This window comes from Plectropomus leopardus, chromosome 1 (assembly GCF_008729295.1).
Source record: "Plectropomus leopardus isolate mb chromosome 1, YSFRI_Pleo_2.0, whole genome shotgun sequence".
Lineage (NCBI taxonomy): Eukaryota > Metazoa > Chordata > Actinopteri > Perciformes > Serranidae > Plectropomus > Plectropomus leopardus.
Window position 1 is genome coordinate 18,367,009 of NC_056463.1, and position 576,716 is coordinate 18,943,724.

A 576,716-nucleotide genomic window follows, 5' to 3' on the forward strand; every position below is an offset into this window, starting at 1 on the left:
TTCCAGCCAACATCTTAACTGGGCATTAAAGCTGAAAAATATCCAGTAACAGATTCCTGCACTGAGAAAAGATGCAGAGCAACAGAATTAATGTTATAGTCTTCATGCAAACTTTTTTATCAATAAGAGTATATTTCAGATGTAACCCCTAAGTATTCACTAACAGATTAATAACTGTAATTTAATTACATGTTTTTTAACTGAGTACAATTACTTTTTTTTTTTAAATTCATATAAATGTTAAGGCTTCCCACACATTTTCATGGATGAAATTTAAAAAAAAACGTTTCCATGCCTTTTCAAGGACCAATAATCTTTTTTTTTTTTGTCATTTCCCCCTTGCTTGCATTTTTTTCAAACAAATCAGATTAAAACTTTGTTCAAAAATAATGTCAGTTAGCTGGCAAACATGAGTGAAAGATGGACTGTGGCGATAAAGTGAAGAAACACAACATAGTAAAGAAAACGTCTACAGCTACATAAAATAAATTTGCCATTATGTTAAATTTCAGGGAAGGTTATCCAAGAAAGATTACTGTAACAATTTCATTGCACCCAACAAAATTCTATGACTTTTTCAAAATTTTCAATATCAATTCCATGACTTTGTACCCCTGGAAAATGTGGTTTTTGATATTCAATGACTTTCTATGGTTTTTCATGACCATGGGAACCATGCATGTTACTCGGTTACTCTCCAACTCCTCTTATTCATGAAAAACTGTTTAACTCTAACACAATTAAATCCACTTTAACGCATTACAGATGCTTTATTCTTAATATATTTTTACACTGTACACTGTTGCTCACTTAGTAAACACTACATTACACAGCTATGTCAATAAATGTACAACAGAATTGGAAAACAAAAATATATATCTCCCAAGATGCTCATGTGTGGGTCGTACACGGACGAGTACAACACAGTCATTCCAGATGTTGTTGGCACAGAAAAGAAGTCCTTCACATATTAAATCTCTTGTTCTGCACAGTAACGTTCAAAGTATGTAACGGAGGAGGGCGCGGTAACACTTCAAGACACCCTGGTATGGAGTTCTTAAGGGGTTGAATTTTCTGTTGTTGATATTGCATAGCAAGAAACCATGATGACAAAATCAGGAGCAGGGAAAGAGCGGCCCGTTTTGCTCCTCAAGTGGGAAGCAGGAGATCATCCTGTATCACGAGGAGTTCAGTTCGGAGAGGAGGGCAGATGTAGTGTGAGGGCGGGGATGATGGTCGGGGAAAGGTTGGAGGTATTTACATGAAGGCTGTCGTGATCCACTTTGCACAGAAAGCTGGGTCAAGCATCTTTTGGAGGATTTTTCCTTTATCCAACTGTCTGACACTAGATACAGGGTGAAGCCACGCAGGCTCGTTATCATGCAAGAAGGATCATTTTCTCTACTGAAGGTATTCCATGTAACAGATCTGCGTACTCGTACATCTCTCAGGGAAAGGCGCACATGTAACAGCCGTTTATCTCCACATAGGTGTATCATTTTCCACACTACAAACCCCCTGTCATACACATACTTATAAAGCATACTTCTACATCATTTGCTTCAAGCTCTGCGTAATGACATTGGAATCTGAGTTGACAACAGAGCAAGCAACTTGACGGATTTAACAAAATAATACTGTTCTTCTCTGAAAATATATTAACAGTTTTGATCCTCGCTTTCCCTTAAATATAGCCATTGTCAGCAGATCACGATAACAATGAAAATATTTAGCTTTCAATAAAACATTATAGCACAAGTAGGTCAATAATGTGAAAATTATGGTTCATAATAGAAAACATATTTTTAACATCTAATGGCAACATCATCGAGGATAAAAATAACAACATATCTTGAAAGGCTCATTGCACTTGATATATGGCAAATGTAACAGTAGCTTTAATATAAGCCAGAAAATGTCCTTTGTTCAAGTCAGTTCCTGCATATAAAAGGTTCAGTTATTCTTTTTAGTGGTCCCCAGTGATCGTCCTGCTCAGGTACAACTGGTGGGAAGTCAGTTTGGTTTTTAGATACCAACACCTTTGACGAGCGAAGCCTCCAGGGTGATGTTGAACTCCTGCAGAGTCTGTAGTACTCTGATCAGAGAGTTCACCAACGAACGGTCCTTCATCAGTGCCGTGTCTTCGTACATCTGAGCGGTTATTGGACAATCTGCGAGCAGAGCGATCCAGTGATGCAGCAAATGGTCCCTGAGAGAAGAAGACGCAAGTCAACACAACGCAAGAGACAGTCAGCAGTGACTGCCACGGTTCCCACACATTTTTACCAACACATTTTAAAAACTTTTTCCTAACATTTTACCACGTTACCATGACTTTAAGTAGTTTAAAAGGGGTACGCCTAAAAACAGGCACATCCCAGACATTTGTGGATAAAAAAATAAGAAAACTGCTAGTGCTTTGCTATTTTTCTCGCAAATTAGACATTTCCACCACCAACCAGTTGCATATGCCAAAAGACCAGACCAGCAAAAACAGATGCCTTGAAGCACGTCAAGGCCACGCCCCCTTTCTGGCACAGAAAACCAAATATCCAATCAACTGTCATGCAACGTAACATATTTTGTGTAATGTTTGGGATTTTTATGAAAACATTTTAAGCAATACCCCAAACAATTTGTATATTTAAAACTTTTCCAAAACGTTCTGTAAATTCCAAATCATTTCCGGGCCTGGAAAACAGTTTTTCTTATTGTATAACTTTTCCATTTGAGGAGCCTGAACAATTAAAAGTTTGGCATTTTTTATTTGATAAATTACATAAAAAGTTTTTCTATCATCGAAATTGTTGGCAGTGAATTTTCCAGCAATGGAATATTTGATTGCTCAACTAACTGTTGCAATATAACTATTTTGTACAGAGGAGTCATGAATAAAAAAGGATAAAATCACTGCATCACTATGCACTCAGTGCACAGGGAGGAAGAACAGAAGGAAGCCAGTTAAACATCTGATACTTCAGGAATCCTCAAAGGGGAGATCACTTTCACTTGACTCCTTGCAGGTCAGGATGAAGGGTCAGAGACGGACGAGAGCATCATTTCAGCATGAAGGATTGATTTGTATTCTGGGGGTTTCGGCTTGATTTATGGTTTTGGTACAGTGGTAATTTATTTTGGTCCTTTATCACAATTTTCCAAAAGCAATGCACATAATAAAGAATAAATAACATCAATGCAATAAATTAAAGCAAAAACAAAAGAAAAAATACAGAGTAATGAGCTGTCGGCTGAAGCTTATTATCGAGGCGTATTATAGCCTTTTTGCTTTGCATGTTGCATAGTAACAAACTGTGGTTATGATGCAGATACAGATGATTTGCATGTACCATAACTGACGTGTCTCTCACCATTTCAAGCTGCTACATTAAAGCACCCCGGTCTCGAAAATGCAGAGGAGGGGAACATCACTTTGCAGCCTAAATCTTTGCTTATTCACAAGTTACATCTTCTTTTAGATATCTTAAAATGTCCACTGCATCTAAATGTGTGTCTGAAGGTAAGCGAGTGTGGCCGGCCTACCTTGCACCCAGACAGACGAGCATCTGGAACTTCCCGTCCTTGCCTATGTTTCTGGATGTGTTGTTGATGGCGCGCATGAAGCGGCAGAAGTGGCGCACTCTGGTTTGCCAGTTTTCATCTGGAGTCACCTCCCGCTGCTCCGCACTTTCAAAGTACACCTGTGACTTTTCTGTCGAAGCAAAAAATAACAATCATTTTCTCGCCCCACTTGCATGTCACTTTTCAAATCTATCAGATTCAATCTCAAACATAATTCCAGTTATCTGGCATACATGCAGAGAGGGACAGAACGTAAACGAAACGTCAAAAATCGACACATATTTGGGCTACATTATATCAACAGCTACAAAAATAAATTTGCCGTTATGTTACATTTCGTAGGTTATCCATCCAAGATACCTGTAACAATTTCGTTACACACAACAAAATTCCATGATTTTTTCAAAAACTTTCTATGATCTTTAATAATACCAGAACTTTTCACAGCCTGGAAAATTACTATAAAGATGCTTTCTAAATAATTTGCTTATGGTAATCAAGCAGTCTACGTGTCCATTTTCGGTCCTTTTTAAATGACTATGTGAAAAAGTACAGTAATTCTGTACTTTTTTAAAAAACCTAATTCCTTGTGGTAATCAGCTTCAAGTTCACTAAGAAAGCCATTTTTCTTAATAAAAAACATAGTTTCCTTGAGGCTCATGGCTGCTAATGATGGAGGCAGGAAACAAATGATCACAGGGAGGCAGTCAATAAAATTCGGTAAATAGCGTTTCAGTACTTTAAATTAATGCAATAAATATACAAATGTCAATTAGACTGCAATCTGCACAAGAAATGAAAAAAAATCTGTTGTAATAATCGTCTGCTCATAGTGATCAATTTGACCCCGACAGACAGAATCACTAAGACGTTTCCACTGTATAAGAGAGTAATGATATCAAGTCTTTACCCAAGAAGTCCCAAATGAAGACATTCTTGAAGAGTCGGGGTGATTTGAAACCGTGCTGGAAAACCTGCTCCAGAGCCCAGACGAGGCCGTACTCCCCACAGAGGAGAAGAGTCAGGCTGCCTCTCTGCGGAGAGCAAAAACAACAGAAACACTCATGCAGTCAGAGCTGATAATAAGATTGTTGTTTTCGCACAAATGAAGAACTTTCTGGATACAGTTCTTAACAGCTTCTCAGAGCCAGTTATCTAATTAAAATAACAACTTTAATTCAAAATATTGTGCTGAAAAAGAGGGTTGAGATGCAACAGTGTTTGGGACCCCGTGCAGGATATACTGTAGTACAGAAGTCTCATATGAGGATAGAAAGCCGAATATAACAACGTGTATTTACATGGTGACAAACACTACAGCAGAATCCAAAGTGCATTTCATTTCCAGACATTTTTATTCTCAAGAGGCTCCCTACGTTGTTCTGTCAGTACTGATGAGAGGTGGAGCAAAGTCTGAAGGGAATTTCCTTTGTACTTCGTCTACACAATGAATGAGTCTTAAATCCTATAATCAGCAGTCAAGTCGTAATAGGTATCTCCTTTGAATTATAATGATTATTGCAAGTCCCTTAATAAGTAACAATTAGCAGTGTTGGTGCATAATATCACTGCCTTCATGACAGAAAAGAATAAATCAAGGCCAAAACAAATGATCAAGAATAATGTCAACTTCTCAAACCAGCAAGAATGATCCTTTATTATGTTTTAGCAAAGTGAATTTCACCACAGAGCGCAGAGTTACTGAGGGGCTTGGGGACCACCAGAGCTGCTTTTCTTCATTTGTGATGAATAATAGAACTACATGTTGGGGCTCGTCTAGACTGCCGTCTCTCACCTCCTTCTCCGGTTTGTGGAAGTGCTTCACGATCCCATTGATGGCCTCTCCCACTCCCTCCTGGATCTGACCTGTGTTTAACTCTGCAGAAGAAGAAAGGCAAACAAAAATGCTGTGAGACAAAATGAAGACGCAGGGCGGACAAAGTCGAGTCCAGATTTTTATACACCGTATTTTTCATTGTGTTTGAGTTCTTTACCAGTGCTGGTATTAAGAAAAAAACTTAAAATATTAGAGAGCAGAAACAAGAGGAGTACACTGTTGTCCCATGCTTCTTCTAGATAACTGTTGAATCTTACATTGAAAGAAAAATCTAGGATACATGTTTCCGCTCATCTAGAATTAAACATACGAACCACTATCAGTTATGCCGGCCTTACACAAAATGACTTTTCAAGCAATTTCACAGTAGCAAAATAGTGACCCTGCAAGATCCCCAGACTTTGCAAAATCTTATAATGTGTGACTAAAAACTCACACTGTCTTTATATTTGAGAGGGTTTCAGACTTTAGTCTTTCCAAAGTCTTGTAGTGTATGGGAGGCATTAGGTGTTGCGACGGGTGATTTATCGTTGTGCATTTGAGTAACTTACTTGGTTTGCTGTTTGGCGAGATGGTAACAAACCTCCTCATCATCCCCGGTGACTGCTGCATTGGGGGCGTGCGGCACATCCTTTCATCATTCTCAGTGCTCGGGGTCATCAGCTCTCCCACCAGGATCCTCTCCAGACTGCCGTCATCAACACCCTTCCCCAACCACCGGCCACACGGAAACCTGCACAAACAAATGGTAAATGGTAAATGGACTATACTTGTATCGCGCTTTTCTGGTCTTATTGATCGAAGTGCATTCACACTACATGTCACGTTCACCCATTCACACACACACATTCACACACTGGTGGCCGAGGCTACCGTACAAGGTGCCACCTGCTTCACAGTAATCATTCACACACACTTACACTCCGATAGCGTGGCATCGGGAGTAATTTGGGGTTCAGTATCTTGCCCAAGGATACTTCGACATGTTGCCTAGCGGAGCCAGGGATCAAACCACTGACCTTCCGCTCAGAGGACAACCCGCTCTACCTCTGAGCCACAGCCGCCTGATTAATTAATCCGTGCAATGAATTACCGTGAGTGAATTTCTCTCTAAAGACGAGCTTACTTGTAAGTGTGCCCCGTGATCTCGTTGCGCACCACAACACACTCCACAAGCCACTTTGCGTAGAGCCCCGTGTTATCGTGACCCATCTGCACCGTGGTCAGCTTGCCCAGGTTCTGGCACTGAGAGAGAGAGAGCGAGAGAGAGAGGCATGGTGATGTCTAACATCTAAACTCAGTTACATTCACAAACACAAGACATCAGCTCATGTAGTTAAAGAGTAATATTGGCTTATTACAACTTGGTCTCGTTTTTAGAGTTTTGGTAATTCTTTATATCTAGAGTTTGGATCACAAGCACTGGTACTGTTACCTGGAAGATTTCAGCACTTCTTACTAACAGTACCTCGATTTTGAGAGAAGCAGCAGAGGCGATGTTGTAGACTACAATACAGTTCTGCTCATATGCTCCTCTATGCTTATCCTCTGTGTCTGTGCATGTGTGTCTGTTTGCTCGTCCAGCAGTGATACTAAGTCATTACAAAATAAAAGTAAAAGAAAACAGAACAGATCACAAAACTATCGTGGCACATCAGTGCTGCAAAAACAGGTTTGGCTCGCAGTGAAGCGCTTCTCCCTTCAGTCTGAAGTTGAATCTCTGCGGCTGGAGAGCACCCTACACCTCTTTTCTAAACCCTGCGTTCTCACCCGGATGAGCTCTCAGGTACCACCATTTGCTATCTGACTATAACATGAATCAACACTCGATAGTACCGCCGCAATTTGCTCTGTATCCATAAAAGCACTGAGTTTGGTATTGAACCCTTCTATGTTGAAATTATTTTTTATTTTATTTTATTTGTTTATTTGACAGGGACCGTACACAACACAGCTGTTGAGCCAGAGTTAGCTGTAAAGCTAATTTAAATGTGTGGTCCCTGGGCAGGAAGATCTAAAAACATACAAAACAAACAATAAAAAAACATGCAGGCAACTGAAATTAAGTGTCGTCCTTTGTGTGAGAGTTAACACCAACCTCAAAAGTGATCTCCAGAGTGTTTCTGGGGACCTGAAGGACTCCGGTCTCTGCCAGCTCACCAGAAACACACACCCAAGGGTTGGCTGTGAACATGGAGCCACCCAGCTTCTTACTGGGAACAACCACCACATGGTAGGGGATCACTGGAAGACAGAGAGGAGAGAAATGTCATAAGAGAAATTGGTAATTAATTGACAGCATTGTCAGGCTGTTTGGCATCAAATTAACACTCACTGATGGTCGTAAAGACATTGGTGAAACAGAAGTAGTCCACAGCATTAAAGGACAGGAGGTGGTAGAGAAACTGCTCCTTCTCATCGTCACAGCGGAGGAAGGCGTATCGCTTGTACAGTTTTCTAAACGGTGATTGATAGGAAAAGCAAAAAAAGTAATTATTATTTTTAAAACAGTTGTTTCCCAACAGCTAGACATTTTTTTAACAGTGCCGGCAGCATGACAGATGATGATAAAATACATTTCTGATAACAAACAGAGAACAAAGTGAGCTCTGTTATACAGTAAAACAAATGACGTGAGGTCACAAAGGCAGACAGAAGTCCCCCTGACCCAGTTCACCACTCAGATATCAATTATGAAATAGACTGTGAATTATTTATGCGGCGGTGGACTATCGTATGATGCACTGCAATTTCAAAAGAGTGTATGTATTATAAATGGGTAGATCACACGTCTTCATTTCAAATGAGACAGACATTCCTCCACAAACACAGACAGAAGGTGGGGATAAGAAAATGTAAGAGGGTCCAAAAATAACCAGATGTTTGAAATGTCTTTGTAAAAGTCATTGTTGTAATTAACTAAAACTGAAACTGTAGCTGACAGCCGAGTTTGGCTTTTGCTCACTTTGTCAGCTCGTGCTCTGAAAGCAGCTGCTTCAGGTGTCTGGACAGCAGCTTCTTCTCCATAGAGAGGCGGACCCAGGCTCTGGCCTTGCCCACATCTGTCTTGATCTCACTGATGTTTTGAATGTGTCTGCAAATAAAACGACAGAAGTCAGCAGAGGTTCAGATCACAAAAAGAAAAAACACAAAAGCAAACGTTTTCCTCCATTTTCATCATGTTAAAAGTTTCTCTGTGCATAGTATATATTGTACACACAGACACACACACACAGACACAGACACGCACACACACGCACACACACAGACACACACACACACCATAAATCTGTTTCTAAATTGATGACAGGCAAATGTTTAGGGCTGTTATTAACAGTTATTTTGAATCTTTTTTCCCTTTGATGAATCAATTAATTCTCAAGTCAATAAAATTTCCTAAAATAGTGAAAAATGCTTGTCACAAGTTTCACAAACCAAAGGGAGGTCCTAAAATTCCTGTTTTGTCTGACCAGCAGTCCATACATAAAGTCTTTTAATCAAAAAATTACTTTCTAGATTTTTAGTTTTTAAGTTCAATGTTTAAGTTAATCATTGCATTTAAATGTCCTTTCATAATATTTCTTTTGCACTACGTCATGATACTTTTGATGTTTTCTGCAGGGTAGTCGCTTTGTTTTCCGAATTGTGCTATGTAGAAAACTTTTTAGTGATATTAAACAGAGAAAAGCAGCATATCATCATTTTTGAAAAGACGCAAGCAGCTGATATTTGGTATTTTTAATTGATAAATGACAAATAATTATCTAAACAAGTAATTAACAAATTGTCTCAGCACTACCTCTAAATTTAAAAGAATATATGCTTTTCGTTAAATATGATATATCCCTATTCTTTAAAATCTTTTTGATAATCATAATTCTGACTTTCCCCAACACTAACCGCCCCGATAAAGAGAAACAGCTCAGTCTGCCTCTGCAGTGGCATTTGAAACCGCAGACGTGATCCCATGTCATTGCTCCGAGCCACCGTCGAGCCTCTGATGTCGAGACGCATTCCCTTCCACTCCACCTGTGCCATTACCCTCGTCTGCTAAGAGCTCCTCCTGTCTCCTCCTCTACCTTCCACCCCCCTCCCTGTCTCCACCCTCTCACCAAGTAACCCAGTTTTCTCTGCTCGTTATCTCCATGGCAACAGAGGAAAACATCTACAATATGCACTATTCTTGTTACCACTTCCTTAGAAAACAGAGGAGCGCAGATGAGAGGTGTTGCCATAATCACTAATGATGTAAAAAAATGTGAGCAAGTATGATCTTAATTCTTCATTTATAGTAAAAAATAACTGGCTGTTGACAGACAATAAGATCAATTATTAAAGCAAATTAAAGGAGGCTGCTGGTTGCATCTGTGACAGAGTGTGTTTACAATCATGGCGTCAGACGTGTGCATGCGTGTGGAGGAGGGTCAGAGCAGAGATGAGTGTCTGTGCCCTGGGATGACCCCTCCTCTCTTTCTCCGACAGACCGGCGGGGGGTCTGGTAATTAGGCTGGAAGTAACACGCTGTTACACAGACTCACTCTGCGCTGGTTATGGTAGATAACATGACGACAGTGATGGCTGCCTCCACACACACACACACACACACTCACATACTCTCTCTCACACACACACACACACACACACACACACACACACACAGAGGTGTTAAAGCACGCAGGTGTGCTGTGGGAGCTCTCGGGGTCATTGAGCAGCTTTATGATGATTCATGCATATAAATATACGGGAGAATTTGGAGCAAATTGAGGCACAAGGCTGGCTTCAGGGTCTGGGCTGGTGCTATATGTTGATTCTTCTCTCTTTCTCATTTTATGTATCATGTCTCACTGTCCAAATATAAAAAAAGGAGACAAAGCTCCCTCTGTCAGTGCTTCTATGAAAAGACCTGCCTGAGAATCTCAGATTTGCTAAATCTGAATGTTTTAAGTAGCTCTTGCAAACTCACTTTTATTAAAAGACTGTTTTATCAATGTAATCTGAAAATGTGTGTGTGTGTGTGTGAGGTTGTGTGTTGTATGTGTATGTTTCTGTTCATGTGGGAATGTTTATGAACATGTGTGTATTTTATTTCTTCCTTTGTTCTAACTATTTGGTCTTATTTCATTGCTTTGCGTTTGCCCTTTGTGAATAACTTTATAACTGCTGATTTAGTTATGTGCTATTTAAATTAACTTTATTTTACGATTATTATTATAAAATATTGAGCTCCTAATAAATGTAGCAGTGATTTACCTGAATGATCAATACAGCAGTTAGATATTGACACAAATCAAGTCTGAAAAAATAATGTTACCAGCAGAGCTTTTCTGCAGAATCACTTCCTTTTCTTGAGTAAGGCAGCGGCTAACAATTATTTTTTATTGCTGATTGATCTATCAACCATTTTCTTGATTAATTTATTAGTCGTTTGGTCTATTAAATAACAGAAAATGGTGAAAAATGTTGATTATTTTTTCCTAAAGCTCAAGATGACATCCTCAAATGTCTTGTTTTAGTCCTTAACCAAAATATAATCTGTTTAGTGTCAGAGAGAAAGTAAAGGAACTAGAAAATATTCACATTTAAAATGCTGGAATCAGAGAACGTTGAAGTTTTTTTCCACGAGCAATTACACAAACCCATTAATCAATTATCAAATTAGTTGGCAATTAATTGAATAGCTAATGGCTTAATTATTGTAGCTCTATTTTTGATTTACTTTTGTAAGAGCCTGTGAAGATAAAATCAACTAAGATTTATTATTATACATGAAGTCAAACAAGGAAGTTGAAAATCTGGGGGAAAAAAGAAGAAAGTGTCACTTTAAATAATCTAAACTGTGAAGTATCACATTTATCTTGTATTGCTATGACAAAGATGAAGAAACTCTTATTGACTGAGAAATATTTCAGTCACAGAACCAGGTCACTTAGCAACAAACCCTCAATTAAATCATAGTTTGACTGAGGAGGAAAATTCAATTAGTTGTTAAAATGCTTTCACTGACTGTGTAGAGACACCAGTGTAAGAATGTAACCCACGATAAGAAAGGCCTGCTTTTTATATGATTTCATTGGAGTTATTTAAATTATTTTGACCCCTGAATATCCTCTGAGGTTCCCCTGATGATCCATAGACTCCAGTTAGACTAATAATAATCATGAAAAGCTCTTGTTTGACAGCCTACCACACGGGGGCAGTGTTTGTCCAACGTACTTTCCTCTGATGTGACCAGCAGCTCATACAACTGTAAACCAGCTTTGGGGAAACTGGATGGAATCAAGCGAGACTTCATCCTTATATTCTGATCAGCTCAAATCTGAATAACCTCCAGTCCTCCTCACCTCATGTCCTGGATCAGGGAGACTTTGAGAGGAGGCATAGCTGATCCACCACCATCAGATTTACGTCTCTCTGTGTCATGAATGAAACCTGGAGAGGAGGGAAAAAAGGATTAAAACTCAGGGCTCGTACAGCTTAAGGAAGGTTATATTTAAGACTTTTTTTCTGCACCCTGCAGTAAAATTTAAGATCAGTTTTACAATAATAAAAGTTGAAGGAAAAAAATATATGAACCCACACCGATTACTTATAAGAGACAATTTTGCCCAAATATTTACTTAAATACATAACTTTTTTTTAGTCAGGTTAAAAGTTAGATGATCTACTTCGACAAATATTTATGTTTCTAGAGTTTAACAAGAGGAAAACAATGAACATATGTTATTAAAGTAACCCTGAAAAAGCTCATTCATTTGTCATTTAACTGGATGTGGCAAATGAGTATTGTTGATTCCTCTATCCTGAAAATACCACCAATATCCTCCCCCCAATGTATCGGCATTTTTAAGACTTTTAAATATATATTTAATACATTTCAATACCAATCAAGGCCTTCATTTCAGATTAATGAATCGAGTGCCTTTTTAAGATTTTTCAAGGATCCGTGGGAACTCTGCTCTAACTTGTTTATAAATTGTGTTCATCAGGTGATTTCAGCATTTACCTGGAGGTCCCAAACCAGCCGGAGTTGCATTTTTCTTCTCTTTGCTCTCCTGGTAATGCAGCAGATGGGACCACAAAGCAGATTTACCCTGAAAGAGAAAACTCTCATCATCTTTAGCTCTGAAAGCACTGTACGTCCACCAGCTGTGGAGGATCAATCATGTGAGATGGTGACTGCGCTGATATTGTTTTTCCTGACCTGTTTGACCTGCAGCCCGTGGCTCCAGATCCTCTCCAGCAGGTCACAGAGGCTCGCGATCAGAGTGTTCTCCTCAACACCAGTGATGCTGACCTCGCCGTGACCCAACTCCACCGCCTCCCGGCCCATCTTCTCCACCAGCATACGCTTCGTCTACAGAGGAAAACACCCACACACACACACACACACAGGTGTTACTCCATGTTCTTCTGACAAAGACATCAAACAAATATGGATTTATATTTCATGGTGTGTTTGTTAACTTGAGATTATTCAAGTTCTAGCCCTCTGAGGCTAATTGTGATTTGTCATATTGGACTTTCTAGATCAAATTGAATTTGAATTATTTGTGCAACCCCTTGGGACATGCTTTGTGGTCGAGCTACAATAAACTTTGACTTTACTAATCTGTAAAGCACTTTGGGTTGTTTCTAGGTATCAAATGTGCTATATACATAAATCTGCTTTGACTTGCCTTGCTAATCATTTTTGTGCAGCAGGAAAAATAACTTACAAACAGGAGACCAGTCTTGGTAAACATATATAGCTTGAATTTGATTTTGCACTGTTTTCCTGTTTTGCTGTTATTTCAGTGAATCAATTTACCATCCTTTATGATTACATTATGTCAAGCTTTCTGTTGTTAACTAAAACTGAAAAAATACAATTTAAGCATCTATACTTTTGCACAATTTAACATTATTGATAACTGAGAACAAAATGAAGACATTAGAAAGTTGGTCATAACCTTAAAATAATAGAGATTCTCTGATCACTTTATTTCACTGTAATATTCTGAATTCTTCTTGAAAAATGTGATGAACCTTTATTTTCAAATGACATAATAATGCAGAGATCACAGCAAACACAACAAAACGTATCAACTTCAGCACCATCAGTCGTACACAAACCTTGTTCCTGCACTCCTTCAGCAGTCCTTCAACAAATTTCCAGTTGGTCTGAGCGATGACAGAAGGTGACAGGTTGGACAGTTTGGGCTGTCTGATGGTCGTGCCCAGGTTTCTGGCTTCCTGGATGTATTTCTAGTAAGAGACGGAGAGAGTTCAGTCAGCAAACCACAAACGGAAACCAAGAAGCGCTCTCTCAGAGAAATCAACTTAGTTTAGTGGTGGGCTCACGTCACAAGAGAGACGGTTACTACAGAGGAAGAGGGAACGCTAGAAAACTAAGATCTACATAGATAAGGAGCTGCTGTACTAACACTGTGGTACATGTGCACACTTCAGCCTTCAGATGTTGAGACAGAACCCCAGAAACAGTGAAACTCATAAAAAATAAATAGTGAAAACATAAGCTGATCAGAGCAGAACTGAACTGAAATATTAGTTCTTAGAATTTTGCCTTTTTTTAAACAGATTTGATTTAACAGAATACACTAAAGCATTTTCTTACTTTAAAATCAAAGTGTGACTTGTCAATGAGAGCTCATGCTAACACGATACTGTGCAGGTTTATTTAAATATACGAGAGATGCACTGAGTGAAACCACACAACTAAGAGGACGCTCTTCAGGTAAGGCTAACAACATGTTATTGTTTTGACTTTTGCTTTATTTACCTTGCTTGCATTGCATTGTGAAGCACTTTGTAAAATTCGTTATAAAAATTGCTATATAAGGGTAGTTAATTAGGACTACACAATTAATCAAAATATTATAGAAATCAAGATTTAGGGCCAAGTGCTATGTGAAAATCACAGGAGCTGCAAATCTTTTATAAAAGTAAAATCTGTTACAACATAACCATTGCAAATGAAGCACTGTGATGCTACAGAGATACAGGGCCTACAAATCATATTCCAGACGCAAGGAAACATGCTTGTTTGGTATTGAACCCAGCAAAAATCACATTGTCATTACGTTTAAATTTTATCAAAACGAAATGCAAAATTACCATTCCCATTAAAATCGTGATTAATATTGCAATCGCAGTATCTCTCAAAATAATAGCACTATGGTATTTTTTACTTATCCAGTAGCTCTTATTACATTTGATGATTAAATGCACAGTTATAGAATAACTAATACTAATACGAATGACTCATGAATGAACTCTGATCAACACCACAAATATTTATTTAATTAATTCTAGTAGATTAAAAATAATCAGGCCTTAAATAAACATGCTAATATTTAGAAACAAATTTCTAAATAATAGTTTATGAATTTTGTTGACAACATTTGATTTTTTTTATTTTATATATATATTTTTTTTTTGAGTTCCCAAACATGATATGCTCTAGACAGCAACATGGATCATCAGATAAAGCTCAGCTGATGGTGGTGAAGGAAGCAGAGGGAAGGTCATGACCACATGGGTAGACAGATTCACGTGGCCCCAGAGTGAAGACTAAAGGCCCCCAAACTACTAACACATACCACATCCACAGTCACCGACTTTAGACAGGGCTTGAAGGACTGCGAGAGCCAGTAGTAGTCAAGAAACAGCAGGAGCTGCAGCTCCGGAAACAAACACTCTACATGCTGAGAGTGATGTGAGCGTGAGTGCAAAGAGAGGCGGAGAAAAGAGACAATGACCAAAGGTGTGAGAGGGGGGTGGAGAGCGGACAAGATGGTGAGAGCAAAGTCAAAATAAAGCAAACAGGTCATGCAAAATGAACAGAGACAACAGAGCTCAGGCAGTCAATCTGTATGAAAATGAGCTGAAGACAGAAAACACTGTGGTGACCCCTGACCTCTCTCTGGTCGTTGTCTAAATAAAGGTGCTCAGCGTGCTGCTTCTGTCGATCCCTCCTCCTCCACTGGGCGGGAGCGCTCCTCTTGGTCCATCTGTGACACAAAACAACAGACTTTTAATCAGCTTTATAAAGAAACATCACAGCAGCCAGATTAAGAGACAATATAGAGGTTTATTTCAAATAAACATAATTTACCAGGCTTTTTAGAGCTTATGGCAGGTTAAATTTAAGACTTTTTTTCTGCTTTTTGAAGTAAAATTAAAGATCAATTTTACAAAAGCTGAAGGGAAAAAACATGAACCCACATTTATTACTTGTTAGAGACAATTTTGCCCAAATATATACTTAAATATATAACTTTTTTTTCAACTTGATGGTTAGATGATGTACTTCAAAAATGATTTGGATCTTTCTAGAGTGGAACAAGAGGAAAACAATGAACTTATTATATAATAACGTATCTGCCTGGTTTGCCTTCAAAAAAATCATTTTTCATTTAATTGGATGTGGCAAATGTATACGAGTAATGTTGATTCCTCTATCCTGGTCTGTGTGACATTAAATTTGCTAAATTATTTAAAAGAAAGAAATCACTGATTTGATATTTCAAAATGCAAAGTCAAAAAAATACATTGATAATATCCTTCTCCCAATGTATCAGCATTTTTAAGACTTTTTGAAAAATTATTTAAGACATTTCAATACCAATTAAGGCCTTAATTTCAGATTAATGAATTTAATGTCTTTTAAGACTTTTTAAGGATCCGTGGGAACCCTGAATTACAACACAGTTAAGTATTATTTATGTAACAGTAATGTGAAATATTCACTTGTTGCTGGTGGGCCCAGTGGAGAGTACATCAGACTGCAGTCGAGGGAAGAAGCCCTGCTCGTAGCGTCCCTGACCGATCTTCATGTCCAGCAAGTGCGGGTGGAGGGCTGTGTGGTCGATTTTTACAACTCTCATCTCAATGGCTTTCTCTGCAGAGGAGATGTGCGAGGGGTGCGGAAGTCAGCAGCGATATTTAAAGGATGCATTAATCATTCTCATCTTGTTAGTGTGCCCAAATCACAGTGCTTTTAATATCGAGACATGAGTGAAGTGTCCTTGGCACAATGACTAATCTAAATATTACCAATTCACCTTTTAATGAGATCATCTTGTCATGGATTCAGCACGATGTCTTAATGTCTGCTCAAACAATAAATTATGTAGGACTGGTTAGAGAGAAATTATCTGGGATCCAAATAACCAAAACATGTCCTTGACAGAAAACAAGTCAATTTAGTTTTTTGTGTTATGTTTTCACCAGTAATCCAACTACGATTCTTTATTTTTCTGTCGCAAATTGTGCTGAGAAACCAGGATAACAGCGATGAAGATTTTCTAATTGCTCTTTTAAGAAACGACTGACAACAGAAGAAAGAGAGCATGCTCAAATAGAAAAAGACATTTCTTCCCAAACACCCACAGACCAAACAGAAGTGACAGAATAAAGGCTCAGAACAGATTTTCTTTTCTTTAAACAAACCAATTCAGAGTCTTCCATGAAAGCAGCTTTGGACCGTTATTTTAAAAAACCCACCCACACATGGGTTGTATAAACAAGGACACCCATGAGAAAGACAATATACCTTAAATAGATTAGCAAAAAAAAGTTAGCATATGAACAAGACAAAATTAGGGCTGGGCAACACAAAGAAAATCAAATATCACGATATTTTTGACCAAATACCTCTATATCGATAACGCCACAATATTGTGGATGACTATTGGTGCTTTCTCACAATATTTACACAGTGAGATTTTTGATAAATATTTATCTATAATGTAAATAGAATGACTAAGTGGTTAAAGTTAAATAATAGAACAGCTAGAACAGATTGATGAATTGAAAAATTTATATCACCTTAAAACCAGCACTTACAATATGATATCCAAATCTAAGAAGATGTCTAGTCTCATAATCATGAAAACATAAACAGGTCAGTCAGTTTTTCTTCTTAATGTATTTGATCTGTTGTTATACAAATACTATATTATTACTATATTATTACTGATTATTATCACTATTACTAATAATAATAATAATAATAATATTATTATTACCATTATTATTATTATTATTATTATTTATTATTATTATTATTATTATTATTATTATTTATTATTATTATTATTTATTATTATTATTATTATTATTATTATTGTGATATTAATATAATAATAATAATAATATCCTTGCATTGCCCAGCCCTACATGAAATATGTAGCCCCCAAAATGATGAAAAAGTTTTTGGGTTGTGTTTATTTTTTTTTTTAAAGTTGAGTGTCACTGTCTGAAGCTGACATTCACAGGCACAAAGATTTGATTTCCTGAAAAGACTCTATCATACCCATTTACCTGCATGCTGCAAGTTATTAGATCACCACCATAAAGTTCAGTGAGAGGGCTTTTACTTGTTAGTTACACGAGTATTACCAACACTTGTAAAAGCTGACATGTATGCAATGCATAAAGGATCTCACAGAGGACTCTTAAATTTACAGTGATAAGTAAATAACATATTTAACCTCTCCAAACTAGAATAAAACACAGTTTTAACAGTGTGTGTTCTGAGTTAAAGTAAATTGTTACTGTGCAGAAAAGTCCAAAAAAGGTCAGTCCGTCCTCTATGAGTGTACCTAAGGTAATGCATTGCACACACATTCAGAGAGCTGCCACCCGCAGGTGTCTGAAGTAACGAGAGCGAATATTACGTAGGTGCGTCTTGTCGTTCTTGAGCGCAATGGCATGAGGTCCAGGAGCGACAAAATCAGCTTTTTCATAACGCTTTTTGAGCAGGTTCTCTGCAAACAAGACAGCAATTACCAGTCTAACTAAAGAGAGCAAATGTCCGTCTGTCTGTCAGAAGTCCACACTTTCAAAATAATTCGTGACCAAGCTGTAATTTAAGGAGTTTTATAGGCAATTTAGGGTCTTCTTTTATTATATTCAAAAAAGTTTAAATGTGCTGGCTTTACACAGGGTCATATTTAAACATTACTGACGTCAATTTTCTACTGTCTCAAGTTAAGTTCTATGGTCAAACTATTCATTTTCAAACTAAAACATGTGGCTTCATCAGTGCAAACCAATCACAGCTTTCCTCCTAACACAGCGTGTCCACAGAGCTGAGGCATGCTGATAAATTTAAGTGCAATATAGTATAAAATGCTCCAAAGCCTCTTTTTATTTCTCTGATATCCACTTTCCAGGATTTTCCAGCATGGTGTTTTTTCTTACCTGCTTCTTCAATTGTCGTGCATTTCTGGTACATCGAGGTGCGCAGCGTGGGCGTGCGGACATTCAGCATGCGGATCTTATCCACACGGGAGTCAAACACCCTCAGCGTGTGCTCCTTCTCCTCATCGTCATGACAGAGGATCTTACTGTCGATGAAGGAGGCAAACATCTGCGTCTCCAAGAAACGTGACAGGAAGGGAAGGTACGGCTCTGGCTGGTCAGACAGGAAGGAGGCCTGCACGCACAAATTTAAAGGGTGGAAATCGATGTAATAAACTATGAAAAAATATGAAAAAATAACCCTCACTTTCCTGTGGTATTCATGTTACAGTTGGCAACTTCTGTCAAACCACCTCTGTGTCATTTGCTGAAACTGTCCCTATACTCTGAAAAAAGAGAAAATTTGAGAGATACTCTGTATAAAAAAAGAAAAAAAGGAGTTATGTTCCCTCAGCAAGTGTGGAAAATACTGCGAGCTCCACAAGATGCTTCAGCAAGAAGATTAACACCATCTTGAAGAGGTCAGAAATAATACTTGAGCATTTAAATTAATCAATGAAAAATAAAGTAAACAACTACTTTAAAGTAAAGCAACAACTTTAAGCATTCTAACCGTTTTTACCATGTGACTCATTTTAATTGTTTTTATCTTCTCATGAACTTTAACATTACAAATCATGAACTTCCTAACTTTCCATCGGCTTCCTTTTTATCAACAGAACGTAAGTATCATTTTGAACTCTTCATATAAAAAACATATTTTACTGTGCTGTTTAACAGTATTGTGAGAAAGTTTGTGATCCAACTGCAATGAAAATACTGACAATAGCTGACAAAAGAGCCAAACACTGGCCATCAACTAACCATCTTTTTCATTTTACAGCTCAACAATAAACTAAAATATGTTTATGAAAATGTTTAAAGTGGAAAAAGTCAATGCAGTCACAGAATCTTGATTTCTATTTGATCAGTGTGCGGCCTAGTTTGACAGCCGTTCAAAAACAGTAATTGACATAACTCACAGCAGCATTAATGACTCCTTTGCTCTGATTGGCTGTTTTCGTTCATGTGTACGCCATCAGAAGTGCGACAGAGCAAGAGTCGGCAGACTTGTGTGATTTTTCTCACAGATTCTGTCTCATGTTGTGCTGTGTGAATATAGTGACAGTTTAAGCTAGTATGTAAAAGTTACCAACTAAAGCTTTAGCAAACGTTCTGAAGCACTTTACCTTGTCAAAGTTCTGCATCTGGTCTCGGTTGGTGAACCAGGACTCTTTGTCCTGGCTCGGCTGGATGACAAAAACCTCATAGTCCGCAAACATCTGGGTGAATCTATTGGCAAAGACCTCGCGGACGTGGATGTTGAGCTCGTGCATCTTTAGCTCTTCCTCATCGCACTGAATCCGCGTGTCCTTATTGCTGCTGGCATCCTCTTTCACCTCCAGCTGATGTGAACAAGCATCCATTGACAAGAAACGGGAGACAGTGTGTGAGAAAGGCGTCAGATGAAGAAAAGCAGCAGTTTTTCATGTTATGTACATGTTATCATGGTACCTGATGAAGCAGCAGGGTTATGGGAAAGGAAGTAAAAGACATCTGTTTTGATTTATGACCCAAAGCAAACTGAAACAAGTTGTTTTTTTTAGCACATCAGTTAGTCAGCTGGATAGATGCCAGCTCTTGGGGGCTACAATAATGCAGACCAGTGGATGTGCACTTAACTGTAAAACAATCCAACCCATGGACGTGACCCGACAATTTATTCAATGGCTGTTTTATTCTCTTAAATCAAATTCGGCACTGAGTTTGAATACTGTAAAAATCAGTGATGTCTGACCTCGTGGCTGGAAAACGACACACAGACGATGAGCTAATCCGTTCATGGAAAGCTAATGCTGGCCTCTAGTGCATAAGCCGATTAGGCCGCACATACAGAGACTTTCTCTAATTATCAGCTAATTCATCCGTCTATCAGTCTTCGGAGAGAGGATTTCATCTTTCGGTTTGTAAGACACTCAAGCCAAATGAGCCTGTGCAGATGCCAACTACATCTGTTGATGTCAGTGTCTTTAAAGGGTTTCTGTCATCTAGACGGTGAGACATCGACCAGCAGACTTTCGAGGGCGGCTGGGGTAGAAGTTTTAAACTGATCAAGTCTCTTGGATGGATAAACATCTCCACACTGCTGTGAGTGGCAATGTGTGAGCTACCTGCTCTATTAACGTGTTGTCAGAAAACATTTTATGAAAAAACTTCTGTTACAAAGCAACTTCTGTTTTTTCCTTTCCTGTCCATACTAACGAAGCATGCACCCAGTCCACTGTGTGGCACTGAGGGGACTCCCTCTTTTTTTAATCGTTGTCTCTTACTGCAATGATGATAATCATTGTCATTAGTGTCCATTCTCGGTAACCGCTTATCCTTTTTGCGGTCGCAGGGGGTTGTAGAGTATCTCTCAGCATTGGACGTAGTAATGGAGCCGAAAACAATATCTGTATAAAGAGGACAGCCTCTGGAATCATCCCTGGAATCATGGGCAGGACGGGCGTGAGGTTTTGATGGCGTGTTAAGCATGCCATCCAATGTGGCAGATTTAAAACAGCTGACATCAGTTAGCGGCTAACTCAAAGAAGAAGAACAGCAGCCATAAATGTCTGCAAACAATGAGGCCTGGAGCACCTTACTCTGCGAGAGAGGATGAGATCAGCCGCCATATAAGACAGACAGCAAATGGTTGTTATTGCTATGTTATGCCTTTGTTATCGTTGCCGACATGTGTGTTTTATGTCACACTAGAAGCTAACACTGTTGTGTTAAAGGTCAGGCCTCTTTTGATTCTGTAATGTCGGCATCCCATTTAAAATCACACACACACTGGAGCAGCTTGATGCCACCATTGTTTGGTTCTGTGTAAAAATGCAAAGAAGGGACTTCATAGCAGTCTTATACTGCAAGCTTCATGTCAAAAGGGCTTATGGGGAATTTTAAAGTAGTCAGTTAACCAAACCTGCATGTCTTTGAACTGTGTTGCAATAAAACCTTTTTGTTTTTTCAGTTTATGTAGTTACACTGATTATTGTCCCATCCTTCTTCCCATCTTTGGCCCGATACATCGTTTATGCATTGTAATGAAGCTGCTAAATTTAAAGATTTATAAACTACATTTGCAAAGCTGATTTTACATTAAATGCATTCATTATTGAAACTCGAGTCTTATTCAACTATAATTTCAAAATAAGTCAATAGGATTGAGTTCCAGGCACAATCAGGTCTAATTATATATTTTTAAAGCCTATTTTTAAATTCCTGAGATGACATCATTTCTCACCTTCTCCAGGCTGACACCCGTCCTCTTGACCAGCGCCTGCAGTCTGGCAATGGTTTCATTCTCCCTCAGCAGGTATGAGTTCAGGGGCGAGGCCAGGTTGCCGTTGCGCTTGTCAGAGACCATGTCGACAGATCGGAAGCCCCGGTACTTGGCCTGGCTGTCGCTGGAGTGAATATTTCCCTCTGGGGACACGCCAAAGGACATGAGCACCTCTGAGATCTCCTGAATGAATTCTAGTTTGTTGGGAAACTGGGGCAACTCCTCTGGCAGTTCAATGAAGTGGTTGTCAATGTCCACAAAACACAAGTTGGCCTGGAAGAAGACAGGAAGGAGATAATAAACATGAAAAACACACAAAAAAAACAAATTTATTGAGCCTAACGTACAAACAAACAGGTGTAACACTAACATTATCAGTGCTAATAGTCCTATAGCTGTGCTAATGCTGACAAGTCTAACAGGTCCTAATATCACCACACGGCAAACAAAACCCTTTTTACATCACTTTAGATTTCACAGCAGACTTACCTGACAATGCCTGACAACAAATGACACTTTCTACACATAACTATTTGTGTAATGAGGGACGCAAAAAACATGGTCCTCGTGAGATAATTCATGACTGAACTAGAATTACTGCCTTAAAATTGTATGCCTCCAAAAACCAGTCAAGTTGCAAGTTCACATTGAAAAATATCCAGAAAAGTGTGTTTGCAGAACATTATCTTTATTATTATTGTCACTGTAAAGGTGACCTTTGACCTATGGGATATTAAATGTTAGCATTTCATCACAACATCCTATTAGACATTTTTTGTTAAATTTTGTCATAACTAGCATATAAATTTTCAGTTGTGGCCAAAGACATGTTTTGTGAGGTGACCTTGACCTTTGACATTTGGCCACCAAATTCTTTTGACTTCCTTGACATTATTATGACATTTTTGAGTTCAAATGAAAATTTGTGCCAAACTTTGGGCCTTCTGGAGATATTGCATTCATGAGAATGAGACAGACACAAGCTCACACTGACTGTTGACCTTTGACAGCCAAATTCTATTCAGTTCATTACTGAGTGTACAAGTGGACATTTGTGCCAAATTTGAAGAAATTCCCCAAAAGCATTTTTGCGATATCATGTTCACAAGAATAGAACATATGGATGGACAACCCGAAAACAATTCCTCCAGCCACAGCTATCGCCATCGCGAAGGCATGAAAATCAAACTGCCCTGACAATGTTCTGACTGTAATTAAAGCAGGCAATATATAGTGAGCTTGTTGAAAAATAAAGACAAGGAGGGACTTACTTATTAAATAAAATCCAAATAATCTTTTCTTATATTTTTGCACTGGATATGTAACAACCTTGTAATGAATGAAAGCAAGTGCACAGAGGCAGAGGTTGATTTTCAGTCTGTTTAGCAGTGGGACACATAGATGTACAGTTCCGTTCACATCTCTCAGTACTTTATAGACTAAGAGGAAAATATTACAACAGTTAATTCAGCACTAATTTACCACTACTTGGAAAAATCAACTTTGCATAACATAAAATAATCAAACAGACTGAATGAGGAGTGTAAACTCAGTATTAGAAGACACTGCAGTGTGTTTGTACCTCCTGTGGCAGCTCTAGCTTGGTGCGGTCATCTTGTCCATTGGAGTGGAGGCCCATGAGATATGGCACGGGAGCATCCAGGAAGTGGAGGAGGGAGGCGGGCAGAATGGGAACGTACACGTGCTGCCACTGGAAGGGGAACATTAAGGCTGTGATGCTCTCTGCCACCGTCATCAGCCTCTGGTAATCTGTTTCACACACACAGAAAGAGGAGAACAGTGGTGAAGGACCAGCCATAACCATGTTTAAGATAAGTGCCAGCAGTATGTCCTGCACAGACCATGTGATCACTTTAAAGCACTGGTGATTGTTACATGATCACTTGTGCTCCAGCATTTTCTCCTGACCACACATTATCAAAATCACTACACACAAATGCCTGTTCAACGACATCATAAGTGATAAAATTCAACATTTACTGGACAAAAGTAGAGAATAAAAAACCAACAGGGAGGAAATCTGTTGTTGTACTGCTCATGATGGGCAGTCTTTATAACATCTTAAAATTATTCTAAATCCTGAGGCTTCATGAACCCAACATATTAAAAGCAAAGATAAATTTGCCTAAAATGTTTTATTTATAGCACACAAGGTTAATGATAATTTCATGATGATGATGATCAATTAAGTTTTTAATTTTAAGGTTTTTTTGTTTGTTTTTCAAAAAAGTAAAATATATCATGAACCCAACATATCATAAGCAAATATAAATTGGCCTATTTGCAATTTTTTATTTATTTGCTGGAAACGACGTTTATGATGGGCTAACTGTTACCCGTGAATCCTGGTGCAATCATGTTAGCCAGCTGATGCTAAATCCCTGTGCAGGGAGGCAAACTGGTTAGCTAACAGTTATTTACTATTAAAACATATTTTCAAATTAGCTGTGTTATTTTCTAAAGTACATGGCTAATCTCGTGAGCCACAATAGATCGTTTTGTAACTTTTCAAGACAGTTAAACACTGTCCACCTCAGAAACAAGCATGATGTATAAATATGTGAATCTGACAATAATTATTATTCTAAAAGCTTTGTATCTCATGTACCATATAAGGGTGTGTTTTTACATGGCAGTGGGGGCTGACCCACATGTCACTGTAGACCCGGTTTATAGTATGCAGCTAAATTTTGTAAAATTACAGGGGTCCCTGCTCTGTATCTCTTTCAGCAAAGGAGTCCTTAGCCAAAAAAACATCAATGACCTCAGTTCTGAACTACTGAAGTGAATTTTTTTTACACAAATTCCTGGAAGTAAAATAAAAGGAAAAGAGGTTGCACAACAATTTTCCCATATTTGAATCACCAAAAGGTACTGGGCTTCACTGCCTTTGCCTGATAAATGTTTATTCCTCCTCTTGGGCCAGTAAACAGCATATGACAGTGGAGTTGTGCAACATGACTGCCTGTTATTTAAATGGGATTACATTGTTTATGCCTTAGTTATTCTGCTGAAGGAAGTCACCTGCTACAATATCGTGCATTGGCTGGGGCTAAAAGCACAGCATGAGTGAAAGTCTGAAGCTGCAGAAAGTAGTGCAGCAGCAGTTTTCTGCAGTAGAGCAGTGTGGAGACAAAGTAGACTTACATGACATGACAAAAGGAAACACCCCACCCTATGACAGTGCTAATGCTGTTGTAGGGTTGTCTTTGTCATTATCTGTTCTGTAAATATGGGAGTGGAGTGGAGATCAATGACCAACCTTAAAGGAATTGTGGTAATGAGACACAAGCTTTGTCCAAATTTAGGGAGGGGATCTTCAGGGACCAGCTGTTCAGCCAACAAATTAGAATTTTCAGAATGACCCAGATTTGGAAATCCCACGTTTTGCTATTTAGGATACCAATTAACCCTGATTCTAATACTAAAGGAATCTTATTTTACTCTTGTTTATTCAAAGCCAATTCGGATTGGATCATCCTAAACCAGATACAAACTTCTAAAGATTACCAAATCTGAATAACCAGCACTCTTAATGGGACTATATATCACAATGCAGACCCTCCGCCAACAAACTACAAATACATAACATACAGAACACAGTGTCAATACAGAACATAGCTCTAAGTAACTTCAAATATTTTTTGTTTGATTTTTACAGCTATTTGGGGAATACATTTATTTTACTTTTTCTTTAATCATTATCATACTTAAAGTCTTAATAGGTAGCACAATGCCTAATTTATATAATTTATCAAAGTGACTGTTACACAACCATGTGCAAAATATTAATAAATACATTATTATATATTATATTATTATAAATATATTTACTAATATTCTATCGGGATTAGGATAACTCCGGTTTTCTTTTTTTTATTCAAGATCCTGCTAAAAAGTTTTGAACAACACATACAAAAAATTTGATCCAGATAAAAATCAAGACTGGATAACATTAAATCCTTTTTTGCCTTAAAAAAAAAAACATTTTCAAGATTTGATCCAATCCCCCAACCGAAATCCAATCAGATTACTGACTAACTGAGCCCTGAAGTCCACATTTGTAGACCAAATGTGCCGCAGTAAGTCCTAAAAAGAGTCCTGGAAATGCACCAAGACATTTTTTCAATTCTCAACTGCACCATTAGTTTTGGTCTTGTGAGGCTACACTTCCATCTCAGATTAGATGGTATTTGAGGAGGAAGTCCTCTTAAGGACACATGTGGCCTGCATCCTTTAGAGGATTCAGACTGAGAACAGTGACACAGCTACAGTCAGCTGACCCTCTGGCTGACGTTAAATTCCTTTGTCATGACTCCACACATGCAGCAACACTCCTTCATGCTCAGCGCTGCCTTACATGCTGCAAATATGTGTCCAGTCCTCCTCATCTGCATTCCTGCTCAATGCTGTTGACACCTACTGTACACTCAGCAGCAGCTCTGCCTCTCCTCTTATGGTGCCAAAATAAATGCCATTCCTTCATTTGGTCATGTGCTGGTCCACGAGAAGAGTCTCTCACCCCAGCTTGGGCCTCCCCCTCACCCCCACTTCTCAGCAGACTTCCTCTCCCAGAACGGGGACAAGAATACTAACATCACCCGTCTGCTCGTAAACTAGGCCACCATAGCAAGAAAAACAAGAAGCCACTTTAACTCAGGTCACAGAGGGTCGAGTACCGTTGCTTATATAAACAGATAAATCCTAAGAATATTTTCTGGGTGTTCACACGAAGAACTGGTAGCAGTTTGGACTTGAAGTGATTACATACTGAGAGCAAAATGATGCAGGACAGAAGGCTAAAAATACACTGAAGAAGTGAAACTGCTGCAGATCTTTTTCTGTTATTCTGATCAAACGACTACTTTGACAAAATGTGTTCTGTATTTGCTTTAACAGCCTCAGTTTGTACCATGGCAATAACCACGGTTACTTACTGTTTTTGATCAATTAATGATATAATCTTGTCAAATCTAAATCTTGTTATTAAAAGTGAATGGGAAAGTGATGTGTGATGTGTGTTTCTTCAGAGGCGCGTAGTCCTGCTTTCTGTCTATTTCCAACATCAGTAGCTTAACCAGAAATGCAAGTAAAGATTATTTTAATCAATTATTTATCTGCTAATTGTTTTCTTGATTAATCAATGAATAGTGGGGCTGCAATGATTAATTAATCAATCGATTACTCGTCATCTATCAAATAAACTGCAAACTAATTTGTTGATCAGTTGATCTGTTTGAGTAAAAGGAAAAAAAATGTTAAAATCTTTTGATTCTGGCTTCTAAAAGGTAATTTGTTTTTGGTTTCTTTACTCCTTCTCGACAGCAAACTGAATTTTTTTGGGTTGTGGACAAAACAAGACATTTGAGGATGTCATCTTAGGCCTTGGGAAATGGTGATCGACTTTATTAACCATTTCCTGACATTTTATAGACCAAACAACTAATTAATAATCGAAAAAATAATCAACGGATTAACTGGCAATGAAAGTAATCGTTAGTTGCACAATGAAAATAATCGTTTGTTACAACCTTGAAGTAGAGTCACAATGGTGATACAGTGATACATTGTAATGCACAAGTCTGTGTGTAAATTTATGACAAGCAAATGTTTAAGGCAGATATCAATTATTAATTTTTTTGATGAACTGATAAATTCTCGAGTCTATGAAATGTTGTAAAACCGTAAAAAAAACGCCTGTCACAAGTTTTCAGAACTTGAGAACTAGTGAGATCCTAAAATTCCTTTTGAAAATAATCAATAGTTGCAGTCCGAATGAATAGTTTGATCTTCAAAAAGTCAGAAAGTGGTAAATAATACAATTTAGTTATTGCAGCCTAACAAAAAAAATAAAAATAAAACTCAATGTCCTCAGACTAAAATGCAAATTGATAATAGGAGGCTGAGATGTTGTAAAAAAAACTGTTTTGGATTCACAAAAGTACATCTGCTAGTGAAAGAAACATTGGCGTAATATTATATTGCAATTTCCTGATATACAAAAAGCAAAACGTCTGTGCACGGCTTTAAGACAAACTTGATTCTGTGTCGTAAAGCTGAGGCCAAACACACTCTGTGCTGACATAAGTCCAGCTTCAGATATGTGCTTTTAAACTTAATTTTAGATGCAGCATATCTGTGGCTCAAATGTGCGTTGTGTAACTGCAACATCCTCCGTTCAGATCTCCCTCTCCCCTCATCTACCCTGTCACTCTCGACTGCACAAAGCATATAAAGAAAGAGAGTGAATTAACAAAAAGAAATAACAGCTTAATAGTTGGGTGTCACAAATGACTGACACATGATGAGCTTCCGGTTTGAGGAGGACGGGAGAAGCAGCAGACAGTATTTGAGCATCTTACGGCTTCATGGAAGAAATACTGGCCTTTTTTTATTTACTTTAAAACAGTTATGAATTCCAGTGCTATTTTTAGTACGAAACACACTCAGTTGTCTCCTTATTTGCAGACTCTCTCTTCAGTGTGTGTGAGTGTGTGTGTGTGTCTGTGAGTCTGTGTGTGTGTGTGTGTGTGTGTGTGTGTGTGTGTGTGTGTGTGTGTGTGTGTGTGTGTGGAGTCTTTTCCTAACAACCCCTCATTTCTTCTCAGTGGAGAATTGCCAGGGCTTAACTCTACACAACACCCTTCACACGTTCTGCAGTGATGAGCCTCATGGGAGGGCGGAAAAAAAAAGGCATGATGTCACTTCCAACCAATAATAATCATCCTGCATCACTGCCATCCTCCCTGTCTCCTGGTTGCATAGCAACACCACAGCTTTCCCCCCCCTTAAAAGCCCCCACCCCCCTATCTCCGGCCCCTGGCGTTTTGTAAACCATTTGCCTCCCTTGCCAGTGTAATGGATCCAATCACCACACCAGACCCAGCATCCTTAAATGATTTCCTTGTTTCTCCTGACACACACGCGCGCACACACACACACACACACACAGTCTCCCAAATGGCGAACAATTACATGAATGCCCCCTTTTCTACGATACTATTATGTTTAGAAAAGGATAGGAAAAGGATTATTTTAATCGTTCCCAAGCAATTACAACTAATGAACACAAACGCAAACAGGGATCAGGCTGTCTACATTTTGGGACTGCCAAAGGGTTTTTTTTAAGTCAAGCTCCTGTAAAATTAAGTAACTGGTTGTCAGACTCCTGCTGTGTGTTTTGCTAAAAAGATGTATCACAAAGGATCACCAAAAAAGGTCTGCATGGCCTAACAGCTCAAATGTTCTCACAACACAAACCTCACACACACACACACAGACACACACAAATACATGTGAGTCCTGGTAGAAGGAGCTGTCTGTGAGGGGGTGAGGGGGACTAACATTTACACAGGCTGTTACTCACACTGCATCACTTTAATGGAAACACTCAGCAGGTTATGTAATCTCTTGGATAATAGTTACACCATGCATATCAAACATGTGTTGTGGTCTAAAGGTCATGGCTTTTGTTCCTATACAACAGATCCAGACAGTTTAAATCCTAAAACCTGTAAAGTGAGCCATTAAGTGCCTCTGGGATGTCGTTTTACTGTAGGCCTTTGCAGAAGTTAGCGTTGCCCTGGTTCTCTCATCAAAAAGCCAGTGGGATATTTCAATTGGATTTTGGATCATTCCAGAAAATAGTCTTGGTGACAAAGAAACATTTATGGTACTTACACATTTTGTTCAGCAGGATAATGTTCACAAATGAACATCACTTTTATGATTTACAAAGCCTAAATATAATCGCCAGAATCAAAAAGCTAAAGTTAGGCTAGAAACAAACTGTACTTCAATCTCATGACTTAGTGTTGCCACTACAGTGAGTGTAACGCTGTGTTCTGTGCTGCTCAACATGATGTCGTTCTGTAGTTTTATTTAGTCACTTGTTAGTAACCTCCTTTTTCAAAACACAAAAAAGCTTTAAAATTCACGAGTCGACTATATAGTGAAGTATTTCATGTTGTAAAGCTAAATGTGAGTCTCTTAAGCCCGTGTCAACCACAGACCTTATTTTAGACCAGACCTAACCGAAAACCCACTCAAAAAACCCATAGACCATTCTTGGGGCACCCTTAGAGCTGGATTATAGAGCAACAGTAGCGATGAAAAGGTGCAATGTTTCCTATTTTTAGTGTACTTTTTTTCTTTATCTACGATCGTGGTTGAAACAGAACAGGAAAGCGATGCTGCACTAAGAGCTCAACTCTTATAATAGTTTTGTTTCAGCAACATTAGACTACAATGAGTTATGGTCTTTCTTTCGTGCCTCGTTGAATTACATAATATACAAAGTATGCAACTAACCCGGAAATCAACAAAGCTGTTCCTGAATAATACTTCTCTCAAAGACACTAAAGAATCACATGGCCTCACAATCTTAATTAACCGCTGTTAGATGAGTTAGATGATGCATGATTCTTCCTTTTTTTTTTAACACTTCAAAAAAACATGTACAGTGTTCATAAACTATATCCAGACGCAACAGAATTTGATTGTAAGCCTAACTATTTGTCTATTTTTTTTTTTAAACATGTAATGTGAGAAAGATGCATAGCTACTTGAAATCAAAGCACACTAATGTGACAGGATGCTAAAGGTCACATAAAAACGCTGAGTGTAACAAAAGCCGGATGAATACTTACGCTGTGAGTAGAGCAGTATCTGCATCTCGAGGAGGGCACAGGTGAACAGCTGGAGAACATTCTCCACCCCCAGCAAATTAATCATTTCACCGATGGAAAAGTCAAAGAGAGGCAGCTCAGATGTGCTCGGCCTCTGGCACACCACAGGCCCATACACGCCTGAGAACTTGAGGGAGCGCCCGGAGGGTGGCAGGGGCACCTCATAGAGGATGTTGTAGATGAAGCTCTCCAGCGGGAGGGGCGGGGGCTGGGGGGATGAGACGGCCTGGTGAAGCTGCTGTAGAACCTTCCTGCAGGCCTGAGGGAACGCCATGGGTGTTATCAGGCAGATGCACTTTGACACGTACAGCGTGTCCCGACTGATGTCATATGAGTTGAAGCGCTGCAGGCGGGAGATGGCGGGCGCAGCGTGGAGCATGGGACGAGTCTGAGAAAGTTGGTGTCGCTGGTCCTCGGGTCCCGGTGGCGAGGTGGGAGTGTGCAAGATATCATACTGCTCTGCATTGTGCATGTGGTAAAGAGTCTGCATTGCACTACAGATCTGTTTACTGGTCACCTCCTCGAAGAAAGTGAGGGCAAAGCCGTAGGTCCGAGAGCCGTCCTCTCTGGTGATGATAAAGGAGTGGAACTGAGGCTCCCGGGAATCCACCTGCGTCCTGAACGACAGACCCTTTGGCATACAGAGCTGTGAGAGGACAGACAGAGGAGGAATCAGGGCATTGAAGAAAATGACAATATTAGGGAACATCAGACTAAATCCAAACCTAATGGAAATAAAATTTTAAAAAATCCTCAAATTGAAAGAAATTAGGCAATTTGGAATGAATGATAATTATAAGAAAAACTACATTTATAATTATCACATATGTTTGAAATTATGTTACAGAATAATTAGATTTTTTAACTACATTTTTTCATTTCTTTGTTGTTCTTTCTTTTAATTTTTATTTTTTTAATTACTTATTGTCCGTTATTTTTCTTGTACTTTTTTACTAATTTCTTGCTAATTTTCGGGGGTAATTTCTTGCCTTTTTTTTTTTTTAAAGAAATCTAGCCAATTTGCTCATGTTTTAAAAAGTAGAAGCCACAGCTAAACAATGGGGCAATCGGGCAAACTGTTTATTTGCTTTCTTCCTGAGAGTTAGATGAGAGGAGCAGGGAGTACAAAGGTGGAGTCCAAAAGATGACTAACCTAGCTTTCCATAAGGACTGGAAAAGCAGAGGAAACAGCTGGCCTGGCTTCATCCAAAGTACAAAATAATGTCTCCTTTAAAACTCTCTGACATAGTGGATCTAGTTCGTCTGACAACAATACTTTACAAAAAGTGTTTAAAAATTACATTTTGAGATTTTAGAGCAGGGTTGACCAAATTGTTTCCCTTGGAGGGCCAAAACTAAACCTTAAAGAAGGGTCGCAGACCAAAAGCAAACACCCAGTCCGCTGTATTGTATTCTTAAGATGCAAAAAGTTAATGAGGATCCCAAGTTCAAATCAGTGTGCCACTCTGTGCATTTCCATTTTTTCATTTTTTCTTACCTCACTCAAACTGACTTAGTGCACAAAGCCTCACACTGTCCACTAGGATAAAGCTATAAAAATAATAATACTTAAGAGATTCTAAATATTTGGAGAGCATTTTTACCTCACAAAAAAAATTAAAAAGCATAAATAATTTGTGTTATACATTTTTTTAGTACCCTAATTTAAAAAAGAATGCTCAAAACATCTGGTGGACCAAATCGAACCTTACGGCAGACTAACCTAAAGTGAGCTTTAGAAGTGCTTTTAGGTATATTTTACCTTTGGACAGAGCCAGGTTAACCATTTGTACCTGATTTTGTTTTTTATGCTACACTAAGTGTTCTGACTCTAGCACCATACTCTGACATGAGAGTGCTGTCAATCCTCTCATCTGACTCATGGAAAAGAGGCATATTTCCCAAAAGGTTAAACCATTCCCTTATTGATTCCAAGCAAGCTAACAAAACAATTTACTTATGCTAATCATATTAGTATAGAAAAAAATATGTTAAATTTGTGATTCTTATTTAAAACCTATCTCCTAGCCATGCTGTTAATCTTAAAGTATATGAGGAAAATGTTATGACTGTATTGATCATACCATGCCAACTGCATCCTGGTCAAATGGATTCCACTCGACATTATCTGGATAATGTGCTAGAACTTTGGATTTAAAGGTTCTCCGCAATGGACTCTGCTCAAAATTCTCACCTGAAAATGAAACAACAGAGAGAAAGAAAGAGAAAAATGACAAAAAACAAAAAGGAGACAAACAGTTAGCATGTTTTCAGATGTACACGAAGGAGCAGAAGAACATTTTGATCAGAAGCAAGTTTAAAGTGCCAGGCGCGACTCCGGAGGAAAGAGCAAGTCAGCATATTTGTCTTGAGAGGAAGATTGTATTGCATCATATAAAGCTGTCATCTGCATCCTGTTTTAGAAAGTAAACAAAATAAAATATTCAAAGAGGAAGCATGTCATATTTCAAAATGTGTAATTTACTTTGAGGATCTTAATGCTTCCAGACAGCTTTAATGACAATACAAAGGGACACACAAAATAATCAATCATAGAAAGCACAAATTGAGTTGATTTGAACCCAGAGTAAAGCAGAAGTGATGCACACACCAAGGCAAGACTGAAAAGTCATTCAGAGTGTGGGGAGAGAGTAAACATTGACCAAGCAATGCCAGTGCAGGCAGCACTGGATTTGAGTGTGTGTGAGAGAAACAGAAGCAGTGATTGTCAAAAATCAGCTCATTGTTCAGCTGCTGCTGAAGGATGTGAGGGAGGAGGGGAGGAGATAAACCAAGAGGAGAGAAATCCGGGTGTGCAAAACAGAAAGTGCCCACACCTGTGCAGAAAACAACTGTGAAAACTCAGAATTTGAGGTAAAAAAAAGTAAGCTGCTAAGTAAAAAAAAAAAAAAAAAAAAAAAAAAAGAAAAAGTGTGCCGGGTTAAAGGTTGAAGGGTTAAAGCTGAGCTCAGGTTAAGAGGGGGAGGAGTGTGTGTGGTGGGAGGGTTACCTTCATTTGCCCCCGCCAAATTTCCTCTGGCCCCATCTCTGAATTTAGTAGCCTCTATATACTGGCATAGAGCTACACAACAAATAAAACAAAAATATAATTAAAAGCCTGGTTCTGGATGGGCAGTGCATCACTACTCAGTTTGTGCAAACACATCCTGACAGCTGTGCTCTCAAAGCTCTGCTCTGAGAACAAGCTGCACACAGACACATTATGGTGTCTCTGTCAGGTGGGTATGCTAATTCAAGCCAGCTGGTGGAGTTATGATACAAGGATACAGCATTTCTGTGTGTTGTTTTTCCCTGTTCTTCTAGAGATCATGCAAATCCATACTGCTCTGTATGGATTATATTCTCAGCACAGAGTCTTCTCACACATGCGCGCAGCTCTGTGAGGCTGTATTTAAACTCTGCGGTGCCTGGAGCTAAATGCTAATGTCAGCATGCTAACATGCCACAGTGAAAAGGCTAACATGCTGATGTTTTACAGGTGTAATGTTTAGGGTTTCCACACATTTCCATTGACCAAAATTTCAAAAACTTTTAATGATTTTTTCAAGGACCCCTATCAAAATGTCCACGACTGTTCACATTGTGTAACATGAACATTGCTCCGAATAAAAAGTGCCATACAATATAAAAATAGTAGTGGCCCACTGAATAACATGATCCTACATGTTAATCCCACTGTCACAACACTGTTTTTCTCTTATTCAGAAATATCAGATTCAAACTCTGGTTAAACATTATTCCAGATAGCACACATGAAGGGAGAGACGGAACTGTCAAATGTCAGAAAATGAAGAAACGTACATGATGGTAGGGATGCATGATATTATCGGCACATCATTGGTTTCAGCAGATATTGGCTTTAAAATCAAATACTGGAATCGGCAAGCAATGCGGATTTAATGCCAATATGACAAATTGCTATTTCTGTTTTTTTTTTTAATTTTGGCAGAGTGAACATGTACAAAAATCAACCATAACTTACAGTATTTTTATTGTTTTGCACATTAAAATGAAACCGCCAATGAAAAGCATTGAATTACATATCTCCATCTGCTGGTGGGCCATCATGATAACAATATGCAGAATATGATGTTAATTCCACTACAGAAGAGACATGATGATCACTAAAATTAAGTAGGGAAAAAGTGGATGTACCAGTATAAGCCAAATGAGTTGTTACATATTGGCCTATCAGATATTGGCAAAAAAAACCCAATATCATGCATCCCTACTCGATGGTAAACAAATTGCTGTCACATGGACACATTAAAGCTACAATACGTCAACAGCTACAGAACTTACATTTGACATTATGTTACATTGTGAGAGGTTATCCACAGGATATTAATGTAACTAACTTCAGTACACCCAACAAAATTCTATGACTTTTTCAAATCTTTCAAGATTTTTTCTAATCCCGTGACTTTCCAAGGCCTGGATTACAAGATTGTGAAATTCTATGACTTTGCCAGGTTTTCCATGACCATGAGAACCTTGAATGTTTAGCATTTTCACCAAATTTTATACTGCCTGTTTAACACAGGGATATTGCGCCATTTTTGCCGCCTCACCTTTCTGTATAAAAGGTACCCTCATAGAATGGGAAGACAGTTGAGTAGAGTTGTCTCATCTTTGAGCCAGGAACTCATGTAGTAACAGTGCCGAAACTGTGTTTATGTAAAAATGTCAGGTGGTAGGAGGGGATTATGGGTGTTAATTCTGAAGTTTTGACAGTGTGTTATGTGTGACTCGCTGCCAGGAGATTTATAAAGTAGCAGATAGCAGTTAGCAGCTAACTTAAAAGGTCCGAGGCCTCCTTACCCTCTGAGCAGAGGACGACAACAGTCAGACAACAACGCCATATAGTGGGGACAGTAAATGATTGTTATTGCCATGTTCGACCATTGTTATTGGTTAAAAAGCAATGCCGAGGGATATCTTTTATGCCACACTAGAGGTACACATTGTTGTGTTAAACATCACACTCGCCATGCCTCTTCTGATTCTTTGAAGCTGGCATGCTATCTATAATCACACGCTGGAGCGTCATAATGATGCCATTGTTTGGCTCTGTGCAAACATGCAAAGGCAGCGCAAAGAAGGGACTTTGTGGCACTCCTATGGCACTGTCTCTAAGTAAAAAGGGCTAATAAAGAAAAATATGCAAGTCATGAATGATCCTTCATCATTTACCAGATGGCATGTAAAGCACAAATATTTTATAAAGAAATTATGTGACAGCTCAATAAATGTCAGCATTTTGTCCCTTTAACCTCATGCAGACTCTGTGGCAGATCTAACATGCGTATCCCATCAGTAGACTGTCATGAGGTTTACTGTGTGAATGGCTGCTCTTGTGTTGCAGACTTACTGGCCCTGGAGCTGTTACATTATCTAACATTTGAAATAAAAAAACATCCTTTATGCAACCAGGCAATGCCTTTTACTGTTTTCTCTTCATGCATGACACAGAAAACAGTCCTGCCGGCAGAAACACACATTCATGCAGCATGTCAAAGCCAAATGCGAGCTGCATGACACACACTATCAACTCTTATCTAGTCTGAAAGTAAAGGCACTCTCAGGCTGATGTGGCCTACGTAGTTAGAGGTGAGGAAAATCCATTTTCACCACACTTATAATATGACTCAATGGTGACACATAGAAAGTGACAAAAATGACAACTCTTTCCACCCCCTTCCTTGATGATTACATTAATTCACTCTGTTGTATCTGTTTGAACAAGACAAGTTTTATCTAGGAATGCATTTACTGAGAATCCTAGTCAAAGGACTGAGTGGTTTAATCAGCTGGTTACTTTTGTATACAAACTGCCCACAGACGATAAACCAGGCCAGGAATGTAAAATGAAGCCTCATTCCCACTGCACAAAAACCCGCTAATACCCGCTAACATCTGGCTTTTTAATGCAGTGGGAATGTGTACAGTCTGCATTCACACCCGGGTCAAATGACTCTGCAGCAGAGATAGTTTTTTATCACCGATCAGCATCGATGGGAACGCAACACCCAGGTAAAGGCGGTAATTTCAGCTCTTTAACTCGAGATGCAATGACGTGCCGTCACTAATTATTGTCTGTGTCCACCTAAACAACACTAAAACACCCATCCAAATACATCTGCACCGAGTTTGAAAGGGGGACTTCATAAGAGATAAATAAGAGAAGAAACCACTGAAAAGTTTTCAAAGACCTCCGTTTCTGCCGCTGTCTACAAGACAATGCACACACACACGCCAGCTGACAGAAAGTCAGACTCGCTCTCCTGCCGTAAATTCAGTGTCAGTAGGACAAACTTTTGTTCACCTGCTAACTGCGGTGGGAATGAGGTATTAGAGGTCAGCAACCAAAGATAAATCAGACTGTGAGATTATTAAGAATCACACATTACATTTAAGGGGTAATTTTTAAAAAAAATGTTTAACCCTTTGAAGCCTGTATTGAAATCTTTTTTTAGCTGCATTAGTATGCCTTTCACCTTTGAACCTGTCTCACAAATTGCAAGGCAATAGATTTAGAAAATATATATTTTTTTAAAGTTAAGGGAAAATGTCCAGAGAATTATAATAGAACTATATTTATAATTATCAGAATTACGTAATTTTATTTTTTAGACAAAAAATGACATTTTTTAAGCAGTTTTTGAATAATTTTTGAGTTTTGTTTTTTTTCATTATCTGTTTAGTTTGGGATTTTTTGTTCTGATTTTCAGGTAATTTCCTTCTACTTTTTTTTTTACTAATTTATTGCTAATTTTTGAGTCATAATTTTTTTATTTAATTTCTTTAAGTTTCATATTGTCTTCTTGCCATGTTTTTGTGAGAAATCAAGCCAATATGCCCAGGTTTCAAGGGGTTAAAGAGGATAAGAAATGCTTTAAACCTAAACTGAACTTCTGTTACTCATGAGCAAGTATGTGTAGGCTCAAATAGCGAGACGGAAAGTGAAAACAGACGTAGAGATGTCGTGACGGAAGCAGTAGTAAGCTGGAGGAGACGGGTTGCTTAACTTAACCACTCGCCTCAGTTATTATTATTTTTTCAAGTAATCAGAGTCTCATGTGTCGTGGCTAATGGTAATGTTAGATGTGCACAAAACACAGTCTGCACACAGCAGGTGTCTTCACTACCACAGCAAAGTTTCCTGATTTATAAAATCATAAGGTAATTATCACAGCATGTGCTAGACACAACTTTCAAGACAAAGGTACAAAACATTCCTGTCTAACTTGCAAAATAAGGAGAGCATAACACAATGTTTACAAAGATTACATCCATACACATTTACTAAATGATAACAATAACTTCAGAAAGATTGCCTTCGTGTTGCAGCGCAGTTTGACAGGACCGTTGTGGTTATCTCTCAGAGAACACAAGACACTGAGGTTTGTCGCCTTCTTTGAAAGACGACAAACCTCATCATCTGCTACCGGGACAACTATCACAAGTTACTAGCAGAGGCGTTATGTGTGGTGTGTGTCGAATAATTTCACCTAGACTTAAGATAAAAGAGGAAAATGGAAAATGAAAAGAGAATATGTCATAATTATGATCACGGTTTCATACTACACATAATAATAACAGGTTTTTTAAAAATATTTTTGGGGGCATTTTTATGCCTTTGTTCGAAACCATAGACAGGAAATGAAGGAGAGAAAAGCAACAAAGGTCCACAGCAGGAACCAATCTAGGCTATGATTAAATGTTAAAATGAGAAAGGGCACTAAAAAGGATACTGGATATTGAAATGACAAATGGGTGTTGTAAAACGGACACTGAAAACTCAAGAAATGGAAAATGTTGTAATTGCTAAAATTACATCAAAAGCCTAAATTGAAGAATGTAATAAAAAAGAAAGATCTCATAAAAGAAGATGCTGGACAATTGGGAAAAAAAATACTATGAGGAGGTTATAGCAAACATATTCCCCATTAATTTTAAATCTGGTAAAATAATCCTCCAAAAATATGTGAGACAGCAATAACCAACAACAACAATAATAATAATAATAATAATAATAATAATAATAATAATAATAATAATAATAATAATAATAATAAACAAATAAATAAATAATAAAAAGTTAAAAAATAAAAACAAAAAATGACCCGAAGGTCTTAAAACGAATGTATTTTTTCTGTAACATAATTTTAAATATATATGAAAAATAAAGAGTTTTCTGGACATTTTTCCCTAGATTTTTGATAAAATCTAATAATCCCCCCCAGCTGATTAACAGGCAATTTTCTTGTCACCTTTGATTTATTTTTTGCAGTTTGCAGGACTTTCTCGTTAAGTTACTCATTATCTTTTCTCCCATGTTTTCTTAGGAAATCAAACAAATTGTCTCTGCTTTGAGAAGTTAAAATGCTCATCAAGGTATCCGACCACAGTAGCTCAAGCGCAGTCGGCTCAGACTACACAGACAGGTATTCCTTCTCTCAACCGTCTTCACCTGGTAATTAGTGATAATTACACGCTGACTGCCTCACCTGAGAAACACACTCACCAAAATGATCACAAACAAGCTCCAGTGTAAACTTTTTCTTGATTTGTCATATTAGCAAACCCAAACAAATGGACGGTGGTGCCGTGTGAGTGTCGACCGGTAGCTGTGGGAGTAGAACGTCACCGAGTTCTGGCTCCTCACCGTTCTGCCTCATCCTGTAAGCCAGGGACCACCCACAGATCTGCAGCCCTCCTGTGCTCGCACACCATCACACCTACTGTAGCACGGCCCACTAGGCTCTGACATAAAGGGATGTACCTCTCTGACTAGAAAGCTATACCCCAGCACGACTCGACTTGACTGCCCTCAGCACAACTCGGTGAAGGCGCTGCTAACGCTTCAAAATAGCTCGGCAGCGAAAACATCAACACTTGTTCACCCAGAGGACCAGGCGCTGACAGGACACGATAGCTCACTCTCAGCTTAAACTCACAGCTTTCACTGCTTGTACTACAAACGGAGACAATATGTTTGGGGTTTTTTTTTTAAATAAAAGGATCAAATTCCACAAATAGTTTCTCTGATTTGTTTTGTTTTTACTTGTTACAGAGTGGGAAATGTTTCTAAACTGGCAATTAAAGTTACAGAAAACTGGCACCCTTACACAGCTGTCTTTCTTCATTCAAATAAGTCCGTAAAACCACTTAGGGAAGCTGCCAAAAAATACCAGCTTCCGATCTCTTGGGTAACTTTAGAGCAAAAATGAGCTAAAAGGTCCAGTGTGGTCGAGAAAAGTGAATGAAATGGACAATGTTTACATGTCAACGACAAGATGAGAGACTTAACCACTGAATATGAAGTAGGAATTAATGCTTTTGGTGAGAAATGGCAATCCAGATTTTTTTGTTCCTTCTTTGTTTATTTGTATGTCTTTGTTATAGTGTTTTTTTTCTTCTTCTAACACTTTCTATTGGCAGAAATGGTATTGTAACAGTTATAACTATTACCTCATTCCCACCGCATTTAGCACGTGCACGCAGGTTTTTTACTATCACTGTAGTTTGTTCTCATTTTTTAGACTACTATGACTTGTCAAACAAGAAAAAAGACAGATATAACTAATAATGTAATTACTGAGTTGTTAGGTTGAAGTGTCCCAGTAAATCATATGCATGCACTAACTGACTCATCAAATCAAATACAGTCATTTTTACGGTTATTAATCGCATCTTTGATTCTACTACTTCGACGTGTCAGAATATCTGCTGTGATGAGGCCAATGGGAATACACCTAAACCAACAAATCTACGGTTAAAAGGACAAAGTTATCAATCAGACATCTTCCATTTTCATTCTTCTTTGATGTAACTTGACAACCTGAAAATACAGCTCACAAAACATCTGTTAGCAGCCACAGGATTGGACTGCAGAGAAACTAGACCCCCAGAAAAATAGTCACTTAGACAAGAATCTGCAGGTTTAATTACCGCGCCATAAAGAATGCAAACCATCACAAATGAAGTAATAGTCCTATAGGTTTAACTGATGACCACTACTTTTTAGTTATCTCCACTTTGTTTCAAGAACTTATGTTTTGTCCATTATTTTAGGAGGGCAGACGGGTCCAAACACTACAGTACCCATGAGTCTCAGCCACTATTGCTGTTGAAAAGAAAAACTGATCACACAGAAACTAAAAGGCAGAATTTAATATCAGTTTTTTCATCAATGTAGTCTTCAGCTATCATCAATGTGTCTTATGGTCAGCTTCTGGGTTGGAAATAATTTTGTATATGAAGATCAAGACACACTGCACCCTCAAAGCCCTGTGAAATCTCTACTCAATCTTCAAAATATCACTGATTCCTTTATCAAGCAGATTTTTAAAACACTAACTAGAGACTCTTTACAGGCCCATAAATAAATAACTGAGGGAAAATATGAAAGCCCACATTATGCATTTAAAGCCAGCTTTCATGTTGAGCCATTCATCCTCATTTGTTTGCTGAGTAGGGTTGGGGGAGAGAGGCTGCCTGAGAAATTCAAAAGGATATTTAGCATTTGAATAAGTGGAGCCTGTGTGTGAGTGTACTTATGTCCCTCAGCTGCCTGTGTTTCCAGTGTCGCTTGTGAGGCTGCAGGGTCATACATATGCTAATCAGGTCCAGTGTGCTGCCAAACACTGTGCTTAAAGAAGGTTTTGGTCATTTCTTTGTGTTTCTCTGTACATTAATCATGATTGCATCATAGTAAAAATGAGGAACATACTGTGGTTCTGTTACACCACTGGAGGAAACCGCCACAGAGAGTTTGATTTGGCTAATTTCATTCATGAGTCCGAGTATCTGTCAACAGCTTTGTCAGCAAAGTTGGGGTCAAGGTAACTTAAATTTATTCAAAATGTTTAAATCATTAGGGCGCATAATTACTGAATAATGTAAGGTCATCTGTTCAGTAATGACAATAGCTAAGTGAGTAAGGCTCTTGAGTTACCATTCTTTATCTCTTGCAGGCCTCTTTATTATGCCATGGCAATTTTTGTCTAAGATACTCAAAACTGTCGTTCAAGCATTTGTTTAGCAAACAAAGTAGTGTATATTAAACACAGTATCACGAGAAGACGGTTTATTCTTTACGGTTGATTAATATGTCATTATTTCTTGCTCTGTACAATTGCAGCTACAATTCCTGAAAGCCCAGTCTGGTCTTCAAATGTCTCGTTTTGAACGACCAACAGTCAAAAACCCAAAGATTTTCAGTGGTCTATCATATATGATGAAGGCAAATGCTCAAATTTGACAGTCTGGAACAGGAGTGTTTGCTTTTTTGTTTGAAAAATTACTTAAATTATTGCTCACAAAATAGTTGGCAATTTAATTTTCTGACTGATTAATCAACAAAATGTTTCAGTGCTAGTATTTGAGGGTTTTTTTCTAAAAGGAAAAGCATCTACTCTCAGAATCATCTGCAAATTAGCATGTTAGATAGTTCACTTAACTTGTCGCCTTTATTCCTTTTCCAACAAAAGTAGTGTGTGTAGGCAAGTTTTGCAAAAAAAAAAAAACAAAACACAATCACCAGATTAGAGCCCGAACTGATAAATACCTGTGACCACTGAAGTGTCATCTGACCCAGGTGTGTATGAAAAGTCTGATGTTAGTGGGTAATTGTGAGTATTTTGTGCAGTTTCCCAGCATTTGCATTTCCTACCAATCTACTCACATGAAAGATATCTGAAACATTCCTGTATCACTAAACATGAAACGTTTTTTGATTTCATTGTGATAAAGGATATAAACTCTCTGTAAAGACTGAAACTAGAATTAAGATCTCACACAATGGGGCGCTCGAATGCTTCAAACAATGGGCCCAAATGTGCTGTTTAAAATGCATAAGAACTTTTAGGTACACCGTGCAGATGTTTAGCTGACATTATCATATATGCTGACATTATCATGACCTGTAACAATGGAATTTCCACACCATTTCCTCTCATAAAGCTAAACTGAAAGTCTGCGAGGGCAAGCCCCTAACCCCCTTCCTACAGTAAACAGCAGAAACATGCAGTAAATAGAGCAACCTCAGTGATATTTGACCACAGAGCCCCAGTTTATACTTATGAGCAAGACGTCAACTGTGAGACCTCAAAGAACCTTTATCACAAGCTCAGTGCTAGATCACAACAGAGAAACATATTTTTACAGCCATTTGAAAAGTTAAAGTTAATTTTGACAACATGATAATACAGCTACTATAATTTAGATTTTTTTTAAATGTGAGAGGGAAAACCGATCAATAAGATTTGTTTTGTTAATCTATATTTGTTTATGGCTTTTACATGTTTCAAAAAGCAACATGGTGTTCATACAGCTGATGAATTTGGTGTCAAAGAATTTCATGACAACTTCTCTCATCAGCTGACACAAAAGTCACCTTCTTCATTTTGCTACTACTCAATGACTTAGTGTTGATATGGCCTTAGTCTAGTCTTAGATGTGCTCTGTGTATGTTGTTACTCAATCCAAAACAGAATGGTGCATGTTTTAAACTTCTCATTAGGTTCATGTATTTCAAGTAAATTTTAACACAAATTGTAAACAGGAACTTAAATTACAGGAAGTAAAAAAAAATAGGAAGCGCAGTGTCTTTGATAACTAAAAGGATTTTGGGTTAAGTTATTGCTTAAAAGAGGAAAGAACTTTCTTTTAACTGCAACAACAACTCTGCAGGCCTCTCACTGGCTGCTGAGTCACAATAAATCACACAACATAGAGACAAAACAGGCACATGTCTATGAATCACAGGGGTTTGAACACCAGTTATATTAAAAAAAAAAAAGTTTTTTTCCTGACAAGACAACAAATCAGTAAAAATGGCTGATCTAGTTGGACTGTTGTCTGATGTCAGTTATAGGCTACACCTCAATGCAGATACTCATATCAGGTTTAAGGCCCTCTTGGATAGTTTGCCTGACTGAAGCATCTCAACCGCCAACACGATTAAGTATTTTGTGATTCTGCCTCAAAGGATAGTTTGGATCTTTTAAAGAGGGGTTGTATGGGGTACTTTTGCATGGCCATCGTTACCTACAGTAGATGCCAGTAGGCCGGCCCCCAGTTTGAAGAAGCAGGCTGACGTACTGACACAGAAGCTAAGCAAGGTATTGCTGATGAGCAGTGAGCTACAAAATGTATTTTAGCCAACTAAAAAAAGTCCTACCTGAAAAAAAACAATACCAGTTTAAGTGTGGGCCTGTCGCCTGCCACACTGTTGTAATGCTGACTGTGGGTAAGTGCTTCATAAAATCCCACTGCAAAAGATCAGAACTATAACAACTTATTAACAACATTATCATCGTCATCAGGTCCATCTGCTCCTGACTTGTCTGTACTGCCCTGTGGATTTGGTTTTTACTTTGATAACAATGTTCATTGAGAACATTTTCAGCTCCCATGTCAAACAGTATTATTTGATGATTTTATTTGTGTTAATTTAGTTTTGCCAGTTTTCCTTCATGTTTTAATAATGGTTGATGTCAAACAGGAATGAATGTATATATATTAAGAAGAATGTTTTAAAGAGAAAAATACAAATATGACAAGGAGTAATGGGGCATGGGGTGGGAAATTAGCGGTATATTTCAAATATTAAAACTACAGTTTAATCCTTTGAGCTCATTGTTTACCACTATAATGTGACACATTACTACTATAATGTGAAATATACAACAGTGAAATGCAAAAGCAGTGACAAGTATATAAAAAACTTGAGTTAAAAAATATATTATGCTTATGTCAGCAGGGGGCAGCTGCAGGAAACCCTGACATTATTTGATGGAGGAAATGTTGTAGCTACCAGATATTTACATTCACCCCCAAAAGTGACACAAATCTCCACAGTCAAACTATTATTTGGCAAACACAACTTCCACTTCCACTGATATCTTGGGTCTGTCACAACTCCCAAAGGAGACAGGGACTCAAGAGTATTAATTATTGCGTCATTTTTCCAAGGTGAAACGACATTAAGGCCAATCTATATTGGCCACCTACACCACCTAAGAAACTCTATCAATATCAATAACACTGGTTAAAGGTATGGGCATTTAAGAAAAAACATGAAACTTCTTTCAAGAAACAAATTAAGGCAGTCACTGTTTTTTTTTCAAGAGCAGTAGTTTACAATTTTTGGAGAAAGACACAATTAATGTGCATGCCTTTGTTAGATCCTGCTCTTTTGAAATGAAACGCACAGTTACAAACCCCGTCATGTGCCTTCTGTCAGTTGTCATGCCTACCCAACCAGTTTCACAGAGTGGCTCTGTCCATGTTTGGGATTAGCTTGTCACTACACAACTGCAGCTTGGTGTGTTGCATGTTTAATTTAGTGACTTTATAATTTCTCACAAGATGGGTGAATCCATCCTTTGTCTCCAAGTGTTTCTTCCAACAAGTTGGAAACACTAAGCGACAATAAAATTTGGAAGAATTAAGCTTTTCCAACTGTGTAGGCCTACTGTCTGATCTTAGGTCCCTAATATCACAGAGTGTGTTTACATGGACATGAATAACAGTTTATGAACAGGTTTTTGGAGTATCCCGTTTATGTGTTTAAGCATGTCAACACTATATTCTGTTTATCAGAATAACAAATATGCTAGCTGAAGTACTCTGAAAGAACCAAGGGTTTTTACAGGGAATATGAATAACCAAATTTCTCCATGCTCATGTAAACACCATATCCTGAACATCATCACAACAGGGATAAGCCTCATAAACGGGTTATTCATGTACATATGATCAAACTGTAGTTTTTCCCTTAAAAATTTCAAGTCATCACAATCCTGAAACACAGAAAACATTGTATAAAATTTGTGCAGGTATTCATGCAGGTAAAATGATCACAAAAAATGTCACAGCCCCAGAATCAAACGGGATTTAGGTGTGTCACAATATTGTTTTTTTAAGGGTCAATACCGATGCTAATTATTAATAGTTAATCCGGCCGATAAGCAATATTTGGAACCAATATGCATTTACAATAAAAATGAAAATCTTTTAGTCAAAATTTAAAATTTGGAATATAACAAACTATAACACAAAACTTTGTTAAAATGCCCTTAGCAAATGTTAAATCAAAACTGAAACTTTCAACATCAAAGAGTTCCCAGCAACTTTTTTGTAGGTCAAGGGAAATTTTAAATAAAAATACCCCCCTGAGGATTTGCAAAGTAAAAGTTCCTCTCATGCTGACACTTTCTTTGCACTTTTTAATCAATTCATTTTATCTGTGATCGTTAAAGCAAAGAGATTAGATTAAAAAGATTAAAGAAGATAATCAGCAAAATGCCAAATATCAGCCCCAATAATCAGCCAGGCCAATAATCTGTTGAGCCCTAAAAAAAACCTTAGGAACTGTTTAGATCCAGACATTTTTTCTTGTATTGCTTTGCAAAACTATTAAACTGTAAAGCATATATATTGGATTGATTGTAATAATTTCAAAGTATTTGAAGAGTGCATTGTGCAACTGTATTATCCAGGTAAATACAAGTATCAGATCAGGACACAGTATCAGCAGATACTCAATATCAAATGACTCTGATCTGGATTGAGGGCAAAAAAAAAGCCTTGCTTAGGATTGCCCACAATGGCCTGATAAACCCTGAACCATAAAAACTACCACGGTGTTAACAGTATGACAAAATGTCTGACAATAAACAAATACATCATCTGATGATAAATATATTGTCTAGCCCTACTAGCTGATGATAAATTGTATTTTCATTTAAGTAAAAATGTCCATTGAAAAATGACCAGGGATATACTATGAGAGAAAAACAGCACTGTTGCAATGTTGTATTTTCCCAGTTCATGCTCAGAGACCCTCAGGCCACAGTTTCACATGCAAATCCTCTCATCAGATCACATGCTCATGCAGGTAAAATGATCAAAAAAAAGTGTCACAGCCCAGGAATCAAACGGGATTCAGGTGTGTCACAGCCTATTATACTTATATTAGATGTTAAAGCTGTTTCTATAACTGTTTGTGAGGGGAAGGGTGTGCCCTCTGAGGAGGTAACTTAAGGAGAATGGCTGCATGCACTATGAGGATCTCTGGTGGATGTTAAGGATGTCAGGGGTCGAAGGGTGGGTTGAGGGGGTGCTGGGTACATTTATACCCATAACTATCCATGAATGCTGCTCCCTTGATACCCCGATTTCGTCTAAATGACCCGCTGACAGCTAGGAGCCACTGTGACAACATCCTCAGATGTAATAACATTATACAGACATCAGTATTTTCCCACCAACCAGCACCAAAGCCTCGAATAACTGCAACAAAATTGTTTCTCACATTGAACACTGCGCAGTACCAAAATCAAATGACTTAATATATGAAAATTACGGGGGTATTTATCGCCAACCTTTTAATTTAAATTCATGCCAGAGCGTTAAAGAGACACAACAAGCCAGTAATCCTCTCGCTTCACATCGACAAACAGGCTGAGAGAGGATAAACTAGGCCTGACGTTATGGCCACTGTGTATTAATCTTAACAACCTACATTATATGTTACACGAATAAATAAACGACCTACACGTTAGGGTACAGTAAAAGCTGAATAATAACGCTGACATGATGTTATAATACCAATTTCTTCATTTCTTATTCGCCACAACATCACTCCCGATGGCTAATGTGCTTACCGGACAGTTCGTCGGGTTCCAGCCCGCTTTCGGTGTCGAGTCCGCAGATCACAAAATAATCTGCGAAGCGGCAGGAACCGGAGCTGAAGCCGGTGGTCATTTTGAGACTGGTCCGGTGGTACCCTTATCCCCCCACCAGGGAGCATATTAAAGGAACTCGGAGACGTGATTTCTCTCTGCCATCACGGATGCTACGATTCGTTGCTGCGAAGCTCGAAAATCAGCACCGATACTGAGCTAACCCGCTCTGCTAACGCCAACGGCTGTGCTACATCCGACAGCGACCCTTCACAATAAAACGTCCTCTCCGCACACAGGAAATGGCGAAGAAACTGATTTTGCACCAAACAACAAAACTGCTGCGTTTGGCCCACTGTCATTAAATATGTGGTAATTTGTCAATCAATCAAACAGACTGTAACATAAAGTGCTTTACACAGTAAAACTAGAATCCCCACACAACAACACACACAACAACACACGCACATAAACACGTGAATAAAACAAGACTTTTTTGCTTAAGTAAAGCCAAATATAAATGATTTTTTTTAAAAAAAACTACTCATTAAAACCAGAAACTGAGGAAACGCTACCACAAGTGAGGAAACACCAGAGGCAGAGTAAAACCCATGGATGTATTAAAGTAAACTCTAAATACAACCTAGACATAGAAAGATGAAAATAAATAAACAAATAAATATATTGATAAAATGATAATAGTAACAATTAAAAATAAGTAAAATACTCAAACTGTAAATAAGAGGTAAGTGACAAGATAGCAGCACAAAGTAAAATTAATAAAAATGTTAAATATAATAAAATGATGAAGAAGTACAATTGTTTAACAGACTACAATGTAGAAATAAATAGTAAATAGATAAATAAAGATCAATCAATAGTCATGTGTGCAGACCTTTTAAAAAACACAAATTGAAGAAAAGGTTCAAATTAATACAAATATTGTTATGTGTTTCATTTTTCATGGTGCCATGGGTGATAGGAGAATTAAGCTGATGTAAATTTTTAGTGGAGTTTTAGATGTCGACTGGTGGAAGACCACTTGCAGATCCACATGGCCTGATGGTTAGGAGACTGTCCAAACAAGGTTGTGGCTTCAAGGATGATTTGTCATATGTTCAGCTGGGTCTCTCTGCAGTCTCTGTGGCGTGTTTGTTAATTCTTCCACTGATCCCAATTTTTTTTTCTCCTGTAGGTCATTGATCACAGATTCCACCTGAATCAGCTTTTTTGAATCAGGTGTCCGTTAGCCTCTCAGCACTCCCGGTTCCTTCGTCTTAAAGTCTATGGGTTTTTTGAATGGGTTTTTGGTAAAATGCCCTAAACAAGGTCTGAGGTTCACTCGTCCGCCTTTACAGCTTTACAGAGTTGCACACAAACTTGTAGATTTATCTGTTTAGAATATTTTTCTACCATGTTTTAACATGTTTTTACAGTGTTTGTAGTGGTGATGTTTAATACGCCCAACCACAACGTAGTTTGTGTATAGCCTAACAATAGCTTTTTGCTTCTGGCGATTTCATTTACTCTTCAAAACACATAAAAGTGGTGTTCATCTGTGAAGATTATTGTGCTGAACAAAACGTATAAGTCTCAGAAACCTGTGTTCACCACAGAGCTTATTTTTGGCAATTAACAAAAATCCCATTCAAAAATCCCATAAGGTTTTTGAGGAGGAAACCAGTGCGATGCTTACTTCCTGGTTGGCCTACAAAAATACGTCATCCCTTCACCACTCTATTATGAAAGAAATTATGAGGTTTTAAATGTCCCTCAAAGTTTAACATATCTGGCGTTCGATTTTCAAGTGAGTAAAAACCCAGTAATCGGTAATCGTCTGAGCGCCATCTCTGTGTGGGTTCTCTGGGAACGTCCGACACTCCATATTTTAAAACCAATTGTTATTTATAAAAAAAAAAATGAGTTAAAATAAAATAAATTTGCTGTATCTGTGGTAGGTTGTCTGATAACAGTTATTGAGACCTTCAAAGAGATATACACCTTTTCTAAATACCCAGCACTAAGTGGCATACAGTTACTACAGGTTGAGAAAGAGGGGCATGTTTTTTCCTCAGTTAGTAAAGACCTAAAAAGGCTTTTAAAAAAAGAATAAATATTGGAGTTACATAAGATTAAAGGCAAAGGTTTCTGGTCCTTTGCTGACTTTAATCGGCTGCAGAGTGGATTAACAACACTACCTGCTGTGCTGAACAAACAGTCACACCGTTTTTTGCTGAAAACCACCTTAAGATCTGCTTCTCTAAACGTTTTACAGCTGAACAACAGCTGCATGTTTTTTCTGTTGATATTTTGTTTGCTGCTTTTTCTGTGGTCCTACAAAGCAAAAAGAGCACAATCTATTCACAAAGCCTAACACATAATTGCTGGGAAACTCCAAGTTTGAAAGAATCCCAAGCATTGTGTGTTCCTCATGTACAAATCATTTTTGTAGTTTGGCCTTCACAAAAGTCTATAAAGGTTTTTTTTATAGTTTGCTGCTGCAGTGAGGTCATGCATGTTCTTTACAGATAACTCTGAAAACGCAATCACATTCTGTAAAGATAATTTTAATGATTCAATAAATATAAAAAAATTAACTGATTAGATGGGACAGAAACGAGCAATCTGTAAACACCTCATACTGCAATACATCAGTGCTCTGTACAAAATAATACTGTTTTTTTGAAATGTAAACAGAGGGTTACACACATTATCTCACTATATCTAGGACAAAAAACAGCAATAGTATATCTAATTTGAGTATATGCGTGGCATGAAGTTTAAAATAGCCTTAACTATTGTAGCAATCAGGGTGGGATTATCCACCATGTCTTACAATTGCAGCATTATGAAAAATGTCCAGGAAGTTAATCAAGGCTCTGTTTAAATATTAGGACAGACAATAAGATTTTAGGGAGAAATTTATCACTTGATTTAAGCATCTAAATGAAGATGCATTTTCTAAGACAACAATGTACCTCAGTTGATCAAATGCAGCTCTCTCATATGCCAATGAGAACCATAAATATAACCAAACAATCTCTGGAGGAAGGAGAGTCGTGCTGCAAAATGTATGAAAGCAGACATGATTTAAGACACAGGTATCCTCACACAGTAGAACAATTTAAATTTCAAACAAATTGATGCACATGTGATCATTTCAATTCTGTGTTTAAGAGGGTCATAAGATTAAAACAGTTTCCTATAAATCTGCTGAATAAGAAGACCAGAAATCTCAAAACGCACCGAACCAACTGCCTCTATGACTGTGATAGTTAAGACATTGAAGAAAATCGAGTTTAATAAGTTACCTGCATGTACATTCACTGCATCAGTGTCTCTATTAACTGTCCAGAGTGTTTTAGCAGCAGAAATAAATTAGCTTGGTATATAGGCAAAAAAAAAATTAAATAAAAAACTTCTAAAGAAAAAAATCAGTAAAGTTTTATAGTAAAGGACACAAAAAAAAAAATCAGAAAAAATCTATTTTAAGAACACTCAAAACATAGATCAGGCATCATAATACATTTCTCCTGGTGAAGAATGGGAGCAGTAAAAAGCAAGGTAAGGCATGGATACCTCAGTCTGTTGGCAGTCTTTTTCAGGACAGGTGTATCATCTGTGGCATGGACATCTCCCTTTCTAAACTGGCATGGCAAACACTATAATGAGGTGGAGACACACTGTCATCCCAAAATGCAAAACTTGAGAACCCAACTCATATTTTAAAATGATCACACCAATATGATTCAATCTGGCTTTTCACAAACTTCCCTGGGTTGCATACTTCTTACTACACATAAATCAGTTGTATTGACATTATCTAAGCTCACTTTTTGATTACAAATTTGAATTGGGAAATGCTTGGAGTTCAGAATCCTGCAATTGGTACATCTTTTAAGGAAATATTTCAACTACTTTCTCTTTTCTTGACGAGTTACAGTGGCTTCAAATATAAACAGAAATGGGTGAAAATGTGTGCGGCAGTGGGACTAGGCACCTTTCAGGGAATAACAAGGGAACTCACTCACATGTCAACAAAAGCAGCACTTACTAAGATCAGTCATCACATTTTTTTCTACACAGTTTCTTTCTTCCTTCACACTGCACACATTTTGCCAAGGCAAGCACCAGGTATCCAAACTGGGTTATGTAAAACTAAAATCCACTTTAAACAGTAGTGTGACAGTTATTGCTGTGGTGGTTCACTTCATTAGGTCGACATTAGACACAAGCATGTTAAAATAAATTTCAAAAAGGGAGTGGAAGTTAAAGGTGCTACACAGGATGTAGAAACTGATATGCTACTGCCAAAGCAAATGTAATAGTAAAAGTTGTTCCAGTAATTTAAATAAAATTGTACTGATTACTCTGTTTCTAGCAAGAAAAGAGAAACACTTTTCCCAAGAATGGTGAGTTTTACTCCAACATCCTACAAGTAGCACCTTTAAAAAGGTCCAGTGTGTAAGATTTAGGGGGCTCTATAGTGGCAACTACCAGTAAGGAGGGAGTTGAATTATTCATAGAGGACTCTCGGTCTCCAAAACAAACGGACCAGGTGATTTTAAAACAGTTAAAATACTGAATAAAACAGTTTCATGTTACAAATCAGTGTTGCTCCAACCCTGTTTAGCACATCAGAGACAGCCCATTGGGTCGGCACCTACAAATGTGTTCTCTGACTAACTTCATGTGTGCTCATCTCATTTCTGCCCCAGACGTTCAGAAGGTTTTTACTGTGAGCCAAACTACAGAGTTCTCCTTTTCAAAACAAACTGAATTAAACCAGTAAAAACACAGAATAAAGCAGTTTCACGTTTAAAAATCAGTCTATTTCCGACACTGCTCGTAGCAGAGGGGCTGCTTTCTATGGTGGCTGGCTATTGTAGGAACATAGCTGTGCAACATGGCGATTTCTATAGATGAGGAACTGTTCTCCATGTCGATTTAAGCAGCACATTCTAAGGTAACCAAACCACACTTTCTTATTTTCAAGTAATTATACACTTAAGAAAACATACCTATTATGTTATATTCCATTTCTGCCAATATAGCCCCCTAAATCCTACACACTGGACCTTTAATCATAAAATAATAAGCAGTGACTTAAATTAAAAAAAAAAAAACCTCAATTTATCTTATTTACAAAATGTGCCACAATCAACAACATAATTCACAGAAACCAAAAAAACTTGTGCAACCAGTGGCCAGTTTACACTTAACATCAGGAACAACCCACTGCATGCATTTTGTGGTCAGTGAGTGCTTGTTGTGCCGCTGGTCAGAGATTCTCCCTCCAGCAGCTGTGTATGAGACTGAGGCAGAGCAGCTTGAGTGACAGCTGCACGTTCCTGAGCCGAGGGGAAGGGGATGCTGGGATCAGCCAGCAGATGAGGTGCTGAGGTGTTCAAAGTTCTACTCTAGTTTCTTCTGCAGCTTTTTCTGGAAGCAGACGGGCAAGATCGAGAGCACGGCGAGCACACCGAGCACAGCCAGAGAGTTCCAGGACACGGCCTCGCCAGCTGTGGTCAGTTTGTACAGTGTCGTACCAGCATTGATCGCTACAAAGGACGGCGGTGCCACTCCTGTGAATTAGGTTGAATACAGGTGAGCCACTCACAGCAAATTACACCAAAATAACATACAGACAGTCAGAAGGAATAGACAGCCTTACCAAGAAAGGTACCGATGAAGAAAACCCCCAAAGGCACATTGATGACAGGCGAGGTGATGTTGATGAACCAGTTGGGAAGAAAGGGGGTTATCCTCAGGAAGATGATGTAATTGATTAAATGATCTCTGTGTTTGTCAACCTACCAGAAAAAAAGTCATGAGCAGAGTGTTTCATAAGTCATATGCCCTGAATGACCAGTAAATCTAAATCTGTGAAGATTATTAGTTTATATTCACAAAATTAGTACATTTTATGTTAAAGCAATTTAAGTAACTGTGACAGAATATTTTTTACAATACCAGTATGTATTTTTGGTAGGGCTGGGGAGATTTGTCGATTTAATCGGCATTGTTTGACTGCAACCATTCAAAGCAAGCATGGATTCTTGGAGAATAAGCTGCAGCCATAGACTGGATACAAAGATGGACAACATGACCCTGCTTACCCCTGCTGTGCTGAAGTGAGGTTGAAATATTCAAGATACAGATTTTGACATCTTGTGAGGGTGATGTCATTGAGAGCCGGAGTCTGTGCAGCAGCGATATCCGCAGTTGGGGAGTTCTGCAAAAACACCCGCCCGACTAATCACAAGCAGCTCCATTGAATGGGAGCGCACTGATTGGGCTGTCACAGCTATCAAGCTATCATGTAGAATTGTTCTCATTAAAACTGAACCTATAAAAATAAACACTTGAAAAAACATCAGGGTGATGGGAACTACCTTCAGTGACAGAGGCAATCTTTGGGAAAAATTTATTTAGTGTGTACTTTGAGTTTTTAGGTTGGCCTATGTCCCATTCACTAACATGGAGGCATAGGCTGTAGAACCTATACTGCAGCCAGACACCAGAGGGCGATCAAGATGTTTAAGCTTCACTTAGTGGGAACTGTCATGTTGTCCATCTTTACAGTCTACAGCTGCAGCACATGGCTGCTGCTTAAATGTCCTTTCACAGGAGTACTGGGGCGGCTGTGACTCAGAGGTAGTGTGTGTCGTCTTCTAATCGAAAGGTCAGTGTTTTGACCCCCAGCAGTTCAACCCTCCAGTTAATATGTCAAAGTATCCTTGGGCAAGATAGTGAACCCCAAATTGCTCCTGATGTTGCGTCAACAAAGTGTGAGTGCGCATGAACGGTTACTGAGTAACAGGTGGTAGCGTGTACGGTAGCCTCAGCCACCCGTGTGTGTGTGTGTGTGTGTGTGTGTGTGTGTGTCTGTGTGTGCCAGTGTGTCTGTGGGTGTGAGAGGACCAGAGGGTTTCTATCCAAGTCTACTCCCTTACACCATTGCGGCTTCTAGGGAAAGACAGCAGCAAGATAGCAACATCCTGTTTACTTTTTGTCCCCACCCAGGCACAATATATTGGGATGATCAACTTGTCCAACGTGTTTCTGCTGTCACCTAAACCTTCTGCACTGCCTGTAATGTTACACCAAGTATCAGCTAACATTATTATTAGATAATTTTAGATTTTCTGGTTACTTCATCTGCGTTTTTGAGTGAGAAAACCACTTAGACTAACCAACTAACCATTTTGAGTTTAAAGTCAAACACTTCAGACAGTCATTAAATTAATGTACGTTTGAGTGTATTGTTATTATTACTATCATCATTAATAGCCTAACACAGCAGTGACATGGAAATTAGACTAAATTCAAAGGGTGCCACTATTATTATTTCTGTAGAAGAAGTGATTAAATAAAAATACTTAAATATTATCATGACATTTAGTTTTGGAGAAATTAATCAAAAATAGGTAAATTAATTATAAATAATCATCCTAAATTAAATTTTTTAGATTATATTTGAAAAATAAACATTAAATGAATCAAGACAAAAATAATCAGTTGCTGCAGCCGTAATTTTTGGTAAAACCAACTTGACCCCACAAAGTTCCCTTAAAGGAAAACTGCAATACTTTTGAACCTGGATCCTATTTTCCCATGTATTTGTGCATAAATGACTGATCTGGTATTGAGAGAGCTGCAGTGGCAGGTCAAGCTGTACTGTGCACCATCAATATAAATTCACTGAAAGTGCTTGTTTTTGCCACCGACATGCTAAGATTGTTCTTAGAAATATTGTACATTACAAAAGAAATCAGAGAAATGAAACATTTCACCTTTCGCTGATCCTGCTGTTTTTAGTGGGTATAACCAAGTGACGTTCAAAAGAAGTCTCTTTCTAAAATCTTGGACTTTTCCACATTGTCAATAACAGCTAAATATTCAGCCATGACATTGAAAATCTTTTAGATAACACTAAAAAAGTTAAGCCTTCTACACTCCAACCACAGACTGTATGTATTTATATATAGTCTGTGACTCCAACCCAAAACTCTTCTCAGAAGTCCTCCCTCTAACTCTCACCAACATTTCCACAATTGTCTTTTGGGGCTTATCTTCGCAAATTCTGAAACTATCCCAGGCACTTCACTTTTTTGACATCTTGTTAGTGAATCTTTAACCCCTTCACATGTGGTCAAACTGTCCCAGTTTAAGTAGTGCTGGAGGAACAACAAAAAATAATGAATGTTGATGTATATTAAATAATGTTGGATGACTTTTTCTTAATTTATGGGCTATTTGTTTTTTTTGGGGTAGTGCATATCTAAAGACATAAAAACATGGTCAAATAGGGTACAGCTTGAAAAATACAGAAGTTTCCCATTAAAGCTGAATTAAGAGCAACATCTCAACCACAAACAGTGCTAAATATACCTTCAAATCACAGTACAATTTTTATTTAAGAGTTTTACCTGCTGGGACCATTTCTGTGCTCTCTCTGTTAGATATTTGTAGACCATGGGCCTGCCCACCAGATATGACAGCATATAGCAGAAGGAAGCACCAAGGCCAGAGCACTGCAAAAAGATAAAACACACAAAAAAACAATGACTTACACACACACACACACACACACACACACACACACACACACACACACACACACATATACATATATATATATCGACAGTCAACACACGACAGTCAATAGATACTTTGTTATTGCAAAGGCAAAATTAAACTTCAAATAGAAGAACACATTTTGCCTACATCTTCACAGTTTAAAGCATACAAAACACTTGGCCTAACCAATTCAGCAAATAAATTGAACTTTACCCAACTACATTCATCTAACACTATGACAGTTATTATGGGTTGGTTCCGGAAATTAGTCAATCCCAAAAGATCCCAATGCTAAAATGCCTACAGCAGAAATGCATTTAAAGCTTGGGGGTGAATTTTTTGTATAAATTACCAATATACAATTTATTAAGGCCCAAAGTTATGCATATTTTAGGGTGGGTCCACTTGATTGACGGGCTGTCAGCCAGGCATTACTTCCAAGTATGAGTCAGCTCCACTCCTGGCTCCTACATTGTGCTACCATCCCACCCAAAAATGGTCACTTATGGCTCAAAAAATCCAAGATGCCGATGTCCGAAATGCTGCATTTGAGACTTCAAAACAACAGTCCACAAACCATAGACTATATACAAAGACGGACAACAACAGTCCTGTAAAGTGAAGCTTAAACATCTTGATCGCCCCCTGGTGTCTGGCTGAAATATAGGTCAGAAAGCCTTTCCCCTCCATGTTGGTGAATGGGACATAGGCCAAAGAAAAAACTCAAAGTACTCGCCAAATACATTTTTTTCCAAAGATGGTTTTTGTCACAGAAAGTAGCTCTCATGATTCAATTCCATAAAAAGGGGATTTACCACCATGATTGACAGCTGTGTCAGCCAATACGCACACTCTCGTTTAATGGGGCTGTTAGCTATTAGTCAGACGAGTGTTTTGGCATGAACTCCTTCACCGGAGATCACTACTGCACGGCTCCGATTGACATCAGCAGCGCAAGATGGCAGCAGCCATATCAGAGATATTTTGGCACTGCGGGGGTAAAGTCTATACCACAAACCAGCGGTGCTGTCGCAGTGGTTACATCCATTATTTTATGCAATATATGCTCCAAATACACCAAAAGAAAACACCCAACCATCGTCTTTTGTCTTCCATTATGTTCATGACTGGTCCTTTTAACTTTTAGCAGCAGTGGTGTGGAGCTGGGGGCTCGGGTGTTAACAAACATGAACTGTTTTTCATCCTGGATGTCGCAGCAAAAACATCACATTTTAGCGTCACTCGGCATCAAGGAGCAGTTATTTCTTAAGCACTCAGCAAGTTTTTAACCAACACTGAAACAAACAGGAACAAAATGTTACAGAAGAGAAGACACAAACCAACAGTGGCTGCAACTGACTGTGCTGCAATGCTGGCACATGACATATTGTACACACATCTATTGCATGTATCGGTTACTCCTCTTAAGGTTTCTTCCTTTTTTAGGGAGAGATTTTCTTTGTCTGAATTAAGTGTCTAAGGATAGACAGTGTACAAATATAAGCACACCCAATGCTCATTGTTTAAGGTTCTTTACATTGTTTGCTCCAGTGCATGTCAGATTTAAATGTTCATTGTGACATCATAGAAATTAATATTTAAAAAAAAAAAAAAAAAAAAGATTTTTAAGAGGTACAATCCGCTCTTGCAAAAGCGAGCATATGCGTCTAAATCCTTGCTTAGCGAAGTGTGTCTCATGGAAAACATTTCAGTGCACAGTTGCTCATCAACACACAAACAACACATTTGTTTTCAATCACAAGTTTCATACCATCCTTCCTTACTCACCAAGCAGACTAAGAAAAGAGCCAGGGGGAAAGGATAAAGATATCCAGACAGGATGCTGAGGAAGATAGATCCAGGGATTGCAAATGTCTGGAGGCTGATAGAAGTGTCAAGGTAAACAATTTTGTTTAAAACGACAAATAAATAAATAATAACAATAACACAGATATCACTCAGGCATACACACATTCAATCACATAAATGATCAATATTAATGATAGATACATCCAAAGCATATTCCTCTTGTAAGCACTTCATCCTGCAGGTCTTTCTGTATAAATTAAAAAAAACATTAAACAAGAAAGCTTCGGCCTCTCGTGTGACCTATAACGTAAACACTGGCAGCCCTTTCTAAACAGTAACAAAGGCATAACATGGTAATAGTCATTTACCTTTTCTGCTATACAGCAGCTTATCCTGTCCTCTGCTCGAAGGGTAAGGAGCTCCTGTACCTTTTTGTTTTTCCCAATTTGTGGACATTTATAGACGCAGTTCTTTGATTTAGTAAATTCAGTTAGCCACTTACTGCTGCTAGCTGCTTTTTAAATCTCCTGCGGTGGGTCACGCCTGCCTCACGTCTGCCTCCGTCCCTGCTGCCTGTCCCTTTTCCTAAGACCTCCATTCTGTGCTGTTTCTACCTCCACTGCTGACTGAAAAACCAGACAACTTTGCCTCCCCATTCTGTGATCATACCTTTTATATAGAACAATGAGGAAGCATAACAGCGCAATATTACTGCCTTGAACAGGTAGTGTAAGACTGGCTATCATTTTGAGTTGTTTCAGCAGATTCAGAGCTTCAGCCTATTCTCTTTCACACTCATGAGAGGAATGACTGCTATTATTTCTATCTGAGGCTGAATGTTTTCAGATGGAGAACATGCTGCTTGATGGGTTTTGTAAGTCCAAACATGGTGATACTTTGTAAGGACTGCTTGGTAAACACTCCATCCGGGAGACAACTCAAAGATGCTGTATCCACAATTTGTCATGGTGGCATCCCAAGATCAAGAACCTGAAGCAGATAATTTATTTTGGGCCTGAAAATGTTTTAAGGCGTTCTCAGGTCATTTTGGTAAACTTCTGACCCCAGCTGACAAGATATTAGGTGAGTTATTGCTACAAACCACCACAGAAACCCACACTGTCTTTGAAGACCTGAATTTGGCTTCGCTAACAACATTCTCAACAGTATGCAAAGTTAAGATTTATTTTTCCAAAAGGTGTAAATGTGTTCTCCAAGGATACAAAACATATGTTGCAAAGTAGGCCACCAACACTTGCGAGTAGTATGTGTCTTTGTATTTGGACAGCACAGTTCCCAAAGCTTTGGCATCATCCATGTCTTTAGGGATCTTGATTTTCTCCATTTCATCACTGGAAAAAAAAATATTATCTTCAGTCATACATGTTTCACACAGATATTTCCTGTTTTTTTTTTAACCATACAATGCAAATACCAAAACTTGTTGCTCAAAATACTAAAGCCACCTTTCGACTTGAGCATCATGTCAAAACGCTCAGTTTTACCTTTTTTGTCATAGAAGTACTATCAAACTCAGGCACCTCATGCAACCTAAAGACAAATTCACTCCTTCATTTTAATGTCTCAGTGTCATGCCTCAGCCAGTCTGCACCAGCTTAACTTAGACTTGTCAAAACATCTGCTGCAAGGCTCCTAACAACAATATTATGCAGATCTAGCACTTGTGCAGTGCTAGGCGCTTTCCTTGGTGATCTGTTAACTTTAGGATTCCCTTAAATCATTTACTTTTTGTACTTGTAGACATTGCTTACATTTAAAATATTGGTGGTTCCCTCCCGCTACCACAAACCTCAGAGTGGAGGACATCAAAACTTAAAAAAAAACCCAATAAAATCAACTGTATTTATTAAGATTGTAAATAAGAACTAACAGTATTATGCAATTTCCCCAGTTAAAGGTTGTTTTTTTTTTTGGGTGGGGGGGGTGTCCTTATCAGCCTTGAAGGTCCAAGGACAGAGGGATGTTGTACGTATTTTAATACTGGGCTGTATAAATAAAATAAAACTGATCTAGAGTGAATAAGTCTTAATTTCCAGGGATAAACATCGACCCCACTCACATTTAACCAAGTTTAATAATCCACAAAACAACTTACTCAGGAAGCTCTGGGAAGTTCCTGTAGACCAGGTACATGACTGAGGCAGAGCAGGCGAAGATAGAGACCAGAATCAGGAGAGACATACGTGCTGAGCCCCCTTCAATAGACTGAGCCTCTGTAAAAGAGAGAGAGAGAGAGAGAGAGAGAGAGAGAAAGTTATTTACCAAATGAATTAAGAGGTTACTATTAAAAAAAACAGAAACTAGTAAACAGGGAACCTTGTGTAATTTGCTTATGAGTTTTGCATCACTTGTTCAAGCCCCTACAGGGAACCAAGTCTCCCCCCATGAGACACACACCTGCTGTCTCTGAGCCGGTCTGATTAATCATGCTTTCATGAAAGGATTTATGCCGAGGGACATCTTTTACGTTGGTTAAATTTCAGGTGTCAACAACACATACATATTCCTCCTAGTGCATATGACATGGGGAACTATTTATTGAAAAAGGACTCTTGGTTAGAGTTGGACCTAAAGCAGTCGAGTCAGACCAAAAGTGACTTTAGTGTCTGAACATATACTCATTTGCCAGTTTTTGGTACACTTAACAAAACCAAAACAATCTAACTTAACCCACATAAAATCAATAAATCCCTACTTCATGACAATTGTAATTCTATGGTCTACATTTACTGATATAAATGAGATGGACAATTAGAATAAACTCCTCTCACAGGTCCCAAATAAAGTAAAAGGACATTTTTTTGTGAAAACAAGTAGTTCTACAACTGACAAAACCAATAACAGGTCAAAACATGCTTATAAAGTGATCGTGATTTTTGTGGATACAAAATTTACTAACATAAGTGTTTCATGTTATTAACAAAAACAAGCATAATTTCAAAATTGTGCAATCTGCTCGGCAAAATAAAGATTTCAGTTTTGAAGTCATGGTTTAGGGTTTAAGGAAAGGTATTTTACTTCACTTTTGAACACTCAAATTTTTAGAATTGTTTTTCTGTGCCTATACTCATGTTTTATGACATTTTAGTTAATCTTACCATGTTTTAACTATGTGCCTTTTGTTTGGCTCTTACTTCATTTTATTCTCTGCTGTGTTATATGTCTTCTGTTTTTATTGTAAAGCACTTGACTGTTTTAAAAGGTGCTATATAAATAAAGCTTTTGTTAATGAGTGCCAGTAAGATACCAAAGAACTACGTGTTGGTCAACAAAAACTAAATTGTGGTATGCAAAATGTGTGCACTGAAAATCACAGATGGAGATGCAACAACTTCCAACAAACTTGTTTTAACAAATACAATTTTTTATAAACATACAGCATTTTTGATAAATATATTCTTTATTTTGCTGTTAAAATGTCATTAAATTGGTTAAAAGACTTGTTTGGGACTTCAAAGTTTAGGATTTAGGACTTAAGACATTAAGTTATTTGTCATTGTAGATGTACAAGGAAATCATGTTTGGTTACTCTCAGGTTGACAGCTGTAGGCAAACGATATAAAATATTAAATGACAGCTAAGTTGGACCATTAAGACAACATAAATACAAAGAAAAACCACAAATAACAACAAGATAAAACTGTGACAAATATCACTAAGCATAAATGATAATAATTATAATGATAATACAAAGTATGCCGGTAATATCAATATACATGGCAGCAGCGAGTATAAAGTACATTGCAGCTCAAGCTATCGCCTGATATCAGTCTTAACTTAGAAATTGAGTGCCAAAAATTTAGTAAACAGAAAATGTACAAAAAAAAAAAAAACAAGGCACATTTTAGGACCTGTTCATCAATTATCTCCTGCCAATTGAGTAAAGAAATATAAAAAACGATACAAATGATAAAAATAGATTTTTTTTAAATATAGAAATTTAATTCGTACAAATAAAACAACAGTAGGACTATCTCAAATAAATACGCATCTAATACTGAAACTGGCTTAAGAGCGTTCTTGCTAAAGGACACTCATTATCCTACTTACACTCATTAACCGGGTTAAATGTGAATATTAGCTATTTAATTACAAGCATTGTGACCCTATAGCTGTCATTTTTTGCGATCAAATTGCTCCACTAAAAACTTGGCACAACCCATTTTCATTTCATACAGATGTTTTTAAATGATGCATTTGATTAAACTGTCATCCCATTCAATTATTTAGTTTTTACATGTTTATTATATGGAGCCACTGTTACTTTGAGATTTATATTTTATTACGCTGACTTTTGAACTTTTTACAATGCATTACACTAGGACAATGTTTTTTTCTTAATAAACTGATGCATGTTGTTCACATATTCTACGGCATATAATGTAGTAAAGTCTTTTTGAACAGGTGAGAGTGTTAACAAACATGACAGCGTTATGTTCGTCATTAGCCACAGCGCTACGAAGCTAACCATGGCTAATTTTACTCGCTAGCTGGTTGTGTTACAACAACCAGCTTACGGCTAACATTAGCTCCTGTACCGCAATCCGCTCCGCTCTCACCGCAGATATGACGCCGTCGTGTCATTATGTTGCCCAATACCTTTGTTACTACCTCGAAATATTTAGTTTCCTCTGTTTTTGTCACGTTAACATTTAGCTAACACAGTCGCTACCAACCTTTCGGTACTAGTGGGTCACTAGCGTTAGCCTTCACCTCCTCTTGAGCTGAGGACACACCGTCGCTCTCTCGGCTTTCTCTCCGCTTTTTTGCCATTTTTCCGAGATCCAGTTGAGGTCAGCTGAGGTACCGATGTGTGTGTAACACCAACAGCCGACGGGTGGAGTGACACCGGTGTGGTGACAGCCTGCTGACACGTTACAGGCTGACCTTTTACCTTCACGTCACAGCACCGCATCCACGACAGCTCCCCCAGTGGCTACACTGCAGTCAAATATTAACCCTGTAATACCTGGATCGACATCAGTTTTCTTGTGCTGCATTCAGAGGCCTTTCGCTACCAATTAAACCTCTGAAACCTCAGAAAGTTGGCGTGTCCCAAAAAACATAATTCTCCTACTTATATATTTAAAATGATGTTCTTTTCCTTGTTTATTTTGTTTGTTTGTTTTTACGTGTATGTGCGTGTGCATGCCTGTACTAATTTCCTGCTAATTTTGGGGCCATTTCTTGTTAAGTTGCTCGTCGCCAAATGCCAATGTTCTTTTTAATCATGATGATTCTCTGGAGCTACAAATATTTGCCCTTGAGCCTCCCTGAGTGACTGAGGCAAAATGAATGACACTCCGTCCACCATAAATAATCATATTTCACAGTTTCTGGATATGATTCCTGCTGATGTCGGGGGCCTAAATGGTGCCGAAATAAACTGTGCACAAACTGAAATACTTTCTGAGACTGAATCAATTATTTTTTGTCTTCAACCACTAAATGTCTTCTATAAATTGCTTTTATGTTGAATTGCCTTGTTTGGCCTGTTTTATGTTCATTCTGTCTATTTCATGTGAAGTACTCAGGGCTTATAATGCCATTATTGTAAAGCACTTTGTATTGCATTTCTTTCATGAGAGGTGTTATATAATAAAGGTTTGTGCCTTTATGCTTTCTATTCTAAAATATATTTTGTATATTTGGACTGTATGAGGGAATGTTACAACACAAATTTTGACGTTACAACAGCTGTCTGTCGAGCTATAGCCTACTTACTGGGACCTCACGATGCATATCAGTCTGCTCCTCTCACTCAATTGTCAAAACTGTGAGATCTCAAATTAACAATGTTGTTATCTGGGGAAACACTGTTTCATTATCTCAAGATCTGGAGAAAATGATCCCCTTGTCTCAGGAAAATGAAGGGGGAAAAAAAATGTATGAATGTATGGCCGCTTAGAGCTTCCATACTGTTATATGAAACAATCATTTTTATTTGTCCGAGATAACTAGTAGAGGCAGAGCAGAGTCCAAAATAAAAAAAATCCCTGTTACAGAACTTGCAAAGTAAGCCATTGGGCATGTTGATTTTCTCAATTTTCGGGGAAAAGAATACCTACTGCATACAAACATACATACATACATACAAACATAATAAGAGTATTTCAACAAAAATGATTGTAAGATGAGGTATTTCACTAAACGTTTGACTTGTAATCAAAATATTTTTACATACACTATACTTTTTCTGGGAAAGAGTTTTGAGTTAGTACTTAATGTTTTCAGGTCCAAATGGGAGAAAAAAAACTGAGCTAAAATGGACATGACATGAAACCAGCATGTTTGAGGCTACCAGATGCCTTAAAATCACAAGTTATGCTATGATGTGCCCTGCTGTAATATTACAGACATTTTTGTATTTTTGTCACTTAAAAAATATAAAAAAATAAATAAAAATAAAAAAATCTAAAAGTAACCCCTAAGGTAGCATATTCTTCAGAGTTTATGTGATTTTCCTGGTATTCTACCAAAAAGTGTCCCATATTACCTGAATTTCCCCTACAGAGATACAAAGGTGCGCATATAAAATGTCATTTATAACCTATCTACAAATTAAGCTGCCTAACAGTATGAAACTAGTTAAAGTGGACTCCACCTTGATGATATTCACATATTGATGCATTTGAAATAAACACGTAATGAAGCCATACAAATGATCGGTCATAAGTTAGAATATGTATGTGTTTAGGTAATATTTTAGTATTTGTATTGCTGCTTTTGCTGATTTAAATACTTCTCCCACCAAAGCCATGTTTACATAGTCTGCAATTTTTGAACATGACAGTATGATGATGGGGCTACAACACTTTCAAAAGAAGCTGAAATTTTGCACTTCGGTCTTATAGTTACTCTTGTCTGTCTGTTTGTCCAAATACTTACAGATTACTGAATGAGCCATCAACCAACAGCAACATTTTACAGAATATCAGGCTTACACAATGTCCGTAAGTGATTATTTACTTTGAATCAGTGAGATTCAGTCATGTCTATGCCTTTTAGTTTCACAGAGGGGTAAAATGAGTCAGCTTCATTTATAATCTGTGATTCACATTATCCTGACCTATGCAACAACTACTGTTTACACTCTTTTGAAGGTTACAAATGCAAATTTAAGGCTGTCTTGCTGACTATGTGGGTGCTCCTAGTAGGCCAACTGTTTAATGTGCTTTATATAGGCTGCAGGATGTAATTTGCATGTAATGCAACATTCTCCTTTCACAGATCAATAATGTACAACCTTAAAGAATCCTGAAATCTGTAAGGCTTTTCCTTACAGTTGACAGGCTTACATTATTTAACTGTTGTATTTCACTCACTGATTATTATTATTTCTACTAATTAAGTTATTTTGTGTGCGCGTACGCACTGGCAGATAAAGTATGCATATGTATATGCATGTCTTTATGTGTATATGTATGTATATGCATGTTTCACTAATAATGCTTTGCGCATTTTCTTGAAAAGTGCTCTACCAATAAAGTTTATTATTATTATTATTATTATTATTATTATTATTATTATTATTATTGTTATTATTATTATTATCATCATTATTATTAGTGGTAGTCAGAAAACAAATTGTAGGGTGGTGACACCTGTCTCTCTGGTTAAAATCAGTCTACTATTCTGTTGTTAAGTTTAAGGGCAGAATTTTTCTTTAAAAAAAAAACAACAACAACAACAACAACAAAAATCTGCAGTATTATAACATTTTCAAAAGGAGAAGGGCAACCAATAGGGGGTGACGCTATCTCTTTGTAGTACCGTTATGCTGGAAACTACAACTCCCATCACTGTGCAGCGCCGCCGGATGTTCGTGTTGCAGAAATTTGGCGCTGATCTATCCGGGTACTTTATTCACTGCTTCCTTTCGCGCCGGGTAACCGGAGAGCTGTGCGTCCATGTGCGCAGTGACTGGGAATTGATAGACGTCTGAAATATTAAAATCCGAGCCGTAAACAGAGTTTTCGTAATGGATCCTGAGGCTTTGGTTGAGGCCCTTCGGGGCACTATGGACCCCAATCTGAGGGAGGCCGCGGAGAGACAGCTGAACGAGGTAAAAGTTGAGATTAGCCGTTTATGGTGGTGGAGGTTGTGGCGCGGTCTCGCATCGGGCCTCGGCCGTTCACAACATCAAGATGGTGCGATCACGCAGACTGTGGGCTCCGCTACCGTTACCTTGACAGATCGAGAGCTAAAATCCGCTACTCGACAAGTATAGCCTACTGCCCCGTACGCACTGTCACCAGTGTATAGCCATTTTCATGAATTTATTGGCATTTTTTATTTCGATGACACTCTCGTGTGCCAGTAACCAACGTCAACGTTAGCTTCATCTTGAGCCAGCTGTGGCGCTAATGCTAACAAGCTTGCCCCGCTGAGAAGATTTTTTAGCTCGTCACACACAGTTTCGATACAGTTTTGACAAATTTAGGGGCTGACACGACACAAGAGTTATATATCTGGCGTGATAAACAAAAAGCAAAGCTGGGAGAAATGTGCAAGTTGGCAAAACGTTATTTAACGGCAGGATATTTATGCCTAGCCGTGTGGCTAACAGCGGCGAGCTAACTTGGCTACTTGTTGGTTGAGCTGCCGTAGCTTCGCTACATAGCTGCTGCTCACGTGTCACCGTGACAAACCCTGAAATGATGACATTATTCACCAACGCCACAAGATTTAGACGAGGCGACTATTTCCTGTTATTACCGTCGCCACATTTAATACGCGATCAGTGGCTTTATAGCTACTTCGTTACAAATATCATAAAATTGAGTTTTGTGCGAGCGGAGGTCCATGTGAGCTAATGTTAACCATGTTAGCCACACTGCCTTGGAAAAGGCTCGAGAGGGACTATTTAAAAAGTTGAATTGTGTCTCCTCATCCGCCAGTTATGTTTTCTTTTTGAAATATCTATATATCTAAAGTCTTCACTGTGCAAAGTCTTAGACCACCACCGAGAAAAATTAACAATGCGTTTAAAAGGATATATATCTATTTGATTATGTCTTTTCTTTTTAAGATACAAACGAGAAAGAGAACATGTGCAATGCATTAAAACATAGAAATAGGCAGGACAATATAACTTATTCAGACTGAAGTCAATATTTAGTGTTAAACATGGAATAGTACAACCACAAGAGGTAGCTCAAACAATCAGTATTAAGCTTTGAACATGTCTTGAATGTAAACAGGTGTAAATACCCCATAAGATCAGCATTGTAAATCTGTTATTGTTTACCTAAGAGAGTTCAAGGCATGCTAAGTGGAAAGGAAGGTCATACTGTATACTTGCAATTTTAGCCTGTTAAAGTAGTTTTATTTTGAAATATTTGCAATTTCATTACTGCATATTTATTTCCTGTATGTTATGGTTGTATTTTAATGAAGAGACAACTGAGATATAAATATGTATGATCATAAGAATCTTGCTAAAATATTAAAGTTTAAAGTGGCCTAAGACTTTTGCAGATAGTTTATCTATCTATCTATCTGTTTGGAGTTCACTGATTATGTTTCATCACCTGTGCTGGCCATGGAAATTTAAACACATGCAGGGCTGAGACCTTAAACCTGAAGCTATGTTATTTTTCTTGTGCTACTTTTAGACACCTCTCACAAATATTTAAACCTTTGAATCCTGACTGAATTGTTGCGTTTCTTTCAAATACGTGGGGGAAAAGGCAATGAGATACTTTGCAAGAAATAAGTAGATTAAGAAAAATATTTTTAGAAAGACGGGGAAAATGTCTTGGGTAAAAAAATTCTAATTAAAATTACATATTTCAAATTATGTTTTAAAATTCTTAGGATTTTAAGACCTTTTTTAAAAAATGTATTTATTGTTTAAATTCTTGCTTATTTTGGAATCATTTCCTTTTTCAATGGTCATTATCTTCATGCTGTTTTTGAAAGAAATCAAGTCAAGGGTTAAATAGTTTTGAAGCCCGGGTTTGTGAGACGCTGCATTGGGCAGCCAAACCACAGTACTATGATTAAGCAGTAAGACACTAACCTTTGATTTGAAATGGATGGCAGTTATCACAGCCTAAGGCCTATTTTATATTCCAGGGGTAGGAATTACCACTAGCCAAATGCTGGTAAAATATGCAAAGGCATGCTAGATTTTCTTCATTTACCTCCCTAACAAATAATCGTAATCTCTTCAGTGGCTTTCAGATTTTGGAATCCACCAGTCACAGTGGCAGGTAGACAAAAAAGTTAATTTCCAACTCTGATCAAGTCATAATGTTTTAGTCATAGCACATGTGTTGTGTGTGTTTTGCCCCTTCCTCCATGTTTATTTTTAGCAATGCAAGGGGCTTGGGTTGTTTTTTTTTTTTACACCCACATGTGTGTTAGTAGTGATGGCTCACTTGAATGACATAGCTTGGAGAGTGTTCTTACACAGCTGGCTGGAGCTATTAGAGTTGTGTTCTGTACAAATAAAAAATCATGTCCTCTGGAGGAGGATGGAGTAAATCTGTTGGAGCGCATAGTTTCTAAATGCAGTGCGTTGCTTAGTCATAAACTCCGACTTTGTTTTTCATGGAAAATGGCCAGATAAAAATTGAACAAGGCTTGACAAAATGTGGGGAAATGCATTACACGATCTTTTAAAAGTATGTTGAGACATTTGAAATGCAATTTGGTTGAAAGAGCATATTAAGGATATATTTAACATCAGATATCAGTTGGTCATTTCATAAATTATTACCATTTACAACTTCACAGGGAACAATCTATTTCAGCTGTAGCTAAGGTTGGAAATCGGCACCAAATGCTGCTAAAATATGCATGCGGCTACTAGATATGCTTTACGCATCAGCCAAAACCCCCCAAAAAACAATGGTTATCTATCGAGTGGTCAGCAGATTTTGCCACCCACCAGCCACATTGGCAAAAAAAGTCAATTTCCAGCCCGAGCTGTAGTTTTGGAGAAGGCAATAACTCAGAAAGGTATTGGTAATAAACCTGACTTCAGTCACTTTGCCAGTTAATTATGTTTTAGAATAGAAAATTGACTTTAATTTGTAATGTCACATCTTTGCCAAAAAGATCTGCGGTGCTCTGGATTACCGCTGGGTAATGTGAGCATCCCTTTTTTGTGACACAGGCTAACTGGAACCACTGTTGTGGTATCAACCACAAGTTTGACATTTTCTTACAGCTGACAGAAGGGTGACATGCTGTTTTACAAAAATGACTGAGCCCACAATGTCTCTGTTTTATAAACATAATGTAAAAATGCTACAAAGCACGAAATTATGAATTGATTTGAAAAGTTAACAATGCCATATTTGTTAGAGCTGTCAGTTACATAGCAATGGTGTTTGTATGACTTATAAGCAACTGTCCGCCAAACACAAAGTGTGTTAGGTGATAAAAATATAACCTTCCAAGTTCCTTTTGATGTCAGTACATTTATCATGTAGTGTAAAGCCACGGTCATCTCCCAGCAGTACAACAGCACATCAGGGTAAAACACTTTTGTAAATGGGAAGTAGGCTTCATGCAAAATAATGTGAAACCTACTTAATACAAAACAGTATGGTAAATGAGATTCTAAATGTTGTTTCTCTGTTTGTAACTGGTTTACATTCATCTATTCTCATTTCTGATTTTCAGGGTCACACCCAGGTAAACTTTGTGTCCACTCTGCTGCGTGTCACCATGTCTGATCAGCTGGATCTGCCCGTCAGGCAAGCAGGTGAGTCTAAACACTGACGTGTGAAAATAGTTCTGCGGTTAGTAAAAGGTGGTCTCCTCAGTCCAGAATAAACAAAAAATCTGTTCTGTGCATGTTAATACACTTACACTTAAGACTCATTTTGACTACCTTAATGTATAAAAATAGATTTGTTTGTTTCAAATGTAAGCATCACTGCCCTTATACTTCTATGCGTCTTATATTTTGTCATGAATGCAGGTAAAATATAAGACGTAGATGGCACGAGTGGGTGGAGTCAGCTGTTTCGCAAAACAAAAAATTAGACTACAATGGTGGAGGTCGTAATAATGTACCCTTGCATGGAGGTGGTGTTGTAGATCGCGCTGGTCTTTGAGGCCAATTAATACATCATGACGTGGATGGAGACTTGTTTTCACAAGGTTGTTGTGATTACTGAGATTGAATGAAAATGATTTGGATTTATGAGTGTAGAGTTTGCAAATATTTGCTGGTGAAGCTGGACTTCACATAGTCTGTCTTGTAAAAATCTAATCTTAAACCATCTTGAGAATACATAAAATAACATGTCATATGTCTTGATAGGTTGTATTATTCTAAAACAATGTCATGTTACACATGCTGTGCCCCCCCCCAATTATATAAGGTTACCGAAAACACTCTGCCACTGTGTGCCTTACCACTTTATCCTGCATCTGACTCCAATTTTGTCAGATTGCATGATATGAATGATGATGAATGATAGAAATATTGCAATAGTCCCATGTTAAATAGGTTACTTATATAATAGTTTCTAAAAAGATAATTTAGGGATGTTACATGATTCACACTTGTGTTTTGTGAGGCTAAAGTGCCACGCTAAAGAGCAGTAGACACTTGGAGTTGGTTAAATATAGCTTGTTTTGCTTTAGTCAAATGCAGCTCTGTGAGGAAGGTGTTAATGGAGGGGGAAAAAAAACAATATTCAAAGTAAAAATCTTGACCAAAGTTGTTGAAAAAAGTCGACAGATAGTATCTGAATCATTGTGTGTCCACCTCCTAAGTATTAATAGCTATACTTACAAATTAAGTTGTTGTAGAGCTGTGCTGTAGTGCTATGAATGACTTCTCCAGCTGTAGGAAAAATGTCTGACAGTGTTTAAAGCAGAATAGAGGAGGAGCAGCTCCCCCAGACTGCACAGAAGCTGTCTGAATAATATCACAAGTGAACTGATTACAGACGTACATTGTCTTAACTTTTTGAATTGGATCTTAGTCGGCACATTTAGGTTGGTCAGGGTTTTGTTCATTTAGCTCCTGTCTGGCTTGTTGGTTGGCAGCTCAACATAAAAAAATGCTGCCACTCTGCTTCTTTTATAATCATTGTGTTTGACAGTTAATACATTTCAATCAGTGGATTGATCAAATGCATTAACTGTAGTTGTTTTTTGACAAACCGCTCAGTTGAATGTGGATTTGAGTTGTTTTCGAATCAGTATTGGCAGCTTGTATACTATGTGGTGAATTTTGGAGATCTTATCGTCTGAGATTTCTTCTCCCGACCGCATACAAATGAGAGAGATCACATTTTGTGTGTGGTGCTTAAAGCGTTGAAAAATGACATTGCTGTCAATTCTGTTTAGTTTTTAAATGTTATTTTTTGTTTTGAGCAGCACAATAAATTTCCATTCATCTCAATTGTATTCATGTGGTCGCAAAAAGAACTTGCACCGTAAACACTCTGCATCCGACTATACATTCTGCTCAGCTATGAGAGGTAATGAGAATTTTTTTTGGACCAGGTAGGACTGACCCTTTAAAGATATACTATGCAGGATTTTCCTAAAACACAAAATGTATACAGAAATAATCTCTCTCGTCATCACTTGGCAGTGTATTTTTCTGCAGAGACTCTGCCCTCTGCCTGTATTTACTTATCTCTGTGCATGGGACTTTTAGGGGTGTGTACTCCCACAGCACTCAGGTTAGGTATATAAAGACGGATAACACATCCCCACTCACCCATCGCTATGCAAAATTGAAGCAAAAAAAAAAAAGACCTGGAGACAGCCACACCCATCTTGAGCTGATGAAGTCATTTGGAGCCAGAGTCTTTGCAGTAGTAAAATCTCTGCGGTGGTGATGTTCCCGCCCAAACAATTGCTTTTCTGGGAAAAATAACAAACAATCAATAGTGAGCACACTGATTGGCACACTCAGCTGTCAATATTAACATATAATCTGTGTTCCATAGCATTAATTAACTATTTAAAGCCAAGATGATGATAAGAACTACCTTAAATGCCAAAAACTATCTTTAGGAAGTATTTATTTTGTGTGTTCTTTTAGTTTTTAGTTTTGCCGATATCCCCTTCACTAACATGGAGGGAGTGGGTTTTATGGCCTGTACCACAGCCAGCCACCAGGGGGCGATTGACATGCTTGCTTTCACTTTTGGGGAGCTGTCATGTTGTCCATCTTTATATAAAGTCTACAGTAGCAACCACAGAATGTATAGCCAGGTTTAATAAAGCATCACCGTTATTATACCTGAGGTGGGTATTTCACCATATTTGTATGCACCATATTTCCATTTATTAAGATAGCAGCAGTTTTATCCCGGTGGACATTTTCAAGAGGTAATTTTCAGTTTCTTGTCACTCCATGAATCTTATTTATATGACAGATTCCTAGTGGCTGTGAAGTGTTGGACGATTGTGTAGTTTGGTGGTCATGGGCAGAAGGGAGGGGGTTTGTGCTCTGTCAGCACTGATAGGCTGGATTATGATTGCCTCGCCAGCGGTGTAGACATTTGTGTCAGCAGTCTGACGTCTGCCTCCCAGCCCTCACTCCTCCACTGCCTCAGATGCCTGTTCCTGGGAGCCGCAGAGTGGGGCCCCACATTGTAGAGGTGGACCCAGCTGACACCCTCGTGCCACATTCAAAACTACTGAACAGCAGATGGAATAATTAATTTGTGCAGCTTCGGCCTTAGGTGGCTTTGAATGTACACTGCTGAGCTGTGCACACGCACAGTCATGATAAATGCAGCCAGTGTGACTGGTGAACATTTGGGAGTTGCATGAGGTTGTACACCAACTGAATTTTAAAACTACGTGGTGGTTCAGTTACTGTGATACTCCTTTGTAAAGCAGCTTGCAGATAAACTACAGTAAAATGCAGATTCTGGTACTTTGCTTGTAGAGATGGAGAGCTAAGTGTTTCCAGGGTGTCCGCAGGTCCTTTCTTAAATTCTTAAAATCTCTTAAAATTCAATTTTAAGAATAATAGGGCTTTTCAAAGTTATAGTTGAAATTTAAATTATTCAAGTCTTAATTACCACAAACATCTGATCTAATTTAATTTATCCATCCGCGAATCTCTTTTTGTCAAAGTGAGTCACACTCTTCTGCATGAAATTCCACATTTCTGAATGAAACTTTTCATAAACCTATCACTGAACCTAATACTGTTCTTTTTCTTTGTACTAGCTCTTACCTGTTGGCAAAATGTAGATTAACCCTAACTAAATATAATTACCATATTCCTACATAAAACCTACCTTGTCATGGAACCACATGTGCTACTTAAAAAACATCCATCATCAGACATTGATTTACAGTGGCTGATATCTGTAGACACCCTGGTCTCTAATGTGCAACAAAGTAAGGTTTTTTTCCCTTCTTCAAATCAGTATTTAAATATAGCAAATAAAAAAGTTCATAAATAATTTCATCTTGAATTGAAAAACAATTTGTATCTTTCAAATAGGACTGCCACTAAGAGTTATTTTCATTGTGTTTTAATAATTATTTTTGTGATAGGTTTATAAAATGTCAGATGTCAAATGGTGAAAAATGCTGATCAAGTTGACGTCTGTAAATGTCTCGTTCTGTCCACGAACCCAAGATATTTAGTTTACTGTCACAGATTTAAGAAGCCAGGAAGTACTTGCATTTAAGAAGCTGGAATCAAAGATTTTTTTCCCCCTAAAACATTACTCATCAAATAATCGATTATCAAATCAAATGGATCTCAGATTTTCTTTCAGGTCAGGAGCACATCACATGGCAGTCCCACAAAGTGCTGCTTGGTTATGTGACTTTCTCCATATCGTATAGCTTGGTGGTTTTAATAATAACTTATTTGATTTAACACTGTGTTGGTTTTATGGGCAAAGAACTGCCTCATAATAATTGAGCTTTCATACATGAAGTGTGCTGTCTTTGCTGTTAAAGGACTGACCCTTGTTTTCTCTCTGTGTTAAGGTGTGATTTACCTTAAGAACATGATTACTCAACACTGGAGCGATGGCGACGGTTCAGGCACAGAGACGCCTGTCAATAACATCCCTGATGAGGACAGGCAGTTCATTCGAGACAACATAGTGGAGGCCATCATCCACTCTCCCGAGCGCATCAGGTAACCCCACACACACACACACACACACACACACACACACACTGCTAGCTGAATGGAAAGAGAGGAGCTCAGGAGATTTTGTCCTCAATCCATGTTCCCTCAGAGTTGCTCTTTTCCATGTCACTGACAGTATTCTGTCACTTTCTAAATCCCTGGATCCAAAACTGTACTTTTAAACTCGTCAGGGTCCAGTTGACAACATGTATCCACCACATGATCAAGCACGACTACCCCGGCAAGTGGACGACCATCGTGGACAAGATTGGCTTCTACCTGCAGTCAGATAACAGCGCAGGATGGCTGGGCATCTTGCTCTGCCTTTACCAGCTTGTCAAAAACTACGAGTAAGTCATGGTTCTCAGTCCTAACTTTATTTGGTATTATAATACATAACATGGGGTTAACATTGTGGTTGTTTGTGAAACAGATATAAGAAACCAGAAGAGCGTCAACCACTGGTGGCTGCCATGCACATCTTCATGCCCATGCTGAAAGAACGCTTTATCCAGCTGCTTCCTGACCACTCCAGTGACTCTGTGCTCATACAGAAACAGATCTTCAAAATCCTCTATGCCCTCTTTCAGGTAACATCATAACACCAGCATCTCCTCTATAGCTGGGGTCAATAAAGAATGGGGTGTTGAGATTGTCTTTACAAACCTTTCATCAATTGTTTCAAGTTTGATTCCTTTATTAAAATGAGTTCTGTGTTTGAAGGAATAGCACAAAATGATTATTTGTATATCAATTATTTACCCCATGTATTTACGCCATGTTAAGCCCAGAGTCCTCACATGCCTCACAACAGCACAACTATGTCAAAACATCTGTTTACAAATTCTCACACAGCTCAAACACTATGATCTAAGTCTTATTTATCCAGTCATGTGCTCAGTATTTCCCAAACACACGCATTTTTGCTAAAATATTACAAATATAACACTTACTTATTAGCATTAACTCAGGTGCTGGTGGAAAGCGTGCCTGGGAAAGCAAATTGTGTTTTACTGAGAAGAGTTCGAATGCAGGTGCTTGCTGAGGCTCGTATGCAGTAAGTGTTTTAAATAGTAATATTTTAGCAAATGTGCTGGTTTTTGGGAAGTACTGTGCATAGGACTGGATTGGACTTGGATCATACAGCATGGGTTGTGAGAGTTTGTAAAGGGATTTTTTGACATAGGTTTGTTGTTAAATGTGGGTGGCATTTGAGAAAAACAAACTTCACAAATTCAAGGTGACATTGGGTCAGTAATTGATGCACAAATGATCATTTTGTGAGTGAAGTATTCCTTTAAATCTGTAATGCCCCTTTTGGTGTGAACACACCTAAATGTCAGGTCAAACTGAAATAAGATTTAGAAAGATAAACAACAAAACCTGACTCTTGTTCATCTCCACAGTACAACCTCCCACTGGAACTCATCAACAGACAGAACCTGACAGAGTGGATGGAGATCCTGAAGACAGTAGTGGACAGAGACGTGCCTCCAGTAAGGACAAATCAACTCGCACCACAATAATATGACAATGCAAGGTTCCTGCATATTCCTAGTCTTAAAAGACATTGAATTTAATTGGTATTAAACTGGCTTACAATAATCTTTCAAAAGTCTTAAAAATGATCATGCGTAGGAGGTTTCTGACGTTGCATTGTAAAATCTTAAAATAACTGGCAACATCAGTTTTTTTGTTAAATAATTTTATGAATTACTTTTCTTAAACTAGAGATGGAGAAACACAATCGCCCAGAAAACTGTCCAGAAATGGCAGATATTTTCCACTTTTGTTGGTAAACCAAATATACTTTTATGAAAACATAATATGTTCATTGTCTTCCATGTATCCCAATCTAAAAAGGGTTGTTTTTTTTCAACATTTGACATAGATAATCAAAAAAAACCCAATAATTTATGTAACCTGAGTGGCATTAAAAAAGTCTTAAATTCTTAATGTAACCTTGCTTTAAGCTGCAGGAACCCTGCAATCACTTTTTTACAATTTGTTCAGTTTCAGAGATGTAAACATTTCGGTTCTACGTGAGCTGACTGTGCCATCGTTGTTTTTGTGCAGGAGACGATGCAGATAGATGAAGATGAGCGGCCTGAGCTGCCGTGGTGGAAGTGTAAGAAGTGGGCTCTTCACATCTTGGCTCGGCTGTTTGAGAGGTAGATATCTGACAGTCGTTTCCCTTACTTCTTTAATAAGTCTTACAAACATGTTTAACACTGACATTCACCATATGAAACTTTATTTGCAGGTATGGAAGCCCAGGCAACACAACCAAAGAGTACGCAGAGTTTGCTGAACTTTTCCTTAAGGAATACGCCGTTCCTGCTCAGCAGGTAAGAACTTGAAACGATGTAATGTAAGCAGCAGCTCTCCATTCAGGCTGAACTGTGTGTCTTTGAAGTGCACCGCACAAATATAAGAGACTTCTTTGTAAATCTATCTACTAGGTGCTGCTGAAAGTCTTATACCAGTACAAGGAAAAGCAATACGTGGCTCCCAGAGTACTCCAACAGACACTCAACTACATCAACCAGGGCATAGCACATGCTCTGACGTGGAGAAACCTCAAACCACACATCCAGGTATGAATACAACATGTTTGAATTTCCAGTAAATATTTCAAAGTACATTATACAGCAAGTCTTAGATGTTTTTTGTACGCTGTGTGAATCTATATTTGTACTTTTGGACTGGTTGTCACTGAAAGAAACACTAAGCTGCCAATCTGCAGTGGTTCAACCATCAAATACAAGAAGCATAATCAGCCTGACATCCTCTCCGTCAGCGTTCCTTTCTGATTCTGACTCTTTATTGTGTTTTTCAGGGCATCATTCAGGATGTGGTCTTCCCCCTCATGTGTTACACAGACAGTGATGAGGAGCTGTGGCAGGAGGACCCATATGAGTACATCCGCATGAAGTTTGGTAGGCAGAGAAAGTTGGTGCCTGTAATTGAAAGGCATTTGTGTGCACCCGTGATGACTAACCGTTTATCTAATCTCCGCTGTCCTCCTTAGATGTTTTTGAAGACTTTATCTCTCCAACAACAGCAGCTCAGACACTCCTCTTCACTGCCTGCAACAAGAGGAAAGAGGCAAGTTGAAATTATTTTATGTTGGTTAATTTCCTTCAAGTTTTTTTGTTGTTGTTGAAGCGCTCCATAATGTAAAAATCTAATTCAGACTCCATCCCGGCAATTCATAATGAGGCCTAATCTTATGTTCTTGTTCTGCTTAGGTCCTGCAAAAGACGATGGGCTTCTGCTACCAGATTCTCACTGATCCCGCCTCCGACCCCAGGAAAAAGGACGGTGCCCTCCACATGATTGGCTCTTTGGCTGAAATCCTGCTGAAGGTAAATGGCTCTCAGTTGGCCTGTTAGCACCACTTCTTTTAAAGGTTCCTCCTTTATACACACAGATTAAGACATTTGATCCATGTTCACCAGCAGAACAGGTGAACATGGACTGCCTTCATGAGCATGCAGTAGTAAATTATTGTTTCTAACTATTGCAAGAGATGATTTTACAGAAGCTTTGAGAAAAGGTGAAAAGTTTTCTTCCTACTTAGTTGAGGCTTGGCAGTCTATTGAAATCAAGTTTAATATTCATGGCTGTGTACCAAATATTCAAGTGCTAATACTGCAGACTTGTCATCATCTGATTTACCCAAATTCAGTCTGTACAGCTAAACTCCAGAAAGTCCTACATGTTTTTTATGAAGGTTGAAATGTAAAATGTACAGGACATGTGTTGTTTGACCGCCTTGTGAAATTTTACAACTTTTGTTTCTTTCTCTACACAGAAAAAGATTTATAAGGACCAGATGGAGTTCATGCTTCAGAATCACGTCTTCCCCCTGTTCCGCAGTGAACTGGGCTACATGAGAGCCAGAGTAAGTGATCATTTCCAAATAGACAAACCTCAAGTGTTGCGTATCGTGTTCAGGGGGTTGTCTTAGTTTCATTTTTTGTTCCTTTGACTTTTTTTTCCTTCTCTCTACTGCAGCTTATTGGGCATGATGGTAGTTATGGTGGGGGGAAGGACGCTAGTTATTGGGAAGGAAAAATTCTGTGATATGCAAACATTTGTCACACTTGAACTGCCTTCTTGAATAGAGTATAGTTAAAGGGGGGAAAAAAGGTCAGTAACTTGTACAAACATATCTAAACCCTTGATCGGTTTAGTATTGCCAGCATAGACGGTACTCTTAAACATAGGCAGGGTTGTTACCAGATCATAATAGCCACATGACTGCTCTCACATCACTCTTAACAGGTGATGCAGAGGGAGGTCTGCACCTCACTGATCATCCAAACAACAGGATTGCAGGGCTAGGCTAAACAGGCTAAAGTGTTTAGAGTCTGTGTTGCAGTCTATGGGATATTTAAAAACAGTGGGTTTGTACACTGAGTCCTTGTAGAGCAAGCATGTAGATTTTGAATTGACCAATCAACAGACTGCAGCATTTCTGCACCTTTTAGCGTTGATCAGTGTGCCAAGGACCTCAACAGGGTTGGCCAAAAAAGTGATTCTGTTGTTACCATCCACAACTTTTGACAATGAAAATGAAAAAAAAAAAAAGATCAGTTTTCATGTGTAACAAACTACCACACTGAACTGAGATGAACTGGACTGCTTGGTGGAAACAAGGCTTTAAACTTGTGTTCACATTATCGTATAAGGTGGCGTCAAACTTACTGAAGCTTGCTCTATTATAGCAGTACTTTGTAATTGTTTAGGTAATAAATATATTTTGTTTATGTCATAAAGCTAGAGTTCAGCCACATTTCCTCAACCTTTTTTTTTTCCACATAGGCCTGCTGGGTGCTGCATTACTTCTGTGAGGTGAAGTTCAAAAGTGACCAGAACCTGCAGACGGCTCTTGAGCTGACGCGCCTTTGTTTAATCAATGACAATGAAATGCCAGTCAAGGTGGAGGCTGCTATTGCCCTGCAGGTTCTTATCAGCAACCAGGAGAAAGGTAAGCGAGTAAACTCATGCAGTCTGTTTTTCTAACTGATTTTGCAAGAATGTGCAAGTTAGTAGTTTTCTTTGAGTGTCTAAACTAACTCGTGTGTCGTATTTTTTAGCCAAAGAGTACATCACCCCCTTCATCCGGCCAGTGATGCAGGCACTCCTGCACATCGTCAGGGAGACGGAGAACGACGACCTCACAAATGTCATACAGAAGATGATCTGTGAATACAGTGAGGAGGTGACTCCAATTGCAGTGGAGATGACACAGCACTTGGTAAGTGCCATGATTAAAAAGGCTACGTCATTTCACACGAGACCATAACTGAGTGGCTTAATAAACTCTTCCTATGACTGCAATTTATGATCTGTAATAAAATGATCATGTAAAATGATCATACTACTTGCAAGAAAAACAGAATTAATTCCAACGAAGTATAGGACGTATGATTTTAGGAAAAACAGCTTTACTTATATATCATATTTCAGCAACAGGGCAATTCAAAGTGCTTTAGATACAAAGTGCAAAAGAAACACATCATAAAAAGACGTCTTCATGCAATTAAAAACCATTAAAAAGCCGAGAGAATAGTAAAGAAAAACGAGCTAAAATACAGCTATATAATTGGAACTTCCAATCTCTGATAATCTTTCCAGCTTTACTGACTTGCATAGAGCTGCGTTCACAAATTCTGACTGCCATTTGCAACGTTAGTAATTGCCAGCTGGCGATGTAAAACTATATTGAAATATGTCATGGTATCCAAAAGTTGACTAAAATGACCTCATCAGCTCACTTTCTCGTTGATAAGGCTGGTGCTGTGTTTCAGCCAAAAACAAGCTGTTCTTTTACACTCTGGCAGTTTTGGCAGCGCCTTTTCTGGTGCAGGATTTTTTTATTTTTTTTTTTTGCCGTGTGGAAATCAAGGAAAGCAGACGCTGAATGTTTGCCCTTCAGAAAGTGAATTTGGCAGGCTCAGTGTACGGTGACATCATATATATATATATATATATATCCTCTAAATTGCTTTTAAGAGAAAGCTATGATCAAATTTGCTAGGTTTGCCCTGTTTCTATTACTTAATAATGTGTCGGGAAGAAATTAGACAGACTACCTGCCTTATAGTGAAATGTATGAATCCTTGGATCCAATCATAGTAGTCTCTCTGTTTTCACTCTTTGTCAGGCGATGACGTTCAACCAGGTGATTCAGACGGGCCCTGATGAGGAGGGAGGAGATGACAAGGCTGTGACGGCTATGGGCATCCTCAACACCATTGACACATTGCTAAGTGTGGTGGAGGACCACAAAGAGGTTAGCAGCATAGCCACTAAGCAGGCTGCCCACACACACACACAAACACACACTCACACACTCTCTCTCTCACTCAAGGCTGTTCACTCATCTTGGTGCCACTTCCTCTGCAGAAGCGGCTCTGGTCTGCTGTAGCGTTCCTGCCAACACACTTCAGCCACCCACCAACTCCTGGGAACACGCTCTGTTCTCACCATGTTCATAATGACTCAGAGGCTGAGGCAGGCGCTAGAAATAGTCGGGGCACGCTGCCACCGTGTCTGCTGAAACATAGGACTGCCGGTGCTCAAAGCCAAGGAGCCATTAAATTTGACCAAGCATTGCTTTACACTGAGGATTTTTGATTGCATAACAGTTCAGCAGTTCAGATTTCAGTGATCGTTGGTTTACGTCACTTTGCTACAAAGAATTGGAATTATTTTTATTTGACCAAGTGTATTAAAGAACATTGCAGGACACTGAGGACAATGATGATGAAGAGGTGCTTATCCTTACTGCTTCTAGTAGATTCAACTGAAAATAATCATTTACATTTACTCATTCTCTAAATGAAAAGGTTGTTCCTTACCACACACTGAGTACGTTTACATCCACACTGATATTCCACTATTAATCCGAATACAACAATATTCTGAATTTAATGACGATCATGTAACAGCATATTCAGTTTTAGATATTCCAAATTCTGCCCTTTTCCAAATGTAGCTTTTTCCAATTAAGACTTGAAGGATATGCAGGTAATATTCAGGTAAGCACTGCATATATATCCTTTATTTAACCAGGAAAAAGACTCATTGAGATTCAAAATCTCTTTTCCAAGAGCGACCTGGTCAAGAGGGCAGCTTAAAACAACAAAAAGATACAACAAAAGTTACAACAATAAATACAGACAGACAAATACAACTATCACACAATACAAAGAGCGAGCACAACCTCCAGTTAAAATGTGAAAAGTGCAATCATCAAATTTCAGTTGTCATTGGAGTAGCAGTCACACTGACCAATAGTGCTATTTTCTCGACCTTTTAAAAGTGACTTAAATTCCCCCACAGTGATCAGCTCAGACAGTTTTATGTTTGTCTGTAAGTTATTCCAAGTGGAGGGGAACGGTAAATTTAAAAGCATGCAAAATATGCGTCTCAACTGGGTTTTTTTGGGATCCTGGAATTTGCCCTTTCATGAAAACTTTCTTTTTTTAATATGACATTAGCTTTTATATAGTTAACAAATTTTGATAACATTCTTTTTTTTCTGGCCCATTCAAGTAGTTTCTGACCAGCCCACTGTGTGTCTATATATTGTTACACTCACTGCCTTGTGTTGGATTATATTTGTCATATAAGGAACATTTTAATGAGGTGAAACTATTGATCATGGCAGCTTTATCTTCTGTTATTGATTTAACCCTTGTGTTGTTTCAGATCACCCAGCAGCTGGAGGGCATCTGTCTGCAGGTGATCGGCACTGTACTGCAGCAGCATGTACTGGGTGAGCAGGTCCCTCCTGTGCTTCCACATTCCTCCTGCATGTTGCACTTAAACTCTGTCTGTCTGTCTGCCTAAGAGATTATCTATTGATAATAGAAACGTCTATATTTACCTCCAGTGACTCACCTTTCTTTCTCTTCTTTTCCCAGAGTTCTACGAGGAGATCTTGTCGTTGGCTCACAGCCTGACCTGCCAGCAGGTGTCGCCACAGATGTGGCAGCTCCTTCCACTGGTGTATGAAGTCTTCCAGCAAGATGGATTTGACTACTTCACAGGTATGTGGTTAACTAAGTATCACTGCTGTTATAATGTCAAGTTGGTTTCTGTAAGGTTTAACTTTTTTAAACTGTAATAGGAAAAGGAGTGCTAGTTGTGGATCTGAAACAGCCGATTTTAAGTTTAAAGAGAAAAGGCGTGTATTTGTTTTGGTGTAAATTCAGCTGTGTTGATTGTTTCTGTTGCAGATATGATGCCTCTTCTCCACAACTATGTCACAGTGGACACAGATACTCTCCTATCTGACACCAAATACCTGGAGATCATCTATAGCATGTGCAAAAAGGTAAAATGTTGCAGTTGATAATTCGTGATGTGGCAGACAGGAATGTGTACGATGAGTTGTAGATCCATGTGAAAAGTATGTTCAAGCCTTCAAACACAAACTCTTGCTGGCTGGATGTCTTCTTGCTAGGCTAAACAAGAGAGGTCCTTTTGGGCACATAAGAGATCCAGAGAGACCCAGATGTATTTGTGTTTTTGTGTTTTTGTGTGTGTGTGTGAGTGTGTGTGTGTGTGTGTGTGTGTGTTTGAATGGAGATGGGTTGCAATGATAAAACATGGTTAATAAATGGTATTAAATAACTTCCATTTAGTGAATTGTTTCATAGATTAATGTGCAACGTTCATAATGCAAAGTACCACACTAAAGCTGCATTTAAAATATGTTATAGTAGCTAAAAAAATTTGATTCAAAGATCAGCATTATTTATGGAATTGTGCTCAATTTTGACTGTTTTCTGAGTGTTTTGACGATAGACTAGTTTACTAGTCTAAATGTAAACTTCTGTTTAGTCCTGAAAATTTCCTAGTAAATGACTGTGCTTTCAAGCCAATTATTTGTGGTGGTTGATGTGTATTTGGAAGTTTACCTGAGCCTGATACTGCACGCAGGTCCTGACAGGTGATCCGGGCGAGGACCCAGAGTGCCATGCAGCCAAGCTGCTGGAGGTGATCATTCTACAGTGCAAAGGTCGTGGCATTGACCAGGTCAGTATCTAACATATTTCCACCTCAAACTGTGAAGCTGAACTATAGCAACGTAAAGCTGGACAGCATGCATTTACTTCTGGCATTAAAATGAACTCCAATATTTGCTGCAGGTTGTGCCCTTGTTTGTGGCTGCTGCATTGGAGCGTTTGACGCGGGAGGTGAAGACCAGCGAGCTGAGAACCATGTGTCTGCAGGTGGCTATCGCTGCGCTTTACTACAGCCCCCCTCTTCTCCTCAACACTTTGGAGAACCTACGCTTTCCAAACAACACTGAGCCCATCACTAACCACTTCATATCCCAGTGGCTCAAAGATGTCGACTGCTTTCTTGGGTAAGCGTTTTATGAGTATGTCAACAACATTGCAAATAAGCACATCAGTTACTCAATTCTAAATCTTACAATAAATATCTTGAGCCTGATATCAACAGCATACATGAGTTACAGTTGAGTTTGAACTATGGCTGTACATTTATCTACTAATCGTTCAATAAGCTGGTAACTGTAACTTCAGAGCTGATATTATCAGATATCAAAATCACTTTTTGTTCCTCTCACTCCTCCTCACAGCCTCCACGACAGGAAGATGTGCATCCTGGGACTTTGTGCACTCATCGACCTGGAGCACCGGCCTCAGGCTGTCAACCAAGTGGCCGGCCAGCTTCTTCCAGCTGCCATCCTTCTGTTCAACGGCCTCAAGAGGGCGTACGCCTGTCGAGCTGAGCATGAGAATGACGAGGATGATGATGATGAAGATGGGGAAGACGAGGAAGAAAACGGTGAGAAAGCAGTGTCTGATGCATAGAAATAGAATGAGAGTAGAACACCTTTTCAAATCAACACAACAGAGTGGTCAGAGGCCATTTTTATGTGTACTGTTGCCATTGATCGTTGTCGCAGGCTAACTTCTGTAAAATACAACTTTCGGCAAGTTATTATCTTACTATGGTGAGGTTTTGCAGAAACGAAAAGTAGTCTTGTGCAGTAACTCTGTTGCCTTATTGCTAAAGACAAATTGAGGATTTCTGGATATAATTGCCTTGTACTTCTATTGGTAAGGCCTCTAATTTCTACTCATTCTACTCAAGCTGCTGCAGGGCTCTGTGGTCAGCTTTGGGCAGCTTCAGCCTCCTGAAGATGAGCCCGGCAGCTCCATGGAGCTCTGTTGCAGGGCGTGGCTGGTTTTCAGGCTTCGGGGCACGTATGCCTTTTGCCTTTTGTCTGAACCTGGAGTTCTCACCCAGATATGCTCTCAGGTACCAACATTTGGCACTGACAGATTTAACCTGAATAGGTACTTGTTAATACCTCTGTAATTCTGTAGGTTCCCTCAAAAGTTCTGAGTTTGGTACCCAATCGAAGTGAGTATAGTAGGCCAAAAAAAGAGTTCTCAGGCTGGTGAATGTTACACTCTTTATAGCCCCACTGACGCATGTTGCCATCTTAAAAACGAATAACAAACGCTGCTTTCTTTTGAATTAGTCATGTGATCACAGCAAACAGTCTAGTAGTTGTTCTACTCTCATTCTATTTCTATGGTTTGGTGTATTCAGTGTTGCATCAGCCACCCGCAGTATTACAAGGTGTATTAAGTGAAAGGTGTCCCCTCAATGCTCTGAATCAATGTAGCTGAGCTGGGCAGTGACGAGGATGATATTGATGAGGAAGGCCAGGAGTACCTGGAGATGCTGGCAAAGCAGGCAGGAGAGGACGGAGACGATGAAGACTGGGAGGAGGACGATGCTGAGGAGACGGCACTTGAGGGCTACACTACAGCTGTAGATGATGAAGACAACTTAGTGGACGAGTATCAGATCTTCAAAGCCATACTACAGAGTAAGACAACAGTCTTTTGGTGGAGAACTCTAAAATGAAATGGTCGAGTGAAATACATGTTAATCACTAATGTAACTTTACTGTGATGCAGATATCCAGACCCGCGACCCAGCATGGTACCAGGCACTAACACAGACCCTCGACGAGGATCAGGGCAAACACCTTCAGGACATTGGCACACTCGCAGACCAGAGACGGGCAGCACATGGTGAGCGCCTGCTGAGACTGCACCCCAATTTTCAAATTAAACTCTGATTGCAGCTCTTCAGTCTGACAATAAAGCAATTTTTTACATGCGACTATTTCCTGCTTTTTTGTTGATTTCCATCGTTTTAAAATCAAAATGCCCTTTCATCTATATATTTACCTGAGATTTTAAAATGTACTCTTGCATGTGTACAGTTGCTTTTTTGCCAAAGTGCACAACACAGGACCCAGGACTTTTGAGCCAAAGTGGCAACCTCGAGGTTTTAGGGGCTGATCAGCAGTGTCCAGAGCTCGTCTGCTGTTCCCCATTTCTCTCTGCTTTCCTCTTACCTCTCTATTCTTGACTAATAATAAAGCCACAATATGCCCCCCAAACTTGTGGGTTCACTGTGTGGCACTTAGTCATGTCTCAAGATTATGTTCTTGTCTTCTTTTGACAACAATGCAGAGAAAAAAAAGCTTTAATGCCAATTCCATATTTTTATCCAGAATTCCCTTATGTTTAAAAATAAATGTGATTACTATTGTGTATTTGCATCAGTCAAAGAGTTGTTTGACCAAGAAGCACAAAGGAAAAAGTGGCACAACCTACACATACATTCGTGACAAAGAGAGAGGAACAGGGCAGAAGTCAGCAGGCGCCAGCAAGAAACGAAGTGGAAAAATATGGAAGCAATTACCTTCTTGAAATCTTCCATAACAAAGTGACTGTTTAAATCTGGTATTAACATGCGTTTTGGTGATCCAAACACAAGTGGTGATCTCTCAAACCGCTTGTTAAGGTGTTCTGAGTCGCACTGGACCACAGATCTTTTCTAATGTAAAAGCTACATTTACAGAAGTGATGCAGGCAGTACTGTAATCTGAACACAAGAGGACAGTTGGGGACACATTGCTGCTCACACCTTTGTCTTCTGTGTCTCTCCAGCTGTCCACTTGTGTTCAGATTACAGTACTGCCTGTGTCACTTTGGTAGATGTAGCATTTACACTTACTACGAAATATCTGCGGTCAAGTGTGTCTCAGACCACTTTGGTAAGGGTTTGATCGTAACTTGTCTCTGTGGCTGTTTCAAATGACATCATGATCTTTGTCTTGGACTTCCTGTCAGTTAAAATGGCCAACTTTTAGAGGCGTTCCAGCACCTGCTGTGCGCTATATGAACAGTGAACGACACTTCTCATGAAACAACTTTTTTTTCCTCTCACTGTTGTGTTTTTTAAGTACTGTTGCTTATTATCTTATTACAGAGTCCAAGATGATCGAGAAACACGGCGGGTACAAGTTCACAGCACCAGTGGTGCCATCTACTTTCAACTTTGGAGGCACTGCTCCAGGAATGAATTGAGTCATCCGTTCTACTTTTTATTACTCTGTGACTGATTGTAGTGAAGTGAAAAAAAGCTTGTGTTGTTCCCTTAAGTAGTGGTTCCAGAACTGGTTCTTCTCAGTCATTCTTCAATCTGTCAAATGGGGATATAGCACCAGAAGATGTGGGAAAGCAACCAAAATGCAACCAGTGGCTGGGGAAAACAAACCAAGAACTTGAGCATGATGTGAGAGAAGAAGCTCTGAACAACAAGTCTTCTGGAGCCCAGTGTGGACGGGATACCATGACGTCAACTCTTCCGTTTATTTTGTTCCCCACTTAAAACAGATTTGCGGGATTAACAGTTAGAAATTGATAATGGGACTTAATATTTCATTATCACTGTTGTGGCCAAACGGCCGTAATAAGATTATACCTCTGGTAGTGGTGATATCTACGTTATTTTCTGCATAAACAAACACTCATGTTTATGTACATACAAGCCAAGGTTATTGATTTTTCAAGTAGCCTTGAAAAACAACCAGAGGCATTTGTAAGGTGTTAACAGCTGTATTCATATGTAGCATATTGGATACTTCATAGCACTATGTGATGCCTGATCTCTGTAAATTAATGACAAGCACTTTCATATTGTTCAGGTCTCCTAGCCTTCTGTATCAGACTGCAAATTTTTTAAATTGAAGACTATTTAAAATGAAAACAGCTGTAACTTTGTTACTTTGCAAGCGACTTCTGTAATGGCTGGTTGTCACGCATCTGGTTACAGAGTGGATCGGTGGGCAACTCGGAAACTTTTGATTTCAGGAAAAAAAGAGAATGCTCTTGGTGTTCAGTATGGCTACAGGACATGTGTTTGTGAGCACTGAAAGTACAATTGAATACATCATTGAAGCATGTACAATTGGACTTATTGCGAAGGTCTCAAGCTTTTGGTTGGTGTATGGATGAACCATCTATATATACAACAACATATTAAAAAAAAAAAGCTAAGGGAATCCATGACCCAGAGTGTTTCCTTGCACAGGTGCATGTTTTTCCTGCTTTATAAATTTGTTTTACAAGTAATTCAGTAATGGGTGTGAGCTTCACTTTTTTATGATTTTATTTTACTTTGTCAGACAAAAATCTGAAATTTGTCATGTGATGCTGGATGTTACCACATACAAAAAATAAAAATACAAAAAAATATGAGCAACACATAATACAGAAATATAAAACAACCAAACCAAACAACAAAACCACACTACAAACGCTACACATCACATCAGACATTACAACAACTGGATGCATTGCAACAAATTAATCTCTGCTATTACAGGGTTCCCACAGTCATGGAAAACCTGGGGAAGTCATGAGGTTTCACAATCACATACTCAAGGCCTGGAAAAGTCATGCAATAAGTAAAAATCCTTGAAAGTTTTGGAAAAGTCATGGAATTTTTTGGATGTAATGAATTTATTACAGTAACCTTCCATGGATAACTTTCTTAGAATATAACATAAATTATCTGTCGCTGCTGATGTGATGAAGCTCTAATGTGTGTTGGTGTATTTACATTTTACCATCACATTTGTTATTTTTTTCCCTTCATGAATGCCAGCTAGCTCAAATAATAATAATGTTTGAATAGAATCTGATATGTTTGACAAAACCAGGCAAGCAGGGAAAAAAAACCTTAATATATTATGGGTCCTTAAAAAGTCATGGATAAGTCTGGAAATTTATTCCATGAGAATGTGTGGGAACCCTGCTGTTATATTCAGTGTTTTGTTCTAAGAAGCTATACTCTGATCCAAACAGCTGACAGATTGAGAGTCCCTGTGATGGCAAAAATCCAAAGTCTTCTGTTATGTGTGAGAGGGATCAGATATGATAATACACTGACAGAAACAATATTCTTGTAGTGTACACAGCTGGGAAACTTGACTCAAACATTTGACCCACAATTTATGCTCAGATGTGTAGCAGTGTAGCTTTAAGATGAACTGACTGTCCACCAGAGTGCACTGCTCTCCTGTGATCACAGATTTTCTGTTTTTGGGTTGTTTTTTATATTGTTGATCACTGTATTTGTACACACAAGGCTGGTCAGATGTTTTAGTCCTGCGAACAGCTCTGAAGCAAAAATCTGTGAAAGAATCCTAACATCGAGTCAACTTGTTGAAGGACATAACAGGTGCAGGACACAAAAACAGCAGCCCCGTGGCATAAAGCAGGCTGATGAAGCTCATAGTCCAGGCTGAATATGCTGTTTGTCAGAGAAGACATTTTAGCACCGCTCAGGAGGAAAGGCAGAGGAGAAGAAAGTATAATCAGCATTGGCTGAATTCCATTCACTTTCTCTGGGTCCTGTGTTGTGCATGTTTGCTCACTGAAAATTTTGCTTATTTAATTGCCATAATCGGCCCAATGATGGCTCTTTGGCTGAAACACGTCTGTGTCTATTTATTTTTGCCCATATTACATAAGTGAAATTTTCTATGAGGGCCGGTTTGCTTTTTGTCTTTTGAGTTTCACCATGACTGTGCACCTTTTTTATATTGTTTGAGCTTTTTGGAGTTGTGCCCAGTGCTGTTTTTCAACATAACTGGCTCACAACAGAGCCATCATTAATTTCATTAGTAACACCTATGCTTTTCCTTTTTTAATTAGTGTTACATAAGTATAGTGTGTGGTTATGGTCACACTGAATTTGTAAAGTGAAACTGTTTTAATCACCTGGTCTGTTTGTTTAGAGGAGGAGGACACCACTGCAGTAAAAACCTCCTGAATAATGAACGCGTAAGAAATTTAAACTGGGAGAACTTTTAGCTGCTCGTAATCTACTTTTCACTAAATCCCCCTAAATCTAACACACCTCACTGTTAATAAATGTTTTATAATTCAGTAGTTAATCCTCTGAAACCTGGAATGACATGACTTTTCTTGTGCTGCACTCAGATGCCTTTCACAAGTATTTAAACCTCTGAACCCTAAGCAAATTGCTTTGATTTCTTAAAAAATCATGGGGAAAAAATGCAATGAGCAACTTGGTAAGAAATATCCTGCAAATTACAAGGAAATAGTAGATTTAGAAAATTATTTATTTAAGGCATCATAGGCAGTTCCCCACGGCACCACGCAGAGGGGGGTGTCGATTTCCCATTAGCTCTTATTCTTGTTAGTAATGAATACAATATAATGGCAATGATGATGACGATGATAAGCTTTGCACTTATGCACTGCTGCACATTTAAAAATGCATTTTCATTAATTTTATTCATTTTATACACTTAATTTTTAGCCTTATTTTTTATCTTACTTTTACTAGTATTATCAAGTGGGGTTTATCCATGTGAAGATGTATTCTGTTTATTCTTTTATGATCTTGTTTTATTTTTACATGCATAATACATGCATAGACATTTTATAATGTCTTTATGTCTATTGTGGCTTTTCATGTGAAGCACTTGGTACATGTCATTTCCTTGTTGTAAAGCACATTGGGGCTTCACTTGTAAGAAAGGTGCTTTAGTAATAATAATAAATAATAATAATCATCATCATTATATTTTTTCAGTGGGGGGGTATGCCCTGGGCACTGAATGTGCTGAAGTTAAAGAAACTGGACTAAACGTAAGGTGGCGCCTTCGTAACACCGTCCTCTGGTGCGCCACCATCACTGCGTTTTGTTTGTTTGAGGCGGACAGTGAAACTGCAGACCTAAGTAAAGTGTCCCTTAGCTGACGGACAGACATACAGACAGACAGACAGAGCTCCTCTGGTGCTGCTGAGGGACAAAATGTGGCTTCGAGACGAGCTTTTGAAATCCATATGGCACGCCTTCACAGCCCTGGACGTGGATCAACGTGGGAAAGTTTCCAAATCTCAGCTAAAGGTGCGTTTCAGTTGTGTTTTTGTCCGACGCCCATCAACACTCAGACTAACTCTGCGCTTCATTGACGTATGTAACATAACTCTTCATCCATCATATCTCCGGAATTTCAGCTGTTTTCCTCACACCGTTACCTTAGAGGCTCTGTACTCACCATACAAAAAGCGACTGGACTACACTGCTGCGCAACCTTCGCCTGGAGTTCAGGTTTGAGGGCAGTGGCACTTAATGTGCTCTGCATGTTGAGCTTTTTTCTGGCCCGTTAAAAATGAGGGAATAAAACAATTTAGTTTCTAATAAAGTGAATGAAAAATACTTAATAAAGGAAATCGAACTGAAAGAAATTGAGTTTAAAAATGAGTGTGGTTAACTGAGAGTTTCATGTGATTTAATCATCAAGAACTTAGGATGTAGGCTAAATAGGGGAGTGGTTCAAATAAATAGTTTTAAATAAAACTAAGCAAATCATGGGTTAAACTGAATAGAAAACATAGATTGCTCCTGTGTATGTCTTTCTTCACCTGTTCACATGTTACAACCTAAAGGTCCTAGTTTGAGAATTCAAAACTATTTTTAATATATTAAGTTAGTTAATTGTATTTTTTTTTTTTTAATGGTCAGTGTCAAAGATAATTAGACACTCCTATTGATAAATTACTTTAAAAATGTTTGGTTTTAAAAAATGAGTACATTTTTTATTAAATAATAGTGTTTTCCTGTCCTTGTTTAAATCAAATCTCCAGATTGAGTCTACTGGTTGCTTTATTTTTTATTTATTTGCTTTGTTTGTTTTTGTTACCATAGCATTTTAACAATTTTAACACATGCACAACACAAATGTAATCACAGATTTCCTAACTTTAGTGAATAATTGTATAAAGCGTAGCTTATAGCTGAGCCTTTACCCATTCATTTGCTGCTGGTGAGTTTAGTCTAACACAAATTATGTCAGATAAAAACAGCATAAATGAAAAAAAATATGCCAACCAATCCCAGCCCAACAATATGCAGACGCCGTGCTTTTAAATACTGCGGGTTTTATTCGGTTTATTTTAAAGGAACTTCACTGGCGTGGGAAAAGTTACATTTACAACGCCAAAGCAAGTGTGGAGTTTAAAACAAAATAATCTATGTACAATAATGAAAGACCTACAAGAGTTTGTTTTCTATACATGTGCTCCTGATTGGACACATCTCTGACACACTCAGCCAACAGGATAAAACATACTTTAAGCCCGTTGGTTGCACATCTTTTTGAGGAAACGTGTTGGTCAACTTAGAAACCATATTGAAAGAATGCAAAAATGTTTTTAAATTGAACGTGCCCCTATTTGATTGGATTTCTGTGAGCCAATCACAGTGCTCCACATCATCTAAAGTGGCTGACTGTGAAACAAGGAGGAAAGGCAAGGCACAATTAATCTATTACATTGTCAAAGTACATAATTATTGATTCAACAGTTGTTAAAATAAACACGAGTTGATATATTACTTACACATGTCAACATATTCTCTAAAAGATCGACAGACCTACTCAGTAGTGTTTAAAAAATATGTGTCCATTGGAACCGACAGTGAATCTGAGTGTGTCCAGAAATAAAAGGAGAAGTACTCTTCTGACTTGATTTTCTAATGATACTACTATCTACTAATGCATCTTATTGGTTATATTTGATTAGGTTTTCAACACAGTTTCCTGAAGAAAACTTCACAGATTGAGGATATTTTGAGTTGTGATGACAAATACAACACAAAATACATGTTCAATATGTTTTAAAGCATCTCCTTAGTCAGTGATATGAGTTAACCATTCATGAAAAATAAATAAACTCATGTTTTTTGTTGAAAAAGGGGCTATCAAGAAAATTTATTTTCATTTTTTTACTATTAAGTGATTTCTGCATGAAGAGTCTTTTTCCATTAGAGGACAGACAAAAAAAAAAAATTAAACTATCCACTACTAAACAATTAGTTTTTACTAATGATTTAAGAGTGCATTTAGAGGAAAAATCCAACATTACATTGTTTTTTTTTTGTTTGTTTTTGGAACATAATTGATTTCTGAGCGAGTTAAAATACTTCTTAAAACTGCTGCTAATACTTCCTAATATTCAACTAAACTCTAAATGCGAGACTTGTTAAGGAGTATTTTTGTATTAGTACAGCATTACTTCTACTGACGCTAAAGTCTGTAGAGATGCCAATATTGGTGGATTTTCTCATTTATCCACCATGCATTTATCCACTTATGCTGCTTCTTTGTGTTTTCCTGGTATATTAAAACTCATTGCAGGGAGTTTTAAAAAAGGGAGAAGGTTTACTCATGTTTAATTGATCCCTTCCGTTGAAAACAAAATTTCAACTGTGTTACAGGCTGTTTTTGTGAAGCAAAGGCCAGAAAGTGGTGGTGTATGACAGCCTGGGCCAGATTTTGTTTGCCTGCTGAGTCTGATGTCTATGTGCCTAGCCTGACAAAGACACAGTCTGACTTCAGGGATCCTGCTGGCCTCTTCATCTCTCACACATGCTCTCTCAACATTGCAGGGTGGCCAGGAAAACTCCAAATGTCACTATTTTCGGAGATTTATTTATGGTCTTTACATCATAGTGATGGCCAGTTTAAAGCCAGCTATCTCTTATCTATCTTCCACCTGGTTTTGGAGAGAAAAGGGAAAAAGAAGAAAGAAAGAAAACACATTTTACTTTTAAGAACAGAAGTACTGCTTGGCTAGTGAAGCTTGTAAATGTCAGCAAAAGGTTTTTGCATGTGTGATCACTAAATTCTGTGAACTGTTACTCTGATCTTGAGCCTCATCTTTCACTTACCCCATTTTGCAAGAATGTTTTAGCTCAATACTAATGTGTCTTGACTTAATTAAAGTCCTCTCACCTGCAGTACTTGTCCTGTATCTAATTCATATTCAAATTGTGGTCCTTAAGGTGCTGTCCCACAACCTGTGCACAGTGATGAAGATCCCTCATGACCCCGTGGCCCTTGAAGAGCATTTCAAAGATGATGATAAAGGGCCTCTGTCCAACCAGGGCTACATGCCATACCTCAACAGGTTTATTCTCGACAAGGTGGGGACAAAGATGCTGAAATATTTGAAGGAGAATAGGTTTTATTATGATTCAGTCAACACACTGTAATTCACAAAAACGATAACAGGAGCTGGGTTTGGTTTGACGTTTTTATTCTTCTGCGCCTGTGTCAGCTGTGGCCTTTTTTTTTCTGCCTATAAAAACGCCTAAAATAAACACAAAGAGACACAAAATAACCAGCAGTGCATTAGCCTAAATCGATTTGCATAATGGCTTATTTGGTTAGTAAATTGTTGATTTTTTTTTTCCTGCAGTCAGCCACTAAACAGCTATAATAACAAATGTAACAGCAGATCTCCATCGAGGATATTTGGGGAGTAGATAAAAACGTTTGAAAACAGGCAGATGTGCAAAAACTCTGCATAAATAACTTGAAAACAGAAAATGATGTGATCAAAGAATAAGAGAGCAAGATCATGTGACAGCTACTGTCACATGATATTCAGGTTGTTGTGATTGACTCTAAGTACTTCACTCTAGATGTGTTTTATGCAACATACACATGTTCTACATGATATTCAGGTTGTTATTGACTCTAGGTACTGTACACTAAGTTTTTATCTGAAACTAGTGCTATTCACAGAATTTATCCAGTATACTATTTTATTGTACTGTACACTGGAGCTATGTTTATATATTTATATTATCTGTATATGTGTATATACATATTTTTTCAATTTCATCTTTTTTTTCTTGTCATCACGTTAGATCCACATTTTGTTAAGTTGTTATCTATTGATGTTTTTGTCTTTATGTATTTATAAATGGGGGGCCTCCTGGGTACCAGCGGACCTGTTAGGTGATCTGTCAGGTAGGGCTGGGTAAAAAAATCGATTCATCAGTGCTTTGCAGTCTGTTTTTTGCCAATTCAATATCCATTCAAAAAATCCTAAAATCGAGTATTTCCGTTGTAATGACGCCCCGCTCCTGTGGGGGCAGTGTGAGTGCCGCCGGAGTGTGATTGACGTGTTCAGAGGCCCCGCTTGACCCCGAAACAGCTGTTGTTTATTCATTAAAATGGCAACAGTGGCGCGAGGTAGCAGTGGGTTAAAATCAGCGCGACAACATCAAAATCCGACTTTTGGATACACGAGGTCGATAGTAGTTACGTCGTGTGTGAGCCTCGTGAGTCAGTGTTAAAACACTGCAACAATACGACGAACCCACGTAACCATTTGAGCCGACAACACACAGGTGTTTTACAACCTGTTGCTAAGGCTAAAGCTGTGGATCACACACAAATGTAGGTAGATAAATCTGCATAAATGTTTATTACTTTTGTTAACTTCGGCTTAGGCAAAAATGTGCTCTTTTCTGTACTTAAAATTTATTTTAGTTTTAATTTTTATTGAATAAAGATTAATGTAATGGTGAAATAAGTTTTGGTGTCAGTTCTAAGTCTATACAGATAATACATGCTTTATTAATCAAATATCAGAAGGTATTCTAAAGAACTATCAGGGTATTTCTGATGTCAACACCCATAACTGAATCAATATTAAAGCAACTGGGTCAATATTGAATTGAATCGAAATCGAATTGAATCGTGGCCCAAAGAATCGAAATTGAATTGAATTGTGAGGTTCTTGACCATACCCAGCCCTTCTGACTGTCAGCAAAGCGTTTATTTGTACAGAATCGGTAGTGTGTTGAGCACCCTGTTGTGTTACACAGATGCAGTGCCTGTTAATACTGTAGGGTTTATTCAGTTTAATTTAAAGGGGTTTTATTGGCAAGGGAAAAGTTATATCTGCATTAAAAAAGCAAGTGTGGGGTAAAATGAAAAAAAAAAAAAATGTGTGTAAAGATTGATCAGAATTCGGGTTATGTTAACATCCGGCATACAGGAGAAAAGATACCCAAAGCTTGTCTCACACCATTTTGAGGAAATACGGCATTCAACCTGGAAACTGTAGCAAAACGCTGCACATTATTTTGAGATTGAATGTGCCCTTGGTGCAATATTTGAACGTGTGTTCCTGCACTGTTAACTTGTCTGCTAAAGGGCATAGTCTATTGTTCGGACTTCGACTAATCGTGGCCTGTTGTGCTCTGTCTAGAGGAAATGGTTACAACAGTTTCTCCGTGGTGCCCTCAGGAATGATGTGTTTTGTCTAGTATTTATTCGCTGATAGTGTAATAAATGTGTAAATAAAATGTGCTGCGTCCTCATACACTCTTTGCAAAAGGAGAGTTCATGTGACTGATGTTTTTTTCCCTTTAGCTTAGTGAGCACACACATGTTTTGAAGTCTCATGTCAGTCAGTAAACTGCCTGAGTTTCACTCTTTGGACTTGGAAGCTGTTTTCTTGTCTTTCTCTCGTCGGCTCTGACTTGAATAAAAATGAGGCATTTAATTGCATCAGGTTTGTACCTCACATCCTGCAGACTGGAGGTTTTGAAAGAAGACAAACACAAGTCTCCTGCTTAGCATTTGTAAACACACTACCCTTACTGGTGCTGACCAGTTTGACTTTGACTCTGGTGCATTTTTTTGTTCTCAGGTACAAGAGGATTTTGATATACTGGAGTTCAACAAGATGTGCTGGACACTGTGCTACAAGAAAAAAATCTGCACTAAACATCTGCTCATCTCAGATGATGATGCTTTCAAAGTCTGGTGCATTTTCAATTTTCTGTCAGAAGACAAATACCCACTCGTCATCATTGCTGAAGAGGTGAGGAAGATTTTACAGTTGTTGTCTGAGTTTCTTTTATGCCTCTACACTTGTGACATCTGTGACTGTGGGCTTCATGTTTTTGGGTTGTCTGTCTCACTGCCCCATTCTCGTGAATATGATATCTCAAGAACACTTGTTTCTTTCATTTTGGCACAAACTTCCACTTGGACTCAACAATGGACTGAGTTGATTTGGGGGATCTAAGGTCACTATGACCTTGCAACAGTTTCATTCTTGTGAATGCAATATGTCAAGAACACCCTGAGGGAGTTTCCTCTAATTTGGCACAAATGTTCACTTAGACTCAAAGATGCACTGGTTAGAGTTTAGTGGTCACAGGTCACTTTGTGACTTTGTGTACATGTCATTTTCGTGAACATGGTATCTCAAGAAGGCGTTGAATTGATTTCCTCAAATTTGGCGCAAACGTCCACTTGGACTGAAGGATGAATCTATTGGTCAAAGATCTGTGACCTCACAAAACACATTTTTGGCTATAACCCAAAAATTCATAGGCTCATTATGACGAAATTTTACCTAAATGTCAAATAGGATATAATGAAGAAGTGATGACATTTTATATCCAACTTCACTGTGACATTACAATGTTCTGCAATAACACACTTCTGACCATTACTCAACGTCATGACTCAGGAACACAAGGGGAGATATTTGGTCAGATACTGAATTGGTTAACTGATCTTGGGTGAAAATAGAAATTAAGTTCCTGCAAGACCTTACTCCAATAAATATATATCAGAGGTCAGCATCAAATGCAGTGTATGTATCAAAATTAGAATCAGAAATACTGTATTAATCACCAGTGTTGTGATTTGTTGCAGTCACATTGTTAACCATAGAGAATTATAAGAAAATAGAAATAAAAAGTATACATATGTGCATTATGTTAAATGTTTAACACTGATAGGCAAAGTATTAATTATATAAAATATATATAATATGCTAAGTATGTCAAATGTGTAAAAACTATAGAAGTGTGTGCATTATTCTACATTACAATGTATAAAACTTGTAATGTAAAGTATAGTAATAATATAAAAATATGTACGCACAATGAACAACACAATATGTTTATCTATGGAAAAAAAAGTACAAAATGTGCATCGTATGTCAAATATACATTCAGGAATGGTGTTATTGAGAATAATTGTCTGTACTGAAGAATATTGAACAGTTGAATATTGCACATTGTATTGTGGCAGTTGAATAATTGCACCAATTATTGCACAGTTAAGACAGTGTTGCAAGGTATTATTGTATCTTTAAGACCCCGGAAGGACATTTTTAACAATCCCCTCCACCAAACATGATTTTAAAGCTCTCTTGTCCCCATAGATTGAGTACTTCCTGCGAAAGCTGACAGAGGCCATGGGGAGCGGATGGAGTGAGGAGAAGTTTTTAAATTACAAGGTGCAGCTGCATGCAAAGACGAACTGCCTGACGGCCTGGGAGCTCATTGAACTGGTGGGGATGGGTTACTTCAGCAAGGGCATGAACTGCCAGACCCTGTCGATGGGCATCACGGAGGTCTTTCAGGAGCTCATTCTGGATGTGCTCAAGCAGGTTAGACAGTGATCTCATGTGAACTCTGTACACGGTTACCCCGTAATTCATCGTCTAAGTTGCATACCTTGTTGCGTTTAACGAATCACACCGACTTTTGCAGAATGATTAGGCAACTTAGGTGTTTTTGTTTACCTCCACACTGTTTTTCGAAGGGATACATGATGAAAAAGGGCCACAAAAGGAAGAACTGGACCGAGCGCTGGTTTGTCCTTCGGCCCAACTCACTGTCGTACTATGTCTGTGAGGATCTAGTGGAGAAGAAAGGAGTCATCAACCTGGATAAAACCTGCTGTGTGGAGGTGTGTTATTATCTTTTTTATTCTATATAATATATGTGTGATGCTATCAGGCTTTATTGCAGTGTTGACAAAAATATTGTTTTTTTCGATTAATATAATTTCTGAATATTTGAAACAGCCAATTGACTATCAATGCTACTTGCTCTTCAACACCTATAGCCTTTCCTCCTCTCACTCACTCTCTCTTTCTCAGTTTAATTCAGTTCAATTCAAAGGGGGTAAACAAATGTTTCTAACACCATGATAAACATATGTTCACATTGCCAGAACAAATGTTAAATTAAAACACAAAATATAAATTATATAAGTAAATCAGAATAAAGAATGTTTTTTATACCTTTGCAGCAGCAGTAGAGGTGGCTGGAGACACAATGTTCGCAGTTTTCCACCCATTTATCCTATTCTCATGATTGTGATGTCTCAAGAATGCTTTAAACGATCACTTGGTGTCAAGGATGAACTGATTAGATTTGGGAGATTAAAGGTCAAAGGTCAAGGTCACTGTGAGCTTTTGTCCCTCTCATTCTTGTGAATGTGATATCTAAAGATGGCCTTGAGGGAGTTTTCTCAAATTTAACACAAACGTCTACTTGCACTAAAGGATGAACTGATTAGAATTTGGTGTCCAAATGTCAAAGATCAAGGTCCCTGTGACCTCATAAAACATGTTTTTGGTCATAACTCAAAAAATCATGCAATTATGACAAAATTTCAACTGAATGTCTAATAGGATATAATGGTGAAGTGATGACATTTTATTTTATCCAAACGGCTAAAGGTCAACTTCACTGTAACATCATAATGTTCTGCAGAAACATTACTCAACGTTGTTAGTCAGGAGCAGAGGGGGAGATATTTAGTCAGATACTGAATTGGTGACACTGATCTTGAAACTGTGCTGATTGTAGAGATCTCCTCTTCAGGTGGAGATATGTGTGAAGCTTCCATGTTGTCACAGACTGTAAGTTCAGTGTGGCTCACTGTGTGGCGTTAGTCCTATTTGTTTTGTACATTAATTGCACTTAATTGCATTTTGAATGTGTGACAGTCTGAGAGGCTTTTGAATATGTGCACTACTGCATGAAATGTTTTTGTTTATATTAAATGCTATTATTGTTAATGTTTACCACAGTCATTCTGTTGTAGGGATGATAACAATAAATTGACGATCAATTAATTGATTGTTAAGATTTTAATCGAATATGTGAAATTTAACTGTTAATCATTAGGCTATGAAATGCTTGCTTGAAATGCTATGAAATATGTGTAATATGTTGCTGTGAGCTTTGACTGAGGTAAATGCATTTGGTATTGTTTGAAACAAGCAAAGGTTTTATATTGGTTTTTTTTTTTAAAATAACCATTCATTGATTAAACAATTATTAATTTTACAGGTTAATTGATTAAGGAAAGTCCTTACAATTTACAACTCTCCTTTCTTGTTCTCTGCTAAGAAAAGTGAAATCTTTGTTGTTATGCTATAGCGTTGTCATATTTATCTTTTAACAAATATGTACATTTTATGTCCTCAGTGTCAATTTTTCCTCATGGTATCGATTCGGTATTGAAGTTCTTCAAGATATTGTATTGAAATTAGAAATTCCAGTACCAGTAACACTACTGCACTGATTAAATAAGTTGAAGTGACAGTAAATCTGATATTTTTCAAAGGATCTGATTTCATCTGGAAATAGAAATAGTATACTCTAAAGAGCAGCGACTTTTCAATTTTATAAACCCACATGGTTTTATACATTTTAGTATATTGTGACTGAAGTGCCATGATATTTTTCTTGCCCTCAGTCTCTGCCGGATAAAGAAGGGAAGAAATGCTTGTTTATTATCAAGTGCACTGATAAAAGCTTTGAGATCAGCGCATCAGATAAAAAGAAGAAGCAGGAATGGCTCCAAGGTACTGAGGAGTCATTTTCCTCTGCATCATCATCTCTTTATTTCTTTGTCTTTTTCTCTTGAAATGTTAATTTAATAGTCACTGACTCAACAGTTGTATAAATCAATTTGTTTCCGTCTCTCTGCAGCTATTCAAACGTGCATCCAGCTGCTGAGGTTGGGGCTGCCGTCTCCTCACCGTGAGGCCCGGCTGCGGCGCAGGGAGCTCCGGCAGAGGCAGCAGATGGAGGACGACGACCTGGCGGAAAGGATGAAGCAGCTCCAGGCGGCCAATGAGACCAAACAGAGACAGCTGGAGGGTATGAGGAAGGTACTGGTCCGTGCTGAACTCTTCAAACTTAGAAACTGACTTTGACGCAAGGTTATTATAGTTAACATAAACTAAAGTCAAAACTAAAACTAGATGTGAAAAAAAATTTAATTTTACTGAAATAGAAATAAAAACTAGACTTTTGAAAAAAGAAACTAAAATACAACTAAAATATACAGAATAGTTTATAATAAAATAGTTTATGTGGTCAAATTGATCAGCACAACAAGCATGAGGAGATAAAGGTAAAAATGATTATCTAGAATGGGATGTCAACATGACTGTGTAGTGTTGTGTTTGTATTGTAATACCTTTTCTGAACTTACTGAATCTTTCCCCTGACAAATACCTCCCCATATTATAATAAAAAAACTAAATCTAATACTTAAACTGAACTAAAAAATATGAAAATACATACTAAATAGCATATAATTGAAGTTATACTAAAATATAACTATAATACTAAAATAAAATAATACTAAAAACTAAACTGAGATAAACAAACCCTATTTGGAAACTAACCAAACACTAATGTTCCTAAGCAGTAACTAAAATAAAAAGAATTAAAAACAGATTAAACCTTGTTGGGTCCAGTAGCCATTTGCACAGCTCAAATATTTGATGAGTCCTGGTCGAGTTATGGGGAATACATTTGTCATAGACATACAGTAGTTACCAAAAATATCTCTACTGAAGATACTCTTCCTTTTTCTGTTTTCATCTTTATTAAAAAAAGAGCAAGCAGGAAACAATTTGACCCTCACAAAAGGATATAATGCATCCTTATGGGCCAAACCTTTAAATGAAATGATATCTCACAATGTCATGACGAACCCCATTAAACAAAGATAAATAAGAGTAAAATATGCGCTTTGCTGTCGGTACAAATGAGGAGCTTTAGTAGGTTAGTGTGCCTAATTTGTTAAATCTAGATTTTTGAGTCAGTGTTAGAAAGTTTCCCTCCACTTCCCATTGTTTTCACATAATCTGGTTTAAAATAACCCTAACGCCAATTCGATTAAACAGAAAGCAACAACACATGCATGCAGCAGAACATGAACACTGAAAAGGGAAGCAAAACCGGCTATGCAAACATAAGCGTATATCAGTCATGGACACCTGCTTCTAGCGGAGGATGAGATATGAACTCTTGTTTCAGAGCTGCAGTGTCTCACTTCTCTTTTTACCCTGTGCCAGATGGCTTTTTTATTAAATGTCAAACTGTCATTTGTCTTTACAAGCCCAATTACTTGTTATGTGGGAAGTATTATTACATTTATGAATACATAAATTCATCCTGGTGTTCCTAGAATATTATATAAGAGTCTACAAGTAAAGAGAAAAGTTTTTATATTCTTGACCAAGAAATGTCAATCTAATGTAAAAGGTTCTTTATTAAGATTTCCCCTTGCAACCTGGTAGCTGTTCAGAGGTAAAATCTTTTCTCTTTACTCTTATATTGTAAATCTCTAATATGTTTTATATTTTATTGCTCTGTAAAGCCCTTTGAATTGCCCTGTTGTATGAAATGTACTATACAAATAAAGCTGCCCTCTGGGAAAGCAAATAAGTAACAGCTCTTTCCTCTTCTCAGAAAGTGGAAGAGGCCGCAGCTAAAGCAGCAGCAGAGGAGCACAGGAGGAAGCAGACTCAGTTAGACCTGCAGGATCGCTACAGACTGGACCTGGAGAGAGAGAAAATGGTATACATGGCCCTGATCACGAGGGCTGATACTCTGACACTGCATATTTGGTGACTGATGAGCTTTAGAAAGTTCACAGAGAAAACGGATGAGTCTAGTGAACTCAGACTGTGTTGTTATTTTCTGTTTAAGTCACCATGAGCCGTCTGCGGTTCCATCGTTCCAGGAAGCAGGAGCTAAAAAAAGTTTAAATTATGCATCCCATGATGTTGAGTCATCATTTGTCCGAGTGTCACATGCACAGATGCATTAATCATTGTCTTACTTCAGGGACTAAACAGATAAATGCCTTTGTAAAATAAAAAAATGTTATTGCTGCAACACATAAACAGATGTAGATGGAACTAAATACAGCAAATGTCAGAGTGCGGATACAGAGATTAAAATCTGTTTACACAATGGAACACATGACAGTGAGCCTGCAGCTGAACGTGGACATTTTTATGCAAAAATATACTCAAATGACATCTTATCCAGGGTTTTAATCAAGAAGAATGGGTTGTTGTAATAGATTAAATTATGACAAAATATCATTTAAAATGTCATTGCTGTTTTCCACAATCTCTGCTGCCAGTGCCTCCCCTCTTTGTAAATCTCAGTTTCTCATTTGTTTAATTTAACTTATTGAACTATATATTTAAGTATAGTGTTTACTTTTTTTAAAAAATGTTTTTTTGATTATTATTATTATTATTATTATTATTAAAATTGATTTTTATTGATCTTATAACTTAACAGCACAGTGCTCTCCACATTCTCAGATACATTCAAATTAAAAACAAGCATACAAAAAACCAAACAACATTATCATTAGTTATTATTATTATTATTGATGATAATAATAATCACGATAATAATAATAATTATTGTTATTATTAGAAAATTTGACAATTATTAAACTAGTTAAAACAAAGGGAAAAAATAAAATAATCCCCCAAATATTATTATTAATTATTAATTATTATTTATTTTTGTTTAAATATATATATTGGTTATATGTATATATAGTTGTCTCTTTGTCAGACCAGTATATATTGATTTATTTATTTTTATGACATGATTTCACACTGTGTTTGTATTTATTGTGTCTTTTTTTATATGGACGCTGAGTCTGGAATGAAGGATTGATTAATAGATTGATGATTTAAGAAGTCCTATGTCCGGGAATGTTCTGTTATTTGAAAAAAAAAAAAAAACACTGATTTTTTTTTAAAAAACTGATTTTTTTTTTAAAAAACGGATTTTTTTTTTTAAAAGCCAGAATGCAGCATCAGATGTGAAGATTTACAGTTGTTTTGTAGATTATTTCTCGGTTCAAGAGCATGGTTTGTGTGTTGACTCATTCAGGTGCGTCAGCAGATGGAGGAGCAGGTGGCTCAGAAGTCCAGTGAACTGGAGCAGTACCTGCAGCGCGTCCAGGAGCTGGAGGACATGTACCATCGGCTGGAGGAGGCCTTAGAGGACGAGAGGCAGGCGAAGCAGGACGAGGAGGCCATGCACAAGCTGCAGGCTAGGTCTCAGGCACACACACACACACACACACACACACACACACACACACACACACACACACACACACACACACACACACACACGCACACACTCACACACTCTCTCTCTCTCACTGGATAATGTGGTTATATACAGAAAGTAAACAGTAATACTAACTTCTGTATGATATGATACAAAGCGTTTAACAGATCTGCAGTCTTTTTTAAGATGTTAATATTCACTTTTCAACACTGTCAGAGTATGAGCATCAAGAATAGACTTGCTGACTGATAAGTTATGCCAGTTAAAACATAAATGATCAATAACTTAATTAACAGTTACCTAGGTTGTTGTATTAGCAGCAAATAAGCCATAGACAGCGGGTATAATGGGGAGCAGTAAACTGATCGCAGGAAAACTTGAAAAAAAATTCTCAATTAGATGATTAAAAGGTTGCGGACAGATCTTTTTCCACCCATATCCAAATTGCTTTAAAGGACAATTTCCCCTTAATTTGATAGGCTAGATACAGAAACATGGTAAATGCATCGTTTTCAAACAGTTACATCGCAAAACTGCGTACTGCTGTACGCTGTTTGTTTACGCTGTAAAACAATTTTTTTTATAAATTTTTAATCAAATGTTTTTTTTTTTTCGTTTCTTTAAAATAAAATCCTCACAAAGTCTGTGGTGTCCCACATTGGTGTCCCACAGCAACTCATCACTCTCATCAGGGTGGGTGGCAGAGGTTTGAGTTAAGATAAAGTCAACAATGAAGGAATATGCAGCAAGTAAACCTCTGTCTTATCCATAGCTCCATTAAAGATGGCTCGTATAACATGATACAGTGGCTCTATGGGTAAAGCAATTTTTAAAATGGTCAGTTTTTCTGTATTAATTTCTTCCCATATGACTTCAGATTTAAACAATCCCAGAAAATGTGTAATCTCCAACCTAATTACAATCCCTCTGGAGCAAATTTGTTTTACTGCTATCATATTTTGATACATTTATTAATAAAAAATTATGGAAGAATCTTTGATTTTGTCAGTGTGGGATTCCTGCCATAGTCAAAAGACATGCAGATCAGATTTATTGGCAACCGAACATCTAAAGGTGATGTGATGTATGTCCCTGAGTTTTCCACACTTACCTATGTTTTCTGGCTCCTCATTTCAGAATTGGACCTCAGTGGGTAAGATAAACAAATCTGAGCATTGTTTCTGTGTTTTTGATACCAGGCTGCTTGAAGAGGAGGCAGCAAAGAGAGCAGAGCTGGAGCAGATCCACCTGCAGCAGCAGAGGGCGCTGTCTCAGACTGAGGCGGAGAAGCAGGAGCTGGTGGCCGAGCGGCTGGCCAAGGAGAGAGACTTGCAGGCAGCCATGCAGCAGCTGGAGAGGCTGGAGAGGGAGCGGCACGGAGCGCTGGAGCAGTACGAGGTCAGGTCACACATGTGGAGGCTTACATTAATCTGAAAGGTCTGGCAAAAACTGTATGTCACTTGGCATCAGAAATGGTTTTATTATTTTTTCATGAAGCAGAAGAGACTGTTCTTTTATCTGGTTGTAAAACCACTCTTATTATGTTTTACATTTGCGGAATTTTGTTGATTAATGTTTGATGATTCTTACAAGTAATGTTCAGTATGGAAAGTCATGTGAACTGACCTACAGTCAACGAGGAGAAGGTGGGTTAAAATCAGGGTTGGATGATGTTTTAATTTTTGATACTAGTGTGAAATGATACAGACTGCTGGATACTTTTTTAATATCTTATTTTGAAAAGTAAAGGCATGATATTCTTCAGCATCCAGTTTTTTATATAAAAAAATTACTAAATGTTCAAATACCAGCAGGCACTTTGAAACCCAGATCCATGTTTTCTTGTGCTACATTCACATGCGTTTAAACCTCTGAACTCTGAGCAAATTGGTTTCTTATTCTTTTGCTGGCAAAAACGAGCTATTTATCCATTATTTTCATTTTTTTTTTTTTTACTTTATACAAAAAACATTTTTTCTTTTTCTTTTTTGCTAAATGTTAGGTTATTTTCTTGTAAACTGGAGAAACAAGCCAATTTGCTCAGGTTTTTGATGTATATATTATTCATTATTTTGATTTTTTTTTTTTTTACTTTATACAAAAAACATTTTTTCTTTTTCTTTTTTGCTAAATGTTAGGTTATTTTCTTGTAAACTGGAGAAATCAAGCCAATTTGCTCAGGTTTCAAACTTTTAGAGCACAACTTCATTTTGCAAGATTTTTTTTACATCGTATTATGTATTTTTTATTAGATAGAGATAGTAGAGCACTGGACAGGCTACATGGCGAGCGTGATAAAAAAAAATAAGATCACTACTCAAAGTTTATATGATCCGTTTATCTTACTTTCTCTTCATCTCTTACAGAAGTTGACAAGGAAGCTCGAACGTGCAGCTAACAAGACCAAGACATGGAAGGACAAGGTGGCCCATCATGAGGGCCTGGTGCGTCTCATTCAGCCAGGTAGGGATGGTGATTGTTGTTCATCATTAATTGCATCATTAATTGTCATTCTTAGCACTAAGAATAATGATGAACTTGCACAGAGCAAAAGAACTTGGATGGTTTCTAAAGGTTACTACACTGAGGAACAGTACTCGAGTAAATGCATCGACTCGCTTTTGCTTTCGTTCAAACTAAGAAGTATTTTGGCTCTTTATCACATATCTTTAAAGTGGACAGTGAAAAGCAATTTGATACAGTCAACAGTAAAACACGTGAGCGGACACTCAGACTCCTTATTCATTGAGATAAATGTAAATAATGGCAAAAACCTCATTGTAGGTGCGATATATCGACCCCCAGACTCTGACACTGATGGATTGGAACTTTTATATCGTATAGATAAAACAAACAAAAATTGCCTTATCCATGGGGACATTTACATTGATAAAACCAAAGAGGATAATGCAAAATAATTACTTCATTAACACCCTTTACTCTTTAACCTTTTTCTCCACTATAAATTCATATACTAGAGAACAGGATCCAGTAAGTCAGTCTTTGAAAATATTATCACAAACATTCACAATGCTCATATTGACTCAGGAGTAATTCTCTCAGACATCACACACCACTTTTCTGTTTTACTCTTCATTTATCTTGCAAAGAAGTTTGGTGTCACAAACTCAAAAACAAAAGTAAAAGTTCTGAATGTAAAAACCTTGTCAAAATTATCTGAAAACCTTTGAGCCAAAACATGGGACTCTATGGCTGCGATGACCCAGACACCGCAAATAATGCTCTAATTTATGAATTAACTGAAACCATAAACTCCACCATACCTGCAAAGATCATAACTGGGATCAGAAACTGTGGCTTACAAAAGGTATATTAAAATCTATTTAAAAAAATAACAAACTTTATAAACACTTTATCAAAAAAAAGTGTTGAAAATAAAGAAATAAGCTGACACATGTACTACGACTAAGCAAGTGAAAACACTACACTGAAATTATTAAAGCTTCTCGGGGTGACCCAAATCAAGCCTGGAAGATGCTTAGTGAAGTCCTTAGCCGGTGTCATAAAACCACTGCGCTTCCTGACACAGTACTCATGCAAAATGCCATAACTACTTCCAACAATAGTGACCTTTAGAACAGTTTCAATAATCATTTCATCTCTATTGGAGAAAATCTCTCTAAAACTATCAGCCCACCAGAGGGTGCCACTTACAAACAAAATCTTCAAGGTGATTATTTAAATTCTCACTTTCTGACACCAACAGATAAAGTTAAGTCTTGAAAATCATTATGAGTATGAAAAGCTTCCATACAGCAGGCGTGGATGGTGTATGTAGTAAAAGTTTAAGAGCCTCTAAAACTTACTGAATACAACATTTTTCATAATGCCAGTGTAATGTACAATGTAGTATTTAGGCTCAATGACAGACTATGTGAACTTATCCCGATTTACCTTTCCTCTCATGCACATAATACAAGGAAAAAGCATTTTTTAATGAGTAAGAAATGCAAGCTCAAGTGTACAAGTTTTAGTGTGACCTGCAGAGGTCCAGAGATATGGAACAAACTTGAAAGCTCAATAAAAATGTCCATGTCTTTGACGGTATTTAAAAGCTACTACTAAAATATTTGCATTGATGAAATTAATGACGAACTACTTGGTGTTTCAGGTCATAAAGGACCTCAGAGAATGACTAACTGGGGTCCGGCATCATTCACTGATGGTGAGCTGGAGCTGAGGAAGAAGTTGTGGCAGGACAGTAAGAACCACGGGGCTCAGCCTCAGTGAACACTCAAATTATCAGACGGATCACACACTGACGAGAGAGACTCACATTCAAGGTCTGAAGAGGTTTGATAACATGGACTTGCACCAGCTGCAGAGAAAACAGTTTTACTGATTTAATTCGGGGTACATTTAAAAGGGCAGCTGGGACTAACTGCATTTCAGTTTCTTTTGTAACAAATATTCATATTCATGCATAAAAAAATCATTTTTGAACTTTGAGGAAGTAGTTTGACTAAAAAAAAAAATCTTAGTCCACTTTCAGCTTTTTCTGGAGCATCTCAGTAGATGCGTTTGTCTCATTATCGTTAGGATAGCAATGATGGGTCGTCTCTGAAGAAGATGTAATTGAAAGCGCTAGGAAAAAAAAATAAGTGGGCAGTGAGTTGACATTATGTTATTAAAAAAATGCATTCTCATTCAGATTTTATTTTGTATGTTAGTTCTGTGTTTAACTATTTTGCAGTTTTTTCATGTTTTTGTGTTTTGACATGTTGCGAGTATAACAGTAGATTAGTTTTCCACTTAGGCTCGGTTTCTTAGCTTAAATTGAGTGAGTCGCATCTGTTACAGCCTAAACCAAGATGATAAAAAAAAAAAGCGCCACCTATTTTTTATGAAAATGGATAATATTTTCTTTCCAGAATTGCCATCATTTGATAGTTTTAGGAGAAGTTGTTTATAAATAAAGATGCTTAAATATGTTAGAGCTCAGCGAGCTTCCTCTTTTCTTTCTTTTATTGGGTTGTATTAGTCTTGGCTTTTATCATGACTCATCTATATTTTTATCATGACGGAGAGCGTCCACCGGGTGTCGCTATATAAACAGGCTTGTTATTAAGTTATACCCCAAAACACTGACTAACAGTCTCCTGTTGTTTGAGTTCAGGACCACACTGCAAGGTCATTTTTAAGATGTTTTAGGAGCCTCAGTGTGCCTCCATCACTGGGTCATGAAGCTGTCTTCAGCCACGTTGTCCAGATGCTACACTCACATTTTTCACTCTTAAAAGATAAGTCTGGTATTATGCTGACCAAATCCAACAGTATATTAGTTCAGCACCTTCAGACCTCTCGACCATTTAGGTAGCACTCAACCCCAAACCTGATTGTACCTACTGAAGAGAAAAAGTTTGAAAAACAGGTCAGCTGACTGACTCAAGTCAGACGCAATCACAAATTTTATGCCTGAAGAATTGACAAAATCAAAGATTTGTAGCTCAACAAGACTTTAACACCAATGACTTGTGAATTTTACCTGGACTTGAGCCTTTTAAAAGGTAAAAAATCTGCTTGTTTTATCCAATCCGACAGCATCAAGTACCATGAAGAACTAATGTTACGTTACTGAGCACCAGCTGGAAAAAGTGATGCCAAAGATAATTTGGTTTGTGAAAAAAAACCCCAACTATGTAGTGGTAAAAAATAAAAATAAAACTTGCATTTTGCAAACTGTGCATAATGAAAATTACAAAGACGCAGCAACTTCCAACAAGATTGTTTCAACAAATAATTACAAAAACACTTTTCTCTTTCTTTTTTTTTAAATTGACATATTGTTTTACTGTTGTAAAAATAGCATTGCATTTGGTGAAGACTGGGTTAATGGTAGAAATTGAAACTGAAAGTGTAGAACTTGGGACTTAAGTGCAAAGACTAGAGACCTACTTAAGACTTGCAAAACAATGACTTGACCCCACTTCTGGCAGCTGGACGTAATTGTTTTTGCATGTTTTGTTGGGGACTATTTTCATCCAGTGACCGAGGTCTGCGGCACAGACGACTTTGTCTAACACAAGCAACACTTGTTTGCTGATTCAGTTAATTCTTGCTTTGTTCTTTTCTGTTTTTGGAAATATTAAATATTGACAGCCTTTATTCAGGAAAGTTGATAGTTAATTTAATATTAATCATTTGCAGAAAGCTGTAGAGATGCACTCATTTGATTCTCCAGATGGGTATGAGCCACGTCCTGACAATCCACATTAACAATGTTTGTTTGTCAGTGTCTTTATAGAAATTCTGTGTCCATTATTAGTTACTATCAATCAGTCAGAGTCGACTGCCGACTAAGCCACAGCCCTCCCTGATCTCATGTTGCTTTACATAAATATTTCATTAACTTCCACACAGTGAGGTACACAGATTCAAAATTTGGAGAGAAGAATCACTGGCAGAAGAGTGTTGGCAATTGCTCAGTCGAGGTATCAAAATCCGTATTGTGAGAGAAAAAGTTGGATAGGTGCCTCCCTAGTTACCTGCCTGTTTGTATGGCAGCTCTGTATGTGTTGTTCAATATGACTTCACTGTTCCAGTTATCACAAAACAAGGTGCATCACACTTGACGCACGAGACTCGCAGCAGCGAGGGCTCCGTTTTGCTGTGTGTGTGTCAAAACAAATCAGTTAGTGCAACAAAGGACCACTGTTCTCACAGGTACACACACCTTTGTCTCCCCCACCCTCTGTGAAAAAAGAGGCGGACATTACAGGAACATTGTAACAGGGTCAGCTGTGGGTACTTGTTTGTCTCGTGTCTGCGAGCCAGCCCGCACAATGAGCGCCTTTACTTTTCGATGTAAAAACTCTCAATGTTAACTTGTTGGAAGGGAAGAGATGGTTCATGTTGAGTTCAGAGTTGTCAGAGCAGGAGATGAGATAAGAAGCTGCATTCATTCACTGATCTGACAGTCGCAGATCTCTCTATGCCGATGGGTCACTGATAAGATCGGCTATGGAGACAGATTGCATGAATCTTTGAGCTAATACTGTTTCACCACCATAGAAGTTGTAATCCACATGGCCTCTCCTTACGTGGATGCTTTGTCCGTATGTTTGATAGGTCTTTCAGATTTAACAAATCCAGGTCCAGTGAGTAGAATTTAATGGCATCTTGCTGTGAGGTTGCAGAACTGAAACTTCTCCTGTGTGCCAAGCATGTGAAAAACTATGGTAACTGACATAAATATACTAAGGGCTTATATTACTAAGATTAAGATGACTCATTTTAAGGAAGAGAAAACAAAATGATTCTTATTTTTAGGTGTTTATGAACTAAACAAAACACAGTTGTTAAGATATAATCCATTTCTGCCAGTATATCCCCCTACATCCTACACAGTGGACCTTTAAACTCCTTTAAACTGTGATCCTGTGTCCTCATTTGAGGAAATAACATTGTTTGCTGCACCTTATATTTCATTCTGCTTAGCTAAGACCTGTTGTCCTCATTTAAGGACACTTTAATATGCTATCTAGTGGTAGCAAAGGCACAGTACACTAATCACATAAAAACAAGACGGCTACCATCTCTGCCGAGTCAGACTACAACGGATTCTGACACAGTGGCGAGTTACCAAACCTGATCAGATTTTATGTTTGAAACTTGATTATTTATACTAAATAACGTTTATTGTTTAATAAGACATAAATTTGACCAATTTAGCAAAAGTAATGAGCTAAAACGCTGTTTGTGACTCTTAAAAATTAAGCAATTTTCCCCATATGAGGATATCAATAAAAATAAGTAACATACTGTTGAAAGTAGGGATGTCCCGATCACGTTATTTGCCCCTGATCCTGATCAGAGTCATTTAGTATTGAGAATCTCCTCAATGATCTGATACTTTTGTTTTCATATTTTAGTTTTTATACTTCAATCCTTTTCAGAAGGAAAAAATGTACTTTTTACCTTTTTTTCACTAAATTTATCTGACTATGTTTTGCTACATTCTGCAAAACCCCACCAATCCCCAGCTCACTTTTTCAGAGTCCCGTAAATATTACCAGTCCTGATCCGTCAGGAAATGCCTTGATCGGCCCCCAATCCGATTGTTGAAATCAGATCAGGACATCCCTAGTTTAAAGTGAATGCCTAGTTTTTTATACTTACCAAGTCGTACTTTTCCCAAAGAGCTAGGAGAACTTCTAAATGCACTCCAAACAAAAGCAGGTTAAGAAACAGAAGTATTCAAAGAGACTGGAATAAACAGCTGATGTTTGGCAGATTCCAGGATCATTGGTTCAGTTTTTCTCTTAAATTGTTTATCTAGTGTATGATAAATAGATTTGTTGTTCACATTCCTGCAATAACAGATATTTATATCCCAGAATCGGAGGAAAATGTGGCACCATTTTTTTGCAAAGACTATTCTCAGAATTGGGAGTTTCTAATCTCCTTAGCTAAATTGCACAAGCCCCTTCGGCATTCCAATTATAAGGACATCTCTAGCTGTCTCACCCTCGCCCCATGTGTCCGAAAAGCACCCTAATGCCCATATCCAATGCATCTGATTCCCGTCCAGAATGTCCTCATCGAAACTGATTTGAAACAGGAACATTTTTTCGGGGGGATTGTCTGCTGGTGAAAAAATGTCTGGCAGAGGCCTGTTTTCTGGGTTAGATGACTTCCCACAGTGACCTCACAGCCCCGAGCATTTCACATGGCTGAACGGACTCTGGGTTCAGCTGCACTGGAAAGTGAAAAACATCAGGGCCTCACACAAGTAACTCCAAGAGGGGCAAAGAAACAGATATTATCGCAAACTTAAACTCCCTTAAAGCTATAAATCAGATGTGCAATTGTGCTTTTCTGCTCATGGATGAGCGGGCGGCGTCCGGATAAGATCATCTGCTGTTGATTTGTGTATTTGATCATCTTCCAACTAGACCCCCCATGTGCTGCAGGCAGCTGACATCATCCTGATTTCTAGGGTGGGACTCGATGATGTGTGTCGAGCCAGTGAGATCAGGGTTTGGAGTTGTTGCGATGAATTTTGGAGCAGGTTCACTCTCAGGGGCCGCAGGGCAGTGAGGCAGAGGGGCCCCCCCAGCATGCAGTGAATCAGCTCTTGCCTTGCCCATATTGCAGAGGCACCCAGGAAATGGAAACATAGCTGCATAGTTCATTGCAACCACAGGGATACATGGATAATAGGATTTGGAGGACCAGTAAAATAAATCAGTATCATCTGTCACTGGAGTATTTTTGGGGCCTGCCGAAAGGCCAATCAGCTTATTTTTCAAGCTGTTTTCTTGGACATTTTCTGCAGCTGTGACTCTACATGAAGTTTAGGGAATTCAAAAACCACCAGATCCTGTATTTCTAGACTGCTTTGATTTGTCCTTTTATGTGGGAACCTCACTGAACTCAGGAAACATTTACACACAAGTTACACAAGATCACAATTACACACTGAATCTTCGAGCACTGCTGTTGAATAACAGATGCTTTCATCAGTAATTTGTCCTAAACTTAAGCGGAGAAATCACTTACTTAGGCAGTCATGCAGCCTAACTTACATCATGCTTATGTAACAGCAAGGATCTTTCATCTACTAAAGTTTTAAACAACTAATTTGCATGAATCTGGCTTGTTTCAGTTGGAGGAATGCAGCTATGTTGAATCAGTGATTTAATAAAATGGCTGCTGAGTATTTCTGGCCCGAGAGGAAATAATTCCTATCATTCCACTCCGCAAAAAGCTCCTGGATAACTTCCGCTGCTCCCTCTGTTTTTATATAGGTCCTAATCTCCGTGCCCAAAGCAGGAGGCTAAATATGGGGAGCACTGCCAGAGGCTCTGCCCAGATGTTGGCCTGCCGCAGCTCTGCACCTGCTGCCAGTGCAAGCCAGCTGGGGGGATTGTATCGAGGGAAAAACACCCACAATCCCTCCCACAGAAAAGCCCCGTCTGCTCTTCTTCTGACCTCCAGCTTCCTCTCTGAGTCAAACCCATTTTGGACCGCAGGACTCCTGTTCAGGGCCGCCAACCAGGCGCCATAGAGCCTGAGCTGGGGCTCCTGCCCAGTCCCTTATTCATTGCTGGCAAGTGAGACACCCATCATCATCCTCTCCAGACCCTGTGTTGGCTCTGAGCAAGAAAAAAAAAAAAGAGATGCAGTGGTGTTTGATTACCTTTCATTGAGAGAAAATCTTTTATAAGGATGAGGTGTTCATAAGAGGCCAGGAAACACATGGCAATTACAAACGGTCTAGGTTTTCTTCCAGTATCCTATGACCCACCGCAAGACTAAGAGTCTACAGCCATGCTAGCAGCTCTGTGAGGCACTGTGGCGCTCAGTATCAGCGTGCTCACATACCCAGACTAATAGGAATGCCTAATGTTGCATGTGGGCATGCTAACATTTGATGCAATTACTTTTTTATGACATGTTTTTTCTTTGTTTTTGCAATGACATACTACATCATGACATAGAAAAGTCATAGTAAAACATGTCATACCCTCTGGAAGGGGCTGTGTAAACTCAGAGAATAATTTTGTAATTACTCGCACTAACCTGCCTCCCCTGAGCTATTGGGACTTTAAAGTTTTGCTGTTTTTTAAACATTTAGTTAACACCTTTTTGGAATTTTTTTTCTTTCTTTTTGTTAATTAACCATGGTTTTCATGAAGAGTCATTTTCATTTTGAGGAGTATTTTATACTCAAACCTTGCCTGCAACCCTTGTAAAAGGCATTTTTACTGTTGCACTTTTAACTAAACACCATGACAGTATGACATTTTGGGGCACAATATACTGTAACTTTTTTTTTTATAGCATACTAGACTATGACTTTTCTAAACTTTACTAACACTAGTTGGCTTATTCTATGTATCATGAAAACACGTGAACTACACAACTGTCTCCAGAAAAATGATTTTTTAAATAAAATTATTTGAACTATGCTTAACATATTTATTTGGGACTGTCATTTTAACTTAAACAGTATATTTTTGTTAGTATACACTCTTAATGAAGGGCTGTGTAAACTCAGGAAATATTTAATAATAACTTGCACTCCTCTGCCTCCCCCTTGACCCAACACACACACACACACACATATTCACTGTGTAGTTTGCCATATACAATCATTAAAAAAGTTATTGTATAGTATGTCATTTAAAATAGTGGAGAAAAAAAGGTGCAAGAATAGTATGGAGTGAGAAATCCTTTTAAAAAGTCATTGTATAATATGTCGTAAAAAAAAAATCTGAAAAAAAGGACATTGTATAGCATGGCATCAAATATCATGAAAAAATTTCACAGTAATGTATGTCCTTAAAATTCATGAAAAGGTATAGTATAGTATAATAGGTAGGAACAAACTGTTCTAAAAAATCATAGTTTACTATATGTAACATAATCAAAAAAATTAGAATTATACTATGATGTCAAAAATCATGAAAAAATGTCAAAGAATAGTATTATGTCAAAAATCATGAAAAAACATTGTAGTATAGTAGATCTTAAAAAATAGTGAATCATAGTCACAGTATAGTATGACTAATTTCAAAGGACAATATGGTGTCAAACGTCATGAAAAATTGTCGTGTAGGATGTCGTCCAAAAAGCCTGAAAAAAAAGTCATATTTTAATATGTTGTGAAAATATAATGAAAAAGGTAACAGTGAAGTATTCCATTATAAATTATGGAAAGACTTATTGTATAGCACATCATTAAAAATCATGAAAAAGTCACAGGGTAGTACATAATGTATAATAATGAAAGAGATATAGGGGTGGGGTTTTTCAATTATTTTTTCAAGATGCTATATAATGACATTTTGGCCTTTACTTTGACATTGTACATTATGAATTGTCTCTATGAGCGATACAATATACAATATACAAAAAATGATTTTTTTTTGACATGTCAAATTTTTTAATGTGGTGGTGTTTCTCAGCATGCAATTTTATGCTATTTTTAGCTGTTTAAAGCTGTGTATGTGGCATGTCATTTTTTGACATTTTTGCTGTACTATAGCCTTGCTTCTGGTAATTTTTTTGAATTGCAATATTATGGTGTTTTTGGCTGTTTTTGCAGGTTTTAATGTATTGGTGTTTCTCAGCACACAATTTTATGCTGTCTTGATGTGTTTAAGGCTGTGTTGTGGACATGTCACTTTGTGACATTTTTACCAGACTATAGCTTTGCATTTTCAGTCATTTTTTTGACATGCGATATTATGGTGTTTGGGGCCGTTTTTGCACGTTTTAATGCTATGGCGTTTCTCAACAGGCTATTTTATGCTGTTTTGATGTGTTAAAAATTGTTTTTGGGACATGTCATTTTTTGACATTTTTGCCATACTATAGCCTTGCTTTTTTTTGGTCGTTTTTTTGACATGTCATATTTTGTTGTTTTTGACTGTTTTTGCATATTGTAATGCTATGGCGTTTCTCAGCAGGCTATTTTATGCTGTTTTGAGGTGTTTGAAATTGTTTTTGGGACATGTAATTTTTTGACATTTTTGCCATACTATAGCCTTGCTTTTTTGGTCCTTTTTGAACATGCTATGATACGATGTTTTTAGGTCGTTGTTGCTGGTTTTAATGTTATGGCGAGTTCCCGCATGTTATTTTTTGCTGTTTTGAGGTGTTTAAAATTGTTTTTGGGACATGTCATTTTCTGACATTTTTGCCATACTATAGCCTTGCTTTTTTGGTCATTTTTTGACATGCATTATTATGATGTTTTTGGACGTTTTTGCAGGTTTTAATTCTATGGCGTGTCCTAGCAGGCTATGTTATGCTGTTTTGAGGTGTTTAAAGCTCTTTTTTGGACATGTCATTTTTTAACTTTTTTCCATACTATAACCTTGCTTTTTCTGTCAATTTTTTGACATTCGATATTATGGTGTTTTTGGCCGTTTTTGCACGGTTTAATACTATGGCTTGTCCCAGCAGGCTATTTTATGCTGTTTTGAGGTGTTTAAACCTGTATTTGGGACATGTCTTTAATTGACATTTTAAGCTTACTTTTTTGGTCATTTTTTGACATGCGATATTATGGGGTTTTTGGCCATATTTGCACGTTTTAATGCCATAGTGTTACCCAACAGACAATTTTATACTGTTTTGCGGTGTCTAAAGCTGTTTTTTGGTAATGTAAGGTTTCTCAGCAGGCTAGCTTATGCTGTTGTTGCTAATGTCATTGTGTGACATTTTTGCCATACAAAAAAGGAACAAAAAAACAAGGCTATAGTATGGCAAAAAAATCAAAAAATGACATGACCCAAAAACAATTTTTAACACCTCAAAACAGCATAAAATAGCATGCTGAGAAACGCCATAGCATTAAAACGTGCAAAAACAGTCAAAAACACCAAAATATGACACGTCAAAAAAACGACCAAAAAAAAAAAAAGCAAGGCTATAGTATGGCAAAAATGTCCAAAAATGACATGACCCAAAAACAATTTTTAACACCTCAAAACAGCATAAAATAGCCTGCTGAGAAACGCCATAGCATTTAAACGTTTAAAAAATGTCAAAAACACCATAATATTGAATGTCAAAAAAAACGACCAAAAAAAAAAGCAAGGCTATAGTATGGCAAAAATTTCCAAAAATGACATGTCCCAAAAAACAATTTTTAACACCTCAAAACAGCATAAAATAGCCGCTGAGAAACGCCATAGCATTAAAACGTGCAAAAACAGTCAAAAACACCAAAATATGACATGTCAAAAAAACGACCAAAAAAAAAAAAAAAAAGCAAGGCTATAGTATGGCAAAAATTTCCAAAAATGACATGTCCCAAAAACAATTTTTAACACCTCAAAAAAGCATAAAATAGCCCTGCTGAGAAACGCCATAGCATTAAAACGTGCAAAAACAGTCAAAAACACACCAAAATATGACATGTCAAAAAAAAACAACAAAAAAAAAAAAGCAAGGCTATAGTATGGCAAAAATTTCCAAAAATGACATGACCCAAAAACAATTTTTAACACCTCAAAACAGCATAAAATACCCTGCTGAGAAACGCCATAGCATTAAAACGTGCAAAAACAGTCAAAAAAAACACCAAAATATGACATGTCAAAAAAACGACCAAAAAAAAAAAAGCAAGGCTATAGTATGGCAAAAATTCCAAAAATGACATGACCCAAAAACAATTTTTAAACACCTCAAAACAGCATAAAATAGCCCTGCTGAGAGAAACGCCATAGCATTAAAACGTGCAAAAACAGTCAAAAACACCAAAATATGACATGTCAAAAAAACGAACAAAAAAAAAAAAAAAAAAGCAAGGCTATAGTATGGCAAAAATTTCCAAAAATGACATGACCCAAAAACAATTTTAAAACCTCAAAACAGCATAAAATACCCTGCTGAGAAACGCCATAGCATTAAAACGTGCAAAAACAGTCAAAAACACCAAAATATGACATGTCAAAAAAACGACCAAAAAAAAAAAAAGCAAGGCTATAGTATGGCAAAAATTTCCAAAAATGACATGTCCCAAAAACAATTTTAAACACCTCAAAACAGCATAAAATAGCCTGCTGAGAAACGCCATAGCATTAAAACGTGCAAAAAACAGTCAAAAACACCAAAATATGACATGTCAAAAAAAAAACCAAAAAAAAAAAGCAAGGCTATAGTATGGCAAAAATTTCCAAAAATGACATGTCCCAAAAACAATTTTTAAACACCTCAAAACAGCATAAAATAGCCTGCTGAGAAACGCCATAGCATTAAAACGTGCAAAAAAAAAACAGTCAAAAACACCAAAATATGACATGTCAAAAAAAACGACAAAAAAAAAAAGCAAGGCTATAGTATGGCAAAAATGTCCAAAAATGACATGACCCAAAAACAATTTTTAACACCTCAAAACAGCATAAAATAGCCTGCTGAGAAACGCCATAGCATTAAAACGTGCAAAAAACAGTCAAAAAAACACCAAATATGACATGTCAAAAAAACGACCAAAAAAAAAAAAGCAAGGCTATAGTATGGCAAAAATTTCCAAAAATGACATGACCCAAAAACAATTTTTAACACCTCAAAACAGCATAAAATAGCCTGCTGAGAAACGCCATAGCATTAAAACGTGCAAAAACAGTCAAAAACACCAAAATATGACATGTCAAAAAAAAACGACCAAAAAAAAAAAAAGCAAGGCTATAGTATGGCAAAAATTTCCAAAAATGACATGACCCAAAAACAATTTTTAAACCTCAAAACAGCATAAAATACCCTGCTGAGAAACGCCATAGCATTAAAACGTGCAAAAACAGTCAAAAACACCAAAATATGACATGTCAAAAAAAAACCAAAAAAAAAAAAAGCAAGGCTATAGTATGGCAAAAATTTCCAAAAATGACATGTCCCAAAAACAATTTTAAACACCTCAAAACAGCATAAAATAGCCTGCTGAGAAACGCCATAGCATTAAAACGTGCAAAAACAGTCAAAAACACCAAAATATGACATGTCAAAAAAACGAAAAAAAAAAAAAAAAGCAAGGCTATAGTATGGCAAAAATTTCCAAAAATGACATGACCCAAAAACAATTTTTAACACCTCAAAACAGCATAAAATAGCCTGCTGAGAAACGCCATAGCATTAAAACGTGCAAAAACAGTCAAAAAACACCAAATATGACATGTCAAAAAAACGACCAAAAAAAAAAAAAGCAAGGCTATAGTATGGCAAAAATTTCCAAAAATGACATGACCCCAAAAACAATTTTTAACACCTCAAAACAGCATAAAATAGCCTGCTGAGAAACGCCATAGCATTAAAACGTGCAAAAAAAGTCAAAAACACCATAATATGAATGTCAAAAAAACAACCAAAAAAAAAAAAAAGCAAGGCTATAGTATGGCAAAAATTTCCAAAAATGACATGTCCCAAAAACAATTTTTAAACACCTCAAAACAGCATAAAATACCCTGCTGAGAAACGCCATAGCATTAAAACGTGCAAAAACAGTCAAAAACACCAAAATATGACATGTCAAAAAAACGACCCAAAAAAAAAAAAAGCAAGGCTATAGAAAATATTTTGCCCGAAATGGCTTAAAAAATAGTACACTACATTATGTCCTCCAAAATTGTGAAAAAAGTTATAGTGTAGTATGTTATCAATATTTTTTTTTTTAAAAAGTGACAGTATAGCATTAGTCAAAAAACATCACAAAAATCATAGTATACTATTAATTCAATAGTCCTTTTAAATGTAGTATTATAGTATGTCCTCAAAAGTCATGGAAACAAATGACAAAAATGTTGAAAAAAGTCATCGTAGAGTATGTCGTAAAAATCAACAGATGTCACAATATTGTCAAAATGTAGTATATAGTATAATGTGTCAACAACAATCACGAAATAACATCATATACATCATCATCATACATCATATACTGAATAAAGTTCAGTATGGCAGGTTGACAACACTGGACAATGTCTTCATAGTATGATGGACACATTCATTGTACAATGAGTCAAAATGTCCTAATATAGCATGTCAAAGAAAATGTCAAGTTGTTGTAAAGTATGTTGTAAAAACTTTATCCCGGTGTTAAATGCTCAAAAGAGCCGCTCTTTTATCGTTCTTTTACTTTTTGCTTTCACCTTAATTCATTTTGATGATAAATCTTATGGTCTTCCACTTAAATAAAACTTTGTACGCAGGGCTAACAGATTATTTTAGCATTGTGGTATTTTTTTTTACACAATACATGAGCAAACCCGATAATAGTCACTCAGTTAAACCAGAATGCAAACAATGGTTAGTTTCAAGTATGTCTGGTTTATTTCAAAAACAAATTAGTGTCACCACAAAACATTGTATGAAGATACACTAACAAAAAAAGTCTTTGACATCTTTGAGTAGTTCAATTTGCAATTTTTTTTTAATGACCCTGTATCGGTTGCACAAATGGAACAGACGAGACAAGGATCTATCATGAAGGACCACAGTGTCCTACATGATATATTCATTTACTTCTTTAAAAGCCCTTAAAAGACACAGAGCCTATTTGGACAATCCGAACAGACAAAAATTCATTTCATTTTTAAGAACAATGTTTCATCACAAATGAACAGGGAACAGGCCACTTAGGTTGACACATTAAAAAAAGATTTGTTGGTCACATCAGAATTAAGGTTAGAAAAGTATACTTTCGTACTTATGTTCAGTACATCATACAGTATATAAAATGAAATGTCACACAGGTATTTACAAAAAACATGAAGCCATTACACTTACACACTTTTAATAAAAAATAATAATTTACATTACATGAGACACGTGTTATCCGGAAGTCAATAAAGCATTCAACAAAACAGAGAAAACACCACGTATTTAAATAGAAAAAATGTCAGGTTACTCTTTTGAACTCACTGTGCAAATTCTTTCAATTTTCTCTGTCTTGATGAATCGTATGTACAATGTAGAGTAATGCCTTTAGCCTCGCTGTCTGCATCTGTTAGAAAATCTTTATTTGATAAGGAGTGCATACTTAAGAGCTAAGTGCAAACAAATTGCTTTTCATGTGTGCATTAAAATCTCTGAGTTTTTGGCGGTTCATACGTATTTTTTAAGCAGCAATAACCGTTTTCCTCATAGTAAAATATCTGATAGAAATGATTTTAATAGGCTATATTCTACATTTTTTAAGTCTAAAATTTAACCCACAGTTTGAATGGCCAGTGATATTGCTTTGATCTATATACAGCTTAAGTAGGATAGCATTTCCTTGGTAGTGCAGTCCCTCTAAAATGTCAGCTTATCGTCATATCGTTGCTGTTGGAGGTGTGGACGAGGAAGCTGACAACACAGACGTATGTGTTCAACCGACTCTAACTGAAGCGGGGTGATGACAGCCTGACCAGCTGCTAAGTAACAGGCAGAAGGGTGTATGATCATCCGCCAAAACCAGGCACTTTGTTCATTGTGGTCCCCAAATTCAAGACATCTGAAAGCCGAGTCGAGCGGCTGTCACATCTCTGCTCTCAACCATTTGATGCCGCCCCTTAAACGACGTTAACGTTGGCGTTCAGGTTTTTGAGGTTTTCTGCTCAGGCATCAGAGATGCAGTTCTGGATCTTGTCCATCCACAGCTGAGCGCTGGGCGCATCTGAAGCGCAGAAGTTATAGACTCGCTTGCTGGTCTTCAGCTAGAGATGTATCATACAGCAAGGGTTAGATGCGGACCAAAGGGACAGAACAGACTTGAATGTGTTACAAATGACACATCAGATGACCTTCTCGTTCTCCACACTGACAGAAAAGTTAATATCTAAAGCTACAAGAGACTACAGGAGTTTTCAAATCCTTCCTGATTTTGAAATTGGGTTAAACCATGGGGTTGCCTCTGTGTACCAGTCAAGTTGAGTTGAGTCTACCCGAATGTTTGTGCCAAATTTGAAGAAATTCCCTCAAGGTATATTGCTCACAAGAGTGAGACAAATGCAAGGTCACTGTGACCTTGACCTTCGACTTACAAAATTTAAAGAGTTCATCCTTGAGTCCAAGTGAAAGTTTGAGCCAAATTTGAAAAAAAAAAAAAACTCCCTTGAGGATTTCTAGAGACATTGCATTCACAAGAGCTCATAACTGAGTTCAATTGAAAGTTTGTGTCAAATTTGAAGAAACTCCATGGAGGCAATCTTGAGAAAAGGAGTTCACAAGAATGTGCCGAACGCATGGACAGCACGAAAACATCCGCCCTCCAGACATCAGAATGGCGCATCACATAGTCCATCCATGCATTCATTATTATCTGCATTACTGGAGCAGGACTACAGGCCAGCAGGCTGAGCAGGGTTTTTCAGATATGCCTCTCCCTTGCAAGGTTTTGCAACTCCTCTTGGAGGATCCTGAGGCGTTCCCAGGCCAGATGATATGTAACCCTTCAGCGACTTCCGAGGTCTACCCCATGGTCTCCTACCACTTTGACATGCCCGCAAAACTAACAGGCATGACTCACTACATGATATTATTAGGACTATATTGTGAAAGAGGGAGCATGAATGCACCACCTCATGTGACCTCATGAAGAAGAAGATGTAAGCAAAATGGAGACTAGGGATGTCCCGATCATGTTTTTTTTGCCCCTGATCCCGATGAGAGTAATTTCATATTTAGTATCTGTCAATACCAAGTCCCGATACAGTACTTTTATTTTCCTAGACAATACAGCTGCACAGTGCATACATTAAGTAGACTTGTTTTTAAACTTATGGCTTTAGGACACATCATTATATACTGTATGGGAAAAGATGGTTTGCAGTCACTGGCAGCAAGAAGAGACCAGCACTGTATTCTTTTTATTTACAAAGCACTACTTGGTAAATTTCTGGTATCTTGCCCCACACAAGTGTTGTTAAAATTAGACACACTAATCCCTTTCAATGTGTTGTCTTTGAATTGATTTTGTCCTCTGTGTTGATGTTTTGGAGTATTTGTTGATGTATGCAGTGCCTATTGTGTGTTTTTAATGTGCACTTTGGTATTGGCCATACTTCTCACGTTTTGTTGATGAACATTGTAGTGTGTTTTTGTTGTTTTAATTTGTAATTTAATCAGGGCGTCCTTGTCAAAGACAGCTTGTGCTCAATGGCCTTCACTGTTTAAATAAAGGTTATAATAATGAACTGTAAGTGTTTCCAATATACGTTTAAAACACTGAAATACCAGCAAAACAACTCTCAACAACATTACTATTATTGACTATTATACACAACGGCTACATCTAGTGGATATTTGAATGGAAATTGTACTCACGTCAAAGAAAGCTTTTTCACTGATGTGTTTGGGAGCTCCTATGGTTGGCGCGGCGATCATCACAGACTCAACCTCCGCCAGATCGATGTGGCCTCTGCAGTTTGTGTCCTCCCCAGTGTCGTAGTACCTCATCTGTGAACACATGAAAGTTAACCTGCAGCCCGTCACTCAGGTGAGGGTTTGGTGTTTTCTTTTAAGCGTGAATGTGGTGCAGCTCGGCTTACCTGGTGTTTCGTAATGTCCAACACAAACCAGCGAGGTTTCCAGCCTTTCAGCAGCGCGCCACGTTTGTACAGGATCCCCTCATAAGACCTGAACAAGAACACAAGGTGAAATCCTGGATGTTATGTTTCAACGTTTTGAATTGCAAAGGTTAATCCACATTTTTATTTCACTTGTTATCCCTGCTTATAATCACAGCTGAGTTGTTGCATATAAAACAGAAGGAACAGAAAGCCCTGCTGGCATGTTTTGCCATATACACAAGAACAACTCCAGCACTGTTTGTACATTATGTTCCAGCTGAATAAAGAGGCCAGAGATGGGTGTTGTGTTACCCCATACTAGGAGAGACCAGATTATTTAATGTATCTTCTTTCCAGATATTCTCATGAAGATTTCAATTCTCACATTTCAACTTTTTAAAATCCATGAAACCCATTTACATATAAAATACAGTATTTGATAATTTACTCAAAAGAATTTCTGTGTTTAGAGGTTAATTTCTCTGCAGAGACTCTGCCCTCTGCCTGTATTTTCTTTCTTTTTTGTTGTTGTGTGTTTATGGGCATGTACCCCTAAAGCTCTCAGGTGAGGTCGGGACTTTATAAAAAGGTAGTGTCCAGGTGCCAGACTGTATGCAGCAGGCATCCAAAAGACACAACGCCAACATAGCTCACATATAGTGAGGCAAACACCAAAGTGAATATGGGGTTTACTTTCATTTTCACTGACAAGTGTGCTTACAAAACTGACAACTGTCAACGGTGCATACAAATGATCAACTACATGTCAAGAAGTTTCAACATAGACATTTCTTTTATGTGCACAAAAACAAAAATAGAGCAAGATATCAAAGGTATCAGTGTCAATAATATGGCTCCCCCACAGGAGAGTAAACAGGGTGGCTCTGGCTTAAGAGTTAGAACTAATTGGAAAATCTGCCCTGTATATAATAGAAGCTACTTAAAACAGTTTTTTCACATTTTTCAAAGAACAAATTATCTTTTAAATGCCACTGACATACATGGCATTTTGCACTGTGCCTTATTGCACATTATCCTACAAAACATGACAACAACTTAATAAATAAAAAGCTATCAATTAAAATGATTGAAAAAAAATATATATATATTACTGTTAAAAATAATAAAATAATAATGGCCTGCCCGATCAGAACCCGAGTGGAGCGATGTTCATAAGTTTACTTGGTACCAGAGCTCCCTAGGCCAAAGATCGATGATCGACATTGTGGTTGTGTCATCCGATCTGCGGCCGTATGTCTTGGACACTCTGGTGAAGAGAGGAGCAGAGCTGTTAACTGATCACCACCTCGTGGTCAGTTGAATCAAGTTGCCAGGGAGGCTCCTGGACAGACCCGGTTAACCTAAATGTGTAGTGAGGGTGAACTGGGAACGCCTGGCGGAAGCCCCAGTCCGTCAGGTCAACTCACACCTTCGGAGGAAATTCTCGCGCATCCCCGGAGAGGTTGAGGACATGGAAACCAAGTGGCCTGTGTTCAAAACCTCCATTGTGGAAATGGCTGCTAGAATGTGAGGTCAGAAGATCGTTGGTGCTTGTTGTGGCGGCAACCTGAAGACCAGCTGGTGGACACCAGCAGTGAGGGAGGCCGTCAGGCTGAAGAAGGAGGCCTTTCGAGCTTTCTTGGCCTGGAGGGCTGTAGCTGAGGCATGTCGCCAAAGCAAAAACTCGAATGTGGGAGGAATTCGGGGAAGCCATGGAGGAGGACTTTGGGTTGGCCTCAAGGAAGATCTGGCAAACCATGAGACGTCTCTAGAGGGGAAAGCAGGGTTTGTCTCAGGCTGTCGTCAGCAGGAGAGGAGAACTGCTGACCCGGACTGGGGATATTGTCGAGCGGTGGAAGGAACACTTTGAGGAACTCCTGATTCCAGCCATCAGGTTCTCTGTGGAGGAGGCAGAGTCTGAGGGCTTGAGGGAACCTTCATCCATATCCCTGGCAGAGGTTGCTGAGGTAGTCAAAATCTCCTCAGTGGCAAGGCGCCTGGTGTGGATGAGATTCGCCCTGAGATGCTGAAGGCTCTGGACATTGTAGGGCTGACTGGGGTGGTGGTTCCCATGTTTAAAAAAGGAGACCAGAAGGTGTGCTCCAACTATCAGGGAATTACACTACTCAGCCTCCCCAGAAAAGTTTACTCCAAGGTGCTGAAAAGGGGGCTCAGACCGATTGTCGAACCTCGGATTCATTCACCAATGCGGATTCCGTCCTGGTTGTTGAACCGTGGACCAGCTCTTTATCCTTACGAGGCTCCTGGAGGGGACGTGGGAGTTTGCCCATCCGATCTACATGTGTTTTGTGGACTGGGGGAAGGCCTAAGACAGCATTCCTCGTGGTTCTTGTGGGGGGTACTGTGGGAATACGGGAATACGGGATGCCGGGGTCGCTTCTACGAGCCATCTGGTCCCTGAATATGACCAAAGTGAGAGCTGTGTCCACATATGCAGCATAAAGTCAAACATGTTCCTTTGCCAGGGTTGTCCCTTGTCTCCAATTCTGTTCGTTGTTTTCATGGACAGGATCTCAAGGCACAGCCAGGGGGAGGAAGGGGTTCGGTTTGGGGACCTCAGAATTGCATCTCTGCCGTTTGCAGATGATATGGTTCTGTTGTCATCACACTGTGACCTCCAGCATGCACTGGGGTTGTTGCAGTCAGGATGAGAGTCAGCACCTCCAAATCTGAGGCCATGGTTCTCTGTTGGAAAACAGTGGACTGTCCCCTCTGGGTGGGGGGTAAGTTGCTGCTCCAAGCGAAGAAGTTCAAGTATCTTGCGGTCTTGTTCATGAGTGAGGGTAGAAAGGAGCATGAGATGGATAGCCGGTTTGGTGTGGCATCTGCAGTTATGCAGGAATTGCATCGGACTGTCGTGGTAAAGAAAGAGCTGAGCCGGAAGGCAATGCTCTCGATTTACCAGCCCATCTACTCCTCAACCCTCACCTATGGTTATGAGCTCTGGGTAGTGACCGAAAGGATGAGATCGCGGATACAAATGGCTGAAATGAGTTTCCTACGCAGGGTGACTGGGCTCAGCCTTAGAAATAGGGTGAGAAGCTTGGACATCTGGAAGGAGCTCGGAGTAGAGCCGCTGCTCCTTCACGTCGAAAGTGGCCAGTTAAGGTGGTTTGGGCATCTGATCAGGATGCCTCCTGGGTGCCTCCCGCTGGAGGTTTTCAGGGCAGACCCAGAACGCGCTGGAGGGATTACATATCTCATCTGGCCTGGGAACACCTTGAGGTCCCCCAAGAGGAGCTGGAAAGCGTTGTTGGGCAGAGGGACATCTAGAATGCTCTGCTCCATCTGTTGCCCCCAAGACCCGGCCTTGGATAAGTGGACAACAATGAATGAATGGATGGATGAAAATAATATTTTATAGGAATGTTATTACATGCCTGATTATTACAACGGCATTTTAAATGGATGAACACAATCGTATAATACAATAATTAATTTAAGAATGAGTTCAACTGATTTGGGGTTTGTTTTAGCCGTGGTAGCAGCATTTAATGGTTTAGTCGACTAATCATGCACATCCCTATGGGTGAGTGCATGTGAATGTTTAAGTGAGTGGCAGGTGGCACCTTGTATGGTAGCCTTGACCACCCAGTGTATTGATGTGTATGTAAATGGGTGATTTTGGCAAGCAGACTAAAGACCATGTTGAGTGGTCAGAAAACTAAAAAGGTTCTATACTACTGCAAGTCCATTGACAGGAAATTAGAATAATGTAAAGGATTTCAGGAGTTCTGGATGAATTATATGAGTTACGGATAATATTGTTTCTAAGCTTCAAAATATTTATTAAATGTTAAGTGTTTCTGATTCACTTCATCTGTTGAAACTTTTGTCTGTCAAAACATTACTTGGAACGTGAAACATGAAATTTTTCTGTCCAACTCAGACGGAAAGATCCAGATATTAGAGCCAAGAGACTGTACTTTAACCTCGCAGTAATTGTAAAATTACACACCCAGAGTTTAACAGAGTACAGAAAATCCTCACAAACATGACACACACACACACACACACACACACATACACACACACACACACACATACACACACACACACACACACACACACACACACACACACACACACACACACACACACACAAACACATTCCACAGCACTGATTCATCTTCCAAAACTGGACTGGCCCCTCGGCAGCAGTTTTAAGGGAATCAAATGTGAACTTCTTATTTGTTCCGGCACTCAGGAAGTTCACGACCCACCTGTTCTCCTCACTCTTGGGGGTGAACTGGTTGTAAAGTGTTGCAGCGCGGCGGTTGATACCGTTGGCCGCGGAGGTGCTGCGGTCTTCACCCAGCCCACTGTCTGGCAGGTGCAGCATGGAGCGCCGCTGGAAGGCCTGCAGGCTGGACGTGGGAATGAGGCCTGAGATGGACACTGAGGACTGTTTACGGAGCTGCAGACACACGGGATACCAAAAATATACGTGGGAAAAGAACAGTTTTACACAATTTAACAACTAGGATTTGAAGTATATGGAAATTCCTGATATATGTCATCATTCATCTTCTAACACGCACATTTCCTTCTTGTGCAAGGTCCTCCTGAACACTGATTCGAACTCTCTCTAGAGTTGTCTGCCATTTCTCAGAGGCCTGGTTCAGCTCACCCTCCAGCCTCCCAACATCCTGCAGCATCAGCACCAAACATGAAAGATAAAAAAAAAAAGTGACATGTAATATATGAACGAACAAAATCAAACGAAGATCAAAGTTTTGGTGACAAATTCTTACAGTGAGGAGTTTGGTGATGGCGTCAGGCTGGGCGCGGTTCACACTGCTGTAACACGGCCAGACGATCCTCCTCTTACTGTTAGACAGTGTGTCCACTTCTTCAGAGCTGTCCGACCTTGCAGCCATCATCCCCCAGTCGTAACATGGCCCCGTGGACAGAGACTCGTCTGTGAAGTAATCCCATTTATTCAGGCTGGGGATGCTGATCGAAGGCTTCAGGATCACCTACAGAATAGACGTTTGAATAAATCTGCTGAACTGGTGAACTATGGTGTATAATGTTAAGAAAAAAAGGGTAAAATATTATGCAGCACAATGTCTTGATGAGGATAATCAAAAAGTTTATGATTTGTAAAGGCAGAATGCTGTGAAATAACAGTGAGTAAGGTGCATTAATCTGCTTTGTGAATCTTGTGGGGAGCATCTTGTCAAGTCTCTGTTATGTTTTCTGCAATGTGTAATTAATGTGTAATCATGATTTTGCAGCTGGTAAATTTTAACTACCTTACTAACCACCCCCCCCCCCCCATAAAATGCTACTTCAAAAGTTAAGTACCTTAACGTACAGTACTTTTACAAATGTACTTAATTTTTTTCCACCACTGAAATTGTCAGTAATATCTAATGTGAAAAATGTAAGTACACATCATAATTTAATATATTTACGTTTGCAGTGGACTTTTGTTGTAAAGGCTATGGTATACCAATTGTGTTTTTTTATATAATTCTTAGTAAAAATTAAAAATGTAATTATGTTCAGAAAATAAAAGAGTGCACAGCAGTTTCTAAGCCAGCTGAATTTTCTCTGGCTGACAAGCTTTTTACAATAGGAGTTAAGATTTTGTTTTTAATATATATGATAACACAAGAGAGTTCAACCACATCATCGCTCTTTAGTGTGGGAGCTGTAGCTGTCAGATGCATGGAAAGCTCTGCAACATTAAGGACAGAGAGGCAGACAGAGAAACTTACATTGCTCTCTGAAGGGCTGTACAGATAGTTGAAGAAGATGGGACTCCTCCTGTGCATCCTGTTGATGCACTCCCAGATACAGATGCCTCTGCGGGCCTGTTTATCACCTTTGTCCTCAAACAATGTGCCTGCGAAAAAACATAAAGGAGAGGCTGTTGAGCACATGGGCCAATTAATCTCACAGATCGTTTTGGCTGATGCAACACTCTGGTCATAAATGTGGTTTAAATAAAAGCAGTTTATGTTCTATATTATAGGACATGTGAGAAGGTTTTGGCAAGCTACCATCATCAGTGGAGATTTAAACACATTTGATCTTCAAGCAAATCTCACGTCATAATTAAGTTAAATTAAATTACAACAGAAAACTGGGCATTCTGTCATTTACACGCAAACCTCTGCATTTATCAATGTGGATGTGAGGAGAGGTTTTGGTCAAATCTCGTGTCTGGTTTTAACCCATGTCTGCAGGTTTGAGTCTGTATGGACTTGCGGTGCAGCAAATTAAATTTTGCTGTGTTGGATTCATAAGATCATATTTTGACTGTCATCTACATGTTTGCACCCCCATATTAATCACTTAAAAATGTATAGCAAATGTGAGAAAATATCATATTTTATAACAGCGTACATCTGTGCGCTCTCCATCACAGCTTGACTTACTGCAGGCTGACTGAAGGCTGAAAACCACCACTGCCGGCTCTAAATTATCTGAAACTTCTATTTTTCAACACCGACAGCCAAAGCATGTTTATATCATTCGTCATTAAAACATTATTAAAAGAAATTATTCAAACCCTGCAAATACTTTTATTAATTCTATTTATCATTATCATTTTAATACTTTTATTTAAATATTGGTAGCCTAAGCAATTTAATTTTTACCGGTTTTCATTTCAGACACAGTTGGTGCGCCTATCTGTCCCCAGCCACCTGTCATGCCTGACACAAAAACAGCCCCAATAGATTTTTAGAATTAGAAGCTTTTGTGTAATTTTATAACAATATCAATATTATATAATATAGAGGCAAATATTATTAATACTGTAAATGTAAGCTATAGATTGGTACATATCACTGATGTCTATATTAAGTATTCAAACCTTAAGTTCAATTGTCCACTGCAATGCAAGCAGTGATTTATTTTCAGACTGCACTCGTAAGTCACACTTTTCAGGCTGCCAGATAGAACTAGTTGGTTAAACTGGATCTGAAACATCAGCCTGTCTATTCCTCGCTCAGAGGAGTTTCTCTCTTTGGCCATATTAAGCCTCTCCATGTCATAAACTCTAGGAGCGAGGACTCTGAACCGAGGATATATTGGGGCTGCATATTTAAATAACGATTATTTTGAGTGGCTGTATTTATCAATGCATAATCATTCCTATGCTGTGATTAGCGACATAAGAACATTTTTTGGATGACACACGAAACCTATCGTAAAATGATTTCAGTTCTCAGATATGCGCTGGTTGGTACATTAGACAGTTAAAATAAGGGCCATTGCATTTTACCAAATACCAACAATTTACTAATATTTTAAACACATGTAATATATATTGGGGGAGATTTCACAGCTGCTGTATATTTTAAAATCTAGTCATGGTGCAACTACCAGGAACATTTCAGGCTCTTGATTCAATTTCAGTGAAGGAACTTACAGTATGTGTTGTATTTAGTTCTGGGAACTCTTGTGTTTATTAATTTTGTTCCCCTGCATGGAAATTTTATGGTGAAATATTAATTTTGGTTGAGTAATCTTTGTTAAAATGTGACCGGTTATATAAAAGTAACATACAGCCATCTGTAATGCAGCATTTCCTTGGTCCAAAAAGAGATAATATTAAGAAAGCACCCCCCCGGTTTAAGTTGTAAAGGACACTGACCATGTTCCAAGCGCTCATAGTCTGAGTCCAACAGGAAGTTCTTGAAGCGGTTAGAGATGTGATGATAGGCCAGGAACTTCAGATAATACTGATTAAACTCAAACTCCAGAGGATGTTGCTCCAAAATCTGCAAAGATGTGAAAATATGGATAAAGATTACGAGACAGAGAGAGGAGGTCAGAGTGTGTGTGACAGCTGGATTGTGTCCTCCTGTTGTGGCTTCACATCCCTGCAGCACATAAATGACCAATTAGAAACAGGAAAGAGAGTCTCCTGTCCTGGTGCGGGGGGCAAAGGTCAGTGATATCATCACCACCAGACACAATCCACACTGAGCCAGCAGGACTGCGGCTCCATTGTTCCCATCCAGTGCTGTGAGGTGGCCAACGAGAGAGAAGTGTTGAATATTTGAGGCCACCTGGGTCTATTGGCAAAAACAACAGCTGTTTTGGAGATGAGGCACTTCTATTTTCAGCTCTTGTCCGAATCCCCTCTCCCCCCCATGTTTACAGCTCTCCAGACCCCAGGACCCCTGCCAAACTGTCTTAGCTGCCAGGCCTACGGTTTCAAAAGACAAATGCAGAAACTATGTGTTGATGTAAGTGTATGGGAGTGGGTCTGTGCCCCAAGAGACAGAAAAAAAAACCCAACGACATTCTCTTAAGTTAGCATTTCAGTGCGGACGCAGCTCTCTGGACCTCAGCTGAATGAGATGCATTCCTACCCCCCCTGAAATCCTGGAGCAGACCCGACCCTTCCTTGAGACTCTCAATCTGCAAAACTGCAATTTCCACATGCAGCTCTAAACACGCAATGCAATGTGAAGGGATGCTGAAACACGCAAGAGCAGACAGCTCAGCGCTGATCACTGGGTTCACGGACCATCTGGGCAGCAGCCTCCTGCACACTCCCTGGTGCAATACAGTGTTAAGATTACACATCCAGGGCTGGGAATGCAAAGTGCAAAACTAAACCAAATGTATAGATAATGACTGAATTTCTCATCGCCCCCTCGCCTGTATGCTTTTGGGGAATGTGATGAGCTCATGAACACAGTATGAATGGTATTAAGTCATGGGGGGGAACAGTGAGAGAAGTCACGTAGCAGGAGCGGGGGATGTTTGACTGTATAGAGAACTGTATGGGTTGTGAAGGTAAACGTCACCTGGTGCACACAGTCCAGGAACTGCAGGAAGATTGGTGTAAAGCCACCGCCCTGGCTGCTGGGACTCAGGTTGCTGCGCTGGCTGAACTTGTGACCAAAAGACAGCCACTCTTTCTCCAGCAGCACCTGGAAACCCTCCAGAGTCCGGTAGAAAGGATCGCTCAGCAGCTGCACCAAAGACACCACCTGCAGGTTAAAAGTAAAGGTGACAGTGATGTATGAGAAAAAAACGGGTCAAATTAAATACTTATTTGTATTAACAAGCATCCATCAACAAGAAAAAAATAATTCTGTTCTGTTTTGTTTCTGTTTCTCTATTGTGGCATGTTTAATCCTCTTGCGAAAAAACAAAACAAAATAACACATTTTGAAGGTACACTTATAAAGTTTGGTTGATACTGTTCCTCCAGGAAAAGGCTTTTGTTCAGAGAACAGATTTGATGGAAAAGCTGACCTATGTTTTAAGAATTGAACAAGACATTTTTGACAGAAGCAGGGACAACATCGAACAAGACAGTGAACAAGTGACGCTGTGGCTACAATGAAGTCGTAACGGATACGGACAGTTTGTGGAGCACCTGCTACAACACTTCATTTCCAATATAGTCAATAAAGAAGACTGGACCAGGCTGGTGGTTATTCATTAACTTTATCTTATAGTGTGCTGTGGTCTGGAGATCCGAACTTAACCATATTACACAAACTCTGTAGAAACGTTGAAGTTTCACAGCAGTGAGCTGGGGTTCAGAAACTGAGGAAACAGTCCTACACTTCCAAAAACACAAAAATCACTATCTTGTTTGCCTTACATAACCCCATGTCGTGTGTGCTGTTGGTGTAGCAGTAAAAAGATACATTCTGTGACACATCCGCTCTGCAAATGGTCTGTATCTGTTACATCTTCATTGTAGCCAAAGTATAACCAGTTTAAATACGAAAACCAAGAATGTGTGTGCCTATCTGAGGCTTGTAACAACATGTAGTTTGGTATTGTATTGTTTGCACTAATTTGCTGATGACTTAATGAAAACATTTTTAATGAATCTTGAATGAATTTTTGAAGCAAGAATAAAAACTAATATTATTTTAGGAAAAACATTGATGTATTTATATTATTTTATATAACATAATCATTTGTCAGTGGTTATTAGAATATTAACTAAGATGTTAAATGAGCAGGAGATATTACAGTTGAAAATAAACTTCTTTTTATGGACAAACCAATGGTATTGCCATTTCTAAATAACCAAAGACATGTTCTGTTTCTTGTTATGGTATCTGACATGATGATGATTATGATCTAACATTTATTTTGATACTAGCATTTGTGCAATTAGAGGAAAACATCAGCTCATGAGACCTACTGAATAAGATACTTCTCATTATGTTAAATGAAGAGGGTAAAAGTCCCTGATATTCTGATAAATAAGTTTGATCATTTTACCACTAAAGGAATATGGCAGTTGTGTCTCCTCAACCGTGCAGGAATCGTTTTTTCCCAGTTTGTCATGCATTATTATAATTCAGTATACGTTCTTTCTTTCTTGGATGGGGTGACTTTACTTTGCATCCCTTTAAAAGCTGAACACATCTTCTGACAAAATGACATTAAACCGTTCATCTGCTATCAATTACATTTATATAACATTGTAGCAAAGTCTTCGGGCGGACTTGAGTTCGCTCCACTAAACACCAGTTGAGAACCACTTGTCTACACATGCAGTGTGCTTGGCCTGCTTCCCTACCCGTGTCTCCTTCAACACAACTAATGAGCCCTGACGCGTGTGGAATGAGCGAGAAAAACAGTTCATAGCTTCCTCGTGAGGTTAAAAGAACATGCAGCCCTGAGTGGTCGGGATAGTTTCCCCGCGATCCCGGAACTGAAAGGAGCCCCTCAGATTATTGTGAGATTATAACGGACTGAAGATTTAAGAGAGGAGCAAGACATGAGAGAGGAGAGCGAATGAGGGTTATATGGTAAAAATGAAAGCAGGGTTTTAGAAGGAAAGCAAAGACGGTTCTGCATCCTGTCTGCTGGGTGTCTATGGTCCGTGGACGGAGGCGGGAGGGCCAGAGCATATGGAGGCCATTTGCCTGTACGGGCTGAACAGGACCGGGCATGATGGAGCCAGTGGCCCGTGGAGAGAGATGCTCCGGGCTGAACACGTGCCTGGCATGATGGATCCACAAAGTGTGCTTTTAAACAGCAGCCCTGGGCTTCGCAAACCCCGTAAACACATTTCGAAGGACACACGCTTGCAACACAAACATGTGTGCTTTAACAGATCAGCACGGAAAATATGATCTCAGAAAGAAAACATGAGATCGATCAGATCGAAAGTGACTTTTTGTTTACATGCCGTAAAGTCAGAACCGTGAACTTAAGAAATCAGCACAAATCAGTGAGACCTTTTCATTATCTGTTTCTGCATAGTTGGGTCACCAGTGACTGAGCTGATTAGAAAATGAGCACAAAAAGCAGGTGTGCCAGATTTATGATTCACACATGGCCCATTAAAAAGCGCAGTCTGACTCTGTGGAGAATCCCTCAAAGAGTTGTTGACAACATTGAGGGCAGAGTACTGTTTAATAAACTACAACACCAGTACCAATACCAGTGCCCTTTGAGTGATACCAATCCCAGCAGAGTACCTCTTTTGATACCTTTTCTTCCTACTTCATTTGATATCCCAGGGCTAAACAATAAAGGCTGCCCAATTCAAGTAAAAAGCCATGAAGACTAATAAATCTTGCCTGTTTGGGCAGAAATGTTTTTTTGGTTTTGTTTTTTACCAAAAAGCTTATTTTTTCAAATCTGACAGTGGAAATGCTAAGGAGGAGCCATCTTGCTTCCTTCTCATCTTTTTTGAGAGATGCACATGCGCAGTATTGATCCGCACTTGCAATAAAATAGTATTGGGTAAAGACCAAGTATTCTGAAGTGAAGCCAAGTGAGTATTTCAGCTTTTCAGAAAAATAAAGGTTTAATTGTGTGGCATCAGAGTATGTGGGCAAAATAAAGATGAAACATAACAATCAACTGTACTCTTTGTTGTAATTTGATAACTGCTTATAAATAATAATTTGTACAGCTACAAGTAAAAACTTTGGGCAAGTAGAATTTTGGCTGACTTAATCAAATACACCGCGCTCGACTTCACCGCATCACAGACTGTATGAGCTATAGCTGCTGCCGTGGTGGGCCAATCACACGGTTACAGTGATTGGCTCAAGCAAAACCATACAAATAGCAATTCTTTAAAATCTGGGTACAAAAAGGATCAAATGCATGTAAAGTTTGACTTGAGAAGTTTTGCTACTACTTGACAACTATACAACTACATCGAGTACTGATTACCAGCCCAATCAACATAAAAACATTTAAACTATTATTACAGCTGCATGATATCACGCCCCCCAAAAAAAGAAAAGAAAAGAAAAGCTAACAATTTGTTTATTTTGACAGGTTTTGCGATATGAGTCACAATTTTAGAGGGAATGATAATTTCTGTATTTCATTTTCGGTGGTAAAAAATCATAATAATGATAATGTCATTTTTGCAAGGGGTATACCAAAAATGCTTCATTTATTATGGTATGTTGTGACACATTTTACCTTAACATAAAAAAAAATTGCAGCTCCTACAATTTGGATATCACACTTGACCATATTTTAATTAACTGTGCAGCCCTAACGATAATTATTATTTGAGTTACTTTTTTCTGCTTTAAACCTAAATAATGATAATGAAAGGTGACGGGACAGTTCTCGCAACAGCTTGAGTACAGTTGCACCAAAACAGTTTGGCTTTTGTCTGAACAGCTGTCTATATATATATATATATATATATATATATATATATATATAAATATGGCACTCTTTATCTAAGGTATTCTTGGATTAAATGGTTGTATGGCTGCACCTGGATCCTTTAACATCTTTTATATTTGTTGGTTTGTTTTATATCAAAACCAATAAGAAACTGTGATAAAAGTTACTCATTATGTAAACAAGCATTTTATAAACAGTCAGCAATGAAAAGTAATTACTTCATCTTTAACAAGTGATATTTTTTTTTTACATTTTACAATTACTGCCTGCACCCACATGCAAGTTATGCTTTCATTAAAACGTCACAAAATCTACTTATGCCTGGCCATTCTATTTGTTTGGGCCGCTAGAACTTTTCCATTGGCCAGCGTGCCTCTCGTTATTGTTTCAATTAATATTCTTAACTATGGAATTAGTATTTAGTTGAAACAGTTTTCAGGAACTTAAGCTTAAGTTAAGCTACTTACGGGACTGGTATAGGAGTAGATTATAAAAACTGAGTGCTCATGGAGCGTAATTTCATTTGTTGGAGACACAAGGTTCAGGGTTGCAGTTTTATCTGTTTCCACTAAGAAAATGTAGGATAGTTAGATTTTTATTTTCGCTTTTGATTATGTTTAGGTATGATTAGTAGCTCTTATTATTATTATTTTTTTTTTGAGCACCATCAAACCCTTTTTTCTTTGTGACTTGCTTCGCATTTTTGTTTGTGCCAGTTATCCAAACCCCTTAATTTAGTTAATAAATAATTTTACTTCACCAAAACATCTGGTTCTAGGTTGCTCCCCTCCCTTTATGAGCTTGGTCGTAACACTTACTTCAAATTTTGGCAAAATATGGTGTGAATCAGTATGTGTTCTATCAACTTAATGTTTGCAAATATATTCAAGGAGGTCGAGACAGAATTACATAACTAACTGAGTGCCAGTAACTCCGACACATCTCGGCGTTTTATTGCCGCTTCCCACTCAGGGTGGTGCTGGTACTTTTGTTTAAATGATTTAATGTGTTTCTTTTGATTCATGTGTTCCCTGTGGTGTTTTTTATCAACTGCAATGTTAACAGTGAGGGGAGGGAAACGTAAATAGGACCCCCACTGGGGAAGTTTTGGTTACATACACTTAACAACCTCCGTCTTCTTACGCCGTTGTTCATGGGCTTTATGGTGCAGCGAAGGCATGTAATCATGAGTGGCGGCATGATGTCAATGTTTTGTCTCCATCAGCATTTGCAGGAACCAAAATTATTTTTTTCATTTTGACAGCATTCCTACCTCAACTAAGTGTAAAGGCTTTAGTATTTCGTAATATTTCCTTTATGTTCTAATCTCCCATATTTCCCCAGTTTTATACCCCAAATGAAATGAAAGATGAACAGGTTAATGGACACATACCTACAGACAAACTGCCCCATGCTTAACTTCCCCATTTCTCTGACCAACATATTGTCTTACTTGTGCGTTTATTCACAAAAGTATAAGAGCACTTTTCTCACTTGTGGAGTAATGTCCCAGCCGTCCTCCAGGCTGAGGAGAACAGATGAGCCGCTGTCCAGAAGCTCCACCAGAATCAGAGCCAGCTGCAGGATCTTGTGAAGCTGTAGGAGATCAAAATATGCGCATGTGAACATGTACAGCGTACACACACGCACACGCACACACGCACACACGCACACACGCACACACACACACACACACACACAACACACACAGAATTAATCCTCATTATACAAATGTTACCATGTTTGGTCTACTGGTAAATTGCTTGCTGATAGCTGCTTGTTGCCTGTGAAGGGTTTCCCACAGATAATATTTTTCTATGATATGTTCGATGTACGGATGAAGGCTGCAGGGGGTCAATCAGATAACCAGCATGATAGGAGCTTTCCCTTGGGAAAATGGCTTCAGAGTGGATTTATTCATTATGTGAATCTGATACACAGGATGAGCAGTATGAGTGGACTGCTGGGTCGTTCTCACACAATTGCTAGACTCTGACTCGCTGTATTACTGTTAATGTGAATCCTTGTAAACTGGGGGAAAAAACGGTGTGGTTTGTGTGTTTGTTCACCTGCAGAATCCATTCAGAGTCCTCCAAGGCTTTGAGGAAGGAGTCCTCCGAGTCAGACGAGGTTGCACTGGGAGCGCAAGCTCTCAACAGCTTTTTAAAAGAGGCCTTCACCTGCCGTGTGTCTGCAAAGTCCACCGGCACCAGTTCACAGTTTAGAGAGGAGTCCATTCTGAGGCCCTGTTAAAAAAGAGAGAGAAAATAAAGTATATTTCACTTCATTATTAAAACTGCTTACTTACACACACACACACACACACACACACACACACACACACACAAATACACAAATATAATATATATATATATATATATATATATAATATATATATATATATATATATACACACAGGATAAAATGAAACTATGATGATTTACCACAAAATACAACATATGCATGCACAATGTTATGTATTTCACAGAATTATTTTAGTGTTTTTCATACAAATTAAACTGTCAAAGTTTGGGTTAGCTTGGTTAAGTTGACCTCAATAATGATAATGAAAGAAAACAAACAAAAAAATGTACATTATAGGCATCGTAAAGTAGACTTTTTTGAATAATTGCATTGTAATTAGACTGACTGAAGATTTACCACAATTTAAATAAAAATTACCTCTTGGCTCCCAGAAAGTGGCTTTTTAAAAAATTCTCACCCTTAAATGAGACTTTTCCCCAAAGACGTAGAGGGCAGCTTGCTGTTTCAGGAGCTGCGCCTGCAGACTGCTGCTACCTGCAGGAGGCGCCAGATCCTTCCCTGCTAGTCTGGCACCCACGTCTGCTGTCAATGGATGATGGCTGAGTCTGCTGCTGGAGCGCAGGCTAGCCCACACGCCTGCAAACACACAGATACAAACAAAAGTTATTAAAATTGCTTACACACACACACACACACACACACACACACACAGGAGCTGGACTGTTCAAATGCAATTGATGTACACATGCTGTCAAACAAACTAAGACTGAGTGATGAACAACACAGGACATGTGGACAACATTCACATGCAGAGCAGTACAACAGGGATTATGTAAAGGCTTTCATTCTTTCAGTCCACCAACAAAGCAGTTGCCTCTGCAAGTCGGGTATGTTGAGATATTAGAAGCAGAAGTTGCTGGAATTTCTTTGCAAGTCAACAAGTCTAGGAGAACATTTCTCCGAAAACCAGCATGCAATACCTTCCAAACAGCTTGAATCACTATCAGGAGGGACATGATTTTTCAAAGTAATCACTTTCAGCCCTTCTGAGCTGCATTTGTTCGGCTGTCAAACTGCTGCTAATGTCGGCTTCGGCAATCAGGGCACTTATACAAGAGCCTCATTAAAGTCAGACAGAAATCTAACTGGAGTGTTTAATGATATACTTGACATGGCATGTCTTTCAATGCGACTATTTCCGAAGTCGACACATATTAGAGCTACGTAATGTCTTACTAACTTACAGAAAATAAAGTTGCTGTTGTGTTACCTTATGTGAAAGGTTATCCCTGAAATATTACTGTAACTATCAATTTCATGGCCACAACAAAATTTGTTGACTTTTTCAAAACTTTCAATTATTTTTTACTAATGTCATGACTTTTCCAGCCCTGGAAAATGATACTGTTAAATTCCATGACTTTTCCAGGTTTTCCATGACCATGGGAACCCTGTTTGTACGACTTCTTAGGACTTTTTTAATGCCACTTGTAACCAAAATGGAAGGGAAAAAAACACTTATGGTTAGGGAAAACTTTACATAAAACATGACTTTTTTGTTGCATGGAAGATACAGGGGAAGAAAAGAGCAAGGTAAAACCAAGTGTGTGTTGGTGGTTTCTCTTGGCGATTCTGTGTTTCCCACTTTGCATGTGAAATTAAGCTGCCTTAATAACCATGGTGCAGAGTTTGAAAAACTTTTTGCATTAAATGCACAAAGCCTCTTATGTTTTGCATTGTACCGTTTTCAGCCATGGTGTGAAATCTAGTTTAAATAGCCAATTTTTGTTGAATCTCCACTTCCTCATGTCACCCGGGGTACAATTACAGCAAGCTAGCAACTAGCGGATCCTCTGCTCTAAGCATAACGGAGGGAAACAAAAATATTTTGTCACCCTGATATGCGTGAGTTTAATGAGAGATGCATTTGGTAAATTATCTTTAAAAAATAGATGCTACCAATTATTATAAGATTTTACAATACAATGTCAGAAAAAAAACTAATCATAGAATCCTGTATCCCATGTCTTATTTTTTTAACACTTTTGAAAGAACAACTTAAGACATTTCAACACAAATGAAGCGCCTATTTTTAGATTCATGAATTTCATGCTTTTTGGCATCCACGGGAACCTACAGCATTAATTTTCATTTAGGTTTTCCTAATCAAAGAAAAAAATCCGCAGTGCTTGCCAATGTGGTGCTAATGTTATCATAACAGGATATTTACCTTTCAGTAACAGATGTGCTCCTTTGTTGGGAAGCGTTGGCACTTGTGTGTAATGTCAAACACATGGCATTATTGAAATTTAAGCTTATGTTGTGCAGAAAGATGTTTCAGTATATCACTCCTGTTTCTATCCTTTTTTTTTTTTTTTTTTAACAGATATTACAAGCAGCCTTACTTTATCTAGTAAAAACAGGCTGGCAAAGCTGGTCAAAGTGGCAGGCCAGGTGACTGGGGTGGAGCAGTCAGCTGCAGGATATCTATAATACACGGGTCATAAGTAAAGCCCAACAAATCCTGACCTGTCCCAACCTTCGCTGAGTTTAATCTCCTTCTTCGAACCAAAACAAAACATGCCAGAGCTTCTTTTATTCCTGTTGCCATTGAAAAACTTAATTTGCTCATCTAATCTGGCAGTCTGTGTACTTTCTGTGGGGTAGATAGATTTCTACATTACGTCCTGGCTTAATACCCTAACCTTTAATTATTTATTTTTCTGTGATCTATCTTAGCCTGAGTATTCATTATTATTTATTTTACCAACTGAATTGCACTTTATTTGACTTGATGCGCTTTATGTGCAATGTCTGAAATGATCCAGCCTCTGACTCTGTTGAAGTGGTTGAAGTATCCTGTGTTTCACTTGAAATGTGGATTTTCTACATGTTTGTGTATCTGATGTTGTTTTGCGTACTTGTTGTGTCTTGATGGTTGGTGCTGATCTAATCTCCCTTGAACTTGACCAGCACTAGTGTCATCTTTTTCGTGAAATGATGCCCCACTTTGGACAGTTTCTCTGTCTCCACCATAACTCCTTGCTGCAAGTTTCCAGCAGCGTAGGTGTATGAGTTTGACATAGCTGTTTTGCAACACGCAACTGTCAGAAAAACATGCTGACATCGATAAGAGGAACCAATGAGCTCAGTCATACGATCCCCATAGATCAGACAATTTGGAACCAGTTCTCGACTTGAAATGGTTCTTGATTCCCATCCCTAGTTTACACCTGATACTACACGTACTACCAAGACTAACACAACTGCAGTTTAGACCTGATATGACAAAGAGATAAACAGGCAACAAAAACAGCATTTATGTGATTTCTGAATCCTTCTTTTTTTTTTGAGTCACATTTACAGAATTTTCAAGACTGGCTTCATTATGCTGCAGGATCACAGGGGGCTCATTTTGTGTGATTCATGACTGGTCTGCCATGACAAACAATTTCCTTTCCTCCTAAGTCTGGACCCGGCTCGTAACTGACCACAGTTAGCCTGCTGAGCCAACACATTAACAATAGAACAGGCCACATTAGAGCAGCCACACTGGTTTGAGAGAGACCACAGCTCCCAGAGGAGCAGCCACAAAGTCAGCCATGATTAGTACTATGTCCAAGAAGGTCTTTGTAAGGGGTTTGCAGCAACGTGCAGTGACCTGGTTAGTGAGCATATGTAGGTTAGAGAGAGGAAAAAGGATGAGGCTTGGAGGATGCGTTAGAAATATAAGAAGCGCTTTAGAAGGACTGGCGGGGAAAGAGACAGTTTGACTATACCTTGATGTTGGATTCGCTCCTTACTGGCAGGTTTTTGGTTTGAATGAGTGAATAGTTTATCTCTGTACTCAAGCACTGGTTGTTTGTACAGTTGGGAGAGAGATAGAGAAGATGAGGGCAGGGAGAAGGGCATGGAAAAAATAAATCATGTCAACATCATATTGATAACACCACCTGCTCTGCTAACCACAAAAACGTGCAAATGAAAAGTTACTGTTGAGGGCCAAAGATTGGACTGGTCCACATAAAGTGACGGAGTAAGAAAGTCTTTGTTCTTTCATGATCAAGAGAATGATTGTCATAGCATGCATGAATATGTTTGTTCATGGTTATGATTGATGGTGTGAAGACAAAGTCGTTGGTGCTAGTTTATTTGGAACAGATGTGACACGTTCTGGTCCAGAAACGTCTGTATCTGTAACAGGTGCACCAGACTGGACTCACAGTTTGCATGTAGGTGGAAACATGTTAACAGAGGCTGACTGTGTATTTCATTGGATTCACTACAGTTATCGCAATTTGCAGACACTTGTTTTGCATAGAAAACTTGGTGGAGTATACATAGAAATATCGCAAACAGGATTTACATAAACCATAACTAGGACTGTGATGGGGAAAATCAAATGTAAATTTAATTTTATTTTACAGAAATCTCAGTGAGAAAGACTCAGCACTGAACTAGAGAGCTACACTGAATTACCTGAACTTCTGAAAACAGATGGAGTGACTAAAAATCAATTCTTGAACCCTATTCGCATGGGACTAGTACGCTAGAGGACATCATGTACAAAGTAATTTAGACATGAACCCCCGTCGTCTGTGCTTTGTACGGTGTATTTGTTTGGGATAAGCAAAGTCCACGTTTTGCTTGTATTTACTGACATTATTCTCCAGATATGTTGTGTACATTTCATTTGTAACTCCACTTTGCATATCACAGAAACACTACACAGCATCACTGTCTTTTTTTAAAAATGTGGGTTAAACAAACAGAATTATACTGCCTCATGTTGTCACCTGTCATGCATCTTATCATTTTTCAAAATAACGGGTCTTCATGCTGTGTAGCAACATGACCCTCCAGACCCAAAATGCTGTCAAAACTGTCATTTATAAATGCCAACACAGTCTATGCAATTCTCGATTCAAAGAAGCACAAAGAAAACAAAAAACAAAATATGACCCCAAATCCCAGAGATGTAGATTCACAATGAACTACTATTATCACATAACCCCTGTGTTTAACATAATACGGCAGGTACTTTGCGGTCAAATCAAGATCATAGATGCAATTATTAGAAATTACTAGATGTCCCCCAGGAATAATAGCCCCATGTTAATAGGGCTTTAGAAAGAATACTAACGAACTAAGAATACTTCACTAATTTCTATATTGTCATTTTCTATATATCATTATATGATTAAGAAGTGTTTAGTAGTTGTGCTTTATTGTTTATTGATTGTTTATAAAGATCCCCATTGGCTGAAGCCTAAGCGACAAGCTAGTCTTCCTGGGGTCCAAAACAGCATAAAATTAAATTTGTGTTACAGTAAACTGCACTCCCCGACATTTTTATGATTTCTTAGTAAATTTATCACATCAGCCACATGATCCTCACATCATCATCATCATCATCCCTGCCTGCTGCACCCCTTTCTGTGGAGATCTTATTATGTCACTACATCTCTTTTCATTTCCAATAGAGTTTGTTTAATGCCTCCCCCAGCATTAAAAATATGATCGAATAAGGACATTACAATGTCCTCAGTAACAGACAGTCTATCGAAGAGCTGTTATCATCAGATAAAAAAATGTTTTGAAAAAAAAAAAAGATCTCTACAGTGTGACATATTTTCTGACCCTGGCAATCCCAGAAAAAACAGATGACTACAGCTGCTCCACTTTCTTAGGAAATCTGAATCAAAATATAATGTAACTCCTGCTTCCAAGAAGGCAAAGAATATGTGAGTGTTAATCCTGCACCTTAATCCAGGAATAATCACTAGATAGTGAGTGGATCAAACATCGGACGGAAACTCTGGTCTTATAAACAATCAGAAGTGATGTGTCATCCTTATTAGTGCTGAGTCAGATTAAGAACTCTGTTTTCCTTTGGCATGCATCTGACTAACACCTCAGACATGCGCTGACACCAAGCACAACGTTTGGCTGAGACAAAACACTCCGTACGGTTTCCTCAGAAGAGTTCAGATTCCAGTTTACACACTCATCATGATGTGTCACTTTAATGGCAAATTAAGTTTTAATCTGTGAGATTACATTTACAGTAATAGTAATTTGCCAGAAACACTACAGGTCATGGTAACTAAAAGGTTCACGTGGCAGTGAGTTCCTGTTATGAGAATTCAATCCTTGAACTTCACAAAATGAACTGATATTTTTAACAAAGTGTATTTGTACATATTTCTACCTAATATCTTCACTTTGAGGACTAAAATTAAAATTATTTTCAGTTTCTGTTTATAGTGTTCTTTGCCTCTGAGAAAATGACTGAGAATACTTGACCACTGACTGTTTTTAGTAAATTCAGAGTGTATTATTTTATCATACTTTATATTACTCCCGAAGGCCTTAAAGTTCTTCTACTGTATGATTCCAATATTTTCACAAATACTTTAAGTCAGCATTTATTGTAGATCAAGCTAATTATAGATACATTGAAATATATATGGCACTGTTATGATTCACAATTTATTTTGAACATTAAAGGGACAGTTCACACTACAATCAAAAATACGTATGTTTCTTTTATATGTAGTGCTTTTCATCAGTCTACATTGTTGAGTTTTCAAATGTATTTTTACACCTCTATGGTCGATATCTCCAACACTCAGCAAGTCACAATCTACACTGATAAATAACACTACAAGTACGAGGGAAAAGACGAACTTTTGATTTGGGAGTGAACTGTATCTTACAAGATTGTTTGCCTCTTGGATATGGCTCATAAATGTATGGTGCTTTCTAAAATTACATTAATCATCTTTTAAAATACGAATGCTGCCTCAATACTATCTGAATGAGAAACAAATTCCTCTTTATCTGTAATGAAGCTGCAGAATTTTGTCTTCCAGAGTGTGATTTTGGCTCATTACCACATGGTGACACATTCTCTCATATTTCTTAAATGTGAGATCAAATGTGTTTAACAAGAGAAACATGAGAGAACATGTGCTCCACGTGGACAAAAGAGAGAGCATCAGAACATCTGGAAAAAACAAAAGCGCTGGCAAAACAACCCCCATAAACTACTGTTATCCTCCAAAATATGAGCAAAAGATGAGACTCTGGTGTTTCATATTTCAGCTGAGAGTGGGAGGACACATGCGGATGTGTTGAGTAGGAAACAACACTCACCTCCTCTGGTAAAGCTGTTTGAGAATGGGAGGTCTAGATGGACAGGAGCCATCTTTGGTATCCTGGACGTCCTCCTGTCACTGCCTGAAGACAAAACATTCACACAAAAGGACATTCAAACAAGTAGCAGATGAGGTGACAGATTCAGGAAGGGTTTTTTTGTAGTACAGTGTACACACCAAATCGTAAACAAGACAAGATGAAAAATGTGCTCTCCCTTCATCTAAATAAGAAATTGAAGCTGATTGCAGTGATTAGTTTTGCCTTTTGGCTCAGCTTGAACTCATCGTGACACAGAACAATTGAGCTAAATCCAGTTTTCCTATTTAGAGTCCATAATCTGATCGGAGAATTTTAAACAAGAGAAACATGATGGTGGAGTGAGCAAATGTGTGTGTGCATGTATGTGAACATGCTGGACACAGCCTCAGTCCAGCACAGTGTACTGTATGTGGTGAAGTATGTTGAGGACGAGAGGGGGTGGGGGGGTGAGGGGGGGTAGAAGTCAAAGGAGATGAATGGGCTGGGCAGTGACCCCAGGTTGTCCTGTGATTCTTACATAACCTTTTATTGTACAAATTTCCTTCCAAATGTTGCCAAATATCAGATACAGTATTTCTCCCACACAGTCTTTTTCTCTCTGTGTCATAAACACACACACACACACACACACACACACACACACACACACACACACACACACACACACACACACACACAGAAAGATAAGTAGGTGAAAAATAGCTGCGGAGCAGAACAAACACAAAAGGGAAGACAGTGATTGCCTGATGGCGGAGAAAAAACAGAGCTCCAGTTAACAAAAATAACGAGTGCAACTCTGCAGTTTTTCTCTTTATCAGAAGAAATGAACTCTGTGTGGCCTCTTGTCCCTTGCAAACAAACTCAGTTTTTTCCCACGGCAGAGCGGAGGCCATTGCACAGCGAATTCAGGTCAGGTAGCAGCATCAGGTGACGTAGCTTTGGTTCGAGGGAACTAATGATCCCAAAGTTAAGCCTCACATGCACTTACTGCCTGTGGACTCCATCAGTTAGTTAGGCTTAATTCTGGCCAGGGTAAAGCTGTGTGTGAGTCATATGGAAGTCACTGGTGCAGCTGGTGATTGGTCAGATAGGTGTAGTGTGGAGATCACTGATGCGAAGACTCTGGCTCAAATGACCTCACTAGTGTATGATGGCAGTGGCCCTATTCAGGATAATTTGGCTTCATCCTTGTACACTGGGGGGAAGTGGACAAGTGTCATCCATCTTTATAAACAATCATTGATCCTGGTGAAGAAGGCAATGCATGTGTGTAGCCTGAGAAGCTCTGCTCAGGGCAACAGAGTATTCTGCCCTGTTTGGTTGAACAGACCTCTCTCATGCCCAACACTTTGACTTGTCAAATACAGGACTAATTCATAACACTAATGGCTGCAGTCCATTCAGGTGTTCTGGTTTCAGAGTTACGCTACTGTGCATGCATGTTTTATGCCTTTACACAGCCAGGGTGTAATGAATAACTGACTAAAAAATGCAAATCACTCGCCTATAAATATATTCATTAAAACTATTCATACCAGCAGCGATGCAAATTTACAACAGTTGCAACAGGTCGGCCGCTGTGCAGACGTCTGTTCTGCAAATTGTGATCGGTTGATTTTTTTTTTAACTCACGTTGCTTTATGAAAATGTAATATTTGCATTCTGTGTGAAACCGCTCATAACAAACACAAAAGTTAAAAAATAAAAAATAAAAAAACATCTACATCAAAAAACATGGTAAAGGCCTTTAAAAGGACACCTAAATGTGGAAGTGAGCCATAATTAATGTTTCACTTAAACTTGAGCTTTTCACAGAAGTTAAACTGTCTTGTTTCAGAACAATACAACACATCAATGTGTGTGGTTTTACATAAGAAGGGTCTATAATCTATAAATGTCCAAACTTTGCCTGATGCATATCAAAACAGTTGACTAGCAAAGAGAACTGAGGTATTTAGCATAACCAAACTGAACATTCAAAACACAATCTCGACAATTTGATCCGTGTACCTGGTGAGAGACCGATGAGGGAGCGGTTGGACAGGGTGTTGTTTCCGTTCATTTTAAAGTAGACAGGGATGGAGTCGAGGATGGCTTGCAGGTACTTCTCTTGTTCGAGACTACTGGACGAATCTGAGGATGAGGCAGGAGCTAAAGGCAGAACACAACACTTGATTTAGACACTTGACTAACTACTCTGAATGAGTCAAGTGTTTTATAAACTAACCATCAAAAGGTTTTTTTTTTTAATTGAGTTTGAGTTTTTTTTTCTCAGAGGCAAAGCCAAACAAGTGCCATAAATCCTTCAAAGAGTTAATATTAGCGCCAATTTCACAAACAAAAAAATGCTCAAATGTTATTCCTGCCCATCAGTTAACTGAAGTAAACTCTTTTAAAACTACAAAAAGTAAAATAATTGTGCCTATTAAATGAGCACTCAAAGCTGCTGTGAATTCACACCTGTTGAAGAGGGGTTCTGCGACTTGAACAGTCCCACCACACTTTTGCCGTGGAAGCCTCCTGAGCGGAGCAGCACAGCTTTAGTGCGCGGATGTTTCCAACACACGACAGGCAGGCGGTTGTGTCTGTAGCAGCGGGCCACTTTGTGCAAACTGCTGTCCTGTACTGCCTGAGGAACCACCAACAGCCCCGGGTAACTAAAGGAGAGAAATGGAGTAGAAATCTTAAAACATACAAGAGTTAAGAAAAAGATTGCCTACCTGTAACAAACAACTGCAAAGCAATTTGTTCATACACCGAGTTCATACACTGAATAAATGGTCTGTCACTGAATTTACAGCAATGATCTGAGTGGAATGATGACTGTCGTAGTCACAGCACATGTGATTTTGTATAATGGTCTGAATTAAGATCTTGTTGTCTCTATATATGAATTAAATATTTGTCCGTTGGTTAAGTACAACTCCCCAGTGGCCTTTTGAGATATCAAGGCTTACAAACCTTCCTGTGGGGCAACAAATCCTTAAAACTAATATGTTTGGTTTTTTTTTTAAAGAAATGGCAATATAGAAATAAAAATAAAAAATGATTGTAAATCTTATTATGAGTATCTACGTAGGTCCATAATTTATCCATGACAGGTAAAGTCTCACAAGCTGTATTACAGCATTTCAACAGCTTAAGTCAGGTTTGATTTAAGGCTTTTTTAGACTTGTTTGATGCCAGTCAGCAGCAGCAGCAGCAGCAGCAGCAGCAGCAGCAGCAGCAGCAGCAGCAGCAGCAGCAAGTTAAGACCAAATTTACTATAAGAAAAATTAAAGAAGAAAAATCAGGAATTGATAACAACTATTAAAGTTTAGAGACAGTTTTGCCCAAAATTTAAATTGAAACATTAAACATGACTTTTTTGGGAATTACCTGATGTTTTTGGTGGATTTTCTGGACAAATTTGTGTTTTTTATTCTGCAAGTGGGGTTCCACTCCCTTGATTCCCATCTTACCATGTTTGAAAAACCTTTTTGCATAAACTACATTGAGCCTCATATGCAATGCCTTTGATCAGTTTCAGCAATGCTGTGAAATGTAGGTTAAATGGCCAATTTTCATTAAAAATGCACTTTCTCTATGTCGTCCACAATACAATGACAAATAGCCAGCAGACAGTGGATCCTCTGCGCTGAGCATCCCAGTCACAAACAAAATATGAGCATTGATTGCTCCATTACCCCCATCTGTGTGACCTCAATGTGAGAGGCAATCAGTATATTGTTTATAAGAAATAGATGTTACCAATTATTTTGAGATTTTAACAGGGCAATATCAAAAAAATGATTTTTTAGTTACAAATAACAACAGGCGGGCATCCAGGTGGTGAGGCGTGTACCTGCGGCAGAGGGAGTAAAGTCTGTTCACTGCTGTGATCCTGAATTGCTCGCCTGACTTGGAGCGAGACGAGCTGGCGGTGATGGTGCCCAGGCCCAGACGCTGGTAGTCGCGGAAACAGGACTGCTCCACCAGCTGCTCCATGGTGGACTTCTCTGATGCTCGCAAAGTGCTGCTGGGTGGTGGCTCGCCGTCATCTGATACTAAAACAAACACAGGCAAAGGTGAATTACTTTGTTTTTCCCCCTTCTCTCAACACACCATCACATGCACATTTCATTCCTCTCACTTGAAATGTCGTCATCTTCATGCCAAGTCATCCTGCTGCCTCTATCATTCTTCTTTAGTGTGGACTGGCTGCCACGGCCCATGGTGATCTTTCCGGCCCTCTTTGCCCCTTTGACTATAGTTTTGGACAGCGTTCTGTGAGGCATGCAGGGCAGACAACATCATTGACTGTGTGCAATTTCAGCATAAAAACAGGAGACTTTTAAAAAAATGTCCAGGGCAGAAACAAACTGCTATCTCTCTATTTATACTAATTTACACAGTTTGGCAAATTTGTTTACATGAACTTTACAACACTTGTTTGTTCCTCCAAGGCTGCACCACAAACCTGAAACCAGTGTTCCTCTCCTTTTGTTTTGGAAGGATTAGCTGAGGTGTTGTTTGTCCTGCTGCAAAAGCAAAAGAGCTGAAGATGGATTGTGGGTAGCGGATCCTCTGGAGGTGCTTTCTGAAGATCTCCACCATCTCTGAGCTGACCTCCTCATCAAAAGCCACCTTTATCAGCTGAAAGAGATGTTAGTAAAACTGATTATTTAACAACTCAAGCTACATGAGTTGAAACAAACTTTAAATGTAGGGAGCATCTCAGTGAGTCAGAGCTGTCTCTTTATCAGTGCTAAGATTCCTCTGTTTTACCGCCAAACATTTGCTAAAGCATGCAGAACTACAGCTTGCACATCTAAACGCAACACTGGCTAAGCAACCCAAGTATGGTTTCCACAACAAACACTCACACTCAGAGATTTTATTTCAACTCTTAAGAGATGTCCACATGGGCCAAGTAACCTACAATCCAAGAACACGGCCACTTTCATAGCAATGTTAGTCAAAGACAGCAATGAACCATAAAAACTTTTATAGCAGTGCATCCAAAGACTAAAAACACATGCTTGGCTGAAAATAACTTTTCTCTTTGATTGTAAGAATCAAGGTTATGCTATGAAACACAAGACAGTAGGGTTTTTAAAAGATCTACTACATTGAGAATTGTAATTTAACACAAGTGTTACTGCTTGTAATAGTAGTCTGTGAATCCTCTAGGAGGCCCCGTGAATTAATAAAAGACATTTAGTTAATATAATATTGTTTTAGAAACTAAACCACAGAAGATGCTACATCAACACTGCGATGCAACAAGATATTTTTGTCTTAAGTCAAAAATCTCATTTATCGCATCACATTAATTACAACCCTGCAACATAGCCACCCATTCCTTTAAGATCTTTGTTAACTTGTTTCCAACTAACATGAGTGTGTTTCAGTGATTACCTGAAACGATGCAGAGCGGAGCTGCAGGCCTTCCTGCATGTTCTGCTGCAGCTGGTTCTGGATGCTGATCTTCTTCTCTTTGGTCAGCGTGGACACTGGGAAACCTCTGATCACAGCCTGCTCCCCCACTGGACACACACGGTAACAGACATCAGCATCATGTCACTCAGATCCTTGGTGTCTTACAGACACAAGACACCGGATCACCTTATAACTTTCGTTTTTTTGTGTTTTTTTGGTTGTCATTTTTATGCATTTGTTGGATAGTTTACATTTCAGAGATGACAGAAAAGGAAGGAAGAGGACAGGAACAACATGAAACGAAGGTCCCCAGCCAGATGTCAACCGGGGTTTTCATAACGGTGCCACCCGCCTACCAATAACTTTAATGGTTTCAAACAGTGGTTGTCAAAATTTTTACACTGTGTATCACTATGAAAAAATGAGGTTCTCACATTACACACTATACACTATGTCAAGCAGAGTGGGACTCATAAAATCTGGAAACCAGTCGTTAGCTGTTAAATTAAAAGTTAAAAATTTAAGTGAATTAAAGTGAATGGTTAGTGGTCTAACAGGTAACTGTGGCACTGTGTCACATGTCAATACCCTTTAACTTATGTAGTAAATAATGTGTAATTTCTTTCCCTGTTTGTGTTACCGCCATTGTTCTGTTTTGCTTTCTTTTCTTTCATTTTTTAAAATATTTTGGACATTCCTACGAGTACCACTAGAGGGAGCTTAAATACTACCAGAGGTGCACTTAGCATAGTTTGGGAATCAGTGGTTTAGAAAGATCATTACAGTGACGATGAGTGTGGTTTACTATAATAAAGTCGGCTGTTATTTGAGCAGAAAATATGGAATGGTTTCAATATGTGAGACCCCTTTATAAGTGGATAATTATTATATTATGTGATGACAAAATGACTAAAAATGCTGTGAAAGAAAAAAATGTCATTTTATGTAAATTGAAAATATATTGCTATTCATATAAAAGCATGTTTACTATAGAAACACTGAAAATTACCATGAATAGTAAAATATAAAGCCATATTTGAATTTAGTCAAGGCTTAAAAGCTAGTGTTGCTGTGGCGCAGTATTTACCGAGTGGATCATGGGGGGTGCCTTTAAAAATTATGCGGTATGTGGTGAGGAAGAGGGCTCCCTCTGCTGGCAGGATGTGTGGACCCCCTAGGAGGCCCCCGGTGGCCTCCTCCCTGCCGTCAGGATCCAGAAGCACCCGCAACCCCTCTGATACCAACTCTTCTCCAGGAAGCAGCGCTGGACGTAGAATCTTAGGCTGTTAGAAAAACAAGAAATAAGACATTAGACACAAGGATGGACAGAAACATCTGGAAATAATTTTTTTTATTGATTGTAAAGTGCTCTAAAAGAGGGATTCAGCAAAAGAATTTACGTCAGAGAATCACATTCTAAAAAGCCAGGAAATCAATTGATCATTATAATGTTCAATCACAGCACCACATGACAGCGTTGGGCATATTTAGCTTCACATGCACGTCATCATCAAACGAACACACACACAAAACACACACTAAGCATTAGATAATGATCTAATAAACAAACTTGCAAACAAGAACAAATTCATACACTCCAATTTTATAACCCTCCAAGCTAAACTCATGATCTGATTTTCGAGTTAAAACTGTTCCGTTTATCCAATTTATTGAAATGAGGACTCGCTAGAAGTTGACCGATTGTAAATCTTTGAGACCAATATTATAAAAGTAGTTTAGAGTGGGAAAAGCCTATAACTGATGAACTCTGTGTTTTTAAAATACTCAAAATACTTTTCCTATGATTCACAAAATACAAAAAACAAAATTGTCACACTCTGTTATATAGCTAGACTGTGATGAAACGCTTATTATTGGAAATTAGGACTTTTAATTGGACTTCAGAGTTTTGCCCTCATAGGGCTGGCCCCCCTGCTGCAGACAAGGCAAAAAAAAACATGAAAATACATATTAAAACAAAGAACAATACACTGAGACACAGTCACACAAAAAAAGAGACCTCTTTGCTCCACTTAGCACAACTGTCCACTCTTCAGCTACAGTTGGTGATGTAAATTCTCGAATGACTGCTGGAGGCTGCATATCCATCAACTACAATCAGAGCCAATTTCCGCCAATACTGATAGTTCATAAAATGCCTTCTGCAAACCAACTGATCGGTCGGCCTTTAGGACCTACTGTTTTTTCTTATATGCCTTTTAAATTTAATTACACAGGACACACTAGGGTAATACGTTCTTATTTGTACAATAAGACTTATTACCCTGATCAGTTTCCTAATTCTTATTATTTTTTCCCAGAGGGGAAGAATTTACAGTGCAACTCTGTGCATCAAACTCAAATGTATGAAAGAAACAACAACAAAACAATGACATAAAAAATAGAATGCTACAAAGCTTTAATTCAAAAGGGTGCATATGTACACTTACTAACTATATTCTACTTAGTTTAATCATTTCAAGAGAAAAAGTTTGTGTAACTAATAGAAGAAGTTAAACATTAGTCATTTGCTTACATTATCGACACTAATCGGGTTAAGAAGTTGCATTTTAGACAGGAAGTATCTCTTTTAGTACTTTTCATTTTCTGCGTGGGTTTGGAGTTGGCTTCTGTTAACAGAAGAAGTTAACAGCACTTCTTAAAAAAAGAAAATAGGAAATAAGAACCAAGAATTGAGAAATCGGAAATGTATTATGACACACTTCATATAACACGAAATACTAGGGTGTTGACCGCATTTCAGCGTTTTGCTAACAGAAGTAATTATTAACCAAATGCAAACCCCTTATGAGCAACTTTTTGCACTGTATGAACTGTAACTAACAACAGTCAAGTGTTGTTTCAGCTCCCTCAGGCCTAAAGCCAGTAGAGAAACACTCAGTTGTTCCACTATCACAAATATGAAGGAGGAGGGACATTAGATCATTCACAGCATTTCCCATTAACGTCCCAGCCAACATGGGGGAGTTGAGGTCTGGCCTGGACATAATGAGAAGTTCTTGAATCCGTCCTTGAGTGGACAGCGAGACAGAGAAGAGTCCCTCTGCACCTCATTAACGCTGCGAGCTCTGCGTCTTATTATTTTGTTTTTGTTCTTAGTGTCATTGCTACCATTACTACTACTATTGCAACCTGTTCTGAATCCAGAGTCAGTGCTGTTTACACACTTTTTAGTATTTTTTGGCATGCTGCTTGCACCTAGCAGGCCAGGGATGAAGCTTTGTCCAACACATAAATGTGTGAGAGGTTAGCCACAAAGTACAGCAGACGATCTGCCCAGACTGCTCACCACGGTCTCCAGGTTGCTCCCAAGGCAGTACTGGCATGATGTTTGTCTGTGTGTGTGAGCGTTTGTGAGAGGAATTACTGAGAGCTGGCGGACATATAGCTCAGTGGAGCCCAAAACACCAACTGGTGAAATCTGAAAGTGCAATGATGATTGGAACATTAGATGTGATCTGCACTCTGCATACTCTGAAGCTGGTGACATTTAACTTGTAACAGTTTGAGGCTCATTGGTCTAGATCAGGGGTGTCAGACACACAGCCTGCCAGCCAGAGCCAGCCCACCAAAGGGTCCAGTTCGGCCCACTGGATGACTTTGCGCACCTAAACGCCCAGACACACTAAACCGATATCAAACTAGTTGTAGCCAAGGCAGAATGGTGCATCATCTCACGCCTCCTGTGTGTTCACCAAAATGTTGCACTTGTACACATCACAAAGTCTACAACCAATGCCAACCAGCACACATATTCTGCACCTCCATGAGAGGAAAAAACCCTCCACACCAGCAAACGGCGTCCGTCTGTAATCATTATCCAAAAGGGAAAAAAAAGAAGACTGACAGGACGGATTCAGCCAGTTAGCACACTAACAACACAACCCGATGTTGAAAAAGCAAAGAACATTTATTGTGTGCTAGCGACTCACACTCTCTTGACTTATGTGGTTTGTTTGATTCTTCATCTCTTCTCATACACAGAGCTGAACTGCCAATCAGGGTGATTTTTTCTCACTGATGGGCTTTGCTGGGTCAGCCGCTGATTCATCACGCAGAAAAAACAGCCCACAAGGGCCGTATAGTGCCAACAGTGCTGGACACACCGCAAAACAAGATCAACAGACATTTGCCAACGGCCTGACATTGAATGATGACCAACTGTCGACTTGGTGTGTCAGGGCTTTATCTCTGTACTGAAGCACTTGTGAAGGCTAAGAGGTACCAGGTTTCAGGAGCAAGTTAAAAGGTAACTTCATGTAAAATGCTGCTTCAGAGGCTTTCCATCCTGACCAAACTACATTTCTCTGAAAAACAATAAATACTTATTGTCATATTTACATATATTGAACGTTGTAAAAATATTGTCAATCAGCAGTGTTAGTACAAAAGAATCTGCATCAGACTTCTTTATTAAAACTCTATTGATAAGGCACTGCCAAAACTTTTGATGTGTAAATTCATTTTAAGGCAGGGGAATACTTATCCTGCTTCCTCAATAGCTTTCACTTTATTATGGTGCTGTGATGCCAGCATTAGCACACAGGAATGGGAATGAATGGAAAATTGCACATGTGATAACAGTGAGTAGTAGACTGAGTGAATGTGGAAAAACCATGTGGAGACATTATGAAAATTGCACTTTTTTTCAGGACATCTCAGGCTGTTTATCATCTATATTGTAAATAGATGACAAACATTTTCACAATGTACTTGCATTTCTCCATACTACAAGAAAGGGAAACATTCAGAGGTATTGTTATATCTCTGTTAATAATGGGATGTACAGATTGTGAAATTTTGTCAGTATGGTGACTGATGTTTCAAATGGCCAACAGTTGACACAGATGATTTTGTTTTGTTTTTTGTTGTTATCTATCTCCCCTTTGTGTCAGGGAAACAAAGAAATCTTTATTATTTAAAAAAAAACCAAACTGAACTGTATTCAAGCCATTCAGCCCTTCATTATGCTATATTCGAATGAGCACATTCAGTCATACATGTAATAGGGTAAAACCAAGCTGTATGTGGCCCAGGAACTACAATGAGTTTGACACCCCTGGTCTAGGTGATAAAAAGTCGAAACCTGCTATATAATTGTATACACACTGTACATACAGCTGAAGTCCCAGCAGCCAAGAATAGAACAACACTCACCTTCTGAATGGGAGGTAACCTCCTGCTCTCTCTGTGAACCGCCTCCAGAGCTTCCATCTGCATAGCTACGATGCCTGTGGGTCACAAGTTCAGGGTCAGCCACCATATGTACACACACAAGTGCACACTCAGAGCTGGTACAGAGAAACACATGTACTTCCACACAGTCTTACAACCAGTGTGTGTATTTACAGATTTAAGGCCATTGAATATGTCAGGAGTTAATCAGCTCAGAGGCCTCTGTTGGAGTTAAGAACACACACATGTAAAGGTTACTCTGTGTAATGCTGAGGGAATTAGGACAGTGGCAGAGTGTGAATGGACACCGTGAGCACTGTACCTGGAATCATGCTGTGAAGGCTCTTGATGTGTTCCTGGGTTACTCCGCTCTCTGTGCACACCTTGTCGATGAAGCGAGCAACGAACCTGACCACAGAGTTGGCCACATCGCTGTTCTCCGAGTCTTCAAACCCACTTTCTGTGTCAAAGCTCTCTGCAACGCTGCCGGCAATGCTGTAAAACACACATGATGAGACAGTAAGAATGAGAGGGGTCACGCCAGCATGTCCCAGGGGAGATATGATCTGAGAGCTGAGAGCAGTGTGCTGACAGAAATGGATTTGAGGATGCACTGTGATAAAGAGCAGTGAAAGGGAGAGTGATTTGTAGCCTGGCATGAGCCAAGTGTTGATGCCTGGATCCATTGCTCGGACTCTATTAGCCAAAATGACTGTTTCACATGAGACGCTGATGCAACATTCCCTCTAGATTCACATTTAGTGATGAAATCCAAATGTCCTCTGTGAGAAACAAACAAGTCCGGGCAAAAATGGAAGAAAAAAAATGAGAAAATTTCCACACAAACAAATTCTTGGCTGCGGTCTTTCTGTTTCAGAAATAACAACAAAATAAGGGCCAACAAGCCAATGTGGGTGCGCCATATCATTTCACAATAATACCGCTATAATCTTTAATATGATAAATAAAAAATGTTTTATCGTGATAATGGCATTATTACAACTTGCTCACATAATAACGTCATACCGTTACGCACAGTAACAACAAGCACAGCTGACAGCAAAATTGCTGGCGGCTCCGTGGTGGAGGTGGGAAACAACTTCAGCGTGGAATCAGTGGCGTTGTTAGGTGTTGGCATCCCAAATGTTTTATTTTAGCCCTGGGCTTTTCAGACTCTTTTAGTAACTCGCTGCTCAGTGCAAAGTCAGTCAGCGGCTCCTCTGGCAGCAGCACAGCGTCTCTCTCTCTCTGTCTTAACTTGTAGTGAGCATGCCAAAATCAACGTCGCCAGGTAATTTTGTCATAAGACTGAAGTAAGGTAAGCCCACTGGAAGCTCAACAAAAAAACAATATATATGTGAAGGTGCAATAGTTATTGTAACTGCATGCCAAAATAAATGGAGGCCTGTTTTTGTGTGTGAGTGTGTAGAAGAAGAAATGGTGGAGCATCCCAGTCCAGGTGTTCCTCACTCCAGCTTTGACATTTTGTTTTTCCGACAATTTGGTAACAAAGCCTGAGATTCGAAAGAATATGTTTTTGGCTCCATGCCCTCTACTTCTAAGAAAAGACATACATGGGGGATCTTCCTGGATTTATTTCACTCCACAGTTGCTGCAGAGCACGGGAAATCACTTCCACTGCTACTTTGTTTTGTTTGGGTGAGTACAGTGTAGCCCCATTAAAGATGCCCTGAGGGTTTTAAACTTCCCAACAGAATGGGCCTCACTGTATTTTGTTCAGTAGCTATCTAAGCCCACAGGATGGATGTGGGCTGGAAACAGGAGAGGTACTGTGTTCCATTTGGCTAAGCAGGAAGGTATCATGTAGGCTGTGTGTTACGCCACATCCGCCCACAAACTTATCATCACCTTATTAAGAGAGGTACACATACTCCCAAATCATAAAACCTTACTTCGGGGTTTCCTCCAGATAAGATTGCTCTACCTGACAAATACTGAACAAGCCAAAGATATGTTCTTGTCTGGTCAGTGTTTGATCCTAGTGGGCAGTAAATATGTGTTAAACAACAGTTCATTACTCTCCTCTCATCATTCTGTTGTTCTGCTGACCTGTTTGTGACGATGCTGTTGCTGCCGCTCTCCCAGTCGGCGACAGGGGCATTGCGAAGCAGCTTGATCTTGCTGGTGTCCAAAGGAACTAGCAGGTAAACCATGAGGCTGGCGTAGTGGATGGCCTGGCTGAACACAGTGCTCTCCTCATTCTTCACCAGCTCATGCTGCTTCTCCTTGCTCAGGCCGGGCCACAAACGTAACTGCTCTGCCGCCAGGTCCATTGCTGTCTGCTCCTCATCTCTGGCTGCTGCAGGTTCGCGGCCCACATCCTGGAGAGGTCAGAGCAAACGGTTTGAGTTTGACAGAATTTCCTTTAGGCATCAACCCTTAAAACTCTGCAAAGTGGCAAACAATTCAAACAGAGGAGTATTTTACCTTTCACGCTTTTTATATCTGGAAAACTAATCTATATTTCACAAGTAAATAATAATATTAATTTATTAAAGCCTAAGCTTAAGTTTTTAAAAAATCTTGTTTTGTCCAAAACCCAAAGATATTCAGTTTTCAATCACATAATACAAACAACAGCAGCAATTAAAAAGCTGAATTAGGTAATTTTGGCACACCTGCTTGAAACAGTGCCTATTTTTATTAATGCACTATTGGTTGATCATTTCAGTTCTAATGGGGGATAAAAATGATGGCGTTAAACAGATTTTATATGAGTTCTCACACAATATTTACCCTTATTAGTCATATTTCTGGTCTTACCTTTAGCCTGGCAGTGATGGTGTCTTTCACCTCGGGAGTGTGAAGATAAAGGGCTCGGATCTGACCCTGGACCTCGCTGTAGAAAGTGGCTTCCCAGAACTGCTGGTTGGTCCAAATGGGATGGTCCTGAATACAGGTGTAGGCAAACTGGTTTACCCCGGCAGCCAATTTCTGCAAGACAAAATCATAGTCAGGATGATGTAAAGACGTTAAACGTTAAACCAAGGGCTACATCTTTGAGTAGAAGTGTGTGTGTGTGTGTGTGTGTGTGTGTGTGTGTGTGTGTGTGTGTGTGCGTGTTTGCGTGTGTGTTTGCGTGTGTGTTGCAGGATATCAACCCACTGCATACCTGTTCAAATGTGCCAACTCGCCACTGCCCACAACAATGATACATGATGCCCTTATGGATGCTTTATCTGGAGAAATCTACTGTTTAATGAGCTACTGTTTCTCTGAAAGTTTATGTTGTTTCCCATAGCAACATAAACTATCAGGCTCAACAATGTTATTGTTTACTGTTCAAATTTAAATTAAAATGTCAATTTTCTTTCACATAACGCACGTTCGACTAAAATTTGTTTATTGGCTAATTCTAAGTAGACAGATCATGTCAACGATTCAGTATCTGAACAAATGTCTCCCCTTCTGTTCCTGAGATATGGCATTGAGTAATGGCCAGAAAAACGTTTTTGCAGGACATTATGATGTCACAGTGAAGTTGTCCTTTGGCCTTTTAGATATAAAATGTTATCTCTTCATCATTTTGTCGGACACTTCCGTAAACATTTGTCATAACTAGCTGATGAATTCTTCAGTTATGGCCATACACCTTTTCTGAGGTCACAGTGACTTTTGACTACCACAATCTAATCAGTTCATTAATTTATCCAAGTGGACGAATAATAAAACTAAACATCAGCAAACATGCTAAACAGAGAAAGGTGTAGGACAGCAAAACGGCCAGAACAAAATGTGTATACAAAAAAGGTCAATAAGAATAAAACAAAGTTTTAGTTTTAGAAAATATAAAAATAAATGCAATAAAAGATGCTAAAAATAATATAAGATGTTCTGTTTTTTCATCCTAAAGCAGACTACCAATGTCTTTAGTTGTGCATGAATTACCTCTCTCTCTATTTGGAGACTGATTATTGTTTATTATATACTTTTACTCTTGTTTTTTGTTGGATTGTTGTTTGTTTGTTTTTGCATTGTTCTGTCATATAATACTGTGTTCTTGTATTGTTTTTTTTTTCTTCATTTATTTAGTGAATGTTCCAGAGCCCCTCTAAAATGAGATCCGATATAATAAATAATAATATAAATATACAGAGCATCCATAAGGGCATCATGTATCATTGTTGTGGGCAGTGGCGTGTTGGCACATTTGAACAGGTATGCAGTGGGTTGATATCCTGCAACACACACGCAAACACACACGATATATCACAGTTATATATGCGGAAATATCTATAGTATAAATCTCTCTCATTGCATCAAGAAGGAATTTAGGCCACTGTGAGTGCCCCCTTAAAAAAGAGTTTGGCAAAAAGCTGGGGGGAAATGGAAAAACAAAACAAGAAAAGTCAGCCGTGTATGCTAAATCCATGTGATAACTAGTAGATCACAGTTTTTGCGGCCCTCTACTTGTGGGCAATCAGTTATTGTAAGTTTCTCTCTCATTGCATCAAGAAGGAATTTAGGCCACTGTGAGTGCCCCCTTAAAAAAGAGTTTGGCAAAAAGCTGGGGGGAAATGGAAAAACAAAACAAGAAAAGTCAGCCGTGGGATTTAAAGTGAAATAAATCATTCTATGTAAGTCGTAACTTTTTAACAGATAACAACCCTAATGGAGCAACAGACCACCCCTCTTTCCTTCTGTGTCTGGATCTATTTGGAAGCAGTGCGGTTGTTTTTCATTAGTGCAGCCTGAAGAGTAAAGCACCTGCTGCTTGCAGAAACAGCTACTGAAGGGAATGTAGCTAAAGGCATTAACCTTGGTTGATACTGTACAGTATATACAAAAACACTGCAGAGCAGAAGCAATGTCACACCACATATAGCATGGTGTCAACAGAAGCACAGGGTACCAAAAAATGACCAACATTCACCAAGGGTCCATCTCCCTGCAGTCTAAAGGCCACATGTTAGTCTCATGCCTGTTATTTGATCAGCTTCTGATTTCTCTCCCCTGAGCCTGACACAGAACAGTACTTCCCATTATCACTTCACAGTTGGCCTTTGAAGGATGAGAACTAGAGAGGTTATTATAATTACAACAGACAGAAGAAAAACAGCTCTATTCTCAGTGTGATGGGCTGGAAGCCAAGAGAGAGGAGAGCTGGGACGACAGAAGGGGTAGGAAACATAAAAGGATACTATGTAGATATGTTGCCCACATTAACTATGGTATAACAATACAATGATTCTGCAAGACTTGATATAATGTAGGAAAATCATGAACGATACATCACGAAATCTGTGTAACTGAAAAGAAAAAAATAACTCTGAAAAACAGATTTTTTTTACTGCATTGTGGTGTCAGTTTTCCAGAATTCAACAACCAAGACAAAAGAATGTACGAAAAAGTGCATAAAGTCTTAGCTTCATGCATAATTAATACACACACATTGTAGGCTGACTGACAGTGGTTGGTAGTTTTTGCCTTTTTCTCCATAACGATAACGATCATGGGGTATCACGTAGCTATGGATGTTTGTTGTGTTGCCCGTGAACTTCACTTTTATGACACAGTTCTTGCATATCATGTAGTCTTTATGGACTGTTTGTCCGATCCAAGATGTGAAAGCTGAAGTGAGCTCAGACTTTTGACTTGGCAGATGGCGTTGCCCCTCTCATTTGTTTCCCCGTTATCTGACTCTGCATTGTCCGATAATCTAAAAAGTAAAAATCTCGGAGGAAAACAGAAAATTTAACAGTGCATGGATGGATTTGTTTGCTCTCACTGTCACACTGCAAAGTTAAAGTACTCAGTAATCACAGACAGTCTATTGTAGAGAAGCCAAATTGTGGTAAAGCATATTCATGAATGCTCATTTAGACCTATTAGTATTGTTGAAAGGCAAATTTAGACTTTATAGGCTGTGTTACCATAAGGCTCAAATATGTTTTGCAGCTCCAGGCAGATTTTTAAAAATTATTCCTGGTCAATAATGGCTCTGTTAATAGTAAAGTTTGGAAGGAATCAGGATTTCTGCTTTAAATTGAGTATGGGGATGAGGCCAGAGAAATGCTGAATAAAACGAAAAATATCCTGTGTCTAGAAATGCTTTGAAGAGAGGCTGTAATGTGACAAACCCTGGCACTGGACTGTGGAATACATGATCTTCAGATCGACTGCAAAGAGGTCAGATTTTAAGGACGGAGCTGAACAATAAGATAAGAAGTGAAACCCTCTGGGTGGTTTGGTAATATCTTTCTATCACAGGAGTGTGTTATGTGTCTTGCAGCAGATGTTGTGTGGGTGTGTGTTGGGGGAGGGGAGGTTTCTGTGTGTGATTTGTCTATACTCAGACTGGCTGTTCTTTTTTTGGACTTGTCAGATATGTGCAGGTCATTTTGACCCAGGTCATCTCTTTCCAATATGATAATACACAGAGCCTAAAGAGACATCCACAAGACAGATGGACAAGGAGGGGGAAAGGGAAATGGAGGAGAAAGAAGAGGAAAGGGAGGAGGAAAGGAGAGTAGGAAGTGGAGATGAAAAAGGAAGGAGGGAGTTCGACACTATTAGACACATCTGGCTAAATGACCGGTGAAGAGGAGGAATGCAGGGTTGAGGGAGAAAGGGTGAAAAACAAGCAGAGAAACCACAAGAGGAGACAGAAAGGAAAAAAAAATGCTGTGTACAGGTCAAAGGAATGAGGCTATCAGGATCTGGGATCTTGTTTTGAACTCTGGGACATGATCCCAAGGTTCATGCTATGATTGACTGCGGCCTCCAAAAATCAGCTGGACAGCCATACGGCATCACACATGTTAACTGTGTCTCGCAGAGACTGAGCATCGGTGCATGTTGTCACTGAGGAGAGTGTATACTTGCATGTAGACGCTGAGTGAAAAAAGCTGTACCTGATATGTCACCAGCCTTGGGGCAGCAACATTATTTACAAATGTTTTGGAAGAATTTGTTGCATTCCTGAATTGTAGATACAAAAACAGTCATTATTTCTGAACAAGTCCTCTGTGGGAACGCATGCCTGACCTGTACACAATCAATCTCCTCATTTTTGCAATTCTACACGAGTCAGTGTATTGTGAGGAAAACTACTCACATCCTGAAACCATGAAAAAAAAACCTCTCTATTCTAACAATGTATTTACAGTCTTCAGTCACGTCAAACAAACATAGAAAAACATGCTGAACTTCAGATTAATAAACAAAGCCACCATGGCATCCATAGGCCAGAACTGAGAAGAAACATGATGTACAAGTAACATAAATGTTCCAAAACAAAGTAAACAGAGACATGGTAAATTGAGGGCTGGACATTTCTGAGATATACAAGGGTCACGCAGTACGTCATTTTCCTCGTGAGGACATGGTGGACAGCGGTTTGACAAAGCGAGCTGCCAAATCCCCCCATGAATAAACTATGGCTGAAAGAATGATAACAGTCAAGTGTTCTTGCTGTGGAAGTCATCCAGATTTGTGTTTGGGTGTTTCACTTGCTGCTGTGTTTTTTTTTCTCAGCACAAGGGCATTTAGTCTGGTGACACATCCAAATTGGAGATGCAATATCATGTGGGACCACAAAGGGCAGAATAACAACAGACCCAATGACACCTGTTCATCTTCTGATAAACCCACCCCAGCACTAGATAATGACTGCCAGAGGAACTGTCCCTGCAGATTACTGAATCACAGCAAAATGTAAAACCTCACCTCTAACAAACAGCCATTGTACAAAGGTTATGTGGCATTTAGATAAACTTTACCTACACGGGCCAAAAGACACCATGATCTAGGCCGAAAGATATTTTGCAAATCAGTTTCACCTTCCTTCTATCTGAAATATTAACAAACATCTACCAAATATTTTTCCATAGTGGTTTAGCTTGTGCAAAACATCCAAGAAGCTGAGAGGAAACCAAAGAAATGCCAAAGAAAAATAACTAAACATAGAATGTGGGTCAATTGCATAAACTGTTTAGTGTTAACATATGGCCAGATACTAAATACTGTCTGTCTCCATCAAGAGATTCTGGAGCAGACAGTTGCAGCGCGGGGGGGAGGGTTCCCACGTTCCCCGACCTGGAGACTTTAAGGCCATGGGGACACGACCACTGTGAGCATGACCACAGTGTGAGCTCGCCAAAGTCTGGCCAAGAATATTAAACAGGGATTTGACCAATGTCTGACTCCTGAACTTGAACTAACAGGGCCTGGATGTTTGGCATGCAAAACCAGTAAAAATACAACAACAACATTTGTTATGACTACTCTCACATTATGTGAAAACTATGCACTTCTGAATAAAATGTGTAGCTACTTTAACACTGATATTCTGATTTAAATCATAAATATCAAGAACAATTTTACTCTCGAATGAGTTTATACTGAAAACTCTTGCAGAGCATGTGCAGGAAATCAAAGGATGAGCCCCTGCTCCTGCTTATGGAGACGGGTTCAAGATTAATGTCAACATGCAGTTAAGTGGGTCAGTGCAGGAAACAGTTTTGGGTGGGTCAATGATTTGATTCTCAGCGCAAATGTGCTGACTTGAAAAAAGAAATAGTTTCATAGTGGCATTTACAAGAAGCAGAGCTTTCCTTCAAACAATGTAACAGTGGCAACACAGGACCGCCAAACATTCTCTTAAGTGGAGCAGACTTACATGATTTTATACATATAAATCTAATAAAAATAAGACCAGCTATCTGATATTAGGTTTAATAAAGATTTTCTAATCTATCTTGATTACACGACCCACTACAGACAACAGTTATCTGTGAATAAAAAATATTGATGTCATGTTAATGACACACGTACAATAATATAGTGTAAATAATACAGGGTCTCTTAAAATTTTTTACTTTTTTTCCTGTCTGACTTTGTCTTCCAAAACACCATCTGATTGCCTTTTCTCTATCCACTAAGAATAACGGTTTGTCCGGTATTATTTTGTATAGTTACCAAGCCTGTTTAGACCTGGTATGAACATGGGTTTTGGTGATCTGAACACAAGTGTACAGCCGAGACAGCGCCATTCACACCTGTGGTTATCATGCGTCTCCAGCTGAACACTTGTGTTTGGATTTGTGAATGCGCTTTCACAAAGAAAAAAAACAAAAACACGTCCTGTGCTGATGACGCAATCCTCGTCCAGACCACTTTGGCAAGTGATCAGATCACAATGTATCTCGGCGGTCATTTACACTTGTATATAGCACTGTCCTATTGTGACTACTAGACCCAAGATGCATGTTAATCCCAGGTCACCGACTCTCCCTCCACCTCCCTGCACTACTATTTTCTGTGTAACTCCTTTTCCAAAAAAGAGACAAATGCGAAATGTGTACTGTTTGCACTGGGAACTTCGTCACTTTAAAATGTGTTTAAAAAGTGTTTAAAAATTTAAAAATTGTGAATACTACTATACTGTATTTTATGCTATCCAGTGGGGCATTTGTTCTGTGTTCTATACTGTAATTATATGAATTGCATCAGCCTGTTAAGTGTAGATGGAAACTAGCATCTTGCTAAATCTGGTGCAACCATGTCTCAACTTCTTGTAAATAATCAAAGTCACTGCATGCTGTCCTTTAGATTAATTAAATAAACTAAACTAAATTAACAAAATTAAATATGAATTTAATTGATTTCATTATTTTTTATTTTAAGATTTCAATAGGTATCCTTATATAACTTATCGTGAAGTCTTTTGACCATTATAATTGTGCAGTGAAAATCTAATATCGTGTTAGTCCTAGTCAGAAAGGACTAGGACTAACAACAACAACTCTCACATTTAAGTGTTCATGTTCAACTACTCTCACATTCTTTCCAGTGACTTTCGTGGTCTTGTCCGGTCAGATTCAAGGGCAGGTTGATCATTAACAGTTTGTAGAACACATAGCTACTGTAATGTTTTAGCAACGGCTGAGAGACCATGCGAGCAGATGTTATATAAGTTCCATGTTAGGATCAAGATGGATGGGTGGTGAGGGGCCTATGAAAAATGCGATGGTTAAGTATGTTGCAATGGCATGGTACATATTGTTCTTTGAAAAATGAAGGCATCCCATTCATGTTGCCCGATATATAGGCTGAATTTTGTAACACTTAAACTAGGAACGGTACAGTAGTGAGATCCACCATCACCAACCTTTGTTTTTCTCACATTTTGACTGCATGATCCTTGTTCCACTAAAGCAAAGATTACAGCGTCACAGAGTCATTTTGGCAGATCCCCCCTGACCTCACTTTACTTTTCACCCTTTGGGTGAGGCAGAGCTTGAGCTTGTCTCCAGTTCAAATCATGTGTAAATAACAAAGAGAAATCTGTTGCATTCTCAGAATATTCTTCCCTTATGAAACAGAAATTGCTTTGTTGTGGTATACTGGATGTGCACTTAGGTTAGAAACACTGACATAATGGATGAATTTTTAACATTGGTGGTGCTGAAGAGAAACAAGAAAAACAACACTAGGTTTATCTAAGAGACTTACATCAGTCTTGGACATGTGAGCTGGATGAGTCATGTAGTGCCGGCCAGGTCCCAATCCAGCCCATCAGGGCATGGCACTGGTACCCAACAAAAACCCAGTGTGGACAGTTGTGTCTGTCCCCATAGCAACAAGCTAGCTCTGGGTACACAGTTGTGGTGACTGATGCAGCCACCCTGTGTTGATAATGTGGTTTGGAAAGGCCAAAGCTCGTTCCCTACATGTTGCTATAGAGGTTTCAACATGCTTTTCTGTGTATGTACATGCCGAAGGATCAGGAAAGATTGATTGGGCTCCTTCCTCTATTATCTGCCTACAGCTCCCTCTATACATAAGGCTGGGTGTCATTTACAAATTTAAAACACCAATACCTTTAAAGATACCAATAGAGTACTTAGTATTCTATTCAGTCTATACCCTTTTGCCAATTTATTCAATATCCATCATGTGAATGGAAGCATCAGTTAAGAGAGATCAGATGTCACAGGCATGTAGACCGTCAGTGAGCGTCTGTGTCCAGCACTGTTGGCAGTAGTTGGCCCTTTAACAACATTTTTTGGCATCAGAAACGTACAGCCTGTTGGTGAATGCAGTCACTCTGACTGGCAGTTTAGCTCAAAGCACGAGTAGAGAAACAGAAGTGAAGAAAGCAAGCAAATATTGAATTCATGAGGGTTTGAGATCAATACAAACTTGTGTTGTTAGGTAAGATTATGTTTTTAGATATCAAGCTCTTTAGCAAAAACAGTAGGTAATAGTTTATGTTATTCTTTTCTAGAGGACACTAAATATTTTTTTTATTTTAACATCAGGTTGTGTTGTCTTGACCCCATCCTAACGGTCTTTTGGTTTCCGTTTTGGAATGACAAATACAAACTACTGCTGGCAGCTGCAATAGTGAGTTATTTCCTCTTAGCAGGTGCAGAACGTGCCAGTTGGCTGCTGTCTGTAGTCTTTGCTGTGTGTTCATGTGCAACTTTTTGGCCAACACAGGCGACATGAGGTGACAAAACAGTCGGCCTTTGATGTCAGTTTGGTGTGTCTGGGTCTTTAGATACTACATCACGCTTTACACTTAACCAAGCAGAGGCTTCATTAAATTAAACTCACATATATTCTTATTTCTAACTAATTTCCTTACCCTGTAAAAGGCTGTTGACAGGGGCAGCAGTGCAGCAGCCACGGTGTACTCCTCCGAGCTGGAGCAGTCCTGTGGGTCAAAAAACAGGAGAGAAGTGAGAGCAGAGCATGACACAGCAGGAGACCTGTTACACAGCTATGCAAACACCTTTTCTCACTTGAGCCCCAAAAACAAGGAGCACAAGTTTCCAATAGAGAGGTCATACACTCCAGGACCAGAGGGCAAACTCCGCTGAAGACATCTTCATCAGTGTCACTTAGTTGTCTGCAACACTGTATCTATTCTAAAATGGTTTATGTAATGCACAAACCTTTGCATCTTTCAACATATGACATCATCACACACACCACTGAAGACCTGAGCTTGAGATGTGACCTCTGGAGAACACTGGGGGCAAAGAATCCATCTTCAGCAAATGTAACTTCCTGTTACGTAAAGACACTCCTGTCCTGTTTAATGTCAGGGTGATGCTAAAAAAAAAGGTCTGCCAAAACCACTCACTCGGTTCTGCTCCAATATTCTGACATATGCTTTCAATAGCCTTATATAATCCCTGCCTTGACACAAATGTTGGAGAGCTTCAGCATTCAATTTACTGCTAATGTTTGTTTAACATAACTAGGCTGCCATACAAGTCTCATTAAACAGAACCACAAGGCATTACACAAATTCCAGTTGTTTTGGCCACAACAAGCTGTGTCAATTTATCAAAAAGCCACAAATAGCCAGAAAGCTAATTTGATTTTTTTAAATATAATTTATTGATTTATTTTAAAAATCAGGAAACAGTTAAAAAATATTCCCTCTCTGACATTTATACATTGTGCCAAAAAGTCTTTGTATTTCAGATTATTTCAGGTCAAAGAGGTGGTGCTTAGTGGTCCTTTCGAGAGACCAGTATTACGATGAATAGCACATTAAGAGGCTTAAAGCACAGGACTTTGGGGCCCCAACAAAACTTTTCTTGCACTGATCACAGAGAATGATGAGAACAGGAGAATGAGAGAAAAGGATGAGAGTTGGACTCAAAAGTACTTCATTGGCAGGAAATTGGTACTTATCTGTGGTAAGCTTTGTTGGGATTTAGTTGTTGAACTCTGTGTAGGAGAGTGGCCAGAGGAAACTTGATTTAAGACCACGTACCGACAACAGCACTGATTCTGACCTGGTGCTGCACCTCATAACCCCCAGTGGGTCCTCATATGCAGAAAATGTGTACGCATGTGTATAACAAAGTCTCTCTTTTTTAGTCACATGAAAATGCAAACACACACATATACAGAAATCCTTAAGGTCCAGTGTGTAGGATTTAGGGTGATATATCGGCAGAAATGGAATATAATTTAATAAGTATGCTTTCTTCAGTTTTTATGGGGATTAAGTCATCATCAACGGTGATCACCATGTTGCACCGCCATATTTCTACAGTAGCTCAGAATGGACAAACCAAACACTGGCTCTAGATAGGGCCATTCATGTTTCCTCTGCAGCAAGCAGTGTTGAAAAAACACTTATTTTTTTCAGCTCCAGGTAAAAAACTACCTAAACATCTAAATCATGAGTTATCCGCGAAAAAGGTGAGCACACATTAGCAGGTGCAAGACAAGTGGCCTGTCTATCACCAGCCGAACTACGTCAGAGAAACACTCATTTCTTAACATGAAACTTAAATCACCTAGTCCATGTGCCTTGGAGAGGAAGACACCTCTGCGGATAATTCAGCTCCTGGTAAAAACCTCCTGAACAATGAACACTAAAGAAATTCTAACCGGAAAAGTTTCAGCTGTTTAAAATCCACAATCCTCGCTGTTAGATGCCACTTAATCCCCCTAAAGCTTACACACTACTCCTTTAAGTTCATGACTGAGTTTTTCTAAAACTATGCAACATTTTATCAGTCTTATCAGAGTCCTAATTTTGGCGAGAGAGATAGGGGGAAGAATGCTGTGATGGGGGGCCTCTGTTACCGCCATTCCTCCCATAAAAAAAAATCCCCCCCACACAAGAATGCACGGAGGGGTGAAAATGCGAAACACAAGTTCCACAGCGACACATAAAAGGCTGAACCCCCGTTGATTAAGCAACATAGTTTCTGTTTTATTTTTCTTGTTGCTTTTGTTTTTCTTTGCAGTTATTTGGGCTGCGGTGAAATGTTCCCGCTTGGAGCAGCACCAAAGCATTGTTTACTAGCATCCTTAACAATGTGGCAGGTCACAGGAGTTCATGGACCCCAGTCAATATCGAACAAGTGGAAAGGCACAGGCAGAAAGGTGTGAATAATTAACAAACCAGAATTATTCTTACAAAAAAAAGAAGTGTAAAGTTCAGTCAGGAAAGTCTCTGGCTATTTGGAAAAGAGAAGGCGACAGTCAAGCTTCACATGAAGAAAAGCTTCATCCAGAGGCTGCATCAACACATCATATCTAATATTAAGGTAGACTTGATCAGCTTTACTTAAACCACAATTATTGTTACCTGCAAACCTCCACCATAATCTCCTGTTAGTAGACAGAGAGGCTAAGTGACGGCTCAAAAGTTGGGAGGTCACCTAACAAAGCAAACAGATAAGCAGTGAAATCTACAGCAGGTCTGACATTAGACTGAATGAAAAGTGAAATCTGAGAAGTTGAGCTCTTTCTAGTCTGTCAGCATCTCATGAGGAACTTGACAAAAGGCAAAGGTGTTATTTTATTTAGGACTCAATCATTGTCACAGAGCTGAATAGATCCACATGGTGCAGGGTGGAGGAAATATGTTAAATGCTTATTTGGGTTTTCAAGAATGGAGGGAGAGGAGGGTGTTGTGTATCCCCTGCAGGCTTCCTTTCCTCCTATTATTTACCGAAAGTCTCAATATTTTTCCCCTCATTCTTGAAGCGGCAGGCGCTATGATGGCTCAGATGACTAACACAGCAACTCTGTCTCCGACACGTATACAGTGAGCAAAAACAAGAAGCATGAACACATGACAGAAAAACTGCAGGATGTGAACACACAGCAGCTTCCTGTGTATTCCTGAGAAGTTCCAGGAAAGTTGTGATGAACTGACAGACTATTGTGACACGTTTTTATGACACTTTTCGTCGCTACCGGCAAAAATGTCAACTCTTATTAATGGTAATTGTGGCTTGAATCACTATCGGGGATAGCAATAAGCCACATAGGTCAAATCTTTGCTGTCTGGATTAGTAATAAACAGATTCCATAGCGAAAACATGAAATGTGATTAACGGAGATGTTTACCTGGTCATACTGGTAGACGTCAGAGAGGAACAGTGGGAATGATACCCAGTTCAGATTCCCAGTGGCCATGTTACATAAGGCAGTCCATCAAGACCACTAAGGCAGACAGAGGTCATGTTCTCACAGCAAGAGACAAATTTATGATCTAAATAATGTAAAAATGTAATAAAGTCGTCTATTCACGATTATAGAAGTATTTCATCAAAGAGGGTCCTCACATAAAATGAGGCCATCTATGCAGCAGAAAGACACAAATACTTTTCAAACCAGAGGAAACAAAAAAAAGAAAGGGCTGTGGCATCCACTTTGCTGAAGAGGTAGAAAACCTACAACTACCACAATGCACTGCACTGCAGCAGACCAATAAATGTTCCTGGTGGTGGGTGACATAATGCAAATGCGTCTGTTTGACACGATGGCGGCTGGCTGGTAACAAACGTTCCCATATTACAGTTTAACGGTAAGCTAAAACAAGTTGCTGAAAACATTTGATTGCACTAACATTATCTTGGTTTCAATCAGCGCTGCCTGGTTTTATCATTTGATCGGATTTATGTCCGAGTTTTAGAGAGAGACGCGGGTCTGTCTTTTGATCTGCTTCTAGGCTCTTTGTGTCTGCAGTGGCATCATGGGAGGTCAGCAATACAAAAACGCTGAAATACAGCCTGTAGTTTGAGCAACAGCCCCAGAGCAAGTGAAAATTTTGCTGGGCAGAAGGGAGATCTAGGCAATGGTTAGATTGAAGGAAGTGTACCGAAATCTAAGTTTTAGTGGCCTAAAACTTCTAAAGCTCAGATTTTTCAGAACTCTGGTTACTATCATGAAGGTTGTGTGGACGCAACTATTTTTTTTAGATGGAGGGAAAAAAATATTCAAAAATATCTGCATAAGTGTCGACAGAGCCTGAGACATGTCAGTGTCTGAGGCCCTGATGCCTCAAGCTCTGCAGCAACATCTGCGTGTAACGTGCGTTCTTGCACACTGTTCCACATCAGACAGTCAAGCTCATGCGGAACTCATGGACTCATTGCCGTTGCAGTCGCTTCCCATGGACCTCCTACCCTAATCCCCTCCCACAGTAAACTGCCGCTCAGAGTGTGTTTGTGAGCACCATCATGAGGCCCTCGGCCATGAGAGAGCAGAGCGCAGAGGGCTCATAATCCTATCTGACAGGAAATGGTTGGGATGCCAGGATACATCCACAGCAGGACTCATTCCCCCACATGGACTTGCGCAACCTTAACTTCTAAAAGCTGGAACAGTGACCAGTACACACACACACACACACACATACCCACACACCCACACAAAATAAATGTGCAATTAATTGAAATACCTTAATGAGGGTTGTTACTGTGCGTGATTCATGGCAGAAAAATTGATAAGGATTACAACAGATGTTTTTACAGGAAAAAATGCGTCACTGTAAATGTTTTCCGAACATATCAACTCATTCAAGAGAAAGTATCAACATTTTTTCATGTTGTTACAAAAAAAGGAAGTAAACTGACAAAAAAAAGAAAACTGACAAGTCGTGACAAGGTACAGCACCACCTGATTCTAATGTCCAACTCTTTGACTTATTGTACATTTTTGTATTACATACCACTTCCTGCGGCTGTGCTCCCCTGCAAACACTGATTGCAACCAGACAGCAGAACTGTCACTTAGCCTGAAGTTGACAGTTAAACGATAAATATTGTAATTGGCCTCATAAAAATGATGTCATTGAAAATCAATGTGACCCATCAACATGGACGCCAGAAATCCTAATGAGGCATCATGCTGTCATTGCATAAAGACCAAGCAACATTTTTTACACAATAGGTCACTTTGGCTTTTGTTAGGCATAGAAGGATCTCTTACACACGTACGCACACAGGCGCGGGCACGCACACACACACACACACACACACACACACACACACACACACACATACACACATGCACATGCACGCTAGCTGTAATATAATTTGGGGGTTCTTACATGGCTGGGCGTCAAAAGAAAGGGCAGAGCACAGAATATGAAAGTAATTACTGGCCCTGCAATTTACTATTTATATTTCTTTCACAGCTCATCGGAGACAAATCCCTCACAACTGAGCTGAGACCAAGAAATGAAAGCCAGGAACAAATGCCTGGCTTCCATCCTGAAGTATGAGAAGAGATGACAAACAATACACAGTAAAATTAAAAAAACAAACAAAAAGCCATCAGAAAATGGCTGACTGTATCTTATCCCATGTTTCTGTTAACGCACATCAAATCTCTTCTCCATGTGTAAAATGATCACATCTTTCCTCATGTGTGGCTGTGGATCATTGGCTTTTCAGCAGCATGCCAGAGGAACTCAAGGGAGTCAAACTGGTCTTTAAAACTCACTCTAGGACTTTTATTCTGAAATATTAATACATAGTGATGACATATAGATTTAATTCTATAATAAAGGTTAAGTAAGACAGACCTCTCTCATTTTGCATTGTATACGTGTTTAGAGTAAAGTTCTCTTAATATGAACCTTCATTCAAATCCAATTAATCAACTGTCATCATTAGGCCTCTCACAATAATTACGTTATTGACTTATTGTACAATATTTTAACATTACCTTGATCATTTTGCTGACCTCGATACTGCCTGCCTGTTGTGTTTACATGCGTGTTTATTTTCAGAATGACACCAATATTTCAGCTAATATAATGCCTGAATAAACAGCAGGGTTTATTATTATGCTATAATTGTTATATCAGTGGCATAAAAAAAAAGACTCAAAATTACACTAATATCATGTCATGTAACACGATTATTTCTGGGACACTATATCATGGGCTGCATGGTGGTACAGATGTTAGCACTGTTGCCTTACAGCAAAAGCAGGTGTGAAGCCATCAGTCGGCCGAGGCCGTCCGTGTCATTGTGGGTTTTCTCCGAGCTCTCTGGCTCCCTCCCAAAGTCCAAAGACATCTACATTACGTTAACTTTTGACCCAAAATTGAATGTGAGCCTGAATGGTTGAGTCTATCTGGTGTGTCAGCTGGAAAAGTCTCAAGCCCCCTTATAAGCCTGATTAGGATAAGCAGTTAGTGATAATGAATAAATGAATGCACAATATATAGTCTAACAAAAAGTTCATCAGCATTTTTTGCACATTTTTCCAGATTAATTACCTGTTTTACAGAATTTGTCCTTGACCAAATAACAACTGCAGAACTGTGAAAAGGCTAATGCAATTCTGAATTATCTCCTTATGAAATCCTTCATGGAGGTTTGCTGCATTGTTCATCATTTCATGTTGAAGCTTATTTCGTGTCCAACTTTGGAACAATTGTAAAAAAATGTATCACTCATATCTTCCAACAAAAGCTAATACATCAGGATCTCGTTTCAGCACACAAAATGACCCACTGTCTGCTATCAACTATGTGTCCATAACATGGCACAGTAAGCAGCTTTGCAATAATTTAGACTTAAAAATATTATTCAAGTCTCGCCTTAAGAGGACACGCTAAAGAGATGGTGGTTTGATCAAGACATCTTGCCATTTCTTGGCATTTCAACAAATGCACATCTCAGACAAACCCCTGTCACGCAGCAGCACAGAGCTCATTTCTCTTCCTGGAAATGAAGACAGTCAGACATTACGCGGCATAAAGTGGATGATGCAACACTGCATAGTTTTTCTTTTCACATCTCTCTGCATGCATGGAATAGCACACATAATTAAATTTGGAAATCAGTAGCGTTGCCAGGTAGACATTATATTAGCCAAAGACATCAATGCTGCACTTAGCCTCATTTTCCCCGCTGTGGAGCAAAATGGAGCACGTCAAATGACCTTGCATGTCCCTGGCCTGGGCAGATGGAGGGATTAATTGGCTTTCAATCATTTGGGGGGGAAAAGAGAATGACTGGAATCTAAAGTCACTCCATAAAAGCTGCACTCTGTGAGGAAGACTGCTTAAAATTATTAAAATCCCTGGAAAGGGCCGATTTGAGGCAGTAAAACATGAGGAACCACCAATAAAAACCCGGCTGCTCTGGTTGAGTGAAGCCTCACTGACTCTTTACAAGCTGCACAAAAACACATTACTTACTCCCTCTGACAAGTAGCCGAGGCATGAAGGCACCAGATAGAGACAAACATATTTGATAAACAAGAGCAGTATCGTGAGGGCTCAGTCTGACGACATGCTGCTGATTGTTGTCAACAAAGACAAAAATAAATAATAAAGAAGCTGAAGGGGAAGAACAGCTTTGTACTATAAAAGTCAACTATGGTCCCACTTACACATTTAGCAAAACTAGAACTAATTACAACTCATAAAGTATTGCATCTGCTGGTAATTTGGGGTACAGCACTAAAACTTGTACAACTTTAACCAGACGTGTAAACATTTGGCATCAGTTTTAGATGTTGCTTTGGTCAGAATCTGGGTCACAAGTTTTGGGGTCAGATCTGTTAAGCAGTCATAACAGAAAGACATCTGATAACCTTTACTGTGATCTGTTGGTTATGAAATGTTATTGAATTAGTCTTTTACCAATATTCACAGTAATAATTTCATAACAAATATCATATTTTATTATCTTCTATTGTTACAGTTTGGGTAAACACACTGCACCACAACAGTTAATTTCCTGTTTGGAGCAGAATATATTTTTTTTAAGTATATACAAAGTAGGGCAGCACAGTGGTGTAGTAGATAGCACTGTTGCCTCTCAGATGGAGGGTCCCTGGTTTGAATCTGGGGTGGGGTGGGGTTGGACCATGAAAGGGAGGGCCCCTATGACAACTGGGATAGACTTCAGCCCCCTGCGACCCTTAAGCACATGAACAGTTACAGATAATGAATGACTGATAGATACAAAGTTCCAGGTCACTGAAAACTGACATTTTGTAAAACTACTTCCAGGGTGCAGAAATTTAGAGTTTTTTTGGTACAGTTTTTGGTATAAAAACAAGTTCAGGCTTGTGATGTCAGAGTGTACCGTCTATAAAATTTACTGATGTATTGATTAATTAATGATGCTATATCACTGAATGTTGCATCATGTGTGGGGTTAAATACAGATTTTGTATTTTTTTAGTTTCTTGTTATCATTTAATTGAATTACTTCGTCCACACCAAATGTCAGAAATGAACACCACAGTTTTCTAGAGCCCAATGCATCATTTTCATATGAATTGTTTTGTTATATTAATATCAAACAAATAAGAGCAGGAAATACTCACATTGAAGACATAGGAAAAAAAAGTTGATTATCAAAGTTATTGTTAATATATTTTTAGTTTGAAAAAAGTCTAGACTTTTCCAAAGAACAGCAATATACCTCCATGGCTGTTTGGAATACTGTACATGTGTCCCATCTGTTTGCAGTATTGATGCAGTAGAATGGCCTATGATTCATGTCAGCATGAATTTCTGTTGCGTGACGTACCTGCAGAGCACAGTTCATCATACGAATGATGTAATCAAACTGCTGGTGGTCCAGTATGGCGCGGTTCTGCTGAACATGAAGACTCAGTTCCTCAGTCAAACACTGGCGAGCGGCTTTGCCTTTCAGTGCTCGCAGTGCAGCCGGCAGCGTCTTTCAAGAGAAAGGTGGACAAAGAGAGTTTTAGAAATGAATAAATTACCTCTAAAAATTGACTGACCTGACAAGAGAGTTTGATTTGAGACAGGGAGAAGGCAAGCAACGTTTTGTGATTGTTGAAAAAATGGGATATAATTATGCCTCTTAAGGTTTTCAAGTTTTTAAGAAACCAAGTAACTGCTTTATGAAACATTATTTAAAGAGGAGTGACTTCATTTTGTTATCCATCCACTACTCAAAGCAACACAATGTACCAACACAGTGCTCCCAGCTACTTCGAACTGCTGTGATTAACGACCATTTGGCAGTGAAGGATTTATGGCTTCATGGGGCTTCAGAGGATTCATGCTATGCATTCTTACATTAGCACAGAGATGCAGGCAAGTATTATATAACTTCTATATGAAGCCAGAGGGATACATAAAGTAACTGGCAACAATCCCATTTTAAACACATTGGATGCATGTTGGGTAAAAAACATGAGGCCATGATGAAGGGCATGTTTTTGTGTAGATGTTTGTAGAGACAAACATGGGTGAACAGATTAACCTCCATGTGAAAACTAAAATTATTGCTTGACAAAGTTTGCAAGATCTCGACATGGATTGAGTGTTTGATTGTGTGTCCTATCTATCTGTGTGGCAGCTGGAAGACATGAGGATGACGAAGGTGAGGAGAGATCTGTAGCTCTGTTACGGCCTGTTGGATGAGCACAACACAAAGATCTTGCAAATTAATGAACTTGATTAAAGGTTGATGAGCTCCCCTGATGAAAGACATTGTGCGTCACCTTTTCAGTCTCTAGGGTCTTGTTGTCAAAGATGAAGGAAATGCAGCTCCGCACCACCTCCAGCCTGCGAGCGCTGTTGAACACGGAGCCCGTCTTACCCATAATGGACACTGGAATACAGGAAGACAGAACCACTGCAGGTTGAAACTACAGCTGCTGCAAACATCAGAGCTTTTCACAAATCAAAGACATATTTTGCAGACCTCAGTTATGCTAAAGCTATGACTGTGAAAATGATTTAACATAAACAAAACACTGCAGGTATGCAGCAGTATGCACTGCATGTTGTAGCTTTAGCCCATACCGACTGCTGGTCCAGCAGGTACGACACACTTCCTCTCAGGTCGAGTAGAAGGAGGTGCACTGCTGTGTTTCGCTATGCCCTCTAGCGCGACCTTCTCCACCTTTTCGTCATCCAGCAGGGGGAAAGGCACCTGGTGCACCCGCAGGTGGGATCCCTCTGATGGCCGAGGCACCTTCTGGAATGCCATGTGGGGGTTTGGGTTCTCCTGTAGCACACCCCAAGGGAACCACACATGATAATAGTGTACACAGCTGTATATACAGTGGATATACAGCAGAACATGTGCAGAGCATGCTAAAATCTGCCCTTGGTGTTTTCCCTAATATTTTTCCCAGCAGACGTGCTCAAGTGCAGGTTTTATTTTACGCCATGGGAAGATATTTAGTGGATCCAATTACACAAGAGGGGCTTAATACACATATTTATACACAGCTACAGATGTCGAAATACATTCAATCAAATGCCTCCCATACTGCATATGTTACTAGACAGCGGAGTGTATCACAGCCTCTACATCAGTGCAGTGTCTGCACTTGGGACAGGCAGATGGGCCATCAGGTTAGTAGTAAATCATGAATATAAGAGTGAATGTTGAGTGTGAGCTTAAGTTTTTCAGAACCGTCAGACCGGTGAAGCTGTTTGCACATTGTCTCAGATGTTTTGTGTCATCTGATGGGCATTTCTGATGGGCCATCACACCTTTTGGAAGAGGGATGCCCAAAGTGGAGCCTACCGTAAGGTTTGATTTGGTACGCCAGATGTGTCTGGTAAAAATCAAAGTGTTATAGTTTTTTTTAAAATTACAATATATATCACTGTTTATGCTGTTTTATGCTCTATAAATATATAGGACCCCTTATTGTTAATTATTTTTCATAATCTGAGCACAGCAGGCAGAGTGACAAGTAAGTTTGGCACGAACAATGTAAGAAAAAATGTAAAGGAAGATACACATGAGTGGCACATGAACAAAAGGCCTTTCACCTATGATTTAGAACAAAGATCCACCGAAAATGGTCAATGGTTGATTGGAGCCCCCTAATCTGGGGTTGTTTGATAAATTATCCTGGCTTGTCCCTGACTCTGGCTGCTTAAGGTATTGGTGGTGGGTTGATTGTTTATGGGGAAAGTTTTATATAGAAGTGGCACACAGGGAAACACTAATCCTATATGGTAAAACCCAAATACAACAGAGGGAAGGTAGTTATTTGAAAGAAGCCTTACATTTTTGTACAGCTGCTCAGAGATTGTCCTGATGTGCTTCTGCAGCTTGGCAGGGTTGACCTCTTCGTCCTTAAAGCTGTCAGTGTCTAAGGCCACCAGCTACAAAACACACACAAAAAAAAGTCATGTACGACATTAATGGGATGGATCATCTGGTACAACACATTCAAAGCATCACAGCACATCACATAGCTATATCACTATAATAACAGATGTCTATATGTCACTAGTTATTGTTTTAAAACTCTGTCATAGTCACATAAGTATAAAAACATGGATGTGTAGAAACGTTTTCAGTGCTAAGCAAGTGAGGTTTCTTAAGTTCAACTTTAAGTGGGACATCATGATACAATACCTCATCAAAGAGATCGCAGGCTCGGTAGGGCGGACCTCTCTCTGAGACAAAGCCAGCGAAGGCCATGCCATCCAAAACCTTGGTCAGAAAATCGTTCTCAATGAGGCCTCGCTGGCCCAGGAAGGCAGTCTGGATAATGTCAGAATCAAATCGGTTACAATCCCACACAGATGGGAGCAATGTAATCTTGTTCAAACTGATATGTTGCAGACTGAAAAACAAGCATAGTGATCCCAGCCATTTTTAGAAGATTACAAAATCTTCAGAAAATATCTCCGTAAAGGGTTCTGAGACAGGCAACTTCTATTGTTAAAATCATGGATAAATTCTTCAGCATTTCCAAAAGTGGAATAAATCTTGTTATAAATGACTACATGCAAATGAATTTAATTTACTTTACGCATAATTATTTGTGCTTGTGGGGAGAAAAGATAAAACACAGTTCACTCAAGCGTTCCCCCACTCAGCAATTCCAGGCGAATAGGCTGAGCGTTTGTTTATAATGTGATCCATGTGGGGTACTTTGAGGATGATGTGCTGTGGGGTTACCACGGAGACACCACAGACATGAACAAACAAAAATCCCCGGCACAAAACAAAAATGTAAACCTAATACGTTTCATATGGCTCATTGCCGGGCTTTGCCCAAGGTTACGGGACGGTGTCCGAAGCTTGCATAAACAAAAGGATAACATCACGGAAGAGTCACGGAGCCTTAACAACACATTTTAACTACTTACACACATCCTCACACAAACACGCACTTTATACACCCCTGACAGGTTTACGTGTCAGGGGTCTGCACATAATTTCATCCTTACTGCTGAACTCCAAAAACATTCTTGGCAGATAAAAAAGAACAATGTGCTTGCAGTGGAACGACGGCTAAAGGAGTTTAATCAAAGGTCACATATTGGAAAGTTAAGTTTTTGCAAAATTTGAATTTCAGCTCTGGGGATTCCACTATTTCATTATCTTACCTTGTGAAAGTGAATAACTGGTTCAGAATGGATGCGGATGAGCTGCAGGCAAGACCTGTAGCCCTGGAAGAGTTGTGCAAACAGCCTGAGAAAAACGGCCCTCACCTCCTTGTCCTGGAGCACGTGCATGCACGCACACGCACGCACGCACGCACACAAACACACACACACAGACACAGACACAGACACACACACACACACACACACACACACACACACACACACACTCATCAAAAAACTATGCTACAAATGCAGTCTGATAAGTGATTCATGCAACAAACATGTTACTTGTCAAAGGGGGTAATGGGTTACCTTCAGCTAGTGCCCTCACTCCAACGCTAACCTTTTGTCGATAAGACATTTTTCCTGACAAAGGCTATCATGACCTCCTTATGTGGGAGGATCATGATTGAAACAAGGGTTTGTGATAGTGATGCTGACTTACCAACAACTTGAGGTTGGAGGGTGCAGTGCGAGGTGGAGGGAACGCATTGTCTGCTATCTCCAGATCAGGGTGCAAAACCTACAAATAATAAATGCATCTCCAGATCATTTACTTCTCTTTGTTGAATGCATGCTTTAATTTAGAGAAACTTGCAATGACTGCAACAACTTAATGATGACCAGATAATACAGCATACCATTAAATGTGTCACACAATTTAATTAAAACAGAAACATAAGAACATTAATTTTACCAGCAGTCACCTAACATGTTTGAGTACAAGAATCCAAGAATTACTTTATGTGTTCATGTGTTTGCATACGGGCCGACAGCTGCGTATAAAGATGCTAAACATGATCAAACTAGGAATTGTGAACTTGATGTTCAAAGTTGAATGAGTTCAGGAATTAATTATTTTTTGCTTGCTTGTTTCAAATGTCAATCACATTAACATAATTTAAATAAAAGATCCAAAAAATTTAAAAATGAGTGCTGCCGACATTGAGTCCCAATCTGATACTTTTATTTTCCAAGATAAAACAGCAGCACAGTGCACACTTCAAGTACATAATTGTATGTGCATGACAATTAAATTTCTCTGCAATGCACTAAGAAAAAACTGTCTGCATCTAAGCTACTTCTTAATATTCTTTTCTTTTACAAAATAATGTAAAAACAAAAAACCCTCTGTTTTATCTTTTTGGCCTTGTCGCTGTCTCAAGGGAATGTCTCTGTCCTTTTAACAGAATATCCTTCAATGTTTGTTGCAACGGCCTTTGCCTGAGTTAAGTGAATAACTGGCATTCCATTGAGTATTTATTTTTGTTGTCTGTAATCTTTTGCATGGATTACAATAATAAATTACGCCCTTGGGCCATTTTCCTGTGGGCCTTTTGTTGCACTTACAGTGGTGTGGTGTGTGTCAGCCATGACACACCATGCACCTTAGATGATAAACAAGCAAAACACAAGACACATACTCTCTCAAAAATGGAGCTGTGATGAAACAAATCTGCATAAATTAAGTAAGTGGCATAAATAAGATGTGTCAAATTGTGTTTTGCTGTCGTTTATGGGTTGTGGTGTTTCTCCGCTGGAGGAGCTCTTGCACATACACACACTGAGTGGTGAGACGGACAGACAGCAGAGACTTTGAGAGTTGTTAATGCTTGCACTCAGTGTTGCTATGCTTGAAAGCTTTGCAAGTAAAAACACTTGTGTGAAAGCTGACGTGAAACAAAGGATGGGATCAGGCTCATATTGCTCAGTGTAGCCAATCCGGATTGGTTAGAAAATGCCTCGATCAGACCTGATACCTAACTTGGTATGGCTGCGTGTGTGTGTGTGTGTGTGTGTGTGTTTGTGTTTGTGCTTACCAGGGACAGGGAAGTCTGTGTTTGGTGTAACAGAGGTTCAGGGAGTGGGGACAAGTGGATGCACTCAGGGATCTTTATTGTTCCTCCATCCAGATCAGCAATAATAACATCCAACTGGTACACACATAAAACACAGACACGTCAGGTGGTTTGATTGCAGCTGGAGGAGTACTGTGGAGATCTACACATAAGCCTGACGAAGTTCAGCCGAAACCAGTTTAAATAAACATCTTGTTGAAGGGCAGATTACTTCATCTTTGCGTGTAAGAGCTTCCTGAAACCAAGGGGCTTTTAAGATTGAAACTGTCCTCAGCAGTAGAAAGCCCTAAAATACCCCAATGCATCCTCACGTTTTTGGATATGAAAACAAACTAAAAGACTGCAATATTTGTTAATGATTCACAGGTGTCTGACAGCATTTAACAATTTATGATCTTCAAGTTTCGCATGCAAGTAAGACACATTGCTGGAGGCCTGAGACACATCTGCACTCACCAGATCCTGGATTTCAGTCTGAAACATGGAGTGTACCCCGATGATGAAGGGAGTGGGCGAGCTCAACACCTCCAGCAGCCGTGAAGGCAGAATAGGGATGTACGGGTAACTGAACACATAAGACGGCATTACAGTGATTACACATAGTATGTACAATAAGACAAGGAAGACAGATGGGGAGGAACTGAGAAATGAGTGGGCAGCCGAGAACCCAAAATATACTTCTCTATGACAGCACATTATGATAAAAGTGAAACTCAGAACTTAGATAAAGATAAAATTGCAGTAAAGATAAGAACTTCACGTTGCACTCACATGACATTCATAAATTTTGCAATGACATAATTTACAAGCTTTGTAAATTTTACATCATCATCTACCAGAAACTAGAGCTACGCAACACAGACAAAATTAGAATTACTTTCAGGGATTTTCCTAACTCAAAATGAGGCAGAGGTGGTACCATCCTGATCATGTGCACACAAGTGCATATATGCAATGCCTTCAACTGATTCAAGCAAACATGTTTTAAAAGGCAACATGTTTAAGTAGTTCTAATAATTATGTGTGTTAAGTGACTTTGGTGACTTTTCTCTGTATAATGGTGAAGTTATGAAATATTTTTTCAATAAAAATGACAGAAAAAGCCATATCGTATTTTTCCAAATTAAGTGAAGTATAACCTGTAGATAACCATTGATGTGTGCAGTCATTTTAGGGACACTAGATTTAAATAAAAAAATTAAGTTATTGAATATTTTTTTATCATCTCTTCTTGATGTTGCACTTTGATAGTTCTGAGCACTAATCTTGCAGCTGGTTGCACACAGAAGGCAACATTACTTGTCAGACTCAGAGTATGGCTCGCTTTAATGAAAATTAGGTTGTAGCTTGTTGTCTAACTTTTCTAGGATTAGAAAAAGAGGCATTGTCTGTGTTTCAACAACGGTTTACTCATAAGTTGTTAAGTTCTTATAAGTATTGATCCATGAAGTTTGAATCTGTGAATTTCTTTTCAACTCAACCGAACTGCTGCTTTTACAAGTAAACTAAATAAACTATATTAAAACCTAAAACTGCAGGGAAATAAGACTAATATTGACCTCATTTGCTTTTTATGCCATTACAGGGCTAGTAACAGCTTTGTTGCAGTTCAGCCAAAAGCAGATGGCTCTTTTCATCCTCTTTGGCAGGTTTGGCAGCACTTTTCCCGGTGCACTGTGCTGATTATCAATGCCACTACATAAGCGTAATACTGAAATTGCAATTACAAATGACAGAAATTGATTAAGAGCAACAATGCAGCATGTTTTTTTAAAATACTTTTTTGGACAGATTTTATTATCTTAATACAGTCTCTGGAATATGTCAGTGATAAGTGTTTATTTACAATACAACATTACAACAAATTATTTAGCTATTAATCTTTTAGATAATTCAAATGCTGTCTTTTTTCCATCTCCTGGATGATTATTTTCATTCTGTCATTTGTTTTTATCTTTTGTACAATACATGTCTTTTTTATATGTCTTTGAATGTTATATTTTATTAATAATATTTATGTGCTTTAGGGGGTAGAGTGGATTGTCTCTTAATTGCAGGGTTAATGGTTCAGTCACCAGCTCCTGGTCACATATTTTAGTGTCTTTGGGCAAAATATTGAACATTAGAAGACATAACCAGTGTTTGATGTGTGTAAATGGGTGACTGAGAAGCACTGTGAACTTCATCCAGCTTAGTAACAAACTCTGCTATCACGAAACGTCTAATTGTTTTCTTTCTGTTTCTTCTCATATTAACACATAAATGCTGTCATTCATATTTTAATAGGCTAGAAATGCAGGGTCTGTGTAACGTGCATAGCTTACTCAGGCACTTAAAACAGAGCCACAATTAAAGTTATTGGTAAGGCCTTTGCTTTTACCACGAGAAAAAGTCAAAATGTGTTTCAATAAATGAATCATCAATTTAAATTTAATGCAATCATGCTGTAATGTGCAGTAATTTGTTAAAAAAGTTATTTCTCGTAAAATTTCACATTTCAAACGTATTTCACAAGATAGACAGTAACATGTGCATTTGTTCTAAAAAGAGAAGGAAATTAATCACTGCACAAGTGAAAGGCCCTTCTAGGAAAAGTGAAGTCTGAAAAGTGAGTAGAAAAATCCTTTGACGTTACCAGATATATACGGTTAAACAGAGTCAAATTTTGTGATCTTAGAGGGTAATCTCATCCAGGAGATACAGCTCTTTGTATAACTGAATACAGTGATGAACAAAGTTAATCATCAGTCAAATCACAAGCCATGGGAGTCATATCACGAGCTGAGTTGTTAGAGGAGAGTCACATGAGAATCTGTCCTGCCGCCGGGGTCAAACAAACACTTACCTGTATTTAAGGGGAAACATGAGGGCTTCCAGGGCGCGACATGCCTCTCCGAGCCTCTGGTAGCTGGTGGAGTGGAACAAAACCTTGTGTTCTGTCAGGACCGCACAAAACAGGCTTAGAACATTTTGGATTCCTGAAACAAAAAAAGCAACAGAGAACAAAACTAGTGAGGTATTTGTCAGAATGTGACTGCCACACTGTCGCAGATCATTCATCAAACATTCGTGGCTATTTTTGGAGGATTTCAAACTTCAAACAGATCAGCTCACACAATATTCACGTGGGAGTTTTGTTTGTATCAATAACAGCTGCAAGATTGATTAATGCAATTCAGAACATACAACATTCAGTGGAATTTTTCTTGTAATTTTTCAGTACTATGCAGTCCAACCACAACAGTCTGAGTATAGAAGACCTGCTACTTGTGGATTGGATAGCATTGTTTGTGTATTCATCTCATTTTGAAAACAGGTCTGCTGAGGAAAGTGCTGCATGACTCCAAATGTTTGAGAACTCTGCCTGTGCAAGACCAAAAAGGCTGAGCTTTGGTGAAGAAGAAGACTGACACTGCAGCAGCGATTCTTCCATTTTTCAGATCACCTTGTCTGCACAGGTCCCTGCAGCCTTAACGATTTATTGAATAAACTGCTTGTATCTTTAATGTCTATTGTAAAAAACAATATTTAGATTCACACAAACGTAATCTCCCTTGATCACCTCTTATGTCTTATGACTCACTATAAGTGTGTTGCCTTGTATTTATCTGCACAGCACCTTCCCTTTTTTTTTTTTTTTTTAACTTGCTGTGCTAAAGATTTGTTTACGGGCTTGTACCTTTGAGTAGTGGTGTGTAGCTTCAAGCTACTAACAGCTTGCAGGTGAGGTCGTGACTTTATAAAAAGCTAGCAGTTAGGTCAATACGCATCCAAGGGAAAGCTACGAAAATTGCAGACACAGTGTGAAGAAAGGCATATAGTGAGGCAGCACACCATGTGGACAGAGGTCATTCTGGCTTTCACTTTCATTTCAACTGATGCGCACTGAATTAAAGGACGGGGATGAAGAGGCATGCAAATTTAGCTTGTTTTCTGTTGGATAAGTAGGTGACGTTAGATCGGTAGGCATGCTAAAGTACTAAAGTATCGGCTTTCCATTACAACCAATGTAGCGTTTACACAATAGTAAAGTAGCTTGCAGTTTACAGCTTGCAGTAGATGTACAAACGATGTAGCGGTGTCAATACTCAACAATTCCTTCATATAGTATAGTATTCCCCTTTTGTTTTCTAAATATTATATCTGGGTTTTTACCTTTATTGGAAAGGCCAGATACTGCAGATATAAAGGGGAGAGAGAGGGACGGGATGACATGCAGCAAAGGGCCGTAGGTCAGACTTCTTTGGCAGCTGCAACATTGTTCAGATTACTTAATTTGCATTAAACCATTTAAGTGTATTCCTAAATTGAACACAACAAGTGCAAAAATAAGGTTGGGATCAATGCAAATCATCTGCAATTTGTCCAACACTTTTTTAATGCCATGAAACCTGCAGGCTTATGATGCCAAAAAACAATAATTTTCCATGACCAAGTATGTCAGTTTATGTTAAACATTGACAATAAAGCTAGAGGAAAAGTCTCCTCTGAAAAACAAAGGAAATTACACACTCATACAGTATAAATAATATTTCAAATGCCGATGTGACAATCAGGAAGAATTCTAAGTTTACAGTTCCTGTTATTGTTTCCTATCAAGCAACTGACAGACCAATTCATCACACATTGAAGTGATAAAGAGAGGAACACTGGCAGACATATCAGCGCCACTGGGGGCGCTGGGTCTGGAAGTTTGGCTGCCTGAGCGAAGCCATTCAGTGATAAACAGGAAACTCTACATGAGCTTTAACAAAATCAGAGACTTCAAGGTGAACTTGTCAAACTAAATGAGTTGTTTCATCTTTTATGGACATGGTGGGTCAAAATTCTGTAAAACACTCTGTAAAAGAGTCTGTCGCTCATTTCACTATCTAGGCCCCTGTTTTATAATCACACCTCAAGTTCAGGTGTATACTTATCTCATGGCAACAGCAACGCATTTCCGAGCCCGAAATAAAAAGCGACAGCAACATCCCTAAACAACAGAAGAGACAAAGGCAACAAACAACAAACATGAGCACTGTTGATGGCCGGTTTTATCTTGCCTCGGGGGGGTGTACTTCCTTTGCAGTGTGACATGTTTAACACACATTCCTCTCTGGTGACTCTGTTGACCTGTGTACACAAAACGATGTGCCGACCTGCCGGCCTACATCGTTACTAGCCAATCCTTATTTGAAAATTAGGATATGACCTAATCCAAACACTAAATGGAAATGTTGCACTTGTTCTCTCTGCTTTCGTGTAGCTGATCACGACTTATGATATTTACCGAACTGTCAGCATGCAAAGACATTGGTTTTAAGTGCGGAGGAATGATTTACTGCAAACATCTAACTCTGTCAGTCACTCTGACATGCCATGATGACTCGACTCTCAATCAGAGATTCCTGCATACATTTGTCCTGCCACACAGTCCAAAACAAATATTATATGAATAGTTAATCAAAGTGGGATTAGGGACAAAGCCAACAACACATTTAAACAATCTGCTGCATGTTGCTATGACAGCAGGAGGACTAACAACGGATGACTGCACACATTTTTCTTGGTAATGATCTGAAGATATACTGAGCTATTTCATGTCTATGATCCTGATTAAACCCACTGCAGTATGCACTGAGCATACAAAGATGAAAGACTAAACTCACTGTTAGAGTTGTTACAACATTGTGAGAAATACGAATCTTTGTTTGTCGAGAGTTAGATTAAAGAATAATGCCTCCGTCATGATTTTACACTTGAAGGAATATCCCCTCACCCCATATGATTATGTCAGATATCATTTACCTCCCCTGTCCTATTTTAAATTCATGAAGAAAAACATTTTTCTTGCATGCCTCCGTGGTGAACAAAGAATTTAAAACAACTGAGAAAATACTTGATGAATTAAAGTCATAGTGGACAACTTTTTAAAACTGCTAAACTATATGAAACCATCTGTTTACATTTTTTTGACTTGTTGTATGCTCAGTACTTCTCCAACAGACAGCCCTTTCTGATTGGGAACTGAACAGAAAGTAAAACTTATCTATGCTGTCTTCAGATCCAGGCTCCATTGATAAAAACAGTTATTTTACCTAACAGAACACAGAACCTGATGGTCTACGGCTGCATCAATCAGTTAGATTTTTTGCGTTATTGCATGACTTTGGTGAATCGAAACTTAAACTTTAAAACACCAAAGTCAGAAAAAACACAAATTTGCTAAATGACTGAAGCCCCCCCTGTGTTCAGTGAGGTAAAATAACCGTTTTTGTCAGTGGAGTCTGGCTTTGAAGACAGCATAGATAATTTTCAATTTCAGTTCAGGACATCGTCGGACAAAGCTGTCTGTTTGGGAGGCACTGATCATACGACTGGATAAATGAGACTTGGCTTATACTATATAATTTTGGTGTTAAACATGGACCTCTTTTGCCTTAATTTATCAAGAATTTTCCTCATTTCTGGATTCTTCGTTCACCATGAGGGCATGCGGGAAAACATTTCCGTCAAGAATTCATCATAACACAGGGTGAGTAATTGATGTCGCATATTGAGCATTAATTCAGGTCTTGTAGCCGCTTTAAGGACAAACAGTGCTGCATACTGCACTGAACTGATTAATGGAAACAGGCTCATGAGGACTGACAGACCACGGCCGGGTATTGTGTCAAGATTGCTTTGTTTTGTGTATCCAGAATGGCTACTAATGACTTCCACATAACCCTGACCACACGTGTATCGTGCAAGTACCCCCCATGTGCATGTTCACCACTTTGTCCAAACAAACAGGGGATGGTGTTAATACACTCAGGAAATAAAATCCACTCTGTTTTGAATCACATTCTTCTAATCAAATGAGGATAAATAAGGGCGAACTTTCCATTACAAATCAAATTTCAGGTGAATTATATTTAATTTCAGACTCAGTTCTAACAGATGAACGCCTGCAAAAGCGAACTAAACCCAATTCTTCTAAAATGACTTAAAAATCTAAAAATACAGCGAACAATAGCTCAGCTCATGACTTATGCCAAACTGTCATTTTTAAAAGACTGAAGAAAGTGATAGACACACACTCCAAACACCATGAGTCATGGTCAATCAACCATGTTACATCTGTAACAAAGCACGTTTTGCCTGTGCAAATCGTTTACAGTCTGAACATGTTGTGCAAACATGGCAATGTGAAACCAGCAAACTGAATCAAATCTTTATCATGTGCTCATTCTAGCCCAGACAAAATTACAGAAACACTGATGGGACAAAGCAAAAACCACATAATCTTGCCTCAGACACATTTAGTTGTAGCATTAGTCCAAGTTCTTAATGGCTCATTGCTACAGTCTCCTGACTGTAAAAGTCCTACAGTGCTGCAGTTCAGCACCACGTGATTAGCAAAGCAGAACAGAGCCTCTAAAAATCTGGAAGGATCAAGACTGAATGAATGTGAAACATTTCACACACATTAAGCAGCTTAACTAAATCAGCTAAGACAGTAATATGATTAAGACGACTGTTCTTTGAGTGTCAGAACTGTCAGATAATGACAACCAACAACACAAAACATCTTAAAACCTAATTGGGATATAATGTGGACGTGACAACCTGCAGCAGGAAATGACTTTTCATTCAATAAACTCATCAGCAAGATTCAGTTACGTACAAATGACAGGGCAGAGATACAGTTACACACATGTCTGACTCAATAAGTTAACGCTTTTCTGATGACTGCTAGTTAGCAGTTATCAAAGTTCCTGGACCTACCCAGCTGCTGGAAGAGCAGAGCAACACTCTTGCATGTGACAGGCAATGTGTCGTTTAGGGGCGTCTGGATGAGCTGCCGGTCTCCTGCTCCCAGGCTAAACAGCTTCTGTAAAGACAAAAAAGGGCATCAAAGGTCAGAAAACAGTCATGGAAAATCTCTACGGCCATAACGGCTAAAGGGACAAGCAATACTGCGCCTGAGAGTCATCCATGAAGATTTATAGCCCAGTGTATGGTGGTTGTATCAAATAAAGAAGACACATGCTATTCAGTGCTGCACAGACTCTGCAGCTGCAGGACTGAATTAGCCAGTTGAATGAGTTTGCTTGTCACTGAGGAAAGAAAACCTCAATTACATGCTAACCCAAATATAACTGGTGCAGTGCACAGCTGCATATAGATCACAGAAGCCCTTAATAGATACTTGTAAGAAAAATATTTTAATTTCTTTATTTGAATTTTTTGTTAAAATGTGCAACATTTACTGACTAATGGAGTTAAATGAGTCACACTAGAGTGTTTTGGTGTAAGTTGCAGGGTGTTGTGGAGATATCAGCCATACAGATGTCGGCCTTCTCTCAAATATAATGGAACTAGATGGTACTCGAGTTGCTGTGCTCAAAGCGCCAAAAAAATACATCTGAAAAACTCAACAGCAATGTCTATTTACAGAAATGATGACCCACTTACTCAAGATAATCCAGAAGACCTTGTGAGCAGTTTCATGTAGGAACTATTTTCTCTCTATTTAACTACACCAACTGCACAAACTATTTTCTCTCTACTGAACTACACCAACTGCACAAAAAGAAGCGTGCATTTACTGCTATTTCACCCAGCACCACTGCACTAGCTACCATTACAACTCAGGCCACGGTGTGTTTACATCATGCTCTGTCATGAGCACAGACTTTCATCCATGATCAGATGCACGCTTTCTTTTGCAAGGTGATGCAATTGGTGGGTGTAGTTTGGCAGAAAGAAAATAGTTCCTACACGAAACTGCTCACAACAAGACCAAAACAATATAAATAAGATAGGTAAATAGAACCATGAGGGAAAATATGTTTTTAGTGAGTGAAAAATGGAAGGTATCTCAGGGTCGCCATTCATATGATTCTTGACATACCTAGAAGTTAAACTAGGTGCCGTTTTGACAAATGAGTGTTCCACTGCTGAGTTTCTGCCTGAAGGCAGACTCAAGGACTCAGGATTTTAAGTGTCTTCTTGCTGGGGAACAGGCCAAATTCTTCCTGCTTACAAAATATTAACCATTGTTCAAAACAAAGTCCGAAATTCACCTGAGTAATGAAGACTTCTCCCAGTGGCAGCTGTAAATGCACAGTAATTTTCCAAAATGACTGAGACACATTTTGGCTGAAGGGTGTTTTTCAGTGGTGTGAGTAAATAATCTATTGCCTGGCTCAGTGCATTTATAGCCTCACCCTCTAACACTTGGCAACCAAACTGCAGCAAACAAAATGCTTTTTTAAACCCTCAGTAATGAATTTTAAATATATATTCCTCAAAACTGTCATAAACACAATTTAAGAGCTCTGCTGTCTGCTGTCCTACTCTGGGCTGAGGCATTTTGCTCCACATAACACGATGGAAAAAATTATGAATATGTATCAGAAAATTACTGCCTGTGGCTGGACAACAATCTCTGGCACCATCTGAACACGACATTCCTGATTGGCTGCACAGCAAACATAAATCATTTGAGTAGCTGCACCATCAAGCCTCAGCCATCACCTCCAAAAACAATCACTGTCTGACAGCTGAGCAGGCAGACGTTGACCTTTTCAGGGCCCTGATCTGAGCTGATCTGTGGCCTCTGAACAGGCCAGGAGCAGTAAGATGTGTTACAAACTATGGTCATAACTTTGGACATGCTTTGCCTCATTGAAGACATACCTGGGATCCACCAGCAACAGGAACCTGGAATGTAAAGAGGTTGGCCACCAGACCCTCTAAAGGGAAACTCAAGCTGTCGATGTGCACTGTGTAGATCAGACCCAAGCACCCCTGGAAGGACAAAATGTGAAATAGAACAAAGGCATTACAAACTGACTCATGCAATGGACAGCGACTCTATATGGTCAAAGATAATGCAAATTATGGTAAAACATTGTCTCTATTTATGTTAAAATCCTAAACGATGGTGCTTCTGATTAGGCCGTGTCATTAACTTTGATCTAACTAATGGCAACTTCAAACATGTCGGAACAGAACAACATATTAACTTGAATAGCCGATCGTGAGTCTGAAAAACCTGTGATCACCTCATCTGTGTTGAAAAGATTAGAGGCGCTTATGCGTCTCATTTACTTTACTGAATTGCATGCTTAAGCAAACTTGGTCCTATTTTGCAGACGGTGCAAAGTAGATAAGCGTCATCTCAGAGCTGCGGGATGAAAGCACTGATTTGACAAACATTCCGAGTATTCCTTCGGAACAACACAGAAAAACATTTTTTAAATCAAGATTTAATCATATGGTGTTTTATTACCCGGAATATTTCGGGATAATCCAGCCTGGACACGAGAATGAGACTTTTTGGTGCAAACACTTGAGCTGGCTGGATCAAGCCATCCTCCTCTTCCTCATCATCATCTTCATCTCCATCAGCCTCAATACTCTTTGATCCCTGAAACATTAAAAAACAGTTGAAGAGTTCAACACACTGCCTTGGACTATACAGACCATGAAATTTAGTGTTGAGCATGCCAGCACTGTTGAGCTCCTGGTTTAACTTGTGAATACATCATGTGCCTCAAACCCATCACATTGTCCAGTGCCTGCCGGGCATGTCCTTTACTGTACACGGCACGTGTTGTTAGCATATTCTTCAGTAAAAAATAATTTGTGTGCTTCACCATAAGGAGTGGTCAGTGGTAATGTAATGCATGCTGATATTTAGTGTGATGAACAAACCTGTTAATGGATGGACACCTAATTTTTAAATAATGTGGTCATGATACCAAAATTATGAATTTAAAACGATACCAGCCTAAAAATATCAATCCCGATACTGACATAACACCATGGCAAGTCTTAAACATCTGGAAAAGTAATGGAACTTAAAATACCTTGCTTTTTCACTGAAAAACGTCAAAACAAAACACAACAAATCCTCCTAAAATAAACAAACAAACAAAAAACTGAAAAAAGTCAGAAACACTCTGATAGGTCAACTAACTCAACCCAAGGCATTATGGGCTGCTAACAGCAACAGTAACAAGTTTAGTTCAACTAGTAAAAAGGATAAATAGACTTTCAGTGTTGGATTTATCATTATGGGTTTATATCCCAAAGACTTCAAAAAGACATAGTAGTTCAAGGCTGGATTATAGAGCTTCAGAAAAGGACACTATCGCACCGGAGCCACTGCTGTAATGGCAATTTAGTTAGCTTCGGACCAAAAAACAAAAATGTTCCATGCAATGTTCCAAAGACATTCAACACTCCTGATGTTTTGTTGTATGTGGTTATATTTGTTATATTGGCAGTTATATTGGTGTTTATATCGTCGACCCCAGCCTTCACTTCTGTAGTGTCCAGTATGTCTGATTTTTGTCATCAGTCCTCTTCAAAGCTTGGTGGTGACTTAGATGCACGCAGCGCAGCTGGAACAGCTTTGCTTCAGCGATACAGTTTCCTATTTTTTTTTTTTTTTAGATATTGGTCACATGTGACATTACATTTATTTTTTACTTTCCAGATAGGACAACTGCAAGAAGCATTCCATAGGCTGAACACAGAGTGTACTTGCCCCTGGCAAGCAGCGAACCCTGCAGAGCGCTGCACGCACACACTGTTCCACTGCTGCACATTAACCCAATTTATAGGAACTCACAAGAAATACAGCTCTTCTTCAAACACTCCTAACTTTTCATATTGTTTTTAATGGCAGGGTATTGCTATAGCTTTCTAGTATCAGTATACCATACAATATTACTTCTAACGATCTATTTTCCATTTTCACTTGAGGAATGAGTCATACAACATGCTTGAAAGTAGGAGTAGTGGAAACTTAATTATATTCTTCCTACAAAACAAAAATAGCCAGGATAAAACTCTTGCATCAGACAAAGTCATAGCATCAACCCCCAAAAATCTTACAACTCCTCCTTTGTCTCCTGAGAGGAGACACACTTTTATGAAAGTTTAGACTATTAATTATCTCCTTGCCCAATCTGTCCCCATTCAGCAAAGCTGCTCATCCCACTGGAGCCAGTGAATGTACACAACATATTTTATAAAATTAGGATGAGGTTAATAAAATATCTTGCCTACAAAGAGACAAAATCATGTGAGTGGATTTCCTTAGAAAGACAAATCTGGTTTAGGAGATTAATGTTTCTTCCCTTCTCAGGGACAGCAGACACCACAGACGTCACAGATTTCAGAGGCAACACAGAGGCTTGACTGACAACTTGACACCAACATGCATCGACCAGTTTAAAAAAGGCTTCCAGGCAAGTTAGAAAATATCATTACTGGTATGGTCGCTCCTCTGAAGATTAAAGAGATAAATTACATAAGCCACAATTCCTGGAAGGAGACTGCCAGAGCATGAGGCTTCTCAGAGACAAGTCCATTATAAGAATAAAATATAAAAAGCTAGTGTATGGCAGCAGGAGTGCAGGGGGGACAGGATACCAGCCTTTTGTACAAGGCTATCCTGGCTTCTCCTTTTCATCATGTCATTTAAATTCTAGCTGTCAAATGTAGGCCGCTGCTGCTGTGTTAGCTTGTGCTAACTGGGCAGATGTTGAATTGACCGTTCGCCAGGAGCAAACCAGCTCCATAGGCGGTCCATCAGTACTGGGTCTAACAGCAGCAGCAGCAGCAGCAGCAGCAGCAGAAAGTTTGCTGATCCGGCAGTGAGTGGAGCTGTTCGGGAAGAGACCCCCCCCAGTGCTGGAAAGTGCCTCCCCCCATGAATGACCACCACAAATAGAAACTAATTCTTTAGGACACACTGGATACTCATAATACTAGGCTCCAAATCCAAGACAACGCCTGACAAAGCGCTGTGAAATGTAAGCACAGAAACAGCACAATAGCTCCAACAAATTTAAGAACTGAAAAAAAACAACAACCCCAAAACAAAACGAAAAATGATTATCCAAATCCCAAAGTAGATAACTGAATACCTACTCAGTGAAGAAATATCTGAATAATTGAATATTTGGGTCCAGTCCCTCTATCAATTCAAATCAAATTTAAACTATAAAGTCATTTTGCTGTGATCAAACATGTTATATACCTCTCAAAAACAGGACAAGCTTGTTGTACAAGCAACAGCTTCAATCTGGTTCTAATTGTCTGTATCGTGAATCCAGGAGCCCTATCAGAGTGCTGATACTCCAACCTCTTCGTGCTCATTCCTAAGTAAAGCCCTTATCACAATCTGGTATATTTCTCCAGACAGTGAAAACATGCCATAAGTGCTTCAGTATCTCAGGACGAAGCAGTACAGGATCAAAATAACCCATTCAGACGAGGGTCACATTTCACCATTATTCTTAGGATTTGGTTCAATTATTAGACAAAATACATTCCTCTGCCGCCTGTCTGGGCTCTCCCTGGAATCCAACTGAGGAGATAAGGATGAGAGTAAAGATTGTTAAAACACCCTCACGTTTCAAGAAGATCCCCAGTGCCGTATATTGAATCCAGGGAGGTGTGTTTATTTTGCAGAAACATGATGTCTGGATGAGGCCAAATATAGCCTCATCTAATTACTAACACAAGGCTGTCTAAAAAGGTAGTCTATCACATTTGAAGGTCTTCATATTTCTTCAGTATTTAATAAACACAAAGTATCCACGTGTCTGGGTCAAGTGTTTTTTCAGCACACAAATATCTCAGTTACTGTGAGCTGTTAAGTGCTACAAATTAACACAAAGAGTGTGTATTTTCTAAATGGAATTAATATTCTCCAAATGTACTCTGGTCAGTATTCATGTTTTTTACATCAATATGCAGAGAAAAAACCCCACTGACAGCCTCAGTATTGAGAGGCTTACAATTCTGCTGCAACTTCTTACTTTATAAAACTAGCTTTGTACCTCCTTTCTGAAAATGGAAAGCTAACAGGACAGTATAGTCAGATACATCTATCAATGCTTAAATTACAAATATGGGCCCATTGGCTTGATAGCTCACATACTAAAGACAGGCCAGGTTATGCTCGCAGCAGAGCCACTTGTAACAGGCTATCCCAACAAGGCGGCTTAAAATTTAGGATCCGATTGTCTGATAATTAAAACCTTTATGTTAAAACATATTTAAAACATTAATAGAAAAAAGAACTATTCATATTTTACAATTTGTAAATCATGTTAACATGTGCATCAACGTAGAGAGGGGTCTCCAGAAAATAAGTAAATACCATAAAATTAAAATACAAAAAAAGAAAAAAACATATAAATTTTGGACAAATTCACAATAAAATCAGTACAGAACCTCATCACTTTGGTCATCTAAAATCGATAATTACAGAAGCTCAAAGATTAAAATGTTTGCCTATCTATACATGGAGTTTTGCTTTTATTTTTCCATTGAGTACACTTAATTAACCTGTCTTGCCACTGTGGCAGGTTGGGAGACAGTGGTTTTAGCCAACATAAAGTTATCATTTTTTCTTAACCAATAAAAGGGCATGTAACAAGTAAACATTTCTCTTATCCATAGCTCCCACTTTAGTGTGTGATGTGAGCCATGCCACACAACAATGACAGCAATAATTTTCTATCCATACAGTGTACAGCTGTTACATGTTTTTTGTTGTTGTCGTTGTTGTGTTTGTTTTACCACAATAGTATTGGATTGGAATCGGCTGCTTTGCAAGTTCAGGTATTAGAATTTCTATTGGGAAGGCAAAGTGGTGTTGGTACATCTCTAATACTTGATTAGACTGAAGGTAAAATACAAGAAATGTTTGTACATAAATCAGTACATTTACCTTTCTACGTGGAAGTCCTTTTCTCTCATTCCTGGTAAATATATGGTACAGTTTGAAATTAAACTGATTCAACAACCGCACTAAACTTGTACACAAACACAGTTTCTCTAGCTTCTTAATGCTCTGCAGGCCTAAAGTAAACATTAAACGTGGAGCGGGTGTTAAAAACAAACTTTATAGCCCTCACTAACAGCCTTTCCAGTTCCTAGATAACAGTAAACAAAGACACAATTACCATAACATCAGGCCTCATAATCAAGTCTGAATCTGTTGTTAATGAAAACTCATATTCCCTCCACTGAGCCAGTGTGTGAGGACAGAAAACAGACCAAGCAAGATTAAGGATTGAATACAGCTGAGGGACACAACCAGAGTCGGGCAATGAGAATGCTACTTGTGCGCTCCTCCAAAAAAATCCTAAACAACTGAGCTATTTTTTTCTCCATCTGATGTGATGTGAAAATTTTTCCTAAATTCTTCCTCCTCTGACTCTTTGTGGAAAAATGTGTCCAGTTGTGCAAACAGAATAATGTTTGTGTAATTATTGTCTGATTCACACAACAAGCTGAGATGGTAAAGTAATGAGGAAAGGATGAACCACACCAGTATTGATTCGTAATGTTCCACGGAAGTGACTCCACATTTTTTGAAAGCTGACATGTTTCTCGTACATGGTCACATTTCCAATGTTAGTTGAAAAACGTTTTGTATCTAACTAACTGGAATGTGATTGACGACTGCCTTCCACATGTGAAAGGATGTGAAGTCACAGCTGGCAAAGCGACAGGAGTCATTTAAGGCCTCTAACAAAGGAAAACACAGTGAAACAATTAGCCTGGTATTCTGTGGGCTTTTGGCAGGGAGAGACATTAACGAGATCATTCATATAAGTATAAAAATGATCCCATACAAACGAATGTGTTGTAATAAATAATTAATGGGGGGTTTGAACATTTGTGTCGTGACCAGTAATGTGCAATCAAACACAATCTTGTGTGCCTGAGTAAATCAAATGAAAAGAGCTGGAGGGGAGTGCAGGTCCATCCTCTCCTTTACAACAGCATCCCACCCCCACCCCCACCCCCCCAACAGCTCATAATTTATTAGTCTCTATTGAGCAGCCTTTTGTTTTCATGCCTAAAACTCTGAAAGACTTCTCACATGCGACAAGAACTCTTACAAGTAAAAAGAAAAGTGCCAAGGACTGTTAAAAAAACAACAACAAAACAAAAAGCCTAAAATGGAAACAGAAAATGAGAACCATCACATTGCTCAACCGAGATATCCTGATTTTTTCTAAGAGACACAAAAAGCTGAACCACATGCTCATCATAAGAGTCCACGAAACGCAAGATTATCTGTTTAACAGTGGGACAATGGGAAATATTTCTGCAACATCAGGATTAATGAGTGCAGCATGGTGGCTCAGTGGTTAGCACTGTACCCTCAAAGGCTTCTGTCCTGTGTACAGTTTACATGTTGTTAGTATGTTATGGTGGGTTCTCACATGGTGTTCCTGTTTACTCCACCAGTCCTGAAACAGCTGTACAGCAAGGAGGACTGGAGACTCTATGATTGTCTGTGTTAGTCCTCTGACTGAAAACATTCACCCAAATTAATTCTGGGGAGGTCTACCTCTTAAACCTGTGACCCAGAAAAAGGCCGAGCCAGTAAATAATGAACAAATGAATCAATGCATGAATGGAAACGGGGCAAAAGAGCTCAAAATTCACTAATATAAAAATGTTAAAGGACATGCCTAAAGAGTAGTCATCTTTTTGTTTGTTTGTGTGTTTGTGTGTGTGTGTGTGTGTGTGTGTGTGTGTGTGTGTGTTGCAGTCCTACCTGCAGATTGACCTCAGCCTCATAAAAAGTGAGGCAGGAACAGTAGTGACGGTCTGAATCGATGTCTGTCAGCACAACAGTGAAGAAGGTGGGTGCTTTCCTCTCTCTGGACAACCTCCACCCTCCAGGCTGGCAGAACTGAAAAATATTCAACAAAATACCATCTCAGGAGAATATCATAGAAGGCAATTCACACAACATGGTTAGAATAGAAACAGTGTTACAATCTGTTTTTTTTCTTCTCTCTGTGTGTGTGTGTGTGTGTGTGTGTGTGAGTCCGCTTTCCTAATATTTCTGTGGCCTCTCTGTAAATTTTGACATTTTTGCGGGTCAGTAAATGCAGCATGGGTGAAACTCTTCAGGAGATCTTTTTTATCTCAGCAAAACTGTGTGGCATTTGAGTCATGGGATGGATACTTGATTTGTCAATCCGATCATAGCTAATCACATGAGGTAGATGGATAAGAGGAGCAGCTGCTATGCAGGTGAGTGATTGCAAACTTTTAGACCCAGTGCAATTAACATTCAAGTTTCATTTGTACTGCGCTTGGCAGTCTGCCCATCTGTTTGTGACCAGAGTGCATATATAGATATATATATATATATATATAAAAAAAAAAAAAAAAAAAAAAAAAAAAAAAAAAAAAAAAAACATGTATATATATATATTTGTGTATCAATATAGTAGTCAACGGTCCAGCTCCAGAAATATAACATCAATATGTGGCCGCAGATGTTCTGATCGTTTTGATCAACGCCACAAATAAACAAATGTGTGGGAAACCCTGAGATGTACAAATTGATACTGTGATTTCAACTTCATCATTTCAGACACAAAATTGTTCTTGGGATTGTCAAAATCACAATCAAAGTTAAATTGAAACTGTTAAAAACTCAGTGGTTATAATGTCCCTTTAGACTTTCTGCTGGTAAACCACTCAACCCTTAAATGGATGGGGCATCATTGTATTACTGTAAAAAGTCTAATCCCAGTGCCCCCACAGAGAGCACAGACAGGATGTCCTGTTTCAGTGCAGCAATTACATCTGCTCATCAGAGCAGGAAGTGGCATGTTCAGTATTTATGTTCCTTGAAAGTCATCAGTGAAGGTGCCAGGCCAAACTGCCTGAGCTCATTAACTGCCGGATCATAAAAGGAATCATTCTAAATAGGATGGAAGACTTATGGTGCATTCCTTTCGAAACTGGAATTCAAAGCTTCTGAGTTCCTAGTAGGAGATTTTCAACAGAACCCCTCCTTAAGTCAGACTCTGGCTTATTTGTCATTTCATTAGTCGCACACACTGCTAACAATAACTAACAATGGCAAGAACTGCGTATGGCTGAAGCCAACATTGCTTATACGACTTGTTGTACCGGAACACAGTCAGCTCGGGTGAGACGTCATTTTCAGCTCTGACTTCCGAGGTAAAAGGAACACAGCATAAAGTGAAATACAAGCTGATTATAGTACAGAAAATTCAATTGTGGCTAAAACTCTAACAGAAAACATTTATTTATCCTGCTGTCAGCGTTGGATTACATTCATCACTAATTAACTTCTGATTGTCTGGATTCTGTCTCAAACTTATTGGAAGAGTTCTGGATACAAGTGAGAAAAGCAGACTTTCACTCTGTGGTATTATCATTCTTAACAAGTTAGTCAAGGTCTTCCAAAATCTTCCTGGAATAGCCTATTCTTCATATTTCCTAGCATTCTGTTTATTGAGAAGCACACAAATCAACAATTTTCGATGCATGACAAACCAGAGACATTTTTAGGAAACTGTGGGCACAAACTCAGAAAGACTGTTACTATAATAAAAAGCATGTTAAAAATGTTTTAAGTCTAAAAGAACCAATGTGAGTCATAACTAATCATGACACAAAACATCTGCAATGTGTGGGAAAAACAAGCTTCTTCCTGATGTAGTGTTCCATTAGACACATACAGTTTATATGTGAACTGATTTTATGGACAGTTTCACAGATATGTTCTCGTTTCTTGACAAAAGTGTTGTTCTCACATAAACACTTGATTGCAAATAATTGAACAACCACTGTAGGGTGGGTTCATAAATTGTAACAAACAGAACAAGAAAAAAAAGGTGCTGACAGTGGGTGTGGCAAAACAGATAATGTGAGAGACACAAAGGAGAGAAGAGGGACAAAATATGGGAGGCACGTGGGCACGTGGTCAAAGATTAGTATTTGTGTCTTGTCCTGCTCTGTTTTTGCTGGAGGTCCAACTGGCTCTAAAAACAGTGTTTAGACTGCTCCTCAGGTTATGCAGTGGATGACTGGACACACGGAGGAAGAGAGGGGACTGGGTAACAGAGGGGACGGGTGAGGGCAAAAACAGATGAACTGATGAACAGATGAATTTGTGTACAGCATAGGACAAATACACTGGTGAGGTAGCATCTCTGGCAGAAAAAGAAGAGGAGTAGAGAGAAGTAGAAGAAGAGTCGCAGAGTGGGATGAATGGAGATTAGGAGAGGAAGAGAGGAGAAGAAGGGGGGGGGGTTTGGCTTGTTCAGGATGCCACCATCTTCCAGTACATACAATAGCCTGCAGGAAATCTGTTAAACCTGCTTTGTGGTGAGGTGTGTGTGTGTGTGTGTGGACGGGACAGGACTCAAGGACAAGTGCAGATAACTGTGATCCTGTCCAAAACTATTCCAACTATGCCATTCATTGTTGTCAAAAAACACACCTTTGGGACTGCATAGCTGTGAAGATCACAGGAGATATAACATCCTGTGTGTGTGTGTGTGTGTATGTATGTAAGGGGGGAATAACTATAGGGAGAGCGACATCCAGAGAGCTTGTGGAGGCACGATTAACTGACTTCCCTGATATGAAATCGGTGTTTCCTTTAAGCCGTTATCTCTCCTGTAGGTCTGCAGAGGAACACTTGAGGGCTGGCACACGTTCAAAAACACTTTAGGGAGTTCAGTGTTTCGTAAACTTCATTTTATTCGAGGACCCTGCATCCAGACAGACTGCTGACATCATTGTACATACAGCTTATGGCTGTTCAACTAAGAGATGAATGATTGTCTGTTGCTGGATCCAATACAGACTTTACAAATATGGAACAACTAACTTCCCTCACATTTAAAGGGGGGGGGGGGAGACTTTTTGTTCTGTACATACGACACCTATTGCACGTCTGTCCATCTTGGAGGAGGGATCCCTTTGCTCTTGCTGAGGTTTCTTACATTTTTTTTCCCTTTTTCTTTCTTTATTGCTTTATCCACTCTGAGGGTCCACGGGTAGAGGGATGTCATATGTAGTAAAGCCCTCTGAGGCACATTGTGATTTGCGATATTGGGTTTTATAAATAAAATGTAATTGAACTGAACTTTTAAATAACCAAATTGTATTTTAAATTTTACCTAAATGTTAAAAAGTTGACAAATAACATTTATTGAAACAATGTTCTTTAAGAAACGTGTAAGAAACGTTATTACAATGGCATTTTTAGTGGATGAACACAATAGCATAAAATAATAGTTATTATAATACTAAATTTAATCAGCTAGTATTTCTGGTGCCAACCAGCATTGGTAATGACATTTAATCAACCAGTCAACTAATTGCAGACATCCCGATTTACAAACGATGCAGTTCAATAAAATGAATGATAACACATTTTTTCATGAAACATAATCTGCTTATGACTCTCATAATTAGTTCTAGTGTGTGAGAGTGCATTTTACACAAAAATGTTCACATATGGTGTTTGTTGTTGCGCTTGTGAATAAACTGTTTGAAACTGTCTGAGTGTCTTCTTGATGATTCAAGAATCCGCTCTGCTTTTCTGCAACTTTTGTAAAAGCAGAGAAACCTCTGGAGCTTCCTGCATATGTTGTTCATCATTTTAAATTTAACTGTGCACAACTCTGCGTAAACAGAGAAAATATGCTTATACTTTTTGTTTAAACATCCAACTTGAAAAATTATGTCAATTACAATTCAAACACAGAAAGCAGTGTGGATATAAACATGTACCTCATGCTAGAAGGAGCAGATAAATATGTGATGTTTAAGATTTAGAAGAATAATACAGAGGGGAGGCAAAAGCAATAGCTTGTTTGCAATCACATGACTATGATCATGCTTGGACTGTCAAAAGTTATAAATCCATACACTGTGTGAACTGGAAACAGAGGAACAAGGCTACATGAAGGAATTAGGTGAACCTGCAGGCAGCAGGTATTGCCAGAAAATCTAAATAATTTTTCCCTCCACTTGAATGATTTGCTTGGTGTGGACACCTCCAAACCTCCTAATATCATCACGCTACAAAGGGAGCCAATGAAAGTGTACAAGAATCAAGTAGACTGTAATTATTTTGTGTGATGATGGGTCACGACTAAAATGACTGCCGTCTCGTTTTTGGCCAGATGAGTAAATGTGCCTAAGTATAACTGTCTTTTGTATTTTAATTCTGTAACGTTACATTGATGCACCGCTATCAATCCAATATTGTTAGCTAATGATAGATAACTTTAACTATTATTTTCTACATTCTAGGTCAAGTTCCCACAGGTCTTGTTGGGGGGTGTGGCTAGAAACATGGACAAATTGTCAGAACACATTGTAATGGCATCCAACTTGAGACACGTTTATACAACGCTTTTATGTTAACGTCTGACATGAGCTGACCTTGCTGACTGAAGACTGAAGATGGAGATTTTTGATCCACATCTGCAGCTGCTGTTTTTTTTTTGTTGTTTTTTTTTTTAACTTCTCCCTCTTAAGTCGTACTGCTTTCCGGAAATAAAGTGGCCTTTTTTTTTTTTTTTTTTTACCAAATCGCTCCATAGGAACTTTTCATAGGACCTACTTTTCTTCCTGTAAGCATATTTATGTCCTACTGTGATAAATTGTGCAATAAGAAACGGTAAATGGCGCTTGACACATTTCCAGGAAGCAGCAGAGCTGAACAAACAAGCGAAACCACTGTATGACACAAGCTGTATTATACATTTAACTATAGCATGATAGAAATCCACTTGAGTGCAACATATGCAAAGGTCATCAGATAGGAAACGGTCTTCACACACACACACACACACACACACACACACACACACACACACACACACACACACACTCTCACTCACTCACTCACTCACTCACTCACTCACCCACACACAGCAGAGAGAAAGGACATCTCCTCTTCCCAAATTAGACTGAGTCAAGTGACAAAGGAACACTTGCTGTATTAATGTCAGAGCTGAGTAAGCTGCTGCCCTTCAGCTAAACCCTCTGCATCACATCATGTGCTGTGGCCTGGTATGATTGACTCCCACCCAACTGCACTATTCACCTTGTCCAGTGACACTGGATCTGCAGTCTGACCTGCTAAGCATCGTCACAGCCCAGAGCTCCAAGAGCAGCATCAATAAAAAGGAAAAAAATCAACACATGGAGGCTTTACTGTATGTGGACATGGCTGCATTCTTACAATGTGACGAGACATTACTGCCTGCTCTGGCACGGACCAGATATAACTAGGACAGCAGCCATTACGAAAGATGACTCAGGACAAAGAGACAGACAGTGTGGTATCTTGCTTTATCTTTCCCTCGTATGATACAACAAAAACATGATGGGAGACAGATTTGCTGTGTTTTCATTATGACCCACAGAGTTGTGTTCTTAGGGAAATACAAACAGACTTTGAAGGGTCATAAAACCTTTTAAGAGTTCCCGTTACCACAAATGAGCTTAATCCCGCAAATCCTTTTCGAGAAGGGCCTAATTTCATAATTTGGTTGATCTACAAATCCCAATTAAATCAGGCTCCAAAGTTGTCCCATGTTTTCTCTCCACAGAAATAAAATGTGCTTAGACTGAGCCGTTTCCTCTGATCTGACCATCACTAGGAATGAATGACCTAAACTGAAGGACATAAAATAAGAAAACCTTTTCCATACACCCCTGACTATTATGTACATCATGTTGCTGCATGGAACAAAGAGGAATTTTGGAAAACGATTGTGTCCTGGGGAAATGTAGGACAAAGTTCATGCAATTAAAAAAGATATTGAATACATAAACAATTACAAACCTGACAATGCATTGAATTGCAATCTCAACTCTTATAGCAGGTATTACTGAAAGGAAAATATGTGAAATTCTAAATCCTCCCTAAATTATCCAAATTTCTGGTTCTACTGAACTTTAGGCTGAATCTAAAGTTACTACCAAGACAATGTAGTAAGGAAAACTGAGCAACAAATGTGCACTACACTGTGCACTTTAATCATCCTCTTCCTTGTTCTTTCCCCATTAATGTGGAAGAGTCGCATGCCAGGAAGACAACACAATGACGGAAAGTGAGGTGTGAGGTGTCAGGGAACAGGGAGACTGGCCGGGGGTGAGAAGGTCAATGGCGTGCTGCCTGCACAGAACTACTCCTTTATCAGGTTTACAGGATGAGAGGCGGACAAACAACCAAAGACGGCTGCTCAAGACGAGTCGTTTGGCGCACAAACACCCATTCCCCCGCCTCAACCATCATTGCTCAAGGTCAACGTGACGAATCCAAAACTGTCAACAAAATGACTAATAGCACTGTTATTCAACTAATATTTAGTGGTTGCTGTGAGTTTATTTACTGCGCCAAAACGTGCGCTGAGGTGGCATCTCCCCTTCAATTCCATTCCATGACCCTGCTTCCCCACTGTCACTAACACTTCTGGTTTCCCTTTGCTGATCTGTTATGCAATAACCGGCGCATATGGTTCATTTTAGAGATAGATATTTTTAGATGGCTATGATTAAACACAGTAATTCAAAAAAAATGTCTCGTCAAGCAGGACAGGAAGAGTCATCGAGCAAATATTGCCAACTTGACTGTACACAAAATTTCAAGCTTCATAGATGCCATATGTGCAGGAAATGTAACACCTGAAAAAGGACCTACTACAAGATGTATTTTTAGTTCAAACGTGGAATATTTTTAAAGTCACGCATAGTCCAATGACAAGCAGCTGAACCCCAAACATCCCTCAGGAACATTTGTTCACTTCAGGGCAAATACTTGGGTATATTTCAAAACACAGCATAAATTAAAAACATGCAGCCAATTCACCACATGAAACTTGAAAACACAAATGCATAAAGAGGCAAATAAAAAGGACCCTTTAGAGGTTCAGACATTCCTGTGCTTAAATCAATCCCCTGTTGGATAAATTCTCTCGAAACCTATTCCTTGAGCTAAATCTGGAGCGTCTCTGTGATGTTCACGGCTGGTCCCAAACATTATGGACTTTATTATGTCTCAGTTCTGTCAAAACTAGGTTAATAAACACCACATCATCCAAGCATAAATAAGTTGAATAATAGTTCAGGGAAGAATCAGTTGTGAAATTGAGAGCACAAAATTTCCCTTTCAGGATCCAAGGATAAATCCATGGATTTTCCCGGCACACTATGATAACAGGTTCTCATGGTAAACTAATATTAAAACCACTTGAATGATATAAAAACAAGCATAATTCCATAATTTCTCTCATTGTTGTGACAGAATCCCTCAAAACCGAGGCAAGTAGAGCAGTCAGATCAAAGCTTACAGCGTTATCGCAAAAACAATCAATGATGTCTGCTCAAGAAGGACTTGGTGTGCCATGTATGCCTTTTTATATAACTGTGTTAGTCATAGCCTGAGAACTCGTCAGCATACTGTACTTTTTATCAAATGGGACATATTACATATTATTCTGTCCCTATCTTCTGTCATATATATATATATGACATGTATATATATATATATATATATAATCGAGATCAATGTATCTTTACATCCATAATAGAGGGTGAATACAGGTGCTCCAGCACAGACAGTGTGAGGAAAATTAAATGTTTTTTTGAATATCATAGCATGTAAACTTGTTTTGGTACAAACCTGAAAATGAGTATGATAGGTCCTCTTTACAGTTATGTCAAAGTCAGGTTATAACTCCAGAGTTTACAATTCAAGTTTGGTGTCTTACATCAAACAGAAATCTGGCAAGAATGGGCAGCTGGCTTTGCACAGTAAGCCATTATGAACTGAGCTAAAGTATTGGTAAATAAGTGACAATGACTTCTTAGTGCAACATGCTGCACATGGATCAGCAGACTTTATAAGATCCAGTTTGAGGTACATGAAAAAAAAAAAAAAAAAAACGGTCAGTGAGCTGTAAAAGAATTACAGACTGTGTCCCATTTCTCCTGCAAACCACAACAGCTATCAACAGACTATAACAACCATTTTTGATTCTGGCATTTGTGACAGCCATGAAGAAAAACACTAACATAACTGTCCTATATAGGTTATACCTGGCCTCAACCTCAAACATTCAAAGGATGTAGAAGTGCAGGATGGAGACTTTGAACAGAACCTTTGGCTCTTCCGAATATTTACAACAACAGTTTACAACAGTTTGCTTGACATATCCGTAAATATTTGTGAAACTAACGATTAGGCTTTATCAGATTTCAAAGTGGTGATGTCAAGAAGAGTAGTGAGCCAGGTTTTACAAGAAAACACACCTAAATAACCCTCATGCACTATTACATAAGTGACTCCCACTAGTATACAGTCAGACATTTTTATAAGAAATACAAAAAGCAGATGGAGTCGGCAGCGAATCAAATGGTACATTGACTATTTTTTCAACACTGCAACTTTAAAATCAGACTGTGATATTATCTTATCATGCATTATATTTGTCCTGAGCCTCCCCTAACAGCAAAGTTTTTGACAAGGCGATGAACTTTGTCTAATTTAAGTATGCCCTTTCGCCTTACAAAGTACCATGATGCCCGCAGGCTGAAGGGTCACATCTGGCCTCCAAACCTCGACTGCCTGCAGCTGTGCACTATGCTTTCTAGTACTACACATGCTTCTGCATGTCTATCACCAGGCTGTGGATCTGTGCTATGCAGTATAGAGAATAATGAGAGGCACAAAATGCTGCGTCAGACTTAATGCAGTGACGCCAGTTAGACAAGAGTGCCAAAGTTTGAAATTTTCAAATCCTGTGGAGTGGCTTTGAAGTCTAGGTAAAATGACATTTCTTGAGTATGTAGCTTCAGTATCGTGTCATATTTCCGGGTAAAATGGGATAGGCAGGTGGGATATAACATTGGGACAAATTTGACTCAATCATTGAAAAGTCTGCTTGCATAACAGTGAGGCCCCACCTGACGTTAGGCCGATGGGACAGTAGTATGTGTCAGAGGGAGAGAGACGAAGTCCATCATATGCTTAATATTATATCAGTTGCTGAAGCAGGTCACTGTCCCATTATTAGTTCAAAGTATTTGCTTTGCGAGAAAAAAAATGAATATAAGAATATGAAGCTAAAGATTTTTTGGCATAAAATATGAAACAGCTACACAAGCTGTCCGGGGATGTACTCTAAAAGGTTAAAAAGGGTATTTCCTATTTCATCTCATGTTCAAGTTCAGCTAAAAATGGAGAGACATTAAAAAGAACGGACACAACTTCCTACTCCAAAAATTCAGTAAATGCAAAGTTAAAAGTTTCATACCTTAGACATGTTACGTATACATTCTTGGGACTGTTATTTTTTTAAGCTGTATTTTTGTTATATGTCCACTATAATTTTCTATTATCAGTTCTGATCTGTACCAGATTGCTATTTTTTTTGCGATAATCAGCTGACGGTAGATAAGTATGGTTGTTTGTTTTGTTTTTTTTTAGTCTTTTATTTCATGTGTAAAAAGTAAACATAAAACATCAAAACACATATCTAAGCACATGGAGTGATGAATGAAAGTGCAAGGTAAACAGCTTTGTCCTGAGGTTGTAGATCAGTACAATGGCTGTCCTGCGTCAGACGGCTGAGCCCCGGCCTTTAGAGTACAGTACAGTCAGATAATGGACGATAATGACCTGGCTGTGGAACAGGTGCTTCCTCCACTGCGTTGTGGGGGAGGCCAACCAGTTACAGTATTCAACACAGTACTCAGTCTCACTTCTGCTGTTAGTAAGCTCGGGTCAAACCACAACAAGTTTTGTTCCTCTCTTGAATACACAGTAATGTAGTGTGAGCAGTAAATGTCAATCGTGCAGTATGTGTCCGTTTGTTGAGTGGGTGGTTACGCTATTTCTCAAAAATAAACACTTATGCATGGTGTCATAATGCGTTGCTTCTGCAGCTGGTTGGTTAACTGTGTTTTAGCAATGTTTTAGCTACAAAAGGAAAGCATCATCAGGTTTAGGACAAACACACAAACAATCCGAGTGAAAGACTTGGAAAATATTGCCATTTTTTTGGTTTTATACTGTATGAACTGATGGTATGACTCTAAAGCCCTGTTCAGACCAAAGATTCATAAGACAAAACTGATTTAAAACACTTTAGAGTTGCATGTCTTTAGACTGTGGGAGGAAGCCGGAAACCCCAGAGAGAACCCACGCAGACACAGGGAGAACATGAAAACTCTGCACAGAGGGGCCCCCGGCGATGGACCGAACCCCGGTCCAACTGGGTTTTGAACCCGGGACCCTCTTGCTGTAAGGAAACAGTGCTAACCACGATGCCACCATGCCGCCCTCCTGCAGCACAGAGTGGGTGAATTTTAATATTTTCCATAATGAGGACACTAACCATTTCAGATGCACAACGAAATTTAATAGACTAATAAAGAACACTGGTCACATATTGTTGTACCGATGACTGTCAGAGTTTTTTCACTTTAAAACTGAAAAAATTTAAAAATGTCACAATGCTATGAAGCAGTCAGAGGCACCATGGGCTCTCTCTCACTTAACACTGAAGCTTCATGGTGCACAGTCTCTCTCTCACCTGACTCACAGTCTCTCCCCATCTGTCAGCAAAGCCATGAAGCACACTGTCTCTCTTGAGAGCTCTGGGATGCAAGGTGTGGGCATTTCATTGGCTGTTGATAAATGCCAATGTTCCGGAGCCAAAAAGATGGCATTCAGGACAGCCATTAGGACAGCCACAGTTATTAAACTGTCATTTGCTAAGGGCCTGTGTCCACCTAGCATTTTTTTCTCCTTGGGCCGGCATCTTTTTCACTTGTTCCCTATGAGGAGTAGGCCACTGTGTCTGCATGCAGCCGTCTGGAGAAAAAGTGCCGTGCCCAGCATCTTTTTTCAGAGTGCTCCGCCATTTTTGTGTGGCTACACCCGAGGCTTCTGGTTGAAAATCCCTGAACTTTTCAGAAAGGTGCAGGTGATATCACTCCCAGTTTTTAATTAGGCTACTAACACAACAAAGAGAGAAAATCCTGTCTTTGGGAGCAGATCGGCCAGCAGACACCGGATGATGCTGGTGAGTGTGACTGTAAGCTTGTGGTTTAATGAGTAATCAACCCCATGTTAACGTAGCGTTATGTTAGCTTACTAACTAATGTTAATGTCAATATAGCGTCATAGAAACAAAACCCACACACAATGCATCATTAAAAAATAAGGCACTAGGAGTACATTTTTATGAAACACTGGGATGAAGAGCTCCCCAGCACCCAGCCACCATTTTACTGCTAAAGAAAAACGCTATGTGGACACAGGCCCTAAAACTGCTCAAAAGAATATTTCTCACTTAGAATTTCAAACATCCCGCTCATGTCAATAAGCAGACATCTTCTCAGGTGATACTCAGTAGCATGCAGCAGTTTGGACTATATTTAATGTCTACAATAGCAGCACAAATGGAAACCACTGAAACTGAAAAGTTGTTGGCAGCTCCTGCTGAAGAAGCGCAACACTGGGGACAACCTGAAACTTGGCATTTACGTCATCTGCCTACATCAGACAGTATTGGGAGTTTTAAAGCAAACAGACTGATAATATAAGGAGTTTAAAAATCCCTACACATTCGCTGCTGTTAAGAAGCCAACTTACCTGTTACAAGCCAGTGGCTCTGCAGCAGCAATAAGCACATTTTTCGTTGCACCAGTGGCATTAACCAGAAGCCAGTCACTATAGAGCTCTTTAGATGGAAGGGAGGAAATGTACAGGATAGCAGGGGTATCCTAAAATTTTGCTCTTGGACCTGTTCACCTAACTACTGGCACCAGCTCAACACTACATGTTTTGCACAGCTCCTGGCTGACCAGAGTTGGTCACTTGTCATCATCCCTTTGGTGTTTTTGTTTGTTTGGACTGCCAGACTTGGGTCTACCAGGAAATAACAACTTTCTTGTAACTATATATGACAAAATAACAAGGGAGGAGAAGGTTAATTCCCCAAACAACTACATATCTAAACAATAAACTATTAAGACAGAAAGCTTCTACTGTATTTCATTTAAAAGTTTGACTATGTTGCTAGCCAGCATTCCGTGGCTTCATTTCATCCTGTGTATTCCCATTTCCTGATGAGCTCACAGTGCTTTTCAGCATGGAAAGTCCTGTCTGCTTGACAGCTCCAGCTTTGTTTCCTGATGTGTTTAGCCTCACTGGCACACGAAGCATTGATTACTCATGTGTGGATCTTCCTGACAAACACATGATCCCATTCTCCCCCTCTAGCTGGAACAGCATCCTGCTATCTGGAATGCACTGTTTAGTTTTTCTCTCATAGTTTTACAAACATCATAAGAAAGACGTGCAGCACGACATGTCAAGTTATGGTCACTTGAGTCAGTCCATCAAGTGACACATTTGGGCTGCATTCTTTCATCTGACTGTGGTTTGGCACAGAGCCTAAAACTGACTAACAGAAGCTGCTGATTATGAACAAAAGCTTTGTCATGATTTGCTTATCCAACCTGCAGTAAGGGTGAATTGAACAGACCTTAATCCAGAGTCACAGGTCATAGTGAAGCACCGAAGTATTCTTATTCTGAGTCGATACATATTAAAAAGTTTCTATTTAAATTTCCAGCTGTCATATCATCTTCCCACATAACAGCAGCAGTTTACACACAGTTTCTGAATAACTCGAGCATCCTTCCCGGAAGTGTGAAGCCACATTCCACATTACAGCAGGAATTTGGGGGAAAATGAGGAGTTCAAGAAGTCAAAGCGCTAGACAAGAGAAATGGCACAAATGTTTACAGTCTGGGCAAGTCAGGTCAAATTCCTTGATCAGAGGAAGTTGGGCCCCAAGAGTACATTGTTTTGTAAAATTTCATGTCTACACATTTTTAACTGATGACAACAAGCAGGAATGTAAGGTGGCATTACATATACAGTGTCTGTGTTGTTGTGAGTGTAGCGAGCTTTTGCAATAACAGTATGTTTAATTGTATGTCTTTACAAAATGTACTGTTGGGAAACAATGCCTGCTACTAACTGACCAATCTTTGCAATAACAGAACACAAAGTGCAGTAACATTAACCTTAAAAGTGTATGTGCTTCATTTCTAATGGACTGTTATTGTATTGGAGGGTTGAGTGACTCATCATTGCTGTTCAATGGCAAAAAGCAATTAACAAATAAGTGGATAAACTGTCATAATAAACACAGCCTTCACACAGACATCATACCAATGCTGCTGCATTCATCTACTGACTTCTTTAATGTACATCATGGACTAATAGAGTACTGCAGGGATGACATTTTTTTGGAGGCAAGCCCAGTAGTTAGTGTCACACTGGTTCCCTCAAGAAAAAGCTAAGTTGATTCTTTTATCCATTATATTTTGAATTACTGTAGAAAATAAGCTTTGCGCAAAGAAAATAAGAGTTCAGGATACTTTTTGTTCAGCAACATAATTTTCACAAATGAATGCCATGCTTTATGATATTTAAAGCCTATCTGCAGAGTAATAAGCTAATGTTAGATTATAAACAAAGTACACCACAGTCGCATGACTTAAATATCATCACCACCACAAGGCTGTGAAGGCGGTGTTTGGCACTTAATGTCCCTGACGTGTTTATATAAATAACCTGTTTACATTTTATCAAGGCTTAAAATTATGCATTACTGAGGGCATGCTGCTTTAAGTGACTGGCTCTTTGCAAGACGTCACCACGGTCTGTAAATCAGGTCCAGCCCTTACTCCTCCACAGCTCCACCCTCTCGTCCAAGTTTGGTCATGAACGGGAGTCCACAAACAAATTGCTGATGTTAGGGTAGCTACATACATTATTTTATTCAGTCTACTGTTGTCACTCTCTTTTGGGAAAATTGTTTTGAAGACTGGATTTGGGTTTACCACTGACCACCATCCTGGCAATTTTGTGGGCCAGTCAATTCAAATTTGGGCAAAGACAGGAGAAGTCTCAGCGGAGCTGGAGGGACAAAAACCACCACTTTTTAGTATGATAGACTGACCGTCTTGTCTATCAAAAAAACACAGTGAAAAACATCCACCCAACAGATTACCAAGACACACACTGCAAATGTAATTAGCTATTGAGAATGTAATATTGTGTGGAAAACACACTGATATTTCAATTTAAGAGAAATGCTCATCTCTTGATCAAAAGGGGAGACTGAAGAATGTACAATAGTAACTGCATCTTAAGGCACATCTGTATTGGCTTCAGTTTTGGTCACTGTGATGACAACTTGTATAAATGTCTTTCTCTCCGTTACAATTATGGCTACCAGTATATATATCTGAGCAAGCAGTGGGTCAAAAAAGCAATGACCGGCACGGTATGCGGTTAGAGAAACAACTCTGTTTGCCTAGCTGACTGAGTGGAACAAAAACCCACACCGCATACTGTGTGTTGGACTGGAGCAGTACAGGATTACTATTGTTCAGTGCAGCGGCATCTCGCCCACTGCCACAACATGCGAGACTAGAGATAGAGCAGTCTGAATATTGGCCCCCACTGTTTTCACTGCCAGACACCTGATGGTAAACGCTACAAGCCTTTAAAGGTGAGGTCAGGTCGCCTTCAAACTCTGAAAACAAAGAAATACGTCAATGAGAGACCAGGTGCGACAAATGGAAAGTTGTGTTGACAAAGGTCAATTCAAACTGCTGACCATGGTGTTACTACAAAATTTTGTGATGTGCAGAATCAAATTTATTTATTCATTATGTATTTGGTAGCTAATTGAGGCTGACTGTACTGCAGCACTTTAAATCCAATTTTTCCAAAATGTAAAGACTGTTCTGAGGCAATGTTATCAAAGGAGACATTTTGTTTACCTGCTGCAGACCGTGTCTATAGAGATCAGGAATGAGTCTGTTGACAGAATGTTGTGTGCAGGCTACATGTAATGGACTCACCCTCATGTTCAACACTGAACTCTGTGGTGCTTTGGAATTTATTTGACCTCTCAGGTATCAGCGTCAAGACATCTCTTCACCCAACACACACACATGTATATATACATACAGCCTGAAGGCCAAGTCAAGCATAAACATAAACAGCTGTCCATTTCAATGTTGTCATTTCCAGTGTGTTATTGTCTATTATTTATGCACTTTTGCGGGCCTAAAAATAATTTCATACAACCAATCTAATAGGCAAAAACGTTTCCAGTCAACTCTCCGAAAGCTCTGGCAAAATGTGCGTGAAATTTCTGTTCTTACTATGTGTCTATTGTGCAAGTGGTGGCGGCGCTTTCTGTGGCTGGCATTGGGTGGTGGTATGTGGCTACAAGTCACTCATCAGGCTGAAATTCAACTCACCGGTCTAAACTCTCCTCCTGCAGACTTTTGATAGCTGGCCAGGTTGAGGTTTTCGAAAGTGAACATCAGTAAACAAAGATTGGCACCAGCCAAATTAGCATCCTGCTAGCCATTGCACGGGCATTCGATAATAAACTGGTTGACCCCCATGCCGCATCAGTTTCAAAACACGATACCAGGAACTATAAAATCCTTTGTTTCACTGAAACTTGTCAAGATCCTAGCATACAGGACAGCACTGAACCTGGTGACTATTTTCTGACCTGACAGGGCAGATGACTGTGGTGAGAGGAGTGGAGGAGGCATGTGCTTTATGGTGAATAAGGCTAGTGTGACAGTTGGAAAATGAGGCGCACGATTGTGCTCACCTTACGCCACAAGGGGAATAACAACTGGAACCAAGATGGTACACATGCTTTTTCAAAATGTAACTTAACTGTAGCTTAACTACTCTTTGAATTTTAACAATCAGTTTAACAATCAATCATTATAACAATCAGTAATGATAGTATTACTAAATTCAGTTACATAAGTACTTCACACTTAATAAAACATTAGAAAATGTTAAGAATGATCAAGTTATTAATGCCAACATTAATATTGCAACATGTCAACATCTGGGTGTTTAATGGGTGTTTTACAAAGTTTCTGAAGGGATAAAGCCAGTTTAAAAAGGATCTGCTTTGAAGCACTGACTCAATTTGTTTTATGTACCTTGGTTATTACATGCAACAAACAGCATTAAACCAAAACCTTCCTGTCATAAATGGAAGGCATATTGCTCCCACTTTGTTAAAATACAAAGCATGAAGGTTTCATTAAGGTGAAGTTAGAGGTAAAAGTTACAGCTTGCTGGCAAGCACTTCGTCCTGAAAAAGCAGGCTTGGACATGTTTTGGTGTTTGTTGCTCCAAACACTCACCAATACTTGGACTGGATTTAAAAAGTTTAATGTCCATCTGGTTGTCTTACAATGTGGACTTTATATCTGCAATTAACACAGGCCATTAAACATGAAGGAAAATAGTGTCTCAAAGAAACAAGAGACAAAGACAGAGAAAGAAGTAAAGGATGAACTCACAAATCTATATTTGACATCATTACCTAGTGAACATTCAATTAACCAAGCTTTAAAGAAATGGTGCTTGTAATTAAACGAGCAAGCTCAGCAATCACAGTGGCAATTGTTTGGCATATATCACTTCTTTGCTACAAACCTTGCTGCAGTAAATCTAGATAACAAAATACAGGCTGTCACTGTCCAACTTTAAAAAGCTGAGTGTCTCTCTAGATTAAACTGAGTGAGATGAGCACACTGGGTCACTTGACCCAGAGATAACTGAAGACATTGGTAGGCACGTTGCAGTTTGGATGCAATGCTAGATGCACAACCTACTGAATTAAACGTGCTGTCTAAGGCAAAGCAGGCACACACAACTTTCCTTGAAATTTGAAAATAATTAAAACTCTGCAAGGGAGCAAATAGGGTTAAGAAATGTCTACTGAATTGGCATTACTGCCAACTTAATGCATTTTAGTAGTATTACTGTCAAAACTGAGACAAAGATGGAGCATTGCATGCGTGTGTTTAGGTGGGTTTCTATTAACCCTCAGATTGTGCAAATTGAAACTGTGAATACAAAATATGCCTAATGGGAACACGCCAATTTCGAGAAAACTCCCGTTTATTGCAAAAAACTTTCTACGTTCACATAAAGTGGTGTTTCGCAAAACTGCAATGAAAACCCTTTTTTTCGCTTTTATAGCTCCGATGATGCATAACAATGGGTGACGGTAATGCGACTTTATGGATGCCAACCGCCACTAAACCCAAAGTAGAAGAAAAAGTAAAACAAAGTCAAAAAGTACAACAAAGTCATGACATTCTATCAAACATGACTCAATATGTGTGGACGAAGGAAAAGACCAAGATCTTCTTAAATCTTATATAAGAGAAAGAAATTACAGTGATATTAGATTGGCTTTATTGAGTGGGTGCAATAGAAATAAACCTGTCAATGTTTTGGACATCCATCACAATGGTTATTGGAATGTTATTGTGAAGGAAAGTTGCACGCAGAGAAAAGGTTAGAGAAAGTAGAAGGTGGACTACTGCATGCAATTTTTTTGTAAGTTACTAATACTTACTTCGAAGAGCACTTACCTCACTCTTTGACCCATATTTATATACCGAACACATTTAGGAATAAACAAAACAAACTGAAAAAAAAAACATCAATCAGGCCAGCAGATGTGAGTATATATTGATGAGTGAGGGTTGCAAATATTCTTGAGGGCAGTGAAAAAGTGAACTTAACTTTGCTCATCTGGCAGTCTACAATTCATCAAGAACATAAATCAGACATTTACTTTCTAAGCATGCAATAAATGCCATTAGCACCACTGCAAACCCCCACCCGCATGTTGATGTGGAGACTGGGGACCAAAACCAAGAGAAAAGCATGGTGATCACCACAGCAAGGGAGATCACCTTTATAGAATAAACTTATATTACAATAAAATAGAAACAGCACCAATTTGACTTTCATGTAATCATTAGATCGAGTAATCAAGTTCAAGTAACCGTACTGTCATTGTGTTATTTATTTAAGAAAACCACAGCTCAGCTACTTTTGTCTATAAAGTGATCCACTTCCTGCTCATCACTGTAGCTCTTCAGAGTTAAAATAGAAAAGACATAGTCAGATTCAAGGGCACTTTCTTTTACTGGTTGTGGAGTGAATCCTTTCCTGAATTGTGCTTACATAGCAAATGTTTTTTACTTAGTTTAGTTGGAAATAACGTACATTTTGAGGTAGCCGTTACTGTTTCAGAAATTTGTTGGAGTTTACACAATAAAAACCTCCAACGTGACTACTAACTTAAGTCCCTTTGTCCGTTTACAGTACATCACAAGGACTGCGTCATCACATTGGAGGCAGAGGTGATGGAAATGTACTAGGTGCACAACTTGCTGACCTCCATCTACAGACATGGCTCATCCATAACAGATGAGGATTTGAGCTGGTTTCTATCATCATCACTTGCCTGAAAAGATTAGAAACACATTTTTCTTTGGACAAGTTGTAAACGCTTTTTCTCTGTGCATTCCTCATCTGTGGTTATTTAGTTTGCTGGGGGCCTGTTGTGACCGCAAAATGCTTTTCGTGCTCTGCTTCATCCACTGTTTTCTACAGATGTGTTCCGTGGTGTTTGTAAACGAGTCATTTTCTTTTTCATGGAGTAGAGAAAATCTGCAAATAATAATGGTTTACATACCAGGCCAAAACAGAGCCAAAATGCAAATTGCTTAGTGGGTCTGTTAAACACTATGGTGTATCTTCATTAAAGCTTCAAAGCTGGAATTTCAGTCATTTGGCTCTAGACCAAAGTTTGTCGCACACCACATAGTGGAAAAGCAAATTTCTGGAACAACCCCATTTTTCCTGTCCTCACTCAGTCCTGAGGGAGCTTATTCATAGAAAACTGAAGACGTAAACATATGAATCTTATTCAGCATGTTATCCAATATTCTACACTATAATTGCACAGTACATATAGTCATGTCTCAGTTGAACAGTTTCAGAAATATGCAGAGTATTTGCCAAGAAAGACTTAATAAAAAGACCTAGCATTGAATGCATCCTCTTGTTTCAGCTCGGCTTTCCTGTCTTCAATGAGAAACATCATGCCGTGTGCTTTCTATGCACTCTGGGGATTGCAGTATGTCTCAATTTCAGTCGAGGCTGACACATAATGAAGAAGCATTGGGGGGATCACTTCAGCAAGATGGAATACAAAAAATTCACACACACCCACACAGACACAAAAAAGTGGTATGCAGGTCCTCAATGACATCTGGAAACACTAAGCTAACAGATTTAGCTAAACTTGTGGCTGTGTTTCTATATTTAAACTCTATGAAACCGTGACAGGATATTTGAGGGATGATGCTGAGAGTAGCGCCATCCTGGCTCATCTCTCAGAGTCACTGTAAGGTTAAAGACTAGTGCTAGGGTTTCCGCCTCATATCAACAACAATTCAACCTCCAAAGACACTTTGTCTGGACAAGACGTACTCTAATTTTTAATTTTTGAAAGCTTCATCAGTCAAAATTACCATTTGTTGGCTTTGAGGAGCACTACGCTTTGCAGTTTGACACATCACTGCTCGTCTCTTAGCAATAACTCACAACAAGAGACTCTCGATGGCCACCAACAGACTCAGTGAGTTACACAGGAAGACAACCCACCCACTCACAATATGTCTATTTCTGCAGGAATAACAGCCTCACATGTCCTCAATTGCCTTATAAATGCTATTACATAAACAAGGGTCATGGTGTTACAGTGACCGTGTCCATACATAGAGTTCAGTTATAGCTATAATAACTCTTGACCATCATTTATCAATCATCAAAAAGCATACAAAATCTTTATTCATTGATCATATATTTCCAACCCAAGTTTAAACCGAGAAGTCTGCAAATAGTGCATAAAAACAGAATATATTTGCCTTTGTACAAAAAGATCCTGTCAAAGTGAAAAAAATGACCTCATCTAAACAGGAGATGATGAGGAATGTTGTTTAGATTAGCTCTCTCCATTTATTTTGGCTTAGATATGTGACCCATATTATGCAACGTGTTGGCCTCTGCACCTGCTGCTGCTTTGCTCTGCATCACTTTGCCCCTAAATTAAATATACAGATATGTACACCACACATAAAATATACCTTCAACTGCAAAGTAGTTTAGTTTTTGCACAGCATTTACAATCATCTACAGCTATGATGAATTTTTGTAAATCTTCCCTACATCTGGACTTTAACTAATGCTTTATTCAAGACATCAGCAAAAAAATGGATTGTTACAAGAGTATGTGCTAAATAGTACGTTACAAAAGAATCAAGTTCTGCGTTGGGATCTAGAGTCATTTTGCTTGTCACCCTTCTTCTTGTCTGCCAAATTCTCTCTGCTTAGTCATTAAAAGCTTATCTGCAGCAGCTAATATAAATGAACAAAAACAGATATAACACAGGCGCAAATGTCCTGTGCAGTATGATACTGTTAACTACTAATGTTGCCCCAGAGATTGACAGCATTTCCCAGTCCTGATAAGCGAATATTTGTTCATCCATTCCATTGTCCATATAAGGACAACAAACCCCCTGTCACAGACTGGACAGAAAGAAGCAACTATCCCCTTAATGTTTCTGAGGAGGAAGATGGAGAGACAGACAGAAGTGGGAAGCAGATAGTAGACTGGGCATAAAGTAAAACAGGATTCTGTAGAAGGACGTTACCCAATTAGGGAGTGTGTGATTTAAAACCAACATTTGAGTAAACACTCATTATGAATTTATCTGAAACAGGAAATGCCAATATCTGCTGCACAAGCTCTAAAGGGAAAATGTTTTTTCAAAACATTCCTGGGGGCACAATCTGTCATTTTGTGACACTTACGACACAAATATTTCCGATTTTATGTGGAAAACATTCTTAACTATCACATCAGGAAGCTGGTAATGGGCAGGGGGCAAAATGACAAGGACACTCACTAACTAGAAAAACACTGTACAACCTGCACACATCACACATTAACTTGTTCCTTAGATGCCGCCTGCTCTCCTGTTATGAACTATGAAATTATGATGATGGTCTACACTGCAGACAGCAAAGGCCACAGTCACTGTCAGTTACACTTGGTGCTTCGGAAATGATTTCTACACATCATCAAATCGAGAGGTGAATTTTTACAATTGTCTTAATAACATTTGTGTGTAAAAGCAAAAAGTGGGAACTTTTTTCCACAAGGTGTGTTCACATGGACCCTAGTATTCTACTAATAATCACAATAACAGACCAATGAGAACAAAAACTCCTCATGTAACCACCTTAATAGGAAAAGACTGACTTGATTGTGAGGACTTATAATCGATCGTGAGACAATGATCGTGAGACAATAATAATCCTTTCAATAGGAAAAGCAGCACCAGTTGACCATGTAAATGCATAGTATGATTGTTTCTCTCTAATTTGAAGAAACATATAGTGGGAAATATTAGATGACATGGCTGGTGCATCTGCCACACAAAACATTCAGCAACAGCAGTTTGTACACGCCTCCCTCTGGTGAATTTGACAGAGAATTATTCATAATTTTTTTTTTAAAAAAGGTGCTCTGTTAGTGCTACGTTCTGATGTGTGTGCTCTGATACATATGCAATCATTGATAATTAAACAATAGCCTTATGTGATGTTATTGCTACATACTTATATAAAACATTAGGCAACATCTGTAAATTTTAACATCTACTGATAGTCTGGATGTGAGGTGTTCAGGAAACATCTGTAATTTGTAGCTACAGAAAATAACCTGGGTTACACTCATATTACTTGCTATTAAACTGCACTAACAGGCGGAGCCACCTGTTGCCCTTCTGCACAATGTAATGAATTGACTGAATTTGAAGATCATTTTATTTAGCATCCATGTAAACAGTTAAGTTAGAATCTCTCATCAGAATTATGTTGATAATAAAGTTTTTTGGGGTGGGGCAAATATGCCAATATTTGACAGATGACAGAGTAGACTAAAGACAGGGGGAGAGAAAAGGTTATGACATGCAACAATGGCTGGCATAGCAATGTGGCATGTCCTCTAAATAGATAGCAGGATGCTCTGATCATCAACTTTTCTAAACAGGAAATAATGTTAAAATGATATTTGTGTTTCTCTATTGATAAAAAGGCTCTGGCAGTCAAGAATAAACAGAGTTTTTTGTTCAGTGTGAATCATAAACACCCAAAATATCACCTGAGCAGCCGCAGTGATTGTTCTTTAACCTATGTGCTGCTTTAAGTCCCTGTGTTTCACTTTGGAAGTGCATTTTAAATACCCAGGTAACATAGCTTTGTTCAGTAAAGTTATTTTGAGTTATATGAGGTTGTTATCACTCACCATCTCCACTCCTTGAGGAAACGCTGTTCCCTCCCAGTCTGTCTTGGGATAACGCTGAATGATCTTTCCACATCCCTCCCCTGAACCTGCAGATAAAAAGACATGAAGATCTGTTACTCAGCGCAGGGGACAGCAACATGTCATGTAGAACAGCTTTTTTAATTAGAGAAATATCCCCAACCCACTTAGGCTAGTCAATTAACGTACATCATCAAACTGATGCACTTTTGCATAAATAATGTACAGGTCAGCCCATTTTTTTTCCCCTCATAGGCTTGCACCTCAGAGTCAATGTTTCTGACTTACATTTAATTTTTCTTTCATATTCATCCTGATTAACAGTAACGTAATGAACAAAGACATGAGGAAACAAAGAATTGTCTGAACAGATTTCCACACTTTCCTGCTGCCAAAGTCGATTTAACTGAATGTTAAGTCAAATCAATTCATGACGTTTAAATCCACAAGACTAAATCAAAAAACAAGGCAAAAAGAGGAATCAGCAGAAGAGGATAAAGACTGACAGACAAAATGTAAAGAGATAATATAAAAAGTTCAGCTCCTCAGAAAGAGTCTAACTGTGTTTTATCTCCTTGTTAAACACATGAGTAAGTAAACAGGAGAGCATGCAGGAGCAGCCAGGGGTTTCTCAACAGTACACAAGTTTCCTACTTCTCCTTCCTTTGAAAAAGTCATCCATATTCATAGAAGACAGTGTTTAAGAAATTTGGAAGTGAAGCTGATTGACTTGGCCTGAATCTTCTTTTAAAAAAGCAACTCGGAAGCGAGAAAGTCCCAAGAAAACTGATTTGGTTAGTCTTTAATTGTAAAGAGGAATTGTGTAAAAGCCTAAACTGAAACAAGAGAGACAGAAATCTGCTGACAGAGCAAAATCAAATAAAATGTGACACTCAAATAAACAGTGAAAAGGATTTCAAAATGGAGATGAATGCATGAGTGAATCAGAGAGAAGTTACTGCAATCAATAAAAAGAAACAGGTTGGATAGTGTAAAGCCCCTCAAGAATTTACTCTGTTGTTTTTGGAATATTTAATGCAAAGTAAACCAACCACTGCTTTATTTGGGCAATCTTGCAATTCTGTCTATATACCACATAGTTTATGCAAAAATATAGTAAAAACATGAACAACGCTTCCAAATTCTTCCAATCACTGCAGTTTATTTATTCCTGTAATAATCAAACACCCACCTCAACAAACCAATTTCATTAAACAACCGAAACTTTTTCATCCAAAAGTCATCTTCTCTTCGTAGGCACTTACTCTCAGACTGCATTATTTCATACACTGTCATAGTTGGTAAACTTGGAAGGAGTTGAGTTAAAACAGGTTACTCTTTAAGTTTCCTCAGCAGCACTTTGTGAGTCAGATCTGTTCAAAGATGATCAGATTAGATGGATGGAGTGTCAGCTGCTGCTAGGCGAGTTAGAAACTACTTCTGTGAATCTTCTGTGCTATAGATCATTTTAGTCAGGAAAAAAACAAAACTTTTGAGTAGGCCTACTTCTCCTATAGCTGCAAACAGCTTGCCAACATTCCCAGTTAGAGAAAGTGTGAAAATAAGGTCATGAGCTTGTGGCCCCTGGCCCCCAAAACATTACATCTGCCCCTGGTAATAATAACGAGAGCTCAGTGTTAATGGCTGGATGAGACACAGAGCGATGCGTCCTGGTGTTTCTAAATAATTCCATCCAAAGTCTGATTAAGCCTGAAACTAACACAAAGTAGCTGGTAGATTTCTAAAGAAGTCACTTTCCACCTCTGCAAATGTGGCTCTTTCAGACACTTGGGTGTTGTGAGGAGAAGCTCCCCTCTGTTTGTCTCTTTCACTTCGCTGCTGTGGGACCTTTAGCTGTTTGATCCACGATAATGAAACGCTGTGGAAGCACATACAACTCGGTTGTCAAACACTCAGCTGTATTTTAGAGTCAAAGTTGTTCACGGCATTTGGTTATTATCATTGGCTGTTGGTGTTGTCTGTCAAAACATGGCTGGAATGCGTTCTATCGTTATTCATTATATCGTCTACGTCTCATATTTCAATCGAGGAAAGAAGTTATTTCACGATTGATATAGTTATTGTTTTACCGCCCAGCCCTAATTACTAGTCTCACTAGTAGTTTCTGTGTCCGGTGTGATGACGTCTAACGTCCCCGACAAACACTGTAGTTTTAAAATGCGTAAAACCTTAAAAGTTCAAAAACTGGGTTAACATATTTTATGTTGCAGAACAAAACGGAACAGCTGGATACTGATCTATAGCAGGTGTAGTGAACACAGATTTTTGAGGGTGACCATCGAAACCTTTATCAGTAAAATAACTCCCTTACAGATTTTCCTTAGGCTCCCATATGACTGGACCTTGCAAAACTCTGAAACCTAAATTGGATGTAATAATTCATGTCAACATGAGTGCAAAAACATGAGTACACAATATGTATTTAGGAGTTGATATATATGACTGCATCATTCTTATTTAGCAATCTGGAAAGCTAATAAATTAAAATTTTATCTAATTTAAGAAACAGTTCCTTCGTTTAGCATGCCAAAAACAGCACTTTAAGATCTGTTTCACAATATGCTCTTTGTCACACTGAGTTGTCTGACCCCATGACTTCATTTCAACGTTATTTTAAACTCTTAGTCACTTTTTGACAGCTAGGACACACTTTCTATTTATCAGCCAAGGGAAAGTTTTCTGCTATCAAGAGTAAGAGACAGAAAATTAATACATGTAGTCCATTTCTTGGAATTCATTTAAGTAATTTGGATATATGTGGTTTGTTTGTGCAATCACTAAAATCACAAATCCCAATTCAAAGCACTCCTACTAAATAGTACCTTTGTTGAAGAGTCACATACGCTGCAGATAGTGTCAACTTTTGAGACCCTTGATTATCTCAAAATCTCAACACAAAAATATTTACCATTTGCAAAAAAGCAAACCAGTTAGCGTCGAACTAATCAGCACTTTGGAGTTTTCTCTCTTTCTAAAAGTAAAAACCTAGAAGGACACGAGTTGACGTAAGCTCTGGCTTGCACTATAACCATGTCAAATTGCTATGTTGGTCAGAGAAATCATAACCAACAAACCCATATCCTGCTGCATGTTCCTTTTAAACATCATTTGTAAACTACAACTTTGGCTCAAAATATCAAAACCTCTCCAATCAAAAAAGGCATACAGTACAGACAGAGACACCACAAGACTTGTAAGAATATTCTATATGAGGGCAGACTGTGAGGACACAGAAAAGTGCACTGTGTAGCACGAATAGCAGCGTGCATTGCGGCGGTGCTGGTAGTCAAAGCTAACAAAACATCAGAAACAGTTACATCAAGACAGGGAAACCAGCGGGCCTTTGACAGTCTTACCAACCACATTATGGCTCTTTGAGAGAGTTTGTGACTGCACAATTTTTGAATATTAATAATGATTTTGGCTTCCCACAATTAAATGAACATGATCGATTGTGATACTGACCTTTAAAACACATGCTCTGCTACCAGAAATCTAGAGACCTTAACTAATATCCACCTTCCACTTTTGGAGAGCTGTCATGCCTCTGCCTATGCACCCTCCAGAGAGAGCTGTGATAAACTTTCTTAAATGTTGTGACTGCAGACGGGCAAAACAAAAATGATCAGTCACCATCAAGAATCATTTGTTTTTGCAAATTTTTCAGATTTGAGAGAATAAATTATATGCAAAGAGTATGTGAGATGTGTCTGCACTGAAACACAACACAACTAACTTCTTCAACTTAAAAAAACATCAATCAGCAGTATGATAAACACACAAAGGCTGAGAAGAATAATATTGCTGACATTACCTCACTGAATACCTGCTCTTGTCTAGCATCAGGTTAAATATCCATGACAGCCCTACAGCAGCGCATCACGGTACTGTGACCGCTCAAATAAATAAATAAATAAATCTGAATAGATAGTATGTATCCGTAGACAAACAAAGATTTGTAAATTAGGAATGTAAGACAAGGTAAAAGTGAAAGCAGTGCTCTGTTTATGTAATTTTGGATGAAACATTTTGGTGCAATTCCATTTATATATTGCTTCTAGGATATAAACTGAATTCAGTGAAAGAAGAACTTATTTCCTAAGTCTTATTTTGATGCAAAGATTTAATTTATAAAAATGTAGGACAACATAGAAGTGAAAGCAGCGCTGTTTATTTAAATGCCAAAGTGCAAGAAAAATCTTTTTTATCCTCAAATCGGTGAAAAATTGTGATCAATAATTGTGATCTTAACATAGATTTAAAAAAAATATGATTATCATTTTGGCAATAATCTCACAGCCCTACCTCTAGTGCAATATTGTACAACTGTTTATAGATATAATAAAAATAAAGAAAGAAAGAAAAGTTTAAGCAAGGAGTCTGTCTCCTTTCTTTGAATAGATCTATGCACTCCACCAAACTGACTGCTCCATGGTGTGTGTGTTTGAGACAGTGACAGATAGAAGGAAAGTGAAAGTGAAAGTTGCACTACTGCATGCAATGTTTCTGTAAGTAAGCCTGTTAATGACTTACTCTGAATGCTGCTTTGTCACTTTTTGATGCATTTTGACTATCCGCTAATAATAAGCTGACAAACACATTTATGACATTGTTAGCACCCTTAGGTGAAACGCATATAAATGGGATTGGAAACGCAGTCAGAATTAAAATATTCCCATCACAATTGTTTTGGGGGCTGCTTTGATATAGGAAAAAAAAGCCAAATATCCTGAATACTAGAGCGCAGTTTTGAATCATTAATATTCTGCGGTTTGGATGGAAAGCCAGTTGATGAGAACCGCTGTACAATGTCGTCTCTTTCCACTTGTAAAGGCTAGCTAAAACTAACATTTGGGGATCTTCCCTTTGGGCAATTACAGTTCAAATCACTTCTTACAACACTTTGGCAGTTGCTAACCCCTCAACTGTCATATTCTGTGGAAAAATAGTGGTGTTATTACATCCTATGACAGCACTGGCAAATGCCATGATTCAGCAAACAACTGAGCAGTTTTCTTATGAAGCCCCTATGTCATAGTTTGGCCAATAGGTGCTTCAAAAAACAGGAGAATAAAGTGCTACACATAATCATAATGACATGAGGTCCTCAGCGGTCAGCTGCAGCCTTCCTACACCAAGTGCCTCAAGCCAGCTGTCAACAACTCCTTGAAACCCAGACCTCTGTCAAAGAGAGAGACAAATGAATCATGATGAGGCTCTCGGGCTAGTGAGGATTGGTCTTGGTTTTGGAGTGTATGTGTTTCACCGTTTAAACAGAAGGGAGCTGCTTGATGCTTATTCCTCTGCCTTTGTTCACCTGTAGAGGCAAGTAAAGCATGTCCAGACACTGCAGGGAGACTGGTGCCGGTAGACCACCAGTCTGTCTGACCATTACGTGTCTTCGGGTCTTTACAGCTCCTCTAATTGAAATCACATGCTCCGAGTGCTCCAAGTTCAAATTTTTGACCACAGATGAAAATAAATGACAGAATTCCTCACATTCCACAAGGCTGCACTCTTGTATTAAAACAAGCCGTGCTTCCAAATACTGCCCCCCTGATAACTATAAAGAACCCCATCAGCGAGGATAATAGAACCCAGGCCTGAAAAGGAACATGCTAATTTAGACATCCGCTCACAAACTGTGGAGGGAGGGGGCGGTGAAATCCAAAATCAAGTTTATTTATTTATTTATTTTTGGCAAAAGCTATCTAAACTATAAGAATAAAACCTGTCCAAGCACACAGCACGCGTGTGCATGTTTAAGAGCATGGCTCATTTCCAGCTCGATACAGCACAATCTGTGTGTGGTACAGCTGGACAATGTAACCATAATGTTTTTCAGCTTTCTGATGAAAGAAGATATACAGTATATATACATTTTTCCCTGAAATAGCTTTAGGGACATATTTAATAGGAACAATAACTACAAGCTAACCTGCCTTTAACAAGTTTCATTAAAGATTTGTACAGTCCAGTACAAACATTTGGTCTCTTTTATGAGACATTCGTATGCACATGCATCTTTATTTTAATTAGTGTTGACACAGTTTTTCTGAACTGTTGTGGGATTCATAAATGTTTTCTTATAGCCAAAATAAAAAAAAAAATATCAGTGGTTTGGGACTCAGGACAACTCATAAACTAATACCATGACACTTGCAAATTCTTACTGTGGCCAGTTCTAGGTCAAGAGACAGCTTATAAAACACAACCGGTGGGAAATATTAGTCACATATAAAATATTCCAACTGTATTAGAAGTCTTTAACACTTTTTATCCAGTTTCCTAGCAGTTGCTTTCGGCGTAAAAAAAACGCTTGATGTAAGATGAGGGCACATGGCATAAAGCATGCCAATCTTTCACACACACATTTCAATAGTTTATTGTGGTATGGCCAATAATTTGGATATTTCTGATGGTAATGCTGTCCTGGTTGCAGGATGGAAATGCTGTGGAAACATGGTGGCCATCCCCTCAGGTCCCCCCAATGAGTAAGTGGCCTCATTTTGAGCCACAAAACCCTTCTAAAGGTGGCGACACACCAAGCCCACATCCAAAAATTAGCAGAAACAAAAGCCCCTTGCTGTGTCATCTAACGTGCATGTGTCTTGGCCAAAAAGTTGCACAGGAACACACCAAGCCAATGACCAACAAGCATGTGCATTCTCATGTGCATGAGAGGAGATACCCCTCCATACCAGTAGACCATGGTTGTCTGTTATTGCCATTCAAAACAGGAAACCGTAAGACTGCCAGGATGCCAGTTAGCCAGTTTGCTGTGACCTCACTACTTCTTAACTTTAGCTGTTTACATTTTTCACTCTCGTTTCCCCTCTTGTTCGCTGAGCTGAACGACCAATCAGAGTGATTTCATTCATCGATGGGCTCCACGGCAGCCACGGTGCAGGAAACACCACAGCAACGAGGGCCACGGGCGCTCACCGTTGGCCTAACATAGGCTAACTTAGAAGGCCAGCCTGGGGGGAGACTGGAGGGTGGACCCTGTGTGTCCAAAACCCATTTGCATGCACTTATACAAAGTACATGGTGCAGCAGAGCAAAGTCTCTCTGACAAAGTGACCACACAGTTGTGCCCCTCACTCATACTGGTAATTTTAAGTCTAAATCTAAATAACAAACTGCCCATTTGGCACTTGCTGATACAAACACAATAATGACCTATATGTGTATCTCAACAAAAGCAAATTTCATAAGTTGATAACATAATTAAAATTTTGATATTTAATGAATTGGACAGGTTTTTGAGAAAAATTGCAAAGGCATCCGAGTTTAATATTCTGTGTTGAAACAAGTCTTTTTGGAGTTGAGCCATTACTGCAAGTCAGCGCGCGCACGCACGCACACACACAAATATCTGACTTTAGCTACTTCGAGAGATTGAATGAACCTAATAATTTATTACAGAGTTGTGTGATTTAGCATAGTCTCAACAAAAAGTGAAAAACCACAGAGGAAAAGTTGTTAGTCTTTCTTGATTAGAGCAGATGTTTCTCCTCTTGGAAGAAAAAAGCTCCATTCATCTTCCTGATTTATCTCCTGCTGTTTCTGTTGATTAAATCGGCCAAATGCTTATTTTACCATGTATGGAGAGGCCACCAGTGGAGCTGACGTAACATTCACGTCAGTCTCTAACCTGATTTTGGCCCATTTAAGGACACAGGTGGGTTGTTCTGGACACAAGTTCACAGATATCACTTATTCACTTTCCTCCAAGCCACTGCCAAAACTAAAGTTTAAAGGGTAAATCCACCATAAAAAAATGCACTTAAGTCCCCCTCCACTCAAAAATGTGTTTTTCTTCTTTTTATGTCTCCTAAAACATTGGACCTTTACTATAATGACTTGTATCTGTGCAAAGTTTGTCACTAGAGAGGTATTTTAAATATACCGCTATTGCTCTTCCCTAAAATCTCAGATTCCCCTGCAGATTAGGTCAAGTCACAAATACAAAAGCCATCTGCTGTCTTATACAGAACACACCGATCAAAGAGGAACAGACTCTGACACAATAATGGAAAAGAAACACAAAATCTTCAATGCAGAGCTAACGGTAGCCATCTTGATGTGCACTGCTCTTTCACCTGTCAACTTTGTGCTAGTTTGACATAATTAGGCCTAATTTCACGCTTCATTTTAGGACTGTGCCAGCACTGGAGAAAGCAGAAGGCAAAAGCCTAATGCAAGCAGTGGTAGTGACCTGGGCAAATTTCTTAATGACAAAGAAAGAGAGCATCGGTGCCATGCTCCTTTTCAGTTTTTTTTTTTTTTTTGTTTTGTTTTTTACTTTTTATTTGGAAAAATCATGTTTAACAAAAAAATAATGGGCTAGTCTTTCTATGTACTTTAAAACATGTCCCATGAAAGGGGACTTAAAGCTATTTTGGCCATTAAGCGATCAAGGACGTCTGTGCATCAGCTGATACTGAAACAGTGATCGCACTTTGTTAACATATAAATTCATCTTATACAAATGTTGAATGTAGAGCTTCCCATTGTGCATTGGAAAATGTGACTACTTTTCAGTAATATCACCACAGACACTGACATATTGCCTTATCTTTTATTCCAATATATGCAGCATACTCCAGTGTGCGGAATAGCTCCATTGTATAATTGTTATCATCACTTCTTAAAACTAGATACAGCATGTAAATTCTATATCAGAGCTGCCATCATCAGGAAACTAAGCTGCTCTGGCTGTTCTGTACAGATGATATGCAAAGAAATAGGCTACGTTGCTGTTTGCATGGCAAAAGGGTATCGGAGATTAGCAAACTAATGATGTCATAAATATCAAATTCAGGAAGCTTTCCAGTCTCCAAAGACAGCTGCAGGGCAGGAAAATTATGTAAATAGATAGACATTTCCTTAAGGTCATGCAGGTCAAAATGTTTGGAGAAAAGAAAAACATGTCAGCTTGGAGAGGAGCTTCAAAAAAATTAAATACTACACACAGCACACAGCTTTCTCAGCCTCCCTTTTTCTGATGGGCATAAATATGCAGAACTGTTTTCCATGAAGAACAATAAATTGTGCTTCTCAAATCGATTTCCAGCGGGACATCACGATCAACTTTAATATCTTTAATTCATCTTTTCACCACTTGCTCTTTCACTCTGCTCAAGAATAATAAAAATAGCGCTGCTCACTCGTATCAATGCCATGATCATTTTGACTCCATCAGTCATCAGGTCCAAACCTTCTGCCTTCTGCACATGAACCTCAGATGCAACCCTGCATATAGTGGCTAACAGTTCATCCAAAAACGACTCTGCCTTTTCCAGATTTCAGCAAATAAATCATTTTACAGCCCCAGTTCCATCTGTTGATATATTTATATTAATCCTACTCTCTATGAGTTCAGAACAATGTTTGTGTTCAACACATCCAGGCTGAGTTCATTTTAGTTCAACTCTTTATCTTGTTTTAAGATACATATATATGTATTGCAGTCAATAAATCACATCAGATTAGGGACATGGTTAACCTGCTTTGGAGAAAGGAATGACCTAATGTTTTACAACAGTTTTTTTCTACCAGGCTATTTCATCTGTCAACTTCTATTTCCTCTTAAAATGTTACGACTAAAATGTTTCCTGACATGAACTTTAGCATAATTTGCATAACCACAGAAATCACGGAGCTCTGATAGCACAGCACCTTATCAGGGGACTGAGACTAGTGTTGACGGTAGCCAGTGGAGTTTCTCTATGCATCAGTGTTAAACTCTACAACAGAGAGGAAGGAACTAGTCCATTGTGGTCAGGATGCCTCTCACCACAAAGTCTGAACCCAAATGAAAAGCTGCCAAATGTGGAGTTCAAAAGAAAACAATCAATGGAGGCAGAAAACACCTCTCATGTGATACCTTTGTTAACTGCAAGCAGTTCCTTGGTGCTGAAATATTACAAGGGCTGATGTTTGACATCGACGGCTGACTGAAGGATGCATGACAGACTTTTTTCCTGATAAATCCCTTTTAGTCATCTTAGGATCAAAAGGACAGAGTAGAGTTACAGTAAGTAAGTAAATTACAGTAGAGTGAATGTTTTTCAAAAGAAAACCTCTGGATAATTTAAACAAGCTAATGGTCATGCAGAGGCTGTCAATGTGTCATGATCAGCCTATTGCAGTAGTGACAACACTTATACGTAGATTATGCATGTGAAAACTGAAAAAAACCCACATAAAACCATTACTTTTAGAAAAATAGTTTCACCTCTTTGTGCTTAAAATCATAATTTATTTCGACTATAATTTCAAAGTACACGGTAAAAAATGGCCACTAGACATGTGTGGATTAGTGTTGACACAAGTTTGGAGTTTCTAATTTTAATACAGTACCTTGGAAAAATATAATACATATAAATAAATATATTCAATACCACGGGAATAAATTGACTTTTTTTTTTTCTAAGACAGGGCAGTGCCCAACTTATGTCAGTCAAATCAGGTCCTGCTATTCAATACCAATATTACATCATCGGTTTCTTTTACTCCATAAAGAGTTTGAACAGGGTTCCATGGGACGTTCACGGTGACAGTGATATTTAGTAATTTTGTAAACAAGCCAAGCTGGCCCTGCAAGCTAATGCATACCAACTACGCTAATGATGGATCAACAAAACATGCAACAACATTGTTGCCAACACTAGAACAGTCAAACAAAGCCAGAGACTGTATTGTATTAAGGTGCTGTGAGCTGTTAATTCACCACTTCTAAGCAGAAGGCAGACGATGACGATATCTCGGAGCCTGAGCAGGCAAAGCAAAGACTCACCCTGGGTCTGAGTCCGTAGCTGCCTGCATCAGTGAGTACCGTGAAAGCAAGTATACTGCACACTGAGTGACAAAAAATACAACAACAAGGCTATAGCATAAAGACAACTTTTCTTTTCTTGTTTAGCAGAAGAGACCTGCAGAATGACTATAACGAACATTAACAATAAGAGTGAGCGAGAAAGTGCAGCTGGTACCGATGTATCAACACTGTGGAAATGAGTACTGAAATATCAGGAAAGGATAAGTATCGATCGATAAAACAATATTTTTGACAACGCTAGAGGAGATTTCTGTACTTCAAGATAATCCCATACATTTCAATTGCCAGCAACTTTGAACTGAAATCTTAATCACATTACAGTATTTGTAAACAATAAATGCAAGATTAAATATATAAAACATGATAAAAACATATTGCTATGTGAATTGTGGATTTCAAGGTTCAGATAGTAATCTTATTTCAAAAGCACTGACGAAACCAACATTTCAACATGTGTTTATGTTACCACCAATAAAACAAAACAGACTACACAACGTGAATAACTAATGATTTAGAGAACCGAGTACAACACATGGCAGCACTTCAAGATCTGGCATCTACAAACATGAAATCAACATCTCCAGCTGTTGGAAGAGCCAACCTCTAAAGCCAGTGAATGCAAACAATATTTATTTTATAGCAGTACTTTGCCAAATTTAGTACTTACTGGGTTAACAGATGGCCTTGAGCCATCAGTTTCGCAAAAATAAACAGCTGTTAAATAAAATCTTGGATTTGGGACTTAATGCTTTGTTGAACCTTGTTTATGCAACATATTTTTAGACAAAGGCTCGGAGAGTTTATAAATACAAAAGTGCAGCCTCCTGATACAGGTCCCAGGGAACTTCCTAAACAACATTCTGATCTTGTTGAGTCTTTCTGTCTTATAAATCAAGTTCTAGCTATGAGAAATAATTTACTCAAACTGAACGAGTTAAAAAGCATTCACTTTACAGCCAGTTAAAAACTTTTGTTGCAATCTGAAAAATGCTGCAAGAAAAACCTCAATATTTTTTGCAGCCAATAACACAGAGCAAAACTGTGCAGGCATTCCCTGAAATGAAGAGACCATCAGTGAGCTCAGCAGCCAGCGCACTACCAACATGTGTGACTGTAGGTCAAACAGCACTTGAAGCTAATTAAAAGGATTCGGTAAACAAAACTAAGGACCCCACATGGTGCAGATTAACACAAGCTTCAAAAACCACTTTATGGCTAAGAATGACAGAAATTGACTATGATGGAGTTACTGTGAGCGTATAAGTTTCGGGAAACAACCATCAAAACAAACCACTGAAACACCAACATACCCTATTTCCATAGCACTTACAACAAGACGCAATAAGAAAGCAAAAATAGTTAGAACATGAACCCTTGTGGAGGTTCAAATGTCGGTTTTGTTGTTAAAGAAGAAGATGTTATTTTGCCAAAGCATTTTCCTTGTGGGTGTGCCAAGAGAGCCAGCACAAAAACAAACACTCTTTGAGAAGTTGTAACAGAAAGTCAATTCATGAAGGTTTCGGGGAATAAAACCTAGCACGGAGACTTTCTTGGTACGACTATTACAATCATTCTTGAAAGGCATGAGTGCTTTCGATCTGCTGAAGAAATTACTCCACATCTGCAAAGTTTGCATGTCCATCAATACAAATCTTATGACAATATCACGCGGCCTGAAGATATCTGCAGATGGAAATATTTTGCTCTTGATCATTTGCAAGTATTATTTTGGTTATTTTGCTGGACTGTGCTTTGTTACGTAAGACCTTCCCCAAATCCAGACCAGATACCCAGACCAGAAAGTCACACAAAGTAGCGATTAGGCACTGTGTCTGTGAAACACATTCCAAAAGCAGTTTGATTCAATAAAAGTGATGATATCCATCCAATAAACTGTTTGAAAAAAGCAGCTGGGCAAATTCCTCCTTTTCACTTGGCAAAGTATAATTTATGGCAAACAACACGCCAGACAGTATATAACCCCCCCATGCCAATACAGAGAAACAGTGTCCTACTGCACAAGGAAAACACAGGACAGAGTGCAGGTTTAACACAGACTGCATCCATCTAAACCTGCGTCCTCACATTCCAAAATTATTCATGAAAACAATTCCAGGGTTTGTGGCTCATAACATTAGTCCCCATGGAGGTCAGATTTCTAATGGAGGAATCAGCCTCTCAGGTCGTGTTCTCTTTTATCATACTCACTGCTGCCTATTAATATTTACGTGTGTGGAGCGTTAAAATGACAAACAGCGTCCCTCTGATGGATTTTAAGGTCAGTGATAAACTATAGAATTAGAGGTTGCCCTACTTTCAGGGTTTTTTTTTTTTTTTTGTTTTACGTCACCTCAGTCCTCAAAACCATGCACAATGATTTGACCATTAGTTACGAGCAGTTCAATAAATTTTCTAAATAGGTCACCAGTCTCACAATGAAAATATCACAAGTTTTCTTGCTGGAGACAAAAACTCAGGAATTATTCTCATGGGGCAAAAGTATTTGGAAAGAAAAGACAAACACAAGCAGGTCAATGAAACTGGGTCGTGCAATTAAGGCATAAATAAAATTTAGAGAGGAACTTTACCACGTAGTACTTCATAATGTTTCTTTGCTATACTTTATAGCTTTTAGTGACCATCTTTATTGGTGCAACTACAAGTCAAATGTTCTGTCTGCACACCACTCAGCGTCACCTACAGAGAAGCTCCATCACTACTTCTACTACTGTACACTGTTACCTCTGACTGCAGCTACACACCTGGTTTGTGCTACTTTAAGGGTCCAGTGAGTAGCATTTAGGGGGATATATTGGCAGAAATTGAATATAACAAAAATGTTTTATTTAGCGTAATCACCTGAAAATAATAATCAGTGTGTTTTCATTTATATCGACAAAGAGAGAGGGTCCTCATCTACGGACATCACAAAGTGATGCCATGTTTCTTCTGTCAAAGAACAGACAAACCAAACACTGGCTCCACAGAGGGCCTTTCACTTTTTCACACAAGACACCATAGTCAGCAGCCCCTCCATGACAAGCAGCATTGAAGAAACACTGGATTTTTTAAAATCAGGCGGTCTGTTTGTTTTGGAGAGGAGAAGACCTCTGCAGATCATTTGGCTCCCTAGTAAAAACCTCTTGAACAATGAAGACTAAGGGAATCTTACCCTGGATAAGTTTCAGCTGGTTGCAATCCTCACCAGAAAGACAACACTAAATCAACCTGAATCTTACACACTGCTCCTTCAACAACACTGACTCCATATTCTGTGTTAACAACTAAAATTAGAGTTTATGAAATGATGCAGAATTTACAAGTACTGATTCACTTTTTTCAGTGTAAGTCTGATTCACTGTAATTTGGAACCGGGCCTATTCCTCAACAGATTGCATGCTGAGCGTTATTTCCAACTGATCCATGCATAGTAATCTAACAATGAGAATTGGGTCAGGCCAGTGGAGCAAAAAACAGTGCATGCAGCGCAGGCGGCTTGGTGATGACCCAGGTAGGGATCCTGGTTTGCATTAATGAGTGAGGTGCACAGGAAAAATCTGTCGTCTAGACGACCTCCTGCATGTTACTGTAAGCAGACTGGTCCCTACAAGCCAACTACACTGGGCACGGGCTCTGAATAGTTGGAGAAACACACAGTCGTCATTATATTTTCCTCTGTATTTCAATTTAAAAGTCATTTTTATTTTCCCGTTTTGAGAAAATCATTCCCACTTACAAACAAGGGCCTCTCTACGGGGCTCTAACCAAAACCAATGACTGCTACGCTACATTACACTCAGCAAAACATAATAAAAGTAGACAAATACAATTCAATAAAGAGCGGTGTCCTCCAGAGAGGCTTACATGTGGATGAGACATAAGCCTGTCGCAGCGCCCTAATCAACCACAATCTGAGATGGCAGACTTTTATTGCTTACTCTCTCTCTGCAATCAACTTCATCATCATCAGTGGGTCAGCGGAGAATAAACTAAACTTGTGGTCCCTGTGTCTTGTTGTGGCAAGACTGCCTGAATGTGAATCCATTCAGACTCTTCTGGTGACGCCAGGAACATTTTGTCCCTGGAGCACAAAAAAATTCATTTGTCAGTTGGCGCTGGGATGCACAGAGCTGATGAAAGACAATTTTTAACCTATTGTGCATTGCTAGCTATGGTGACTAAGAGGATTCAGCTGCTCTGGCCCCTCTTTGACACACATGGCGCTGGATGTATGCCACTGAAAGAGGAACTTTAATTTGTTCTCTTATGGCAGATTAACTGAATATTTTTACTTTTTGCAGCAGTATCCTAACAAGTGCATGAATGGCAATACATTGTGGTATTTACAAAGTGACATTCATCATTTGGGAAAATGGGAAAATTATAAATGCAAGGATTCAACATGTGTGCCAAGCCAAAATGTTTTTAACTACTTATCTATTAATGCTTAAAAATGTGTGTGAAGCTGTTTCCTTGGATAAGAAGAATGTGAGGCTGGACCTGAGGCACAACATGTGAGAGGAAGCATGGGGAGCTCCCGGTGCAGGACAACAGTGGAGAGGGGAGAAGAGGGAAGAGGATCTGGCTGAGCACAAGGAGGACTGCCTTTCCTCGCAGCTGTGTAACGTTACGCCCATCGTGAAAAAAGCTGAGCACTCTTCCGGCAAAAACAACTATAACACAACAAATCACTGACAAGTGTGTCCAGGATGCAGCGAGGTAAAAACAGACCCCAAAACAGAGCGCACAGGACGGGGAAATGGCAACAAGATCACCGCTACCAGCGAAACAAAAACGCAAAACATGGATGCAAAGAGTGGCTAGCTATAACAATCCTCACCTCGCTTCTTGGCAAGATACATATGATCAAGGCGGTGCAAAATTTGCTTTAACGGGATCATTTGTGAGCATTATTTATCCACTGTGTCCCACTTTTGGGAAATGAAGCAGCCCCGAGCCCTGACAGGGGCACAATCAACAGGGACAGGATGTGACAGATTTTGAATCCATGAAAACTTTCGATTGATCAAAGTCAAATATTGCAACCTGTCGTCGTAAACTTAAACTGGTGACTTGCAATCAGATGTGTGCTTGATCTGTTAACACATACTCGCCGCGTGATATTCACCATCTGGTGGGGTTATTAGGGGAAAAAAGGAAAGTGTTCTCAGTCTCGCCTAGTAGCTGTGCGGCTAAGCTAAGCGCAAAGCTATGTAGCATCAACATCATCACACACTGACTGACGGCCTGGACACAAACCTCAGCCCCCTGCGAGCCGCCCCGCCGCCACAACTTACCGGCTTTCTCCTGATCGTATCCCACGACAATAAAATAGTCAGCAAATCTAGCCATGTCTGCCGATTTTCCCGAAATATACCAACACAATTCAGCATTTTTCCTGCTTCCAAAGCACAGCCATGTTTGACAGAAGGAGTGCCACTGCGCTTGCGTGAAGGAGCGGGAGACATCCATGGGCGTGGGCCCTGGAGTTTACAAATACAGCTCTGTGTCCCGATAGAGCCCTTTTTTGGCTCTGAGCAGGGGGTCCAGACCTTTTTGTGTCCAAGAAAGCCTCCACACCAGAATAATATTCTATTTTTTTTTTACTGGAAATGTGGGAAATATATTGATAATAAAGCAGAGTGGGAGGCATGTAATCATAACAGTGAAGTTTGATGCAAGAGGAGGGGATTTACAGAGGTCAGATAAAGCCATTGTTTTGCAAGTCCCAACTCAAGTCCAAAGTAGGTTTGCAATGGTATGAGTTTCACAGTCTGATAACTGTCTCAGAAAATATCAGAAATATCTTACAAGTCAGAATAACCCTTAAAGGAATGAAAAAAGAAGGGAAAGTTTTGGTTGAACAAATGTTTTCTCACTATAATTAAGACTTTATGAAAAAAAATCCCTTTTTGAAAATAACTAAAATAAAGGTGAGATTTTCAATCCAGTTGCTTTTTTAATAAATAGTGTAAGCAAATGTATGATCATTTTCAACTTTTATATAACGGTATACTTTAAAACCGGCATATCAATGAAACCCTAGTCCAAAGCAAAGACAGGCAAGTTCCAAGTCAAGTTTAAAGCCAGAGCTGACCAGTCGCAAGTCAAGTCCCAAGTCCTAAACACTGAATTTTGAGTCATAAATATAACAGAAAGCATTTAATTACAACAGTGGGTGCTGCCTGGTTAATGTCATAGGAGATTATCAGAGGTAGGACATTGTTTTGCAAGACACAAGTAAGTCTCCAGTCTTTGGACTCAAGTCCCTTTTCAAGCACCAAACCAAGTCAGACAAGTCCCAAGCACTAAACGTTGAATTTCAAGTCCTAAACAAGTCATTTATTGCATTTATTGCATTGTATTTATTGTATTTATTTCTAAAAAACACTGTCACTGTAATTTATCATAAAAAACGACGGCTGACATTGGACTGTCAAGCATATAAATCAGAACTACAGCACAATTTTTTATGTTTGTGTCCTGTCTTGTATTTAAAGGTCCAGTGTGTAGGATTTAGGGACATTGGTTGGCTGAGAAATGGAATATAATATTCATAACTATGTTTTCATTACTTTATAATGACCTGAAAATAAGTCTAGTTGTGTTTTTGTTACCTTAGAATCAGCCCCTTATATCTACATACCGAGTGGGTCCTCATTTACGTAGATCGCCATGTTTTTCTACAGTAGCCCAGAACATACAAACCAAACACTGGTTCTATATAGGGCCATTCCCGTTTTTGCAGTGGCCACCATGGTTCTCCTACACACTTGGCACACAGGAGAAGTTTTAGTTCAGTAACTTAACCAAGATGCCACTAAATTCTACACACTGGACCTTCAACTCACCTCATATTGAAAAAAAGTCTAAAATTTCTCTTGTTAAATTGGCTTGGGGGCAGGTATCGAGCATGTATTTTCAAGTAAAAAGGCTCAAGTCCAAGTGAAGTTGCGACTCATTGGTCTTAATATCCAAGTCCAGTTAATATCCAAGTTTTTTTTTTTTTTTAACTTTTTTTTTAGTACAGACTTAAGTTACCAAATGTGTGGCCCAAACGGGCCTTCAACTCACCTCATATTGAAAAAAAGTCTAAAATTTCTCTTGTTAAATTGGCTTGGGGGCAGGTATCGAGCATGTATTTTCAAGTAAAAAGGCTCAAGTCCAAGTGAAGTTGCGACTCATTGGTCTTAATATTAAAGTCCAGTTAATGTCCAAGTTTTTTTAAACATTTTTTTAAGTCCAGTCTTAAGTCACCAAATGTGTGGCTCAAACATGGTTGCATTATGAAACTATGGGCTCCTGGGCAAAGAACTCTTGGAGGTCTAAAACTTCAGACTGAAAAGAGCTGGCCCGAAGACTAAAAAACACTAATATAACTATTCAACACATATATGAAAGTAAAACTCTGACAGAGTAATGTAGAATAATTGAATCAATGACATATTGCACCACTTCTCTATATTTGCAACCCTCATTTTTTCTAATTTAATCATTTCTATTTGTCAAAAGATTTGGTGCAAAAAATACTAATTTAATTAAAAAAAAAGGTTTCATTTTTCCTCATAATATGACAATGCTGCTTCATATGCAACATTACAATGATCAGGGATTGTTCAATGGACTTGCATATTTGTGTGTGTTTTTTTTTTAATTTTTTTTTTTTACCCATTTCACTTAATGCTCCAATTTTGTGGTAAGTGCTGAAAAATGAAAAATGATAACTAGTGCTGTTTCAGTCAATAGTTCTTTTAAAGTTGCTCTATTAAGTTGGTTGTGATTTGACATACAGTGTGAGGGGCAGGACAAACTCATGTGGTTATATTGAAAATTTAACAGGAAAAGCTATGTTTGGGAACAGCACATGGAAATCAGTGCTCTAGCTAATGTGTGTGTGAGGAGCACACAAACCATCATCACTGCTGACAATAGCAGGAACACAGCAAGCAATTTCCACTGCATTTTCTCTCACTCTTCAACTCTCTGGCTGTTTTCTTTGTCTCTCTCTCTCTTTCTCTCTATCCCAGTTATTGAGATAGTCAAATAGTTGAACCAGAGCCAAAACATGAAGAAATACACCGTGGCTGTTTGTAGTGTTTATAATTGCACAAGAATTATGGGAAAATCACAAGTTCTTGAACAACACACATTTCCAGGTGACAAACAATTCTAGGCTCATCACACTATTATAATTAATATGAATCATACGTCATATTTGTGCCTTTGGGGTTGACACCCTCTTTTCCTGGCACACCTCTCATTAGTTGCTCAGGTTTCCTGTGACACACACACCTGCTCATACAAGTGTAAGGTCATACAAAAGCTATCAATCATCCCACGAAAGAAGCTTCATGGAGGACACGCAAAAGATATCTATATAAGGAACCAAAAAGCAACAGCAGAATTTTGTTGTCATGATTGCACAATCTCCTGTTGTAAACTAGACAAAAGGGATTACTTATCTGCTGGAGGCAATTCTCATTACAAAGTGCTTACAAAACATTTTTTGGTTTACAGCACATGTGTTTGACATTTATGTATTCTTTGAGTTAGGTCGCATGAGATATAAATACCCTCAGGAAGGTTCTGTGTCAGGGACTTAAAACAATGCAATATGAATTATAGGATGCTGAAATGCAAGAGTGGAATGTCACGTGTTAAGTATTTCTAAAATTATGTTGAAAGAACCCAAAGGACCGTTTTTCCCCTTCATTGAAACTGAAACAAAAAAATCAAAACTGAAAGCAATACTTAGACAGACTCTACAAAATGAATTTACACCACAACTAGGGGAAATTTCTGTAGTGGAATTTCTATGTTGAAAAAACAAATGACTTTCTCTGGTTTTTACAGCAATTTGTAAGAGCGTATGATATCAATGTTACTTGAATCACAGTGTTTCTGAGGTGTGGAGGATCTCTTTATACAAAATGCTCCTCTCAGACACAGATCAACACTAGCTGTGATAAACAAGTTGTAACCCCTTTAATGTGTTATTTGTGATGGCATTTTCTGTTTATGTTTCTGTATGGGGACTTATTATCCACATCTGCCTCATGTCTCACTGTCAGGGGTGTTGTTTTGAGCATTACAGACTAAACATGAGTAAAAATCAAAGGAAGAAACATCTTTCTCTCTGTGTTGCACGGGGACACAGTGTGGCCATGTAATACGTGCTGCAGGCAGGTTTAAAGTGACTCACTGTAATGAACATCCCATGAGGTGCGAGGCTGAGACATACAGGCAGACTTGATGGCTCCCCCATTATCACCTAATAGATTCATGTGTTTGCATTCCTGAGGCAAGAGGTGAAGTAATATTACCTTATAATTTATAACAGCAACAAATCAGCCGAACTATTTTAAAAATTGTCTAAGCCAATATTGTTCAAAAGTCCGAGATTGTTGTTCAAGTTCATTTTCTGACTCTGGATTTATTTTTAGATAAAGTGTAAAATTCCATTTCACATTTATCCAAATATCAAAATAAATGACATGGTACGTCCAGAGTCAAATATTTGCCTTGTATAAACAAATACAATGAGTATATTGTGTTTACAGTTGGGCATACGTTCTATATTTAATCAGTTACTCAATGCTTGTCTTTCTCTACATCTCACATTTGTCATGCAGTTTACTTTCAAAGCTGACATGGAAGTTCACTGCGTCAGGGAGTGCCCTGAAAAGCAGACTTAGGCAACATTCCTTAAATTTTATTTTATACAATTAGCCCATTGGACTGAAAGGAACGTTAACAAAAACTAGAACTAATTGACCTTATAGTTCAAATAAACAAGATGAATGTTCTCTCTTGTGATTATTTAGATTTCTAATACCCCCTGTATAGAAAGCAGTCAGCTGAGATGAACATATTGTACTCTTCAAAGTATGTGACTTACATAACTGGTGTCAATTGATTTGTGGCCATTATATACACATACAGAAATAAACGAAACAACATTTTTTGAGAGTTGTGAATTTAGTCGATGCATCATTTGTACTGAGCTGTTAAAATGTTAATGTTTTGACTTGGCAGTGAAAACAGGAAAGAAGGGCTGCCCTGCACTTATTCTATATCTGTTTTCTTTAATCATTTTCATTTTTTAAATTCTTGATCTTTTTACCGTGGCACATTGCTGTACTAAATGAACAGCAGCACAGCAGTAGTGCACTGGATGGGGTGGGGGGAAAGGATGAGAGACTGTGTCAGTCAATGAGCCCCTCCCACCTCGTCCTGTATAAAGGCTCTCGGTCTGGTGTGTAGGAGCTATTAGCAGAGTGACACAGCTGCCTAACAGAACCAGTGGCAATTCCAAGAAACCTGTGGAGTACTCTTTTACAGCTGACAATACAAGAAGAGCTTTTTCATACAACTGAATAACCAGAGAATTACAGGTATGTGCACCTTTTTTTAAAAGAAGATATTGCTGTGATTTGCTGTGCTACCAGCTGATGGCTCTGTATTTGCTTTTTTGAGGTCGGGGCACAAGTGTAGAGACAAGGAAAGGTTATTTGCCTGGTTATATAAGCTGTTTAGCTCTTAATGTGTGCGTCTGCTGCCCTCAAGGTGTAAAGCATCTGACAGAGGCAGTACATCATATAGTTGCAATTGATTTTTGCATTGTTTTGTTCTACTTGATAAGGTGACTGAGTTGAGGAGCATTTTGTTTGACTTTTGAGCTGAGCCTATTTTGGACCCCTCATTGATAGACTGTCCTTCGCATTATTGGCCAGGGGCCCAAAGCATGGTTGTAGGTTTACTTAACTGAGGAAATCTGACCTTAGCTTAACTTTTTAAATAAATGAATGATAAGTGCAAATAACTTGGCTTTTGGACTCTTGTGCAAGCGAGTGTCAGTGTGGCACTCAGGGGACTAGGAGGGAGTTTTACATGCATTTTGGGATAGTTAAATATCAATTTATAGCATAAATAAATAACAATCAAAACTTTTCTCTACTCTCCACAGGAGTCAAAATGCAGTTGATCTTCCAGTCCTTCCTCTCCTGCTGTCTGCTGGCGACAGTAGCACACTGTGTGGAACTTGAAGTAAATCCGGAGCTGAGGAAAAGGTGATTAAAAAAGGACTAATTCATGTAATTATTAAAATGTTTGCTAACATGTGACAGTCTGCCAAGTCTGTGACAGCTGTACCCTGCTGAATTATCTTCCTAGGACTAACTGACTTTTTTTTCATCTCTTATTCCAGGCTAAGCATATGGCTCGGGAGCAGACTGAGACGGGATCTTGACAGTGTATCAGTAGAGAAGACAGCAGAGTCTGGGAACTTTGTCAGACCAGAAGATATCAGGGATACTTTGCTGCCACATTCCAGGTAAGCCCCCAACCATGCAATTCTAAAAGTCAACAAATTATCATATTTTGTCATCTAAATGTATTCTGCTAGTCATAATTACGAATACAAAATTGAAGTAGAGAAAACTCAGCAATTAACAACTCAGCAGTGAACTGCATGGATTAACGTCCTCTCTCCCTCTGTCTTCCAGCACCAACTCCAATGTCCGAACCAAGAGGTCTAAAAGCTCAACCAACCAGTCAAGAAGACAAGGTTGTTCTCTGGGCACCTGCACAGTGCACGACCTTGCTCACCGCCTGCACCAGCTCAACAACAAGTTTAAGATCGGGAGCGCCCCTGTTGACAAGATCAGCCCACAGGGATACGGCCGGAGGCGTCGATCTCTCCCAGCACACAGAGTCACACTGAAGCTAGAGCAGGGCAAGCTGAGGCCCGTGTGGAGCACAAATGACTCACAAGTTCACAAGCTCGAGGCTCTCCTCAGACGGACATGAGCGGGACTTCGCCAGAGAAGTTGGAAACAAAAGCAAGGGAGTTAATGTCCTCTCTCTGTTCTAAAATTCTCGAAATGCCTCAGACTTCTGCCAAGTTTTTCCCGGCACATTTATTCAAGGCATGAGAACAGAGTCAGAGTAAGACTGGCTGCACTGGGTTTCTCTAGAGGCTGAGCCTCGCAGCTCAGCAATGCAGAGCAACTGCAGCTGGCGTACAGACACTGGATGGCACAGCGTGAAGCGAGCTACAGGTGCTGCTCTCTGCTTGGCAGGGGGAAAGGAAGAGTGCTAATACCTGGCAAAGTGGACACATCCTCTGGCTTAAAGAGGGAACTCTCTTTTAACATTCTGGGACTTTACACATTTCTTCCTCAAGGCCAGGACTTTGATAAGTGCTATCCTCTAAGGATTACACCACAATGTTCCAGACTGTCAGTACTTGTCTGCACTTTTCCATTTGGACTTAAAGTCGAATGAATCATCAGGAAAAGACATCTTCATCACAATGCCAAACAAGAAGATAGGCTACGGAGCTCTGAAGCTCTCAGTTTATATCAAGTTTTGGACACTGTATAAGGGAAAATGCCTTAGATTCTGTGAGATATGTGCCAGTCCACAATGGATTGAAATATACTTGAAATTGTTATTGTTTGTACAAAAACATGTGCAATCTATATTTGTTTTTATTGCAGGTATATGTATATATGAATTCCTTTATTTAAATATGATATAGAGGTTACATTAAAGTACTTATGCAGATAGAACTATTTTTGTACAGGAAGAAATATATATATGGGCATTGTAGCTATTTGTCATTATTCTTTTGCAAACTGTGGTAATAGGATATGTGTTTTATATGTCTATTATATATTTGTAAATGTGTTCTATTTTATTTGTGTCAAAGCAATAACGTTATTCAATAAACATTTTGCATACAAAATCTAGACCTTGTCCAGGCTTCCTTTGCTCGTGGCTCTTGTAAATTGAAAGTGGCATTCTATTGTCTGGAGCACACTGCACCAGCAAGACACAGAGCACCTGGTCTCTGTTAAGTGATTACAGGGTCTCATTAGAGCCTCCCCTCCTCTTACTACATTCCCCTAGTTATGACGCCCCCCTTCCCCTCAGAAAAAGGGCAGACAGGGTGCCAGGCGCATTCTTGCTTGGTTCAGCTCATATTTGTTGGCTCACCCCACACCACAGAGCAGCCCTAAAGCCATCAGAGGAGGCTGAGGCTTTAGCTCCATCTGTATTCAATGGTAGATGGTTGGGACACGAGAAGGCCGATGCAGGGGGTTCCGGTCTAACATTCCTGCGAGAGCATCACAAAGCAGTAAAGCACTGATCGTGACCTTCACATTCAAGCAGACCCCCAAGAGGCTGAACAGTGCTGAGAGGCTACAGACCTCTTTACTTGACACATTATCACCCCTCCTTTCACTCCTTTCATTTTTTTTGAGTTCAGACTACACTGCCAAAGGCATATATCGCAGATTTCCTTTTTGGCTGTATTCCTTTTTCTCTCTTTTTATTCAGACCAGGCCCACAATGCAAAGGGTACAGAATGTGCACTTGCCACTTTGGAAATGTGGTAGTAGGGACAATGTGGTTTGAATACGCCATAGGGTAATGGATCATGAGGGCCGACTGAGGATATTCCAGACGTGGCATCTTGTTGTTTAGTTTTGCTTGTTTCCTACTGCAGAGATATACTAATTTACTACAGAGACCACAGCACTTCATGTTTATAAAAGTGTCATTATTAGTAAGTAGAAGTGTGCTGTTCAAACATTATAGTATGATTGTGAGCAGGTCAGAAACAAAGTGATTGTCCAAACTGTAATTCCATGTTCTCTATTGCCATCTAGTGAGATTAGATGAGTAAACTGCAAATTTAGTTTTTTGGTTGTCCTACAATTTATTCAATAAATCAGACAGCTGAATTTAATCAAAGTCTTTTTTTAAAATAAAAAGTGAGAGCCGCAACAAGTAAGAAACGTGTATTACTTAAATAATATTGTTGGATTATATAGTTCTGTTTTTCAGTAAAGCAAATCATACAAAAATGTAAAACTGGGTAATTTTTTAAGAATTACCTCACATTTTACTCAATGTCTCATAAATAATGAATATACATTTCAAGTTTACTATCATCTTACTTAAATGCTATGAGCAGATCATTGTGCATTCTGTGTATAAGACTAGATAGCGTCTTAGATTTTGGATATTGTAATATCATCTTTTCCTGATTTTAAAGGCTGCACTACAGTTAAATGATGTAACTTTCTGAACTTATCAGACTGTTCTAGCTATTTTGTCATATGTCTTCCCCACTTAGGGATTATATCCATACTACTGATTATTATTTATGCAAAATCTCAATTTAATTTTTCATGAAAGTACCATTTGTCAACCCACTAATATCATTGCAATTTCAATATCAAGTTATTTGGCCAAAAAATTTGATTTTCTCTTAGATCTAGTATGAGCAAGTTTTCCACATCAATAGGCTGTACAAATGGTTAACTGTAAGCTTAAAAAGAAACTGTTAACAGTGGGGCGCACAGATGCTTGTTCTCTTGTTTTACCACTGTGTTTGCTCAGAACCTGCTCTTTTGAATGGACAGATTTATACTTAGAAAGACAGCTTACAATATTCCATAAAAGATCTGGATTTGGGGGGGCTTCACTCTTTCTTAAATCATATTTTTTTTTTTATCTATTTCTAATGTTCAAGCATAAATTAAATAATCAGAGTATGGCTTCTGAGTAGCCACAGTTTACCTTAGTCGAACACTAAATGTAATAGGTAATAAGAAATATGTGCACTGCATCCACCTTTTGTAATGTCTGTGGTGATTTGTTGCATTTATTGTATTTTGTTGTTTGGTTAATTGTTGTTTCTATTTTTATATTAATGTGTATTTATGTGAAACAGTTGATGTTGTGGGGCACAAGACAAATTTTAGAATTAGTTCTGACAATAAAGTGAGATCAAATGAAATCAAAATCAATATTAGATCAGTAAAATAAACAGCACCTATATGTCAATAACACGAGATCTGACCCACAAATGACTGAATGGTATGAGGCCATTTACAAAACAAACAACACAAATGTGCCATCTAGTGGCTCATTAGATTATGTGTCTACATACGGACTGGGAATTTAGTTTCTACACACAACTCTCATGATAAAAAAGAACATTCAGTGCTACACACTTCAACAAAAGCACTCAGCGAAGAATAGACTGAATAGATTTAGATCTGGCACACTCTTTGTACACTATGACTGTGTGCCAATGTCACGCTTACTTCAGTAAGCCAATCAGCTGGTGACGTGATCAAGGAACTGATCAGTGTAGGACAAGTGGAAAAAATAATACCCACGTTCCACTACTTACTGTATGCTAAGCTCCAAAACTTTTTTTTTTCCACTGCCATGTTCAGACGGCTATTGGCAGAATTATTTTGGGACCTGCTCTTTTCAGCAGGAGGAGGTAAGACATAAAATTTTGCTAAAATGCAACTTAGCGAAAAGGGACTGCCTGGAGCCGCTGAAAAAATAACAATCAGGACCTACAGTATTAATAGGATCACCGATTAACATAACTGCTTGTTTAACTGCTTATTAACACACAGTTTTGTCACTATTGATGAGAGGGGAGGACACAGATGAATAATCAGTCTGACGATACTACTGTCAATCAAAATGATACAGGCCCAGAGCTAAGAGTCAGTCCTCTATAACCAACTCTAAAAGTAACCTAATAACCTGGGTTGAGAGGATTAGCCTCGTAATCTCAAACACTGTCAGTCTAAATCCGGGACTGTGTGTGGCCAAAGCAGTAAATCTGAGCTTTCTTCTTGGCTGTGTGAGGAGTTTACCTACAACTGAACTGTAATACAAGAGTGCTGGTTGTGCTTTGCAAAGGCACCAGAGAAAGTTCTTTGATCTACATTACTTACTACCCTGAGATTGATGTTACCAGCAGTACAGAAAGCTTTTAGTTTTTTTGCATCATAGACAAAATGCATGCAATAATAGAGACATTTACTCTTGCCATGACGTACACTGATTAGGTAAGTCCAGGTGACTGTGCTGTAATAGTCTTTATCATTGATGCAGGACTGTAGTTAAAGAGGCAGAATCAAGTGCAGGGCATTTAAGCTTTGAGACAAATTTGTCTTCAAGGTGAAAAGTGTTATATTATTTGTACATTTTGTGTTTATCAACAGAAAAAGGGCACCCTTACCTTTCTGTTATTGCTTGCTTGTCTGCTCATGTGATGTCTCTGCAAAATGTCCTGCAAGTGAACAAAACATCCACAAGAGGACAGGATTAGTATCTAAGAAACACATACACATTAAACCATTTTGAAAATAATTCCTACTAAACCCATTAATACTCCCCGAAAACATGAGGCAGTGCAAATGACCATGTCGGCTGAGCTCTGCATTTGCTCGGCTGATGTCCTTGCACTGAGCTGCAGCAATGAAAGAGTTAAGGATGGAGTGATGAGCACTGCAGGGTGGTGGATGCGATATTATATACTCCAGCCACAACAAGATCACAGCATGACTTAGATGTTTCTCTGAGGGAACTTGTGCACAGTTTATACACACTTCAAAGACATCAGAGCCTGAGGAGGTGAGTGCACTTTTGTCATATTAGATGATGACCATTGCTAATTGACAATGGGAGGTAAACATCACTTAGAGTATCTTTCTATGTCTACAATTTTCCATTAAAAAAATAAGTTTTAAATGCTGTATGTGAGACTTTATAAGTGTTAACTGATTTATGTGTGTTAATATCAAAACAAATTCATCAGTGCACTAAAAACACGACACATCTAGACTCACTTGGAATGTATTTGACAAGTATTAGAGAATTGCTGTAAGGGGGTCTGCTTGGCATTCATGGGTGAGTGCACTTCCTTCGTCTTTAGCTCCACTCTCCTTCAGGCCCTGGCCACTGAGAAAGATGAGAAGAGGAGACACACCTCTTTTAAAGCAGCAGTCGAGTCCTTGCCTGGGAAAGAGTAAGTGTCTTTACTTTCCCTCTCTCTTTCTCTCTCTCTCTCATTGCCATCTCTGTGTATTGTAAATTGGCTTTCTCTGGTGATGTTGACCTCTCTCACTCAGATATGACTTTGACAAAGAGCCAGCTTGGGGACTTGGCCATTAACAGCAGTGACGTGTCTAAAAAAAGGCAAAAAAGCCAAGATAAAGACAGCAGAATATAGAGAGCTAGGTGTGAGATAGGACTGTAAGTGGTCACGTAATGGCCTGGTATGGGATGCACACAGTGATGAGAAATAATGAATTATCATCCTTTTTCTCTAAAGTAACTGAGGAGATGATGTATGGTCAACTCCACATTTCCGGTACATTGCAGAGTCGCAAACACGAGTGTGTACACACCCACATTAGTCCACAGTGCGCACCATTAAGATATTCTCCATATTAGTGCCAAATAATGCTTTCTGCAAAGCTACAACATAACTCTATTATATTTCTGATGTTTCCAAACTGTGCACTTAGATCAATGAGAGTAAGGCTCCTATGACTGCTAAATAAAATATTTTATCTTCAGTGTTATTTGAGTGAGGAGTTAGGAAGTCTTCATTCCTCAATACAGATGAAGGACATTTTGACTGATCACCTTGCAGTGGTGGAAATCAGCAGGCACCTTGATGTTAACAAAGAATGAGTTGTTTCTCCCCAGGGAATTCAAGCATGCAGAGATGCATCTGTTGACTCTCTGCCGTATTGTTGTTACATTTCATAGAAACATGACCATCTGTGCATCACATGCAGATTTGAAAACATCTGGTAGTTAAACAGAATTGCACTACAAAGCTATTGATTCGATAATAAAAAAAACTGCAATTAATTCTGAGTTAATTCAGGGGAAATGCTAATAGAAAATTTGTCGTAGCTTGTGGTTTTGTCTTATCCAGGTCCAGGTTTGGGTGATATCAGGCTAATCATTATTAAGTAGTTGGTTGATCCTCTAAACCTGAGCTTCTCACCACTGATATTAAGGATCAGTCTGGTTATATGGTTATAATTAATTGGGCATTAACAGTAAGTATGGACATAAATAAAATACATTATGCAGGTGTGCATCATGTACAGATAACAAATGGGAGATAGGGTCAGCTGTCTTTACTATCACCGAAATCTGAGTGTTAATCGGAGAGTGTACGGTAGCCTAATGCCTTCTGAGGACAATTCTTTGTTTTTGGAGCGACATTTGCCAGGACACCACAGCAATATTATGTATTTTCAGACGTACAATACCAAAGTCAGAGCCAAGACAAAACCAGTGCGAAGAACCGAGAGAACAGTGATAGATGGGCGAATATTGGATTGTTCTCAGACTGCCAACCTGCAGGTACTTTAAAAAATTATCACAGCAGCTTATGACACTGACTGAAAAGGACAATTCCTACGACTACCTGGTTGTGATGCCTCTTTGCCACAGAAGTAGCGAGGAGTCTCTTTTCCTCACTCCCTCTCTGTGTGTCTGAGAGAGACAGTAAGAGAGACAGATAAGTAGAGCAATAGGCAGCAGCCTGTGTCTACTCTGAGTGAGGCCGTCTCTTTGTTGACAGCCAGTTTTGACATAGTCTCGGATTAGTAGCTCCGTCAACATGAGGCCTCTGGTTCCTTAAAATAGAGAGAGATGGGCAGTCAGGAAAACAAAATTGTTATTGTGTGCCACTGCAGTCTCATAGACTGAGTCTGACCCAGATAGATGCAGACAGAATCTCTTAAGGTACCACTGAGTTTGTCCAGCGCTTCACTGTGTCCAACTTGAGATGACAACGCCACCAGATATGGCTATGAACGGCACTGAAGGTAAGCGCAGAACTGATAAAAGGCATATGATTATAATACAAGATAATGAATGGCAGTTAAATCAACTAACAATATAGGCTCTTCTTAATACTGCACATCTGCTATTATTCAAAGCAAAGGCAAAGTGGTAAAAGGAAGGAGTCTCTGAGGTTGAGTTGGTCAGCAGAAAATAGCACAGCAAGTGTCAGGGAGATGAGTCCCTGCTGGGTGTTGAGTAGCTTGGACTCCATGACTGAGTTTGCAAAAACCTTAATTAATTTTTGAAGAAATCCCACATTAATTCAACTTGATGCAAATTAATAAATAAATAAAACAAAATAGCAGAAAAACTTGAGACCATCTTGCAATCACTCCATCTGCAATACAGCAACCAGTGACTTGAAAAAAATGTGGGACAGGGACAAAAAACTGGAGGACCAATTGCACCCCCCACCCCCATACTTCCGGGTTCCTTGCTTGGACCACACTAATCTATGGACTCCACCTTAATTTTGATCTCAGCTATACACCTGTAAAGTCTCATTATTGTATCTTCTGTGGTTTTGAAGCAATCTCATTAACAATACCTGCCAAGAGACAGACAAAACCATCTTTGTGGTAGTGTTTGTTACAATAAGTATCACCTGAACCACATTTTGCCATGGTCACACTAGAGTTGCAGCAATATATCAGTTTCACGGTATACCATGGTATGAATGTTGATGGTTATCATACACTGTACTTCAACATTTAACAGTAATGCCTGTTTTTTTTCCTTTTTAGCTATGACATGTTCTAGTGTACAAGAATAAATAATTAAAGGGCTCTGAGATGTTCTTGACCCTTATTGCCATGGTAACTGCCAAGGATTGTAGAGATTTTTTCTTGTTTTGCCTAACACAGTTTGTGCTCAGAAATAACAATATCAGACATAACGCTACTTAATGTAATGTCTAAACAGTGTCAAAGCTACTGAAATGAACTTACCAATGACAGCACCTCAGCACGACGAGTAACTTGTGAGGTAAGATGTTTAATGTTAGCCCAAGAAAAATGGAAATGGGAAATGGATGCTACTAAAATAAAGCTAAAAGTCAGTAGCTAAAGTTAGCCACAGTTAAATTACCATTTTGGCGACATTTGTACCTAGCTATAGCTATATTAAAGTTAGTTCATTAGTCTCAAACTATAAAAAACTAACTGTCCGAATACCAAATCGTTGACCCTTAAATAGGATTACCATTGTTGATGTAGCGTTAGCTAACTAAAATTAGCATTTTAACGTAATGTGTTCCTAGCTATATCTTATTTAAGTCGGTTCGTTGGTTTGAAACTAAATGAATAAACTATCTGTCCGAATAATTTAACCATTACCGTTCATGCAGTGTTAGCTAACTAGGTTAACGTTAACTGCTAACGTTAGCCGCGCATTGATTTCTTGAAAAGGTGGTTAGGTTAGCTTTATATTGTAAGTAGTCCGTTTTTTTTTTCTTATAAAAAGCATCTTTTTTCCAACAAATCTAACTTCAATTTAGTGGAAAAAAATGAAGTGAAGTAATTATATTTACAAGGCTTATAAGTTTTTGTTTGTTAATTTTGACTTTCCAAGAATGTTTGGGTTAATATAGCTAACACTAGTTCCTGTCCAGCTGTCAGATGGGTTGATGTTTATGTTGTTGTGAGTGCATCTGACTGTGAGAAAAACATGCAATTTTTTGTTTCACAGTTTTTCAGGGTTTACAAGGGGGAAATTAATAATTGATAAGGCCATCATCTCCAGATCAATACTGCTTTATGAGTCTATCCATTTCCACAGTGTGCATGTGGTGCCATAAAGCTGCACAGGCTCAGTGATGCACACAGCTGTTGTCAGAATAGTGTTGTGTGTCTGGAATGATAAGCTTCCTGGAAGCACCCTGGCAGAGCGGAAAATTGGCTTATATGACACTATGCAACATGGTTTTTCTCTGCTGTTGCCTCAGCACTGAACTGTATCCTCTATCACTGAGGATATCAACAAGACACTGTCAGTTCACCCAGGTTATCTTCTCTCTGAAACAGGCAGTAACTCTGTTTGACATAGCTGCTGTACTGTATGTGTATGTGAGCTTGACTGTAAACAGACAAGGTGTGTCCACGATTACATACTGTAATAAAAATAAATGTTATTTAAAGCTATGCAGTTGATAATGGCTAAAACAAAATTCATATTTTTATGAAGGAGTGCAAGTGGCTACTCCTATATAGTAATCATATACTTTATATACAGTCTATGATAATAACGTGTCAAGAATAGCTCAGGAGGACTTGCATTCCCACAAAGGTCATGAATTTGGCAACTTTAGTGGAACTATCTGACACGAGTTATTTTCAAAATGTCATTGTACCGCTGTACAATTAAAAAGGACAAGCTAGTGTTACCAAACAGTATGCCATTGCAGTCATTGTTAATAAGAATTGCCATGGCACCTTTCAAAATTGTAGTGACTTACATACACAAAAATGGCAAAGGATGAAAAATTAAGACAGCAAACAGACATACATGATAACATTAAAAGCAAATTATGGAAAACAACAACAAAAGCTAGACCATTTTAAATATAATAATTGTTTATCATGACTGTGGAATAAACTGGAGGCATATGTAAATTGGCTAAAATAGGCATTATTCATACATATGTATACATGTATACATGACACTGACAACCTGTAATTCTTGTGTGCTGGCAGTGATAGAAGTACTTTGTTACAAGCAAAATAAGTGCATTTAAACAGTTACTTAAGTAAAAGTACAAAAGAATTAGCATCAAAATATACTTAAAGTACCAAAAGTAAATGTTCTCATTATGCTGAATGTCATTCAGACACATATGTATTATATTACTGGATTATAATTTTTGATGCATTAATGTCTGCATCACTTTAATGTTGCAGCTGATAAAGCTGAAGATATTTTTTTAATACTTGATATGGTGTTGTGTCGCTCAATACGTAATAATACAATATAATTCATGAGTTCATTTATATTTTGTTTTAATCATCGTTATCTGCAAAGGAACTAGAAACTTTTAAAATTAATATAGTTAAGTAAAAAGTACAATATTTGTCTCCAAAATATAATGAAGTAGAAATATAAAGTAGCATAATATAGAAATACTTCCGTAAAGCACAAGTATGTCAAAACTATACAAAAGTACAGCACTTAAGTATATGTACTTAGTTACTTTCCACCACTTGTGGCACCACTAGAGGTGATTTTTTATGATTTCCATTTGGGGTTTGGAGGAAAACCATCTTGATAAAAGTGCTTAAAAAAATCCATCAGGACATGTACAGTTCACACAGAGCTCTCCAGGTGGTGATGCCGTGCAGCAGTTAGTTCCTGCTCCGAAACCTTTACAGGGATAGAATCGCTTGTTTACAAAACAGCGCAAACTGGTCAGAGCAAGAGCTGATAACGAGGGCAGACCGTCTTTGAGGACGTGTCACTGTCACCAGTCATTCCACTGTAGCCTCTACTTTATTGCAGACATGCCTCGTCAGTTCCCGAAGGTAACTTTGAGTGAGGCAGAGGAAGAGACACAGCTTCTAGCAGAGAAAGTATATGCAACAGCGTTGAAGGAGGAAGACAACAAGGATGCCTTATCACTGTTCACCATGCCTGAGGACTGCCCAATTGGCCTCCAGCAAGCCAAAGAGCATGAACTGCTTAAAGAGCTGGCAGAGCAACAGTCAGAGGAGAGTACCAAGAGGTAGGCCCTGCCGTTGTCTGGCACCAAATCACAGCGGATGATCGGTCAGATCAATGTTACAAATAAAGGCTTTTTAATAGACTAATTGTTTCATGACTTCTGAGAAGATTATGTTAGCTTATATAAACTATTTTGCTCATTTTATAGGAGGAAAAGCTTAAAGATGATTCGTTCCCAGTCCATGTCCCTGCAGATCCCAGTGAATACAGATTGGACGCGGTCAGTGGCGGCCACGCCCTACCTGTCCCCCAGCTCCACCTGCTCATCTGTGCCAGAAAGCTGCCCTGATTACCAAAGGGTCACTATTAGTGGTGATTACTGTGCTGGAGTAAGTACTATAGACATAAATGTCTGATAATCATTAAAGATATGAAAGAGGAACTATTTTCAAAAATCATGTGAAGGCCCAGGCACACCAAGACAATACCAAAGAACTAGGCGAAGAAGGTCAGCTGGTGCGTTGCCTTAAATTGTTTGTGTCTTGGCCAAACAGTTTCACTTGAAAACACCTCAAAGACTACAACCAACAGCCAGCTAGCATATACGTTCTGCGCCCGCGTGAGAGGAAACAACTCTCGATGGCGGAAAGTGCCGGTAGTCTGTATTTGTTATTAAAAAGGGACATCTGAAGACAGGACAGATTTATGACGCTAGCTAGCCAATTGGCATATTAACAACACAACCCAATGTTGAAAGAACAAAAGATATTTATTGTGTGCCAGCAAACAATAAAATAATCAGTTACAAACCATTTCTGCCAAAGTGCTAATCGGCTAAAAGAAAATAATCTTACTCAATCTAACAAGTTTGCTTCAATCTCGCGCCCTCTTGACTTTAGTTGTTTGTTTACTTTCCTCACTTCTGTTTTTCTCCTTATGCATTGTGTTGAAGTGCCAATCAGAATGATTTCTTTCACTGATGGACTCTGCTGTCTCAACATGCTGAGTCAACATTCAGAAATTTTGAATCGCCGTCATTATGAAATTGCTGAAACGAAAAAGCCGACAAGCACCTACTAAGGATGGCAGATGTTCACCAGCGGCCCGTCATTGACAAATGGCCGATTGTTAAGCTTGGTGTGTCAGGGGCCTTATTACTATGGTGTGAGACAGTCCAAATGTATTAGTAACAATAAACAGCTCTCTCCTAAATCCAAAACATAAGTGCTAAAACTTTGAGATTTCATTAGGTATAAAGTCTGTTTGCTCCATAGACAGTGAATTGGAAAAGATGTTCTAGATGACAATGAGAACACCCTGGGAAATATTCGTAGTATATGGGAACATTTTCTGTTTTAGACTTTATACCAGAAGACATCACAAGACTGAGAGACTTCTCTCATTTCTGGCTTTGAGAGAGAGTAGCTCAAGCTCACAGTTATTAATTGAACTTTCTAAGGCCATGAAAATAACATTTGAATTCTTAATTTAGGTGGTGTTCCCCTTTAATGCTTCTGCAGCTTTATGTAGTGTATATTTACTGTTCTCCTCTAATTACTGTCATGTTAACAGAATGTCCACAGAAAACATAATGTTTATTTTTACAATTACTGTGCCATAAATATGATTAGGCTTTATTTATGTGTCATGTCCATCCCCATTCAGATCACAGTGGAAGACTATGAGCAGGCAGCCAAAAGTCTATTTAAGGCTCTGCTTATTCGCGAGAAATACTCAAAGCTAGCCTATCATAGATTCTGCAGAACCACAGCCCAGTTCCTCCGCACTGCTGAGAACATGAGATGGAGCGAAGAAGACGAGGTTCTACCAGGTGTGAAGTGCATGCACATTACAGTTACCAGTGATGACCTATGTGTTATTCTGGTTCATACGACAGTAACTGAACACTGTTCGTTCTCCAGATATGTGCCCATGTCCAGCTGAGGGAGAAGATCCCTACAGCATGGAGAACATTCCTGAGAACCTGAATTATGAACTGAAGATGAAGGATGGGATAGTGAATGTTTATGACAATGTCAAGGCGCTGAGAGAAAATCAGCCCCATGACCTTCCATACCCAGACTTGGAGACTTTTGCCATAGACCTCAGTCACGTTCTGGCCATGATTGCAGATGGACCCACGTAAGTTGCCAAAACAAAATGGCACTGGTTGTAAAACCAGTTTTTGCCACCTTTGTGCGCAGTATTACACTTACTAAACTGAGGTCCACTGTAATTTTCAGGAAGACCTACTGCCACAGACGACTAAATTTCTTGAGTTCGAAGTTCTACCTGCATGAGATGCTCAATGAGATGGCTGAGCTAAAGGAACTGAAAAGTGTGCCTCACAGAGATTTCTACAACGTTAGGAAGGTATCCCACACATTGCCTCTTTGAAAACACCTGAGCATATGAGTTCATAACATGCTGTCACTTCTTCCATAACTTTCACTATTTGTGAAAAAAGTTAAGAAAAGCATGTTTTTTAAACACTTGATTTGTCCTTAAGACTAAACATAGATTTTGTTTCTTTCTCTCAGGTGGATACACATATTCATGCAGCCGCCTGCATGTCTCAGAAACACCTGCTGACCTTCATCCAGGAAACATATAAGACTGGAGCTGACCGTGTGGTGATAGACAAGGCTGGACAAAAGATGACTCTTAAGCAGGTTTTCCACAGCCTCAACAAGGACCCCTATGACCTTACTGTGGACTCTCTGGATGTACATGCAGTAAGAAAAGTATAATTTGGTTTAGCATTCTGTGTTCATGAATTAAAGTTTTAAAAATGTGAATATTGGGAACAAAATTAATATAGTTCTTAATTTATAAAACTGGCTATAAGCAATGGTTACGATATTATAACTGTATTTCGATTAGCGCAGGCAGGGCCCTTTACCTGACTCTATGGGCAATAATCTACCACGCATAAACCCACTGGAGTTTGCACAAACATAAGTGGCTAATCAATCAATCCAAACCCTCTTTCCCATGTTCATGTGTCTAAGTGATTGATGGGAATAACGTTTTTTTCAATTGGTCCAGTATTGAGAGGGAGCAGCAGCCAGCCTGCTATGTAAACACTCAGGGCATGTCCATACCGTCAGTCTATGTCGACAAAAAGTGTTTGTTTTTGCCACTGACAGGCTCAGATTTAAGTGTCTGACAGGATTATTGGAAGAATTCCTGCAGTAAGATCATTTATGCTTAACCAGAAACAGCCCCAAAATCACCATCGTCAGACCCACCAGACTCCGAATAATTTACAGTGCAGTGGGTGGAGCCTGATGAATGAGCGCCCTGTGGCGACATTTCATCGACTGCAGCTGCACTGATCCTGACTGGCTAAAGTATAGTGGGCAAAGAGCTGATTACTGAACAGAAAAGTAATGGCTGACAGAGTCATATGCCTCCTTATATATTGTGGTCTTTGCATGTATTCAGGGAGGCTCGTCCTAATTGGCCAACTACATTTAAGCAAATGTCTGAGAGAACGCATGTATTAACCATAGAGTCCAGTGTCAAGGCACACAGTGATAGGGAATTTCATGTCAAAAATCTCCCTGCTCTTTTTTTCTTTATCTCTCTGCTTCTAATTTATATCACATCATTTCACTTCCAGCGCAGGTGAGCGTCAGTATTGCTGAGCATGTTTTCATGACTGACCATTTTTGATTCACAATTCTGCTTTGTAATCTATGAACATTACAGGGGAGACATACCTTTCACCGGTTTGATAAATTCAATTCCAAGTATAATCCAGTGGGAGCCAGTGAACTTCGGGAAATCTTTCTGAAAACAGACAACCTCATTAATGGAGAGTATTTTGCTCGCATCATAAAGGTATATCGTGTAATCATACAATTTTAGTTAGAGCCTTTGCAGAGACATTTTAGGGAACTTTACTTCTCACTTTTAACAGGAAGTGGCCCATGACCTGGAGGAGAGTAAGTATCAGCACGCAGAGCCACGCCTTTCCATCTACGGGCGCTCTCCAGAGGAGTGGGAAAGTCTGTCTAAGTGGTTCATTCACCACAAAGTACACTCTCCGAACATGAGGTGGATCATTCAAGTGCCCAGAATATAGTAAGTGCTAGAGACAAAGAGCCAAGCCTCTATTTTAAAAGTTCTTAAAATGTGAAATCTTGAAATATCCTGAAAGTTCAAAACATTTTGTGTGTGTTTCAGTGATATTTTCAAGGCAAAGAAGCTGGTGCCTAATTTTGCCAAGATGCTGGAGAACATTTTCCAACCTCTGTTTGAGGCCACTGTTAACCCACAGAAGCACAAACAACTTCATGTTTTCCTCAAATATGTAAGATGTTGTATTTTTTGGGGGTCCATCACACCAAAATCTATCTATAAATCTGTTTAATATACCTTCAGTTCATGCCTTTAACTTAGCTTGTGATCACAAAAACAAGTTTCTAATTTACAACTAATATTACCTATTCATCGCCGCTCATTTGTGGGAAGTAATACTTCACTTGAACCACCCCATTCAGCATTTATATGCAGTACATAAATACTTTACATAAATACTAAATGTTTTTTTAGCACACTGTAATATAGTAGTAAGATGATATAAGTGTTTATTTGTCAACAAATGTAACTCTTCCTGTAGGCATTCACAACGTGGTGGCTGGTATATAATAAGATAATGAATGACAATAAAGTAAAACAGTTGTTATTATGTAAAATTTATTCATAGAAAAGGTTATACTTGTTGACAAATGCTTTACATTAATAATCACAGTAAAATATCTGCTCATGACAATATTATAGAGTTTTAAAAAATTTATTTAACAGTCTATATAATGCTTTCAGAGAATGATATGCAGGAGTTAACATAAGGTGTTACCTTGTGGAAATTAATTTAGTAATTTTAAGGTTTGATTATATAATTAAGGGACATGAATTACTATTTTGAGTTAAGACATTATGAAAGCATTTCATGAGTAAGAACTATCAGATAGAGGAAACAAATAATAACTGTGACCTAAATCTAAAAACAATTTGCCCTTGATGACTGCCTGACTTTATGCTTTTATATAACTGTCCCAGTTGCAAATGACTCTTCTTGCAGGTGGCAGGCTTTGACAGCGTAGACGATGAGTCCAAACACAGCGATCACATGTTCTCCTTCAGGAGCCCAAAACCAGAGCAGTGGACTTCAGATGACAACCCTCCCTACAGCTACTACCTCTTCCACATGTATGCAAACATCATGGTCCTCAACAACCTCAGAAAGTAAGAGCCAACGCCTTCGTCCCTCTCCAGAACACACACTTCCTCATTAAAAGAGAGCGCTTTGCTGCGAGATTGACGGAGCAAAATGTTTGCCTTTAAAGTGCAGGACCTGACCTGGTACTGTGGGTCCAGCACTCATAGTTGACTTTGTAGAGCTCAAAGTCAAAGAAGTGATTCATTAATGAAAGGAAAGTAAAAAGAGTACAGAGCTATCGATCTCGGACATCTCACTATGAAGTACGGCTGACATCTATAAATACTCTCAGTGTGACGAATACGAAGATGAGCAAAATTAGGCACTGCTCCATGATTTGCTCATAAATTGATTATCCTTTTCTGTCCTCTATAGAGAGCGTGGGCTGAGCACCTTTCAGTTTCGTCCTCATTGTGGAGAAGCTGGATCAATCACTCACTTGGTCTCTGCATTTCTCACATCTGACAACATCTCACATGGACTCAACTTGAAGAAGGTACTTTAGATTTGTGCACAGGTAATGCAGTGGGGGCTGAAATGATCATCCCCACGATTCAATATTATCATGATACTCAGGTCAAGGTACTTTATTATTGCAATTTTAAATGTTTTGTGAGTGTTCCAATGACATATATTGTGATTTATGACCTTTTATCAATTGCACATTATGTCCACAAAAGAAAACATTGTCAGCATTTATTTTAACCTAATTAGATAACGTTTTCTGTCTGTTTATCTCACTTCAATCGTTTTTTTAATGCAGCAAAGTGTATCTAGTCAACTGAAAAGCAATTGATTTTATTATTCTAGTAGGCTACCAATACTTTAAGTTGTACGCGCAATATTAAGAATTTATATAATAAAAAAACAAAACTTGGCGTCCATGTATCGATACAGCATTGCCATGGAAAATATAACAGTATTATGCTGTGTTAATTTTGCCCCCCCAAACCTAGTATTTAGGGAAGATGCTGCGTAAGTAAGGTATACTAATCCAAGAGTAATCCTCCCCAGAGCAGGGAGGAAATAACATGAGGCTGCTGCTGTGTGGGCTTACTCACAGCCAAAGATCAATAACATGACTGTACTCAGAGCTTTTTGTCCCTGCTCAAAATGCATTACAGAGGACCAAAATAGCTACGATAATGTGAGAACACAGAAGGAGCAAGACACCAGAAAGACGAGGGGCACATTCACATGCTTCAAATGGGGATCCTTGAATAAACAATACACAGCTTTTGTCGTGATGATTAAGTACAAATAGACAACAAAATCAATACTGTTGTCAACTTGTCTCCCTTCTGACCATTTCAAAGACTTTGTTGGTTAGATGCCCAATTTTTTAAGCTTGTGTATCGGAAATGTCTTGCAGATCTGTCATTATTAGCAGTGTGATTCATCACGGTGCAGCTGAAAATGTGAGAACTGTAGGCGAGAGAGAGGAAATCAAGTTTTGAATTTCCAGTGTGAATGGACAGTGTTTCAAATGTTCTGAAAAAAGAGGCCAGAAAGTCCTGAAGAAAGAAAAAATGCTGACAGTGACTCACTGATATTGATTTACAACCCAAACTGCATAAATTCACAGCATTTTAGTTCATTGAGGTATTAAACAGTGGTGGAAGCTTTTTTTTTATTTCTGTATGCTTTATGTGCGTGTTTCTGACTGCCAGAGTAGTAATAATTTTTTAAACTGTGTTCCCTCAGAGCCCTGTGCTGCAGTACCTGTACTACCTGGCCCAGGTGCCCATTGCAATGTCTCCACTGAGTAACAACAGCCTGTTCCTGGAATACTCCAAAAATCCTCTCCGAGAGTTCCTGCACAAAGGCCTGTGTGTGTCCCTGTCCACAGACGATCCCATGCAGTTCCACTACACCAAGGTAAACAAACACAAATACACATCAAACACAATGATTCTGAGTTAATGTTCAGAATGCCTGAATTCTTGAATTTTAATTTTATACATGTATTATTGCAGAGAGTATAGATGGATTTAGCTCTGCAGTATAAATATTATGTATATGTTGTTTGTGTTTCATGATTCTAGGAACCGCTGATGGAAGAGTACGCTATCGCCGCTCAGCTGTGGAAGCTCAGCACTTGTGATGTGTGTGAAATAGCCAGAAACAGTGTGCTGCAAAGTGGACTGTCTCACCAGGTGGCATTCTCTCCCCTCTTTTTTCTGCCACATCACCATCATAATTAATCAGCATTGATCCATCTCTTAATAATTTACTTTGTTGTTTGTTTACAGGATAAGAAGCACTTCCTTGGAGCAAACTATCAGAAAGATGGACCTGAAGGGAACGATATCCGTCGGACCAACGTCGCCCAGATCCGCATGGCTTACAGACACGAGACACTGTGCAATGAACTCAGCTTCATAGTCGACGCAGTGAAGTCTGAAGCTATGAACTCCATATATGAATGAAAAGGAACTCGCGTCAGACAGAATCAAAGCATGTTGAACTATCAGTAATACCATTTATCACATTTATTTTGAAAAACGCAGTGAGTGACTGTGATCATAAAATGTAAAATACAACACCCTGTCTATTAAAAAGCAATGCCTAGCTGGTCGAGACTTTGGTAAAGTGAAAACGCACGCTTTGGGCGACTGATGGCACTTTGGTTATCAAAAGTTTAGACAAAAGCTGTGGAGGGCCAGACATGTGTAAAGTACATTGACACGCTTGTCATTACACAAACCCACAATGTATAAACAGTTGTACCTTAAACCCTGTTTTGTGATGGGAGTATGTTGTAGAAACACTTAGTTACCGTATACACTGTACATCAGACACAGGACCAATCATGGTTGAGTTATGCTGTGTTAATTCAGACTTCTCCCCCTTCAGGAGCTTGTTTTAAAGAGGTTTAAGCAAGTTCACAATTGCATATGCTTTTTAAAAAATGCTAGAAATGGTTGTAGAAATGTTGCATTTACATGTATGTTCTTTATCTGAAGCAGCAAGCAGTAGGTCAAAATAATAAAAAGTCTTCATAGCAAACACTGCCACCCAGTGTTTAAACTGCACCATTTCATAGTGTCACATAACACACACACATATATAAGTAACACATATATACAAACATGAATGCCTTTTAAAGGACACAATAAGGGACACATCATCCTTATTATACAATATTACTCATTTGTTTATGTTCCTAAAAATGTATAATCAGAAAAAAGTTTAACTTGAATCTTCACCCACTTCTATCCTCTCATCTTCTTCAGCAGCTGTGTTGGTTTCCTGTGTTTTCGTCACACAAGTCCACTCCTCTGTCTGAATGTACTCGGACTGCTGCTTCAGAGTGCGATTGCTTCTCCTTTTCACAAAGAGAAAAAAACAAATCACATAGTGCACTCACAGATGTAATAATAACAAAGGGAAATACAATTTAATACACAGGGCCAGGACACATTAACATATGTTTACTCACAGCTCTTTAGTGTTGATATATAGTAAAGCTACTGTATATAGAGCCCACTAAGAGCCAATTCAGTCATAACCAATTAATTCATGTACTTCTTGCATCATTTAATCACAGCAAATCTGTCTTTGGTAGGAATGCACAATATTGTTTTTTTATCATAATTGTGATATCAACTTGTATGATAAACACAACAAAAAAGACTGCAATACTGCACTTAAATATAGCAGCAAAGCAATAATTTACATTCTGTCTGCAGGCACTATTTTGGCTGACATGCCACCACATAAACTCTCTGACTGCTGCACTACTCTGCATGGTTGAAATATGATAAGATGCATGCAGATGATGTGAGGTGTGAATGCCAGTGAGGAACTGGTGCGTACAAAAAATAGCATGTCGTCTGTCTGGCAATGTTTTATATACAGGAGAGACGAAGAGAGGACAGGGTGCAGGTATTGTACAAGTCTGATTCAAGAAGTGGGTACACTTAAATGTCTGCTTATTTATTGCAAGTAATATTGTTATCACGTCAACATTATTGCATATTGCACATTTTTCCCTTATTGCACAGCCCTAGTCTTCAGACCTAAGTGTTATCAGGGTTCCCTCACATTTTCATGGATGAAATTTCAGAACTTTGCCTACTTGCCCATAACTGTAATTTTTTAACTAGCTGGCATACAAAGAGAGAACGCAGGGAGGAAATAAAGAAACATACGTGATAGTAAACAAACATTGCCACATATCAACTTATGTTAGAGCTATATTATGCTGACAGCTTTAGGAAATAAATTTGGCATTATGTTACATTACAAGGAAAGTAATCTGTTGAAGACGAGTAGAAAAGTTTCTTACACGGAACTAAATTTCATGGCTTTTCCAAAACATTCAATGATTTTCACGAATTTCATAACTTTTCCAGTCCTGGAAAATGTAACTGTGAAATTCCATGACTTTTTCAGGTTTTCCATGACCCATGGGAACTATTACATATACTATGTTCATATCGAAAACCACTTACATTTTTATGTATATAAGGATGATAATTGCGACAAGGAGAAGGGCACACATTGAGGTGATGAGTATGACCTTTCCTGAAAAAATAAAACATGATACATTAGTCATACAAAGCAAAATCACGTTCAAACGCTCTGTTATTTGAATCTTTTTACTTGTTGCACTGTATTTCTTGTGCAGTATCAATTGCATATGACAAAATGAACAAAATCTTCATACCTCCAGAAGAACTCTGTGCACTGCTGACAAACCTGGCTGGTTCTCCCTCATTGTCTATGGTTTTAGGAGTTGAGGAGGAAGTAAAAACAGCAGTGGAGGCAGATGTAGAGTGTGGGGACTGGGTAGAGCTTGCTGCTTTTGAAGAATGAGTTTGCCCTGAGTGATCACTGCTGTTTAAAGGGCTATCAGCTGTTGCATCCTTCAATTGTGCTGCTGCATCTGTGCATGTACATAGAGGCCTTGGGATTAGATAAGAGTTACATAAAGTGCACATTTGACAAATGTATGTTTTGTATGTATGTCCTTGTAAAGCTGTCTTGACATTGTGCAGGAAAATATTAACAAGGCATTTCTGAAGGGGTTTCTGGCAGTAACGGTAATTAATTAGTTTAGGTATTAATTTAAAATATTAAAAAATTAACATAATGCAATTATGGAGGTCTTAACCAAAGTTTTATGTTCTCCAACATTAATTTCCCATGATTTTTGAAGATTTATTTTGTAAATTTAATACAAATTCAGTCATAATCCACATCAATTAACTGTTAGCACAGCCTATGTGCTTTCCATCCACATTAATCAGAGTTAATACATTATGATGTATTTTTTGTTGAAAAACAAATAAACAACAAGCAAGGGCTGTGTTAAGAATGGCATACATGATATTTTAAGTTAACCGTTGCCTCTTAAAGGGATAGTTAAGATTTTTTGAAGTTTGATCATGTGGGGTACTTCTACTTAGACAGTATATTACATACAGTAAATGCCAGTTGGCAGGCTGGAGTCCGACATGAAAGCTAAGCAATGTACTGATGTGGAGGGGAAAAAAATCTCTTTTTTTGTTTGCAATATTTACAATATTTTTACTGCTTTGCCTTAATGTCAGACAGTGATTTCTGATGGGAAAATGAAGCCATTATATTACTCTTGTCACAGCCAGACTTCATTGAGAAAAACAACATCACTAAATACAGGAGCTGCTGCTCTACCACTGCCTCGATCTGTTTGTTTGTTTGTGTTATTGTGTGACGTTTGCGCTTAAAAATGCTCTCAGTATAGCGCACACTGATATTGACGTTTTAAAAACATTTTTTTAGGATGGTTAAAATCTGTTTTGCTGCTGACCCCTCCACAGCAGATTACTTAGCTTCTGTGTCCGACTCCAGCCAGGCTTCTCCAGACTTAGGCGTGCCGACAACATCTACTGTAGGTAATGCACTGACTATGGATAAGTACTTCCTACAATCCCACTTTAAAAATTGAAACTATCCCCTTAATGTATAGTGTAAAGCACTAGACAAAAAATCCAAATAAAGATGTCATACCTGATTCATTGAAGCAAAACACATCAAACTTTTTTGTAACTGGGGCTCGCCACGTCACCAAGCCCACCTGGTTTTGACCACAATTAGAAAGGGCCTTAATGCGGGGAATGACTCCAAAATGCTCATCAATCCATCCAAACCTGAATAAAAAACAAAACAAGACACATCAGGCACTTCTCATTCAGTTCCACTAAGATAACACAGGCAATCGTTTTCATCTTCGGTCTCATCTCACCTGCATGTTTCTAAACCTCTGCGGAGAGCTTGCTGTACTTCAGCTTTTGAGGCAATGTTCACTCCGAGGGACCAGCAGAGCCTCCGAGCTTCAGAGGCATTGAAGGCGTACTGAGGCTGGTTGAGGTAATCTAAGCCGCTAACCTGGAATACTCCGGCAATACTTTGGTTCTCTCCTGGGAAAACTGGAAACAGCATGTAAAAAATCTAAATTTAGATGCAGAAATAAGTTAAAAAAAAAAACCATCTAAAAATTCTACTTTCAGGAAGAGGAGATACCTACATTTATCTACAAACAATTTCTTAAAAGATAAATATCAAAACTGCTGGAGTTACTTACCTTTGATGTGGTTTGTGTCAATTTTTTGATGAGAGATGGCTGGAGTAATCAACAGCACTGATGTGATGCAAAGCCAGATCATATTTCTCCCTGTTCAGAGTTGAGATGGACGAATGCAGAGGGATGGCAAGTGATGCACAGTTTATGTGCCTGTGTGCTGCATGACAGGGTTAAATAGAGTTGATTCTGTTCACCGGGGTGTGCGGACTCTGTCATTACCAGAAAGCAAAAGGAAAAGGAAGAGGAAAGTACGGCCCCTGGGTCAGATCAAGAGCCATCATATGTTCTCAGGGCAGGGCCCAGGAGACAGAGAGATAAAACCAATATGTCAACAGGAGATGAAGCTGCAGAAATTCCATAGAAGGCAAAATGCAATGAGTTCGGGTTCCAGGAATAATTAAATGAGGATTTAAACTGGATTGTTCTTTGACTTAAACAAGTGTTTTTCCAAGTAAGAACATAAGCAAAGCACTGCTGGATTTAAGTGAATTTAAAGCTTGTAATATGTGTGGTTTATGTCTAAGCACTGTTACTGACATCTGACACTGACTACGCTGTCCAAATGATTTCCTCCCGGGGGGAATTACTCAGTCATGAACATGCTTATGATCTCGGGTATCCTCTGATGAGCCCTTGGCACACGACTACATCCCACTTCCACAAAAACATCTCCACACAAGCCCTAACGGCAGGAAATGACGCAGAGCTGACGAACACGCAGCGGTGTTGTTGTCAGATGTGAGGTGTCAGTGAGGGCATCATAAATGACATTTGGGAGCTACGGGCGGATATTGAACTTCTTTAATGGTGTTTGTGTGTCCATGGGGTCAAATTAAGACCTTATAGAGTTAGATTACATTACAGTAAATGGTTTCCTGTGTTAATTAAGCGACTCCGGTGAGAATGTGATGGAATTTTGATGTGTTGGAAAGTGAGAACAGACATGGTGGTGAGCAGCAAACATTTTCACTTTTTGTTTCAGTGTGACAGCTTTAACAATTTCACAAACCCAAAACCAAAGCAGTTAAATGTAATTCAGCCAACTTTTATATGATCATTCACATCCCAGGTTTTTCTACTGAGAGATACCAAAATATCCTCTGTGAAAGAAGCCTGTTGATTACATAGTTTAGAATACACTTTGCTTTCATACCAAGAGTTAAATGAGAAGATCAATGCCACTCTCATTCTTCTTCAGGGCAGGAAGGTGCCACCTCACCGTCCTGTATAAAAGGTATGATCGCAGAATGCCTTTAAGCTACCAAGGGAGGAGGTAAAAGTGCCTTTAATGGTGTCTTTAAAAACAGGACAGCCAAAAGGACGGGATTATGGGTGGCATGGGTGTGATGTTTTGACGATGTGTTAAATGTATAAACCACCGCAAGAGATTTAAAAAAAGCAGCAATTAGTGGCTACCTCAAAGAAGAACAGTGGCTGTAAATGTCCACAAATTGGGGAAACAATGAGGTCATGAAGCTCCTTACCCTCCGAGCAGAGGACGAGATCAGTTGCCATATAACAGAGAGGGTAAATTATTTTTGTTGCCATTTTATGCTATTGTTATTGTTTATAAAGCACTGCCAACATGTTTTATATGTCAGACTAGAGGCTGATGTTGTTGTTTTACATGTGATGCCATGTGATGCCATGCCTCTTTTGATTCTGCGATGCCAGCATGCTGTCTAAAATAACACACTGGAGCGACATGATAACACCGTCATTTGTTTCTGTGTAAAAATGCAAAAGCAGCACTAAGGAGGGACTTCGTAGCGGCCCTACAGTGTTATTTCTTTGTGTAAAAAGCAGGCCCCCAGGAAAGCTGCTCAACTTTGCAGCAAATTTTCCCAGCGACCAACTAAGGTATTGTAGCAAAAATAATCCCCTGCGGCTCAGATGGCTTTTGCCTCACAGACCACCACTGTAAAAGAGACGTCTGTGAAACAGTGAACAGGAATTTTGAGCCATGGTGGTTCTGTATTTGTTATACTTTCGTGGAGCTGAGAAAAGCGATTCAAAAATCTGACCTCATCACAATGCAAAGTCTACGAGCTGAGCAGGAACTCGCTGGGGGAGTGGGAGAAACACTACTGTGCATCGTCACAGGGTTGCATACTGTGGAAGTAAACCCGGAAGCTAGAAAACTTTTCAGCATATGCGCCCCGTGCTTGATGTGACATGTTTCAAAAAGCCACAGGCTGAAATCAAACCCATGGCTGCTGCAGCAAGGAGATAGGACTTCGTACACAGCATGATGTAATTAAAGTCTATGGTAAAAAGGGCTGATGCTACAGCCAGCAGCAGGTTATCTTAGCTTAGCATAAAGACTTGAAACAGGGGGACACGGCGGGCCTGGCTCGGTCCAAAGATAACAAAACCAACAAAACAGCACCTTTAAAACTCTCAAATTAAGATGTTACATCTTGTTTGAGAAAGCTATCTGAACCAATTAACAGGTGAAGAGGCGATGTCTTGGCTGTGTGTGGTAAAAATGATTACAATATCTTTTCAGGCACCTTTATTTAAAGGTGAAGTAGCAGAGCATCAAATCCACAAAGAACAAACACACAGGAAGGCACACATGTGCAAAGATAAAAAATAAGCCTCATGCCATCTAATCAGTGCTCTCGTACAAGAAGAAAATCCGTCAGTGCTCTGAAGACACAATCCAAAATGGCACAAACGAGAACCATCAACTGCAAAATATTGCACTTTAGGAACTACTTTGGAATGTGCTTATATCTTAAAGTATTTAAATACTCATTACAGCAATTAAACACAACATAAAGACATTCCTTTATTTTCTATATCTTTAAATATTAGTTCAAAATCTCTCAGGGGCTTCATTATCTATTGGACCTGAGAGAGTATACTTCAACATTAGAGTGTTGATACTTTTTATGGTGGCATTTAACGCAATTGCCTTAGAAAAAAGTACCAAAAACCAGAAGATGTCATTACATATGCATCGTTTTTAAATATATGTATGTATATATCATCACACTATATAATTGGTCCCTAGACAAAAATGATCTTTTAATTCACTGCAGCAAACAATCAGTAAGGTTTTCAATCCAAACAAAATTATAACTTAATGCTGTTAAGTAAGACAAAGGCAGCATCATCCATAAAGCCTCCCAAAATGTCTTTGGCCCTTAGAGTCGGGGTCATGGATTCAAGTGAGTCCGAGTGTCTGAGTGTAGTGATATGGTAAACTAACAGAGCGAGAGGACGACTCTGTTATTTTGGGTTCTTTGGTAGTTCTGCTAAACTCAGTCCAAAGATCTTCATCTCGCCTTGCACAAAGTCCGTCTCTACTTACGTGTCCTCACGTCTGTTGTAGTAGTCACTGAAGAACGTGAAAATACTGATAACCATACACATTGCCACAAACAGCATCAGGGCGATCCAGAGAAGTCGTCGATTCAAGGGAATCTCAGGACAATAACGACCAAGACGAACCACGACCTCCTCCATCCTCCTGTGGAGATAATGACCTCATACTGTACACATCTGAGATTTTTTTTTATGGCTGTCAAAACAGACTTATATGTGTACTGGAAAAATGACTGATGCACATATAAATTACAGCTGCTTGGTTTGGCTTGCTCACCTTTAACTGTACCCCTTTTCTTTTAGTTAAATGTTTTACCATTAATGGATAATCATACACAAGTTATGTGCTCTTGTGGTGTAGATGAGATTCAAGGACATTTTTTGTGCTTTGCATTTTAAATGGGACTATAAGGTCATTTGTTCTGCTTATGTTAACAATGAGCAAATTATGTATTTATGTTTTCAAGCAGCAGATTCAGTTTACCTGTTGGTCCTTCTCTTCTTTCCACTCTCCTCATCCTTATTTTTCAATTCCAGCAACTTCTCTGCAGTGTTTTCCTCTTCCTGTTTCTCCTCCTGCAGCACTTTACTTTGCTTCAGTCCCTCTTGGTAGCTGCATTTGAAATTTACCACAAAGATCAAAAGATATACAGTAATAAAAGTGATGTCAAATCATCAGACAGTGAAATATAATATAGAATGTATTTAGAGTCTGTGTTTACTTAACATTATATACACCTGCAGAACAGTCACATAATAACTGATGAGTCCCATAAATGTGATGATTTATACGAGCAACAACAATGTCATCACACAGAGTGTGTTTGTGTGTCGTTAAGGATGAGGAGACAAAGCCTCACCCTTTATTATATGCCTCCTCCTCGATCTTCGCCTTGAGCTCGGCTCTGATCTCGGCTCTGATCTCCTCTAAGTTGACTGGAGGTTTGGCTGGCTCACTTTCCTGCTCCGACACACTCTTTCCACTGCATTGTTTCAGATGGGAAAGAACAGTCAGCCTTGGAGCCCATCACAGCGGACGTTATAAAACTGAGAGGAGTGCACAGTTAGGTTCCATCACAACACCTGGGCCTTGTTTATAACGGACAACCGGCAGCAGTGGCTGAGTGACGGTAGTGTGCATTACAGGCATGGTGAGTGCAAAGAGAAAAAACAGAGCTGGCACTTTGCACATTTGTTATTTCTATTCTGGTCTCCTCAGAGAACATCTAGACACTTGAGAACCCCACTCAGGCTCACTTTATAACCAGGATATGATTGGAGCCTGGTGTTTGGTGCCTGGACTTCGTCAGACTCTTTGCACAAATGTTTGGATTATGACCCAGGATAGCATATCCATCAACTGCAGCAGGGTTTGATTATTTTTTATGCAGTCAGGGTTATTTTCATCTCATTGGGGCTTTCTCTGCACTGTAAAACACATCCTGAAGGTCACACAAACAAGACAAAGGCCCCACTGCAGCACAAAAATGCTTTTGATAAGAATGATTACAGGTTCAGACACGTCTTGGCCATTGTTTCCAGGACTGTGTGGTGACCTTGGGAATCTAGCAATGGTATGTGTACATACTGTACATGCAGTCACACGTGTATGTGCATGTGCATGTGCATGTGCGTGTGCGTGTGTGTGTGGAAGCAAAACATGAGAACATAAAACATACCATTCTGCTGCTGGTTGTGCCGCCTCTGTAGGAGTGTTGGCTTTCACATCATTCCCTTCACACTAAAAAGGAGAGTGCTGAATATTGGTAAAGAATATTTTTGACTTCTAAAAATAATACACAATCAAGAGATGTGATAGAAGTATCCACATCCTTTACTTAAATAAAAGTGCCAATATCCAGATGTAAAAAGTTCTGCATCTTAACTCAAAGTTAAGTAAAGTAAGTGCAGGAGTATTAAAACTGGTCCAGTACTGAGAGAGAAGGCTGCAGCCAGCAGCAGCATAACAGGCTGCAATGTAACCACACGGGGGAATTTGTGCACCGTCAGTTTATGTCCAGTAAAAGTGCTTTTTTTTTTGCCACTGACAGGCCCAGATTGTTATTGTAAGTGTCAGACAACATTATGGAAAGGATCCCAACAGAGACAGACCTTTTGATTAAAAAGTAAGATCTTTTAAGTTTAGCCAGAAACAGCCCTGAAATCAACATCACCAAACCCTCCACACTCCATTTAATAAAACAGTAATTTTATATTTGTAAAAACCCACTTCATTCAAAATCATCAGACAGAAAGTAAAACTCTGGTGATAAAATGATAAAATTACAGTTTATTTTAATGGAGACTGGTGGGTTTGGCAATATTGATTTCAGGGCTGTTTCTGGTTCAACAAAAAAGGATCTTACTCTTTATCAAAAAGGTCTATCTCTGTAGGGATCCTTATAATGCTGTCAAACTCTTCTAATTACATTCTGAGCCTGTCAGTGGCCAAAACAAGCACTTTTAGTGGATGTAAATTGACAGTGCATAAATACCCTGAGTGGTTACATAGCAGCCTGTTCAGAGGCTGCCAGCTGCAGCAATCTCTCTCAATAGTGAACCAACATCAAATTTTGTTGTCTCTATTTGTCACTTAGACATATAACCTAGGAAAATTGGGTCCAGGTTGAAAAAAAAGCAAGTTACCCTTTAACTATCAAAAGTAATCACTCTGTTAAAAAAAATGAGCGCAACATTTCCCTCTGAAAGTGGCAGAGAAAGTACAAAGCAGCATAATAAATTAAGCAAAGTACAAGACCCACCAATATGTACTTAAATACAGCACAGGTGAGTGTTTTTAATTTCTTTCCGCCATGAAAAATTAATATAGATATGACATGGACCCTAACTTATTGCTTTTAATCAGTAATTTATTGCATTATGGACAAGTTTACATTCCAAAACCTATCTATCCTTTCTGAAATAAAAAGAAAAACTAAAACAACTGATGTCCTGAAAATGAACTGTTTCATAAGAAGTGTCCTAAGATGACTCCTACATTTTTTTCTAACCTGTTACAAAAAACTTCCACTCAGCAGCCAGACTGAAAGAGAGGGTGTCACTGCATTAAAAGTTTGATATGTAATTTCCCAGCATTTCCCGACAGGACAGGAGAGGACAGGAAGACCTACCAGGACAGGAAGAGCAGCAGCAGCGGTGGGTCCTGTGTTGGGGCCTGGGCCAGCTGTAGCTGGACTCTGACCCGGGATGTTCAGGAGGTTAAACTTAGGCACCACCGCTACGCTCACCCTACGTCTGGGCAGAGCCTGGAGAGGGCCGGGTGAACGGGAGGCAGAACACGCACCAGTGTTAAGAATAAAAAACAAAATATCAGTATGTTTTGGTTTTTTTTATATTGATTTTTTAGCTTTTTGACTTTATTAGAGATAGGACAGCTTAAGCATAAAGGGGGGAGAGAAGGGATGACATGCTGATGTATGCCTCAGGGATCCAGTCAAGTTGCAGTTACAGTTTACAGCCATGTCTGTGAAAACATGGATGCTTCACACCAGCAGCACAGAAGATCTAAACAATCAACACAGTTTCGAGGAGAGCACCCAAGATTAGTCTCACCAATTCAGGTTTTAACAAAATGTCTCCCCTTCTGATTCTGAGCTATGACATCGAGTAATGACCACAAAATCAAGAACATAACGATGCCACAGTTTTGGATTAAAATGTCATCACTTCTTCATTATATCCTTTTACACATTTGTGTGAAATTATAATTAGTGTATGAATTCTTTAGTTATGGCCAGAAACATGTTTCGTGAGGTCACAGTGACCTTGACTTTCGCCACAAAAATCTAATTGTTGATTTCAAGTGGAAGCTTGTGTCAAATTTTAAAGAAATTCCCTCAACATTAAAATGGACAACACGAAAACATCGGACATGGATGTCAATGGCTTGGCGGCATTAAAAGTTATTAATATCTTCTTCTTTTTTTTTTTTTTTAATAAATAGCCGTACAAAATCCAAATGCATCAAATTTACAACAATATCAAACAAAAAAAAAAAAATCCTCACATTTGAGAACCTGGAACCAGAAAACAAAAACTGAAGTGCGTTTACCTTTCCAAGAGTGAGGGACATAGATCTTGACGGCCGTGGAACTCCATCATCTTCATGAGGACAAACAAAGAAATACAGAACACAGCATTAGATTAGCACAAGAACCATTCATTTCATGCTGGCACTGTTCCCACAGCTGCAGTGAGGATCAAGATACTCCAGTTACAGCAGAAAGTTCACAGGTGAAAAATATTCTTACAGAGCAGCAAAGAGAAGTGCATGCTTTATCAAACTCTTGCCTGGATATATAAAGTTTAGAAATATTTTTCCATTAACAAGCATGAAACCCTTTAAGGAGAAAAAAAATGTAATGTGTTTTCCTGCGCTTGATGTGAATGTGGTCACCACAGTCTGACCTCCAGGTTCGACGGAGCCTCCGTAACAGCGGTTTGAGTTCTGGTTGGCGAGCTTCTTGAACTCCATGAGCTCTGCGTGGTCCTTCTCATAGGTCCTCTTCAGATTCTCCACATATTGCATCATGACCTCAGTGGCTTTGCTCATACGTTTCTCCTGTAGCACAATGAAAAGTCACATCAGCACAAGACCACGTTACAATATATGAGCACAGAAATGGAACTAATCGAAAGCCTTAAAGCAGAAGAGACTTTGAACAAATGACTCTTTGTGATATGAGCCGTGAAGCAATTTTGAAAACAAAAATAAAGAAACCTTTATCTTTATTCAGGATTTCAGGTGGCTGTCAGCTGATAGAGTCTGATTGTTATTAATGGACGGGCAGCAGCACAAAAAAAAGACTGAAAAAGTCAATAATTCATTTGAGTGCTTCGGCATTATAATGAGCTGAAGATCTCTGAGCTACAAAACAGTGAATTCACTCTGTAACGATGTTTGCTTTGGTGTACACAAGGTCAACCATGAGATTAAGATACAAATCGTCCTCATAATTTAAAAGAAAATGCTACCAAACAGGCGTCCCCGTGACCTTAAGACATCCGGAAGAAGGCAGTATCTTTTAAACAATAATATGCATTGTATTGTTAAAATTTTGCAACATTCTCTTTATCTGTCATCATCAGCCGTCCTGGATTTTTTTGGTTTGCTACGTCATCCGCATGTGTTTGCATAACTGCACCTGTCGAACTGCTCCGACGATCTCTGATCTGCTGGAGAGCCGCGTGGCCAGTCGGTGCAGCACAGCTATGGTCTCTATGAAGCGCTGGTAGGCCTCACGCTGCTCCAAGTTCTGCCACTGCGGTGAAGTAATCTGCATAAACACAACAATGTCTCATTACAACTCTCTTGACAACAAAGTGTACAGCAGTGTCTCCCTTTGTACCTGGGACTGGGCTCTGCAAGATAAACATTTACTGTGGGACACTTCCAGGAAACATTAAACAGATGAACGAGCACTAACGAGCCAGAGGGAATTCTTCTGTTGGAGTTAATCTAATATCAGCTGCTGTTTTCGAGGGCTGACCTTCAGTGCTCCTTTGAACTCTTCCAGCTCCTTCTCGGTGTCTTCCTCAGTCAGGTTCCTCTCCCTCTCTGCCTGTTTGAGCCGCATCTCCAGAGTGTAGTTGTCGTTCCGAAATGCCAGTGACAGCTGGACAAATGCGTTCTGTGGGGAGGAAGTCGCTGCAATATAACGCTCACAATGGCACATTAAAACAGCACATTAAACACAGATGAGCTGCTGGTGATGGCAACACACCAACTCAGAGCAATATCACAGGAATCCATAGAAAACTCTCCCACAGTGCAGCACACGTACACGTAGGCTCAACGAGAGTCAGTTTGGTTGTTTACGTGATACTAATATGCATTTTACTGGTTAACGACGTGTGAGGGAGAATCATGCAGCCCTGAGAAGAGCATGGGGAACGGGCTGTGATTCTAACATTTGGCCTCTCAATGTTTTGCTGCGTTGATCAAAGACGGTCCGCACAGTTTTCCAACATACATGGCTGAGAGGAAATATATGACCTCTGACTGTCCTGATCCAGACACGTCCCCGAGGGAGCAGCGCGAGGGGCTACAGCCCAAGCCCGCCAGCGTCACTAATGTTTGCATTTTTCTCCACAGGAAATCACTCTGAGTCTCTTCGGCCTGATCAGGAACAGAAAAACACTTTCCTGTTGACAGGACACAGCCAAACTCAGGCAGACTTTTTTTTTTTTTTTTTTTTTTTTACGAAGGTGCAATTAACTACTTTGGTAACAAAACGGATGGTTATAAACACGGAGCTGTGCATGCGGCAAATGTTCAGAAGTGAGAGGAACAATAGATCTGACCGCTCTGTTTGAAACAGTGTTTGAACACAATTCACTGCTCAAAGTAAACAGACTACTGCTGACGTTCAGTTTTATGACCCATTGTGTGATGACTCACACACTGTAGCCTCACTGTGGAGCGTTGAGACGGTGGAAATGAGAATGACTTTATTAAATTTATTATTTATTGTTTGGGAAATAGAACACAAAAGGCAAATTATAAATAAAGTAAATAAGCTGAGTCTCTTACTCTACTACTATTCAGGCAGTCACCAAAGTGACACTGAAAACATTAAACTGTTGGAGGAATATTTTGAGGAATATGCTTTCTTGCTGAGAGGAAGATATAAAGATTGATATAATTCTCATGACAGAACACTAAATATGAGTGCGATTACATGGACATCAATAACCTGTTTATGAGGCTTATCCTGGTTATGATCATATTCAGGATATAGTATTTACATGAGCACAGAGATATCCGGTTATTCATATTCCCTGTGTACATCTTGGTTTCTGTCAGAGTACTCCAGGTTGCATACTCAGGTTTCTCGTACAGAAAATATGATCAAACACATAAACAGAATACTCCAAATCATAGAGGTTATTCATGTCCATGTAAATGCATGCTATGAAGCTACCCGTTAGCTTATCTTAGCATAAAGAGTGGAAAAAGGGTAACACAGCTGGTCTGGTTCTGTACAAATGTAATCAAAGCTCACTAATTAACATGTAATATCTGGCTTGAATGAATCTGTGCAAAAAAACAGTTGCCAGGTAACAAGCAGAGACTCCAGAAAGCTATAAAATGGCAAATTGTTGTTTTTATACACAGTTTGTGTGCGGATTAAACAAAGGGAAAGACATGTTAATCAGTGATTTTTAAAGGTGCTGGTGAGGCGAATAATGTTACTCTCAGAAAGAGCCAAGCTTGTGTTGTGCTCACACTTTGAGCAACAACCAAAAAGCGTAACCAACCACATGATCGCTGAGTTGCCCTTGAAGTCTGCCTCAAGCGCTTGTTAATGTAGTTATGTCGTTATGGTTTATTTTTGTCTGTGACTTGCCACAGAGCACCTTGATCGAACATCATCTAAAACCATATCAGGGTTCCTACAGCTTAATCAAGATACATTTAAGACTTTAAAACTTTTTTATGCCACAAATACTACAATAATCAAAACTAAAGGAAAAAAACAACATGGACCAACACCAATTACTTAACCCTCATTTTAATTGTAAATAAAATATAACCTTTAGTTGCCGTTAGTGGGAGAGGCATTTGGGAAATTATAAATATAAAAAAAAGAAAAAAATGATGTCACCAATTATTTTGGGTTTTAGGAGGCAACGTCAGAAAAAAAAACAACTATTCATTAAATCCTTTCCCCAATGTCTATGCATTTGTTTTGTTTTTTGTAAGACAGATTTAATACACTTTAATACCTATTAAGGCCACATTTTTATATAAATGAATCTAATGCCTCTGAAGACTTTTTAAGGATCCGTGAGACCCCTGCATATAACTGATTGAAGCTTCATTGTGTCTGCACAGCATTACACTTTCCCCGTTATTTCCTATGCTAAACTAAGCTACAATAACAGATATCTGCACGTGTACGAAGCATCTGCAGGGAACAGGAAGTGTTGTGGTTCTTGTTTCTAGTTTAAGTAGTATTGACCAATAAAGTTTGGGTGGCAGAGACTTATTGTTGTCATAACAACAGCTGTCAGTTTCCAACTGATTGATTGAGTCCAATCCGATTGATCTAACCAGCTGCTAACTCCAGCTTCATACCTACAGATATGACAGTGACATCAGTCCTCAAACTCTCGACAAAGAGTATTCCCACAACTGTATCCCCTACATTGTGAAACATATCTTTAAAATTGCAGGCAAGCACAAGCAAAGCGCCACAGAAAACAAAATCAACGGTAACATGCAGGAACAGAGCACTGAACTTCCAGTGCTTCATTGTGAGAGGAAATCATTTTCTGTTTTTGTTACTTTATATCTTTTGTTTTTCACAGATATAATGTGTGAATGTCACCTAAAAACCTGCACAGATCAGATACCAACCTCAACTTCTTTTTCAGTGAGTGGAGGTGCACTGGAATGAAATCAAAGAGGAACTGTTAGTATGGTGAGTAATGTACATACAGTATTTGAACACATGTAAGGAGGGTTATTTTAGCAATTAGACAGAAACAACAAGGCAAAGGGTAAACGTTAACTGAGCATCAGATGCAGCTTGTTACACACCAGCCCGGTAGACCTCGGTGGAGTTTGAGTTTTCTCAGCATCACATCTGAAATGTTTGGCATGGCATCGGACTTCTCCTTCACCTCATTACTGCCTGAGTTTGGAGAAGCTGGAGGACCTGCAGACACATTGTTGCACAAATAAGTTCTGAAACAAAAATTACCTGATCTTTTTCAAAATAAGTTTTGATTTTAATCTCAAGTCAGTTGAGGCAGTTTTAAAGTCGAGACTCGAGTGTTTTTGTTCAAGTCTGTGTAAAACTACATGTCTTTAAAATAAGACCATTTTAAAAAACTGAAATATAGTGTTGCAGTTGCACAAATGAAGAAATGTCCAAAAAGGCAGGCTTGTGGTGCTCAAAGCGCCAAAATAAATAAAAAAAAATAAATAACTGAAAAACTCAACAGCAGTGTCTCTTTTCATGAATCATGACCTGGTTAATCCACAGATCTTGTTGTGAGAAGTTTCATGTAGGAACTTTTTTCTTTATAAACCTCGACAACTCTCTAACTGCATCACCATGCCGACAGAAGCATGCATCTACTGCTCACTCACCTAGCACTACTGAGCTAGCTAAAGTTACAGGTCAGCCGAGGAGGATGCCATTAATGTTTAAATCTCTCACTGTCACAAACACAAGCCCGTTGTCTGTGACGCTTCTTCTGCGCAGTGATACAGTTAGTAGGTGTACTTTGGTAGAAAACAGTTCCAACATGCCATCGAGTTCCATTATATTCAAGAGAAGGCAGACATCTGTTCGGCCGATATCTCCAACACTTTCCAGTTCACACTTAAACAATTTAGTATGATAAATAGCTCTACAGGTAAGAGGAAAATATGCATTTTTGATGTTGGGGTGAACTGTCGCTTTCAGTCTAGCTAAAGTCCCAAGTCCAAGTCCAGTCACATTTCATCTTCCACAGGTCAGGTTTAGCTCACATGCTTTAACAACCATGCCATCTGCTGATGGAAAATGCAAACAGCATGTATGTCTCTGTTATGAGGCTGCCTGTAAATCGGTGGTACAAACGGAAAAAAACAAGAGAAGCCGAGATCATCATTATTTTCTGACTGCTACAGATTTTCCCTGAGATTCAGGAAGTGCTGACCCTCGGTGACACTGCTGAATGTGCCGCTGAAAGTACTTTCTGTCTCACACAGACAAGAGGGAAAACAAGGACTGTTACCTTTTTCCTGTTCAGCCGCTTCACTCAAGTCTGGCAACTTGGATCCCACAATGCTTTGGTTACGCATCATCTTGTGCTCCTGTAAACACACACATGCATGCCCGCCCGCATACACGCACACACACACACACACACACACACACACACACACACACAAACATGCGGACACATACATACACACAAAAGAAGAAAGCATTTTACAGAAGAGGCTCTGACTACAAAAGCAGGCAGTAATAACAGTAACATGTAGTTTACTGAACCAAAGCTGTACCTCTCTGAATTTAGACAGTTTCTGTACACCTCCCGGCTGGGTGGGGAGGTCCTTGTACCCTGAGGACTTGAAGACGGCATCCCTGGGCTTGTCTGAGAAGGTATCCTCTGGTGTCGGAGGGAAACTCGGGGCTCCGTTTCTAGAATTAAGGCTGCCTACAGCATCCCAGGAAACAGCCCTCATTAGTGGAGGGAAAGCCCCAATCGTCTTGATCTCTGCTGTACAGGGGGCCAGTTGAGTCGGGGGTCGGGGGACGGGCTTGGCCACCCCTGTGGCCGGGGCCTGGTTTGAGTTGCGGCCTGAACCAGGTCCCTCATCTGCTTTACTACTTGCTGGAGGACTCCTCGGTACAGCAGGATCACAGTTCTCCTTCTGAACGGCAAAACGGGGCGTTAGTGTCCCAGAGGACACTTTCCTCTTCTCAGAGGGCTTCCAGTCCACCAGCAGTCTGTTGCCCTGAGGTTAGCAAGATAATAACTGTTAGTAATACACTGACCTTTTGAAACCAGAGAAAATTTGTTTTCTTTCAAAACCATGGGAAGATGAGCAACTTAAAAAGAAATGGCCCAAAATCAGCAAAAAAATTGTAAAAAGCTACAAGAAAATTAGTGAAAAATAAGGAAGAAAAAAAGTAAAATTAACAAAGAAAATGACCTCAAGAAAATGTTCAAAATACATACATATTTTCTGTAACATAGGACTCGATAAGTATATGGGTATTGTGGAGTTTCTTTCACACTTATATTTTTTACCCATTTGATTTTGGTTGAATGTTAGAAATAAAGATAAAAAAAAGAAAAAAAAAGAAGACATAACAAAGAATACATAACATCTTAAACTCAAGAGGTGTTAGGTATTCAGATGTGTATAAGGTACTGCTTGTTTATGCGCACATGCTAACATTGTGCTGGAGTTTAGGATGTACTGTTGCATGACTTAACTCTTCTACAAACAACACTGAGTTTGTCATATTTGTTATAATGTAAAGAATTTCCGTGAATGAGTCTGACCTCCGGATCCTTGGTTGTTACGTCAGGCTGTTCTCGCACTGAAGGAACTTCCAGATGCTACAAAAGAGGATAACAAAGCGAATTTTCTTGTGTCATTAAATACATCTCGAGCCATTCAAAAACACAACAAAGGAAAGTAAAATTAACATTGCCAGTTTTGGGGAAAAGAAGAATCCATTGGAAAAATTCCTGTGTTTCAAATCACGCCGTTATGAGTGAATGTTGTTTATAATTTGTTTACCTGACCAGCCGACTGAGAGCTGACATATGTTGCCTCTGTGGGAGCTGAAAGAGTAGATTACAACCAATGAAATAATTATTACAAACTCCAGTGATCAAAAAGTGATTGGAAAATAAGGTAGAAAAGTTATAAATAATTAGTAAATAGTTTCTTTTCAGTACTTTACCATTTTGAGGAGCCACAGTCAGTGAGCTGCTTCTAGATGAACACGGTGAGGTTGACGGAGTTGGAGTTGGAGAAAGACCTTTGGGAAAAAAACTTTGCGTAAATTACACACATTTCAACACTGGACCAACTGACTTGAACGTGACTTTCAAACCACTGTAACAAACACAGAACGATCAGCAACCCTTGAACAATATTTTTAAAATTAATCTAAACTCACCAAGACAACAATCAACTCATGCTCAAGAACTGATCCACTATGTGCAGTGTGTGTGTGCGTGTGTATGTGCTTGTGTAGTTATTCGCTACCTGTGGGCGAGTCAGTGAGGGAGCGGCGGCCGCGGCGTGTCAGGAAACGGTCGCTGACCTTCTTGGCCTGTTGGAGCAGCTCCAGGTTCTTCTGTCGATCCTCCTCAGAGAGCTGCAGCTCTGGCAGCTGATCTTTCACCAGGTCGATCACGTTACCTGTGCTGTCTGAGAAAGACAGTACAGACGCACACATACACACACACACACACACACACACACACACACAAGCCCACTTATTTGATTCCTCATTTGTTTTTTGAAATTTTAACATGTCAACGTAAAAGCAAAAAAAATGCAGTTATGGACAAACGGCAACTTCAACCAGTAAGTTTTCCCACATCGGGTAATAAAGCTTAAAAACACATTTTGTACAAATAAGTTCTGGGCACAAGAAGTTAAGGGCGACCTATTGTGCTTTTCTATATTTCATGCTGTATAAATATCATGTTACAATGTCAAATGTTTGTATTAAAGGTGGAAAAAGTTTCAAATGATGAGGTAAATATATATAAAAATTATTCATGTGAGCAAAAACCTAAAGCTTCAGATCGTTCTGAATACTCTCCATAGGTTTTTTTCCTACTTTGGCTACAGTACGACATCATCATGTGCAGGATTTCTTTATATGGTCATCTGCTCCAGGCACGCTACTGCTAATGTTGTTAATTTTGCCTCAGATTTAGATCATATTCCTGCTGGAACATGTCTGGTTTTGTTAAGAAGCATTTACTGGAAATTTTTCCACAGTGTCACTATTCTCTATTACAGTCATTCCCTGGCTTCAGTGACAGTGCAGAGACGCTGAGATACAGAACACACTGACTAATCAGAGCAGCTGCCACATAACCGCGATGGTAAACGACTGTTATTGCCATGTTATGTCAGTGTTACTGTCTATGAAGCGCTGCTGATAAAGTGAAAATGAGTTTTAAAAAAAAGTGTTATGCGACTATTGAAGCATGCAGATCTGTTCTATTCGAAACCTTAAATACAGGCATGAACCTAAAAATATGCACAATTAGTCCCCTTTAAAATCTATGAGTGCTTTTGGATTGGAGTGATTTGAAGAAGATATTTATGTGGGATTCCTTGGTATGAAGTCTCACACCCATGAATAACTCACAGACGGATGTGAGCCAAAAAATCAGGTGATGAGATTCTGCCAAATTAGGGATGTTTTTTTTTATCTCCTTTCCTCAGAAAAGGGCAACAAGTCAAGAACATCAAAAGTAATCAAAGCAGCAAAACCATCTCAGGCATGAATGAGGGAGGACACACTGACAGATTCTCCTCTCAGGACAGAGATGACCAAACTTAGTCGAAATGTGGGGAGGAACTACACAGCATAAGAGCATTACTTTTTTTTTTTATATATATTCAGCCTTTTAAAGACAGATCTTGCAACAAATTTTTCCACAATTCCAGTTACAAATGTCAACTTAAAAACAGTCCAACAAGCAATGACTTAAATTTTCTGGACTAAAGCAAATGTTGCTAATGATAACATCAAAATAGCTCTCACTTTGTTTTGGTTATCTTAAGATAATTACTGTGTGTGTGTGTGTGTGTGTGTGTGTGTGTGTGTGTGTGTGTGTGTGTGTGTGTGTGTGTTTACAAGGTTTACCCACCGACTGTGGTGATTGGTCCCCCAGAGGAGTTCCTGGCCATGCGCGCTCTGGGACTGTGCGGCCTGAGAGAGGAAACAGTAATGATCCGTACACATTGTCCTTGTTTACAGCCAGAAAGAAGAAAACTATTCCAGTGTTTGAGATTATGGACGATTACCTGGTCTGCTCCAGAGGACGTCCATCTTGTTGAATAATAGTAGCCTGCTGTGGGTAGACGATGGTTGGAGCAGTCATGACAACAGCTCGACTCTCGGCAGGTGCAGTCTGTGCAAAAAAACACAAAAAAACAAATGCATCAAAGATAAAGCTTCATGGCAAAACTGCTATATGCAATATGTTCTGCTTTTAACGAACACAACTTTGTTTAGAAATATGCATCATTAGCATAATATTAACACAAATCACAAAGTTATTAAAACTAGATATTGACAAAAAAATCCTCATCAAGAGAGGGCCTGAAAACGAGGCTAAAATGCAGTTTATATTGTGCTACAGTGGAGCATGATCAACTGGTAATTTAGCCTTTAACCGTGAGGACACATTTTTGCAAACTTCAAAGATTTGCATCTGCTATTGTAATCATCTTAAGAAACTATAAGTTCAATAGACACCACTATACTTCTCTAAATGTCGTGATAAACCACTAGTTTGGTTACACGGACAGCCTCTCCAGGATGTAGCAATTGCAAAAATGAATGCAAAATTCAGCAACATCCCCAGAATTCTGCGAGACCTTGCAATTTCATTCAGTCACTGCAACGTTTATGTGAAATTTGGCCAGCTTATTGTAGTTTCCAGTGGATTTCACCAATTATAGCAGTCTGTTACACAACAGCACAAAACTCATCCGTTTGTGTTGGAGAGCAGACATGCGTGACACAAACGTCTCACATTTAGCAGCAAAAATTACTGCTAGAGACCTGCAAGGCAGTTTCCTGATGGTGGGGATAAACTGTTTTGCATTGTGTGTAATGTTGTGGTGAAACATGAATGAAAGTCATCGATTAACAAACAAAACACACAGGGAATGACTGAAACATGTGAACAACACACAAACCGTATCACCACGACAGAGACTGTTGCATCCACATCTACTGCGAACGCTGAGAGAATCTATGTGAGTTAACTTAAACATGCAGTGTTCGTGGTAACGTGAGTGCAGTATAAATTACAAACTCAAAACAGTGCCGTTTCATTCTTAATGGAACAAGTCACCTTTTATTTCTAATTTATTTTACAAAAAAATTCCAAATATTTTAAACTTCTTTTTTCAATTTTTAGATGATGTTATAGCTAGGTGAGCTAACAGCAAATGCACACTTCCTTCTGCACAATGATTCTCATCAAAATAATCTAGATTGATAAAAAGCTCTACAGGTAAGAGATAAAATATATGTTTTTGTTTTTGGGGTGAACTGTGTCTTTAAAGATAAGAGTCTGCTGGAATGAGAGACACAAGAGAACGAGTATGACCATCCATCAGGTGAAAATGAAAAGAACAAATCAACCATCAGGTTCAACATGTTGAATGTGAAAGATGTCATAAATCTGTTTATCGGAGCACTGCAGTGATTTATAATTGCACGTCCAAGTTGGGGAACTCACAAGAGATTGATTAAAATAATTAAAAAAAGGTAAAAATAGTTGCAGCAGAGGATAAGACATCCTGACTTAGTACTGCAAGAGGTGAGCAGGACGGATCTCATGTATAAAATTGATGGAGCATACCTTTAATAATTGAACAGTTTCAAACATTTGGAAAACTTCACATCTGTAAAGATTATAGGTCGTTCAATTCCTGTTTCATAAAATCCCAAATCCTTGTCCAACCATAAAAGGTAAGAAGGAGAATAAACACATACTGAGATCAAAGACAAATTCCCTAAGAGCTCCTCTCAGCTCATCTTTGAACCAGAATCCAAATAAAAGGATTTCTCCTGATGGTAAAGCCGCAGAAAGGCCACGACTGCAGTAAAGGTGGATTCTTTTATGGTGTTGGCATATGCCCTGAAGATCGAATTACACAGCTTCATTACATCCTGCAGAGATGTCTTATCTAGTCTGTGTGTTTATGAGCGACTGCAGACGATGTTCTCAGACTATTTTTTTAATTTGCTCTCTGCAGGGTATTTGCTGAAAAAACTTCTGAATCTGACCCTGTCATTATTATATTCTTCTTTCTGCGATATGCAGAAAAAGCTTTCTACTTCTCCTGGTATCTGTCTCGCCAGAACAATGAATGCAATTTGTTGTGCTCAAAGACTCTAAAACAGAAATTTGTCTTTCTAGAAACAGTGTTGTCCTCAAAAGTTTTCACTGGAATCATGTTCAATAGAAAATATCTACAAAAATCTGACATTTTTATGAGGACATGTTGGTACTGAGTTTTTCAAATGTGATTTTTCAGTGCTTCAGTGCATAATCAAGAGAGAGTGAAACACACCTGTTATATAAGGTAAGATCTTTTTTCTTTAGCCATCAAGCTCTTTGGGAGAAGCGTTTCCTGATGATTTATGTTGCTCACTGGTGCACCGTGAAAAATGTTTTGTTTTTTCAACATTGGATTATGTTGTTAAAGTGCCAACTGGCTAACTAGCTTCAAATCAGCAATGACAGACTACCTGCTGGTATGGAGAGTTATGTCTTCTCACGAAGGTGCTGGTTGGCTGCCGGTTGTAGTCTTTGTGGTGTGTTCAAGTGCAACTTTTTGACTGAGTCAGGTGACCTTGGGGCAATGCAACACACAGCTTTCATCGCCGCCACCTTCGATATCGGTTTGGTGTGTCTAGGTCTTAAGGAGCACAAACTTGCTGAGGTAACAGCAGGTATGCAGAAGTGAATATCTGTACAATAAACTGCAGACAGTGTCAGTTAAAAGCTTTAGTTAAAACTAGAACTGCCTGCATCTGGGGCACATTTTAAAAAAAACATTTTTTTTTATTCAACTTGGGTGAGATGACTTTTTAAAGGTCTAGTGTGGAGGATTTAGTGGCATGTAACGGTTAGGTTGCAGAATTGAAACTCCCGCATGCCATGCGTGTGAGGACTATGGTACAAAAAACATGACTGGCCCTGTCAAGGGCCAGTTTTTGGTTTGTCTGTTCAGGGCCACTGTAGGAACAACTTGGTGGACTCTCTAGGAGAGGACCCACTCCATATGTAGATAAAAACAGCTCATTCAAAGGAAACGAAAGCACTGCGATTGTTATTTTCAGGTGATTATACACTAATGAAAACATAGTTCTGAATATTATAATACATTTTTTTATCAATAGATGTCCCTAAATTCTACACACTGGATTTGTGTTTTGAAGTTGAAAGATACCAACTTTCCCAGATCCTATGAGAACCAATCCGATGAGCAATAGTTTTGCAGTCAAGTGAAGTTTATTTTCATAGCTCAAAACCACAAATCCGAAATTTGCCTCAAAGGATTTGAAGCTGACATTAATAGAGACGTGGTATTCACCAGACACACATCTATTTAAAGACTTCAGCAGCAACTCTGACACAGATTATTTACTGTTAAAGAGAGACCCTCAAAGACTCGTAAAAATCCAGGAATCTGTGAAACTAGAAACTTTCACATTTGATAAATATTTTTTTGGAAAAGTGCAAAAATACAAGTATAGAATCAAAAAATTAAAATATATACCAAGTTAAATGCAAACGTGGTAACTAGAATCAGTAGCTGAGATCATTTGTGACATCTCTGCACAGCAGCCTTGGCCTGAAACCACAGGGAACATTTGCTACCAGAGTAAAACCCTTGTCCCCTCACATACAAAGAGTTAATTAAATACTTCTTACTGCTGAACTGAAAGCAGCATTTCAAAGGCAAAGAAGAAACCTTTTCTGAGGCCAGACTTCAGTAGCAACACTGATAGAATTTCCACACCAGAGCCAAATTGATTATTCACTGTCAGATTTTACGGCCTCACATGCTTCTTCCAAAAACAGAGTGTGCGCTACAGAAAAGTAACACTCACTGTACTGGGAGAGCTGGAGGAGCTGTCCTGCTCCTCAGGGGAGTCCTCCTCTTCCTCGGGCAGCGTGGGCATGGCGGGGAGCAGCGGGGGGCGTGAGCGGGTGTGAGGGAAAATGAAAGGTTTCTCAGAGGCACAGGGGGTAGGACGGGACTCCTCGGAGTTCTGGTCACTTTGCTTAAGAGGAGATTCCTGCAGAAAGTGTTCCTCCTTTTCCTGGAGCTGCAAGGTCATATGTAGACACAAACACACATATGTTATGCAGTGTAGAGACATATGCATTACATTCTAGAGTAAATGTTGAGGGAAATTCTCTCTAAACTGCAGGCTGTTATTGAACAAAGCTGATCTTTAAATGAACGAATTAAACAGGGATGACGATATTCTGAAGGAGTCTTTTCTGGCTAACCACAGCTAAAAAAAGATATAATAACAAAACCGTCACACCATAAATACATCCCAAAATAGACTCATTCTCCATTGCCTTTGAGAAGCAGCTTTAGCTAATTTTTCCAGCAGGCACTAAAAACAAAACTCTCAAGAGTACATCCATTTCCAGTGAGAAAATAAGGTACACAATGAATGCTACAGTGGAACAATTCATTACAAAGCATGTAATGAACAAAGCCATCAATGAGGTACAGAGGGCACATTCTCCTCATTTGAGATCAAATACTTTATAAATCCAGTTTTTAACCATAGCCGCTGGTGAAAAATGTTTGTACGATTGGGTTCCCATTTTGTTTGTATTGTGAACGTGCACAAGAAGGATTGCAGGCAACACAATCCACATCCTGCTGTTGGTTTCATGCTATGTCAGTGATGTCAGTAACACACAAATGAACCAACAGTCGGCTTTGCAAACGTTTGGTTAGAAATGCTGAATGTAAACAGCTTGATTGTTTGCAGGAAAACACTACCTTTATGTTTGTGAATGTATTTACTTCACTGGGAAAAAAAGGAGAGAAAAGGGTGTATTAACGGTGGCGAGACACTGATCAGATTCTTACAAAGTAAATAAGTAACAAGCAGCAATTTTATCATGTGGAGCACAAAGAACAACAGTATAACTCATGCAGGATTCTCTGCTTTAAAACACGACCAAAACACAAATAAATACAAATGATGCCTGAGCCAGAAGTTAAGTATGGTTTTCTTCCTACACAGTGACTTTCTTCAGTTACGGTTTTGACCAGTAACACACTGATCGGGATGTACTGGGTTGTTATGACACATTCAGTGTAATGTTCTGTGAACTCCTGAGGGATAATATACCACAGCATGTTTTCATACAGGCCTGTATGAGAACATGCTGTGTGAAACAAGCATGGAAGATAACCAAGAGGAGAAATCATTACAATATTTTTTTCTCTTTTGTAACTTAAAGCTAATCAGCAGTGTGAAATCATTAAATCTTAATTTGTCAAGACTCCTACAACTTTTCAAGGACCCAAATTTCCATCTCGGAAATGCATGCGCTTCACTGTGTCTGTGGTACTTGCTGGCACTATGCACGCATGCACGCACACGCACGCACGCACGCACAGAAGAGTTTTGCTTCCCATAACAAACACTGCTACCCTTCAATACGACTATTACACAAACACAATGTTGATGCGGAAACGATATATTGTGCAGTCCGAAGTAGATGCATATTAGAGCTCTGTTATGTAAACAGTTAAGTTACAGAAATTTGCTGCTATGATACAGTATATGAAAGATTAATTTCATTACACATGACAACATTCCATGACTTTTCCAAAAATCTCAGTGATTTTTAATAATTTCATGATTTTTCCAGGCCTGGAATACGAGATTGTGGAATTTGATTTTTGCAGGTTTTCCATGACTATGGGAACCCTGAAGACTAGACTGAAAAAAATGGCAATAGAAACTACAACTACAGGGAGAAAATGTGATCAGTCTGGAACTGGCACTTTAATTTATTGTCTTTTATCAAATTCTCAGTGGTGATGCTTCTTTAATGACATTTTATGTATGCATTTATGTTATGTGCTGTTGTTTATGTGTTTTTTAATCCTCCTTTATGCTCATTTGTGCAAAGAAATTTGCACTCGGTGCAATAAAGGTTTCATTCAAAATAACTGAACAAAAATGATACTAAAAGGTATCTTGTTCCTGAGATAAAGGCCATAATTGATCAAGAGTGCTGACTGGAAACAAAGTCAGGACAGTGGAGACAGCATATATTCTTCACAATAATTATCAACATTACTGGAGCATCAGCTAAGTACAATATAAATGTTTGTGCAGTTGGAGCCAAGGATATGGTTCATAGCAATATAGATTATTTTTCAAAGACAGCCTGCTTATGTTCAATGCTCTCCCAATTAAAAAAGAATAGGCTTGTGATATGCTGCATATTTAATAGTTGTTTGACTAATAGGTATTTTTATTTCTGATTAATTTTTTTCTCATATGGTCATATGCGAAAAAAAATTTCAAACACAAATCTTCACATATGAGAAGTTAGGGCCAGTGAAGTTGTATTGTTTTGCTTGAAAATGATTTATTCAATTAGCAAAACTCTTGCAGATTATTTTGTGGTTGAACTGTTCCACTGTTTGCCATCAGTGGTGCAGCAGTTGCCTGTCTGACGCAACAGAAGAGAAACTAATTTGGTTAAATATCACGTGTGCAACTTGTTTGAAGCACTGTTTTACTTGCAGCTCTTCCCTTCTTAGTAACAAATTTATGCAAAGCTAAGTACAGAGCAGATTTAACCCTTTGAAGGACCACAGTGCACACAGAGTCTGTATAAACTGTTGTGAGGGATTAGTGTGTTGGATGCTAATGTCCCCCCGTTTGTTTTGTCTCACCAAAAATAGACAGATCTACATATGCATGCGCAGCACAGATGTGGCTGTGTTTGTACTCCCAGTGCAGATGATGAATAAGACAGCGAGTGAAAGGTGTGATGAATTACTGGTTATTTCAGAGGTATGGCATGCACTTTACACAGGGACAAATCCTCTGTGAATTCAGGGCCAGAATATGCTGCGCACTGTTCAGTGTCATCACAAACATGACAAGTTCTTGGGAACATATAGGGACAGAAAGGCTGGGAGTCACTTGGGAGGAAATGGGTTGTTTAACTGTATCTCAGCGAGCTGCAAGGATATTTCCTGAGTACAAGAATACTGCCACACAGGATTAAGATCACTACACTTTCTCAGCCCACAGTAGCATTAAGAGCAGACTTCTCTAACACTTTAAAACTCATTTAATTCCATCTGATTCTCATTCCTGAAAGGAGGCCAGCCATGAAGAATCATGGACAGGGGGACAAAATTTTCCAAATTGGGCCCCTCATACACACCCACACCAGCACCATAGTGTGTTATATTATGCATTTTAAGACTGTTCGGGGACCCCAGTCTGCAGAAATATTCAAATGCACCAGTGTGAAAAATGGCAATGCCGCTTTTTTCATTGCTAAAATTTTGCCTACCCTTGGAGTGTTATTTAGCCCACTCACAACAAGATAGCTTGATGTGGTAAGTACCGATGAATGCCTAATGCTGTGTTCACACTTTGAGCGACACAGCAACATGTTAAATGTGATTTTCAGTGGAGGCTGGTGACATGAAGCCACAGATAGATGCCTCACACTTGTCACTGCATATGGGTGTGACATGTAACAAATCAAAGTTGAGCTGACCTCAACTTTTTTCAGCACTCCGATGCATCAACCAATCATATGTTTTTGTTTCTGTTTTTTATGTTAGTTAGATAGCACTATGCTAGCTTTATGTGCGTTGTGGTGCGCACACGAATGCAATTGGGGTCAGAGACTCATCATTAGCATAGATATTGTTTGGACCAAATACAAACTTTAGGTGCCGTTCAGTGTTCACTGCTTTTGTGGCGAGCAGCAGACACACACAAGCCCGCACAAGAAAACAAGAAATTGAGCAACACTTTATTGTGTCTCTGTGACACTGTTGCATTGTGGCTCGTAATATGAACACATATGATACCATATCTCTACTCTGGCTTTCAAACTGAGCTCACCATACCATTTTCACAATAACTGTGGGGGTTGGGTTTCAGATGAAAAGCTGAAATGGGTTTTAATGATAATTGTACAATTAGTTTTCATGTAAATACATATGAGTTGTATTGTTGCTTATATAACTCAGTAAATAAATTGTTGTACTAGACCTTTACTCGGACCACCCCTGAGCCTTAGGTTATCTGAACCCTTTGACCCCTATGGACAGCAGACCCGACTGAAAGTGTGAACTGTTTTCTGAGTCTATTTCTTCTGTAGTTATTTATCAAATCAGAGAAGAAGTGGTCAGCTTAAAGGTTCTCCTGCATATAAAAATATGAAAGTGAGTCACCAAATATTTCTTGTGAGATTATCTAATTGCCCCGGGAGTTCAGTGAGGCTTTAGTATCAAACACCTGCGTTTGTCGTGACTGACTGACTACACGTATGAATGTTAATGTTTTTTTATGTAACCACTTGATTTATTCTTTCATCAATACTCTACTTTTTTCAAAGCCAAATAAGGAGATGAATGATAAAACAAAGAAGACCAACAAAGAAATCACTGATACTTTCTCTGTACTTTTAATACTTTCTGTCTTTGTATCTATCAGCATGTCTGTTTTTGTCAATCTCTAAGAAAAGCCTCTTATTAAGCAACCAAACAAGCGTGAAAATGCAGCTCAACAAGTTTAAATGTCTTTTGAAGACAGAATCGTGACTCAGCTCAAACAAAAGTGCCACCCTTCACTACAGGAGACTCGGTGCAGTGTTTTCCTAGCAGACCATGAGACTGAGATAAATATTGCAGAGTAATTGAATCACTCAGGTTATTTCCTGCGGGGGGAACAGGACAGAACATACAAGTCTGAACACAAACAGCCCCAGCACAACTCCATGCTCTTATAGTATAAACTCATCCTCTACGATAAATTTGTCCTTTCAAGCCATCAGAGTGAGAATTAACTTCTCATTGTTGCTGACAGGCCTAGCTGTCTCCTCCCTCAGATGGAGACGAGGGGACCGGCACCCTCCTCCCCTCCTCTGTTACATAAGCCCGCTCCCTCTTGCCAGATTTGTTTAAAATTTGGTTGTGTGAAGCACAGAGTACAGGGCCAGCAGAGGAAGTGGCTGCTGCAGAGCCACAATATGAGATAACAGGACAGAGGAAGTGTGCGAAAGACAGAAAAAATGGTGCACAGAGAGATGTACAGTCAGGTGAGAGAGCAGATAAATCCACTGACCTTAAAAATGCACGCGCACACACACACACAAAGTAGAAGGAAAGATGACACAGAGTTTCACTTTCAGACAGATTATGTAAACTCACCCCGGCAGCTACAAGTGAGACTGTCAAAAAGTCCCCAAAACACACCTTCTTGCACAAGTTTGACACACTAAGAGACAATAACAGAAGCACTGAACCTGCATCTCCTGTGTCCACCTAAAACCATCACCCACTAAGACCCCACAGCTCCACGCAGCCGATCATCTGAACCTGTTCACAGAGAGCACGCACGTTACCTGAGTCCACCACTGGCGCTGCAGAGAAACACACACACACAGTCTCCCGCTGATTTCTCCGACTCAGACCGACTTCCCACAGTCAAACTGTCACTCTCAGCCTCAGAAATCTCCTCTATCCTCGGGGCTTCTCCTTCCTTCTCCCGTCCCCTCTGTTCCCTGTCTTTTTTCAGCAGCAGCCTCTCTTTCACTCCTGGGAGCTTTGACCATTTAAGGAGAAGGGCTCTGTATGCTTCTTTGGACTGCTGTGGTAGTGTGTGTGTGTGTGTGTGTGTGTGTGTGTGTGTGTGTGTTCTCAGGCTGCTCTACAGCTCATCCCTCACTTCAATCTGAAGAGAGTCAGAAAAGTATGTTATTTTTTTCTGAGGGGTTTGTTTTGTTTCTCTAATCACGATATGGGAGCAGTAGGAGAATGTTTTGCGTTGTTGTATTTTGGGGCATGTTTGTGAGAGATAGATAGATAGATAAATTGTGTCCATCCGATCTGTGTTTACTCTGCTGCCTAAGAAGAATCCACACACCCACTTCCAAGCTCTTGAAGTTCATAACTGTTTAGTAAACTGCATTGTCAAACCGTGCACCATTCGTGCTGCTTTTTACTGGTGGTAGATTTGAATTTTAAGTACTGTGATTATCCTGAATTTTGTGTGTGTGTGTGTGTGTGTGTGTGTGTGTGTGTGTGTGTGTGTGTGTGTTTGTGTTGTGTGTGGGGGTGTGTGTGTTTGGGGGAGGGGGGGCACACAGAGTCACGTTGTTTGGAGGAACCCAGCTGATGTTCACAGCGAATTACAGCATCATAATTTGAATGAACACGAGCTGATAATCTTAAGTAAGTTTATCAATGGAACAATTTGTGCAAAAAAGAGTCAGATGCTCTTCTGGTTTAGTTTGACTTGAGTGAAGATCTTATCTTAACTTGTGAAGTTTTACCTGAAGCCAACGGTGGAAAAAAATATTCAGAATAAAGTGAAAGTACCACGAAACAATGCAACGATACTATGTTACAAGTAAAAGCCTTGTATTTAGAATATTTACTTAAATAATGTGAAGTATTATGATCAAATTAATTCAAAGTATGAAAAGTAAAAAATGCTCACTGCAGAAAAATGGCTCTAGTGACTGACATATCATAATTTGCATTATTAGACTATTAATAGTCAATGCACTCATGTAATTAGCATTTTACTGTTGTGGCTGGTTGATGTTAGGGCTGGATAAGGTTTACAAAGTTACAACATCAAATCAAATACCAGTATCTTTACAGTGATAAAGATACCCATAATGTCAATGGAGTGGTGTGCCATATTATGGGATGTATAGTTGGTATCTAGGCATCCTAAACTGCCAACTCCGTCACATACGTTGCACTAGACTTCTTAGATTATGTGGATTGATGCTGCTACTGTAGACGTTTGAGCTCCGGGGACAGCTGGTGAGAGTACGCCTGCACACACAGTGACAGGGCTAACTGTTAGCATCGCATTTTAGTCCAGTGATTCACAAGCGGTCCACAAATAAATCAGAGAAACTGTGAGACGATCAGTGGGAGAGGAAAGAAGAAAAAAGAAAGTTCTGAGACAAGAATCTGTACAAATTTGGGGGGACTTTTTTTCAAAGCCTTGCTTTGTTGCTAAATATTGGATCATTTTTACCTCTTAAGCCTCAAACTGTTAACGAGCTGTAAAGTTTTGAAGGCAAATTCCTCTTTGGGGAAACTGCTAACAACTTATCTGAAAAGTGACATGGGGCCCCAAGTATTCATCGCCTCTTTTGTATGGAGCAAAAAAAGCTGTGAGCAAATGTTTACATTCAGATTTATCTGCTGTATTTTCTAAGCTTATCATATGTATGTGTTTCATGTAAAATGTAAATCTGAAAAGGGCAACAATAACTTTATGTACCTCAATTAAGCATTACATAAACTTTTCATAAATGGTTTATTACACACTATAATGTATCTTTAATAAACACTGCACATTAAAAATATCTCTATATCTACGCACAGCTACATTACAGTGTGTTATTAACTATTATTAAATGTTTGTATACTGCTTATAAATGCTAAAGAGGAGGGCTTTTCTAGCATTTACAGGAGATATTGTAAAAAGTACAATATCACCTCTGAATTTTTGTGGTGTAGAATTATAAAGTAGCATACAATGGAAGTACTTCAAAATAAAGCTATTTTCCATTTCTGCCCAAACCACTATGGCAGATTGCACTTTATCCTATCTACAGTAGCAAGCTTGGAGGAAAGTGGAAATCCTCTTAAAAAACAACAACATTTCCGACAAGCCATTTCAAAACACATAAGACACAAACACACACAACACATTATGGATGAAGTCCTGCCTTAACATACAGATATAACATCATTTTTTACTGCTGCAGAGCAGGAGGGAGTCTTACCTTGCTGCAGCTGCCTCGTCCTGTGACACCTGTTGGAGCCAGAGCACAGACAGAGAAAACAGTTGATTTGCATTTAACAGGAAAGCATGTGCAATGCAAATGTCATGAGAGAGTTTTAAAAAAAGAAAAGTCAGTATGTGTGTGAGAAACAATAAGAAAACAAAAGGGGAAGAACTACACTGTTTCTGTTCTGAGAGGCTGATGCTGGTGTCATGATATATTTATCTGATTGGCAGAACTACTGTAACTCTTGTTTCAGGAAGTATCTCAAACACCCCCGTCCACCTCTATAACTAGGGGCAACAATAACCTGGCAACCGTTTCGAGTACATGAGGTGCTTGATCCGCCGGTTGAGAGCTCTTGGCCCGAGCAAAGGCTATTGTGTCGTCTGCTTTAGGTGCTCTTAGGAAAAGGTCAGTAATATTGTGATACTAAGCAAGAGGCTAAACACCAGTGACTTTATGGAGAGCGCCAATATAGCTGACACTTTAAAGGTAATTGAAACAGGTAAAATTAGGATACAGCTGAAAAAGACAATAATCTACTGCTTTTACGTTGCTTATCTGATGGTGCCATTTCAAAGAATTTTGACTGTTGGAAAGCTCAAAACAGACTCTAAACCTTCTCTAATGCAGCATTTCCCAGCCAGATTTCCCTTCATAAATCATTACACAAGTAATTTAGAAAAATGATGGAAAACTACCCTTAAGCTTTGCATGGCGAGATAAAATGATGAAGATGTACAGTAGATTGGTGTTTTGGCAGCTGCATTTGTCCTATTTTAACCTCATTTTCACCTCAGAAACTGTCTATTGACACTGTTTTGTTTCCCTGGAAGCGTTCACCACAAATCAATTCACATTCCAGCTTCAGTAGATTTTGACTCATTTATAGATTCCCCCTTCAAAGAGCTCACTGTTTACAGTTACAATACATGCACGCACACACACACGCACACACACACACAAACACACACACACAGCATTAGAGACCCACCGCTGCTTTTCTAAATTATTTACATTCAGCTTCCAATGGATCTCTATTCATCACATAAAGCTGACTGTCTTGTTTTAAACAGCAACATAAAACCTAAAAACAAGTTTTATTTCTTTGTTATGTTACAGAGATGTGCATAAAGTGGATTTCATATCTCAAATTAAAGTTTCATTAGTGTAAGGTAGATAAAGAGGAAATCTAAATAGTTTTAAAAGGCCTTAATAGAGGCAGAGAGAGTACTCCATTGTACTCCAGATGGCATCAAAAATACAAAAGCACCAGCAGGAGTACTGCAGGACTGACAGATATATAAAAGCCAAACTAATATTATTGTTAATAACGCCGTCTGCTTCATGGATAGAGATTATGCTGTATTATTAAGTCATGCTAGTGGCGCTCTGGTTATAGCTCAACAACTGTTTGATGACTTGCGATGAACTTTGTACAGACATTCATGCTCCCCAGAGGATCAACATTAATGTTCATCTGACTTTTCCTCTTGTGCCAACATGTGGTTGATATTTGTGGGTTTTTTCCAAACAGCAGCTAATTAGCAGTAAAGCGGTAAATATGGAACTATAAACATTATACCTGTAAGCATGTTAGCCATGTCATTGTGAGCATATTAACACGATGATGTTAGCATTGAGCACAAAGCAACAGCTGCCCCAAAGTACAGCCTCCCCATATAAGCTTTCTCCATCAAAAGTAGAGCATGTAAACAGTAATTTTTTAAAAAAATAAATAAAAATAAGGTGATAGACTCCTTTTTCCAGTAGGCTTTGCAGTAGATGGCTATACCTTTCTGTTTTTGTGTGTGTGTTTTTTTTACTGGTGTATCACGTTGGACATCATGGACAGGCCAAAAAACAGTAAAGTAAACATCAGAAAGCAGCATGGAGGCCAATGAAAATGTTACGGGGGTTACTTCTTTGTTTAATCTCTGGTCGGGAAAGGGGCTGTATAAAATCAATGGATGTAGCCACCATGACATCAACCACTGCTTTACAGACTCGCATTTTAAGCCGCGAGGCAATATTTGGATGAGAGGGTAGAGAGACAGCCAGTCACTCAAAGCTGCCATGCCCTTAATTATGAGTAACTTTGAGCTGGTTATAAAATTTTAATGGGGAAGTTATAGGCCCCAGGCTGTAAACATATTTACTTCTGCTGTACAGTTGTGTATTTTAACAAAGGCATATATGAGAATTGACTTTATCTTGGAGCAAGCCTCAAGCGTCCACTGGAAAAACTGCAGTTTTTTGCACTGTGTTTTCTTCGTTTTTCATGTTGCAGCTTGAGCCTCACAGAGGTGCCAGTATGTTTTTTACTTTTGTTTATGTGTATATGTTTCATGCATCCCTGACATTTGTGCTTGCCCTGCTACATTTTTGCAGTTCTTTGTGGTATTCTGTCTCGTCTATTATTGTGATGTTAAAAAAGTTCCTGCTATTATTAGAATTTTTTCATTTATGCTGTATCCTAAAATGTGTTTTGATGTTGTCTGCTTCTTGTCTTGCTTGTTTCTTAATGCTCAACATTAACACTGTTTATTGCAAGAGTTTAAGATTCAAATGAAGTAATCATCACACTAATGGATTGCACTGTCAAAAGGTTTTGTGGAGTATTGGTATTGTATGCCAGCACATGATGAATATGTGTATGGACCATGACAATGTATATAGGTTGTATGTGTTTAATAATGTATGTATGATGATTTGTGTGTCAACAATTATGTGTTGAGTTGTTTATGAATGATTGTATGCTTTAATGTTTTTGTGGAAGATTAGCCAATGAGCTAAAAATTATCTAAAAAAAATCAAACTAGTCCAGAAAATGCACATGAAGCCTTTTGTTAAATATGGCAAATTTTACATCACACTGATCTTAATTTATATGTGTTGTTGTAGTAGTATAGTAGGCTATAGTATTTTTGACTAAATGCTAATTTTTTTTTAGCTTGCTGTGTTGGGGGAGCTCTAAATAGGATGATATAATCCTCACATTAAAAAAAGTCAGAATTATATCACACACCATCCACATCTTGAAGTGCATTAATCACAAACTGGCAGTGCACATATCAACTTTTATGACAGCAACATAAAATGTCAACCTGCAATGCTTCATTTGGTAAGCAAAAGCCCTCACCAACATGGCAGTAGACGCACATAAACTTTAGACAGAGGTTCATAACAGAAACAAACAAGCAGACATGGAGACGACTTCTGTCTGTTCACTTAACAATATAATTTCCCTCTCTGAGGCCACCCACTGGCTCTCCGCAACCTCACATGCTCCAAACTCCTCTCTATATCACAAATAAACAATGACACATTACAAGACTTCCCTGTAAGCCATAAAGGGATTTTTTCCTGAGTGGGTTTGGAAATATTTTCCATGACCTTTCCTGAAGGGTTGGAAGAAAGTTGACCTTCCATATGACGAAAAATGGATTTTAACGTGATTCGTATTGGAGACTATTTGATGAAATGGCAAACTGATCAATGCACATCCAGGAGATTTAAGGAACACAAGACGACTATAAGGCAGTTCAACTTTTTTCATTAATGTACCTTCTTTGAAATTTTTTTTCAGCCAAGTACTTCCTGACCAGGGAGGACATTTTTGGTAGAAACACACAATGAACAAATGTTAAAGTGATTGCGTTTGTTGTGGCAGTTTATGACAGTAAAGATGTCATTAAAATATAGGACCACTGAATATATATAATGCTTTTAGAAAATGTTAATCTTTTAAAAAACTTATTACAGTATAACTATTTTGGGAGTAATATATGAAACGAGGAGCTATGTATGAAATCAGCACTACCGGATATGTCATGTAGTCTATGCAGTACTCCAAACTACCCCTAGGGGTATCCATACCCTCATTTAAGAAACATTAGACTAAAGATGCCCTCCACCTGCAAAATAATCATTTGTATTTCAATTACTCACCACAGATTAATTTGAATTAATGAAGAAAATGTAGTACTTTCCAAACACACGTGTTTCCACCCAAAAAATTACAATTTAAAGTGTGTCTAAGTTTGATAGATTTTAAAATACATTCAAAATATGTTTGAACTTTGCTCAAGCGCAGCACACACGCTCAGACGCTCAGGGCTTAATACTTTAAGGCAGAAGTGTTTTATATGGTAAGGCTTTTAATAAAATTACGTGTTTGGGAAGTACTGAGCAAACGACTGGAAAAATGAGATTTGGATTACACCACAGGAGTTGTGTGAGAGTCTGTAAACAGATGCTTTGATATAGTTTTGCTGCAGTTAAATGTGGCCCCATTTACTTCAGTCCATGAAGAATGTTGCCCTTTTTTGGATTCCCTGTTCACTGTAGAGGCATTTTTTTTTTTTTTTTTTTTTACAAATTCAACATAACACAATGTGAGTAACTGACGTACAGAGTTTTTGCCTTGTTTTTAATCCACAGTCCCTATACCATATCTGTAGCACTTTGAGATTGTGCTAAAAGTAAAGTGTGTTATCAATAAAATCTATCTTATAATTAAAAGTTAATTTTGCGGCATAAGTATTCTTTTACAATGTTGCAAAAGGTTCACAAGAAGACACATAAGATTGTGTGGTATCTTTCTTTTTGTGGCTAGCAAAACATCTCAATGTTGTTTAATTTAACTTGATGAGAAGATTATCAAGAACAATCAATAACATGAGAGAGGTATCAATCTTCTCAACTAACTCTCATTAAGACAGTGAACAAATATTCCTCGAAATGTTGAAATATATTCTTACTGGTAGTCATAACAAATGCTTCCAGTTCATTCGAAGAAAGTCCATTATCTTATTCCCCTTTAAATTGTTCTGCTTTGGTTAAATCCCTACCCTAATGCATCTAAAAGCCTGCACTGTGTACTTAGTGAGCTACATATTTCTCAGCATCTTTAAATAAAAAACATCTCCAAAGCACAATTCAGACGTAAATGTAAAAAGTGCTAAACCACAATGGAAACAATAACTCAAAAACAAAGGATTAACGGTTGTAATTTTAAAATAGGATGTGGCTAAAAATACTAACCCTCACTGTGTTTACATGAAAAAAAACTTTCCTAACTCCCCTTAATTTTCCCCATGGCCGCCCCCCTTTGATAAATAACACACACTCCCTCAGAGGCCTTTCTCTCTTCCTCCTCGCTGTACCAGCTGTTGTGTGCAATGTAAATATCTGCTGTGTTTATTTTCAAACATCCTCAGGGGTTACCACTGGAGAAGGAAGTAGCTTTAATTCATCTGTGTCCCACAGTGTACCCCTTAACCACGATAACTGTGATGCAGCAGTCATACCATCCATGAGTAGCTGAGGAGGCTCACTGACTTCTGGGATTACAGAAGACAAAGGAGACGGAGGAGGACTGTCTCCATCTTCAGGCTTCTTGTCAGACTCAGCCGTAAAGCCAGTGACGTCTGTTTCGAGATCAGCTGGCAGCCTGGGAGCAGGACTCTTCAGAAAAGTACAGACAGAGGGAACTGTTTGATCACTGCCTTTCATAACAATTTTTATTATGCTATAGAATTTAATGATACAAACACGAAAAACCCTCCCAAAGAATTAAACTTTCAGACCTCTGATTTTGCATACTCCCAGCCCAGGGGTCAGGACGCCCACAAGGGGTCATCGGTTGCATCTAACTGGTCATAAGATGATTACCAATGGAAGGAATAAGAAAAAGGAATAAAAAAAAAATCTAAATTCTGCATTTTATTTTTTGGACAATTATCTAGTTCTCTATGTTCTTTAAAATACTGCATAGCTTTATCTCCTAGTGTCATTAAAAAAAAAATACAAATTGATGAAAAGTATGTAACTAAGTATATTTACTCAAGTACTGTACTAACAGAAAATTCTAAGGTGCTTGACCTTTACTAGAGTATTTCTACATTATATACTTCAACTCAACAACAATTCAGAGGCTAATATTTTACTTTACTTTTTCCACTACATTTACTCTTATAAATTGAAGGAACAGTGTGTAGGATTTAGGTGGATTTTAATAGAATCTAGTGGTGAGGATTGCAGATTACAACCAGATTAAACATCTCCTGACTGGAACTCCTTCAGTCTTCATTGTTTAGGGAGTTTTTAAAGGGAGCCAAATTATCCGCAGAGGTCTCTTCCTCTCCAAAACAAATGGACCAGATGATTAAAAGTGGTAAAAACACTGATTACTAGAGTTTCATGTTACAAAATGAGAGTTTGTGCGATGCTCTCATTGTGGAGGGACTACTAACCACGGTGGCTGACACAAAAAAGCGAATGGCCCCATCTAGAGCCAGTGTTTGGTTGTCCAATCTGGGCTACTGAAGAACAACATGGCATGCTCCGTGGACGAGTACCCGCTCCCTATGTAGATATAAACGGCTCATTCTATTCTTCAATGTATTCCTATACTGTAGTGTTGCTACTTTTACTCAAGTAAAAGATCCGTATTCTTTTTCCATCACTGCAAATGAAACAGTCTTAGAAGAAAAAATAACCCCTTGAGTTGCTCACAAATCAAAAACATGCACCCTGTGATGAGGAGCTGAAAGCAGACAGTACCCTGTATCAAGGACTCAAAAGCAAAAAAAGTTTGGAAACCTCTGCACTACAAGTTTACAGGTAATGTGGTTCTTGAAAAGATTTCATGCAAATGTTTTAGAGGAATTTTTATGTTCCACAAAAGCAATATTAATCATTGCATGATGTCAAATTTTTGATTTGTTGGTAAAATTTAAAGTAAATTGCAGCTAAGAGACCACATTCTTCTATTTTTGTGATAAAAGTGCAAGTAATGTCATAACCTCAACTCGAAACCTTTAATACCAGCATGATTTATTCTGGCAGTTGTTGTTCCCACAGGAGTGTTATGAGCTCTACCCGACAAAATGAATCCCTGATTATAAAAACATCTCCATGGAGCAGTCTGAGATGAAATCTGGATTGCATTATAAGTTAAAAATTATAGTACATTGGTATTTATGCTTTAAAATACTGACGGGATGACTGTGGACACACATGGCAGTTATACATTTGATATTAGTCATATGGTTTTATAATTTTCTGCTGCTAATATTAACTTATAGGAATTATTGTATGTCTCAAATGTTAGACCCAACTTTGTAGGATTTAGTATTAGAAACACATTGTAATGTAACCATTAGTTCTCCATTGTCTCTGTGAGTATGTTTTGATCCAATGTTTTAGTTTAAAGTTAATAGTTTAAAAAAAAAACTATACTTGACTTTGACTCTTATTATATTGAAAATCACACACAAATTTTTGTAACGTGGACAAACCTGAGTTGGAGTACTTTCTGTCACCCTTGCCTCCAGAACGTTCAGCTGCTCGTCAGTTTCGGCTGCTCGGTCCAGAGCCTCCTCCACCCTCTGAGTGATGCTCTCCATCCTCAGTCTCACCTGGCTCACCCTCTGCTCGCTCTCTCTCACCAGCTCGGCAGCCTCCAGGGCGCTGTTGACCATCGCCTCCATCCTTCTGAGGGTCTCCAGGAGGCCGTCTGCGTTCACCGGAAGCTGGGTTTGCTCCTGCTGTGAGGCGGCTCCACCTGTGCTCTCCGTTGCCACTGCTGCATCCCTCTGATCCCTCACAACCTTCTCCACAGCTCTGTCTGGTTCTTCTCTCTCAGTGTTGGTCCCCTTGTCGATATGAAGATTTCTGTTCTTTTGCTCGGTGGCAGATCTGAGAGAGGCTTGCAGGAGGCAGACCTGCTCCCTCATATCAGTGATGGGCCGCTCTGCTTGCTGGAGCTTTATTTGTGTCTCAGAGAGCTCCTGGCCAGGGTGGGGTTCTTTTGTCCGGGCCTTAGCCCCCTCCACGCTGTGGGCTTTCCACCAGTTCACCAAAGCCACCGTTTTGGCATCCTGGATGTGAGTCTGGCTCTCAGTTTGCTTTTGCCCCTTGTCCCAGGCTCTCCACCGCTCCTCCACCTTCTCCCCTTTCTCCTCCCACACACACTTGTGCAGCTCTAGCTCCTGCAGCCTGAAACCACCACGGCAGCTTTATAAACATCTCCTCTACACAATGTTATGTCTGTAGTTACCAGTGGGTACTAAAACTGCACTTATGCCTGAGAGTCTGACACACAGAAGATAGTAAATCCTATCTGTTGCGTAATGGAGATGCCCATAAATTCACTGTCAAAACCAGACACCCGGAGAAAGCTTCTCAGAACTAGAGAGACTAACATCAACCAAATTCAGCCTGTTACCATAACAGGACAAAAGGAGGTAAAAAACTCACATACACATTGACAAGCTGCTGCTTGATGCTTGCCTGTTGCTGCTGGCGGAGAGATAAAGGCCTCTCCTGTGTCTCTACAGGAGCAGACTCCTGCAGGTGAGAGGAAGAACAAGTGAGATAAGATAAATTGATACACATCACTCCATTTAACAATAACCATATTTACTGACTCTCTCCTCACTTTCTCAGGATACTTATTGTGCAGAAGATTAACTATTTCTGCAGACTTGATCCTGTGGATGATGCTCTGAATGTCATCACTGTGCGTGTGCAGGGACGGGAGGCTAATGTCATCCAGAGCTCGGTGAGGCTGCTGCAGACAGAGAAGGCAGAGCAGTGGCAGTCAACATGAGAGAGAAGATCAGCCCCACGAGAAGATAACCTGCAGACAGGGAGCGCCTCCCACCTGCGGCAAATCTTGCATCTCGCTCCGCAGAGAGCGGTGGTTTGGAGGATCTCGAGTGTAGAGACTCTGAGGACTGATACAGTGTCTGTCATACCTGCCAGGAACAGACAGAAGAAAAACACCAGTTCACTACAAATCAGATGAAAAGGTACATTCAATTAAACTTTTATTAACTACAATTCATTTGCAATGGGGCTATTCAGTGTTAATGATTAAACTGATGATGGGTGAATTACATTTAACTTCTTCAGTATCAGAGTCCTGGTATTGTGCATCCTGGTTCTCTGTCACACTGCCATGGTTTACTGGAACAGTTAATTTAACTTCATAACACCTGTGTTTTACGCACATCAGATGTCAACATTCGTGCTGTGAAAAAGGCTCATCTTGTTTAAATATTCTCCAAATTATCATTTTCTTTAGCTCTTTATTTTTCTTTAAAATAGCACAATATTTTACTCTTCTACAAAGCTATGCGAGCTGACACATCTCATTTGTTAATGCACAATTCTGTTGAAGAAGACAAACTACATGCACATCACATAGGTGCAAGGCTAGCAAAAAATAGCATACATGAGGAAAATGTACTGCATGCACCTTTACTCCATGCCACAAAATTCTAATAAAGACAACATTTGATCCTACTTAGATCTTTGTCAGATCAAAACACTTGAGAAGTGAAAACCAACAATTTTATTTATACATAATGCACGCCAAAAGACTGACAAGCTTCATGGTCGCAGGTGTGGTTAATTATCTGAACCACTGAGAGTTATCAGACAATTGATTTAAGATTAACTACTTTATTGCCATATCAATGTAGTCGACTGGAATTTGTTTTGGTGAGCTTCACGCACAGACAAAATAAACGTTAACTCCAAAAAAAAATAAAAATACAAGGATAAAAACATATACATTAAATAATTTAAATCCAAACTGTTAAAAGAACAAAATAATAAAAACAGCAGCACTATAATGAAAACAGCAGCACCGTAATAAGTCCAAACAATCATATTTGATCAGACAGTGCACTCACTCTACTTCCAAGCATACACAAACAAGCAGGCTCACAGTATGAACCACACTATGTCGCCATAGCGACAGCGCCATCTTGACAAACAAATCATAGTAAAAAACAGTGAGACAAAAGTCACACACCAAAATATCAAAAAAAATCTTAATTTAACAAACTTTGTAACATATGTATAACCTTATATAGCAATCCACGTCACCTGTGTTTAAAGGTATATTGTATTAAGACATAGGCAAAACAAAAGTAATGTTGAATAGATGTACAGAAGTTGGGTCTTAACACATTTCTAATAAAGTTACAGGCATTATTTAAAGCCCAATAAGGGAAAAAGTCCAAATACGGGACTGCTCCACTTTATACCTCTAAGTCAAACAAGAACAAAAGGTGTGAAAAGGCACTTAAGTGTTGTTTCATAACAGAAATGAAAATGTAAACACGTGTAGAGGTACCTCAAAAGAACTTGGTGTGAATGTTCCTGTAACCTCGCCAGCTCTGACTGCAGACCCTGCAACACCAGAACAGAGTTCATGTGGTAAATAACAACTATTCAACACCATCGAGTAAAATAAACACATGCAAGATATTACATACTTCAAACTGTTTTCTCATTTTATATTCTGAAATTATGAGGCTGATAGTTTTGCTGTAATATTTTACCTTGATATTAGTCTTTGCATCACATCACATTTGAAATTAGTTTGTTTTTATGATTTAATATAATCTTAAGTACTTTCACAACACTATATTATGAGAAGTCAATAACAACGTAGATGGTATTTGTGCATTAACCATGGTAAGTAAACTTACCAGCACCCAGAGTCTCCCTGCTAATCTTTATCTACTGCGTAAAATTTTACTCCTGCATTTTTGTTTACCCGTCACTATGGAGTATAGACGCTGATCGAGAGAGACCCGTGCCTCCGTCTCTCTCAAACTTAAATCAAACTCTGATAAAACTAAAACGAGGCAGCATTCATCAAACTAAACCAAGATTATGTTACTGTATTGTCTATGTCTCCCCTTAAATGTCCAGAAACATATTTTAGTGCACTGTGTGAATTTAAGATGAGCGTTTGTAAACAGGAAGTGGGCACTGTACTGTTTCCTGTATTGTGAAAACAGAGGCTGAAACAACGGAGCTCAAACAGTAAAGCTAAGCAAACCTGATAAGTTAGGAAACAAGATTCACTTTCTGTTTTACTTATGCTTTGCCTAAAATGTTTTCAGAAACATATTTTTGCTTACCCTTTAACAGTCATTTGAGATTTTTTTGTTACAAGCCAACCACAATATTATTCCCTATTAAAAAACGTCAAAGCTCTCATTACATCACCCACCAGCAGGAACGTTTCAGCACAGTGCATTCTGGTAGTTGTAGGTTTTTTACCTCTTGCGCAAAAACAAATGCCGAAGCCCTTTTCTTCTGTTTTATCTGGTAATGAAGGACCCACTTAAAATGTATTTTGGTCTTTTAACTTCATAGACAGCCTATTTTTACGAATAGACAATCTTTCCAGTAGTGAAAACCTTTTTAAAATTTAATCTCACTAAATTTCTTTCCAATTCTAAGTGTCAAAAACATACCTCAATCATGTTGTGGTTCTCCACATGAGAGTTCTTCATCTTATCCATGACAATGTCTTTCTACATGAGAACATGTGACAGTAAAGTTAAGAGACAAAATTTAAAAAGATAGATCGACTTTTTTTCCAATGACAATACACAGATGGACCTACCTTAGTGATTTCCCTGTCTCTCAGTGTCAACATAACCAGGGTTTCCTCGAGTTCGGCCTGTGAACGTTTAGATGTTTAAATCACAGTTCAAACTCATAACACAGATAAACATGAGAGTGTTTTACTGATTTGTTCCTACCCTCAACTCAGCGTTTACTTTTCTCAGTTTGTTGATGCTATCTTCAGAACATGTCCTTTCAAAGGTGAGTTTTTCATTCTGTGTGGACAAAAAGAAAAAACATATCACCTTTAGTCTCCTGAGGAAGACGCCCACATTTGGACTTACATTTAAGATTTACATCACCTTATCTTCAAGCCTCCTGATGTGAACCCTCAGGCATTCAACTTCATTGCTCTAAAGATAATAAAAGATTTTACATGTTGTCATAAAAATTAACCGATCTTAGAGGTCGTCGAGTGTGTGACGTACCACTTTGGTGCAGGTGGTCTGTGCACGGCTGGCTCTCTCTTGGGCCTCTTTAAATGCTCGACGGGTTTCCTCCAGTTCTTCCGTAAGTGATCTGGCTCTCACTGCTGACCGCTGAGCACTACACACACCAAAAAAACAAACAAACACACAAACAAACCCATCAGGGCTTTTTGTTTTATACACCTCGACTCAACCACACCTCTACTCTGGCACACCTCAGCCAAAAAGTAAGAGGAGAGATTTTTTTTCACACAGATATTAAATAATTGAAGAGTGAGGGTTGAACCACGTTACCTGAGGTGCTGCAGTTCAGTTTTCTACACTGTACTAATAGTGTGGGAGACACTTTTTGTCTGAAAGATGCAAATAGATGTCCAGACATGGCGGCACTCCATGAATGAATGTTACCACTGACTGGGGGATGAGTTAAACCGAATAATATAAAATATGACAAATAATCTATAAAGCGGCTACTAAAGTATATGTCTTTAAAGGTCCATGTAACATCTATGTCCTAAAAAGTCTGGGCACCAATGATCTAATAACCAGGCAGAGACACGGATCTAAGACCCTGTTTATACCTGCTATTAACAAGTGTCTTTGGTGACTGGATCACAAGAGGACAGCTCTTAGCACAGGTGTAAATGCAGACAGGACATCTTTGCTTATCTGACGCCCCACAGGATATGAAAACTTTTTTTGGTACGTAGAGTTAAAGGGCCATCTCTGAAGCCACTATTCACGAGGCGAACAATCAGTTCAAAGTCTGGGGGCAAGGAAGGGGTTGTCAACACCATGTGCGCAGCATGACAATTACATTTATTAAGATTTTTACTAATGTCAAATAGTAAATGCTGTAAGTTTGCATATAACACGACAAACCTGCTGTTTAAAAACAACACACGTAGTCTAAATTGCAAACAGAAAAAAAAAATCAAGATTTTCTTTGCATACAGAGCGGTAAAGTGAGATCTGATCTCTGTGGATACCCGTTCTAATGCCAGGTGTGAACAGACAGACACAGAGCTGTCCACTGGTTATCAGACGCATGATAACAACAGGGGCAAACAGTTTTTCGGTTCACATCTCTGAGCTCAAAATTGTTGAGAATATGCCTGCTTGGTGATGTTTTACAACTCTCTAAAAGAAATGGCCACTGTTTGATTGAAAATTAAGCACACTGGTCTCATGCTTCAAACCCCACATTTTTTTACAGTCAGTCTTCATTTGCATCAACGTGCCTTTTTTTTTTTTTTATACTTTATTTTTATTATTCATATGAACATACAAACATGTAAGGTCTGGGTATTACAGTACAACAGGCAGAGAAGACAGAAGACAGGTAATAAAAGGATCTCCTACATTGGCTGATTGTAGCAATCCCATTTTTGCCAGTATTTATCTCCCTTCTCCTTTTGTAGTCTAAGGGAAAAAGTCATTTTCTCCATTAAGCGGATGGAGTTAACTATGTTGATGAAAAGGGAAATAGAGGGTGCGTTCCTCTTTAGCCAGCTTTTGGTAATTGTTTTTTTGCTTGCAGCCATAAAAACCTTCAGAAGGTAAGTGTCCCTCTTACTGAGCCCTTTTGGAATAATTCCAAGGTATAAAAAGGTGAAAGAAAAATCAGTTTTCAGATTTAAAATCTTTAAGATTAAATTGTCCACACCTTCCCAAAAAAGTTTGACCTGTGGGCAAGTCCAAAAAATATGTGCATGATCGGCCGACGTTGAACCACACTCCCTCCAGCATGATTGCTGAGACTCACTGAATTTGGATTTCTGATGAGGGGTGAGAAAGAACCGTACTAAGTTTTTCCAGCAAAAATCTCCAGAACAGAGTTTGTCGAAGTCGACTGGGTTTCCTAAGCTTGTAGCTATGATTCCTCTGATATTTCTATGTTGGTTTCCTTTTCCAAGCGCTGTTTTATGTAATTTGTTGAACTTGTATTCATTGAGGAGAGGCCCCTGTATAGTTTACCTATGATGCGGCTAGTATTTTTGTAGTTGTAAGAATCAATAAAAATTTGTGTTATTTTGGAGGGTTCAAGGGTATCAGAGATCTTGATTTCTTTTTTTAAAAAGTGGCGGATCTGTAGATACCGGTAAAAATCATTTTTGCCTAACTCATACGTCTGGCACAAGTCCTCAAAATGCTTAAGGTTTCCATTTGTTATGATTTTAGAAAAGGAAGTGAGGCCAGATTTAATCTCCACAGGGTATTTTGGGGGGTTCCATCTAATGCTAATTTCAGGTATAATCCAGAGTGATCAGAAATATCCCTCCGTCCAATTTTACAATCCTTCATTTTATGGCAATCTCTACTAAACATAAGAATGTAATCCAGTCTTGAATGAACATTATGTCTTGCAGAATAAAAAGTAAATTCACTAGCGGATTGGTTTAGGTGCCGCCATACATCAATCAAACCCAGATCCTTCAATATATTGTTTATTCGTTTTTCCTTGAGGCATTTTTTCCTTGTTCTGTTAGTTGTATCCAATCTGGGATTCAAAAGTATATTGAAGTCCCCAGCACATATTAATGTTCCATATGTTTCTGTAGCGATCAGACTAAATATCTTCCTGAAAAAGGTGATATCGCTGCCGGGGGTGGCATATATATTGCACAGGGTGACTTCACTATTTCCGAGCTTGCTTTTTACTAAAGACAAATCTACCCTCTTTGTCTTTTTGTTCTGAAATGAATTCGAAGCTAATAGAATTTGATATCAATATTGCGACCCCTCTTTTCTTCCCTGTCCTATCTGAGGAAAAAAAAGAATTTCTAAAGTCCATTTTCTTCAGTTTCTCGTCTTCCATATTAGATAAATGTGTCTCCTGCCAAAAGGCAATATTTATTTTCTCCCGTTTTAGCTTAGCAATCAGTTTACTCCTTTTAATGGGATTGTTTATACCATTAACATTCAATGATTGTATGTTGTAGTATTGCATACTCATAAGACTCACTGAAAATGTACACCTGTATGTATGACATCTTTAACCCAGACCTAAAACGCACTGAACGAATATGAACATTGATTGAACTTACAGTCCAAACTAGCATGGTACAAAACAGGGCTTCCAGTTCTGAGGTTTCCATTAAACCTCTGTAGGTGACTACTTGATAACATTGTCTGCATCGGCCTTTTACTTTAACCGGGTTTCAAGGGGAGACACGACCAGAGTCGGGCTCTGGTCTGGACCGTGGGTTGTAACTAAAGTAAAAAACTGGCTTACTGAAGAGCCACGATTTTTAATCTAACTTAAGAGGAGGAACAAATAACAGAACTTCTCATTAGAGCAGGGAGTAAAATGTGCTACTCATCCGTTGCGACATCCTCTGCATCCTCTCCATCTTTGAGCCTCTCTCGTCTGTTCTCCTGAAAGACTCGGCGCGTCCCATCTGCTCACTGGTATTGGACCCGCGGTGAAACCTCTTTTCCTTAGATCCGCTGCCGCTTCCTCGACCGTGCCCGAATCCAGGTGCACGCGCATCCTGGTCAGAGGAGTTTGGAAACGGATCTTCTTCTCCTTCAGTGCCTGCTTCATAGGAGTGTATCCCTCCTTTTCTGCTGGACATTCTCAGCGTACTCATGGTCAAAAAAAACACTCGCCTTTCTTGCAGATGAATATTTTTCTTCCAGGCAGCGTGAAGAACTCTCTCTTTAACGGTGAACTGCAAAAATCGGACCACTGTTGACCGGGAGGGGGCTCCCGCAGGTGGACCAGGGGTCAGCGCTCTGTGTGCTCTTTCAATCCCGAGACCTGTATCCCGACTCAGGCCCACAGTCTCGCCCAGCTCTGATTGAATCAGATGTTCCACAAAATGCAGCACTGAGGAGCCCTCTGTTTTCAGGGATGCCGTAGATTCTGATATTATTAGGTCGGGAACAGATCCCTAATTTTAGCCTGGAGTAGGTTTTGGTTGTTTAGCAGCTGGATGAGGGTATCTTTAACTCCGATGTCCCATTTCTCCCTCCCTGCCATGCTTCTCTTAATTTCACCCATGCGTTTGGTTACCTTGAGCGGTGGCGGCCTTCAGCTGCTGGTTGATTTCGGTTGTCAACTCGTCCAATTGTGCCTTCATGTCCTCTCGAAAGCTGAGTCGGATTTGGGACCATTTTTTCTTCAAATCCGATTTTAGGTCAACCACCTCACTCACGACTTTACGAAGAGAGCTGAGAGCAGCGGGGGGAGCTCCTTCCTCCGGTCTGTCGCCGCCATCTTTACCTGAGCTCCATCCACCTGCTTTGCCTTCCTTTCGTGTGTCCTGCTCCATGTTGCTTCGTACCGTGCCTTTCCCCTTCTTGTTTTTGTCCCCGCTCATTCTTCTCTTGATTTAAATCACTATGACCGAGTTCATAACTTAAAATGCGGGGATTATATGTCTGCCGATGCGGGAGCTCTTTTCTATGCTGCCATTTTGGTAGGCGGGCCTCCCGGAAGTCCGCATCAACGTGGCCTTTAACTTTTTGAATTCAAGCTTTTAACTCTGATAACGTCTTTTAGCTACAAGCAGCGAAACGGTGTGTGTGAGGTGACACAAATGTGCTCAGGGTCAGGCTGCGCTGAATTGGTTGCTTGTGATGTATGATGTTGAACTTTGTTCTTCCTGTGCACCTTATTAATCATTACAAGTAGATTATTTTGGTACAGATTACAGTTTATATTGGATGTGCACTTTGAAGTGATACAGGAAATAAGAGGTAGAGTGTAATTACATATACTGTGACTGAACATTAAATGAGGAAGAAAGTAGTTAATCCTTCACCTTGCAAGCTTTGCACGCAGCTCAGTGACCTCCAGAGTGAGCTGCAGGTTTACGTCCTCACACTGAGCCACCGTCCTCATCAGGCTGCTGTTCTGCTCACTCAGCTTGCGGTGAGCGAGCTTCAGTTCAGCCACTGTGCCCGACAGGTCTTTTCCATCACTGAACCAAAACAAACAGTAAGTGGCTGAGTATTACAACACACTGAATAGTGGAGGTAAACCCATGCAAGGATTAAAGGAGTGAAACGACTGACCAGGGACACTGGTGGCTCTCTGGGGACGCAACTTTGCTTTGAGATGCTGAGAAATCCAGCCCTAAAAGTTGAGAAGGTTAAGGGAATCTCTGACTAATGTGATTGAGATTTTCTCAGATTTTCAGTAAAAAGCAGCCACAGCTTACCGTTTACTGGCACTTTAGATGAGCCAGGCCAAGATATGTGACTGTCGTCCACCTCAGAACTGAAACACACGAGGAGTTGGTGGGTTAGTTTCCACAGCTCATAAAAAACGCTGATTAATAGGGATGAGCGAGTACACCATTATCTGTATCTCTGCTGGGAGTGGACGTGGTTAAAACCAAAAGTGTGAAGGGCTTAAATCAAAAAATGGGAGGGCCCTAACCAGAAGTTGTAATTTAAAGTCTGAAATTGAAAAGAGTTGATCAGGAGTTGCTATGTTTATTATTTATTATAGAAAACGTTTTAAAGGACAGCCTCAGGGTTAAGCTTCAGATCATTTTGATCCCAAGAGTAAGAGATTGAACACAGCTACCGAAATGAGAATTTTCCTTCATCACGAGTATGGATATGCTCATTTTGCTCAGATGATACTCACATAAAAATAACGTTAACCATACTAGATACTATTTTCATCCAAGTATTCGGCTCAACCCTACTGATTAATAAAATATTTAATCATTACACTTGCTGAAAACAGTATAATTCAACTGGAAATATGCCACTGTGTTTGTAAAATGAAAATAAACGTCATATATAATGGTTTTATTGAATTTAATTAACTCTACAGGGGTTGTCTTCAGAATCAGAATCAGATTTATTACCAAGTAGGTTTTCACATACAATTTATTTCCTTTGGTTTTTGGTGTATAAATTAAACATATCTTCGAGAAGGTGGATATAGTGTGTATTTACAGGAATAATCAATGTTGCAGTGCTAACTCTATTTTTTATTTTTTATTTTTTTAAAAGGCTGTTACTGGAATCTGAAGAGAAATGGTTTGAAAACATTTTGCCGATGCCTAAATTAAGGACATATGTGCATATAAAACAGCAGTTTGGCCCTGAACCATATGTACCTTCTCGTTCCTTTGGTAATTGAGATTGGGCAATTTAACAGTATTCAGGAAGAAAACAGAATGTGTGAGTTGTGTGATTTGGGTGATTTGGGTGAAGTGGAAAGTGAGTCCCATTTTCTATTATACTGCACAAACTACGATGCCTTGAAATAGTTAATATTCCATGAAATGGCTTCTCTAAACCCTGACATTTTCTGGTGCTCGGATGACCAAAAGCTAGAATGGTTGTTTAATTGTGATATCTTCAAGTGTGGCAATAATATTACAAACGTTTGGGGGGTAAGGCAAGAAAGTTTAATTAATTTGTACTCATTCAGATTTTTCGATCAGTGCTACATGATAAGTGTCTCTGTGGGTGAGTCATGAACTCGGTCTTACTCAATGATAATGTGATTATGTACAACACTTTTGTTGCTTTTCTCTATTTCCTTTCTTTTTAATGCTGTCCCATAATATGCACACTGGACTCTGATCCTGGCTTGTTTTGATTTAATTGTATCTTGTAAGCCCATGCTGGCTAGGAAAAACTGTTGCATGACACAATAACAAAAAAATAATTCGGAAGGAAATAAAAATAAGGCAAAGCACTGCAACACTCAGGAACATATGTAATTATAGATATATACGACATAAATGGTCATACTTGAATATGACACTTTAGTGCTTCTATAATTAAGCCAAATACACTTCATAACATTTAGACTGGTTGTAATCTGTACCCGGTGTAGTTTTGTCTCACCTGTCCTGGCTGCACTCTGCGATCCACTCCCTCATGGTGGAGTGGAAAGTCTCTCTGCTCACGTGAGGGTCCTGACCGTCGGGGTTGAGCAACCGTTGCAGGGATGCCAGTCTATCTTGCTCCGGACTCTGAGCCGTCATGGTCTGCAGGTACTGCATGATTGTGGAGGCCAACACTTCTCCTGAAGATGAGAGAGACACAGGGATGGTTATTCACAGATCATATGATTATTTCAGTCTGTTTTGAATTCAACATAGACCTGTGTACCTGTGTTGGAGGTGCTGCATGCATCATACATGATGTCAAGGAGTTCATGTTCAGAGAATCCACCTGTGTCTTTTTTGTCCTCGAGCACATCCCTTGTCCCACTGCCGGCTGACTCCCACACTGAGGGTGCAGAGAAGAGCAAAACTTAGTGTGTGTGTTGCACAGGAAGTAAATGTAAAGAAAGATACTCTAAATATCTGTTTGACAATTTTATAAAGAAACAAACAAACTGTAACACTTACCATCACTGCCGTCAGACATTGTGCTTGTTTCTCCCAAATCCCTGCTGTCATGTTCCTACATGGTCTGATATTTTAATTGACATAAAATACATCTCTAAAGGACAAAGGTTATATTATTCTACAGTAAAGGAAAAAAAAGTTTAGCTCTTTTAGGTAAAAATGATGGTACTGCTGGGTTAAAATAACAAGTTTTTAAGGAAGAGCACAAAATAGCTAGAGCAAATCTCCACTTCTAAAAGATCAATTGCGCGTGTATTAAATGAACAGGAATGACACTGATCCATTAAATAGTGTGTATAATGAGATTGTACGGTAATTATTTTTTTTTGTCTTAGAATTACATGGCCATCAAATGTTATTCTACAAAGAAAAACAGGTCATAAGTATAAATACTCACCTCTCAGTCCGAGACAGTTCCTCTGAAAAGCAAAAAAAAGTTAAATCTTCATTTTCATTATTATTTTTCTGGTCTTCCTCTGACTCACTGTGATGTTCAACAAGAAGTCTTCAAGATGCCCATATGCTTGTTTTTTTCCTGCTTCACATCAAAACCAGCTGACATCCCCCCGTTCCCCCTTCCCACCCCATCCTCCCCCACCTCACCATGTCCCTCTCCTGCCAAATGCTGCCCTGCTGAGGTCTGTGACAATGATGCAGTTAATGGATTTCAATTTAAATTCACCAGTTTAACATATCAAATACACAATCTGTCAAGCATTTCTGCCACATTTTAAACATGCATTTCCTTTGCCAGTCAGTGTGTGGCAAAGGAAGTAATCCTCCATTAAAAAATACTGTTATTGCTATGGAAACTGATGTTTGTTTGTTTGTTTGTTTGTTTGTTTGTGTTTTTTCCAAAATTGTCTACATTTCAGCAACATGATGAGTTTCATTTGTGGTCAAGTTGATACCAAATCCATAGAAGACCAATTAAAAGTATTCCAAGAGATGCTAAATATATCTTTTTAATGGATATATTTTGTGTTTTATTACTATTTCTTTATTTTTTAATCACAGCAGAGAGAGACAGAAGGTGAGCTTGGCTTTGCAAAGCGTCATCTCGGTGCTGTGGAGTCAGCTCCCGCACCCCATCTACTGTATACTCATTGAAATACAACAAAGGCAAATAAAAGCATTTAGTATTATTTTGTATTATTAACCCTTCTGTCTTTTCCAGTCTCAATGTTTGTCCTGCTTTCACAGTCAGAGACAGAATATTAAAGTTTGAACAAGGAGGATTGCAGTATCTTACCTTAATTTACTCTCAGCTACAACTGACATTTGGACATGGCAAATTTCTCATTCTCCCACTCGACCTCACCGTATACTCAAAACAAAAAACAAATTTACACTGTGTTTTAGGCATATAGTATTTTTATGTTTTTATAGTATATATAGTGTGTGTGTATATATATATATATATATATATATACACACAAATTTACACTGTGTTTTAGGCATATAGTATTTTTATGTTTTTATAGTATATATATATATATATATATATATATATATATATATATATATATATATATATATATATATATATATATATATATATATATATATATATATGTATATCCAAACAGGTAGATGGAAAGTAATGGATACGTTATCCATGCCCGAATGGCTGTTTTAATTTTGGATAGATCCTTTAAGGCCTCTACAGCAAAACTACACTCTAATAACCAACTTGAGGTCCCTCTGGGGAGGAGCTTTAAGGCAGGGGATAGAAGTGTGTGTATTTAATAACATAAATAAAAATACCTATATACTGAACAGAAATTTGCTATATTTTTCTTGTCTATTTTGGTAATGTTTTATTTTATGGTTCCATAATTTCTTTATATTTTTCAAATGTCCACAGAAAACTATTTTAACAGTGCTTCGACGGGAAAGCACCGTGCGTTCACCTCCAAGAGGAACTTTTGTTTAAGATTCCAAACAATCTGCCCGGACACTATTTCCGTTGCACCGTCCAGTAAGAAGTAGCTACCAACAGACAACGGGCTGAAGATTTTGTACTTTTTATTATAAATCCAAGTCAAGGTGGATTTTTCCGCAGTCAAGATGTCTCGGGGCTCTATTGAGATCCCGCTACGGGACACTGACGAGGTAAAACTCGCCTAATATGTGAACTTGATTTATTGTGTTTGTTTGATAAAGTGAACCTCGCTGTGCTGCTAGCCGTGTGTGCTAACTGTAGCTAGCATTAGCTAATGTTCGTGTTTAATGTAAAGTAATGTCAGCGTGAGACATCGAGATGTTTACAGGTCGATCCGAAACGTAAACATCAGTAATGTTTGGAGCGGCAAATACAGAAAGACTTACTTTAACAAACAGTATTACTGTCCGCTGAGGTTAGTAACGTTTGGTCAGTTGTTGTTTTGTTTTCTGTCGTTATCTGGTTAATAACATAAAATTGTAACGTTACAAATGTTTCCAAATCTCATCATACAGCTATAAGATGTTATGTAAAACAGCAACAGCATTATTCACAATCTTAATTTTATAGTATTTTTATATATTTATTTCAAGTTACAATGGCATCAAAAGTTTTGAAACATCTAGATCTTAATTCATAATAGCAGTAGAAAATATTATCACTATAAATATGATTTCATATTGTATTATTTTATCGATGCACGCAGCTGACAGGCTGTAGTTTGTGGGGATGTTTAGTTATATTGTTATTACACAGATGTTTATTATCCTGAGGCTACTTACTATATAGGCCTTTACAACATACTACAAAATACCTTAAAGTAAAACATGATGCAGTTTAACAGGACTACAGCCTCCAAAATTACTATAAGGTTAAAATCTAAAACTCGTTAAAACCTTTTAAAACAAACACCGAACTTTCTACCTGTCATTATGGTTAGATTTAATGCAGCAGGGCTGATGCATTACACTGTATATTTTAAGACGAGTATTTCACTGACAACTGTGTGTATAGTATATTTTCTATTAAATCAGTGGAAAACTGTTTTTAATAAATATTCCTGTATTTTAATAAATAAAATATGGGAATGTCAGTTTTGGCAAAACCAGAGATTTAAATGCAGTACAAAACAAGTTACTTTACCTTTTTGGTGTAGAAGTCATAATTCCATAAAGCACAGATTTTTCAAATCTCCCATAATGGCTAATTTACACAGACATATCACAGGGATAGCCACCACAAGTATGTAGATAAGAATTTTTATATACTTAACTGTATATGTTGTTTAATTTTCATATTATTCTTTTCTAATATAAATATTTGCATTTTGTGTGTAGCATGAAAGGGGCTACAACTTACATTTCAATGTGCAGCCCTGAAATTACCTTGTAACTTTGTGTCAGTGGTATTTAAAAATTCTGTCAGTTGTCAAATGTATATTGTTTCACAGTATGGATAGTTACATTGCCTTCATAATGCTCTTAAATGACACATGGAGTATGAGTTTTGTCACATGTTGATGCTCAATGACTTAAATAAATCGTATCTTGCAGGTTATCGAGCTTGACTTTGACCAGCTGCCTGAAGGAGACGAGGTCATCAGTATCCTGAAGCAGGAGCACACACAGCTGCACATATGGATCGCTTTGGCGGTGAGTCAGCGGAGCTTTCACAGTCAGTGGTTACATTTATTATCGTAATATGAATGAGAAACAGAATGCTAGCTTCACAAAAAAACTGAACACAATCCAGATATCAAACTTAAATTTATCACTTCATTTTTAAATTTGTGCACTCTGTCTTTTTCAGTTGGAGTACTACAAGCAAGGCAAAACAGAGGATTTTGTCAAGCTTTTAGAGGCAGCGCGTATCGATGGAAACCTCGACTACAGAGACCATGAGAAAGACCAGATGACCTGTCTGGACACATTGGCAGCTTACTATGTCCAGCAAGCTCGTAAAGAGAAAAACAAAGATGCCAAGAAAGAGCTTATCACGCAGGCCACGCTGCTCTACACGATGGCAGACAAGATCATCATGTACGATCAGGTGAGAAAAAATCAGTGATGAGAGAAACCTGCTATGGCTTCACTTATTTAGCAGGTCTAAGTAAATATAATATGCTCTTGACTCACTCAGAACCATTTGTTGGGACGAGCCTGTTTCTGCCTGCTGGAAGGAGACAAGATGGACCAGGCCGACGCTCAGTTCCACTTCGTGCTCAATCAGTCCACCAACAACATCCCGGCTCTGCTTGGCAAGATGAATATTAAAAAATTAGACATTAATCTTGACCACTTTGATAGATTCACTAAAGTAATCACACTATTGTTGTTCAACAGGTAAGGCCTGCATCTCCTTCAATAAAAAGGATTACAGAGGAGCACTGGCGTACTACAAAAAGGCTCTACGAACAAACCCCGGCTGCCCAGGTAAACACGTTACCTGTATCCTCATCATCCCGATTTCTACGACATTATTACTGTTCACTAGAGCTGAAACAATTAATCAGTTAATTGTCAACTATTTAAATAATAGCCAACTAATCTCATAATAAATTAATCACTTGTAGTAATATTTTAAGATAAATAAAATTGTTATTTGAGCTTCTTAAGTGTGCATATTTTCTGGTTTCCTTATTCCACTATGAAAGTAAATACAATATTTTAGTTTGTAGACAAAACAAGACATTTGAGAATGGCCTCTTGAGCTTTGGAAAATACTTACTGACATTTGTCACCATTTTCTGACATATTTCAGATCAAAGAATTAAGCAATTATCAAGAGAGATCAATTGACAATGACATTAATTGTGAGAATAATCAGCCCTACTGTTTGCTACTGCCAGTCTTTAGATGATAGAAGACATCAAAATCCGAGTACAAAGAAATGTGGTTAGGATATATCTGCCAACAGTTGTTTTAACAAGTAAAATAAACATCCTGGACAAAGAACTGAGACATTTGTTGCAAAGAATTGTGGGTAAAATGCAGTATGTAATGAGGAATGATATTTAACATTTGAACCATTACCCTCAATGATAAAATTGGAAAGATTTAGTGAAAATTAGCAGTGAGCTTTGCTCTAAATTACAGCAAATTATTCTAAATAACTAAAAACCCAAACACTTGACTCGAAATTAGAAAAAAATATATAGGAAGGATACAGCTGTATTTTCATTACTACATATTCACCACATATTATATAGCATATTAATAAAATGTTTCTGCTCTTGGAAAATATTTATAAAATTGCAGCCAGAAAACATTCATGTACTTTAATTCCTTTTCACTTTGACGTTGACACACAAATATCTGTGATATTAAGTAAAAATTTACTGATATATCAGCCTTCACTGCTACTCTAATCGACGCATTTCTCACACACGCAGATGTGTAACAAATTATTCACCTATCTGCTGTCCCGTTCTTGTTTCTCTAGCTGAGGTGCGGCTCGGGATGGGCCACTGTTTTGTCAAGCTCAACAAATTGGAGAAAGCTCGTTTGGCGTTTGGTCGAGCGCTGGAGCTCAACTCAAAGTGTGTGGGAGCTCTTGTTGGCCTGGCGGTTTTAGAGCTCAACAACAAGGAGGCAGATTCCATCAAAAACGGAGTGCAGCTCCTGTCGCGGGCCTACACCATCGACCCCAGCAACCCCATGGTGCTCAACCACCTTGCCAACCACTTCTTCTTCAAAAAGGTAATCACTCGTGTCGCTTGTCAATGAAATACTGACACAGATCTAAAGCAGTGTGTTGTTATTCAAACGTGTTTTCTGTTTTTTTTTTTTTTTTATCAGGATTACAGTAAAGTGCAGCATCTGGCCCTCCACGCTTTCCATAACACAGAGGTCGAGGCCATGCAGGCTGAGAGCTGCTACCAGTTAGCGCGCTCATTTCACGTGCAGGTAAGATCCTAACTGATCCTGAGGCAGCTTCCTGTTCGTTGACGTCATGTCTCTGATGTCTCTATTCTCTCTCTCTCTCTCAGGAGGACTATGACCAAGCGTTTCAGTACTATTACCAGGCCACCCAGTTTGCCTCGTCCACCTTTGTGTTGCCCTTCTTCGGCCTGGGGCAGATGTATGTGTATCGAAGAGACAAGGATAATGCGGCGCAGTGCTTCGAAAAGGTTTTAAAGGCCTATCCCAATAACTATGAAACGATGAAGATTCTGGGGTCCCTCTATGCAACATCAGACGATCAGGAAAAGAGAGACATCGCCAAAGTACGTATCCTGTACAGATCATTTTATTACAGTGGAAATTATGTGGCTTATTAAGACGCCTGACACGTGTCTTTCTTGGCTCCCTAGGGTCACTTGAAGAAGGTAACGGAGCAGTACCCAGATGACGTTGAGGCTTGGATCGAGCTGGCTCAGATCCTGGAGCAGACTGACATTCAAGGAGCGCTGTCCGCATACGGCACAGCCACCCGCATCCTGCAGGAGAAGGTGCAGGCAGACGTTCCTCCTGAGATTCTCAACAACCTGGGGGCGCTTCACTTCAGACTGGGCAACCTTGGAGAGGCCAAGGTAGCTATCAGAATAATAATACCCAAAAAATAGCTACATTTCACTGGGAATTTAGTAGATATTCTTTAACATTTTTCTGTTATTGTGGTATTTAAAGTATTTTTTTATAAATAGTCATGAGGTGTGCAGAACAATGTATATTTAGTATAAATCCCAGTGGTATTTCTAGCATTATGTCTTCTCTCCCTGCAGAAATACTTTCTTGCATCTCTTGATCGAGCCAAAGCTGAAGGGGAGCATGATGAGCATTACTACAACGCCATTTCTGTCACCACGTCCTACAATCTGGCCCGTCTGTACGAGGCAATGTGTGAATTCCATGAAGCTGAGAAACTCTACAAAAACATCCTAAGAGAGCATCCAAACTACGTGGACTGTAAGCACGAAACATTAGACAATATAAAGTGAGCGCAAGAAGAAAAAACATTTGTGAAGGACTGTTTGAATTTTGCGTCCACAGGTTATTTGCGTCTTGGAGCGATGGCTCGTGACAAAGGAAATTTCTATGAAGCTTCTGATTGGTTCAAAGAGGCCCTGCAGATTAATCAGGTACTTTGTCACCTGTTGTCATGATAATATTATAACATCAGAATTCCATAAAAGTACATTTCACACTCTGTCTAACATTATCTGATGTTTACTGTCTTATGCAGGATCATCCGGATGCCTGGTCCCTGATTGGGAACCTTCACTTGGCCAAACAGGAGTGGGGACCGGGTCAAAAGAAGTTTGAGCGTATTCTGAAGCAGCCGTCCACACAGAACGACACCTACTCCATGCTGGCTCTGGGTAACGTGTGGCTGCAGACCCTGCATCAGCCCACCAGAGACCGGGAAAAGGTGACACTTTTTTTTCCAGTAATCATTTCTCTTATTGTGTGATATAGCACTAATGCTTGTTTCTCTGAAGTCTTCTAAGTTTATGTTTTAATATTACTGGTATGATTTATACAATGTAGTAATCTCTGATGTTGGTGCAGACACTCACACATTACAAGCAAATGTGGCCCAAATCCTTTTTTTTCTCCCTTTCGCTCTAATGTGACAAAGATCAGATTTTTTATGGTCACAGAAACCAGTCAGATCTGGTCCACTGTCATATGTCTGATAAACATCCAACCACTGGCCATGCGACCGCTGTGAGAACAGTCATATAGCGGTGTTCACATACAAAAGTTCCCAAAAGCATGCACATCAAGACAAAAACATAGTGAAGAAAAAACAAAGTCTGCACAATCGACTATGCTCCCATAAATATTTAATTCTGTTACCATCGAGGTGACATTTTCTTTTTTTCCATCACTGGTGTTCTCATAGATCCATGGTCACTGCACAGCTGCAGATCACTCGCTTTACAGCCTCAGAGCAGTCTGTCAAAACTACAGAAGGCTATCAAATCATGCCGCTGCGGGCGGTTTACCACTCCTGACTCCCCGCACATCACCCACAAATGTCTGTCAGCTGATCTCACATCAATAGCTGCTAACAGCCCCAGCGGACCTAAATAAATCCCATTTGTATAATAGTCCGATATCCTGAAAACAAACGGCCATTGCTCTGATGGGCCATTTTTTCAGAGATAAGCGACACACTCTCCCAAACAGAAGCACATGGCTGATTATTTTGTGGAATACAGTCAGAGGACCTTCCTACAATGGTGATCATTCAAAAGATGAGGCCTGCACTGCCGCATTCATTTTTCCCAAAATGCTTGTTTTGCAAATGTGATAGTTATTGTCATTTAATCACATTTGTGTGACAGTACTGGTTGCATGTCATGTGTTCGGAGCAAAGATCTGTTTACACTGATTTGGGAAATGTGTCACTACAAACATGGATGTAAACAGTCCAGAAAGATCAGATCTGGGAAAATAATCAGAACTGAGCATTAAGCTCTTTAACGTGAACGTAGCCTATTTCTGTTGACGTATGATGATAAACGCTGTGGGAAATTTGTTTCGTGTGTGTGGAGAAAAATAACAGATCACCAAATTCACTGTGTGTTTTTTGTCCTGACAGGAAAAGAGACACCAGGATCGAGCCCTGGCGATATACAAACAAGTCCTACGAAATGACGCCAAAAACCTCTACGCTGCCAATGGAATCGGTTTGTTGAGTTATACTTTAAGCATTTTTATTCTTTCTCCTGTACGTGTGAGGTGTTTAACTTGAAGGCCTTGTGTCCAGGTGCCGTCCTGGCCCACAAGGGCTACTTCAGAGAGGCTCGTGACGTGTTTGCGCAGGTGAGGGAGGCCACAGCAGACATCAGCGACGTGTGGCTAAATCTGGCTCACATCTATGTGGAACAGAAGCAGTACATCAGCGCTGTGCAGATGGTAAGGGCCTCACTTGTGATTACCTATAAAATGATTGTTTTCATGTTTTTGTCTGTACAGTTGATTATTTTATTCTGCTTTACAGTACGAAAACTGCCTGAAGAAATTTTACAAATATCAGAACACAGAGGTGCTGCTGTACCTCGCGAGGGCGCTCTTCAAATGCGGGAAACTTCAGGAGTGCAAGCAGATGCTGCTGAAGGTAACAAGAAGACGAAAATGTAAAGGCTTATATTCTGTGCTATAATATGATGGGGGTATAACTTCGTCTTTCTGACGTTTTTCCAACAAGGCTCGGCACGTGGCGCCCAGCGACACAGTGCTGATGTTCAATGTGGCGCTGGTGCTGCAGAGACTCGCCACTCTTGTGCTGAAAGATGAAAAGAGCAACCTGAAGGCCGTGCTCAGCGCTGTCAAAGAGCTTGAACTGGCTCACAGGTATTCAGCTCAATTTAAACCTTCCCCTCCCGGTCTGATCCTCTGCCAGCCAAGTGCATAATCTGCAATTTTATTTCCTCCTCCTCATCACACAGGTATTTCAGCTACCTCAGCAAGTCCGGAGACAAGATGAGGTTCGACCTCGCTCTTGCCGCTTCCGAGGCCAGGTCAGTCAGGATTTATTATCTTCACAGTTGAGTTACATGAAAAAGGTTTTTGTTTGCTTTTAAAGAACAGTTAAAGTAATTTCTGAAAACTGTAATTTCTTATGTCCTGTTGTTATAATATTTGCAGTTAAAGAAAAATTAAATATGATACGAATTATTCCACTTATATTGGCTTCTAATTTGTGCCTATCAATCGATGAAATTTCGCTTGTTCAATTAAATTCTTTATGACCAATGAAACAATCATCAGTTTATTGTTGTCATCTCTATTTTTTTGTTTTGGTTTTTAGGAAAATTCTACTTAAGCTTTGCAGACGTTAAATGTTTTTCTCAATTTTTAAAAAAAATCTTGTACTTTGGTGGGTGTGTTGTGGGATTGCAGGCAGTGCAATGACCTGCTGAGTCAGGCTCAGTACCACGTGGCGAGAGCAAGAAAGCAGGATGAGGAGGAGAAGGAGCTTAGGGCCAAACAAGAACAGGAGAGGGACATGCTGCGTCAGCAGATGATGAAAGAACAGGTACTTGTGGTGCAAAAATTGCGAAATTTTTAATGACGAACCATGAATAATACCAATAATAGCTTATTTTTATGAACTGCATTTTGAAATACATAAAGCTCTTACTGTTAATTGGTTTGCTCGTCACGCTTAAACCTTGTTAGGAGGAAAAGCGGAACAAAGAGGTGGAGGAACAGAAGAAGCTTCTGGAGCAAAGAGCGCTGTATGTGGAGAAGACCAAGAACCTGCTCACCTTCGCAGAGGGAGCAAAAGAAATGGCCAAGGAAAAGAAGAAAAGCAGTGGAGGACGTGTGAGTTTTATCACTGATAGCAAACTCCTCAGCAGAGTAACTTGTGCTGAATGCAGCATGAATAACACAGTTATGTTTTTTCACCTCTAAGCGTAAGAAAGGAGCCGACATGGATGAGTTTGTCAACGATGACTCTGACGAGGACCTGCCACTGAAGAAGAAGAAGAAGAGAAGGGCCGGCAGTGGCAGCGATCAGGAGGAGACTGAGGACGGAGAGAAGAAGCCACGCAAGAAGAGGAGGAAGTGAGTCTGCTACACTGACGTTTATTCAGACTGCTGAACGAGGCAGACAAGATACTCAGAGCAAATGTTGTGTTGCATTACAGACCCGTTAGAGATGATGACAGTGATAACGAGGAAGGATCATCACGGCCCAAGAAGCAGCGTAAACCAAAAGACCGCAAGAAGATTGAAAAGGTCCTTTGAGTTTTCTTTGTTCAGTTCTTTTATTGTGATTGATAAGTTGTTTTGAATCATGTTTCATGCCAAATTTTTAAACATTTGACATCTTTTTAAAAAAAAAAATCATTTTTAGCCGCAGCCCGAGCGTCTGCCGCCGTCTCTCAAAGGGAAGATCAAGTCTAAGGCTATCATCTCCTCCTCTGAGTCTTCTTCTGATGAGGATGGCCTGAAAATAGCTGAAGACAGGTAAGAGCGTAAATGAATGAATGAATGTGAATTTACACTGAAAAAACTGCATCGGTACAAAATTTTGCTCGTATGCAGGCAACAAAGAGACAGCGGTTCAGGATCTGATGACGATGGCGACCACAGGAAGCGCATTGCATCTGACAGTGAGTCCGATGGAGGAAGGAACCGCTCTGGTAGTGAGGCGGGCAGCCCCCGGCGCTATGGCAGTGAGGCGGGCAGCCCACGGCGCTCTGTGGGCTCCGACGATGACGACTCCGGCAGCGACCGTCCAGTAAAGAAGAGGAGGGTGCAGCGGCAGTCCGACTCGGAGCAGTCAGAAAACGAGAGCAAGAGGAGTCAGTCAGGCTCTGACGATGAGTCCCGGCCTGGCTCTCCCGTCGCAGCATCTGACCGAGGATCAGACAGGGGATCCGAGGCGGGATCAGACAATGAGGGCTCCCCACACCGCTCTGACAACGGCTCTGAACACGAAGCCTCCAACAATGATGACGACAGTGATTAAATCTTTTTCACAGACTTGTCCCGTGTAACACTGAGAAAACTCCCCACATCTGCATTTTTATTTTCTATTAAAAGCAGGGATTTCTGTCCAAATGATATCATGGAATTAGCCTAGAAAAGTGTAGTTTTTTTGTTGGTAATCCTCATGTCTTACTAGAAATGTCTTTTCACAGATGCCGTGTTTTGTTAAAGATGTTTTGTTTAAGACAGGTCAAATGGTTTGAAGTGAACTTCATCTATTTTCTATCTCAGATGGTCAGACAAGACACTGACCCAAAAATGGAAAGATGCTTCAACAAAATGTCAAATAAAAAAATTGAAAGCAAAGAATTGTGTACCATGTAGATTGTTTCTGTTTTGGGTCGTAATGGATTATATCAGGGTTCCCAAAGATGCTTAAAAAGTCTTAATAGGCCTTTGATAAATCTAAAAAATCTCTTAATTGGTATTAAAACATAGAAAATTAACTCTTAAAAAGTCTTATAATTGTTAAAGAGTTAACAGTACAGTACAGTCACTGACTTCTATTGGAAAAAAACAAAAACCACGAATCAAACTATCCACCATCCGAAAACCTAAACAATACCGAGGACTTGGGGCCCCAAATTTCTTTTACTATTTTCTCTCACATCAATTACTGTATGTTTGTCACTGGACAAGCGGTTCCAATCCACCCTGGTTATATATAGAAAACAGTTTAGCTATACCCTCCCATTTATAGATAAATCCATCAGAACTCAGAACTGCTAGAAGTAACCAGCCTGGGACAGCTATTCTTTTAGCCCATGACCTTTGACCAAATTCAGAAAAAAAAATATAACATACCAGATCAATGTTATTTCCAGTATATCCAGCTAAAAGAAGTCATCAGGAAAAATATCAACACCACAACTTTTAAGCAACCATAGCCCTCTCCTCTACCTAAAGCCACCATTACTAAAACCTGAAAAGACACCTTCCCAAATATATAAATTAACATTCAAAGACAGTACAATATCAATCCTCACAGATAAATAGGCCGTAGACATCAGCAACCTCCCAACAGATTTCAACTGGCAAAACGCATAAAATAATACATTCTCTATGTCCTGCAATTCAAAAACTCAACTGATACAGTATAAAGTCCTCCACAGAACCCACATCAACACTCACAAACTCTACCGTACGGGCTTCAGGCAAAGCAACACATGCTCACATTGTCCCACCATAACTAATGCACTCTGGCTCTGCCCACAAATTCAAAACTTTTGCTTGAGGGACATGAGCCAGCTATCTGACATCCTCAGCCTCAGCATCCCCTGTGCCCTTTTCTTCATTACACACTCTCAAACACCTCACATCATTCATATTAATATCATTTACCATTGCTAAAAGGGTCATATTATTAAATTGGAAAGACAGAACTACATTATCCATATTCCACTGGCTTAATTTACTAACAGACCACTCGAATCTGGAAAAATTAACAGCATCTTTGAAAAATAACGTCACATTCAGAACACCTGGTCCCCCTTTTTGCAGTACCTGTAACACTGATCCCTTTGTTTCTATAAATATCCCCCTTATATATGTCTCACATCAGCACTTTTTTTTCTCTTAGGTATAACAAGCTACAAGAAATCACAATGTGCAGCTTGTCCTAACAGCCTAATTTCTTTGCCTCTAGTCTTGTGCAGTCCGTCTCGTCCATTTGTTTCTGTCTTGTCTTGTTTGCCTTGTATGTCAAATGTATTCAACTGCTATGTGAACATAGGTATTGTGAATTCCCACTGTATGAATCTGTATATATATATACAAATTAAAATAAAAACACTTGGGACAAAAATGAAATTAAAGAAAAGACTGTTCGGCTGTCAGCACTTTAGTATCTTCTATTCACTGAAATGACAGAACCTTGTTAGCGGCTTTCTTCAATAAAAACAACTCTACTGATGGCACAAGTACAGTATAAAGAGTAAAAGCAGAAACAGCCAACCTGAGATAAAGAGCTGCAGAAAACAGGATCTCACTGCACTTCCGCAAACAGCTCAGGTAAACGCCTTTACCTGCCGTGTTGTGTTGGAAATAAACTTGCAGCAAAATAATGGGGACCTTTAGCTGTGGATAAGCCCACTGTCTTTAACCATCATTTACTCTAGACAAGACTTCATCAGTTTTAGACACACTTTCAAGAGGGTAGCCCTGTTTTAATGGAAAAGCAAATCCCTGCTGCACTGGACTAACACACCAAACCAAATCAAGCCAAGCCACCACATGACAGTGGAAGAAGGGCAAAACAGCACAGAAGTGGACCAAGAGACGGACCTGCCGCTCTCTATCTGTCAAACTCAGACCTACAAATAAAACTAGGTAGTGTACTTCAAATTAAACTGATACTGAACCGCTTATTTCTAAGTTTGGAGAAAGTTTGTGAATGGAAAGCGCCATACTGTTTCCAGCATAGAAAGAAAAGACAAGCCCAAAAAACTGATATCAAATGGTAAAACTAAACAGCGCTGCTCAAATATAAACAAAGATTCTGGTACGACGTTACATATTTCTTGCCTAAAATGTTACAGAAAACAAGTTTAACTTACCTCTGGACTGTGATGGGAAATGGTTGGTTTCAGGCCGGCCGCCATTTTCCCAAAAGGGCTTGTTTCACAGCGGTGCATTCTGGTAGTTGTAGGTTTTCTTCCTTTAATGCAGAGACAAATGCCACAGCCCATTTCCTGTTTCCTCTGGTCATGTTGCACCACCTTTTTTATTATTTAAAAAAAAAGACAGGGTCTTTCCCATGGTGCAATACTTCTTTTTGTTTAAATTCATCATGTCTTCTTAACTTTGTATACTTGATTTGTCTTAAAATGACAATAATGTGACCCTTAAGTTGATATAATATATATGCATTTTATTCTGTAACTAACTGAAAGTTGTTGCACTTGGCTCTAAGAAAATTTGTTGTTTAATCCCTTCACATAACAATACAAATTTAATTCAAAAGATATCAGAACATGCAACTAGTTAACTAGTTTTCCTCCAGACACATAACTTTATAACTTTACAGTTAGTGCCCAGTGTTAGTTGGAGTTATCAGTTTTGCCTGACAGTGCACCTATTTGCACCTTCCAAAAAACTTTTCTGTCAATACTACCTAACTGAAAAATTAGGACCATCACATGTTCAAAATTGTGCTTTTTTGATCTAATCTTAAGAAATGTGATGTAGAAAGTCAGTCCATCTGTCAGACCATAAAGTGTATGTGACTCACCCGGAGACAACGTCTGATTTCACTGACAAATGCAGTAAATTGTACATTTTTTAAAATGGAGCACAAAAAATAAGGGCAAGCCATTCCATACAATTTTACCAAAAACTAAGCAAGGATAAACAAGCAAGCAAACATTTCAGGTGAAAAAAAAATCTAAAGGACAATGAAATGAACTGTTAAACTTTATTAAAGGTTGATCTGTAGTTGTACACTGAACTTCTTGCACTCAATATTACAGTGACACCCCAAAGAAGGAGAAAGTGTACACATACAGTACATTCTTTGTAATTTCATGAAGATAAAAAAGACCATTTAAAAACTTGACAAATATGGCAAACCAACATAAAACTTCCACACAAGGTGGTAAACGACTGTTGCACAGGAAACTAAGCTTTGGCTGTCTCAATGTTAAAACCGAGACATTCAAGTATAGTCCGAGATACATTAGAGGTATATCCATATGAATTGATAAATTAAAAGGCCACACATATTGATTCCTTACAGCACAATAGTTTTGTACATAAAAAAGCTCTTGATTCATTAAACCAAATGTGGGTAACTGAAATCACACTGTACAAACCAAACAGTCCATTATTGTTAGTCAAATCCAAATTGTTACGAATTTTCAGACAAAACGGTCTGCTTAGTTTCAAGCACAAGAAAACCATTATAATTACGGCAGCCAACAACTGCAACTTAGGATTGTTTCAACAAATCAAGGCAAGTGTATCTTACTATTGCAACGACTCATGATGTTGAGCAAAGTGCATCTTAAATCTGATTAACAAATGCAGATAAAACAATGAGAATAGTCTCTTTGCAATAAGTCAGAGCCTTTTCTCCTTTGTAAACAGTTTTTAAGTAAATAGTTACGGCAGCACTTGGTGACTCCTACCAGATGTAAAAGGTGATAAAAATGGGTCAGGTTTTGGTGCTGGTACAGTTTCCTGCAAAATACTGCCTACTGTTAGAGAAAACAGCCCGAGAAATGTAGAAAACATCTGCTGTTGGACATCAAATTAGATAAAAAATTAGAAAGGAAAGCATAAATATAATATGAATATAATGATGGTGATGCTGGCTTGATCTTGCAAAACATTTCATAGTGGAATTGTAACAGTGGTTGGAAAATATTCATAAAACAAAAGAGAGGAAGGAGGGATGAGACTAGAAAGGACATATGGAGACAACTAAAAAAAAATTCATTGCATCCTGATAACACATGGCTTTGGCCTGTTCCTCAGTAATCTTCGTCCTCTGATTCCTCTTCTTCTGCAGTTTCCAGCCAGGTCAGCCACTGGTTCACCTGCACCATTAACACAATATCGTCATTAGATCAAGATATAAATCCGCTAAGTCCAACCGGTGCCCAAACAACGGCAGCCGTTTTGGGCCTGAGACCGATTAAAAACTTAGAATATCTACTGTAAAAAGAATAAATAAATAAATTAAGGATTATATTTTTAGATATTAAAACATTTATACAAGCTAGGGGCTAACATCTTTCCTTTCAAAAACTGTACAACCAAAAAAAATATTTAACAATGTAGATAAAGTTACCTGAAATAATGCCTTTCCTTTCCCTGGATATTCTTGGGTGACATCTTCTTTCCATGAAAGGAAGGCTTCTTCTTCGATTATTTCCATGTCATAAAAGTTCACAAAGTAGCGCAGCAACATACCTGAAAAAGGAGAGTAATGATTAAGCCTCTGTACTTAAGTTTAATAGCGTCTCTGACTTGGGCCTGAGCTGCTATTTTGGACGATGAGTGTGTATATCTACCTTTGGGGTAACCCTTGGTATTGCAGTGAACTTGCAGGGCATACAGCGCAGCGACTTGCAGGTCGATGTGATCGTGGAGGAACTTCTGCATCACTGGTTTGAAAGACAGCAGCAGCTGTTTCTCTTCATCCAGCTGCTCCTTACTGGGCGCTGAGAGCTGCTCTTCATCATCGTCAGGGTTGATCTCATAGGCAATGTACTGCAAGAAACTGGCAGACATGACAAGACAGACAAGACACTGTTAACTTGAGGAGTAAAATATGTTTTTGAGGGTTCAGATTGACCAACAAATGGTTGATAAAATGTTTTGTTTTCAGCGGAAATCTTTTCTGTCCACCGATATACCTGGTCATAAGGATGTTGACAAAGCCCTTGTCAGTGTGGAGTTTAGGGGAGATGTTGTCTTTGATCCACTTGTAGATGGACTGAGGAGAGGGATCTACTTTGATCTGTTTCAGCAGCTCCTTCTCCAGTTTCATCAGTGGGAACAAAAAGCTGAGACCTTTGCCCTCCAGAATCTCCAGCATCCTGTCCTTGTTCTGGTCAATTTCTACAGAAGTATTACAAATGCCCATCAGTAGTAGTAAAACACACTTATAAATGAAAACTCCATGAGATTCACATTTATTTCTTTCGCAGTGTATCACTGACAACTGAACTGAGCTTAACGAATGACATTATGTACGAACAGATGGTCAGAAAGGGTTTGGACGTACCAGGCAGCATCTTCTGCATGTTGACCGTGCTCTGCTGGAACAGGTCAGCCAGCCACTCGCGGTCCTTCAGTTTGACCATCTGCTGCAGGCAGAGCAAGAACAGCGGGAAATGTGCGCCGTTCTCCAGCTGATGGGCCATATCTGTGATGCTGAACAGGTCAGCGATGATCGCGCGTGCTGCAAACTGTGCCAGGTAGGACTTCACCAGTGGTACTTCTTCCTCGATCTTGGGACACTGGTCCAGAACAGCGAAAAAGGCCTGTCACATAGAAACGGAACAATTAGAAACAAGTAACAGCTTGGTATTCAGACAGCAAAACCAGACGCGAGTATCATATTTTGTGATAAGTTGTAAGAACTAGTATTAGAGCACTGACCTGCAGCAGATTTTCACCAGTGGCTACGCCCTCAGTGCACAGTGCATGGACCAGGGTGCTTGTATGTTCCTTATCCTCATCTGAACGATCAAGCGAACAGACCACCATCTTGTTCAGCATCTCAGGCAGAAAGTGCTTCGGGGCTTTCATCTCTCTCACAGCATTCACTGCCTCATTGATGTTCTTGCTGTTCAGGTAATCTGCCACCAATGTCTCCTACGACAAAAAGGACAGTCAGATATGGTGCGGTAGACATAAAATATATTGTGCATGAAGATGGCACAGAGAGAAACGTACTGTCATTTTGTGCAACTCTTCCTTTGTAGGAGGAGCTTTCTTAGTGGACTTTGCAGGTTTTTCCTGAATTGGAGGAGGATTGGTTTTCAGGCCAAGCTGTGGAGACTAAAAAAGGAAAGTCAAATTAATAAATGTTCCCAGAAACCTGCTGTAACCATATCTGTTTCACGTATTTGTTTCAAATGTACAACCGTTACCTGTCCGAGTGGGGAACCATGGGCACTTGGAGGAATCATAGTCATCTGTGGCTGCAGCTTTGGCATTTGTTTTTTACTCAAGATGAAGGACTGTGCCGGCCTCAGACTGATCTATACGGGGAAAGACAGCAAGCTCAGAACTATACCAAACTGTTACAATAGTACTCAACACGCAGTGTATAAAACATCCACCTGAATCAACAGGATCCATTCAGATACACTTAACAACTACAAATATACAAAAATCAATCAGTTTTATCAGTCATTTATCAATGAACAAGGTTGTACCTCATCCACATTGACCTTCCCCTTCTTGCTGAATCGTGGAGCCATATCCTTGGACTGCATCTGCACTGAGTGATTCTGTTTGTGGTTGAAGACGGGAGAGCCCTGCCCCTTTAAAACGAGATTAAACAGATTTATATTTAGGAATGATGACTCCTTAGATTCACTGTCACAAAATACTTAAGTTACATTGTTGATGTACTTTACGTACCTGGTTAGGTTTCATGTACGGTTTGCTTCCCGTTTCATACTGAGGCTGGTGTGAAATGTTGCCATTTCCAATGTGGCCATTGTAGAGCGGGTTTGTGCGATGACGTCCCATGGTAGGAGAATAGTGGTCCTGAATGACTCCTGGGCCTGTACCAATGCCACTTCCTGTCAAAAAAAACAAGACAATAAACATAAAAAACTGTTCTAAAAAGCATTAACACTAATTGATGAGGTAGTGTAGAAGGTGTGTTTGGACTACAGATTATTTATTTATTTATTTATTTAGCTGTCTTCCTCAGCTCACAGCAGTTAGCACAGTTGACACTCCAGTGGCCTTATTCACACAAAGCAAAAATTTAAACCTTTACTCTTATTTTTCAGGGGATAAAAGTTGTGACATACCAGGCATCTGCCCAAACATATCAGCCAGTCCGCCAAGAGTTTCCCTATCATACTTGATCCTTGATGGCAGGAAGGAGTTTTCCATGAAGAATTCATTCCTCATTCCATCAGTCGGAGGTGGAATGAAAACACCCAAATCCTGCAAAGTTACACACAGTTATAATACAGTCATTCTCACACAGTCCATGATATATGAGCGGATAGTTCATAACAAAATGGACCGGGTAGACTAACCTTTACTGCATCCTGACGAACTTGGCTTATCGTCTTGGGTCCATTGTCAGTATACGCTTTGCGAGCAGCCCAGTTGTTCTCTCGCATCTCCACTGTATTCTGCAGCAGGAAACGAATCCTAGCTGGCAGTTCCTTGTTGTTCGTTAAGGACTGCATGCGGCTGAAGTACTGATCCATCAAAGACTGGAAGGAAAATGTGTTTGTTAGTATATGAGAGAAAATATCTTTTATGATGAGATTATTACTTGGTTGTTTTCCACACACTTACCCTAGCCTTTTCATGGTCAAGTTTAGGTCCCACTGTTTTCATTATCTGACAGAGGCATTCCAGGTCTTCACCCATATCCTTGAGAAGGACTCTCTTCTTCTTCTCCAAAAGCTTGGAAAGAAAGATGAAACATTAAATACCAACTGCTCTCGTTTCTTCTGTAGCTGTTGAGGTGACCTTCAGCATCTCAGTGCCAGGATGCCTTGGCAACAGCATAAGATTGTGGAACCACACAGGTTAAGAATACAAATAAGTTTTACGATTACACCAAACCATGTTAATATTATTAAGCAGAACTTACTGTTTTGATGCACTTATGAAGGATAGATTCATGGATGAGGTTAAGCTTGCCAAGTTCCCCGATGAATTTGATATTGCCCAGCATCTTGAGCTTTGCAATAGCACGCTGCTCCTCCTCGTCAGAGGTGAGGGTGTCATTTTTGTCATAGACTAAAGAGGAAAAGGAAGTTTAAAAAAAAAAAAAGGAACAATTCATGCAATGCTTGACCAAATTTGTATCAAACTTAATTCACTTACGCTCAACATTTTTGGCACGGTTCTCAAACTCATCTTGAAGCTTGGAAATCAGAAGCCTTCTGAAGGTCTGTGGAACAGAATTAGTTCAAAATCCAGACAGAAAATACAACAGAGTATTAAAGTGGGACCATATTCTTGTGCAGATCATAAACACTTACAGTATTTTGCTTTTGTGTTGTTTGATTTTCTGTTGCCTCTTCAAAGTTTGGTGCATCCTCTGACAAGCGGAGACATAGCTGAGCATATAACTGGCTGTACTTCGGCTCTTCGAGGGCTTTGTCAACAATCTGAACAGAAAGAAATAGAAAATGACGAATTGAGCAATGATTTTTAATTTAGGTTGTAGGATAAATACAGGAGCACTGCTAACGAGAATACTCACCAACAAGATGGTTCCTTTTAAGACAAGTTTCGACTCTACACCCACATTGAGGAGCTCCAGGCATAGTTTGTCAAACTTCTCAGGAGTCAGCTTATTAAGTATGCTGAAGAAAAAGGAAAGGACAGGAGTGTGAAAAATGTCACACTTTAATTAATGGTGTTGGTGTATTGTTTTTAATCAACAGCTAATCTCCAATGGGGTGTTCAGGCCTTAGCTTACAATTTAAATAATAATAAATACTCAAGAACTTACGTAACCGAAGTAAATGGATTTTAAATGGAAACTTACCCTCTCACTTTCCTGAAGATTGCATCATTTTGTCCTTTCTCGTTTGAGGAGTTGGCATCTCGTCTAGTGCTTCGAGAAGGTATCCATCTCTGGGCGCTAGAACCTGGGGTTTTCCCCAGGAACTCGCTAAAATGGACACAAAACTGTCAATACTACAGAAAAGAAACACGGAATATAACATCACAGGCCGCTTGCACTGATCTGTGTGGTGTGAGTTACTGAGCCTGTTTGATTGGACTGCCAAATAAAATGACATGATATATATGTTTCAGTCATTTAAAAAAATAAATAAAAAATTACAGTGAAAATGAGAGTTAAGAAGTTTTCCAGTTTTGCACGTCTGGGTAGTGCACATACTTAAACAAGTTTGTTTAAATACAAACTGACTGAACCTGTGTTTACTGTGACACTGTTATTATGGTTCACTCAGGAGCAGCTGTTGGGTGAAGTAAGCCATCTAATGCTAAAATTTGGTAAACCGGTCAATCTGCTGTTTGGTTCATTATTAAACCAGTTTTGTCCCCCTAAATAAAAGAAACAACAGTCCTGTTACTTGGATTCTACTGGCTGTAATGTCAAAATATCAACAATGACAACACAGAATCCACCTGAACCACTGCCAAAGCAGTAGAAGGAGTAAAAGAAGTAAAAGCTTTAAAATATTTGTCTTATCCTAAAAAATGTCTTCAGAAGTCACTTAAATCTTCTTCCCTTATGTGCTGACGTAAAATAAAAAAACATAGACACAGAAGTGCCATTTAAGCATAGTGGATATGGATTTAATGTGTAATAAAGATCACCGAGTTTTAAGTGAAAAGAAAATTTGAAAAATTACCTGTTGCCGACAGTCTTGGGATAGTGCTGAGGTGCACCCCCACCTCCTCCCCCCACGCTGTAATAAAATACAAGGAAAGGGGTTTTAACTTGAGATAATGAGACGACAGTCCAAAACTTTCAGCGGTTCCAGAGGTTTATCAGTATAAATAGGTCAACAGTCATCGAGCAATGTGTATTACCTAAAACGAGAAGGACCCCCTTGTGCAACGACACTCTCCACTTTGGCGGCTTGACAAAGTATATCTGAAAAGAATAATGTTCCGGGAATGGGAGGGAAAGAGCGACCTGGAAATAAAGACAGATAAAGTTACAAATTACCTGAGGGCCACTGGGTGTAAAATACAGATAAAATCACGTTTGATGGTTATCAAGCTCATTACAACCAGCCGTGTGCAGTATCCAGCACATTATGTTTACTTTTTGTGAATTGTTTAGCGGATTTCAACTAAATTGTTGAGTTCACGAGCGCTTGCACGTGTCCGTAGAAGTGAATGTGAAAGGTTAGCACACAGCGTGGCTAGGTAATGCTAGCACGTTGTGTTGGCGGTGTTTGTGTCGCCGTCTCTTTCTTTGTGCTTCGCATTAGCGTTACCTTAATTCAACCCTAAAACCAAACCAGTCGGCGTCTGCTACTCCTGCTCACGAGCTGACGATGTCCCGAGTTAACCACGCTTACCTTACTTAACCCAAACCTGACCTTAATCACAGACAGCAGCGCTTCAGGAAGCCATATCCGAGGGGGAAACGGGAATAGATGTGATTTTTTTTTTTTTTTTTTTAAATTGAACACGTCAGTTGATTGTTGACTAAATCAATTTGGAATAATTTGAAATCAAACTGTATTGCAATCCTTGGTGTAATCGGAAGGACGTGTTTCCCACTGATATCTCCTACTTCTAAAATCTGACAAAAAACGCGAAAACACAAAGGTGTTACAAGCCAGCGTAATGTATGCGTATTGTCAATAATCACAACAAAATCGGTATGGATCCACACATTAAAAGACTTTAAGTAACGTTAGACCAAAGGGAAAATCCCATCAGCTGATTATATGAGGTCTTTGTTCACACACCGGATGTCCACACACAGCGACATCTTGAGGGGTTTTGTTCAGCAGGCCGCCGGTTAGCTAACAGCTAATATGCTGTAAACAACCAGGGGAAACCGGTCGAGTTTTTCCTGAACGTCAAGCCAGTTCAGCTCAACTTTTCTATGTCAACGGGGTCAGCTAAGGCTAACCTTGTTAATCCACATTAGTATTTCGCCGCTTTGATAATCAAATATAACAAAAGACGAACTTCCTACCAGACCGGTCGGTTAGCTGAGTTAGCTCAACGTTAGCCAGGATTAGAAAGACACGGAAATATCTTACCTTTACAAAAGGAACGTCAGTGTAATTGATGTCTCGTCGACTAAAAGAAAAAAAATAAAGAGAGAGTTGAAAATTGAGCTGAAAAGTCGTGTGTTTAAACCCAGAAGGTTTGTTAACAGTTCTTGAACACGACGGCTCAGACAGAGGTAGCTACCGGCTACAGCGAAGAAAGAATGCTGACTGATCACCTACGTCATGCGGAAGCCACTTTTTGTATGGGGGCCGGGGCCGCCCCACACGTCACCATCCCACCCTGTCGACGTCACGTGCGAAACACCCCACGTTTCGCAATCTGTTATCGTCAAAACAGCAGCATGTCTGGTAATTTATCCAGGGGGGTTATTCGGTTTATTCCGACTTTACTGTTCAAGACATCCATGGTTTATTCTCTACAAGCTTATCTGGAGATGGGCCGGTGCCGGGGGAAATCAAGCATTACTCACCAACTGAGATTTTATTCGTATTTTATTTTATTTTATTTTATTTTATTTTATTTTATTTTATTTTTTATTTTATTTTATTTTATTTTATTTTATTTATCAACATTTTATTGAACTTTTTTTCGATTAAACATTGTCACCTATCGGCATTAAATCACACGACACATACATACATACAAAACAATAAAGCACAAAATATAATAATAATAATAATAATAATAATAATAATAATAATAATAATAATAATAATAATGATAATAATAATAAACACATTAGTCATTCTAATAAAAAAAATACCACAAACTATTTTTAACGGGTAAGGAAAATAGAGATGAAGAGTTATGCATGAAGATATCATTTTTAATTAATGAGTCAACATTATGGGGTGGTAATTCAAAATTCAATTGCCTATCCCATGAATTTGAACTAATAGGCTTTTGACCTTGTGACTTTACATCTCATATTTTGACTTAGTATTTCATCATTTAAAGTCCAAATATAAAATAGTGAGTCAGAATCTAGTGACTTTTCTTCTTATAAATCTGATTAAGTAGCTCATAATTTTGTCTTTTCATCTCTATATTTTGAGTCAAAATTATGAGATGGCGAGTAAATATTTATACTGTTTCATAACTGTAACTCACAATCTTACAAAGTTTACCTGATAGTGACTATCTTCTCAGAGTTTTGAAATTCCATTTCACCATTTTTACTTTTCATCTTATAATTTTGACTTTTCATATTATTATTTTGAGTTAAAATTATGAGATAGTAACATTCTTGTGTCCTTTAAATTTGGTTTAGGCCCTCTATTTAATAACATTGATATGCTATCTCATAATATTGGGCTGCAGTTATTAAAAATGTAACGTTTCATGATCATCATTTTGACTTTTAATCTTATAATTTTTATTTCATATTTCATAATTTGGGTTTACTGTGAGGATTTTTATTTTTATCTTGCCCTTTCATTTTAGCTCTTTCTCCTTTACTTTGCAAAAAAATAAAACAGTGACCATATAAAAGTGACCCCAATCATAGCCAAAAAAGATTGACTGTATCATAAAGTCACCAGTGAAACTATACTGATCCTCTCAGGGTGACACAATATTCTTGCCGTCCTCCACAGGGATGTTCACGCACTGGGTTAACTTCAGAGCATTGACTCAGGGGTTGCCAATTCATTGTTTTTACTCAAGGATGCCACAGGAGGAGGATCAATGACTGCTGACACTCAAACCAACCACAGTCTGCCACCCTGATGTATAATTCTAAATTTATTGGGACATGCAAACATGATTAAGCCATTTATTGAGTTTAAGCACATGGCTGATTTCACGCTCATCCTTCCTGTTTCTGCCCACTTGTGAGGGGATGTAAAGGGTTAGACGCCTCAGCGAGCACCGGCCGCATTTGCACGAAGTTGTCACAGATATTAATGGTCCCCAGAGGATTCCTAATGGTTTTGATGACTACCTGACCTTTAAAAAGCTAATGGCAAAATTTCCATAGAATTTGCAGTGCATATTCATGGGCCCCACAGGATGAATCTTAATATATGTAATAATCACCTGACCTTTGTTGTAGCACCGCCATTAGGACAAAATGTAGACATATTCCCTTTTGTTTCAGGGCAGGTTTTAACAGTTTTTTCAGGCTTTGTGTGAGATCTAAATCTGATGAGGTTTGCACTTTATGTCATGACCTCATTTTGTTTTTCTCTGGCTATTGGAAGATAGCATAGAAGCTGTGGGGTGTAGCAGTTAAATAAGAACTTCTTTGGACTGGGTGTATTATCAAGAAAAAAAACACCCATGGTATTGTTCACACTGACTTGGTAACATGAGTCACTTCCTTGATCTGCCAGTAAATGACTACCCTGCCAGATCAGGCTGGTAACGCCTCTGCGATACTCAGGTTACATGGTGCCGCCCATTCTGAAAGATAAGCTCTCATGATGATGAACAAATCCAGATAAGACAAAAACATATTAAAAGAAGCTGCCAAAGTCTGTTTCCGGAACTCATGAACTTTTATAGAGCTCATGAGTAACTAACTGTAGTGCAAAGGCGATATGTAATCTGCACAGTTCATGATAACAAATTGAAATAGTGTGTTTCCACTGTGTTTTTGTGACATGGTCAAACCTGAATAGTCAGTGTGACTGGAACTCTTTGTGCTTACATTGTCTTTGGTGGTAATACATGCTTACATTTAGTACTAACATGACTCTAACATGAAAAACAAGATGTAAAGAATACTTGAGTGTCTCAGGAAAATAACATTTGCAAGTAATATAATGGAGGTTGAGTTTAAAGAAATAGTTTAACATTTGGGTAAGAGCATTTTCTTTTGAAGCATTAGATAAAGTGGTAGAGACCACTCTAACAGTCCTACCTGTTAAAGTTTCAGTGTGTAGGATTTAGGGGAATGCATTGGTTTCTTTAGTGTATAATCACCTCATTTCAACCACCTAAAACGCAATCACAACATCTGCAAGTCACCAATCCCATGTCATCATGTTGCTGATTCTTCAGTTGTAGGATGGAAGAGAGAGAAATATTGACTATAGACATTCACTTAAAGTTATTACACAAAGGCATATTCTCACTGCATGTAATGTTTCTTAATATGTGATTTAAAGAGATCTACATGCTGTCAGCTGCCCACAAGAAGTTTGAGGACATTGTGAGGGGGAGACGCTGTCCCTGTAAAAAAATAACGCTTGTCACTGTAGCCTCATTCACATACGCACATACAGGTACAAAATATAAATTATGATAAAGACACCGTCGGCACTGTAAAGAGACAGTGGTATAGAGGGTCAGACACTGTGCCTGTGGGCATGTGGAGTTTGTCACTAATTTAAGACGTATAGGCTACCAGTTTAGCGCTCTAAATTGAAAATTGTCCATGTAGTTTTCCAACATTATTAAAGGCTTTATTTGCACATTTCAGAAGATGAAAGTGTTGCTTTTGCAAAGCCAAATTATGGCCTAAATGTGAATGTTAAATAAATGTCACCAAACAGGCCTAGTGAAAAAAAAGATCACTGGGATTCTTAACATCTTTTTACCAGTGATAATAGTAGTGTCATGAAATTATTTTCAATGGGAAAATGCTTCCTGCATTGTGTCTAATATATAGAAAATGTAGAAACTTTTAAAATATGTATTAATATTTTATATATAATATATATGTAATATAATTTGCTTTATCCTTTTATAGTAGTGCAAATCCACAATTTGTAGTATTTGATATATGTGGGTAGAGAAGATAAATGACATTCTTTCATCTAGATCCTCCTCCAGGAACGATCAGACATCCAAACGAGTTCCAATCACCCTTTCGTGATGCAACAGCCTTTAATTAATTTGTGCCTCAACATCCTAAATTTCATTGTGAAAAGTACCAATGTGTCTCTGCTTCCTGTTCCACAGGTGATCAGCCAAGGTTCAGAGAAAACCTGCTCACTGGCAAGTTTGCTTCACGGAGCATGTTGCCATAGTAACTGACTCAGGGTGACACTGAACTGGCTTTGTGAAACAGTAAAGTCAGAGTTTCCCTCATCTCAGGCTCAACATACTCAGAGTTTTCATTAATCCCGCTTCCTGAATTAGGGCCCTGGAGAAGTTTCAGCTGGTTGCAACTTGCAATCCTCACCACTAGATGTCACTAAATCCCCTTAAATCTTACACACTGTTCCTTTAACACATGAGTACCAGAAATCATTCCCCCCCCCACACATTTGTTATATATTTATGCAGCGTGACCCCCTCAAATGCATCTTGTGACCCTCTGTGATGTCCTGACCTGCAGTTTGGGGTGCATGGGGTTTCCTTATTGACACACCCTGATATGCTCATCAATTTCAAAGATGTTTGTTTCATCATGTTTATTAGCCTATATCATTTTCCCTGTTACTCAGGAGAGCATTAGACCTTTTCTGTGTCTTCACTCGTTTGCTGTTTCACTCCCGGGAGGTATCAATCATTCATCAAAAGCAAAATGAAGCCAGTTGTCTGTCAGTAAACACTCCACTCCAAGTTAATTAAGCCCAGCGTGCCAGTAGTGTCAGTGAGGGCTCGCTTCGCATTCGAGGAAAAGTGTATGTATGAAGTTTGTTATTATTTCATATGGTTTGTGTCTCTTTGATGTGGGCTTCACTGATCTAAGGATTTAGTTTGAACCCGCTTGGACCTCCAGTAGAAAGATTCTGAATGCAAACTACATTTTGACACATTAATCACAGCACAATAATAAAGTTGTCTCTTGTTTTGAAACATAGAACAAACTGATGGATGAACCTATCATTGAATGTTTGCATGAGTTTTTAAAACTGATTTAACCAAACAATTTTAACTTAGAGCTGTGCTCTTTTTCAGGAGTGCCCTGCTTCACTCTCACACAGTTACACAAATCCACCCAGTACAACCATGCTCCAGTGTAGTTTGGGAATTTGAAATTGCAATCAGCTCCACTATTCATCAATTAGTGTAAGTGGGGATTTAATACTCATACTGCATCAAGTACTAGAGATTGTACCTCAAATAATAATAATAATAATAATAATAATAATAATAATAATAATAATAATAATGATCTTTACAATTGTGAAGCAGGCCAAGCATTATGGCTTACATCTAAGTGGCAGATATACATCAACCAATCATGTTAAATCAAATCAAGCATATATTTTGTCTGACTGGCAGCTGTCTAGCCTTGTTATCATGCTAAAGACATTTTCAATTCGAATACTCCTATAGAATTGTAATTCATCTGAATTATAGCTACCAGCTTTGAGTAATTCACATTCAAATTTTTTCACAGCTTACATATTGTGATTATAGGCTGTATATATAGAAAATATTTGCTTATATGTGCTATTTTCATATGACAAAAGGTACTGTAAATAAAGCACATATAATCATAGCAGATAAGCATGCAATGGTAAAAATAAGTGGCAATTCTCCGCAGTCCACTTTGAACAATGTACGACTGAATGCAAAACAATAAGGTCAGAATGGCAGTAGATGTGATCTGTCACTTCCCAGCACTCACAAGCCATTTCTTCAGTTTCTTGTTACACAGCAAGAAGGTACTGAGTTCTTACTGAGCTCCCTCACATCCACCAAAATAACTCCATTATGTGGGGCTTGAAGAGGAAAAAGCAAATAGACTAAATGTGTTTTGTTGTACTACAATGTCTTTTTCTCATGACACTATGGGTTGTCGAGTATCTTATATTCTGCATGCTCTCTCCAGATCATTTCCACATCATTTTCATATTTTCTCATATTTTGCATCTCTCCCTCTGCATGGTAGAGCTTTAGTGGCAACCTTCTTTTTTATCCATAGATAGCTGCCAGTAAGAGGCATCCAAACAAAGAATAAATAAATAAAGACTCGCCATGCCTCAAAGCACAGCCAGACGTTGCTTCTCTACCTGGAAGCTGGAGAAAGATACAGGTAGAATGAAAAGGATAAAAATACCAGCTGTGTTTTTGTGGTGCGATTGAACTGGAGACCCTGGTTCAGATCTTGGTGTCAACAAGTGGTCGGCTCTGTTGATGTGTCTCTGACCAATACACATACACACACACACACACACACACACACACACACACACACTGTGTTATAGCCCCAGATAAGCTGTGTGGTAGCTGATCCAAACACTACCCTTCCTGCAGGGTAGCAAGTATCATCAGAGGAATTTACCTGCAGCATCAGTTCTCCAAAGCCCTGAACACCATTATCATTGAGGATATATTTGCATTCTAAATATGGCACTGGTCAAATGAGACATTGGTTCAGTACCTTGACTTCCTCCTACAATCCTGACCTATGAGAAGATGAAAGAGCTTGACTTTAAAGAGCATTTACATACTTATTCCTGCAACATAATTACTGTATTACTGTCTACAGTGTGATAATGTTCCCTCAGAAAGTGATACATTTTTTAAGGATCATCCTTGAAACTCCTCACCTTAGAAACAGCATCTGATAATCTCATTTTTAAGCCAACGTGGGGAAGAGATATTCTTAAAGTACCCCAGAATATGGAATATTGAATGTGTAGGTTAGAATTCATTTCCAGCTGTTAAAGCAGATTGTGTGATATGATCAAAAGCTCGAGGACAGTTACTGAGCAGACCTTGTGGGGAGATTGATTTTGTCAGCTGCTGTTTCTAAAAGCAAAATGGTCTTTTAGTCTCAGCTCACTCAACTTGACTTTGAATGTCAATGTGATTTTTCAAATCAATATCTTTATAAAGATGCATGAAAAATGGATTTTTAAAATGTTAAAAAGTAATCAGCTCCACAGCAGTGACATCTCAAAGTGACTGAATGTGCATATCCAAAGTCCTTCCAGTACACATTACTTTGACTTGATTTAGTGTCTTTAATTTGACTGGATATAAACAAAACAGATATGCCCCCATTGTGTCAGTAACGCTCAAACACTGCCCCCTGAACTGTTGGGAGGGATGGGATACCCAATGTGAGAGATTTAAAGGAGCAGTGTGTAACATTCAAGGGCCTTTAGTGGCATCTTGTGGTGATGATTGCAAATTGAAGCTGAAACTTCTTCAGGTTAAAACTTCTTCAGTGTTAACTTTTTAACTGGGAGCCAAAATATCCGTAGAAGTCTCTGCCTCTTCAAAACAAATGGACGGGATAATTTAAACTGGTGAAAACACTGACTAAAGTGTTTTCATGTTACGTCATTTTTTACGATGAGACGAACTATTCGCAGAGAGATTTAAACCAGTAAAAATACAGAATAAAGCAGTTTGGTCTAAAAATAATCAGCTTTTTGCTTTTCTGATGTCGGTTATCATTAAGGGGCTCTTAACTACGGTGGCTGACACAAAAAAGTGAAAATGTGAATGTCCCTACCAAGAGCCAGTGTTTGGCTCGTCTGTTCTTGGCAGTAAAATGGAGGGCAGCCATCATACAATTGAACATTTTCATGAAGAAAGCACTTGTTTTTGTTCTTTAATTAAGGATCTATTCAGTAAGTGCAGAATTGTGATTTTTGTAATCTTTTTAAATATATTTGACCCAAGGCTGAGTGTGAACACTTTAGTAAAAACAAATCAATCATCCCCATGTTCAAAAATGAGCAAAGATCCAGGCCTCTTCATACTGGTACAGGCAGAAATACAGAATTACTGTGTTTCATGCCAGAGTGACAACAGTAAGTTCACCAACTGATAAAACGCTGGCCTTTAAAAACGGCCTGAGGGAGAGAAAGCATGAGGATAAGTCTGGAGTTTCCAAAAAAAGGCAAAAGACTCAGATGAAAATGAACTCCTGAGCTGCGCGACTAAGGGCTTTGTCAAATGGGACTACGACGCAGCATCCATCTTGCTCCAGCTTTACCTTAAAATGTCATGACAGGAATATTCTGCTGTTTCTGTTTGCAGGGTCTATACACTTTAGATGGATAGAGTAAACAATGACTGGAGCAAAATACTGGTGAATTCATCAGAAGAGCCTCCCTCATAGTGCCAAAGGTGTTAAACTGATAATATCTGATTTGTAACAGCAACACTAAACATGTAGCAGGATATGAACCTATTTGAAATACGACAGAAATGAGTTAATAGTGTTGAAATTATTGTATATCCTATAATATTTTCCCTGAGTTTGTAAATTGTTCAGTGAAAGCTGATTAATGACCCAATTTTCACAGAGTAATGCAAAGAGAATATATCCATCATATTCAGCTTTGGAGGAGAGATTTATTATAGAGGACTGAAACATAATTGCGAGAAGTAAATTAGGAATTTAATTTTAGCCATCACAGAAGAATAGAAACCGTTGTGAAAGCCTTATTTAATTTATTGCTTTACTTATTAAAGTTAATTAAAGTTGGTCTCAAGAAAAAAAAGTTTGAGTATATTTCCATTTTTCAAGCCTAAGTAGATAAAATGTTGAGCCATTTATAAAAGAATGAGTAAGCTGAATAAAATGACACATGAAACATCACACTAATTTGAGTTGATTTTTTTTTTTAAATGCTAAGTACATTTTAGAGCCAATAGATGGTGCTGCAGTGCTTCCTGTGACGTCTTGAACCTTCAAATAGAAAGCATTACTTGTGCTCATTGCCCTGAGTTTACAGTTAAAATATTTCACTCAAAGTCTAAAGTTATATTATATAAACATCAGCAAGATTAAAACTGGGAAATAGTTACTCTTGAAACAAATTGGACATCATATTGATGGAAGAACTCATCTTTTTCTTTAGAAATGGAAGAAACTGTAACTCTTGAACTTAAAAATAATTTGTATTTAAACAAATATATAACTGTGGACAGTTGAATTCGGGATATTGGGTATAAAACAGATTGACGTACACAATAATTACTGTATTATCTGACGTCAACATATTGTGTCTCTTATTATGTAAGTGCAGTGCCTCTTTTTTGTTATAGTTTGTATGCTTGCTCCTTTAAAAAGGGGTTGAAATAAAAAAAAGTTTGAAATAAAAAAAAACCAAAAACAATATTTAAATCTATGGTTTGAAACATGGTTGGTTAATTGTGTCACATTTGCTGAAACTGTCACTATATTCTGAAATGTCCTTCCTTCTCCTTCTGCTGCCTATAATTGCATTCATATAATTAGGCTGCGGTGTGGAAGCAACAACCAATCATCGACGAGGAGTCTCTGATGCAGCTGTCAACTGACTCAAATGTTTTAAGAAACGTAGTTAGTGTAGCCTACTGTTGAACTATAGAAGGAGAAATCTGGTCTGGCCTGTGGACGGTGCTTGGTCCTCCCGAATTGTATCCAACATGGCAGCTGAGTCACAAACCTTCTCATTTTAAAGCTAAACAGTACACTAAAATAAGTTTTGTGAAACATTTAAGGCAAAAAATAGACAATGAACCAACAAAATATTTGCTGATATATGATTAGTGCTGCCTTGTTTGACAGTTTGATGAGTTCACGAGCAGTGATTGACATGATTGACAGCTGTATTAGAGACTATCTAACAGATTATCTGTCTAATTTAGTGCTGTGTAAATATAGTGAGTGAGTTTCAGCAAATATTAAAAGTTTTTTATTTATTTATTTTTAATAAAAGTTACCAACTGCAGCTTTAATAGCAATTACACAGTAAGTGCCAAGTTGAATATTAATACAAAGGTGAATATTATGACCATGCATGAGTTATTATAATGTGGCCATCAACTATAATTCGGGCCAAACACAATAATGGATTTCTTTTTGTGTGGACCAGCTTAGTTTTGTTTCATTGCTTCTCGGACTTCAATGTGTGAAATTGATGGACACACACACACACACACACACACACGCATGCACGCACGCACGCAAACAGACATGTCTGTGAATGTCTGAACTCTCAGACTGAAAATCCATTTTACACACACAAAAATAATACCCTTCTACTTCCTCACTTTTTGTGTTTATTTTCCCCTCTTAATCTCACATAATGTGCACGTATCAGCTCAGGCACATTCCAGGGATCATGCAAACTCTCCAGGATTATCAGAGCTCTGTACTTACAGTGGCGAATGGGTCAACAAGTTTAGAAATCATGCATTAGGGAATAGAGAAAGCAGGGGAAAAATCCTCTTAGGAATGCAAATTTAATTGACCGAACTCTCAGCATACAGAACATGAATAACATTAAGAACAACCATAGCCTGGCTGAATAATTCTCTCTGTTCTCCATCAGAGAGGTTTATCCAGGACATGCCTCTCATTTACGACACAAGGGTTTCCACACTCGGTATCTAATTGGCTCTTACTTACTGCTGATGGAGTGGTTCATACATGGCAGAGAGGGTGTGTGGCCTCAGATATGATTGCAAATTAACTTACAGGAGTCCCAAACTTGCCCGTGCTGATTGTGTATTTAATATTCTGAGCACATGCTGCATGAATATGCTGAGGTAGAGCAATGGTGGCTGTCCTGTGCGCCAAATTGTGTTGGGCTTGAGGGACTGTCTGAGTCATCGGTGACAAGCCCTGTGTCTGATTCCAGCTCTGCTTACACTTTGGCTGGGCTCTACCTGAGGGCCTGATGGTATTAGCATGAGATTTGTTGGAGAAGAGAATGCTCCCTGGGGAGAAGTTAAAGTGATTTCTCTGTAATAAGCCAAAAGTTATAAAGAGACCACACACTGAAGGTTCAATCTGGAGAGACACAAAAGGAGTTTTGCGTCATGACAAAACACTATTTAAAAGTGATCCAGATCTAGTTGTATATTGTGCAATTTAAGTACAGTTTTATTTTTCTGTCATACTGTTTTAAAAACATAACATCTATAAATTATGCACATGCTATTTCTTTTAGCCGTACTAGCAGCATGACTCTGATGATGACAGTGTTGCTGCATGACTTTAGTACAGAGTGAGATATCTCAATAACTGTTGGTCAGATTGCCATTAAATTCCATACAGACATTAACGGTCCCAAGAGGATGAATCCTGGGGGCCTGGCACACCAAGCCGATGGTCCGCTGTCAGTCAATGTCAGGCGGTCGGTGAGTGTCTGTCTTCCTAGTTTTTGCCGACACATTCTCATCCCAGGCTGTCACATATTGCAGCTTTGCAGTGGATGTCTGCGTCTATATATTACATTTTAGGTATCCTTATGCAGTTGCTCATAACGTTGCAGCAAGCTGCTAACGTGATGTCAACACAAGGACATGGTGGGATGACGCTGCATGTGGTCATGTTTAGATAACAAAGTACATGGTAACCAATGCCAGGACTTCAACAAATGCACATGCTGGAACAGGATGTTAAGGTTTAGGGGAAGAAGGCGCATGGTATGGTGTAGAGAAAACCTCATGGAAAGCAAACACCAGACTCCGGCATCAAAGTTTAGGTTTGTTTGACCCATCCACCTCCCCTCCTGCCCACCCTATAGGTGCCCTCACACTCCTTATATCATGTCGTTTCCAGCAGTGTTTCAACCTGACACCATCCTGCTGCGTTTTATGTGCAGGCGACAGGTTCTATTCGGCCGTGTTCTCAAGTAATGCTGCCCATCTTTTTTTATTGAGCATCTTTGGTACTGCCTCACACAGTCACAAACATGGCTGACTCTAAGTGACTGACCTCCCAAGAAAAATGAAAGCATCAGTCATCTCAGGAAGTGACACGTGTTTATGTTTACTGGCTGTAGTAAATATGACAGGAGCTGTGGGGAGCATCATAGCTGTTTGTTTCCCATTTCTAACCGACTGGTTGCTTTTTAAAACCATGATTATGATCCTTCCCTAACCTTGACCATGTGTTAATGATTGTTACCATGGTGATGAAGGTGCTCTAGCCTTATTAAAGTACTCCTCTAATGTTTCCCTAGCCTTAACAAAGCACTTTAATTGAGCCAAACCAGGATCTTTAACTCAAGCCTAACCAAGAAACCTCAACCACACCATAAAACAGATTTTTTTAATTTTCAACAGTGCTTTGCAACGGTTTTGAAAGGCAAAGATGAATGATATCATACTGCCAATAGCAGCATCAGATCAGAAAATGCTGAGATCAGAAAATATATTTTGTCAGTTCATTTTGACTATTTGAGAATGCAGTATGGAGCAAACAGAAAAAAAGTGGGCGAGACAGACACACAACAGATGTCCCTGGCCGTGACTCAAACTGAGTGTGGGAGTACATGGACAGCATCTTAACACCTTGTCCATCGTGATATCCCTAAATTATAGTTTTCATCTCTAACTTTGTAGGCTGGATAATCAAAGATAGAGAAAGTAAAGCTTCATGAGCTGTAAAACTGACTCAGAGTCTGAAATCTTGAGAGTCCAGGACAGATTGAGGAGGATGGACACCAGCTGTCATGTGCGCTCTACCTGCGACCTTGTTTGGGACAGTGTCCTTACCCATCAAACCATCCCGCACCCAGAAGGTGGCTAAGTGCTCATTCCCAAAATAGCATAGCCCACTAATCCAGGTGACAATGCACTATATAAAGCCCTCAAGCATCATTTTGGGACAGACAATTTCCTTGGGCCTGGAGAAATAGAGCAGATGCCTCTTCTCCTGTGTGAAACCAGTCAGTGTAATGTACAGTCTGCCTCGGGTGAAGTCTGCAGGCATCATTCTGTAAGGACAAAGAAGTAATGCACTGGGTGGCACAAAAACATCTTCCCCCAACACCCAAACAAGTAATAAAGTCATTTATCAAAATCACTCTGTCGCAGCTGCACTGAAGCTCAATGCTCTCATGTCCAAGTCCAAATAGAAACCAGTAGAGCTTTATTAGCTTCCTGTAAGAGCTTACTGCTGCTCTCTACAATTAAGACTCTTAGGTTATACAATATGTTTTAATTGCCATGATTTACTAATTCTTATAAATGCAATATGGCTAACAACTTTTGGTTACAAGTAATTATGCAGGACTGTGTCTCGTTTAATAGAAGTGCTGCTGTAGTCAGCCCTCAAGTCGTCATAAAGAACTAGATGATTTATGGCAACCTGTAACGAGAGTTACAATATGCACAGAATATTTAAAACATCAGCCCTTTGAAGCATGTCATGAGACAATGGGCTCCTGGTCACAGACATGCAAAAGGCCTCACCACCTCTCCTACTCAAAAGCAAAACACAGAGATTTTTAGTTGTTCAGCCCCTTATTGTGTTTTTGCTTCTTTTTCTTCCTGTCAATGAAAATGTGAAGTGATAAGAGGCAGGCAGGCTTGATAAATGTGGACATAGAGCACAGTCGATGAAAACTTAGAGGAGGTCAAAAACACAAGGAAGAACGTACTTGTTAAAGCAGCAGCCTAAACGTCTGTACCACACAGATAAACTGAACAATCTGGCAATGACTGGCTGAAGAACTGGGTTTAAAACGCTGCAGGCTGATGTACTGATGAGTAACAGGTGAGCTGATGCAATCAGGAGACCAAGTGATAAGACCAGGTGTTTGAATGGAGCAACATCAGTAGCAACAACCACCAATTGCCAGCTGACAAAACAAACAGCAACATCAGTCCATATTAATTTTTTTCATTGACAAATATTTGCCTGCATGGACAGTAATGTTCACAATATGATTTTATGTTATACACTAATTTTATGTTATAAAATCATATTGTGAACATTACTGTCCATGTCCGTGAATGCTGCCATGGGCTGTCCATGAAGGCTGCCTTCTTTCCGTCTTAACCTAAAAGTTTGAATTACCTAAGGGCTGCGGGTAATGAAAAGCACGGTGATGTCTTCTGCGTTTCTTACGCATGTCGGCCTCAACAACCGTAGGACAACGGCTCAACTCCACTCAACACACACGAAGCATCTCTGATATCACTCAGCGGAAGATGCACATAAACAGTTCCCTATTTTAACTAAAAGTAGGAGCAACTTGAAACAATATATGAATTTAGCATTAATGAAATTTAACATATTTATCTAAATACACCAGAAAATGAAATAAGATTATCTACCAAATAAAACAAAACTTCACAAAATAAATCTCATCTTACATAAGCCTGAATGACATTCATCAGTTCTCTGTCTTATCAATCTCTTTTGACTTGTTTGTGTTTGTATGGTCCAGGTAGTCATGGTGACGTAAACGTTCTCTCTCCGCTGAAATTTAGCAGTGGATCCGGCGTATCTGCTGACTTTGATATCTGCCAAATGGTGTGCAGACTCCACCTACTCCGTACACTGCAGATGTAAGTCGTTGTGCTAATGGTGCACACCCTGGAATACAAGTGAGGAAAGAACAGGAGAAACACAAGGAAGGAGGAAAAACTTGAAGCCCATTTTAAGGCTGGGATACATTTTGCAGGTGGAGACCATGGGGGCGCTGGCACTTTGGGCCCCCGTGCCTGTGACCATCTCAAAATGTTATGCTGTCATTGATCTGGTGATGGCTTTCTCATTTCATGTCTTTTTGCTTCTCACTCCATCAGTATATCAGAATTCAGTTTAGTTTAAATGAAAAAGTTACTTCATGAAGGAAAAAATTGGATTCAGTAGGTTGTGTATGGCTGATAATAATTCAGGAAATAACATGTCTTGTATTCAGAGCATGAAATAACAAGAATGAATAAATTCTTCCATTTCAAGGACTGTCTGTCAGCAAAGGTCATTTGTATCCCTGAAAAATGTAATGAAAAAGAAAGAAAGAAAAAACAATAGCTCCGAGCAGTGCCATTTCCTCACTTACATCCTTAACAATCCCATGCTTGACTCGACTAAATAAATAAATAAATAAGTGCATAAATAAAAAGGACTTGAAGGGTTTTCCTTAGACAGCAAGGATGTTATCCTGAGGGGAGTCATCAGTCATGCATCCACTAATGAGTAAATATGAAGAACATGGAGCAGCTTTTATAGACTTGTTTTTGTGTGATTTGACATTCATATTTGTGCTCACCTCGCTGCAGCTTTCTGTTGGAAAAGAGACAGTGTTTCTGTTTATCAGCAGAATTTAAAGCAGTGCAAATAAACAGCTAAATATACTGTTCATACATTATACATTCATCCTCTGAGGTAACGCACAACAGGTGAGTGTGTGCTGCATGGTCGGACACAGTAACGGCTTTAATCATATAAATATTGATTTGTTGTATTGGCATTTATTTTGCCTCGCTATAGAAGCCACTCAGCATTAACTAATACACTGAACCAGGCAGAAGTTTTTGAAAAAGCGCTGAGATTTCAGGCTGTTGAAAGGCTCGGACCATCACTCAACTCACTCACTGTTGGAAGGTCTTTTCACCAAATTGCTGAATATTCATTATCCATACAGAGCACACTGGAGTCATCAATATTGCTGATGCTGGTTTATGGCAGGATGGAAATAGCCCCTGGATTTTGACATTACAAAATTTATGCTTTGTTACACACCATTTCCCTTCTAGACCACTTTAGGAAAATTAGTGTAGAAATTGTAGCTGCTATGCTTCATAATACTACCTATTGTACCTTGGTTGAAGATGTATTTATGTTAATCTGTATCAAAATATGGAAATTATGTTAATTCTCTAAGATCTCTAAACACATATAATCATATAATTTATTAAACATACTAAAGGATTTTCACTGAGATTAGGATTATGGGGTTTATAGCAGTTTTCTGCAGATCTTTTCTTTTTCTTCTTTTCTCTGAATTAGCTCTAAAGAATGACTTGTATATATAAAAAATTTCTAAGAATTCAACTTTTTTTTTCCTTCACTGCCTCAGCCACCCTGCTTTTCTTTGCAGGTTGAATCGTATTGACACTGATAGCGAACACCCACATAGTACAGACTTTAGTTTTGTTCCTGGAGTGCGTTACACGTGTTGACAGATGTCTCCCAGCATAGACTCAGACAGGAATAGATCCCAGTAGAGTGGAGTGACAGGGTGAGGACTCAGCTGAGCAGCTGGGAGACAAACTCCATTCAGGCTGAGGTAATGTGACCAGGCCCGAGACCGTCTGCTCAGCACAGGGAGAGCTGAGCGGAGCTGCCGCCTGCCTATCTCTCTAACTATCTGTCTGTCCTGCTACTCAAGTCGGCCCTGGGAAGCGCTGAAGTCCTGTCTGCAGTCTCAGTCTGTCAGCACAGATCAGAGTCATTGTAGTCATGCCTGAAATTTACCTGCAGCCTCAGTGATTTATCCAAACAGCCCATCCTGAGAGCATCAACACAAATATACCCTTTGCTGCTGTGCAGCAAATACCCAATCTGTTTTACAGCTGCTACAATTAAAAATGTAATAGTGGAGCAGTGGTTCCTTCACCATCCTGTCAGATGCAGGGGTGATTCTAGGATTTGTTTTGAAGTGCAAAAGGAGAATCTAGAACCAGTCCATGGGAAAAACTTTAAAATATATATATATATATATATATATATAAAAAATATATATATATATATATATATATTAATATATATATATATGACATTGAAAAATGGCTTAGAAAACACTGGCTATGATTTTCAGGCTCTTGTTCAGTGCCGTGTGCCCTAATAAAGATGGTATTACATAAAAATAATAACTAATAATAACTACTAAACTACACAAGAGCCTGATAATTGTTTGGTATTCAATAAGAGGTTTGCAAGGATAGGCAGCCCAGTTGCTATAACAAAATGTTGGCATTGCATATTTTTGCAGGCCACAAATATGTTAAATTTGCACCTTTTATGTCAACATTATTATTACGGGATGGTTTGATGGGTATTACAAGTGATGTAATACATAATCTTTCTTTGTTATCCAGAGGTGACAGGGAAGTTGGGAAGCTGCAGATTTAGTGAGTCCTTGCTGCTATTTAGCCCCAAATCGTCTTTGTTTTTTTTAAAGTGACCCATGGCTCTTATTTCAGCAGATCTCAGCCACCAAAGTGATTGTCTTTTAAAGACCTATTGCTCTGTTTTGAAAATCTTTTAAAGGCGGTTGTTTTTTACAGAGACATTGCTGCTTTTCAGGCCGGGATAGAGGCCTGAAAATTAGTCTTTTCTGGTTTTTTTTTTAATAATTTTTACCAAGACATTGCTGTGTATCCCAATGGGATTGTGTCCCCCAAATGGGGTATTTTAAGCCAAAACATTATCTTCTCCTGACTATAACCAAGTGGAGTTTGTGCCTGAACCTGACAACCCATTACCACAGCACTGTTGAAACATAAAGGTTTGCAATGGCTTGCAGAAAAGCTTAATGCCAACATTTTTTGCTGATTGGGTTGGGATTCATTTATCTTGATTTTTTATTTTTTTCTGTACAAACATTACACTGTGCATGTGTGCCTGGCAGTGATTCAGGCAGCGATCGACAGTGCTTTGATCCAATGGTGAGGAGCTCCAGGGGAGGGTTTTCATATTTTGGCCACCCTGTGACATCCCTTTACACACACCCTGGTAAGACGAGCTGAAGTGAGTCTTCATAAACACCAGTCATCATGTTCCAAAAAGGGTTTTATGAAGGGATTGTAAATTGGATGATGTCTCACTCTACTGATGATATAAGACTGGATATTCCATATATTCTATACAGTTAAACTGTAAATGATTAGGTTGCTTAATCTCGTCAATCTGTGTTGACATAATCTACTAATCAGAGCGGCACTTTCACAAAGTCTCTATATATGCACACACTACATGTGTACCGCATACAGCATAACTTTCCAGCTTCATATGGAATGATTTTCTGTCTTTACTAAATGTACGATGAAGGCCAGGCTTTGGCACATATGCAATAATCAATATCAGAGTATCAAGGAGACTCAATCAATTTCATGTCTTCGGGCTCAGAGGACCCGGGGCTCAAACCTCTCATTTTCATCCAGTGCCATAGGTTGAAAAATTACCTGTAAAGTGCAGAGTCAACATGAGTCGGCATTAAATAACTCAGGATGTGAGTGACAGGGAGTCAGACAGATATTTAGGTTTTAGACAGTTTTCAGTTATGATGATTAATTTCTGTGTCAGTTATTGCTCTTGGAAGAATTTCAGTTATTGTAGTCCCAGCACCTCCAGGTAATGGATAACAAATATTGCCTCAATAGAGTAACAAAATGTATGCAAAAAAGTACCTGCATAAGTATACAAAAGTCGATGATTGAAAAATGTGTGAAAGAAATCAAAGCAAAGAAAGCAAAGCGCTGAAAAAAAGAGTGCAAACTTTATCTTCACTTCAAGAATATATTATTGTAGGATATTATTATCATTTCACTGAATAGTACTGTAGAATGTGATCTTGTTACTGCAATATACACACCCCTTTTCCACCAACACGGAATGGATTCCATTCTGGTTCAGGCATCTAATTTTGAACCTTTCAGAGCATTTTGACCAAAAATAAATTGGTTCAGAGCCCAAAAAGTTGGTTCTCAAAATAACAGGTTTTCTTTGACTGACATGGCAAACTTTGACAATATCATTGGTGTTTCATATTCTACGGATTGGAAAGACAGGATAGTGTTGCATGTAATAGTCTTCTATGTCTTTTTAACAGTCTGTCCATGTATTTTTTTTGGATTAAAACAAATATCCATAATAACAGGTAATCAATGCGCCCCACCATCTTACTGCTACTGTTTCTTCCTCTTATTCATCACGCAAGACCCTCCACAATGGCTCTGTTCCAAAGTGGCGGAAACATGGGCTGGTTTCTACATAGCACCAACGTTTGAAAAATCCGAACTTGTTCGGTGGAATAGGGTCACAGACAAATATCACGTGTCAGTTTCCATGAATGGAATGCTGAATGGGCCTTCTGGGCACAGCCCAAGGGGCCCGAAGTGTAAGGGTCGTCCCTGGCCTTCACCTGCAAAATGTCACACAAATTAACATGCACCAACCAGAAAAAGACTCAAAATGACTTCAAAAAGATGCAAATGAATTGCAAATAGACTCAAAATAACAAAAAAAGAGACACAAAATAACAAAAAAAGAGACACAAAATGACTACATAGAGACATAAAATTACCTCAAAGAAACACACAGTTATCCCAGAGACACAAAATTACCTTAAAAAGGCACACAATTACTTAAAAGAAACAGAAATTTACCTCCAAGAGACACAAAATTACCCCAAAGACATACAAATCGGTTAAAAAAAGACACAAAAGTACCACAAAGTCTGTGTGTCATGTTTCTATGTAGGAGAGGTGGTGGGGCCTTCTGCGTAATTGTGTCCAGGGGCCCATTGGCCAGTTCATTACACAATGGACTGAACTCTCTGCCACAAACTGAGGCTAAGTTCTTTGAAGTAAACTGGATCAATAAGAATATATAATGACTAAAAATAATCAAATCTAGTAACTCCAAACTCAAGTTGTTTATGCACTACAGAGAGAATGTTCAGCATATGAATACTTGTGCAAAAATATATTGTTGATCCCATAAATTAAACCTATTTTCACACCAGATATGATGTAATCTTTTGTTTTTGACAAGTACATCAAGTCGTTAACATCAGTTGATGTATTTTGCTTCCTCATATATCCTAACAGTGTGTGTGGCAATTAACAACATCTTGTTTGGTGGGATGTAAACGAGGAGCTGCTAATAAAACTCCTGCAGTTATAATAATACGTCATGTGAAGTTACCAATGAACCCTTGATGACGAATGTACAGCATCCTTTCGATCAGCGCTGTGACTGTGTGTTTGCTTCACAATGGCACTATTGTGGAGGCAAGATTTTGTGTCACTTTCGATAGCTATCAAGTAAACGCTCCAGACTCTGCCTTACTCACCCCTTTGAGTTCAGTTAGCACAGCACATTGTTTGACAGGATGTGAAGTTGTTCTCAAGAACTATGTTGTGCTGTTGGTGTTGTATGGCACTGACTTGTCATACCACTTGTGGTCTGATTTTGAGGATGTTCTACGCCTGCAGACATCCACGCAATGTAGCAGGAAGAAAAAGAGAGACTGCTGTCTGTATTTTATTCTATTTTTTATACCAGACACTTCTGCTGTGAAGGGTGTGTGTTTGTGTAAGAGGGAAGATGTTGGAGAGAAGTCCCTTTTCACAGCATTTAAGAACAACAGCAAATCCTGAGCCATAAATGTTGCATGGTTGCGTGATCAGTACAGACCATTGCCCTGCAGCACTCACGCAAAATATCATAACCAGAAAACTATTGCCCTAATGGACCATCATGCTGCTGTTCAGGAGAGAAAGATGGACAAAATGTTCCCCTGGCTTTTTAACCATACTGAAACTCAAAATCCTTTAAGGACAAAACGTACTGTAATTCTTTTTAAACTTTTTAACTTGTCTTGCTTTTCTTATCGTCAACCAATCACATGAAAAGACCTAAAGTAACAATGAATTGATCAGCAAGCACAGGCTGGTCTCATGCCCTGTTTGTGCATTTTCCTACAAAAAGTAAAGCATCCAAATTCTTACATATCCTACATAATTATCTGTCAGTCATTTGTGCATTACACACATATTTAGGAAGGCTACGATAATGTGACCAATGCACTGACAGGAGTAAAGAAAGCAGTGGACCTCAGTCCAGTTTGCAAATCTCGATTTCTTCCCACTTTGTTTGGGCATGGACTATTTTTGTTAAACTTTTCTTGTCCTTTGTTGCTGTTTGTTGTTTTTTGTTTGCTTGATTTTATGTTTTTATTTGATGCTCCATGTTCAAATAAATTTCAAATTTCAAACTGCAAATTTCAAATTGTGAAGGAATGATCCCCCTCTTCCGATGATTGGCTAGTACTAGTTTGCCTTTGTTGGTTGGATTGGTAGGGTTTAGGCAAAATAGTTAGATTGGTTAGGGTAAGAACGTCAGGGTAAGCCAGTTAGAGGCAGAGTAAGGCTATTCCTTTGATATCCTAGAAGATGCAAATTTGCGTCCAGTCAGGAGGAAAGCTGGGGCAGCGGCCGGGTCATAAAACACGACTCCTCAGGAGATCAGTGTTTGGAGTCATGTGAAACTGTGTGAACTTTAAAGTATGTCATTACAGTGTTTCTTTGCCTATACCTAACCACCTTAAATTTTATGTTAAGTATGTAGCGTGATTCATAGGATGATATTTCTTAGGATATCATACAAACCACTGTATGAGCATACATTGTTGAGTGTCTGTGTAGCAACACCCTTACATAACTTAGTCTGCTGTGTTACAAAAACTATTAAAAACATAAATAAGCCACACTGTTGCAGTGTTGGACATGTTCCTTTATTTATTTATTTATTTATTACAATGAATTTGAGTACTATAGTTTCTTTTGAGATGATCCTGCTGCTATGTTCTAACTAGTGCACAAAATATTTAGCAGAAACTAGTCCCCAACAAAAGCCCTTTTACTCCATTTGAGTATTGTTTGCAAATGGGCTCAGAGCTGAGTGCCACAAGCCAGACTGTTATCACTCCCTCTCATACCTACAAAAGGTAATGCAGTATAATGCATATATAACCCGCGGAATTGTGGGCCAGGTGGCTGTGGACACATGTCTTATGCTCTGCATGCTGTTGTCCATCATATGGCCGGAGTGAAGGAGGACCTCAAGTCATACAGTGTTAAGAGCAACAGAGTTGACATAGAGAGTACGGATTTGTCAAACACAGGACTTTGACCCTGGAAACTGGTTATTGTGATCTGTGTAAAACCAAATGTCAACGCTGAATTATTTCAAATTACGTACATGCGTAATGTCATGCACATGATTCTTTTCTTAAATCTAAGCTAACCGGTAGAAAAATTAATTCCTAAGATATCATATGAAGTGTTGTATGAGGATATGCTGAACAGACAGTGTTGGAAAGACAGAAATTATGGAGACTGGGGCTAAGACCTCGTTTCAGACGTTTATTAACAATAAAAATATGGTAATAGTAAAAGTCTAAAGGCTTATCCTTTGCCTGACTTGTGACATGGGAGCTGTCACGCTGGAGACAGTGAAATTTGGGTTAGATAGGACAAATAGGAATCTATATTGTACCTTTATTGACAATCATTCTGCACACTCAACTAACCGTCTTGTTCTTCAATACTGGATTGTTTCATCACACAGAAAGTCGCTGACACACAAGCAACAACTCTCGAGCTGAGAAACAGCTCAACAGGAAAGTGCATCTCTTAGGAAGATCTAGCTCATTGTGATTTTAAAAATAAACTCATATCACACTAAACCTGCCTCCCTCTAGTGCTGCTGAGACGTGTTCACCAGTGGGGGGTAAATCTACTGAGACGTTTTGGCTCATGGATATTCAAACCCTTAGTAGAGTGAAACTAATGTAACTGAAACAACAGAGCACAAACATTTTGCTGCAGTTATGTGCATAGTTCCTCACATTTGGACACTACACCCACTTCTCTCTTAGTGAACAATTGTGTGAATAAATATCTTCAACCCTTTAGATTTTTTTTCCTAAACATAACTGTAAGGCATGATGCTAGCTCTGCTGTCAGTTTTATTTCTTCCTAACGCCCTCTCACTGCTCTGTAATTTTTTTTCCGGAGCTGGTGCTTAAAGCAGGCGAGAAAGCAGCAGTTTCGAACAACAGGGTTCCAGGTGTTAGACATTTAGGTAATGCCAGTTTATGCAATATGTCTGACAAGCAGATGGTTGAGTGACGTTTGATATCTGCATGTTTTACTAAATGGATATATTTTCATTCAGGGTAAAGGAAATCATGTCACCTTGAAATGTTCCTGTGCACACACTGACAGAGCTCCATCTGACCAGGCAGCTGTCCTTTGAAATTTCTTTGAAAACATCAAGGACACCCACTCATATGGTTCTAGTTTTTATACATTGTGTGATATTTTCACATTTTATTTGTGCACTCTGTGTGCAACCATGTGCTGGCTTAAGGACATTGCCACCATTTATCTTAACTTTGTGTGCAGCTTCTTTACTGGGGTGGGCAGAAATTTGAAGGGCAAAAAAGAATTTGAAAATGCATCCTCTTTTCTCCTTCACCCTCTGTCCTATGCCCCTCCCATCAGACAAAAATCCCATACATTGATTTATAATCTTATTTCATCATCGCGCATTTACTCAGCCCTACTTGCCCCACTCTCGCTCTCTCTCTGAGTTTATCACACCATTAATGAGACAACCCACAGTTCCTCTGCCCTTGCTTTTGTCAACTATGGACTGATTCGCGTCAAGAAAAGCAGGTACAAGCTGATGGAGCTTTGGTGGATGTAGCTACTTGAATTTGGCCAGTGCAAACATCCAGCACTGTTGTGTGTCAGCAACAAGTCTAACCTGTGTAACGACAGCAGCAGAGAGTTTGCTGATCCGTTGATGAGTGAGAGCTGTCTGGTCCTCAGAGCTAGGGTTTGTGCTGCTGCGGTCCCTGCAGCTCTGGAGCGACTGCTGACTCTCCTCATGGCGAGGTTGTCTGTAACGGTGGGTAGTCAGGATACATTAGGCTCAAGGACATATTAGCTAGGCATACACAACTGTGAAAATGAAGCCGCTTAGCAAGGCGAAACTCCTGGCAGCATTTTCTTTCCATCTCTGAAATGCTGATATTGACACATTTTATAACATTTTCTTTTAGACTTTCTTTTAGTTTAGTCTGTATTTCTTTTTTGGTTTGCTTGCCAATGCAGAAACAGCATCTTTCTCTGCAGGACTCTGCAACTGAATACGGCTTTCACCAAAGGGATGTGCACCAACACATCTGCATTTGCAGAATAGCCAATAGGAACACCCTCTCTCAGAAATGACCTGTGATTGGCCAGAGTCTCTTGTCATGGCTTAGATCTTTGGAAAACTGAAAAACTGAGCCAAGTGGAGGAACAGAAGTATATTGTTTTTGTTTTTTATTGGATTTTTGCCCAGGGACAGCAAAATTAAACTGCCTACCCTAGCTTTAAAGGTAAATAACTTGTTTTAACTTTTTAGTTTTACCAAATCCCTAAATGGAAAGTGTCTTACAAATGTAAAGAATTCACAGCGTTATCAGAGTAATTAAGCTGGTGACATGTGTTAATTGCTAAAGTCCCCGTAACCTCTCATTTGAACTCCATGTTTACTCCAGTTTATCCCAAAAGAAATCCTAATTACTTGCAGAAATATGAATATTCAGAGGAATGTTGATGTCAAACATAATTAGAAGATTAAATAATATATTTTAAATGTATGCAACAATAACAGAATTATGATGGAACTTACTCAATTTCTACTATAAAGCTAACCTAAAAGCACCAACATCTGTTCTGTCCTTCAGGATAGAGTTCATATGAGCACAAGGCTTTAGGTTTCAGTAGAGTGAGTTTACCATTTTGCAACATAACCAACAGACCAACTGGGTATTCTGAGAAGACTGCTGGCAAAAATGAGGAAAATGAGGATTCTTTGCTCTTCTTTTTTTCAGTGAAATAAGTTGTGCTCTTTCCCCCAGCGGGCCACCTAATGTGCGATTTGTGCGGAGTTTGGTCAGAAGCTGTGACCTAATGTGAAACTGGTTCAGCACCTCCCACTCATTTTGCTGCTGTGACTGAATCAGCCTCCTTCGATTAGGAGCTCACTAGTCTCCCTGAGTCTGTTGTGCTCCATTAAATCTTTAATGATCCTCTCCAGTTTGAATTAAGAATCCAATATAACTGTCAAAAACAGATGTTTATCTGCATGATTCTGGGTGAGGGAAGTGGAAAAATAAGCCGATCATTTCTCACCAAAAGCAGCATTAGACAGGAACATGGAGATGTTGAACCTCATTATTCCAGTGTTTCCGAGTTTTATTTATCCCCGATTCCACATGTTACTGTGCTGCTGTGTGATGGAAAGTAACAAAATACATTTACTCAAGTGTGTAGGATTTTGTGGCATCTAGAGATAAAACTTCTCCTGTGTAGGAGAACTCGATTGCCACGCAAGTGGCCTTAATTAGAGGCAGTGTTTGATTTTACAGTTCTGGGCTACTGTAGAACAACATGGCAGACCCCATGGATGAGGATCAGCTCCCTATACAGATATAAACAGCTCAAATTTAAGGTAAACACAATTATTTTTTATAGGTCATTATACACTAATAAAAACATACATATGAATATTAAATACCACTTCTGCCGATAGATGCCCCTAAATCCTACACACTAGACCTTTAATTACAATTTTAAGTTACTTGTATTTGATTATATCCATTTTATGTTACTTTACACTTCTACTCCACTACATCTCAGAGGGAATAATTTTACCCAACTACATTTCATTGAGGAGAGACTCATTCTGAGTGAAAGAATATTTATTTACATGTGCATAAAAATATGAGGAATGTGAATAGTCTTTGGCGATTAGACCCCATGGGGATGTATATTGTAAAGGTGTGTAATGAAGCCATGGAAGAATAGATATACACTACAGGAGTTCTGAAAATAATTTTGTTAAAGTGTGAAGAAATTTGGTGACATTCTTTGATCTCAACACAGGAATAAATAATGAAACTACTACGTTCCAACCCTTGACCTTAAGAAAGTTTTTGACATTTCGGGCTTGGACATGCTGCCTCTGCTTAACCACTTATTACGACAAAGAAGCTTTTCAATTTCACTTCACATAAATAAGTGCTTTGTATTAACTGTGTTTTTTTCATTTTGTAAACTATGCATAGCATGTTGCACATTCCTCTATAAAGCAGAGTCAGTTTAATATTGCAGTGACAGCAGGGGGCGGGGAACGTTATCTTGGGAATGGCATTCTTTTTGCAAATTTATGGAAATTGTGGAATTCAATAAAAAGCACTGTGGAAGAAAAAAAAACAAATGATAGGTTTATGCATTTTGGAGCTTTTACAACTCTTGTATCTTGTGACCTCTTTTATAAAAACTGTGTCTGGTTAGAGCTCCTTGTCATGTTTCACATGTCTATGAGTTTATTAGTAGTTTCACCAGAGACATTTCTCATTAAAATTGCCATTTGAGGTCTGAAGAGGTCAAATTTTTCGATAATTCACAAACAAATCAAGTATAAGCAAAAAATCCATAATGTGAATACAAATTTATGTATTCAAACTGTTTTAAATGCAAAAAAAACATTTTTAATGGAATATTTTAGCTTTATTACACTGGAACTTTTACTTGATATGTTTTTCATCACTGGCTTTTGTGATTAGGCATCTTATTGTTACATGCTAATTATGGACAGTATCAGAAAAGTGGCGACTAAGAAGAACAAGGTGATATGAAAGGCCATGAAAAAATAGTCTAATTAGTGTCACTTTTATTTTCACTTGACAGTAAGTGAGTCCAAGCGGAAAAGTGAAACATGTCTTTGTCTCACTGTGAAGCTTCTGCCTCACTGGAGACAATTTCCAATCAGCCCATTCACGACACAAAGCTGCTGCAACAATTTGCAGTCCTTATAACAGATTAGACAGACTGCATCACATCAGTATCATCCAACCAGGCACCATGTTTAACAGGTATAAGCCACTGGTTTAATTTAGTTACATCCAAAGTCATAAAGTCACTGTTTCAGTTATTCAATTTAACGATTATTTTACTGCATCTTTAAGTTGTATGCTTGAAATTCAGACCCTTATTATCAGCCATGAACCCGACTAATATGAGCAAATTACTGACTGCAGGATCATTTAGCCACATTGTCTCAAATAAATTACATATACAAATTCTTTTTTAATAAAAAATATATACTGCAGAAAATATCATAGTTGTTGCATGGATTATGCACTAGATTTTTTAAGGAGAAGGAAGTGCCATAGTTTTGTGCTGCAAAGGCTGGAGCTGATGGATGATAAGCATACACAGCACAGGATTTAATTGCCCTGTAGCACTCAGCGATGCCCAAGGCAGTGCTGTAACACTGGAAATGGAGCAGGTCAAAGTGTTGATATTTAAAGCTATTAAGTATGTCCGTTTATGTAGTCATTGCATTTAGTTCAACTGCCACTTGACCACCCATACGTGCTATGACTGCAATGCTAATAACCCACAAACAGGATGCTTTATATCCAAAGAATTTTAACGAAGGGACATTCAATCATTCATTCATTCATTTTCAATAACTGTTTTATCCCAACCAATTCAGAGGGCTCTATCCCAGCTGACAATGGGTGAGAGGCGGGGTACGCTCTGGACATGCTGCCAGACAACATGCTGTGCCAGACTATCGCTGACACACAGAGACAATCATTCATGCTCACACTCACACCTATGAGGAATTTAGTGTCCCCAGTTAACCTTCCCTGCATGTCTTTTGGACTGCAGGAGGAAGCCAGAGAACGCTGAGAAAACCAACACTGAGATGGGGAGAACATACAAGTTTAGGCGCCTGGCGGGTTCAAACCCCAAATACTCTTGGTGTGAGGCGGCAGTACTAAGCCCTGCACCACTTTGCCCCCTGAAGGGTAAAATATTTAAAACTAGTGAGGAGGGACTTGTTTCTGATTTTAGTTTAACTTAAAGGTCCAGAGTGTAGGATTTAGGGCATCTATTGGTGAGGTTGCAGAACTGAAAGTTTTCCCGTGTGCCAAGCGTGTCGGAGAACTACAGTGGCCAACACGAAAATTCAAATGGCCCTGTCTAGAACAAGTGTTTGGTTTGTCCATTCTGGGCTACTGTAGAAACAACATGTTAGACTCCATGAATGAGGACTCACTCCATATGGAGATATAAGCGGCTCATTTAGGGAAGGAAAACACAATGATTCTTATTTTTAGGTGATTATACACTAATGGAAACACTGTCAGATAGATAATATACTATTTCTGCCAATAGATGCCCCTAAATCCTGGAAGGCTTTAACACACTAAGCCAACAGTTGCTGTCGGTGAACGTCTGACCTTGTTGCTGCAGTGTGTCCAGCACCCTTGCCCCTCATTGGCCCTTTGTCAGCTTTTTATCAGCCAATTCAGCATGTTGAATTGGCATCGGAGACAGCAAAACCCGTCAGCAAAGTAAATCACTCAGATTGGCAGTTCAGCTCAGCACACAAGAAGAGAAACGGAAGTGAGGAAAGGACAAAAGTCAAGAGGAAGTGAGATCAAAACAAACTTATTTTTTAAGGTCAGATTGTTTTTACTTCACCATTGAGCTCCTAAGCAGAAATGTTTCCTGATGGTTTGTGTTATTGTTCCCTGCTGTAATGTGTTAACTATCTAACTAGTGTCATGACAGTCTTCCAGTTTCCCTTCTGAATAGCGAATACAGACAAGCGCCGTCTGCTGGCATGGAGAATTATTTCCTTTCACAAAGATGTAGAACATACATGCTGTTTGGCAGTCAGTTGAAGTCTTTGCGGTGTGTTCTTGTACAACTTTTTGGCAGGGAGACGGGTGACATGAGGCAAAACATAAGTCTGCTGCTGGGCCTTTCGAGTCCCTTAAAACAGTCTGAACTTGAACTTAATTTCAAGTGTTTTTATAACATGAAATAGCCATGACTGACCAAGCAACAATTTAATTTCAAGTTAGAAACAACACATTGTACGTTATTATTCAGCATTCATCTTCATCAGAACTGTATGGGTGTAGTTTAATCAAATGTAGGCTAGCTGACAGCGGCCTGGCGACATAAGCAATTATCCCTGATTTCATCATATTTTTCAAAACATATATCTGTGTTCTAGTCATCGATCGAGATCAGGGTGACAGTAGAGTGAGGAGACCTGGCAGATTTAATCCATATATTATAATCCATATACATTGTCTCCTTCCACCGGGGGGTGTTCTTATTTGGAGCTCCAACCACTTCAGCGGGTTTATCTCAGTGTGGAGGAGCAGTGGCTCAGTGCCAAGGTCCCCTGAAATTGCAAATTCCTCATCCTGTCTCTTAGAGTATGACCAGCTCCGTTCCATCTCATTCGAGGTGCTTGTACAGGTGATGGTAGTAACGAGATATCGGTCAGTAAATCAAGAGCTTTGATTTGTGGTTTAGCTCTTTCTTCACTGCCAAGGTCTGATACCAAGGTGTGCAGTGCTTTAGTTGCAAAACTGTCATACACAGCAGCTATCAATCACACGATTCCTCTTGCACTTGTTCATGACCCTGCGTGGCCCCTCAAGCCTTGCCAAATACATCCCAAATGAGCAACCTTACCTGTGAGTCGAAGAGTAGCTGCAGTGTTTATTGTGCAGGAGAAGCAGGAGCACAGTACTGCAGTCTCACAGTGGTACACACAATACTGACCATCCATCATGTAACAAATACTGTACCTGCGTCTCTGCATGTGTGTGCGCACCTGTTTGTGTGCATACTGTATGCACACGTTTGCTTGTGGGTGTTTATCTGTGTTTGACTCGTGTTTTTTTACTAACATAGTTCATTAGCATTTCAAACAGTTTCAGCTTCTAAAAATCTGTCACATCTCTTCTTTCAGAAAAACAAGATCAGAGTTGCTCACCCCGGTGTCTCCTGCCGCTCAGGTCATTTGTTTTTATTGAGGATGGCAGAGTGAGGAGCATATTAAAGAAGTGATTGTTAACGGACTGCACACTGCTTTGCTTTTGGTGTTTAGAGTTCTCCCAAATGACTCTCTGGCCCTGTTTTATAAACGGGGCCAGAGAGTCATTCAAAGTGTCCAAATCTGCTTTCTGGCTAATGATCAATCTGTGCACACCTCTGCCTTTGAACCTCGTATTTGCAAAATCTCCCGTCTGCATTCCTGCATTGTAATTACATCTTGTTTCCTACATCCCATGTGCAACAAACCAGCCAAATCAAACAACACTGGCTACTTTCTCCCCTTTTTACTTTAATACTTTTCAGATATTTTCATACTGATTTTTATCTGGCATTTTTTTCTAATCATTTCCAATCATTGTCAGTTTTTGTTGAAATTATTTATAGAGACCAAAACAGTTTTTTGTACAAGGCTGTAAACATGTTTATTTCTGCTGTAAAATTGGACATTTTAACATGGGGGTTTATGGGCATTGACTCCGATTTGAAGCCAGCCTCAAGAGGCCATATGAGGAACTGCAGTTTTTGGCACTTTCACGTTGGCCTTATTTTTCAGCCCTAGCGGTTGCCACTAGCTTTGAAGCCAGCATTAAGTGACTTTGTAAAGGTCTAATGAGACATTTTTTGGAGTAATGGGACTTTGGAGTTTGGCAAAGTAACTTCAAAAAACCCTGACCTCACCTGAGCTCCCATAAATGCCCTAGACTCAGAAAATAAGAAAACCATAAGAAAATACGAGCAGAGGGCAGAGTCTCTGCAGAAAAATACAACACCACACACTTCTAGTGGGTCATAAGTGATGATTGACACAGATTACTTTTGTATGAGTCAATACGTTGTTTTTTTAGGACGTTCTGCATCGTATATCTTTAAGATATCACAGAATCAAAAGCAAAGCTGGTTTAAAACACGTATTTAACTACTTTATCACATTTATACATTATACCAACTGAAAACTGGATCCAGTGCTAAGAGGGACCTAAAATTACAATTCATTTTCTCTGGTCAACAAAAATTAAGACTAACGGCTTGATCTGGATACATGAAAGCCTCCTGTTCAATTTCTGGCTGCTGTTTGTGATTATGTAGTGTCTGCTTCACAAAAGCAGCAGCTAATTACACAATTAGTGCCTGGGACTATCCTCTGCGAATGAAGGAGAGCTCAAAGGCACATTTCAGTGGTGGATTAGTGCAAGATCAGCAACTTCAGAGGAAAACGTGGGTTCGTGATTATAAAACAGAAATTAAAAACAACATTTGAAAACATTTACCAAGGCCGCAATTAAGTAGTTTGAGCATCTTTTACGTGTGAAACCAGCAGCTGTAAAACTAATGCAGTGGGAGTTACTGACTAAAGTTCAAATGATAAAGAGATTAATGACACGAAAAAAGGAGAGGCTGTTTCACACAGAGCTTTTGGTGCCATCTGATCTAACCTGTCGGCAGCAGCTGATCTCTGCGTGAACCCCGTGGCTGTACATGGTTTTCCCTTTTGCTTCAGAAACATGTCTCGCCACAGTGATCTGCTGACAAATGTGTTCTTGATACATCATCATTGCCTTTCCAGTTAGCACACACCTTAACTCAGATGCATGAAAACATCAACTTTTCTGACCTAATCTCGCTCTCACACTGATTCCCTACACTGAGACACCTGTCACACTCTCACCTCCTCTTCGCTTCACCGAGTTGAGCTCTCTGATCCTAACTTATTACCGTCAATGACTTCATTGATCCATCAGCTGTCACCTCTAAGTCTCCTGTTCGCTCCTCTGGAAAGTTTTATGTTCACAAATGAGCCGCTTGTTGATCCCCAAGTCGATATTGTGGCCAAACAAAGATAACATTGTTAAACCTTTTAAAGGAATAGGTGGACATTTTTGGAAATTTGCTTATTTGCTGCATTAGATGAGAAAATCTAATACTAGACTGGACTACAAACTAAAACCATCTTATACCACTGCCTTCAAATTCTGCAGCTATCTGTCTACAGAGATTATATAAAGTGGATGAAGTATCAGTCTCTTTATCTAACTCTCATATGGACAGTGAATGAAAGTATTTCCTGAAAGTGTTAAACTTCTCCTTTAAGTAGTAAGTATTTGGATCATGCCACATTTCCAAAAATGTGTTCTTGTATTGTTTTGCCTAGACTGACTTTATCTGCAATATAAGAGCAATCTTTTTTCAATCTCTCAAAAGAAATGTTATCATTGTTTTGGTAGTAAATCTCGGAAACAGAAAATTGGTTTTTAAAAGTCTGTATAATCCAAAGACGACTGGTCAGGGGTTACTGTTTGGTGATTACATCGCAGAGTGAGGTAAAAGGTTCAAAAAGTAAATATCACTAAATTGTTAGAAGCCGGTATTTCTGAGTTTCAATATGGCAAGCAATCTGTTTTCCGAGGCTCATCTAATTGAGTTCTGTAAGGACATTCAGAAATAGGCTATTGATGGATTTTCTCCTGCAGTATATACAGAGGATTACAGCTTATTGCATTGTGTGTACCCTTGATAAGTTCAGAGCCAGGTGGCCACAGAAATGAGCCTCTCTCCTTCTAAAGTACATACCATTAGATCGGTGCTCTCCATCTGCTTGACAGATGTCGTTTGCCAGAAATTATTAATTTTGCATCTAGGTCAGCACAAGCTGTGTACATCAAACACATGAAAAATACTTTAAAAAGGGATTCAAGTGAAAAATGCAAAGGATTTCTTCCACCTTAATTGAGCTAATTTTTCAAATGCAGTATTTCTCTTTATCTTAAGTTGTGTCTGACACATCTCATACAGATGGTTCCTTTTATTGTACAGTAGATACCAGTGTGTATTATTACTTCAATTAATTTGGATTATCTTTGGTCTGTAAAATAGAGCAAAGAACTTCTGCACACTGTCTTCTACGCTTGAAATAACCCAAAATTTATCAGGAACAACATTTTGGTGCAGAGACCTTCATCAGGTTATTTGAATAACCTGATACCATGAAACTTTCCTAATACATTTGTGATTATTGAGAGTGTAGAATAGACTGAGTTCTTTGCTCTATTATATTCAGCCTGTGGCCTTCTCCTATGCACCTGTCAACCTACGGGTGTGCATAAGTTTTGCTTTTTGATTTGTTGGTCTGAAAGATGTCAGAAAACAGTGAAAAATTGTCCAGCATGTGCTCTCAGCGCCCTTCAAATTGTCTGACCAACAGTCCAAAACCAGAGGAGGTTTGATTTGCAAAGATATGAAACAGAGAAAAGCTCCAAATCCTCACATTTGAGAAGCTGGAACCAAATATTTGGCATTTATGGTTGATTTAAGATTTGATATACTGATATGTTATTATGTTTAACATCATTAGATTGTTAATACTGTAACAATGTGTGAAGCATCATTTTACTGTTGTAGTTGGCTGTGAGTCCAGTGGTTCCCTATTCAGGGTTTGGCTCCCACTTAAAGCTCACAAGATTAAACTAAGTAATTGCAGGCAAGAAGAAAAAGTTCTGATACACACATTTGTGGTCGTACTGATTTCACAGATTACAGCTGATTGCAAAGAAATGTGAAAACCAGTTCCCAACCACACAGTAAAAAAATACATTCACTTGTAGAAGCAAATCTCACAGCAGCCTTCACATCGGAAACTGACTCTTAAATAATAGTGAATAAATTTTAATGATTTGCTCAGAGCTCAGATGCAGGTGACCGAGTGTTAAAGGGTCCCTTAATATTCCCTCCACTTTGGTTTCAAAACGCACAAAATCACCCTCAAACAGCAAAAGACAGAACTGAAGTCTCTAAAGGATTGAGAGACAAAACTTTATGGCTGACAATCTACTAACATTAGGTCTGCATTTGTTTGAGGAGTCCTCAGAATATCCTGAGGATGTGTTTCCTGACCTCTTTTAAGCCCTCAGAAAGGGCGTCATTGTCACACCCTGATTGGCCCAGAGGGGAAACGCAACAAGCTGCTCTCAGTTGTTAATTAGGAGTCAGCACCCACACTCTGTGCAACAGGTGATCTCAATGACTCTCCAATCAACTCCAGGGAGCTGTGACATCCAGCGAAAACGAGTTGAAAAAAGGGCAAATGACAGCATATAATGAGGGACTGCTACACATTTATACACAATTTTTTAAACTTTTATTTGGTCTCTTTGTGAAATGCAGGGCATTTAACAAAGACATCCAATATTTTGATCAGTCTTGAGCAGTTATTTAAACTGGAGCTGTACCAATCTCTTCCACCTCAAAGCACTAATCAAAACTCACCTTTTCAAAACTGTTTTCAATGTGTAAATAATGTGTGTCATATATATTTTAGCATATTTTCTTTGATAGTTTTTAAGTGTCTTTCCACAAAAATGTGCCCTAGACAAATATATTATTATGTATAATAATAATAATAATAATAATAATAATAATAATAATAATAATGATAATAATAATAATAATAATAATAATAATTACTGTTATTGTCATTATTAGTGAATGAAGAGTGAATCCACACAGTCCTTTCAAAAAAATGTTTTAAAAGAAAGAAATTACAGTTTTTGATTGGTAAAAAGCATACTTTTTTTCAAAATAAATAATGATTTTTAGGGTTACATACTTTGGTTTCGGCAACAAAAGTATGTGGTAATGTGTGGAAAAAAAACATAATGATTTAGCTTAAATAAAAAGAATTGTTTTTTTAATTTAATATAATATCATATCACTAGTATATTAAACATTCAAGCACATTATGTTGTTGTTAAAAACAGCTTGATTGTTTTTTGATGCCCCATGTGACATGAACAATGGGCTACTTAAGTCCCAAGTTTTGTTTGCATCCACCTTCGCTCCCACACGCCCAATGCAGAGTTTTTTGCTTTTTATATAATTGTGGTTGCCTGGAGTGTCAACAAATGCAGTTGCCCAGTATGTCTCATACCGCTGCTGAAGGGTTCCTCTGTGTGACCAAACATCAGTAATTGATGAGCTGGGACAGAGATCGGGTTATGGGAATCTACTCATGGCTCTGCTTCAACTCTGCAAGAGCCCAACGACGCCTGACCGAAATTTCTGACATGTGGGAAATTCACCTGAATGTCTGTTGAGCAGTTGGGAGCAGTTGATCCGGCGACAGTTTATCCTCATTCCTCCTCGTACACTGCACTGGCAAACAATGCCCGATGAAGCTGAAATTCAGTCAGACTCTAAAATGAGTTGAGTGAGAAACAGGCGCAAATTTCACACCGTAGATCCCAAAGAAGTTGGAAAACCACTTTTTTTGGTGATAAACTAATGTGTTTATGTAAAATAACACACCAGGAGTGTAAAGTAACATGAAATGGAAATACTCAGGAAGCCTACCTCAAATTAATACTCAATTAGTACTTAAGTAAACGTAAGTTATTTTCCACCACTGAGAGTTACAGCTAGAGTAAGTAAATACGACAGAGACAGACAGGTTGACTGACAGATTGTGTGAGACAGGTGCAGAGAAGCAGTCATGTCCTCAATCTTATCTGCATTCAGGAGTTGAATTTCAGAGTAGCACACACTTGAAGGTGACAGTCACACGTCTTAAGGATTCATGTGTATCCAAAAAACAGATGACACGTCAACTCTGATGTCTATAATCTGCATTAAACCACAAATCTTTAATACACATGCTGTGCAGAGCTCTTTGTGTTGACTTAGACAAACTGAAATCTTTCGGAGAGATATAAATCCAGTGGAAGAACAGAGGCAGGATAATCTTTAGCTGCAGAAGCCTTCATGATCAATTCGACTGTTCGGGAGGATCTTGTATCAAATGCAGCTCTGTGTGCTGGAGGACAAGAATAGAAACAGAGTTTTGCCTAGATGCTCACAAGATGTCTTTCTCAGCGGTGCTGCAGGAGTGGGGGGGGGGCAGAGTCGAAATCCAGATTGTGGTGATTAGACATTGTTGGAGTGTGTCTACAATGTGAGTTCATGCACTGCAGCCTTTTTTAACTCATTTAGATGAAAGTAGCCATCTGAAATTCCTCAGGTCAGTGGGTTCAGGTGTGGGTATTGTCAGAGGGCAGACTGTTGTCGACACAGCAAAAAGGACCGTAAATATGAGTCTGATCTAACCTAATATGTGTGACAGGCACACACTGAATCACCCTTTGAGCTGTGATTAGATTTTCATAACAGGTTTCCTGACTTTGCTCTGATTTAGTGCTCATTTATATTCTCAATATAGATTTGTCCATTTCAAACATAAGCCTCTTTTCCACTGCCTGTTCAAGGCAGAATATCACGCCAAAATGCCGCCTGGCCGTTCTTTATGTGAAGTATTATCGTGGAACGGGACTGAGAGTTGTCTCACCTTTAAGCTGCCACAGGATGTGGTAACAGTGCCGAGATGATGTCTGTATAAACAGGACACCTGCAGTTTAGGACGATGAGAAGGACAGGTGTGACCTTCTGACAATGTGTTTTGTGTGCAACCCATCACGGGAAATTTAAAAAGCAGCTGATGGCTGTTAGTGGCTAACTGAAAGAAGAAAAACAGTTACCATAAATGTTCGTAAATTGGAGCGATTTGGGAGCTCCTCACCCTCCAAGCAGAAGACGAGATCAGCCACCTTATGAATGGACCTGAACTCATATGGCGCTTTCATGTCAGATTCACACAGTGGTGGCCAAGGACATTATACAAGGTCCTGCTTTTAACCATTTATACACACTCACACACCAATGCAACAGCCATTGGGAGCAATTTGGGGTTAAATATCTTGCCCAAGGATACTTTGACATGTTGACTAAAGGAACCAGTGATGACCTGCTCTACCTCTGAGCCACAGCTGCCCAACAGAAAAGGTAAATGAGCGTTATTGCCACATGCTGCTGACACATATTTTATGTATCATACAAGAGGCCGATACTGTTGTGTTAAACGTCACGCCCGTTACGGCTCTTTTGGTTCCCCATTGCCGGCATGCTGTTTAAAATCACAAACTGAAGCGGGATGATGCTGCTGCTGTTTGGTTATGTGTAAAAATGCAAAGGAGGCATGAAGAAGAGACTTCATAGTTGCCCTATAGCACGATCTGTGTGTGAAAAGGGCTATTGTAAAACATCACTGCTCTCATACTTCCATGCACCCTTTATATTGGCATAAATGTAGCCAAGAGATGGCACTAGAGGACAGAGTCAAAAGTTTCAGACGACATTAAACGAGGCAACGAGGCGACAACAATAAACGAAGACGTAGCAATGTAACTTTTAATGGAAGTAGTTTTGTAGACTGCATTGGTCTGTGAGGCCATTAAATACATTGCGACATGTAGACAAAGAATTCTTTTCGCTATATTTTTGATTTATTTGTGTTCTGCTATTTTTTAAAATGTCTAAAATCGTGAACAAATATGGAAGAAATTAACGCAGAATGTGGACAGAAGGCTCAGTCTTTGTCTGTATACTAACTTTTAAAGGCTCTACCTGTGAAAATTCAAATAATTTTGATTGCAGTTTATTCACTGATTTTTGTTCAGATCCATTGATCAAATGTCACAAATGTGAAGGCAGAAAGAGAGATAACATAATGCAGTAGCCAAGCAAAAAAATGTGGAAATACAAACTGGCAAATAAAAGAAAATTCTGGGTTTTCATTCAGGATAAAGTGTTACGCAGCATTAAAGTAAATCAAGATCACAATCAGTGATTCAGTGGCATCTGAAACCTGCTTCAAAAGAGGAATAACAGTCACAAAGTCTTTTCACAGAGGCAGGCAGATTTTGCTTCAGGGAGAAGTTACTCAAAGCTAAAAGCAAATAGAGTGCAAATAATACAGTCAATACCCATTTTCACTCTTTAATCGGATTTATAGGCTTCCTCTCGGAGCCTCATCCATCATTGTCAAAAGCCAGTTAAATTAAAATGGATAAAATGTCAGTATATATACATCCTCTCACTTGTTAACACTTATTGAATATAGTACAAATAAAGTACAGTGAGATTGCAGCTGCTCAGGCTGTGAGCTGTATGACTTTATTAAATATTTGTTTTTGATTCAGTTGACTGGCAGTTATAGAAAGCTGATCTATATGTAAATATTCAGACTCACTCTTTTTACTTCTGATAACAAAGTGACAGTTAATGACCTGCAATATTAAACTGGGAAAGGGAAAAATAGCATTCCTAACAGATTCATGCAAGTAAAGGTTTTAAAGTTTCATTAATCAATATTTGTATATTAACAGTCAGTCAAAAGATTATGTGTAATAATATGAAATGTGTCAGTCGCAGTGCTGAACAGAATATACATACACACACATATATATATATATATATATATATATATATATATATATATGTATATGGGGGGGCAGTGAGGCAAAATGCTTATGAAACTGCATATCACTGTTCAGGACCAACAAACAATAAAACTGGTCATGATCTAATGAGTCAAGCTGCAAATGAGCCAGATATTTATCTCTGGAGTTGGTGGAGACCCAAACAAAAGAAGAACGTTAATATTTACTGCTTGGAAAGAAACACAGCTCAGATGAATGCCAATGTCCCTCCATACAACTGCTGGATCCTGGATTTGCGGACCTACGACTTGGGTTACATTTAGGAGAAGAATCTTGGTTGGCCATTGTCATGTTACGTACTTTATGTTTAGCTGCGGAGGTTAAGTTTAGGAAAAAAACATGGTGACAACATACCTTAAAATAACTGAAAGTGCACTCGGTTTCATATGGGGCACAAACATGTTTCTGAACACCAGTCTCATTGGGAAAGTCCTGTGTTGGTTGACCAATTCACCACCGCAAGCTTGGTCACATGATCACAGCCTTCATGATTATGGGAGTTAAATACAAATTACTGGCTCATGATTATATGAGTTGGAGAAAATCAGCAAAGTATTATATGTATGATTAATTAAGCAGCTTTAAATCTACTGTATGGGCACAGAAAACTATTTCAGTTGTAGTTATAAGAGGGCACAACCCTGTGCTTATTCAAAATAACTAGAAAAAACTAGAAACAAAATTTACTCTTTACCCGTTCACTTACAAAACAGTGAAAATCTTGAGCGCTAAAACACGTCTGCCTGGGTGGTAACAGATGAATTGCCCGTCACTTTCAGCTTTTTCATTATGACTTCAGGTCTCCCGTGTGCTTCACTTCCACTGTAGCAAATCCTTTATCCACCATTATGCTCTTTTACCTCACATACAGCTCAGACAGATATGCACAAAAACAAATAGATTTGTCAGCCTGTTCATTTGCATAGGTCAAAACATTCAAGCGTGACAAAAATAGGGTAAAGATTAAAGTTACATCTGCATCTGCGGGCAATTACATCCTGTCAGGTCTTTTCAGCTGATGTGCTCACCTATGCTCCGACGCCCGGGGATATATGAGAATCTGCAGTTTAGGACTCGTAGCCATGGCAACGCAGATACAACTCCAATTCACTCTCACAGAAAACAATTAACAGTGACATTTATACACATGTGAAGCATTTTGGCTGCGCGGTGAACATGAATTTCACACCCACATGCATTGTTCTGGTAAATCTGTTTTTCTGCTTAAACCTTCTTCCCACTAACACTGTTGTCTTCCTGTGGATTGTAAATGAAGAGTCATTTCATCTTTGGCAGGGTTTATGTTTATTTTCAACTGAGAAGGAGCTGCTTACACTATTCCCAGTTTCTTTTGCTGTGTGTTGTCCCATATGCCCTGCAGGTACTGACAGCTTCCCCTCAGCTACCTGTGGCTCACCTGCAGGAGAGAGAACAGAGAAATCCTCCTCTCCGGATCCTGAGGGGCATTCACATATTCTCACTTCTGACAAGCTTCTTCCTTTTGCCATATGGTATTCAAAACTCTGCTGATTCCCCTGATCACACCAAGACTTCTGCCAGGAATATATTCCTCAATGTTTTATGTCTCCATGTCGGGGGCACAAAAATAATGACAAGACATGATAGGTTGCCTCTCAGAGCGTTCTCCCACAAGAGACAAAAAGATGAATTATACAGAGAGAGACAGAAACAAAGGGAGGGAGAGAGAGGTGGGGGGTGACTTAGATTTTATTTTAAGGAATAACTCGACATTTTGGGAATACGCTTTGCTTTTTTGTCAGAGTTTGATAATAAGATCTCACTCTCATATCTAAATGGTAAATATGAAGCTACAGCCAGTGACCAGTAAGCTCAGCATGAAGACTGAAAATGGTGGGAAACAGCCATGGATGTATAAAGACCTGGATACAATGTAGGAGGCAGGGCCCCGTTCATACCAAAAAAATTTGCTCACTGGTGCATAAATCCAAAACCACTCAACTACGGCATATAAAATTACCCAGAAAATCGACCAGCATGTCCTCATAGAACGGTTCCTATAAAATGCACACGTATCATGCATGTATGATATCCTATGAATCAGCACCTAATTAATGATGTTATGTCCTTTATGTACAGTTATAGAGGTTAGGTTTAGACAATAAAAGTTACTGTGACTAGTCATTTGAGCTGGCTGCTTCTAGTCTAGCACTTTGATAACTAGAATAGGAATAAATGATTAATCTTGTGACTGGTCTAGACTTTCCAAATGTTATTGGACTTAATGGATCAACTAAAATGAGTTATTCTGGGGTGTTGTAACAAAAAAAAAAAAAAATGACTGATTTACATACGTTTCTTGAATGTAAGTGTATGGAAACAGGTCTATTTTGGCCCCATGGCATCACATGACGGACCAGTCAGTTCTTATTCTGAACTTATCAAAAACTGCCACTTGGTCAGTAACGCACCAACACGCAAAGGCATCTTTCACAGACATATAATACGCTGTGGTTTAGTTTGAAACGGTGCCAATCACAACATTTTTTGAAGGAGCTGGAAGGTCCCTGAGTGGTGAGCAGGAGGGATGATGGATGGGTCAAACAAACCTCTGACTTCCACCCGGGAGCTAGCCGTTTGCTTCCTGCATAAATGTTGCACGTGCCCCTTAATATTTAGAACATGCACATTTGTTCCCCCCAGTAAAAACACGAGAGTAGCAGAGGATTTTCATTTGCATGAAATTAAAAGCATTTAAACCATAAATTGGTGAAGAAAAATTCACCAGATTGCAGGATATTAAGTATCTGATGCTCAAAATTTCCTGGGGGAGGACCCCAAGACCCTTGTTTCATATGTGTCCCCACAAATATTGAAACATAACCTACGCACTTCTGCCCAACAGTACCAAAGTCAGCCTGCTTCTCCTTCTTTACTTCTGTCAGCACATTGCTGGCCAATGATTACAAGAGTTGGAGAAAATCAGCTAAGTATCCTTTTAATAATTCATCAGATAATAATAATTCATGTGTCCCCACAAATGTTGAAATGTAACCTACACGCTTCTGCCCAACAGTACCAAAATCAGCCTGCTATGGTGCCAGCGGAGAGTCTTCAGATTTTAGTATTGATAACAAAAATGAAAAGGTTAACATTCCCACTGAAACACTTGTATTCATTTAAAATATCCAAGCTTTCAATAAAGAATGAATGTAACACTCTTTTTGGCATTCTGATGTGTTTTTCAGTGATAATCTTTTCTTGCCTCCTGTCACTGTTTTTCAGTGACAGTTTTCTTTTTCACACTGTTGTTTTTAGTGAGTGATTTTTAGTTTCAATTTTCTGTCAGGGGGGTTTGAGGGAATGGCAAGAGGAGAGTGAGTTTCATACCATCTTCACACTAAGCAGAGGATGCCACTTTTCTTAAATCTGCTGACATCACTGTATCATATTCTATATCATATTTTTACCAACGTATTTCTTTGCTACATTGGCCCTGTTGCTCTGTTTTATTTTTTTTGTGTTCTTACCCAGAAAGACATTAATTATTAAAACAATGCACAACCTGAGTAATATTTAACCTCCTTATTCTCTAATTTCGTCTTTATCCTTTGTACCTACATATTTGTCATTGTAAAGGTACACAGTAAGCAGGGCTTTAAACACCTATGTAACATTGGGGGGAAACATTCACAATCGACCAGACTGATTCTCGCATCTGAACTGACTGTTCTCCAAGCCCCGCCTCTTTGTGATGGATGGTCAGGCTGTCAGTTACCATGGAGTCCATACTGTGACTAACTGCACCCCCTGAAGAAATATCAAAGTTTCTGAAAACTGAATAAGCAATTTCAGACAGTAACAGACAGAACGGTCTACAACTGGTTTTTGCAGGACATATCCAAGATGCCAAACTGACTCAGTAGCTAAAACAGGTTAAAAAATAAAGACAGTTAGAAGCTACAGCCTAACTATAGACTACTGATCACAGTGTGAAATGAAGCAACATCACCTGCCGATCAAGACAGAGGAAGATTAAAATAAATACATTTCCAATTTTCAACTGGCTACATTGCAAAAATTCAGTAGGCTACACCTACAGTAACCCTACACTTTTCAGGGTTTGGGTTTGATTTGGAGCAGAGAAGAAACTTATATCTCCTTCCAACCACTCTGGATAATGAGTACAATCATTTACCATCATATACACAAAACCAGCCTGAAAACGATGTCTGAAACGACTGCATGACAGTCTATGAAACACAGCCACGTAGTTGTCAGACCCTTGTTGGAGAAGGTCGATGCTATGCTATGACTGGCCAATTTGTGCTTCAGGAGCAAGACTTAATGAAGCGTCAATTATGGTATATATTTTGGGGATTCCCCTAATACGTATTATTACACTACATATTACAGTTAGCCTAGCCAGCAAATATTTCATTGAGAACTGCACCTCTTTAACTTCAGCTGACCTAAATTAACTTAATGTTCTTATCAAATTTCTGTTGAAGATGATTTTTTTTAGGTTTTATGATTTTTTTTCATGTTTTTATGTTATATGTTGTCATTGTTTCTCTTTTATGTCAATTTGTACAGAGCAAATTCCTCTTGGGGCAGTAAAGGTTTTCATTCATTCATGCCCCAAGCTTTTTTGATTATTTAAATGTAATTTGAATGCTGTACTCAAAGCCTAATTTGAGCTACTTACAGCATTTCTGCTTTACAGTCAATAGTTTCAACAGCATGTTTATACCATATTTTAATACCAAGTCTTACTAATGCAACTCTGTGCTTACTGCAGCAAAGCCAAATGAATTAAAACAATTTAGCAAGGACAACCACAAAACTGTTGGGAATGAAACTGCAGTATTTCTTTCTGAACTCATTTTGATCCATTTCCAGCAATGAACCTCATATTTCCCACAAATAACACACACTGCACTTTTGGTCCATGTAGTTATCCCAAATTTTAGTTCTACAAAAGGCAAAATCAGATCAGTATATCTACAGCACTCTTCTTAAAAAACTGTCTTTTGTCACAAACTAATATGAGTAAAGTGTTTATGACAGTTTCTCCAGATAGGCAGAGGGCGTTCTGTCAATTAAATTAAATTAAGTGAAATTAAATTACATTTAATTCAATTCTGTTAAAAGTTTTTAATTATCATATAAAGGCAAATGACTTTATTTATTTATTTTTACAAATACTCATTCTCAAAGGGAAGACAGACTTATTATCACCCGACTTCACTGAAATCAGGCCAGCTCTTTTCTGAGATATTGCATGTGACTCATGCTCAGATGGGGACAGCTTCATCGCTGTACTTCAAATTTACAGGGAAACTAATCTCTGCACTTTACTTTGTGCCAACATAAAAAAACAACAACAAAAAACTATTTTGTGTTACAAGATGATGTGCTAAATCAGCTAAGGTGATAAATGTATGTGCTAAAAAATATTTAAAAAATGTACATACAGAGGTTCACTATCTAAAGTCGTTTTAAAGATGAAAAAATAAGAAAGTAATTCTTGGAACGAGCACCAGCAGGCAGCCAGGACGAGAGGTCATCTAAAAGAAAATGTTAAAAACTGTGCGTGGGAAAACTGTTTTGTTGAATTGCTTTCATTCGAAGGTCTGAGCATGCAGAGGCGCTCTTATTGCATATATTAAGACGTGTTAGTGAGGGAGGTCCTTTTGATGAAAGTGGGTTTCCATGTATATTTAATGCCATGGTTTGCCGAGCTCTGCTTGAGTGTGGATGGTAATGAGGACTGGCATGTTGAAAACAGGCTGTGCCACTCGTCTCCTCCCCAGGTGCACACAACAGTCAGAGCAGAAAGCGGCCCCGTTTCTCAGCTTCTGCCCCTGCATTTGTCATTACAAACTGACGACAATGCTTCCATGACTCTGTATTTTCTGACTGCTCTGTGTGTGTGTGTGTGTGTGTGTGTGTGTGTGTGTGTGTGCGCACATCAGTCTGTGCTGCTTAGTAAAAGGTCCCTTCTAAAGGCCAAATCTATGGTGGCCCTGAGAATTCAAAACACCACAACTAAAGAAAACACATGCAAATAGACAAAACAAATGCAAATTAAGAAAACATATTCAAAACAAAATACCCTGCAGAAATGGAAACACAACTTCAGGCAACAACCAAATACAGAAACACACATGTGTCAGACGTTTTATTGTCTCGGGATAAACCCCTTGAGATTCATCATCTCATTTTCAAGGGGGTCCCAAACCAACACCAAACAAATGGGAAACAGAACAGTACAGGAGACAATAAGATATACCACAACAATGACAAAACAAGCATCCAGCGAACAAACTAAACAAGTCAAAAACGAAAAAGAAACTGGAATCACCACCTCCCTCTTGCAGCTACAGTTTACATCCATGACCGTTTAAACTCATGATTAATCATGACAGTTGACAATAATTCAGATATGGATGTTGCGGCAAAGAAGCAGCAAATTCAGAGACACAGATGCTTCACACACATCTTCAACCCCTCTGCAACAAGATCTATTCATCACCACAGTTTAAAAAAAGACACCCAAAATCAGTGTCACCAGTTCAGTATCAAATGTCTCCCCCTCTGTTCCTGATTTGTAATTCTGACTGAAAAGTGTTTTTGAGGAACATTATGATGTTACAGTAAAGTTTACATTTGACCTTTTGGACATGAAATGTCATTACTTTGTCTTTTCATCCTGTTACACATTTGTGTGAAATTGTCTCATAATTATTGTATGAATTCTTGAATTATGGCCAAAGCATGTTTCGTGAGGTCACTGTGACCTTTGACTGCCAAAATCTAAACAGTCCTTGAGTCCAAGTAGACATTTGTGCCAAATTTAAAGAAATTACCTCATTGAGTTCTTGAGATATCATGCTCATGAGAATAGACTGATGTGTGTTTGGACAACTCAAAAATATAATGCCTCTGACCGTGGTTGTCACCGGCATGAAGAAATATAAGAAGGATAAGTGTTGCAACCTTAGAAAAGATGCAATCAAAAGAAAAAGAAAAATCATCCATCTATAAATAGAGGGTCAGGGATAGCATTACCCAAAACAGACTATTTGTTTTAAGATGACAAAACACTTAAATAAGCATTATGATATGATAATTACAGGTGACTTATATGAATCAGAACGAACATTAAAGCTTTTTTTTTTTTTTTTTAAGCCAACTTCTTTAGTTACAAAGGCAATCATTTAGTGGATCTGATCAGAACGTCTCAGTGAATAATTTGTTGTATAAGATCCAAAAAAAATAGTTTAGTGGAAACTGAATTAAATTGATACTAGTTAAATCAACACCATACCTCTAAAGGGAGCCACCTGAGTGTGTTCATTAAGTAAATAAAATGCCTATAGGGTAAATATCTATAATGCACAGGCTAATGGAGCCTGTGTTACACTATAGCATGTCTACACCAGAGGCGTTTGAGCTTCTCTGCTATCGTGCTGCTAATGCCACGTCTCCTGTGGGAGACACAGTGTAAGCTGTAAGTAGCTACATCAGCCACAAACCACAGGTAAGATGTGCATGCATGGGTATGTTCATCGTTTTGATCGTCCCCTGGAAACTTCACTCAATTCTGCCCAGTTTTTTGCAACTTGAAGCATTTCTTTGGTTTTCTGAATCTGCAGTGCATTTTGTGACTCTGTAAATGTGTTGTCAAACCGGTGAAGAGGTTTTCTGAATTTGCATCGGTTTTATCTTCATGTTTTCTTTAGTTGCAGTGCATTGAACTCTCAGGACCACTGAACACATCCAAAACAAACAATCAATCGGCATTTGGGATTGATATCAGTTTTCTTTCCTTTTAAGTTTTAATGATGACTGTTTTTGTTGTGAATTGTTTCACAGATTGTGCAACAACAAAAGAAAATAAAACCCCCACTATCACTCAGTAGTTTACATCAGTTATTTTACTGTTATATATTACAAATCATCAAAATATTTACATGTAGAAAATAATCTTTTCTTTTAAGATTTATTCCAACATTTTCCCACAACTGAACAGCTGAATCGCATAATAAACCTACAAACCTGAGACACTAAAATAAAATAATAACAGCAGGGACAGGTTCAGAAAGCTTGCTACACAGTAGCAATTATGAACAAAGTACAAAAACAAATTGGACCCATTACATCTTTAAGTCAACGAAAATCTGACTGTACTGCATTTACCACAAAATATACTAAATATACTACCTTGTCAAATCTGCAAAATACTTGCCAACTATGGCTGATCCTGTAGGCAAAATAAAATGTGTAACATTTACGATGTGATGTCGGCTCGGCTCATTGGAGGACATCATGGTGCTCAGAATGATCATGTTCGACCATGCACCTCTCTTCTGTCGGGCTCCTGCTTCTCGTCCTTTCACACACGTGCACACAAAAGAAACTACTCCATTTTTTCACTCCAGTGTTTGCTTCAGCAGTCGATCATAAGGAGCTGCTAAACAGCACGTTTGTGATGAACCATTTCTGTCCCGTGCATTTCTGCAGAGCCAGTTGGTAGCCAAACTCATTGTCACTGCTCGCTACAAGCTCTAGGCATCTCTTTGATTTCCTGTTCTGAATGGATCCTCCCTGAAAAGATAAAAGCAGGCTGGTGAAAATTGTGCCAGGCTCCAGAAGAACAATTTGTGTGCACAATATACCTCGCCTCCTTTAAACCCACACTGCTGTAAATGGATGTGTGCTGCTGAAGCGCCGCGAGCTCTGGGCGTTTTGGCTGAATCACACTATCCTCATTGGGCCCACCAGATAGCATCAACATGGTTTCAAGGCAAAAACAACACTGCAATTGCCAGTCTAGTCATTAGCGCTCTTCCTAGCATGGCCAAGATTTTCAGAAAATACACCAAAGAAAAGAGAAAAACGAGACACAAAACCAAAACGGACAAAAACACCTGGTGAGGTGAAAGAGAAATTGAAAAAAAAAAAAAAAAAAAGGCATCAAGGACATGAAAAACCTTGTAGTTTCAGAGCCACTACAATACTGTTTGAATCAATCATTTAATTTATTGGCAGGAGAGAAATAAGCCTGGAGGACAAGTGAAACATTTAGTGCAAAAGAAGTATGGTCCAACAATTCACAAATTTTAATATGACAGCTGGTGCCAGAGTCTGAACAGAGTGAGCACATCAGCTCGACAAAATATTCCAGCATGTCCCGCTGAAATGAGGCAGGATTTTCTCATTACAGTGTCAGGGCAGACCAAGGGCAGGAGACTGAAGAGGAGGCCTTCAGCAGTCGATACAGTGTGGTGAGAGCTGTGAGGAGGGAGCTCTCTTCAGATACCATGAGAGGAGTGCAGAGGGACGAGTGGGGGGAAAAAGACCTAAAGATTGGACAGGTTGTACAGACTGAACTAAATTATTCTTTCTGTATTTTCACAAGAGTTTGGCCTGTCTGTGAGGTCCAAGAGACATTTTATTTTATAGATAACAGATTGGTAATAACTGCTGAAAGTGGGCATTTATGGACCACTATGCAGCGGAGCCCAGAGCCAACCCATAAAAGCAGTGAATTGGGCAATCAAGGCATTTCTTGAAGTGGAGATGAAACACTGAACAATATGACTGTGGAGGGTAAGATATGGCACTGCAATCACATTGATTTTGATATTCATATCAAATAGATATTACCCTAGATTTGCTAACCCTCCCCCAAAAAAAAAATCGACAGTGGCTGCACCTGAAATCATTCACTCATTACACTGTAAGTCTGGCAAGTTGAACTTTCTTAAAATAATCACAGATTATTTACTTATTCCGATTGCCTTGAATAAGTAAATAAAACCCTTGATCTTAATTTATGTTTATTTTATATTGAATTGTTAAGTTTACTCAAAAATTTGCTGTATTTACTTAATTTTCTGAAGTTGCTTCTGCTTAAAAATGACAAGTAAAATTATCTTTTTTTTCGAAGTGTTTGCAACTTCAGTAAACCAAGTTAGTCTGACTTAACTTGATCATGACAGAGAGGATTTTCCACGTGAGGAAGTTAAGAGATCCAAAGTTTTGTGGAATACAATCGTCAGAATACAGATATATAACACAGTACACTTGGTTTACTGAAGTTGCTAAAACTTTGAAAGACTGATTTAAATAAACTTGTCATTTTTAAGTATAAAGCAAAATTTCAGATAAACTTAATGATTAAATATTAAGTAAACATAAATTAAGACTAATAGCTATATTACTTAAATTCTTCAAGGCAATCAGTTTCCTAGATTTTTAAAGTAAAATCAACTTTTCAGATTTTACAGTGTGACAACATGAAAAACACTTTCGGATACTACTTAGGTCATTTTCTTTATGCTATTACTTACATCATTGCTGTCGAGCAATTAAAATATGCCATATCGACGTCCGCAGGTGGATCAACCATAACAAATCACAAAATGCATATGACATGCTTCCTCTTCACCCTTGGATGTTTCTTTTCTTCTGGTTTCATGTCAGCCGCATGATAGAAACATCATCCTCACACCCACTCGCCCGCTGTAATTTCTCTGGACAATTTCCTGCTCAATTCACACATGCTCAACATGACATTACATAGACTTTGTATTTGGGAGCTGGAAGTATAAAGTCCATTTAATGTTTGATCCAACGGATTTTGACATTTGTATTCTCACATACAGCTCCTTCGAGTAATGTCAAGAACATTTCTGTTTTGCAGTGCTAGTGTGAAAGGGGCTTATAAGATATTTTGAGTACAGTAGTGTTACACACGTTGCACCATGGATCTATTACAAATCACCTGCACTACTTGCTGTTCTGACAGAACAACTGGACTTTTGGATAAATTGGAATAATAAAGTGAGAGAGGAGCTCTAACCAAAATGGCAAGGAGAAAACAGTACACATTTTTTACTTTATGATCTAAGGCCAAGCTAACATTATCAACCAGCTGAACGTTATAAGCAGACTGACATTTCCAAAATGTTAAACATGCTCAACTTCAGTCATCAGACTAAAGTTGAGCATGTCTAAGGTAGGCACGGGCGGTACCGGGGTATTATGGTATACCAGGATATTTAGAAATCCCAACGGCGTAATTTTAAATACAGACCCTCATCTTTCTAATAACTTGATTCTGGAGAGGCTGTAATGAAGATGTTTTGCATGGAGTGAGGTTACACTCAGGTCACACTGCATGCGTGAGCGGTGTGTGTTCACACTGACTGCGTTTATTGTGTTTCCACAATTTAAAGCACATATTCCTTTATGAAGCTGTGAAAGCCACTGCATTGTCAACAACAATGTCCTGCAAATGTTTCACAGTAAAATGTCGTGTGTCAACAACTGAAGGGATTCTGTCGACACGAAAACTGCCAGAGGGTTTTATTTTGAAATAGACCCGCACGCTGATAATGTCATGGGTATGAAAAAATAGATACCAACCAAACCTAGTATAGAGCAGCATATTTCACTTCTAACTGGGTGAATTTGAGGTTTATTTTAACCAAACCAGAGTTGGTAATTAATTGAACAGGGGAAAGACCTCCCAAAAAGGCTTTTGTGAGTTTTATTGTATTTCTGTCAGCTTTGAAAAAAATGTGTTTTAGGATGATGAAATGACAATTTATTTCATTGGAGTATTGTGGGTTTGGAAATAGCGATTTCTGTGCTGTTTCTGGTTAAACAAACAAACAAAAAAAGAGATCTTAACAACAAGGTCTATCTCTGTAGGGTTCATTTCGTAATGTTGTCAGACAGTTAAAACAATACTCTGAGCCTGTCAGTGGCAAAAACAAAACCTTTTACTGGATGATAATTAACAGCACACACAGACTGATCTAGCCTTAAAACACCAAAGTTACCCTTTAAGATTTGTTAGTTTTTGTAAGTGGACTTACAACAAACTGCACAGCTGTATTTCAATCCATAGATGCAGCTATTTTTCTGTCTCTTTCACAGGGAGACGACTTCCCTATTCTAACACTACCTACAAAGCTTGATGGGCTTATTGTTTCTCAAACCTTCAGTCCATTAGCACAACAGCAGACGTATTTGGATAACTGGACAAAACAAAGATGTGTGTGGTGATTCAGAGGCGTGGAACGTAGCCAATATAAAACCCTGAATCCCTGCAAATCTGCATCAGTAACTGAGAAAAGGAGCTGCTGGGTGTTTGTCATCCAAGTTCTCTTCATAACGTCTTGGTGCTGCTTCTTAAATCAACATCCAGGAGTTGGCTAATGACTGTATATGTGAGCATATAGCATGTGGGAAGCTTGTTATTTGTTTTATGCCGTGGTTTGCTCGGCTTATTATTCTACTATACTATGTACAGAACAATCAGTATTTGTTACAGAAAAATAAAAATGCTCACCCACACATGGCAACAAAACACACAATCAGATCAGACCGCACAGTTCCACCCACTGAACATATGCTCGCTGTTCTAATCAGCACCTACCGACATGTGACGAGTCTTAACATGCAAGCACACGTTTCATTTCTTTCGATCTTATCAAGATCACTTCTTTTTGGATAATGAGGTCTTAACGGTAAAAGAAGGAAGTGAAGTAGTTATGCATATTTTACTGGGAAGAGTTTATAAATATCTGCAGTTTATCCAGTTTTGTGCAACATTTGAACTAAGATAAAGCACAAAAACAAAACCCTGTTCTCTCAAATTTGTACAGTGCCCCGTTAACCAAAGTTGCTTTGGCTGCATCAAGGCAATCTATTTTTGTTTGAGCTTGACATTATGCACATGTGCAGTCAAAACTGTGTCAATAATTGATGCCACATTTCAGAGACTCGATACGCTCCAGCCCTGCTGATATGTCCTCATCCTGCTTACTAAATTATACAAAGTTAACTAAAATAACTACTTAAAATTCAGTGAGAGGAAATGTGATGTATGAGCTCAAGCATTAAAAAACCTTTTCACACTTTGTGTCCATCATGCTGCAAAACTAGACTCACCTGTAGCGCTGGTCCATCAGTGACATCGTTAGAAAAGACACTGTACTCATTACAACGAGCGTCTAATATGACACACATTTGGGAATTTACACATATTTGACTGAAAGAGGAACAATATTCATAATTAACTCTGTACTGACAGCATGGCAGACAACAATATGAGGTCTTTTGAGCCCAAATCAAAGCATGCAGTAAATCCAATTCATCCGCTGTCATGGGGCATTTGTGAGGTGACTGCTTGCTCTGCTAAAACAGTTTACACGCGCTTCTAAAGCTGAAAGACAATCATTAAGTTTCAATGAGTCCTCGTGTCTAAATGAGTTACAGAAGTGAGGGGAAACTCTGGTCGGCAGTAAGTTAAACCACTTGCATGATTAAAAGCTACCTCTGCAGTTGTTTTTGCCTGTCACGTTTCACTGAGGCTTAATATATGTACAGAAAACTGAATGTTAACTTTGTGTTTTCTGGTCATGTGTTGGGGCAGTGTTTATGGGATGTCACCTGAGTGAAGAGCCAGTGGAGCTTCATGCGTTTGGCTGTGGCATAGCTGCACTCGATGAGGCGCGGTCTGCTATTTACGTCCACCAGGCACTTGTTGTCGTCGTCATCAACGGTGGGGCTGAGGAGCCCGATGTGGAGCTGCTGAGTACTTGTGTAGTACACATTCTGCAAGAAACACCACATCCCGCTATGAGCAAACTGTGTAGTGCTGTAGGTTGAGACTGCTGCGGTTGACATTTAGATAATGTCCCTCCAGAGCTGTATGTGACCATACAGGTAATAAACTATGCAGCAAATGAGGCTCACTCTTGGGTTGTCTTTCGGTATGAAAGAGACATTTACATATGCTAAATATGCATATTTATACAGCTATGCTGAATGAATGGAGGACAAGGAAAGACAAGGCAAGGCACACAAAAGAAGCTCATTATTAATTCAGGATTGGGGAGAAAACCCGAATAATTGTGCCCTCTCTGATGGCCTCCTTCCCAACTGCTTTTTTGCTCATATTTAGCTGACAAAAACTGAAAATCATTTGCAGGTATAAAGCAGGAGAAGCATGGTCTGTATTCAAAAAGAAAAACGGCTTAGTGGTATAAGGATGAGCGAGAGAAGGGAGGGAGAGGGAATTTATGGATCGTATTTACAGATAGACACAGCAGAGCTCAGGCTGTTGATGTAATGCTGGCTTTAGTTTGGTGTAGTGCACACAGAGTGATAAACTGTCTTGAAAGCTTACGGATAGACTGTATATGATGACAGCAAACTGTTAATATGAGCATCTTACAGAGATGGAAAGTAGCTGCGTGAATATACTTCTGCACAGGATTTAAAGGGACAGTTTACCCCCAAAATCAAAAATACAGATTTTTTCCTCTTATCTTTAGTGCGATTTATCAGTGTAGATTGTTTGGTGTGAGCTGCCGAGTGTTGAAGAGATCGGCTGTAAAGATGGCTGCCTTCTCTCCTATATAATGTAACTAGATGGCACTCGGGTGCTGAAGGCGCAAAAAAATAATACAATCTCACAGCCCTGCAGATGTATTTGGGCCAAACCAATAGGTCGGCTAGACTCAAGTATTGAACTATATTCTATGTAAACTAGTGAAAATTAGCTCCATCAACAAGCTTCAACAATATAATACAGCAAACACTAATGCTTGTGCATTAGTACTAAAAAGGAAACAACCTGGACTTCCCATGTTCTTCTGTCTAAGTAACTGATAGATACAACCCATTTTTAATGTCTTTGTCGGGTCTTTTCTGTAATGTTGTCAGAAAAATCCGATAACAATTTGATCCTGTCAGTAGCAAAAACAAATACCTCTAGTGAATGTACATTGACAGTGCACATTGCTCGTAGGGATTACATTGCCGCCTGTATTGCCTCTGCAGGTTCAATAAGAAGTAAAGGATCTGAGTTCTTCTTCTGCTACTAGCAGTTTAAAACAAATATAAACTTAAGTAAGAGAGGAGACATAAATTGGTTTGCAGAATCCAAAAGAAATCCGAGCTGAAGAAACGGCTGAGAGGCATAACAAGTGTATGAGTTCGATTTATATCAGAGTAGAAAATTCAAACAGGAACTCTGTCTGTGAAAGTCTATACATTACATAAGACCAGACTTAAGATTGTCTCTGACTCAGCACATTCATTAGCTGTCAAAGCACCCCAAGATATTTTCTATTATTAAAACAAAAAAGAGCCATGTTTGCTTAGTCTGCTGCTTGTCTTACTTTTCCTCTTACTCTACTCTTTTTACGTCTCTTGTCGCCCAAACAGCCTCCTGCCTCCTTCACACCAGACGTTAAACAGTCTGACGAGTGTGAATTTTTTTGGAGGGCTGCTCATTTTTGCAGCAGCACAGACTGCCAGGCCGTTTGTGGCTGTGCTTTCTATTGTTGCCGTGCTTAAGTCGGTACGTTTTATTACTGCTTGAGCTGAAGCGCTGTACTGTATGTTTGCTGACAACACGCTCTTGTAAAGTCAGTCACGTGTCAGATTGTAAGCTTTGTAATAGTCTTTCCTTTCATGTGTGTCTGTGCATTCTTCTTTCAGCATGCTGATGTACTGCATTTACCGGAGCACCTCTCGGATACAAAGTCTCCCAAAAGCAACAGAGTGACATTTTGACTGACTACAGCAAACATTTGCTATGTATATGTGTCATTACAGAGGCAATCCGGGGTCTAATTCCTCTCGATGATGTAACACTGAAACATAAAAATAGAGCAGACTAGATTTGTCTTGCAGAAGAGATTCCTAATCTCATTAGGAACGCTGGTGCTACTCCAATCCTTTGTTTGAAACGCCTGGATTTATGAGAGATTTATAGCATATAACAGATTTATAATTAGCAAGTTTTAAAGTTATCTAGGTCTCAGAAAGGGCTGCAGAAGTTGGGCTTTTTAAGGAAAAAGATTATAAGATTATACAGATTTCTCCTGAATCAGTTTTAATTTGCACTGTGGTGCAAATATCAATAGAAGACGTAATGAGTGTGAAGAGTCCGATGGATTCATTTGAATTGAGCGGGATAATGTGAGATCAAGCCTCACTCTACAAGACAAGTTTACAACTGTCACGGCAAGGTTAAACAATCTCTGAAAACAATCTGCTCAGACATAATGGGATGGAGAAATCGATAGGAGCTGGAAGAGGCTGGAGAAAGTAAATGATAATCAAGCTGTGCTAACATTTGAAGACACTTAAACTCCCTATTATTTGGGCTGAGATATGTCCTGAAGAAGTAGTCACAGAGATACGGTTTTTAACAACATTGACTGATGAAAAACAGAAGCAGGCTGTTGAAATAATCCAGAGGTCTAACAGGCTGTGTGTATGAAAGCTAACCTTTTGACATTAAAGTAAAAATATCAGGAGACGGAGACGAATGTTCATGTACAATCTAACTTAATCAAAAAGCAGGATTTTTCATCGTGTTCCGTCAATAACGTGGCATTTTACTTTGAGCTGGACTCAGTTAGGACATGTCAGCCTTAAGCGAAGGTGTATGAAAAATGGAAACAAGTTTATTATGTATTTAAAAGCATTGAGAAGTGTTTCTGTAAAGGGCAAAAAAGAAAAACCTGATCCCGTTTTATGAGATAGAGCTACGGAGTTTGATCCAATCTGAAGGCAGAGGAAAGTTATTTTTCTTCAAGATGGAGGAGGTTTTATTGAGTAAGAAAAACCCCAGATGGAAATAAAATATAGAGGTGATATATTAAATCTGACTTCATGCTGCAGCCGCATGAAACAGTGGTGCGGAGATGGAGGGCTCTAACCTGAGGTGTCATCCCGTGACAGAGATACAGGATGGGGACGTTGTCATTGTCGGGTCCCTGGTCCAGACACAGATCATTCTTCAGAGAGTTTTTCAGCTGGCAGACAAAGACAAACACACACAAAGAAACACAAAGAAAAACAAAAGATATGAATTGTCTGTGAGTAAAATCAGTAATATGACAGTGTTAGCTTGCATAAACTGACCAAGATGTTATCATAATCACGTGTTTTGATACGGTGTGACCCTGTGAGGATTTACGCTGCTATGAATAATAGTTTCTAACTTTGAGAATGCATGGTGCAGACCAGTGTGAGCTTCAATTCAAGTCCAATACAATTAAAAAACGTTGCACAACTCTTTCCGTGTACACTTAATTCAAACTGAAGGTAGACCTCTCTCAAGGGGAGTCTGCTGGATTACATTTGTTTTTCCTCTTACGTTAGAAAATGAGGTCCTGCATGAACACACTATTTTCTGCTAATGTTGTAACGGTCTGAGTTAGGTCACATGATAGACACACCCGTGCAGTCCTGATAAAGCAAATTAAATACATTCTACATTCCCAAGATCCCAATCCTAGCATCCATAGGACCAAGAGGTCCTTTGTCCATACCTTAACAGGTCAGAGCCAAGTCTGATCCATGGTGGGGCCTCTGACCTACCGAGGCATGGACACAGGACCTCTTGGCGTCTGGTACCAGGGCTAGGTGGCAGATCCTTCAGGTCATATGGGTTGCAAGGTGGTGTACTGGCACATCCCACGGATGCTTGATGGGACTGGGATCTTGGGAATTTGGAGGCCGTTGACACCTTGATCTCTTTTTTTCTCTCGCTTTTTTCTGTCTTTTCTCAGATCATTCCTCAACTGTTTTTGCAGTGTGGCATTGTGCATTGTCCACAGGGTGCACTTAGTCTGCCGCTGTGTCTGAATGGGAGGTGCTTGTCAAGTGGCATCCACATGAATGCCAGGACCCAATGCATTGTAACAAGATGATCAATGTTTGTTATTCTTGTCACCTGTCAGTGGTTTTAATGTTTTGACTGATCGGAGCCCTCCATATATACATATTTAAAGGCTTTAAGACTTTGAAATTAGTTAGTTATCCCTAAATAAAGGCATGAAAGAGATCTGGGTATATGCTGTTTTGAAAAATCAGTGAGGTTGAAAGAAAACAGAATTAGTGGCTTTGAAATGAAAGTTTTCTTTCATCCTTTTTTAAAATAAGACTATAGATGGTATTTGCTAAAGATTATGATGAAAAAAAGATGTCTGTAATATATATGTTGTGTTAATGGGCATTTTTATGTCTTGGAAACTTTTGTTAAGAGAGAAAATACAGTACTTTTAATCAAAAAATGACGATGATGTCTTGCATGCTTTGCACTGGTACATCAATCAATGTACTTTTTGTCTGTTGGGCTACTTGATATGCAGCGGAGCTAATTTGAATTGAACTGTACATTACATATATTTTTCATTGTGCACATTTTCACACACTTTTTTTTCACACAGTATTTTTTTCTTCTCTTTCTTTTGCACTGGAACTGAGCTGCCATGCATACTAAAACAATTACCACCAACTCTGCTGCGTGGCAATAACAATAAAGTATCTAAGTATCTATAAGTCACATGAATGATTAATGGACTGTATAACTATAAAGAAACTGAAAACAACTGCAGACACCACCCTGATGGTGGAAAAAAAAAAGCTGAAAATGTTCAGTGAGGTGAATTAAAGGTTGCTTACTGAGCTATGAATAATGGTAACAGATAATTCCTGTGTGGAGTCCAGTCCACAGATAAAATCATCCACTGCCAAAACACAGTGAGAGCGAGGAAGCTGCTCCACCTACCACCTGCTCTCTTCAACTCTGCAGTACATTATTTCCTCTACAGGGGAAACTATTATCCAAACATTAAGCACTGCCTGCTGCGGTGCTCGCTGTTGATATGAAAATGCATCTACATGGTTGCATGAGTTTGGGCAGGCATTATAAACCAAAAAATAGAATGGAGAAAGCTCTTTGTGTCCCATAGTGACCACTGAATACAAGCCTGGTATATTCTTTGAGATTAACATAAAGATAATTTAAATATTAAAGGACATTTACAGAAAATAAACAGGAAGCCTGAGCTTGTTGAAACGTATAAAAACGTGAATCACACATTACAATCCTCTTTCGATTTATAAAAATGTAAATCAGAAATGTTACGCTTGATGAATATGAATCAGACTTTAAGGCCCAGAGGGTTAGTCATATGCATCATGACAAAGGTCCGCCTGATTGTGAGATACACACTGCACCTCAGGGAGCTCCAGGGATGGTGGTTTGCGTGGGGGAGTGAATTAGGTAAAGATGTGAGATTAGCAGAATACAGCTAGAGGATGATTCAGTTTCCCATTGGTTCAGGAAATGTCTACATCTGTTTGATAATCAGTGAAGCACATGGTCTTGTGCAACAGCTACCACTGAAGAAATAGTAAATATGCGCGAGTGACACCTGTGGAGACAACAAGCTTAAAGTAAAAAGGCATTTAGAACATCTGTAATGTGTTGTCTGGCTGAGTGACGTGTAATATCCTTCAGATTTGATTGCACTGCTCTAACGTGTCCATGGCTCAGCGAATATGGAGCTGTAGAGGACAGCTGGCCTCCACCCCCACCTCCCCTTCACCCACATTTAGATGAGGAGGAGCAGGATGAGGGCGAAATGGATCAATTAAACCTCAAACACGTACTCTGGAAATGTCAACAAAGTTTTTGCCGACAAAAATAATTTTCATCCGTGCAAGTGGCGAGGCATGTAATGACTCCTCGAACCACCGCGACTGACTAGCCCATCAAATGCATGTCGCAAATATAGAATAATGAGGTCAACTTACTCAGAAAAATGAATGTAATGAGGTCGACCTATTTCCTCGCTATATCCATCCACCATTTGTCAGTTTGTAATATAAAAATCATCCATACAACATAGAAAGCAGTGCCACAATACTGCGCTCTGTGTCACTGTGTATTAGGGTGCACCGCGGTGATGTGAGGTGGGAGGACCGTGGAAGTAAAGCTGTTTGAGAACAACTAGGAATGGGCAAATAGAAACACTGCCAGCCCTGTTGGCTGTCACTTTTTCTGGCTTCTCTCACTAATAACATTCTGCTGCAAAGCCCTCAAGTGGGATACACGGCATCTATATTTAGAGTACAGTTCAATTAAACTATTTATGTATCTATTTTCACAATGTTAATCTAACAGGAAATTATTTTTTACCAACTCCTGAAGAGTTCAAGTTGCTGCAGCAAGCCTGCTCTTTGTAAACTGTTTGTGCTCCTGACAGCAGCCATCCGCATCCCAACACAAGGGATTAAAATGATTTGCTCAGGCACTGTTTAGACTTGTTTTGGCTTCTGCAGATGCTGAATTGCATTTGTGATGAAGAGAGAGGCAGCAGCGGCGGTTTACCACTCCATATGCGATTGTGTCGCTGTACATCCTCATCTCAGGGTAGATGTTGACCAGGTACCATCGGAAAGTTTTACACTGCAGCCTCTTCCTCAGAGCCTTTCTCTCCGAGATATCGCCGATATCAATCCCTGGGTCCTGGGTTCAAGCAGACAGCAACATACACGCACATACACACACAGAAAAGCACAAACATGCACACAAAGCATAAAATTGATTAACCACAGGAGAAGGGAATCAGATAATGTGCCACTGAGAAGCTTTGTGCAGCCATTTGTTGTGTATCTGAAAAGCTTCTGTGGCGTTTTGATTTTTTTCTCCCTCCACTTTTTTTTTCCTTTTCTGATTTAAAAACCCAACCACTGTATGACTCCAGTTGCCACACTCAGGGCCATTCTCATGTTACCTCTGATGGAAAGTAATAGATTATATTTACTTAAGCACTACACTTAATTGTGAGATATTTTGAAGTACATGTACATTACACTTTTGACTTCTATTTCACTACATTTCAGAGGCAAATGTTCTTTTTCTTTACAACATATAGTATATCTTAAGACTACTTGTAAGATGAAGCACTCTATATAAATGATGCATGGTGCATGGTTGGTCCAAAGTGCATGGCGCCAGTGTATTCAGGGCATGTCCATCTCCACTTTTGCTAGTTCACCGGTGCAAAGTAAGCCGCAAGGGCAAAGGGGTTCCATTAATTAATAATGGGTGTGTTTTTACCGTAACATTAATTCAACCAATTAGTAGGTTGGTTGAGTATGATCTCCCATTCCCTTTTCAATTTAAACAGCGGATTTGGCAAATTGGGGAGACGAACAATTTTCTGCTGAGAAAAAGAGTAAGAGCAGTATTATCACTGCAGCAAACACAGCATGACATTTGAACAGCAAAACTAAAACTGTAGTTACAAACTTGAAAGAGGAAGTGGAACTAAAAGTTTGTCTTCTGAAATAATCAGTGAAATTCGCTGCTCTTGTGCACAGCGTGTCTCTCAATGGGGAGTCGGACAGCTCTGCTCTCTGTTGTGCTAACATTTCAGAGAAAGTGTTTAATAAATACCTCATAACTGATGTATTATTTGTGTGTAAAGGTTAGTGTGTTGAGAACTCGTCTATGTAGGCACAACTTACTTCCACAATAATTTGCCCTTCAAATGGCAGGAAAATAATGCCCTGTTCACTTTAGACCAGGTTTTTGTTGGTCTATGGTGTAGTGTTTATTGCTGTCTAAAATTGCAATATGCCGACAATCCAACAATGCGCCTGAACACACCTCATTTTAAGACCCTTACGCCCCTGGATGAACAGATGAGTACATTTGCTACAAGTTGTTAGTGTGGATTGTGAAAAAGACTATTGCATTGGTCTGAAACCAGCAATGAAAGTTGCACTGTGCTGTGTACATAGAACAACATGATAAGCATATAAAATATTTTTTTAACATCAAACCGGTGGCTCCCAACATATTTGACTTAGAAAAAAACATTTTTGGGGGGTCCTTTGTTTAAGATTTCTATGAGTTGTAAGTAGTTCCAACAAAGAGACATTTTACTTCTAAACCTCTCAAAAACTTTCCAAACCTGACCTCCAAAGAGGTATTTAAAGTAGATAAACAAGCTCCACCACCAGGAGCCACAAATGTAAAACACTTTATACACATTGATACTCCACAGAAATCTAACAATGTCATATATAATAATACACAGTGTCAGTCATAAAGGTACATTTTGTGCATGAGTCAATTTTACTTCTAATACTTTAGGTACATTTAGCTGCTATCACTTTTACTTGAGTAGTACATTAAATGCAGTATTTTTGACAGCGTTATTGGTACTTTTAGATAGAGAATTACGGAGTACTTCTTCCACCACTGCATGTTATCATCTGCCCCTCATGTTGTTCTCTGTATCTCATCGAATGTCACTTTAATAACTACCTCTTCAATAACTCAAAAGGTGAAGTGGGTGCAAATGGTGCTCAAAAACATCAGAAGGTGAACACAGATGGACTTCATATGAAGACTGGCACTGTTTTTATATTCACACTCTCAAAGGTAAATTAACACTGACAATTTTGCTGTGTAGTTAATTCAGGGGGCTAAAGCTGAGGCTAAATTTCATGCTTCTTGAGTACAGACTCTGTTAAACGCCTCATTATTGACTGAATGAATTGCCTGCAGATGTTCATCTATTCATAACGTGGATTTACATATTCAAACAGATTATGCAGGAGGAGGAAAAAAAAGCTTCAGTGAGCAAACATTTGACTTCGCCTTTGAGGGATGCTACATTTAACATAAGACGACATGGTGCGGTTATTTACTTTAATTTACTGATTCCAGTTCAAGATCAAATGAAAATCAGTATCCTCTGAAAACACTGAAATATAACACAGATACAAGCGTAAAAAATGCAAGGGAGCATGCAGCATATATGTTTTCTATCCGACAGATTCATGTGATTCTGTCAAATGGAGACATTTCGTACTTAAGGAGTTGTTGACACTGCACACGTCTTAACTCAACATCCCAAATAACATAACAAAGCCTCATAAGAGATGAGCTGCATTTCTGCTTAATAAATACATAATTGAATAAAATTAATTATGTACATCTTCCTTTTCTCTGTACTTCATTTTTTCTTTCTGTATTATTAATTATTTTGCTCCCTAGTCACAGCCATAATCCAGATAGTTCCTTTAATTTGTCTTTTAAAATGATATTTTCTTCCTTTGTATCGAATTCTCTAACTGCTAATGTCTCCATTTAGACTGTTTTATTGAATCATATTAAATATTTATTTATTCTGTGGCACGTATTTAATTCAGGTCATTCTGTAAGTAACAAGAAATCAGTTCATTTGAGCCTTCTGGAGGTGTCAGGGGCCTGATTCAACTAAACATCTGCGGTGGGAGGAGTGTGGCTGATAACAGATGACACTCAACCCTGTGACATTTAGATTAGGCGGCTGCTGAATGGAGCTGCCTGTTGGCGCTGTAGATTTATGATGGAATCATCTGTAGTCATATTTGTGGATTTGTGCATCATTTTTTCACATCTGACTTGGACTTCTGTATGAATGCTCTCTTTGGATGATGACGCAAAAAGCTGCAACAGCAAATCCTGCACATAGGTAACAAAAACGACTCTGCCTTCTTTCAATTAAGCCTGCAGCCGGTTTATGGCTGACATCTGACATTTGAAAAATGGGACACATGTACATCCTGAGGATTGTGTTCAAAAGGTTTAGAGTTTATGCAGTTCAGCATACACTGTTTCACCTCAGCTGTCTATAAAACTGTGAAGCTGAAAGATCCTCATGAAGACGGACAGCTTATGATGGATTTCTGCGTTAGAGAAAACTGTTTTGCAATTTTGGGCAGTGGTGGATGAAGTACCAGAAAGCCACACTTGAGTGAAAGTATTTTACCAGAAAATGACTTTGGTAGAAGTTTAAGTCACCAATTAGAATATTACTTGAGTAGAAGTCTTAAAGCATCTGATATTTACTGTACTTAAGTATCAAAAGTATTTTATTTTATTAAATATAATTAAGTGTTTAAACTAAATTCTAGTAATAAAAAAGCAACCAGACAGAATTTTGAGAAGTCTATTTGTTCCTAAAATGCACACCACATTAAAAATGGAGCAGACCTTACACTTGAAGAAAAGCTGTCTTCTTCGTGATTTAAAGGTTTAAAGACAAGATGACAAGATAAAAAACATACATTTATGAGTGACAGTTCATGAGGACTTTGTAGCATAGGACGGCCAGTAGCCAGGCCGAGTGTCGCCGCTATTTTGTGTAAACTGTGAACTAAAATGTACATATTATGGTAAATTTTGCACTGGTATCTGAATTAGTTTTTTACGCACTTCAATTACTTTTGTGAGAAAGTTTTTATGTGATAAAGTAGGATTAATGTTTAAGGTAAATATTAGGCATACTGTAGCTGAAAAAGTGGTGTCTTTAAAAAAGACAAAATTCTTGTAGCTGTACTTGCTTGTACTTTGTGAATTATTCTGTTTTGTAAACTTAAATTAGAGTAAAGTTCTCGCTGAGGAAACATCACTTACACACTCTCGTTATTATCATTCTCCCAGTTTCAAGGGTGTAACATGAGCTCCAGGGCTGACACGCTGCAGTGGAGCAGTCACTGCGCAGGTACCTGTCACAAATCTTTATATCCTTGAATCATTACTCGCCCCTGCAGCTGTGGGACTCCACTTTCTGCTTTCATCATGAAGTCAGTCTCATCATCCAGTGGAATTCTACTCATGTAGTCACTAACATGTAGCATCTAATCTGACATGCAGCCTGGACTTGACTGGAAATCGAAACTTAACTGCGGCTTTGAGAGCACTTTTTTGCACTTGCCCTTACGTGATTAACCTTGGTTTTTGGTTTTGACCACTTGTCAACAAAAAATTATCATACTCTTTTAAATGGAACAGATTAGGATTTAATGTAATAAAGTGATTTAATGAAATAAGTTGATTTTACCTAGATTTAATGACCCTACACATCCAAACATGTTTTAGTCCCAGATGACACTGCAGTTGAAAAGTCCTTTCATAGTGAGCACAGCTCAGAATGCTCCTCCATTAATAAAGAGTAAAGATCAAAATGGCAAATACTGTGGGAATCTGTTGGTGGTCTATTGGTTACAGCACATGCCACAAAACTTCAATGTCTCCCTCCGTTTCCTGTCAGCATATCTCCTGTAACCCATGTTGTAAAGGCCAAATGCTAAAAAAAAGTGAATCCAAATGAGCTGCTTATCATGCATCAGAGTCCCTCAACGTGATAGAATTAAAGTTGAACCAATGAGTAAATATGCTGCAAATATGCTGTTCTGTGTTTCTTTGTATGTTTGAAAATTTTATCAGATTTTTGCCCGTTTGTGTAAGAAATAAAGACAAATGCAGTCACATATTTCTAATAAATAAGAACTAAAATAATTACACCTTTGTGTTATAGGTGTCCACAAACAGATAATAGCCTGTGTTGTGACACTGACATGTTACTGTCATAGGCAGGTAATGGGCGGGCCCTGGTAACAGACATGCACCACCACCTCTCCTAGATAGGAGCTAGACACAAAGACTATGTGATGAGGTTGCCTCTTTTTTTGTTGTTTTGTGTCTCTTTGTGGATGTTTTCCCCTTTTTTGCATTTATTTTGTCTTTGTTTGCAATTCCTTTGCATCTCTTTGTGGTCTTTTTGAATTTCTTCCTGATAAGGATGTGTTACATTTTGCAGGTGAAGGTTAGGTGGGCCCCTGACACTGTGCCTACTACGCCCGTTCAGTAATCCATCAATGAATACCATGAACAGAATATTGTGATCCCTTTAAGTCAAAATTCACAGACTAATTAGACTTGTAATCAAGTATGATCTGTTACTTACACTTGTTAGGAAAAACAACATGATTTACTCACCTCCACAGGAATATTCCAGGCCATGTAGACATGGCTTTTAAACTCATCCATCCAAACTTCGGCAACTCTAAGGGCATTTCGCCGCACGTGAGACGTCAGATCCTCAGTGTAGGGTTTATGAGCACGCTCTATGTGGGCAATGCGAGAACAAGGAAGGACCTCCACGCTGCCGCCACACTGCCACACCTGGTTGTACACATTACAAATACAAAGATAACAGAAAATTGTCATTCATCTGTAGTCAAGCCTAACAATGAGTCTGCTTTACGAAATCAAAAAATCACAGTACACACACACACACACACACACACACACACACACACACACACGCACAAAGCCATCAAGACTTCACACAGCTGTGACATACTGTTGCACATGATTTTCATGCAAGTTAGCCTTCTGAAATGAAGTCTGCAGTCAACTTTAGAAAGTTTAAGTTTCAGTAAAGCCTCATGCTGCCACTGTTCTGTTTTTCTCATCAGTCAATGCACGTTACTCTGCCCTTGTTTTATTTTTCTCTGTCTCGATTCTAACCAGCAGACTTAAGACTCAGGTTGGAGAGCAGCTGGGAGGATCTCCACTGAGTAAATGCAGCAGCCCACAATGACATCACTTTGCTTTAATGCATGCTTTGGCCAACCAGCAGAGGCCCTTCATCATCACCTCTGCTGCCTCTTTAATCCTGGAGTCCCCGTGGTGGGAAACGCTAATGTCCCAGCGCCCAGGAGGAGCAGCCTGAGTCCTTGATGACTAAAAGCCACTGGCAGTACCTCCTCACATACAGTAATGAAGACCATTGGGAGGCACAAGACCCTGGTGAAGGGATCTCTGCAAAGTTTTCCCAACTGTGATACCTCTATCCAGCAAATGGTGACAATAAAAGGCTTCTCTATGAAGATTAAAATAAAATTTTGTTAAATTCTTTGTGTGCATGCAATGAGACATTCTGTAATGGGCACAGATATGCAAGGGCCCAACTACTTCTCCTGAGGAGCAAGACACACAGCCACACAGCCACACAGTCTGTAGTCATGTTTTATCTCCTTGTTTTTTTATTGTTTTGTTTTTTGTTTGTCTTTAAAGTCATATTATGGTAATTTTGTGTGTCTCTGTGGTCATTTTGTGTCTCTTTGGGGTAATTTTGTGTCTTTGTTGGTCCTTTTGTGTCACTTTGCAGTCATGTTTTGTGTCTTTGTAGTTATTTCGTATCTCTTTGTAGTCATTTAAAGGCTCTTACTAGTCAGTGCATGTCAGTGAAGGCTAAGGGGCCCCCCGGGGCCTATGCACGGTGGGCTTGTCCACATAATTAGCCTTTTCCATACTTTCCTCCATTCATTTCAAATCAATATGTAATCAAGCATTAAATGTGTTTGCTATGGTTATTTGTGTAATTCTTTGATGTATTTATTATTAACAGCCCTGATTACCCACATCAGTTCTGAACATTTAAACTAATTTTGTCATCTTTTGATTAACATTCATACATCAAAAAGGAAGTGGCTTTCTGAGTTACAAAAACTTTGCAGAGAACTATACGAGAATCAAAGCTCGGAGGGAAATGAATTAGGAAATGAATTAAGCCATACAATGCTGCTGATTAGGATCTGGAGAATCTGAATGGTATCGCAAAAGCAATTCAAAGACTCAGCAAAAGCAATGAAGATGTGCTCTCCTGTTTACATGCTCACATTTGTATGTATCATCAAAGAGGATGTCACCACCAGAGCCGGTGGAGGATCCTCAGAAACCACTTAAATGTGCTGTGCTTAACATTAGTGCAGGACAGCTGGCATTTCAGTATGAATAAGGTTGAAATAATCACGCTGTGCTGTTATGTGAGGATCGAATAGTGCAGCTGACATCGTTCTTGTGTTTAAGTAAAATGTGTCACTTACATAAAATAAATGGTGCCAAAGAACAAACACATTTTTGGAGCATTGTGAGCATCATTATAGAAGATTTGACATAAGCTGTGGATATGACTGGGACACTAACAATAGCACTCTCTCTCTGTGATCACTGAGCTGGCTGTCGAGCAGATGTGGCCATGACCTGTTGTGTTGTCACTAAGAGCTGCCTGTTCAGTCTTTTTTTATTAACTATTTTTTAGATTGAAAACACTGAATTCAAAGGGTGTTTTTCAATTTATTTTACCACAGTAAACTTGGACCCTGTCGGAGGTCCCACAACATGAATACATAGCTGGTAATTAGCTGAGCATCATGTACATATTGATTGTACATGCTATGTATTTACACACATACACACACCTATTCAAGGGGCTTTGTTGTTAACAAGGCTGAACGTGTGCAGTATTTCCACAGTGAGATTTCTCTGGGTGGGCTATTGATCAAAACCAGTCAATGTTACAACTCAGACTATAAAGCTGAACAAGGAACATCTTGTATGATTTATTTCCCCGGGTTGAAGATGGACAAGGAAGGAACTGATCTTGTAATTTCAGTCTGAGTAGATATTCTGAAAGTAGTGCTGAATTAAAGGCTGTGATATCTGAATTCCTGGTACAAACTGGTTAGTTGGGGCAGCTGCTGTGGTGTCTTGGCGTCATGCTAAAACTTCAGATTACTGACTGATTTTCATGTGCAGTTTCCAAAAGCAGATCAGTGAAATCATTTTATCAGGGTAAAATGTGCTGCAGCTTTGCCTACAAAGATACCCAAGTCCAGACAAGCTAATATAGAGATCAGCACACTGATCCAATCACATAATTCCTAGTATATATAGTAGGAAACCCTAGTTGCTACAGTTGATATTGATGATGTAATTTAACCAATGATTGTGATGTGTGAACTGGATATTAGGGTATTTTTCTATGCAAAAAAGCCAAAAACACTGCTGACTAAAGCTTGTGAGGATTTGCTGCTTTCGTTTTTATATTATCACAAACTGAATATCTCGGAAGTTTTTGACTATTTGTCAAACACTTTACAATAATATCAATAAGTCTATAGCCATGCTAGCGGCTCTGTAAGGCTCCTATCTGAGAGAGGCACAGTGTTGCTTTGAGCTAAATGTTAACATTGGCATGCTAACATGTTGTTTAGCAGGTATGCTAATGTTAGCATGCAAACCTTTGCTAATTGGCTCTAAACACACAGTACAGCAGGGATCTGGTCATTCAGGACAAGATGAAATTCGTCATTTTTGTTTGTTGTTGTCATTTAGCTCAAAACCACAAGTGAACCTCATGGTGGCACAAAAGAAAAACCCACAGGACCACCAGAGTCATTAAGATTCATCTTCTGGGCACCATGCATATCTGACCAAAATTGTATGCTATTTCATCCAACAGCTTTTGAGATATTAAAGTCTGGATCAAAGTGGTGGAACGATTTATATTGCCCTTCTTAGAGTGATGCTGCCATCTTGGATAAAAATCAACAAATTAATTGTCAACAAAAATAATGACTTGCAGTCTTATCCCTCTGAAACCTACTGAGAGCGAGACTTTGAAGAATTGCTCAAGCTGAAAAATGTGAAGTGAAACACTGATTGCTGCTGTGGAAAAATTATTAGATAGTCACGTCATCATGTACAGTAATAGTAACTGTGTTAATGTATGATTCATCCATGGTCACGGTTAGGTACTTTCACTGAGTCCTTCACTGTCTGCATGTGAGAAGAGCGAGTGAAGGTTAATATGTTTTAAGACGAAGACCTTGTAGATGTTTAGACTCCAATGTTAAATGGATCGGTATGACATATGAAATACACTACGTGAGGCTGAATCCTTGCTCTATTACTTTTGATTTTGGTATTTCTCTGTCCATGCCCATGTGCAAAACCTTCTGAATCAGATTTGTGTTGTCACTAAACTTATACATATATTCAGGTAAGAACAACTGAGGCTCATTGAGTTCATCTCATCAAATTGAAGAATGACAAAGAGTACAAGTTTCTCCCACATGCATTGCCTGGGCCCAGCCCTTCGAATCTGACCACTGAGTTGACTGATTCATCTGGCATTGTCACATAAAACAGTGGTTTCTTTGTCGACGATCCATCAGTCCATTGAGCATTGCAGGGAGACTTACACCTCTTGCTAACTGGACCCAATGCAAAAAGGGAACAAGCAAACATCATATTGATCAGTGTTTCCCACTCAAGATGTCCTAGCTTGGTCTCTGCATACGCAAGTTAGGATAGATCACTTGTAAACAGCTCATCCTGGCTTTATTTTGGCAACGCTTTGCACACCTCTGCCCATATCCAGAACAACAGCAAGCTGTTGTTGAGGCTCGCTTAGTGAATGTGGTTGTCGCTTCCAGTAAATGGTAAAAGGACTTGCACTTGTGTTGCGCCTTTCTAATCTTCCTACCGATCATGCGGCACAGTGTATCTGGAAGTTTGTTCACGCTCCGTTTGTGTTTGCTTGCTCACTGTGGGTTTAAAAGAGGTGTTACAATTAGTCAATCAATGCTAAGGGTGGGACTAATGCTTTTTTCAAGCTGTTATCAAGTCTTGTGCTGAAACCAAAGAGTAGTTATAACAACAATGACCACTTGACAAGACAGACACTGCTACCAAGACTTCTAAATCGACGTCTTCTCATTAATGCCGAACATCGTAGTTTGCATTACTGGCAAAATCAGTATGTTGGCATGGCTACAAATCAGTGCCAACTTAAAATGAAACTAGATTCTGGACGGATAAGTGCATCTTGATTTGTTAGGAAAATCAAAACCCCCTCTATCACAGAAAATAATAAGAGTGGAGGCAATGTCACACTGAAGATAGAAAACGCAGTGTGACGAGTTGACAATTTTGTCTGTTTATCAGGCAAAAACATTGGGACAACTCCGCCATCACGTTTTAAAAGCCACAGTCAATTACAGCTTGTATGCAACCTTGGCACCCAAGTATAATTCTGCCTCCATTCTTCAGTGTCAACTTTCCTTTCTGACAATGAAACAAATGCCTCCAAATTTTTTGCCTGCGTGACGCCCCCCTACCGCTAACCACTAATTGCGTGCTGCCTTTTTTCCAAAATTAATCACAAGAAATGGGTCATTACTGTCAACATAGAAGTCCGACTCTTCCATTACTATGGAGGGCTGTGTTATTATTCCATTCAAAATACGACTTATTCATACAGTTGGATATTCCTAATAGTGCACTCCCCTCGCAACCGCCATGTAATTTGCATGCATGACTCATACAATCTGTCTTCCAGTGCACGGCTCAGGAGCGAACGAAACAAAAAAAACACTTTGCTCCAAGATGGTGGCATGATCTTGGAGGAAAGACTTCACCTCCATCCTGTCAAAAAGTTGTAAAACTTGGTCTGTGTCATTTAGGGATGGTATCATACTTCACCCACACTGAGGTACAAACAAATCCAATCACCACTCCTCTACTTTTGGTCTACTTTGTGTTATTAAAAGTCAGGTCCTCACTCCACCTACTCTCCCTGACTCCACAGAACAATCTCCGTCAGGACAGCACAACCACTCCCTTCCGTTGTAAACTTAAAAACTCATCTCCTCAAGAAATGCCTCACGTCCCGCTGCTTCCACTCGTATCACACCCCCTTTTGTGCCACATCCTCCTGCAAATATGCTCCTGTCTTAATCTGATCTTGCTGTTCTAACTCTAATTTCTTTCTGTAGAACTTTTCTGGCAGACAAGAGGTGTTGCATTACAGCAGGGTTTGCTCAAATCTATTATCACGGCACCATCAGCCTGAGCCTAAGCTAATTTTTACTGCTGCCCTCATCATAATTCGCTTTGGATAAGAGCAAGAGCTAAATACCTTTAATGTAAATGTAATGCGAGTGGAAGTGCTTTATTCATTTCTCTGCCTGCACTGATGCCAGTTACCAAGCAGAGCGTCTCGTGGCTTAAAGTGGATTTTGATGGCAGTTCACAAAATCTTTGAGGACATAAGGCATAATAATGATGCAGTTTTATAGCGCAGCAATATGTCAAATGAAATTATAGAAAATACACTCCCAAGCTTAGTGATTAGATTGTAAGTCTACTTAATAATTTCATGAACTTTTTGCAACCTCTCGTACAGTTCGCTGCCTTAAAGTACTCCACACAAAATCTATCTTTAGAGCGTTGGGCGCTTACCCCCTGCAGGCTAGAAAGGCGGCTGTAACATGTGTGTGTTTCTTCTTCCTCACTAACAGGGGCTGCTTCAAGTTGTGTCAGATACAACGAATTCCAAAATTTTCACAGCCAAAAAAAGGATCAAGGGGAACATAACATGTCTCAAACCACTCCTACAGCATGAAACATTCCTCTGCTGCTCATTTATGTTCTCAGCATTGTTATAAACCAAAAGCTTCTCTGGTACTGTTTCCCTCCTCAAGTTCTGTGGCAGTGTTTTTACACATTTTACATGAATATTACCCAATTGTCACAATACTCATATTATCATATCATAGCTTAGCAACCGTAACTAGGCACAGCAGGTGTGTGAATCTTTGGGTTTCTCTACATGTTGAAGAATTGTGCAGGTGGCTGTAGTAAGATCTTGGTCACTACAGACCAGGACAGTTTCTGTTCCACTGCTCCACTGTGTGTGAGACATTGTTTGGAAGCCTACCCATACCCAGGGAGTCACTGGGCTTGTGCTGATTTGCAATCAAATCATTCATTGAGGATTGAAGGGATGATATTTTTGGATTTGTTTTAAGTGATTTTATTTACCTTACAAACAGAGCTAAGATGTTATAAAGGTAATCTCTAGAATCTACACCCTCATTGACACTGCCACCATTGGTAAAGCACTGACCATGGCACACAACCCACACCACCCCCTCAACCTATGCTTCATCCTCTTCCTCTCTGGCTGCAGATAAAGACAACTACTCTGCATAAAAAAATGCTTTTGAAGTTTCTGAAGACACTTGAAAGTAAGATCATAGAGGATAGAACAGGGTGAAAATGATTAATATGTAGTAGTATGTTGAATAAAGTACATTTTCAAGTGGTTTAAAACAGCAAAGTAAGCTGAAAACCAACCCAAAATGGTAGTGTTAATAGCTAGCTCCCTAATGCTGATGAAATCTGCAAGTGACAGTCATCATTTCAGCTGACAAGCTGATTGCCTTCTGTTAATGTCTTTGTAAAATCAAAGGCGCATTGTTTTAAAGTAAAGAAGAATAAATAATAAAAATAAACTGCATATTGCCGAATGCAGGAATGTTAAGTTTGACAGGCTTAACAACACTGATTAGGGGTATGGAGCACAATACATTTTTTTACCCATAATTTCAATTATATTAAGAAGATATGCCATTATTACCTTGGGATATTTTTGCCCCAAATCAAACCCAAATATTATCAAGTTACAATGATTCCCTCTGTATTTACCACAAACTATTCCAATTATTACCTGCTCACTACATGATATTATCTCATTATTTACATGTTATTACAGAGCTATACAGTGCTCCTCTCACAAATGCATTCTTGAAAAGTGTCTTGCAGTCCCTATATGAAAATGTATGTATGAGAGGTACAGTATACATTAGTTTCCAGTCCCTCTGTGACAGCGCACTATGGGATGCTGCACTTCAGTCAGGCTGGTAAACACACTCGAGACACCAGAGGATTAAAAAAAGACGATATGGTCTTGTTTCCAGCTGGGCGAAGTGAGATCTGGATAACCATGAGTTCATGCATCAGTCATGCCATGAGTCATCACTGCAGGCTGGGGGTCGGGATATGATGAGGTAGGGAGCATTTTCGACATTGTGCCGCTTAATAAAAGCTGACAGATATTTGAATACTACTAGATATAAGGATGTGGTAGAAGCACAACATATTTTTCTGAATAGATTTTTTATTGTAGGATAACACAAGTAAAAGAAGAAAACAAGGTTTTGTTTTTCTATCAATCTGCTCAGTCACTCCATCTAAAACCAGGTCAATATTTTGGGGGGGTGAAACAGTATACTGTAAACAGAGATCAAATACAAAATGGCTTCAAACTGGAGGATAAAAAATGAATGCATAGATGACCAGAACCTCTTTTAGTATAAAGGATGAGTTGCTATAATGATAGTAGCATCCTGATATGGGAATCAACACCTTGTTGATGACAGGTGTCAAACTTGAAAAGAAATGCAACTTAAGAGAAAACATGTCTGTGACCTCCTGACAGGATGAGAAGACGCTCAGGAACTTTTTGCACTACATATTCCTGTGATTTATGCTGCTTTAGGAGGTTCCTTTCTTCATTTCATACCTGTCTGTGTATCTGAAGCTATCTGCTTTCATCTCCCTGCACCACCTCTTCTGTCCCCCCTAGAAGCCCCGACTGACTTTAAAAAAAACACCCTAATATTTCCCACTGCATTCATTTCACATTTCCTCAGTATTTGGTGATGATAAAACCCTTCACATCAAAGCAAAGACTTACTTTTAAGGTAAAGCTGAGCTTCCTCTTTTGCTGCCCAGAGCACAGAGTCGAAGCAGTGCAGACAATTGGCATGGAGTTTCCGCTGTATGTGTATCAACTCACTCTGTCTGCTGCCTGAAAAGGAGTGCATTTCCCATCCTCTCCACAGAAACGCCGAACCATTACAGACAATCCTAAATCAACTTGTAGAGGAAGAAAGACTTAATACTTCCCCACCACTGTCCTTCAGCCTCCGGAAACACACAGTTAGGATGGCACAGATTTACAAAAGTGATGTACTTCTAGCATAAAGGAAGTGCTTCCACAATTTTACATACTGGTCTCATGTTTGGATAAGAGCTGTAAAAACACTGTGTCCAAGAAAATCACAATAATCATCAGACGATAAGCCTAACTTAACTTTTAACTAACAAAAAACAACTGACTTATTCATCTCATATCGTGCCTAACTGAAGTGGATCATAACACGAACGGTGTATGAAACACAATATGAATCAATATGTAGATGCTGTGGTTCAGAATAAAACCAAACTTTGCTATGGATGCCAGTTTTGAGCCATAACAAGGGAGGTTGTTGTGTGTGTTATTTATTAAAAACAATAAAAAGAATATTAAAAAAGGGGTGTTCTGGGCACATCCAACTGGTAGGAGGCCCCGGGGCAGACCCACAACACGCTGGAGAGATTACATATCTCGTATGGCCTGGGAACGACTAGGGGTCCCCCAGGAGGAGCTGGAAAGTGTTGCTGGGTAGAGGGACAGCTGAAATGCTTTGCTCCGCCTGTTGCCCCTGTGACCTGGCCTCAAATAAACGGAAGAAAATGGATGGATGGAAAAGACTATGTAAGGCTTGTTTTTAGCCAAGATGATTTCTGAAACACTTGCAGATCCTACCAGCAGGTTAAGAGGAGTGAGGAGTCTGCAGTCAGTGGGGGTATAAAAGAGTCAATAAAACAGGTTTTTTAACAATAATGAATCACTGCAACCACGAGAAGTCCTTATGCATACAGTCATAAATAAGTACACAAAAAATGTGGCTAACTGGTAGTTTGTAAGATTAGTGGCAGACAGACGCACGCACCCACACACACAACCAAATGAATGATTGATTGATGAATTAAAATCAACATGTATATCTTAGTCTTAAATGTACAGTAAACCTAAACAGAGTGTACATAGAGATACTGTTTTATACACACAACCACTCTATGCACTTAAACCCATAGAATATTTATTGCAGACAATGTTCTCTTTACAGTCCCACGCACTCTTGCCCTTTTTTGTGACACTATTGACCCACAGACTGTATATGTTGTATGTTGGCTGTTTATTTATATAGCATATTCCCCTTCATGTTTGTAGAAAGTAGATATTTTGTTTGCTTATTCCTGTCTAGCGTTGTTGTCCTTGTGTTAGCTGTATGTCTGCATATGCATCGTCTCCATTTTGTTCTGTGTGTGAGCACATTAAGAGCCATTCCAGTGACATCCCATCAATGACTCAACAAACATGGACAAGAAAAGGCAGATCCTCAGTGGAGCTGAAAATATTTGACATACAATATGAGAACTAATACTTAACATCCTGTTTTTTTAACTATACATTTGGACTGTAGACAATGTGACAACAGCATTATATGTTCTGTCTACTACATTGTGACGTAGGGAGAAAATAATTCTACAGGCTTTATTATACTACGAGAAGTACGCGGCGAGCATCCCTCACACTCACTATGGTCATTAATTAAACCACAGAGATAAACAGTCATTCAACTGCAAAATAAGTTGTGAAAGCCACTAACTCACTGATGCAGCCTGTGCTTCAACTGAGAACTATCTTCTTCCTTGATGTAATTATTTTCACAACTCACTGCTGTTCTCCAGTGCTGCCAGCACCCCTTTTCCAGCACCAGGTGCCAAATATTGTGATCTGTCACATTTAAATACTTTTTACTGAGCAGTTATGTACTCGAGACATGTTTTTAAAAGCCTTAAAGACATCACTTAACAAAAAGATAAGTCCAGCAGTCTTGTAGTTTCCATATCTGAAGAAGACCTTAGCAACTAACCCCATCTGGACCCCTAAACTAGAGCCAAAACAAGTTATTGATGAGCTGAGTGAAAATGAAATGGTAACAGTTTTCAAATTTAATTGTTTTGTCATTTTTTTCAATCAAAAATTCTAAAAATTCACTTCCAGTTTCTTAAACTTGAAGATACACTGGTGAACTTTGTCTTTGTCTGATTGTAAACTGACAATTTGGGCTTTGGGGGTTTGATCTGTTGGATGGACAAAGAAAAAAGAAAAACTGAAGATGTCACAAGAACTTGCAAAAGGCCTTTTTCGCTGTTATTTGACATTTTATAGAACGAGGTACTTACTTGTTAAACAAGAAAATAATCAGCAGATTAATGAAAAATGAAAATAATTAATAGTTGCAGCCCTACAATAAACTCATTTAGAAATGTTATTCAGTTCTTCTTGTATATATCACTTTAGTTCAACAGAAAACAGTTAAACAATCAACGCGTTTGCCCTAAATTTGGTGTAGATAATCATGGTTCCACATGACTCTCCATGACTGTAGAGCTTTTAAAATAATTGTCTCAATGCCGTAGGCAACAAGCAACATTTGGGTGGAGGCCCCCGAGACAGAAAACCAAGACCAATTAAACCAAAACTATTTACTTGGCGTGATACCTCTAGGACCAAGTGAGAAGATTTTTTTTTTTTTCCCTAATTTGACGAACTAACCTCAATCCTAAAAAATCCCTGCGCTGACTGTTAAAGTGGCATGGGAAATGAAGCCAGGCTGCCAGTGTTGAGGGTAAATTCTACATGCCCGTCTACCACAACCACCATCCTTTTTTATTTTCACTGACCCTCACTTGGCTCTGAACGTTGCCCTTGAACATAAATCGCTAATGAAGAATAAATGCATTTAAATGCAATTTGTAGGAGACAGGGCTGCAGTAATCCATGCAGACAGCCATGTGGAGAGTCATAGCTTTGAATTATTAATGTACCACTTACCAGCACATCCCATCTAACTAGAAACATGGAGTTTTCTAGGAGGGAAGAGATGCCGATGAGCTTCTTGATTTGCTGTTTGTGCTATCTAATTATCCAGGGAGTGTTATTTTCAGCTAACTAGCTTTATTCATGTTGTGTTCTTATTTCTACATCATATCTTTAAAACTCTGACTGTTGCTGCACTCCTTTTTAAGTATAAGCAACCAGAGTTTCACAAGCTACATAATTCAGAATTTAAAATCATTCATATCAACCCCCCCCCCCCCCCCAAAAAAAAAACTCTAGGGCTGTCCTGAATACCATTTTTAGAGCTTCAAAGCTCAGCGATAACGACCCACGAATATCTGAAGCTCCAACAGGATGCGACGGGACCCAGGGTGGGTATTCATATAGACTAATGAAACTGACTAATGAAACCGACTCAACTTTGGTAGGACTTAGTCCTGCTGCGTTTGTGAGAGAGAGTAACAGACAGGTGGAAGAGAAGATGGAAGGTGGACTATTGGGTGCAGTGTCTGAAAAAAGTTATTAATAACTCAAAACACTGCAGGCTTAGTTGCATCACTAGATGCAAAGCAACACTTCACTTGCCAAGTAGTGGATAACTGCCCCCAATTCATCTCACCTGTTCCTTTTCCTTTTCGAACAACCAATTTAACTGCTTGAAGAGGGGGTTAATGACTGCACAGAGGACACTGTTCTAAATCGGGTCTGACACTTGCCACCTGCTTTCAATTTCCTCAACCAGTATACTAGTGAAAAATCAAAACAAAAACCCTGAAATTCTCTCAGATTTAGATTTCAAGATAGGATATTTTACATTTATATCCACTGGTTCAAAGCCTAAAACTACACAGAGGAGTCGTTTCTCTCCAAATATGCTGCTGTGATTGCTGCAGACTGATTCTATCTCCAGAACAAACACTATAAAGAATTTAATTCTGCGGTCTTAATGACAAGTGTCTCTTGGCATGTCTGTACTGGGAAAATCCCGCCAGTTGCAGCCACTTGAGATTCACTTATTACCAAAAAAAATAAGAAGCCTGCAGTCTGAACACCAGCGAGCACTGTGAGGACAAAATATCTTTTGACGAGGGACTCGATTTATTTTTCAATCCAAGCTGCTTCCTTCTACCTCGCAATTGTTATCATCAGCACAAAGGAGTGTGAATCTGTGACAAACATTCAAACAGGTTGGTATATTAGACATAACTTGCTGCACACCGGATAACACCTTCTGGGGTGAAACATTTCACGCTCTTATCAAGCAACTTCTCTAACATTCAGTAGGACCTTATACATAAGACCATAAGATGTTTTTTCAATAAAGCATTTATGAAAACACTCGTTTTCAAAGAGTCCAATTTGTAGCTAATTTTCTAGCTCTGTAAGCTTTGCTGAGTGTGCGGGCTGTCTGCAAGATGTTTATCTGAGGTGATGAATATGTAAATCACGGCATATCCACTTTCATATCACAATTCATAAAATATGATTGTATGCAGGGTAGAATGAACCCATGAACAATACGTTATCGGAGGGAGATGACTAAAGGAAGATTGCCCACAGATATTTATGAATTCAGACACACTGGACAAAAAGCCCTGAAAGAAGTATGAAAATGAAATAGGGGTTAATACTGCACAAAGCCCACCCTACACCCAAAACCTGAGGCAGCAGGTTTGCCGTCTACCAGATCTGTCAAATCTGATCCGTCCTCTCCATGGGGATCTATGTTTGAGCTTTAGTATTCACTCTGTGCTACTGAGTCTCCCATCCAGAGCAAAGGGGGCTTGAAAAACTACCACAGCTCATCTACTCTGCTGCAGTCGCACTGTGTTCACCCTCATCGAGTCCTCCGATATCACTCCCCTCCTGCCCAGGGCAACAAGACCGTAAAGGAAACCGCAATCCCTCTTTACTCTTCTTTTCCTCCATTTCTCAGGCTGGTCATAACTTTTCACCACAATGGTGAAATTGTTTCCCAAGGCCAGTTAGAACAGCTGAGCTCTCAACATCAGTTCCATCTTTTCAACTAATAAATCAACTCAAGAACTTCCTTATGCCTATAGGGTTTTAAAGAAACCCCAAATTCGCTGGTATAGTGTAATATATAACAGTACTAGAGAATATAATAGAATTAAAATAAACCAGAGTCATAATTTGATGTAGTACAATTGTTAAAATCTGTATTGTATAATATCTAGATATATTTAGGTAATTTTTATCTCACCTCAAAAATGTTTATATGACAGATATATTCATGTTGGTCATACTGTAACAATAGCTTTGTCTATAGTAGGGATGTCAACAGTTGACCATTTATCATTCAAACTGCAGAGAATATTTTTGACCAGTTATACAAGTCGGGCAATAGGCTGATTTTGCTAGTCTTCAGTTAACTGCACTGTGCACCACCGTGGTCACGTAGGACCAAGACAGCTAGCGACGCTGCTCATTCGGCGGACACCCTCCTGTCTCCCACCAGGTCTCCCTGGTGTGTATGCGGCTTAATTTTGAATAGTAAAACCCTTTCAGAATTGACCATCTTATCACTGTTAGCTCTGTTACCACTGTTAGCAGCATCAGCACGGCTGGTAGTGCTAACACAGTAAAGTATGTTAAAAGGGTTTTGTGGTCAAAATGAAGCTACGTATGTCACTGAGGCAATGGAGCGCTAGATTGAAAGGAAATGCTCTTTTCTATTTAATGTTTTTGTTTTTTTTGTCTTCAATATCAACCGGTTACTGGTGCTGGTAGCTTAGTGGTGTACAAGCTGTACAAAGGCAATGTCCTTAAAAAGGAGAAAGGTCATGGCTGCAGTGGCTGCATGTTCGCTCCGTGCTCGTAGCCCTTTGCTGCATGTCATCTCCGCTATCTCCTCCTTTAAAACGTATATTCTGTCCTGTCCTTCTTTTCATTACATTATAGGAAATATTGCGGCAATATTACAGTTGTCCTGCTTACTGTGAACCATTGTCAGGATTTAACTGTAGTTCAGATAGCATTACTATCTATGCTGATATACTGCATGAGGCTGTGGCATTTCTTATGATTATACTAGAGGGCTACATTACCATTCACATTACCTCTGTTGGACAAAAGACTTTCTCATTGATTGTCCTGTTGGTCTGAGATTACGCAGCGGGATTCAATAGATTTTCAGCAGCACAGGGTTCATGAAACTCAATCAGCGCTTTTTACAATTATAGATGGAGCCATTATGGTGCAACCTTTGGTGTTTGTCCTGTACGATCACACAAAAACCTTGAATCGTATGAGAATTTCAACTAGCAGAAAAAGCCAGAACAGAATATTTTAATTCAGCTTTATGACCATGTTCATGTAGATATAAAATCAGCAACAGACAGTTTCATCAGTACTTTTTTATTGTGACTGTTGATACTGAGTGAACATAGTCATGTCCTCTATTTTAGTTTCATTCACTTGAAATGTGAGACAAAGTAGACTGAAGGATTTGGGTGAAGTTGCATCAGATTTTAGATGCTTTGACATAGTATCTGCCTCTATCGAGTTGAGGATATGTTGACCTGTAACCTTAGTATAATGTGATTTTTTTGTTGTTGTTTTTAATTGTATCTAACTGTTGCATATGTGACTGTTGCTTTCTTGGACAGGGTACTGGTTTTTACTCTCAATTAGGCTTTTCCTGGTTAAATACATCTTAAAAAAAAATTAATAAAGATGCTAAATTTAAGTGAGCCTGTTCTCAAGAGCTAACACTGATTCATTTTGCCTAATTTAGATATTTAAATGTTCTACACAGTGATCTACCAGTGCTGTGAATCTGAGCTAGTAAATATGTTTTTTATGTATGCTTTCAATCACACTTATATACCTACCTCATACATACATAACACTTAAATCACATTATTAAGGTGCAGCAGATAGAATTTACTTGTTCAGAGCAACAAATCATCAACTTTTAAAATGTGGAATTGTTATTTAATTGGTCGTCGATCACAGCGTAAGCTGCCATGGTCTGATTAATGTCATTACTTTGTAATTTCGAATATTAAAGAAGAATAATGTGCCACTATGAGGACCTGCGCGTATGTGATATCTGTGCTGTTCACCTTGCTACTTAAAAACCTCATACAAATAATAATACACCTTGTTTATATTGAATACAGACAACATTCTGAAAATGAGGGTGAAATCTAATGTGTAAGTCATTATTATGACAGTAATTGTGTTTCATTGCCACTTCCATAAATACTGCACGCAGAGCTTGTCTCATAATTGTTTTTCATAGCCCTCAATGATCCTCATTTCTAAACACAACCTCCCTGGCACTGGTTGAGAGTGATGATGTCTGCTTTGGTGATTTTGTGATACATTGTTCCATGCTGGCTTCATTGGCACAACACCCGGTATTCACAGGTGTTTTAGGGAATCATTTGTTTTATAATTCTGTTTCAGGGTCCTGTCCAATTTTGTGTCTGTTCAACTGTGCAGTTTGACTTAAAGGATCGCTCAACAAAAACTATACCTTAGGTTTTCTCCACATCCATCTTAAAAAAACCCCCAAATAAATCAACAACTTGTGACTTGAAGCTCAAACAGATGGCCGGGACCATAACTCTGCGTTGTGTTTTATAGTGGACAAGGGCCGTGCTTCCCAGGATTATCTTTCAGAAATTTATTGCCACAGATGGCATCATCATATATTCCCATGCCCTCACAAGGTCTCTTTTGGATAAATGCTCAGGACTACAACAAGAAGTAAAGCTAGATGTGAAATCATGGATATATTAGGAGACATGGATACAGCATGCGCAGCTGGGTCCCGTTCGCTCCTATGAAAGCTGCTCAGTTGCGCATGAAGCCAAAAAAGCCAAAAAAGCTCTACTTCTGCAGAATGGAATGACCTGGATGACTGGCACTACTTCCAAATCATTGTAACCATAGAGCAAGCACACTAGAGACTTTTGCCATTCAAACCCCCTACTTCTGGTTTAGTGCTCAATCTTAAATAGGGACAAAATGATTTAATCTTGCAGTTCTTCTGGACTTACCAAATGTTATCAGTTCAAAAGGATTCAATCCTGACATTAAAACAAGCCATTTCCTGGGGGTGTGATGCTAAAAAATATTTCCACTAATTCAGTGTTCTATTCTAATTCATGTTTTTCCCAATGTAAATTTGTGGTAAAAAAAAAAAGCTTTTTTGGGCCCAATGGCATCATGTGATGGACCTAGAAGTTGTAATTTCATGTTTGGCCACAACGAAAACTGGCTTCAAAGTCTGGTGCACTCCCTGGAGGCCTAAGAGCAACACATTTGCTCTACTCTGCACACAAATCTGGAAACTGATCTATGTCTCACGCTCCTGTAGCCATTACTGCAATATGGCTACTAAACTGTAAACATGGCTGATGAAATTGAAAAAATAACACTGATATTCCAATTTAGATGAAGCCTTAGCTATTAATTTTACCCTAACAAGTCATTTATCACATCAAAATATGACACAGGAGAAGAGCATAAGCTGCATGATTTTGCTTATTTGCGTCAAAATAGGATTTTCCCAAAGTTTTCCACCAGTGGGACTTGCTGGACCATGTGAACACAGCCTCACTCTTTCATTCTTCAACTACCTTCTTGGAAAGTTCGGTGTTACCATTTGCGCATATCAAAAAAACAACGCACTGAGCTGACAATAAACAGGCAAGAGGCTGTGTCTCAAAAAAATGCAGTAAAAATCCAGTTGAGATGTATATTTCGAATTCGCTGTATTCATGTCTAAACAATGCTCCTAAAACCTGATAATATCTGCATTCCCACTTGTCTCAATCAATCTCAGTCATCTCAAATGTTTCATTCGGAATGAGCCCTAATACAGAAAATCCACTCATTTACATGACTCCTATCAAATTTAGAATATTTTCATATAACTTTCAGAATAATAGTGAAAAATTAGCGTGCATTAGGGCTGGCTTTAAAATAACATCCCGATATTTTAAGGCTATACCACGATACACATGTATCTCAATACGTTTAAATGTCCTTTAAAGTAATGCTAACTACAAAAACACAATATTACACCACTGTTATAATTAAAGAAATCAGAGTGGGATCTGTGGTGCTTTGATTTTGAAAGACCTGGCTCTTCTTAGGCCGGATGTGTCGATGTTTTTGCTGTGCACTTGAAGCTTCAGGTTAACATTTGGATGTTAGAGTTAGAAGACAATTAAACAGATACCCAGGCACCTTTAACTGTGAGTATTCATTCACTGTGAGCCATCAACAAACAGTTCATATATTACTAATACTAGTTTGCACTGGTAATCTGTCGTCACAAAATGTGACTAAATAGTCGTGACTGGAGCTCTGCAAACACAAACACAAACACATGCCTCACCTGCTCACATTGCCTACTTATTAATTTAGACGCCATTGCAGCGCCATTAAATGTGATGATTTATTCTCTGTAGCGCTGAACCTAACGATTTTTTTTAATCACTCGATTAATATAACAATGAATTTACTGAAAATAACATTTTTAAAAACTTGTCATACACTGCAGGGCATTATTCCCCAACAAAAAATAGGTAATCTGGTAATCTGTGTTTGACAGTCTGATATAAAATCTCTCCACAATAAAATTAATGCAAGAGCCTGTTCCACTCAAGTAAAAGGAATGTAGTGCAATCTACATTTAGCAATCCAACAGCAAAATAAATAAAACAATGCAAAATTAAAATCACTGAACAAAACAGTTACTCTTTGTTACAGTAACAAACCTCAAATCTAACAGTCAACTGCAGTATAAAGTGGTACAGAGTCAATAAACGCGAGCATCACGCGTAAAAAAACGGCGAGCCACCGTTTCTCTAGACATCTCTAGGAAAGTGTATGAATTCTGCATTCATAAATATTAATTCCCATGAAAAATATAGGAACAGCACTTCATGAAGCATTGGAAAAAAATAACACTGGAACATTGTGTTAATGTGTACCCTTCAAAATAAAAGTCTGTCTTTAATCACAGGATTTTTACCATAATGCCTTGTTTATAATCTAAGGCAACAACATAAACACCACTTCAGATGCACATAAGGATTTGAAGAACACAGATTCATAAAACAAATGAAAAATTTCTGTCATTATGCCTAATCAGAATTATAATTATATACATCATGATGGAAATATTCAGCTTCCATTTTGTGACCTAATGTGAACAGAGAGCAGCGGTTCATTTCACCCTTACACAACCCAGGACATCTCTTTCAAGCTGCAGCCAAAGCCTGTAGCTGCTGGCCTGGTTCGAGTATGTCTCTGAGGATCCGTCAGCAGCCAGTCTGTTTGCTGCCAGGTGGTCTGGAGGCATGACCAATACGCTGCAGACAGACAGACAGGCAGACAGACCCTGCTGGGGCTCTATGGGACTGCTAATCTGGGGCCAAGCCAGGGTCCTCCAGTATTGTAGCTCTCAGCTCAGAGTGTCACCCTCTGTTTCAAAAGCATTACTGAACTCTAAACTACATTAACCTCCAGGCAAGGGCAAGTTCCTTCAGTCCAACACAACCAAGCAAGTAAACAACATGGAGTGTAACACTAGACTCAAAACTAGAATACAAAGCAATGAAGCAAGATGATTCATCACACTGTTTATACATAGTGCTACAGCCCTGGCTTGTAATAAATGTGATAAAATCATCAGTGTCCAGCTATAAAGCAATCAGTGGGGCTATTATCAGGCCCAGGAATTCTAAAAGCATGTAATTTCTGGAGGAAAATGACTTACGGGACTAATCTCCCTTCTTTACTGATGATTGCATCTCTGTCATTAGCGAGGATGGATATTTCCACATTCAGCACCCTGTCGTAAACTCGTCTCCATTTCCTTCTCACAGTGCAATCTAGCCGGAGTGGAGCAGAGGAGGAGTTGTCCCTCGCTTCTTGCTGTTATTGAACAGGCTGATAGCTGCATTAATGATCTTTGTACAGTAGATGTATGCTATCATTAGGTATCCCTACGGGGGCTGCTGCTCTTTGGCCCATCCGCCAGTGGTACTGCTGAACTAAAAATCACACCGACTGATTCCCACCCAAGTGCCAAAAAGTGCAGTTCTTCTAATGGCCACTTGAGGCTGGCTCCAGAAGTGAGTCAGTCCTCACAGACCCACTCATTGAGGTTCCCACCTTTACAACACAAATAAACGTTTACAGCCTGAGAGAAAAAAAGTTTTCCTAACGTAACAACTGTACATTTGTGGCCACTTCGGTTGACAAGTCGGTGATATCCAGGGTGTCTACAGGTATCAGACATTTAGTTCAAAGCTTTTCAGACTTTTTCAGTATACTTTTAATCAAATCTAAGACTAATTTTAAGACAAATTATCTTTTTCTTATTTGAGCTTTGCAGGTAAGTTAAACGATAAGCAGGGTGTATGTGGTCCCATGCAGAGGCAGGCTTTATAAAGCTATATGGTTGGACAACAGTATTAAGTTAAGTGATGGGTTTAAAGATTTGTTAGATAAGTAAAAATGCTTGACTCACGTTAACAAAACTAAATTAAAAGATGTAAAAATACAATTACATAAAATGTTTGTGGCAATTAAGACCTCAGGAATTCACTTAAGACTATTTGAAGGCCTGATATTTACAAAATTGAATTCAAGACATTTTAAGACATTTAAAGACATTATAAGGACCTGCAGACACCCTTTTGCCATCTGTTGACAAGTTGCTGCCACGGGGACAATGTTGGTTGAGTATTGTATGCATGATGTAACCACAAATTCACAGAGAATAAGCTTAGCCAGATTTCTAGGTTATGAAAGTTAACTATAACGTTTGGTCATCTAAAAAGGTCTTAGTCAGCTTTTGGTTGTACTAAAAGACCCTCTAAGGAGTCAGATGTTAAGTTATTGCTCTCACTACAATTTGTTATGATGGTGTTACGCCTACTTCTCACAAGCAAAAATTAGCATTAAAATTAACCGTAACAGTAAATGCACTGTGCTAATTAAGCTAGCAGCTAGTGTTAGGGTTAGCTTCAACCTGCCGTCCACATACGGTCACCTTGGACCCTAAAAAATCCCAAATGGCAATGATTGAAATGTCTCGAAGCTTTAAAATGGGAGTCCACAAACCAACAGGTGACATCAGGGTGGTTATGTCCATTAATTTTATAGACTATGTTTCCATCAAGTCAGAGCTGGTGATGGTGTACCGATTAATTAAAGAACTTTGAGAGGAATGCAAAACAAGTACCGCCACAGTACGTCAATCTGAACAATGTCAGCGTGATCTTCACACATCACTGCTAACAGAGACAATGACTTTGAGTCTTACGACTCCCACACGTGCCTCAGTGGGATCACCGGGGGATGAAGGTGATCATTCAGACTTCAGAATTAATTTGTAGGGATTATTTATTCTAGCTGACACAAGAGAGAACACGTCCCAGTGTGTTCTGGGTACATTTTCTGAAGGATCATCTCTTGTTCACTTGTTACTATCAAATCACATGACTATTGTTATTGCATTAGTCACCCTGTTTGTTGATACTGTCAACAAATACCGTGAAGTAACAATGAATTGATCTCAGTAACAATTATGTAGCCAAAGCCTGATACTGTGTAGTCTATATCATCTATATCATCCTGACTTCCATTCTTGTCCAAAAACTATAAAAAACACACTAATTCACAACACTGTTGACGATTTTGACTATTTAGGGTTTTAGAGGATTGAGCTCACACTCCAGTCCAAAACTTACAAGTAGTAGGTATCTTACAGTTTGATTAAAGTATAGACTGAGATAGACTCAAGTAAGTTCCTGGCAATGTGATCTTAATAATAATAATAATATAAAAAGGTCCTGTGCCATTGTAGGGGTCTCATGTCTTTAGCATTTCTAATGGCCTTTCCATGGATACTGTCTCAGATACACTGTCCCACCAGAGCACCAAAAATGCATTTATCTGCAGATAGTCCCAAACATATGCACTAGATCCTGCTATTTGAGTAACATTTGCTAAAAGCTGCAGCGCTCAGCTTTTTTAAAAAACACTAGCCTTTTTAAGAATGAAAGTATATACTTGTAAGGTTCAAAGTACTGCCGATGAAGATCATGGGATATGATCAAAAGCTTCAGAACAGCTGATAAATGGTTCTTGAGGTTCGATTGTTTTGTCTACAATATATTTGCTTTGATCTTAAGTAGAAACCAATAGTTGTCACAAACAAAGAAGGGAAGCAAACAATAGAGATACAGATCAAATGTATCCTACATTCCAAATCACTCACTTTGTCTTTTTCCTATCAGTACATGCTGCTGCTCGCCTTGCAGAGTACCTACTGTTGCATGGAGTATGCATACTACTATGCACTGGAGCACAAGTTTCTTGTGTTTTAATTGAGGTCAAGACACTGAACTTTGACCCTCTTGCTTAACGTTATCACCTGACATTATGTTGGATATACAAAATGCCATTCGCTGAGCTCACCAGAATTAATTATAATGAATTATTCTATTCACTTCAGCAAATCCAATTCCTGTTATTAGCCTGTTATCTATTCCACTGGTCAATAGTCACTTAAGTGAGCTGTTACTCATGATAGCTGCATCTATCAGCTGTCAATGAGCTCTCAACGAGCTGTAATCTCTCCAGTTTAGTTGATGTGATGTGTCTTCCTCTGCACAGAGGATTGTGGGTCAGCATAGCCAGAAAAGAATGCTGGCTTGCATACTGCAAAATGTGACCTGAAGTAGTACGAACATCCTAGTATCTTTGGCATATGTCATAGATATACCATGTATTGGGACATAATAAATATTTTTCTGGCACACTAAATAACAATAATAATAACTTCATTTATATAGCACCTTTAAAAACACAGTTTACCGTGCTCTGACAAACAAGGCAAAACCGAGGCTGTAAACCTTAGCAAATAAAACAATAAAGTCAATAATGCCTACTAAGTATGGTAGTATAGATATTGGAAAGCACAGGCATTGTTGGTTTTAGTTTTTTTGTGGAATATACAGCTGTAGAATAAAAACAGTATTATAGCCATCTTTGAGCACTGAGGATAAATTGCATTCAACTAAATTGGTACATCAGCAGTCTTAAACAGTTTGCAGAACACTAACCTTTTTATGAAAAAACAAAACAAAACACAAGTTGGCAGGACATCCTACACTGGTTAGAGCTCTACCTCTCATCACTTTACTAACCATCAGACCGCCTGTAAAACATTTTTAAATTCACAGACTGCATCACTTGCAACCAAATGACTCTTTTTCAATGAGTTAAGTATTTTACATAGAAAGGGGCTCTCAGTGACCTTGATTTCCAACAGCCATTAACTGTCATTATCATAGTTAATTTTCCACACATTACCTGGATGAACAATGGCCCATGGCCTCTGGGAGTGACATTATTACTCACCCTGATGCCCAGCTCCACATTTTCTCCCCCGTACACCTCCATCCCCTCATCCAACAAACCGATCTCCTCAAAGTACAGCCTATCCACCACGAAGCAGCCAATCAGGGCCGGGCTCCTGGGGGGATTAAACATAATTAAGATCAATTATGTTTGTCTTTTGCAGGTAATGCTAACTTCGCACAGTTGCTATAGTAACAGCAGGGAGAATAAGAGAAATGTGACCTTGCACAACATATAATTTGTTCATGAATGCAGCATGAATTACCCTTTTAGCAGGGTTGACATTTGTCATTTAATTTCAGATAAAAATTATCATATAATCATATCATTTGATTTGGGGTATCAAGACATGTGGTGCTCACTTACTGGATTGGTGCACTCTTGTTGCCCTTGTGCCACCAGGACTTGGGTGGGTTGAGGTAGCGACACCAAAGCTCCCAGTCAAAGCCCTGGGCAGACAGCGGATACTCTTCAATCTCGAACGTGTCGTACTTGATGTTATCAAATGATGGGGAGATTATGCGGGTTCTGTCTTCCTTAATTCTCTGCAGGATGGGTTCAGCCCTTCAAATATGGAAAGAGAAAGTCATTTTACTGAGTGTTTGTTTTGATAGGCTTTCTCTATTACCTTTGTGATCATGTCTGTCATGTAAGGGCATATTTTAAAAACCAATTTCATGATTTCAAGATTAATTCAATCCAATTTAATAGTCTGACAAACCATTATTTCCTATCTGAAAAGTTGATGGAATTTTTTTTATCAAAATATGAAGCGATAATGTATGTTAACTCGTTTGCAAACACTACACAAAAACTGCACAATACATTTACAAGGTCATTTAATGTGCATGTGGCAAAAGGGATCAAAGAGATTTATGCTCCCCCTCTAAATACAATGCATACTTATAGTGTGTGATATTTTTTGTCACTAGGGAATCAATTTAAAATAGTTTTAATCAATCTTAAAGTACTCGTTCTACATTTTGGGAAATACAGTGATTTGCTCTCTTGTTGAGAATTAGATGAGACTATTGATATAACTTAAAGATACCACTTGCTGAATATAGAAATAGACCAGATGGGCACATATTGGTACTTCATAAAGAATCAAGACATTGCCATTTTTTTTAGGGATGAAAAATCAAAGATCCTCAAGATGTCAATGCAATTTGACATGTTTGGATTATAATTTTGACACATTTGTATGCATTCATTTCTTGTTAAACATTTCTTTTATAGACATGTTTAACAACTGTTTTGCGATCTTGCCTGAAACCTGAGGATTTGCGATACTTTGATAAATTAAGATTAATCGTCGTCTTGTCCCATCCCCCAGGGCACCAAGTATTGACAGGCTAAGTAATGTCTGTTAACATCAAAGCTGTTAATGGCTTACTGTTTGATGAAGCTGGAGACAACAATCTGATGCTGCTATACTGTAATACTGTATACTGTCAAGCTAACATTAGCTATTTATCAGTAGTAATGACCAGGAGCATCATTTAGCCATTTACCACACTGACACTGAATATTTTTGTATATTATGTCACCCAAATATCAGTGTAAAAGGTGTGATTAATCCTCTACACAACACTTAATGGCATTTTCCTGCTTCTTTGCTGATATGAACCGCTAAAGGGGTTGTGGCCTGCTCTGGTCTATGTGTATCGCATGATACTAGTGACATTTCAACTGTCATGCAACACAGCACTATATTTTAAATTAATATTACAAGGAGCATATTTAATGTGGTATAATATGAATGCTTTTGTCATAGACACAGAAAGCAGTCAGCGGAGAAAGAGCCAAGCAACAGTCTTTGTTTTTAATGAAATAATTTTCAGTAAACCCACACACTGATATGACTCAAGAACCAGTGCTCTTGTATTGAGCTGTGCTAACCTCACGCTGCACTTGTTGCGAATGACTCACCAGCCAACGTTGAACTCGACGTGGGCATCAAACAGGGCAACAACTGGGGCAGTGGCAGCCCTCCACCCGCTCACTCTGGACCGGATCAGACCTTCCTGCTTGGCATGACGCACCATCTTAATGAACCCTGGACGCTGGCTGTTGGTCTCAGACACGAAATTCTGCAGCTTCTCCTTAAGCTCATCTACACGACACACACAGAGAAATTTTACATCAATATCTGAAAAGTTTGTGAAGATCCCGTATGAGATTGGTGTGTAAATGCTTATGAGCAAATTTCCACCCACAAGGCATCGTCACGTCCTCCTCCAGTGGGCAGTATTTCATTGGTAGGAGGCCAAAAGTACTCACTGCTTCACTGCTTTGATCAGTGGACCAGAGAGGCAGCAGCTTGAGCCAGCACTGCAGACCTCCATGGGGCTTACCAGTCATAACGGGATATTGCAATATTGAAGACTTAGCCTGCAATGCTTTTCAAAACACGGGGGGAGGAGATGGACGAAGTCCTTCCAGTTTTAATGTTTGGCTTCAAAGTTTACCTCCATTATTACCTGAGCTATATATTTTATGATGAGTCATAACCTGCAGGATGAAAGAGCCTGTGCTACTTACATGAACAATAATCAAAGTAAACCTCATGTTATGAGTGGTGGCAAAATTTCTGCAAATTTTCTCAAAAATACAGTAAATTAAAGCAGTGTAAAGCTTTACCCTCAATTAGTAAAATGTCAAGGTAAGAGTGATCACCGTTTCTTTAAAGAAGGCCACGCTTTGGTGGCAGCTTTGAAATGTCAGAAAGTGGGTGAGCAAAACCAGAATTTTATCACAACTCTATACTGTATTATCAACCGAATAAAGCTGGAAAAAAATAAAACTTTCATCAGCACTGCTTTATAATCCCTTGTATAAATCACCTTTGGCTGTGTTCTCACTTTTTCACTTTAAACTGCTGGTACCTTTCGAACTTAAAGGGAATGGGAAGCAGTTTCAAGCCGACAGAAAGCGGCTGCCATGAAATCATGCTGTGTCTGGCTTCTCTGGAGGAAGGCTGTGTCAATCTATAAAGTTGTAAAACCGTTTGATTTTCCAACCTTACAAAACTGCAAAAAAGTTCTGTTAGAGATGTAGTTTATCTGATCACGAAGTTTACAAATACCTTGGCTGTATTGTTTAAGTTTATGTATGTATCTTTGATCAACTGCACAAAATATGATCAGTGTTTCCCATAAACGTACACATTCTGTGCAGTCCCATCAGAGACTTGGCATAACAACATTTCTGCTTCAGCACTGATTTATGTGAATGTGAACTGTAATTTCTAAATATTTTTCAGCAGCCTTATATCCTTTTACTTTGCAAACACCTGGCACCTGCTCGCTGTAAACGAGCCTCGCAGCACATATCAATCAGTGCATCTGCAACACTGACTTTCAATATGAAATACAAAATCATATAATACAATACAATTACAATTTCTTTTTCTAATTTACACAGGTCTGCACAGTAACGGTGTTGCCAAAGGGAACACACTGGACTGTACATCCCTTTCATATTTAAAAGTATGTCCTGCAACTTTAGAAAAACTGCCTTTTGTATCTTGATACGATAAAAGGTTAAAAAGTTAAAGTTAATAACAACTGATGTCTCAACTTTCAAAGGATGCCTTTTTTTCTGGAATATGAGATAGCAACAGTCCAACACCTATGAATGAGTCATGAATCAATACATTATTGAATGAACGCCATTCTTATTTTTCATGTCAAGGACGATGTTAAAGCTGTGAAGGCTGTGGAGTTTTCTTGTTAAAAAATTAATGTTTATATTCACAGGATGTATCCTTCAGGCCAAACAAATGTGTTGAACGCATTTCCTTTCGCATGAAACATTTTAAAATGTGCTTTTGTTTCATCAGAGTTGGCTAGCTAGCAGCTTCACTACATTTTGTGGTGCAATAGCTACTGTTCACTTCAATCACTGATCAATGAAACAGGATCAAAATAAAGTCTTCAACTTCATGTTAATGTGCACAAAATGAACAAAATAAAGACCTGCTTGCATAATGTTGCTCCACAGAGCTACTAATGGTCAGAGTAACTTAAAGGGATACTTAACTGATTTCCGGTTGGCTTTGTATCATAACAACATGGATAGTATGTGTAAATTAAGTGTGGTAAAGGTCCCTTCAGCTTACCAGTGCCCAATCTTCCTGCTCATCTCTAAACTCAAATCTGCTGGCTGGCTCTGGTGCTGTGGCTCAAATTACAGATTGTACTTACGCACTTACTGCTGATCAATTATAAACCAAGATTCTGTTACTGTAATGCATGTTTCTCAACTGAAATGTCTTTGGAAACATATTTTAGTACACTGATTGGCTATAATATGATAATTTATAAACAAGGAGCAGGCGCCATACAGTTTCCTGTTTTGTAAAACAGTAAAACTAGGCAGTGCTGAGAAAATATAAACTAAGACTTTGTTTCTGCATTGCCAATTTCATTTAACTGTAATTTGAGATTATTTGTTGCCAGCCGCCATATTGATTTCTATGGAAAAGCAGAGTTTGCATTTCGTCACCCACCAGCGTGAGTTTTGATTGGTCTGGTGCTGCATAGTGCATTCTGGTAATTGTAGGTTTTCTACCTCTTGAGCATAAGAAAATGCCACAGCCCTTTTTCTATCTTTGCTCTGGCCATATAGGACCAATTTTAGAAGTATTAGCATCATTCTAGCCAAGTTTTATGTTAAAAAAAGCCAGCTTTCCTCTTTTGGCAATAACTGACCTCATGACTCTGCTGGGGAAATTAATGCAAATATTTAGAAAATAGTTTTTTTATAAAGACAACAGAGTCAGAGTGTTTTACTCATCATACCAGTGGATGCTGCTGGTCCATGAATCTTTCTCGCCATAAAATAAGCAAGTCAGATGCAGAGTAATACTCACACTATATAAGCCACATGGAACATGAAATTCTATAGTAAGTTAACGTTAAGTATGACAGTATCTGACTCAGAAGAGCCGGCAGTGGTCGGTTTTCTATCCCTCCTAATTAAGTACAATCAGGAGACATGCCAGGTGTAGCCTAAATTTGCCACTGATTAGATATCATCAAACCAGAGCTCAGAAATGTTCACATACTGATTCAAAATAATAATTAATAATTTGTCAAAATAAAAGTCCTCTCCTACTTTCATGTTTTTAAATGCACATGTTCTAATTCTGTTTTTATTCTAATTCTATTGATCTGTATCCCCTCCGAAATCTACATCTTTCAGTTTCAGCATATGTAATAGAAGCATTTCTTCACTTTGGACTCAGACTTTTAATTCTGGCTAAAGGAAAGCTACTGTAGTTACTCATGTGAGCAGCTGCTGGTGACGTTCCACCAAATTACTGTATCTGTAATAATTTTTAATCCATCAATAATTAAGACATTCTGATGTGTGTGTGAATTGAAAATAAGAATGATGATGTGTAATGCCTCATAACAAATCATAATAAAGCATAGTTCATTACACAAGGAATGGCTGATGGCCAACAGTCATCAATCTTTCAGGATGCTGAAGCTCTGCTGGAAAGCAATGGGTTTTGGGATGGAGTTGGATTGGAACAACAAACAAACAGGTTTCTAACAACACTGTGCAGCCAGGCATTAAATCCTGTAACATATTCAAAATGTTCAAAGGTTTTTCTCTGAAGATAAAAAGCGAAGCTAATGGTGAGCTGTAAAATGGTGAATACAGCATTTAGCTCACCTCTATCCTCTGTTTGATTTGACAAAATAACATTTCATGAAACTGTGTAAAACTACCTGCTTTCTGAATCAGCAGCAACACACTGAGAGGTTTCTACATTCAAACATGTTTTTATACATGCTTTCTATGTGTAACATGGCTTAAAAATCGACTTGTTCTGCCTTTAATTAAGTGTGCAGAGACTTAAATTGGGTCATATGTACTGTAGTTTGGTGCACATTCAGAAAAAGGACATATGCTTGATGAATGGGATTTTAGTAATTGTTTGCTTTAACCTGTTGCTGCCCCATGACTATATGTTAATGCTTGTCTGGACCAACAACTATTCAACTTTTTTTACTAAAGTAAAAACTAGTAAAACTATTGATACCACTGTGTGGATCTTAAATTTCATGAGCACAAGTGCGAATGTATTAGCATTAAAATATGCTTAAGTACCAAAGGCAAAAGTCATCATCATGCAGATTAGCCAATTTCTTACCATTGCACACTGTGCTGCTGTACCAAAAATACTGGTGCATTAATTTGTACATCACTTATATTTTGCACCTGGTAAGGGTAATACATATTTTAATGACTCTGCCCCAAACAGTGTTTTTTTGTTTAAACCTACAATATCAAATCATAATGTACTTGTTAATTATACTTTTGTATCATTAATCTCAATCTTGTGAACTGTATTTTGTCTCCTTTTGTGTCTCTGTCTGCAGTTTTTCACTGCTGACTCTCTTGGCCTTCATTTTGCTAGAAAAACCTTTCTGGAAGAAATCTTTTCATTTTAACCCAAACCATCATCTTTTTCCTAAAACTTGGGGCTATTTGGCTCAAAGCCCTAAGGACAAATGTCTCCCAACAGCTATCAAACATGGATTAACAACAAGATCACTTAAAGAGATAGTTCACCCCAAAATGAAAATTCAGTCATTATCTATTCTCCTTCATGCTCATGAAAAGTCGGGTGTTTTACAGTTTTACAGTCCACAAAACACTGCTGGAGTTTCACAGGAAGAGAGTATTGCACTCATCTCCCAAACACTGAAACAAATGGTGACCAGGATTGGAACGTTAAAAAAAACCATAATAAAATCACAAAATGTCTCCATAATGCTCATCCAAAGTAATACAAGTGACTTGAAGCCCTGACATGCCATGTTGTTTTGAAAAATGTCACCTGTGCCATATTTTTAGCCTTGTTGTAACCTGTAGCCTTTAGCTCCACACGTAGGAGCTGCATTCCTGTATGTACACTTGCATAAGACCGATGAGAGCTTTCTGGAGTTAGCAGCAGGCAAGAAGTCCCTCTGTCGGATTTAAAACTACTGTATCTGTGGGTTATAATTATGTGTTACTATATATAATCCTTGTCACTACTTGCTTTAATTGTTTGGGAGGCTAGTACGATGCCGCTTCCCTGTGAAAATGTGCCAGTGTTTTGTGGACTGTAAAACCTCACTAGACTTTACATTGGCATGAGGGTGAATAGATAATGAGTGAATTTTCATTTTTGGGTGAACTATCCCTTTAACAAAAGCATAAAAGTTGGCCTTAATAATAACTGTCAAGGTCCATAGACAAAACAACTTTTGCAAGTCATGTTTCCCCCACATTTGCAACATGCAATTGTAATCAGCATTAGCTTATGGCATTTTAGATTGCACACATTAGCAGCTAGAGGACTTTCCCTCTACTCAGAGCTTAAAGTTTTACATGAATTACTTTTTCGTACTCACTGTTGCTTTAAGTCACTGTATCTTGCAACAGAAAAGCATGGTTGAATTTCAGCCTGTATGCATTTTATTTCAGTCTAACATTGTAGAAACTGTGCAGCTAATGCTGCTATGTTACTATGAAGTTATTGAAGTGAGATGCCCGGCTCAGTTTCCTGAGTACGTCTTTTGTTTACATATGACATGTGCGTTGTCTGCTGAGCCATAGTTTCTCCGAAAACAAACTATTTCCACACTTCTCATTCATTCCCTAGTAAATAATGTTTTACCCATTGTCTTTCTCTTGGGTGCTCACCATCATCTGCCTGATGCATTGTGACAATGACACAGAATTTCAAAATAAGGGCGCATCCAAAAGAGGATTATATTGATGAATATTTTCTCTTTGCATTGATGATTGTGGATCGTTGGTAATGGAATCAAAATATCAATCCAGATTGATGGATCGTTACACCCCTTGTAGAAAGTTGTAGACAGTTTTAATGTACAAATACCTCAAAGTTGTACTTCAGTACAGTACTTGGGGAAATGTACATGGATACTTTCCACCACTGGACTGTACTGAGCCTTTCTGTGTCTCACACACTGTATGTTCTCTTCATGCATGTTCAAACCAAACACCATTTATCACCACACAGGCGTTACTGCTTGCACAGCAGATGGCAAATCGGCATGGATACAGGTTTCACAGTTGCTGTGTAGTTTGCACTACACCACTTGGCAATTTCTCATTACACAACTCTGTGGTTGTTAAAATCTGTGTTTAAAATATCCAACTGATAATCGCTTTTCCTCCAAGATTTCACCAATCTCATATCCATTCCTTTTAGTTTCTCCCCCTCACAAATTGCATACAACACTTCTTCATATCACAGAGGAAACACCTTATAGTGATCACATCTGTGTGGGTAAAAACATTAACTAAAAGCTAATGATTATTGTGACCACATTTTCCTTTTTATTTCTCATGCAAATAATTGACATTTGAATATTTATTACATTAATAATAAAGTTATGAAACTGACAGCTTTGCAATTTACTGAATTTATTGACTGTTTCTAAAAAGCAGTACAGCTATTTTATTACATGACCAGGCATTATCAGTCCACATGAGTGGCTTCAACCACAGGTGCTTCCCCCGTGTGCATTTGTTTTCTATCACTGGTAGACATATGTGTTATTTTAACAGGGGACGCAGGGGACACATCCTCTTCAATATTTAGAATTTGTGCATTTTTCTCCCTGAATAAAGACATGAAATTATTTGACTTTTACACCATAAATTGATTCAGAAAATGCACAAAATTACCAGAATGCAGATTGTTAAGTGTTTGATGCTTAACATTTTTTTGGCAAAGGACCCCCAGACCCCAAATCCCTGATTCAATTGGCAGATATTCACTCTATCATTTAGGTTGAAATATGGAAAAACTAGTCACTGACAGCCTGTCTCATAAGTGAGCCATTCTCAAAACCCGACTCTCACAAAGACCAGCCTTTCTCGGGCCACAGCTTGCGACATTATCCAATTAAGGAGGAATCAGCTAGGTCAATTTGCCCTTCTCTCCCTTGATAGCCACACATCCTCCTGCATGCTAATGCATCTCGGAGGTGAGCTGTGACAGTCGTGGATGACTAATGTAAAGCTGTGGATGCCTGGGAGGTTAGCTGGGGACGATGACCCCTTCAACAATCTCAGCAGCATCACGGGTCAACAGGCTAACGAAATTTAGCACAGATAAGATTCACAGTTGCGGTGATAATGATAACACCAGGCCTATCAGACGCAGTGTGACAGAGTGCTCAGGCAAAACAGGGTGAAATGCCATCAGCAAAATGTCAATGCGTGACTTGGGTCCCTGAAGGAGCTAAAGGCAACTGTTCCCTATCTCAATTACAAGATGAAAAATGAATGTTTATGGGACCTGATATGATAATCCAAGAGAGGCAAACTTTTAGGGGTTTTAGCTTTACATTTTAAACTGATAACCTGGGATATATTCAACTTTCTGGTCAATAACAACCAGAGGGAGAGTCATCATTCTTATCCAAGTGTGTTGAGATTAAGTTACCGAGACACACTACAGTGATCTATATTCAGTTCCAGCAGGCTACAGGCCATGCTACATGTTTTGCATTATTGACTTTGGTAAAAACATTTTTTCCCAATGCCAGTATTCCCCACACTGATTGCCCCTAATGGCTGTCTCAGTCCTTGTTACCAGCAGCACGGCCCATTTAAAAGTGTATTGTCTATAAATGACCTTGGCACAGTATCATTACCTTTTTATAGCCTGCTTTCTGCCTTTGTAACATAGTTGAGTCTTACACTGTAAATTACCACGTCCACTTTTCACAGGTGACTTCCAGTCTATTGCTTGTGTTTTGCATGGCAGACTAACGTCACCCATCAGTGATCTCACAAATCAGTCAGCTCAGTAATAACAAGTGAACAGAGCCCAGGAGTTTGCCAGAATATATAGTGGATATTTTTTCAACCTGACACTGTTTGCACTACATCCAATGCATGCAGATGTAAGAATTAGGGTTGCAAATGCATACAAGATATGTACAAACACTTCATCACCTTGCTGGATTGTTATCTGCCTCGGGGCATATTCCCTGGCTTTACAGCTAATTAGTGTTATTCATCTATCGGTTAAATCCAGTGAACACAGCACCTAATTAAAAACATTAAAGGATTCTAGAGGCCAGAGGAGCAGTAAATATCACAGATTTCTCCATACTTGAGGCAATAATATGTAAACTATAGGCCTCCTTTAACACAAAGCTGCTAAAGCAAACCCCCCCCACAAATCAAATATATAACTGTGCCATCTTTTTCCCTCCTGATTATCTTTTGACCATCCTAGCATCTACCTTATTTATTTGAGAGAAATACGGGTGAGTTTCCAATCTGTGCCCACTGCTACATGAACATGGCAGGTGGGAAGGATTTTGTGGTAGTAGACTTCACAGAAAGGAGAAGGTGTGTGGGTAAAATACTACTTTCAGGGTGATGAAAATACAGTTTAATAAATAGAAAGACATCTTAAACAATCATCCAGTGTTTTAGGTCTAACCTTTTATAAAGTTATTCCACCGTAAATTCTAAACTTTACAACTTCAAACGTAACGTTACTCAGCCAAACATGACACATCGCTGTCAAAAATGGAGAATAACTACATGAAAGTGTTCTGACATTACAACAATACTGTAATCTTTTGCAATTTATTTTAAAAAAACATGATTTTAGAGCACTAGAAATGCCGGCTGTTGGGGATAGTGTGAGCTGAAAACGGCTGGAATACAATGAGCGTTTGCTGTTGCCTGGACACCATGTCTCTTGGTAGTTTTTTCATGGTTTCTCACAAATCCAAAAAGTGTTAATCAAAACTATTTCGACTCGTAAGACCCTCCACCAGGGAGAGGCAAGCAATCAAGTTTGTGTGTGCGTGTATTTAGGCAGTACAGCAAACTTGCTACTGCAAGTGTCTGAAATACAGTGAGTCTATGACAATTAATATGCTATTAGTGAACAGAGTGCTTTCACAAAATAAAAGTTAACAATGCCGCTTGATCTTAGAGGTAGCACTGGGTTAGATTACTATTGCATGTAACAAGCTAATTAGACAGACATGTTAGGGATGGTAGCTTACAGAAAAGCAGATAAACACACTTTCTTCTTCCTTCTTACACTTTTGTGTATTTGATTTTGAAAAGGGTAAAAAAGACATCACCCCCCAAACTATTTAAATGCAGAGTATCTCTCTCACTACAGCTTCATGAACACCACTTTATCGTGTTAAGAAATCCAGGGTCTGACAGGTCTGTTGTTGCTAAGCTACAATAACTCGCCATGTGGGGGGAGGGATTTAACCAGAGGTCAGTTGCTGATGATGCTGCTTACTGTTATTGCTGTTGTCGTCCACCAGAATGATCTCTTTGAGGAGGTGGGGGGGCGTCCTGTTGATGGCAGAGTGAATGGACCGCAGGATGACGGAAAAGGCTTCATTCACAAAAATGAACACAATGCTCACTTGAGGGAGGTTTAAAGGATAAGTGAGGTTTCTGCACCTGTGGAGGACAAATAAAAATCCCTTGGTGAGGCAATGTTTAGACCCTGTCAAAAGGATTAACAGATACATTTGACATTGATTGCTAAAGAGCAGGGTAATGGCAGATTGCATGCCAACCCAGCTACTTGGCAGACTATATCAGGAACCTGTTTTCATGAATTAAGGTATAAATGCAGGAACTGGCACCAGCTCATGTCCAGCAGATTTTTGGAAATTTAACAATTAGAGTGTTACTGCAATAGTGGTGCACCTGCAATGCAGTTCGATCCATTTAGGAGGAATAAATAATTGGTCCCGTGGTTAAGTCTGACATCAATCAATTCTATCTCTTTCTATTTTATAACACTGTTTTCTGCCACCACATGCTGACATTTTAATTGTGAATAAGGAGTCCAGCCTCTTCCCCCAAGAAGAAACTGACGCCTGTTTCCAGGAAATACAGAGAGAAGAGGCTATAAAACACAACTATGACACTCCAGGTAATGCCACTTTTAGTTTAATTTAAAGGGATGGTTCACACATTGTTGAAGTGGGGCTGTTTTATGGTACTTATCTAAAGCCTGTGCAGTAGATGGTGGTCAGCACAACCCAGTTTGGTGAAGCAGATAGGAGTACCATCATGACAGCTAGATACATATGTACTACTGTGGACAGAGGCAACAGCAAAACATATTTTTACCATCTAAGCGAACCAATATCAGCTTAAGTGTACGCTGTATTTAGAATATTTTCAGTGCCTTAGTGCAATCAGACAGCCCTTTCTGATAGGGACCTAAAGCCTTTATCTATGCTTTCTTCAAAACCACTAGACTCCATTCACAACAAGACTAGGTCAAAGCTAAGTATATAGCAGAACCATGTTATTTTTGTTCCAACATAACTGTCCTGTCCAGCCAAAAACAGCAACTTAACCTTGCAAAATATGTGAGTTGCTGGTCTAACGCTGCTTCGATTGGTTAGTTTATGTTTTATTGTGTGACTGTGGTGAATCTGAATCCTTTAAAACACCTAAGTCATACAATAACACATACAACACATACACCGCCGGTCACACGGGGGCGTTCGTTCCCAGGTCCGACCAGAGCTGAGGGGCGGAGGATGTTTTAAATGATGAGAGGGAACAGCTCCAGAGAAAGCAGATCCCCTCCACTATGTGACAGTGTCTAACATGAAAGTGTATTGTTCTGCATTTTAACATGTATTTAGGCTACATTAACTTTTGGCTGGACCTCAACAACACGTTTCATACACCTCTGGTTCCAGACCTGGAGGTTCCCACTTCACTATGGGTCTTCCAAGGAGGTTGTGAGGCTTTCTTGAAAAGCTATAAATAATGAAAATAATAAAAGAACAGTATGCCTATTTCGGCATTTTATTAATTTCTGCGAAGATAATTAAATGCAATTCACTCTCTACTAAACCGCGTCGTCCTGCATTAGAAAAGATGGACAAGCAAAAGAAATTTCTCATAAAAAAAGAAGCCTTTAAAAAAGTTATAATTGTAGGTATATAGAATCCTATAAAGAAAGTTTCAATAAATATCAGGAACTCATCCTTGATGCAATATTAACAGGAAATAATCTGCTCAAAATAAATCAGAATTGCTAACACAAACTTCCTGCAGTTAGGCATTTGGGTTAATTGTACAGTTTATCAGCTGTTCTATACTGCTATTGTTATGAATTAAATATAATATGAAATATCCCTAAAATATGTCATTTGTTTACTCAGTGATAGTAAAGAGGTCACAAAAGGAAAAAGATTGGAAACCACTGTCCAAGGTCCAGCCATATACTAGAGTTTAACCTGGTCTTGTTTGTATCTATATATTCCTTTTTTATATTTTTTACTCTGTGTTTAATGTTGCACTGAGCTACTGAAACAGGTGAATTTCCCTGGTGTTTGGATCAATAAAGGTTATCTTATCTTAAAACAGTATGCACAATGTGGCAACAAATTCTGTGGCAACGTTTCCAAAACAATCCTCTTGACATGATTGTTTCATTTAACTTTAATGAGTGAATTGTGTTTTTTTTTCTAGTCCTGTTTGGCAAATTTACTGCAACAAAATCTCATCCCTGTTACCACACCATGCTGCCAAAAGCCTGTTGTATTTACAGAGTACAGAGTTACAGAAGAGTGGGGCTTGGGCACTATTTTGGGGAAATGTGTGCAAAACGTGTGTGATTAATGTACCCCCCAGAACAGTTTTGGTTAAATGTACTGGGCAAGTGGGGAGCGAATGTTCTCAAGGGGGTTTAGTGATGTGCAATGGTGAAAATGCCCTGAAGATTTCTGCACTGTGTAAACTTTCACACCAGGATGTCACCTTGCATGCTTCTGTAACATGTGAACATGAAGGCTGTGCTGAAAACCGAGTCCCAGCCAATCGATGTGGTGTGAACACTTCCCTGTAAAGACGCTGGTGTATTGATTTTGCAGGATTGTGGTGCTTTTTTGTCCAGGAATTGATTGTCCACAGAGCACAAATAACTGCACAAGGCTTTGAAATTTGCATGCAGCCCTTAATTTACAAGCTGCACATGGAGACAAGTACTTTGTCCTGCCACCTTCAGATAACTGTAGGGGTTTCAGACAGATATTGGTACAGTAAGAGTCAGCCATTAATCATGCCCACGACAAACAAGTGTTTCCTCAGCAGCAGCAATTTGCTGAATGCTGTGGGCAGATTGGTTTTCAATTAGAGGCACTTAGTGTTTGAGAGCCAACAACAATGTGTTTTTCAAGTGCCTCATGAGTTCCTTTGTTTATTACAGGGAAGTGAATGGTTCTCAGGGCTTAAAAAAACAGTACATAACACCAGGGTAGATAAGGTTGACCGATATGAGAATTTACACACTAGAGCTGAAATGACTGTCTATTGTTTGATAGAAAATTAATTAACTTAATAATTAATTAATTAATTTGATATTCTGTCTATACAACTGTAAACCTGATCTTTATGTTTTTTTACCGCTGGTCTGGTAAAACAAACAATTTGAGCTGGACACCTTAGGCTGTGAGAAATTATAAAAGGCATGTTTTACAATTTTGTGACATTGTATGGACAAATTGTTCAAGGATAAGATTAACTGCTTATTAAAGTCTTTAGTTGCAGCACTGTGACAATGTTAAGTACTGTTAACCGTCAGAGATTTTGTCATACTGTTTATACTATTGTGGTTTTAATCTGGATGTGTTAGGCCACTGAATTTGAAAATCACTAAGCATAACTGTCAACACTGGATTTTTACTGAATTTCCTGTGATGGCAACACAATGTCTGTCAGCAAGTCAAATGTTTTTTATCAACTGTTGGATGGATTGGCATGACGTTTTGTGCAGACATTTATGGTCCTCAGATAATGAGTCCGTCTGTGATTCCCTGACTTTTTATCAAGAGGTTCAGCATGAGGTTCTCATTTGGTGTTTTGAGTGAAATGTCCCAACAAGTAGGATGATTTGCAATGACATTTGCACAATCCCCCTTGGGATAAATAGTAATCGCTCTGGTGATCCCCTGAGAGTTTTTCTAACCCCATCATCAGGTCAAAAATTCCAGCTGGTCCAATACTTTGGTTTATGACCACATAAACCCCAAACTAATAACATCCCCATGAGCCTCAGCTCTACTTTGTGTTTACTGCTAGTTAGCTGTTGGGGGGTATGTCTTATGTTCCCTCACACCAGTACCTCCACCAACAAGGAAATGTTTTTGCACCTGTTTGTTTGTCTGTCACTTACTTAAATTGTTAGGATGAAATCTAAAAAAGTTATTGACAGATTTTAACATGGGCAATGCAAACCCAGTTGTGGAGGGGCCAGCTCTGATGCTGAGGGAACACAGAGTTCACCCAGGCCTCCAGGAACAGCATCAGGGTTTTAAAGCCAAATTTACAGTGGCCACATGTGAAATTACAACATCTGGGACTGTCACATGATGCCATTAGCCCAAAAAGGATATTTTCCAAGAGACTTCAATTTTGAGATTTCCATAAATCAGTGGATACATTTTTTCAACCCCTGCGAAATGCCTCGTTTCACTACTGGGATTTGATCCATTTGGTCCAATAACATTTTGAAAGTCTGGGAAAGCAGCACAATTAAACCGGTTTTATCCACATAGAAGTTAGGAGAGGGCTAAACCGGAAGTTAGCTGTTCAGCTGCTATAATTTTCTTGTGCGCCTGGTCTATAAGCCCTCAATGCAAAGGATCTGGGTAATTTCACACCCTGGAAATTAAATTTTTTGGTTTTATGAGCCACTGAGCAACTTTCACAGGAATGACTGGGGTGCTGCCTCCAATGCTGTATCCAGATCTCTTCATACATCTTTGGGCTGACCCCAACAACTGTTAGCATGCAAATATGCAAAATTAAGGAGGTGGACATGTTATCAACATTGTGCCTGCTTAACATCAGCATGTTAGCTTCATGACTGTGAGCATGTTAGCATACTAACAATAGCATTTAGCGTTAAGCACAGTCTCACAGCGCCTACAGCATGGCTGAAGGCTCTTAGATTATTCGAGGTGTTATATTGCTGAATAGTTATAATAATCATCATAGCATATAATATTATATTGCTATCGGAATATTGATTTATATATACTGTAATAAAGTAATTAACCATATTGCCCACTCCTATTGGGAGACACAAACATATTAGTTGATATCACAGTGTTTTGACAGTAGTAACCAAAATATTTCTTTGCAAGTGATATCACCAAGAGGTGCAGGTGAGGAGAAGAGTCAGCTTGCACAATATCAAATGGCCACTTTTGCAGCACTGGATTTGGACACACAGTTTAGGCTCAGTCTGTAATGCAAATGCAATAGAAAATAACAGAAAAATAAACAAGTCACTCAAAAATAGGACGCTTTATAGAACTATATCAACAACTAGCACCTAGTGTAATGTGACAGTAAATAAAAATGACTGTGTTTGAGCACCATTCCACCTGCAGTCTTACCCATCAGGCCTGAGGTCTGGTATTGGTCTGTCTAAAGAGAGACGATCGCTGAGGTAGCCGTTATATCCATAGTATTGGAACATCTTCAGTGCCAACCGCCGGTTGTCTGGGCCGAGCTCCTGACCCCAGTGAGCGAACAGCGACGAGTCAGAGAATGATGTGTCCTCCTGACCATCGTCTCCCCTCCCTGGAGTCTCTACAAGGCACAGGAAGACAAATGGCATGATTATTTGTCTTGGCTACAGCTTCTCAAGCCACCGGTAAGGTTGTGCGTAAGGTGACATTCAATAGATGCGGATCGTGCTAATATAATCACTGTGATAGATGCTGCTTTCCCTTGTGCTGTAATGTACTATGTTAGCAGGAGAAGGGTGGCCTGTTATTTCCAGAGACTGATTGGCTGCCCTTCAACAGAAACACCGGAGTTCATCCTGTTCATATGATCAGAGGCTCTAGTGTCCTTGAAACAAAAGAGTCAATCCCTACCAGCTGCTGGTGGGATGTTCTGTAGCTGACCTTGCTCTCTGACCTACGCAGAGAGGAGAAAGTGAAACAAATTTCCCTAAAGGTGTTGCTTGAGCACCATACACAAGCTTCATTTAATAATAAATCATGTGGTAACGTGTGATCATCTTTGGAGTGAGTGAGCCTTTCTCTCTTATATAGCAGAAGAATGTAGAACGACTTTGTGTTTAAAGGGCTGAAAACTGAAGGGTTCAAAATGAGTGCAGGCCTGACTCACTCTATAGCTGAGCAGCAGTGACAGCACTGAGAGCAGAGACATCTAACAAACACACATTTAGTGTGACAAAGAGTATATTACTGCTTGTGGTCCTTGTTGATAGACTCAGTTCATGTCCAGACTCCATAAAACACCAGTGGCATCTGTTAAAAATTCTGTCCTGCTTCCAAGAGGTTTTAATGCACTTCAGAGCAAACTTCTGAGTGTGCTTAACAGTCAGGGAGCTTTACCCACAAGCGAGTGGTTTTAATGCCCAAAAAAATACAGTACATAAAGGAGATAAAAATGGAAGTGATATCATCTTAAAGAGTGTACAATAAAAGTTTCCCAACTGCACTTGCATGATTGCAGTCTGTAGTGCCAAAGTCTCAGTGATTGTGTCTTTTTGCACCAAAAATAAAAACATGTTAACAGTGCAAAATCTTTTCCTGGTTTTCCATCTGACACAGACACGTCATTGAGTTCTAGTACATGATGGAGCATTATGCAGGGATTCAACAATGTACCACAGTCTGGTCTGAATATTGCAGCACTTTAGTATAAATGCGGGTGTTAGTGAGAGGCTGGTGGCAGCCCAGTGAAGTTGAGAAAAATCAGGAATATTATTTCATGCACACTGAGATTAGTGAAAAAAGGGGCTAAACAAACATAAGGAGACACAAAAGAACCAAATTACCGACCTACATATACATACATACATACATACATACATACATACACACACACATATATATATGTGTGTGTGTGTGTGACAAGGTCTAAGCACAACTGAATTCCGTGTCATGATAATAATTACATATTATTAATTAAAATGTCCAACTAGCAAGAAATGGAATCTAATAAAAATGGGTGCTGTTATCATCCGTTAAGAGTTTCATTATAAGAGAAGGCATCAGCCTCATGCAGCATATTGAAACAACAAAAAAGGGGATACATTTCATTATAAAGTGTCAGTATTTCAGGTTGCGGACAGACATAATGAACAGTTTTGTTTTTCTTTTTCTGAGTAAAATAAAATGCAAGTCAGGAGAACAGTGATAAGTATGGTTTCTCCTTTTAATTAATACTATTTGTCAGAGCCATGTTTTCCACAGTTTTTATTTAAGCTATAAATGAATATGTCTCTCAAGTTTCAGAACACAATAAAGGCTAATAAATGAAAACTGAAATCCTTTTTTCAAAATCTCAGACATGAAATGAAATTGTGAGGAATGAACATAAACCAAGAAGCCTCAAAGACCCACAGAAGAACGAAAAAGGCTTTGAGTCCTCAGTGACACTGCAAGCAAAAGACAAGGTTAAGCGTGTGTGTGTGTCTGTGTGTATGGAGGTGTCTGTGTGTGCAGTATGCATGTGTTTTAAGCAGATTGGCTAAGGTTAATATTCATGAGCAGATTGCTTTAACATACAAGTGACAAACAGTCAGCCACAGCAGAACTAAGACAACAATATGGAGGCAGGTGTGAAGGGATTACATTATGAACCAAAACAAAAGGAGCTGCTCCTGAAAAGACACCAGTTTACAGTAAATGTTTTTGGAAGCTGAACCAAATGATTGTACCAGAGTGTGTATCCTGTGTAAATAAAACATGCAGTACCTCTCTTACACATGTGGTTATTAAGATGATGTGCATATTGACCTCTAGACATGTATTGATACACACTTTCACTAAATATTTATATTTATATAAATATTCTCTGCAAAAAATCATATCAAAATCTCTAAAAACCCACTGTAGACTACCTGCTCAGCATCAAACATTAGACGACGACAGGTAAGAGATTAACGTTAGCTGGTGAACAATGTGGAGCATTTAACCATTAAATAGCCAGATATTTCCCTCAGGAGTTTGTACAGACAAAAAAACAGGGGTAGAAAGACAATATATGGCTGTTTTTTTGCTAGGAAGAAACTCCAAATGAATAATAATGTTGCTCCATAACTGCTGGTCGGGTCAATATGCAACTGTTAGCTAACAAGTTCGGCATGCCAACCGACACAGTGATAGCAGTGTTGGGCTCCTTACTCCAAAAAAATCTACTTGTTACTCTTTACAAAAGTAATGCCACTTCTTTAATTATTAAACATTAATTCGTTACACTACTCGTTATATTACCTTTACACCCCACAATATAGGTAATTACGTCTTTTCTCAAAATTCCGACTTCGCAGGTGCGCCGCTGTGGGTCAGGTTAATCTCTGGTAGACTCAACTAAGGCAAACAGCTCTTTACCTGGCGGTCTTGTGTTGCCTGTGACGGGTATTTTGCGAAGTCAGCCGTGGAGTTAGGAAATATTTCATCCATCACAAGCCGCATTAGTCTTTTGTTACTGGCAGCCTGCAGCTGTGCACGATTAAATTGTAGGTTGTTTAGAGCCAGTGTAACGGCTACAGCCATCCTCCGCGGCCGCGCGGGGGGGGGGTATTTCCTGGAGCCTCAGGTTGTTGAGCTGCAGTATCAAGCGTTTCAGAGCTGACAGCTGACAATTTCAGGTCCTGTTGAATTAATGTTACTACCGCTAATGTAACCCAGAGCAGCAATGTTCTTGTAATTTTTCCTCTCGACAAATACAAAGTAACGTGAATGTTTCCGGCTGCTGAAGGCTCGCATTTCCATCATCCATACTGGTTTACCGATTTGCGATGTTCATGCATGTGCCATTAGGAAAATCAATCCCGCGCTGTGAATGATTTTTGGATTTCCTATCAGTAGAGGCGTGACAACAAAAGTGAGGTTGTACTAGCAGTGTTGGGAAGGTTACTTTTATGAGATAATTCGCTACAGATTACTAGTTACCCTGTTGAAAATGTAATGTGTTAAGTAACCTTTTTAATTACTTCATTGAAGCAACTTGACTTATTACACTGAATTACTTACTTAACTTACTAGATTAAAATATGTAAAAAAAAAAAAGACATCCCTGCACAGCAAAAAAGATGTAAACCAACAGAGTGAATGTTTTATTCTTCATTATGGGGTCAACAGATTATTGCCCGGCTGATTATCAGACCAATATTTGGCATTTTGCTGATTATCTGTATCAACACTTTATTTAATGATCAGCAATAAAACTGATTAATTATAAAGTGCTTAGAAAATGTCAGCATGGGAAGAACTTTTACTTTAAAAAACCTTGAGGAGCTATTTTTATTTATTTATTTTTTAATTGATGTTGCTGGGAACATGCTGTATATGATGTTGAAAGTCTCAGTTTTAATGCAATATTTGCCGAAGGCATTTAAACAAAGGTTTTTGTTGGAGTTTGTTATATTCCAAATTCTAAATATTGACAGAAAGATATTTATTTTTATTGTAAATGCATATTGGTTCCAAATATTGGTTATGGGTCTCATTAACTACTAATAATCAGTATTGGTATCAGCCCCGAAAGACCAATATTGGTTGATCCCTTTCCTTTATATAAACTTTTTACCAAAAAGAATATATTAATTTGTAACCCCTTTTAAATCACCAACATCTTGATTCATAACTGTAATTAAATTGCATATTTTTTTCTCAGTAATTGTAAGTAATAACAATCACATTTGTTTTGTAATTTAATTACTTAAACTTAGTTACATGTATCTAGATATTTCCCAAAACGGGTTAAAGGGAACATTTCCAGACTCTAAAGGTGAGCATTTCCATCTTCCAAGTTAGTTTGCTGCGTTGTGACATTCATGTCCAGCAGGATTAACATTACAAAAGTGAATCTGGGGATGTGAGTAACAACATTTTAAATCAGTAGTGTGTTGACAACAGAATTAAGGTTTTAACAAGTTGCTTTGGTTTGGGGTAACTGTAATAGTATTTCTAAAATGTCATCAGCAGTAACACTACTTGTTAGTGGGAAAGTAATGTCATTACTGTAACACGTTACTGCCCAACACTTACAACAGGTCAGTGTTTTGCGCAGAATTTGTTTTTGCTTCCCCCATATGGCCAAAACTGCTGTTGCAGGTGTGAAGGAATAATTTAACAATTTGGGAAGAGGCCTTTTTGCTTTATCTCCAAGGCATAAATTAGTGGATTGACCTTGTTTCCCAGGGTTAATTATCATCATTAATGGCAATTCTCAAATATTTGAGTCAACTGTTTATTTTAAACAAAATTATTAAAGCTATGAAGAGCAAGTATGGTGACGCATTTCGGGGAGGTGGTTGTGAATCACGATAGCAGCATAGCAGGGATGCCAGAGCTGAAATGAGGAGCGCATGCTGACCCAAGACCATTCTGCCCTCTCAGGGACAGAGACAAGCCATAAATCAGCCGCCATTACACACTGCATGCATAGGCTGTTATTATACATAGTGTATGTTGGCTAGCTGAGGCTGTGTCCTAACCGCAGCGGCCACAGGTTCAACTCCAACCTGTGGCCCTTTGCTGCATGTCATCCCCTCTCTCTCCCCCCTTCATATCTAAAGCCCATTAGCTTAGCTTACCACAATGACTGGAAATGGAGTAAAACACCCAAACTTGACTGTCCGAAGGTAGAAAAAAAATTTGTGGAGCAGCAAATCTAACTCTGCATACCATCTAAGATGTGGCAAAAAGCAAATACCGGGACATGTAGTGCTATCAGTCTGACTTTACAGCTTTACTTCGGCCCTCAGGAGGCAATATAGATCTTTACTGATTCATTGTGGTTCCAGTGTTGGCTCTCAACAGCTCTAAACTGTTACCTCTAAACGGTGAGGTCCTGTGTAAATAACACAACAAATGTATTAAATGGGATATTTTTCCAAAGCAAACTGTCTTATTTTCTATGATAATGTATGCATTTTAGCTGTAATGACAGCTTTAGCTGCAGCAAAGCAGTGATGCTAATTAAGAACTACCCGAGTCCCTCTCGTTTACTATACCAATTGTGGTATCCTACTGTAATGTACACACACAGTTATCCATCTTTCACACACCACAATGTCATAGCTGTTTTTTTAATAAAGTACTCAGTGAAACACTAAAAAATCAAACAGTCATCCAGCATCCAAGTTGAGAGAACAGTGCACAGTGAACGGAATGAGCCCGAGGCAGAATAACTTCAACCCCTAACATTCAACACACAGTTGTTAAAAGTTTCACGGCTGTGAAGCAGAGGGGAAGTGTCTCAGCTCTTGATAAGACAACACTGTGATTAGACTGAGGACAGGATAAAAGTTCTGAAAGTCTTTCAATACTGGCAAGTACGCCTGAAGGCCCATTCATTGCACTTCTACTGGTGATGATTAATTAAGCCTACAGAGACCGTCTCCTCTGTGGTGAATCCCTAAAGCAGCAGGTAGGACAAGTTGGTGTTATTTGGACAGGGTAACCTTGGAAACATTGTCTGTTTGGTGTGTTGTTTCGGTGGTGATCATAAAGTAGAAGATTGACAAAATGCAGGTACAACCTCTGTAACGGCTTCAAATAAATCAGGAAATATGTCACATGACTTGTTTTTCATCAAGCAGGTCATGTGACGTTCTTTAACCTTGCTGTTTGGAGAGTGGTTTCCTCTTGAGTACGCATTCAGTCTACTCACCTTGGTGCTAACTCAAGTAAAGCTCAGCCAAATACCTGAGGCAAAAACAAGTGCATATGTATGTGTGTGTGTGTGTGTGTGTGTGTGTGTGTGTGTGTGTGTGTGTGTAGACAGGTGAAGTATTCCCAAAGCTTCCCAGCAGCACTCCAGGCGTGTGTGGAGTGCAGCACTAAGTGTGCTTCGACAGCGAAGGAACTGAGTTATTGTTGTCTACTCGCACAGTAGCAGGAGGAGAGGCAGGATAAAAGATATGCACATGCAACATGTACACACTGAAGAAACTAAATCACTGGAGACTGAACTTAGACACTTAACAAAGAAGTCACTGAAAGAGAACAATGCACCTCCAGGATAAACATGAACTTTCTTTTTAGAGGCACAGCAACACATGTTAAATTATTGAATTTGATCCCATAAAAGATAGTTAAATGTGATAAAACTGCCTTACAATGCACAGATTTTATCAAATTATATTTATTTACCCCCTTCTTTCTGCAGAGAGGAAGATGTTTTGAATTTCAAACACAAATCATTATCAATTTTTAGAGATAACTCCCTGTCATGTACCGCTAACTCACGACGGTACAAATGTAGACGTCTGATAAAAGTGCTGTATGCCTTATTTTGTTGCCCGCCTCTCCCGACTCTAAACTTTTGTGTGCTGGGAGGAAAAGGGGAAGCATTTGGTCGTTGTAACATTTTTAGTGAAAATCAATAAAAGGGAAAAATCTCAGTTGAGAGATCCTAACTGTGTAACAATTGCTGTCAAATGGACAACCAGAGTCAGTTTTGTAGGAGTAGTTAATTCCTAAATACATACCTCAGGTCTTCAGAGTCTTAAGGTGTTTATTTATTCATTTTATTCAATTAGGGCTTCCATCTCTGCTATCCCTCTCTAAAAAAAACTTTTTTTTAACAATTTCTTGCGATGAAAATTGTTGAAAAAGCAGGTTTCAGAGACCTAAGATATGAACGGTAGGCATGGGATGAGCTGCACCTTATAAAACTGTCCAATGTTTGTCTTCTTTTCTGGTGCGGAAGTCAGAAAAATGTCAAAACCCAGCAAAGGAAGACTGGCACAATGAACACAAAAAAGATTCAGACTGAAGTCTGGATTTCAAATATATAGTGCAAAAAGTGAAAGACGTTTCAGTCCATATTGGACTTTTCTCAGTGCAAATAACAATGAACAAAATATGCAGCCCAGTTGCCAGAAGAAAATGTTGGTATATTACTAAAAACCACAAATAGGTTACATTTGCATGTTTCATATGTATCATGTTAATGTCTCTAAAATGATGAAGTGAATAGGTTGACAACAGAACAACAGCAACCAGTTGCGATTTAATGAGTCATTGTTCTGACTCCAGTTGCTATTTAGGCCCCAATTGCAGGTGTTTTGCAGCAATCCGTTACTGTTTATCCAGCAACTTTTTAGTTTGCACTTCCTGCCTGGATAGTGCTAAAGCGGTTGTTTTTGTTTTACAGAGACATCATAGCTTTTCCTGCAGGGATTGTGCTCTCCAAAACCAGGTATTAAGAGTCAAAATAAGTTTTTTTTCCTCACTTTTCCTCATTGGCGGTTGTGCCCAAAATGAACCACACATTAACTACAGCATTCCTGAAACATTAAATGTGTGCTACATAGTAACATGTCAAATGTGATGTATCTAGTTTGCAAGAACATACAATGCCAACCTTGTTTGGGTTGCAATACTGGTATAAATATTGTAAAAAAAAATACTTGCAATAGTGGAATCAATAAGTTAATGGCAATAATACATTTTGGCCTGATTTGTGCATAAATTTAAAAGCAATATTTTCACTTTGTTTCATGTTTACCGAGTCTCTAAAGACCTGACCATATGTTGGATGTTTGGCAAAAATCACCCAAAACATTAATTTAAGGATTAATGTAAGGAGTCATACTTCATCTGAACAGTCTCATATTGGGCTTAGGGAGACCAGTTCTCACCAATCCAAACATTAGACAAAGCATACGTTTGTGTGGGACATGCCTCCAATGCTGAGAGCTAGCCTAAAATGTTTCTATATAATGTCTAACATAAAAAATTAAAAAATATCCAGACTCACATGCTCTGTGGAGCTTCACATTGTATTCCCTTGTGTGAAATTGAAATATATCTTATTTTGCAAAAACCTCCCACGGGCTTCACACAGTTATATGTAGAGCTGGGGGAAAAAATCAATACAGTCTTTTCTTTTAATTAGATTTTTGGCTTTCTTGCCTTTATTACAGTGCAGTTGGTGACAGGAAAGGGGGAGAGAGGATGGTGATGACCTGCAGAAAAGGGCTGCAGGCTGGCATTGAACCTGGCCGCTGCAAAGGACTCAGCCTACATGGGATAGACATTCTACTCACTGAGCTCGAGGCGGCCCCGAATACAGTGTTGTATCGCAATATTTTCCGTCTGAATATTGTATCAATACATGGATGCCAAGCATCGATTTTTGAGATATAAATTATTCATATTGAAAATACAAAATGAAACTTTTGGTGGCCTACTAGAATAATAAAATCAATTGCTTTTCAGTCCACTAGATACATTTTGCTGCAAAAATACAATTTATTTATTTATTTACTTTGGGGATATCATTTGCAGTGAGAAAAAGGTTAAAAAAAAATTGCAATATTTTGCAATTTATGTTATCCCAATACACAGTTAAATTTTTAAATTGCAATAAAAAATGTATTGTGACTTATGTTTTGAGATAATGTTGTGTTGTGGGGCCTCTGATGATTCCCATCTCTATCTATAAGTATCTGTAGCTGCATTTTCTTTTCTTTGTTACAGTTTCATATTCTGCTTAAATCTGAATAGCTTGTGCTTTTGTGGTGACTTGCAGTTTCCCCCTGTTGGGCTTAGCGTACAGTATACTATGGTGTCAGGTTCACCTGCACCGCAGTTTGATTGACATAAAGCACAGGTCTGTGACTACAGCCTTTCCTGCTTTCTTTACAGCTATTGGACACCAGATTTAAGAAAAGTGTCTGTCCTGTAGTTGTTTTAGTTTTGAAAACAACTAAAGTAAAATACAGGACATCATCTAATTATGTGGGACAAAAGACAAGGGTTAAAAATGCTGTGAAGTCAGGCATAACATGGGACAATTGGGCTTTCATGTTGCCATACTTCTGAGGAAGCCAAATTAAGCTCACTTCTGTGTTTTGCCTCAATAATTTAGAGACTTCTTCCATCCTGCCTGAACTCTCACAGAGACACAGAGCAACAAACTTCTACATGGAGAGAAACACTCCAGGCAGCTTCTGCTGAAGCCACAGGTTTTTACAAACTAAAACTGACAAGCGAATATTGTTTTAATCAGATGAGGATCCCTGTTTGACCTTGACACTAGACAACCATTTAAAAACAAGTCTGTAGTTCTTTGTTCCGCAGATTTCACTGTCTGTAAATACCCTCCAATTACAGCAGACAGTTTGCATCTGATCCTCAGTCATTGTGTCATTTTACATCCAAAATAATGAGAGCGGAGCATGAAGCCACAACATCAAACGTTGTGGTGCAGTCAAAATATTCATTGTATATTCAGTCTGACACCGACTGAGAGGGAGGAGAAGACCTGAACGTAGACTTCAGTCCGTAAAAAAAAAAAAAAAAAAATCAGGTCTCATCATCCACATGAAAATTTCAAGACACACTGGTGTTTCTACAACTTGATATCAAAGAAGCTGTCAGCTAAAGGAGATCAAGTATTTTGGAAACTTTTCACGTTCAAGGCAGGCTTTGACAATAGTGCAGAAAATCTGCTGCATGCTGCCACAGTCACATTTACCATTTTTCCAAATGCATTTCCTGCAGAGCAGCTCAAGACTACACATCTGAATAACAGCTTCAGTTGTCGATCTTTGAACTTCTTCCCGTCTTCTCATCTTAGAGAAAGTTGTATTAAATCATGTTTTTTTTACTTGAACAGTAAAAACATTAAATATGTAATTAAATTATTAAATGTGCATTATTGAATATAATTTAATGTAAGAAGTTCCGAGCCCAACAACTCAGATGTTTTCTTAAATGCAGACCTAGTACACCACTCAAGTTTAGCAATGGTAGTGATCACTTTGACAGCAAAGTTTGCAATTAATAATATTGTTCATCGGCCAGTCAGAAGGTGATGAACATGTGTGATTCAGAGCAAATTGTAATCATAAACCAACAAAAAGAATAGGTGAAGTCCTTTGTGAGATGTAACACATGAAAGTGGAACACCAATTAACTACATGTACACTGATATAGCTAAAAAAAAAACAACTCTTTTTAATATTGTAATACTGGTTTTAGCCATATCAGCCTGTCCGAATCACTCTTGATGTCACTCCTCCATGACCATGTACACAGTAAAGTGCTAGTAAGCACTAGACTTGACCTTCTAAATCACTTATGCCCTTGTGCTCTGCAGCACATATTACATGTGTATTTCACAGAGGGTCTGTCAACAGTACAATATTTCAGGCTGTATAGTGTTCCCGTTTGTCACATAATTAAAAAATAGGGTTTACGAATGCCTTGAAAATGATACATTTTAAATAAGCTAGCTAAAATGGTTTATTTGGTCTTATAAACACTATTAGTTTCCTTGAAAATAAAATTGGATTAAAATCTAGTTCTCTGTACGTGGGACATTTAATAGCAGTAAATTAAAGGATAAAAAAACCATCTCCAACATTCAACTTATAATAGATATGTGCCACCGTAGCTCACTCCAAACCACCATCCTGGAATCTCATTAAGGGCCTGAACCTCAAGTGAGTGAAGGTGTCATCTAACTGTCTTTATGCATATCTAGACATGAACAATCCTAAATGGACAGTAATATATATATATATATAATGCTTTTAATGCTGCACTGTTGTCAAAGGATGCTTTTGCACTAGAAATGCAATGTTTTTTATTGCAAAAGCATCCTTTGAAAACAGCGCAGCGTTAAAAGCATAAAGAGAGGGGTTTTTTTTCGAACAGCAACAGCAATCCACGGCGACATGGCTCCACTTCAACATATTGCGGTCTCTTCTGAGTACTCACATAAAAGTAGTCCATAGAAAAATACACCGATTTGCATTTTGTAACAGCTTAACACAGATGGCTTCCCTCCCACCTCTCTCCAATATACTTTGAATTTCTAGCTTTTTTTGGTTTTGTTTTTGTAACTTGACATATTTGCAGGTGAAGAGACAGGTTCAACTGTTCAGAAATACTGTTGTGATAAAACGGCTCTTATCTTACAGAGACATAGAGGTGAGTCATGCTTTCATCTCATTCTGTTCCTGCCTTCACCATTTTAGCTGCATGTAGTAGGAAATGTTGCTAGTAGGCTCCTAACTGAAGCTGAAAGACACAATCATACAACTCCTGTTATATTATCTCTGCACTGGCCACCTCTGAGGTTTGCAATCAATTTTAAAGTTTTAATTGACCAAGGCATCACTTGGCTCCAAATCACATTTCAGGTCCCCCCAAGAGCCAGCCCCCAAGGGTGTTAGATCTCCAAAGGAAACAACCTCCCGACTCATCCACAGTCTAGACTAAAGACTGAAGGGAACTGGCCCTTCAAATGCTTTTCTTCCAAACACAGACGTTTATATAACTGCCTTTCATCTGTGGATGCTGCAACTATTCTTACTGTTATTACATTATCCACAGATGGAGAATTTATAGAAACTAAATAAATTCATTTGTTGATAGAATAGATAGATAGAATTTGAGCATACTTGGATGCAAATATTCATCAAAACAGACATAATGAGTATATATACTGTACATAAACAATAGAATGATGCAACTACAGTCAATCCCTCAGAAATGAAATCAGCACTGTACATTTTTTTTTAGTATTTCATGCATCTATCTGGCCTGCAATTCTTCCCTTAAATGCATGATTATGAATACATCAGTATTCATTACAAACAACACAACTGGCTTTTTGAAAGAAGCCTTCTGAATATGGTAAGGTTTCTATTAATTGCAGCAGTAGATATTGTTTTTGGGGATTATTACTGAAAGTCATGCATTTAATTCTATGTGCCAAGGTGAGAAACTTGTAAAGCAGTTTTAAAGACAACAGAAATAAAACACACGGTATAAATAATAATTTTGGTTTAAAAAAAATGACAACAGTCCTCATGACAAGATATGATGAATTTCAGATCATATCAATTTTGAAGCTTCACTAATCATTAGGTTTTATATTGGCAGTGGGTGAATGGGATTTGTGCAATGTGAAAGGTGTCTCTTATATCAACAAACCCAAGGAGAATTTTCACTCTGCAATTATGAGTCTGCAGTTCCTCTGAGATTTAGTGTCAGCTCATCTCTTTGGTTTTCCGGCCAGTAAAGATACGCTTTTGTTTCGCTCTTACTGCTCTTATCGAGCTTTTTTGTTCCAGCAGCAGCGGGCAGATGTTTTCAGTGAAAAAGCTCTGATAAACCTACTGCCTGCTACCTGCCCAGCATAATTAACCCTTTTCTACCAACATGGACCAGGTTCCATTCTAGTTTCCACACCTAATTTTTGAACCTAAATAACCAAAAATAATTAATTTAGAACCCAAAAGTCAGTTCCCAGCTTGAATCAATAAACTAGCAGTATTTTCTTGGTCTGAGGTGTGAATTGTGACAGTATAAGTGTGCATGTTATATTCTAGATGGAGTCTTGCAAAGTAAAGAAAGTAGTCTTCTAAGTTCTGTTATCGTTCATGCAGAATGTAGGAGCCATAAATTAATTTAGAAATGAAAAATATTTTTATTTTGGTGTTGTTATTTGTGTTTTGTTAGTGTGTTGGGATGTTATTATTTATTAGTTTCATGATTGTGGTTATTGGGAAAGTTGGATCACACATATATTGCTTTTCACCTGCTGACTGCACTTTCTTTGATCACTAAAGTGATAATTAAAATGTGTTCTGAGTTTGTCACATCACAGAAAGATGTGTTATTAAACACCTGACCAAATTTGAATAACCAAAAAAATTGCTAAGTATGTAAAAGAAGGTCTCAAAATCATGAAAAAATGCAAAGTATTTTCTGATCTGAAATGCTGGGGGCGTGTCTGCTGGAGGAGCAGAGGCCACGCCCAATCGCAGGACTGTGCCAATGATGCTTCTTGTTTTTATACTGCTACATTGTCAGGGGCGGGGTTATGCTGAGTATAGCTCCAGTGCATCATCAAACTATGGTCAACAGTCTAATTCCACAATTCAGTGCTATATAGTAAATGGTCTTTATAACATGTTTTCAACAATCAGTTTCCAACATTTACAATGTGTTTTGAAACAAATCTCTGAATTCACTTTACCCGTACTTAACCGTAATTTTGGTTCTCAGGGAATCTTTTTCGTGTTGTGTCACAAAATAGACCAGGCCCACCCTCAGCCTATCAGCTACTTTTAGTTTGTTTTTTATAGCTAAAAAAAAAGGATAACCTGTGAGAGAGGTGTATTGTATAAGTATGTACGGCTTACTTATAAAATGACTCAACACTTTAAACTACTTTGTTCAACAGCTCAGAGTAGAGTCCCTGTTTTCATGGTGCACAGCACTCTTGACATCCTGAGCCCCGCCGCTCTATCTACGCACTCAGGTGAAAGTGTATCATGAAGAAGATACTTGTGTTTGCAGAACACGGCAGGTCTTACACACCGACTGCGGTCAGCTGTGCACACTTATACAGCACAGTTACAGTTTATACTATATTATTAATCCTCTCTCAGGACTCTCTCTGACAGTAAATGCAGTTAATAACCAATTAGTCTGTTTACTGGGTGGGAGTCCACGTCTGTATAGGTGCAGTATGGGCCTCTGTGGCTGGCTCTGGAAGAGGGGGAAATTCTCTCATTAGGACGCATCAGTGGCTGGCACGTCACACTGGCATTTCCTCTTGAAAGAGGAGAGGGTGTGTGGCTTTGTTTTTCTTTGTTTATTCCCATGAGGGGATATGCAGTGGCAGAATTTAGGAGGAGGGTCATGTTTACTTGCAGCGGCCTTTGTCATCTCTAACCCTTTTGTTCATTTCTCCTCATTAAAGTGTTGAGATCACTCGTGCCCTTCAGAGGGCTACAAAGGCTTTCTTTGTGCATTTTCCTCCTTTAGCAGAAATCTCCTCTAGAAATTCAATGTCATTATCATTGAGAAATTCTGAGCAACTAGCTGCAATATTTTCCTTCTTTCGAACAACAGCAGATATTATGAGACAACGCTGATGTTATTTGATATCAAGCTCCGGACATTTTGCTCCTGCAACCACATTTCTCATTCCCACCGTTCGACTTGAAAAGCAGGATTTGTTATTCCATTAAATGCAGTCATCTGAGATGCCTTTCTGTAGCCTCCTATCAGATCTGACTTCCTCAGCACAGGGCATGAAAAAAAGAGCTTCTTCACTGTATCTCTTCACTTTTTATCTTGCAGGTTTTATCTATGCCCTGTGCTTAACATCATTTGTCCTTTAAGGGGGGGTTGTTTTCTTTATAAAGTGGTGTCTGGGGTGTTGCCTCCTCTCAGAAAGGCACACATCATCTTAGGATATAAATCAAAAAATATTTCAGAATGCTCACCTGAGAGCAGAGAAATAAACTGATGTGGCTCAAGGCATGGGATGGTGCAGGAGAGAGAGGGCCATTAATCTATCGCTTAGGGCATCTATCTTTCTGAGCCCCAACCAATTATTTACTGACAATGATGTTTTAAAGTATAACCCCCGTAATTTTTCAACCAAGACCTTTTTTCCCTATATTTTTCCATCAAACTGATTTTCTGCTTTGAGTTTCAGAGCGTTCAATAACCACACACACACACACACACACACACACACACACACACACACACACCCTGGCAAGTAAGAAGATATCGATAAATGTTAGTTCTGAATGAGGATGAAAAATTGACTCTGAACTATAATCACAGCGAGATGTTCAGATAGATTTGAAAAAGTCACAAAAGAAAAAGAACATCCTAAAACATTCATGAATACAAGAATAAGAACAGTGGTCCTAAAATATTTCAGCATCCCCTATGAGCTGAACACGAAAAGTCGAGTCATGTCTAAGTTCAAACCCAAAGTGCAGCTAATTACAAACAATGAAACACAGTATTCGTTAAAAGAGAAAAACCAAACAAACATGAAAATCAGCTATTTGAACAGAGTTTGTCTGATGTCCATTCGATTCAGGACTTTCTGTCGAACTCAAACAAATAAATGCATGTATTTATATTAATTAATCTCATAATAAGACACTGTTAAACAACAATAAGAGCCTGCAGCCACAGCAGCTCTGTGAGGCTTTGAGTTAATCACTAACGTCAGCTTCTGAGATGTTCACAATGACAATGCCAACATTCATATGTTTAACAGCTCATCATGTTCACCATCTAAGCAAAGTTTGCAAGCATGCTAACATTTGCTAAATTGAACTCAACACTGGGTAAAACTGAGGCTGATGTATATATAGCTGCACCCAAATTTTGTCTGAAGCCTACATGACCTGCCCCTGCAAACCATGTTACCATCACCACCACAACAACTTAAATGCACTGTAACTGTTACAACACGACTTGTGACTAAATATGAGGCCAAATAGCAATAATTGGGGCTACCCCCTAAAAGACTGCGATTCAAATCATCAGTAAGAAACCCCTTAGTCGAGCAGTCTTTTGGGTTTTGTTTTGTTTTTTGCTAGTCAGTATGGTGTGCAGCATATTCCCGCAGATGTTTTGGTACCCGGACTTTGCTGTGTAGTGAGTGCTCCTGACTCTCACGACATCTGGTAGAGGCTACATCAGATGTGATGCAGCGGCACAGAGGAAGAGACACTGCTCTGTGAGGCTCTGTGATAATGTTATCTTCTTTCCTTTGCTTAGAAGTGGTGAAATTACAGGTCACAGCAACTTAATCTGACACAGTCTCTGGCTTTAGTTTGATATCTAGTGTAGGCAAAGAATGTTGTTGTGCCTTTGCAATCTGTTATTAGCGCTGTTTACTATTTTACATTAATGCTGCTGTCACATATAATGTCCCGCTGTGCCTAATTTAAACAGTAAACCTTAACATGGAAATAAACCTGAATCTTCAAGTATAAGTATTTCACGGCCAAATCTGATTTGAATGACATAATTCTGAGTCGGATACAGCCCTAGCAATAATCCACTTTGTCCACTGACTTTATTCATTATACATGAAGACATGATTAACCTTATAAGTTAAGAGATGTAACCTTTACCCTTACCCTAACCACAACTTTACTTACCTAAACCCAAAAATGTGCAACTTTACATTATTTATGCAACTTTACTACAAGGAAGAGACTGAAAATGACTGTAAAGAGACACAAAAAGACCACAAAGAGATGCAAAGGAACTGCAAAGAGAAAATGACTATAAAAACATGCAAAACAACCACAAACAAAATGACCTCAAAGAGACAAAAATGATTACTGTACAAAGAGACAGAAAGCAGCCATAAGGAGAGGCAAATGGCCACACACAAAAATATCACTCAGAGACACAAAGGAACAAAATGAAGCATAAAGACCACAAAGAAATGGAAAAAAACAACAACAAAATGGCAAAACAATGACAGAGTTTGTGTCTTGCTCATATGTAGGAGAGGCTGTGGGGCCTTTTGCATAACTGTGCCCAGGGTCCATTGTCTTATAATCCCCCCATGTGTGTGACACAGCGAGACAGTGAGAACCATAAACAGACACCTTTTGTATCTTTGCCTTTTTAAAAATTTGCTCATAACGGCGATCAGATAAAATTCCGCATGAAACGGTTTCCTCTCCTGATCCATCAGATTAAGGTTTTAACAAACACTTGACTGAAGGACAGTTTATGAATCAAAATCAAAGCAGGCTTGGCAGCCAGTTTATCTGATTAAATTATATATTTTGTACAAAGCTCGTGATGTGTGCAGCGACTTTAAAGAGCAATAAGTCAAGGTCTGTCAGTGACTGTTATATTATCATAAATTATTTTGCCTTTGGTGAAAGACATTCAGCAGAGGACCTGCTGAGTTCTTAGAAAATTTCTTTTCTTACATTTTTAACTATTAGAGGCCTTTCTAGCAGTGTAAATAATTTCAGCCTAGCTGTACAAAAATGTTCACCTACAATGGAGCCAATCCATACAGAGATTTTTTTTAATGAATAGGAAAAGATCTTAAGAAGTCTGAAAGTTTCTGACATACTAGCCGTGTTTAATATTTCACTGATAAGTAGTAACAGAATCTTTAAAGCACTGTCGAGTTGTTCTTGTTCTTACTCGCTGCATGTAGAAACAGAAGTCTCTGCTCTATATTAATGAAGTCTACATGGATTTGGATGGCAGACATAGACATCCCGCATTTTATTTTATGTTTTGTTTTTGATCATGGCCTCTGTGGACAGCTGGTATGGGGCATATATCAATTATTCAGGTAGAGAGCTCCTTGAATTTTTACTCGGGGAGTTTTGAGGGAAATAAGGCACAGGTCATTTAACAACCAGAGCTATTGTGAGCGTCGCTTTTCAAAAAGCTGATCATCTCCAGGGGTTTGTGCTGACAGAGGAGCTGACAAATGTTACACTGCATATGAAAATGTACCATTCACACTCCTTACACCACCATGAATAGGAAGTGAAGAATACAACATCTGATTGAGTTTTCTCTTGTTGCGTGTTTGGTACCTCAGTCTGTAACAGTTACTGAGATTCTCTAATCTATGTATGTGTTTACATTTACTTAAGTAACCAGATTACAGTGAAGTAACCTGATTCCTGAATGTGCAGGAGAAACCCAGCTTCTGGAATTAGGTTACGGTACCAGAAACTCCCCAGATGTATTTCTTCCAGGCATGTAGTCTAACCACATTTCTAATTGGCTTTTTAAATGTACATGCGCGCAACTAACAGCAATGCAGCTACCTTGGGATTAAAATAATTTCATGAAAAGCCTCACTAAAACTGAGAGTATCCTCTAGACCACTGGTTCCCAACCTAAGGTGTAAGAAAACAAAAGGCTTATATTTCAGCGTTTCATTCATTTCTGTGAAGAAAATTAAATGGAAATTTTATTTTATCTTTTACCTTTGTGATTTCTTAAAAGACATCAAAACGGATAAGGGCATGGTAAACACCTGAACACAAGCTGTACTCACAGAGCCTTCACTCTCTGCTAAACAGCCTCTGTTTGCATTGGAAGAGTACACAGTTAAAATAACTGAAGAGCCTACAGAACAATGGCCAAATGTCAGGGAGAAGAAAACACTGGATTTATCAAAAAAGACGTCTATTAAGTATGCATGATTGTTAAAAAATAAATACATGACAAAGACAGAGGATCAAATAAAAGAAAACTCAACAAATTTCCCATTTTACACAAACTTCCTGCAGTTACTGCGTTTATTATTTGGGTTAATCATGCAGTTTATCAGTTTTTCTGTACTTCTATTGCTATTGTATAAAATATAGAATATCCATAAAATATGTCATTTAGTCAGCGCTATAGAAATAAAGTGTATTATTATTATTATTATTATTACAGTTGACTATTCATATAATTCAGACACATTCAGACTGTCACACTACAGAGGCTGTTCTCTGACCCCCGGACACACACATCAAACCCGTCTCCCACAAACTAAGTCACAATTTGTAACAGAAAATACATTTGGAAAGAAAGGTAATGTCCCTGAAATTACATCTTCTACTGTAGCAACAAGTTGTAAAATATTGATACTTAACGTGTTTGCAAATGGTTCCCCGCAATGTATTTTATTTTATATCTGCTCGTAGCAACCAGAGCACTATTACATTTTTTAGAGTTATGTTTTAGGCACACAGCAAATCAGCAGTGCCTTAAGTCAGAATCTGATGTGTTCACTTTATCAATATTTAACCAGAAGCAGAGTCTTTCCTGAAGCTTGAACAAAGGATGGGATGAACTCCAGTCTCAGGTAGAGAAATCCAGCACTTTGTACCCCCATTACCCAACTTGACCACCTCTCTACAAGATATCTGAAGTACAGAATTGTAGCACCTTCTTCTCTGGAAAAAACCCCCAAATCTTGGTACTGAACATAAAATCCAGGCAGTGTTTATGTTTCTCAAAAAATTAATTGGGAAAACAAATTACTGGTACTTCATGGAGGCAACGTTTTGTGTTATTATCGCAGTTAGTGTGGAATAAATAAGCCATGTTTCTAAAATAAGTCCAGAGTGAACAAACTCATTACTGACCTGCTGCACGAGGCTTTTCATGACATGATTTTAATCCCAAGGTAGCTACATTGCTGTTAGTTGTGCACACGTACATTTAAAAAGCCAACTGCAGCCTGATTTAGTTACCAGGTAACTACAGTGCATCTAAATGCAATGTCCACTTTGTAAGTGTGATCTGGTTTCTGATGTGCACGTTAACAGAGACTGAGTTCAAAGAATGTTCTCAAGAAACATCTAAATGCATAAAAATGTATATATTAGTGATATATTATATTGTACTTTTTCGCTCTATATCAATGCCTTTCTTCCCCAACAAAGGAGCAATTCATGGTTACATAGACATTGTCATTTCAATCGACCAGGGAGCATTGTTTTAAAGTTGTTCTCAATCATCTGTCAAGATTTTATTTTTCCAGCCAATCACTACACCATCTGATTTATTGATGTGTGTAGCCTTAGTCACAAAAACAGAATAAGCAGAAGAAGTGAGCGTAGCCAGTATAGTAACTGGCTGAAATGAAAAGCTGTCTGTTGTTGTGCTCTGTTGATGCAGTTAAAACCACTTTACAACCTTAAATTGAACAATCTCAAATTGTTAACTGTAAACTGATAACATTATTTTCTAAACTAAAATAAGGTGACATTTTATTGATGTTGCTGAGGATGTTAAAGGTAGAGTCAGCGATTCTGGAGAAAGATATCTGAATTCAACACCCAAACAAAAGCGCTCCTCTCATTAGTCCAGTCTCATCCTTTATACATCCAAATTTCTACCTATAATGTGCATGAGCACAACCGCCTCTGTTGCTGACTGGCTGAAACAGTGCTATGTGGCTAGGTCCAGGTATAGACTATATAAAATAATGGACGTAGTGTGACATCACCCATTATTGGTTCGTGGACTTCTTCTTGTTCTTTGAAGCCAGAGAAAATTTATCAGCATTTACACCTTCATCAAATGACTCTGCAGTAGTTACAGGTTTTTTTTGGTTCAGGCTCTGATTGGCAGTGATGGAAACATAACACCAGGGTGAATGCACAAATTTTAGCCCCTTAACCAGCAAGAAACAATCACGCAGTAATACAAATTACTGTCCATCTCCACCTAAGCAGGATTCAAACATCGATCCAAATGGGTATGCACTGAGTTTGAAATAGAGACTGAACAAGCAAGAGATATATAAAGAGAAAAAAACATTTTTTGCAGGCCTCTATCCATGCTGCTATCTAAAGTGTACCTGTTCCCTGGCCTGTTCAAATGTGACACACCAAAAAATAAATGAATAAACCCCACACAAAAAAACATACTTGTCAGTTGCAGAGCTGTGTACACAACTCTGATGTAATGTTTATGGCAATGGAAGTCTATAGCCTATTTTCAGCAGGTATACCCGTGTTTAAAAAACCTGCAATACATGCTAATTTAACAGAATTTGGGTATTATAAAAAAAAATGTAACCCCTTGAAAAATCATCATGAATGGGGAAAATAACTATAGAAACATTTTTTTGTACCAGGCTATAATTATGTATATTTCTACATTAATGTCAGCATTTTAACATGGAGGGGACTGAGCCTGTTATGGAGCCTGCTTCAACTGGTCATTCGAGGCACTGCGGTTTTTGGCTTTTTTTTCAGTCCCGCAGGTTGCCACTTGGGTCAGATCCACTCTGTTTGTTTCCCATGTACAGAGCCAGGGCTGTGTATGTACACAGGATGTTTTTTCAGCACACACACAGAACCAACATTAAGTGGGCTATGAGGATATGTTTGCTGATTTTTATAAAACATGTATTTGATTAGAAGCACTGACTGCAACTTTAAGGAATATATATTGATTGCCAGGTATCAGCTACATTTTCCTGCTTGATGGTTGTCTCACACATGGGCATTCAGAGAAAATCATCCATATCAAAGGATGAAACAGGAGCTTTCTGTCTCATCTGCTGCAAAATACTTCAGCTGACACAAAACCCTCAAGACACATGAAATCTCTTGTTTGCAATTTGTTTTGATGAAGTGTAAAAAGCAGGATGTGAATTTCTGAGAAGTCAAAGCTGGAAAAAAAACACCTCTGTAATAAAAAAGAATGAGACTTGTGCGTCACTGCTGTGGGTTAAAACCAGCAGAGCTAATAGTAACATTATTGTGGTTGGAAACGCTGACATGAAAGTGAAGCGAGAGAAAGTGAGACAAATGCAGGGGAGTAGAAAATGGGCTCATGGGGTAGATAGACCTTAGACGAATAATGGTGGAAGCTCTTAAGGTTTGATAACCGACTTTCCATTCTCAGCATCTGCAAGTTAGCCAAAGGCCTGGACAACGATATCAATCAAGTTTTCCCCATTTCTTTTCAGAGGAGGAGAAATGACCTGTGGGTCAAACTGCAGTGCTGTGTGGACCGATAAAGGACCGATAAAACCAGTCTGAAATGTGATCGCATCCAGCAGCCACAAAACTACAAATAAATAAATAAAATAAAAATATTCAAACATTTAATTGCTCATCCATTAAGTAAGATTGTGCCTCAGTTTTCATGTCACACTGTTGATGCATTACTGAAATTAGAAGTGACATCTCATTATGGAGAAGCAGATTATTTAAATCACCTGTTTTTCACAAAATGTAGTCGGGTTTCCACTCCAACCAAACACTAAATCAACTGATGCCGTTTTGCATGCTCATGGCCACACACGGCACCTGATGCTTGATATTTTGAACGCAACATGAATGCATAGATGCTTATCTTATCAAAGGTCTTCTGTGTCGGCCATTTCCCTCTACACTGATCTGGAGCAAGATAAGAATCATTTTACATGCAGCGCTGATAACAGCTCTCTTTTTTTATCATTTTATCCTGGGTTTTTTTATTTTACAGTTTATTTTCTCCTTGTTTGTGTCTACAACATTTGATTTTCAGCTCAGTGCCCTGATTTGTTGTTTGCCCTTCCTCTTTAATGGAGAGAGTTTTTAATGAGACCTTTGAGGTTTCTGTTTTTATCTCATCTGTTGTTTTGTTTCTCTCCCCTTCCCTGTGTTTTATCACATTTATGTAGAAATAAACAGGCATCCTGTAAATTCAGAGGTGTGGAAATAAACGACAGAGTGATGAACTGAAGGCTCAGAGACTGAATCACAATATTCTGCAGAAATTAAATATCTAACAGATGAAAAAGGGGCTTTTCTTAACAGATACAGTTTATGTTGAATGTTTTAAAGAGGACAGTATTGATATATTGCATGTGTGCAGAAGACAATTTCTTAACGTTGTCGGGGCACAACAACAGACAGCTTTTTATCTGAAACAGTTACTACACTAGCTTCACTCATGTCTTTCGCTTATTCTGTTTTTACGACTCAGGCTGCACACATCAATAAATCAGATGGCGCAGAGATTGGCTGGAAAAATAAAATCTTGACACTTGATTGAGAACAACTTTAAAACAATGCTCTCCGGTCGATTGATATGACAATGCCTCTATGAATTGCTCATTTGTTGGTAGAGAAAAGTATTGTTACAGGATGAAAAAAATACAATCTAAAGTATAGAATATAAAAAGCTCAGAAACTTTGCACTTACTGAAAAGCATAAAGGACAAAGTGATTGCTACAGATTCCATTCTTGTGTTGTCATTACATTATTGACTGTAATATACAAATTCATTTGTTTGTAGTCCAAAATCTACCTGAAGAGTACAAAGTGAGGATAAAACACATAAAAAAACAACACTGGTCTACAATAAAAAATAAAGAAAATAAAACTGAATTTGTCACAATATAAAATGTATTTTATTATTATTTGTGCCAGTGGTATAAAACCTCACAGGCCAGATGTGAACTGGCATGCTCATTCATGAGGAAATGGAGAAAAATAGCCTAAGGCTGTCTCCATTTGCTAAAGCAGCTGGCTAAATGTGCTGCACCTCTCACATCACTCGTTAAAGGTGAAGAAACAAGCTAAAGGCCAGTAATGAGGCTTATCAAGCCCCGAGTGAAAAAAGGCTGCCAATGATAAACAAAAGAGTGAAACACCAGAAGCATCACAGCGGTTTGTGAGTCTGTTACAAAACTGTTATCTTATTAAGTATTAGGAATCTACAAACCATGTTAAAGGTGAAGTGACATTTGAAATCATCTCACTTTTTTGTGAGAAAATAAAAAATAATGATATTGCTGCTTTTGCGCCTCTGACATCTGAGAGCAAACGTTGTGAGGGTTATACTCTGAAACTATCATGGTGCACTACTCAATAAAGCATGTCATATCCCTTTATAGCCGACAAACACTAATGCAACACCTCCCCTTTTCAACAAGCACATAGCACCGGTTTTGTACCATTTACAGCATCAACATTTGCGACCCATCCTGCTGTCTAGTTTGTGTTCCGCTCTTAAAGTGAGTTCCCAGAGGTTATTTTCTATATTTTCTCAGTTTAGTTAGTGTTAGCCATTATTCTTTTATGGGTCCAAAACAGATGATGGCAAATGCTCAGACCAGCCTCTCCAGAATGTTGCAGTCACATAATTTAACTTATATTCAGACAATCCCCATTGGGGAGTTTGTCCAATCAACACAACATAATCACAAATTTGACTATTTAAAACAGGTAAAATCTTGTTTAGTTGTAGAACTGCGAGCAGCGTATTGATTCGTTCAAATGTCACTGGCACTATCACTACAAAATAAAAAAATGAATACTAGTAAAATAAGCAAAAATTAGAAAAAAAGTCTGAACAACACCAAAGATTGATATAAACATATACACACACACACACACACACACACACATATATATATACACACCAATGCATTTTTTTTGGTGCCTCTCTCATCACAACACAGATAAGGTAGCTGAGTGTTTTGGTTGTGTGCAGCTTCAGGCAACGAACGAGGGAGCTGTTTTAGTGCACCACCCGAAATGAACCCAGCAACCAACAGTAAATTTTCCTCCCAGTAGGCATCAATAAGCAGCGTTTCAGCCTGTAGAGCCACAGCGATCGCTGAGAAGTCCAGCGAGTCCATGTGTTGAACCTGCAGGCTGCTGATCCAGAGGCACTGGCACAGCGTGCTCTCAGTGCAGAAATATGAAAGTTTAGTTGCTCTGAGTTTCAGTTCTGTAATCAGAGCTTCGCAGATGTGCTCTTGCGTTTCGTTTTCCATCATTTTTGAGAAGAGCCTTGTTTTACATCTCGCTCTGTACTCACACTATCATGAGTCCTGACGTGGGGAGGAATTTTATCTAACATTAATTCCTATAACAATACAAGGAGATGTATAATTAGCTCAAAAACTCTGTGTCGTGTTGCAAAAAGTGAAACAGCCCGGTCCTTATCATCGCACAGCAGATGCCCCACAAAAGCACAAGACAGTTTTTGCACAGTGTTGGTTTGCACCTCAGAACAGGCAGACTGAACGGCTGCTGGCTGGTTGCTGATGGCAGTCACTGCCCTCTGTACCAGAGTGACAAAGCACTGCCTGACGGCTATAAACCCCTATCATCCAGAAGCTTTCCAAAAACTTTTAGACTCCAGTCTTATTTAAGATTAGTTTTACTCATGAAACACTGATATTGCAATCCAAGATCAAGTTTTGTTATTTTAATGTATTTGTTAATGAGAAATGAAAAACATCTGTTTTCCTACTACTAGAAAATGTGATTTATACATAAGAGCCAAATTAACCTGGGACCACAAACACTACACAGTATACACATTTTTGACAGCAACAAATGCACCACATCTACATTCAGAGCACCACAGATGGTAACTGAAAGTGTTGTAAAGAAATGATTCTGGAGCTGCGTTGCACCGACTGTTGTTCTCATCAGTGTGCAATTCAGCTGAGACAGCCCGATGCAAATACAAACCAAGCTCTGCACAATGCATTGGATCGACTTTTATGTTAAGCATTCGCATTCTGGAGGCATTCGTGAATATCTGGTGGCTTGCACTTGCACCACGAAGAGGCACAGACGAAAGTGGGGACGCTGGTGCCGAACTTAAGGCTTCAACTGCTCCACAATACAGGCCGGGACTGACCGGTCTGGCATCTGTGGTAAATGCCAGATGGGCCAGCAGGGCCGCCACCAGCATTGTATAAAAAAGTAGGGAGAAAAATAACAGGAGGAAAGATCTGCAAGCAGTGACCCTGATTAGGGGGTTACACGGCCCCAAAAATGTAAATAGTCTACCTATGTCAGGCAGGTGCAGTGGTACCAGCCATTGCCACCTTCCCACACAACTTCAAGTGGATCCGTCCATCATGTAATGTCAGAGGTCAAGCAGGAGTGGTCAAGTGGAAAGTAAATAAAATCTAGGCGGATAGAGTGGCATAACTGGAATAAAAACACAAATTAGATGGAAAAAGGAGCCCAAAAATGAAAAGATGGAGCAGAGAAAAAAAAGGACATATGACTGTAACTTTTCATCCATACAGAGAGTTTTAGAGTTTGAGCAGTTTTTGATAGGATGTTCAGGGTAACAGCAATGATCACTTAATAGTAAACAAGCCAAGTTAGCCTACGAGCTCATGCATGCAAACTAATGTCGCGTCAGAAATGTGCAACAAAAGCCAGAGACTGTATCGTATTAAGTTGCTGTGAGCTGAAATTCACCACTTCTGAGAGGACATCAGAAGATAACGTTATCCCGGAGCATTACAGGGCAAAGCCTGTCTTCCTGTGGGCGGAGCTGCCTCCATGTCCGCAGCTGCCTATACCAATGAGCAGCCTGAAAGCAAGAAGCGCTCACTCTGCAGCTACATGTGGGCACTGACCCAGAGGTACAACACACACTGTCTGACAAAAAATGACAAAACAACTGCTCTACAAGAAGAATCTCAGTCGACTGAGAGTTCTCCGACTGATGATTTCAATCTTTGACTTTCAGAGGGCAGCCCTAGTTAGACAAAGACTTGTTTGATTTTGTTTTTGTTTAGTTATCCGGTTGCAAAAATTACACTAGGGCTGTAACAAACTACTGTTTTCATCATTGATTCAGTCAATGAATATGAATTCTGTTGATTAATCAATGGTTTTCCTCATAAAATGTGTTTTTTAAATAGTTAATGTGTCTGACACAAGTTCTAAGAGCCAAAGGTGACTCCTTTAAAAAACTTTTTTGTGTGTGTGTGTGTGTGTGTGTGCAACAATAGAGCAAAATCCAAAGATACTCACTTTATACAGGACAAAGGACGATGGGAAATCTTCACCTTTGAGAGGCAAGAAAAAGCTAAATTGTGGGGAAAATTTCCATGAAAGCTGACATCCATCATTAACCGATTTTCATAACTGCTGCAGATAAATTTGCTGTCCACTGACTTATTGATAAATCAACCAATCGTTTCTGCTCTCCTACACCATAGCAAGTGAGCTGAACACAGGTGGAAAGTCTCCTCAAACAGTAGCTTCAGTCACAGTTTGTCATGACCATGAGGCATCTGACACTGGATGTGTCAGAAACAGCAGAGGACATCTGAGTCATGTAGACACTCATTCTCAACAGATACTAAAGATGCTCTGTGACAGCGACTGTACAGAGTCTTACATTTTATTCTGTGAGGGAAAGGTTGAGTGGTTTGCGAGCTGGGGGAATAAAACATTTTTACAGCCTTTTTATTTCATGAACATGATCTAAAGTCTTTCTAAGTGATTTAAACCATAAAGAGCCATAAAAACCTACAGGAGGTGGATCTCACTTTTGATGCTTATCTGAAGACTTAAAGCAGAAAAATCTTACAACTTTCACAAATGTGATGCCTTCCTCAAGTGCCACATATTAATACACATTACATTAGTACATCCCATTATTTCCTTTCTGTTAGTCTGTAATCCATGTGAAATAGGAATTATAATCGCAGCATATTCATTAAGCAATGTTCTTGAAAATGTATTCTTATTTTTTTTCCTTCCTATTTACATTTCAAATCAAGTATTTTATTAAATCCTTTTAAGTCATTTGTTTTGTCTTTTGTCAAAACGTCCATGAAGGTTGTCTGAAACTGTCTTCATGGACATGACATTGTGTCTCTAATGTTTCTTATATGTGATTCCATAATATATGCAAATATCAAAAAATGTTGATGCATCCTCAGGCCTGTATATAATATGTTTTTGTGAGTGAGTCTTCTCTATGCCAACAATTCAGCATTACACTGGATGTAAATAAGACTAAATTGAAATGAAATAGAAATACTAATTTAAAAGGGACTATACAAAACTGCCCAAAGCCTAACTTAAACTTAAATGAAATTTAAACATGAATTTCTTGTGATTAACAACAAAATGAACTCAGTCTTCTGCACCTTGTTAGTGATCTGAAGCTCACTACCTGTCAGCAACGAGGAGTGCTTCTGTCATTGTCTCCGCCAGGTGTAAGCCTAGAGGGATCATGTAGGATTGGGTACCGAAACAGATTCCTAAATGACTGGAACCTACTGGACCGAATCATGACATAGATTCAAGTGCATCCTTTCTGTGCCAGATTGTGTGCAAAGTGAGTGTGCAATAAAAAGAAAGAGAGAGAGAGTATACAGTTAAATATATTAGTGCAATGTGTGTACAGGTTACTTGTCACTGAATAACTGGTCCAACTCGTCAGAACACAGTCCAGACTCCTGCGTCTTACTTACCACCTGCTGATTTAAGAGAAGGGGGTTAACTTTAGCCCCAAAGTTAGCGAACAAACTTGCAGGTGCAGGAAGGAGTCCTAAAACCCAGGAATTGGTTAGCATTTTGTGGTAACATTGTCTAAAAGTCAATGGTTTTTTTTAAAATGGATTTTGGATTAGATGCCTGAATAACACAAGTTTAAGGGATTTCTTTGTTTTGTTCCACAACAAAAATGTCAGCAAATACCCCACTCATCAGTTATGAAGCTTTTAAATGCCTTAAAAACACAGTTGCTAACAAGTAGCTGAATGACACCACTCAAATTCTTATCTTTGCCTCAATCTTGAGTGTCAGGGAGGTGAGAGGAACAACTGACTGAGATTTCACTCTCCTTTGTTTTTACTGCAGAGGGAAGTATACAGAAGGGTTTTATGAGATATTGTGTCCAAGGTTCATCTCCATATAGCCTGTCTACTCTGTCTACACCTTGATTATGCAACCTTCATTCCACGATATACTCACAGGCTGCTCTGCACTCCCTGTTCCCCGCCCACACACCCCCAGACACACCTGACGGAGATCTGCACTCTCCTGAGAACACTTTTCTAGTTGCATATGCATTTTGATGGAGGATTGTGCAAATAAGTGTACAATGCAGCAATGGAAACAGACTTAGTGAATAAATCATGACATACATGAAGCTTATCAATGTAACAAACTGCTGCAAAAATACGGCCAATTTTTTAGCGGCAATATTACACTGCAAACTTCAAATTTACTGTAAAATACTTATGATATATGAATTATATGAATTTAAATATACCATTGAAGTACGGTGGTGACACTGTGAAATGACGGTAGGATGCTGGCAACTACAGCTGCCTGTAATTTTACGGACATGTTTTTTTAGTGTTTGTCTTAAATGTCCAGATGCTTTTATTTCCATGTAGAGACAAAAAAATTGCAGCTGACAAAAACATCGGATCCATGTGGAATGATGGGGATACTTATTACATGACACAAACGTGTTTTTTGTTTGAGAACTGACTGCACTCTTTTAATGATGCTGTTATGCCTTCTTCTTCTTCAGCTGAATGTGGCTTCAGTGCCACCGACAGAAATGAATGAATTAATTTTTTTTTTTTTTCATTTTTAAATTGATTTTCTGGAATTTCGTCGTGTGCAATAAAATCTTGATTTAAATTTTGCTAATGTCTTAACATATAGCGTGGTTCTCCAGTTCATCCTTGTTGTGCCATGAGAAAACCAACAAGATCCAGTTTCCATTGGCTGGTTTGAGTGATTTAAAAAGAGAGAGATCACTGTGTTTAAAAAAAACACCACGGGGAGGCTGCTGAGGCAGACATAGTGTCACATGATGAATGGCTTGAGGACCAGTGGGGACAGAGGAGACAAGAATACATAGAGGAAAACACCTGGAATTCCGATGAGAGCAGAATTTATTTTCAAACACCACCTGACCGCACCTTGACCTCTAAATCTGACAATAAAATGGAGAGAAAGAAATCTAAGGAAAGGATCATCGCTCTCTTCACCTGTTCTGCCACCAGCGAAAAGAAGGAAATTTTGTCACTGACAAAAGTCAGGACCAATTCTTCTGCATGGATGACTGGGAATCTCTTTGTGGAGTGGTTGAAGGAGTGGGATTGCAACACTGAGAAACATCTGAGTTGAGTCCTTGCCAAAGAACAGAACCTCCATTCTCCTGCTCCGTGACCAGGGGATCATCAGCACAGCTAAAGCTTACTTTTTCAAGCAGCAGAGCTACTGCTAAAGACATTGCCAAAAATCAGCCTCCTGGATGCTATTCTTATCCTGCAGGACGCCTGAGCTGATGTGAGGGGCCTCCACAATAAGAAACTACTGGAGGAGAGAGGGTCGTGTCACCAGAGGAGGAACCGAAAACTGTGGATCTGCCTGCTGAGATCAGCACTAAGGTGTTGGATTGCATCTGATGGCAGCGCTGCTCGATGGAGGCTGTTACTGACGAGGAGATCATCACAGAGGTGAGAGAGCACTTTGGTACTAACGCTGTTCGCAGCGAGGAAGGGAGGAGGACAAGGAAGAAGAAGAGAACATTTTGCCATCCGGGGCTGTGATGATGAGTGAAATCCACTTTTGATAGACTGGTATGCTGCATGCGGGGTACAACAACTTTGACCTTTTATCCCACTTTGCAAAAGAAGTAAACTTGGTTTTGGACAAAACTGTGATCCAGGCATCAGTTGTCAAGTTGGTGAGATGATGGCAAAGAGCCAGCACACAAAACAGAAGTAACCTCAATTTTTTGTTGTTGTTGTTGCTACTTTTTTATTTTGACTAACATCAGAATATTTTCTGAATGTTTGTTTCAAATTCTGTGACCAGATTGACAATGATAGCCCACAGTTTATTTTCAGGTTTGTTAAACATTCAGAAATGCACCAAAACCAGCTCTCAGCTTTAGAGTAGCACTTCTAATGTTACTGAAATTGTACAATACTGTGTTAGGCTACAATTACACTGAACAAAAATCTAAACGAAGGGCTAATTTTTGCTCCCATTTTACATGTGTTGAAAAGATCGAAGACCTTTTCTCTGCACTCAAAAAGACATATTTCTCTATTTGGTAACAATTTAACAAAAATTTGTGCTAGTGAGCACTTCTCTTTTACCAAGATAATCAGATCCACCTGAAAGGTGTGGTATCAAGATGCTGTTTAAAAAGCATGATTATTACACGTGTAATTTGGGATAGTCGAAATAAAAGGCCGCTCTTAAAATGAGCCATTTCATCTTGAAAAATGACATTTTTAGGCACTCTGAGCTATGGATTTTAGATGACTATGAATATGCATTTCTCAGTCACACAGGACTCGTCCTCAAAGAGCATACTTCTTCAAAGTGCCTGATGCCATCAAAGGTGGGCAGTTGCCATCTGACAGCGGTTACGCTGATAAAATGTTGCCAAGTCAAGATCCTGGCGAGAATGACAAGCATACAGACAAGCTTCCCTGAGACAGTTTCTGCAGAAATTCTTTGGTTGCACAAAGCAATTGTTGCATCAGCTGTTCAGGTGGCTGCTCTCAGACAATTCGGCAGGTGAGGATGATGGACATAAAGGTCCTGGGCTGCTGTGGTCACACATGGCCTTTGGTTGTGACGCCAGTTGGATGTAGTGCCAAATTTACGAAAAACAACATTGGAGACAGCCTATGATAATGTAAGAGCTCTGGTGGACATCCCTGCAGTCAACATGCCAGTGGCATGTTCCCTCAAAACTTACAACATCTGTGGCATTGTGTTCTGTGATCAAACTGCACATTTTAGAGTGGCCTTTAATTGTGACCATGCCAAGGCACACCTATATAGAAATTATGCTGTTTAATCATCAGCTTGATGTGCTACATCTGTGTCCAGAATAATCATTCAATATGAAAGTATTTGAATGTTATCATGTATTACAGTAACTGAACGAATTTATGATTCATCCATGGTCATGGTTTAGGTACTTTTGGCATCAGAGTCCTTCACTGTCTTCATGCAGGCATGTGAGGAGGCTCCAGGGTGTCTGAAGGTTAAGATACCGCAGGATCAAAACCTTGTAGATGTTTAGACTCCAGAGTTAGACACAGCTGTATGATGTGTGAAATACACTTTGTCAGGGTTAATCATTGTTCTCTTTTTAGGTTTTTGGTAAATCTTTGTCCATGTACGCCATGTCCTGCCAAGAGTTATCTGTGCTTTCGTTAAACTTATATATTCATGTAAGATCAACTGTGTTTATCTGTGTCAATCAAGTCTATTTTATTATTCATCAAAATGAAGATTGACTAGGAGAACAAGTTTATATATATATTTATTATTATTATTATTAAATTATATCATCGTTATAATGTATATTATATTGTACATAATAATTAATGTATTATATATACAAATGTCAATTACATTTTAATCTACATAAAAAATAAAGGAAAAAAGGAAAAGTTTTTTAAAAAAGTGGGGGTATATAATAGGGATTAATTTCACCCAGCCAGACTGGGCAGATTCCAGTGTATTTAGTTAATGTTCTATTAAAATCACCCAACCTCCTCTGCAGACATAAAACCTGTCCTATTCATTTTTTTATTTTACGGATTACAAACCTGGCAGATTTACACATACAGACATACTTTACAATTATTACAAATCACAAAAGGACCCCAGGTAACACTTCAGACTGAAAAGAGCTTCAGTGTGATAAACTGTGGAGATTAAAATTTATATAAGTGGTGCGTTAAAGGATCCTCAGACATCTGAGATTTGAAAGTCCCTCAATAGCAACCTCTTTAGATGAAGAAATATAACATCCAGTCTGTTGTTTCTCTTTTCTGATTTTGCAATGCAACACTTCTTGGCAGATAACTACAGTTGGAGTTTCTTCTATATTAGCGATGAATTAATGAAGAGTGAAAGTTGAGAAAATATATTTTGATAGAAGATCTCATTTAAGGTTAGAGTTGATGAATCTCATTTCGACGCCATGGTAATTCACTTCTGTCTCATCGAGTCTCACCCTGTAATCCATCTGCACCCTCCCCCATCGTAACCTCACATCAGCACCAGCCGACTCAATAGAGACAAAGCGAATACTGACAGCTGAAGTCCACTGTCTTAGAGACTGAGGGAACTGAGGAAAACATTCAGATTCAGAGTAATCATTTAAAAATGTTTCTGTTAATGCATAAGTTGTAGTCAAGGTAAACAAGTTAGTCAGAATTTAATTTAATTTATCTGAGTTTTTGGTTTTGGTGTGAACAGATTGGCTTTGTGCAGTGACTGCACATGATTTTTAAAAAGTATTAAACATGTCTTTGTGTCCTTTTAAGCACTTTGTGATGTATGTACTCTCAATATAATTCAGCTTACAGACAAATGTGATGATGCGGAGAAGCTGTTATTAGCATATATGTACACTCTTCAGTGCTGCTTTGGAAAACATGTGAAGGGTGAAGTGCTATTGGTTTGAGTACTAGAGTACACCTGTGACACACACGGTTTGTGGACTGCCGTTGTAAAGCCTTAAGTTCAGCATTTCGGCCATCACCTTCTTGGTTTTTTTGAGACAGAAGTGACCATATTTGACCATAAGTGACCATCGATCAAGCAGCTTGCCCTTAAATGTGCATAAGTTAAAGCCTTAATCAAAATGGAAACAGGAGAGTTATATATAAACCCCTCCCTATATCGTCATAAATGTTAAAATAAGCTATAGAAACCAAAACTGTTTATTGCACCAGGCTGTAAACTTTAACATGGGGGTCTATGGGGATTAACTCTGGTTTGGAGCCAGCCCCAAGTGGCCATTCAATGACCTGCAGTTTTTGCGACTTCCACATTGGCTTCATTTTTCAGTGTTTTTGGTTGCAGCTTGGTGCAAGCACACGGGCAAGTTGTGGCTTATTTTGAAGGTTGTGTAATCACTGTTCCTATGATAAGTTTACATAGCCTACATAAGTCACGTGTAACTGACCACAAGATCAAATGTTAGACAGACAGTTAGTTTCATTGCGTTGAGAATATTATCAGCAGTCAGCCAAACATCTAGCTAAGTAGTATTAGGTGATTCCATGGATGCCGAGCAAAAGAAACTGCATTTGAAACATCCATTCTGAGGAAAGTTGCAGTGCAGGCAGAGGTCAAGCTCATCTAATAGACTATTAGACTATGAAAATATAGCTTTCCTGCAGGCATTGTGAATGCTGCACAAGCTGGCCAAGTTTAACAGACTGGCATTGTAAAGTTTCTTTGAAAACGCATCACAAAGAAACCATCAGTAGTGGCAGAAGTTGCAGAGTGACGTTCCTATGCGCTCTGGTAGCACTACACCTATGCTTTGGTGGGAAAGTGTTTAGAGATAAAACTACAAGTAGTTGATGAATAGGAAATCAATCATCAGCTACTACTACTTCTAATCAATGGATTTACTTTAAAGCAAGAATAAAGGATATTACCTACTGTAGTTTCAGACTCGGAAATGTGAAGATTTGTTCTTTGCCTTAGGTAACACTAAATTATTTTGGATAATCTAGGAAAACAATAAGTGCTCAGTAACAGATTTTGACGAAATTTGAGAGGAAAAAAATCTTTGTGTGAATAAAAAAAAGGTTTGAGTCTTTAACATAAATGTCTGGGGGGGAAAAAAAAGTAGCAAAAACAAAAGAGCATCTGTTTTTTTTATATTAAAAAGTCCATTCAATTAAGTGCTCTTCTAGATATAAAAGCTCTAAAGGAAATGCTTAATATGGTTTATTGTTTGTTTCTTTTTTGGCATTTAAGTGGTCACATTTACACATTTCTATACAGAGGGATCACCTATCTGCAGCTTCACCGCAAAAAAAGGCAAACAAAAAACTTGCAATCAAAAACTATTCAATGGATTTGAAAATATGTGCTGACAGATCAGATCATTTAGTCAGAACTGGTCATAACTCAGAAACAACTGTGCTGCATCGCATGAGAAAATGACAGTCACTTGTTCATACAGCAGATGAAAACACTTTGTGCATAATGGCATGGTCGTTTTGAACCAGAGCACACTTCCTCACTTAGAGCCATTAAATATGAGAAAGAAAGTGCAGAGGAGGAGCGAGAAAAACAGCTCAAAAACAACTGCTGACAAATGTAGTAAGCACGAAACAACAAAGCGCATCAATTTGTCCCTTCTGCTGCCGCTTTTTACTGGAGCTCCATGAGTTTTCCCCCACTGGTCAAAAATCATTGAATGCAGCTGAAAGTTTTTCCCAAAAACCATTTAAAGTGTTTCTTTTTATTGCCTCCGAGCAGAGAAGTTCACACTAGTACATCACTTTGTATCAATGCATAGAGATAAATGGCTTGTTGTCAGCGCGGGCTGAGATGTAAATCTCATACAGCCGCAGATAAACCAGATTTTAGTCTGATGTACAAGGGTTGTTTTCTCTTTTTTTCTTTTTTTTGCTGTGGCTGCAGAAAATCACTGGGGATTTAACTACATAGAGAACATTTGCAATAGTGAACTGATCTATTTAGTAGAAAATTGTCAGGGGACGACCTTTGAATCGACACTCTTGTAAGAGGCTCTTAGACGTCTAATTTATTCTCTTCGCGATGACTCTGCCCTCTGGAGTCAGAATAATTAATTGTTTTCATTACCAAACATTCTTTAGTGCATTCATATCCCAGTATTTCAATAACTCTTCGATTTATTGGAATTACCACCCAGAAGATCTCCCCATTTTATATTCCCACTCCTCACTCCAGACTCTCTCTCTCTCTCTAACACACACACACACACACACACACACACACACACACACACCGTCTGCGTCCCTGCCTACAGGCTGCAAACTGCAAGCGCTGACAGATGAATCAGACTTGTAATAAATCTACAGCAGAATGTTTATAGAGGCCATGGTTACATTTATTTCATATTTATCAGTTAAGAAGAGCAGTAGAGGCACTTCTCTTTGCTCTATTTCAACAGATGCCAGGGCCTGATAAGCACTATCACTGTACAGTGATGAATTCACAAAAATCTTAAACGGCTTTTGTCTATTTTAAGCGCTCCAATTTGCATGCTCTGTCTGTCTTAATGTGCCCAGTGTCCTACCTGGCTGCTCACTGAATAAGTCATGAAATTCTGCCAGCCTAGAAAGACGGAAATATCCCTTAAACAAATTTTTTTATTTAATCTTTTTTTTTTTTTTTTTACAGTAAAGCCAGACTGATAAATCAATCAGCCAATATCAACCAATATTAGCCTGTCACAGATATGTGTCAATTTGTCGCGTGAAACTGCAATACAGAACTGCAAAATATTTTTTTAAGTAATTTAAAAAATAGTTGTCCACCAGAGAGAGCAGACAAGTATACTTTTTCAACTTTAAAGTACCCAACATCTTCAAATTAAGTCACAACCATCAGCCTCAGCTGTAATTTTTGGTTTTTGATAATTAGCAGATGTAAGCATGCTAATGTGATCAAATAAAGGGACCCTGTGGACTTTTCTTATGTTTACAGTCTCTGTCGAGTCTTATTCGCACTGGCCTGGTATTACCTGGGGACCTCGTGATTTCTAATAATTGTGTTCTGCTGTGATCTTAATCCCATGCATATACTGTATCCTCAATTTGTCTGATAAAAACTGCACCACTAATTACCAACCATATTTCGCTGAGGTCATGTGATAATACAAGTCCTGTGCGAATCAGCATCTCTGTGATTTGGGCTCGTAATTATCATTTTTTTCCTTTTTCTTTTTTTCTAAAGCACCTTGTTGCTGCCTCTTTTCCGGTAGAGAATTATGCAGGGTGCATATGTTTTAACAGCATGGAGACCGATACCAAAATATCATTACTACAGAAACTACCCTATATTTTCATTTTGAAGATCCTTTCTAGCATCAATAAGATCAATACCCAAAAAGGGACCAATTTCTCCTTTCTATGTTGTACTAATTTGTATTTTAAGTGTAGAAGTGTAATCCTCGGTTTATGTGTGCACATCTAGTGGATATACTCTGCTCCTCTAAGGCTGTGTGCACTAAAACAGCATACCCTTCATGTGGTGCACCATGACTAGTTTAATCCAAAATATAAGTGGAGAGAGGCTGAAAGAAAGAGGAATAAACCACGGGAAATAAACTTGGAGCTGCCACAGGAAAGAAGGGAGGAAGAGGGAAATGCCTCGGCTTCCAGACCCTGACACAGAAAAGAAGGCCATGTGGAAATATTTTAGCATCAAAAGTCAACCCAAAATACTGTTGCAATATTGATACTGGGGTCATTAATCAAAAATATTGTGATATTTGATTTTATCCATACTGCCCATTGCTATATATAGTTTAATACAAATCATCTGACAGTATAAATCAAATCTGAACATTATTATCTGATCTGTTGCATTGGATTGTGTTATATGTTACAGGAGTACCTAATAAAGTGACCACTGAGTATATAAAATATAGTTTTCCTGGAAAATAGTAGCTGACAGCTTTGGGTTTTTCACTCTGCTCGCAGCAGCAGCTCTCAGCTGCTCCTGCCGCTCCCCAATCACCTGCCGGCACACCTGCCCCTCATTCACCTTAATTAGCCACTCAGTTCACGCTCACTCACTCTTCTGACTGATTGTATTGTGCCGCTACTGAAGCAGGTCCCAATCAATTAACTACTAAGAGAAGGGCATCCTTAATTTCATTTTCAGTTTTGGTAAATATCCCCTGTCAACACAACACATGAACAGAATCACATAATGCTCATCTTTTGCATTTGACAACCAAATTACCAAAAAATAATCATCATCACCTACAAATAAACCTACCATCATGATGCATCTGCATGTAAGAAAAAAAGAGCTGCCAAATGCAAAAATGGAAGTTACACAACATACACAAAAACATCAACCCTGTAAGCTCAAGCTCTCTGCACAAGAAGTCAATTTCAAAAACAGATTTTTACTTGTGTCTGTCTAAGATATTTAAGTCAATACATACTGAATATGCTTTGATAACTTTGTATTTAATACATTCTTAAAAGCTTCAATCCACCCATTTAGACATCTTATATCAAATAACAGTACATGGTAAAAGGAGAAAAAAGAATATTAGAAAACTCATGATTTATTTTGTAAGAAACAAGGTTGCCTTCATCTAAAACTGTATCAAAAGACCCTTTCAACTGTTTTTTTTCTCCCGATGGACTGAGCACTTTCAAAGGGAAGTATGTATGAAGGTAACTTGTACTTTCCTGAGCTGCATACCACAGCCTGCCTGCACAAGCATGCACACAAACACCTGCACACATCCATGTATTTACACGTGCCTTCAAATTTCACTCACTTATTCTACAGCTGCACTCACTGTCGCTCTGGAAAATCACATCAGATAAATATCCAAATGTAACTGTCCTCTGAGCATCAGCGGGAGCGCTGATTTACCGAGCTTCTCAATTGACTTGACGGGTGGATTAGCTTCAAGCCATCTTGGGAACTGTCGCTATCATTTGCAGCTAAATCAGCGCTGTGTTAATGACTGCCTCTCGCAGGCCTCGTGGCCGTTCAATCAGACGACATGCTGGTAATACACATCCTTAGAGGTCAAAGCAACCCAGGAAACATGCTGCTGTTTCAAGAAAAACATCCTAATGAAACATCATGTTACATTCATGCACATATCTTACACTGTTTGCTTAAACTCTAACAATATAAATCCTGCACTGACAATATAACTGCCATCAGATATAAACAACTGCTGTGAAAGTAAGATTTTTAACACAAACTATTCAACTGAGGCATCGACTGTATTGAATTAACTTCTACCAGCTGCAGTAATCTGCTGATTAATCAATTAGTTGATTGAAAGAAAATAAATCTTTAAATTGCTTAATGGTTAAATGGCCCCACATTATGTTCGTTTTCAGGGTCATACTTGTATTTTGGGTTTCTACTAGAACATGTTTACATGCTATAACGTTCAAAAAACACTTTATTTTTCTCACACTGTCTGCCTGAGCATGCCTGTATACACCCTCTGTCTGAAACACTGTTTTAGCATCTGTCTCTTTAAGCCGCCCTCCTGAAAAAACCCTGTCTGCTCTGGCTGGTCAGTTTTTCCAGGTCCTTAACATCTGCACTTTCAGCATCTGCATTGCCATAGCAGCTGGGTAATCACTGTAACCACACTGTACAGACAATTTGTACCTTTAAATAGTAGTTGTGACATCACAACTTCGCTGAAGTCCTGACGGCTTGTTTAAAGGCACAGTTACTGAGTACGGACTGTGTGCATTTTTCTCTGTGAATTGATAGTTTTGGTACTTTCACAGTATTAATATTGCATTTATGCTTTAGTTTTTCCCACAGAATCAGTGTCTGTGCATGGCGAAATGTGTAACCCCTAATTTGGATGTTTTTGCAGGTCTGTGAATGCAGCGCAGGCAAACTCATCAGGAGTTATTTTCCCTCAGCAGCAGTTTGAGTGGAAGTGTGGATAACTGATTTGTCCATCCAGTCAGCGCTGATCAGATCAATGGATGAGAGGAGAAGCAGAGTGCAGAGTGAGTGTATGATAACTTTTAAATCCAGCACAATTAATGGTTGAGTTTCACTTTCATTGCACCTGGCATTTTGCTCTGAATGTGCAGTGAATAACTGCAAGGTACATACATATATTCCAATAGCACTCCTAATAAACTGTCCATCTCCAAAAATAGAAAATCTTTTTGTGGTGGCAGATGTTTTGTTTGTGATGGCCCCGCCACAAATAAATGAATTTGTAGGAAACCCTGATACCTGCTTTTTATTAAAAAAAGACATGTGTATGTGACTTCTTACAATATGGGACCTTTATTTTTCATGCTAAACTGCCACACAATTTTTGGTTCAAGCCTCTAAAATGTGTTTGCTGTTTTTCATCACCCACTTAGGGCAGTTAATTGAATAAACTTAGGTTTTGGACTGTAAATCATAAAAAACAACAAGACAATTAGAGGACATCACAGTGAGCTCTGAGAAATGGTTTCATAGACTAAATGATTCATCAAGACAATGACTGACATATCATGAAATAATGAAAATGACTTTTAGTCGCTTCAAGTCAACACTATCTCTGCAAGGGTAATTGTGCACCACAGCTCATCATCTGAGTCAACAAATGTACACACAATAAATATTAGAAGAAGATTAAAAAAAATGAATAACAAAGCAAATATACACAGCTATATGTGGAATCATCTGCATTGTTGAAGTATTTAAATATCCAAAAGTATTTAAAACATATGCACAGCTATGTTACTGTGCATAAGACACATATCAGGGTGCTTAATTGACTGTATATATGCAACAAGTATGCAAACATAAAGTACTCTAATGATTTTCATTTTGAAGAAATAGCTCTCCTGGAGACGGTCACATTCAAAGGTTGCTGCAAACAGCCCTCATGGTGGGCGTGTGTGAACCTGCTCAGTCCAACTTTCCAATAAATTCTCCTCGGCTGACTGTACTTATTACAACAAAGAGCTCAGACTTCGCTTAATGTGCTGTTGCCACGTTGCTTTGTCCTGTTAACAGGCCACTTAACTTCATCACACAGTTAAAGAAGTGGAATGTTTCTGTCTCATTCCCGAGTGTGACGCTGACACCAGAGACATTTCCCCTGACTCCATAATGAGTCAGCTGCTCCGTTAAATGTTTCACTCTCACATGCAGTAATGTTCTGTGGTGAGCATGTTGGTCTTATAGTGCACTCGAACTAAGTGCATGTGGTTGAGTGAATGGTGCATCAGGACCCTTTAAGTGTACAAGTCACAGTGGTGAACTTCAGAATGCAAAGGCCAGAATATACAATTTCTGCTCTCGTCTCACAACGTGATATAGGAGAAAGATGTATTTTTAGAGATGTCGTAAGTGCACTAATGACTCTGGCTCTGCCAGGAGCTCTCTGACTGTTGACGCCGTCGGCCACTTACAGACTCGGATTATGGGTCTCTATTTGCAGCAGATGCATTCAGAGTAATTATGAGGGAAATCCAGACAATATGGCTTGTACTTAAAGTGACAGGTCATTTTGTTGGAGCGGTTTTTACTGTTGCAAATGTGCACCGATATGACATCAACAGTCTTCTCCAGCACGAGCCCAAACAGCTTTTGCTGTCAACAACGGTGCTACTTGCAAACTCATAAAACATCAAGAGCTGAGACTTACTGTACTCATTAGTGATAATGTGTGTACAAATACCCAAAGCAGCCAATGATGATGCTGGCTGACTGTGCATGAGCTCATAAGAGAAGGAGTGAAAAAAGTTATAAAAGGTTCGATATGCATAACTTTTTTTAAACTGCAGAATGACTGTCCACATTTTAAAGTGGCATAAAAACAATGAGCTACAACTTGTTTTTAAATGATGAATCCAACATTTTGGGAAAGAGATAAATGCCCTCTGATGTCTTTACAGTGAATATGAAGCGAGTTGGGTCATTTTCAAAAAGTAGCCTTCATCAGCAACCCGTGCTGTTAGCATCACAACACTACATCCAGCTCGTGTTGCCTTAGAAAAGAAAAGTGTGACAACATGATTAACATCATATTGTTTTTAAACAAATTAACTGAAGCTTTGGTCTCTGACAGGCTGCAAGCCAAGCACTGCCGGCAACATGAAGGACATAAAAAATTCGGTAGTGGCGGGAGGGGGACGAGCACTGTTTGTTGTGTTTGCTTGCTAGAAAGTCAAAATATTTCTGGGGTGAGGAAACGAGACATGGCAGAGTTAGTCTCTCAAGAAAAGTAAAAATGCACCAATCTGGCATCATTTTGGATTTGAAGCCGATGGACGAGGTGCCATGGCAGCGCAGGCAACGCAATTAACCATTTTGAGCTTAACTTTTACCAAATATTGTGTTTCTATTTAATCCTGTTGCTCCTTTGTGCCACAATTGATGACAAACAGCTGATTCACAAGGATGACATGAGGAATTATCAAATACAATACCTCCTCATTTCACAATAAAAACCAAAATAAGCTGTCAGCAGGTTGGAGGGAGATCACCAGGGAGCTGAACGCTTCTTCGCAGTTAAATGGCTATTTGTTCTAGCTATGTTATATGTTATTTTTCATTTGCCATTAGGACACGGTATCAATATGTTTCCAACAGGAGCGGCTGATGAGTCAAATTTTGACACCTAGTCGTAAAATTTTCTATACCAGTCTCCTCCAGCTCTTAATTTTAATAACTGGTTTAATAACTCCAGACCCTATACCTTAGCTTACCATAATTACTAGAAAAAGGGGGAAACAGCATGCCAGGATCTCTCCAAAGGTGAAATATCTACCGGTCAACACCTCTGAAACACACCTAATTAACTCGTTATATCTTGTTTGTTTAATCTGTGTGAAACCAAAGTGTATAAAAGACAAGTTGTGGTTTTACAGGAGGTTATGTGTTTGACTATTTCTGGCCGGGTGCATTAACTTCCGAGCTCTCACGTGTTAATTAGTGAGCTTTAGAGGTGCTGCAGGCAGACTTTTTTTTATGAGTAATCTCTTTTATAATTATCTTTACTGTTAGATGAAGGCCTTCTAAAGTGGAAAATCACTGTAAAAATGTTCCCAGACCACACTGATGTTCTTTAAGCACAAATCTAGCACGAAATGATCAGTGTGTCAGTGTAAAAGAAATAGTTGAAACATGCACTTTGGTGGTAAGTCACCTGAAAAGAGCTCCGCCCTGCAGATGCCTCTGGGTGCCAGGCTGAAATGGAGACCTGCCTCCAAGAGGAATGTTTACCCGAGCCTAGCACAGACAGAGCCGTTATTGCTCAAAGCAGCATGAGTATATTTCTGTCTGCGTTTCACTTCTGCACCAGCTCTTTGCCATTTCAGACTGGGACCTGCCCAAAACGAGCCCCCCTGTGATGACAAGAACAGCTCTTTTAAAGACACAGAGGGGAGAGAAATTAACTGTGTGTGATCAAGTGTAAAGTAACTGTACACCGAGAGCGGAGAAAGGAATTTGAGAAAAGGGATTCCAGACATTCCCAAAAGTAAGGAACAATGTGGAGGGAGCAGATTACCATAAAGATTCCTAATTAACCTTGTTAAAGTAAGAAATAAGCGGAGGTTGAATGAACACACTGAGCAGAAAATAGTCACAATTAGAGTCCAACGTGGAGTCTCAACAACACAAGTTGTTTCACCTGTATTTTAATGCAGATATTTTTTCTTTGTTGGATTCTAGCTCTCAGTAAGGATGCATGATGTTTTGTCACAATACATTTTCAGGTAGAGTGCAGTTCAAGCAGGGGTGTAGCACCATGTTCTGAGTTCTGTGCATAAGCAGTCTCTGTGGCCCCCCGTCTGCCCTCTCTTACTCCAAATCTCTTTTATACATCTTTTGATTTTTTCTTTACAAAGTCAGTTTGCCTTCTTTCCCTTTCCTTTCTTTCTTTCTTTTCTTTTCTGAAGGTCCGATTTCCCTTCCTCGGGGAAAGATGAACCAACTCTAGCTGCGTTTAGAGATACATCCCAGTGCAGGGGTGGACTAAACCAGTTTGCACCTTTAAAAAAGGGAGCCTCAGACAGCATCCACTAATTTTTGACATACAAAGTTCAGTCTTTTAACTAATTTATTCAGCCAATTTTAATTTGTCACACTAATTATTTATGTTTGGAAAAAATTGCTGAAAAAAACAAACTTTTCACTCCTTGCTTTGTGAGGACCCCACTGTCATTGGGCATTGCGTTATCAGTCCCATTTTCCCCCTACCGTGGCGCCCCTAAGCTCAAGATACAAGGGACTTCATATTGTGTACTTTTCTAAAGATTGTGCAGATAGTTTCTGCACAACCAACATTCAAATGAACCTTAATAAAAAGGCACAAATATGAATGAATGAAAAATGAGTCTGTAGATCAGGAGAGCAATGCTGTGTACTGTACATTACACTCAACAGTAGGACCTATTTATGACAGAATTCTAATAACATATTCTTATATTGAAGTATATTTAAAATTAGCCTTTAAGCCCATTCATAAATATGTTGCCTCACAGCAGCTACTAATCCTTTAAATGGGGACATGCAGCTTTTCTTACAGTCCTTAGTCCTCCATCACACCCTCCAAACACCCCGATCTTTACCAGACAAAAGAAGTTTCTGCTGTATTGATTTCCAAAAACAGACAATACACACACTTTGTGACTTTACACTAAAAGTAAAGCTATTTTCTCTTTAAAAGTTTATTTTTGATGGAGCCCAGATGATGCATGTAAGGTAATGTGAGTACAGTAAGTTAAAGGATGGAGGCTTTACCTTGTATGTGCTGGTTGACCACATTCTCCAGCCGATCGAGCCTCTCCATGATCCGGATAGTGTCCCCTCTTTTGTCCAACTCTAACTTTCTCTCCGGTAAAGGCATGGGAACTTTGATGTAAATATTGGCGATGTAATTAGTAACCCATCCGACATAAAGCAGGCAAACAATGTTGGTCATGCCGCTCAGGATCACGCATGTGGACACCAAAGTTTTGGTTCTCCTGGTGCAAGCCATGCCGACATCCCTCCATACAGCCAGCAGTATCCCGTCAAACGGGGCGACAGTCGCCCGCAAAAAAACCTCCGAAAGATGAAGTTATTTCCAGCGACTGTGCAGCGATGCGATATCCGAAGCGCGGTGCCTTCACTTCAAAAGTGGCGTGGGGTTATTTGGGGCGTGGGTGGACACACAGGTTAATGTCAAATATCTACAGGTGAAGGCTCCCCCTCTCGCTCCATTGCGAACCTCCGTCAGCTCCAGTTGCATGTGAGGATCAAGGAAACGGGAGACACGCCGAGCATCCTGCTGCAGCCAATGGGAGGGATGGTGAGGACTGACAGCCCCCGTGCTGCACGCGTCCCCGCTGCGCACTGATTCACTGTGAAAGTGGATCTGACCGGACTATTTCCACAGGCCGGGATACAAAGTGGTACAGCCTATTTCTGTCCAAACAGCGACATATTTGCGCCACAGCGACCTTAAACTGCTCATTTGATTGTGTGGTGCTCTTTCCTGGAGCAGTGAGACAATTCCAGCTGAAACCTCTCGGAGTTTCTTTCACAGTGTCACGCACGAGTAGAACACACTTTTGGGGGATGAAATCAATCCAGGAGTGCATTTCTTGTTGCAATACTGGATCAAGCCACGAGATAGAGACAACGGGGTCTCCAGGAGAAATCGAGGTGTGGCGGGGTCATGTTATGGGTCTGGCTCCGGTCCAGCTCACTATGAGGTGAATGCAGGATGCAGAGAAGACGCTGCTTTCAACCCACACGCTGCTGTAATCAGACCAGTGCAGGGAAAGATACTAATTACAGCAGAGGTGCTCAAAGGGCAAATGCTGCAGATAAAGTGAGCATGAAGAGCTGCAGCACTTTAACCTGGTGAAACACAGAAGTCATTTCCTACCTAAATTAAATATGAGCATTAATAGGCCTACTTGGTAGATATATCTGCATTATTTCATGTTAAATTAGTGTGGGGTTTTGTCATTACGAAGAAGGTTTTACCCATATTTACTCTCAAAATAGCATGCACTGATTCAAAGGCATAGATTTCAAGGGGCATAGGGGGCACATCCTGCTCAATATTTAGAGCAAGTGCATTTGTCACCTCCCCCAATGAAGGCATTAAAGTGGCAGAGGACTTTTCTTTTGACAAAGTGAAAGACATTTACACCATAAATTGATGCATAAAAAACACAAATTAGTGCATAAAAATTCACCAGAATGCATGAAATGAATAGCCTAGTGAAACCGTCCTGATGACGTGAGCTCAACATGCTGTGGCATTCTAGGTGCAGTCTGAAGTTGGTACCATCCCAAGACATTTACACCATAAACAGATGCAGAAAAGCACACATTGGTGCACAAGCATTCACCATGATGCAAGAAATTTAGTGTTTGATGCTCAAATTATCTGGTGGAGGAAACCCAAACTAGAGGTCTGCATTGTGATGCCAAAGGACCCAACACACATCTCACGGCTGGTGGTAGCAGACGGCAAGAAAAAAAAAGTGCAAGTCCTTGAGATTAATTCATATGAAGGACGGAGACATGAATTTCTCAAGAATATTACAGATAATAATAATGATAATACTGATTCACAGAGACAGCCTAATAACTGTAATTATGAATGTTATTATGTTCTTGAACATTAATTTTGCTACTTATTACCAACCAAGGTATGCATATCTTTCTTCATATTAGAGTGAAATAATGTGTTTTCCCTGCAAGGTGGAAGCAGACTCAATCTATTGATAATAAATCTATTGTGTGAGCATGTATGGTCAGAGTGTTTTTGCAGTTGCAAGCAGCAGGTGACACACACTCTGCAGAAATGGTCAAAAATCCCACAGGAGCGGGTCCTGCAGAGGGCTCTACCCCAAAGCCCCTGTTTCAAATATGTTGCACCCAGTGCTGAAATGTAAGCTAGGCCCTTACACCAATGTCGTATCTGCAGGAGTGCATTGTGTTCGGTGCAGCAGACCCTTTGCATTTTGTGTGTCTGACAGCTGTTTCTTTAGTTTTCTGAGTATCTGAGGCTGGTTGACTTGTTGTTTATTGTGAGCCTTACTCCTTCTCCTTAAAAACATCAAATCATTGGATACATTTTAGGACATATTGCATTTGTTTGTAAGTGAGGATCTTTAAAATGCATATAGAAACAGAAGGATTCAGTACTGAATGAGTGTCAGGCTCTTTTACTTTATCTTTACCAAAATACTCGAATGTATTTCGACCGTGTTTTCATCATCTTTGCCAGATGATTATTTGCTAATAACAGCCTTTGTCATCCAATCTGGCAGACAGCTACAACACAGCAGGCTGCCAAAGTGAAAGTATAATTTTCGATGATGGAAAAAATTAATGTTACATCAGTACATTTTATTAATGGAATAAAAAGCACTATTATGACACTTGGTTTCTCATATTTTTCCTGGATGACTGCGGCATGTTTGTGAAGTGTGACAGGGAGAGAAAACAACACAAACACTGACAAACTTCTTTGTTTGCAATCACTGCCTTTTCAGAGCAAAATGCAACTGAATCATCATCTCTGTGGCCGACTGTCATACACCTTGATTACAGAGACAGAACAAAATGAATCAGCCGGGAATATCCTGCAATATAAAAAAAACAACAACTTTAAACCTGCTCATTTTCAACTCCAGTGCACATCTATGGCTTCACATTAAAAACATGCTTTGGTATCAATAATCGTCTCCAATTAATTTTGTCAGTCAGTGAGCTTCAGTGTTCATTTACCCCTTCCTCGATACATCCTGATGTAAGGACAGACCACCTCCTCTGTCCTGTCTGCTAAGCACCAGCCATTTATGGCTGTGAGATGATCAATGCAGGAGGCTGCTGCCCATTCATCTCAGCTAGGAGACCTGCCAGAGTGCAAAAAGGTATTTTCTTTAGTTTGCAATATGAAGGGTTTTTCTATTTGCTAGTTACATTTATGTGATGAAAAAGTGTTCTCTCACCCTCTTCGCTCATTTAATCTCATCTTAACCCACGAGATTCTATTGAAAGTCAATAAACTGGAGGATTTCTTGCCCTCAAGTTGCAGCTGATGGCACAGCCTGTCTTTTGCTAAAGGTCCATTGTAAAAAGTTCAAATGCTGAGTTTGGACTTGGATGTTTGTAGTTTACAGCTATGTAAGTCTGCTAGAGCTGGCCGAGCAGTCAGTTAATCAGTTATAATGGTCAGAAAGTAATTTACATCTTTGTTGATTATCAGTTAAATGTTTATGTAGCATAAGTTATTTTTCTCAAACATTTCCCAGTTTGAGCTTCTAAACTGTGATGTTTGTTTGCTTCGTTCAGTTTTAAATATCTGTTAAGTGAATATCTTTTGTTTTTGTAGATTGTTTGTTGGACAAAGTAAACAACTTGAAGAAGTCAGTTATTGTCAGACAGCTGTTTTCCTGATCATTTATTCTTCTCATTTATGTATCACTCGTATAAAACTTCAGAAAATAGCCAGAAATGTCCATCACTCTTTGTCAGGGTGAAAAGTGACACAGTACAACAGAGAGAAGCATCAAATCCTCACACCAACAATCATGGCAGTTTTATTTTACTTTATTTTGATGGAATTTAAGGACGTTTTTACCATTATTTGATGCAGGAAAGGCAGAAATCAGTGCATAAAAATTCACCAGAATGCTGAAAATTAAGTGTTTGGTGATCAGAATTTCCTGGGAGTCAACCCCCAAACCGCACGTTTCATGTCGGTGCCCCAATGTTGAAACAAAACATACATGTCTGATACACAACTTACGGCCCATGGGCCAAATCTGGCCCCCAACAGAGTGCAGGTTTGTCTGCCAACCATTTTTTAAACTCACAATGAAAATAAATTGATTCAAACAGAGATTTTTTCATATTGTACTTTGAATATAAACAAGGTGTCAGAGTGCATAAAAAACACTGAAAATGAGCTTCTTTATTAAAATAAAAAATGCCAGGGGAGGATTCAGGTTCCAGGCAAAGCCTAAAAATGACTCTGAAAACATCCCTGCATACACCTGACTGATGCTGGGCTGCTGCAGCTGCACTTGACTCATTCATTTTAATTTATCTGATAAATGTTATTAATCTGTGTTTATTAACTGCCCCCTGCCTCCTATCATTTTGCAAATGTGGCCCCCAGGTTAAGAATCCTGTCTCTAGAATAATGTGATGGGGATTTAAAAGGCCAGACAATTAGTAAAGAAAAATTCTGCATTCAAGCATATGAGTAGCATGATACATCAGATATAACCAGCCAGATATTTAACTGTGCACCTGCTTTCTCATATGGCATAATTTTGCAGACCATATTTCCACTTTCAGATCGCCCAAATTATACTTTTGAAATCATGAGCTGGAAAAATATTTCATTAAAATCTGAGAAAAATTTAATTATTCTAATCAAACCTTTTGATAATTCCTTCCACTGACTTCAAATGGCCTGCGTGGTGCTTCTCAGACTGCAAACTGTGCACTGTGTAGAGATGAATACAATTAAAGTGGATTGAAATTCTAATGAGAAAATTATATCTCAGCTAAGTCACCAGACAGTCACATTGAAGGACCGATTCAAAGATTAGCTTGTTTTCTTACTGACAGTGTGATGATGCATGAGTGTCACTGGTGAATAGATTCAGCTCTGGTTTCACTTTGTTAATGTTATTTATGATTCTCTTCTCTGTTTAAAGGGCAGCACTGAAAAACGAAGCCTGTCCTTGCAAGAACAATCACTGGAAGTTGTCATGAAGACGACCTCAAAGCTGCACACATATTTAATTGACAAGCCATAAACACCTGCAGGTGTTAGACCTGCAACTTCTATTGATTTCTTCTGAATTGGAGCCAGCCGCAGGGACACTTTGAGGTTGGAATTAGAGACCTGCGATCCTCCCACCGTGTGATCCACCCGGCCAAGCAGCTGTCACATTTAGTCTGAACGAATGCTCTTCTTGTGGGCTGATTAATTACTGTGTGTGAGAGGTTATCCTGCAATCATCACTGTGAGGTCCCAGAGACAAAGACACTAACTACTGTAGGTTCCTCAGCTGCGGAGACAGCGTCCATTAGTCATCAAACCACGCACTCGACATCTAAGGATTAGTCCTTCACAACGCATAAAAGATAAGTAAATAATTGTGATAAATTTGACATCAACCTCTCCTGAAGTGATGCCTTTAATTAGCTGCTATAAATTATAGAGCGTGTTGTCCACACTGAGGCAGAGAGAAGACACTGAATCCCTACCAGCTTGAAAGGTGCTGTTCTGAGGCTGACCCCCTGATTGTCTCACAATCCCCCCATTAAACGGGAGAAATGGTCGACACAAATCCACCGTTCATATGGTGTGGGAGGCTGACCCTTTACTCCGAGCTCTCCGTGGGCGGGGGGCTGACAAGTAAAAGGAAATTTCCCTGGAGACGCGGGATCACTTTCAACTAATTCGTGTTTAACTGGCTCACGCTGCCGATTGTTGTACAGCAGCCCAAGGAAAGTCAATTAATTTGAGTTTCAAAAAATCTTTATACCCTTGAAATAAATATAAAGTCACTTTGGTGCCAGGTGTGAGGCTGCTCTCCAGTTTTTTGGGGGGGATTATTTACAGTATTTGTTATAGGTATACTGTGCAGGATGTTTCAAAAAATCAATGCATAGACTCATGGAAAAATCACTAACGACCCACTAGGAGTGTGTGTCAGTGTATGTGTGCAGAGACTCTACCCTCTGTCTGCATTTTCTTATCATACTAAGTTCAGGACTTTCCTCAGTGTGCACGTGAGGTTGGGACTTAATTAAAAGGTAGCGGCTAGGTGCTAGACTGTAAGCAGCACACATCCAAGAGTAAGTTACGAAAATCCCAGACAGATTGCCGCTAAGGCCCCCCTCCAAAAACAAATATCAGAAGACAAAACGGCAAGCAGACAAAGCTCGTTCCAAAATGAGACGGTGGCTGAAAATACTGTTTACTGTTAGTCACCAACAGAATCTTTCATTGTACACCTTAAGTTTTTGCATGAGTATATCCACAGGTACATAACAGCTCACTTAGATATATATCAGAACTGTATTACATCATACTGCATGTCATGTTTATGCAGACATGCACGACCAGTGCACCAATAGTAATCTACTTGTGTACAGAGAAACACAAGGTCGTGGGTTTAATTTTCATATTTAGGCTGATCTTGTGCACTGTCCATACGTTTTTCTACGAAAAGTAATACACCGAAGTTTGTTAAAAATGATTCAATAATTTGTGTATAACCCATGCATTGTAGAAGGCTGTAATCACATGACCAGTGTGCTGATGGGAGTAAAGAATGAACCACTCCTGGGCAGCCCTGTGAGGAGGCAGGTTGAGAAGGTAGATGGGTCACAGGACACATGACTTTCCCATTTCCCCGACGAGACAGATGTTGGGAACTGTGTGGATTTGTTCCAACTGAAGGTACTACCTTAACCAGTATCTTTACTTGCCTCCGTAACTTGACGTAAGTATGTTATGTCATTCATCACATGAACCGCTGTGTGTGCCTTTGCACAGTTGTTTGAAGATACGTTGCAGTTGCAATATTGGGGAGGCCACATTATGAAACCAGGGGGCTGAGATATAAAACAGAATCAACTTTATAAGTTCAGCATTTTAACAATAGAGCGCAAACTTCATCCAGCAGCAGTCAGCAGGTCAGAGAGCGTTCCTGATGCTCCTGTTCAGTCAGATTAGTTATTACAGTGTTAACTTTTACAGCCCTAAATACAGTACATAGGCCTCTTGGACATAACGTCAAAGATGTTACTTCTTCACACTCTGTTAATAGAGTTAGTTCATTTTTTGAATGTTTTAAACTAGAATAATGTCCAGATGTGTTCCACATATGTGTACATAACTGTATTCGTAATGTCACGTGACAGAAACAGATCAGTATGTGTGTTCATATTCATGGAACATTGCAAATTTTATGCTTTTATTCCTATAATTTATTATTACATACAAAACGTTTAATCAAGAATTAATTGGTGCAGTTTTCTTTATGGAGATTACACCTGTGCTATCAGCCTCTGTCTGACTTTTTATTACCTGTTAAAAAAAACTTGAGTGGCTTCAAGTAATATCACAAGTTGTCTCTGCCAACTGCCGAAAGGCAAAAGATCTGATTAAAGTATTTTTTATTTTATTTTACTCTACAGTGAAGTGTTTTGAATATCTGCACTTTAAATAAGTCGACATATTAAGGTAAGTCACTGTGATGTGGACACAGGGATTGTGAGATAAGAATCACATTAAGTTCAAACTCATTTATTTATAGAACCTTTCATCACAAGTATGTCTCAGCGGACTTCACAGAGCGAAGGCGAGAAGAAACCTATCTCAATCTGTCTGATCATCATCATTCACATGACAAAGTGAAGTGCTGTAATACATGATGAAACAAGCGAAATGTAAGGCAGCAAACAAAGCACAAGACTCAGAATAGCCTCACACGTCTAATTATTGTACAAGAGGTGGACACAACATCACAGGTGCCTGCGATCTAATGCAATCTGATTCAACAAGTCTGCAATAAAAGCTACCGTCATGAATTTTACAGTATGATGTTATTTCTGTATATTCTCTGTATCTGAGAGAAGCTAGCTCTGGTAAATTGCACTTAGTAGTGTATATATTGGATTGAAATACATTATACAGTGTTCAGTGGAGCTGGGGATAAAATACAATGAACACATTACAGTTTCCCACATTTCCTGCAGCAATTCTGCAACCTATGGCTACATTACATTTGCATGTTTCAAAAGTATCGACGTTTTCCAAAGAGAAGTAGTTCTGATCAGATGTATATGAGCTTACTTTGTCACTGGGAGGTGGAGGAGGTGGTGGATGATGTGACACTAAGGCTGACAAGCTGCAGACCACTGTTCAAGGCCAACAGACAACAAAACCAGTAGTTCATTGGCGACACATCGTGGCATTTCCAGCAGTGTACGTGCCACCGAACCTTGAATGTTTTTTAGCAACGCATTGTAGCATTTCCAGTGGCATAGGTGCCACCAACCCTGGGTGTTTATAATATCACATCATGTCACTTTCAGTGGTGTTGGTGTCACCAGCCCTGGGTGATTTTTCCGAACAAATCATGGTGTTTTCAGTGGCGTTTGTACCATTATTTAAGCCACAACATCATGTTTTCCTTACTATAATCAAGTGGTTTTTGGTCCTAAACATAAGACCATGTTAACCACAACTTTGTTAAAATTTAAGGTTTCAACATCACCGCAACATTTAACATAAAATTGTTCAATATCTGTGTTTTGCAAAAATGTATAATGCCAACATTTATTCTGTTAACTGGGTTGTTTGCTGGTATTTATTTATTTATTCATTCATTCATTCATTGCATTATGCACATAATAGTGCCCAGCCCATGTGGACGCACTAAAAAATATTATAGTAGCTGTAAAACATTTGTCAGACCTGAACATAACACATAACATGATATTGCAAAGAATTACTTCTGATCTTTTAGGCTCCACACATAAAATCAGCCCCCCAAAAAAGCTTCATTCCTAAAACACAGCGTACACTTCTTATGATTCAGCCGGAAAAACTCAGAAATGCAGGACATTTTACAAAAAAAGAGAAAAGACAATAAGCCCTTCCTCATCACATAATGAGCAATGTACCTGAACAGAACTGTGCACACAGAGATATTTGACTTTTGGTTAAATTCTGCATCACATAAATGTTGCATGACTGTTGTACAAGATTGCATTGGGCTCCACAGGTTATTCATGATGTGCCCACATACTGTCGACCTAATACTATTAACCTTGAACCTGCAGGAAAAAATCTGCTACTTTGCTTTGTGTCTGTCAAAGCTGTTTCCAACAGGCAAAATCTTACTTGAAGTATCACATCCTTTCAGACAGAATATTTTTAATAATCTCTGCTCTCTGTGCATTTTCACGTCAGTGCTCTGAGTGTTAATAACATGTTGTGCTCTGCAGGCTGCCTGTTAAGCGCAGCAACTCATCTTTTCAAATAAAACTACCAAAAAGAGAAGCCACAGGTTTTACGCATGCTGCCTTAATGGACAAAGAAGAAAAACATGTGTGTCTTTAATTTTGGCAAGTGGCCTATTAGCAGAATAAATTAGTTCAGAGAATGGTTGAAAATGAAAAGCCAAACCCAGAGGGTAACCATTGAGGGGATTGGTATTAACTCTCTCAGCTGGGGAGAAACAACTCTGCAAGATGAAGGCATTCAAGTGTGTTTTTAAAAGTAGAAAAATGAGCTGATTTATCAGAAACTGACGGCAGGGGGTTTGAGGAAAAGCAGCAGTCAGGTTTGGCTGAATATTTAAGAAGAAATGTAGGTGAACTCATGTGGGATTTGAGAGGAAATTGAGTTTACAAACTCAGTTTGGTGTCCTGAAAATGAAGTTAGGGAGGGCTTTCTCTATTTAAGCAGGAATGAGTCAAGTAAGGCTATCACCATCTGCCCCTAAAGTAAGAGACAATTAAGAAAAGTAAGCAACAAAACAGCATAACTTCTGTCTTTGTATTTTTTATCACCTTCCAGTATTGTTGAGCATGCTGACATTAAAACTGAAAATGGGAGAAAACAGAGAGAGAAACAAGAGGATGAGATTAAAGCAGAAGCAGGGCTACTGACATGATGGCGGGCCAATGTTGACAAGGATTAGCCTCCAAATACAGTGTTGCTGCAGCTACGCTCCTCTGTAAATATCCCTTTTGTTTGATGTTTTTATGCAGACAGTCTCTTTATATCATATAAATGACACAGTGCTGCACATATTGACAATGTGTATATTGCACAAATAACTTCAGATGAAATTAAAGAAAATTGAACCTCCACATCTCAGTAATTTGATTCTGATATCACACTAACAACAGATGGTACCACAAAGTGAATGTGCTAGTTGTGAACATGTCTTTTTTTTTTTTAATTAACTTGCTCCTCAAACTAAATAACTAACAGTTAGTAGTCAATAAAATACTCCTAGGGTAAGTAAGTAAGTAACACTTGTTTTCTTTACTGATCTAGTTAGCTGTCAGACATGCCACATTTAAGCAGATGAATACATGGTTTATCCATATCTTTTAATTTTACTGATATGTTTTTCGGTTTTCTGTACACATGCCACATTTTTTGCGCCTTCAAATCCGTTGTTGTCAGTGTAAATGAAGGTGCGCTCAAAAGTGCAAGCCATGCCATCATGGCATTAAAGCATTCTCAAATGGCTATTTTTCAGAGCATGACAACTGCCCCAAAAGATAAACAAAGTTCAAGCTTTGGATGCAGAAATGCCCACTGCATGTCATTTGTCAAGGAACCACCAATCACAGCTGGCAGATATCTTTGTTGTCTTTTGTAAATATCAGTCTCTGATAAATATGGAGAAGAGGATGATCATCTTAGTGCAGGGCTACCCAGAGCTTTACATCTGTCAAGTAGACACTTAAAAAACAACAAATGGCAACGCATTCTCACCCTAGCTTGTCAAATATTTCTACTTGGTCAGTACGTTTCACGTCTACATATGACACACTAGGTGTCCTCCTGCATCTGTTGTTGACGTTCTGGAATGGTGTTTTAGTTTATGCCTGTTAAATGCAAACAAACAAACAAACAAAAAACACAGGGAATAGAAAAACACCTCTGTTTACATTTATTTCCTACTAAAGTAATCTGGTTTAGGCAGCAAAGCATGTGGTTAGGTTCAGGAAAAAATCCCAATATGGTTTGGCTGAACATTCATATAGGAAGGGAAAAGTGGGCTCTCAGGTTAAAGTTCAGGCTTTGTTGGACCTATCCACCACCACTCCTGTCCTCCTTATAAGGACTTTCCAGCTCCTTATATTACGTCTTTCTCAGCAGCTCGTCAAACTGATGCTGTCTGCTCGGGGTATCATAATGCAGTGACAGGTGATGATAAGCAGCCTGTCATACTGCTGCAGAAGATTCTGTATGGCCACATTATAAACTGACACCATCTGCCTGTGTATCATACTGCTGCAAGTAGCTTTTGGCTTTTGGTGTCTGATGAATCCCCAATCACTAAGCCCTGGTATCTGAGGAGTTCAGAATGAGAATGGGCTGTTACATATTAGGTCTAATACGCACTTAAAAGACAACAACTGGAAGAAGATCGGCTTAAAACTCGTGATTTGGGGTAAGTATAGGCCAAGCTTTGATTCTATGCTGGATATGGTCACTTAGCAATGTCAGGTGCAACCTGCCCCTGTATAAGATGCAGTATTCGCCAGGCCTATATGATAGGCCTGGTTTGCCTTGGCTTTTAGATAAAAGATGATTATAACAGCATCATCACATGCTATTAATACATTTCTTTTTGTGAGTGTGACTGTTGTCAAATAGTAAAATCCTACATTTATTTCATGCATACAAAGAACTTCACAGCTAGATGTTTTTTTTTTTTATCACACTGCAGGATTCGAGTCTTGTGGCCTTTTTCTCAGTGACTAAGGAGCAGAGCAGAAATAAACTCATCATCACTGACCATTATAATAGTGGAGACTAATGCCTGGCACAAAATCTCTTTTCTTTGCCCTACTTTCTCCATTTTAGCCTCAAATTCTTTTCATCTCATGCAGGAATGAAGTGAAATGGCCAACCTCAGCAGAGTAAAGCAGTATCCAGCAATTGACATTGTGCATATAGATATATCACACTAAATGAGCAAGCCTCTACAGTAGATTTTGTCTGCGGGTGAAGATGTGTAAATCCCTTCTTGCCTATGGCATTATGTGGCATCATGGGAGCTTGGATGATTTTAAGTCAATTAAGACATGTTTTTGCCCACATCCAAAAATTAATATTCTTTGCTTTTCATAGTATAATATACAGAATGGTTTTCTTTTGTTATTACCACAGTAAATGAACAGAGTAAGTCTCTTTATCCCTGAACACTTATTTCTCTTAAAATTGTGTGTGTCCTCTCTTTATTGTACTCACCCTTGGGCGCTTTAAGTTTAATCCTGATAATACGAGCTTTGTGGAAAAAAAATAATCTGTTTTAAATCCCTTTGTTTATAAGCCTTTAAGCCAGGAATGATTTGCTATTCTTAACAAGCCTAAACATTTCATGCTGAACCTCAATTTGTCTAAATATAAAAAATCTTCCTAAAATATAAGGTGTAACAAGCAGAAAATCATGCAGCAAATCCACTTAAACAATACTGACAGATATTAAAGATGACATGTCTTTGCTGTGGGTGACTGACTTAATAATGAGTTCAACACTTTTGAGTCAGAAAAAGTCTTTGGACAGTTGTGACCCGACATGTTCATGGTTGTGTGTCACTGTAAAAAAGGGGAAATTCTGTCTCTAAGGATTAAATAAAAATAATGTTATGTGAAAACAAGACCTTTGATTTCTGAAAAATTAGGTCACAATCAATCAGTCTTCAAAGGAAAAAAAATGCCACTGTGTGTTAAACAAATGATATAAATAGGAATATGTCATGATACTTAAAAGTCTAACTTTACTCTTGTACTCTACTCTAAAGCAAACATACACCACACACATGCACCAATATAGAACAAGAGTGATGAGTCTTTGAAAAATGATCGGATGGTGGCATGGCCAAACACAGCTCATACTGCTGACTGCTCAGCTTACAAAAATAAATCAAAATCTTTCACAATGTAAAATATGTGGTCACTGACACTGAAACACAACATGCAGCCTGAATAAACACATTATAGTCAGCTTATCTCTAAACTTCGAGAAAAGACTGTCTGTCTTTGTGAAATCCAGGAACAAATGTTGCAATATGACATTTTACCACAAACAATAACCAGTGCTTCAAACAAATGGCTGCAGTGTGATGACCAGTAATTGCAGCCTAATAAAGAAAAACATTTACTGTTTCTTATTGTTCAAAGAAAGTAAGTAGACATTATGTTGATTTTTATAATATTTTTATTGGTCTGGTAATATGCATTTATTGTTTTCTGTCAAATTTTGTTCCTTTGTTGCACTCATTGCTGCCTATGTTTGTGACAACAGCCATGAAAAATACTATTTTAATCTAAATGGGGAGATTTAATTGAAAAAAATAAATGGGAGTAAAAGCAAAAATAGCACATTTCACCATTTTAAAGATATTCACTCATGTTCAGTTTTTAACTGTATAAAGATGGAGGACATAAAAGTGAAGCCAAAACATCTTGATCACCCGTGGTGGCTGGCTGCAGTATAGCTTATAAACCCTGCCCCCTCTATTTCCATATGTCTCCTCTGTCAGGGCATTCTGCGTACAAGCGTGATGCCAAAAGCCACATTCAGTGTCCACCTGGAACACAGCTGGACCAGGTCAGCAGAGAGTGTAGTCGGACAGAACCGGTGGCGTTGTTATTTTACGTGAGCAGACCACCATGCAGGTCCACATGCTACATGAACGGGCGATGTCACCTTGAGAGCGTGGCTGGACTGAACCAGGCATGTGCACATGAAACGCGGAAGGATGGCGTCATGTAGGAAAGCAGCTTGTGACTGTAATATAAAGAGTGTGAGTGTGCGAATAGTGTGGGCGTGCAGGCACACAGATGACTTATATGTGGGTGTCTGGAGTTCACTTCCTGTTTAAATGTGAGGGTCTTTTTCAGCACCTTACCGTGTGCCTCTTTTCCCCAAACCTAACCATCTGTGGCTTTGCTGCCTTCTCCCAGCCATCATGGCATTTGTTGCCATGTGCTCATTTTGTGTAAACATAACAAAGTGCTGCAACATCCTACAAAGTACATTTGTTGACATCCTGGTAGCAGCTGATGTAGAAGCATACCAAAAATGTCTTAAGTACACAAATTAGGTCACTGACAAAGTGGTACCATGTGACAAATTGGAATGAGAACGTGTTGGCTAAACTAAGCACTCAAAGTACAAATCAAATAAATTTTTCCCAAATTTGGTTTCTGTCATTTTAGTGAGTTCCTTTTACTCTGTGTTCATGATCATTGTGCTGCTCGTTATTGGTTGGACAGTGGGAACTTGACGTCACGAAGATTGCTACCTCACAGACTCTGGCTCCAAATGATATCACCAGTGCAAGGTGGCAGTGGCCATATCTAGGAAATTTTGACTTTATTTTTGTACAGTGGGAGAAAGCAGAGACATGTCTTCCTTGAAAGTTTTAAGGTGGTTTGTCCCGTAATCACTGATGCGTCTAGTCAGAAATGATGTCACTGTGCACTCACACAATAAAAATAACACACCTCCATCCATGGGATGACTGAAGGGGTCTACTGGGCACAAGCCAAGGGGCCCAAAGTGTTAGGGGTCCGCCTTGCCTTCACCTGCAAAATGTCACTAAAATCATCATGAATCGACCACAAAGACACAAGGAAATGCCACAAAGAGATGCAACCGAACTGCACAGAGACACAAAATAACTACAAAAAGTGGCAAAGAGACACAAAACCACAATAAAGAGGCATCATGATTTCAAAATAACAACAAGGAACCAAAATCATGGTAAGGGATGTGTGTGTTATACCTATGAAGGAGAGGTAGTGGGGCACTTTGGATGTCTGTTCTCAGGGGCCCATTGTTTCATAATATGCCCACTATATGATTTTCAGTTGGTGTTCATATCCAACAGATATCACATTTACTTTGCTTACTTGTCATCATGTTGTTAAAAATGTATTTTTAACATATTTTATTAAGAAAACGAGTATTTCGGGAAATTTGAAAAATGCTCCTTGTGGACTGTGTTGGTATCTTTGTTTTACTGACAGCTAACAGGCTGCCAAAGTGTCCATGTTAAACCGTGAGGAACAAGAAACAAAGTGCAAAAAACTTGTGCGGTAGCTACATGTCATGTGCAGACAGTGTTGATAGTGGTACTGAAGTGTAAGAAGACCCACCATAATCTAACTGGTCCAAAGTGACATTTTTTTGGCACGTTTACATGCTGTTCAATGTGCTGCATCTGAGCAGCTAATTAGCTATATAACCTGCAAACTGGTGCTTGCTGTGCAACTTTGTTTGGTGTCTCTTTCAACAAGCTCAGGCACAGGACAAGACGTGTGTTCATGTTTTTAAATTGGGTAAGAAGGAGACTTAAGCCAGAGAGCCAGTGTGGTTCTTATTCAAAGTGTGTGGCTTTCATGTTATGTTGGAGGCTGCACAAAATAGAACAAGTGACTAACAAAGCAGACACAGTAGTACACTTTAGCAGACCAAAGAAAACAGTTATACGTCAGTTGGACTTTCAGTTGCTGTGTAAAGAAACATTGTCCCACAGTTGGTGAAGTCAAGGGAGTTACATTTCTGAAAGCAGGCAGTTTTGTTGTAGTGAGGATGTGGAGCTCAGCATTTTGTTTATACAGAAGTTAAAGTGAAACAAATGTGTGCACGGACCACAAAGTGTAAGAGACAGGATATGAACATATGGGGTTTGAAATGCACAGCAGGGGGGTCACAACCAGCCCGATAAAGGGTCCAATTTAGCCCCTTTTGATGGCTTTGCACCCCTAATGTTGATGCACTTGTTAAGGCTAAGAGGTGCCAGGTTTCAGGAACAAGTTAGACAGTGCAACGTATCCTCATGCTACGGTATGCAATATCTAATGAGTTAGTAGTTAGAATTGTGTCATCACATAATGTACATAATATAAAGTTATGTAAGCTTACTTAGCTTCATAGTGGACACAAACACTGTTTTCCTGGAGGAAAGTCCTGTGTTTGTCTGACCCATCCACAAAGCCAGCCTGCCTTAGTGTTAGGACTTTTCGCTCTTATTACTACTTCCTGTTCTCATCATTAGTCAGGTGAATGCATCCTTTCTAATTACATGGGCAATACATGCATCACTGTCTCATCATTACATGGGTTATTAAAAAATTCTGTTGCATTACCTTTGTAGGTATTTGTATGAACAGTTCATGAAAACAGCAACCAACAAACTGCAGACTTTCACCGGGAGCCTGGTGTTTGCTTCCTGTATGAGTGTTGAGCCAAACCATGATGCTTTTTTCAAAACCTAACCACATGCTTGTGTTGCACAAGGAAATAATTTATTTTTATTAAACCTTCACTAGTACAGGTAATCTCATGGAGACATGGGGTCTCATTCTCAAAAGAGACCTATTTTGACAGACTGACAGATTTATCAATACTGTGAAAGTGCCAAGTGGAGGCAGATTAAAAATACTAAAAACAGGAACAAGTTTCCAGTTGTCCTAGTTGATCCCACAAGGGGATCAAGCAGGACAGCTTCAGATTCTGCTGTAGCGTGCTCCTGTTTGAAAGTTCAAAGTAGGAAAATGCCTTTTTGCCAAGCTCTGTACGTATTGAGGGAACAGCGTAGGCTAAGACTGCGCTGTTTGCGTGAAATGTAGGAGGATAAATATGTATTGGCAGCAGTCCAAGGATGGATTTGTAAATGAAGTTATGTTAATACAAACGTCTACATGTGAATAATGATGACCAGCTGAGCAGAAAGTACAAAGTGCAATGGTGAGTGACGGGTTTTCAGCCTGTTATAAATCTAAGTGCTCCATCATAGACAGGGTCAAAATCTGGGGAGAACTGTCAGAGGCCTTCATGTAAACAATGTAACTGTAGACAGTGGCTGCAACAAGCCACTTCCTAGCGCTATCTGAAAAAAACATGTTTTGTTCCTGAAGAAGAACCCTTGTTTTAATTTCAGTTTCTTTAAAGGATGTTCAATATGGGACTTAAAAGAAATATTTTCACCAATATAGATGCCTAGGTATTAATAAAAGGCTACAAGATAGGGGTACGTGATAGGGGTGCCTCGTGTGGATGTAGTATAAGAGACAACTGCTGGCACCCTCTTTTTGATTAAAAACAGTGTAACCTTTGTTTTGCCAGCATTTAGCACCAGATTGAGATGATACAAGTGCGACTGATAAGTGTCAAATCCAGACTGCAGATGTTCAAAGACCAGGGCAAAAGCGTTTGCAGGACAATAAACACTTGCATCATCAGCATATAGATATAAAGGTGCATCAGTAATATTCTGATCCACATTGTTATGTAGATTGTAAAGGGAGTGGGTCCCAAAACTGAGCCTTGACGCACACCTTTAGTGATATTGAGATAACTGTATGAGAGACCATTGAGCTGCACACACTGCTGAAGGCCTGAAATATAGTTTAAAAACCAACCAACAGCCTGCTTGTAAGAGGCCTGTATCTGAAAGCCTCTGACATGAGATTCCATGATGTACGGTGGCGAATGCTTTGGACAGATCTAAAAGTGCAGCACAGAAGTCTTTGGGGTCCAAGGCTTTGACAACATCATTAAACATTTTTATGGAGGCAGTTACAGCACTATGCTGTTTCCTGAAGCCAGACTGATGGGGAGATAAAATTAATACAACACAAGTATTCCTTAATCTGATCATTCACCAATTTAGCTAAGATGCAGAATTTGGAAGTGTGCCAGAATAAAAGCGGTTTTACCAATGTCGTAATTGTATTTTTTAAAAAAAACTGTCTTGGAATGTGTGTCAACAAATGCAGGACAATACCCAACGTGTAAAATGTAGACGTGAATGGCATTAACCAAGTGGTGATATTTGAAAACTTGTGATGAGAATGTGTTGCAAGGCATGGAAAAATGCACATGTAATGACAGAGAGAAATAGAGTGAATGTGGAAAAAATAAAATAAGTCATATTGTTAAAATTGCTTTTTCCTAAGACATCGCAGGCTGTTCATCATCTTTTTGGTGGAAGGATGAATGTTTTCAGAATGTGCTTTACACTAAAAGAAAGGAACGAATTTGGAAACGTTGTTATTTATAGGTTGTTATGCAATGGTTTTACTGGTTCGGCCCACTTGAGATCAAATTTGGCTTTTGTAGCTCATGAACTAAAATGAGACAACCCTGACAGATATGATTGGATGGCATGCCACACGTGACTATAATATGAGAAGAGCCAAATGACTGTGGGACTGTATTAACACTTGCTCTTTTCGTGAAGAACACTGATGAGGTGAATCCAGGTGAAACTCATTATCGTTTATCTTGATTAAACTGATTTATTTATTATATCTCTACAAATCATGAAGGAGGAGACATAAATGAAGGAAGGCAGGAGTCAGAGGGGTATAAGATAACTGATGGACTTCTCTAATATTTTGTAGAGAAGAGCTCTTTTATAATAGAATCTGCTCCTTTTCACTTCAGTGTTTGATCTATTTATTTCAAATCCCCAAAGGGAAAAACAACACTGACAGATGGAACAAAAGAATGAGCACAAAACTCAAGCTAAAACATACTTGACGGGATTATATTGAGGAAGTGAGAGCACCTGACAAAAGTACTTGACACTTGATACTCGCTGTGTTTTTGCCCATTACAGCTGATGCAGAGATGAAGGACAAACAGCAGGTTTATCTATATAAAAAATGTTACCCTAATGTTTATGTATCCTTATAAATTTTAATAGGCAGGTCCCTTAGTAACAGGCTTTATATACAACTCGCTCACACACACACACACACACACACATGATAAAGCGTTATTGACCTATACAGTTTGTGAGAAAGATGCGCTTACATCTGGTTACACCCTGCATGCCCTCAGTGCAGTGAAATGGTCTCTGGTGTACAGTCTGCACTTTACTTTCATACATCAGTAGAATCTGATTTACACTTCAAAGCAACACAGCAAGGGACACTGCGGGCGGGGGGGGGGGGGGGGGGGGGGGGGGGGGGGGGGGGCTGGGCAACCATGCAAAATCAGAGTCTCTGGGAGAGGAGGGGAGAGAGAGAGAAAGAGAAACTGAGTGGCCGCCGGCTTATTTTTGATTTGATTTTCATTAAGCAAGAGAACATAAAAGCAAAATTAATTTAAGTTTGAATCTTTGTTCCCCGTGGTCACTGCAGGTTACTGTGTCTCCGCCATCAGGGCGAGCAGGAAAGGGCTCTCTACACCCAGCTGCTAGTTACAGATCCAGGCGAGGCTTTGATTAGCGACTCCATCTTCAGCTTCCAATCACACCACTCCTGTTTCTTTCCTCCGTTTCCTTTGTTGCTCAGGGGGGAGCACGAGCAACTAACCTCTGCCTCAGCTAGAGGTGTAAGCTTAGAACGCACTGCCTCCTTTTATTAGATGCTGCTATGAAGTCAGGACTGTGAACTGGCTGCTTTGTCGATATATAAAACACAACTAAGACTGAGCTCGGAAGATGGTAAGGTGCTGCTTAGAGTGCTTAAAATAGAACTGACCTCACTCTAATAGCTTAAAATAGCAGGCATCATTTACTTTATATTAAACTGGATCATGAACACAATCCAACACACACACACACACACACACTTTGCACCACTGTCTCCAGAGACTCTGATTTTGCATGGTTGCAGGGTGAAATCCACATGAATTATCAGATTATGCATTGTTTTTTTGTGCCTTTGTTTAACTGCTGACCAAACTGATGAAAAAAATGTAGAATTATTGGACACAGAATCAGCTTTATTGGCAAAGTACTGGAGCACAAACAAGGAATATGACTCTGGTCTTTTTTTTACTCTAAATGTACAAAATAGACATTCAGCTACAAACATGGACAGCAAAGCTGAACAAGATAAACATGAATACTTTATTCCTATAAACACTTGACTAGTATGTAAAAATATATTGGACATCTTCTGTTGCTAGGAAACAACATAATTGTTTCACTTATGCTGTGTTCAACAACAACACAACAGTTCCACTGTTTGGCCACTATGAAATTTGGCTTCAAAGTCTGGCACATGTCGGGAAGCCTGATTTGAAACACTGAACTGTAGTCCTCCTGAACTGAATACACACTGTGGGAAATGGTGAAATTACTTTTAGAACAATGCTGGTTAGAGATGTGTTGTTCCCTACCTGTATGTTTTGCAAGTTTTTGGATAAAGAAAATGACAAGACACACCACAAACAAAAATAAACACTCCTTTTTCCCTCTCAACACTGTTGGCTGGTCATTTTTTAGCTTGAACAAAGCCTATCTGCCAGAAATGGATGAGCTCTACAGACCCTGGAGTCTTGACGGTGTCCAGGTCCTTCTTTTGACCGCTGTAATCCATGCTTTGTGCTGGTCCAACATGTTCTCATCCCAAGTCGTCAAAGAAAGAGACGCTTTGCTGTGGACTTCTGTGTCTACAGCAAAGCGGCGTCTCTTTCTGTGGACTTCTGTGTCTACGTGTTATGCTTTAAGAATCCTTCTGCATTTGCTGTTTATGTTCCAGAACGCAGCTACCACGTGGTTCTGTTCAGGCAACAAATCTACATGGCAATGCACATGCTGGCATGGATGGTTAGGAACAGGGGAAGTAGGCACAAGGTAGCGTGTAGAAAATAAAATTTCACATTCAGACGGGAAGCGAATACCAGTCTCCTGCATGAAAGTCCAGGATCTGTTGGACCCATCCATGGCCCCTCTCACCCACCCATAGGCACCCTTCTATTATGTCGTCACTGACAGCATTTCAGTCTGACGCCGTCCTGCAACTTATAATGCGCATGCCATGTTCTCAAGTTATGCCACCTGTCTGCGTATCATGCGGACGCAAAAGGTGGCTTTTAGCTTTGGGATCTTATGCCATAAAAGCTTACAGGGCTGCATTATTTGATGACTTTGGCAAGTTTGTTTCTTAAGGGAGATGGTAGACTTTTATTTTCAACATCAAGTTTGTACCTTGTCGAAAGGAACAATCTACCATTAAGCAGCAAGGTTCCTTAATTAATTTTACCATTCCCACAGTGTGTATTTCAGTTCAAGAGGACTAAAGTTTAACATTTCATCATGGTTTTTTCGTGCAATTGTGGCTGGACCAGAAGTCCAGTGAAGCTAAACAACAATGTGGTTTCCCAGGACCTGTAAGTGACCTTGAAAGGGTATACATATATTTACTACTACACAGTGAAGTTTGTAAACAGTTGAACAATAGTCCAAAGGTGCTGCGAGAATATAGAAAGATTAATATAACAGCTTGACTACATTGTTGATGCAGGTCGATAAAACATGACATATAGAGTATACAGCATGCTTGGATAAGGATTATGTTTATGGATGCATTGTGACTTTTTGGACTTTTTAAAATCAAATACAGCTGACCAAAAAGTTCCCTTATAAACACCAGAGCCTGCAGAAAACAGCATTACTTCATAAATCCCAGACAGACTGTTGGAAGAAGCTTTATAGCCACACACTGGCTTTGTTCTTTTATTTGCTAATTCAGCATCAACCTCTAATATACAGTAAACCATTTCATGCCTGACAAAGATACGGGACCATATGTTGCCTGACAGATGTTCTGCAGAAATGAGATGAATAAGACAAAAGTGCTCATTTGGATCAAGTGTAATTGGGAGAGAAAGTCTTCTGACTGAAGTTGTCCTTTTGACCATCAGAGGAAACAGGAAGACAACAAAGAGTTAGTTGTAGCTATTTATAAGGAAAACACACGGGTTATCCTCCTTACATGTACACAGAACCCCATTGATTACAATGAGTGTTGAGTTTTTAATTGATCATCAGGGAGGTTCAACCTGACAGGAAGATTCAATCACAAACCTTGCTCTTCATTTGTCTCAATCCAGAGAGCTAATGAGTATCTTCAAGCAAAGGCTTGTCCGAACAGCTCAGGCAGGAATAGTTTAATTCAGTCTTGGTGTTATACACCCATATCCTGTTATATACCCACAGCTTCTCACTGTCATCTGAACTGCTAGTTTTCACAGTTTTGCCTGCCAGAGGAATTAATCTCAAATTGGTAAATCAGGTCTGCATGCAATGTATTATTACTACCATGACAGAATCAAAATTGCCTTTTAACAAAATGTTTTACATATTTCATATATCACATTATGTTTTAACGTATCATGGCAGGTCAGGGACAGAAGAATGACAGCATCAGTTCAGCAACAATCTTTATGTTCAAGTGACAAAGTATGAAATATAAATGGATCATGCACATATATAACCCCACTCTCTTACACTGATTAATGAAAAATAATCCAGTAACGTGGCCGAGGGGAGAGAACTGTTAATGTATGTACAGTATATACAGACCTTATCCAAAATGATTTATCTCTATCCACTTCTCTGCATCTTGGGTCTCTTTCCTGATGATATAAATAACCAAAGTCTCAGTTAAAACTGCTCAGTGTTTGTATCCTACAGAAAGAATATTGCTATGTTCTTAAATGGAAAAATATCAGAAGCAAGAAATCAACGATTGATCAATGGCACTGGGCTTGTGGTGCTCAAAGCGCCACAAAAATTCCTTAAAAAAACTCAACAGTAATGTCGTTCTCTAGAAATCATGACTCAAGATAATCCACAGATCTTGTTGTGAAACAGTTTCATGTTGGAACTATTTTTTTTCTACCAACTTCAGCATGTATCTACTCATGGACCAGAGGCTTGTGCTTATGGCAGCACAAGATGTAACCATTAAAGATGCCCTTCTCGGCTGAGCTGTAATGTTAGCTAGTGCAGTGGTGACAGGTGAGAAAGCAGTAGTGGCATGCTTCCATCTTGTTCCTGTTCCTAGTCCCATTGTATTGGAGAGACGGCAGACATCTCTACGGCTGATACTCCAACACTCAGCAACTCACACCAAAACAATCTAGATTGATAAAAAGCACTACAGGTAAGACGAAAAATATGTATTTTTGATTTTTTGGGTGAACTGTCCCTTAAAAGGCCACCTACAGACATTCCCAAAAGTATGGGGAGTCTTCATGAGCTACTTGGAAACCAAGTTCGTTCTGATTTCGTTTTGATGAAACTGATGTCCTGCTTATGGTGACATCAGGTCAGTGTTGTTACTGAGGACAAATGATGCATTTCCACATTTAACCTGAAGGACTTTTTTGGGTGGAGGTCAAAACTTTTCTCTCAAATAGACCTTTTTCACAGCAGACATATCATAGAAGGAAAAAGCACAGATATAATTGATGATAAAGATAACTGCAATAAATGGAGGTGAGCTGGTGCCATGCATGCTGACTCACAAGGCCTACTGGGACACCTAATAATTTCAAAATGTCCCACCAATATATCTGCTAAAAAATCTGCTATCTGCTACAAAAGAAAACCACACACCACTTTTCAAAAATAATAATAAGCAAATTTAGTCAAAAATAAGCTTAACACTTGCTACTAGTTCAGGAATTCCCCCCAGACGCCCCTGGAGGGTTGAGTAACAGAAGAGTGTCGAATGAAGGTGATTGCACCCCTCATTAATGGAACTAAACCTTTGGAAACAAAATTTGTTTCACCTTTGTTTGTCCTGCTACGACAGGTAAAAATGCCTATTAACTGTCAACACACCCTGCCCTGTGCATTGTGGCTTCAAAAATGTGAAGTTCTTGTGTTCTAATTTAAAGAGGAGTAAATATAAAACACACACAGACAAAAACAAGATGAAATTGCCTAAAGGCTGCTGCCCATCGAGGCAATATTTAATGAAGTTCGTCAGGGTAGGCATGTTCAGTTCAACTTTTCATGTCAGAAACTTTTGTACACAGTTGTTACCTACAGTAATTCTCACACGTAAAAACAAACTTCAGTGTGAATTTCTTTTAATGAGGTCATATGTGCTGTTGTCCTCACACAGAGTCACTGTTTCGCTTTACAGATAATTAGTAAGTTGTGTTACATCAACCGTGGCAGGAAACAAGTAATCCAACTCTACTGGTGTTTAATAAGACAACACAACAGAAATACACAACATTCTAAAGTCCTTGGCAGACTGAAGAGGTTTTTCTTGGAAACTACGTAAAGTCCTTGTGAATTCTCTCTGTTGTGTGAAGACAAACAAGAGCTGGTGCAAGCTTCAGTAACATGCGTTTCCAGGGACATCTAAACTTGCTGTCTGAACCTGTGAGATCCCATGACTCACAGCTTTATGTGTTGCAGCTAAAACATCAGCAGTGTCAAAACAGTCCTCTTTTCTATTTCAGCCACAAAGCGCTAAAGAATAAAAACCAAAACAAAACAAAAACCCTAACACATTTCCTGCTGGAAACACTCTGCTGCTCTATTACTAAGGTGTTATTTGCTGTTATTATGTGCTTGGATCTGTACACTGCAAACATCTGTTCACCTGTAATTCACTTAGCAGTTGCAAAGTCAAGCTAACCTGAAGTCCAAGATATGTTTCCAATCAACAGTATGTTATATTATTACAATCTGGCACGAAATATGACCTTATCTCTTAGAAAATATCTTCATATACAATTCACTTGTTTTGCCATTTATGTTGTAGTGGAAAATTCTACATGTGTATTACTGTGTATTACTTCTAACGTCTACTGTTGACCCGCTATCTGCCCCTAAAGATCCCCTGTTCCCCCCTAAAAAAGAGACACACTGGGTGTGTCTCAGAGGGTTAAACGTTTGATCATCAAAATGTGTCTCTTTCTAAAGTTCCTGTGCATTTTTTCTGTGCTGAAGCAAGACAATCTTTCACTGACCTTAACTAAGTGCTGTGACTGCAGAAACATGAAAAGCAGATATCATGTTGCAAGAGCAGAACCCAAACAAATTAAATATGTTGTCAGTGAATATTTTGAAGATAGCATCAGCGGGAACATTTTGCAACTTCGCAGATATGCTCATTAAATATGTCTCCAATACAGTATATGCTGATAAAAACATCATCCAGGTGGCGTTATGTTTTCATATTAACGTAGTTACTGTTTTTAACTAGAGGTATATGTATGAAATTTCCAGGAGAAAAAGTTGTACATGAGCTCTTTCATGCAAATTGCTTGTTGTTAGTGTTTTGTTGTTACAGCATGTACCTGAGCTGCACCAGATATTGCCTCAGAGACAATGTTTCAGTCTAGGTGGTGTTCTAGTATAAATCTATCTATTTTATCTATCTTTCTAATCTATATCCAATCCATGACTGAGAACTTTATCACAGAGAATTTCATCTCACATTGCTGAGAGAGAGTGAATACAAGATTGGTGTTTTCTGTCGGAAATACTTTATAAAAAGAAAGCTTTGAAATTATTCACATGCCGCATGCTGCAATATCAGATTGCCACTTTTGCAAATTATAGAACTTTTCTTTTAGATCCTCTGAGCAATTGCTGGAGATATTGCTGGCTCGTTACAACTCAAAGAAATGAAATAAAGGACAAAAGAAAATTACATGACATTACAGAAAAGTAGATGCAGGAGCACCACAGAGGCATTCATGTTAGACAAACTGATACCGTCCTTGAGGCATACTGAGCAGTAAAATTAAATTGGCTCCCTCAAACAACAGCATCAAATCCCAGTGCCTATGTTTGCAAATGGGATGTAATGGTGCCTGCTTGGTATATACACGCTGAGCTGGCTAAATAGTTTCTCCCCGAGCTCCCTGCTGGGTCACGGCGGGTGTTTCACACAGCATGAGCACGTTCAGTAGCATCATCAATGAAACCTGCAACCCACAGGACGGCTCTATTTAACAGCCTGTCCGTCTTTACTCCCTCTGATCAGAGAGCTAATGGCCTCCGCAGGAAGGAGTCGAAGGCATTTTGCTGAGGAAAGTGGAAGTTCTTAGTTTCCTGTGACCAATCAATGGGATCTCTACAGTTGCTTGTGCTGTCATTAAACTGAAACAAATCCGGTTAGTCAGCTGGTTAGTCAGGTGACAGTTTCATTTTGGGACCAAATTAATTCAGGTCTCCTGGTGCACAAAGTAGGAAAAGTGACTGCTAGCAGGATTCACCAACTAAGAGACAACTTCTGGGAACAGATGGAGGGGAGGGTGGCATTGTGTATCCTAGAGGAGCGTTTACAAGACGCTACAGGATGCCTCAAACAACAAAGAACATACATAAGAAAACATTCATCCCAGTGGCAACTGGCTATTCCATTCTTAGAGACTCACATTTAATCTTTCTTTCCTCTTGAGGTGCTTTTCCTAAACTGGATCTACTTCTCCTTATTTTCTATCACATACACACACACACACACACACACACACACACACACACACACACATATATATGATGCTACAATGTTGTATGTTAATATTAAATGTGGCCAAAGCTTTAAATAATGAGATAAACATATACAGTATAAAAGTAATACTATGAGCAAAACCTGAGACCTCAGACCTTTCTGAATACTCTTTATAGTGTTTTAATAAACTGACGTCAGGTTGTGAAACATTTCCTTATATGGTCATCTTAGAAGCATATTGTAACAAAGTACTTAAGTATTTTTTGTGAGTATTTGCACTTAACTTATTCATATTTACTTTTTATAAATGCAGCTTACTTTTTTTTTTGACTGGTTAGTGGAGGCATACAATACCGAGACAGTAATTCTAGCTGACCATTTAAGTATGTAAACATGTTCTAGTTAAAAACCAAAATGCAAGTATGAACCTCATGACTATAATAAATATCTTTATCGTAAAAATGACATGTCCACTTGAGTGTTAAAGGGGTTGTTCATAATGAACCTACAGAGATTTTTCACCAAACCACTGTTGTTGTTTTCAAGTTCAAAACTGTTTTGGCTCGCTCTCATTGTTCTCACAACACAGTTTTACTACACTACTTGCTTACATCAAATGGCAAACAGACAAAGTTAGCAACTAGTTCGTGAACATAAAGGAGCATTTAGCAGGTAAAGAGCAAGATATTTTCCTCAGGAGTTGGTGCAGACCAAAATAGAGCTAAAAGGGAGTGAATATTGGACATATAATTGCCAGGTGACACAACTTCAAACGAATGATAATGTTTTTCTGTATCTGCTGGGTGTGCAATAGGCAACTATTTTCTGTGCTTTGTGTGTGTTTAATATTTTAATGGCCTGCCAAGAAAATTACACACTTTTGTGGATGATTATGTTATATTCTACCATATTCTATTCAGGAAAACTGTTTATGTACTAGCAAACATATGAAAGTCACATAAATGGATAATGCATGAGCAAACTGTAATCATCTTGTTGAGAAAACAACAACTTTCCTCCACATTTCATTTATGGACTGTGCCAGGAAATAAAAAATAAAAAAATCTATGACATCTATATTGCAGACATATATGGTTCTAAGATTAGCATGCACTGCAGCCTGAGCATGACAAACATGCAAACATGGCTATTTGCTTTTTAAAAACCAAACATAAAAAGACGTGTGCGTTGTCTGATGTGCAGCTACTTGAAGGCTCCACACGTTCAGCTGTGTTTAGCAAACAGAAAACAGGATGAGAAGCAAATAGTCTGTGTACCAGTTGTGATTAAAACAGCGTAATCATTATAAAGCTATAACTTAATCGGATACTACAATCTTTCAGCTGAAGTCTTTAAATTCACAGTCTTCTTCTCTGGTTTTGCCTCATTACAGGATGTATAATTATGTTTCTAATCATAGTCGGTAACTCCTCTCCTGACAGTCTATTAAGGCAACTTTTTAAACCCCCAACAGCTGATTTTAAAGACTACAAATAACTCTAAAACGTACATGAGGATTAGACCTGATGATACTGGTCTTTGGATGGACTTTTTTTGATTGCTGATTCTCATCCTGTGTATATTAATTTACAGTGAGTGAGCAGATGTAAGGGAATCACTGGACAGTGACCTTGAGGAGAACATCTTATCAACCTAATTAATTCATTACTGTTCCTCCAAGTCCCATAAATCAACTTGTCACTCTCCGACTGGCAACAGATGTAGAGGACAGTAGACAATCTATTATGTTCATGTATAAGTGCTGATACAAAACACCATTATGTTGTTGTGGATGGGAGGACACGGGCGCTGATAAGCAGAAGGATTTTCAGCTACTTTCAGCAACATAATTTACTGAGAGGTGATTGTACACTGATTTACACTGTCACCTAACATATATTATAAAAACTCACCCTTTAGTGATTTGCTGCAAATATTTTTGACCTTATGTTTAAAAAAGTAAAAAAAAAAACACAATTTCCCAACCCACTACAGACATACTGTACATTAAGATAAAGAGAGAATTCCAAGATAGTGCAAGGCCATAATCATCCTATAGCTGGTGATAGAGGCATCTAAGCCATATATCATTTTTTAAAATTATTAACACACTTTTAAAAAAGAAGGATCAAGCAGAAAGGAGTAAATAAAAATAAAATATATAACATTAACATAATAAACATTTGCATGTGGGGAGGTGAGCACTGTCATTAAAATGGTCATCGATAAACATTAAAAATGAACATTACTGGTCGTATGTCACTGTGTGATTCAAAAAAGAAACATAAGAACATAATTTAATAATTGGTGCCCTAGAGGTGAAACCTGACTATATTTTAGGTAACTAGGAGCTCACAGAGGATTTACACAACAGGGGATTTATAGCTTTATGTGGCTCTCACAGAACATTATTACCATGATATCACAGAAGCTTGTGCCGCTCTGTCAGTGCTTTCGGCACACTAGCGTACTGCCAATAGCCACCTTCCAAGTCGAACCAGAATGCAGCTGGACAGAACCAGTGTTGTTGTTATCATAGGCTGGCTGAATTGCATCAGACGCATCCACATGCAATGCACATGAGCAGTGTCACTTGAGAATGTGATAAGACGGAACCAGTTGAGTGCAAATGAAACACTGAAGGACAGCGTCGGGTAATAACGCTACTGATAACCATTTAATACAAGGGATGCACTTATAGGGCTGGTGGGTGGGTAGGTGGATGGATCCCACAAAAAACTGACTTTTGTGCAGGATTCTAGAGTTTGCTTCCTTTGTGGATGTGTGTGTTTTTGTTTTCTATACCTTGCCATGTGCCTCTTTTGCCTAAACCTAACTGTCTGTTACTTTGTAGCCCTAATCCTAACCATCGTGACAGTCGGCACTGTTGTGTAAACATAAGGACCATGCTGCTTCATCCCACTATGTGCATTTGTAAACATCATGGTAACAACAACCTGGAGCGTAAATAGCTAACACAGAAGGATGCCTAAAATGTCATAAGTAGATGCAAACGGTCACTGACAGAGCGGCACCATGTGTTGAGTTGGGATGAGAACATGTTGGTACATGAAGCCAGAGTCACTGGTACATGTAGCTGCCAGGATAAAAGGGGTGTCAAATCAACTCCTACTGGTCGTGTCAGAAAATCGATCAACATCGGACATGAGAGTTCTTTGAGCTACATTCACGAATTTATTTGTTGTAGATCTTTGGAGCAATTCATGGAAAGGACTGTCAAGCATATCTCATTGCACATTCCAAAAAGTTGTCAGTGAGTGCAGGCTGTTAGTTTGGAGGTTGGTGTCGTTGAAAAGAGGAAAGAGAAGAGGAGAAGATAATCTTAAAATGATCACATGCAGATAGTGGAGGGAAGTAAAAATATTGGCCAAAGTCTGTGGCCAAATGGCAGGCTTATAGCCCCAGTCTATATCCAGTGAGTAAGACACATTTTTTTCTAAAGTGGTTAATTTTCTGGCAAAAAACATCATGTATGACAATTCATTCTCACAGTTACCTGTCCATACACTATAACATTGCCTTTTTTGTGTTGGGATGTAAAACCCAAGCAATCTCCAGAAGAAATAAAAGAATAAAGCAAACATGGAGGTGCCAAAAACTGCAGTTCCTTAAATGGCCACTTGAGGCTGGTTCCAAAACACAGTGAATCTTCACAGACCCCTATGTTAAAATGTTCAACTGTACAGCAGAAGTCAACATGTTAACAGCCTCCTGCAAAAAAAACCCAAACAGTTTTGGTCTACATAGCTAATTTCAACATTCATATATAAGAGCATATTTAAGAGCATGGGTGCTTGAGTGAAAAGCTGTTTGTGAGATGTCCCCACTTTCTTTGACTTAAATCCATCCTAAGCTCATCCACAGCTCCAACCTCTCATCATCCAAATGATCACTTCTGGCTCCAAAAATAACAAGATTGTGATGGACGAAATGCAGAACATGAGGCTTCAAAATGTCAGTCCATAAACACCAACTTCACAATAGCTTTGTTAATTATGGGATGGAGTCTATGATAAAATCACCATGTTACTAAACCTAAAACAACAACAACAAAACAATACGGAGCACCTGGTAGCTCACCTGCCAAAGTTTTCAAAGGGCACATTTCACACTTGAATTGTCCCATCTAATAAAAGCAAAAGACAAAATAATAATAATAATAATAATAATAATAATAATAGCAACACTCTCTAACAAGAAAATGAAATGCGAATTAAAATATATGACATAATTTAAAAAAAGATAAACATTTGGAACAAAACAGCTGTTTCTTTTTACTTTTGGTTGCATCTGTGTCTGACTTCACTATCAAACAGCATCTCGGTGCATCTTGTGTTACCTGTGTCCCTGTGAGCTCTGATACTCCTGCAGGGCTGTTCATGCAGTATGTTACCGCCCAGTACCCTGTGTCTGACCGACCAGTGTTTTGTTCAGGTGCGGACCTCTCTGAACCCAGCGGTCTCACTTACCTGACTGCACCCCCCCTCCCACACACCCTCTTTAATCCTCTAAGTGTCGGGTATTAAAGCTCCGCACCTTAACAAAGGATGTCCTTCAAGCTTTGTGCTGAATGACTGACTTCAGGATGTGATTTTCAAAATGTAAAGGTTATTGGAAAAGGCACACATTGTTATCAGCACTCAAACAACTGAACAAACTAATAACTCACACCTGTATGCACAGATGAGAGGGGTAAAAACCTGTGGGATACATGTTAAACACTTGCCTCTGGCTAGTGAAATTGCTTATGCATGGCTCTCACGTCTAATGGCATCAGAGAGTGGCTTTTTAGGCCATTTTCAAATATTAAAATTCATAATTTCACACATACCGGTTGCCTGGATTCTGCAATTTTTCCCTTACTGTGTTTTCTCTGATATACAGTGCTCAAATTTTCTTAAAAGGTAAACCAATTTGTCAGAGGAACCAAATTAAAGTTTCAAATCGATGATGATGAATGGTAAAGAAACATGTGCACAGAGGGGAACACTGGATTTGATGGGAGAGCAAGCACAGTTGTCGTCTGCCTACATTGGTAATGGCTCCAGTACCAGCTGGCTACCCTCCATATAATGGGCTCAGTCAACCATTAATGCAACAAACACAAATTCTCAAACTTTCTCCCATTCATTGTTGTCACAGCACGAGAGCAATAGAGAAACAAAAGCTTTTAATACTTCATTGCAGACATACATTTGCCTGAAATGTATTCAGTTTGTGGTGACACGGCTGCCAAATCGATGTAGCAACAAATGTATAGATCATGCAACCTTGATCTAAGATTTATTACCTGCTTGAGGTGTCAGTTTACTGGAGTTTTTTCAGTGACCACTAACCAATTCATTGTAAATTGATATATTTTAGCTGAAGTTCAAGAGCAGGACCACATGTCTGTACTGTTTGATAGATTCCTGACCTGCATGCACACCCACCCTTTCCTTTTTCTCCCATTCCTCTCTATTATTTTCATTCATTAGCACCAGATGTATTGAACTCCACTTTTCACTGCCAAATATGTCTCATGTTAAATCAAAATCTTCACATATATTCACCCAGCCCAATCTCACCCTGCTACCATCTGGCAAAAGATACAGAAGTACCACCAGACTACAGAGCAGCCTCAACAATAGATATGTTACACGTGTACATTCCACCCATATGACATTGTTTGAATTACATGCATATAAGCTGTGTTTCTCAGCAGGGGATGTTAGATGGTGTGACAACAAGGTGAGACAGTTGCCAAGCAGCAGAGAGGAGCAGGCCCTTTTTTGTGACCAACACAACTGGATGTTTTTTTTAATGACATGCCAAGCTGGTTTGTGATAACCAAACATCAAGCCAAATCACATGGTCCTAACCCTAACAGAGTGGTTTATGTGCCTGAATCTAACCACTGCTTTGTCACAACATGAAATTGAAAACTAAAACATAAGTTATGTAAAATTTCAACATATACTCTATATGAAAGCTACAAATGTAACATGTCATTGGTTTGCAGAAATGTACGGTGTCAACATTTATTCTGGCTATTGCATTGATTCACCTCAGTCAGTGGTGTGGTCCATGCTCATGAGCAACTGCTGTAGTATAAAAAAGGATCAAACAAACTCTGTATTTTCACCCAAGAGACCGCTGTCACATGATGTTACACTGGGTTATAAACATCCTTATATTAAGTCAAACCATAATGTTTTTTTTCCAGACCTAACCATGTACTTTTGTTGCCTAAACCCAACCACATGCTTTTACTGAACAAATTTAAGGAGGCAAACTTACACACAAGATTTTCTCACAAGTTTATCCTGAAAGGAGACTATGCATTTAACCAGCAAAAACTGTGCATTTCCTGTGAAAATAGAAGTTAATTTTACAGACTGTTGTGGCTGAATATGTTTGGTGTCCCTTTTCGCCCTCCTGCAGCTCCGCCCAGGTGTGCTGCATTGCCTAACCAGGTGCAATACTCTGCGAGGTGTACCTGACCAGGGAATGAGCTGCTTGAGAGCTCCTTGTACCAGCATCAGAGAAAGGACTCTCAGATTGAGATTTTATGATCTTATACATTGCTTGCCTGTATTATGTAATTAATCTCATGGATTTGATTGTTTTAAAGGTGTTTTATGTGGTTATTTTGGGTCAGAGGTAGATTTTGTTCACCCCATAGGGCCACCCAAGAGTGGGGTGTACCACAGACGCAATACATGTAACAAGCGTAAATGACACGCTGTTCCTCAGCATTCAAAACTAACTCTGGAGAGACAACTGAGTATTACAGTTTGACACGTAGAGCCACTGACCAAGTGTCAGTATATGGCAAAATGGGATTGAGAATGATTTGTTATGTGCACTTGTGTTGCAGACTTTTGCTGTGCCTTCAACACAGCAGGGTCAAAACAGAGCACTTTGTCTCTACTTTAAATAAAGACAAAACAAAGTCACAGACTGAAAGCTGTCAGGGCTACTAATAACTTTTCATAAATACTTCTCGCTCCACTGCAGCCTGTTGTTGCTGCAAAAACCATGTTAAAGAAAACAAAGTATTAAAGTCGACAGTGAATGATATTGTGTATATCCCAGTATGAGTGCCTGGTTATGCTCCATGGCGAACAATGCAGGGTTGTGGGCGCAAGATACAGAGATACATCTTGTTTAGCAAAGGCTTGTCAATCAAATTGCTGTGTATTGTGTGTGAGCAGGGTATCAAGAAAATGAGATTGTGTTTTTTTTATAAGACTGTATCACACTATGTGTAAAGCAGCTACATAAATGATATTTAGTGCTAAATCCAAAAGTCCATGATTCATTTAAAGGCGTTTTCATGCTCAGAAGGAATCAAACTTTGCAAATGATGCCAACATTTCTTCTCTAAATTACAAACAGGAAGGGAAGCAAGAAGAGATGATTTAGAAGTCATGTCATCCTCTGCTTCCTGACAACATCTGTCTTACACCAACTGACTAACTATGCAAAACTGTACGATATAATGTTCCACGCATGGCGTGCCTCTGTTCTACAAATCACATCAATCAGCTCGTACATCTGCTTCTCTGCTTGAAATGTGTCATCTGCTAAGTGAGAGAGAAAGTAAGATGAATTAAAGATGATGTGCAACAGTGGCAACCAAAGATGAAAGCCTGTCAAGACTGGGGCCTTATTGTGATTTTCTCACTTTGAAAGTTTAAAAGTTGTGCCTCAACTTTTCCTTGATGTTTTTAGTCAATAAAATAGAGATTGTTTTTCAGTAAACATCCCACTTTAGATCGTCTTGAGAAAAAAAAAAATCCCCTTACGGATCAAAATTTAATAAACCCTTATATATGTCTTGTAAAGGACTTGACACTGACTCCCAATCAGTAATCTGATATAGGGTGTGTTTGATACCAGGACTTGCAGAGTCCTTGCATTTATACAAAATACATGATGATGTCATTTTTGGCTGGCATTGAGGCCAATTTGGAAACAACCAAAAAAAGCTGTAGCTGATGTAGAACGTTTTGTTAAACTACCATTTTCAAATTCTGATGGTAAAAACGGCACAGACACATTGATGCTAAACCATCTCTGCATGCAGTTGCCTCTTTACATTTGTCCTTTGCTCAAAGCTACTTAACATGTTTTGTTGTTCTGATTGGTTATAGGTCTATCCAATTGTGTCTAGAGGCATTTTGATCTACATCTGTTAATAAAGTCCCTTACAAAGTAAGAGAAAAATAACAGAGGTTCCACACTAAAGGCCTTTAAACACCTGTGCGTTTTCTTTTTCATGTGATTCATTGTCACTTCAAAACATTTTTTCAGATTTTTATTTTTGTCATGATTACTTTCATGCAATGTAATTGTTAAGCGTGAAAAAGCATTGAGATTTTTTTCAGCGTCAACCAGTGACTTTATGCCATACTTATAAGGTTTGTTAAAAAAACAACAACATGAAGACTCAGTAGTCTGAACCAAGATGGTAAACTTCATCAATCTTTTCAACCTTGACAATGGCAGTCATACCAGATCTGCTTCTTCTGTTCTTACCTTTCACAATAAAATCTCTAGACATACACATTGCATAATTGTTTACTATAGGAGTTTAAATTTAGAGCATTTCGCTGAAAAAAAAATTAAAATAGCTTCAAGTAGCTTAAGGCTAAACAGCAGCTTGCCTCAGACAGAGTGCCAGATGCTACTGTAGGTCAACTAGGATCCTGGCAGTTGTTGCAAAAATGCATCACTGCCAGCTGATCTATTCGCATTGAAACCTTTTATCGACCAAGTGTTACAACTGTCGCAAATGTACATTGCTGCCAGTATGAATAGGTTTGATGCTAAATATTTGCATTCCAGTATTTTGCATTTTTGTTGAATTTATTTGTCATGCCCGCTGTGTGTGAGGACCTTAACTTGCAATTCAGTCAGGACCACTTGGTCAAGAAAAACACTTCTTAGCAGTTTTTAGATTTAGCTTATTACAGTTATTAGTATTTGACAGTATGGCTCTGTTCTGGGGACCCCCTGCCCTTCCACGTGTTCACGTGGAAAGCATTTAACAGGAGCAGCACACCTTGCTGAGGCAGCGAGAGCAGCAGCAGCAAAAAGAAAAGAACAACCCCTCCCACACACACACAGATCAGGCACCAATGACACAATGTCATAGATTTAAGTCAGAACAGCACAAAGGAGGAGGTGGAGAGGAGTAGGGCACAAAAGTGGCATGCGGAGGGAACAGGGAAGAGCAGGTGGGCTAGAGCAGTTTAAATAAGGAAGCACGAGTGAGTTAGGTGAATTAAATGCTTAGAGGCGGATCAGCTGCCCATCAGCTGATGACACCGTGTGCTGCCTGAACTAATCAATATTATCAGCAAGTTAACTGTATTCTGTAATTTCGACAGCAGATCTTGACTGTGTGACTCCTCATCTTATTTACAATAATTTTCTCCCTCAGGCCATTACTTGCTTTATATTTGGTAAGCAAATAATCCCAAGCCCCAGAAAAAAACTCATTTGTACCCTGCAGCTCACATAACATTATATAGTCATCTTTCCACACTGTAGGTAGTGTTTTTTGATGTGGTCTTTTTAATATCAGCCTCAATAAATAATAAAATAAAATAAAAAACAGTAAAAAAAAAAAAACCCAAAAAACACACACACACACACACAGTTTTTCATTAAATCCCAGGAAACTGTTCTCCGGATCATCCAAAATCACTTAAAAAAGAACACTTGTTACATAATGCATAATATTTGTTTCACTCAGACCTGCAGTATAAACATAAGCTGAAGCAACCAGACAAAGAGCAGTTACAGCGATCCTGCACAAACACGGCGTGGTTTAGCAACACTCCCAAACCCCCTCAACATCCTGTTTTTCTTTTAAAGCCCAAGTTTGTTTTTGTTTTCTGTTTGACCAGTTCACCCAGGAGGTTTTTCAGTCCTTGATGTGAGTGTTGACCGTGTTGCAGTGCAGTTTAATACAGAGCAGTGTAATGGAGTAAAATGTGATGTGATTCAAAATAGTACTATTCTGTACTATAGTATCCGCTTAGATGAAGGAAAATTTAAATTAACCCAGTTATGTGGGAGTGAGAGATATGGAATGAAAAGTTTCTTTTACATTTTAAGGACCATATCTTATTTCCACCTTCAGCAGTGCAGATGATGTCCCCCCCAGCATTTTTATCTAGAAAAAACAGATGCAACTGTGATAAATCCCATTTTTCTAGGGACAATTTGTGGGGAAGTAATTCATCATGCTGCACTGTACTGACAGGCTGGTGATAATAATGTGTTTTCATTGCACAGACTGCACTGGGCTGCCTGATTATAACGGAGAGTCATCTAAATGTAGCATTGTATCTTAACATCATCAGTAATTAGCCACATTCCAATATGACAGCTGTTTCATGCTTGAATCTGATAAGGATTATATTTTCCAGGAATGGCTCAATAAACACGCGAGTGAGTTAAACTCACATCAGGGCCTTTGCCTGCAATCAAACAGGGTATCTGTAGATGGAGGTGGAGACCCACTATGAGCAAATTAAGCAGAAACATGAAAGGCACAAGGGTCAGTATTTGCAGCCATTCATGTGGAACATCTTGTAAAATCCATTTTTTTCTTCATTTCTAGAGGAAAATATAGCACCAGGGAGCAAAAAAAAAAAAAAAAAAAAACATTCTTAATATCATGCACACTGAGTTCACAGCTGCAGCATGAAAATGAAGTCTGAAATTCTCCTCAATTTTTGGACACCAGGAGCTCCGAGCACAGAGGAATGAAAGGCTTTACTTTATCAGTACATTTCCCTGCATGAACGAGAGGATCTACTGAGGCAGGACATTTCTTTTTCACTGCAGAGACTTCTAATTCTTTTGCTTAATTGCATTCAGGGATTCTATTGTTCGGTTTTTATCTACCAGCTTTTTTCCTTCCAAGTCATTTCCCCATTCACCCATGGCTCCCAAACAGACACCACACTGTGTCTGAGGCTGGGCAATTTACCTCAATAAAGCTAATTAATTTGTGGAAACAAATGGCTGGGTAAGAAATAGTGTAGAAATTAGCAGTAGTTGCAGTCATGTGGAAAAACCTATTTGACTTTAACATGAGACTGTATAAAGGTTTGAGTGATGCATCTACAGTAAAAATAAAAAAAAACCTAATTAGTATGTATTATAGTCAATTTTGATTTTAAACTATCTTTTAAGTTTGAATTAGTCTGCAATGTTTTCAAAAAATATATTGTTAGTATATCCTCATAAAACTCTGTGATTACAAATGTTAGTGTACTTACCTGTTAAACTACAATGTTGAACATGCCTGCATGTTAGCATGTTGACTTTAGCATTTAAACCAATCCAAGTGCCGTAAGAAATGCTGGCACTGTATGCTTCTGCAAACCACAAATGTTTAACATTTGTGCATTGATATGTAAACTTTACATTTCAACAATGCTGTGATTAACATGTTCACTTGTTTAGGTACAAAAAACACTTGGTTATGTTAGGAATTTTTTTTTAAAGATTTTTGTTGCCAGTTGCTACTGGTAATGCTGTAGCCTCTCACTAAAAAACAACCCATGTTGTAGTTTGTTGGTCTCGAACAGCCTTCTGCAGCTTGGCAGCTGTCTCTCCTAGGTGTTGCACCATCTGTCATCCCTTCCTCCTCCTGATGAGAAAATCATCTCATATACATGTAAGAAGAACAACGTCACTTTAGAAACATTGATATAATCCATATGAAATGAGCAAATGTATTATATCACTGGACTGCCATCATTTTATTCTGGCACTGGCTGTTTAAACACCATTGTTCCTTTGTACAGCCTCACACAGCTTGACTGTAGATACTGTAGAAACTCAGTCTTGATATATTAACAATGGATGAAATTATTACTTGTAATATGAGGGGTTGCTGAGACTGAAACAAACCTATAGAGAGTTATCACCAGACTTTACAGTTCGTCTTTCAGCTATTGTTTTTGTCTTGTCAATGTCATTTTTTGTCACAGCCATAGACTGTATAAAAATAATGGACGGCGCTACCATGATGTTACCCATTAGTTTGTGAACTGTTCTGAAGCCTCAAGTTTGAAATTTTGGTCGTCGCCATCTTGTTTTTGTTTTTTTTTTAATCCAGAAGTGACCATATTTGGAGGAAAGGCTGGCACTGCCACTCAAGTGGTCTCCTCTTAGAATATGCATAACCATATTTACATTATACATTAATGTAAATGGGGGAGTTATAAAAAAAATGATCCCTCATACAGTTTTCATGAAATTAGCTAGAGACAAAAACAATTTTTTGTACCAGGCTGTAAAAAAGTTTATATCTGCTTTAAAATCAGCATTTTAACATCGGGGTCCTTGGAGATTTACTCTGATTTGGAGCCAAACCTCAAGTGACAGTTTGATGAACTGCAGTTTTTGGCACTAATGCATAGGCTAATATTTCAGCCTTAAAGGTTGCCACTTGGTTGCAACAAAAAAGCTTTGAAAACCAACTGTTTACTACCTGTTCAGCACCTAACAGTCAGACATGCTGAGCATCGATAGCTGCTGAACATAGAGAAAAAAAATGGTAGCTTAAGAGACCTAAAAGAGAGTGAATATTGTACTTACATTTGCAAAGTGGACACATACGACTCGAAAGCAACGTGTTTCTTTAACATAAATTAAGGTTTAAGCAGAGATCCTTTTTACATTTTCTGAATAGCAAAATATGAAGATCGAGACCAAAGGTTTGGCTGAACAGTGGTGGATGCAGTTGACATATTGGTAATATGTGCACCACCTGGCCAGAAAAAAACCCAAAAAGCTGTGTTTGTCTTGGCTCATGCATTACCTGTGACAGAACACAAGGAAGGTGTAGAAATAGTTGGATTTTCTGTGCGGGGCTTTGAAATTTTTAAACCAACAGCAGAATAAAACCAATTCCACCTATTCTGACCTGCTGCGTTCATCACCCTAGAGTTTATGTTTACTTCTTCATCTGAGCTGAGCAGCCCGCAGCAGAGGAAGATATTCAGATGGATAGTCTAGTAAAGTCACAGCCCTTGACTCTCTGTCGGGTGACTGACACTGAGCTGTTTTTCTCAAGATCTGCGAGTGGATTGTACTGAGTTCGATATCACTTGGCCTAAAGCCATGGACACCTGCTTTATGCTTTACACTCTTTTTCTGTGTTTTGACTGTTACAGCAGCATTATAAGTCATAGCAGAGCGTTTTTGAATTAAGGTTTGACTCAGGAAATGTGATTCCTCAGTGAAAAGGGATAAGGCAAAGAAACAGACAGCAAGATTAAATTGAGTCAATAAGAAACACACAGATGGAATAAAGAAGTAGAAACATGATAGACAGGTCGATGGTTGGGTAGGTAAGCAGCAACAGCTTACCTTGTATTCACAGGTTTTCCGTGATTTATTGCCTGAAAGGTTTGACATTTTTTGCTAGTTTTGTGTACTCTGGAGTAACATAAGATAAAACAATGAGACTGCAGTATATAGTTTTTCAAACGTGGGTTTAATAAACATGACCACGCTCCACAGTGGATGGCTTTTTCAGATAATAGAGCACAGTGGTTAAAATACTGTTGCAATAAAAAACAACAGGGCACAAAGTTTGAAGTCCTGCACGATCGCTGCCTTTATTGTTCACTGTTATCACCCCGAGCAGCTAAAAATGTAAATTTTGCTCAGAGGGTAGTGCTGGAGAAACAGCCATAGCATCATAAAAATCTAATGAGTTTATTTCCACTGGGAGCATGAATGTGCTCAACAAGTTTCGTTTCTTTGACCTGAGGATGGTGCCAGAGGAAGCTCCAAATTGGAAAGAGTTTGACGTTTGAAAGAGTAAAAGTGCTCTGTCTATTTTAGGGGGAATCTACCCTGTAGGTTTTGAGACTTTTTTGTGGGTATTTTAGCCTGACAGTGGGAGCTCCAGAGGAAAGGTCAGAAAACCATGAATATCCACAACAAATGTCATGGGAAGCCTGTAGTTTCGGAAATGCCATGTCAATTGTTGGCCAAGAGGAAATTTTGACCTGACAGTGGTGTTACATGAAAGGTCTAGGGTCAAGAAAATAGCAGATAAGGTTTTTGGGACTACGAATGTCTATTACAAAGATCAGGATAATGAAAACAGACAACAACTTTTAATTTTTTTTTTTATTGCAAGACAAGCCAAGAACAATACAGGCCAGTTCACAAAGTTTCCACAAGTATAAAATTGTTATTGATATTATTTTGGTGTATGCAGTGGTCTATGAGTGCATCTGTATTCAAAAAAGTCAGTCCAGTGTGAAGTCCATAGGATGGATGGATAACAGGAAGCAAAAAAAGGTGTGGGGTTAAGAGAAAGCATAGGAAAGGAAATATCTAAACGTACTAATAATGAGTGCCTCCAGGATGTTGATTTATTGCAAATTCAGACAATCTCAGTGAACTCTGCCTGACCTTGCAATTTTGTCTAGTCACTTTACTGCAAAACTATAGAGCTGCATGCATCATATTGATCCGCTCAGCACCCCTCTCTCTCTAATGAGACTGCTGCTGCAGGAACGCAGCTCTGTGCCTGGGACAAACACACAGTGACAGGGCTAGCTGTTAGTATCACATGGATAATGTAACCCAACTGTTATCAACCTATTAAATTACAGAATCAAACCCTTTTGGAGTCATTGTAAGATTAACAGCATGATGTCGGATGTTAACTGCTGCTGCTGCTGCTGGGCTTTGGTCCAAGTGACAAAAAATGACAGCTAAGGATTAGATCGTATTGTTGATCACATAACTGGGCAGAAAGAGCAGGAAGAGACAGCAATTAGCTGTTGATGCCCCCAGCCAACCCACTTTTGACCCCACCTGTACCCCCACAAAGTGTGACAATCGGCCCAAGGTGACTCCTGTGTGTTTGCGTGATTTTTTTGGTTACTTTTTCCAGTCACTTTTGTATGTTTGGTGTGTGCCTGTTGTTTTTTGGTTTTGTCTCTCTTTTGTTCTCCCTCCGCACCTTGTCTATACTCCTTCACTCTACACACCTGGTGGCACTCATCAATCCACACACCTGCCTGCAATCAAGCCTGCATCCTACAAGAGAGCCAGCTCGACAATCATTCCCTGCCGATTTGTTGCCGAACACAGTTTGTTGCAAAACAAGCCCAGCTCTGTTTCTGATCTTTTCCATCTTTTGCCCGCTTCCTTTTTTTGCTAAGACATATTTTGTGATCTCTGCCAGGATTCACTGCCAGCCATCCTGTCCACACCTCCAGCCAAAGAAAACCACAGAAACACTGATCAGCCCTCACCTTAGCCTGTCCATCATTCTCCTGCACTATTGTTTGTCTGTCTGCTTTTGGGTCCTTGGTCCCAAACGTGACCGAACGAGATTCTAATTTTGCGGGAAATGCTGAATTCTCATAATGATAAATTCTCTGTCCCAAGGACCCCGATGTTAATCTGTGACAGCATCACAACTATTTTTGCAATTTACACTTGCACACGCAATGTCGTTGCAAAAGAAATGCCTACAATGCATCGCAGTTTGTTGTAAAAGCTCCCATGAATCAGGCATTTGAGGCTGCAACAAAGCCAAAATATCAGCCCAAGAAGTATGGGAGGAACAAATAATAATAGGTTAGGTAGAGTGTCACCCTGTGCGATGGCAACATCAGGGGACTCCAGAAATGGTCAAGCTGCCCATTGTGACTTGATCTGTTTTATACTTCTTCCAGACCTGGGGAGGGGCTGGGTTATCAGGGAATGACAGTCATTTGATTAAGATGTGGCATTGTTTGAAAGGGGTAATAAAATGATCCAGCCTTCTTTGCGCATGCTATCTGTTTTAAGAACAACCAATCGGATTGCCCCGAATAGAGCTCCAGCTGCCAGGGAACAGGACGGGGCACTGTCCAGTAATTGTTGATAACAACATCAATTTAGCTCAATCCAATTTTATGTGGTGATTTATTTTGAGTTTAGGTATCTACACCACTTACAGTAAGCTTTTTGGTCCCTTAGGGGGATTTTTTTTTATTACTGAATTTTAGTGTCTGAGACTGTAAAGAAAGCTGCAGAGAGTGTCACAGTGATTTGTGCTATTAGGGTCAATGGGGAGGTACAATACAGATGAGTGTCATCCTTGTGGCAACAGAAACCAATATCATGTGTAATGTTTGTATGATATGCCTCAAGGGCAGTGTGTGTATTGAGAATAATATTAGTTTAAGGACCCACCCTTGAGGTTCATTACATGACATTCATGCAGTACAGAGCAGTGTGAGCAGTGTTTCTGTCCCATAAATAAAAGTAAAACCAGTTTCAAAACAGAACCAGAGATGCCTGAGCTGTTTAACACATTGTACCAACCTTTGCTTATGTACAAACTGTACAGGATAACATGGATATCTGGGCAGGATAATACCCAAAACAAATCCATAATGGGAAAAGATACTTACTTCTGATGATGATTACAATATGCATGTTTGTGGTTATTTGTATTGCAGGAAGAAACCGAGAGGAGCTTCCACACAGGAAGAGTCTAAAAACTGCCTCATCGCCTCAAGACTGAGACAGCTACACACAAGAGACGTTAATAATCAGGACAGAGAAACAGGCAATCGGAAACCAACCGTTTTATCAGAGGTTCAGTCAGAAGCTGAATCCTGAGAGACCGTGTGAGTCACAGGTCGGAAACTCAGTTATATCTGTAGTCTAGTCGTTCTGCACTCTAAGCACAGCAAGTCGAGCTGCTGATGCTGAAACTTATCCTGTCCAATCTCTTAGACCAGCTCTTACACCTGCACCTCTACGCAAAAGCACATACTTTAACTCCAGGGTGAAGAGTGCAACAATATAATGGTTTTAGTTACAGCATAGGGATAATAAATATGTATGTGTTTGACCTTATAAATAACAGGAACATATTCATACACTTCAATTGTTAGTTTAGTTTTTTCTTGTAAATCTTTCAACTCTGAAAAATTAAGTATTTTAGGCACAGTTTTTCAGAGCGCTCATTTCTCTGATATTTTAGCTAGTCATTACTGGGTAAATGCAGTGTAATCTGCATGCAATCTGGTGAATGTGATGTCAATTCAGAAGGACAGGTTCTGTCTTCCCTACTTAATTAGTTTACTCTCAGTTTGTAATTTCTGGCAGGTTGAGGAAAGCAGTATCCATATTAACATATTTCCACAGTAATTGAAGGGCTTATGAGCAGCAGAAATTAGCCACTGGTGCTGTTCCATATGGCACACCTTTCTCTCAAATGATCTGTTTAAATATCTACTGACATCCCTACCTATATCTAATAAGCAAGTTATTGGCAGCTTCATCCTTTGCACACTAATGACAACCATTTATGTCCTAGCTTAATGTGTTATTAAATCCCTGCTAGCGTGAAAATGTCCCAGAGAAAACTGATTCCTAAATGCCAGTGACCACAGAGAAGTGCAGCATGCTGTGCAAACACGACTACACCTCAGCTGGACTGCTGTGACACCACAGGATGATGGAGGAGGTGGTCTTACTCTTCTGTCCTCTGCACTGCGAAATGTGTCGCTGAAATATGGACAAGGATCAAGGGAAAAAAAAAAGTCTTCAATTTCACTACAGGGCATCTGAGGCATAAGCTTGGAAAGCACCGAGCTGTCAGAGCAGTCAAGGCTGTCCATGCTCATAACCGCCACGATGCCATGCACCAATATGTTATGACAAACTTAAGCTTAAGAGACACAATTAGGAGACGGCAAGAACAGCCAGTTATCGGTTGGAGGGAGAGCAGATTGACAGCTAAGGAGAGGCAAAGCTGTATTAAAGATCAGCTCTGTCAGGGAGACGGGGACACAGCTCTGTCATCTCTCCAGAGCCCTCACTCCATGCCTTTCATTTCCAGGTCAGAATAGGATATAGGCAAGGAGCCAAACTGCCTAAAGAGGGCCAACTTAAGACAGCAAGTCCTGTCCTGTCTTATCCTGGGCTCAGGGTTGAGATAAGAGCAGAGGGGCTTTGAGCACAAGCCTTCACTGACGCACCACTTGAATAGAGAAAACAGCAAATCCCAGCAGTAAGACATCTTGCTTTGAAGTGTCAAATTAAAATATCGATATTAAATTTCAATCCCTCTCTGTCTGTTTGTCTTAATGAAATGTAAAAATCATATGCATGTATACTGTCCCTCTTATAGGATCCTACTGACTGCATGAAATCAGTGATTGCTCATGTTCATTGCATATCACACTGTTCAAGAAGGGTTACATGATACCACAGTCAAATCGGTGACATACTGTAAGATATAAATTTTGAGGCATAACAAGCAGTGTGATGAATATCTGGTGAAGAACAGTAATAGAAAACAAGAGTCCACAGCCATGCAAGCAGCTCTTTGGAGGGTATACCAAGGGGTTATCTCCATATCTAATAACTGAAGCCAATGCGGAAACACCAACATTTTCTCATCATAAGTTGTCAACAATAGCAAATGGTTAGGATCAGGTAAAAAAAACAAACACATGGCAACCAACACCAGAATTATTCAACAACAGCACATTGCAACCAAAACCAGGGGTTCAACAAAAGCACATGGTTAACATTTGGCAACAAAGGTACAGTTAGTTAGGTGTAGAAAACAACAACATGGTTTGGCTCAACTTTCATTTGGGAAGTGAACAGGGTAAAAGTCCGGGGTTTGTTGGACCGATGAACGGTCCCTCCCGCTCACCCTAGAGGGACCCTCCAGCTCTTTATATCATGTTGTAACTGGCAGTGTTACAAACTGACACCACCTGGTGGAGTATCACACCACCGTAAAAGGTGTCTTTTGACATTGGTATCTTACACCAAAATCACTAACAAAGTGGTGGTATTTGACAACTTTGGAATTTAAGCTTGGTTCTGTCTTGTAGCTGGCAAGGGGCAATTCCACTGGTTACAAAAAGAAAGTCCAATTGTGTAAAGGTATATAAAAAATGACCACTCTCTTCACTTGACCTTTACTATCTCAGTAAGCATTGGATGATGCTAGAATGGGTGGTCTGCAGGTACGAAGGATTGATGTGTTTTGCCATTCATCCAGTCATAACCAACAAACTTTCAGAGAGGCACTGCAGGAAATGAAAAAAACAAAGACAATGTCCACAGCTACATCCAGAGGTATGTGCACACTGAAAGAGAGCCAACAGAGGACCCTGGGCCATGGGCAAGAACCCAGCTGCCATCCCTCTGATTCTCTAGCAGAGGAACGGAGCACAGCCTGGGTCAGTGGGGCTTCCTGGAGGCTGCTTAGGGGCTATGTGTTAAAGCCATGTGGCTGAAAGTAAAGCCAGGGCCTATGCCATGCTATAAGCTTTACAGGGGCTGGAGAGGAAGTCATAGTGGGTAAGAGGAGAGCCAGGGCCCGCAGAGCATGTTGGAAAACCAGAAGGATGTAGGAGGACTGCTGGGTCTGTGCACACGGCTGAGTGCCCACTGTCACCTGTCCGATAGTGAAATGAAGCCAATGCTTAAAAAAGTTCCTCAACTGGCCACTTGAGGCTGTCTCCAAAACAGTCACTCCCCATGTTAAAATGTCCAACTTTTCAGCAGAAATAAACATGTTAATAGTCTGGTACAAATAATGGTTTTGGTCTCTATAGCTAATTCTCCTTAACATCTTTCCTCGACCTCATGACGTTTTCTCTCACGGTTAAGGAAAAATTGTTAGGAAAGGAAATTATTTGAACTTATTGACCGCAGCCCAGGACTTGAACACAAACTATAGTGACGAGGGAATGAAGGTCAGGTGGAGAGAAATTGAGGAGAAGCTCAGGTGAGGGCAATAAGGTGATGAGGCAGAAGAGCAGGCAGGGAGCTGATTGTCTGGGAAAACTCAGACACAGGGCAGGACTAACGGGGCTAATACTGGACAGGTGTGTAGCTGGGTAAGTGAGGGAAAGGAAGCACAGGAAAGGAAGAACACAGAAAACTAAAAACCTCCCCAAAAAAACCCACAATCTTCTTAATAATAAGCAGACTAAGTGAAAACAAAGACAGACTAGTAAAGGTGACCTAAATGAGTCTTATACACACTTAGTATTCCAAAAGTCTAATGTCATCAGGACACAGCAGACTCTAACGGGGGAATGGATTTTTATTTAACTCACCCTTTTACTTTTTATTAAAGGTTAAAGTAGCCTACATAATGCACACCAATAGGCTGATAAGCTCTATGCTCTCCCATGTGAAAGGGCTGTCTGCAGCAAGGTAAAAAGGTTTATATACTCTAGTGTATGCTTAAACTTTCATAATATTTTTAAGTGGTGGCTAAAATACATTTTGCTCCTACCCCCTTTCCACAGCGGTTACATTGCTTCCATTATTGCAATTCACACTCATACACTTAGTACGTTGACATGCACAAATAGTCTGGTTTTTGCCTGTACTGCAAAAATTACAGTATTCCTACTGAGCTGTTCACATGTCTAATAAACATGAATATTTTATTAACACTCCCATTTACATGCAGCCATGTATACTGCGATTGACATGTCGTTTATTACATCAAAATATGAAGAAGTAGAACAGCTGGAGCTACTTGTTATATTGCTTCTCTGCATCTAAATAGGAGTTTTTCACAGTTTCCTACTGAGGTAGACTTGTTGGACTCTCTGTTTTCTTCCTTCACCTCCTCGAAAAGGTTGGTGCTATGATATGTTGATTTCTAGGCCTTTCATAAAGTTTAAAGCAGATGTCTTTCTGCTTCTGACCAGAAATGTGGGGTTTTCTTTTGCATACATCTCTACCCCACAGCCTTGCAAACTGTTGCTGAGTTGGTTGTGTACAATGTATCTATGACAACGCACAGAGCAAACCAAAAAAAGACGACCGGCCATGTGTTGCAAACTGCAGTAAAATCCCCAGTTGAGACACATATGCCCCTAATACTTCTTAAACTGGAATAATAACATTATATCCTGAGATTGGAAAATCCTAAATTAGAAAAATGTCCTAATTCAGAATATTTAAACAGAATATGCTGTTTATATGACCCACATCAAATTCAGAATATTGTCATATTCTGAATAATACAGGAATATTGGTGTGTATTTAACTGCCATGACCGACTACGGATAAGAACCTTGTGCAACCCCGCTCCAAAAAAAAAAAAAAAAAAAAAAAAAATCAGAATTATTCCCTTAAACAAGATCTTTCCTTTCAATAGCTACACAATGGTCCACCTGTGTTGGATAAGAACACATTTGATACAGACACAAGTCTAATCTGATGTGCATCATGTTACTACACCTGCACTGAGAGATTAGAGGAGGGCAGGTGTATCTCACGTGTCTCGGGCATCTTGCTATGTTAATGAGAGCAGAGCATGAGTCCGTGTGTACTGTTAAAGTAACAGAGCAGACTTTGTGTGCAGAAAAAGTTGAGTTACAGGTCAGTGCCACTGGGAGCCATTGTTTATTGTGACAGCTTGGGAGGTGGTTTCCTCGTCACTAGAGGGAATGTGTGACAATATTTCTAAATAGGACATGGAGAGGAAAGAAGAAAGAAAGTCAAACAGGTGCCATCCTTTGCTGATTTTTGACTCTGAACTTTTTTTGAGAGAAGGAAAACAAAATCTGGATAATTTATCTCAGTGTACAGTTTTTGTCCTTGTATTCAGGGAGGGTGTTCTGTTACAGCTGTTTTGCTATGCATGCTCTTATTTCATTATTTTACTGCATCTATCCTGTTCCAAGGCTTGTCCTCCATTCAGTAATCCTTTTTTCTTGTGAGGCTTATTTATGTATACAAACTAAAAGCTGTTGAATTTTAATTTGCAGCCACAGTTGGTAAACATTTATGTAAAGCACACACGAGTTAAAGTAAGGGCCTATGAAAGATGAAAAGAGCTTATTTTCCATTCTTAAGTTCAACTCTGCACTGCAAGTGGCTACATGAAGAAGCTTAGTTGAAAAGAACTTTGGGGCATGGAGGCTTCCAGGATTAGATGTGACATTAAGATTTTGTTTTCAAGGGCCTTTCTCACGAAGCAGGATTAGTGGGTTACCAAGCTAAAGTTGAGCTTAGCCCTGGCTTTTTCTGTCTCACGACAATGACTCAGTTTGAAGCTAAGCTAACCTGCTCACCTGCTATATAAACATAATAAAAAAATGAACCATTAATGTAACCAGAGTCTTGTGGATGAAGGTGATGATTTTTTGTCACACATACATTTTTTTCCACACTACAAAAGACAGTCTCGATACTAGCAAAGTATATTTACAGAATTAAATTTACGGTTGAATATTAAGTGTGCTGAAATTCCTTCATTGGAGTCTCGAGAGTGACTGAAGCAATAGATTGCACTCACAATCACATCAGCGCAGCCTTTAGGGGACACAGAGCAAAGCAAAGCTTTGTGACTTGAAAATCCTTCCACCGCCTCAGTGTGAAGACATCATACTGTATTAATGAAAAAAATCCCCACAGTGCTTTAATGACCTGGCAGTGATAAGCCTATTTACTTACACATGCAGTTTTCCTCCAGCTATCTTTTTGGCAGCAGCCACGTTCTGCTGTTGCAATTTGGTGTTGCTCATATTTATTCATTATGATCATTATATGTTACAGACAAACGTAGTGGTACTGATCCACCTCTCTCCAACATGTCCCACTTTATCCGCCTGTTTAATGGTTTTCAGTAGCCCACTATCACAGAAGTACCTCCACTTTGTTGAATTTGCTTTCTGAAATGGTCCTGTATGTTCGCCTGTTTCCCTCCATAAAGCATCTGTGTATCATTTCAGCAAATTTATATTTTAGTGTTACAGCATGGGCTTGTTCTCGCCTCAGCACAGGCTCCCCTGCAAAAGAGAGGGGAGCATTTGCTGAATTCATTTCGGTGTAGATCTTTTCATTTGAGATACCCATTTATCCTTTGTTGCCTGGATCCACTGGGCTGTGTACAGTAAAGCCCATACATTCATCTCATTGAAACCACAATTTTCTTCTAAGTTTCAATTTTCCTGCAGCTGGTATTTTACACCCTCTCTTGCTCTACTTCCAGCTCCCTCTGAAAACAATTTATGTTTTCAACGAAAAGGAAACATTTTCTTTGTCTTCATAAAGATAACATTGTTATCTTGTGTCCATCTCTGACCTGTGATTGTCTCAGTCTGCATTGTCACTCTCATTTTTCAGACACTTTCTGTTTATTTCCTTTTGGTCATGATATAATAAGCTCCTGTCAGTCCATAAAAAAAGTTACAATAATTCAATGTTTGGTCCATGTGGACATTTATGAAACTTTTGATTGTTGTAAGGTCCCGTTATCTGGCCAACCAAAGCTCATTATAAAAAACACATTATTAAAAACTCACCAAAACATTCTGTGCAGCCAGAACATTAATTAAAACTTCCAAATTCTTTGAAGTCACACACGTCATTACCAACTTCAATTGGCTGCTAAATAAAGGTGGAAATTCTGAAACTGACCTGCCAACTTGAATTGTTTTGTTCATTTCAGTTTCAAGATTCTTACAGTCACTGACTATGTGGTTCATTTATTTCAAACTGCATGCAGGTCTAGTTTGCTACTGTAACAAAGTTGTTGTTTTGTGTTCTAAAATAAAATAAAATAGTACAAAGTAAATAAATTATTTTATTTGTACTTGCAATTTTTATCTCAAGTTTGTGTACTGTATGTTTCCAGGGTCCTTTTTTTTTCCAGGCAAGTGTGTCTCTTGATATAATCTACCATTGTAAGAGATTGGTAAGGGCTTTCTTCGCAGTTCAAATGAAAAATATGTTCAACCACTGGGGTGACATCAATGTCTAAAATCAACAAAACTGTCTTGGGGACATATGTTTCAAGGATCGATAAGTTATAAACTGGAGGTGGGTGATTTTAACATATTGTCAAAGGGTTACAAAAACAACTTTTACAACGGTAAAATGTTGATAACTTTAGACCCTTTGAAATGTCTTCATAGTGTGTCATACCTAAGGTCCAGTGTGTAGGCTTTACTGAGATATATTATATAACATTCATAATTGTGTTTTCTTCAGTGTATTATCACCTGTAACCAAAAAAATCACTGTGTTTTTGTTAACTTTGAATGAGCCATTTATATCTACATACAGAGTGGGTCCTCTTCCATGGAGTCTGCCATGTTGTTTCTACTGTAACCCAGAATGGACAAGTTAAACACTGGCTCTGGGAGAAGTTTCAGTTGCGACCCTTACTGTGAAATGCCACTAAAGCATGCACATACCTTTAAAGGAATATTGAGCTGGGTAACAGTGGACTCTGGGGGATAATTTAAACAAAAATAGAGATCCCTATGTGCACAGTTATGCTGAGGAATTTTACTGTTAACCTGTTAACCTAAGACCGGTAAGTTTAATATCACTCCTGAGGAGGACAGACTTTGTTTATTGTGTGACACAGGAGAAATTGAGAATGGGGTTATTTATTTATTTTTTGTTTTACTGTCATATATATAAGGAATGTAATTTTCAGTTAAATGGCTTCCATTTATATTGATTTATTTTGGTCGAATGACCATGAAAATTTTGAGTTTTTTGACCTTTTATGTTGCAGAATTTGTTTGTCGGGCCTGGGGTAGAGGACACAATATTACGTTTGATAACTAAGCAATAAAATAACATGTATTTTAGATTGATCACTGCAACCATGCTGGAATGGTTTCTTGGAAACCCATGAGGGTTGGACACATGTTTGCGTGCAGGACACAGAATAAAGAAATCATTATCATCATCATAGATACACTCCCAATGAGTCTTGATAAACTTTGTGAGAATTGTACAAATTAAGGGAGCTGGTTCAGCAGTTGTAGCAGAGAAGAAGCTGCTGTGTCTGCAGCTGCAGGAGGTCAGAGCTCCAGAGAGGTGACACTGCACTTAGTTAACAATCTGCAAAACGTACATGTTGTAAATGTGTGTGTTCAATGACTGAGTGTCAGGGGGGACAAGAGGTACACGAGGCGTGGTTATATCCAGGCTATGCCAAGTAGTTTGCAAACAGCGCAAAATGTGCACAACAATGCAATAAAATTACGTATAACGTCATTTCATCAACAAAGATTGCATCTACCTTAATCAATTACTGACTAAATGCACCACCCAGTTGACTTCTACATTTAGTTTGAAACTTTTATCATCAGTGAGGTGTGTGTAGCCTTTCTGCTGTTTGTGACAACACTCTCTGTTGTGACTGCCGAGCCTAATCTCATTCAGACCAAAATTATTTAAATTCAAGGAGTGCAGTGGGACAGAGAGGCTGAGTGAACTGGTTATATTGTGCTTTGTGCTTTGTGCTTTGAGAATGAATGAGCAGAGAAGTTGAACCTGAACAGATTGTGGAGGACTTTTCTATGCAACAACTAATTGCTGGATGTAACTTTCTCTCCTGATGAGAGCATCAACAACATTATCTGTGTGTGCTGTGCAGCGTGCAAAAATTGTGCCGTGCTCTTTTTATTTTACTATGTGTGTTTGTGAGCTGCAGCTGCTGTCAAGTTGCTATTGTTTATACCACTCTATGTTGACTGCCTTGGTGATATGTTGTTCTGCTGTTTCAAGTGGCAGGTTGTTTGATTTCTACAGCCTAATAAAGCTTGGTGCACCTGCCACAGTGTCCGTAGCTTATTTTATTTAATTGTCAGTCATTTTTTGGAATGTCTGAGTTTTGTCCTCTTTTCTGTTTAATAGTGAGTCTAAACTCAGGAAATGTGGTTGGATATTTAAAATTGATAACCAGTTGAATTCACAAGCTACAAATTTCCATTTATTGAAGAGGAATGTATTGATAATATGGACTTTATGGCTCTGTGGTCAGCGTTAGACTGGGAACAACATTCAGGCATTTTATCTCTGGACTGGATCATTGCAATGCTATGTCTCTTGTCCTCAGCAGTAACCTCGTTTTCTTGTTGCTGGCCTGTAATGTTGCTCTGCTGGTATAAGCCTGCTGTTGTTTATCTGACCATGTTATTCATTTCTCCTCTTCATTTGGCGCCGTTGACGACTGTTGTTATTGTTATTGCTGCCACTATCGTTAGAAACACTTTGCAGCATCAGTCTTGAGTACCTTTTTCTTTTTGTCTTTGAGATTTTCTGCTCCAACTTTTCATTTATTAGCTTCTTTATCCATCTAATTTGTATTCACATTTCAGTAACTCCACTCTTTCTGTCATGATTTCATTTATTTCCTGCTTGACCTCTGACACTACATGATGGACTGTTGCAGCCTCTTCCAAAGTCATCAAATACCGTCACTTTTTCCGTTTTTCGTGTAAAATCCTGATGCCAATAGCCACCTTTTACATCTGCATGCTACACCATTGGACAACGTCAGCTGAGAATACACCGGACAGAACCAATTGTGGTGTTATGATTCGCCAGTGGATGGCTGGACAGGACCTGCCATTGCAGCATGATGTGCAGATGATCTGCATCAGGTGAGAACACAGCTGGATGGACACCATTACGTCTGCATTGTACGCCACTGGATAGCATCAGATTGAAAATGCTGCCAGTAATGACTTATATATAATATATATAAGGACTACAATGATCTCTGTATGGCGGGTGGGAGGGAAGTGTAGTGGTTGGATCCAACCAAACCTGCACTTTCGAATAGAAAATAAGTGTTTGCTTCCCATCTGAATATGATGCTTTTGTTCTACACTTATCCACCTGCTCTTTTTGCTTAAACCTAATCATCTATGACTTTTTGCCTTATTGTAAGCATGTGCTTTTGTTAATGTCCCGGTGTTAGTTGCCGTGTGCTTTTGTTGCATAAACATAACCATATGCTGTGCAGTGTAATCTCACCATGTGCTTTTGTTGACATCCTGGTGTCAGTAGTGGCATCCTGAAAAATCAACAGCAGATACAGAGGGATACTTAGAGCATAATATGTAGATGCAAAAATCTACTGACAAAGTAGCAGTATGTGATGATTTGGGATAAGATAAGAACATGTTGGCAGTTCACTCACAGAATCAGAATGGTGTAGACATTTAGACATGTTTATACACTTTATTTTGTAGCCTCAAGGTGGTAATTATCATTCTATCATGACATCATCATCATCTAACCCCTCCCCTTTTTAATATACATAAATACATTTTAACTGATTTACTTTGAGAATGTTTTATACAAGTATTTCTACTGAAGAGTATTCTTGGCCTCTCCTTCATAAATCACTGCTGAGCTTGTAACTGCACTTTCAGTCACCTGTGAGGGAAACTTCAAAGCAAAAAAGCTACCGATTGAATCAGTGAATAATGATTCAGTGTTGTCAGTTCATCTTGAGGATTTGTTCATCTTAAAGAATTGTCCATACGTGCACTGAACACCTCCTCTCCCAAATCAAGCTGGATTTCACTTTAAACCACTTGAGTAAAGTGTAAATCACTGAAAGTGCTCACCATCCTATTTATCTGACCTCTCCGTCCCCTGGTGTCCTGAGAGGATCTCATTTTTCTTGCTGTCTCAAGAATCAAGGAGAAAAATAAGGAGGCAGCAGTGGATTTTCCTGCCAAGCTCCATAACTTAGCCAACTTCCTCCAGCTAATTCTTCAAAACCGAAAAACTTCAAACCCCAAACTCAAAAGTAATCTATTTCCACTGTCATATAACCAGCCCTGTCTCTGTCTAGTTTGTGCCTGACAGTCTCTTTCTTGTCCTTCCTCTGCACACGGCATTAGCCACTGACTGTTGGGAACTGTGGCTGCATCATTACAGTCACTGCCTGTCTGCTGTCCGCATGTGTGTGTTGCTTACATAAGGCACCTCTGAGTGTGTTGGTCCTGCTTAGAGTGGCAGTGTGTGCTCAGCTGTCTGTTTGTCTGTCCTCTCTTCGAGACACCTGCTGCATTTCAGTGATTTATTGTGGCAGTGGCAACCTATAACCTTCTACCTCATCATATTTCTCATTGTCTTATTACTTTTCATTTTCAACATCCGCTTTATCGTTTAGTTATAACACCTGCTGCACACTTAGCTGAGTCAAGTTTGTCAAGGTGAGACGCAGTTAAACCTTGTGGATAAGGTAAGGGAAAGTTCACAGTCACAGTTGAATTAAAATCAATATAATGCCATCCTGTAGAGCTACTCAGAGGAAAAATAACTGGAAGAAGGCCCTGGGTCAGATCAAGAACACACTGTAGGGATTATAAATCCCATCTGGCCTAGGAATGCCTCGGGATCCCCCAGAAAAATGCCAGAGCAAGTGATTAGGGACAAAGATGTCTGGACTACCTTGCTTATTACCCCGCCATTACCAGCTGGACTCAGGTAAGCATCATAAAATAGTTTATGACTGTATTTTAAAGCAATATGTTTTAAGAGAAAAGGCTTCAAGGATGAAGAAGAAGTAACGGGTTCAGTGAGTGTGCTTTTGGAAGGCTTCCCAGACAGGGCAATTAAACTGAAAACTTTCACCAAACAGCTGAATCTGAGGTCAAAGTTGATTCTCTGAGTAGAAAAAGGGGATTAGGAGAGACCATTAGGCCAATGTTTACCATGAATATTGGTTATTTATATTTGTTTACTTTTTTTAAATAATCTTTTTTTTATTGGCCAGTTTTCCAGTACATAATTTTGACAGTATTTCAGCTGCAGAATGTGGCCACCCTTTACCTCTCATTACCCTACTTTTCTCCTTTTTTTAAATCAACCTATTTTTTAAGGTGGCATAATAGTTGTATTTTGGGTAAATGTGCAATTTACACAGTGGTTTGTATGATATCTTACACAAATATGTATACAACTGTTTGTATGATGTCTAATGAATTAGCGCCCCACCACTGAGGTTCTCTACTGATGGTAAAGTCACTTAGACTAGATTAAGGAAAAGAAACAAGTGATGGCATATGTTAAAATAACTCAGAGTTTCCTTGGTTTTACACTGTTTCAAACACCTGTCTCCTGGGGGAAAGACCTGTGTTGTTTGATGCATCCACCTCCCCAACCTGCATCCTTACAGGGACTTATACTACTTCCTTCTTTACTTCCATCAGTGAGAAATGTCATATGATCACAGCCTTCCCATTCATGTGGGATATACACAAATAACTAGCTCATGAATACATAGGTTATACATAAAGTGTGGTGCATAACTTTCTGTAGGTATGAGTATGAATAGTGGATGAGATCTACATGGTGTATTTGCCTGGCTTGGTTTTTTCAGTGTTTTATATCTTCAAAACAAATGTTGGAAACAAAAGGTTGACCTTTATATATTGTTTACAATTGTTATTAAAATGCGATCTGTATACATTACCTGGATAAGGCAAAAAGCATGTTAATGTGAGGTGTAAATGCATGCAGAACACATACAATCAGATCGGCCAGGCTGCAATTCCAGTCTGGCTCAAATTGTGATCAGATCTCAGGTGTAAATGCAATCCACACAGCATGACCACAAGACATCTGTCTGGGGTGTTGAAAGGTCATCATAACTTTGTGTCCTCCTGCAAATTTAAGCAATCTTGGCAAAACTAGTTAGTAGCAGGAGTTTATGGCAGCTCCTAGCCTTTGTTGTCATTTCCAATTCATTTTAGCTGAATTTCCCAATTCCCCTGAGTTGATTGGAGAGTTATTGAGATCACCTGTTGTCACCTAAGGATGTGGGTGCTGACTCCTGTGCAAGAATTGAAAACAGCTTGCGTATTCCCTTTCGGTCAATTAGGGTGAGACGACGCCCTTTTTGAGGGCTTAAGAGAGGTGAGGAAAGGCACACACAAGCACTCTGATCCTTTCTCAATCAAATGCAAGGATCCGCTCACAAAAAGTTATTTAGACCTGAAGGGTGTTTTTTCTTGACATTTTTTTCTTTATTGGTTCTACTACACTGGGATCCTAATCAGGAAGGCCAAGCAAAGCACACAAATAGTCAACTTGAAACCACAAGCAAAAAACTACAAACTCTGTCAGTGTTACAGAGGCTGTCCTTCAATTAATCATCACATTAAACATTTCACAACACATCTACTCCATTTTTTTTCTGTCTGCAGTCCCTTGTTTCCATCTGCTTGTATTACAAAAAGACATCAACTGCCATGCTTGAGTCAGGTTTTACGGCACTGAGCCAACAAATGCAAAATGTCGAACTAGATCATTTTTCAGTGCAATTGTCTGCCATCTGTTTGATCTGCAGCAACAACCAAACGTTACATGTGATGGATCAGCGTGCTGTAAATGGGAATGATTTCATTACTCAGTATAGCCAACATATTTATTAGCAGTTGTGATATTTGTCTTGACAGTAAGTTAATGCAAATAATGTCATCCTTGTCCCTTTACATGAAAGCCATGCAAAATAATGCAAGTTATTAATCGCTACAATAAGCGAACAGCTACCTTGTGGTTTATACTATTGCCATTAAAGACTTTCTTGATATATTTTTTACAAGGTGGCACAAGAAGTCTAAAATTTTGTCCAAAAATATATGGCCTTGGGTCTTCATCTCTAACCCCATCTGCCAAACATAGGATGTGGTGCTTCACTGCGCACGTTAGCATAAGAACAGTGTGAGAGAAGCTGGAAATAGCTTCACAATATTAATGAGCATTTTGATAGGCATTATATATGAGTGTGTGGTGTACTTGCACACACAGCACTTTCAGTCCAGTAATGGCAGTCATATTCCTTCAGCAGGATAAATGACTGTCTCTGATTAGGTTTTATACTGTCGAAGTGATGTAAGAGAGGATGGTCTGGCTTGGGACTGAGAATGAGTGATGAGGCCATTTGAACTTGCACAGGGCACACATAAGTTATTTGAAATTATTAGTGTGTGATTCAGTGGCATTTACACAGGAGTCTGGTTGTAGCTCAGAACCTTGTCTGTGGAGGTGCCTTCATTTAAAATTTCAATAAAGAGATTACTCATCAAATGGCTGAGCAAAATATGACGGCCAGATTTAGATTAGAGGAAAGTTAAAGATGTTTTTCGTCTTTGGGGCCTGTGTTTAAACTTGTTTTGGTCAAAATCAAAAAAAGGTCAACCTCAGTTTTTCCATGGAAAGTAAAAATAAGAGTTATAATCACAGATATAACCGCAGCAATATACACATAGTTTACGCCACAGTCTCTGAAATACTGTCAGAATAATAGGGGTCAAAATTGCAAGTGACACAGCTTTATGTTGCTTCTTAGGTCAAATTTATAAAATATGCACAATACCAGCTAACAGCCTTTGTGCATGTTTCTGGAAACTCAATTGCCCTCTTGTCTTCTTGCAGACTTGCATATATTTCTAGCTTAATTACTGATGCATTTATAAACAAGTTAAAGATAAGTCAAAAGGACCAGTGTATAAGATTTCAGGGGATTTAATGGCATCAGACCCTTGTGTGGTCCTTACTGCTAACAATACATTGTCTGTCCATGAGTTATAAGCCAACTTTGTTTACTTTTTCTCTCCTGGGAGCACACAGCTCTCCTGTTCAGCTCTATTAATTTTTGTATCTCAGTGACTGTGAAATTTGCTTCTTTTTTTAAGATCCTCCATAATAATGTTGCAGAAATGAATGATTAGCTACATTAGCTAGACAGCAGAAGAATCTTAATGTATCCTAGCAACACATGTGCTGTTTGGCAATAGCCGTAGTCTCTGGGTATTCACTTGAATGCACATCACTAAGACCAGTTGTAGCTAAGACCAATCATAACTAGACTAGGCTCAAGTTTGGTTGGTGCAACTGACGTAAAGTGCGTTCTAAAAACTGGTCTCAACAATGACCGACCGTTGCAGTTAGGACCAGGCATAGTTTAGATCAGTTGGTGCAAGCAGCTCCAGACATTCAGAAATACTTTTACCAGGAACTGATTTATCTGCAGATGTCTCTTCCTGTCCAAAACAAATGGACCAGATAATTTAAACCGGTAAAAACACTCAATAAAGCAGTTTCACATTACAAATCTCTGTATCTCTGATGCTCTTATCACCAATGGGATGCTAACTACAGTTGCACACACAAAGATGCAAAGACGTGAAAATGCAAAAATGCCAATGGGCTGATCTGAAGCGATTGTTTGGTTTGCCCGTTCTGGGCTACTGTAGAAACATAGCAGTGCAACACTGCGGACTCCATAGATAAGGGCCCGCTCTCTACATAGATATAAACAATTCATTCTAAGGTAACGAAAACACAACAATTCTTATTTTCAGGTGATTAAGAACTAAAGAAAACATACTTATTGTACAATATTCCATTCATGCCAGTATATCCCCCTAAATCTGACACTCTGGACCTTAGATGCATAAAAATGGCATTAAATACCATGTTAATTAATCTGAGTGTTTTTGTATATTTGTTTGGTTTGTTTACCCCAAATTCTTTTCTTAACCTTTCCTTTACGTTTTTTGATTGGCTCTCATTCACCCTCCTGGTGACCTCTGACTACAAGGACACCCTTGAATAATTCTAATTAATGGAAATGCTCTCAGGGGAGGGTCTAATTACTTTTCTGCTGCCACAGCTCTGATGAAGGGTCTACTGAGATCCCCTGGGCTTTACCTCCAGTAAATAAGAACATCAACTATTGTCTTTACTCTTTCTTTCAGTCATCTTGATAGTCAGGCTCCAACATATTCTGTAGCGTTCATCCCCCCAGTGAGTACCACTTGTTTGCAAGCAGCAGCTCCACCCCGAGGCTTCCGCACAGCACAAAACACCATTCATCTAGGGTTATGCTTATTATCTCTTTTCTTTATTCACCCCAGTGTTCTGATGGTCTGTACTGCATCCTTATTGTTATATCCAGGCCCTTGGGCGCACTGTTTAACACACAAGGCTGTATCTGCATCAAACAAGCAATCTGGTTTATGATGAGCATCTGCTGCTAAGAGAATTTTTCATCACAGCACATGGTACTTATGTTAATTTTCCTTGCAATTTATCGTCTTTTTAAAATAATTAAATCGCCAGGATAAATGTTTGTGCAAACTACAGAGATGTAACATTTGCATGTTATTAAACATTGTGGATATTTTTTTAAGTTCTGTTTCATTAATGCTGTGATTTATGTATTGTTAAGGTTGGCAAGTTATGGTTATGGTTATGGTTAGGAAAAGTTTATGTTTTGCCCCAGTTGGCCACCCATGTCACTGGATATTGATTTTTGGTTGAATTTAGGGTCTAATATTGTACGACCATAATTCAATGTTGGGACAATGAATGCCAACATTGACACAGAATACTTTCAAAAGAAGAAATTAATATTTTGTAGTTTTTAAATTGTGTTATTTGGCAACCAAATTCCAGTATCCTCCAAACCTCTCATGCTAAATTAATCTTGACACAGAATAGCCACATTTACTTGTAAGGTGTGGAGGACAAAACCCAACATCTGCAAAACATCATAATGTTAACATCTACACAATGTGAAATTCTAATGATGTTTAATGTTTAATTAACACAGTTTTCATTCAAACCAAATTCAACTTCTGTCCGAAAGAGTCAAACAGATGAAAATAACCTCCTGACTAATTCTGGCATTTTTATACCTTGTGTATTTATTAATTAAAATTGAAATTAAATAAAGTAAAACTATGAACCTAAATGTCTTTGTGATGTCATATTGATGCCTGATGGTGGCTGGGTGATCTTGTTAATATTGTTTGTTGGTCTTGAACATTGGTCTGCAGCTTAGCAGCATTCTTGGTGAGGTGTTTTGGTCTTCATATGACAAAGTCAGATCATACACATGTAATTAGAGCTCCATCATTTTAAAAACATCAATGTGATAACTAGAAAATGCCTTTTCTGTGGAACATGCGTGTAGATGTTTAAAGCTGAAATGAATTCAAAACTATGGTTGAAAATTGTGAAATTTATTACAAATTGCCAGAAATATCTGAAAAATTAGCAAAAATAAAAGCTGAACTGCTTTAAACTAAAGCAGCTAGCAGATGAACTGGATGAATGTCAAAGGAAGTAGTGGATGTTAATTGAGAAGGTTAAAACAATGCTGAAAGTATCTGCACTATTGTGTATACAGGAATGTACACAGGAAGCGGTCTACTCTGAAGGATATTTGTAGTTGACAGAATGACCTCGGCCACATTTAACTACATTTATACAGGAATTTGTCCATTCTGATAGATAATTGTACCTGACAAATGATCTACTCAACATCTAACTACATTTAGACAGGTATTTGTCCATTCTGATAAATATTTGTACTTGACAGAAAGATCTGCAGTACTCCACCTGACAGAATGACCAACTCCCCATTTACGTATTTTTATACAGGAAGTAGTCCATTCTGATATTAATACCTGACCAAATGACCTACCGCTTCTGTTAAAATCACCAATCCCACATATGCAAGAAGTCATCCATTCTGATAGACTTTTGTGCCTTACAGTATGACCTAATGTGCCTGTCAGAATGATCTACCCCACATTTCACTACATTTATACAGGAAGTCATCCATTCTGAGATATCTGCAGCTACCTGACAGAATGACCTACACCACCTGACAGAATGGCCAAGTTTAACTATATTTATACAGGAAATCAACCATTCTGATAGATATTTTTATGTGACAGAATTTCCTTCTGTACCTGTCAGAATGACCTACGCCACATTTAACTACAGTAACACAGGAAGCAGTCCATTCTGAAGAATACTTGTACTTCACAGAAAGACCTACTCCAGCTGAAAGAATAACCTATGCCACATTTGACCATATTAATCCTGTTAGATGACTTAAGCCAAATTTAGCTACAGTTACACAGGAAGTGGTCCATTCTGATCAGTATTTGTGACAGAAAGATCTACTTCACCTGACAGACTGACCTACGCCACATTTAACTACATTTACACAGAAGGTAGTCCATTCTTTTGAATGTATGTACCTGACAGAATGACGTACTGCACCTTTCAGAATGACCTACGACACATTTAACTACAGGTATAGAGGGCGTAGTTCATTCTGATAGATATTTGTAGCTGAAGGATTGACCATTTGCACCTAAAAGAATGATCACATTTAACTTTATTTACACTGGAAGTAGTCCCCTCTGATAGATCTTAGAACCTGACCAAATGACCTACTGCACCTATCGGAATGAGCTATGCAACATTTAACTCCATTTTTACAGGAAGTCGTCCATCCTGATAAATATTTGTACCTGACAGAATGACCTACTGCACCTGTCAAAATGACCTATGCCACATTTAATGACAGGTATACAGGAAGTAGTACATTCTGATAGATATTTGTAACTGACAAAATGACCTACCCCACATTTAATTACATTTACACAGGAAATAGTCCAATCTAGTGAATATTTGTACCAGACAGAATGAGCCACCGCACCTTTCAGATTGACCTGCACCACATTTAAGTATGTTTATACAGGAAGTCGTCCATTCTGGTAGACTTTTGTACCTGAAAAGAAGACTTACTTCACATGACCTATGCCACAATTAACTATATTTACATGAGAAGTGTTCCATTCTGAAAGACATCTGTACCTGACAGAATGACCTTCACCTATCAGAATGACCTACTACCTCATTTAACTTGATAGTAGAGGTTATGGTCTATCCTAATAGATATCTGTACCTGAGAGAATTACTTCCTCCAACTATGAGACTGACCTACTACACCTATCAAAATGACCCACCCCCACATTTAACTACATTTATACAGGTTGTTGTCTATTCTAACATATATTTGTCACTGACAGAATGACCTTTTCCACATATCCGAATGACCTACCCTACACCCCATTGAACTTCATTTATACATGTTGTGGTGTATTCAAATAGATATTTGTAACTGACAGAATTACCTACTCCCCATTTAACTGCATTTATACAGGTTGTGTTCTTTTCTAATTTATATTTGTACCCGACAAAATTACCTTCTCCACCTATCAGAATGGCCTACTCCTCATTTAACTACATTTATACAGGTTGTGGTCTATTCTTATATATGTCTCTTCCTTCTCTCCCCTTTTTATGTCACACATCTATCAGTTATTTTTTTTAAAAAAATCTACATTGTTATTTGTAAACAATATGTAGATATAACTAAAGAATGTAAAACACCTCTGAGTTAAAATGAGATTCATTTAGTCTGGTGCAGTGTCTGCTTTGCTTGTTTGTCACAGTTACTTTGCTGGATCCTGCAAGGATGCTGCAATGCTTATTATGGATAAGATACACTATCAGCTCCCACGTGGGTTTCCATTAAAATGCTGGTTAAGCTTAATCCTGCTATAGTGTATACAGTAGGAAAAAGGTAATAACTTCCCAAGAGCCCTTTGGATGTGAACCAGTGCCTAATCTCTGCAGGTGATTCCTAAAACACAAGTGCTTTCTGTTGAGTGTGAAAGTTCACTCCTGACCTTTAGACTAAGTATTTTCTGCAGTTCTACTCCTATTAGGCAGTATTTAGTACATACAAAGTAGGTATGAGTAAGACAGTATCTTAGTATAGTGGCTCCCAACTGGTCCCACGATGGGTCCAGATTTCTTGTTAGTCATTAGTTCAAGGTCCACACATTTTAAATAACCACAATTTTATTTCATGTAATGTAACTCAACTCATCGGTTGATTACATTACACGGCCCACTGTTGGACTGTGACCCATCAGTTGGGAGTATTTATGTTAGTATGTTATTCCAAACATAGCAATTGACTTTTGGTTTCCTACAGGACACAAACAGCAGTCTCCTTGGTCAAAGTCCTGTGTTTGTTTGACCCGTTCATCCACCGGGACCTTCCTCCCTATATGGACTATGTCACTATGTACACTATTTGAACTATTTGATTTTCAGCTCTGAGCTGGCATATGGGAGGACAGTCTGCAGTGCACAGTTCATGTGATCACAGCTTCTTGCCTCACGATTATGTAGATTATATATATGCCTCATCAGGTGTCGTCATTAGGGTCCAATCCCTGTTCACATTTTCACTGCACTGTGTCACGTTATATTTGTGCAAGCATCATTTTAGGAAGTCTTTTGGGATCAAACAAACGTCAAAAGTTAGTAAATGCATTACTGAAAACTGCTTTACATTCAGACATCACACGTACTGTAGGCTATATTACTAAAACCCAATTTATTATTTCTGCTATGTCTGCTTTTATCTCATAATACCACTTTTCCTGCTGACACTTGTATTTCCTGCAATTTTTTACTTTATGAAGTCACTTTTCGTTATATCACTTTTCATAGTGGTGTAGTCACCTCACAAATTTATTTTTTTTTTCAATGACGTGCAGGCTCTACAAAAAAACTGGAGGCATTTTCTCAGTTTTCTTTTTTGAGGCATGAAAAAAATGAAAAAAACAAATTTCTTGTTCTCCAGGTTGAATGAAATTATTGATAGATGACACGGTGCTTGGTATATTTCTATACTGAAGCTTTAGTTTCAAAGAGAAATCTTGTGTCTCTGCTGCCACAGACCTGCAGTCCCACAGTCTGTTTGACACAAACATCCAGCTTTTCCTCTTTAGCTGGAGCAGAAGGCCTGGGGACAGTTGAAAACCTGTAACCCTTCCATGTTTTGACCACAGTTGTGTGTCTGCGAGGCACATGGAAAGATGAAAGCTCATGTATGGTCTCTCATCTGTATTTGTGTTTGTGCCCGCGGCTGTGTGTTTCACACAAAGCAGCTCAAGGTCCAAGCTGAAACACAAAAGTCATTATCCAAAGATGATTTGTTGAAAAAAGCCCAATTAACAGTGATTCTGATTTGTTTTTTATACTTTAAAATGGACTGTGACAGCATGTTTATATTTTCAGTCATCACATCAGGGGGCGGTGAGAATAACATGAACACCCAATTGTAGTCCAATACAAAAACACAAAAAAGCTGCATCAAACATTAAAATCTAGTTAAAGTCATTTAGTCATCCTTTTTGCAGTTAAAAGTAATTGTTTTTTGGATTGTTCATATATTTGTTTTAGTAAAAAGAAGAAAGGTGATGCTTTTGCTAATTTCTTGAGTAGTGTCTTCATGAAACCATCCATGCTAATATAAAGGTCTAAAAAGTGAACACAGGAAGCAATTAGAGCAGTTGTGTGTGCTTTAACAAAAACCAGAAATGCAATTTAATATCATTTGGACTTTAATCAACAGCTCTCACTGAATTTCCCTGTGACTGACAGTATTTATGTTGCCTCATGTATTAGATTTAAGATTTTCTTGTCTTAAGCTCTAAAGCAGAACCTTGCTGCTCTCCGCTCATCTCGTTCCGAATGACTGGAACTGTGAGTACGGGGCTCTGATAAGAGCAGTACTCTGTGTGGAGGATGGTCTCTCATTTTTAAGTAAGAAACAGTCTGATTATCCCCTCCGATGTCGGCTGCAAATGTTAGCCTGTCCAGCTTAATACCTACTAACCTGTGTTACTGGCTGAGGCAGGGGCTATGCCATTAACTACATGATGTGGTGTTGCAGGTTACTTTAGAAAGATAACAGTCGAGGACTGGAACATCCTGTTCCCTGCCCGCCCACAGGTGCCAGTCAGAGACTTGTTACAGCATGTGGGGAAGCAAGTCTCCATGTACAAGGCTGGATACACTTGAAATAAACCAAATAAGTAGCTTATGCATTGATGAAATGGGAAAGGATGAAAAGACCATTGTTGTATTATATTACGTTTCTCTGTGAAGAATGAGGAGGCGAAAAGGGCTCTTAAAAGCGCCCTCCAAATTTTGCACATTGTTGCTGTTATCATTTCAGTCATTTTTATTTAAGGGATATTCCTGGACAAAACAGCCCAGGCTATCACTACTGCGAGGAATTGTGAATACTAAATAACTATACATACTCAAATGTTCAGGAGGTGTTAAAGAGCTGTCAAGCACACTCTGGGAGGCGAAACTCCTCCATTTAATTTGCTGTGTGGAAAACTAGATGAAAAATAAAATAAAATAATGTTTTTCATTTTGTAAATCACAAATAATTTTTCGAGCTTTTTTAAGGGGCGATTACATGTTAATTCTTCTCACAGTCTGCTGTGTTGCCTTCAGAATTTTTCAAAAGATTTTTCTAAGTTTAATCGACTCATTTAAGATGCTTGTTTTAGTTAGTTTTGTTATTATGAAGACTGCGCTCTTGATCCTCTGTACTATGTTCTTTCCCTCCTGTGTTCCTGTGCTGACTTTCCTTCAGTTACCTACCTACACACCTGTCCTGCATCACTCTCATTAGTCCCATTAGTTGTTAGTTGTTAGTTGTTAGTTGATTAGTTGTTTTTCCCAACCAATAAGCTCCCTGCCTGCTCTTCTGACTCATCACTTTATTCCCCTCACCTGAGACTCTCTGCCCTTTTTCTCCACACTTCATCCCCTCATAAGTCTAGTTTTTGTTTAAGTCCTGTGGTTGTCTTTGTTAGGTATTTGTTTTCTTGTTGTGTAATTTTCTGTTTGCTGTTTCCCTGCTCCCGAGTGAAATGAAAATGTATCTTTATGAATATGTGTTGCCTGCAGTCTCTTGCATTTAGGCCCACCCAAAGAGGCTGGGAAGAGGAGCGATCACAGTCATAGTCATCATGCCTTCCCAGGGACTAATTAGCTAAACTGGCTAATCTGGCACATTTACAAAAATGTTTATCAGTGTGTTTATTAATTGTCTCTGTTATCTGTAATCTTATACTGTATTAATTATACAGTTATACATGTATTAAAAAATAAAAAATGTGACTTATTCAGAGCTACTAGAGACTTAAGTCAGACTGAAAAAAAGGCATTAAAATTGACTTTGATTGGGGCTTGTCTGCAGTCCAGTGTGACTCAGAGGGGTCTGAAGAACCTCAAGAAAAAAAGATAAAGCAGAGGCTGCATATTATAGACTTTGTGTTCTGGATTATTGGACCGATAACTCAAAGTATGACTGAATTAAGAAAATCAATATACAGAATAAACAGTGGAGCTTAACAGTTTTTCTTTGAAGAGAGTTAATAGACTCCTCGCAGCAACTGTTGACTCATTGTGGCACATTATTCACGCGAGAGTCTCTGCTTTTAGTTATTTATGATAAGCTTTTTCTCCCATTTTTTCTAAACATTATAGATTATGATTGAAGCCTTTATGTCTTTATATTCCACCATGAATGATTAAAACTTCTGTATTATTAATATTGAATTTTCAATCATGCTATGATGAACTTTCAAGTGCACATTATAGAGCAGACAGGACCAATTCAGTGGTAATTTACAGTTATTATATCCCTCTGGTTTGGTCTTGCATTTATAGTCTTATGGTTCCTGCATGCTTGATGGCAAGAATTATAAGTGTGAAGACTCTTACTGGTCACGCCTGCACAAGCAGTTTTGTAGAACCCTTTTAAATAAGGGGTTTTCATTTGTTGCATTGAAGAGACTTTCATCCTTTGTCTTGGATTTTCCCAAGTTCTTGTACGCTTTCAAAAATATGATATCAGACTAAAAAAATATCAATGTTTGGCATAAAAGTCCACTATCCCACATTACTGCAGTGAAGGCTGGTGGCTGTTTTTGATGCAGTAAGCACCGAACAACTCTTGCAAACAGATCTCATGTCTCTGATGTAGTTTACATTCTTGCTTCATGACAACTGACAAAAAATACTGTTGTCCCACACTGCTGTCTCTTCACCAAGGCAACAGTGCAAAATGTTTGGCCTTTCCCAAATCACAGGCAAAGGTGGAAAATCCACAAAATTCACTGTTGCAGTCCAGTCGCTCTACCACAGCAGACTGGCAGGCAGGACACAGCTGCCCCTTTACAATATTTTTAGCCCCAGTTAGTAGCAGCTCTTTACCTTGCCAGTTTTTTTAAGAAGACACATATATAGCTGCAGCCATATTCAGTTTGAAGCCTACACAACGTGCCTGTATATATGACAGCCACCTCCTGTGCAAGACAAACTGACTAATGGGATGGTCATTTGAATGCTGCAACACCACAGTTTTGTTGTTAATACATATCAGGCCGAAGGTAGAGATAATCCACCTTATTAATTTACTGTACGTATTATTATTATTTATTGTTCATGAATTACGTCAATTGCCTTAGAAGTGATGAGATGCAACCCTCACCCTAACCCTGACTTTTACATCCTCTCTTTTAACCTGAATCTTCAACACCTATTCAAGTTTAAAGTAAGCAGAGAGAATATAAATGGCTGAAAGGAGTGTCCATTGACAACATCACTGTGATGAAAAGGCATGAAGATATGACAGAAAATCTGTCATTATGAAGTTAAACTTGACATCAAATGTGGCATCGCCAAAAAATCTATACTAAAAGAGAAGGGCTTTTGAATAAGGGTTAACATTGGATCATTTGTATATTTTAAACAATTTAATCATATTTTCACAGTGTCTCTTTTATTTATTTAACATTGAACATTTAATATTGCAGCCCTGAGTTGTGCAGTCCAGGGTCACAATTCATATTTTCATCTGGACGCTTGGTATGCTTCATCTGTAGCTTTTTAACTTTACTTATATGCAAAAGAAGTCAAAGTCAAACTTCCACCATGATGGACGCTAAAGTCAGTTTAATGAATTTCCATGCTCTAGTTCACCTTGTCTTTTGCAGTACTATGGCGTTTCATACCCTCAGATCAATATCTGTCATTGCTATGCATTATTTTTCTGCTCTAAGGTAGAAATAATGATTTTTGTGTGGAGAACCTCAGATCTGTGAGAAAAGTGTCTACCACTCCCAACACAGAATACAAAGTTCTCAGAGATTGTAGGAGTGGTTTGAATGTAAATTGTGTTGTTTTGCATTAAGTTACATGTATAACATACCACATTTGAATCTTAAATAATAATTCAGCACAAGTGCATTATGATACAGACCCTCCAGGATACTGTGATCACAACAATTAACACAAATTCAGCTAATCCCAGTCAGTTCTGTGCAACCTTATGAATTTGTCCAATTACCGCAACTTAGCTCAAATGTCACTTTTTAAAATGGGTAAAATTACAACTCATTGTAGAGCTGCATGTAGCATATTAATTTGCTCAGCCCTTAAGCCTGCTGCTGGAGTGTGAGCTCTGTGACCTGGACAAAGTCACACACAGTGCCAGAGCTATCTGTTAGTATCACATGGCTAACGTTTGCCATGATAAAGTCAAGCCAGTTTGGTTAATGGTGTAAGAGTATTGGGACTGTGTGTGATAACCATGCAGAGAGAGCAGGAGGAGAGCAGCTCAGGAAGACAGTCCTTCAGTGCTGCTTCGAATGGATTCTAATTCTGTGGGAAACCCTGAATGCTTATTATAGTAGACTTTCTATCTGAGACAGAATCGCAACAGTTTTTGCAATTTTCACTCTTCCCCACAATTTAATTCCAAAATAAGCACACATGAACAACATTTTTTTCCTGGAAAGCGGCTGTGAAATCAGGCATTTCATGCTGCAACAATTCAAAAAACAGCCTGCAAAATCCTGGAGGAACTGATGGCATACACATAGCACATAATGGAAATAGCAGAGGTACAATTTTATTTTTCATTTTCTCAACTAACAGCCTCTGCACCCATCACCTTTGAACAATTCCTTAAATCCTGTCTTTGTTGATTTCAGGGCCAGGAGGAAATTTGTGGCCTAAGCTCAGATACCTGCGAGAACAAAGGTATTCGCTGATAGCAGTGTGTATGGGAGACTGCAGTCACTTAGTGCATGAAAGTTTCTCACATTTAAAATTCTTTTGGAGCTGTAGGGAGCCTAATCTCAAAAGCCAGGGTTCCCTCCAAAGAAAATTATTCACTTACACCCTTTAAAGATTAAAAAAAAAAAATGTACAGACACGCATAACAAATTCTGTTTCATAGTCTAAGTGAGTGGTTGTCAAACCATGGGCTGTTACAAATCGGTGGGTCTCAGCAGGTAACTTGGTGGTTTCAAACCGTGAGTGTTTAATGTATTTATTGCTGAATTTTTGTACTGTATTTTTCTTACTCAGTGCTACCATCTAAAAATAACTTCTAAACACATGCTTTTTTTCTGAGATACTGCTGCAATAGTGTGTGTTTTTAAAAGACTTACTTACTACTGAATTTAGATTTCATTACATGGAGTCAAGCAGTGTTTACCTGAAGTTGTTGGTGCAATGATAAAAACCTCTCCGTAAACATCAGTAAAACCAATGAGATGGTTGTAAATCTGGCTAGAGGAAGGCACAAGTGGAAAACTAGTCTGGGAACTGCTCTGCTTGGGGCAGTAGAGACCAAGAGAGAGCTGTGTGCTAAAGGTGAAAATAAAGAATAAATTTAAAATTGAAACTTTATTATAAAAAAGCCTCTAGTTGTCTGTACACAGAAACAGTATATTTCCAGTGAAAACAGAAGTGTATTTTGAAAAGTAGTAGTAGTAGTAGTAGTAATAGTAGTATTTATTTGGTGTAAATTGTGTCCCAGGACATCAACAACAGATGCAGGAGGATACCAAGCACATCAGATATAGATGTGAACAGCAATGACCAAGTGGCAATGTGTGACCAGTTGGAATGAGAATGTGTTGCCGGGGTAAAGTCCTGTGTTTTGTATCCCGTCCCAATCCCAACCTCCCTCCTAACGTGACCTCTTGTTTACTCCCATCAGCATACTGGTCACATGATTGCAGCCTTACAATATGCATTTGTTATGAAATACTGGATCATGATTATGTGGGGTATGTTTGAATTTTGATGCATTACTTTTCCAAGGAAAACCTATGACCTGTGCATGAGAACAATCTGAGCAACAACATGGACGCTACAAAGAAGATGTGTTGAATTTTAATGCTCGGAGTGTTTAACCCTTTGAAACCTGGATGGAAATCTCTTTTCTTGTGCTGCTTTTAGAAGTCTTTCACCTTTGAACCCTTAGCAAATTGATTAAATTTCTTTTAAAAACATAGGAGGAAAGACAATGAGCAACTTGGTAGCAAATTTTCCATAAACTACAAGTAGATTTAGAACAATATTTTTTTCAGGTTATTCTCTGTGTTGTTGTGGTTGATGTTGTTGTTGTTGCTGTTGTTTTCTTTTTGTTAATTTCAGGTAATTTTCTTGTACTTTTTACCAATTTTATGTTAAGTTTTGGGTCATTTCTTCTCAAGTTGCTCATTCCCTTCTTCCTGTGCTTTTGAAAGAAATCACACCAATTTGCTCATGTTTCAAAGGATTAAACAATACACTGTGCAAAGGAAACAGATCAGGTGAGCCATAAAATATAATCATGAACTAATTTTTCAGATTATTCCATCTGCAAAAGGTGACTGTGATGGTTTTACAGAGAAAAAAAACTCATATGAAAAGAATAGTTCTGCCCATTACTATTGTGCACTCTTTTGGAAGTTTATATCTGTATAATCCATTTTCTAATTCTGTTGTTTACTCTGACTCTTCTTCTTTATTGCACACTTGCCTTTTTTAGCACATGCAGCCTCACCGTGCATTTCACTGCACATACTGTATGAGCTTATGACAAATACAGTGTGTGCTTTGAATCTTAAATGTATGTGGTGCACTATCTATAACCTTCACTCTATTTCATTTTTAAGATTATATTTTATATTGCAGTAGCACACTAACATAAAGATTCTAATAAGGCCCCGTGATGTGTCCCTCAGAGCTGCAAAATGTTTGATAAAGAGATGTCTGCCAAAACTGTGATTCTCCAAGGTAAAGCTGCCTTCTTTTCCTCCTCTGTGTTTGCCATTTGGCCATTTTTACCCCTTCAACACTTTATTCAGACTACAATCTATCAAACCCAATTTGATGTAAAGCGTTTTTATTCATACAGTCTCCAACAAAGTAGAACACTTGCAGACTTCACTGCAGATTGCCATTTGGCTGTAATTTACAGGTGGATTACTGTACTGCAGTGAATTTGAGTAACTGTCATCTTTTGAAAGCTTATGCTACAATTTTGCATTCTCCGCTGTTTGGTAAGAAGAGGATACTTTCTTAAAATTGCAGAGATTTATATGTATTGAACTCATCAAAGAATCCTGGGAATCGTAAAGAGCTCAGTCTTGGTTTATGGGTTTATGGGAAAAACAGAGACTGAAATATATTACATTGTTGTGGCACTATCTCAGGAGGATTCCAGGAAAGACATTTTATATTTTCATCCATGGTGATGTAAGTCTTATGCACAGAGCACCTTCTGTACTCAAACTGTTGGGGACAGTTTGCTAGTAAGCTCTGTGGTTTATTCTAGTTGACAGCTCTGCAATTTATTTCAGGCTCAGCACTCGTCTCTGTCACCTGCTCCAGTCTGCAGTTTGGGAATCACTACTTGTTAGAGCAGAGCAGCACTGCCAGCCTTTTTTTCTGCAAGGCCCGCAAACATAAACTGCAAATAACCTGTTATCACTCTTGATTTGAGCTTCACCTATAAAAAAAAAAAAAAAAGACCAAAATGAAACATCTGCAGCTGGACTGACCTGCACAGTGAGAGGCCACCAAGCACTGGATAAATGGTCCAATTTCCCTCCAATACACAAAAATGCTACTTTAGTGGACATGTTTTTTTTAATGCAATCAATATTGTGTGTTTTATACAGAAATTCAACACTATATAAGTGGTTCAATCTTGCTCAGGATTCAGATAATTACAAACTATGTAGAGCTCTTATGATAAGCAATGGTAACCATGGAGACAGCAAGCAGTTTTTCATTATGTTTCCTTTTTTATTCTTTGATGGATATGTGTATTACCATGAGGGTGACTTGTGAGTGGCAACACTTAAATTTTTAACCCCCCTATGAAGCATTTATAAGGAGTATATATGTTTTTATAAATGGTTTATGATACACAATAAGGCAAGCTGTCAGTGGAAATCTCTGCCAGGCGGCCGATGGAGCTGGTCACAGAAACTCTAGACAATGCACATGGTGCAGCTGCACCCAGTGGAAATGTTCCTGCCTCCCTTACAATCAAGCTGGCAGCAAAAATTAAAAACAACATTGTCCACTGAAGTTATGCATGTATTACATCCATGCATGTAGTTCTGGGCCATAAGTTGTTATGTTGTTTATATGAGTATTACACTTCAGTTATGGGATTAATCTCCAAATGTTGCGATTAAAATTGAGACCAAACGTAAACGGATGTCAGTTAATAGTAATAGTATGCACCTGCACCTGTAGAGCACCTTTCTAGTCTTCCAACCACTCAAAGAACATTTGCACCACATGTGCTATTCACCCATATTTAAACACATTCACACACTGGTGGTCGAGGCAACTATATATAGTGGTGGCTGTTACTCAGTGACCGTTCTCACACTCACACACTGATGGAAAAGCCATCGGGAGCAATTTAGGTTTGTGTATTTTGCCCAAGGATGGTTCGACTCGCTGACTAGAGGAGCCAGGGTCACCAATCTTCCAATTAGCGGACAACCCGCTCTATCTCCTGAGCCACAGCGGCCCAGCAGCTTGTTGTTTTTTGCTGCGATTTCCAGAAAAGCTTTTTGCTCTATGCTTTTGCTATGTGATTTTATTAACGGATGAAGTGAGGGGTCAGAAGTCAGGAACATATAAAACAGCCAATAAAACAAGTTATCAACAACTGTGAATCACTGCAGCCACAAGAGTCCCTTGAGTATACAGTCATAAATGTACACACAAATAAAAGGCTGACCGGTCCAGTAGTTTGAGACTTTAATTTAATATTACTATTTCCACCAGAAAATAATAATTAGTTAAAGTTTAGAAATAGTTCAACATTTTGGTAGGACCACTCTTTTACTGTAAATTAGCTAAGAAGATTGATACCACAGTCGTGTTCTTATGATGAATATGAAGCTACAGCCAGGAGATGGTTAGCTTAGCATAAAGACTTGACCAGGGGGAAACAGCTAGCAGGTAACCAAGGTTTAGAGGACCTTGTAGTTAGTTTTTTTTTTTTTTTTTTAACTATTAGACAGAGCAAGAGTTTTGCAAAGCCAAGCTAATGTGCAGAATACAGTGTAAATCTAATCCAAGGTGTAAAGGGGTTTTGGTGCTTGGAACTTGGGAAGATGTAACTTTTCATTTTCTTTTACTCCTTACTGCGATATTTAATTTCATCTGGTTAGTTTTATTCATTCTGCATTATTTATTTTATTTTGAGTCAACTGAAGAAAATTAAAATGAATTGGGATTCTTTGAAAATGTCATTCTTCAATTCAGAACGTATCAGACATCAAATACTGAATACAAGCTCTCAACCTTTTCTGGCATGAATAGAATTACGACTGGTGGTAAAAAATACCTCTAACAGATAGGAATGGGGGGAAAAAATTACATCTGAGTTACTGACAAAACAGGAATGCAAAACAATTCTGACTTTTCAATCAAAATAAAAACCAAAGGTTCTCTGCAGGTCAGGAAGTGAATAGCAGCTCAAATTGTAATTTAAAAAATGTCAGTCACTGATAGTACAATAACTAGAAACAGCTAATTAGTTTTTATATTATGTGATCATTACAATATAATCAGTTTTGGCTTGTACTTCAATAACATCTTGATACTTTCTTAGTAAATCTACAATTTTGTTTGCTTCATACAGAGGTAGAGATAAGGAAATATTGAGGAAAATATTAGGAAATTATGCATACTTACTCTAGCATATACATCACAACAGGAATATAAACATTACCCCAACAAGTATAAACATCATATAAATGTACATAACAGCCTACGAGACGTTTATTTTCCTCTCCTTGTTTTGTTTGGTGTTGCAGTTTTGTAGGCAGGCTGGCTGAGTGTGGCAGTCATATAACAAATTGGTTTTCAGACAAAAGCATGTAAACTGTGTTTTGCTGTTAATTAATAATGAAACAAACACGGGTGAAACAAGATGTTTACAGATTGAAAACACTAAATGAAGCTCATAGCGTGTAGCTTCAAGAATAATTGTTTTTCTTTAAACTCCAAAATAAATGACATGATAATTGCAGCCTCTCTTCAGTGGATTAATGTTAGTTTAATATACGATTAACCAGGCTTTTTGCATCATGTCCTGTGTTATTTTTATCATTTCAATTGCTTTTTGTACATTCAGTCTGTTACCCTTATTCCTAAATTGCTTTCTCCTTCGCCTCCTATTGTTGTCTTAAAAGTTGATTCAGGCACAGTAATTAATTGCTTGATTCCTGCTTAGTTACCATCTTGTGTTTTATGCTCTTTAGTCTGTTATGTCCTCTCGTTACACACTGAAACAATTTATTGACTCTGCAAAGTGCTCTGCAACTTTGACACACCAGCTGAAAAACTGCTACACAAAGAATGCTTTTCATTTTTAGATATACATAACCTTAAGAGGTGAAAACCATTCAATGTCACACCATTCAGTGAAGGGTCATTAAGAGAATATAGTTTCATTGTTAACGTCAAATCTACCCCTATCAAATGGCAAATGGCATCAGTGCCTTGAAACAAATGAATGTAACAAAATTCGGGAAATATCCAATGTCTTCGTCACTGATTGGATGTCAAGTGTGAAAATGATCTGTGTTTTTCCTTTACATGCATGCTCAACGAGGGGAAACACATCTTATTTTCTAATATTTCTCCACTTGTCTCATTGCAAGGCGCATCATCTGGTGTATCAGATGGTCACTACACAGAAATTATTAGGTAGGGACTCTCCAGATTTTGCAGTTTCACAAAAAAAATCGGTCTGGTGATAAAACAAAAATGGATGAGCAAAGTGTCCAATTATGAAACAATACCAAGGCACAGAAGACTTTAGACAGCATAAAGAGGGAGCACACAGTCACATTAACTCGTTATTCCATCCACTCCTGTGCATACAGGAAATAGGCTAAATAACAAAAACATCTTGCTCCATAATCCAGTCACATAAAACACTATAAGCACACATTTCTGACATAAAATCAATTAATTGAAACAATATTTGAATCACAAAGGAAGTATTTAGGATTGTTTTGCTGAAATGTGTTACACTGGCCAGGAGATCTTGATAGACACGTAGGGGGAATATTTCATACTTTTGTTGGTTTTGCATGATGAAGATCTAGTTCTAACGTTGCAAATACAGTGATTTTGCAAGTTAGCCAGTGTGCAGGAGTTCTTTCACAGCTTGTTGGTCACCCTTCTGCCATTATCAAGACCCCATTATTCTCCATTTGTCCAGCAGATCAAGACCCCAGGAAAGAACCTGTGCTTTGAAGCCAATTTTACATAGTGGCTAAACTGTGGAATTACAACATCCATGTCTGTATTGTGCATTGGGCCCAAAAAGACTTTACCCCATACACAAGATTGGGAAAAGATGCTATAAATCAGTAGAAATGTATACATTTAAAAAAAAAACTTAAATAGCCCTTAGTCAATCATTGTGTCCAGAAAAGTTGTAAAATTCACTAAAACCAAATTCAGAATTATGTTTATAGTGTCATTTATGTGAACAAGCCCAAGACCGAGCAGAGGTGGGGTTAAAGGAAATGCTTGTTTCATGTGGGTGCCAAAGATCAAGGTAATCTTATACCAAGAGGCTCCATGCACCACTGAGCAACATTCCTATAATGAAAGGGGCCACACCTCCAGCAATCTATCCAGTTCTCTACATCCACGCTACAGATGCCCTCAGAGTCACTTTGCCCGTCACCTGATGATAAGCTTGTCCTCCATTTTGTTTGAGTACTTTTTGGTATTAGAGGACATCTGCATAAAGTTTAACCTTTCTCAGTTCCACAGGTAGTACCACTGGGTGACCTTTGAGTCTTGATCATAGTGGGTAGCCAGGATGCTATTTTTAGGTCCCATTCACAATGATGATTGATTATCTGCCCCGCCCTGATTAGTATCACCTGTCCCTCACTAGTCCTGCAGTCTCCTCACCTGTTCTCACTCCACCTATCAGTGTTTTCCTACTTTTACCTGCCCAGTTCCTTTGTCAGTTTGTCTTTTCTTTAATTTTGGCTTCTGTTCCTTGTTTTTCTGTGCCTGCCTTTCATCCACCTGTCTGACTTTGGGACTGTAAGCTTTTTGGAAATAAATCTTAAAATTTGTCTTACTGCTGCTAATCTTTTGTCTGTATTTGGGTCCAATCCTGCTACATACTCTCTAAGACCAGATAAAGGCTCCTTCTCCACTTGACAAAAAACCCTCTACCACCAAATAACATCTGCTTTTGTATTTATTAGGAAAGGTTGCAATAGGCATTCACTCCAAGGACAATTGACTCTTCAGTAGTAGAGGGTATTTAGTGTCTTGGTCTCCGATCGGCTTCGATCTGCAGTGATGGAAATATAACCTGGGTGGATGCATCAATTTTACCCCCTTTTACGGCGGGATGCAATGACGCATCTCCACAAAATAATGCCCTTCTTAAGCAGCACTTGAAAGTTGTTAAATTGAGAGAGAGAGATATTAGATAAGTAAGAAATGTTAAAAAAAAGAAGTAACTACAGAAATATTTTACACGACTTTATGCTTCTTTTCATGTTTATTAACCTGTTTAATGGTCTGTCAGGGAATGTGACACACCAGAAAAAAAGCAAAACAGAAAGGCATGCTTGTCTGCTGCAGAGTCATGTACATACCTTTAATCTACTGGGAAAGCAGTGCATTGCCTATTTATAGCGTCTGTGTCTTGTGTACAAAATCCGCATTTTGGTGGGAACAGGGTATTAATCTGTTATTTTACTTCATCTCAGTAAAGTGCCTTTAACTTAACCAGTGCTGCATGTGTGTGAGCCGTAACTGAATTTTTTAAAATACTGCGTGCTAATGTAACTCATCTCCTCCCGCCTCACTTTATAACCTATAATAGGTGCTCAATTTACAGACACAACTGTGGCGGAATCTATAGAGAACCAAAATGATCAGCTTTAAAAACCAATTTTACTTCAACTTCCTACATAAAAATGCAGATGAATGTCTCCTTCACTCTTTTTTTCCGCCCTGTCTTTCACCGGGCTTTGTTATTGTCCCTTTTAGTATTCACAGGCGGATATTTTTCTTTCACAGAAGCAACAGAAGCTCCCCCAAGACACTCTTGGTCCAACATGTCTTTGACTGGCCTGCACCGTATTTTATTAAAGCACCCTTTCTCTGCATTAAATATTCATTGGCTAGAAAGAAGAAGTTTCAATTCCTATTGAAATAGATGTGTCATTTGGCAATTTCAACCCCCACACTTTATGAGTAGATTTTGCAAGGGAAGAAATTTTGATAAATTTTGTTTTTGGAGGAACGGCACAAATTTATAAGTGAGGTGTGTTCCTGGAGCTATTTGTGAGGAAGCTGTGTTTATTTAAGCTGGAAACACACTGTGAGTTTCAAATGTCTGCACTTTAAAATTCATAAATGTTCAAATGATCAAAAACTCAGGGCTTCAAATGATGAATCACACACGAGCTGCATCTGCTCTCAGCTTTGTTCAGTGTAGGAGCGTAAACAAGAGAAGAGTGCCAACCAAACACCGCCAAACAACTGTAGCAAATTGGAACCTACAAATCAGATATTTTTCCATGGTAGTTACTAGAATTATTTGAATTTAAATATGTATACTAACAATGTAATATCTGTATTATTTATGTTCAACAAATTAGAGGTGCCAGGCTATCAGTGGTAATGGCGATTCCTTAAAAAACAGTTACAGTGCATGAGAGGATAACAAATCAATCATTAAACACACTGATTGCAACTAATTCCAGACTGAAACTGTCACTATTTTTCCCAATTATTTCATTTGGTCTCCCATGAATTTAATTTTCGGCTCTGAGCAATGCAACAATCTCTGTAAATACATTTGAGAGAAAATCAATATGCGATGCAGAACACCAGCAAGAACAGTCTGGAGGGTTTTCATATCAAACAACGCCTTGCTAATCTGCTTCTGTTGTTGTTTTTGTGTATTTTATAGTTAGACCGTGCTACTGTGATGTTGATACAGGCTTAAAGTCAGCACTTCAAGAAAGACTGGAGGTATGAGGATGTGTGTGTTTACCGCTTTGAAATATACCTTTGCATTTGAAGTTAACAATGTGAACATATCCTTTAATAAACAACGGTTCCTACAATGTATCTTAACTTAAAACTTTTACACCACCTGTGATTCACTGTGACACAATATTCCCAAGAGAGGACACAAAGACTCAATTACGACATAAGGGAATAGAATAGTAGAAATTTTGAGAAACACGCTTATTCCCTCTCTTGCTGGGAGATAGAAGAAAATTTGCTGCTTGGGCAGAAGCCCAGGTGATACAAAAATGACAACGGATGCAGACTTTTGCATTTTATTTTGAAAAAGATGGGGTTGATTGTCCATATTCACAGGATCTGTCTTTTCCACACTTCACACTTATTGTCAATATAAGCGTGCAATACATTCTGGTAGCTCAGTGTTGTGTTTCGAGAGACCTGGCATCTGCTCCTCATTTGCATGAAGTTGAATCTAGGTGACTTTTTGGCAAATCAGAGGTGTCTGATGCCACTCAATGTCTCTGGAAACTCCTGAAAAACTTTTAAACTAACAACTGTCAGTCTCAAATGAAGATAAATTCGGCAACTGCATGGCTTATTTTGCCCCTTAAATGTTTTCAGAAACGCATGGCCGTGATCTACTTTTTGTAAGAGAAAGTTTTTAAATGAGTCTTGTTTGTCCAGTTTGTAATCTGGGACGGCCCACGGGCCCAGTGGCACTCCCACTGATGTGGAAAAAAGATGTACTTTTGGTCAATATTTGCTTTGATGAATAACAGACTGAAACTCATTAAGACACAATTGATCTTGGATGTTTAGTACAACACAAATTTAGCATCAGAGAAGATCTTGGTACAATGTGTGGACACAGCTATACCACAAAACTTAAAGTAACAGAGCAATGACTCAGCCTTATATAGTGTATTTCACACCTCATACAGAAGCATGTGTAACTCTTGGTCCAATCTGTTACCACTGGAGTCTGAACATCTACAAGGTCTTTATCTTACAGCATCTTAGCCTCCAGACACCATGGAGCCTCCTCACATGAAGACAAAAAAGGACTCTGAGGCCCACAAAAATGCGTAACAATGACCATGAATGAATCATGCATTCATTCATGCAATTATCATTATTTTTCGTTACCTTGATGAACACAAACACATAGTGGGATTACGCTGCACATGGTTAGACAACACAAACACATGGCAGCCAACATCAGGACATCAAGAAACACATATGCTGGCATGGATGGTTGGGATTAGGGGAACGAGGCATATGGTATGGTGTGGAGAAAAAAAATCATATTCAGACGGAAAGTGAACACCAGACTCCTGTGTGAAGGTATGATGTGTTGGACCCATCCACTGACTCTCCCGCCCACCCTTTGTGCCCTTGCGCTCCTTATGTCGCTACCGACAATGTTTCAACCTGACACTGTCCTGCCACGTTTCCCGCAGATGCAACAGGTCCATCCAAGTGCTTTGTTCTGAAGTGACTCCCCCCATGCGTGTATCATGAGGACATGGGAAGTGCTGTCCAGCCATTCGCCGGCATGTATTAACACCCCTACCAGTTCTGTCTGGCCACGCTCTCACCTGACACCAACGGCGTTTCATACAGATGCGAAAGGTGGATCTTTTGCCAAAAGCAAAGTGGTGATATCTTATGAGTTCAGGGCTGGAATATTGGCTATAAATTTTTAACAGATGATCAAAAAAGTAAATGTTGCTCTGTAACAGCTGGATGTGTACATAAGCAGCTGTTCCCCATAAAGGTGATGATATATCAATGCTGTGTTCATACATTTTTTTTCTGCCACAGAAGTCACCAGAAGCATCTGTTACTGCAGGTTTTAAGAATAAGTTAATAAATGCAATCTGCAGCAAAGGCTGGGTGAAGATTCTTAGGAAAAACAGCCTGAAGGTGATTCAAGCAAATTTTATGCTGTTAAAAAAAAGAGACAAAAATGAGAACACCAGCACAGTTGTCTAATTAAATTTTAACCCCAAGAATGAACTATTGACCCACTCTGCAGTGAGCTGTGCTTCCACAGGTAGTTTCTGCATCAGAACAGTGAGTGCGGTCTCTGTCTCACACAGCAGGAAAACTGGGTTAGTGAGCCAACTCTGGCATTTTGCTTGCACAGCAGTAGCTCGGTTTGATTCAGTATACTTTCTTATTATCAAGGTAACATTTAGACGGCATGGATCCAAACAAATATATGAAAAGCCTCTCTGGAAAAGTGGCAGCTGTCAGACCACCTTTGTAAATATTTATTTAATTTACATCAAGAGTTTACAGATATATCAATTAGCAGACAACAGTTGGGTGTAGAATCATCAGTGAATTAAGTTTATTTATACATTACATCCATTAATATGATTTAACTGGATTCCAGACTGAGTGATTTAATACGTTGCACATTCATTTCAATGCAAAAAAATTAGTGGACTTCTTAACTAGAGCTTGTTTTGGCAAGATACTGCATCAGTCACCTGTAGCACGCTGAAAAGGAATTTTAAGCACTTTCTCGTCTATACCTAACATTTTTCTTCCAGCAATCTTCATGGCCTTGGCAGTGCAAACAGTGTTACATTCTGCTGTTATATTGTGTTTTTTTTGTTACTCATATTTATTCCCCACAGTTGTTTGTCCTTAAGGCAGGAAAATAAACTGTAATACATTTCTTTTTCCACAAATGAATGCCAGTGTGTCTAAGGGTACAACAAAGCATGCTACAATATATATGGGAATCCAAATCTACCACCAGCGCTTAAACAGAAGGGAATGATGCGAGGTCCACTATACTGTAAAATGCATCCAAAAAGGTGTAGAACAATGATTTGAACAGAAAAACACTATACACTATAAAATGATAGCTCAAGCTGTGGCTCAACGAAATGAGTCATAAATTTATACACCTGGATGCACTTCTTCTACTTTAAATTACATTTGCTCTGAAGCCTTCTCAACGCCTTTGTATTTCTCACATATCGAACCACATGGGACTTCTGGAGAAGCCCAGCAGGAGGTGTTTTTCACTTAATCTAAAAGTGGATGCCAGCACACTACTGTAGTATTTTCAGTATTCTGTTTTCGCACCGTTTTTACCCCAGACAATACAGCTGTGACATTTTTCATTTCATCTCAAAGCAGACACTGCTTAACCCTCATGACTCACCCCACTGTCCTACCTGCCTTATTTCACATACCAGACCATATATAAGGGAGGACTTGTTGAATTCATCTACTGCCTCTCCCACCCCCTCTATAGACGCCTTTGCAAAACAAAAAAATATCAAGTGATATAACACTAAATCAGGAGACCATACTCCGAACAGAGCATGGCACTGATTATTTATCATAGATTATATTTAGTGTGAGTGATAGCATTAAGTCATAAAGTTATAAAACATAATTAAGGAAAAATGAAAGAGGAATTATTATTGACATGTGCAACTGATCATAAGATAAGAAAACGTGGTATTTTTGAATCAGTGGAAGGATGAAAAGGATTGAAAAGTTTCAGGCAGATTATTCCAGTCAGAAGGAGCTTTACACATAAATGCTTTTTTAGCCAAAGCCAAATAAGAAGAAAAAGAGCTGTATATAGTGTCTCAATTTAATTAATCACCAAATACATTGTATATAAGTGTATGTGTCATATAGAAATCCACAAATTTATATAAAATGCACATTCTCCATCAAATTGGGCAAGTCTGAACTGCCTTAACTGTCCTTGGTTACTGATGGTTGCCACTGTGCAGAAATCCCTTGGTAATTGGAGCGTTTTCTGATTGGTTGTGGTGATTAATGTTTCTCTTTCTGATCCTTCCTGTGTTTTCTTTGAGATGAATATCACTGTGCACACAAATGTTCAATCAGAGTTTATCAGTATATCACTGAAAACACCAGTGAATTATTCATTCAGACTTTCTTTTCCCCACCCGCCCTTTGCTTGAGTCTCAGTCAGTGATCTTGTAGATAATTTCAGCTCTAGAATTGGAAATGTTATTGATGCCATGGCTCCCATGAAAGTAATGGTGGTCTGTGGTAAGACAAAAGTACGGTGGTGAAATGCCATTCTGGTATCAATGAATAAAAGACAGAACAGCTGAATAGCGGTGGTAGAAAATAAAAAAGTCCCAGGTTCACTGTGACATCTCTAGAGACTTTGCATTTTTAAATGTGAACTGAGTCCTGCTTTTCTTACATAATTGCCAAAAACAATCAAACATGTGCCTCATCTTCTAATATTGAAAGAAAAACCTCCTGTGTCAGTAGCCTCTGAGCTTTTATCCACATTTATCCACAATTAATTTGCCTCACCCTTTATTAAACAATCTGTCAATTCATCCATACTAGGTACATAGTCTGCATTGTCCTTGTATCTACTTAACACTGATTTATTACCAACGCGCAAATCCTATCAGTTATAAAACATTCCTGTAAAACTGTGCAACATTTAAAATCATATTCTTGCTGCCTTGATATTCTGCCCACAGGCTTTTTTGAAAATGTTTTTAACTTCATGGCATCAGATCTTCTACAAAGTCAACACTTGTCTACTCTCAGACTGTTTCCCACGGGCCTTTAAAACTGCACTTATTAAGCCACTCTTTAAAAAGAATACTCTGGACAACAATTAGAAGTCAAGCAGATCATTTTTATTTCAAATAAAATGATGTTTTTAACAGCTTAACACCCTCTAAGCCCTAAAGAATTGTTTTAATTTTTTCCACTCAGCATTCGACCACATCACACAGACTGTTCTCTTAAGGTCATGACTGTCATCTACTTAAACACAGAAATTGGAAAACTTTCACTCTTTGTATTATTAGATCTCAGTGCTACATATGACAGCAGTGACAAAATACAACTAGACTAGGTTTGACTTTATGGCACTGAGCTAAACTGGTTTGAATCTTATCTGAAGGACAGTGCACTTTGTGTAGATTAGCAATGATACATGGGAGCATGTGTTCAGTTCCCCAAGGCTTCATTTTTGGGCCTCTTCCATTCAAAATTTACATGCTGTCACTATCGTAGATTGTGTAAAACAACAGAATAACTTACCATAATTATGCAGATTTATATAACAAAATTACCTGGTAAGGGTAGTCCCACACAACCCAAAATTTCTTCCAGTAAAATAAAACAGAAGTAACTGTCTTTGAGCCAGAAAAAGAATGATTAAAAATCTGTGCTTACCTCCAATCGCTAATGTAAAAGACCACAAACCAGGCCATGAATCTTTGGGTAGTCATGGACCCAAACCCACAAACCCACATATATTTTAATATGCAAAGTTAAAAAATAGCCGATCAGCTATTTAAAATGCTAAACATGGATAAGCAGCATTCAGTTTTTATGAACTAAATCTGAAATCAAACTTCCAGAAAACTTGCAGTTTGCGCCAACTCTCAGACAATTTACATCAGGGCTTAAAACATTTCTGTTTGCCACTGCAATTTATGTCAGACTTGAAACTATTGATTCATATATCGCATTGAATCTGCACTGTAATTTATATCCTACTGTTTAATTTGTCTTCTCCTATTTTAGCTTCCTTTTGTTATGTTCTTTTTAAACCCCCATATGTATTTATGGGTCTTTTCCATATTGCCTTGTTTCTTTCTTTGCCTTTTCTCAATGACTTTCTGTCTTTGTAAAGCACTTTGAATTGCATTGTCAGTGAGAGGTGCTATACAATTAAACTTGCCTTGCTTTAAATGTCTACATGCACAGCACACACATTTGAATTGGTTGTAGTCTTTCTCATTTTAGTGTAAGAGTAAATGAATTGTACAAATTTCAAATCCACAGATGCATGACCACTGATGCCATAGCTGCTGTTAGCAGGAGTTATTATAAAAATGGCACAACAGACTTGGATTGACAGTCTAGGAGCAATCAAAGAGGTGGCATTATATAATAATATAGTAATTACATCTGTCTGCAGTAAGGTGGCTCACCTTTAGGAATCATCAAAACCGTCCAAAAGATGTCATAATTTTAAGGGCAATTTTAAAGGTCTCTACAGCTGGTGTGGGTCAAATACCCCTCAACAGCCTGATATTGAATTCAGTGGCTGTAGTTATAGTTCATGGTTCTCCTTGGCCAAGATGTGGGTAAAATTTCAAGTCTTTTAAAGTTTAAAAAGCAAGTCTTAACTTTCAAGTTTAGATTGTCATTCTGTGTTTCTTTGCCCTTGGTTTTCTTGTTATTGCACTGTCAGAGTGTTTTCATTATTTTATCACTCCATTCTGTTTTGCTATTGTTCTGTTTTTTAATCACCTTTGGAAGTGCAGAAAAGTCAGTGTTTTTTTCTAGACACATTGATTTCAGAAGTCCTTCCATCAAGGTATTTTAATGACCACTTGTTTATTAAAGGGGAATAGGATTCCTTAACCGAACTGTTGGATCACAGCGACCTCTTGTGGATGAAACCTAAAATTATGATTTGAAGTTGAGGACACATGAGTTTGTTACATAGAGATACACACAACAACAAAATGTCAAATTATGATGACTGTTTGACCTCTGAGACTGCTGGACATAATTTAAACTGAAGGTTAAACTGCACGCACAATGTCCCAGCACTAGCCGTTACCAGTGCACTGCTGTTGTTATACATGCTGCTTCTCTAAAGTTGTGTCATGTGCAGAAGAAACCAGGTCTCACTGAAAAGCTTTCAGGTGTGAAAGAGGAAGTCCAGCAGAGCATAAGAGCATGCGTACACACTTAATTTCCCTTGGATAAATAAAGGGGTTACAAAACTGAACAGTTTTCTGCATGCTGCTTCAATCATCTCCTAGACAGATTTTCTTAGTGTCAATATATTCTCTGTATCCTGAGTCTTCAAAGGGAGTCCACGACCCCTAGAGGGGTCCTTAGAGTAACTGCAGGTGGGCCGCCAAAAGATTTTGAACTTTTTTTCTTTAAAAAAAATTCAGTATGTCTGAAAATACACATTACCGAACCCAACACAGTTTGCCTGGAGTGTCTCCTACCTGAAAAGTAAATACAGGTCATGACTGCAGCCAGAGGCTGTAAGATATTTTCGCCGACAACCACCCAACATCCAGATTCATATGCAACTATATTTTACACAATATGTGTAAGGGAGGGTCCGATCCATCTCTCTTTCAGCTAACGACTCTTGGGCCTGAAAAACACTGATGATCCCTGCTCCTATATGAACTGCCATATTATCACCACTTATTGCTGTGCAGTAAAGGTCAGCAGTCACCTCATTAAATGTTGTTCAGTATAAAACCAAACCAGCAAGACTTTATTTTATACTTCTTGTAGAAATCCCTAAAACATGCCAACTACATCAAGATGAATTTTTCAGGAAATGTGCACAAAATTTGCAAAAGACATCAAGAATATTTCCATTTGATGAAGTAGTGCAGCCATTTAAATATTCCATAAAAATGTTGAATATACTGCAGTGTAAACATCATTTAATGAGTTGGAACAAGTCTATAACATGTTACCATCAGATGTCCCACAATAAAATGCCTTTTCCTAATTTAAAGCTAGATTATCAGATCTAGTATTGCACCCCTTTATTGATGCAGCAAAACCAGAGACATCATCTTTTTTTAGACCTTGCTGACTCAAATTATGTCATGATGTCATGAGGACATTTATAAGACTTCACATAGCTGTTGGAGTTTCCCTTTAAAGAGAATAAAAGGGGTGTGGGGGTGTACATAATGTTAAGGAGTCAATTAGAAAGTATTACACTGATAATTATCATGTTGTCTATGAGAATGATAGTGATGACAATTAAGAAAAAACGTTCAGTTCACTACTGGCCCTGTCCTGTTGCTCTTTCTTTCTAGTCTGTAGACTCAATGCTCCATGAGCACAACAGTGAAGAGATACTAACTACCAACTTGACACCACCACCACCTGTGCCGGGTAGTCAGATGGGCATTGCAAAAGTTTGTGATAGATTGATGTGAGTGTGGGTACCCATATAAAATGACGCTCAGAAGACTGGCATACCCCAACCTGTTTGATGGGGGAATAAAAACATTTGGTTTGGCAAAGAAGCTGCTGAATAGCTCCAAGAGGACTTAGACGCACACACATCTGAATGATTTATTGCCGCACTGGATCTACCCTCTCATATGCTCCATAATTGTTATCCAAGTGGCATGATTTAGATATGTATCCTATGTGTTTGTTTGGCTTTACGAGCAAAGTTGGGATGATGTCGACAATCTAAATATATCCAGCTTCGTTACATGATAGTGAGGTGACCTCATTTCACAAAAAAAGTAACTCCATATATAGATTTCTGGGAAAGTATTATGTGGTCCTGGTGTCCTTCAATATAAGACCTTTAAACTTGCAATACAGAGCCCAGGGAAATAATGTGTTGCTCACTGGATATATAAAACACATGCATACATTCAGAAAACACATCCCACAGGCCGGATTAAAATGAATGAAACTGCACTCTATTTACTCTCTAAAATCAATATCTTATTAAGAACAAAACAGGTACGACAAAATATTAAATGAGCAGTAAGTATGGTGAATATACCCATATGAAAATCAATAAAAGAGCTTTTAAAACCCAAACCTGTGTAGAGGCATCCTATTTACAGCCAACACACTTATATATAGATCAAAGAGGTGAGTAACTTTTACATGCATTACTTTCTTTGTGACTTGGGGGTGACCCAAGTTAATGATTTGCGTGCAATTCTTCCCATCAATCCCTGTCAAGTCCTCTTGCACACCAGCTGCATTCCATTACTGAGATGAGTCACATTGTGACCACATGAGGTAATGAGAGCAACTCGCCTGAGCACACTCCACATGCACAAAAAATCTAACCTAGTTGAAACCACAGGTGGTGCTGAGTGCTGTTTACGTGCAGGGCAGAGAGAGCTGATAAAGACACAGGTCAGCATCAACTGTACGGCCCTACATGTCTCTATTCCTTTGTTGCACCCAGGTCCAACCTGATCCAGGTGGACTGGCTTGATATAACAACCTAATATGGATTATTGTGGAAGATCTGTGATATTTCAAATGCATGTTATTGATCTTATTTACTTAGATGGTAAGTCTATCCTTAAAGTGGAAAATTAACTCATGGGTTAATGATGTTGTCATATAGAAGCACTTTAAGCACAGCAATCAAAGTGAATGATAACCCTTAATATGAGATAAAACGGTGAAACGCTGCAATATAAAAAGTGTTCAGTGATTTGGGTATTAAATCATCAATTTAAATGATTATTAAAGAAAATGAATGCCCTCTACAAAAACCTGAAAACATGAATAGTTGCTAGACGACACATATATACATGCATATTGTGCAGTGAAGTGTAATAACAGAGAGGTATAAGTCCTTTTGAGGCAGCCTATTCCTCTAGTCATAGCACAGCCATTCCTTTGCCACATTTAGAAAATGTCTTTCATGGTTACCTAATGCACCTTGTGACACTGTGACAAAGTTATCCACAACCCATACATCATAACTGCAATGCTATTTTACATATTTAAAAAGAATAAGTAAACTGTATGTTTGTCAAGCATGTCATTTCAGATCATTCTCACTGATATCATGTATGAAAATACTAGTGGGCCCCTGTAGATCCACACTCATACTGCAGGTTTAGACACAGTCAAACACATGTGCATCATACAGCCAAGAAGATGACATCCAGACTTTCAAATTTGACTCCAAAAAAATGTTTCTTCATTTGAAGTATGTGGTAATTTAATCAAAATGTGAATAACACCTTTTCCATTGACATAGACTAGATCCCTGTGACCGCTACAAGATAGTTGACGGACTTTAAAGTGGGACTTTGTCAAGAAATTTTAGAAAGTGTAGGAGAACTGTGCAGGCATTCAGTCAAAGAGCAGGTGCAGTCTCTCTGAACATCCTGCACTAAATGACCGTGGCTATCTCTTCTGAGATCTTCTGTGTCATTTATCTTCATTGTTGGAGTTTTTTTTGTTTGTGTTCCTGATGTTATTTGCCTAAATTCTGTATTGTTTTAAATATGGTTTGAACCATGTAAAGCACTTTGTAACTTTGCAAAGGGCTTTATAAATAAAGAGTATAATAGTAATAATAGTAATAATAATAGTATAATAATAATAATAATAATAATAAATAATAATTAATTATTATTATTATTATTATTATTATTATTATTATTATTATTATTATTATTATTATTATTATTATGTGGTTAAGGATAATAACTGGATTGGCCTCTTTGCTTCATTCCCGTCATGCTGGCCCAGTTGCACCTCTTCATGACCTTCAGATGCTTGCATGAGTTGAACCATAAAATAAATTGCATTGCTAATAAATAAAGCTTGACAGTCATTGCCTTTTCAGTGAGTATATGTTTTCACTGCAGTCCCACTGCATGAGACATTATCTAATTAGAGATCAATAAAGAGATTTGTTTCACAGCGTGTTCATCTGATCCACAAAAGTCTCATTATTCAGCATGAAGAGTCAAAATGGAACAAGTTCAAAAACAGTGTGACGAACAGGGCACTTTGCAGAGGTGTTGAAAGATGAGTTAGTAGTGAGTGGTGGTGGAGGTGGTGTCATGCAGATGCCTGTCCCCATCGATGCATTGGAAAAGTGACATCAACATCAACAGGGAAAATGGCTCATTGATGACCAGGGGAGGGCTACGCCGTATATAAAGGAGAGAACCTTCCTCGCACCAAAGACTGATCAACAAGTTTGACTTCTTTGCCGCACTGATACAGTACAATCTCAACCAAATCTGCCATACTTTTTCCTGGATTTAAGGACAGAAAATCTGGTAAGAATGGCATGACAGTGGATCAGTAATGAATATATCATAGTACAATTAGATATGATTAAATAAAACACATCAAGTGTGTGTTGGGTGGCAATGAAATTTTCTCTAATTTTTTCTAACTACTATTTTACTCAGTTTGTTTCAGTTGCTCAACATGTTTTCATTGAGGTACTTGGAAACATTAGTTCTGGTACTTTTCCTCGCTTGTTTACACACTGAGGCTAACCACTGAGGTAAGTACTGTCTTTAAATTGTTTTTAAAGGCATGAAATAACATTACATAATCATCACTTTTACTTTGCTGTGAAAATAACTAATTGACAATGAATAATTACAACAAGTAATTCATCATGGTGTCTTCTATTTTTACAGAAAGAGAAGCATCAGTGAAGTGCAGCTTATGCACAACGTTCGAGAACACAAAACAAGTGGGAGACAGACAGGACTGGCTTCAGGAAAAGTTAAAGGACATTATTGTTGCCAGCGTCAAACCACAATATGAGCAATCAAGGGATATAAAAAATATGTTCCTAAAAGATATTCTTGGATCAAACACGCAGAAAAGTTGAATATAACCTATTTGCTAACTATTTTCTCACTAAAAGAAAACCTATTCACCTGCCCATGAGGATCTGACCATGGAAAATGTTTTTTCTAATTGTTATTGATTTTTATTTGTGTTTTTACTTTTTTTGTTAATTTTATTTATGTTTCTTTTGTTATTTAATTTTATTTATTTATTGAAAGTATGCTAATATCTAAATTATAATTATTTGTATTAATTTGTTTACATTCTTTTGCAATGCCTAGCAAGTATTAAAGTCAACATTTCAGGCCATAATGTTGAAGAAAAAATCTTCATATACGTGTTTTAAAAAAGTTAAATATTACCTTAAACTCCTGTTCTGACAACAGATGTCAGAATTAACTATTTGAAATAAATGTACTTTACCGTGTATTGTAATGTGAAAATAAGGACCAACTACTGTAAACAGCTAGTCTTACATGTATGTATGTATGTATGTATGTATGTATGTATGTATGTATGTATGTACGTACTGTATGTAATGTTTCACTTGTACATTATGCATCCTCTCGTGTAATTACTTTTAGGGACTGGAATAATTAGTTTGTGTTTTTCTCTTCATTGTTAACAGTCTTTTTTGCTGGTACTTTGCTGGAGTCCGGTTATCAGCGTCCACACTCTGCTACAAATAAATTTCACTAAATTCTTTCTGTAAAACCTCCTCTAAAAAATAATTTCTGAACTCCTCCACCTCACTATTATATGATTTACATTAAAAAAATCTCATTGTTATTTACCCCCAAACCTATAAGCTGTTACATATTTGTTTCCCTGTGTCCATTTATAAGTTGAAACCTACAAACCTCAACAGATATGCTTATTGAGTCTAAAATGTCTGGATTATTTCCAATATTTTTGCATTGCATTACATAATTCTAGAGCAGCATATTACATTTCATATCTGAATTAATGCATTTAATAATTTCCACAAGGTAGCCTGATAAAATAATCTGAAGTTCTCCTTATTTTTTATTTAATCTAATTAAATTTCATTCCAATTTACAAATTATTATACCAATTCATCTGTAAGAAAAAGAAAACTATTTTCTTGTAATGCGTGATAAAACAGCTAATGTCTGATGATGTAAAAGTTGAAAACAAATCACTTTTCTATCCAATAAGTACCAATTACTGGATGAATTAATGGTGTTTAAATTGTAGAATATTATATTGCTTTAATTCTCACAGATGATTATGTAGCTTCAGACCAATTGTTTGATTCCAATCTCACCAACTTCCATTATCAAAGTTTCCCATTTACACACATGGGCCGACATTCAGAACTGTGTCTCATCTTACAAGGACCTTTTGATACTGATACTGAACTTTTATCTATTATTCTCCATCTGTAGCCCCTTCACAATATTTAGGAATGTCCTCTTGAAAGGTTTCTTCTATTTCATAAACTGAGATCTGAGTTGGGCACATCGACATTGTGAATGTATCATAGTATGATACTGGGCTTAAGTCTTACAAGTAAGCCAGATATTCTATCATTTCTGAATCACCTTATCTCTGTGACTATAGCATGACTCTAGTCTGAAACCATACTCCAAAGTACTTGATAAAATGATCAGCACTTTTTGTTTTTTTCCAAGTTAATTTGTCTTTTAATTTTTTTTCTATAAAGAACTAGGCCTTTAATATACATATTTTATGTGTGTGTGTGTGTGTGTGTGTGTGTGTGTGTGTTAAGATGTCAGAGTAGGATACTTAAAATCCTGAACTCAAGGTGGACAATGTTAAAACTATCAAGTCAATTTCATGAGGTTAACAACTTTAATTTTTTTTTATTCAATTCACGCAGAAAATATGGTTTAATATGCACACAGTAGGCTATTAAGTTGACCTTAATATCAGCATTAAAAAAATGAATAAACATAAATTAATATATACACACATAAATATAATATTTAATATAATATATTTGCAATTATATATTATATTATTATAATGTAATATAAAATACTTGTCATGCAGTTATCTAGGTTGTCTGATTCTTAATTTTCCTTTGTTCATGTTCCTTTTTTTCAGTCAGTTTAACGTTAATGTGTTGCTTTTGTAGATTACATGCATACACTTTTAAATAAAGTGAGAAAAAAAGACAACAAAGAAAGAAATCTCGCGAGACCTGTGTGAAGCAGCCGACGATTGACTCCCTTTTTAGGAAATGGTCAAATCCGTCGTTCTAGTTTGTTGAAAACAAACAAAATCATCTTTAAAACATTTTCATGTCTAAAATTAATTCACTTTTCAGACAAAGTTAATGTTTTTAACAATTTTAGCAACAGATGGGCCTCTAAGCTTTGTGTGCGTCAGTACGTAAAGCACTTAACGGTCGTCACGTCGGACGTCAGCTGGGTGAGTGTTTTGAAAGGAGATGGCTGGCTAGCTGCTGAGAGATTGGGATTACACTACAGCGGAAAACGTAGCTAACTAGGTAGCTTTTTTGATGTTCTCGACGTGTCTGCTTTGAATATGACAGCCTTGTTGTCAGTACTGTTGGGACAACGTCAGTAGCCACACAGCTGTCCCAGTTTGTTATGCTTGTAGTGTTGTATCGTACCGCTAGCAGCGCCAGCTAACGTTAGCTAGCTAGGTATGCTAACGCAGCAGGCTAGCTAATCTAATCGTAGGCTGACTCAGCCTGACAGTAACGTTGACAAGATTTGGCTCCGAGATGTGTAAAACTCATGTAACCATTTAAGGTCAGCGACTGTCTCAATCGCTCAGTTTACTTTACATTTAAGTCGACCGCACACGTGAACTCGCTGACAAACTATTTTGTTAGCTGACAGCTGCCAACGTTAGCCCGTGGGTTGTTAGGAGCTGATCAGGGGATCGAACTGACTTGTTGATTTCGCCATTAACCAGATTATGAACGGTGAAAGATCCAGACCAGACTCCCCCCTGTACGGGTGATGGCAGCACGTCTGCAGTCATATGACAGTAACTCCAGTGACACCGAAAACTGGGAACGAAACGCAACAAGCCGACCTCGCAAACTTTGCAAGCATTCGAGGTGAGCCATGGCAGCAATTTAGTGTCACTCACTGTTAGGAGGCAGTGCTAATGCTGGATTATAGATTAGCCACACATTTGTTACCTAAAATTTGAATTGATAATGTATCATTAAAGTAAACACTGTTAGGTGTTGCTCAAAGGTATTTGAAATATCAGATGATAGCGATACTTTATATGTGTATCATGTTATTTATCCTCATGTTGTACGTCATAACTCATGTCTCCTGTAACCTCAGTAACCTTAGATGTGGGCCTAACCTTAGTACAGAGTCAAAAATGTTTATGTTAATTTCAAAACAAGCAGTATATTATGTGGTCTGCAACAAAAACAGGGCATATATGACACTGTACAGCGATGAATTTGCCAGTGGTCAGATTTTTCCAAAAAATAGATTCCCATTTGGTTAGTTTATTCACATTTAGTATGTCAGGTGAGTTTATGTAATGTCATCTTAATTTGTATTATTTTTATTATCAATATTTGCAGATATGTTTTACAATTAAACATACTGCCATATTAGATTTTAACCATATTACTTATAAAAAGTACATTGCCATTTTGGAAAACGGCTATTTAGTTTTTAAAAACATCAAGTGATTATTTGTTAACCGAAGTGTAAGCGGTTTATGTGTGGCATAAATGTATACACAACAAAGATGTAACAGTGTGCAAAATATATCACGTCTTAGCCTCTTTGACATGTATGTTAATGGTCCACTTTCTGTCAGTTTTAGTCAGGAAAGAGCCCGACATGCTCATGAATTAGAA

At 38.8% G+C, this 576,716-nt stretch overlaps 14 protein-coding genes across 22 annotated transcripts in view; 6 read left to right on the plus strand and 8 right to left on the minus strand.

Moving 5' to 3' along the window:
* Positions 1-750: 750 nt before the first annotated feature.
* dennd5a (DENN/MADD domain containing 5A) lies at positions 751-47,617 on the minus strand. Of its 2 annotated transcripts, XM_042485576.1 has the most exons (24): positions 47,395-47,617; positions 33,708-33,779; positions 32,782-32,891; positions 30,659-31,343; positions 23,572-23,759; positions 21,951-22,262; positions 19,852-20,067; positions 18,623-18,857; positions 18,097-18,186; positions 16,166-16,316; positions 15,333-15,426; positions 13,529-13,660; positions 12,618-12,770; positions 12,420-12,507; positions 11,758-11,845; positions 8,382-8,510; positions 7,752-7,873; positions 7,515-7,660; positions 6,543-6,661; positions 5,968-6,149; positions 5,375-5,457; positions 4,490-4,613; positions 3,541-3,709; positions 751-2,209 (listed from the first exon to the last, which is right to left on the minus strand). In XM_042485576.1, the coding sequence occupies exons 1-24, from the start codon at positions 47,492-47,494 to the stop codon at positions 2,026-2,028; spliced, it is 3,972 nt and encodes a 1,323-aa protein (XP_042341510.1). In that variant the 5' UTR covers positions 47,495-47,617; the 3' UTR covers positions 751-2,025. The 2 variants fall into 2 exon arrangements, with proteins under 2 accessions (XP_042341510.1, XP_042341588.1); XM_042485654.1 differs by lacking the exon at positions 18,097-18,186.
* Positions 47,618-52,469: 4,852 nt separating this feature from the next.
* On the minus strand, positions 52,470-62,700 carry tmem41b (transmembrane protein 41B). Its single transcript, XM_042485768.1, has 7 exons — positions 62,502-62,700; positions 59,921-60,038; positions 59,028-59,156; positions 57,784-57,877; positions 55,845-55,949; positions 53,087-53,225; positions 52,470-52,997 (listed from the first exon to the last, which is right to left on the minus strand). The coding sequence occupies exons 1-7, from the start codon at positions 62,596-62,598 to the stop codon at positions 52,828-52,830; spliced, it is 852 nt and encodes a 283-aa protein (XP_042341702.1). The 5' UTR covers positions 62,599-62,700; the 3' UTR covers positions 52,470-52,827.
* A 3,004-nt stretch (positions 62,701-65,704) lies between these two features.
* ipo7 (importin 7) lies at positions 65,705-87,344 on the plus strand. The gene is made up of 25 exons (XM_042485885.1): positions 65,705-65,890; positions 69,463-69,544; positions 73,771-73,924; positions 74,110-74,268; positions 74,352-74,508; positions 75,325-75,414; positions 75,995-76,089; positions 76,182-76,266; positions 76,381-76,515; positions 76,758-76,857; positions 76,950-77,026; positions 77,170-77,286; positions 77,736-77,825; positions 78,749-78,914; positions 79,024-79,184; positions 80,094-80,222; positions 81,644-81,710; positions 81,859-81,984; positions 82,174-82,271; positions 82,880-82,975; positions 83,089-83,309; positions 83,547-83,755; positions 84,606-84,812; positions 84,904-85,020; positions 86,270-87,344. Exons 1-25 carry the CDS (start codon positions 65,807-65,809, stop codon positions 86,365-86,367), a joined length of 3,120 nt encoding a protein of 1,039 aa, XP_042341819.1. The 5' UTR covers positions 65,705-65,806; the 3' UTR covers positions 86,368-87,344.
* A 2,693-nt stretch (positions 87,345-90,037) lies between these two features.
* On the plus strand, positions 90,038-108,303 carry LOC121942686 (switch-associated protein 70-like). The gene is made up of 12 exons (XM_042485987.1): positions 90,038-90,226; positions 93,164-93,304; positions 95,830-96,003; positions 97,363-97,590; positions 97,746-97,892; positions 99,696-99,804; positions 99,932-100,113; positions 101,708-101,815; positions 103,163-103,329; positions 104,548-104,746; positions 105,715-105,811; positions 107,481-108,303. Exons 1-12 carry the CDS (start codon positions 90,131-90,133, stop codon positions 107,597-107,599), a joined length of 1,767 nt encoding a protein of 588 aa, XP_042341921.1. The 5' UTR covers positions 90,038-90,130; the 3' UTR covers positions 107,600-108,303.
* Positions 108,304-121,400: 13,097 nt separating this feature from the next.
* On the minus strand, positions 121,401-237,531 carry sbf2 (SET binding factor 2). 2 transcript variants are annotated; one of them, XM_042486090.1, is made up of 42 exons: positions 237,357-237,531; positions 221,175-221,260; positions 198,614-198,751; positions 192,305-192,442; positions 191,710-191,820; positions 189,793-189,898; positions 184,886-185,018; positions 182,497-182,605; positions 182,002-182,115; positions 180,627-180,704; positions 180,182-180,295; positions 179,202-179,330; positions 178,847-178,945; positions 177,623-177,827; positions 177,319-177,428; positions 176,373-176,522; positions 167,693-167,761; positions 158,863-159,033; positions 158,149-158,420; positions 156,401-156,573; positions 156,061-156,134; positions 151,970-152,165; positions 150,862-150,989; positions 149,921-150,096; positions 149,594-149,727; positions 149,306-149,507; positions 147,922-148,118; positions 147,472-147,612; positions 145,420-145,503; positions 142,041-142,115; positions 138,719-138,897; positions 138,066-138,242; positions 137,491-137,592; positions 132,165-132,350; positions 131,000-131,126; positions 129,114-129,241; positions 128,142-128,366; positions 127,929-128,036; positions 127,611-127,804; positions 123,346-123,433; positions 123,122-123,253; positions 121,401-121,512 (listed from the first exon to the last, which is right to left on the minus strand). In XM_042486090.1, the coding sequence occupies exons 1-42, from the start codon at positions 237,529-237,531 to the stop codon at positions 121,414-121,416; spliced, it is 5,832 nt and encodes a 1,943-aa protein (XP_042342024.1). In that variant the 3' UTR covers positions 121,401-121,413. The 2 variants fall into 2 exon arrangements, with proteins under 2 accessions (XP_042342024.1, XP_042342103.1); XM_042486169.1 differs by lacking the exon at positions 142,041-142,115 and having other exon boundaries at positions 237,357-237,473.
* A 4,815-nt stretch (positions 237,532-242,346) lies between these two features.
* adma (adrenomedullin a) lies at positions 242,347-244,811 on the plus strand. Its single transcript, XM_042488607.1, has 4 exons — positions 242,347-242,453; positions 243,026-243,128; positions 243,266-243,391; positions 243,564-244,811. The coding sequence occupies exons 2-4, from the start codon at positions 243,034-243,036 to the stop codon at positions 243,865-243,867; spliced, it is 525 nt and encodes a 174-aa protein (XP_042344541.1). The 5' UTR covers positions 242,347-242,453; positions 243,026-243,033; the 3' UTR covers positions 243,868-244,811.
* A 5,824-nt stretch (positions 244,812-250,635) lies between these two features.
* ampd3a (adenosine monophosphate deaminase 3a) lies at positions 250,636-262,071 on the plus strand. The gene is made up of 15 exons (XM_042486409.1): positions 250,636-250,736; positions 254,245-254,467; positions 254,615-254,795; positions 256,072-256,237; positions 256,329-256,548; positions 256,650-256,779; positions 256,947-257,141; positions 258,121-258,252; positions 258,332-258,495; positions 258,598-258,724; positions 259,496-259,659; positions 260,009-260,129; positions 261,338-261,511; positions 261,679-261,789; positions 261,886-262,071. Exons 1-15 carry the CDS (start codon positions 250,697-250,699, stop codon positions 262,060-262,062), a joined length of 2,325 nt encoding a protein of 774 aa, XP_042342343.1. The 5' UTR covers positions 250,636-250,696; the 3' UTR covers positions 262,063-262,071.
* A 24-nt stretch (positions 262,072-262,095) lies between these two features.
* lyve1a (lymphatic vessel endothelial hyaluronic receptor 1a) lies at positions 262,096-266,427 on the minus strand. Its single transcript, XM_042486536.1, has 6 exons — positions 266,205-266,427; positions 265,866-266,049; positions 265,631-265,770; positions 264,306-264,524; positions 264,091-264,163; positions 262,096-262,961 (listed from the first exon to the last, which is right to left on the minus strand). The coding sequence occupies exons 1-6, from the start codon at positions 266,284-266,286 to the stop codon at positions 262,826-262,828; spliced, it is 834 nt and encodes a 277-aa protein (XP_042342470.1). The 5' UTR covers positions 266,287-266,427; the 3' UTR covers positions 262,096-262,825.
* A 2,277-nt stretch (positions 266,428-268,704) lies between these two features.
* mrvi1 (murine retrovirus integration site 1 homolog) lies at positions 268,705-306,195 on the minus strand. The gene is made up of 28 exons (XM_042486289.1): positions 306,140-306,195; positions 305,005-305,060; positions 303,523-303,616; positions 303,298-303,429; positions 303,121-303,206; positions 302,156-302,855; positions 300,164-300,320; positions 294,849-294,877; positions 286,904-287,122; positions 283,072-283,178; positions 282,915-282,976; positions 281,287-281,451; positions 280,979-281,056; positions 280,813-280,856; positions 280,572-280,628; positions 279,562-280,017; positions 279,291-279,369; positions 278,104-278,221; positions 277,921-277,951; positions 275,048-275,188; positions 274,703-274,834; positions 273,966-274,119; positions 273,610-273,659; positions 272,669-272,803; positions 271,217-271,278; positions 270,398-270,520; positions 270,022-270,150; positions 268,705-269,682 (listed from the first exon to the last, which is right to left on the minus strand). The coding sequence occupies exons 1-28, from the start codon at positions 306,185-306,187 to the stop codon at positions 269,520-269,522; spliced, it is 3,807 nt and encodes a 1,268-aa protein (XP_042342223.1). The 5' UTR covers positions 306,188-306,195; the 3' UTR covers positions 268,705-269,519.
* Positions 306,196-306,225: 30 nt separating this feature from the next.
* LOC121944030 (inositol 1,4,5-triphosphate receptor associated 2-like) lies at positions 306,226-314,493 on the minus strand. The gene is made up of 10 exons (XM_042487693.1): positions 314,053-314,493; positions 313,811-313,930; positions 313,544-313,724; positions 311,890-311,948; positions 311,744-311,804; positions 311,491-311,649; positions 306,722-306,839; positions 306,596-306,646; positions 306,431-306,508; positions 306,226-306,348 (listed from the first exon to the last, which is right to left on the minus strand). The coding sequence occupies exons 1-10, from the start codon at positions 314,069-314,071 to the stop codon at positions 306,226-306,228; spliced, it is 969 nt and encodes a 322-aa protein (XP_042343627.1). The 5' UTR covers positions 314,072-314,493.
* A 1,536-nt stretch (positions 314,494-316,029) lies between these two features.
* ctr9 (CTR9 homolog, Paf1/RNA polymerase II complex component) lies at positions 316,030-325,755 on the plus strand. Its single transcript, XM_042486658.1, has 23 exons — positions 316,030-316,167; positions 317,551-317,649; positions 317,807-318,046; positions 318,137-318,254; positions 318,340-318,429; positions 319,439-319,695; positions 319,795-319,902; positions 319,986-320,222; positions 320,310-320,528; positions 320,721-320,904; positions 320,989-321,077; positions 321,182-321,367; positions 322,547-322,634; positions 322,715-322,863; positions 322,949-323,065; positions 323,156-323,301; positions 323,397-323,468; positions 323,851-323,986; positions 324,130-324,276; positions 324,368-324,519; positions 324,603-324,693; positions 324,812-324,924; positions 325,003-325,755. The coding sequence occupies exons 1-23, from the start codon at positions 316,123-316,125 to the stop codon at positions 325,427-325,429; spliced, it is 3,510 nt and encodes a 1,169-aa protein (XP_042342592.1). The 5' UTR covers positions 316,030-316,122; the 3' UTR covers positions 325,430-325,755.
* A 3,092-nt stretch (positions 325,756-328,847) lies between these two features.
* Positions 328,848-375,558, minus strand: eif4g2a (eukaryotic translation initiation factor 4, gamma 2a). Its single transcript, XM_042487706.1, has 23 exons — positions 375,503-375,558; positions 359,990-360,125; positions 336,964-337,051; positions 335,671-335,776; positions 335,490-335,546; positions 334,655-334,780; positions 334,367-334,469; positions 334,143-334,271; positions 333,985-334,051; positions 333,749-333,897; positions 333,448-333,558; positions 333,180-333,362; positions 332,946-333,084; positions 332,545-332,708; positions 332,337-332,444; positions 332,049-332,159; positions 331,852-331,956; positions 331,555-331,770; positions 331,178-331,436; positions 330,807-331,011; positions 330,462-330,670; positions 330,239-330,360; positions 328,848-329,984 (listed from the first exon to the last, which is right to left on the minus strand). The coding sequence occupies exons 1-23, from the start codon at positions 375,556-375,558 to the stop codon at positions 329,919-329,921; spliced, it is 3,015 nt and encodes a 1,004-aa protein (XP_042343640.1). The 3' UTR covers positions 328,848-329,918.
* Positions 375,559-382,387: 6,829 nt separating this feature from the next.
* Positions 382,388-483,628, minus strand: galnt18b (UDP-N-acetyl-alpha-D-galactosamine:polypeptide N-acetylgalactosaminyltransferase 18b). Its single transcript, XM_042486778.1, has 11 exons — positions 483,373-483,628; positions 439,447-439,642; positions 434,307-434,473; positions 424,913-425,096; positions 423,347-423,544; positions 422,981-423,095; positions 400,129-400,314; positions 394,678-394,815; positions 391,214-391,309; positions 387,927-388,091; positions 382,388-383,066 (listed from the first exon to the last, which is right to left on the minus strand). The coding sequence occupies exons 1-11, from the start codon at positions 483,608-483,610 to the stop codon at positions 382,920-382,922; spliced, it is 1,830 nt and encodes a 609-aa protein (XP_042342712.1). The 5' UTR covers positions 483,611-483,628; the 3' UTR covers positions 382,388-382,919.
* Positions 483,629-575,101: 91,473 nt separating this feature from the next.
* The window catches only part of btbd10b (BTB (POZ) domain containing 10b), a 7,405-nt gene continuing 5,790 nt past the window's right edge, over positions 575,102-576,716 (plus strand). For 2 of the 7 annotated variants that reach the window (XM_042487336.1, XM_042487181.1), the window contains exon 1: positions 575,103-575,284. Coding sequence is in view for 3 of the 7 variants with exons in the window: in XM_042486896.1 (XP_042342830.1) it covers positions 575,845-575,945 (101 nt within the window). In the remaining 4 variants the exon portion in view is untranslated. Of the gene's footprint in view, positions 575,364-575,797; positions 575,946-576,716 lie in introns of all 7 variants that reach the window. The other 5 variants (XM_042486896.1, XM_042487025.1, XM_042486962.1 and 2 more) reach the window with 5 other exon arrangements.

What these genes read in the sequence shown, in the direction of transcription:
- tmem41b (XM_042485768.1), bottom strand. Translation starts at nt 62,598, where the DNA reads ATGGCAAAAAAGCGGAGAGAAAGCCGAGAGAGCGACGGTGTGTCCTCA. An exon ending in TACTTTGCAACATATGTTTT is followed by an intron (nt 57,878 to 59,027) that starts GTATCCTTGGAG and finishes CACTTCTATCAG; the next exon opens with CCTCCAGACATTTGCAATCC. An exon ending in CTTCATCGGTACCTTTCTTG is followed by an intron (nt 52,998 to 53,086) that starts GTAAGGCTGTCT and finishes CCTAATTCACAG; the next exon opens with GAGTGGCACCGCCGTCCTTT.
- ipo7 (XM_042485885.1), top strand. Translation starts at nt 65,807, where the DNA reads ATGGATCCTGAGGCTTTGGTTGAGGCCCTTCGGGGCACTATGGACCCC. An exon ending in TGGATTTGACTACTTCACAG is followed by an intron (nt 81,985 to 82,173) that starts GTATGTGGTTAA and finishes TTTCTGTTGCAG; the next exon opens with ATATGATGCCTCTTCTCCAC. An exon ending in CCAGAGACGGGCAGCACATG is followed by an intron (nt 85,021 to 86,269) that starts GTGAGCGCCTGC and finishes ATCTTATTACAG; the next exon opens with AGTCCAAGATGATCGAGAAA.
- lyve1a (XM_042486536.1), bottom strand. Translation starts at nt 266,286, where the DNA reads ATGATCTGGCTTTGCATCACATCAGTGCTGTTGATTACTCCAGCCATC. An exon ending in AGAGGTTTAGAAACATGCAG is followed by an intron (nt 265,771 to 265,865) that starts GTGAGATGAGAC and finishes TTTTTTATTCAG; the next exon opens with GTTTGGATGGATTGATGAGC. An exon ending in TGCACAGAGTTCTTCTGGAG is followed by an intron (nt 264,164 to 264,305) that starts GTATGAAGATTT and finishes TTATTTTTTCAG; the next exon opens with GAAAGGTCATACTCATCACC.
- galnt18b (XM_042486778.1), bottom strand. Translation starts at nt 483,610, where the DNA reads ATGGCTTGCACCAGGAGAACCAAAACTTTGGTGTCCACATGCGTGATC. An exon ending in GGTCAACCAGCACATACAAG is followed by an intron (nt 439,643 to 483,372) that starts GTAAAGCCTCCA and finishes TGTGCCTTGTAG; the next exon opens with AGACTCCAGGGAGGGGAGAC. An exon ending in GTCACGGGATGACACCTCAG is followed by an intron (nt 388,092 to 391,213) that starts GTTAGAGCCCTC and finishes TGTTTCTTGCAG; the next exon opens with AATGTGTACTACACAAGTAC.
- ampd3a (XM_042486409.1), top strand. Translation starts at nt 250,697, where the DNA reads ATGACAACGCCACCAGATATGGCTATGAACGGCACTGAAG. An exon ending in ACTCTCTGGATGTACATGCA is followed by an intron (nt 257,142 to 258,120) that starts GTAAGAAAAGTA and finishes TGAACATTACAG; the next exon opens with GGGAGACATACCTTTCACCG. An exon ending in AAAGTGGACTGTCTCACCAG is followed by an intron (nt 261,790 to 261,885) that starts GTGGCATTCTCT and finishes GTTTGTTTACAG; the next exon opens with GATAAGAAGCACTTCCTTGG.
- eif4g2a (XM_042487706.1), bottom strand. Translation starts at nt 375,558, where the DNA reads ATGGCTACGAGTCCTAAACTGCAGATTCTCATATATCCCCGGGCGTCG. An exon ending in TAAAAGGAACCATCTTGTTG is followed by an intron (nt 334,272 to 334,366) that starts GTGAGTATTCTC and finishes CTTTCTGTTCAG; the next exon opens with ATTGTTGACAAAGCCCTCGA. An exon ending in TATGTTTGGGCAGATGCCTG is followed by an intron (nt 332,709 to 332,945) that starts GTATGTCACAAC and finishes TTTTTTTGACAG; the next exon opens with GAAGTGGCATTGGTACAGGC.
- dennd5a (XM_042485576.1), bottom strand. Translation starts at nt 47,494, where the DNA reads ATGACCACCGGCTTCAGCTCCGGTTCCTGCCGCTTCGCAGATTATTTT. An exon ending in ACTGGGCCCACCAGCAACAA is followed by an intron (nt 15,427 to 16,165) that starts GTGAATATTTCA and finishes TTTGTGTCACAG; the next exon opens with ATGGACCAAGAGGAGCGCTC. An exon ending in TAGACAACGACCAGAGAGAG is followed by an intron (nt 13,661 to 15,332) that starts GTCAGGGGTCAC and finishes GTCTCTTACTAG; the next exon opens with AAATACATCCAGGAAGCCAG.
- LOC121944030 (XM_042487693.1), bottom strand. An exon ending in CTGCGTGCAAAGCTTGCAAG is followed by an intron (nt 306,840 to 311,490) that starts GTGAAGGATTAA and finishes TGGTGTGTGTAG; the next exon opens with TGCTCAGCGGTCAGCAGTGA. An exon ending in AAGTAAACGCTGAGTTGAGG is followed by an intron (nt 306,349 to 306,430) that starts GTAGGAACAAAT and finishes AAACGTTCACAG; the next exon opens with GCCGAACTCGAGGAAACCCT.
- adma (XM_042488607.1), top strand. Translation starts at nt 243,034, where the DNA reads ATGCAGTTGATCTTCCAGTCCTTCCTCTCCTGCTGTCTGCTGGCGACA. An exon ending in AATCCGGAGCTGAGGAAAAG is followed by an intron (nt 243,129 to 243,265) that starts GTGATTAAAAAA and finishes CTCTTATTCCAG; the next exon opens with GCTAAGCATATGGCTCGGGA. An exon ending in ACTTTGCTGCCACATTCCAG is followed by an intron (nt 243,392 to 243,563) that starts GTAAGCCCCCAA and finishes TCTGTCTTCCAG; the next exon opens with CACCAACTCCAATGTCCGAA.
- LOC121942686 (XM_042485987.1), top strand. Translation starts at nt 90,131, where the DNA reads ATGTGGCTTCGAGACGAGCTTTTGAAATCCATATGGCACGCCTTCACA. An exon ending in ATGCACAAGCTGCAGGCTAG is followed by an intron (nt 103,330 to 104,547) that starts GTCTCAGGCACA and finishes TTTTGATACCAG; the next exon opens with GCTGCTTGAAGAGGAGGCAG. An exon ending in GGTGCGTCTCATTCAGCCAG is followed by an intron (nt 105,812 to 107,480) that starts GTAGGGATGGTG and finishes TTGGTGTTTCAG; the next exon opens with GTCATAAAGGACCTCAGAGA.
- sbf2 (XM_042486090.1), bottom strand. Translation starts at nt 237,531, where the DNA reads ATGGATGTCTCCCGCTCCTTCACGCAAGCGCAGTGGCACTCCTTCTGT. An exon ending in AGACTGAAATCCAGGATCTG is followed by an intron (nt 182,116 to 182,496) that starts GTGAGTGCAGAT and finishes TGTGTGTACCAG; the next exon opens with TTGGATGTTATTATTGCTGA. An exon ending in CACAGACTTCCCTGTCCCTG is followed by an intron (nt 180,705 to 182,001) that starts GTAAGCACAAAC and finishes TATTATTTGTAG; the next exon opens with GTTTTGCACCCTGATCTGGA.
- ctr9 (XM_042486658.1), top strand. Translation starts at nt 316,123, where the DNA reads ATGTCTCGGGGCTCTATTGAGATCCCGCTACGGGACACTGACGAG. An exon ending in CTTGCCGCTTCCGAGGCCAG is followed by an intron (nt 323,469 to 323,850) that starts GTCAGTCAGGAT and finishes GTGGGATTGCAG; the next exon opens with GCAGTGCAATGACCTGCTGA. An exon ending in CCACGCAAGAAGAGGAGGAA is followed by an intron (nt 324,520 to 324,602) that starts GTGAGTCTGCTA and finishes GTTGCATTACAG; the next exon opens with ACCCGTTAGAGATGATGACA.
- mrvi1 (XM_042486289.1), bottom strand. Translation starts at nt 306,187, where the DNA reads ATGGATAAGATGAAGAACTCTCATGTGGAGAACCACAACATGATTGAG. An exon ending in AGATGCAAGATTTGCCGCAG is followed by an intron (nt 303,430 to 303,522) that starts GTGGGAGGCGCT and finishes CTCTGTCTGCAG; the next exon opens with CAGCCTCACCGAGCTCTGGA. An exon ending in GCTCTCAGTCGGCTGGTCAG is followed by an intron (nt 280,629 to 280,812) that starts GTAAACAAATTA and finishes CCTCTTTTGTAG; the next exon opens with CATCTGGAAGTTCCTTCAGT.